We start from the raw sequence: 576,716 nt of genomic DNA, 5'->3' as shown, positions 1-576,716 counted from the left end.
CAATTTCTACAATAAATCTAAATAATAGATTGATAGATAATAGATGAGGCATAGATCAGTAAATGGTGATAGATGATGGATACAGTCATCTCCAGGCTTGAAAGGGGGAGTATCTGCTTCCAAGAACACTCACGTGGCTGTTGGCAGGGCTCAGTTCCTCATTGGCCAGTGTCCAAAGATATCAATGCCTTGCCATATGGGACTCTCCATAGGATTGCTTGCAACATGAAAGACTGCTTCTCCCAGAGAGAAGCCCAAGACATAAGCTACATGTTTTGCAATATAATATTGAAAATGACTTTCCATTCCTTCTGCTGTAGTCTCTTCAATGGAAGCATGTCCTAAGTGCAGACCACCATCAAGGGGAGGGGCTTGCATAAGGTGGCAAATACCAGGAGTCAAGGATCTCTGGGGGCCATCTCAGAGCCTACATACCACACTCTCCCTTTGCTTTTCTCTCCTTTTCTCTTTCCTCTTCACTTCTTTTCCTTCCTTCTCCGTCAGGAATTCAGAAGTCCACCCACTGGCCCACACCTAACGCTGAATGAGAATTTGTGGAAATTTGGCTAAGATCCATTCTTTCAAGATCGCTCCCTCCAAACCACCCGGGCTTTCTATTGTAACATCTCAATTTTTTCCTACTTTCTTCATGACAGGAGACCATAAAGTAGACCCCTCCTGAGGCTCTTTTTCAACTACTTGTAACACAACTTTGCCTCTGAGTGCCTAACTAAAACTGCAACTCTAATAAAAAACAAAACAAAACAAAACAAAACAAAAAAAACAGAGAAATCAACAGAGTTACAAACGGTTAATCCCTTCAGCTACTCCACCAAAGACTTTTTTGCTGTTTTTATAGACTATTAAAAATAATTACCTGCTTTAATATAGGACTCAGAAAGAAACGGGACATTTTTGTACTGTTTAATTTGTGTACTTTAATATTCAAATTCCTATTCAAGTCCTCACTCTACAGTGTATCTCTGAGAATCTTCCATGTCACTAAAATTTATATTAGATTAGTGCATGTCCAATTTTCTGACCAGCTGCCTCCTCTCAGGTCCTCAGGGTGTCCTTAGCATCTTATTGCCCCAAGACTGATAGACTGGAATAGAGACATCAACATAGCCAGTATCAATTTATATTATTGGCACCATAACAGCTAATTTGTCTTCATGTTCTAGCAACTACCACTCTGGCCACCCTTATCCTGTCTGGTAGCAGCCAGTATTGGTATTTGGTAAGCATATTTTTTTTAATTCATTTGCAATGAAGAGCTGACTGTTGAAGCTAAAAGCCGGTATGTTTTTTTACAGTAAAATGTGGTGATTATCCTATGAGAAGCCATGAAACAGACTGACACATGTTAGCACATATTCAAAAACTTTTGAAAATATGCTGGTGATATATTTCTAAACTTGTTAGTAAATAATTGCTGTTTATGATACAAACACTTCTCTTGGTACATGATGAATAAGTGATATATTAATTCTAATTAGTATGATATCTGATAAATCCATGAAATAGGAAAGCTCATTAACTACAGAAGCATTTTAGATGATGAGTGGCATGAAATGTCATGCATCTAAATATATTTTGGTGAAGGCAAAAAGTGTAATTAGAATTATTCTCATCTATTAGTCCTGACCAAATATCTTCTAGTGCTAAGCTTGCCTTTCTAATCTTTTCGGCTCTTTACTAGTGAGTAGAAATGGAGGGAAATAAGAAAAGGCAAGAAAAATATGTGGAACAAAAAAGATGAAAGAGGAATAAAAGGTTAGCATGTAAAATGGCAATAGAAAAATGCTGTAACTAAAACCTCTCTGGAGAAATAAAAAAAGGGACTATGACTAAAATCCAAAGAGATATCATCTCACATCTGTCAGAATAGCAGAAATCAACAACACAACAAACAACAGTATTGATGAGGATGTGGAGAATCCTGTTGGTGGGAATGCAAACTGGTGCAGCCACTCTGGAAAATAGTGTGGAAGTTTCTCAAAAAGTTAAAAACAGAATTGCCCTATGATCCAGTAATTGCATGATTAGGTATTTACCCAAAGAATACAAAAATACTCATGTGAAGGGGTAGCTGCACCCCAATGTTTATAGCAGCATTATCTACAATAGGCAAATTATGGAAACAGACCAAATGCCCGTCGACTGATGAATGAATAAAAAGGTGGTGTATATATTCAATAGAAAATTACTCAACCATCAAAAAGAATGAAATCTTGTCATTTGCAACCACATGGATGGAGCCAGAGAGTATTATGCTCAGCAAAATAAGTCAGTCAGAGAAAGACAAATACCATATGATTTCACTCATTTGTGGAACTTAAGAAACAAAACCAATGATCATAGAGGAAAAAAAGAGAGAGGCAAACTAAGAGACAGACTTTTAACAATAGAGAACAAACTAATGGTTACCAGAGGGGAGTTGTGGGGGTTGGACAAAATAGGTGAAGGGGATTAAGGAGTGCACTTGTTGTGATAGCACTGGGTGTTGTATGAAGTGCTGGCTCACTAAATTTTACACCTGAAACTAATATTACACTGTGTGTTAACTAGTTAGAATTTAAATAAATACTTTAAAATTTTTAAGTAAATAAATAAAAGAAAAAAACATTGCATTTTACTTCATTTCTTCCTCAATTTCCAATGCAGAATAATTGCACTTAGATATTTATTAGAAATGTTAAAGGCATAGACGTAATTGGTTTACTGCTGCTACCTTATGAATATTATGTATCATATAGGAGACCACCTATTCCTCCTGCCATCCATTGTTGTGAAGCCCAGCACTAAATATTTGACTCATCTCTAACAAATGCATGGATTTTGTATGGTATACATTTTATTCTCACTTTTCCTTGGATTTATTTATACCTATCTCTGTTTTCATCTTGGAGGGATTTATACTTAAAGACTTTATTTTTTGTTTCTTTGTTTCTAGAGCAATTTTAAATTCACAGGAGGGATCCCTGGGTGGCGCAGCGGTTTGGCGCCTGCCTTTGGCCCAGGGCGTGATCCTGGAGACCCAGGATCGAATCCCACATCGGGCTCCCGGTGCATGGAGCCTGCTTCTCCCTCTGCCTATGTCTCTGCTCCTCTCTCTCTCTGTGTGACTATCATAAATAAATAAAATAAAAATTAAAAAAAAAATAAATCCACAGCAAAACTTAGAAGAAAGTACAGAGATTTTCTGTATATCCCCTGCCCTCACATATAACCTCCTCTTTTGTAAACATCCTTCACCAGAATGGTACTTTTCTTATAATTAATAAACTGTCACATTGTAATTATCTATAGTTTACATTTGGGTTTAGGGCAGCTCCGGTGGCTCAGCGGTTTAGCGCCGCCTTCGGCCCAGGGCGTGATCCTGGAGGCCTCGGGATCGAATCCCACGTCGGGTTCCCTGCATGGAGCCTGCTTCTCCCTCTGCCTGTGTCTCTGCCTCTCTCTCTCTCTCTCTCTCTTTCTCTGTGTGTGTGTGTGTCATGAATAAATGAATAAAATCTTTTTAAAAAATCATTACATTTGGGTTTATTGTTGGTGTTGTATATCTAAGAGATTAGACAAAAGTATAATGACATGTATCCATCATTATGATATTACACAGAGAAATTTCACTGCCCTAAAATTTCTCTGTGCAGTGCCTATTCATCCCTTCCTTCCCCTCACACTCTGGTGACCGCTGATACTTTTATTATCTTCATAGTTTTGCCTTTTCCAGAATATTATATAATTGAGAAGTCAGGTAGTATATAGCATTTTCTGGTCAGCTTTTATGACTTAGTAATATGCATCTAGTTTTTCTCCATGTCTCTGCATGTCTTGATTTTTTAAAAAGATTTTATTGTTTATTTCAGAGAAAGAGTGAGCAAGAGAGAAAGAAGGAATGGAGGGAGGGATGGAGGAAGGGAGAAAAAGGTTTCCTGCCTTGCAGAGAGCCCCACATGGGGCTTGATCCCATCTTGAGACTCTAGGATCATGATTCAAGCTGAAAGCAGACACCCAACCAACTGAGCCACCCAGGTGCCCATAGGGCTTGATTTTTTTAAAATTAATTAATTAATTTATTAATTAATTTATTTATTTTATTGGAGTTCAATTTGCCAACATATAGCATAACGCCCAGTGCTCATCCCATCAAGTGCCCCCCTCGTGCCTGTCTTGATTTTTTTTTTTTAAATCACTGAATAGTGTTCCACTGTCTGGATGTACCACAGTTTATTTTTTTATTTTTTCACTCACCTACTAAAGAATACCTTTGTTGCTTCTAAGTTTTGACAAATATGAATAAAGCTGGTATAAATGTTCATGTATAGGTTTTTGTATGGACATAAGTTTTAACTCCTTTTGGTATATATCAAAGAGCATGATTTCTGGATTGTACAGTGAGAGGATATTTAGCTTTACAAGAAACTGAAAAACTGTCTTCCAAAAGTGACTATATCATTTTCCATTCCCACTAACAGTGAATGAGAGTTCCTGCTGCTTCACATCCTTCTCAGCATTTGGTACTGTCAGGGTTCCAGATTCTGGCCATTCTAATAGATGTGTAGTGGTATGTCATAGTCGTTTTAATTTGCATTTCTCTGATGACATATGATGTGGAGTATCTTTTCATATGCTGATTTGCCATCCTTATATATCCTTTGGTGACGTGTCTGTTAAGTTTTTTGGCCCATTTGTAAATTGAGTTGTTTGGTTTCTTTATTGTCAAGTTTTAAAGTTCTTATATTTTTTGAATAACACTCCTGTATCGATGTCTTTTGCAAATATTTTCTTTCCATCTGCGGCTTGTCTTTTAATGTTCTTGACATTTTTCTGTTGCAGAAAAATGCAGAGCAGAAGTTTTTCATTTTAAATAAGTCCAGCTTATCAATTATTTCTTTCATAAATTGTGACGTTGATATTGTATCTAAAAAGTCATTGCCATACCCAAGATCGTGTAGATTTTCTTTGATGTTAGCTTCAAGAGTTTTATGGGTTTTGTTCTATATTTAGGATTATTATCCATTAGAAGTTCATTTTTGTGAAGAGTGTAAAGTCCATGTCTATATTCATCTTTTTCCATGTGGAATTTTTCAGTTTTTCTAGCACCATTTTTTGAAAAGACTATTTTTGCTCCATTGAATTGTCTTTGCTCCTTTGTCAGAGATCAGTAGATCATATTTATATGGGTATGTTTCTGGGATTTCTATTCTGTTCTATTGATATATTTGTCTATTCTTTCACCAATACCACACTGTCTTGACTACTATAGTTTTATAGTAAGCATCAGTTAGCATCAGTCCTCTGACTTTGTTCCTTTCCATCAATATTGAGTTAACTATTCTGGATCTTTTTCCTCTCCATACAAACTTTAGAATCAGTTTGTTAATATCCACAAAGTAATTTGCTAGCTTTTTAATGGAGATTGCACTGAATATCTACATTCATTTTTAGGGTGATTTCATCATATGTATCAGTTAGCTGTTACTGCATAACAAGCTATCAAAATTCAGTGGCTTAACTCAATAAGCATTCAATATACAAATAATAGACTATAGGTCATTTGCTGGTTCTTCAGGTCTAGGCCAGATTGGTTCATCTCAACCAATTGGTTCATCTCAAACATGCATCTGAGGTCAGCTAGTGTGTTATGTAAAAGCTGGCTTTCCTAGGATACTCCTTATACTTCTGACACTGGCTGGCTGCTGGCTGAGGTGCCAGCCCAAGTTTATTCTCATAATGAGTATCAACAAAGGATGCAGAACTATGCAGTGTCTTTTGAGTGTAAGGCTTAGAGCTGCTGTATCATGTTCTATGAGTAAAACAAGTCACAAGGTCAGCCCATATTCAAAGGGTAAATAGATTCTACCTCTTATTGGGAGGAGCTATAAAAAAATCACATTGCAAAAGGTATAGATGCTCTGAGGAATAAGAACTGTGAAGATATGTATCTGTGTGTGTATATACCACACAATATATTTTTAAAGATATTTCTAATAATTTTAACAAAGTGGGAAAAATAAGTTAAATTAAACATAGGCAAGTACATAACCCTTCTTCTATGATGGCTCTTCTTGTCATGCAGTTCTCAGAAAATCTTTCCCTCTCTCTCTGTCACTAAATTAGAACTCATTCAAATATCCTTTTATATTATCTTAAAATACTTATCATTATATGAAATTATCTTGTTTTCTTATTTCCACATAGATTTAGTTTTCCTACTAAAATATAAGTTTCACAAGAACAAGGACCTTCTAATGCTTGTTCACGGATAAATCTACAGCAACTAAAACAGGGCCTGTTATACAACAGGTATGAAGGGGACCAAATCCATATATAGTTTTAGCAGTCTATGGGGTTCATCTCCTTCCTTTTCTCTGATGCCAGGCAGTAAAGCCAGCTCACCTAGACCAAGACAGTCAGTTTATGGAGAGATAGTAGGGCTTTTGAGTGATATTAACACTCTTCCTAGGGCTCTCAGTATGCAAACCTTAGCCTTTAGTATATATACTCCCCAGCATTGCTTTGGGGTCTGGAGGTTCTTTGTTCCATGTTTTGTTACTTAATGAAACTAGTTTTCTACCCTCCTGTTATGGACTGAATTGTGTCCCTTCCAAAATTCCTAACCACTAGTACAGGAGAATGTTATTGCATCTGGAGGCAGCATTTTTTTTAAGTTAAAAATGAGGTTATTAAGGTCAGACTTAATCTAATAAAACTTGTGTCATTTTAAGAAGAGATTAGGATACAAACATGCATAATGGGAAGACCATATGGGGACACCAGAAGAAGGCAGCTATATATAAGCCAGGAGGAGAGGCCTCATAAGAAATTAACTCTCCTAACATCTTGATCTCAGACTTCTAGCCTCCAGAATTGTGAGAATATAAATTTCTATTGCTTAAGCCCCCTGATTAAGTCACATGGACTGTGATACTTGGTTGTTATGGTAGCCCCAACAAACTACAACACCCCTTTCAGACCAACACACAAATATGGAGGTCAGCCTGAGAGTGATGATCTCTCTCTTAGAGCGTTCTTTGTTGTGTGTTCAGGATGCTGGCATAAACATGCTCCTGAGGAACAGTTATAAGAAATTCTATACTTCTCTCTTATAAGTTACCACAACTAATGAACTTTGTTGTCAACAACATCACCTGTTTTAGGAGCATGGATAATTTTGCATAATAACATAGATGTTTAATATATTTTAATTGGATAGATAAATAGATGAAACTGGTAATTGATTATGACCATTCTGATATGTGAAAATTGATCAAGACAATGGATAAGAAATTTGTCACCCCTACCAAAAGTAATATTTACTTACTTGAATCCTGATTTGTTCTATCCTATAAAAAGACATGTTTGATTTATGCATCTAATGAAACTTGCACTGAAGCAGAAGAGTAATAACTCTGCATGAATTCAAAAAAATTGTTTCATAGGATAAAATTGAAGGAACTCAAACCCTACATTTATTAGAAAATGATAGATAATCCTAATAGATAATATAATGCTAGTATCATAAATTAGGGTTTTTTGGAAAGGCACAAATCAGATAAAATGTTTCCCATAGGATTAGTCAGTGAACTAAGGGGAAGTACTGAATCAAAAATGTACAATGGAGTAAAAGATATAAATTAAAGAAGAACATACATTCTCCATGCTTAATTTGCAACAAAATTACACACCCTAAAATGGAATAGTGAACTCTTATTAGTTATGAGACTAAGTAGAAATAATAATGAGGTATTATAGAAATGAGGGTTTTTTAAAGATTTTATTTATTTATTAATGAGAGACACAGAGAGAGAGAGAGAGGCAGAGACACAGGCAGAGGAGAAGCAGGCCCCATGCCGGGAGCCCGATGTGGGACTCCATCCCCGGTCTCCAGGATCACGCCCTGGGCTGAAGGCGGCGCTAAACCGCTGAGCCACCCAGGCTGCAGAAATGAGGTATTATAGAAAAGTACACACACACACACACACACACACACACACACACACACACCAGAGAGAACAAAGAACTATCATTGGAATTCCCCAGGAATAGACTATGAACTGGAAAGTTGCATGGAGGAATTTTACTAAGCAATGTTCTTTGGAGCAACATCTATGAGGGAATGAAGGAAACAAAGATGGGCTGTGCGAGAAATTAAATTGGTATTTAGCCACAACAAAGGCCTCAAGTGATCCCCTGGAGAGCTATGGGACAAGGATGATCCTTTAGAGTTGCTTCCCTTTGACAAAAAGAGTCAGAAATTTGATCTTCTCCTAGACCACTCATTGGATATAGCTTCCCATGGTGAGGAGACATAACCTTAGAAGGGAAGCTCCTTTGGCTGAGGGAAAGTTCTCACTAGGGACTCAGGTTTGAACCTCAGCAGGCATCACTCTCAGCAGCTTTGGCATGAGTGCCATGGTTCTAATAGAGATCTGGACAGGGTACACATCACCTGTGATAGTCCATCCCTTGCACTATTAATTGTTACTTGCTTCTTAAATATGTTAACCTAATCAGGGAATATCTCCTCCAAGGTTCAATTTGGTCTTCTTTGCTGGAGAAAGTTGTAAGAGAAAGGGTACTGGAGTAAGCTACAGCTTGTGTTGCTGCTAGTCATAGAGCTGCAACCAATACTCATCTTCCTCTTCTATTATCCATTCTAGACTTCTTATCCATCACAAGCAGTATTCCTAGTCTACATAGCCTGAATGATGAATTGACCCCTACTCTCATTCCTGAGAGGTTTAGAGCTACCGGTCTCTATGCCCTTATCAGGTCTGGAGAGCTTCTCCATGGGGATGGCATTTCAAAGGAAAGGTTTGGTGAGCTACCTGAACGCCAAATACAGTGATTTCTCCCTTATTTACAGAAGATATATTCCCAGATCTCCAGTAGATGCCTAAAGCCATGCATAGTGCCAACCCTATATATACTATTTTTCCCTATACATACATACCTAAGATAATTTATAAATTAGGAACAGTAAGAGATTAACAATAGCTAATGGTAAAACAGAGTGATTATAACAGTATACTGTAATAAAAGTTATGTGAATATTGTCTCTTTCTCTCCCAAAATATCTCATTGTACTATACTCATCCTTCTTGTGATCATGTAAGATGATAAAATGCCTACGTGATGATATCAAGCAAGATGAATGACACAGGCATTGTGACATAGCATTAGGCTACTATTGACCTTCTGACTACATGTTAGATGGAGGATCATCTGTTTTCACACCATGGTTTTACTACAGGTAACTAAAGCCACAAAAAGTGAAACTCCAGATAATGGAGGACTACTGTATATTCTGTTTGCCCTTATTATATAATAGCAATCCTACCTACTTCTGATATTCAGAGTCACTAACTCTTAAAGAATGACCCTTCTCTTCCTTGCCTACCGGTTCTTTGGCCCAAGAAGTTCAAAGGGATGGCTGGTAGTCATTGCTTAAAATTTAATGGCGCTCTGTTTTGCCAATTAGTAAATTTCCCCCACAGGAAGAAGAGGTTTTATCCAACAAAGCCTAGAGGTAAGTGGCTGAAACATACAAATTCCCCAAGAGTGTCATTGGGAGCAATAAGCTGGCCAATTCTATTTCCACATTTGATTCTCAGGCTATGGATTCTCTCTGTTTGGAGACACAGAACCACACAATTGTCACTAATTTAGTTGAAAATTAGATACTGTATTCTGGAGGGAGGATAGTACCCCATATCACAGGATATCTGCCTCTTCAAAAATCTGTTCCAGACCCTCCAGCTTCTGAATAGTGTGATATGTATCAGAACAAATGGATGAGTTCTCTGTCACATTTCCTTTGTTGCAAATTTCATCCCTTAGTCCAATGTGGATCAAATCCTCTGGGACCCCTCAGAGTGGTACTTGCTCAGGCAATGTGAGCAGGAAAGAGAAACACATACCTGAAATATATATGTTGGTTCCATTCAGTATCAATTGCTGCCCCTTCCAGGGTGGAACAAATAGGTCATAATCAACTTGCCACAAATGGCTAATTGGTCTTCTCAAAGAACAGAGTGCTCTAAGGAACTCAGCATTGATCTCTGTCTCTAGCCAATAGGACATTCAGCAGAGAATTAACTAGATCAGTCCTGGTGAGTGAAAGCTCATGCTGTTGGGCCTATTCACTGTCTCTTTCTCTGCCACAATGGCTAATCTGTTTATGTGCCAATCGCACCACTACTGGAATGGACAATATTGGAGCTACCTGGCATATGTGGCCAAGCTCTTCCATCTACATCATTAGTGCCTCTCTAGATCAATGCTGTACAATAGATGTTAAACATGTGATCCTAAGACCTCACATTTTATTCCCACTCCCATAGGTAGCTCTTCATGACTTCACAAGATGTCTTTATCCTTGACACACCAATTTTGATCCTTCAAGGCCCGTGAACAACCAGTGAAGTCATTCACCACTGCTCTTGAGTCTATATAAACTCTAACTAGCTCTTTTTCCATACAAAGTAGATTACCAATAATGCCTCACATAGTTCTTATCATTAAGAGTATTTTCCCTCATTGTCATTTTCAGGATCACATCAGTGCAGCAGCAGTTCGTTTTTGGTTTGCACCAAATTACAATACTGACCTATCCATGACTTTTTACCTTTTTGTTATTCAGTTAGATGATCAAACCCTCTCTGCAGTCACAGGTGTGAGTAATGGACTAGTACCTGTGCAGTAGTGGTATATGACATAGGGGATTGAGATTCTTGCTCAAAGGTCTTATTTGTGCCTTCTGGCATAGCTTGTGTGTGATCCAAGTTGTATTGCATCCACCTACCAAGATTTATTGCTAGACCTGCATGATCCTATGACTTACTGTGTCTCCTACCTCCCAAATTTTTATGGGCACTTCTGGATGCATGTTCACTTGATGTCACATGGTCAGCTGCATATTTCTAATGAACAGTGCTTTGAACAGTATATAACTCTCCATTGAAAAATGCAAGGTCAAGCCTCCAGAAATCTATTTGGTCTATGGTAATTCTATTAGAGGATTATTTGATATAAACTCTACATATATTTTTTCCATCACAGGTATATCTAATACTACAGGATCTGATGGATTGTATGACTCTAGCAGAAGATCTGTTGATACTGCAACCTGGACTGGCTGCAGAACACTTTTTTTGGTCTGATCCCACTCAGAGATGGTAGCCTCATGTACCTCTGGGCAATGGGTCAGAGCAATATTTCTAAGTTGTAGAAAATGCTATCTCTAGATCTCAAATCCTTAGCAGTCATTATGTTTGTTTCTTTGTCCCTTAGAGTTGGAGGATGAGTTGCAACAATTTGTCTTTTACTTTATATGTTTGGTATACCTCAGACAACAAAACTCCTTAAAAGCTACAATAATGTGATGGCTCCCTTAATTGTCACATGGTTTATCTTTCTACCTCTGGAGTAAACGTGTCTTACCAAGACCTTCAACACACTTGTCATTTATTTTGCTCTTAGAATTGCTTTTTTAAAATAAGCATCTTTATTGTCCTTTGCTATTAAGGGACCCCTGACAACCATACCAACCTTGCCCTTTTGGATATAATTGTGCCTACCTTGTTTTTGGTGGTTAAGTTCTACCACCTGTCTTCTCTTATTTCCTATCATATCAACCCATTGTTATTAGGGAGCCTAGATCTGTAAGTACATCTCTACCATCATCTCTGGTGTTCTGAGTTCAATCACCATTGGGCTTCCCTATGATGTTGGTTCTCTTCCCACCAGCACACACTTCATAGCTTGAGGAATCAAAGTGTCTTCTATACCATCCACTAGCATGGATAGCTAGTGGATTTTCTAGTTTTTCATAGTATATCCACTCGTTAATGCCCACTTATCTGAGTTTTTATTGCTTTCTTCCACCATTCTCACAGAATTCTGGCATTCCTACTTAGTATGAACCTTAGCTTTATCTAAGCTTTCAACAGTTAACCTAGAAAGTATATTGGCACTGTCTCCAGGTATCTTTTCCAGGTAGTTAAGTCCTATGCATGGGAAGGTCCTCAATAAATCCTCTCTTATACAACTTTATGTTCTGTTCCTCCCTCTACTTTGATCCAGCCCTTTTGCATCCAGCCCCATACATTTTCTTTTAGATGTTATGTTGTGTGTGTTCTATAGCCTCATTCAGAGTAGAGTCTATTTTCTACTTTAGCAGATCCAGCTGTGCCTTGATGAGTTACGCTGTGACTTAACCTTAGTTATTTGTCTGTTGGCTACAAGGGAGATGATGGTAGACCCTGACAGGGGATGTAAAGGACACATGTTCTCTTGCAAGGCATAGGCCCTTGCATCATCTTCAATCATTGCAGCTTTAGCATGGGGGAATGAACCATATCTGCACTTCTAAGACAGTCAAGGAAAACTAGGGACTCAAGATTGTCAGGTGCATCAAAAAAGATGTCTCCCTTTTCAAGTCTGTGTCTTTTTCTTATCAGTTTGGTATCCTTGGCATAATGACTTTCTGAATTTGGAATTTAACCTTCTCTGGGGCCCTGGTGCCCTTCTAATTAAGTTCTGAGTCTGATCCTCAGCTTTTCTTATCCTTGGATTCCAGAAAGTCAGACTGTTTAGGTTCTCAAGAAAGGTACAGGAATTTCACACTTGACCCCAAATGGGTAATTAACCACCCTAAGTGCTTAATTTTCTTTCTCTAATATGTCAGTAGCACTCAGCATGGGTCATTATATTCTATAGACCTATTATTACTAATCATCCTAAACATCCCAAATCCCTGCCTCTAAAATCACTGCACTCTTTTCTTTTACATCTCATCCCAACTCAATACTGGTGAAAGTTTTACAATTGCACCACTACAATATAACAGCTAAAATAGAGGCCTTAGCTCATCCCATGGAAAGCTCTTCAGTTGATTTGGCTCTTAAAATGTTCCAATTCAAAAAAGAAGGCCAGGTCTTTGAACCTCATCTATCATTAAGCCATTTCATGTGAGCTTCCATTTGGGAGTGCACATAACTTCAATGAGGCTGTTCCCTTCAACTGCTGGCAATACTGTGTAGGGACTCAGTTGTGAACCACTGACAAGCAGCAACACTTTAGCAAACTGAGGGAATGAGTCCCTTGGAATCTGGGTGGCACATCATGACATCCACTATGCAAAGTTATTAGTAAATATGCATGAGCTGAAATCCACAGTGACACTAAATAAATTTAGCAGTGCAACATAATAAATAAATCTGTTTTCAATAGAAAAAATGTCATATGAGTAGTTTGGAACAATAGTAATGTTAATACTAACCTGGAAAACATAGGAAATAGGTTTCAATAAAGTCTTACAAGGTATTGAAGCATCCTATATTAGACTTTGTAAAAAGCACCCTAGACTTATAAAAAATATCCTGTTGGGAGAAATCTTATATGGTGATAAAAAAGAAATCCAACAATCCCACAGAACAAATCATAGAGTAAGGGAGTCTTTTTAAAAATCTTTATTGTATAATTAAACTCTATCCATTTGTCTCTGTTCCTCCTTGGAATGGATTTTTTTTCAAAAAAAAGTAGATTAATCCTCAATTTCTCTTTCTGCCCAAAGGGTTATTAATTTTTCTATGGCAGCAATCAAGGGAAAATATTACAAAAGAAAGTTACTCACATCAAAGTATAAAGGTACTGAAAACCTGTGCCATAGGTAAGGTATACAATAGGCAATGACATTCCTGCACACTAATAGATGTCCACTGGATTGTGAATTCTTTGAGAGCAAGGATTATGTCATTTATCTTTGTATACCAAATGCCTTCCACAATGTCTTGCAAAGAAAAATGCTTGATAAATATTCTGTGAGGGAGCTGATTAATTACAAAATTGAGGAATATCAATTTTGTGTTTACACTCAAAATTCATTCAAGTGTCTAGTAAATGAATCATCTGAGATTGAGAACATTTTAAATAAAGTTGCAAATGCAAAGAGTATCCTCATGGACTTCTATTATGGGAATTATATAGCTTATTAAAGGCAGTTTAAAGTAATTTTTCTAAAACTGGGTATATGGTAGCCTATGTTACTCAATAAATACAGGACAAGACACTGCTAGGTGTTAGGAAGTAGGATAAATAATACACAATACCTTCCTCCAAGGAACTTGCAGTTTTCCAGTGATAGTAGCATTCAAGTGAAAACTAGTTATGATCACCAAGATAACATAAGAATTAAATAGAAGTATGTAGCTGAGATTGGTAGTTCTTACTCAGCTATAGATTCTCCCTCCTTGATAACAGAACCCAGTTTTTAGCTGAATACGCAGCCCCCCAGATTATTCCCCAGCCTCCTTTGTAGCTACAGTAGCCATGTGTCAATAGTCTGAATGTTTGTGCCCTCCTGCTATAAAAATTCGTGTATTGAAATCCTAAACCCCAAGGTGACAGTGTTGGAAAGCAGGGCTTTTGGGAAGTGATTAGCACATGAGAGTTGAATTCCTATCTATAAATGGTTTTAGTGCCCTTATAAAAGAGGCCCCAGAGAGCTCCCTCATCCCTCATACCATGTGAAGACACAGTGAGAAGATGGCCACCTGTAAAACAAAAAGACACTCTTCACTAGACACTGAATCTGCTAATGCTTGATCTTAGACTTCTCAGCCACAATAAATGTCTGTTGCTTAACCATCTCAGGTGTACTATTTTTGCTTTAGCAGCTCAAGCTAAGACACCATGTGACCAATATCTGGTAGATGGAATGTAAGCAAGTAGTCTGGGTGAATTCCAAGAAAGTCTTTTTAAAAAGAGCTCTTTCTCCCCTGCTCAGAATGGGAATATAATGGTCAGAGTTCTAGAAGCTTCTTGCACCATGAGGTACCTTAGAGGAAGAAAGCCACATACTGAGAACAGCAACTGGTAAACAGCTTGAACCCCTGGTGATTACCAGAGCAACTACACTACTGATAGAATGGAGCATCTGTCTTGCTCACACCACTTCAACTTGTTTATATTTGTTGGTATGCTTTATTAAGTAAGGGCAAACTGAATCTAGTGGATACTACAGAAATGAAAATCAGTCATTCGCTCTTTGTAGGAGGACTGGGAGTTTTAAGGAAGAAGTATCTTTTGAGTTAGACCTAACAGAATAAGAAAAATCTGTCTTTCTAAAATTTTAAACCCAATTTTTACCATTAGCCTGAAAAAAAAATAGAGATGTATGTTGAAATATTTGTGTCAGAATCAATTCCAAAGGCATACTTAGTAATAAGAGCTATATTTATTGAGGTTCAGTTGTTCCAGGCTCCCTATTTAGCTATGGATATACTAAAAATTTTCTTTGAATCCCTGAAATGAAAGCCATAACTTATTTGTCTGTAAAAGACAAAATTATCAGAAAGCAGATGATAATTTTAAACACACACCTTACAAATATACATGAGCCAATTATACTTTCAAAATAATTAATTTTCAGAGCAGAAATATATAAGTATATATTTTCATGTGTATATGAAAATGACCTACTTGATTCCACTAAATATGGAGTGAATTATTTTGGTATCATACTAAATACACAATAAACTGTAGAGCAGAGCCTTCTGTAGTTACCAGTGCAAAACCAATAGAAAAGTATATGAAAAAACTTTCACTCTGTTGACACTAACTTATAGACTGCAGCAATTTTTGCAAAATAGGTTACTGTCTTCCTTGACATATATTCCCAAATATATGAATATATAGGTTGACATACATTGCTGGAAAGAGGGCATGTGGTATTTGGAAGAGGGGAAAAGAGAGTATTGGGGAGCTATCACAAATCATAGAATATTGTAACTAACATAACTGTGTCCTTAGAAAGAACCCAGGAGTGAATATCTTCATAGAAAGAAATGATGTTTCTGTAATTTTTTGAAATTGTCAAAACTTACCAAAACCTGTGAAGAGTCTCTTACCCTCTTGTAAGCTAACAGGTTGCAAGGTAACCAAGGTTTGATATATGCTGGCAGATGACCCAAGACTCCTGGGTCAGAAACAAAGGATATTATTACTACTGACAAATCCCATGGAAGCAATGAGGAATGGGGACAGGATGATACTGTATACACAGCAGACTGGTGTCACAGAACCCAAATTTTTTATAAAATGCTCCAAACTTTCCTTGGACAATGAGGAGAATGTTGGTTTTATATGTATATTATATATACATATGCATATATATTATATATATGTTGCTTTATTACAGTGGACAGTAAACAAATCTGTTCTGTGCTGAACAGAGAGACAGTATCTCTATCTTCCAAGCTCTATAAAAATCCTTGAGAAGATAGGATTATCCTTGATAATCCTTGCTTATCTTCTTATTATATGCAGAAATGTAAGGAACCCAGGGAGAACTGTGTCTCAGAGAAATACGTTGCCCATTGGGGCAACATGACAAAACCAAGTTTTTGGGAGAGGAATGAGACTAGCAAGTATAAGGAAATGAAAGGAGGCCAGGAGATCTATATCTAGAGCAGGTTAAGGACGAACAGAACAAAAAGGCAAATCATATTGGGACTTTTAATCCACAGGAAAGAAGTGGGTTTTATTCTGAAAACAAAGAGAAGTCACTGTTTTCCAGCAAAGGCAGATCACTTTATATTTTTAAAATATTGCATTTAATATGTTACAAGGGAGTTTGCTTGAAATTCTTTCCCTCTGCCCCTCTCCCTGTGCATGCATGTGTGCTCTTTCTCTAAAAATAAATAAATAAATCTTTAAAGCAAACAGAAAGTATATTACACATATTGGTCACATAGTACAAAGTTTCAGTTAGTTATACAAGATGAAGAAGTCCTAGAGATCTACTATACAGCACAGAGCCTGTAGTTAACCATACTGCATTGTATAATTAAGATTTTATTAAGAGTGAGGATCTTATGTTAAGTGCTCTTATCACAGAATAACAATAGTAAATAAGGAGAGAGGAGAAAGCATTTCAGGGATGGGGAAAAAATATGACAATGACTTCTGTGCTATGTGGGGAATGCATCATACAGGAGGAGCAAAAACAAGAATAACACCAGGCAGACTAGTTATGAAGGGCAACGATGATTGAGGCAAGAACTAGCACAGTTGGGGGAGATGGAAAGAGAAAAAGTCTGTATCTATTCTGAAGATGGAAGTGATGGAACTCAGTGATGAATTGGGTATGAAACAATTAGATGGGTAGTTGGCTATATAGGATATATCAGGAGCTAGATTAGAGCAGGAGAAATCTATTTGGAAGTCATAGGGAATATGATATGTAAGATACGGGAACAGATGTGGATGCTGTGTACAGAATAGAATAAGGGAACGTTGTGGCAAAGGGAACCTTGTGGAACCTTGTGGCAAATAGAATAGAGAAGGGAACCTTGTGGCAATAGAATAGAGAAGGGAACCTTGTGGCAAAGGCAAACCATGTGGCATACCACATGATCAGATAGGATCTGACAAGAAGCAAGAAAGGGAGCCACTGATTAGGTATTCAAGATATTCAAAATTCAAAATAGTTTGGGTGTCATGGAAACAGAGTGGAGATATTTCAAAGAACTATGTCTAAAGCATGTGAGAAGTCAGGTAACACAATGTCAGAGAAGTGCCCACTAGATTTGGCAACATGGGATTTTTTTTTTTTTTGATGACCTGGGCAAGCTCAGTTCTACTGAAAGATAAGGTCAAAATAAGAGTGGATTTAATTGTTTGTACCACTAGAAGAAATTGTAATTATGTGACAAGAGAGAGGTATGGCAATCACATTGCAATACAAGTCTATCAAATCAGTATATCATACACCTTAACATGCATTAATGCCTCCTCTATGTTATGTATATATTATCCAAAACAATGCAAAGGTGTTAAAGTTTATGAATTGACATCCAGGGGGCATTTCCACTCAATACATAATGGAATATTTATTATAACATAGTCCCATCTATTTTATCACTAAAGTAAGAGATCTTAGTAGTGCCTTTCACCTCAGTATACAAAGGCTGATATGTAATAGGCATTTAATAAAGATTTTAAATGAAACAGACAAAAGGGTGGATTAAGGAGAAAACCATAAGCGAGTAGATGAGGGCTGGGGAATGATGAGCACAGAGAGCTCCTTTCTGGAGGTCTGCTCTGGCACACAGCAGAGGAATAGGGCTCAATGAGTATATGAAGTAAAAGAACTTCTAATGGGAGGTGGTAGAGTACATGTTCATATTTTGGAAAAGATCCAGAAAGCACCATGATGCTGGGGCTCTGCGTGGAGGTCAGTCTTTGGAAAGGCAGAGAGGACAGGTGGAGAAATTTATATTCCAAAGGATCAGAGGCAATTATTTCACAAAATAGGAAGGTAACAGTAAAATCTGTACATAAGGGAAATTATATTTGTATTTTGGCAGGAAAAGGAAAAAAAGCTCTACTCTAATAAAACTCCATTTTTTCAATAAAGTATGGTCCTCATGTTTTTTCTTATGAAATGCCTTATTCTCCCAGTGAAAAATAGGGGTCAGGAGTTGAATGTACGGGTGAGCGAGGAATAGAGACTGTTGGGAGGATGAGAAGAGAAATATAGAAAAAATAAACACACTAGCAAAAATCCTTTTAGGAGGTTATGATTTTGTTTGTTCCTAAGGAATAAGCAGGAACAATACTAGGAAGGTTTGACTACAGAACATATTGAGATTATAGATCAAAGTCGGGAGGAATGAGAAGGCCTTGATAACATAAGTTGTGGCTACTAAGCCTTTGCTGCACTAGGTTAAGTGCCTAGTGCATACTATCATAATTTTCATAAATCATGAGGAAGGGATGATTTTCCCATTTTACAGATGAGAGGACCAATGTTCAAAAATGTGAAGGAGTTTTTTTGAGGTGGATCACAACCAGTAAATAACAGAATTTGGATTCAGAATCAAGTCTGGTCTGACTCAAAAGCTCATGTTCTTCTCATAGCAGTGGGGAGCCATGAGACACTTTTATTCAAGGAAGGTATGTGAAGAGATCTCAGTTTCAGGATGGTACTTTTTACGGAAGTGTGGATAAATTGGAGGAACAGAGACAGGTAGAACTGAGCCTTGAGAGTGCTGCCCTGGCCCAGTTCCTGTAAAGGTGTAACCATGGAGGGACAAAAATGAAACATATGTAGGTATATTAAGTAGATATTGAGGTTCCTTTCTGCCATATCCATTTACTTACTTCTTTTATTAAGATTTTATTTTAAAGTAATCTTTACTCCCAATATGTGACTCGAAACTATGACCCCAAGATCAAGAGTTATACACTGTACTGACTGAGTCCGCCAGTTGCCCTCATATTAATTTACTTCTCTTCTGCTACCAACAGCTCTAAAAAGGAGATGTTGGCTCCATTTTACTCTCCCTTTCCTTTTCACCTTCTGACTTCAGTGGAAGGGGCTGAGGGGGGTAGTGAAAAAAGGAAGGAATGGGAGGAGGACACATACAAAGCACTAAGGCAAGCTCAGCTGCATTGTCTCAGGAAGATTCAGGAATGAGTCAGTGTGAGTAACCTGAAGTAGCTCTGGGTATCAGAAGTGGGTGTGGGGGTGGGAGCAGAACATGGGCAAGACAACTCCACTTCAAATCCATCCTCCTGGATTTATGTTGCTTGAAAAACACATTCCCCTTTCAGGTTTTTAAACTTTGTGTGTATGTGAGAATGGTGAAAAACTGAAGAGAACCCTATCTGAAGACAGATGATCCAATATTAATTTAAAAACAATCACCTTATGTGGACATGGCCTCAATGTTCACCAAATGTTTGTAATAAACAGAAATGTTCTCCTAACAGGTGCAGTTGCTGCAATGAACATCACAGCGGGCACACACAGCATTTCCTCTACAGTTGGGCCATTGAAACAAAGTGCAGAATAATGAAAATCTATGACTGCTCAGATGTATTGGGAGAAAATCATTTGCCCAATGGTAATTGATGCTTACTGAGGACAGGAAACACAAGAAAAGTATTGTGATTCAGCCCATATTTCTGTTGCCACCTGTATAGCTACTCCACAGGCTGAATGGAAATAGAATGTGAATTTGTCTTTAGGGCAGTATATAATTTCATGTATTTTTTTTTTTTTGCCTCGGGTTTCCTTTTATTCTTTTTTCACTCGACACCTTTCTTTGATTTTTTTAAATGTGCCATGTAGTATACATTTATTTCCTTTTTCTCCCCCTCATGGTGTGGCAGAAAAAATCTCTGAACAGATGTTGCTTTAAGATTGCCAAACTCATTTTGCTTTTGATGTGCCATGCTCAAAGCTACTTTCTGGAGAACACGTTGGAAGAATGTACTCCTTGTTGTGTATTGTACATTTAATAGCAGGAAGACAGTTGGATTGCGACACCATTCCTGAAAATGCCAATGTCATTGAGCTTTCAAAAATGAGCTGAAAGAAAAATCTGGCAAAGGGTTCACATGATGAGACACAAAGGTTGCATTTATAAATCTGTTAATAGTTTTTAGAGACAGATGATCCAATATTAATTTTAAAATAATCACCTTATGTAGACATGGCCTCCATGTTCACCAAATGATTATAATATGCAGAAATTTAAGAACAATGCTATATTTAATATATATAATGCTATATTTAACATATATAGTGTTAAATTGTTTAAGGTAGGAAGAAATTTAACAACAACTCAAAGATGCAGTTTGATAAGCCTTAAAATTGTAATAAAGTGCATGAAAAAAATTACCAAAATAAAAACAATTAGTGGACAAATTTCCTCTAACCGGTTGGCAGTGAGACTTTGTAAGTTAGGTCTTCTTCCTCCTAAATATAAACACACCAACACACACACACATACACACTCCATACACACATACTTTCTTCCTAGCTAAACTGATATTTGACACTCAAAGCTATAATAAGAATCCAGCTGAAGGTAAGTACTGTATAAACAAGTGTATACATTGGTCTCTATCCTCTGTAGTGAAAAGTGGGAGGTTACACGGAGCCTTATTGAAATATAATGTATCTTTTAAGGGAGGCACTGCCAGCCTCGCCATTTTTAGCTGGGGAAATGCTGAAGTGATGGACAGAGAGTTGAGATATGGGGCTGGATTAAGAGTGCCTGCTAGTTTTATATAGAAATGTATTACATGCAGAAGGGACAGAAAATATTTGAATAAAAGTGGGTGATTATGGAATGCGGATCCCCTGAATGTCGGTTTCCTAAAAGTGTTAAAATGATATGAATATGCACTCTATTAGCTTGCTAGGACTGCTATAACAAAGCACTATGGACTGGGTGGCTTAACAGTAGAAATCTATTATCTCACAATCCTGGAATCAAGAAGTCCAAGATCAAGGTGTCAACACAGTTGGTTCCATTTTGAGGTCTCTCTCCCTGGCTTATAGATGGCTATCTTCTCCCTATGTGTTTACACAATCTACCTTCTGTTCTGTTTCTGTGTCTTGGTCTCTTCTTGTAAGAACTATTACACTGGATTAGGGATCTTCCCAAGGACATTAATTAACCTTAAGTATCTCTTTAATGACTTTATCTCCAAATGTAGGGCTTCAATGTATGAATTTTGGAAGGACACAATTTAGCCCATAAGCTAACACTGAACTCCTGTGTCCAGAATTGAGGGGTACACAGAAGTATTTGCTGGTCATTGTCTCTAAGGAGCTTAGAAATGAATGTGACACATAGTGCCTACAGATCCCTATAAGAAGCACTTAAAATATCCTTCACAGAGTGCTAGAGCATAAATGCTAAGGGAATACAAATGATCAAATAACCAAGTTGATGAAATCAAGGAATACACACAGAACATGTGACATTTGAGGTGTGAGTTGAAAACTGAGCAAAAACTGGACAGAAAAGGGTTATGAAGGCTATGGTAGGGAGGGACTATGACAACCTGTCAAAGACGGACATTCAGAGAGACATGGTCAAGGCTTATGACATCCCCAAGGAACCACCAAAACACAAGCAAATGAATTAGTACAAAAGTTGTTTAAATGCCTCCTCTAAGAGCTGTAATATAACCTAGACAATTAAGGGAAAATTTAAAATATGTATGAAATTCAACTTTAAGGTTGGGTCTGCATGGATTTTTGTAGCAAACTTTTGCCCCAATCTTACAGTCTAAACCCAGGAATCAAAATAAGACATCAGGAATTTCTAATTCTCCCAGAATTTGGAACAAAGATATTTTAAGTCAGAATTAGGAACAGACTAACACCATCATGTACTTATGTGGAAGCTGCTTTATGTACACAATATACTTATCTATTAGGGACTCTCAACTACAGTTAGATATGGCTTAGGAAGGTTTACAACATTTTCGCTCTTACTCATCTGAGAAGAGAATACTCAAGATCCAGTTGCTACATTAACCAGAAAGATAATTCTTTTAGTAATCATGGTGAACATGACCATGTTATGTGACTGTAAATCTTGTAAAATTATCAACTAAAAACATACTCATATTTTTAGGTTAAGTTATTTCAATTCAGTTTATTTCTCTGGCCATGATCAGTCACACAGTCCTTGGAACGCTATTCATGTAACTCAAATGGATTTCAGAGAATTAGAAAAGTGTAGGGCAAAAAAAAAAAAAAAAAAAAAAAAGAGAAGTGTAGGGCTTCACATTGATAAGTTATTTACATCTGATCCCTGCCTTAACTATGCATATTAATTCCCCATTCTAACTCGATCTCTCAAAAACCACAGTTTTTATTTATAGCAGATCTTATGTCAGAACACCCAGAGAAAAAAAAATGCCCAGTTACTGATGCCACATAAAAAACTACCTAATTATTTGTCTATTCTGAGGGATGCAGCTTCTAATTATTTGCTCCTTCTTGTGTCCATTCAATCTACAGATAGGAATAACTAAAGGGTCTTCTCATCAGGACTCTGTAAGGTGATAAAAAAAAAACAACAACAAAAAAAACATGTTGAGAAGCTCCGAGCACAACAAACCATTAAGGATATGTTGTAGATTCTGATATTCATCTCAGGTTCTCTTTAAAAAAATATATGGCTGAGGTAAAAATTTTGATGCTGGACATCTGGTTTTCCTGATCTCATACTATCTAAGGAAGGTGCAACCTTCCTGATTCAGGGCCATTTATTGAAGTCTTAGATTTTGAAAATGTACCTGCTTACAGTGTAGACTTTTGACTACTGGATGTTTACAAGATTTCTTCAGGATAACTTACTTTTATTTTAAAAACTCAGCCAATCAACATACTTGATGCCATGATATTGTGGTGCTCTTTCTCCTACCTAGCACACTGGATCTGAGCTCTTAGACCTGGCAACAGGGTTAGGTAAACAAAGGATACCAGGGAGTTGCAACAATGAGGGGCAAAGGATGACAGTTGCTGAAGAACCTTCTTTAAGATCTCTGTCATTTTATTTGTGCCTCATTAAACACATCACCAGAAAGATTATACCAGAACTTTAGTGTTTAATTGTCTTGCCTAAAGTGAAGGATCTATCCAAGCACTAAAGCTTAGTATATTATATTCAATAAGCACAGACTGTTTTGTTTTGTTTTGTTTTTTTAACTTTGGATATAAGTCTTGGTGCAATATGTAACCACAGACATTCCAGTTATTTTTGATGTTAGCAGAGAATCCCACCATCACCTAGGCTAGCCTCTAATTGTTTTTGCCCAAACACAGGACATTTTAAAATGCCTGTGTTAATGTGCTAATGAATATTTCAAATGGTATATGAAGATTATACACATGTCTACATGCACACAATTATGAAGTTCCAAACAGTGACGATAGTTGTTTCATTGACCAGAAAAGTAATGCTATCTTTCTAATTAACCAAATTCCAGAAATACATGGGTTTTATTTTTTTTAATTCACAAAGTTACTAAAAATAATTAGAGGTAAGTGCTATTTAACCATTAAGTATTCAAATCAACTATTTGAGAAAATGGAATAGAAAACGTAAGAAGATCCCAATTACCTATATAAATGGCCTTCTGATTTGTGCTATTATCCATTTTTTGGCAGCCATTATTCTAAAACTGCATTCTCACTTAAAAAATAAAGAAAGAAAAATGCACAGATGTGTAAGCTGAATTGCAGGGGAGCTGTGATAGCAGAGCTTCCAGTTGCTAGGGAAACCAGATCCTTTGTCTGCCTGTTTAAAGGGCTTTTTCCTTGGTAAACTGAGACTGGCTTTGTGACATTCAGTGAGAAATAAAAGTTGAAATTATAACATCTAAGCATATATGTATTAAATGAATGGTACAAAGTTCTACTTACAGACTATGAGCATTCATTATTCAGTCAGCACATTAATTAAATGATATCACTGTTGTTTATAAATAAAGATAACACTACTGGGCATAACTGAAAATATCAAAGCATTTCTAGATGTTGCTTTTATCCTACAAATGGTTAAAATTTATTTTTTCAGTGAACAAACATTTCTGAGTACCTGTTATGTGTAGGCATAGAATTAAGTGTGATATTCAAGGTCAATACTGAATTTTGCAGGGGCCTTCTTATACTTGCTACTCACTATGAAATAAAAGACAACCTAGAAGAATTCAGGGGCACATAAAGTCATTATGAGTCATACCCCCAAATGGGTCAAGGTCAAGTTAGGGTTAAGGTTAGGGTTAGAATTAGGTGTTGTCATTCCTATTTTCCAGGCAAGAAAGCAGACGGTCAGAAGGATTAAGTAACTGAACCAAGGACCCCTCTAATCACGTTGTGTATATTAGAGATTTTTCCAACTAGATGTATGACTTTTGAGAATATGAAGAATGACTTACCCTTGAAAAGAAAAACGATAAAAGACATTGCAATAACATCAATAAAATTGCTGACTGAATTATGACTTGTAAGTTAGCTTCCTGACTACATCTTATACAATGCTTGGATCACAGATTCAGTCTTCTCCACTCAAGACTAAATCCAGCCTTTGTATGTTGCTCTTCTCCTCCCATAATTCCCTTTGTATATCCTATTCGGTTTGTCCAGCCATCCCATAACTAATGCTTATTATCATTACATAGCCATGTAAATGATACCACCATTTTCTATATTGTTATGCTTCAAAATTCTTATTAAAAGAAAGCACAAAAAATATTACAAGCTGAGTTTCACATTACATAGACCTGCTCTCAAAAGATTAAAGCACCAAATAATTCCCCTCCATATGCTTTCTCCCCACTGGCCTTAAATTCCTTCATTCTCAGGGTGATGTCTTTCCATCCATAAAACTTTATTCTCCAAGCCAAAGATAGGCTTCATTTTGAATTCTTCATCTAAGATAAACATTATTTACATTGATAATTTGATTTTCTTATGAAGAAAAAAACTCTGTGTGGTTAAAGAGTACTATTTTTGTTATAGTCCATGCAAATTAAGTTTTACAATTGATGACTCAAGGGAAAAGAATAATGGTCCATTCAGAACAGAGGAATTTGCACCCCTTTGAAGACTTAAGTTTTGATTCAAATGGGCTTAGAGTTCTTGTGTGTGAGATCCAAACCATTTCTACCTGAGGGAATAAAAAACAGACATAAGGAAAGAAAAAGATAAAAGAAAGGAAAGTAATGGAAAGGAAAACCAGCTACAGGTCATATGTACAGTGGAGAAATTGACTTTATGTGGTAAATTATTTTTCTCTTTGTGCTATGTGACTTGGCAAGGAGAAAAGAGGTTATGAACGAGGAATCCAAAGGAAAAAATAGAAATATTTCTATGAATAACCTGTAATCAGGAAACTTTCATGTTTTCCTCCATGATTGGAAAGATCTGGAACATTGAAATATAATTCAGGCATGCAGAAGAATTGACAAGAAATATGAAAAGTCAACGTGAACTAATGCTCTCAAACCAGGGATTAAACTGGAGGAAATTAAACTGTATGAGACAGCAATTCATTAAAGTATAATTTGCAATAGTAGTTCATTTTAAGCATATTTGCCTTTCTATAAAATTTTCTGAAAATGTTTCACTTTTCTTATAACTGAATTATTTTAATAGAATGCTTATTTCTTAAATAAAGAATTATGATATGTATTTCCAAACAATAATTAAGCAGTAAACTATTACATTTCAGTTGGATTTACTATGGGTGTATAGTTGTTGTACCAGGATGTTATGGCACAAAATGTGCTGTCTAACCCCTGACAGCAAACCCTAATTATGGAACAATCAGAGTGGCATAAACTGCCTCAGGGGTACAAATTATTCAAATCCAAGACTATGAAGAAAAAACAAACATTACACAAATCAACTTCTGTTCTATAGCTGAAAATGTGTATAGTGTAGAAAAATCAGTGTGTAACACCTAACTGCAGCAGAACTATAAGGCATTCTTGGCCTCAGAAGGAATCATATCGCTGCACCTGGAGCATTTAACCTGTCAGAGTTAAAGATTCTCAAGGTCAAATTATAAGAGATGTATTTCTACAGCCATTTCCACCTGGCAAATTTCCAATACACTTTAAATTACTTGTAGGAAATGTTTTCTCATAATGAGCCGCCATTTATTGTGAACCATGAAGTGCTTTAAACATAAATTACAGTTAATAGTAACAACAATCAAAGTATAATTATCCTTAGCTTACAGATGTAGAAAATCTCCCTGTTTTTTCCTGTAAATAAGGAAGCAGCTCTGGTCCTGGAGATGGAAGATCCATTGTTCACTGTTCCCCCAGGGGCCACCACACAAGGTGAAGTCTGGTCAAAGCCTTCAGGTCCCACAGCAAGCCACTCCTTGCCTGTAGTTGTGTCCTATGGTATCACTGTGAAGTATAAGTCAGAGTAATCTGTGTTTTCAAAGCCCTCTTTTCATCCAAACAGTTCTGTGCACTCTCCTGATTTCTTGATCCATATCTTCACCGGGAGGTCTGCCCCCTTGGAAAAGCCTTGAAGTTTCTCAGTACTGGAAGCTCATTAAGCTTCTCTAGAAAAGAAACTATGGTGCTAGTGGGAGGTATAATTCAGAGTCTGTAGAAGCATCTGGGCTCTCTGTGGTGGTTTCTACAACTTTCCATTGTGAAACATGTAAATGTTCTGGGACTCAGGTTGAGACTTTCTACTTTCTGCTGTGGCGATATGAAAAACTGAAGAAGTGGTTATTGATATTGGACATCCTATGAACATATTAATGTCTCCATTTTCTGAAAACTAAGTTACCTTGGAAAAAAACACTTTGCCTTTTGGTGGAATTCTTGAGTTGACAGGAGTATCCTCTGGAATTCAGTTGTATCTTCACTGAAAAGGAAATACTGTCTTACTCTAAAAAAATTATCAGTAATTTTCTTACTAATGGAACAAGAATAAGTCTAGTCATACAGACAGATGTGCTGCCTCCACTTTTCCACTTACCACCTGACTGATCGTAGGAAAGTCCTCAATGTCAAGGGTTCACATCTGCAAAGTGATGTCTCCTTCACAGGAATGGTATTAAAAGATGTGTAGAATAGGAAAGAGTCTAGTATAGGGGCTGACATACCTTTTATATACATATGTATATAGCTTAACAATTAATATCATGTCTTGGTGGCTAGCCTTATTGTTTCAAACAATTGGAAAAGTTCATGGAGAACAAGCCATGCCTTATTCTTTTTTTCAAGTTTTTATTTAAATTCCAGTTAGTTAACATATGATAAAATTGGTTTCAGGTATAGAATTAGTGATTCATCCACTTACACACACCACCCAGTGCTCGATACAAGTGCCCTCCTTAATACCTATCACCCATCTAGCCCATCCCCCACCCACCTCTCCCCATCCACCCCAGTTTGTTCTCTATTGTTAAGAGTTTCTTATCGTTTGCTTCCCCCTCTCTCTTTTTTCCCTTCCCCATATTCATCTGTTTTGTTTCTTAAATTGCTGATATGAGTGAAATCATATGATATTGTCTTTCTCTGACTGACTTATTTCACTTAGCGTAATACACACTAGCTCCATCCACATCACTGCAAATGGCAAGATTTCATTCTTTTTGGTGGTTATACCACATCTTCTTTATCCATTCCTCAGTCATTGGACACTTGGGTTCTTCTCATAGTTTGGCTGTGGTTAATAATGCTGCTATAAATATCAGGGTACATGTGCCCTTTCAAATCACTATGCTTGTAGCCTTTGGGTAAATAACTAGTAATGCAACTGCTGGATCATAGAGTAGTTCTATTTTTAACTTTTTGAGGAACCACCAGTTGCATTCCCACCAACACTAAAAGAGGGTTCCCCTTCTCTGCATCCTCACCCACACCTGTTGTTAATTTTAACCATTCTGACAGGTATGAGGGGATAGCTAATCATGCTTTTGATTTGAATTCCCCTGATGATGAGTGATGTTGAGCATCTTGTCATGTGTCTCTTAGCCATCTAGACATCTCTTTTGGAAAAATGTCTGTTCATGTCTTCTGCCCATTTCTTAACTGGATTATTTATTTTTAGGGTACTAAGCTTCATAAATTAATTCTTTATAGATTTAGGGTACTAACTCTTCATTAGAAACATTATTTGCAAATATCTTCTACCATTCCATAGGTTGTCTTTCAGTTTTACTGATTGCTTCCTTTGCTGTGCAGGAGCTTATCTTGATGAAGTCCTAACAGCTCATTTTTGCTTTTGTTTCCCTTGCCTCCAGAGATGTATATAGTAAGAAGTTGCTATGGCATAGATTAATGGAACAGAATAGAAAACCCAGAAATTGACTCACAGCTCTATTGTCAACTAATCTTTGACAAAGCGGGAAAGAATATCCAATGGAATAAAAGACAGTCTCTTCAACAAATGGTATTGGGAAAACATACGACAACAACATGCAGAAGAATGAAACTGGACCACTTTCTTACACCATACACAAAAATCAATTCAAAATGGATGAAAGATCTTAATGTGAGACAGAAAACAATCAAGATCTTAGAGGAAAACACAGAGAACACGCCACATATTAAAACCCTTTAAAATCTCGTGAGACACCTAAGATCCTGCTGGATATAATACAATTACCAATAACCTACCAGTAATTGCCAAATCCAAACAAAAGACAGCACAACAACTCAGTCTTCCCTAATCACTGACATATGCCACGTTCCTTCTTCTACAACCCTTCCATGGACTCTGAGAAGTGACTCCAAAAAGTTATAGTGACATTTATCTGGGAAATTATTATAAGAGAAACTTGGAAAGGGGGAATTCAGAGAGCAATGTTAAACTGGCCAGGCTAATACTGTCAGGTTTTGGAGGAAAAATCAAAAGTAATCAGGTGTTTAAAAGTCTCCAAGACCTGGAGAAGGGTGGTGGAAGGGCAGCGCAGATGAACTTTCAGTATCATTTACGTGTGCCCACGGTAACGTCAGCCTCATACAGGAGGCTTCTGGGAGCACAAAATGAATCTCTTCCCTCAGAAACCTCTTTTGTTCTTATTAAACAAATTCCCCAATTAATCTAGTAAAAGTTGGCAATATTAATCACATTCTGAAAGATAGTATTAATAGCACTATTTTTAAGGAAATGAAGAACCTGAAGCACAACGATGTTGCTTTCCTTCAAAGTCACTGAAAAGTTGAGACTAGAACCCCAATGGTTTCAGTTTTCTCAGCCAAATTTCTCTTCATTAGTTTAGGTAAACACTATTACTATAGATAACATTAGTACTAGAAAAATGATTGCAAGATTTAAAAATATCCTTAAAGATTTGAATAGATACAATTTGGAGGGAATCAAGTATGTTTTCATGGTAAATATAATAACCAGATATAGGAGAATAAGAACTACTCTAAATCATGTAGCATCAGTATTACTAGTGTTTAAGGAAATACTCCTAATTCCAATGAGTTGGTTCATAGCAAACATATTTCCGTAATTAAATTTTTGCATATTTGTTTCAAAAATGGTTTTAAAAGATTATCAAGTAAATTGTAAAATTCTTTGTCATATTAAAACACACAAAAAAGTGATGTAATGAGCACTGGGTATTATTATATGCAACTGATGAATCACTAAATCCTACCTCGGAAACTAATAATGTACTATATGTTAATTAAATTGAATTTAAATCTTTAAAAAAAAATACAAAAAAAAGCTCTAAGTTTGTTAGCTGTTTTTCAGAAAGTTTTCATTTTATTTCAGAATCAATCCAATATACAGCACACTACCCTAAGCAAACTTATGAATAACACAAACTTCATTTCATATATGGGTGATTGTAATGTAATATATTTAAAATCAACTTTCAGCCATACTTCTTGCTTCTTTAAATAGAAAAAAGTCATAAACTATCTGAACCATAAATCAAGTATAAATGATAATTTCCCTTGATGTGTCATGATCCTTTCTCCCTCTAGGGGCTAACACAAATATAGGTTTAAAAGGAAGGGAGCTGTGAGGATTGAAGCGAAGAATGCAAGGCTGGAATTAAGCCTCACACGTTATAAAAGCGTAACTTTAAACTCCGCAACTCACTGACGACCACCTGCCCACACCACCACCACCACATCTTCCAAGGCATCAAGTTCACGTATGTACATAATGACAAGCCTTCCAGCTTATTACATTCTTGAAATGGGTGTAGAGTACAATTGACTATGACCGATAGAAGCTAATTAACTTCTCTGGACCACTTTGAACAAAGTTCCAGAGGAGTTGTGGGGAGGAAAGCCAAGTGCAGATTGGGTCACTTAATCCCCAAATCTTCTCAAACCCTTCAAAATCCACTGTTCTAAACAGGATAGAGCTAATATCTGTATATCACCATTTGCTCTCTGATTCAGGGGAACATCAAGAAGCACTTTCCACGAGCAGATGCTTTGCTGTTAGAAATTCATTGCAAAGACAGCTAAAATCCTGACCAAAAAAAAAAAAAAAAAAAATCACAGGAACACTATCAGCTTCTAAGAAGACATATGAAGCCAAAGGAAACTCTCCATTTGTCTGGAAAAATTCCAAACACCAAGAGACATTCATTTTAATGAGGTGTTAAGAGGTATAGAGATCTGTGCATTGACAAAACTTGCCCTTCTTCCAGGTTTCCCACTTTTTCCAGAGCTTATGTTGCTAGATAAAGCAGGTTTTTTTTTTTTTCTAGGATGGTTGTTCTTCACCTTGCATTGGTCAAAAAAACAAAAATGAAAAGAAGTATATACTCCCTTAGGGGGGAAAAGCGCATATCATAAAAGTATAACTTGGTTTAAAAAAACCTCAAGCTTCTTCTCTGCATTTCCTTTGCATAAAATTTACTTATGCTTTCTCTTTTTATGTCTTGAAGTATAAATTTCTTGACTACCCTCTCCCCATTGCCTATGTGAAAATCAGACTATTGATTAAGATCCCAGTGGAACTGAACTATATATTCTTTATCATTAATTCCTGGAATTGGCTTGAATTTTACCCGTATCATTCTCACTCCTGGTATTTTTAACTCACTCAACAAAGTTTGTTAAGCACATGAGATGTATAAGGCACTGTGAAGGAGTCAGGGGAGTGCCCACACTTAGAGGAAGGCCGATCCTGCAGACCACCATTGAGCTAAAACCAAGAGCACAAAAGGCACACTATGTGGAACTCCAATGAGAGGATAGAAGCCTTCATGCTTCTGTCAACTTGCCCCAGCACTCCTCCCTCTGTTCAAACCCCACAGCACCTCCATCAGTCTGTACTTTGGACCAACTGGACTAACCTAATTGTGTACTTTATCCCTGTTCATACCAATCACCACAAAAGACCCATGAGACCAGGGTCATTCTTCATTCCCTGAAAGTGAATCCTCATCTGGTACCATAGGCTGCCTTTTCTGACCCATCTCCCACTCTCCATTTCCTGAAACCTTTTTGTTCACTCTGCCCCTGAAATTCTAGGTCAATCACAAACCTTCTCCCTTAAGTTCAGCATCTTCTCTGGAAATTCTCATTATATTCTTAATTGGTTTGAAGCTAGTTCCCCCTACTAAAGACATTGATTTCCTGCTAGCCCTCTTCAACAGTGGCTGTTTCCTACTCCTGTGTGCTGTGGAGTCTGCACCTGGAGTGAAAGCCCCTCCTGTTCCTCATGATCATTTCCAGAATATTCTCCCTCCTACCCTGCTGGACTCCCAGCATTGAGTGATCTCATCAGACACTTCCCTGTTCCAGTCATCTTCCACACTTGTAAGAGTCCAACTCTCTCCTTTCTAGAAGAGGTTAGCTTTTGGCTACTGCCATTCTTTCTCAGTACTTTCCTAATTTCACACCACTCATTATCTCTTAACTTTTAGCTCACACTCTATTAACCCAAATCTAATGTCATGGACTGAATGCTTATGTCCTTCCTCAAAAAAAAAAAAAAGTCATAATGTGAAGTCCTAACCTAACCCTTAATATGATGGTATTTGGCAGTGGGGTCTTTGGGAGGTCATTTGGTTAGATGCAGGCATGAGGGCAGGGCCCCATAATAGGATTAGTGTTCTTAGACAAAGAGGAAAAGAATCCAGAAAGTACACTATCTCTATCTGCCCTATAAGGACACAAAAAGAAGGGAGGCTGTTTGCAAGCCAAGAAGAGAGCCCTCACCAGGAAGAGAATATACAGGCACTTTGACCTTGGACTTCTCAGCCTCCAGAACTATGAGAAACAGATGTCTATTGTTCAAGCTGTGTAATCTGTGGTATTTTCTTATAGAAGGTCACACTAAGATCTCTAACAATTCTTCAAATCCACCAGGACCTACAACCTATTGATTCAACCACCTTTTTACTCTTATCAACCCATGACATCCTCCTCTCTTCTTTCCTTATGCAGCTGAAGTACCGTGTTCAATCATCATCTTCACCTGCCTGCATAACCTCAACTACCTTATTCATTTCCTGCTTATGTCTCCAACCTCTTTTCTCCCATTCTTTCTTGACTCCACTCCAATCACGTGTTTGCCTTCACCCTTCTCTAAGAACCAATCCTTCTGAGTTCACTGTAATTGCCACTTTTCTAAATCTAAAGGTCATCACTGGGTCCATATATGCCATGACCTGTCAGCAGAATTTGACAGAAATGATCATTTCTTCCTTGAAACAGTTCCTTCTCTTGGCTTTCAGGATACTAAATTTGCTTTATTGTCCTCATATCTCTCCCAGTCTCCTTTGTGTGTTTTCTAAACCCATTTCAGATGTTGGGGTTCCCAGGGCTTGTCTGTTAGCCCTCTCCTATATCCCCTCTGCACCCACTCCTCAGTTCATGTCCCCAATTTATAGCTTCAGGGACCAGCCTAACCCTGATGGTTCCAACCTGCATATCTCCAGTTCCAACTTTTCCCTGAAACCCAAACCCACATTTCCAAATTAGCTGTTTGATATGTCTTTGATAAGATTATCTTTGATAATCTTCTTGAAATATTTTTCATAGGTTATTTAGTAGACATCTCAAATTTAAATGTTCAAACTGAGCTTCTACTATTTTACCAAAACCAGCATTTCCTGTAGACTTCTCCATACTGGGAAATATACACTGCAACACATATATATATTTCTAAGCTTTTATATTTTTAATTTTTGTTATATTCTTTAAGTGCATTTTTTCTTTCATACCAAATGTCCAATCTGTCCTAAACTCCTGCTTGTTCTACCTTTAACTTAAAAGGTCCAGAGTTTGACCATTTTCATGTTTCATTATCCATATAGTCCAAGCCACCATAATTTCTGGCCTGGTTTACTGCAGTAACCTTCTACATAATCTTACTTCTTCTCGCCTTTCCTTTCAACACAGTACCAAGAGCAGTCTTATTAAAGCTCTAGAGAGCCAAGCCCTCCACTTACTCTAAATTCTCAAATGTCTTCACATCTTAGAGTAAACCATAAAAATCTTATCACCCACAAGTCCATATATATCCCTATATTCCCTCTCTTCCTTTTCTCCTACCCTCCGCTCCCTTACTCCAACTATACCGGAATCCCTGATGTTTCTCAGACATATTTGACACAATTTATCTTAAGGACTTTGGGTTGCTTTTCCAGCTGCTTGAAAGCCTTCTATTCCAGATTTCTGCTTAGATGGCTCCCTTATTTCCTTTATTCAGTACCTCTCAGGGATGTCTTCCTGACCATACTATATACATTTCAGTGCTGTTCCATATTTATTTTATGTGCCACCCCAGATTGGGGCCATTACCTTGCTTTGCAGCTAGCGTAAAAACAGAAATTTCTATACTGTTCCTGTGATGAAGGACCTAAGTTATTGCTATTGCTATAAATCAAAGAACCCACGGCAGCAGTAATTCATGGTTTCTCCCACCATCGGTGGCTACTGCCTGTCAACATCTTGCCTCTTACCCCATATGCACTTCTCACCTCCTGCCTTGCAAATTCAAGGCAGCCACAGAAGCTGGAGACACCAGGGGACCTGGCCAGTGTGCTACAGGCACCACCTGAAGCCATCTGCTGACCTCCTTATCCTTCCTCCTCCTCCCTGACACTCCTGGACACTCTGCTCAGAGACAACCACCTCGCATAGCCTGTCTGAAGAGGTTCTGGAGAGAGAACAAACAACTGCTCGCCCACAAGCAGGGGAAAGTTTGGTAAGACACCTCCTTACATTTGCCCTCGGTCAATATTATATTCCAAAACATCATTCTCAATACATTACTCTCCTGATTTGAAACCCTCTCCAGTTGCCCTTTGCCTATAAATAAACCACCAGGTCCTTAAGGTAACACTAAAATTTGACAATAATCTCCAGCCTTTTCTCTTGCCCTATGTTCCAGCCAAAATAAACCAATATCCGATATGAGGAGGAGGGGCAAGACGGCAGAAGAGTAGGGTCCCCAAGTCACCTGTCCCCACCAAATTACCTAGATAACCTTCAAATCATCATGAAAATCTACGAATTAGGCCTTAGATTTAAAGAGAGAACAGCTGACACGCTACAGTGAGGAGAGTTCGCGCTTCTATCAAGGTAGGAAGACGGGGAAAAAGAAATAAAGAAACAAAAGGCCTCCAAGGGGGAGGGGCCCGCGAGGAGCCGGGCTGAGGCCGGGGCGAGTGTCCCCAGGACAGGAGAGCCGCGTCCCGGAGGAGCAGGAGCTGCACCGACCTTCCCGGGCGGAAAGGGGCTCCAGGGAGGTGGAGCAGGACCCAGGAGGGCGGGGATGCCCTCGGGCTCCCGGGGACACTGACAGACACCTGCGCCCCGGGAGAGTGCGCCGAGCTCCCTAAGGGCTGCAGCGCGCACGGCGGGACCCGGAGCAGCTGGGGGGGCTCGGGGGCGGCTCCGCGGAGGGGGCTGCGGGGGGGAGCAACTCGGGGGGCTCGGGGGCGGCTCCCCGGAGGGGGCTGCGGGGCGGGAGCGAATCCAACAGCGCAGGCCCCGGAGCACAGGGTGCCGGGACACAGCCCAGGATCCGGCCTCCCCCGGGACAGGCAGAGGCCGGGAGGGCCCAGGACAGCGAGGACGCTCCTGCCGCGAGCTGAGCAGATCAGCGGCCCCGCCTCGGAGCCTCCAGGCCCTGCAGACGGAGAGCTCTGGAGCTACTGCAGGGGCTGCTGACTCCAGGGCTGCAGAGCTGGCCCCGCCACAGCGGTTGTTCCTCCTGGGGCCTCACGGGGTAAACAAGCCCCACTGAGCCCTACACCAGGCAGGGGCAGAGCAGCTCCCCGAAGTGCTAACACCTGAGAATCAGCACAACAGGCCCCTCCGCCAGAAGACCAGCTAGACGGACAAGTTCCAGGGGAAGTCAAGGGACTTAGAGTATACAGAATCAGAAGATACTCCCCGTGGTTTTTTTTTTTCTTTTCTTTTTTTTTTTTCTTTTTGATTTGTTTGCTTTCCCCACCCCCCTTTTTTCCTTTCTTTCTTTTTCTTTCTCTTCATCTTCTCATTTGTTTCTTTTTTTTCTTCCTTTTTTCTTTTTTCCTTTTCTCTTTTCTTTCCTTCTTCCTCTCCTCTCTTTTTCTCCTTTTCCCAATACAACTTCTTTTTGGCCACTCTGCACTGAGCAAAATGACTGGAAGGAAAACCTCACCTCAAAAGAAAGAATCAGAAACAGTCCTCTCTCCCACAGAGTTACAAAATCTGGATTACAATTCAATGTCAGAAAGCCAATTCAGAAGCACTATTATACAGCTACTGGTGGCTCTAGAAGAAAAGCATAAAGGACTCAAGAGACTTCATGACTGCAGAATTTAGATCCAATCAGGCAGAAATTAAAAATCAATTGAATGAGATGCAATCCAAACTAGAAGTCCTAACGACGAGGGTTAACGAGGTGGAAGAACGAGTGAGTGACATAGAAGACAAGTTGATGGCAAAGAGGGAAACTGAGGAAAAAAGAGACAAACAATTAAAAGACCAGGAAGATAGATTAAGGGAAATAAACGACAGCCTGAGGAAGAAAAACCTACATTTAATTGGGGTTCCCAAGGGCGCAAAAAGGGCCAGAGGGCCAGAATATATATTTGAACAAATCCTAGCTGAAAACTTTCCTAATCTGGGAAGGGAAACAGGCATTCAGATCCAGGAGATAGAGAGATCCCCCCCTAAAATCAATAAAAACTGTTCAAACCTGGACATTTAATAGTGAAGCTTGCAAATTCCAAAGATAAAGAGAAGATCCTTAAAGCAGCAAGAGACAAGAAATCCCTGACTTTTATGGGGAGGAGTATTAGGGTAACAGCAGGCCTCTCCACAGAGACCTGGCAGGCCAGAAAGGGCTGGCAGGATATATTCAGGGTCCTCAATGAGAAGAACATGCAGCCAGGAATACTTTATCCAGCAAGGCTCTCATTCAAAATGGAAGGAGAGATAAAGAGCTTCCAAGACAGACAGGAACTGAAAGGATATGTGACCTCCAAACCAGCTCTGCAAGAAATTTTAAGGGGGACTCTTAAAATTCCCCTTTAAGAAGAAGTTCAGTGGAACAATCCACAAATACAAGGACTGAATAGATATCATGATGACACTAAACTCATATCTGTCAATAGTAACTCTGAACGTGAACGGGCTTAATGACCCATCAGAAGGCGCAGGGTTTGAGACTGGATAAAAAAGCAGGACCCATCTATTTGCTGTCTACAAGAGACTCATTTTAGACAGAAGGACACCTACAGCCTGAAAGTGAAAGGTTGGAGGACCATTTACCATTCGAATGGCCCTCAAAAGAAAGCAGGGGTAGCCATCCTTATATCAGATAAACTAAAATTTACCCCGATGACTGTCGTGAGAGATGAAGAGGGACACTATATCATACTTAAAGGATCTATCCAACAAGAGGACTTAACGATCCTCAATATATATGCCCCGAATGTGGGAGCTGCCAAATATATCAATCAATTAATAACCAAAGTGAAGAAATACTGAGATAATAATACACTTAAACTCGGTGACTTCAATCTAGCTCTTTCTACCCTCGATAGGTCTTCTAAGCACAACATCTCCAAAGAAACGAGAGCTTTAAATGATACACTGGACCAGATGGATTTCACAGATACCTACAGAACTTTACATCCAAACTCAACTGAATACACATTCTTCTCAAGTGCACATGGAACTTTCTCCAGAATAGACCACATACTGGGTCACAGATCGGGTCTGAACCGATACCAAAAGATTGGGATCGTCCCCTGCATATTCTCAGACCATAATGCCTTGAAATTAGAACTAAATCACAACAAGAAGTTTGGAAGGACCTCAAACACGTGGAGGTTAAGGACCATCCTGCTAAAAGATGAAAGGGTCAACCAGGAAATTAAGGAAGAATTAAAAAGATTCATGGAAACTAATGAGAATGAAGATACAACCGTTCAAAATCTTTGGGATGCAGCAAAAGCAGTCCTGAGGGGGAAATACATCGCAATACAAGCATCCATTCAAAAACTGGAAAGAACTCAAATACAAAAGCTAACCTTACACCTAAAGGAGCTAGAGAAAAAACAGCAAATAGATCCTACACCCACCAGAAGGAGAAAGTTAATTAAGATTCAAGCAGAACTCAAGGAAATCAAGACCAGAAGAACTGTGGAACAGATCAACAAACCAGGAGTTGGTTCTTTGAAAGAATTAATAAGATAGATAAACCATTAGCCAGCCTTATTAAAAAGAAGAGAGAGAAGACTCAAATTAATAAAATCATGAATGAGAAAGGAGAGATCACTACCAACACCAAGGAAATACAAACGATTTTAAAAACATATTATGAACAGCTATACGCCAATAAATTAGGCAGTCTAGAAGAAATGACGATTTCTGGAAAGCCACAAACTACCAAAACTGGAACGGGAAGAAATAGAAAACTTGAACAGGCCAATAACCAGGGAGGAAATTGAAGCAGTCATCAAAAACCTCCCAAGACACAAGAGTCCAGGGCCAGATGGCTTCCCAGGGGAATTCTATCAAACGTTTAAAGAAGAAACCATACCTATTCTCCTAAAGCTGTTTGGAAAAATAGAACGAGATGGTGTCCATCGAAAGATGAATGGATAAAGAAGCTGTGGTCTATGTATACAATGGAATATTACTCAGCCATTAGAAATGACAAATACCCACCATTTGCTTCAACATGGATGGAACTGGAGGGTATTATGCTGAGTGAAGTAAGTCAATCAGAGAAGGACAAACAGTGTATGTTCTCTTTCATTTGGGGAATATAAATAACAGTGAAAGGGAATATAAGGGAAGGGAGAAGAAAAAGACTCCTAACTCGGGGAAACGAACTAGGGGTGGTGGGGGTGGGGGGTGAATGGGTGATGGGCACTGAGGGGGGCACTTGACGGGGTGAGCACTGGGTGTTGTATGTATGTTGGTAAATTGAACACCAATTAAAAATAAATTTATTTAAAAAAAAACAAAAAACAAAATAAACCAATATCCATCCCTAGACCACATCCAGAAGTTGCCTAGCTGTGCATTTTGACCTATAATTTCACCTTTTCCAGGAATATTAAGACCATCATTTCTTCCTATCAAAATTAATTCTGTATTTTCATGAGTCAGATCAAATTTCACTTCTGCATGAATACTTTCTTATTCTTCCAAAATATATGATTCTCATTTCCCTGTGTGACATCTTTAACATGCTTCCTGTTATCCCTGATATTTATGCATTTGTTTCTACCTTCTATAATTCTTTTCTTTTAAGATTTTATTTATTTATTTGAGAGAGAAATAGTGTGAGCAGGAGGAGGGCAAAAAAGGGAGAGAGAATCTCAAGCAGACTCCCCACCGAGTACGGAGCCTATTGTGAGACTCAATCTCACAACCTGAGATCATGACCTGAGCCAAAACCGAGTTGGATGCTTAACTGACTGAGCCACCAAGGAACCCCTTACCTTCTCAAGCTCTAAGCTCCATGAGGGTGAAAACCATTACCTATGTCTCCTTTGTAGTTCCTAGTCCAATCCCAATTCCACTCCTAGTCCAATCCTATATATATATGTGTGTATATATATATATATATATATATATATATATACACACATACAGGCAAGTATATTTTTACTCAGAAAATATTAACTATAAGAAAATAGTAGGGCAGACTACCTGGAAATACCCAAAGAGACTGAAGGGCTCTAGAATATGTAAGACCCAGGAATTCCACAGGGAATCAGAAAAGAGCAATATGCTCTGGGGCCTGGGGTCAGGTTGATTGAATTCTGACTCTGCCATTTAACACCTGTGCACTTTCAGGTAAGTTTTTTGATCTTCTGTTATTTTCTGAATATGGCCCCTCCTATTACATGCTGTAACTACCTACATATATGCCACATATAGATAACAGTTGAAGAGCACATGCCTTTTAAGTGCTTCACCCATGGGGGTGCCTAGGTGGCTCAATCAGTTAAGTGTCTGACTCTTGGTTTCAGCTCAGATCATGATCTCAGGGTCATGAGATTGAGCCCTGTGTCCAGTTTTGTGCTCAGCACAGAGTCTGCTTGAAATTCTTTCCCCTCCCCTTTCTCCCTCTCTGTCCTTCCTCTTATTTGCTTGCTCTCTAAATAAATAAATAAATAAACAAACAAACAAATAAATAAATAAGTCTTTAAAAATAAAAATAAAATTAAGTGCTTGGCCCAGGACCTACAACCTCATGTCCCAATTTTGTATTCTAAGGTGCAAAGGACCCGAGCCTCTCTGTGTCACCTCTGAGGCAGATGCCTTAGGTCACAGAGTCAGAAGCACAGACACTTAAAGGCCCCTTACCTTTCTGAATATGGAGTGGGCCCCCCTGGCTGGTGAGGCTGCAGAGTGTCTCTTCTCCACATCCTCAAGAGACTTGTGCCCCATGACTTGGTAGTAACAGCAGAGCATGGCTTAAGCATGAAAAGCCCTTTTTATTTCTCCCCAAAAAGCTCTACATAGAAACCCTAGCTCCTGAAGGACACGGAGCTAGAAAAAAATATGCCTTTTTAAACAATCAACTTAGTAGAGTGTGGAAAACAAACCTTCAAAGGGGGAGGGGATTTTCATTCACCGTGTGTTTCATATTGATTTCTCTCAGGATGGCTAAACAATATTACAGAATTGTGCAGAATTCCTGGGAAGCAAGAAAGAAGCTGAAAAACACCAGTTCAGAACACAAAGTAGGATGAAAGGGAGAAGGCGTTATTTCCCTGTCTGTAAGAGGAGTAGCATTGGAACTGCTTTCAATAATAAGGTTAACATGCTGATATAAATGCATCCTGTCTTTACGCTTCATGAGAGACTTTATGTCATAGTAATCAAGGTTTAAGCAGTGTTTATAATTATGTAGAATTGCATGGCTCACAGTGGAAAGGAACTAAGGCACCCTGCACTGACAAGTACAGAAAAGAAGGAAGCTCAGAAACGATGGACTAGGAATTGGGGCAATCCCTTGTGAGATCCAGCATTTCATACACAGGGACGCATGAACCCAGCCCGCTGATGACGTTCGCTGCTAATGCCATGGTAAAGAGATTGTGCATTCTGTTTGGCACACAAAAAAAGTCACTTCTGTGACTAAATCTCAAAGAAATAGTTTTTAAATTAAGAGAACACCATTAAAGTAACTCAGCTAACCCTCAAATTCACTTCCCAAAACAAGGATTTTGCTGAACATTTACAGCATATTTCCCAGGTTACTTTCCTTTGTAAGAAAAATGGCTGATCCATGTGATTATCTTTTACATGCTCAAAAACCCTGAAGTTGTTGCCCAAGTATAATGCTTGAATAAATATTGAAATTTAAATATTTTATTATATTACATTTGCACACATGTATTTATATATCTATCTGTATACTGTCGTGTGTGTGTGTGTGTGTGTGTATTTTTACCTAAGCAATGTTCAGCCATTGACTGATACCACACATAACCTATGTCCTATTCATCTTGGAACTCTAGCATTCAATACAGTGCATGGAGTGTTGTAGGTGATCCATAACTTTGTCCCACTGACCTGTAATCTCTACAGGTTGAGTTCCATTTTAAGATTTAACAGATTCAAATATAGCAAATCTCCTAATGAAAGAAGGTCAAAAATTTAGAAAGTTGACCCTACCTCGTAGGAAATAATTACATTATTTTTCAAAGGAACAGAGTCTTGAGACCAGGTGGATAAAAAGTGACTCTTGAATGTGTCATAAGCTTCCTTCTAATTTGTCAATTTTTGGTTTAATGAAAACTAGCATCTAGAAAATATAGTTTTTTCCCCTCAAAGATAATCTATATTAATTCCTGAGGAATCTAAGAGATAGAAGCCATACACTAAGCCCCTGGTCAGTGTACCGTGATCCCTAAACCAGCATTGCAGGAGGACAGCAGCACCAATGGTCTGTCTACTGCCTGGCAGAGGGGATGTCCAGTGAGAGATCAGGTATAGTAATCACTAAGAGGAATGGCTACAGAAGCAAAGAGTTCACTTACTGTTCAGTGTTTGCATACTTACTATGTTCCAGGTGAGATGCATTAATAAAAAAAACGGGCAAAAATCTCTAGAAATAAACTAGTAGGGGGACACAAACAATGAAGTATAAACACAATCTATAGGTTAATTATATAGTGAGTAAGAAGGTCAAAATTGCTATGGAAAATAAAGCTGGGCAATCAGAATCACAGAGTGGAGTGGTTGCAAACTCAATAGCACACTCGAGTCAACCCTCTGAAGAATCACCCAGGTGAAAAAACACATTAAAGGGAATAGATATAGGGGCAACGGGTTTGCCGCCAGAACACAGGTGTCGTGAAAACCGCCGCTAAACCTAAACCAAAATGGGAAAGGAGAAGACTCACATCAACATCGTCGTCATTGGACACGTAGATTCGGGCAAGTCTACCACTACTGGCCATCTGATCTACAAATGTGGTGGGATCGACAAAAGAACTATCGAAAAATTTGAGAAGGAGGCTGCTGAGATGGGAAAAGGCTCCTTCAAGTATGCCTGGGTCTTGGATAAACTGAAAGCTGAACGTGAACGTGGTATCACCATTGATATCTCCCTGTGGAAATTCGAGACCAGCAAGTATTATGTGACCATCATTGATGCCCCAGGACACAGAGACTTTATCAAAAACATGATTACAGGCACATCTCAGGCTGACTGTGCTGTCCTGATTGTTGCTGCTGGTGTTGGTGAATTTGAAGCAGGTATCTCCAAGAATGGGCAGACCCGTGAGCATGCCCTTCTGGCTTACACACTGGGTGTAAAACAACTAATTGTTGGTGTTAACAAAATGGATTCCACTGAACCACCCTACAGCCAGAAGAGATACGAGGAAATCGTTAAAGAAGTCAGCACCTACATTAATTAAGAAAATTGGCTACAACCCCGACACAGTAGCATTTGTGCCAATTTCTGGTTGGAACGGTGACAACATGCTGGAGCCAAGTGCTAACATGCCTTGGTTCAAGGGATGGAAAGTCACCCGTAAAGATGGGAATGCCAGTGGAACCACACTGCTTGAAGCCCTGGATTGCATTCTGCCACCAACTCGTCCAACTGATAAGCCCTTGCGTCTGCCTCTCCAAGACGTCTACAAAATTGGTGGTATTGGTACTGTCCCAGTGGGTCGAGTGGAGACTGGTGTTCTTAAGCCTGGTATGGTGGTCACCTTTGCTCCAGTCAATGTTACAACTGAAGTAAAGTCTGTTGAAATGCACCATGAAGCTTTGAGTGCGGCTCTTCCTGGGGACAATGTGGGCTTCAATGTCAAGAACGTATCTGTCAAAGATGTTCGTCGTGGCAACGTGGCTGGTGACAGCAAAAATGACCCACCAATGGAAGCAGCTGGCTTCACAGCTCAGGTGATTATCCTGAACCATCCAGGCCAAATCAGTGCTGGATATGCACCTGTGCTGGATTGTCACACAGCTCACATTGCTTGCAAGTTTGCTGAGCTGAAGGAAAAGATAGATCATCGTTCTGGAAAGAAGCTGGAAGATGGTCCCAAGTTCTTGAAATCTGGGGATGCTGCCATTGTTGATATGGTTCCTGGCAAACCTATGTGTGTTGAGAGCTTCTCTGACTATCCTCCTCTGGGCCGTTTTGCTGTTCGTGACATGAGACAGACGGTTGCTGTGGGTGTCATCAAAGCAGTGGACAAGAAGGCAGCTGGAGCTGGCAAAGTCACCAAGTCTGCCCAGAAAGCTCAGAAGGCTAAATGAATATTATCCCCAATACCTGCCACCCCAGTCTTAATCAGTGGTGGAAGAATGGTCTCAGAACTGTTTGTGTCAATTGGCCATTTAAGTTTAATAGTAAAAGACTGGTTAATGATAACAATGCATCGTAAAACCTTCAGAAGGAAAGGAGAATGTTTTGTGGACCATTTGTTGTTTTTTTTTTTTTTTTTTTTTTTTTTTTTTTGTGCGTGTGTGGCAGTTTTAAGTTATTAGTTTTTAAAATCAGTACTTTTTAATGGAAACAACTTGACCAAAAATCTGTCACAGAATTTTGAGACCCATTAAAACAAAAGTTTAATGAGAAAAAAAAAAAGGGAATAGATATAGGGATGAACTAAGCATGAAGGGGAAAGGATTAAAGGAAATGAACATTTGGATCTCAATGTACAGATATAGCAAGAGAAACCAAAGAATAAGCAATAGAAATAGAAACAGAAGAGTAGTAGCAAAGAAGAAAGTGGAGTACGGAGCTAGAACTACTCTAGATGAAGCATCCGCAAGGCTGGATGCCATGAAGGGTGTGGTGAGATGGTTCTTTATTTCCCCTAGTCAGACTCCCAGGACAGAGAACAGGTCACTGTAAAGGACCACCTACAACCTTCATTTTGGTTTCTGCTCCTTGAGATATAATTGAGCACTTTGAAAAATATTGCTGAACTAACTTATGGATGTTCCAGGAAACCCAGATATGCCTGCACAGCATAGTAATTAAAAGTGGAGAAATAAAGCACATATTCTGGGAAAAATTCATATTGGTGTAGGTTGACCCTTCTCAAGGAAATGCCGGACAACTTTAGGGTGAAAGGTCAGTGGGTCCCAGAGCATCAGTGGAATTTTTTTATGTCTTTTCATCTGTGTCCTTTACAGCAAGCAGGAGTAAACCTCATCTGTTCCCTGCCTAGGACTGTGTTCTCCAACATTTCTCTAGGCGTGCTCAAAACTCCATTCTGTGCCTACCACCATAAAGCCCAAACAACACTGCAGTTACTGTTTCCAGTTGTAAATGTAATCATCATGGAGGACAGAAGATACGTCCAAGGGAACCTGGAATCTACAGCTTGTTAATGAGGCTCCTTTCGACTAACTGCAAGACCATCACAGTCAACAGATCAAATGAAGAAAGGGTACATGTTGAAGCTGCTTTTTATTTTTGAGCATCCACTTTCAGGGTCTAAGAGAGATGCAAGCAGCAACAGGCCCATCAGACAGCTGACTTAGATGTTATACATTTGGGGAGATGCTAAATGTAGAAGTTAGAGAGACCCATATTTGATGTGTCGCAGTCCAATAGGAGACTTAAAAGGGAACAATACAAATACAGAACCATACAAGAGGTGTGTACAGAGCATTTTTCAGTCATAAATGGAAAAAAGCTATAACCTGATGGAGGACAGGGGAGAGAAAAATGATAGATAATCTTGATAGCACTTGAAGAATAACTAGTTCACTGGGAAAATAGAGAACAACATTCCAGACACATGTGTGTGAGTGTGTGTGTGTGTGTGTGTGGTGAGGGGGACAGATATAAGATGGAGAGGCTATAAGCACAAACAGAAAATGCATGACCAGAGAAAAGTAAAAGGGTTTAGTGAAACTATTTTCCATGTTTAGCCTCGTTTCAAAAATGTTATATAAAGGGCTTTGTATAGATAGGTGTTTGGATTTTATTTTTAAATTATTAAAATATTGTGATGCATGTTCAAAGGCATCCTGTGTAAGAGTTAATAATGTGTGTCTCCAAAGTGAGTAAACTTCTTGAATTTGTAACAATGTTTAGCACTGAAGTTTTATATCTCATGGAGCCCCAGCTAGTTAGAGAATGAACTCTGCTCCAATCCATCTTGTCTCCCACTTAGTCTGGTTGATAAAAGGCAGGACATCAATCAGGAAAGAGCATAACTATCTAGTGCTTTAGGGAGAAATATGGACACCTTAGCAAGAACATGAAACCATTATGAAATAATTTGAGTTTGGATGAGCATAGGTCAAAAACATAACTTCTTGAAAAATGTCATTGGCATAGAAATCAGATTTTATACTGAAGGGATATAGTTCCCTAAGACATTTCAAACTTTACTCCTTTTAAGACTGGAATGTTAAGTAGACCTTAAAAGCTATGCTGTTTAGATGCACAAAATCAAAATGTTCAATATAAACCAATTTTAGTTGCATAATCACACATACCTAACCCATCCACCAATTCTGTCCCCGTGTCCCTTCTCTGTAAATGGCTTTAGCATTAATCCAGTTAATCGAGGAAAGTGACCTTCAGTGTCACTGACTCTTCCTTCCTCACAGCCCTCCTACCTCCAAAAGAAGTCTACCTCCATCTCAATCCCTTTCAGAGCCTCATCTCTAAAAAGACGATAAGGTGATTAAAATCTGGTGTTCCTGAATTCTGTAGATGTAGATTTGAATTTTGGTCTGCTACTAAGTCACATGTGACCTTGAAAAGTAACTTCATTCTTCTGAGTCTCAATGTCCTCATCTGAATTGGAGATAAAAACAAAACCAAGTTCAAAATGTTCTTGTGATAATAAATGAAAATAACATACATGAAGTATCTGGCACATGTTAAATATTCTATAAAACTTAAATCATGTTATTGAACGTATTATTGCTCCCAGACAATGGACTAGGAGGAAGTCACAAACAGCACATGTGAATTCTTGTGAAAAATATTAAAGAGTGATATACAGAATTATCAAATCAATATATTGTACAACTGAAACTTATATAACATTTTATGTCAAGTGTACTTCAATCATAAATTTTAAGAATATATTAGATATGCTATTCTATAATTTCATTGAAATATCTACTAGCTATAGATAAGAGGTATATTTATAATTTTTCTGCCTTCTGTCACAATAAATATTTTGACATCTAAAAGCCACAATTTACTTTTTTTCTTTGGTTTGAGCAAGCAATCGAATACTAAGTGACTGTTCATCCAATGTCTGCCATTTTGCTTCATGTCTCAGTGAACTTTCATTGACATTCGTTGTAACAGGCGTCAAGTAGAAGAAGGAATAGAAGAAACCCATTTTGAAGGGTTGGGTATGACCCTCTTATGTGGTGGCATCTGCATGATAGAGCATTATTTATCCCTCATTTCTTGCCTGGTGAAACACCACAAAAAATGTAAATCACAGCACATTGTCCTGAGACAACAACTAACTCCCTGTACCTCCCCCAGAGTCATCACTCTAAATGCAGAAAGATGATTAGTTCCCAGCTACAGAAATATCACCTGATTCTGTAGGATTTAGTTTAAAATCTTTAGCACAGCGGCCAAGGCCATTCACACCCCAATGCTATGCCAGGCTTGTCTATCATTATTTCCAATCACAAATAAAATACTCTCACTATCCCATATTAGCCAGAATTCCTTAATTCCGAGTATGCCACGCATACACATATCTTGGACCAGAGTTTTCTCTTCTGAGAGTGGTTGAAAAGATTGTTCCTTGGCTTGGTAAAACCCACATTGTCTATCTTCTCTGACTGCCCCACTCAGTTTGTATCTGATTTTATTTCCTACTGAATGGGCCTGGCTGACAGACCAGAGTACGAGGATAGAAAATGGGGACAAACTTCTTGCTTTTGAACTTTGTGCCTGAGATCATAAGGGGTAAATTCCAAAAGTAGTGTCTGGGCCTGACAATCAAATTTGAGGGGTCCATTCTGCTTTTCCGTATACTAATAGATATAAACTACCAAAGATAATTACATAACTAAGTCACAGAAGGGAAAAGGTGGGTGGAAATAATGGTCAGCAGCCATAGTAACTGGAAACATAGAGTGGATGTTATATCAGTTTCAGTTGTACAATATATTGATTTGATAATTCTGTATATCATTCTTTAATATTTTCACAAGAACTCCCATGTGCTGTTTGTGACTTCCTCCTAGTCCATTGTCTGGGAGCAATAATAAGTTCAATAAGTTCAATCCAGCAGATGATTGCTGGAGACAGCACTGAATGAGATGTGCTGCCCAGAATCCTCTTCATGAAGGCCTTGACACTAGCTACCAGCAGGCAGCCATCAGCTCCTTCAGTCTCCTCAGCTGCAAAGAGCTTCCTCACTTAAGGGATTCTGGAATCATTTTTTACTCCTCTCTGTCCAATACACCCCACATTCAGTTGACCAACAAATACAGTCATACTGTCTTTAGTTTTTTTAAGGATTTTATTGATTTATTCATGAAAGGGGGGGGGCAGAGACACAGGCAGAGGGAGAAGCAGGCTCCATGCAGGGAGCCCGACGTAGGACTCGATCCTGGGACTCCAGGATCACGTCCTGAGCCGAAGGCAGACGCTCAACCACTGAGCTACCCAGGCGTCCCTCATCCTGTCTTTAATACATATCCAAAATCCAACATTTCTTATCACCTCCACCACTGCCATCTGAGTCTAAGTCAGTAGTTCTTACCTGGGAATGATTTTGCCTTCTAAGAGATAGGATAATGTCTGGAGACATTTTTCATTGTCACAACTGTGGGGTTGCCAGTGGCATCTGTGAATAGAGGGCAGTGATACTGCTCAACATCCTACAATGCATAGGACATCCCCCTACAGCAAAGAGTTAGCCAGCCCCAAATGTCAATAGTGTTGAGACTCAGAAATGCTCATCTGAGCCACCATCATCTATTACCTGAATGATTTCAATACTTTCCTCCTGACTAGGTCCCTGTCTGCCTCTTCAGCCAGTCATCCTTATAAAATGTTCATTGGTTCAGAGTACACAATTCAATTCTCCAAGGCTTCTCAATCATATTTAGAATCAAATTCAAAATTCTTGCCTTGCCTCCAAGGCCACTTAAGTCCACCCCTGACTCCTGTTCCAATTTGTTTGTGCACCTGTCTTTCCTTGCTTCCTAGAGCAAGGCTATTCCCAGCCTCACTGGTCTTTTTGCTGTTCTTCCACAGACTCTTCCTGACTCAGGACTTGAATTTTCCCTCCCAGTTTTTCCCAGCTTGTGCCCTCACTTCTGTTAGCTCTATGTTCCAGTGGCCCTTATCAGAGAAGGCTTCCAGGACCACCATACCCCATCACCTATCACTCTCATCCTGTTGTATTCTTCATGGTGTGTATCACTGTGTATGTTATAAAAGTACTTTCTATTTTATGTATCATTTCTCTCTTGCAGGAGAGAGACAGGAGAGACTTTGTCTTCTTTGGCCCCCATTGTATCCCAAAACCCGAAAGAATCCTGGCACATAGTAGGTGCTCAAATATTCGCTAAATGAATGACTGTATGAAGCTACTTGCAACAAATCTATGAACATCTATGTGGGTGAGTTAGGTGACTTTAAAGGGTAGCACGGAGGGCATAATGGACTAGTAAAATCTAAGTTTCCTGTATTGGCTCATAGGTCATTAACTATATGGTATAAATTGTGAGTTTATATATGTCTTTCCATCGTTAAATTATATGGGTCTTAAGAAGAGGAATTGCTACTTTTTTCCTGTTTCCCACAAAACCTAGTTCTATGCCTGAATCACATCAGCTGGCTATTAGTCTGTTGAAAATTAAAAGGCAAATATTGTTAGATATCTTATGCCAAAATACAGTAATGGAATCAACTTAGTAGCTATCGATCAAGGAAAATATTTAGAAATCTCTTTTTGGAACAATATCTTGATGTGATCCTAAGAGGTTAATTATCTTACTGTACAACATTCACTACAGATGTTCAGGGTATTTTCTTTAATTATAGGTTCTATAATATCTGCATTCCACTGCTGCAAATGTGGTATTTTTATATCAGCACACATGATTATCACAATGGTTATCTAGAAAAAAAATACTCTGTCATAAACAAGGGAGACTATGGTTCTTTCCTATAGATTTAAGTCTCTAACAATTCTTTCTTTCAAACTATCTTTTAATATGTAGTGTTTCCTGAGGAACTTCAAAGAAATGGAGCAATGTGTTATCAACAATTGCTACAATTCTATATTTTCTCTGTGCACTATTCTGGATAGTGGATTTAAGCTTATTTTCTGACCAGAATTGTGTTTAAAATGTCGACTGCCACCTATCTTTCAGTGTGTATATACTACAAGTATGTAATAATGGCACACTCTCCATCTACAATCTCCTAAAAGCTTTGTCAGTCTTCTTTTTCTATTCTCTTTCTATCTCTATGGATTTTCTTATTTCAATTTCAGAACATGTAGAATTTCAAAGCAAAAACTGCACTGGATCAAAGTAAACAGACAAGTAAGACTTTATTCAGTCTATTGTGATAGGCCATAGAAACTAACTGAACTAATGCCACCCAATCAAAAGGCAGGAAGGTATTATGGTGAGTGAAATAAGTCAATCAGAGAAGGACAACATTATATGGTCTCATTCATTTGGGGAATATAAAAAATAGTGAAAGGGAATAAAGGGGAAAGGAGAGAAAATGAGTGGGAAATATCAGAGAGGGAGACAGAACATGAGAGACTCCTAATTCTGGGAAACAAACAAGCGGTGGTAGAAAGGGAGGTGGGCGGGGGGTGCGGGTGACTGGGTGATGGGCACTGAGGGGGGCACTTGATGGGATGAGCACTGGGAGTTATTGTATATGTTGGCAAATTGAACACCAATAAAAAATAAATTAAAAAAAGAAAAAAATGGCAGGAAGTTTACGCACTAGGGTAAGCTGGTGGAAAAGTACTGGAAGGCATTAGGGGTGAAGTTGATCAATGGGATGTGTTCAGCATGTTGAGTTATTGTCGAGTTTGCAATGGTTTTTGCTGTAATTACACCGTCTGTGCTTGCTAATTGACATCCCCCCCAAGTTAGGCTCCTACCTTCCACAGAGACAGAAGATGGGTCTTAGAGACACTACCTTACTAGATGTTTAAGTTTCAAAGAAAAGGTTCCTCATGTCCATGAGAAAGACACTCCCTGGGCTGTAAAACTGGAAAGAGGCTGGGAGATTTACACACATTTCAAGGAGCAGAGAAAGAACTTATAGTTGTAACTGTTCTAAAGAAAATGCTCCAAGAAAAGAGGGAGGTCAGGGGTCTAGAGTCAGGAAACAATCTGCCTGAAATTTAGTCAAGCTGAGGTAATGAGAAGTCTGTCCTGATCAAAACTGTACCATTAGAATAGCTGTTCATGCATACATTTCAGTCACTAGAATTGCCAACTGGAACCCCTTATTGAATTCCTCTCCCCATTTCCATAGAATCATCCAATATGACACATACTTGTGTGTGTGTGTGTGTGTGTGTGTGTGTGTCTTTATAAAGTACCATTTGAGATTTTGAAAGGGTGGTTGTTTTTGCAGTAGACCTAACATTTGTGTCCCCCAAACTCCATATGTAGAAACTCTAACTTCAGTGTGATAGCATTTGCAGATGTGCCTTTGGGAGGTAATTAGGTCATGAAGGTAGAGCTTATATGTAGGATTACTGCCTTATAAGAAGCACCCAGTGTGTTAGCTCGCTCTCTTTCTGCCATGTGAGTATGCAAGGCAGTCTTCAACCCTCACCATCAGCAGGCCTCCACTAGAAGCATTCATGCCGGCACGCTGATCTGGGATTTCCAGCTCCCAGAACTATGAGAAATGTTTGCTGTTTAAACCACACTGTTCATGGTATTTTGTTATAGTAGCCTGAGCTGAGACACTACTACAAGCTCCAATGCTGCCTTATTTACAGCTATCTTATCTTCAATATTATTATCAATATTATCAATAAGTGGGCTTCAGTGGTGGACTACCAAACCTCATTTAGTAATGATCCAAAGCAGAAATTTCAAGGTCAGGAACAACCCCACCTGCCTCCACCACCACCACCACTGACTTCCCTCTCCTCTACTGCACTGGGCCTGGAGAATCACAAGTCTTGCAACTCATAAGACTACATTCAATTAGCTTTCTAAAATTGAAAAGCCACTGCCAATTCTGTAATTTAAGTAATTGAGTGTCTGAGGAAAGAAGGACACTGCAGTGGAAAGGAAAGGCAAACTGTCAAGCTGTTCTCTCATTTCAGCTGAATGATGCTCTAGAGCCGAGATAATGGCAATGGATGCCCTCATACTTCTCCAGAGAAGCCAGCAAGACTGATCCCTCAGTTCGAGAATAAAGCCTCTTGGGTTCACAGGACACAAAACCAAGCCAGCCGAGACTTTTATTGTTGACCTCATTTTCTACCTACTCAAGAGGAAAAGTAATATACTCTCTTCTTCCAAATTAATCTTCTAAGTCATTAAAAAAATAAATCTCATGCAAGTAGATCTTCAATGTAATGACAAAATTAACTGGATAAGGATGAGGGAGAGAGGTCCTCAAGATCATAAGAGAGAAATGAAAGGCAATATACCAGAGGCAGCAATATATATATATATATATATATATATATATATATATATATATATATATATATATATTTCTATGACTCTGGCTCATAATCAATGGCAGTTAACACATAGAGCACTTTCACCTATTAGCTAATTAATTCTCACTATATCCTTCTCAGAGATAACCATCCCCCATAACCCCCTGCACCTGCCCATGATAAAGCTCAGCGTTCAAAACACACTTTTAAAACGGTAAGAACAAGAAATATTTTATAATAAATTTATTTTTTATTGGTGTTCAATTTGCCAACATACAGAATAACACCCAGTGCTCATCCCGTCAAGTGCCCCCCTCAGTGCCCGTCACCCATTCACCCCACCCCCCGCCCTCCTCCCCTTCCACTACCCCTAGTTCGTTTTTCAGAGTCAGGAGTCTTTATGTTCTGTCTCCCTTTCTGATATTTCCCACACATTTCTTCTCCCTTCCCTTCTATTCCCTTTCACTATTATTTATATTCCCCAAATGAATGAGAACATACAGTGTTTGTCCTTCTCTGATTGACTTACTTCACTCAGCATAATACCCTCCAGTTCCATCCACGTTGAAGCAAATGGTGGGTATTTGTCGTTTCTAATGGCTGAGTAATATTCCATTGTATACATAGACCACATCTTCTTTATCCATTCATCTTTCGATGGACACCGAGGCTCCTTCCACAGTTTGGCTATTGTGGACATTGCTGCTAGAAACATCGGGGTGCAGGTGTCCCGGTGTTTCATTGCATCTGTATATTTGGGGTAAATCCCCAGCAGTGCAATTGCTGGGTCGTAGGGCAGGTCTATTTTTAACTCTTTGAGGAACCTCCACACAGTTTTCCAGAGTGGCTGCACCAGTTCACATTCCCACCAACAGTGTAACAGTCCCTTTTCTCCACATCCTCTCCAACATTTGTGGTTTCCTGTCTTGTTAATTTTCCCCATTCTCATTAGAACAAGAAATTGAATTAGGTATTTATATTTCTGCCTACTCATTGAAAATTTAAATTTTCACTTGAGAGTGCTTTCTGAAATTGGACCTTTCTAAAGCTTACTTTTACAAAATGACAAAAATTGACACCAAAGGAGATGACTTCCATCCAACAGAAAATAAGCTGTTTAACAATGATGTGAAGAATTTTGTTGACTACAGAGTACTAATAGGCTTTTTTATTCCTCCTTTTTATGATAATAATAATAAACTAGTTGTTTGTCATGCATGTATATAAATCATCTATTTTCTTGCTAATTATCTTCCCTCATAATAACAGCATACCATTTAAACATCAATTATACCATTGCCTAAAATAAAGCAATAACTATGAACAACAATGTCAGCAAGTACACATTGGGTATGGCTTTAACGGTCCATATTTCACCTCACCTGGAAATACTGCTTTCTTATAATATTTACTAGCAATACATTATGCTAAGCATATAGAATTCTGTAAATCATGTAAAGGTATCAAATTCTATTTGAGCTCCCCAATTTAGTTTCTATCCTAAGTCACAAAATTTATATTAAATTATATAAAAATTTTTAAAGAAGGAATAGAGCCACATAATTCAAAACCAGAAAATCTGAAAAATAGATATTGAAAGCATCCCTCTAATACTCGTCCCAATTCCACCCAATTCCCATAATCTTGTATCACAACAGATAACTGCTATGAGTCCCTATGCATCATACCAAAGTTTATTTTAGCATATTCACCACTGGTTTTCACTTAATAAATGCTGGTGTAAAATAGAGAACAAATCAGCATTTGAAAAGGCATTTGAAAAATTAATTTCACAAAAAGCATTTGTAAAGTAGTTAAACTTTTACCCTACCATATTTTTTCCTAATACACCTGGAGCTTTTTAACTATTACTTCCCAGAACTCTGTTATATGTTAGTGGTTCAATCAGGAAACACTGAAACACTGAAACAGAAACCTTTACCTCTCCAATAGGTAAAGTGGAGTTTGGCAGATAACTGAGTCAGACCTGATGAATGATCTATTTTCTTGGTAACAAGCATAAACAGAAAAGAAATGTGCAATATTATTCTCTATTCTAGCTTTGGTATTTCACAGTGATGCTAATTAATTAGAGGGTAAGACCTTATCAGACCTGTAAAGTCCTTTGAGACTTTGTCTCAAAATAGAGTCCTAACTTTCTCAGTTACACTAGTAACTGAGATCATAACTGCAGAAATGGTAAAGAAATTACTGGTAATTATCAGCTACACTGATATAAGAAGCAGAATTTTCATAAAAGAAAGTAGGACTATTTCATACTTCACTGTCAGTAAATTTTTATTGGGCATTGATTTAATGTACTATATTTATTTAAATCCCACTCTTTAAATAGATATTGTCTCTGGCTTCCAAAGAATTATAGTCTAGAGGAATATGTGAAAAACTAAAATCATACAAAAGTCTGATAACAATTTGTCAAAATTAAAATGTATCATAAGAACATTATTGTTTTCTCAACTTGTGATTGTATTCGTCAGCTATTGTTATAATAACATCTTGTAACAAAACACCCTCAAATTCAGTGGTTTATAACAGCATTTATTTTTCTTCTTTATCTTTCTGCAGGTTGGTTACAATGGCTCCATCTAGGCTGTTGGTGAGCAACCTTGGCTCTAGCCCACAAGTTGAATTCAGGTCTGTGTCATTCATCTCTTTCTTGTCCTTGAGTCAGTCTTGACCAAGAGTATATTGTTTTCATGGTGAATGACATATCCTTGAATAACTATTTGATGATTAAACATCATGCCATAGAAGATCATAAAAAGTTATTATTAAGCATAGAAAGATTAAAATAATAATAAAAGAGAATACAAAGGAGCTGTTGATGGAGGAGAGCTTTGCATGGCCTTCTGGCCCAGGAAAGTACCTAATGACAACTTCAGGTGTGAGAAGGGCAAAAGGGACAGGGTCCCAATCAGAGGTTAGCAACTACTATGCTTACTGAGACGTCAATCAAGCCCACCATATTTTTATTTGCTTTGTTCCTTTTTCCCTCTACCTAGACCCTGGCCTCAAAGCAGACATGATGGATGCCTCAAAGCAGACATGATGGATGCTCTTGTCATATTGTAAGCTGATAACTGTCACATCTCCCCTCCCTTCTCACTGTAATTTCCTTTAGGAGGTTTGGTTTGCTTCTGGCTGAGTTTGAAGAGAGCTATTCTTGACAAACTTAGGAGAAAAGAGAGAGAAGAAATATGGATTTGTGACCAGTTTAAATGAAGAGGTAGAACTTTCCTTGCAAATATTAAATTAGAAGCCATGATTCGGGCTTTGGGTCTTACTTTAGTTACTCAGCTTTCTTATAAAATGCAAGACTTGGAGAAAAAACATGATCTCAATATTTACCAGAAATATTCAGGGAAAACCATTCCAGCACTTCTGTAAGAATTAATGAGAAACAACATAAAAATACATCTTGTTTCACAGAATGGCAAGTATCTCAGGTGCCAAAGACTTTGGAATCATCAATTGTGAGCATGACCTTTCTAGGGGGACTATGTGAGCTTAGAAAAGACATCCATAGGGCATGTTTGGCCAATCCCAAAACAACTGGGAATATCATGGAGGGCATAACTATTGTTATCAAATCTAAAGCAAGTCTTGGAGGCAGGCCAATGATCTCATTAGAATATTCAGGGCAGCTCTGACAGGCAATATCAAACTAACAAAATAGGGAAGATAAAGGTCAGTTTGATTCTGTTTTTAAGGTACCATTAAAGTGGCTTTGATCAAATGATATTCAGTATCAACAGGTGCTTACAGTTTGATGTTTAAGATGCTACCATCGATGCGTCCATGCAAACTTAACCAACCTGGAAGCTCTGTGGATGGGCATTGTGGTTCAATAACATCACAGGAGCCCCTGCTTAAAAACCTCAACATATCCTTCTGACTCCAAGGGAAATGTCAGCTTCCATGCCTGTAACCAAGGCAGAAAATTCTGATTCTTTAGAACGGGTAATTTCAAAAGGTTCAGCAAGTTTGTTCAGGTAAGCTCCAGTGGGCACCATCTCAATCCTTTCAGAGAAACAAAATTATGCTACAAACCTCACCCAAAGGAAAAAAATTCTTATGACATGACCTATCTTTCTTTTTATTCAAAACTTGTTCTGTTTTCTAGAATTTCACATATTTTAACTTAGGGTGGACATAAAACATTAATATCAAAGTTGCATTCTTAGTGGTAAAAGAAAACTTTGCTTCACTATCTCGTTGGCTCTGGCATATTGTTACACAATTCAAAGTTAAAGACGCTATCTAAAATCCAGGCAGCAATTTTATTACAACTGCCTTTTGAAAGTTCACAGAAAGCTGAATCATAAATGTCATTTTCATTAGAATAATGTGAGAGGTTACATGCCACACAGAATAAGACAAGGCTTGACTGCCGTTTACCACTCTTTTCAAATTTCCCAGAGTGCAGAACTATCCCCTAGACCCCAGAGCTACAACATCTCACAGGCAAACCAGGCTGAAGAGACATAAAAGAAAGCTCTAATGGGCAGAAAGCACAGTATCTCAGTAGTGGAAACACTACAGAAGTAAACATTCTCTCAATTTAAACAACAAAAAACTTGCCCAATCCTCAGCATTATCCCTGGAAAGACATCTCCAAATCTGCAATGCGTTCTGAGCCAAACAATAAGGGAACAGCAAGAGCTATCTTTCTGGAACACATAGGTCATTTAAGAGCACTGAAAATGCCATTGCAGAGAAGAAAAAATGAGTGTGTGGACATGAGAATGTGTGCACTCAGGTGTGTGTTGTACATCTATGAGGATTCCTGACAAGCTTTAACGATTCTAAAATGTCCCATGAGTTTGATTTCTTGTTTATCATTTTAAAAATACAGGTACTCTATACCAGGATTCCAAGGCAAAATAAAACTTCTTGTGGCAAAACAAAAGTAAGTGGAACAACTCTAGAGGGCATCCTTATGATGCTGAGAAGTTGGACTTTAATAACACATCATCACTGTATCCTTTTATATGATACTTTCAATAAGATACTTCAAACAACTGACTGGTTTAAAGTATAAATCTGAAGATTTTAAGAGAAATAACAGAAATAGAGTGATCTGTCAAAAAAAGTACAAAATTATTATCAAAGCATAGGAAAGTGGAAGACCCTTGCAAATGATGACCAATGTGTATTTAGATGCCTCCATCTCAAGGCTGCTCCTTTCTCTGGTTTTGTGTCTCTAGCAGCATGCTCCATCTTTAACTTCATTTGGATCTCAGTTCACACACCATCTCTTCAGGGAGCTCACCTGTGACCATCTAACAAAAGAGAACATACTTCTCCTGTGGTTGTTGACTTCTATGTCAACATGGTGAGGCTTTAGTGACCAGTTGTTTGCCCAAACACTAGTCGAGATGCCCCTGTGAAAGTATTTTGTAGATAAGATTAACATCTATAATCAATTGACTTTAAGTAAAGATTATCCTCCATAATGTGGGTAGGTCTCATCCAATGAGGCCTTAAAAGCAAACTTCAGGTTTCCTAGAGAAAAACAAATTTTGCCTCAAAAGTGTAACACAGAAATCTTGCCTGAGTTCCTAGCCTGCCCATGCACCCTACAAATTTTGGAATTAAGACTACAACCTCAACTCCTTCCTGAGTTTCAGACTTGCTGGCCCCCACAATTCCATGGTTGTATGAGCTAATTCCTTAAAATAAATTCCATATATAAATGTGTCTGTATGCCTCTATCTCCTTTCTCCACTTCATCATTCTTCATAGCAATTGTCAACACCAGCTAAGATACATATGTATTTGTTTTTTACTAGTATCTAGAACAATGTCTGGGACTTGGCAGGCACTCAACACACATTTGTGGAACACATCAATGAATTTTACCCATCATTGTTTTATTTTTATTTTATTTATTTATTTACTTATTTATTTTGTTCCACTTACTTTTGTTCATGAGACTTATTTATTTATTTTTATTGAAGTTTGATTTGCCAACATAGAGTATAATACCCAGTGCTCATCCCATCAAGTGCCTCCTCAGTGCCCAGCACCCTACCCAATCCTCCCACCCACCTCCCTTTCTACTACCCTTCGTTTGTTTGTTTGTTTTTTAAAGATTTTATGTATTTATTTGGAAAAGAGAAAGAAAGCACAAACAGGGAGTTTGTGGCAGAGGGAGAGAGAAGCAAGCTCTCCGCTGTGCAGGGAGCCCAACACAGGACTTGATCCAAGGACCTTGAGATAATGATCTGAGCAGGAGGCAGATGCTTAACTGCTGAGCCACCCAGGTGCCCCATAGTCATTGTTTTAAATGCTTTGCATGGAATAATTCACTTAGTACTCCTAATTAGCTATGCTGATGGTTTGAGATTGAGGGTGTTTTGCTCCCATTTACAGATGCTGCTACTGGGACATAGAGAAGTAAAGAGAGTCTCCCAATCATGCAGTTGATACAAAGTGGTGCTGGTCATTGAAACCCCATTGAAACTGGGCCCCAGAGTCCAAACTCTAAAACCCTGCATTCTAAAACGTCTCATGGGACTTTTCAGCTTTAAGAAGATATCATTTGGGGGACGCCTGGGTGGCTCAGTGGTTGAGTGTCTGCCTTCGACTCAGGGTGTGATCCTGGGGTCCTGGAATTGAGTCCTGCATTGGGCTCCCTGTGAGGAGCAAGCCTGCTTCTCCCTCTGCCTGTGTCTCTCAATGTCTCTCATGAGTAGATGGATAAAATCTTAAAAAAAAAAAAAAAGGAGAAGAAGAAGAAGGAGGAGGAGGAGGAGGAGGAAGAGGAGGAGGAGAAGGAGAAGGAGAAGGAGAAGGAGAAGGAGAAGGAGAAGGAGAAGGAGAAGGAGAAGAAGAAGATATCCTTTGGAGGGGAAAAATCTTCTTTTAGAAGTTATAACAGCTAATAATATAGAATAATAAGGTTAAAATATACTAGACATTCTATAACCTTGTGATTTATAATTTGGGGAAATGTTACAGATTACTCTGTTAGGCTAGAAATGGAATTTTTAATCTAAAGAAGAAAGAGAAAAAGAGAAAGAAAGAGAACACTGAGAATCATCAGCTGTTCCATAGACTTCAGTAAAAATAGATTTCAAAAAATTCAAGTAGAGAAAATCGGTCCATCGCAAAGACTTTAAAAGGAAACACAGCTGAAAGAGCATGGGAGACATTTGAAAATGAAACTACATTTATTTCATCACAAATATCCTAGTGAGAAAGAAACCAAAAAGGTAGTGGAGGAAACCAGAGAGGAGGAGAAGCACAGAAAGAGTCTGTAGTGAGCCTCAGAGTATGAAGCCTGATGGAAATAACAGCCACCAGAACACTTTTTCTCAGGCCACACCTTCCACCAGGTCGCACTGCCCAGATCGCAGTTCTGAGTGTCCAAACCTGGCTAGAAATCTGCCAAGAGTTTCTGGGACTCTGTCCCCACCTAGAGGTCTGACGGTAAATAAAATGAGATCATTGTAGAGCGCCGGGAGTACAGCAACACTAAGTCATCATTGCTATAATCACCACTGTTTAAGTCCCTGATGAGACAGCATTTGAGTGTTTTGTAAGCACTCTGCAAAGGAAGAGGTAATGCCTAGGAATCGGCAGCCAGCCCTATAGCTTTCTTTTGGGATCCTGGCTCTTGACTTCAGCCAAATGTTTGACAAAAATTGCATGCATAACTCTGTGGGCAATGTAAAAACTATATGTACTTGATTATTAGATGGTTAGTTAGCCTGAGAGCTGATGTGTGACAGACTACAAACGCTGTGGATTGCATATGACAAGCTGACCCCGAATCTCGGGGATACTGGAGCAGTAAGTCATGGTCACTGCAAGGCTGCTCTGGGACTGCCTATTTTCTGATCAGAAAGCAGCCATCTTCCTCTATTAATAATAGCCACTCACTCTGAATGCTTCCCCCCTCCTCCTGAGCTTCCAATTTTTTCTGCTACTGGTAGGAAGGGAAGGGGAATCCGCCTCTGTGGGAGAGGTGATACCCAGTTACAGAGATCCAGGATGTCAGGGCTGGCTTTCTTGGTTGATGTAATATTTGATGTTGGCAAATTAGCCTAAGACCCTCTAGTAGCACTGCCTGTGAAGCCTTCTGACCTCCATGGTCTACATGGTGCCATGGTGTGGCCAACACCTCACCCTTAGCACAGTCAGGGCAAGAGTGGTTAGGAGCAGTGTTTAATGTCCCAAGTTATCGCTACAAAAAAATCCTTTATAGCACTATGTTACACAGCTTAATATAAGTCAGCGTGTGATGTGGCTGCCTGTTAGTTGCATGCTGTAAAAATACTGGCATGCTTACAATCATCAGGGCTCTACCCCTCCTTAACCAGCATCCCTCACTGTTTTATGTATGCCATAAATGCCCATCCCTTAAAGAGTTCAAGAAAGCAGAGACAAGTTCCGGGTTAGATATTACCAGAAAGGCAAGGTGGAAGCAATTCAGTGATTGTATCTTGGTCTTTTTCACCAAGAGGTGGGGAGGATTAACATGGGCTCCAGCCCACTGCTCTTAAAATCACAGGACACAACCCCAATCCTATAATAAACCTCTCCCAAATCCCTCTTACCTAGATGCCCTATGGTTCCTCTGATGTGCACTTTCCCACCTTTTAATAAACTAAAAAAAACCTAACCTGGTTTGACTCAGGTGTATTCTTGTTGATCTTTGGCTAGAGAGGATGGAAAGGAGACACTGTTGATTATGACATATTGATTGGAGAGGTCTTTAGTCTTCTTAATTATCAATGTGCTTATGAATCATCTGAGGATCTTGTTTCCCTGCAGATTTGGATTTAGTAAGATAGGAGTGGTGCCTTATCTAAAAATTCTGCATTTAAAATAAATAAATAAATAAATAAATAAATAAATAAATAAATAAATAAATAAAAAATAAAAATAAAAAAATAAAAATTCTGCATTTTTAATAAGCTCCTGTGATGTCCATCCTGCTGTTCTGAAGTACACACTTTGCGTAGCAGGCCTCTAGTCCACTGGCTCTCAAATACATAGGCTGCCCATTTAAATTTTTTAATTTTTTTTTTTTTTTTTTTTTATGATAGTCACAGAGAGAGAGAGAGGCAGAGACACAGGCAGAGGAAGAAGCAGGCTCCATGCACCGGGAGCCCGATGTGGGATTCGATCCCGGGTCTCCAGGATCGCGCCCTGGGCCAAAGGCAGGCGCCAAACCGCTGCGCCACCCAGGGATCCCAAGGCTGCCCATTTAAATAACCTGGAGAGCTGTAAGAAAACACGAAGCCCTTACCCCCAGGGATGATCCCAATATGAAGTAAAATCTAAGAAATATAGTCTACTATTCTATGGTAGAAGATCAAGGGCACGGGAGGGTTAGATTAGCAATCTCAAAGGAAATTGTACTGATGGGCCAGGTTATGTCAAGACAGAGAGACAAGACAAGGAGAAAAAACATGCAAAATTAAAAAATAGTTTACCTTCTTGGGATCACGAAAGCAAGTGATGAGCCAAGAATAGGGAAACACTAACTAAGTAAGGTTACAGCTCCAGAGTAATCTACAGTATGTTTACTCCATTCTATGTTACCCTGATAACAGGGCTCTTATCTTATGATAATGATATTATAAGGAATCTACATGGAAATTAAAGACATAGTAATTAGAGAGAGTTCTAATAGTCTAGTCAGCTGCACAAGGGAGAAAGGTCAGGGAGGACAATGGAGGTTTTAAGCCACAGAAAAGAAGGAAGACATAAAGAAGATAAATTATGTATAAAAGAGCCCAGTAGTCTGTGTTCTTTGAGAGCTTCTGGGTTCTGCTGACCTATAGTTTCTCCCACTTCCTCAGGTCAAATCAATACATGTAATAAATTATGTAGCTGCATGGCTCATCTTTCTGCTCTTCAGTTACCACTCCTGGAAAGCAAAAGGGATGCACCTACTCTCTGGTGTCCAGGAGAAGTCTGCTTCTTGAATTACTGCCTCAGTCCTTACCCTCACCCAGGATGTCGTGCTTGACAAGGGTAGGGCTCTGAATCAGAAGCCAAGAGAACTGTCTGGAAACACAATGAGGAACCCCCAGTGCTACACACCCTCGGCTGGTTACACCTACACATGCAAGAGTGCAGTGGCTGGAGGAAGTTATCCACCAGCAGCATCTGGAAAGGATAACTACCTTTGGGAGGAGACACCTGTGCAGGAGGCCCAGAGTGAATTTATCCCTCTCCAAGGAATCTGTGTTTTGAATTGGACCCTCCCGAACATGCACTCTAATTCCTATAAAAATCTGTTCTCTGCTGAGCCGGATAAATGAGCTGATAGAAAACATGAAAGAAATCCTTTATGGCTAATATCAGATTCTGAGAGATACGGACAGTAGCATTCACAGTACTGCCATCCCTTCCCCTTTTCTGGGCCCTCAAGACCCCTTCACTGGTCTTGAGTTTGTGCCTTATCCTTATGCGATGCAATAGATACAAATAAGTACAGGAGATGGTCACCTTCCAACATCAGAGGGCCTCCCTTGCTCTCACACTAAAGCCAGTCAACTAAATACTTTGCAAGGACCTCAGCCATTTAAGGGAAATTAAAGGTGACATTTAGTCTAACACTGTTCTGTTCCCCAATTCTCATTTTCTCTACTCACCATGTGCGTAGTTCCAGGAATAACTCCCATAGCACACAGATCATTCTCTGATCATGGCTGCCAAGCTCAGGGCTTCTTTGTCTTGAATGGTCTTTCAGGATTCATAAGGATGCTAAGATTAGCCTCAAGGGAGGCACAGGTCATGGCCACCTGAGGGCTCAAATTCTAGAGCACTCCAATTTTTCAGCTTCTTCTGGTTGATCCCTTTCATTTCATTCCTGAGCAATGGTCCCTCCATCACACGGAAGCCCACATTAGTGCTGTATCCCTTATCATGATTTAAATCCTGGAGCATGTGTTTTGATTTCTGGCTCCAGGAAGGGAGGAGAATGAGCAGGTGGAGGTAGGTGGAGGAAACAGAAGAAAGGCTTCCTCTCTCACAAACCGCCCAACTCCAGATGCTACCCTGTGTTCCTCGCACCTATCTTTCTCCCCTGGCACCCCCCTCCCATTCCTAGCCTAATAAGAAGTAAGCAGAGGGGGCTGCAGAGACCCTCAGCTCCCTGGGAGGAATGGCACCCAAGAGGATTGCCAGAGGCCACAGTGGTGACAGATGCAGCTCATCCTTCCAGTCCTCCCAAAGGACAATCACTCAAGAGTGCGCAGTTTTGTTCTTCCTTCGTCTCATCAGTCTTTGCTGCTTCTTCTTAATGGGAACAGGAAAAGCCTTCTGAGCATAATCAGAAGTGAAAGTCTCAACAGCATCTGTTCCTCAGCTCCCTCATTACTCCTCTCCCACCTTTCTGTCCACACCTCACTCATTTACCACACTCACCCCCCCTCACCTTCTCACTCCCCATGCCCTTCCAAAAGAGAACCACTAAAAATAGCAACTGTTGTAAAACAATGTTTTCTGTGTTGTACCAGATAAATATCTGTCTCAGAGTAGGGAAAGCATTTCAAAACATAGAAATAAAGAAAGAGGATATAAAGTAAAAGATCGATGGGCCTGATGACATAAAAAATTTAAAATGTTTATGCAACAAAAGCAAGATCTGAATAGCTCAAACTAGAAGGAAATTGGTACATCATAAATAACAGACAATGGGACATTATTCCTAATATACAAAATGCTCTTTCATAAAGAGATGAATATGTCAGTTGGAAGTTTGGCAAAATGTGAAAAGCTGATGCACAAAAGAAAAATATACATGGACAATGGAAATTACTCTTAGAGTTCAATTCATGTGCATATTAAAAAAAGGGACCTCGGGATCCCTGGGTGGCGCAGCGGTTTAGCGCCTACCTTTGGCCCAAGGCGCGACCCTGGAGACCCGGGATCGAATCCCACGTCGGGCTCCCGGTGCATGGAGCCTGCTTCTCCCTCTGCCTGTGTCTCTGCCTCTCTCTCTCTCTCTCTCTCTCTGTGACTATCATAAATAAATAAAAAAAAATTTTTTTTAATTTAAAAATAAATAAAAATAAAAATAAATTTAAAAAGGGACCTCTTTTAAAAAATGGGGATCCCTGGGTGGCTCAGCGGTTTAGTGCCTGCCCTCGGCCCAGGGCGTGATCCTGGAGTTCCAGGATCCCACTCCCATCAAGTACCCACCCAGGATCAAGTCCCACATAGGGCTCCCGGCATGGATCCTGCTTCTCCCTCTGCCTGTGTGTCTCTGCCTCTCTCTCTCTCTCTGTCTCTCATGAATAAATAAATAAAATCTTTTTAAAAAATAAAAAGGAACCATAAACATGAGTTTCATTCTTAACCCATCATATAAGCAATTAGTTTTATAATTCAATATATTATTCGGTATTAATGAAGTTATGATTTTCATGTGTTGCTGCTAAGAGTGTTACCTGCTGTATTCTAGATTTTAACAGGAAATACACCAATACTCAGTAACATTTCAAAAAATCTTTTTAATGTTTGTCTCCTAATTCTGCTTCTAATGATTTACTAAAAGGAAATAATCGAAGATAAATAAACAATTATCTATTAATGAATACATTTGCCATAGGGTTATTTATAAAGAAAAAAAAAAAAGAAACAACTTATAGCTGAGAAGGCCTATATCTCAAACGTAGATATGATGAACTATCCAAAGGAAGGAGTATTTGCCCTCCACTGAAATTTACATTTTAAAAGAATGTTTGATGACATAGGATAAATATTCACATCATAAAGGGTGACTTAGAAAGTTATTAATAGTGTGAACCATAAACTTATATTTGTATGTTTATGTGAATGTGTATGTATGTGTGCGTGGCCATAGAGAGCTCAGTGGCAATCCAGGAGGGGTGTGACCACTCAAGACTAAAGTTTCTCATGGGAGCTTTTTCTTCTGTGATTTTCCAATCTGTAGTAAATATGAGTTTCTTTTATAAATATTCTCAAAAAAAATAAATAGCATTTTAAAAATGTATGTGTTTTTAATTGATCAAAATATCATTCTCTATTGTATTATGGAACAGATTATTCAATCCACTATCTACTGCATTCATATCAAAATGCCCATCAAAGATGCATCAACCCTGGAGGAGGAGAATAATTCTGCCTAATGAACCCAGCAAATGCTACGCCCACAACATGGGTGTATATAACTCTTGGAATAATGTTTGGAGGGGTTAACAGCCTCCAGAAAATGAACATAGGCTGCCCAACATCCAAATTAGGGTCTATAAATGAGCATTATAAAGATCTCCAATATTTTTGAAACATTGCTTATTTAAATGAATTTTTAATTTAAATTTAAATGTAAATGAACTTAATTTTATCAAGTTCTAACTGTAAAGCTTTGAATATATAGCAAAAAGTAAAAAAAAAGAAAAAGAACTGCAAGATTCAGTACTTTGAATTCAATGTAATTGAATTGTGATGAATTTGGGTTTCTTCCTCTTCATTTTTTTACATTTGTTTTTATTGAAGTCCGATTTGCCTACACATATATAGTATAACACCCCGTGCTCATCCCGTCAAGTGCCCCCTCAGTGCCCGTCACCCCATCACTCCATCCCCTTGCCCACCTCCCCTTCCACTCACTACCCCTTGTTCATTTCCTGGAGTTAGGACTCTCATGGTTTGTCTCCCTTTTTGATTTTTCCCACTCAGTTCCCCTCCTTTCCCCTATAATTTCTTTGACTATTTCTTCCCCGTGTGAGTGAAACCATATAATGATTGTCCTGAGTGAAATAAGTCAATCAGAGAAGGACAATCATCATATAGTTTCCTCTTCATTTAGAATTCTTTGCCTAGGGGCACCTGGGTGGCTCCCTTGGTCAGTGAAGCATCTGCCTTCACCCAGGGTCATGATCCCAGTAACCTGGGATTGAGCCCCATGTCAGCCTCCCTGATCAGCGGGGATCCTGCATCTCTGTCGCTATCTCTGTCTCTCTCTCTCTCTCAAATAAAAAATAAAATTTTTTTTTTTTAAGAATTTTTTACCTAGAATTGTCAGATTTAAAATGGTTTAAGGACTCAATGCAGTGAGGAAGTAGAGTAAGGAGAGGTATTGTATACATGTAGCAACTCTAAACATCATTTGGCCAGACTCGAATATGGCATTTTTCTATATGGTAATCCATCTGAAAAATACAAATTATAAAATAATTCTGCAACTGGTTATAGTACATTTCCACACAGAATTCTCTGTCAGATGTCACTTAAAATGTAATTTCCCTATTGACCTAATTTAATCCAGGTTTCCTCTCATTCTTTGTTCTTCTGAGAAATAGCAGTGCTTTTGCAGTTTGTCTTTTACGGTGAGCTGCATCTTTTCCAAAGTGCACTGGTGCATGGCTCCCCAAAATGTGTTGATCCTGGTGAGATTTACCTTTCTCTCCTAGAGACTTCTCTAAATCACCACCCTGCTTTTGGTGTTTATCATTTTAAGGAGGAACCTTGGAGAGCAGCTAGTCTAAACAGACTTTCAGTTAGCACTTTTTAAAAAGTTAATGCCAATTTACTGATTCTTCAATATTTAAGGATATTTCACTAAATAAGAGTTCTTGAGCCATTTCTAAAACTGATGTAAGGGCTCTAATTTTTGTCTCACACTGACAATAAAAGACTTGATTTAGTCTGATAACCACCTCTCCGGGATTCAATTTCTTTCCCTGAAAGATAATAGATAGTGGTGTGTATGTGTGTGTGTTGTGTTTTATGTGCTGTGTGTACGTGTTCTGTGTGTGTGTGTTGTGTATCATTTTATTGAATATGGCCTAGGAGAATATATATAAAAATGTTAGCAGTAATCACCTCTGGATAATGAGATGATGGGTATTTTTTTTAAATACACTTTTCACAAATACATAAAACATTTAAGGAGCTAAATAATAAGAAAAAAAACTCTAGTTCTGCGTAACCTACCCTAGATCATAATCCTTTTGTATTACTGTTAAATATTCAAGATATTCATTAAAAAACATCATTGTATTTGTTTTTAGAAGGTTTTAAAGATCTATGATTTTCTAAAATAATAGTTTATATATGATTTTGTTTGTTGGTTGGTTGGTTGGTTTTTTTTTAATAAATTTATTTTGTATTGGTGTTCCATTTACCAACATACAGAATAACACCCAGTGCTCATCCCGTCAGTGCCCGTCACCCATTCACCCCCACCCCCCGCCCTCCTCCCCTTCCACCACCCATAGTTCGTTTCCCAGAGTTAAGAGTCTTTATGTTCTGTCTCCCTTTCTGATATTTCCCACACATTTCTTCTCTCTTCCCTTATATTCCCTTTCACTATTATTTATATTCCCCAAATGAATGAGAATATACACTGTTTGTTATTACCAAGGAAAAATACAATATTGTAATTGGGGTTATGAATTAGTTCCTACGTATGAGGGTAACAATTCTGAATATTGAACCAAAAAATAAAAACCTATGTAAGTAGGCTGAAATTTAAAAAAATAATAATAATTTTACATATTGCCCAGAAAGAATAATGAAATGCATTCTCTTTCCTCTTTTTTCTTTTTAATATCCTTGGTATAAATTTATAGAAAACCATTTCAAAGTAAAATCTGAAAAAAGAAAGAATATGTGGGGGGGGTTGTATTATTTATACTCAGGGAGAGTTGATATATTCTACCCTTCTTTCTTGCTCAATTTAAATTTCACTGAGTGTCAGGCAAACTGGACAGTTGGTCACTCTACCTGTGGCCCACATGTCATTAATCAGATACACCTTGAGATAGTCAAAGAGAGCAATCCAGGGATTTCACATGTATGAATTGAAATAGAATATATAGAAAAAGAGTCTGGCACACTATTTTTTTAAGTAGCTTTATTGAAGTTTACAGTAATTGAGATACAAAAAGCTGCATATTTAATGTGTACAATTAACAGCACACTTTAGCACTCTACAAATAAAGATATTACTCTTGAAATATTGTAAGTATATTAAATCTATAATGTAGGATCCTTAGAATAAGACCCATATTCTGTATGTCCTCTGTATCCCCAATGTAATTATATTAGTTTGCTGAGGCTGCCATAACAAAATTCCACAGATTTTAAAGATTATAACTTTACAGAGCCCATCTCCAAATATAGTCACATTTGGGGATAGAACTCCAATATATAAATTTTGGGGAGACACAATTTAGTCCATAACATTGATCATTAACAAATTGGGAAGAGTGGGAGTATTGACTAAAATATGTGGTGTTCTTTCTTTGCATTATTTGTATCTACAAAATGATGAGGAAGAATCTTTATTTTTAAAACATAGGTTTTTTTTTATTTCAGCATAGTAGACCTTACACCTTTACCCAATTCCATACCAAATAATTATCTATCTTCAGAGGTTAGTTTGGGATCCATAGCATTAACATGTGAGTTGATTCCACTTGTCTGGATGAGTGACACAGTTTTCCAAAGATTGAATATGAAGTGTTTTTCATATCCTTTTAGCAGATTAGAAGTGAAACTTAATGGTTTCATATAATGTACAATCCTCATGTCATGCATTCGAAGTGAATAGCATAAGCATGCCTAATCTGCCTGTGAATACCTGTCTTGAACAGTTCCTGAGATTACTGAAAAATAACACTGTCTATAGTACAAAATGCATTATTATGATTACAGTCCTACTTTGGGCACATTATGTGGTATTTGGCAATGTGAGGCATCTCATTAATTAATTCTTTCTGAGCTTTCAAATAGGTACCAAGAGATACCATCAACAGCAAGAAGGAAAACAACTTACCCCTGTAAAATGGGGATAACTCTGCCAGTTTCATGAAGCTTAAATGAAATGAAAATATGGGCACTCTGAAAGCATTGGCACATTTAAATGAAAGTAAATCTTAAGGTGTATATTTTGCAGGAGAAATATGTGACAAAACTGCATATCTGGCAAGCAAAGGAATAATGACCTAATTTTGTTAAAATGTTTTTCTTAAAGCTGAGGCTTCCTTCCCCTATTGTTGCGAAGTTGCCATGATAATCCAAGACAATTAAATCTCCCCAGGACTAAATGATTCATTAAGATGAAGGCACAGTGAAGGGAAAAGGCACACTGGAATCAGAGCCTGGGGCATTACCAAGAAGGAGTATGATTTGCCTCAGAAGGATGTGACTGCCCAGTGTGTTATCAATGGAAAATTCTGACCACTATAATTGTCACCAGTTGCATAGCTATTGTCTTAGCAGGGACAACTGCAACCCAATGATCAAAGTTACAAAATTATGATTCAGTTAAACAATTTACTCAGCTTAAAATTAGTGACAATGCAGGTATTAAATATTCATTCAGGTAAGAGGGAAGCAGTGCAAAAAATCCCATTTGATCTTTCAGCAGGTTCAGCTTCCCTGGCCTTTCTCAGCCCTGGCACCCCCAGAGGTCCAGGCCTTGCATGAGGTAGTTAACTCCTCTTCGTCATTAAAGTCTCAATTAAGATAATTACCTTCTCTGGAAAGATGGTCTGGTAATCACAATCTAGGAGGGAAATAGAGCTTCAACGTCGTCTGTTTCATTCACATTGCGGGTCTTCCCGTGCTATTTGACTGTTTCTCTGAATCACCCCCACTGGACTGCATGCTTTATGAGAAAAGGAATGTTTCTCATTCATTCATTCTCTATTTAGACAGTCAATGCATATTTACTGAGCACATGGTATGTGCCACAAGCTGTTCTAGAAACAAGGACACCACAGTGAAAAAAAATGGCAAAGTCTCTGACTATGTGAAGCTTGTACTTGAGTAGAGAAGACAAAGGATAAATAAATATACATGCAATACTAGCTCTCAAGTAATCCATGAAGTAAGGTAAGAGATAATGATGAGAATGGATTATGGATTATTTCATTCAAGGTGGGTGCTCAGAGAAGGCCTCATTGAGGAAGCAAGAGAAAGATGAGCATGATCAACTGCAGATAGAAAACCAAGAGCAACAGTGCTAAGGTAGGAGCAGGCTCCAAGAGCTAAAGGCATAGGAAGAAGGCTAGTGTGATGTGAGAGCAAGAAGCAAGGAGAAGAACCACACAAATAAGGCAGAGAGGAAGTCAGGGACTCAGACTACATAAGACCTTGAAGACCATGATAAAGATATTGGGTTTTATTCCAGGGATAATGAGAAGCCCATGCAGGCTTTCTGTTGGCTAGGGATTAGGCTAAAGGTGGAGAAGAAAAGAGACCCCTCAAAAAGCTATTGCAGGAGTCAAAGAAAGAGGGGATTTTGGCCTGGAACAAGGAGTATGAACAGGCCCTGTAACAGCATTCCAACTGGTCTAATGGGTTAACTGGCTTCAAGTTAACACACTCCTTACTTGCTGACCTAAGTCTCTTGATCCATAGCAGACATACCACTGGCCTTGAGGAGAGGAGAAACAGAACTTTTATAGGCTGCAGAGGCCAGCAAGTCTTTTTGAAGCCACCTCAGCTTTCTGATTAGCCTAGCAAATTTTTAGCAAAAAAAAAAAAATTTAGGTCACACAAATGATAAACCTCCTTCTGTGTATCTGTAGACCTTGTCCTCCTTTGCTGAAAGAACAGAGTCCTCCTACACTTCACAAAACAGAAGCCAGACCCTCTGAGACCCTCAAGCATGGAGACGTATACAGCCAGCATCAAGGAGTCTGTACATAATAAGGAAATGTCAGTGGTACTCACTGTTTTGATCAGCTATCCTGAACCTCTTTAAAAGCCCCTGAGCCAGGCAGAAACCTGGAAGTTGACTTTTGGACAAGAGTCCATCTTCTCTTCAGGTAGTCAGCCTCTTGAATAAAGCTCATATTCCTTTCCATTAAAAACTCATCTCTTTAGTATTTGTCTTTTGAGTGATGGGCAGCCCAAACTGGAGTTCAGTAACAGACTCACTGAAGCTGTCAGATTTGGAACATATTTTGAAGATAGAGCCAATGGCCTTGCTGATAAATTGATAAAGGGGTGTTAGAAAAAGGGTCATCTTAGTCAAAGATGACTCCAAGTTTTGGGGCTTGAGCAACTGGATAGACAAAGATGAGATTTACTGAAATGAAGAATGCTGGAGAGCCATCAGGTTTGGATAGAGAAGAGAGAACAGAATTCTCTCTTAAGAATATTAGGCTTGAGAGCCCTATTAATATGCAAGGTATCAAGGGGGCAACCGAATATACATGATTGGAGCTAGGGAAATGCATTTATAAATCAAGATTATTTAGAGGCCATTAAATCCACTGGTTTGGGATTACCTTAATCAAGGTCCACAAATCCGTGGCTTGTGGTCAAATCAGGACACCTTCCTGTTCTGGAAAAACATTTCATTGAAAAATAGCCATGTGTTCTGCTCCTCCATCGATTGTCCATGGACACTTTGGTGCTACACTGGTAGAGCTGAGCAGTTGTAACACATGCTATATGGCCCGCAAAACCTAAAATATTTACTGTCCAGACTTTTTTGTAAAGCCAACTCTTGACCTAGAGATGAAGAAAGGAGGTCCAAGCATTGGGCTGTGGGATTGTCCAACATCCAAGTCAGGGAAAGCAAGAGGACACAGAAAACGATCAGAAGGAGCAGTAGTAACAAAGCTGGAAGGCAGTTGCTTTTTTTCACACTTGGATCCTTCACATCTAGAACAGAGTCTGCATGAACACTGATGGATGTCAGACTAATGAATAAATACAGTAATGGTATTAATAAAAAAATTAGAAACATTTTTGCATTCCAGTCTACCAATACTTCAATACAGGTCTATGACAAAGGAATCTGAAGCTACCATGAGGTTTTTAGGGAAAAACACAATATTTTAAGCTTATGTATGGGTAAGATGAAAGCAGCAAGCTCTGACTGGAGATGTCAAGTTTTGATCTAGATTTCCCTCTTGATCCTAATAATAGGTTCGGTATATTTTTACTGTAGGATCCCAAACAGAGAGGAGATTGACCAAAATGAAAGGCTCAGACTAACATGGCTCTCCACGTTCTATTGCTGGAGAACATGGACGTTTCAAAAGCCAATTTGTGTACTGTAATTTATTTCACCTGCCTGGTGGAAATAAGTAAGACTCTTGGGCCCTCTCACATTGCAAGATTGTTTTTTAAAGCTGGGCAGGCATTTCTCACATCTTTCAGCTGTATTAGGTATCTGAGAGAAAAAGCTGTCACCCAGGGAGATTATGCGCTCTGCTTCCCAGTATCAGGCTTATCACCAGTCTGTGGAGTAGATGACCTCTCTCCCTGCCTTCAAGTGATAGCCTTACTCAAAAGTGAGGCCAAATGCGGGGGAAGGTGAATAGGAAAGGAGGATCCCAGTTCACTCTCTTACGACCTATCTCTATGTAGTACCCTACCTAGAAATACCAAATTTTCTATATGATGTAAGGAAATATATTCAGCATCAGTTGTAATAATCATTAGCCTGCACTGAGCACCCTCCTTGCTAAATTGTCTCAGAAAATCCTCACAATTGCCTTTGGGAGAAGAGTTATTTTCCTTTTATAAAGAAGGTAACATGGACAACCATGGTAAACTTATACACTGTAACACAACTTATAAGGTGAAGCGCCAGACTTTCTCCAAAGTTTTGTGGATTGTTGGTTTTTATTTTTTACATTTTCCACAAGACACACCACTGAACTATCAATGGATTAAAAAGAACATAAACAACAATTTTTCAGGGCTGAATTAAACCATTAGGCATCCACTCAAAGTATAAATCCCATTTACTTCTGACCTGTGTTAAAAGGTAAACTGGTGCACACTAAAAAAATTATTTGCAAGATTTTCTTTGAGCATACGTGGATTCCAATTGGGCAGCATAAAACCAAAAGTGCTTAAGGACACCCCACAGACAGAAGCTGAGGGAAGGGGCTTTTATTAAGAAGACACAGAAACAAAGCAAGGAAACTATTCAATTGGCTATAGTTTAAAAGGGTGCCTTATTGGAAAAAGCCTCGCTGGCTGTTTGTGGTGGCTGTTCTTACATTTCATATTCTCAGATTCAAGTGTGCTGACTCTGGCTTAGGTTTTGGTTTGCTTACAGAGGCTACCAGGGCTTTAGAGCCACTGTGACCTAATGGCCTCTTTGTGGCATTATTTAACACTTTCGGGAGTGGAGAGAAAGCCACCCCAAGTAACAAGATGCAAAGCCAATAGATTTGATGGTAATTTACTTAGGCACTTTTTGAGACCCAGACAAGCTGTCAGCTCATCTGACTGGGTAAGATCAAATAACAGTTTCTAATTTAAAAACCATGCATGATTACATTGATAAGCTTTCCTTTCTTCTGAAATCCATACCAAGTAAATACTACCAACCAAGAAACTTCAGGGTGCATTTCCTTAATCTTTACTAATTATTCTGTTTACTAAGTGAAAATCAAAATTTTTATCCAGAACAAGCCTTTTTTACAAGCACTTTCTACAAAACATCTTGTACTCACCAAGTACATTTTCATGTACTGTAGCAAGTGTCTCACCTGATTGTCTTTGGCAAAACTTTTTATCTTTAATCTTTAAATACTAGCATGCTGTTTTTTAATCATATTTAACTTTTGTACTTACTATTTCATTTATCCTGCCCCATGAGATCCAGCCAATAGTATTCCCTAGTGTGTATTTATTAAAAAAAAAAAAGATAGGAAAAAAATACTTCCTCACATTCTTCAAGTTTCTAAACTCTTTCAAGGTATCTACTTGCTCCCAGCCTCAAGAAAATCATCTTTTGTATATCTGTCTTTTAAAACACCCATACAGTTTTCTTCACTATTCCTCATTTATTCATAAGTTCCCAGTCAACAGTGCTTAAAGAAATGAAATGTGGTCTCTCTTTCTCTTCTTTTAAAAGACACTGGTTAAATTTCTTATAATTCTATAAGACTTTAAAAGGAACCAGTGATGTGCTTTGTACAGGATAGTGAGTCTGAGATAAGAAATATATATATATTTCTTTATACATATTTCTTATACAGATATTTATGAATGTTTGTGTCCCTACAAAATTCATGTGTTGAAAACAGATCCTCAATCAGGAGGTTGGGCATTTGGGGGTGATTAGGTCAGAAAGGTAGACCTTTCATGAATGGGATTAATGCTTATAGAAAAGGCTTCACAGAGCTCCCTAACCCCTCCTGCCATGTGAGGACACAAAGGGATGACAGCCATCTGGGAGTCAGGAAGCAGGTCCTTACCAGATACTAAGTCCGCCAATTACCTTGATCACAGATCTAACAGGCCTTCAGAACTATGAGGAATAAATGTTTGTTGTTTAAAAGCCACTCAGTCTATGATGCTTTTTTTATAGTATCTCAAACAGACTAACATAGAAATAAATTTATATAAATATATATAAACACATCTTAACTATGTATTACATATATTAAACCTATAGTTTACAAGATTTTAGGTTATAATAGAGATGCTCAACTACTCCCATGAACTTGGTTAAAAAAAAAAAAAAAACACAAACACCAGTTTTTACTTTTCTGGAAAGTCATTCCCTTTGTAGCACCTAGCTGAGGGAGAAAAAGGCATCTAATCTATCTATCCTTATCCTCTATGGTAGGAAGAATAAGACACCCCCCTCAAAGATATCCACATCTGAATCTCTGGAATCTGCAGTAGCAGATGTGATTGAACTTAAAAGCCTGAGATGGAGATATTGTCCTGGATTACTTGGGTGGACCAGTGTCATCAAAGGGTCCTTATCTGGGGGAGGGGGGTGGGAAAGTGAGAGACGAGGAGATGTGGTGAGAATAAAGGCAGTGCAGCAACAGAAAAATAGTAAGAGATGCCCTTTTTCTGACTTTGAAAATGGCTTTTTTTTTCTGACTTTGAGGATGGACCACAAGCCAAGGAATACTGGCAGCCTATAGACTCTAGAAAAGGCAAAGACTGGATTCTCCTCCCAGGCTTCCAGAGGAACACAGCTCTGACAACTCTTCTTAGGATTCTTATCTCTAGAGCTGTACAATAAATTCTTATTGTTTTGAACCACTAAGTTTGTGGTTACTTGTTATAGCAGCCATAGGAAATTAATACATCTACCAAATCATTCTGACAAGGAATGAAGTGACAAATATCACAGCCAGACTGCCTTGACAATTAAGACTCATGTGCATAAAACATCCATTGGTGTCCACTGCTGTAAACTGGTGTCTTATGACTATTGGGTTCTTGTGTCACATGGTTGTTCCAACTTTCTGTGGTTCTGCAAGAGCTGGGCAGTCTCTCAGAAGGCAGAGCATGTAAAATAGTCTCCTATTTTACCTTATAGGAGAAATCATTGCCAATGTCAATCCTGTGAGTAGAGGCAGGTCTTCAATGCTGTGAGGGCAGGCAAAGGAACCCAGTATCTTACCCTTGATCCGGACTCTGAAGTGACTAACCAGAGTGATGGGAATCAAAGTGAGATTTATCCCATAGAATCATGCCAGAGGCCAGAAAAGGACTGACTTTGGAAGTATGTGATTTCTCCCAGGACCTCATGCTAACATTCCTGGTCTATAATCCACAATGCCAATCATATTTTATAAATTTACTTACCTTTTTGTCTCTTACTTATGAGTAAGCTGAAAAGAGAAAAAAAACATTTTCTCATGTAATCTATAGGATATTTATGAAAGAGCTGGTCACCATCCCACATTAAGTGGCCAACATACCACATTAGTGATGAATTTTAAGGAATTTTAAAGAAAAGTCCAGCTTGACTGCAGAAATAGCAATTCAAGAGTAAGGCAATCCTCAATGATCAGTCAGGCCAGGGGGATGGGTGCTTTTTCCTACCAGCTCATTTTCTTTCCTCTGATAACCTTGGCAATGTCAGCTTTGTTTTTGTTGAGAAGAGCAGCATTTTATGGAGCACAATGAGTGCTGCAGGAGAGCAAGAAGCACTATGAGCATGGACTGAAAAATCGTTGAAGGGAATCAGGGAGACAGACGTGAGGTGGGTCTTCAACGGTATATGGATTTGGGTGATGAAGAGGAGGAAAGAGAGGGTTCTGGGCAGAGCTGCGTGTCAGTACAGAGAAGGCAGCATGTGAACTGATCCAACTGGGGACTAGGTGGGCACTGGTAGGGCTGTAAACTGCTCCTAACAGGGCCACAGTATGGAACCATTCTCCTGAAGTCAGTAAACTGATGAGATGGCATTTGCATGCTAGGCAGGTAGGTGGAGGCTCTGAGAGGACACGGCACAGGTGGAAACACATACCAGCCTCAGGAAAACTGGAGTGGCAGTTCAGTGAGGAAGAGTAAAGACTGCTGGGCAAGTATGGTGGAAGTGGGAAAAGAGTAGAAGAAGGGGCGAACCTGAGACATATGTGGGAGAGCATATGCCAAGATTTCCATTGGATACATGAAAAAGTAGAAATAAATGGTGATGCTTTGGGTCAAATAGGAAAGATTTAATACGGTAAGTACACTAATTTTCTAAGGTTGCCATGAAAATGTTTCAGTCTGGGCGGCTTAAACAACATAAATTTATTACCTCCTAATTCTGAAGGCTAAAAGACCAAGCTCAAAGTGTTGGCGGGATCGAAGTCTCTCTCTATGGCTGGCAGATGGCCATCTTCTCCCAGCATCTTCATGCAGTCTTTCCTCCCTGCTGTGTGTTCTTTGTGTGTGTGTGTGTGTGTGTGTGTGTGTGTGTGTGTGTATTTTTTTACTGGAGTTCAATTTGCCAACATATAACATAACACCCAGTGCTCATCCCATCAAATGCCCTCCTCAGTGCCCTTTCCACTGTGTGTTCTAATCCTCTCTCTTTATAAGAACACTAGTCTTCCTGGATAGGGCTTACACCAATGACCTTATTTTAATTTAGTGTTTTCTTTAAAGATTCTTCCTCCAAACAGTCACATTCTGAGGTACTGGGATTTAGCATTTCAACATATGAATGTGAGGAGGATGCAACTCAGTCCATAATAGTAAGGCAGATAAAAGAGAGGGAGGGAGAAAAATGGTAAATTCAGCTTTGAACATGTTGAATTAAGAGGACATCAAGAGAGTCCTACAACTTTCTGCTATGAAGGTTTCTAAGTAGCAAGCTTCTTTTCAATCCCTAGGTAATGATTCTTTTTAGGAACTGTCAGTGCAATTAAGTGTTGGGAACACTAGAAGCTGATTTCCTGTAGATGCTCCATGCAGAGAGGCTCCTAATTCTTTTCAGAACTCCACACTTTATTGTATGTCAGAATGTCTCATAGTGTATTCCACAGATCATTAGCCCACGAAATGCTGTGCAAAAACAAGCTTTCTGGAGTCAAGCTTTTCTGGGGACCCTACATGCTGTGGTATCCTTCCTGGAGAACCACAATGCACATAACAAAGGTCTTCAAGTCTTTTAGCTAAAAAAAAAAAAAAAAAATAGTAGAATTGGTCTTGCTTAACCTGCATTTCCAACATGATTTGACCATGAAACACTTTTTTTCCCCATATATTGTTTACTAATGTACTGCAGAATAGATTTTTGCGAAAAGCTAGCCTTAAGCATATTTCAAAACCATATTCTTCCCTCACTCTCACAAATCAACCCCAAGATTAGGGCTTTGAGTATGACATGAGCTCAGCATGAGAAAGCCCTCTAACACCTGAGGGTAACATTGTGTGCCAGAGGAGAGCACCATGGCAGACAAAGTAAGATAATGGTGCCACCTGTGCTCTACAACTCTATGCCAGGCAACATAATAATGGCCTCCCCAAGGTGGCCATGTACTATCTCTGAAACCTGTGATGTGTTACATGGCAAGAGGAGATGAAGTTTGCAAATAGTTAAGTATGCTGATTGTCTGAGTTTAAGAAAAGGAGAGTATCCTGGCTTATTCCATGTGAGTCCCATGTAATCATAATTCCTTTTAATTGGGTAAGAGAGCAGTAAAAATGTCAGAACCAGAGAGATGGCAGCTTCAAAGCATTGAAGCTTTGAAGGTGGAAGCAGGCCATAAGTCATGACTTGTAAGTGGTCTCCAAGAGCTGAAAAAGGCAATAAAATAGATTCTTCCCCTTGGGTCTGCATAAGGAACACAGCTTTGCCCACATCTTGATAACATGGGCCCAGTGAGGCCCATGTTAGACCTCTGACCTCTAGAATTGTATGTCACTAAATTTTCGGTAATTTGTCACAGGAGCAATAGAAAACTAATACAGAACCTCACCAGAATAATTTAGATGGGTCTTACCAATTGCTGGTTTCCAAGGGTAAGTCATATACTTGCTAGAGAAGTTAAAAAATAGCTAAATTTAAGTGCTTAGTATTCATTTTGCATGCCAGAATGTTTTAAATATTTATAATCCAGTTTTGATTATACAAGTACAACAGCAAGGCCATCCTAATTATCAGATATACTTTGCAGATCAGAGCTAGTATAGCTACCATTTGGGGATGGTTTATTTGTTGATTGGAGGTCATATTCCAGAGCAAATCTGTGATTAGCATTAGTATCACATATTGACTATCTGCTTCATTTGATTCAGTCAGACCAAGACTCCATCACTGCTGCATGCGTCACTCCCCATGCTAGGCCCAATAGCAACAATTCAACAAATATAGATTGTGTTGCACCTACCACTTCCCAAGCATTGCTGTAGGCGCCGTGACGGAGACAAAGAGGGTAGGCAGCTTATATTCCAATCAATGGAGGAAGCATTCAAGTCACTAAATAATATTTGCCTCTCTAGCAAAGGGTGATGTATTAATTCCTGAGGCTGCCACAATAAAACAACAAGACTGGGTGGCTTTAACAACAGATATTTGTTGTCTCACAGTTCTGGAGACTAGAAGGCTGAAATCAAGGTATTGATAGCTGGTTCCTTCTGAAGGCTGTGAAGCAAAATCTATTCCACATATCTCTCTTAGCTTCTGGTAGCCTCGGGTGTCCCCTGGCTTATAGATGGTGTTCTCCCTGTGTCTTCACATCATATTCCCTCCACATGTATGTATCTATCTCTATATCCAAATTTCTCCTCTTAAAAAAGTAATACCAGTCATATTGGATTAAGGCCCATCCTACTAATCTCTACTTGATCATCCATAAAGACCCTATTGCCAAATAAAGCCATGGGAAGTACTGGCAGTTAGGACTTTAACATCTTTGTGGATTGGTGAGAGACACAATTCAACCCACAACACAGAGGCAGGAAGGCCCTGAAACCAGCTAACTGGAAGTAGAGAGGTGCCAGTTGAAACCTCTGGGATTTCTCCAGCCCTCCCTGGTGTTATACTGGGAGAGCTGTGGTTAACAGCTCCAGCTCCAGTTGTTCTACCAAGATGAATCTTTCAGCTACTCATTCACACTTTCCCTGGCATTTGCTTCTCTCAAATTTTCAGAGTCTCTTCAAATTACTGAGTGGCGTTCACTTCCCCTTGGTTCACCATTACCTGTTATCTACATGATAACATTTAAACTGGCGGTTACATTGGTGGCAAGTCTTATGCATCTTAGTTATTCAGATAACAGTTAACTTAGGTGTGGCTTAAATTATGGCCAGTTTAAAATATTTCTTCTTTGAGCATTTACAAATATTGCTTAGTCATGTCTGAAAGTGAAAGGATAATATAACAACAATGCACATATTTAAAATGCTTTATAAGGAGCCTCCCTATAGATATTTCACATTTAGTCTTTCTAAACAATAAGTTTATGAAATGTAAATTAATATCCTAATTTAATGCAGATAATTAGCCTCAAAAATCTTATGACTCATGTCTGAAGTCACAACACTACTCAATGGTAGGTATGAGATTCAAACACAAGTTATTAAAACATGGCTTAAGATCATCTGTGACTTGAAATTATTTGAAATTGGAAAGGATGGTCACAATGAAGGGTGAGAAAATACAAGAATATGATCCTACTACTCACTAGATAAATATTTCACCAAAATTATTCTTTCCTGGTACATCACACTTCCTTTAAGTCAACTGAGAAATCACCTCTTCAGAATCTGACTGTAGAGCTGATAAATCTTTCTTCCCTATGAGAGACCTGTCTGGATCAATATTTTCCTACACTAAAACACCCTATGTTTTATCACAAAAGATCTAGCTTCTAACTTAATTCCATTTAGTTCACTTTCATTCTCTTATTCAGATTTTTTTAAAAATACATATCAAAATTTTCAAAAGGCAAATTATCATTCCCACATGGGGGGCGGGGGGGGGCTAGTCCTAATGGGCTTCAGAGAGAGCTTGATGCTACTGGAGCCACTCAAAAGGCTACCCCGTCAGTAGGTGGTTATTAATTGAGAAAGAATATAGTCTGTGTGTTCCAAAGGAGGAATAAAAGGTTCACTTTTCATTACAGTTCTACCCTCTGTTTTCTCCATGACCTTTGTTGGAACTTGCTAGGTGGCAGGGCAGTGCATGGGCTTCAGGTAAAAGGAAGTGAACACTTAGCATGAATAGGCCAAAGACTGTACCCGCTCATAATGAAATCTCAGAGAGCAGCCCTTAATTCCAATACTGGAAACTCTAAAAAGGTTAATAACAGGGAAAATCCATGGCCAGCAGTCAAGTTCACTCCTGGAGAGCACATACACTGATGTTAACTAAGAAGAAAACCCTGTCTGTCAAGCCACAGTATGAAAGCCAGGAATCAACTCTCTGGCATGATTCATGCTTCTTCATTCCCTTGATTCTCACCCAAGTTGAATATATTCTCTGGCTGAATTAGCCTCTCAACCCTCATTTTGAAAAGATTACATGATTTCTGCAGTGAGAACTGCATTTGGTTTCTCTATTGTTTCATGTCCTGCCACTTCATGCTAATAAAATAGACAAGAACTTCAGGCAAAGTGCTTATTAGAAAAGTTTACAAACTGAAAACCTATTTGTTATAAAAATACATCTGCACTGGAAAAATTTCAAAAATGGCTTCTAGGTTTCCCTTAAAATGGTACTAAGGGGTAATAGGAAATGCAATCTTGTCCACTATTTAGGAAGGAAAGTGAGCTAAGAGCCACTACTTGCGAAGATCTCCCTATATAGTTTGCAAATTACCATGATATTTAGAACTAGTTGCTCAAAATAATAATAATAATAATGACATCCAACTAAACCAGAGCCTTTAGAGACCTAAGCAGTTAGAGATACCAGTTCTTAAGTGACTTTGTTCAGTAGTGCTGAGCAGCAACATAATGTCTTACATCTCTAGCTCTTTACGGGTTATGTATGTCTTCTGATTTATCCCTCCCTTTCCAATCTGAAAGGAAGATAGGACTCCCAGGGGTATTGCTATCCCCATTTTTTAGATTAGGGAATTGAGACTCAGAAAGCCAAAACAATTTGCTTCTGCTTCAGTTAGTAGTTGGCACACCTGGGACTCTGTTTTTTGTTTGTTTGTTTGTTTGTTTGTTTGTTTGTTTGTTTTGTCTAGGTTACACTATAACTCACTGATTAATACTATTACCTTAGCAAAAATATTATCACATGCTTCCTATCATCTGCTTTAGTTACCATTTAATGACTGATGATGCCAAAGTCCATACCTGTAAGCACATCCACAGACTGCAGTTCTTACTGGATATCTAAATTTGGGTATCCCAGAAGCACCTCAAATTCAACAGGTTCAAAACTATATGCAGCACCCAGCAGGCTCCTTCTCATAGCACCACCCTTACCCAACTAGTAAAGATAGATGCTGCAAACAGGTTGGAGAAATGCCCCAGCGCTAGCCAAATACCATCTATCCCTCTCTCCATGATCTCAGCATTTACAGTGTGTAGCATGTATGTCATTCTGTATTTCTCCACATCCCAGTGTGTGTTTACATGTGAACTCCTGGATATTTCAAATTCTTTGAGAGCAAGGACTATGTGCCCGTCGCTTGGCAAGCATGCCATATATGTTTGCTGAAGCTGATCTGAAAATTAACATAACTTTTAGATTAGAAGGTCTTTTTTTAATAAAGTTTCTGTTTCAGAATAGTTTTAGAGAAAAAGTACAAGGATAATACAGAGAGTCCTCGTATGCCTCTGTTTCCCCTTTTATCATTGCTCATTAGTATGGTATATTCGGCACAATTAAGGAACCAACACCTATCACTATTAATTAAGTTCCACACTTTATTCTAACTTCATTCGTTTTCACCTAATGTCCCTTTTTCTCTTCCAGGACCCCATCAAGGATTCCACGCTATGTGTACATATTACATCTCCTTAGGATCCTCTTGGCCGTAAGACTCAAGGTCTCCTTGTTCTTGTTGACCTTGACAGTTTTGGGGAGTACTGGCCAGATGTTATGTAGAACGTGCCTCGATTTTCGTTTGTCTGATGATTTTCTCATGACTAGACTGTGCTTATGGGTTTTGGGAGGAAGACCAAAGAGGTAAAGTTCCACTCTCATCACATGATATCGAGGATGTACATACTGTCAACATGACTTCGTTGATGCTGACTTTGATCACCCGGCTGAGGTAGTGACTGTCAGATTTCTTCCACCATAAAGTAATTCTTCCCTCCAACCCTTTTCTTATGGTACTCTTTGGAAACATGTTTCTATGGGCAGCCCACACATGAGTTATGCTTCACCTCCTTGAGGGCAGAGTATCCTCATGAATTATTTGGAATTCTGAACAGACTTAGCTCTTCTCTCTCATTTATTAATTCTCTTATTTATGTCAGAATATACTCATGGATATTTTCTTCATACTTTGAGTTATAGTCAAATACCACTTTATCTTCTTGCTCAAATTGTTCTAGCTTTGGCCACTGAGAGTTCTCTCAGTTGGAAGAAGTCCTTTATTCACAAAAATAAAAATATCGTTTATGAATGCAAGGTAGTTTTTACAATTTCAGAAACTAACATGGGCCATGTCATTTAGATGCTTAGGACCTGTTTTAAATGAACAGTAATATTTGGCTTCTGTTCTTTTTTCATGCTCTTCCCTCCTTTTCTTATTTTAACTGTTGTAAAAATTTATAACCCTTACTCATCTTCATATTGTACCTAACTAATCCCCACATCCAGCTTTGCAAGATAATGAAGGATTTTTATCTCTATTTTACAGATGAGAAACTAAGACACAGAACAGTTAAGTGGCATGCCCCAAGGCTTTGCATGCCACACTAGGGAAATCAAATCTGTAATTCATCATGCCCAACCCTTCTTCGGAGAGCTGGGTCACCACTGCCTCCCTCCCTTCTCCAATTATGGAGGGCTTTGCAATCAATGCGGTGGTTATCATGCCCTTTGCAAAGGCTCCAGCTCTCCAGCAAAGGTTAGCCTGTGTTTTGCAGTCCTCAGGCATGTTTTGCCTTCTCCTGCGTGGAGAGCCCAGTAGAGCAGGGAAATTTCAGCTGCTTCTCAAGACCACCTGGAGTTCTCAATTCCCAGCTCCCCCAAGAAGCTTCACAAACAAGCTTCTTGTTTTTGCCCTAATCCCACAAGACCTTTACTCAACATCCAGTTGCCTGTTCAGTTTAGCTTGCCTTTCAAAACAAACAGGACTCATTTTTGTTCTGAAAAGCTAAGCCCTATTAAGCCACTGTCTAACACTGACAGGAGATGAAATTTTTGAGCTCCCAGTGCTGTATTACACAGGGATCGAAAGGGAGGACACAGAGAGGAGAATGCACACACAGTAAAACAAAAAGTGCCTCTGGTTCTTTTCAGGGCTTTTCTGATAATTAGCTTTGTGACCTCAGGCTACCCCCCTCACTCCCTGTGGACCTCAAACTCGCCATCTGTAAAATGAAAAGGTTGTGGAGATCAAGGCTTTGTAGCCTTGTATATTAATCCTTCACAAGAACAATTTCATTTCATACATTTATAACTGAAATCAAAGTTCACTAACCAGTACTCACCCTTTCTACATGTGATTACTCTGATATTTTATATTCTATCCCATATCATTTTTTTAAAATGTAGGTTGTTTTGGAGCCAGTAAAATTGATAACCTTGCCCATGAATGGATCATGGTCTGCAGTTCTGAGAATCCTGGGGCTGGATCATATCCAAGACGCTGGCCAGCACTTGTTCATCAAACTCCTAAATTAGGGTTGGAATAGACATTTATTGTCAGAGCCACTAGGCACATCCTAGAATCCTGCCACTTGCCCCAATTTTGTCCTGACTCTGAATTAGCTGTGTGACCTGCAGCAAGGAACTCAACTTTCTGAGCCTCAATGTTTTCATCTCTAAAAATGTCCTGTCGTAGGAGTATTAGATCACACAAGCAGCAATGCCTCCATGTTACATGCAAAGTGGATGGCATTCTTATTATTGCAAAAGACTGGAGGGAAAAACATCTTCTTATCTAGGATGAGGCATCTTTCATGGGAAGGGAAGACGAGCAGAGGAGACTTCCCAATGGAAGGATGGTAGAGCACCAGGTAAATCCTTACTGCACTGCTGGGCATTGTTCTTCGTCAGTCATGCCAACTGGCTGCATGTGAGGATGCTATAGGTTTGTGCATGCTGATCATTAGCCAGACCCTTCGACAACCGTCACCTATGTACATGAATTTGCTATCAGACTGTAATAACAGGGTTTATTTTTTTAATTTTTTTAAATTATTTTTATTGGAGTTCAATATGCCAACATATAGCATAACACCCAGTGCTCATTTCGCCAAGTGCGCCCCTCAGTGCTCATCACCCAGTCACCCCAACCCCCCCACCCACTTCCCCTTCCACTACGTATTGTTCATTTCCCAGAGTTAAGTGTCTCTCATGTTTTGTTACCCTCACTGATATTTTCACTCATTTTCTGTCCTTTCCTTTTATTCCCTTTCACTAATTTTTATATTCCCCAAATGAATGAAACAATATAATGTTTGTCCTTCTCTGATTGACTTATTTCACTCAGCTTATGCTCCCTCCAGTTCCATCCACGTTGAAGCAAAAGGTGGGTGTTTGTCATTCCTGATGGCTGAGTAATATTCCATTGTATACAGAGAGCACAGCTTCTCTGTCCTTCATCTGTCAATGGACACCGAGGCTCCTTCCCAGTTTGGCTATTGTGGACATTGCTGCTAGAAACATCGGGGTGCAGGTGTCCCGGCGTTTCACTGCATCCAGATCTTTGGGGTAAATCCCCAGCAGTGCAATTGCTGGGTCGTAGGGCAGGTCTATTTTTAACTCTTTGAGGAACCTCCACACAGTTTTCCAGAGTGGCTGCACCAGTTCACATTCCCACCAACAGTGTAAGAGGGTTCCCCTTTCTCCGCATCCTCTCCAACATTTGTGGTTTCTTGCCTTGTTAATTTTCCCCATTCTCACTGGTGTGAGGTGGTATCTCATTGTGGTTTGGATTTGTATTACCCTGATGGCCAGTGATGCAGAGCATGTTCTCATGTATAGTATCATTGTCTGGCATACTTTATGAAATAGAGGAAGTAGACTCAAACAACAGAATCTCTTTCCAAAGCCCTTTTAATTTTAATTGGAAACCTTTCTCACTCTGTCCAAGGCCCTTGTTACATGCCCCACCCCAACACTTGTACCCATGCATTCCAGACCCATCGATCTCCAGGTTCTTCAGCCATCAAGAAGTGTTTTCTAGGAAGAGAACATGTTGGCCCAACTAAAGTAATCAGGCCATTTGTCAGCAGGTGTCATCTTTAAATAAAGTCTTCTACAGGAAAGGAGGGTTGTTTTTATTCCTCTGAAATGAACAGATATGAAGACAAGTGCAATGAAAGTAAGGGAAGAAACTCCTCCCTTCTCCTTTTTCTTAGAGCAATTTCTTCAGAAAAATTGCAATTTTAAGTTCGTTCTCTATCTCTTTGAAATAAATGTAGATCTTTTTAAAAGCTAAATGGTCTTCTCAGCTTTAGGTCTCACAGTTTCTCCAAGGGCCTGGGAGCCGTGTCTCAGAAGTGAGATCATCACAGAGGGTAAGCGTTTGGGTGAGGGGTGTGGGCGTGGCTCCACAGATGATCCCTCAGTGGATAGTGATGCTGAGAACTTGGTCAGGAAAAAATTAATAAGGGCAATGAATTAGCCTGCTGTAGGGAGTTAAAATCCTGTGTGAGGAGATGAATTGGGCTTTGTGCTAAAGGCCATCGTGACCCGTTTGACAACTCTAATTCTTTTTGGTCACTTATAAGAATATGAATAGAACACTTTCTTCCACCTTGCCCCTTCTCCAGCCTTGTTCTTTTTCTTCAGCATTCTCTGAATCCAGAGGTGATGCCAGGGTCAAATAGAGATTCGAAATCTGGAAAAAGAACAGCAACCGTCAGCCCTGCCCTGCCCGGGGAGAGAACATTGGCAAACATCCACCGGACGCTACCTCGGTGAAATATACTATGCTAAGTGTTACCTGATTGTCACAATAAGCCGAGATAGACCTATGAGCCCCATTTTACAAATGAGGAAATTAAAGCTTGGACCCCTTAAAGCAACTACTGTGAGTGAAAATTACAACCCCAGGACTGGTGACTTCAAAGTATAGGCAACCACCGCGGTAGTACAGCAGTAGGGTTCAGAGATGTGGTTTCTTTCCTGCTCAGTATGAACTCAGAAAAGCACTGAACACCTCTGGCCCTCCTATTCGTCTGAAAGGCAGTCGATACGCTGACCTGAGTCCTGCTGCCTCAGAGGGTCAAGCTACACAGCAGATATGAAAGTGCTTGGAAAGGTCTATATAGTGTGGTGCAAGTATAAAGCATTATTTACCCTGACAGCTGAGGATAGGAAATCAGGGGAGAGGTCTGCTAAACAGAAATATTATTAACAGACTCAGAAACCAACAGAGTAAAGAAGTTCCTGAAGAGCCTTCCCTGGCTTCCCAAGCACTGTGGGACTCTGCAGAGTAAATTCCAATCATGGGGCCATGTCCTCCCAATGGCTCTATCAGAAGCAGCTTCCAGAGGACTCTTCAGTGTGCAATTCACATGAAAGACCTGCCAGTCTGGGAAGATCAAGGCCATAACCTTGCGACAGAGTCTTCCACAGGGATATTTTATATCTGAGACCTGGCAAGTGGTTCCTTTTTGGAAATACAGGAGGAAGAAGATGAAGTGTCCAGACTCCAGTGCAGTAGCTTTCAGAGTGGCAAGAGGGTCAGATTAGGCCATGGAGGGAGTGTGTAGAACTCGGGCAGGTGGCCCCCAGCTCAGAATTCTGTGTCTGCTCTTAGTGCCTAGGCTAAGCAGCTGCAGTAGACTCACCAGGTGGTGGCTGAAAAATAGGTGGAAGGTGTTTCTCATCTACGTGGTTGTCCAGAGGTAAGCAGTCCAGGTGAGGCAGAGGCTCTGTCCCTGTAGAACCAGACTGAAAAGTCAACTTCCCAGTTCCCAAGAAGCACTTTCATTCCATGGTATTGCTGGTAAAAGTATAAAATCAGCTCTCAAAATAAACAAAAACAAACACCACCAAATTCCTGATTTGTAGCATCTGTTAATTTTCATGGTACCAAAAAGACACCACTGAATGCAAAGCAGACAGTTGGCTCTCCATGCACCTTGCAAGTCACTCTATGCTCTCAACTCTGCATTCCAGGAAACAGTTCCAGTTTCAGCCAATGGGAAGGGAATGAGGGAAAGTGACAGTAACCATCTTCTTTTTAAAAAATGTGATCCTGAAGCTGTGCTCACTCTCTATGGTTTAAAACTGGGTTACATGGCCATCCCTTGCTGCAGAGGAGGCTTAGAAATGTGGAAGCCATTAGATGGATGTACCACATATATTCAATTGAACCTTGAAAGAGAAAGGAAGGGAATAAAGATATTGCTTCTTTTGATTTAGCCCTAGGTTTTCCAAATGACAAGTTTCCTCCCTTTCCCCTTCTCTCACCTGCAGTCCAGTGAAATTCTGTGAATGTCTGCCTTGGGATCCAAGAAACCACATCATCATCCCTTCTCCATCTAAGGAGTGAGGAGTCACAGGCTGACATGAGCCTGATGGGCAGGTTTATCACATTCCTCAAGGAAACATCCATGTATACACTAGAAGCTTGCCTTAGGTGGGGAAATCTGGCTGTGATCATGCAGTGATAAACAACCAGCTGAAAACTACAAAATTACAGCCAAACAAACGAAGACTCCTAACCTGGATGTTGGATAAATCTAAAACTGCACCACTTTTTAAGCCAGCGATCTTTCACTTTTACTCCCTATGCACTTTTCTTTAATACAGGATGAAAGTGGTAGTCATAGAGAGTTATGGTTTCCCTGGCAGGCTGAGTTTACATATCATTCAGGTAACAAACTTTCTGAGCATCTATTATGTTCTGGGCTCTTAGCTGTGCACCAGGGCCACAATGATGAAGAGAAGATCTTCACATCAGGTGCTCCTAATGCCACATGATTTGGGTGTGCAATAACCCAATTAGTTTAAAATTCATCAAGTCTGCCAAGAAAGGTCACAAACAAATTAATCAATTTAGGCAACATATATTGAAGGACTTATCCAGTGTAGGTTCTATTGACTTTTAGGTGTTATTACATACTGAATGTTTCTGTCTTCCCAAAATCCCAAAACCCCCAGTGTGATGGTATTAGGAGGTAAGACCTTGGGGAGATAATTTAGTCATGAGGGTGGCACCCTCGGGACTGGGATTAGTGCTCTTATGAGAAGAGACATGAGCACCTGCTCCCTGTCTCTACTTTCTACCACATGAGTTACAAAGAAAAGACAGACATCTACAAACCGGAAGCAGGCTTTCATCAGATCTGCAGGCACATTGATCTTGCATTTCCGGCCTCCAGAAGTGTGAGAAGTAAATGTCTCTTATTTAAGCTACTCAGTCCATGGTAATGCATGATAGCAGTCTGAACTGAGTAAAACAGGTTTGCATTTGTTATCATCAAATTACCACAAACCTAATGGCTTAAGACAAAATATATTTATTTTCTCAGTTTCTTTGGGTCAGAAGTCTGGGCACAACTTAGCTTGATTCTTCATAAGGCAGGGAATCAAGATAATCAGGGAAGACTGGGTTCTCTCCTAGGGCTTGAATGGGGAAGGATCCCCTTCTGAGACTACACAGTAGTTAGAAGCATGCAGTTGGGAACAACTGACATTCTGTAGTCAACTGCCAGGGCCTTAGACTTAACATGTCCATTTCTGTTCAGGTACAGCTTTTTAGAGCAAGGGCTGCATCTAGCTGCTTTCATTAGAGAAGTGTGTGTGTTAAATTCTTAATGTTGAATCAGTTTACACTGTTTTGTATAGTGAAAGTGTATTTTCAGTACTACCGCTAGCTAATTTAACTTTAGGAATAAAATTAGATTTTAAAAAATGAAAAAAAAAAAAAAAGGCTTCAGACTGAGCAGCTCAGTTTCTTATTGGCTGTTGGCCAGAGACTGCTCTCAGCTCTTTTGCCACATGGACCTCTCCACAGGGCAGCACACAAAATGGCAGCTAGCTTCTTCAAAGCTAGAATTTTGAACAGTTTTGAAGAGAGAGAGTTCCTAGCAAGACAGAATAATCCTTTATAACATAATCACATTGACGTAATCACATACATTCTTAATCACATTGACGTAATCACATACATTCTGTCACCTTTCTTTTATTCTCAATTACAAACACATCACAGGTCACTCCCATGCTCAAAGGGTGGAGGTTACCCAAGAGGGTGAATCCCAGGAGGCAAAGGGTCCATGGGGGCCATCTTTGAGTCCATCTGTCACAGGGTGGTATAATTACTTGGGTGTTACTATCCCCCACACAGAGGATGTTTAGCATACCTGGCCCCTGTGTACCAAATACGTAGAGCCCCTCAGTAATTTTGATAAACAAAACTGTCCCTATGTATTTTCAAATGCATGTCACATGCCAGCATGGCTTCTGGCTGAAAACCACTGTGACCTCTGGTTATCAAATTGATCACAAAATTGCTCAATTTCTATTCACTTTGTGTTCTATAAATGTGACCGATAACTGACTAGAAAATACATCTTAATCTTTTCACCTTGTAAGCAATATATCATAGTGAGACAGTATAACCAGTGCACCAGCCATTGAGTTAACATTAGATAAAGCTTAACTAGAAGGGAGACCTGTAAATAAAGTCACCCTAGAAATATATTGCTTATTTCATCATGAAAAACAATTTTTAATGTAAATGTAATACAAAAGATAGTGCAATCAAAGACATTTTAATTCATTAAACAATCACAAACCGAGATCCCCCATTTTTCTAATGAAAAGCTTCTGTAAACTTTTACTCAGTGCTTTGGAAACCAAAGTATTCACTTCCTCCCACAGCATGGCGGCACAATTGGTAGAGCACAGTTCTAAATTCCCCAAAGAACAGACTTCATTTAATGTCTTTCCAAACTCTCCTTACAATCCTTGATACAAGAAAAGATAATTGTGTCATTTTCCATTCTCATTACACTGGAAGATTGTTCTGACAATGGATTTATTTGATGCCTTTGAGAGCCCTCCTTAAAGATACAATCAAAAGAAGGAGAGTGCATCAAAGAACTCAGGGAATTTTTTTTGTCCTTCATCCTTCATGATGAGACAAATTAAAAATAGAAAGAGACTCCAAAGGAGATCTATTCTTGTTACCTTAAGATTCTTCTGGGACTAAGTTGCTAGTTACAAAAGCCACCTTTCTATGTTGAAATCTATTTCTGCACATATTTAAGTTAAAGAAGAAAAAGTAGACAGACTTCATGGCTATCTCTAAAGTCTAGTTGCTACATAAACACACTTCATACAACCTTTGTAAATCTGGAGGAAATTTAGGACTATCTTCATTTTAGAAACTCATAGAATCTCAGGTCTGATAACTCAACATTAAACCAAAAGTCTCTTTCCAGGATAAGGTGAGACACAGACTGAGCTACTTCTGTTTGAAAACATGATCCCTTAAGGACACTTATCAAACTTTAACGTGCATGAATTGCTCCATGATCAGTCTGGGATGGGGCTTGAGATCCTGCATTTCTAAAAACTCCCAGGTGATGCTTATGCTTCTGATCAGGGCTGGGATTAGGGTGGAGAAGTTAAGGACTTGCCTCAAGCACATTTAAGAGGATGCCCAAAACTTGCTTATCAAAATAGACAATCTTTTTAACACAAGATTTCTAAAGACCAAAATGAATATAAAAATATTCCTAATTAAAATATACCAAAAAGCTTAAACAAAAGAAAGACTGTTATTTCTTTATAGCTCCACACTATTGTGCAACATTACCAGTTATTTCCAGCCCATGCTTTCTTGCAAACTCCACCACACAGGTTCCCAAGGACAATGGTGGCTTGGGAACAGGTTGGACATGGCAAGGTTTTATATATCATAATCCTTTATCATCTTTATTGTGGTTGTTCTAAAAGTAGAGTTTTTTTTTTAAGATTTATTTAGAGAGAGAGAGAGAGCATGAGCTGGAGGGGCAAAGGGAGTGGGAGAGAGAATCTCAGACTCCCTGTGGAGCTCAAAGCCCTGAGATCACAACCTGAACTAAAACCAAGAGACGCTGAACCTACTGCACAACCCAGGCACCCCAGTAGTAGAAATTTTATTAAGATTTCCACATGGTTTGAAATGTGGTAGGGTATTTGTTAAGTGTATATAGAAGCACGTATTTCCTTTGGCCTCCAGTTCCAAACTGCCCAGTGGGACGCTGCTGCTAGTCTTCAGGTCATACTTGGGGCAACAAAGCTACCATGGCTATGTAAGCACAGAGCTTTGCTCCTTCTGTATCTGAGGCCTGGCTGCTCAACATGTGCTCACCTGGCCAGTAACATTGACATCATCTGGAACCTTTGTAGAAAGACAGACACCCCAGAACTTCTAAAGCAGAATCCACACTTTTGATTCACAGGTGGTTTGAGGCATAATAAAACCTGGTAAGTATGGCTTTATGAATTTCCAATCAAGAGACTGGGATCTGCAAGACTGTGGGCTCTTCTTTCTCTGCCCCTTGCATGTGCTTCTCAGCAGTTTCAGACCTCTGTCTTTGAGTGGTTTCTGTGTGTCTTAGGTAAAAAGGAAAACAAACATTTATTTCCTGCAGTATCCTTATATATTTTGTATTCCTTATTGTATTTCTGAACCAACTGTGATAAATGACCTCAAGAAAGAATCCCATCCTCATGTGGAAGAAAGAGAAGAAATAAAAAAATAAGCAGGCTTTATGTCCACAAGAATGTTTGACGTCTGCCCAGTACCAACTGTTCTCATGTACAGAAATGGATAATTTTTCAAGAAGAATGTCAGGATTGACTGCATTAACCTTGAAACATGGGTCCCTTTGGGTTGTAAATTTCTGCAATCTCACAGGTGAGGCTTTTTGAAAGAGAAGAGCAGAAGGGAAGGGAAAGGGGGTGGAGGGAATAATCCTTGCCTCCCAAGCAGAAAGAAGGGTCTCCTCTGAAGCTATACTTGGGCAGTTTCATAGCCCAAAATACCATTTATCTCTACTGGTCTCCTGAATGAAATGAATATATTTGTTAGGCAGAAAAACAATAATCTACCACTCCCCCTAGGAAAACAAATCTTATTAGGAAAAGTTTAAAATAAGGCAGCCCCAGTGGCACAGCGGTTTAGCGCTGCCTGCAGCCCAGGGTGTGATCTTGGAGACCCGGGATCGAGTCCCACGTCAGGCTTCCTGCACGGAGCCTGCTTCTCCCTCTGCCTGTCCCTCCTCTCTCTCTCTCTCTCTGAATAAATAAATAAATAAATAAATAAATAAATAAATAAATAAACCTTTTAAAAAAAGTTTAAAATAAAATGCATTTGCTCCTTCTCATCAATGGGAAAGTAGAATTCTGGAGAATTAAGCAATTTAAAAACCATGGAATTACGTAATTTTAATGTTACAGAATCCTTACATAGGATCCTGTTCCCATGATCGTTTATGATCTGAAACAAAGCATGAGTCTGTCAACATAGAGTATTTCATATTTTTTTAGTGCTTTGGGAAAAGTGCTATTCAGACAGTGAGATATAATATTACATGAACTTCTCAGTCCGTCCTCAGAGGACTAGCCACAGTGACACAGATGAAGAGTTGAAGGGATGTGGCCAGAGGAGAGAAGAGAAACCAGAAAAGGAAACTAGGCGGTGTGGTGAGGATGTGAAATTGATGAGGTCCTGGATACAGTCTATTTCTCTTGATAATGAAGTAGCAAATATTGATTAAAACACAATTTTATATGATATAATGTGCCCCCTTCAAAAGCCACAATTCAATTGGTAAACAACTTTCAGAAACCCCTCACTATTGCATCTGACATAAACTGCTTCATAAAACTTTATATCAGAATATAAGAAAACAGTCACTGATTTAGAGTAAAATAAAAAAGAATCATCTTCCATTTAAGTAGCTATCTAACAAAGAAGGGTTAAATCTCAGAAACCACAGCTGAAAATAAACACCATTTTTCTTGTGACAGTTTAGGTCACTAGCACTGCTGTTCAGCAGCGCCACATTTTAAACCTGCAAAATCCATTTTTCCCCTCCAGTGTTCTTTTCCTTTTATTGCAGTATATATGCCACTCAGTTTGCTTTGTCTGATATTTGCTTTGACTGTTATCCACTTCATTTTTTGCCCTCCCCTTCCTACTTTTTTGTTATTTTATTTGGCACTTGCTGAAGGAGTTAGATTGACAGCCCAGGAGATCCAAATCCTCTGTTTATCCAGAGAAAAAGTAAAGAGAAAAGCAATGAGGCTGGGCTTCACTGACACCCAGCGTGCCCTGGGTTTTACTGCTGAGCCCCTAGTTTATCAGAAAGCTCGTCCACAGGGCACTCTGTTGTTATCCTCCAAGCTATTGGTGACCTGTGGGGCAAAGCACAGTACTGACTTCTAGGGAAATACCTAATGTCTTGGCATTTAATGTGGGTGGTAGATGAAATCTGCAAGAAAGCATGGAACACAGAGATCTCTTAGCTGTCTCTTTTCTCACCTACAAACTACACTGGATTTGGCATAGCTCGGGTAGCAAGCTTTCAAGACTGTGCTTGTGGGTGTGGATGTAACTACAGTGGATTTTCAAGCTTTCTAGGTGTTGTATTACCTGGAGATCTTGCTAAATTTCCATACTTTAATTTGAATGATCTAATGTGTGCCTGAAGTTCTGTATTTCTAAGAAGTTCTCAGGTGATGCCGATGCTGCTGGTCCAGGGACCGTATTTCAAATGACAAGACTGATAAGCATTTGGGAAAGACCAGGGGTACTTGCCACAATCAAGTTCCTTAATTATTTCTAGAGTTGGTTTCACCTAGAAATAAGGAAGGTGCTGTGATACCTAAGCCACTAAATTCCTCCAGAGTGAACATTAATGCCTTCATCAGTTCATCATGGCAACAAAATGTTGATGGGATAAGATATCCATGATTCATGAAGAATGCCAATGCTTTTTTATGTACAAAGGCCTGAACTAGGAATATTAGATCTATACAGTATGTAGAGTATAGGATGTGCATACCTTGCCCTTGTCCTTAAACTTGGGTTCTGCTGATTGGTACAAGCCGTCTTGGCTGGTTGTGAGCATGCCCTAGGAGTCTCCAGATGTCGTGAAATAATTTATTACTGCAACTTCAGCGAGAGACTAGATCAGATTTTATTCTCCAACAACTGTCTTTTGTTTGCTTTTATCATAAACCTCAATATACTACCGTTTTAAGCCACACTGAGAAAGATGCATACATTTTAAAAAAAAATAGCTAGAAATTATTCTTTCCCAATAACTAGCGGCTAACGTCTAACTCTGGGAGCATCCAATGCCTGGTCTAACTAGTCTATTCCAAAAAAAAAAAAAAAATCTGAGGACACTTCCTTACATAAAGATGTAACAAGGTCTATATTAGCATTCCCTAGTCAAAAATTTAAATTTGTTTCCTCATAATTGTGGGCCATAACCAAAAGTCTGACCCATAACAGAACCATTCAATGGCCTCCAAAGAACTTCTTCAAAGTAACATAAAATCTATGGATAGAACAGTGGATTTTTTTTAGGGTTGGAATGTAACAGCACTCCAACTGGTCTTAGGGGTTAGTTATCTTGCTTCAAACTTACACACTCCTCACTTGCTGACCTAAGTCCCTTGACCTGTAGCAGAGAGGGACTTCCTTTCCAACTTACTTTCTTTGAGATTTGCAGCCTTAAGGAGTAAAGGACCAAACTTCCCCAAGAAAGTCTGACTACATTTGAAAATAGCTGACTAACCTGCTTTTGTATATCTGTAAACCTTGCATTCTTTTGCAGAAAGAACAAAATGCTCCTGAACATCAGGAAAGAGGAGCCAGACCCCCTCATACAAGTCTCCAGCACTGACGATAACATCCACAGCTGGCACCATCAGGTCTGCCCGTAAGCAAGGTTATAGACCCCTTCACTGTCTTCAGTGATTAGCTACCCTGACACCCCTTTGAAAGCCCTTGGGCCCGGCAGAAACCTCAGAGTATGCTTTGGACAGGAGTCCACCTTCTCCCCAGGTGATTGGCCTCATAAATAAAGCCCAAATTCCTTTCAAATCAAAACTTATCTTTCGAGTATTGGCTGAACTTGGAGTTCAGTAACTGGAAGTTGAAAGTTTCTGAACGGAAAATTATCAGAGGTCAAAGTTGGCAGACACCTTTTGGAAAATAATGAGAGATGTCCTCTTTCCCCACTTCTACAAATATCAGAAAACTTCACATACATTTATGAGAAAAAAATCAAAAAGTAAGCAAAATATCCTGTTATTCTCCCTTTATTTTTAACTTTTTTTCATTATTCTTGTTTTTTTAATCTACCATCACCTTCAGAGCCTGATCAACAAGACACCAATCATTTTTTAAAGATTTTTTATTTATTTATTTATTAGAATACACAGAGAGGAGAGAGAGAGAGAGAGGCAGAGACACAGGCAGAGGGAGAAGCAGGCTCCATGCAGGGAGTCTGACGTGGGACTTGATCCTGGGTCTCCAGGAGCACACCCTGGGCTGAAGGCGGTGCTAAACCACTGAGCCACCCGGACTGCCCAAGACACCAAGTGCACAAGAGCCAAACTGTGGAAGGAGCCTCGGTGTCCATCGAAAGATGAATGGATAAAGAAGATGTGGTCTATGTATACAATGGAATATTCCTCAGCCATTAGAAATGACAAATACCCACCATTTGCTTCGAGGTGGATGGAACTGGAGGGTATTATGCTGAGTGAAGTAAGTCAATCGGAGAAGGACAAACATTATATGTTCTCATTCATTTGGGGAATATAAATAATAGTGAAAGGGAATATAAGGGAAGGGAGAAGAAATGTGTGGGAAATATCAGAAAGGGAGACAGAACATAAAGACTCCTAACTCTGGGAAACGAACTAGGGGTGGTGGAAGGGGAGGAGGGCGGGGGGTGGGGGTGAGTGGGTGACGGGCACTGAGGGGGACACTTGACGGGATGAGCACTGGGTGTTATTCTGTATGTTGGCAAATTGAACACCAATAAAAAATAAATGTAGTATTAAAAAAAAAAAAAACCTCACGGCACTGCATCCTGTACCTCATGCCCTTGTCTTACTTCCTCTGGGTCTAATTCCCATTTTTTTATGGTCTCTGAATGTGACATGATTGTACATTTATGTCAAAAGAACTGACTTGACCTTCTCTCTGCTCTAGAAAAACAAACATTACATTATTTTGAGGGTTTCTTCTCCAAGAAACAGGCCAGACTTTTGCGCTTTAAATTCTTTCTCATATTTTATTTTAAGACTTTTTATTAAAAATTAAGAGAAATAACTCCTGACTTGTGCAATAAACTGTCTTTAAGAATAAAGCAATGATCACTCCTCATATTCAATAGGTACCAAACTTGTTTTCAAAAACCTCTAGGTTTGAGATCACTGGGTTAGGGAGGTTGTAATACCCTGTAATAAGACCATATTACATCCAAAAAGGAACCATACTATAAGTATAAAATGTACTGTCTTAAAAATGTTTATTTATTTAGGACTAAGATCTCAAAGTCCTTACTATGCTGAGTGCTCTTTAAAAAGGTGATAATATTTCCAAAAGTTTCTAAGAGAGATGCTTAGAACTATTTTCCCAAATTACGTACCTCATAACACCACTTATGAGAATTAGTAATAGGTATTGTTCTAGAAACGAAAAACCATATTCAAATAAGTTTGACAAGCATGAACCCAAACACGGTTAAATAAGCTTTTCTGAGTTCTTAGAGTTCCATAGCAGAGACTTGTTAGGTGCTGACCACTTGTTCTCTATTCCTAGACACATGGACTGCCACATTTCTAGCTGCCTTACTACTAAGGTTGAGGTCATGGGGCTGGTTCTATCCAATAGAATGTGGTCAGGGTGATGTGTGCCATTTCCAGGGCTGACCATCAAATGTCCCACCTCATTATCTTTCCTCGCCTCACTTCTTGGGAACTTAAAGCAGAGAGTCAACTGGGGTCTCTCAGGAAGCTGTAGAAAATGGTAACACTAGGAAAAAACAAAGGAACCACAACTCCAAATCACTATATGGAGGTCACTTACCAAACATCTGATCACATTATGACCTGAGTGAAACCATGCCTGTATTAAGCCACTAAGTTGTTATAGTAGATGCGCAATAGCCTTCCAGTTATCTCCTTCCCTCCATTTTGCCATTAAATTGATCTTTCATAAATCTGCTTTCATCATTGGCTTCCCTCTTCAAACACTGTTGTGGGCTTTCTGTCAACCTTATTAAAGATTTGAACATCTTTATTCAGCCTTAAGAACCCTCCTCCATGTGGATGTAGCTTTACATCCTTCTCCAGAGAGTAAAACCTCAGTGCCAACAGGTCCATTGTAAAGCAAAAGATTTTACCTATGCTCTCCACAAAGGTTCAACTTGAAAACCAAATCCAAAGGCATGGTTTTGAGCATTCTAGTTCATAGGGCTCTTTGAAATTGGATTTCTTTCCTTATTTTGGACATTCATATTTTAGAAAAAACACTCAGTCAACTAACCAAAATAAGTGTTGATTATGAATCTATTAGGTACCAAAAGCCACATTAAGTACTTACGACAGAGTAGGAAACAAAGGATCTGCCCTTCTTATCATGAAGCTAACATTCTAGAAATACACCACAATTTTCCTGAGGAGACAATATCTTACTGACTTCTTTACTGACTTTTTTTAACATCTACTGTTTAACATGACTCATGGAGAGTACTCAAAACATCAAAATGCCATGGCAGTTACTGTCTTGGTGTGCTGATAACTTTTCCCTTTATATGCATTATCTTGGACCCTTTCTTTGCATTCATGTATTTTTGCCCAAGGAGGCTATGGTCGGCACAGTTCAAAAGATGTCCCCAGAAGATCCTCCTTATTCAATAAAACATTAATCTAGGAACTGCTCTGAAGGGACTCTGTGAATGTAAGTAAGGTCCTGAATCAATTGACCTGAGACAGAGATATAATATATAATCACACAATATAATCACACAAGCAGTAGAAGAAGGCAGAAAAGTCCAACTGAGAGATGCAGCAGAAGGGGAAGTGAAAAAGATGTGAGGAATGGGACCCATCATCACTGACCACATAGCCCTGCTGCACCTGGACTTGTGACCTAAAGAACTGGGAGATAATACAATTGTGTTGTTTGTTTGTTTGTTTGTTTTAATTTATTTTTTATTGGTGTTCAATTTACTAACATACAGAATAACCCCCAGTGCCCGTCACCCATTCACTCCCACCCCCCGCCCTCCTCCCCTTCTACCACCCCTAGTTCATTTCCCAGAGTTAGCAGTCTTTACGTTCTGTCTCCCTTTCTGATATTTCCCTCACATTTCTTCTCCCTTCCCTTATATTCCCTTTCACTATTATTTATATTCCCCAAATGAATGAGAACATATAATGTTTGTCCTTCTCCGACTGACTTACTTCACTCAGCATAATACCCTCCAGTTCCATCCACGTTGAACCAAATGGTGGGTATTTGTCATTTCTAATGGCTGAGGAATATTCCATTGTATACATAAACCACATCTTCTTTATCCATTCATCTTTCGATGGACACCGAGGCTCCTTCCACAGTTTGGCTATCGTGGCCATTGCTGCTATAAACATCGGGGTGCAGGTGTCCCGGCGTTTCATTGCATTTGTATCTTTGGGGTAAATCCCCAACAGTGCAATTGCTGGGTCGTAGGGCAGGTATATTTTTAACTGTTTGAGGAACCTCCACACAGTTTTCCAGAGAGGCTGCACCAGTTCACATTCCCACCAACAGTGTATGAGGGTTCCCTTTTCTCCGCATCCTCTCCAACATTTGTGGTTTCCTGCCTTGTTAATTTTCCCCATTCTCACTGGTGTGAGGTGGTATCTCATTGTGGTTTTGATTTGTATTTCCCTGATGGCAAGTGATGCAGAGCATTTTCTCATGTGCGTGTTGGCCATGTCTATGTCTTCCTCTATGAGATTTCTCTTCAGGTCTTTTGCCCATTTCATGATTGGATTGTTTGTTTCTTTGCTGTTGAGTTTAATAAGTTCTTTATAGATCTTGGAAACTAGCCCTTTATCTGATACGTCTTTTGCAAATATCTTCTCCCATTCTGTAGGTTGTCTTTTAGTTTTGTTGACTGTATCCTTTGCTGTGCAAAAGCTTCTTATCTTGATGAAGTCCCAATAGTTCATTTTTGCTTTTGTTTCTTTTGCCTTCGTGGATGTATCTTGCAAGAAGTTACTATGGCCGAGTTCAAAAAGGGTGTTGCCTGTGTTCTTCTCTAGGATTTTGATGGAATCTTGTCTCACATTTAGATCTTTCATCCATTTTGAGTTTATCTTTGTGTATGGTGAAAGAGAGTGGTCTAGTTTCATTCTTCTGCATGTGGATGTCCAATTTTCCCAGCACCATTTATTGAAGAGACTGTCTTTCTTCCAATGGATAGTCTTTCCTCCTTTATCGAATATTAGTTGCCCATAAAGTTCAGGGTCCACTTCTGGATTCTCTATTCTGTTCCACTGATCTATGTGTCTGTTTTTGTGCCAGTACCACACTGTCTTGATGACCACAGCTTTGTAGTACAACCTGAAATCTGGCATTGTGAGGCCCCCAGATATGGTTTTCTTTTTTAAAATTCCCCTGGCTATTCGGGGTCTTTTCTGATTCCACACAAATCTTAAAATAATTTGTTCTAACTCTCTGAAGAAAGTCCATGGTATTTTGATAGGGATTGCATTAAACGTGTAAATTGCCCTGGGTAACATTGACATTTTCACAATATTAATTCTGCCAATCCATGAGCATGGAATATTTTTCCATCTCTTTGTGTCTTCCTCAATTTCTTTCAGAAGTGTTCTATAGTTTTGAGGGTATAGATCCTTTACCTCTTTGGTTAGGTTTATTCCTAGGTATCTTATGCTTTTGGGTGCAATTGTAAATGGGATTGACTCCTTAATTTCTCTTTCTTCAGTCTCATTGTTAGTGTATAGAAATGCCATTGATTTCTGGGCATTGATTTTGTATCCTGCCAGGGTACCAAATTGGTGTATGAGTTCTAGCAATCTTGGGGTGGAGGCTTTTGGGTTTTCTATGTAGAGTATCATGTCATCGGCGAAGAGGGAGAGTTTGACTTCTACTTTGCCAATTTGAATGCCTTTTAATTCTTTTTGTTGTCTGATTGCTGAGGCTAGGACTTCCAGTACTATGTTGAACAGCAGTGGTGAGAGTGGACATCCCTGTCTTGTTCCTGATCTTAGGGGAAAGGCTCCCAGTGCTTCCCCATTGAGAATGATATTTGCTGTGGGCTTTTCATAGATGGCTTTTAAAATGTCGAGGAATGTTCCCTCTATCCCTACACTCTGAAGAGTTTTGATCAGGAATGGATGCTGTATTTTGTCAAATGCTTTCTCTGCATCTAATGAGAGGATCATATGGTTCTTGGTTTTTCTCTTGCTGATATGATGAATCACATTGATTGTTTTACGGGTGTTGAACCAGCCTTGTGTCCCAGGGATAAATCCTACTTGGTCATGGTGAATAATTTTCTTAATGTACTGTTGGATCCTATTGGCCAGTATCTTGTTGAGAATTTTTGCATCCATGTTCATCAGGGATATTGGTCAGTAATTCTCCTTTTTGGTGGGGTCTTTGTCTGGTTTTGGAATTAAGGTGATGCTGGCCTCATAGAACGAATTTGGAAGTACTCCATCTCTTTCTATCTTTCCAAACAGTTTTAGGAGAATAGGTATGGTTTCTTCTTTAAACGTTTGATAGAATTCCCCTGGGAAGCCATCTGTCCCTGGACTCTTGTGTCTTGGGAGGTTTTTGATGACTGCTTCAATTCCCTCCCTGGTTATTGGCCTGTTCAGGTTTTCTATTTCTTCCTGTTCCAGTTTTGGTAGTTTGTGGCTTTCCAGGAATGCGTCCATTTCTTCTAGATTGCCTAATTTATTGGCGTATAGCTGTTCATAATATGTTTTTAAATCGTTTGTATTTCCTTGGTGTTGGTAGTGATCTCTCCTTTCTCATTCATGATTTTATTAATTTGAGTCTTCTCTCTCTTCTTTTTAATAAGGCTGGCTAATGGTTTATCTATCTTATTAATTCTGTCAAAGAACCAACTCCTGGTTCTGTTGATCTGTTCCACAGTTCTTCTGGTCTCGATTTCGTTGAGTTCTGCTCGAATCTTTATTAACTCCCTTCTTCTGCAGGGTGTAGGATCTATTTGCTGTTTTTTCTCTAGCTCCTTTATGTGTAAGGTTAGCTTTTGTATTTGAGTTCTTTCCAGTTTTTGAATGGATGCTTGTATTGCGATGTATTTCCCCCTTAGGACTGCTTTTGCTGCATCCCAAAGATTTTGAACAGTTGTATCTTCATTCTCATTATTTTCCATGAATCTTTTTAATTCTTCCTTAATTTCCTGGTTGACCCTTTTATCTTTTAGCAGGATGGTCCTTAACCTCCACGTGTTTGAGGTCCTTCCAAACTTCTTGTTGTGATTTAGTTCTAATTTCAAGGCATTATGGTCTGAGAATATGCAGGGGACGATCCCAATCTTTTGGTATCGGTTCAGACCCGATTTGTGACCCAATATGTGGTCTATTCTGGAGAAAGTTCCATGTGCGCTTGAGAAGAATGTGTATTCAGTTGAGTTTGGATGTAAAGTTCTGTAGATATCTGTGAAATCCATCTGGTCCAGTGTATCATTTAAAGCTCTCGTTTCTTTGGAGATGTTGTGCTTAGAAGACCTATCGAGTATAGAAAGAGCTAGATTGAAGTCACCAAGTATAAGTGTATTATTATCTAAGTATTTCTTCACTTTGGTTAATAATTGATTGATATATTTGGCAGCTCCCACATTCGGGGCATATATATTGAGGATTGTTAAGTCCTCTTGTTGAATAGATCCTTTAAGTATGATATAGTGTCCCTCTTCATCTCTCACTACAGTCTTTGGGGTAAATTTTAGTTTATCTGATATAAGGATGGCTACCCCTGCTTTCTTTTGAGGACCATTCGAATGGTAAATGGTTCTCCAACCTTTTATTTTCAGGCTGTAGGTGTCCTTCTGTCTAAAATGAGTCTCTTGTAGACAGCAAATAGATGGGTCCTGCTTTTTTATCCAGTTTGAAACCCTGCGCCTTTTGATGGGGTCATTAAGCCCGTTCACATTCAGAGTTACTATTGAGAGATATGAGTTTAGTGTCGTCATGATATCTATTCAGTCCTTGTTTTTGTGGACTGTTCCACTGAACTTCTTCTTAAAGGGGAATTTTAAGAGTCCCCCTTAAAATTTCTTGCAGAGCTGGTTTGGAGGTCACATATTCTTTTAGTTGCTGCCTGTATTGGAAGCTCTTTATCTCTCCTTCCATTTTGAATGAGAGCCTTGCTGGATAAAGTATTCTTGGTTGCATGTTCTTCTCATTGAGGACCCTGAATATATCCTGCCAGCCCTTTCTGGCCTGCCAGGTCTCTGTGGAGAGGTCTGCTGTTACCCTAATACTCCTCCCCATAAAAGTCAGGGATTTCTTGTCTATTGCTGCTTTAAGGATCTTCTCTTTATCTTTGGAATTTGCAAGCTTCACTATTAAATGTCGAGGTGTTGAACGGTTTTTATTGATTTTAGGGGGGGATCTCTCTATTTCCTGGATCTGAATGCCTGTTTCCCTTCCCAGATTAGGAAAGTTTTCAGCTATGATTTGTTCAAATACATATTCTGGCCCTCTGGCCCTTTCGGCGCCCTCGGGAACCCCAATTAAACGTAGGTTTTTCTTTCTCAGGCTGTCGTTTATTTCCCTTAATCTATCTTCATGGTCTTTTAATTGTTTGTCTCTTTTTTCCTCAGTTTCCCTCTTTGCTATCAACTTGTCTTCTATGTCACTCACTCGTTCTTCCACCTCCTTAACCCTCGTCGTTAGGACTTCTAGTTTGGATTGCATCTCATTCAATTGATTTTTAATTTCTGCCTGATTAGCTCTAAATTCTGCAGTCATGAAGTCTCTTGAGTCCTTTATACTTTTTTCTAGAGCCACCAGTAGCTGTATGATAGTGCTTCTGAATTGGCTTTCTGACCTTGAATTGTAATCCAGATTTTGTAACTCTGTGGGAGAGAGGACTGTTTCTGATTCTTTCTTTTGAGGTGAGGTTTTCCTTCTAGTCATTTTGCTCAGTGCAGAGTGGCCAAAAGCAAGTTGTATTGGGAAAAAGAGAAAAAGAGAGGAGAGAAAGAAGGAAAGAAAAGAGAAAGAGAAAAAAAGGGAATAAAAAAAACAAAAAAACGAAAAAAAAAGAAGAAAAAGAGAAAGAAAAAGAAAGGAGAAAAAAAAGGGGGTGGGGGAAGGAAACAAATCAAAAAGCAAAACAAAACAAACAAACAAACAAAAAGAACCACGGGGGAGTATCTTCTGATTCTGTGTACTTTAAGTCCCTTGGCTTCTCCTGGAAGTTGTCCGTCTAGCTGGTGTTCTGGGGGAGGGGCCTGTTGTGTTGGTTTTCAGGTGTTAGCAGTTGGGGGAGCTGCTGTGCCCCTGCCTGGTGCAGGGCTCCGTGGGGGCTGTTTACCCCGTGAGGCCGCAGGAGGAACAGCCCCAGTGGCGGGGCAGCTCTGGAGCCCTGGATTCAGCTCCGGCAGGAACTCCGTCTGCAGGGCCTGGAGGCTCCGGGGCGGGGCCGTGGATCTGCTCAGCTGGGGCAGGAGCGTCCTTGCTGTCCTGGGCCCTCCCCGCCTCTGCCTTTCCCGGGGGAGGCCGGATCCTGGGCTGTGTCCCGGCGCCCTGTGCTCCGGGGCCTGCGCTGGTGGATTCCTGCTCCCGCCCCGCAGCCCCCTCCGCGGAGCCGCCCCCGAGCCCCCCGAGCTGCTCCCGCCCCGCAGCCCCCTCCGCGGAGCCGCCCCCGAGCCCCCCGAGCTGCTCCGGGTCCCGCCGTGCGCGCTGCAGCCCTTAGGGAGCTCGGCGCACTCTCCCGGGGCGCAGGTGCCTGTTAGTGTCCCCGGGAGCCCGGGGCATCCCCGCCCTCCTGGGTCCTGCTCCAACTCCCTGCAGCCCCTTTCCCCCGGGAAGGTCGGTGCAGCTCCTGCTCCTCCGGGACGGGGCTCTCCTGTCCTGGGGACACTCGCCCCGGCCTCAGCCCGGCTCCTCGCGGGGCCCCTCCCCCTTGGAGGCCTTTGTTCCTTTATTTCTTTTCCCCCGTCTTCCTACCTTGATAGAAGCTCAAACTCTTCTCACTGTAGCATTCCAGCTGGTCTGTCGTTAAATCTCAGGCCGAATTGATAGATTTTCAGGATAATTTGAAGGTTTTCTAGGTAATTTGGTGGGGACAGGTGATTTGGGGACCCTGCTCTTCCGCCATCTTGCTCCTGTTTTTTTTCCAATTGTGTTGTTTGTAAGTCACCAAATGTGTAGTAACTACTATAAAAGTGGCTAAAAGCCAATACAAAGGTTGGCATATTTCTTTATTCCTTCAACATCACTTGGTGAAGTAACCAGTCTGAACAAGACTATAGATGGAAATAAAAAGTTAAAAAGACACTCTCATCTTGACTGCCACAGCCTCACCCCCTGGGGTGTCAGAAATCACCCTGGCCATCAGGAGGCACCTCTCTCCATTCCTGTGTGGTGGTGTCAGCAGTGACCCCTGGAGAAACCCAAACTCCCAAGCCCAACCAGCAGAAACCTCGCCTCCACCAGGTATCCGTGGAGACCAAATGAGGAACCTAAGCCAAGGGTAAGGAGGGTTTTTGAGAGGGTTTAAATCAATGCCAATCTGGCAGAAAAATCAAGTAAAACTATGACTTAGGAAACATGTACTATATGTTAGAGACCACTGATGACTTTATCTTTTAAGTGATTTGTAGTGGATAGTGGGGAGGTGTAGTAGATGGTGCTATGACTGTAATAAACATTATATAAAAAGTAAATACAGAGTAAAAAGTGGTATGTCTGGGTTTTTTTTTAAGATTTTATTTATTTATTCATGAGAGACACACAGAGGCAGAGACACAGGCAGAGGGAGAAGCAGGCTCCCTGCAGGGAGCCCGATGTGAGACTCCATCCCAGGACCCCGGGATCATGACCTGAGCCGAAGGCAGACGCTCAACCACTGAGCCACCCAGGTGCTCCTGTCTGTTTTATTTTTTATTTTATTTTATTTTTTTAGGAAAGCTGCCTATGAAGGAAGGGCATAGGGAGGTAGCTGGAAATAAACAGAAGGATGTGTGTTTTACAAGAAGGTAGGGATTTAAATGTTCCTGCCATAAGAGAAGACTCTCCAGAGAGCAGGGCAGAAGAACTGCAGAATAGGAAAGGGGAACTGTGAGGTTCCTCAGAAGACAGTGGAGCTCCAATGACCAGGGGAGTAGCCCTGGATGGGAAAGGCTTCCATCCCTCCCAGGATCTCAGAGTGGGGAAGAGGCTGAGCACAGAGACAGAGGTTTTTAGTGGCAGGAGTCAAATCCACAAGAATGCTTTTGTGATGATTTTGGGATTTTCTCAGTAGGTCACAGTAATTTGCAAATAGAAAAGTGGAGGAGATGTAAGTGTTTTTAGGATAGTCTAGGACAGTCACACTCAACCAAGATAATTAAGGAATAATTCTTTGATCAGTAATTATAATAAATTGAAACAGTGATGTCTCAAATAGTTAGTGTTCCCTTTGAGCATTCACGTTAGTTTTGAAAAATCATTTCTTCTCTTCCCTTGTAATAAAAAAAGAATATTAGTAAGATCGCAGTGCTCTGCTAATGGTTTTAAAAAGTGAATTATTAAAAAAAAAAAGTGAATTATAGCGCTGCCATCTCCCAGGTATTTTCGGGCAATTTTTACCATTTATTTGGGAAGAAAAACAAAAAAAGGGGGGGGGAGTCGCATTTTCAACTACACAATCAAGAAAGAAAAGTCACTGAATGTAACACTTATCTACCTCAATCAGTGCTCAGCTATATCATTACTTATTGATAATAAATGTCATGTTCCCCCTTTTTATGCCTCTCTTCATTATCTTGAGGGTTAAAGAAACCAAACGCTGACGTGTTTTCCTATCCTAAAGGACAGGGGTCTCACCCTATTTATTCTCAGGACCTGAAGACACACAGTTTGTTCTATAAGTAAATGTCCCAGAGACAGAATCAACATGCGGGAGCTCAACCCGAGAAGCAGGGAGGGGGCGTGTTACCATCACAACAGTTAGTCTTACCAGTCGGCCCAGGAGAGAACTGGATGGGATAAAAATGTGGCTGAAGACATGTATGACCGCAGAAGCCTAGTTAGAAAACCCTTTGACCAAAGAAGAAGGAAAATAATTGAAATAACCGTGCTGATGTCAGCTGCCTTCTTGCCCTGTCCTGGCTGAGCACAGGAGGGATTCCTTGTACATTTCCAAACTATAGATGTCGGCATGATTAAATACGTCAGTCATGCACTAGGATACGCCAGACGTGGGCCATGCTCTGTACAACTGCACTGCACCTTACCCTGGATTAGAATTGAACCTCAACCCTCAAAGTGAAGTCACACATGCAACACTTTAGAGATAGGCTGGACACGGAAAACTCTTGCATGTTATTGGTGACAGAGCACCTCTTTGTATTATTACTCTTTCCATTTCCCACACCAAAAAAGGAGTTATTGGATGATTCTGGAAGAGTCAGGTGATTCTTCAATGAAGCTCACTATGATTTAGCTCAAGGGCTTCTTCAAGGAACTTATCTTTAGAAGTCAGACTTTCCTTAAATAGGAAATTAAATGAGCTCTTTGAATTGCTGAGGTCCAGAAACATTCACAAACCTAATGACAGTGATGGGCCCCACCCGTGAAGTATAGACTCATGTAGAGACACACAGATTTCAGATACTCCATGAGTTAGTGCAGTCCAGTTAAAGACCATATTGTGGGTTTAATTGTGTCCCCTAAAAAGATGTGTTCAAGTCCTAACCCCAGGTTCCTGTAAATATAACCTTGAGGATGCAAACCGGGTCTTTGCATAGGCAACCAAGTTAAAATGAAGTCATACTTGTAACGGGGAGGGGAGTGTCCTAAATCCCAAATGTTGGTGTTCTTATAAGTGGAAGAAAGACACAGATACCTAGGGAGAACAACATGTGATGATGGAGGCAGAGACTGGAGCGATGAATCTATAAGCAAAGAAATATCAAGTATCTAGGCACCTGGCTGGCTCAGTCAGCGCAACGTGTGATTCTTAATCTTGGGGTTGCAGGTTCAGGCCCCACACTGGGTGTAGAGATTACTTAAAAATAAAATATTTTTAGAAAGAAAGAAATATCAAGTATTGCTAGAAACCACCAGAAGCTGGAAGAGCCAAGGAAACGTCCTGCCCTAGAGACTTCAGAGAAAATACGGCCTTGCCAACACCTTATTTTACACTTCTAGCTTCCAGAGCTGTGAGATAATAAATTTCTGTTGTTTTAAGCCCTTCAATTTGTGGTATTTTGTTATGGTAGCCCTAGGAACTAATACAGCCCCTATGTAAGAAATCCCAAAGTGACTGTCTCACACACACAGTCCATCAGCAACTGTGTTGGCTTTACCTGAAAATTATATCCAGAGTCTGACCATTTTCAATACCTCAAACCCTAGTTCTCTGGTCCAACCCACTGTCAGTCATATCTTGTTTGGCTATCAGATTTCTCTAGCTTAGTCAGTGCCAGGCTGCACCATTACTTGTTGCTAACACGTGTCACATTCTCCTTTTTTACCCACCTCTTTTCTTCTTTACCTGTTACAAATCAGAGATGTTTTTGTGTCCTTGGTACTTATATCTCTTCTTTCTCAACCAGGGCGTGGTAAACTAGGGCACCTGCACACTACCCCAACCAGAGATTCTAGTTAAGGAGATTTTTCATTAAACCCCAGGATCCACCCAGCTTTTATTTACTATGCTTCAGGCAATCTCAATGCTCCTGAGAAGCTGCTTCCTGGAACTCTTTGTGTTTGCAAACTTCGTTTTTAAATAAAGTTTTAATGCAACACAGCTGAGTCTGTTCATTCATGTATTACCTATGCTGCTTGCATGCTACAACAGCAGGACTGAGTAGTTCCAACAGAAACTACAAAACATCAACTATTTAGTGTCTGGCCCTTTATAGAAAATGTTTGGTCCCTGTTCTAGACTACCTGGAACCCTGGAATGCTTTGTCCAAAAATTCAGAGTCTCTTTCCAGGGGCTGCACAAGCCCATTCAACTTCGAGTACATCCTCCCACAGGCAGATGGTGCCTCAGAAATATACACTCCCTGTGTGTTGGCAGGGGTGGCCAAGACTGGTGATTTGCTAAGGTGTGGATTATTCTCAGACATACAGACCTCTAGGTCCATGCACAAAGGCATAAGTTCCCCACAATGGAGGAAGGAGCTGGGAAAAGAATGGCTCCCCTGTTCCACCATGTTCCACTAAGAAAATCTAAGTCTAATAATTCTCATTTAAACCTCGTCTTCTTGAATGTTACGGAGACAAATTTGTCAAGGTCAGAAGAGAGAACACACTGTATCTAACATATTTTAGTATAATGTATAACTTTAAATATATAGACATATGGGATATGGGCCTCATTTGGATTGTGCACTGGTCCTGCATTAGGCTAAAACTTTGATAGAATTTAATTTCCATTTTCTATTTATTTATTCATTCATTCATGAGAGACACACAAAGAGAGGCAGAGACACAGGCAGAGGGAGAAGCAGGCTCCTTGAAGGGAGCCAGATGTGGGACTCGATCCCAAGACCCCAGGATCATGACCTGAGCCGAAGGCAGAAGCTCTACTGCTGATCCACCCACACATCCCAAATTTCCATTTTCTACAGGTTAAACTGAGAGCTTAATTCAATAACACATATAGACATAAATACTCGTACATAGATATTTTATAGAGCCATAAACTGGATAGTTCTAATCTAAGGAAAGTGAAACTCCACTCTTTATATGAGCCCAGGAACCATCCCATTTGCCTTATCAAAACAAAGTGTTTATAGTTAATTTACAGATATTAATACCTGGCAAAGTTGAAACATGTCTGACCCCAGAATGAGTGCCTGTTAATCTATAGATGCTCTGAAATTCAACTGATGTGAACAAGCTCTGGAAAAAAGATGATTTTAAGTAATCTTCAAGCTAACTTCTTATTTTTCTAACACCAGTGGCCCTTCTAGCAGCCTACCAGAACGGGCTAAATATAGACATTAGCCATAAAAATGAATCAAATCTGAAGATACTTTATTTAAAAATGTATTCTTTCCTTCACTCTGTTGACCAACTAGCCATTCCATAAAGGTAGATATAAATCGCTGTGATTATTATATATACATAAAACAAACACTTAGACTTTGCCAGCAACTGCCCTTATAAGTTGCTCTGGTGAAATATTCCTGACACTTGCTATGACAAGAGTTACTGTTGAGTTTCCAGCCACAGACTGTCACAACATTCATTCAACAGATTTTCAATTATGATAGCCAGGCTGTGCACATAAATAGAATTGCTAATTATGCACCAATAGGGACATATCAGGGAACAATATAGATGCACTTCATGCTGTCATGGAGCATATGATCCTGTGGGTAAGCCAAAAATTAAACAAATATTAGTACAAAATATACCTACTTGAATTGTTCCTACATGCTAAGAAAGGCAGTGGAGGATTTGAAAAGCAATTGGAAGAGGTGAACCAGCTTTAGGTGGCAGTGAGGAGGTAGGTCATAAGGGGCTTCTTTAAGGAAATGACATTTAAACTGAGCCCAGTAGGATGCATAAATGTTAGCAGAGAGAAGACAGAGCAGTTGTCATGGCCCTGAAGCAGAAAGAGCTTTGATGAACTGCAGGAAGACCAGTGTGGCTGGAGAGGAGTGAGTAAGGTGGAAATGACAAGACTGGGGAGGGCTGTAGGAGCCATATCAAAGACAATCTTCCTGTGTGCGGCTGGCACACTTTTTATGTAAGGGACCTGGATGGTAAGTATTTAGGTTTTGTGGGCCAAACAGCAAAATTAAAGATATTATGCAGATAATTTATATCAGGAAAGAGAATAAATTCTCACATTTTTAATTGACAAAAATCAACATATATTAATAGTAATAATAATAATTGAGTACAACTTTTTTCAATATTATTTATTTATTCATGAGAGACACAGAGAGAGAGGCATAGACATAGGTAGAAGGAAAAGCAGTCTCCATGCAGGGAGTCCAACAAGGGACTCGATCCCAGGACCCCGGGATCACCCCCTGAGCCGAAGGCAGACACTTAACCACTGAGTCACCCAGGTGTCCCAAGGTCAACTTTTATTTGTAATACAGACCTAAAAATCAGAGGAATGGAATTCTTTTGGGGGAGATAATATTTTGCTTAGCATTCCAACGTTAGTGTTTCTTTTGGTCAAAAATGATTGGATTTTATATATTTCATCTCTGAAAACATGTTTTCACATATACAGGTACTACTAAATATTGATATAAATCCATGAATAAATGATTTCACTGGAGCATGTTTATCACTTGGAATCAGGCACTTATAGAATTCTATGAGATTTCTCTCTTAATATTTGCCTTACAGCATATCATTATGTCTGAGCTTAATCATTTCCAACTGAAGGTTAGGTAGATGCTCCTCAATTGCAGTTAAATGGAATTTGAAACACTAAATTTCCTTTGCACGTGCACTGAAGTCTGGAAAGTGCTGCTAGAATTATAGATAGCATCTGCTGAAAGGTCATTTATTATATTAAATAATGCTGGTTAATCTTTCCCATCAAGTCCTGAGAAAGGAAAAAAAATGAAAGATTCTAGGCCGCAATTAAATGGTCATTTATCTTCTATGATATGTAGTTTTGTCTATTTTTAAAATGTTTGCCTGGTTCTCTTCATTTACCAAAGTTTTGGCTTTCCACAATCCAGTTTATATGCTATACATTATGTGTATTCTTTCTGTCTTAGTTAAACTTGTTTTTATATTTATTGATCCTGCAGATAAAATGATCAGGAAACACAGAGCCAACAATTCTATTGTAGAGGGATTTGAACTGAAAATAAATATGTCACCTCACCGATCCACTTCTTTCTTGACTATTGGCACAGCATTGCTCACCATGGGCAAGTTCTTAGCCCAGACTATCTTTTCCTCAAAATTCTGTTTTAAGAATCTCAGAGGAACTTTCTACCAAACTATCATAAGCAGTTAGATGGCAATAAAGACAACAAGGAAGTGTTCATTATAACAGTTTCACAAGACATAATCCTATAGACTTTAATGAAGAGGAGAATTTAATGAACTTTTCCAGTCTTTGCTGGAAAACAGCCACAAATGGATATCACTGGGTGGAGAGATTAGCTATGATTCTGCTTCTCACTGTGCCAAATCCTGACCTGCTCATGAGAAAGAAAAGCAAGGGAACAAAAAATAAAACAACATTGGTGAGTGGACTTAAGAGCTGAACACTGACATTAGAAAGACACCCTTGCTAAATATACTTCTGTTTTAGTTTTCTAGGGATGCATAACAAATTACCACAAACTTAAGGATGTAAAAAGCACCCACTTATTAACTCACAGTTCTGCAGAAGGTCCCTCAATGTGTGAATGGGCTCTCTGCTCCAGGTTGAAATCAGATGGGTTGAGTTCCTATCTGAAGGAGCTATAGAAAAATCTGTTTCCAAGCTCATTCTTTTTCTTTTTTTAAGATTTATTTATTTATTTGAGAGAGAGAGAGAGAGAGAGAGCACAAGCAGTCGAGAAGGAGAAGGCTGCCCACCAAGCAGGAAGCCTTGATGTTGGGCTGGATTCCAGGACTTCAGGATCATAACCTGAGCTGAAGGCTGCAGCTTAAGTGACGGAGCCGCCCAGGCACCCCCAAGCTCATTCTCATGGGAAGAATTCAGGGTTGATGGGTTGGGGTCCACACTTCCTTGCTGGCTGTTAGTGGGGGCCATCTCTACCACATGCCTCAACATGTGACACCCAGGTAGGTCCATCCAGATAATTGTCAATTATGCCAGATAACAACCTAATCAAAAGAGAAAAATCCATCAAAATCATAATCCTGAGGATTATGAAAGGTATGCATACACAGCAGGAAGAAGAACTGGGGGGTTCCCTGAAAATTTTGCCTACCAACAAACAATAGGATTCCAGGAGAAAAACATAAGTTCAGTACACACATACATATATATATACGTACATCAGGATTCAATTCTTTTTCTCTTTTGACTTTTTAGATTTCATTTCTGAATCTCAAAATGCAATCTTCATACTAGAAATGGTGTTGCAGTATAAGATTTGTAGCTGAGCACTATGATGGTTCCATAAATAAAAATGATAAAATATCAGAGGGCAAAAGAACTTTGTGGACATCAAATCTCAAATAATAATTTCATTTCTAAGGCTAAGATCACTCTTCTTCAACCAAAAATTTCCTTCTCACCTAAATAGTTTCCTTACAAGGATTATAGTACTTGAAAGCATTTAGCTACCAGTATGCAAGAGTAAATATTTGAGTGTATAAGTATTCAAAATACTCAAATATTCAGAAACTATAATCCTGTTTCTATCAGGAGAATAAATATTTTTGGAGTTATAAAATACAATCTATTATGGGGAATATATGTGTATGATGCAAAGAGAATCCATTACTGCCCACAAAACACAAACTTAACGGAACATTAAAAGTAAATATTTTTTAAATTATGGGTGTCATTAACAAACTTACACAGTATATATATATATATATATATATACATATATATATATACATATATATGTTTATTTTCAAACTTAAATGCAAGGATAAACCAATGAACTAAGGATGTTTTTATCTATTTGCCACTCAAATTTTTATATCTCTTTTCTAAAATATATATATTAGAAGAAATCATACGGTTTCAATTTCATTTTAATTTAGGTCATATTTGCTGTCCAGTGTCAAATTACTTTGTTAATTTATTATTTCAGGGCTTAGACTGAACCCAATGCACTTTAGGTATTTGAAGGTAGTTTTATAACTGAATTGTCTTTTTTTTAATGGTAATCTATTATGAGGCTACGAACTAAATATTAAAACATTATCAAAGAAAACATAGCCGTACAAATTTCTTTATCAATCAAATTAGTCAAAATGCTTCTGCATGTAATATCCTTCACAGAAGTTTTGCTATGGCTATTCAAATTCTCTAGAAAAAAATCAAGGAATCAACATTCAGAAACATTAACTTCAGAAAAAGAATTTATAAAAGGATAGAAAGATTGATTAAAAGGAAGGGAACTGTATAAATCAATTCAAGATTATAAAGATGGTTGCAAAGTTGTTTTGCTTTCAGCATGAACTTTAAAAACAAGACTTCATCTCAGTTGCCATGGAAAGTCAGCTTTTCTGTGCTGACATTTGTTTGCAATCTATTTGTTTTTCTAATTAAAACACTCTCTGCTAATATGAGGAATGTCTAAAAAATTAACTTTTTTGGAGTGAGAAACTAAACTATTATTAGATGTCTTTAAATTGCCTAGGATGGATGTTTTTTCTTCTGAAGGAATAAAACCTACATCAATCAACTGGCTGCCAGCTCATCTGTTTCCAGTCTTACTGCAGTCATCCATTGCTGCAAAAAGTTATCCCAACTCTTAGTCATGTAAGAAATTAATACATTTATTATACACATGCATTCTGTGAGTCAGAATTCAAATGGTATATGTTGGCAATGACTTGTAGAGACAAGTCCATGCTCCGTGAAGTCTGGGGATTCAGCAAAAAAGACCCAAATGACAGGAGGTGACTCAACAAAGCTAGGGGCAGAAATCATCCAGAAGCTTTTACACTCACAAATTTGTGCCTAGGCAGGAATGATATGAAGGGGCTTCTTTCCCAGTGTGGCAGTCTCATGATTTCTTATATGCTGACACAGGGCTCAAATAGAGAACATTCTAGCAAACAAGACAAAAGCTGTATAACCTTTTACGACCTAACCTCAGAAAAAATATGGAGTCATTTCCTCCAAACTTGATTGGTCGAAGTAATCATAAGACCACACACCTTCAAGGAAAGTGGACATCAGCCCATCTATCAGTGGGATCAAAATCATGACATTTTTTTGCCATGTTTAAAAACCAACACTATCACTACTATCAATTCTCTGCTAATTTTTCCTTTGCTGGGATTATGAAAATCAGTGCCAAAGAATAACAGAGTTCTATGTTTATTAACTGTACATCCAACACATACTGTTTGGAGATTCTCAGAAGCCTGGTTGGGTCTTGAACACATACCATCTGTTTGATTGCTTTAACTGATTAAGCGATTCACATTAGCTGAAAACAGCACACTGGCTTTTAAACAGCTCACATCAAAATAAGTCAGTCAGTATGTGATAGATGATATAGCAGCTAACACATAGTAGGGGAATTAAAAAAAATAGTACTTGAAAGAAAATAATAATAATAAACAGAAAGTATTTGTTGAAATAAGATCTGTAGGTCAATATCATCTCAGCAGTATTTGAATTTATTTTCAGAATGATCCTGCAACAGTTGTGACCCTTATATCCTGAGAGTTCTGCATTGAGGCTAAAATTAAAAGAAAGCACACTAGATCTAGGCTAAGATAGAGATTCTAGTCATCTTCCATTCATTGTATAACCACAGTCATGTCATTTACCTCTCCTGGCCTGTTTTATCTGTAAAATGAAGCTTAAAAACCTATGAATTACCTTCCAATGCTTCCAGTTTTTGTGAATTTTTTTTCTCTTTTACAGACTGGTTTCTTTTGTCACATAACTTTACATATGAAATCTGATAAATCAAAACCATATTTTGAAATGATGGTAAAGATGGTTCCCACACTACCACACATAATCCAGTCGTATTAGACTACATTTCAGCCAAGTTTGGAGTATAAAACTTTGTTTTGGTCTTCCATTTGGGGTAGAAAGCAAAAGGTGGACTAAATTGGGAACCTACCCAAAATTAATAAGATGTATTTTTGAGAAAATGCGCTCTAAAACAAAACTAAGGACACATGAGACATACAATCTGTTTTCTGAATCCCCAGCCATGTTTTCATCAAGATCAGAAACCAAGTAAAATTGCATTTTTCTCTTGAAACAAGCAGTAGATAATGGCCAACCAGCCAAAAGGAAATTTCTGTGGAGCCTTATTGAGAGACTGGTCCAAAGAAAGCGAGTTTTTCTTTTCCAATAATTACCTCCCACCTCCCACCTCCCGATATGGCTGCTACATGCTGGTAACATTGGAGAACATGTGCGCCATTGGATATTAAATACTGCCCTATCTCCCACCTTCATGGCCAACTAATCAACTATATAGACTTCTCCGTATATCATTCAGGCAGCCCAGCTGCCACTACAGCTCTTCAGAGTCTAAGACATCAGTTCGAAGTCAAAACTGTGCCGTGAAATTCAAGTTTCCAGAAAAGAGTTTGGTGGTAATAGATAAAATGATGGTGGATTCATATTGAACCAATCTATTGATGTATTTCCATGGAACTTCTAACATATATTAGACGAGGATGCTAAATAGTACCAGACTGAAAAATCAAAATCATCTTGAGTTCCACAATGACAATAGGAAATGTGGTAACTTTACAGTAAGGATCCAAGCAAGAGACACCACAATTCTATTCACTATCTAAAACAGTGAGCCTTCGTTGTCAGTCAAGAATTAATATCATAAGTAGTATGGGGCACTGTTTACCTTGGACTTCACCAGATCCCTAGAACTTGACACAGTGCCAGTTACCTAGAGGGCACTCAATACTTTCATTGAACCGGGTAAATGTAAAAGGAAATGAATTGGTGAAATGATGAGCAGAGACAGAGGAGATCCAATTTTAATTCTAGTCTGATTACTAACTAGAGCTATGCCAAAGATTTTGATGCTTTCTGTTAATTTATCTATAAAATCATAGAGTAGGATTTTGTAATACCTCCTTTAGTGCTAATTTATCTGACTACCTGATTACTACGTCCTTGAATTTTGGTTACAATTTGAGTGAAATCAAAGTGCTGAAAATGACCCTCAATCAAAACACTAAAATTTCTCAAAATTTAAGACAACTTAATCTCAAAGTCATGTGGGAAGAATAACTACAATGTGCACTGTGTCATACTCCACTTGTACCACCATAAACTCCAACCTAGGTAAACCCAAAGACCCCTCTTCTCTAAAGGGAGACATCAATAACAACTTTGCCATCTTGAAAGGATAACTTTGGAGTATATTGTTGGTAGTCTTTAAAACTCCCCTTTACAGAAATTGAGGAAGACACAAGGAGATGGAAAAATATTCCATGCTCATGGATTGGAAGAATTAATATTGTGAAAATGTCAGTGCTACTCAGGGCAATTTACACATTTAATGCAATCCCTATCAAAATACCATGGACTTTCTTCAGAGAGTTGGAAAAAATCATCTTAAGATTTGTGTGTAATCAGAAAAGACCCCAAATAGCCAGGGGAATTTTAAAAAAGAAAACCATAGCTGAGGGCATCACAATGCCAGATTTCAGGTTGTACAACAAAGCTGTGGTCATCAAGAGAGTGTGGTACTGGCACAAAAACAGACACATAGATCAATGGAACAGAATAGAGAACCCAGAAATGGACCCTCAACTTTATGGTCAACTAATATTCGATAAAGGAGGAAAGACTCTCCACTGGAAAAAAGACAGTCTCTTCAATAAATGGTGCTGGGAAAATTGGACATCCACATGCAGAAGAATGAAAATGGACTATTCTCTTACACCATACACAAAAATAAACTCAAAACGGATGAAAGATCTAAATGTGAGACAAGAATCCATCAAAATCCTAGAGGAGAACACAGGCAACACCCTTTTTGAACTTGGCCACAGCAACTTCTTGCAAGATACATCCTTGAAGGCAAGAGAAACAAAAGCAAAAATGAACTATTGGGACTTCATCAAGATAAGAAGCTTTTGCGCAGCAAAAGATACAGTCAACAAAACTAAAAGACAACCTACAGAATGGGAGAAGATATTTGCAAATGACGTATCAGATAAAGGGCTAGTTTCCAAGATCTATAAAGAACTTCTTAAACTCAACAGCAAAGAAGCAAACAATCCAAACATGAAATGGGCAAAAGACATGAAGAGAAATCTCACAGAGGAAGACCTAGACATGGCCAACACGCACATGAGAAAATGCTCTGCATCACTTGCCATCAGGGAAATACACATCAAAACCACAATGAGATCCCACCTCACACCAGTGAGAATGGGGAAAATTAACAAGGCAGGAAACCACAAATGTTGGAGATTGTGGAGAAAAGGGAACCCTCCTGCACTGTTGGTGGGAATGTGAACTGGTGCAGCCACTCTGGAAAACTGTGTGGAGGTTCCTCAGAGTTAAAAATAGATCTGCCCTACGACCCAGCAATTGCACTGTTGGGGATTTACCCCAAAGATACAGATGCAATGAAACACCTGCACCCCGATGTTTATAGCAGCAATGTCCATGGTGGCCAAACTGTGGAAGGAGTCTCAGTGTCCATTGAAAGATGAATGGATGAAGAAGATGTGGTCTATGTATACAATGGAATATTCCTCAGCCATTGGAAACGACAAATACCCACCATTTGCTTTGACGTGGATGGAACTGGAGGGTATTATGCTGAGTGAAATAAGTCAATCGAAGAAGGACAAACATTATATGGTCTCATTCATTTGGGGAATATAAAAAATAGTGAAAGGGAATAAAGGGGAAAGGAGAAAAATAAGTGGGAAATATCAGAGACGGAGACAGAACATGAGAGACTCCTAATTCTGGGAAACGAACAAAGGGTGGTAGAAAGGGAGGTGGGCGGGTGATTGGTGTGACTGACTGGCTGATGGGCACTGAGGGAGGCACTTGATGGGATGAGCACTAGGTGTTATGCTTTATGTTGGCAAATTGAATTCCAATAAAAAAAACCTCCCCTTTACAGAAGCAAAATTTTGTCAACACCATGAGAACCCCTATAAGAAATATCTATCTAGTAAAAGTTACAGTCAGTTATTCTAAACAAATATGCCCTTTAATTGTGTCTACTTTCCCTGTGAAATACTTTTGGCTCACCATTTATCTTTCATTTATTCTTTTACCTCTCATTGACATTAAAGTATAAGATGGTTTCATTAAAATCATTTTTGTTATCACAAACAAGTATCACTGCATTGAAATCTGATGCTTTTCTCTGGCGGTAATTTCATGTAAGTTTTTTTTTTAATGAAATTACAGTGATGTGGAAAACAGATGCATATTTAATGCATAGGTAATGTCATAGTAATGAACTGATGAGGTACAGATAATTTTTAATCTACCAAAATTTATGCTTCCCCACATATATTGAGAAGTTACCGCCTCAATGTGCCTACCACTGGAACTATGATTCCCAGGCCCCCTGGTGGCTATGTTGCATGAAGCTGTTGTTCTCACCTATAGAATATGAACCCAAGTGCTACATGTGACTCTTAGACAAGTGTGTTCAAGAAGCATTTTTGCCTCCTGCACCCTCTCTTCCTGTCTATACCAGATGAATGTACAGGACTCTGAGGCTGTAGGAGATGATTGGGCCACAAGATAAAATAAATATGGGTCCCTGAATCACAGCAAGATGACTGGAAACACTGACATTGATTTGTTACACAATGAGAAATCTACTTCTGGTATGTTTAGTCTCCAAAATCTTAGGGATTATTTGTTACAGCAATTGGTGTCACCATAACTAATAGATTTAAAAAGTGAACACAAGTTCTTAGTCTCAATTTCCTTGCCAGCAATGTAGAGATAGTAAAATCCATCCTGAAACAGGCTCTGTGAGTAGATGAGATAACCTATAAAAGCTCGCAGTCCAGTTCCCCACATACTGTGGGCATTCAATAAAGAATTGTCACAATACCACCTGTGTCCTTCACTGTCCACCACTCCACCCACCTGATTTTAATAGAAATCCTTCAAAAATGATTACAATTAATTCTGTCAAATATAATAGTGTTAAATTGCTGTGGTACCTTCCTTTTTGAACATTAGGGGAAAATGTTAATCTAATATAGCAGGCTACCACCCACTTACCCCCACCACATGCACACACATATAAACAATACAAGCATAAAATCCACCTTTTCATATAACGGTGTTTGCAATTACCATAGGTTTTAAATGAAAGCAAGAGAGAAAAAAATTGGAAAACCAAATTGGATGCTCACAATAACCCACTTATTATTAGTGCCCCTCTCATTATTGTCAGTCCAAGACATTTCTGCCAAGGGCTTAATACTAACACACACCCTCACACACATGCACGCAATTCCAAACCAACAACAACTAAACATGGTTTCTTTCTCCGCGTCTTGATTACTGTAACTACATCCATCTGTCTCAGCAGTTTCAATCAAGATAACTAATTTTGTGAGAAAATTGTTAAAATATAAATTCTTAAGCTATTCTGAGGAATTGTGTGCCAAGGAAGAGTACTTCTGAATTTCAAAGTTGTGTTAATCATAAATTTCTCTTGCAATGCATGACCATTATGGTATATAAAATTCAGTTTGTAGTAAGTCCATTTTGAATCCAGGCAATGCAGTGCATAGATTAGCAATAAAGTCAGGCATCGCCTTGCCGGTCTTTTCCTCAGTTTACACCAGGCCTGTCGGTCCCTAATACCCTGCGAAGCTGGATCCCCGTCCCATCGGCATAATGGGTTTGGAACTTGGGTTGATCAAGTCCAAAACACAACTGGCCAGTCAAGCTTGAAAAAGGGAAAACCCTACATAAATTACACATTGTGTCGATGCTTATCGAGTAAATTCTTTTAAGTTCTTTTATTTTTTAAAAGATCTTATTAATTTATTCATGAGAGACACAGAGAGAGGCAGAGACACAGACAGAGAGGGAGAAGCAAGCTCCCTGTGGGGAGCCTGATGTGGGACTCGATCCTGGGACCCCAGGATCATACCCTGAGCCAAAGGCAGAAGCTCAACTACTGAGCCACACAGGGGTCCCTTTTAAGTTCCTTTAATGTAAATTCTTTAATTATGTACTATTTCCAACTTGACTAGAGTATGTATTGGATAACTTAGAAAACAGCAGAATAAAATTCCATGTTCCAATGTCATTACTGCTAGCATGTTGCAATTTTTCCTCATTATGCACTTGCTGTCCATTTGTGTAAATGTAGAATATATAAAACACTTCATAGTGTGACATGTACTTTCAAGTCACAATTAGGTGCTCTCTAAAGGTTGCATTAGCAGATGGTCTACAATTATTCTAAAAGTAAAGAATTTACTTTCCAGAGCCACTCTGTGTGCCACAGCAGAACTGGTATTACAGAGCTCACGCTGTGTGGTTCTAAGTTCCCTTTTTTAGAAACACCCTGCAATAAAAACGTTATTTCTTCAGGCCTGGCATCATGCTGGGTGAGGTCACTCTCTCAGGCCTTCCTCCTCATGGAAAACTACCAGGTACTGTCCCCTATGGACTCACTTAAAAAAAAAAAATACATGTTTATATTCTCTCTCCAAACATCTTCAAAATAACTGTATGAAAGAAAATTTTCCAGCATAGTTCTACTTGTTTTCAGGTTCTGTACTGATAAACAGAAGGAAATGATGCTTCCAACAACAGTAAATGCCCAGTGAAGGCAAAAATTCTCTCTGTGCAAAAATCTCAAACTACAATAAGTGATATCTTAAAAGCAACAATAAGTGAACTCTTAGGAGCAGAAATTTGGGGATTTTCTGGCTCACATAGAAATTCACTGTAACTAGAAAGAATAATTAAAAACCACTTAAAAATCTTCAAAACAAAAACAGCATTCAAATCAAATATTGTGATCACACCATACAAGATTAATGAAAGGGAATCACTTAAGTACAAAGAATTTTTAGAACTTAAAGAACTCACATGTATTAGTTTCCTGGGGCTGTCATAACAAAGTACTACAAACCGGACAATTTTAACAACAGAAATGTATTGTCTCATGGCTCTGGAGCCTGGAAATCTGATATCAGTGCGTGGGCAGGCTGGGTTCCTTCTGAGGGCTGTGAGGGAAAACGTGTTCCAAGTTTCTCTCCTAGGTTCTCGCAGCCTCGGGCATCCTTGGCTTGTGACAGTGTTCTCCCTGGGTCTTCATGTCACCTTCCCTGCGAGTGTGTGTCTGCCTCCACATCCAAATTCTTTTATAAGGACACAGTCATACTGGATCAGAACCCACTTTAATGACTCCATTTTAACTTGATTATCTACAAAGACCTCATTTCCAAATAAGGAATATTTACATGTACTATTCTTACTCCTCTGAAATTCAGTAAAGAAAAAGAGAAATGAGTTGATACCTATGGCATTTTCTATACCTTTTTTAAAGTACCATGTCACAGAAGTAGCACATTGCCTGTATCATCTTATTTAATAACTCAAACTGACCACAAACCCCCAAAGGAGTCTAGCACGATTACCTACAACACTTTATACTAGTTCACCACCTATAGGACATGCTGCTGAAAAGTTATTAATTGAGAAAAGCACATGTATAACCTCTCATAAAAGTTTGCTTCTTTTAGAAAGCAAGCCAAAATTTACGGTTTTTTTCAAGGACAAATTGGCAGTAGTTCCTGGACACAGCTTTTGAAAATTCAAGGTCTATCTTCTGTCTTTATCTCACCAATTGTTTTAATAACACAAAGAAGTGAATTGCCAAGTGGTTTTATTTCTACCCATGTATCTGGATGAGCAGCATTCCTCTAAAAAGGAATTTTGACGTTTGTTTAGTATTCACAATATTAAAATGGGGCAGTCAGTGTCATTGGCACTCAAGGGCTCTTAAGCAGCATCTGTTAGGACACCCTCATTTTATGGACCAGGTGACTCCCCCAGGAGAGTTTGAGCCAGGCTGGAACACCAGGGTCCAGAAAAGTCCTCAGACCTTTGTTCTGCTGGACCCCAAGGACACATTTCAGCCGGGAGCTCTAAACTGCGTGTTCTGTCCAGGATCCAGAACTTAACATATCTTTCCTAGGTTATGTCAGTGTAGCCTGTCAAACCCAGGACAATATGGTCCTTCATGATTTGCTATCACAGAGATCATTTTTAAAGAGCCCGTGTGAATGAACATGGCAAACTTCAGAGCTGTAATTATCTCAACTTTTTCATAAACTGTAAATTGTCAGAGAAAAATCATGACTTGTTTCTTCTTGATGTGTTTAGAAATTCTATCATTTTTAAAAATTCTTTGTGGGCTTTATCACTGTCATTCCAGGGACGCACGTATACATTCATATGTATGTATACCTCAAACAAGAATCCAAAGGACAAAAAGAGAGAGAGAGAGAAAGAATTGAAAGAATGAGATGGGAGGGAAGGGAGGGTAGTAGGCAAAGTTCTGAGAAGGCAGGCAAGGTTCCCCGGACCAGTGAGCACAATCCCCTTTCCTTGGGTATGGGCAGGACCCATGAATATGATGGGACATCACCTCCATAATTAGGTCACCTTCCTAGGCAAAGGTGAAGGGATCCCTGCAGACATAATAAAGGTCCCTAATCAGTTAACTTTGAGTTCATCAAGTCAGGAAATTATCCTGGAATCTTATTGGGTCTGACCTAATAAGATGAGCCCTCAAAAAGGACTGAGTCCTTCCAGGAGTCAGATATTTGATGCATAAGAAAGAGATTCTCCTCCTGGTTCTGAAGGAGGAACTGCCATCTTGTAGAGAAGTTCTGAGCAAGGGTCACGTGGCAGAGAACGAGGGCAGGCCTCTAGGAGTTGAGAATGAACCTCAGCTCACAGCAGCAAGAAGGGGGAAAGCTCAGCCCTACAACTACAGTGAAGTGATTTCTGCAATAACCTAGGTGCCTGGAGAAAGTCCCAGAGCCCAGAATCAGACTGAATCCCCACTGACACCTTGACATCAACCTAAGGACTCTGAAGTCAAGGGCCCAGTTAATCTGTGTCTGGCCTCCTGCCCCCTGGAAACTGTGAGTTAATAAACAGATGCTGTTTGAAGCCCCTCAGTTGAGGTATTTGTTATGCAGCCCCAGACAAAGAACACTGGAAGTAATGGAAGTAATAGAAGGCAGAGGTCCCGGAGTAGAGGGGAAGGGAAATGCAAGCAGCACGTGGGGTTCACCTTTCTCCTCTACTGTGCTTTAAAATTTCCCACCACGTGGCAGACTTCATACAGCCTGGGCCAAGAGAAACACACCTGGGCATCTGGTTAGTGTCTCACTCCTTTGGTCCCCATGGTATTTTTACAATAATGAATGTTGCTGTGGCAACATCACAGGATTCCAAATGATTTCTTCTAATTCACTGAAATAGTCAAATAAGGCATGCAGTGAGCAATGCTTAGGCTCAGTGAGAGCTCCAGTCACTGGCTGTGATAAATCTGTTTCCATTACCCCACCTGCCACCTGAAAACATCCCAATGAAAACTTCAAAATAGACTGAGCAGTTTTTACATGTACAAAAGAACCCTGTCTCCTGCAGGAGAAATACAACTGCCCACATTACAGATAGCTAATTATAGTCACTGAAATTATTCTTCATTAAACTATCTTAAAACTGAACTCCAGTGAAACTGTTCCAATTCTCTTTAGTTAACCGTCAACAAGTAAAAGTCATTCAGGTGTTCAGCCATTAGCTAATTGCCTCCATTACAAAATGAACACTTTTATTAGAACACTTATTTTATGCAAAACTAATAAAGTCTGACCATAAATGAAGGTTTAAAAAAGTTAACTGGAGCTCCCAAATAAGTGAGGTGTCATTGGGAGAGGCATCTGGCCACAATTTAATAATGGTTCAATCCTTAAAATGTCTCTAACCATCACACTAGAAAGAAAAACCTCTAAAAGTCTGCTTGTAAAATGGACTACTGTGTTGCATGCCAAACATAAAATTAAATATTGAGGCCTCCAATGTGGGCTGCTTACCCAGCAATCACTGTTCATTCCTTCTGTGTAAACCAAATCCTGTTTTGTTACTGTGCATTTGGGGAAAAGCTGAGCTTCTCTCTCCCCAGCACCCCAGGTAAACTGCAATCAATCTCAGCCAGAGGTTCTCAATCTCTATCTCCCATCAGCTTCACCTCCAGGGCTTGTTGAACAGTTTGCTGGGTGTGCCCCGCAGAGTGTGTGGGAGGGGGCCCAAGTTCCCATGGGATGCTAAGGCCACTGGCCCTGGGGGCTCCAATCTGAGAAACACATCAACCACTTCTCCCCATGAGTGATTTGTTTAGCTGGGGGCCTATAACACTATTTGAGCACTAAACCAGGAGGGTAAAGCTGCTGAGGATTTTGTAAAGATTTTTTGTGACAGAAAATACTGAGACATACTAGCATATTTCCTCTCTTTCCTGCTTCTGACTTTTATTGATTTCATTTCATGCCTAGAATGTGGGCACTTATCTTTGGCGGACATAGCCTAACAGAGAACAAGCCAGTGTGACAGATTAGAAGGTTAGACACAACCTGAATCAGGAATCTGATGAGATACTAAGCTAACCAGCCCTGGAAGCTTCTACCTCTGAACATGGATTTGCACATAGTTTATTAGCTTTGAGTCAATGTCAGTTTGGTTTTCTGTTACTCAGAGACTAAAATCTTTCATAACAGAATCATCAAAAATTGGAACACACTATTTGTTATTGTAGGGTTTAAATCAAATAAGAAAGAAAAAAGTATTAAAGAATTATTTATTACATGCTTTTCACATTCCTGTTCTAGGTCCTATTGTCTTGGCTATTAAAATCATCAGTTTCCTGCTATGAAAACTAATCCAGAGTCCAAACATTATTTGGATGGATTATTAGAACTGGAGGAGAAAGTGTGGGACAAAAAAATTATTAAATGTAAAACTAAGCTTAGAAATGTGTTTCAAAATCTTAGTATTCCAGAATTTATAAGCATTTACTAATTGCCAAAAAAGTAAGTGAAAACGAGTTAACTGATTAACATTAAGAGTTTGAACAACTGGCTTGGAAAAGGGTTTTGCAGTCATATCATTTTTTCTTTCCCAGGTCATCTGTTTTACTCAGATTTGGGTGGGTCTGAGGTTCACACAGCCTCTCTTGCAGGAAAAGACTTAGCATCTGAGTGTGTCCGATTCTGTCTCCCCAGGAACTTGTCCCTAGGACCTGCCCATGGGACATCAGCTCTCATCTATTATCAGAATGGACCTGTTTCCCAGCTTCAAATCCAGAACAGGGCTGCATCCTAATTATGAATTATTTAGCCTGCAAAACCAACAATGGGGGTTTCAGCTTTGCACGTTTTGGTGAGGAACTTATCCACAGGACTCCAACTCCTCCCTCAAGAGACCTATAGTGTCACGGGTGAGTTCTGTAGGATCCCAGCACACCTCGGCCACCTCTCATGGAGTCTTTCCTGGTCAAGAAACTCTTTTCAGTAACAGCACTCTTCACTGAGATGTAAATGGAGTATATTTCTCCTCCCTACAGTAATTGGGGGTGAAGTGATGGCCCAGAGAAGCAAGCTATAGAGAGCCCCAAGGCAGCATTGAGGCCTGGGCTTGGGACCATGGAGGGAAGGAAGCACACAGAACTTGGCTAGGTGCAGCTTGGGCAGTGGAACCTGTGCACTCCCACACAGAAGTCCTAGAACCCAGCCCTGCATGTGTGCCATTTTTATCTTTCATTTTGAGCCTACTATGGTAAAGCCTACATTGGCAATCCCAAGGCTAAGATATTTGTAAATGAAAGCCCACCGGGAGATCGTTTACTACTTTAATTCTGCTACAAAGGGTGAGCCCCACCTATGAAAAAAAACCTACAGAGGCCATCATGAATCCTCTACTATGGGAAAGACCATAGAAACTTCATCTTGAGTTCTGTCCCAGGTAGTTGGGTTACTGCAAGGCTGCAAGAATCTCATTACTGAGCAGCTCTGGGGCTTGCCAGGAGGCCTCCATGTACTAGTTACTGTCCATGTCTTTAAAGAAAGGAGCTAGGCATCTCCTCTAAAGTTGTCCAAAATGACAGCACATACACTTGAGTAGAGGCAGAGGCTTGGAGGAGTTGACCTCCTGAGATACATTTAAACTGAGTTATATCATTTTTAAGAAAACAATTTATTCTGAAGTTTTCTAGACAAGGTTTTCTTTTGATCTCTGTACATCATTGCTTCTTTATTCTCTATTGCACTTTTGAATTTTCATAGAACTCCCTTAGCCACACAATACTATATATAGTTATAAAGGACAAAGGAATTAGGAAAGTGAATAGTCATTGGGAACCTGTGATCAATGGATTTTAAAACTGATACTCTATAGACGAATTTAGGCATTTCCCAAAGAATAAAGCATTTTTTACCAAACAGTGACTATTTGAACTGTCTGAAAAACCCACTCAGTTAACCTACTATATCTATATTTTAGGATCATGAATAATGTTCCATTGACTGTATTAAGTCTGCTGCTAAAAAGTTAAAGATAAAATAAAATAAGGAAAACAGAGTAGCAGCACCAAAGCAGTACACAGAGTATTAGTCAATTTGAACACTAAATTTCTTAAAGAGAGCAACTTCTCTTTTATTTAACCCATTGCTTCTCTTGACTTAGAGACTTAGTTTTTCAGAATGTGTCCTATTTCCAGATTTTACAGATGCACCTCTTCACCCAATGACTTTGGAAAGTCTTGATCAGTTGTTCTTCTCTAGGGAAGAAAAATCCATAAAAAGTATATTTTTAAGCTTAGTTTTTTTATATAAAATGTATTTTTTTATTTCAGAAGCAATCTTCATAGAAAATTAAGAAAAGGTAGGACATAGAAAGAGAAGTTAACCATTCATTCATATCCCCAATACCCAAAAACACACAGCACTAATTCATATTTTGATAAATCCTCCTTAAAGTCTTTTCTCCTTGTTTTATTCTCTACATTTTTCAAAACTTACAAACTTCGGTTTCTTCTCTTGTAATGATTTCTCACCGACTTTAGCTGATTTTTCTTACTGTGCCTGCCTATTAAACTTTGGTATTCTTTTGCTTTTACCCTTAAACATCCTCTAGTTTCAGTCAATATACCCTCTGGGTAATGTGATCAATATGCCTGGCTTTATCCCATCTATAAGCTGGTTAGTTCCAAATAAAAACTTTCCATTGACACAATTTCCAATCATTAAACCCATTTTTCCATTTCCTTACTGTATAACTCCAACCGAATGTCTTTGAACTTAAGCATCCAAGCCTACCCTTCTGTACTGTCCTAAGATCATTTTAGTTGCAATTAAGAGAAAACTAAGGTCCAATGCATATGCAAATAAAAATAAAAATAACATACTGGTCCCAGGATAAGCCCAGCTGGTTGCGGAAGCCCCAGCACTAATACAGAATCTGACTGATGATTGCCCCACCTCTGTTCTAATAGTTCCTTTTTCTTCAATTTTAAATATCATCTTCAGAGTGACAGCCATTTGTAATCACAATCAAACTACACACTTCCAGGTCCTAACCAGGCAGAAAAAGGATAGCACAGCCATGCAGCTGCTAGTCTTCTTACTTTGCCAGGACCCTCAACAGAGTCCTCAGAGGCTCGCAGGTGGACCAGCTTAAGTCACATGCTTAATACTGAACCAATCACATATGCCCAGAGACGCAGTGGGTGGGGTCTCACTCTGCACAGGTCCACAGGGATGTTCCAGGGGGTTGAGAGCAGAGGAAAGAAGGACAGACCTCCGGTGAAGATCAGAACCACCGCTGGAGTGACGCAAGTGGATGCCCAGCATTAACAAATGTGGATTGACTCTCCTTTAATTCATGGTGCCCATTCACCCAATTCCAAAGCCTGACATCATGCGAGAAGCCTATATCTCCTCCCACCACCAGGCTTCCAAAGGCTCACTAACTCTGTCACTTCCTACTTCTGCAGTATTATTCAAAACCATCTTCTTCCTGCGCTCCCATTGTGGCTGCCTCACACACGGGCCTTCATAGACCGTCACAATGGTTCTTCCTGCTGCTGGTTCTTTCATATACCACAACATGCCTTAAGCCAGGAGTGATTTCTCTAAAATATGGGTATAATTCTGCTACTTCAGGGCTGTATGGTTCCCACTGCCTCCTGGACAAATGCAATGCCCCGCACTGTCCTGCGGGGTGGGACCTCATCCAGCCTTGCAGCACCACTTTGGAAGACACTCTTCCACTCACATTTGGTTACAGAGCCATGAGGTAACTGTGAGTTCCCCAATCAGTACACATTCCCACGTTCCTCTGATCATCCCACTGTCTGTTTTCTTCCTGCAGTATCTTTCTTTTATACCCATCCCTTACCATCATTTCCCACCACCAGTTGAGACACTCCAGCCCCCACTGTGCAGAGGCTGCTTTTTGGCAACAGGCTTAAGAAATAGAAATTGGAGCAAGGCAAAAGGGGCCCCAGCAACCACCTAGCTGAAAGCCAATAGGTTCATAAGGTGACCCACCTCAAATAGCCATAGGCCCTAGCTGACTAATGGGCAACTTGCAACCAGACACAGTTACCAAATAAGGAAAAATGCCATTGGTTCACATACTTCCTCACTCCACCCTACAACTGTGGCCCCTCACCACCACCTTCTGCCAGTCTCTCTTTTGCAGCCCTACCTACTGTTCCCTTGCAGTGTATTCAATAAAGTTCTATCTCTTGTTCTGCCTCAGATTAATTCTTCCCCTCCTACAACATCTGCCCCTACCCAATCAGGATGCCCCACACAGTATTTGTTTGTTTCCTATTGCTTATGGCTTTGAACAACACAAATGTATTGTTGTATTGTTGTATTGTTAGGATTTCCCAAAGCAAAATGACTTTGATCTATTAGTCTCTGAAAGATAACACCCCACTCTGTGACCTAATCAAGAAAATTAATAAATGTATTACAGTTCTGTGGTCCTCTAACTACCAACCTAAAAGTTCTCCATAGTTTTCCATCCTGAAGGTCTTGCATAGTGACTCACAATGAAATTATTTTACATTTGAATTGAATTTGGAAAAAATCATTTTATTTGCTACTTTTCAAACAAACCAATTTAATGTGTAAATTTGAGTATTTTATATAATGGCGTATCATTGCTTTTGGTCAACTAAGAAAGGGAAACACTAAATCCTTAAAAAGGCTTAATGTTACTCCTTGGTTTGTAACAACAAAGTTACATGTTACAACAAAATTCTAAGTGCTTCCCAGCAAAGATGTTCTAGGAAAAAGAATCAAAGAAACTGTGGAAAGTAAGTAGCTGCTCAGGAATACTTGCATTAACAAGAATATGCCTTAATTTTCATTCTCTGTTCCCCATTTATCCAAATTTTCACTCTTCAGCCAGCCTTAAGAGCTGTGTTTTGCCATATGATGGTCACTACTCAACTCTTGAAGCACACGTGCATCAGGAGATGCAAGGAGAACCCTGCCTGTATCAGTGAGAGCCCTGTGACTCAATGGATAGAAATCCAGTCACCATTTCTGTGTCCTCTCCTTCACTGGAACCTTGGAAGCAATTTCACTCAGAAGCTAGAATATGGTCATGATTCATAGGAGGACACCTGAAGCTCAGATGAGTAGAGGGTTAAATAAACAAGATCCTTAATCTAGATGGTTTTGAATAAGGAAGAAGTTGCTGCTCCAGGAGTTCACTAAGGAGAGGACTTATCAAAAATGGATAAAAATAGCTGTGCAGATGGTCATTGTGATATTTTCATGCAAATAATATGGTTTATTGTAGGATGAAAGACTTTGTGTGTCTAACAGTGAGGATGCTGCTGTACAGGTTTTTCTACTGCCACACTATTACCAAGCCAGGCTCTGGAGTCCACAAAGGAGGAATAGGTACAGTTGTGGGCAAGTACTTTTTTTTTTTTTTTTTCAGATTAATCTGCTTAGAGTTACACATGGTCAGAGCATAAAAACACCTGGAATTCTCATCTCTTAACTGTGACTATAGAGCCTTGATATATGGTTGTCATCTATTTCTTGATGTTGCCTAATGTCCACTTCATAGAAAATAGGCGCAGTAGCCTCTTTCTCCTTTGCTCCACTCATCAAATTAGCAAACTACGTATCTGCACAGTGACATACATGTGTGTGTTGCATATGTAGTGCTTGAATCCACCTTCTTGGTAATAAAATGATACCTTCTTGCCCAAGATACTGACCTATATGTGCTGCCTCTTTATTTTTTTTAATTGGAGTTCAATTTGACAACATATAGCATGACACCCAGTGCTCATTTCATCAAGTGCCCCCCTCAGTGCCCGTCACCCAGTCACCCCCACCCACCGCCCACCTCCCTTTCCACCACCTCTTGTTCGTTTCCCAGAGTTAGGAGTCTCTCATGTTCTGTCTCCCTTTCTAATATTTCCCACTCATTTTTTCTCCTTTCCCCTTTATTCCCTTTCACTATTTTTTATATTCCCCAAATGAATGAGACCATATAATGTTTGTCCTTCTCCGATTGACTTACTTCACTCAGCATAATACCCTCCAGTTCCATCCACGTCGAAGCAAATAGTGGGTATTTGTCGTTTCTAATGGCTGAGTAATATTCCATTATATACATAAACCACATCTTCTTTATCTATTCATCTTGTGCTGCCTCTTTAAACCTTCCACTTTGTTTCAATAGAATAGTGGGGAGTGGGAGAGAAGGATTTGTCTGAATAAGCTGTCATTATATAAATTACACAACACATACAGATACCAATCAGTTAGAAGTGAACCACATAATTTTTAGGTATAACTAATCCCTATAAATCTGTTTCCTTAAGTTCTTTGGTTGCTACTGCTTACCAATGACATGACCTTCTTTTCTCACTTTGAAAATATTTAGCACTTGTAGAGAAGGCAGTTGATTTCCTGTGCATCCTAGTCACCTGCAAAAAACATTAATTGGATTGCTATTTTTACCCAGGACAGTCATTGTAGAAAACTGAATATGGGGGAGATTCTGTTGGGTTTGTTTGGGTTCGTCTTATTCCCCGCGATGGACGGGTCACTTGGTGTCGGCATCTTACAAAGCAAAACATAATCTTGCCATATGATCCAGCAATTAAATTCCTAGATATTCACTCAAATGAGTTGAAAACTTATGTCCACATAAAAACATGATAAAGTTTATTCATAATCACCCAAAACTGCAATTAAACAAGATGTTCTTTAATAGGTAAATGGATAAGAAAACTCTGGTACATCAGTACAATCTAACAGCATTCATTTAATGATAAAAAGAATGATCAATGAGGCCATGAAAAGACATGGATGAATCTTAAATGCATATTGCTAAGTGAAATAATTCAGTTTAAAAAGTCTACATACTGCCATATGATTCTAATTATATGGCATTCTGGGAAAGGCAATATTATAGAAATGGTAAAAAGATGAGTGATTTCCAGGGACTTAAGGGGAGGGTGGGAAGGGTTGAATGGATGAAGCATAGGGCATTTTTTTAGGGTGGTAAAACTAGTCTGTATAATATGATAATGGCATATCCAAGGCACTATGCATATATCAAACCATCGACCTCAAGAGTACAAAGAGTAAATCTTAATCATGTGCAAATTTTTAAAACATCATTTAGGAGACTGAGGATCCAGAATGGAATGCAAAATGTGACAAATCAATCTATATTACAAATGTATAAAACTACCTTACTGATTACAGTAGGGGCAAAAGTACTGACTTAAGCAACACTGGAAAAAATATTGAGCCTATAAAACTAAACCCAAAGGGGGCACCTGGGTAGCTCAGTGGTTAAGCGTCGCCTTGGGCTCGGGGCGTGAAACTAGAGTCCCGGGATCAAGTCCCACATCGGGCTCCCTGCATGGAGCCTGCTTCTCCCTCTGCCTATGTATCTGCCTCTCTGTGTGTGTGTCTCTCATGAATAAATAAATAAATAAATAAATAAATAAATAAATAACCCTTAAAAAAAACCAAAAACAAAAAAACTAAACCCAAAGGAAACTGTGCATAAACACTGTACTCTAGTTGATAAAGTGTGTTTCCTGTAGCAGATACAGTTTCAAAAGTCTAATATTTCTAAACATGTATGCTGGAATTGGAAAATTAAATAAATAAATTGAAGATGTTGGAAGTTAGGTTTCTCACTGCTGGAGTGGAAGTTACAAATAGACAAGGAGAAGAGGCTAGAATGGTCCAGGTGGTAATGAATTAGAGTCAGAGACATTAGTATAAATTCATGTTTAGCTTAACATAGATACAGATGTTACACATAAAAGAATTTCTAGATATATATATATCAGTTAGTATACAAACATATATTTCATTGTTCTGTTCAGCTGCAAGGGCCTAAAAGTTATGACATCCCAGTAACAATAACCACACCTAATGCTCACATCTTGGTTTCTAATACCATTTTCTAATGAAAGGAACCAGGGTTTTTTAAAACAATGACTGATACTGGTATTGGATTAGAAATAAACAGGATGAGCCTGAAGCATCTTGTGGTACTGAGGAGTAGGGCAGTGCTAGAAGAAGGAGGAGGAGGAGAAAAAGGAGATGAAGACAGAGAAGAATAGGAAACAAAAAATAGAATACACACATATTATGATGGGGTTTGTAATGGGGCATCGGTGCCAACATAAAAGATCCCCGTAGCCAAAGCTTGAACAATTCAAGCAACAAAATAAATAAGATTTTGCACAGGAAAAGAAACAATAAAAAAGTGAAAAAGCAATCTACAGAATGGGAGAAAATATTTGCAAACCATATATCAGATAAGAGGTTAAGTATCCAAAATATATAAGGAACTTATATAACTCAATAACAACAACCACAAAACTCCACAAATAATCCAACTAAAAAGTGGGCAAAGGGAAACTAAATAGACATTTTTTAACAAAGAAGACATCCAAATGGCCAACAGGTGTAGCCACTGTGGATGGAAAACAGTATGGAGGCTCCTCAAAAAATGGAATTACCACATAGTCCAGCAATCCCAATCCTGGAGGTGTTATAAAAGGAAATTAAAACAGCATATTGAAAAGACACATGCTTATTGCAGCATTATTCACAATAGCCAAGAGAGAGAAGCAATCAAAGTGTCCATCAACAGATGAGTGGATAAAGAAGATCTGTATATATATATACACACACACACACACACATACACACACCATGGAATATTAGTCATGAATATTATTGGAATTATATGAATATTATTCATTATTCATGGAATATTATTTCATTCACCATGGAATATTATTCAACCATGAGAAAGAAGAAAATCCTGCAACAACATGGATGGATGCTGAGAGCATTACGCTAAGTGAGATAAGTCAGAAAGAGAAAGACAATACTCTTGTGGAATCTAAAAGAGCAGAACTAATGAAAACAGAATACAATGATGGTTAAAGATGCTGTGGGATAGTGGAATCAGGGGGTATTTTTTAAGACTACAAACTTCATACAACCAATAGATTAAAAAATCCTAGAGATCTAATGCACAGCTTTGTGATTATAATCAGCAAAATTGTATTATAAACCTCAAAATTACTATTAAGAAGTTGCTACAGCCACTCAAAGAGGTTGCTGCCTGCATTCTCCTCTAAGATTTTGATGGTTTCCTGTCTCACATTTAGATCTTTCATCCATTTTGAATGGATTTTTGTGTATGGTAAAAGAAAGTGGTCCAGAGTCCTTCTTCTACATGTGGCTGTCTAGTCTTCCCAGCACCATTTGTTGAAGAGACTGTCTTTTTTCCAGTGGATATTCTTTCCTGCTTTGTCAAAGATGAGTTTACCATACAGTTGTGGGTTCATTTCTGTGTTTTCTGTCCTGTTCCATCAATCTATGTATCTGTTTTCGTGCCAGTACCACACTGTCTTGATGACTACATCTTTGTAATATACCTTGAAGCTTAGAATCATGATACCTCCAGCTTTGCTTTTCTTTTTCAGGATCACTTTGGCCATCAGGGTCTTTTGTGGTTCCATTCAAATTTTAGGATTGTTTGTTCTAGCTCTTTGAAAATGCTGGTGGTATTTTATTAGGGATAATGTTAAATATGTAGATTGTTTTGCATAGTATAGACATTTTAGCAATGTTTGTTCTTCAAATCCATGAGCATGGACTATTTTTCAATTTCTTTGTGTAGTCTCCAATTTCCTTCATTAGTGTTTTATAGTTTTCCAATTATGGATCTTTTACCTCTTTGGTTAGGTTTATTCTTTGGAATCTTATTGTTTGTTATGCAATTGCAAATACGATCAATTCCTTGATATCTCTTTCTGCTGCTTTGCTATTGGTGTATAGAAATGCAACATTTGATATCCTGCAACTTTACTGAATTAATGTATTAGTTCTAGCAATTTTTTGGTGGAGTCTTTCAGGTTTTCTACATTGAGTATCATGTCATCTGCAAATAGTGAAAGTTTAATGTCTTTTTTGCTCGTTTGAATGCCTTTTGTTTCTTTTTGTTGTCTAATTCTTAACGCTGAAACATTCATTACTATGTTAAATAGTAATGGTGAGAGTGGACATCCCTGTCGTGTTCCTGATCTTAGGGGAAAGCTCTCCACTTTTCCCCATTGAGAATGATATTTCTGTGGGTCTCTCATAGATGGCCTTTATGCTGGTAAGATATAGCACATCTTTTTAAAGGGTTTTTATCAAGAATAGATGTTATATTTTGTCAAATGCTTATTCTGAATTTATTGAAAGGATCATATGGTTCTCATCCTTTCTTTTATTAATGTGGTATATAGGCAAGAGAAACAAAAGCAAAAATGAACTATTGGGACTTCATCAAAATAAAAAGCTTCTGCACAGCAAAGGAAACAACAAAACTAAAAGACAGCTTATCAAATGGGAGAAGATATTTTCAAATGACATATCTGATAAAGGGCTAGCATCCAAAATCTATAAAGAACTTATCAAACTCAACACCCAAAAACAAATAATCCAGTTAAGAAATTGGCAAAAGACATATATAGACACTTTTCCAAAGAAGACATCCAGATGATTATCAGACACATGAAAAGATGCTCAATATCACTCATCATCAGGGAAACACAAATCAAAACCATGATGAAATATCACCTCACAACTCCCAGAATATCTAAAATTAACAACACAAGAAACAACAGGTGTTGGTGAAGATGCAAAGAAAGGGGAGCCCTCTTCCACTAATGGTGGGAATGTAAACTGGTGCAGTCACTCTGGAGAATCATATGGAGGTTCCTCAAAAAGTTAAAAAACAGAATTACCCTATGATTCAGCAATTGCACTACTATTTACCCAAAGATATAAAAATTACAGATTCGAAGGGGTACATGCACCCTGATGTTTACAACAATATTATCAACAATAGTTAAACTATGGAGACAACCCAAAATATCCATTGACTGATGAATAGATAAAGACGACATGATACACACACACACACATACACCATACACACACACACACCATGGACTATTACTCAGCCATCGAAGAGAATGAAATCTTGCCATTTGCAGTGATGGGGATGGAGCTAGAGTATATTATGCTAAGTGAAATAAGTAGTCAGAGAAAGACAAATACCATATGATTCCACTCACATGTAGAATTTAAGAAACAAAACAGATGAATATATAGGGGGAGAAGAAAAAGAGAGAGGGAAACAAACCATAAAAGACTCAAAGATAGTGATCAAACTGAGGGACGGAGGTGGTGGGGGATGGACTGGATGGATGATGGGTACTAAGGAGGCCACCTAATAAGATGAGCACTGGATGTTCTATGTAAGTGAAAAAATCGCTGAATTTTATTCCTGAAACCAATATTGTACTGTATGCTAACTAACTAGACTTTAAATTAAAATGTGTAAGAGGATTCCCTTTTCTCCCCATCCTCTCCAACATTTGTGCTTTCCTGCCTTGTTAATTTTCCCCATTCTCACTGGTGTGAGGTGGGATCTCATTGTGGTTTTGATTTGTATTTCCCTGATGGCAAGTGATGTGGAGCATTTTCTCATGTGCATGTTGGCCATGTCTATGTCTTCCTCTGTGAGATTTCTGTTCATGTCTTTTGCCCATTTCATGATTGGATTGTTTGCTTCTTTGCTGTTGAGTTTAAGAAGTTCTTTATAGATCTTGGAAACTAGCCCTTTATCTGATAGGTCATTTGCAAATATCTTCTCCCATTCTGTAGGTTGTCTTTGAGTTTTGTTGACTCTATACTTTGCTATGCAAAAGCTTCTTATCTTGATGAAGTCCCAATAGTTACTATTTGCTTTTGTTTCTTTTGCCTTCGTGGATGTATCTTGCAAGAAGTTCCTGTGGCCAAGTTCAAAAAGGGTGTTGCCTGTGTTCTCCTCTAGGATTTTGATGGACTCTTGTCTCACATTTAGATCTTTCATCCATTTTGAGTTTATCTTTGTGTCTGGTGAAAGAGAGTGGTCTAGTTTCATTCTTCTGCATGTGGATGTCCAGTTTTCCCAGCACCATTTATTGAAGAGACTGTCTTTCTTCCAAGGGATAGTCTTTCCTCCTTTATCGAATATTAGTTGACCATAAAGTTCAGGGTCCACTTCTGGGTTCTCTATTCTGTTCCATTGATCTATGTGTCTGTTTTTGTGCCAGTACCACACTGTCTTGATGACCACAGCTTTGTAGTACAACCTGAAATCTGGCATTGTGATGCCCCCAGCTATGGTTTTCTTTTTTTTAGTTCTCCTGGCTATTCAGGGTCTTTTCTGATTCCACACAAAGCTTAAAATAATTTGTTCCAACTCTCTGAAGAAAGTCCATGGTATTTTGATAGGGATTGCATTAAACGTGTAAATTGCCCTGGGTAACATTGACATTTTCACAATATTAATTCTGCCAATCCATGAGCATGGAATATTTTTCCATCTCTTTGTGTCTTCCTCAATTTCTTTCAGAAGTGTTCTATAGTTTTTAGGGTATAGATCCTTTACCTCTTTGGTTAGGTTTATTTCTAGGTATCTTATGCTTTTGGGTGCAATTGTAAATGGGATTGACTCCTTAATTTCTCTTTCTTCAGTCTCATTGTTAGCGTATAGAAATGCCAATGATTTCTGGGCATTGATTTTGTATCCTGCCACGCTACCAAATTGTTGCATGAGTTCTAGCAATCGTGGGATGGAGGCTTTTGGGTTTTCTATGTAGAGTATCATGTCATCGGCGAAGAGGGAGAGTTTGACTTCTTCTTTGCCAATTTGAATGCCTTTAATGTCTTTTTGTTGTCTGATTGCTGAGGCTAGGACTTCCAGTACTATGTTGAAGGCAGTGGTGAGAGTGGACATCCCTGTCTTGTTCCTGATCTTAGGGGAAAGGCTCCCAGTGCTTCCCCATTGAGAATGATATTTGCTGTGGGCTTTTTGTAGATGGCTTTTAAGATGTCGAGGAATGTTCCCTCTATCCCTACACTCTGAAGTGTTTTGATCAGGAATGGATGCTGTATTTTGTCAAATGCTTTCTCTGCATCTAATGAGAGGATCATATGGTTCTTGTTTTTCTCTAGCTGATATGATGAATCACATTGATTGTTTTTCAAGTGTTGAACCAGCCTTGTGCCAAAGGGATAAATCCTACTTGGTCATGGTGAATAATTTTCTTAATGTATCATTGGATCCTATTGGCTAGTATCTTGTTGAGAATTTTTGCATCCATGTTCATCAGGGATATTGGTCAGTAATTCTCCTTTTTGGTGGGGTCTTTGTCTGGTTTTGGAATTAAGGTGATGCTGGCCTCATAGAGCGAATACAAGTACTCCATCTCTTGTATACTTCCAAACAGCTTTAGTAGAATAGGTACAGTTTCTTCTTTAAACGTTTGATAGAATTCCCCAGGGAAGCCATCTGGCCCTGGATTTTTGTGTCTTGGGAGGTTTTTGATGACTGCTTCAATTTCCTCCCTGGTTATTGGCCTGTTCAGTGTTTCTGTTTCTTCCTGTTCCAGTTTTGGTAGTTTGTGGCTTTCCAGAAATGCGTCCATTTCTTCTAGATTGCCTAATTTATTGGCATATAGCTGTTCATAATAATATGTTTTTAAAATCCTTTGTATTTCCTTGGCGTTGGTAGTGATCTCTCCTTTCTCATTCATGATTTTATTAATTTGAGTCTTCTCTCTCTTCTTTTTAATAAGGCTGGCTAATGGTTTATCAATCTTATTAATTCTCTCAAAGAACCAACTCCTGGTTCTGTTGATCTGTTCCACAGTTCTTCTGGTCTCGATTTCGTTGAGTTCTGCTCGAATCTTTATTAACTCTCTTCTTCTGCTGGGTATAGGATCTATTTGCTGTTTTTTCCCTAGCTCCTTTATGTGTAAGGTTAGCTTTTGCATTTGAGTTCTTTCCAGTTTTTGAATGGATGCTTGTATTGCGATGTATTTCCATCTTAGGACTGCTTTTGCTGCATCCCAAAGATTTTGAATGGTTGTATCTTCATTCTCATTAGTTTCCATAAATCTTTTTAATTCTTCTCTAATTTCCTGGTTGACCCTTTCATCTTTTAGCAGGATGGTCCTTAACCTCCACGTGTTTGAGGTCCTTCTAAACTTCTTGTTGTGATTTAGTTCTAATTTCAAGGCATTATGGTCTGAGAATATGCAGGGGACGATCCCAATCTTTTGGTATCGGTTCAGACCTGATTTGTGACCCAGTATGTGGTCTATTCTGGAGAAAGTTCCATGTGCACTTGAGAAGAATGTGTATTCAGTTGAGTTTGGATGTAAAGTTCTATAGATATCTGTGAAATCCATCTGGTCCAGTGTATCATTTAAAGCTCTCGTTTCTTTGGAGATGTTGTGCTCAGAAGACCTATCGAGTACAGAAAGCGCTAGATTGAAGTCAACAATTATAAGTGTATTATTATCTAAGTATTTCTTCACTTTGGTTATTAATTGATTGATATATTTGGCAGCTCCCACTTTGGGGCATATATATTGAGGATTGTTAAATCCTCTTGTTGGATAGATCCTTTAAGTATGATATAGTGTCCCTCTTCATCTCTCACGACAGTCATCGGGGTAAATTTTAGTTTATCTGATATAAGGATGGCTACCCCTGCTTTCTTTTGAGGACCATTCGAATGGTAAATGGTTCTCCAACCTTTTATTTTCAGGCTGTAGGTATCCTTCTGTCTAAAATGAGTCTCTTGTAGACAGCAAATAGATGGGTCCTGCTTTTTTATCCAGTCTCAAACCCTGCGCCTTCTGATGGGTCATTAAGCCCGTTCACGTTCATAGTTACTATTGACAGATATGAGTTTAGTGTCATCATGATATCTATTCAGTCCTTGTTTTTGTGGATTGTTCCACTGAACTTCTTCTTAAAGGGGAATTTTAAGAGTCCCCCTTAAAATTTCTTGCAGAGCTGGTTTGGAGGTCACATATTCTTTCAGTTCCTTCTGTCTTGGAAGCTCTTTATCTCTCCTTCCATTTTGAATGAGAGCCTTGCTGGATAAAGTATTCTTGGTTGCATGTTCTTCTCATTGAGGACCCTGAATATATCCTGCCAGCCCTTTCTGGCCTGCCAGGTCTCTGTGGAGAGGCCCGCTGTTACCCTAATACTCCTCCCCATAAAAGTCAGGGATTTCTTGTCTCTTGCTGCTTTAAGGATCTTCTCTTTATCTTTGGAATTTGCAAGCTTTACTATTAAATGTCGAGGTGCTGAATGGTTTTTATTGATTTTGGGGGGGGATCTCTCTATTTCCTGGATCTGAATGCCTGTTTCCCTTCCCAGATTAGGAAAGTTTTCAGCTATGATTTGTTCAAATACATATTCTGGCCCTCTGGCCCTTTCGGCGCCCTCGGGTACCCCAATTAAATGTAGGTTTTTCTCCCTCAGGCTGTCGTTTATTTCCCTTAATCTATCTTCATGGTCTTTTAATTGTTTGTCTCTTTTTTCCTCTTTTTTCCCTCTTTGCCATCAACTTGTCATCTATGTCACTCACTCGTTCTTCCACCTTGTTAACCCTGGTCGTTAGGACTTCTAGTTCAGATTGCATCTCATTCAATTGATTTTTAATTTCTGCCTGATTGGATCTAAAAGCTGCAGTCATGAAGTCTCTGGAGTCCTTTATGCTTTTTTTCTAGAGCCACCAGTAGCTGTATGATAGTGCTTCTGAATTGGCTTTCTGACATTGAATTGTAATCCAGATTTTGTAACTCTTGGGAGAGAGGACTGTTTCTGATTCTTTCTTTTGAGGTGAGGTTTATCTTCTAGTCATTTTGCTCAGTGCAGAGTGGCCAAAAAGAAGTTGTATTGGGAAAAGGAGAAAAAGAGAGGAGAGAAAGAAGGAAAGAAAAGAGAAAAAGAAAAAAGGAAGAAAAGAAGAAAAAGAAAGAAAGGAAAAAAAAGTGGGTAAAGCAAACAAATCAAAAAGCAAAAAAAACAAAACAAAACAAAACAAAACCAAAAACAACAACAACAAAAACAACCAAAAAAACAACACAGGGGAGTATCTTCTGATTCTGTATACTTTAAGTCCCTTGACTTCCCCTGGAACTGGTCCGTCTAGGGGTCTTCTGGGGGAGGGGCCTGCTGTGTTGATTCTCAGGTGTTAGCACTTCGGGGAGCTGCTCTGCCCCTGCCTGGTGCAGGGCTCAGTGGGGGCTGTTCACCCCGTGAGGCCCCAGGAGGAACAACCGCAGTGGCGGGGCCAGATCTGCAGCCCTGGAGTCAGCCCCTGCAGTAGCTCCGGAGCTCTCCGTCTGCAGGGCCTGGAGGCTCCGGGGCGGGGCCGCTGATCTGCTCAGCTCGGGGCAGGAGCGTCCTTGCTGTCCTGGGCCCTCCCGGCCTCTGCCTTTCCCGGGGGGAGGCCGGATCCTGGGCTGTGTCCCAGCGCCCTGTGCTCCGGGGCCTGCGCTGTTGGATTCGCTCTCCCGCCCCGCAGCCCCCTCCGCGGAGCCGCCCCCGAGCCCCCCGAGCTGCTCCGGGTCCCCCGTGCGCGCTGCAGCCCTTAGGGAGCTCGGCGCACTCTCCCGGGGCGCAGGTGTCTGTCAGTGTCCCCGGGAGCCCGAGGGCATCCCCGCCCTCCTGGGTCCTGCTCCAACTCCCTGCGGGCCCCTTTCCCCCGGGAAGGTCGGTGCAGCTCCTGCGTCTCCGGGACGGGGCTCTCCTGTCCTGGGGACACTCGCCCCGGCCTCAGCCTGGCTCCTCGCGGGCCCCTCCCCCTTGGAGGCCTTTTGTTTCTTTATTTCTTTTCCCCCGTCTTCCTGCCTTGGTAGAAGCGCGAACTCTCTCACTGTAGCATTCCAGGTGTTCTCTCTTTAAATCTCAGGCAGAATTCGTAGATTTTCAGGATGATTTGAAGGTTATCTAGGTAAGTTGGTGGGGACAGGTGACTTGGGGACCCTACTCTTCTGCTATCTTGCCCCTCCTCCTGGATGAAAGATCTAAATGTGAGACAAGATTCCATCAAAATCCTAGAGGAGAACAGAGGCAACACCCTTTTTGAACTTGGCCACAGGAACTTCTTGCAAGATACATCCACAAGAAACAAAAGCAAAAATGAACTATTGGGACTTCATCAAGATAAGAAGCTTTTGCACAGCAAAGGATACAGTCAACAAAACTAAAAGACAACCTACAGAATGGGAGAAGATATTTGCAAATGACATATCACATAAAGGGCTAGTTTCCAAGATCTATAAAGAACTTCTTAAACTCAACAGCAAAGAAACAAACAATCCAATCATGAAATGGGCAAAAGACATGAACAGAAATCTCACAGAGGAAGACCTAGACATGGCCAACAAGCACGTGAGAAAATGCTCTGCATCACTTGCCATCAGGGAAATACAAATCAAAACCACAATAAGATCCCACCTCACACCAGTGAGAATGGGGAAAATTAACAAGGCGGGAAACCACAAATGTTGGAGAGTATGGGAAGAAAGGGGAACCCTCCTGCACTATTGGTGGGAATGTGAACTGGTGCAGCCACTCTGGAAAACTGTGTGGAGGTTCCTCAAAGAGTTAAAAATAGACCTGCCCTAGACCCAGCAATTGCACTGTTGGGGATTTACCCCAAAGATACAGATGCAGTGAAACGCCGGGACACCTGCACCCCAATGTTTATAGCAGCAATGTCCACGGTGGCCAAACTGTGGAGGGAGCCTCAGTGTCCATCGAAAGATGAATGGATGAAGAAGATGTGGTCTATGTATACAATGGAATATTCCTCAGCCATTAGAAATTACAAATACCCACCATTTGCTTCAACGTGGATGGAACTGGAGGGTATTATGCTGAGTGAAATAAGTCAATCGGAGAAGGACAAACATTATATGGTCTTTTTCATTTGGGGAATATAAAAAATAGTGAAAGGGAATAGAGGGGAAAGGAGAAAAAATGAGTGGGAAATATCAGAAAGGGAGACAGAACATGAAAGACTCCTAACTCTGGGCAATGAACTAGTGGTGGTGGAAGGGGAGGTGGGCGGGGGCTGCGGGTGACTGGGTGACGGGCACTGAGGTGGGCACTTGAAGAAGTGAGCACTGGTGTTATTCTATATGTTGGCAAATTGAACACCAATAAAAAATAAATTAATAGATTAAAAAAACAGGCAAATCTTAACAATGGAAAACTACAAAATATCTGGCCACAACTTCTTACCCTTTTCAAGGTCATCAAAATTACATAAAATCTGAGAAACTGTCATAAACAACAGAACTCTAAGAAGACATAGAAACTAAATGTAATATATTTTAAATGGAATCCTGGAATGTAAAATGGATATTAAGGTAAGAACTAAGGAAATATAAATGAAATAAGGACTTTAAGTTAAGAATGATGTATCAATATTGGTTCATTGATTGTAACAAATGTACCATTCTAATCTTAATAATAGAAGCTATGTGTGGTTATAAAGGAATTCTCCAACACTCTCTTTGTATTTTTCTGTAAAACCGAAACTATTTAAAACCTTCAATTTAATTTTTAAATATTAGCATTAAAATTGATAAAAATATATTTTACTCTCCATCTTCTCCTAATCTTTAACTGGTTCAAACTCAAGAGTTTTATTTACCCTCCTTACATCCTTCATCAAACATCAGCACTCATCTCTACAGCGGAATCTATTTTCATCTAGAGACCCATGGTTGAGGCAAAGGAGGGGTTTCTAAAAACTAATTTCAAAGGTACTACCATTGTAGTGATATATCATAGAACACAAGGAAGTGAACATGATTTTGTGGCCAAAAATCAGTCAGAAACATCATTAAACACTAATTTACAGAGTATCTGTGGTACTATTTGCCTTCTTAACCAGTTAAGTATTAGTAGGTTAATAATTTCTGGTCATCGAACACTACAATTCAAATGGAATGTACAGAAGTATGATTCAGGTCTGTATAGGATACAGAGGTTCGGTTTTCCTGAAACATTTCAGTTCATTTTTTTATACCTGTGTTTCATTTTAAGAGACTGGACAAAAAGCTGAAATTTTAATTTTAATCACCAGTTAGTCTGACTACAAATGCAAATATTTATGACACTACAACTTATTTACTAGGCACCCAAGGTTTTAAAAAGAAATGCTTCAACAGATTCTATTATCCAGTTCGTGTTAATATCTGAAATTTCTTGTATTTCATTAAAGTTGATGGGCCTGTGCTACTACTTCATGTTTATGAATAATAATACATGAACAGTTGCAAAAACTGTTTAAGTCACTTGATGCTGAGTTTGTGGTTAATACTTCAGGTTCCTGTATAATTATAAGTTTTAAAAAAAGATATTCCTCAGCCTCAATGGAGAGCACATTCTATAAAATTCTCCTGGCTATTTTTTTAATGATATTATTGGACTTATCCTTTATTTGTAAGAGTTCTATTGTTACATCTGTCATGTGCCATCCTTGATTCAGCTGGTCTATTTTTTGAAAGAAAAGAAGTTCATTAAAACATTTAAATAACATATTCTGAACTAGAAAGATTACATCATTTCCTCTCAGATCTAGAGAATAGCACAGTTGCTGTTTATTTCTTGCTTCAAAAGGCTTTCTCATTATTGTGGATATAAGTGTCAGTTAAAACATTTGTCAAGAATCACTGATAAAGAATCATCAGGGCCACTGACTGTAGATTGACTCTTTATGCAGCCATGTACAGAGGAATTATAGCCTATGGTGATTATCCAGCCATTTAGTGTAGCCAACATCTGAGCATCTACTTCTGTACCCTGCACGTATCAAAGAGCAGGAGTCAGGGAACTCCTGTAAGGGGGCAGAGAGAAAATATTTTAGACTTTGTGAGCCTGAAAGAATCTGTCACATTTACTCAATTCTGTCGTTGTAGCATGAAAGCAGCTATAGGAAATACATAAATGAATGACTGTGGTTGTGTTCAAATAAAACTTTATTTATATACAGGTATCAAGCGGCATCAAGTCAGAGGTGGCCCATGAGCTGCAGTGTGCCAACCACTGTCATACACAGGGAGAACAGGAAAGAGATTGGAGATGGCTCATCTCCATTCTCACTCATCACCGGGAGGTCTAAAATGTTTTTGCTTCCTTCTCTGACTAGCAAATCTTCTCTCTCTTTACCAGCCCACCGAATAAATGCATCCTCTCTGCCATGAAGTCATCCTCTGCTTCACCATACACAGGTAGTTTTTCTCTTTCTTGCACTGTGCTCTTATAGGTCTTAATTTTCAAATCTACCACTCTTTGCTAACCACTGAGCTCCTTGGGAAGGAGCCACCTCTGCCGTATAACTAAACGCATACTGTACACAACGTGGCCTTGGAGTTGAGCAACACACGGCAGTCCTTAGGGAAGGAAAAATACCTCATCTATGTTTCCTCCTACAAAGCAGAATGCCATTATGTAATCAATAAAGGAAAAAAAGCGATGAGAAAAACACATGTTGGGCAACAACATGCTACATGAGCTCAGAGGAAAGAGAGTGCCTTTAAATGGAGGGACAAGAGAAAGTTGCATAGGAATCTGGTATTGACACAGGGTATGTAAAGGAGGAAATAACACCCCTTCCAAACCCTATGTGTGATAGGCAGTCTCCAGCATGGCCCACAATGATCCCCACTTCCGGATATTGCAAATCCTTCCACTTATTTGTTAGTAGGACATAATTACTCACTTCTTTTCTTTTAACTTTTTTTTTCTTTTCTTTAGATTTCACTTATTTATTCATGAGAGACACACAGAGAGAGGCAAAGATATAGGCAGAGAGAGAAGCAGGCTTTATGCAGGGAGCCTGATGTGGGACTCGATCCTAGGACTCCAGGATCACGCCCTGGGCCAAAGGCAGACGCTCTACCACTGAGCCACCCAGGCATCCCTAATTACTCACTTTTAATGAATAAAACACACAAATATGAAGAAATATCTCTTCCACGCTTAGGTTACAAATATGCTGTGGCTTCCATCTTGCTCCCTCTCCCCTTAGTCATCCTGGGAGAAGTCAGCCAACACACTGGGAGCTGTCCCATGGAAGAGCCTCATGACTCCAGCCAACACTGGCAAGGACCTGAGCCACAAAAGGGAGCCTGGACATTCATTCTTGTCCTGCACAGTCTTAAGAAGACTACAGCTCTGGCTGACACCTCGATGCACACTTGTCAGAGATCTCAGCTCTTGGCTAAGCTGTGGCTGGATTTCTGACTCACAGAAACCATGAGATCATAAATGTGCATTGTTTTAAGTTGCTAAATTTCGAGCTAATGTGTTACAGTGCAATAGATAATGAGCATAATTGTGCTGAGTGTTTTAGATACACCTTTTCATTTAATCTTCACAATAAACCTATAGAGTACTTTACTGACAAGAAAACAAAGCTTCAGGAGATTATGTAACCTATCCAAAAATTCAGTTAGAGAGTAGCAAAAGTAGCTTTCAAATCTTTGCTGAAAAAGCATGAACTAAATGAAGGATAAGGCTGAAGAAAGAGTGCTCTGGAAACCACCACACAAGCTCTGTTCTATTTCAGTAGACTCTGAGGAAACAGGTGAGCTTAACCAGTTCTCTACATAAGGAAGACTTGTGGTGTGTCATTATAAAAGCAGGTCTTTTTTTTTTTTTTTTTTTTTTTCTTTTTGGCAGGGTGCTGCGTCTCTCACTGTGCCTTTATGTTTGTTCAGCAGGGCTGCCCTTCTGCTGTAGAAAGAAAACTCTGCCAAGTCTCGTAACATTTTTGGCCACTCTTAAGAAATAAAGAGACCTATTTTGTCTAGATACAACTTTAATTCGGTGATGCAAAATGGCCAATTAACCAGTCCTTCAACGTTCATGCAGATGCAACCCCTTGCCCTCCTCCACAACTGCAGTTGGGCTGCCTGGTGCCTGGGGCTGGCGCGCACTGGGTGTTCTCTCCATTCCATGGACTGCAGCCCCCAGTACTAGCTGATGTCTCTACTCCTGCCAGGGTTGAGGGGTCTGGGGGTGCAAAACCTTGGTGGGTGGAAGACTCTATCCTTGCCCAGCACTATTGTGAGATAGCCTGGCCATTGCTGGGTTTAGCAGCTACTTACAGCTGATTTCTTCTCAGAGCACTTTCTCCAGTTTCCTGTGGGTCCCTCTGCCTACAAGATCTATGTCAGGAGCTAGACCTCAGCTTTTACTAGCCTCCCCCTCTCCAGTAGCTCTATCCCTGGCAATACACCTCTAACCATTTTACTTGACCCCACCCGGACCCTCACAACTGCTACCTTGGGCAGAAGCCCCTTGGGAACCATGTTAGACTGACACTCCTGCTCAGAGAGGCCGTACCATCCAGCCTCCGCCCTCTATTCTGCTGTGACAGGGCGCTTTAGCTTCTTTGCACAGGATGCAAGTGCCTTCCTGCTGTGTTCTCCAGATACAGCAGACATGGGGACTCTGAGGGGTCTCTCTGAAGCATCGTTCTTTAGTCTTGACAATGTCCCCATCCTGGCCCATTGCAGGAAGGTGGGGCTCACAGCACAGCTCTCATTCTCAGAATCATTTCCCAAACTCAGTCTCTGAACTCATTAAAATCTCCCTTATAGGTGGAGAATTTCAGAGATGTGAAGCCGATTCTCTGATTGCCTTTGAAAATCTGTTTATGGTATAGTGCCTTGCTGCTGAAACTTCCATTTGAACATCAAGTTACAGCATGAACAGAATTTTGCTTTAGGGGGGTTCATCTGGTGTGTGTAGGCGAGATTGAAGTTTGACGGCACTGAAGGAGAGAAACTTAATAATCTAAACTATAGACAAGTGAAGCCTGAACTAGGGCAGTTGTAGTGGGAATAAAAATGGAACATTGTCTCAAGATTCATGGCAAAGGTAGAGCAATAGGAACTGAAAGAATGGGAATAGGAAAAGGAGTTTGAGAGCCAGAAGGAAAGTCTGGCCAATAATAGAAGTCAGAATTCAGAAGGAGTGCATTTGAATGCAAAATGGGATGATGAGGCATGTGGCCCTTTAGGCACCACTACATTACCAGTTAGAGATGAGCATCAGGGAATTAGAAAATGGGCCTCAGAATTCAGAATTGAAACCCAGCATCTTCTGCAGAGAGGTAATTACTGAACCCACGGTAGTCATAAGATTAACATTAGAAGTATGTAATAAGAGAAAATGAGAAAAAGAGGAAGATCTCCCTACAGAGATGGTAAGAACATTCGGAAAAGTGGAAACCCAGGAAAAGGCAAGCCGTTGATGTGGTGAAAAGCTGAAGACAGGATAAGAAAGTCCTGAATATGGCCTCAGGAAGAGGCCATCCTCAGAGATGTTTCCTGGAGTTGCCAAAACCAAGCCCACGTCTCAGGGGTTGGAGACGTAATGACTGGTTAAAAAGTAGAGGCTCACCATTTGCTTCAACGTGGATGGAACTGGAGGGTATTATGCTGAGTGAAGTAAGCCAGTCGGAGAAGGACAAACATTATATGTTCTCATTCATTTGGGGAATATAAATAATAGTGAAAGGGAATATAAGGGAAGGGGGAAGAAATGGGTGGGAAATATCAGAAAGGGAGACAGAACGTAAAGACTCCTAACTCTGGGAAACGAACTAGGGGTGGTGGAAGGGGAGGAGGGCGGGGGGTGGGAGTGAATGGGTGACGGGCACTGGGGGTTATTCTGTATGTTAGTAAATTGAACACCAATAAAAAATAAATTAAAAAAAATAAAATAAAATAAAAAATAAAAAGTAGAGGCAACAAGCATAGAATAGTTTGGGGAAATTTGTCCATGAACAAGAAAAGATCTCTTGAGAAGACAGAGGCTCTAGGGAACACTTTAAATTAGAAGCGTTTGGGACCTGGGTGGCTCAGTCTGTTAAGCATCTGACTCTCGGTTTTGGCTCAGGCCATGATCTCATGGGTGGTGAGATGGAGCCTCACATTGGGCTCCCGCTCAGCAGGGAGTCTGCTTGGGGATTCTCTCCTTCAACCCCTCCCTCCACTCACTCGCATGCATGTGCTCACTCGTGCTCTCTCGTTCTCTCTCTCTAAAGTGAATGAATAATTTTTTTAAAAAATTGATGCATTTGGACATGTTTGTAGGCAGAGGGGAAGAACCACTGAACAGAAAGTGATTCCGAGAAACATAAGAGAAGAGAACCATCAGGGAACCAGACTCCCCAAAGACATGCAGCAGGACAGAAGGACAGGCACAAATGAGCGCTTCTTCTACACTTCTTGTAAGGAAAGGAAAGAGAATGTGGCAGAAAGCCTGAGATGCAGAAGAGAAAAGCTGGGAGATAACCAAATTAGAGGGTTTAAAGTTTTCAATAAAGTAGAAAAAGTAAAGTCATTTTAAGGAAACAGAAGGGTAGGAGTTGGTTTCTTGCAAATAAAACATTTTGAAGCCATCACTATGTGGGATGGAATTTTTAAAAGAGAATCAATTAGACACTAATAAAGAATTACTGATCCAAATGGAGGGTTTAATTGAAACTAACCTCTTCCTCACCACTCACTCCATTATTAATGTCATTTTTCTTCCAGGTCAACTAATTGGCCTTGGGTTGTGACTTTCTCCAGAAGTGCTTGCCAAATCAAGATGAGCAGAGAAAGCAGATAGTGCCTTGGGCAGGCACTTGGCAAGGTAACTGTCGATGTAGGTCAGAGCGGGGAGGGAGTCCAGGGTGAAAAGAGAGCAATCTTTAAGGGCTGGTCATGCAAGAAGAAAATAAGAAGTAGTAAGGTAAGGAAATGGTTAAATCCACAGGGATGGCAGATGGAGAGGGAAAGGTGACAGATAAGAATCAAACTATAGAGTCCTGAAGGAAAGTGTCAAAGTCCTTTGTGTTGGTAGCACAGAGACATACAAAGAAAGCTGAGCATAATGAGCAATCACAAAGACCAGGAAGGCTACACTTGCTATGCAGGTCCTGCTGTTAGAGACCACTTCCGCCAGACTCGGGATACTGCCCTCCAGGCGGTCTCTCTGCTCTGCCCCACAGAGGTGGTATGACTTTCCTGATAGCCAGATTGGGAAGAAATACTGAGAGAGCTTAGGTCAGCTTTTACTTTTCCCTCCAGGGTGCTAGCTCCCTGTTGGAAAAATACCATGTCTGCTGCTATGCCATGGATGGGGCACAAGTGGTATCAAGCATTTGCCGCAAATGGGCAAGCAATGAAGCCAGTCCATTTGACTCTTACACTAAACTACATCCTCCAACTTGGCTGTTCTCAATCCCTTTACCCTCCAACTGCCACTTGAGGGGCAGGAGAAAAGAGAAGTTTTCACTGCATCTTCCTTGGAAATCACAAGAGGTTACTGAAACCTCCTGACATCTGGAATGTTTCTGGCTTAATTTCAGCTACACACTGAATGTATGAAGGAATCCCACTTCAAAGTCCTCCTAGTTCCTTTCCATACCCACTTCAGGATGTATGTGTTGAGCATAATCTGGGAGTCACGACTGTTTAGTGCTCTAATGAATGGCCAGCCATGCCCAGCAGTGCAGAATGTCTAACCCAGCCACAAAGAATATGGTGGATACAGTTATGCTAGTTAGGGAAACTTTGCCAGTGACAGAAAATTATAATTCCAGACAGATTCTCAAAGGAAAAAAATGTTAAAAGACTAAAATTTTAGAGCAGAAAATTAAAATCTGTCAGGTTAAAAAAATTAGAAGAGACTCCCAAATTTTAATTTGATGTAATAGAGAGGAAGAAATTTTCACAATTTAAAGCCAAATTCCCTTGTGTCGGTCAGGGTAAGGCCCTGTTTTGGTTGCATGGATTTATAAATATGCAGTGATCTCACTGGTCATTGCCCCAGCTCCAAGTAAGGAACTGTTTCTATATGATTGTCTTTATTTCTAACTACAAAGGTATAAATTCAAATCCAATGCTTAAATTAAGTTTATATTATATGTGTAAGTCTTTGAAAACTCTGTTTCTGCCAATGAAATTGTTGCCATAGTAACTAATACATTTCCAAAGAGGGAAAAAACATTCACCAATTTTTTGCCCTGAAATGGTAAACATTAAACTAAACAACAGATTACAGCTATTTCATTAAAAGGTCATTCTCTCACAAATGGTATTACAAACCTCACACACTTCTTTGAAGTAGAAAAATAATATCCTCTTCCTCATCTTTGTGTGTTCTCACTCAAGGACCAGAATAAAAAGCCCTTGAATACTACACTGAGAGATTCCTGTAGAACTCACTAAGCAAACATATGTGAAATAAACAATGGCACGTTATGTCTTAACTGGTGTCTTGTTTTATGAAATAATATTAATAATAACTGTCACCTCATGTATAAGGGAAACTCTTGCACAGAATATGTAGGCTACGTAGGCTAAAATTATATCAAATCCTACTTAAACTCTAAATTTCAGGGACCTAAAAGAGATCCTGGACCATGGAAACAATGATATTCTGCATATACTAGTGAACATCCATAAATTAATTCCTTTGCTCTTACTTTGTTTTGCTGCTGTTTTGGGTGTAAAATAAGGTTTTGAGCAAATACTTCTTATCCGGGCTTGTTGAATCACTGTAATATGAAAGGTGAAAATGCATTTATAAATTTCCATTTAATAAATATTATATTTTTAATTTTACTGATATTAGAAAATGGGATGTGTAGGACAAATGTAATAATCTGGATTTTGGTTAATTGAGTATGTCCTTCTTTAAGAGACTAAAATTAACAAATAAATTTAGAAAAAAAAATTTAGTACTCACCCTAAGATTTAACAAAAACAAAGTCCTCCTGAAGCTCAATATTAATTCTTTCATTTGATCTCCTCACTCCTACTATTTTATGTCTTTTTTGTTTCATTTAGAAATAACATCTCCAATATGGAGCATTATGTTTTATATTTTCTGAAAGTCACCAACTTTAAATCTGTGGAATAAAGTTATCTATACTTCCTAGTAACCATTCCTGTTGGCATCAGTAACAGGAAAATAAACAATATGAGATAAACAGAAATAGGGGGAAATAAATTGCATATCAAAGGGTGTGAAAATATCGCCTTTTTTTATTAACAACTCTAGAGTAAGACACAGAGTTCTTTAAGCCAAATATTATAGATATCACTTCAGACACTAAAGCAATGGTAAAACAATATAACACAAAACGAAATTAGATCGAGATAACAAACAGATGGATGATACACAGATGTTCCCAGAACAGCTGCTATAACAATAATACTTGAACAGTCTTTGGGAAAATTTAGGTGATTACTTTCTGTTTGTTGAATGAACTGTATTTAAGATTTAGATCTAATAAATAGTGCTACTGCATTCTTGCATGTGCCTGTTAGCCAATGTGAAGTGCAATGAATTGGGCTTTTATTTAAAAATGTGGCTCATAACAATAAAGACATTCAACCTCATGGTCACTGCTGTCGTTATCAGATTATGTCCCTAACTGATCACAATTTGGCTGTAGCTTTCCTGGGAATAATTCTACCCCAAATGTTGCTGATTACTACATACAGCATTCATTTGGAATGATCTACGGTTTCCAGTGCCATGTGAAAACAATGTACCTTGGCTCCACTTTGGGGCAACCCAATCCATCAGAAATCCAGCCAAGCCCAGAAGACATCTTGGGTTTTGCCATGCATGTTGGAAAACTGACATCTGATTGAGGACCAAGGCTCCATTTTAATGAGTCTCCCTGGTCTTGAATCCATCACTGCCAGACTGACAAACATCAAAACTTGGCACCCTCCATCAGAAACCATTTAACCTATAAGTCTGCATGGCATAAAGAATTGCCGGCCTGGATGTTTGTAATACTGAAAACTTGCTTAGCTAAGCCACAAGATCAGGTGAGATGTCTGCTTCGCCAATAAGAACCTTGAAGATTGAGGGATTAACACTGGCCTTTCCATACTTTTAGCAAGTATAAGCAATTACTAAAATTTCATTTTTTAGGGTTACCAAGATCTAAATAGCAGGTACAGAAACAAAACATAAACATCCATGCATATAAATTGTGTGGTAATCAATATTTATAGAAACTAGTGCAAATGTATTTGAATAGATGCCCATCCAGGATGCTCTGGGCCCTAAAACAAAATCAACCCTAGTAGAAACAACTACTATGAATAATCTCATAGATTATGAGATGGAATGAGATCATCACAGTGTGAGGAATGGTCTCAAGGGTATGTGGAGAGAGATATGTACTGGTCACCAATACCCATATGCTTCCCAACATGTTCCAGCTCTCTTGCAGTTAGCAGGGGCTAACTGTGACTGTTTTAGACAATATACATATTTAGGAATGAAATGTGCTTCCCTTGGTTTGAGGCATGTAAAAGTAGGCGTGAGTTTTTCATGCATGTGTCCCCTGCTGTAGTGATCCACATTCTGGGATGCGAGGGTCACAACATGATGGCACTTCTGGGAGTCTGGCTCTGTCCACCACCAACAACCTATATTAATTATGGCAGAATCAAGAAAAACTCTCTATGTATAGCCAATTGAGATACTGAAATTAACTTGCTGCCATATAACCTAATCTTACCCTGACAGAGAATGTTGGGAGTAAAAATTACCCTCAGGCAAACCATTGATATCTGGAATGTTCTAGAAAAGAGTAAAAGGTGACGTCAGACTACCGAGGCACTGTGATGAGCAATCGAGGCACTGGTTACATGATGATCTCTATGCTGATAAACAGACACAGAACTTTGGTCATGGAATCTTTCTGAAGCAAAACTTCATGAATGGATACATAAGACTTCATAACTGAAAGGGAAATTACTATGAGAGGGTATCATCACAGTAACAAGAGCGATGCTTGTTTATCTGAATGAGGACACCATACAAGGATAGAACCATTGAAGCTATGAAAAAAGGTTCTGAAAACTCCTTGTGATTAAGACTTTTCCCAAGGCTGGAATGGGACTAAAAATACCACTAGAAGTCTTAAAATTCCAGCCCTGGGCAAAGGAACTTATTCTGAGGCAGAAAGCCAAGCTGGTCATAACAAGGATTTAAAAACTTAAATGAAAAAAGTTTAAACAAGGCTCATATGATGATCAAGTCCAAGTTTATTGTTAAAATTATCAGGGATCCCTGGGTGGCTCAGTGGTTGAGCACCTGTCTTTGGCCCAGGGCATAATTCTGGAGACCTGGGATCGAGTCCCACATCGGGCTCCCTGTATGGAGCTTGCTTCTCCCTCTGCCTATGTCTCTGCCTCTTTCTATGTGTCTCTCATGAATAAATAAAGTCTTTAAAAAATAAAATAAAATGATCAAATAAAATGATGGTGAGTCGATTCTCTTGTGTTGGGTTGATCCTCGTAGACCACATAGGCCTAAATCGGGAGGCGCTTTAGGTAGCAGGGATTGATTCACAGCCAGATTCCTGCCAAGGCTATGTCTACCAGCATAAAAGAAGTCTCTCAGTTCTCCTATATTAAAAGTTTTTCATAGAAATTCAATGTCGTCAGTGTCGATAATCGACTCTATCATTTCATGGCATTCATAGAAAAGTGTTACTCAGTGAAATTCGTAACATTTCTTCCTGCTTCCACAGACTTTAAAAGATGTTTTCAAATGTGTCTGATTGCCTTTTGAGATGTGGCGCAATGTGCAAAAAAAAAAAAAAAAAAAAAAAAAAAAAAAATATATATATATATATATATATATTTGCACTATATATGTATGTCTTTACCTATTGGCTTTGGCTTTGGCAAACAGAAGTTTACATTCTTGTGCAATAAAATATATGAATTTTGTTTTAGCCATGAACTTAAACATGTTTAGGTTTCATGTTTATGCCCAGACACAAATTGGTTTTGTTAAATTTAGAACTATGCAGAGAATTCAGCAAAACATCCATATTGGTCTTTAAAATATTAAATCAGCACTTTGACAGATGTTTCTTTACAACTTTGATCTGTCATGTTACAGACAAGACTACATCTAGTTTTAGAAATCAACATTCAAATAATTTAAAAAAAGAAGAAGAGGATTGCCAATGAGGAAGTCACCCAAAGATTTATGAAAAAGATGTACACATGACAAGAAATTGAAATTTCATATGGCTCTTACAGTCGGTAAATCATATGTTATTCGGCCATCCACAGTGGACTCAAACTAATCCTGGAAGCAAACATAAGAAACTGCCAATGAGTTAGTTAAAACAATAGTCAGTTAGCAAATGATCAGATACTTGATAGAAGAATTATTACACGTAGATGAACTAAGTATGTAAAAAAAAAAAACCATTTGATTAACAATGGTTTGATTAAATATTTAAAGTCATTTAAAGAAGTTCTTATAGTATGTATTCTTTTACTGACTTAGTAAAAATACAAAGTTAAGTTCTTTTACTCTTTAGGAATTAGTGAAATATTTATACCTCTTTCAGGCATCAATATTAAACTGTCACTTTAGTTGTTCAATAACCTGGTGGCAAATATACATGCAAGGTCATACATATCATATATACATGGAGATTTAAAATACTTAAATCAATAGTGTAAAATCTATTGATTTAATTCCATCTTGAAGAGAAGGAAAAATGAGCAATGATGCTCAGTGATGGTTTCTTACAACTCCTCATTGTTCATACAGAGTTTCAGATTTGTTTATGATTATAATGAAATCCATCTACTTCATGTCAAACTGATGATAAACAAGCAAGCCAGGGAATTATCAAGAGGACCACATCATTTTCAAAAAATCTGTAATAAAAACTTCAGAAAATATTTTGTGGCTAAGGAATTCAAGATTACTAAACTCTTTTAGAATCATATAGGTCATTTTTTCTAATTATTACAATATTAAAACTTGGGATTTTGTTCTAAGTACGGGCAAAAGTATGTATGTGTGCATATGTATTGTGTGTACAGACATATACACTCAATTATACACATTTCCTAACATATTATTGCCACATGTTTCTTAAACAAAGTGAAATTAATTTAGCAGATATGTTCTAAAATATCACAGAATTATGATAAAATAAGTAACATAAAATAATAATACAAAAACACAACTAACCAACAAATAAAATACTGAGGTACCTGATAGATGCAACCTTCCCACAAAGATCAACCTTCCTCCCTATAAGGGGGGTAGCTTAATAACAGTTTTTGATAAAACATCACTGAGTTTATATTTTAAGTCAAATCAAGCTTCTCCATTATCCATATGGCCTTCAAATCCAAGGCTACAGATAGACAGGTAGACCAGTTTACCAACTTTCCTGGGGCAGAACACTAGGTTTTAGTAGCTCCAGCCAAGAGAGACATGGGCTGCAGCCCAAGAGCCAAATAGAGAGAAGGTGGAAACTATATAGGAAATGTGATATAGATATCAGATATCATAAGACAATACAATGTTGGTTGAAATAAATATCCAGAAGAGGAAGCGAAGACCCAAATTGGTTATAGGTGGAGCCTGGAGCATCATTGATTTCTGTAGTAGGAACAAAACACAGCATTCCAGATAGGAAAGGACAGCCAGTCTGAGTCCCTGAATGAAAGCCAAAAACCACATTCCCCTTGGGAATCTCACAGATCAGAACTATGTCCTCATGACTTCAACAGGATTCCCACATTTTGTTTCATTCCCTCCTTCCATTTAAAGAACAGTCAAGCTTTAATCTTCAAATGACTGCTATTAATAACTCTAATCTACATTGATATTTTTGCCTTCTGACTTCTTAACCCACATATTATGTATATACTTATTTTGAAGTTAAATTCTAGATTTTTCCTAAATAATATTATAATTGTTTAATTAAATTATTTCACCAAGAAGTAACAATTGTAAGTTCTTTTTAAAAATTTCCTGCACAAGTGGGTGCCTGAGTGGTTCCATCAGTTAAGCATCTGACTCCTCGGTTTTGGCTCAGGTCATGATTGCAGGGATGTGAGATTGAGCCCCATGCCGGGCTCTGCACTGGACTCTGTGCTGGGAATGGAGCCCACTTGAGTTTCTCTCTCCCTTTCCTCTTCCTTGCTCATGCTGTTTCTCCAAAAAGAATAAAAAATTTCCTGCATGGGTCTCAGCATATGCTAGGCATTTTGTACATAATAAATTGAATTTTATGAGATTTAAACTCTCTACAAAAATTTTACTTAAAAATGATCATTAGTTATATTGCATGGGTAAGCACAGGTTGGCAAGAGGATATTCTCTCCATGTATATTAAACTTATACAAAGACGTATTCTTCTAGAATATTCATATACTTATAGAATGTAAAAAATGAGGCAAGGATTTTACCATGTCGTCAGTAGGACATTTAACTAGAACAGTGACTATATTGGGTTTTGTAATCATTCCAAGGAAACCTGACTTCATGATTTAAAAGCAGCTGACAATTTGAGGGACCTATGCTATGAGAGGTACTTTTGAAGAGCATAAAAGAAATGTGAAAATAGTGGGGCACTCTGGGGAGACTGGGCACAAAGAGATGATTCACTCCTTTACCTCTCACCGAATTATCTGTGTCTACCTCCAAGTACTCCCAAATCCCTGGGAATCTGACTCAATCTTCTGTGTGTTTGGTCATTGATTCTTCAATTCATTTACCCAGCCAATATTTACTACATGCTATTATGTACCGGGTACTCAGGTGGGATACACCCATTCATAAGACTGTCAAGAGCCATGTCCCCACTTTATCATATTCTAGTCATAACATAACATATGAAATATATGACTGATAAATAAAAAAGGTAACTACAAACTGTGGTAAGTTTCAGGAAGAAAATTATCCACCTGAAAGGGACAATAAGATGAGAACCTAGTTGAATAAGGTGATTAGGAATGACTGCTTTGAAACCTGAATGTTAACAGTGAACAAGCCATGCAATAAGGCTAGCAAAGAAAATTCCAGGTGGAGGCTGGTATCCTCAAGGTTGGACCTTATCTGTCCTTAGCTATCTATATAAGAAGGCTATGTGGGGACTACTGCAGCACACCAGAGGTTGTTCTCTGAAAAGATACTTAGGTACCTAGCACCACTCAGATGATACCACAAGCCAAACTTGCAGACATTTTCTGTGATATGCATATGAATGTACCCAGAAAAGTAGATGCTTTAATATACTGACAGTTAATTAGGAAAAAAACACAAATCTCAACGATCCCTATATTATAGCCCAAGACAGTTTATTTTTCACAAAGTGAACCAAATTTCTAACTAAAATGTCAAATATTTCCTGTTCATTCCAATGTAGACAAAAATATTTCTTATACATTTTATTCAACAATTACATAACTAGCATGCCCCAGGCCTTTCCCAGGGTTGCCCTGCTGAGAAGTGATCATAGACATGCGTGTTCTGTGTCACAGAATGAGGCCTTGCTTCCACACTCCAGAGTTAGAGACATGATTGGGCCGTAGGCAGAAAGACACTAAAGCACTGGGGTTCAGGAACCTGTGATGGAGCCTACTCCACATAGCCCTTCCCGGCAGAATAATGCTAGACTTAGCTGGTCCAGCCAGATATTCTGTCTTGGAAATAAACGGGGTAATAAATAAAACAAATGGTGAGCAGTAAGAGCTAAAGTTGGAAGTAGGTTGGAAAGTAATAAGAAGCTACAAAGCTCTATGGTATTGGAGGATAGAGAAGATACTGATGCAAAGGAAGAAGAACATGCAGAAAGAAGTGAAGTCCAGTAGAGCACATTAATGATGGAACAATAGTATGGAGATCAGTAAAGTCGAGAGGTGCCTCACTTTCAGTTCCAGCCTCTATTAAGCTAAGACACAAGGTTTCTGGACTTGGATTCCTGGAGCAACCCAGCTTCTTTTATTGCTGCATGTATCCTCGCAATAAACATAGCTTGACCCTCTGAAGTTCACTGAGCAGGAATGGCTAAGACTATTTTTTGATACAAAGAATGCCTCACAGAAATATGCCCACTATATCAACCTTTCCCCGTCAGAACCAATGAGATAATTAAAACGTTTTCGTAGACTAGGAAAAAATACAAATCTTAATGATCTGAATGATCTGCTGAATCTGCAGAGCCTAAGGTAGTTGCTGAAACATAGTAAGCACTGAATAAATGTCTGTTTAATAAGTTAATTGATGAGTAAATGAAAGAAGAGATACTGACATTTGTATTTGTTATTAAAAAAACTATGTTCCTCTCTTCTCAAACAAGTAAGAAAGGAAGAAAGACTTTTCTCTACAAAATCGAAGTTTAAGAAAAACATAGAAATATTATTTTATATCACAAATTCTGTTAGTAAAGTACATTCAGAAACAGAGAAAACTTAAGAAATAAATTCAATGTTTTTAGGTATAAGCAGAGACACAAACAGTAAAAATGAGCCCCAGATCAAAGTCTAATTTAATTTGCTTTATTCCTAAAGACATTCCCTGCTTTCTCCTACAGGAAAAGATAGACAACTTCTGAGAAGAAAGAAAGGAAGGGAGGGGGGAGCTATGAAAGGAGAGAAGGAGGGAAGAAAATTGAAGAGTCTTACCCTACCCCTTTCAATCTACATAATCCATATTTCCCTCCTGTCCCTTCCCCCCTTTGTCCCTGATCTCTCTTTCTCCCTTTGAGCACAGAAATGGCTCGATTGCCTTTAAACGGCAACCTCTCAACCCAAAATCAGAGGCATGGTCTCTGCCTCTCCAGAGCCCTACTTCTCTCAGACAACTTCACTTTGTTCTCCACTGGCTCTGACAATTAAGTCAAGGTTTTACACCAGTGTGAATGAGAAATAAATTGGAAATCTTAAATTCAGAGTATTTAGTTTGAAACAGACACTGGTCTTTCTTCCTTTCTTACTTTGTTTCTTAAGTAATGTTTCTTTGTACAAATGGGATAGAAAGAGAAGGAAAACTCATCATGTTCAGAATGAAAGGACTCTGAGTTTAGAAGTTATCCCTTCATGGAGCTGATTAAACCAGGAAAGTGAATATGCATAACTTAGATTTTTATGCTTACGAGTTCTACTCTTTAAACAATCTTTTGATTAATTCAGCTTAAGGGTAGTATTTGATGGACAGAATTAAATGAAACCCACAAGGTATTAAGTAGTCCCTAAGTGATCCTTATGAAGGATCTAACTTGAAAAAAGAATGAAATATTGTCCTAAGTCCGTTTCATCTAAGCAATCTCTGCTAGAAGTTAATACATATAAAAACAGGTTGGTAAATTAACATAAACCAAAGTGTCTTGAAATATGAGTTGGCATTTTCTTAGCTGCATTCAGTTCCAGATATCAAAGGTTTTTCCTCCTATGTTTAACATGGTAATTCATACCAGGTAATAAATGTTAGTTACCCTTGAACTCTCTGTGAGTTGCTCCAATAAAGTTTTAAATCTTATATAAAATTAGTGCTTTCTGGAGGCCTCCAAATAAAAGATTCTAGCTATCAACTATGAATGGATTTCCTCCATTGTATTTTGTTTCAGAGAAGACAAAGTTGTTTGTTAAAAAGAATTTCTTATTTTTGTTCTCTACATGGATGCATAAATCACACAGTGTAACAAAGCCATTCTTTAAAGCTGTAAAAGAATAGCAATAAAAAAAAAAGTCCTTCATATTTATTTTTCCCTCTTGGAGCTTAAAAAAAATGATCAAACTAATTTTTCTAAAAAAAGTTCCTCCTGGGCTTAATAGCTTGAAAAATAAGTTACATTTCACCCTTGAAGGGAAATTTGACAAACTGGGTTATATCCTTAGAAAAACAATGCTATAATGGAAAGTCTGATGTGTTAGCTACAACTATATCATAGCATACAACAATTATGAAAACTAGGAACAAAGAAATTGTGTGTGCATGTTTTTAGTTAATTTGGGGAACAAAAAGCATGTCTGAACATAAAACTTATCAGTCTTTACAAAGAGGTACTTTGGTTTCCCATATGTGCATAACTAAACACTACCCCATGAGTATAACTCATTAAATACATAACAAAAGACTAATAAAAGAAAGTATGGTACAAACATATTGCAGCATTTAATATTTTCCAAATAATGGCCTGTGGCTGTTGAGATGTATAAAAAATGGTAAAACAGTTGGTTATATTTAGAAACAAAAACAGGGACGCCCAGGTGGCTCAGTGTCTGCCTTTGGCTCAGATCATGGTCCAGGGGTCCTGGGATCAAGTCCTGCATCTGGCTCCCTGCAGGGAGCCTGCTTCTCCCTCTGCCTATGTTTCTGCCTCCCTCTTTGTGTCTCTCAGTAATAAATAAATAAAATATTTTTTGAAAAATTCATAAAAAACAAAAAGAAAGTACTAACAATAAAAACAAATCTCCCTTGGAAGGACACAGTATTCATGCTGTATTTGTACTTCTCATTGGTGATGTAAATTTAGATTTCTTCTTATTGCCCAAGAAGAATTTCTCATACTGATTCCAGAGTCTTGCACAAAGTAGGTCAGTCATGCCCCACTATGCACTGTCTTTAGACTACAATAGCCAAAAGAGGTTGACCACGTCATTGCCAATGGGTGTCCTAAGGCAGGGGTGCAATTATAACTAAGGGGTGTCATGAGTAACAGAAACATCCTGAAGCACTCTCTAAAAATCCTTAAACTAATTTACAAACATGAATGGCCGAGAAATTTCTCAAGGGAAGCTTGCCCCCAGAGAAGAGTAGAGCACAGGGGTTCTCACCTTGTCCTAAAGGTAGATTGCATGAGGTCACCTGTGGCTCCTCTACTTACCAACTTCCCAACTTTGGCAAGGTAATTGACATTCTACTTGACTAAGTCTTCTCATCTGGTTATGGTTAGAGCATGATAATATAGTTATAATAATAGAGTCATACAATTTGTTTTCAATTATGGCAGGCTATTTAATGATAGAAAGATACTACAATGTTAAATAAAAAACAAACTATGAAACAGAAACCATGTTACAAATATATATTCTATGTGTTTATAAAACTTCGTGGTAGTTATGTCTGGGTAGTGGGAGTCACTAGTGAGGGAGAGATGTCAGAGAGGTAGTGCACTTTTTACATAAGGAAGAGAAGTGAGATTCTGAAGGGAGAAATGAAATAATACATACAAAAATGAGATCCCAGAGAGATTAAAATAATTTGAGCTTCATTGTGCTGTGGGAAGCCTGGAGAAGTAGGAGGAGAAGGAGAAAGGAGAAAAAATTAGAAAGTCACTGTGATATCAGAAAAAACTGGTAGGTAAAGGATTGCAAAGATTTCCAAAATTTTGCTCTATTGTTACTGAATGCTATAAATGCATCACCAGTCTCCTCATCTCCACTTACTCTTGTGTTTTGTTTTTTCCCTCCAATGGTGATGGTAAAGATATAAATTAATTATTTTGCATGCTGAGTTTTGTATTTCTTTAAATCAGATACCAACTCTAAGCAGACCTCCAAATAATCCCAGTTTTACATTAATCCATATACCAAAAATCATATTAAAAACTATATTTTTATTTTTTGCATAAATAGGATCATACTATACGCATATGCCTACATATATGTATTTCTTAACCTGATAACATACTGTGGACATCTTCCCATGTCCAGACTCACAAGCATACTCCATTATATGTTTTTTCTTACTGTACAGTATTCCATAATATGCATCGACCAGCACTTACTTTGCTGTTGTGTTTGAATTACTATAAAGAATACCATAATGAATGTCCTGGTAAATGTATAGATGAGCGTATGTACAATGAAAAGTATGACTCCACTTTTTGATGTTTGGCTGCTGATAGCTTTGAAACCTCACATCATCCTCTTCTTTGGGGAAGCTAACAGTAAAGACCACGCTTTTAGGTGTCTGGGTCGTGCAGCCAGGTGAGTGTCTGGCTCTTAGTTTTGGCTCAGGTCATAATCTCAGGGTTGTGAGATCTATGCTCAGCAGAGTATGCTTGAGATTCTTTCCCTCTTCCTCTGCCCCTCCCGCTCATGCTCTCTCTCTCTCTCTCTCTCCCTCCCTCTCTCTGATAAATAAATCTTAAAAAAAAAAAGACCATCTTTTCCCTTTCCTGTTACTAGTGAGAAATCCAGAACATGCACCCTCTGTTTCCTACACGAACGCCCTCTCCCCAGTCCTATCCACTAACTACAATAAAAAGCCCTAGCCACTGACTTCACTTTGTTGTCTCAATCGATTTCAGACTTGCTTAGGAGTCTGCCCTGCTGTCCCTAGAAAGCCTGATTATGTGAGTAATAAATCTCTCACTACATGTGTGGCATCTGAAACAAATTTGGGTGGGTGGTTGAACATGTCCTTCCCAAGGGGAACCACAAGACAGCAAGTGTTTATATGGGACATATTTCTAGAAGTAGATTTATAATACTAACAAGCAGTATAATGTCCCACTTTTCCACATCCTTACTAACTACGTGTGATTAGGGCTTTTAATCTTTTGTATCCTGATAACCCAAAAGAGAAAATAAAGATAGAATTTGATTGCATTAATTTGTAATTCTCTGATTAATAATGAGTTTGATATTCTTTTCATTTACTTACTTGTCATTTGTGATTCTTTTACAATGTATTATTTGCATTCTGTTCTCATTTTTCTATATGTAGGACCACTTTATTAAGAATATTAATCTTGGGATCCCTGGGTGGTGCAGCGGTTTGGCGCCTGCCTTTGGCCCGGGGCGCGATCCTGGAGACCCGGGATCGAATCCCACGTCGGGTTCCCGGTGCATGGAGCCTGCTTCTCCTTCTGCCTATGTCTCTGTCTCTCTCTCTCTCTCTGTGTGACTACCATAAATAAATAAAGATTTAAAAAAAAAAAAAGAATATTAATCTTTATCCGTGGTATATATTGCATGCATTTTGTCTCATTTAATGTTAATCTTTTAACTTTATGATGTCTTTTCTGTAGGCATGTTTTTCATTTTTATATAATTAAATCACTTGGCCCTTTTTGTTTTATCTTTCTGGTGCTCAGTCACGTTTAGGAAGGACTTCCACAACCTAAGAATATAAATTTATCTGTTTACATTTTCTTTTAGAATATTTGTAGTTTCACTTTTTACATTTATACATTTATTTGAAATTAATATGTAAATATACTGTGGTATAATAGCTTAATTTCTTTCCTAAAAAAGTGTCTATCTTTTTTTAAAAGATTTTATTTATTTATTCATGAGAGACACACACACAGAGAGAGAGAGAGAGAGAGAGAGGCAGAGATGTAGGCAGAGAGAGAAGCAGGCTCCATGCAGGGAGTTCGATGTGGGACTCGATCCCAGGACCCCAGGGTCACGCCCTGGGCCAAAGGCAGGTGCTCAACCGCTGAGCCACCCAGGCATCCCCAGTGCCTATCTTAAACCACTTATTAAATAATCTGAATTTTCTATGCTGATTTGAAATACCAGTTTTATCATATACAAAATTGCCATATTCCAAATACACATACACACACAATCCACATACACTCATACATTTCCATACTTTCTTTTCTTTAATCTGTGACATCTATTGCTTCTTTTGCAAATCTACATTTATAATATACTCTGTTAGGGCATCCTACCCACCTCTGAGATTTTTTTCCAAATTTCTAAATTTTCTTGGCTATTGTTTACAATAAACTTTATATTAGTTTGTCAGATTCCATGCAAATTTCCTTAGTCTTTATTACTATATCATTGCTTTTATAAGATTAATTTTTTAAGATTAATTTTGAAAGAAAAATTGATATCATTATTATACTTAGTTTTTCCCTACATGATATAGATCTCCATTTATTTAGGTTCTCCACAATTTCTGCTATTAATTTACATGTCCTAGATTCTAATAAGTGCATATGTAATTAAATACTTTATTGTTTCTGAATACATAACACATTACATGTACATGTTTATGGTAGTATTTCTATTTTTTTCAAAGTGCCATAATCAAACTCTGATAACATCTTAGAGTTGAGAAAATGTTGTGCCTTTATAATAGAAGATATATCATTTCTTTACATATTTTCAAAATATTACTGGGTATTTTACATGCTTTTTAACATTATTTTTGATATACCTTTGGCTGCCTCCATAAAAGTTTGAGGTTATTTTTGTAGAAAATGCTATAAAACTTTTTTGAATTGTATTTCTAATATATTTGGTAATCAATATTTAAATTATCATGGAAAATATTCTTATAATCAAACAATTATTCAGCACTTATAAACTTCATGTACACAGATCAGATTTTCTTAAATAAAAATATCCTGTATTCTATTTTTTTATTGAAGTTCGATTTGCCAACATATAACACCCAGTGCTCATCCCAACCCCCTCAGTGCCTGTCACTCAGTCACCCCAACCCCCTGCCCACCACCCTTTGTTCATTTCCCAGACTTAGGAGCCTCGCATGGTTTGTCTTCCTCTCTAATTTTTCCCACTCAATTCCCCTCCTTTCCCCTATAATCCCATTAACTATTTCTTATATTCCCCATACGAGTGAAGCCATATGATGATTGTCCTTGTCCTTCTCCGATTGACTTACTTCACTCAGCATAATACCCTCCAGTTCCATCCATGTTGAAGCAATGGTGGGTATCTGTCCTTTCTGATGGCTGAGTAATATTCCACTGTATATATAGACCACATCTTCTTTATCCATTCATCTGTCGAAGGACATCAGGCTCCTTCCACAGTTGGGCTATTGTAGACATCACTGCTGTGAACATTGGGGTGCAGGTGTCTCGATCTTTCACTGCATCTATATCTTTGGGGTAAATCCCCAGCAGTGCAATTGCTGAGTCATAGGGTAGCTCTATTTTTAACTCCTTGAGAAACCTCCACACAGTTTGGGAATGCAAACTAGTACAGTACTCTGGAAAACAGTGTGGAGGTTCCTATTAATGTTTCTATCAACATTTTGCACACAAATCAATTTATGTGACTCAACTAATACAGGTAAATGTTATTAGCCTTCAATATTAGCCTTTCAAATCTTATGTGATCTTTGAAAGTTTCTCTGAACTGATGCCATTGGTGAGGTCTAGCCCTTAGGAAGTAATAACAAATCTATTATAAAGTATTGGGAAGTTTTCCTAGATCTCACAATCCAAGAGTACAAAGAAATTAAGTTAATATCACTAACCCAGATATCTCAACCCCCTTAAAATTTCACTCCCAAGAATTTCTAGAGCAGATCTTGCACTAGAGACGTGAGTTAGTCTACTCAATTACATATGACTTCCACTTTCTACCATCTGCCTTTGTGGGGTTCCATTCACCAATACTCCCTCCAGGCCTGCCCTAGGTGCCCAGGAGTTCCTGGAAACCAAACTTATATGCCTGATGGTAAGCAGGGAAACTACGCTACCCTCTTGGGATGTAGTGGGTGAAATTATCTTTTTAGGAGGTTGAGATCTTACATGTGAACATATACTGTGTCACTCAGTTCTATTTCCATGCTTCCTTTTCTCTATGGCCAGGCATAATTTTTATTTAATAATTGTATTAAATACACACATGTGCCAGGGATTGGACTGAGTTACAGGTGCAAAAATGAATGAGACATAGGCTCTAAATTCCAAAATTTTATGGTCTAATAAAGTTGATGCCTGTGTCAGAAAATAAGTACAATATAGAAATAGACCAAATTGCTTGATTGCTTCTCAAATATTTGAAGAAATCACTTCATTTTAAATTACCATTGCTCATATTATATTGTATGTGATATTCCTATTGCATGAATACCTTTCTTTTGGGCACTCAGGAGATCTTACCAGCAAGGGTACAATTCAACCTTCACACTCAAATCTAGACTTGAGCTCTGTTAATGTAGAGAAGGGAAACAAGCCCATCCTGTTTGTCCGAAGATCATCTCTCTATAGGCTTACACTGCAATTGGGAATTGCTCAGAAGAAAAGATATAATAGCTAATGTTTCCAATATCCCTATAGTCTGATGTATGTTTCCATTCTAAAATAACCCTTTGATTTTCATGTGCATTATCTGCTTGGGCTTGGGATATGGGTAAATGCTATTAAGTGGGAAAACATAATAATAATCACATGTAAATAAAGAATATACTTTTGTACCACTTATTTCTCTCTTTTCAGAAAACTGTTGATAATAAAGTAGGAAAAAAAAACTAGCAATCTTCTAGTATCCATTTCCATACATAAGGAGGTAAATAGGATGGCCTAGGATTTAATTTTACCACTCCTCAAACCGAGTTTAAGTGTCCTGACTCCAAATCTGCTGTTAACATTATTTTAAAAAACGGTCTTTGAAGTTTAGCTTCTTGGCATATGGTCTTCTCCAGATTCCTTAGACTCTAATTCCTAATCTACAATGCAGCCTCTGAGGAACAATTGTCAAAGTGTCACACACATTGGGAAAGAGAGACTTTTTTTTTTTTTTTAAGATTTTATTTATTTATTAGAGTCACAGAAAGAGAGAGAAAGAGAGGCAGAGGGAGAAGCAGGCTCCATGCAGGGAGCCCGACGTGGGACTCGATCCCGGGTCTCCAGGGTCACGCCCTGGGCTGAAGGCGGCGCTAAACCGCTGAGCCACCAGGGCTGCCCAAAGAGAGACTTTCTATCTACTGCCAAATAAAAATTCAAATACCATACTGGAATGCATAACAAAACCTTTTATCACAAGAGGGCAAAAGTTGCTTTCAATACCTTATTTAAGCTTACATATGTTATTACTGCTGACACATAAAGTAGCTCCTAAGCTTTCTAGATGTTTCCTTCACTTCTTAGGGGGAAAAGGGGGGTCTGTTAATTTTTTCTTTCTTCCACAACAGCACCAGACTATAATTACACCAAATCTCCTCATGCTATAACTAGAGAAAAAGGATGGAGGTGTTTACATGTTTAAATGAAAATCTTAATTCCTTCAAATTCTGCCACGATTTTTTAAATTTTTATTTCATATTCTGAAGTCCTCCATGACATATGCTACCTATAAATAATATTTTTAAACCCACATATGCCAAATATGCTTACTGTTCTCACATTATTAGTCAAGCAAAGTTCTTCACTAATTCTACATAACAAAATGTTCCCAACACTTGAAGACACTTGCAAAATTTCTTATTTTTACTTCTTTTCTACCTTGAAGCTCACAACATTAATTTTTAATTTCCTTAGGAAAATCATGAAACCTAAAGCAGATTTAAGTGGCAAAATTTTGTGACAGCTATTAGGCCTTTTAACTGGTTCTTTTCATTCAATCTTTCAGTTCACTGCTGCATTAACTTGTATTCTGAGAAATGTTTTGCCTTCTCTGTGGGTCTTTTTTGCTGACTGCTCTCATTTACGTAACACCCAGGCTTTATTCCAGGCCATTTAGCCTCTGAGATTATATGGAAACTCTAATGGGACCATGGCTAAGTTAAGGTAAGATAAAGAGGTAGGGAAAGTTGGGACCCCCTCTTCTGTCTGCCCCCAGTCTCCCAAAAATACAGCAGCTTTTACCCTCTCTGAACACCTCCATGATTCCTCTTCCTGGCTCCCAGTTTTGCTTTTCTCATCTGTTCATTTATCTTCCTCGCTGTCCTACTTCATCTTTCACCTCTTCAATTCAATTCCTCTCATTCTCTTCTCTCTTTTGAAGTGGGGGCATATAGAAAAAAAAAAAGCAAGAAAGGGAGAAAATCAAATGTCTGTCATAGGGGTATTAACTGAAGTTTCAGAGGCTTTTTTATCACATATTTGTTCCTTTTCCTCTCCCCCCCCCCCCCCAGATCTCCAGGTTTATATGTTGGTTTTTTTTTGTTGTTGTTGTTTTGTTTTGTTTTGGTATTTCACTCTCTACTCACTATCCAGATAACTGAAAACTTGTCAGCCACATCTTCTCTTATCCCTTGAGGGTCACGTTGCATTATTTGTCCAGCAGATTCATGTTCTGGGACAGGGAGAACGATGTGGCAAAGAAGGGAGAAATGAGCCAGATACTGAAGGTCTTTCATGATAAGCTCAAGAGTCTGATTTTTATCTCAAAGGTAATTATTTATGCTAAATAATTTACAGCAGAAAATGGTACGGCCCTGTGTCAAAATGTATTAAAACCGGTGTTAGAGCATAAACACATCACCTTTGAGGACATACAAATCTAGGTGTGCATTCCAGCTGCAGTCTTGCTTACCCATGTATCTTGAACACATTTGAAGGGGTCTGATCTCTATTTTCTTCATTCATAAATGGCAACAGAACCTGCCAGATTGTTCTGGGGATAAATGACAGAGGTAACTTATTTAAAACATCTGAAATACTACCCTCTATGCTGCTGAGTCTCCACCTCCCTCCCAGCCACCCCCCCCCCCCCATTCTTTCTCCTCCTTTGGCTGCTGGCTTTCTGTTCCAAAAATCTGATCCTTAAAAGACTTAATCATCAGGGCTCCCGTACTCTCTGCCTTTTAGTCAGTGGGAGGCACCAGCAACAGAGGCAGGTGGGAAGACGGTGGCTGGTGCATCTCTTCTCTGGCATTCCCTGCTTCCATTCTGCGGTTCTTTCGGTGGCAGCATCCTCTCAACACCAAGGCTTTTCCACTGCTCGAGCTCCTACAGGACCCCAGCAAGAGTCTTCCCTCCATTAGTCGGTCGTAATTCTCACTCTGCCAGCCCCCGGGTGCCCCAACATCCTCTTTTGGTTTCCTTAACCTGGCCGGGACTCCACACTTCTCATTAAGGTCTCTCTAGTTGACCGATCTGTGCAGATTTCTGTTCCTTAACAGACTTCCAGCTGATGCACCTGGCTTGTAAAGTGCCAGTGACAACAACACGACAGAGAAGACCCGAGCACTGGAGAGCAAAGCGGGAATGGCATTCTTCCACGTTCACATGAGCCAAATGGAAAGCAACATGATTATTTGTTAGCAGCAGTATCAAATCCTGTTGATCCTTTTCCATTAGTATTAGTACAAAGAATGGTGAGTCGTTGCTAGGCAGCTTGTATGAGCTTTGTGCTTTAAAACCCCTTCCTTCTTTAATTTTGAATCCTAGAACTTTTTCTCATGAAAAAAGTGGAATAACTCTATGTGGGGAAAGAAGAGAGTACATCTGCCATCACAGCTCTTTTTGGTGCCAAATTCCTGCAGTGGGAAGACAACAACCTGCTGTAGCTATTAATATTGGAGAAGGAAAACCTACAGTAGAAGGAATTTGTAGTCAAAGACCCTAAAGTCAGAAGAGAAAAGTGAAGAAATTTTTAGTCATAGTGGTGCACTCATACTCTGCTGAGGTCTTGGTTAAATGCTGGTCTAGATTTGGATTACTTTCACCAGGTTTTCAACAGAAGGACAATTTTTTTCTGAAGGGAGGGAGGCCAAAAAAAAAAAAAAAGTCTCTAAATCATTTGAGACTTTATACATCCAAGAAAAATTCTATTTCTCAAAATATTTTAACCAAATCTAAGAGTAATAAAGCATTTCATAAAATCAAATATCACCACTAAAATGATGGCAGGATAAAATACAAGATCTTCTTTTATATGAAATCTACCGCCATGGGCAATATAAACTTGTGACAATATTTTGGGAAATGCACAGTGCTTAAAAATTCTTTCTTTTAAAGATTTTATGTATTTATTTTAGAGAGAGAGAGAGAGTGCATGCATGTGCATGTAGGGGAGGGAGAGGCTTTCAAGCAGACTCCATGCTGAGTGTGAGCACCACTCAGGGCTGGATCCCACAACCCTGAGATCATGACCTGAGCAGAAATCAAGGGTCAGATACTTAACCAACTGAGCCACCCAGAGGCCCCTGGCATAGCACTTAAAAATTCTTAAGTTTGGAGGTTGAAAAAAATGTGCATAGTTGGTTAATAATCAAGTAAATCTATTAAAGCAGGAAAGTAAGGATATAGGCCAAGAAGGAGATTCTTTTCTGTTATACCCAGTTTATATTTTGTAAGTAGGAATCACGGTCTCAGTAGCAAACCAGGGTACCTTGTTTCAACAACAGCAGCAACAGCAGGAATAATCCTGATTAATCAAAATATGTATAATCAATGAAATTAAGGGCTTGGCTTTTTCTTCACAATGCAGGAAGATTTGCCACTTTCCCTAATGGACTGCTTTCTATAATGTATCCTATTAGGGCATAATAGTGTTTTCTAGATCATTAATTATTTCAAAGATGAGTTTTTGTTTTGATATAAATGTTGACAAAACAGAAACCGAAATACAGACTTTTGGAAGTTGAAACCAATAATGAGAAAAGCCAGATGTTAGCCTTTCTGGAATTTAATAACAATTTTGGTGAAAACAGTTTTCCAACAGCACACAAGGAGAAGGTCTCCTGCACAATGCCACTGAAAACTAAAGGAAGTATTTAATTCAGATATTTTGGGGGGAAAACATAGGGGAACTTCCAGTTCCAGAGAGCTGACAAATCACAAGCTTTCACTTTGAAATCAATATCTCTTTGAAATCAATATCTCATTGATGTGAATGAAATAAAACACAACAGAGTCTAAATTAAAGCTGAAAGGCTTCACCAGCAAACTAAAGCAAAGAAAGATTTCTCAAAGAGATTTCTCAAACTGATGACAAAGTCCCACAAAGGGAAACTAAAATACAGGTATAAGGTTGGACTAAGACAAAGGACATTTTCACAGAGAACCTGAGAGTAACTCCTATGGTCAAAGGCTGACAGAGAGGAAGACTCTAGAATCAGATTGCCTGCGTGCATGTCCAGGCTCCAACAAGTCCAGCCTGCCTCAGCGTCATCAAATGAAGAATGCGAACGAGAACAGTATTTACTTCATGAACCACTGTGAGGCTTACATGAGACAATGGAGATGAAGTGTTTCACAGAATGTCTGGCTTACAGGAAGTGCTCAAGCATTCAGGACTTAACAAAAATGAGAATACCAAATATCAAAACCTAAGGGAGGCAGTTAAAAATAAACAGAAAGATCTCATAGTGTTTTTTTAATAATATATTTTATTTATCCTAGTGGTTCTCAACCAGGGGAGAGTTTTAAAAGCTTTTATTATTCAAGAAGAAGGATTGAAATACATAAACTAATTGCAGCAGATTCTGTGGGTTCCCTGCCCAGATCCCTAGGGATCTTCTATCAGCTGTGGAGTGTGCTCTTGCTAGTGACCTACACCTGCACACGTCTGTAATGGACTGTCCTTGGATGACTGCCTCACCCAGAGATGCCTGGAATTATGCCTCAGCTCCCACTGGCTCCACTGGAGCTAAAGGCTGACTACAGTAGTCCCCACTTATTTGCAGGGGATAGGTTCCAGGATCCCCAGTGGATGCCTAAAACCGCGGATAGTACTGAATCCCCAAAAACATAGCATGTTTTTTCCATACATACATACTTTTGATAAAGTTTAATTTATAAATTAGGCACAGTATAAAATTAACAATAACTAACATAATAATTATAATAATATACTGTAATAAAAATTACATGAATATGGTCTCTCCCTCAAAATATCTTACTGTACTGTACTCACTCTTCTTCCTGTGATGATATGACAAATGCCTACATGATGAAATGAAGTGAGGTGAATGATGTAGGCCTCATGACACAGCATTAGGCTACTATTGAACTTCTGGTGATTTGTCAGAGGAGGATCATCTGTCTCTATACTGAGGTTGACCACTGGTAACCGAAATTGTGGAAAGGGAAACCATGGACAAGGAGGGATTACACTGTAATGTTGGTACACCTAGGTCTTGCATCTTTGCCACAAGTTAGGACAGGCTATGGTACAACTCATGCTTCATTTATGCTACAGAACTCCCCCCAGAATCAGGCTGAGTGAGGTCAGATGTCCATTCTCTCCCTGCTTCCTCACTCCCTCTAGGTTGTGAGCACTTCTTGTGAGCACTTCTCTTAACAAATCAGCTTAACAAGAATCCCCATCTCAGGTTCTGCTTCTGGGGACCCAGCCTATGATATAAGCCTTCAGCTCAGGAACCTATAAAAAGTATTCCCCCAAAACTCAACCAACACACAAATATAAGCCAACAATAAGATGAGAGTAGAAATTGGTGAAAAGGGGGGGTGGGAATGTGAGCTTGATAATTTGAACTTTTGAGTACTTCTCAAACAGACCTCTCACTATTAGTCTTACAAATCATAGTGCTTTATGTAAAAACTTAGTAATCTCCAAGTAGTCATGTATTTTCATTAAAAGTCTTTGTCCCTACACCAAAAGTTATAAATATATTCCTGTGTTCCTGTGTATATATTGTTAAAATAAAATGAGTCCAATCAAATATCATAACTGTTGTTTCTGAACACTGTTCCTCTTTTTTCCAGTTAGCCAGATAACAACTAATCCCATTAAATTAGTGTGCTTCTATTCACTCAAAAAAGACTTCAAAAATCATAAGAAAGAAAAATAAGAAAATATACAGATATCTGCTCATTTGTGAAAGAATAAACCAGAAACTAATGTGATTGGTTCCTGAGTGAAAACAGGGTGGAAAAAATGGGAGAATGAAAATAGGATAAAATTGGAAGTGAGGTAAAATTGTAAAGTGGGGTAACATTCTCTAAGCATTCTGTTTTTGCATAAGTCTGACTTTTAGGACCATTTTAGTGTTTTACATGATCAAAGATAGATTATTAAAATTGAGAAGAATGTATGTGTAGGGGTTGGGATGGGAGGTGCTGGTATAGGGTGCAGTCAGCTGAGCTTTGTCCTTTAGGGTCCACCATGCCCGTGGGAGACAGAAGAACATACCTCTGCTGGCTCCTGCAGCAGCTTGAGGAGAGCCCACAGGGCTCTGTCCCATAGGATCCAAAGATGAAACTTTGGGTGGGAAGGACAAGCCATCACTTCTTTGCTGCTCTCCACCGCAAGTAGAGCAGGTAAAGTCAAAAAGGTTCTGTTTCCATAGGAATTTCTCTTTTTGGTCATCAGGCTAGAATGAATGGTCTCCTTCTGGGGTTTTTAATGTTTTCTTCCAATGGTAGTTCTGGCTTTCTGGTCTGTCTAGCACCCAGGTGGAGACAGACAGGAAGCAAAAGAAAACAACTCCAAGAACTCACTGCCAGGTCATTCTGTGGGTCTAGAAATTCTCACCCAAAATGCCTACAGTTTTCTACCTTCCAGAGCCTTCTGATAGTTTTTTTTTTTTTTCCATTTTAATCCAGGGTTACTCATTGTTGCTAGCAAGAAGCAGGCAATAAGGTATACTTACCTCATATTACCTGGACCCAAAAGTCCAAAATTCCCGATTTTTTTTTTTTTTTTTTTTTTTTCCTTTCAGAGAACCAGGTTTCTGCTCTCTTTGGCTCTTATCTGGTTCTCTCTGGTCATGTTCTGGCCTCTAAAGATTTTTTTTTTTTTTCATTCGTGATAGACAGAGAGAGAGAAGGAGAGACACAGGCAGAGGGAGAAGCAGGCTCCATGCCGGGAGCCTGACACGGGACTCGATCCCGGGACTCCAGGATTGTGCCTGGGCCAAAGGCAGGCGCTAAACCGCTGAGCCACCCAGGGATCCCCTCTGGCCTCTAAATTAATTTCCCTGCTTCTGTTGTTTCCTTTTAATGGAGCTTCCAAAGAATGATACTTAAACTCTCTTATTCCCAACTAATACATTAAATGAAATTCTCAAAACAAACACCTTTATCAACTCTTTGGATCCCCTGAAATACAATATTTTTAGGAAAAGCCAATGAATTCTTGATTTATTTCCTTTATTTACCAGATTTCAAACAATGAGTTGTTGCCTCAACCTCCAATGATGACCAATGAGGCTTTTTTTTTGGGGGGGGAAGGGGTTGCATAGCTCAATATGATGCCCTAGATTTTTAACTACTTGAATCCATTGTATTTCAGTCCATTGAATTGAGTCCTATTTCAATCCATCGTCATCATTATCCTTTTTGATATACTCATTGCCCTACTTTTGACTAGTAGGCATCTTTTCAAGATGGTTTCTTTACCTGTGACACTACCCAGCAGTCTTGATATCTTCCTTACTTTTTAATGTAACAAAATGTCCTGGGCATATCTTGTGCATTTCTGTCCCCAGAACATCAATTATACATTTTTCCCCAAAGTTGTTCTAGTTAGCTTCAGTATGATGTATTTAGAAAATGGAATCTAAGTGCTAGGGAAGTTATTGTTACTGAGTTGTTGGCAACTTTTGTTTCTTTTCTCTGGAAACATACACACTGACAAAGAAAAATCATGAGTCCATAGTGTTATTTTTCATTTTATGATTGTATCTTTTTCTTATGCCAAAATTGTTGAATGCTAATGACATTAATATAATTATATATTTGCTTTGACACTGTATATGTTTCAAAAAAAAAAGCCTTCTTTCTTCCTTTTTTCCTCTATTTTCAGTGTGGCCTTTTGAATTTTTAGTTAATTTTTATTTATAATTATGTAAAACATTTTCATGCTCCCCAAGTCAAAACTATTTAAAGGTAAAAAGACATATTCAGAGAAGTCGAGTTTCCTTTCACTGTCCTCTCTATTCTCTTTCCCTGCCTTAGTCTGCTTAGGCTGCTATAACAAAACCACCGTAAACTGGGTGGCTTAAACAACAAACATTTATTTCTCACAGCCTAAGAGGAGGCTGGAAGTCCAAGATCAAGATGCCTCCAGCACTGGCGTCTGGTGACCGTTTTTTTTCCTGGCTCACAGGTGACCATCTTCTCACTGTGTCCTCACATGGCTGGAGGGATAGGGACTGCTCTGGGGTCTCTTTTATAAGGACACCAATCCCATTTATGAGAGCTCTACCCTCATAACCTAAGCACCTGCCAAAAGTCCAGTTTCTAATAGATTCACATTAAGGGATAGGATTTCAATATATGAATTTTTTATTTTGTAATGGGTTCTGCAATTAAAATATATATTTTTAATATATTATTATATATATTCTATATTATATATTTTTTAAAGATTTATTTATTTGTTTATTCATGAGAATACACAGAGGAGAGAGAGAGAGAGGTAGAGTCACAAGCAGAAGGAGAAGCAGGTTCCATGCAGAGAGCCCAATGTGGGACTCGATCCTGGGTCTCCAGGATCACACCCTGGGCTAAAGGCAGTGCTAAACCGCTGAGCCACCCGGGCTGCCCAATTATATATATTTTTTATTGAAGTTTGATTTGCCAGCATATACTGTAACAGCATATAGTGCCAGCAATAGTGTAACACCCAGTACCTATCCCATCAAGTGCCCTCCTCAGTTCCCCTCACCCAGCCACTCCATCCCCTTGCCCACCTCCCCTTCTGCAACCCTTTGTTCATCTCCCAGAGTTAGGGAAAAAAAATACTTTTTTCAGATGTAAGTTTGTATTTTTTTTTCCAGTGTATCTTCTGATACACTGAAGTGGAATTTCATAGAGATGAAATTGCTGGGTCAAAGGGCAAATCCATATGTACTTTTACTAGATATTGCTAAATTGCTCCCCATAAGATTGAGAAATGATGTCACAGTGTTAATTTATATTTTTAGCCACCTTATAATGAATAACATATTTCTTGCTCATTCTCTAAAAGGTGTAGGGCATTTTCTTCTCAAGTTTTAGAACAATAATATCTATCAGGGATATTAACACATTTTCTGTGACTAAACCATAAGTACTTTTTTTAGTTTGTGATTTGTCCAAGGCATTCTTGAATGGAAAAAAAAAGAAAGTTGTACAAAGAGTGTGTAAAATATACTTTACATTTTAAAAGTTTGTGTTCAGATATATTTATATATGTGATATATAAGCATATATGTTATATGCAATGTATGATACACCAGACATTATTGTTATTGTTATATAACTCCTGACAGTTGCTTTCTCTTTTTTGTATTGCAAGTACCTGACTTAAGCTTTGCTATCCAAGGCATCATTTCAAAAAGCCATCCACTTTCAAAGAAGGCTAGCTGGAATAAGCACCTTGCCAGCCATAGCACTAGATCAAGAGTCAGGCCTCTGACCCCACCTGCTCAGCAACTTTCTTTTAGAGAGCTTGGTTGATTTCCGTAACTGGTCATTTGAGCCACTTATTTTTTCTCTTCCCACACTTGAAATTCCTGCTCCTCTGTTTTAAATTCACCAATAAAAACTGAACCCTTGAAACTGTAAACCCTCACCCTCAACCCCAATAAAAACAGAACCCCAGCCCCATGAGTGCTCTCCCTGACCTTGCTGTGAGGCCCGTCAGGTGTGCCATGAAGTTTAAAGGACCTTCAAGTAATAAACTTTTTTTCCCAAGGTTATTGAGATGGTTATTGCTGAGGGTGTCCCGCAATCAGAAGAATCACAAGGGCTGGTCCAGTTTGAACAGTGGTTATCCATAGGCTGAGACTAGCATAAAACAATTATATATTATAATATGTAGTATATGGCATATACTATATACTATGTATAGCATAGTATATAAAGTACATTATAGATCCTATACTGAGAAGGATACACACTGAGCTAGTACTAGTGATTATCCTAGTGAATGGAAAGGGTAGTCAGAGAATGGAGGGAAAACTTCCACTTTTCACCATATTAGTGCTATTTTGCTTGAATTTTTTCAATGATTTTAAACAAAAAAACAAAAAACAAAAAAGAAGAGAAAAACTCTTCGTTCCTAAGTTTTCTGACAATACTTAACAACATCTAGTCTATGTATGTTGTTTGAGGAGAAAATTGTACAAGTGAATTATAGTGTTCAAAGTCCAAAATAAAGAAATGATGTAAGAATTTCAAAAAGAGAGCAAGAGAGAGAGAGAGAGCTTCCTTCTTGGTCTTGATTCAACTGCCTAAAGAAAGGAAAATTATATTAATTGCTTTCCTGACACATTCAACTTGATGCCATCTTTACAGAATACAGATTATATCATCTCTAGTAGTTACCTTTAGCAGTGAGTTTGAAATAAATTTTAATGCAAGAGACCCATTTCTTCTCTCCTAATTTGGCTTCATAAGGCACAGAGAAGTAATTGTTCTAGTGATATTATGAAGCACTGATGTATTTTCTCAAATATGTAATTAAAATGTTTCCCTTTTATCTTGGTAAATAAGCCAGGCCAACCAACTCAATCCAAATGATGAGAAATCCTAGTCTGTATTTGGAGAAAGGTAACATTATTATTTCAAGACTTCATTTAATATCTCTCCATGGATACATAATAACTGGGAATTACACCATACAACGGCTATCTCTTGAGAATCTTGAAGAGAACTTGCAAACATTCTAAAAATAGAAGTATAGGGATCCCTGGGTGGCGCAGCGGTTTGGTGCCTGCCTTTGGCCCAGGGCGCGATCCTGGAGACCCAGGATCGAATCCCACATCGGGCTCCCGGTGCATGGAGCCTGCTTCTCACTCTGCCTGTGTCTCTGCCTCTCTCTCTCTCTCTCTCTGTGACTATCATAAATAAATAAAAATTGAAAAAAAAAATAAATAAATAAATAAAAATAAAAATAGAAGTATAGATACACAGCTTGAGGCATCATATACACACAATTTGTCAGTTCCTGCAGCATTTATTTTGGAGGTGACCAACATTCTCTTTTAAATATTTTCTGGGATGCCTGGGTGGCTCAGTGGTTGAGCATCTGCCTCCGGCTCAGGGTGTGATCTCAGAGACCAGGATCGAGCATCAGGCTCCTTGTGGGGAGCCTGCTTCTCCCTCTGTCTCTGCCTCTCTCTGTGTCTCTCATGAATAAATAAATAGAATCTTAAAAATAAATAAATAAATAAATAAATAAATAAATAAATAAATAAATATTTTCTGAACTACTTTGCAATGTCAGAATTATTTTACAACATCATCAACAAAAATGACGAGACTTGGTCATGTACCAGCTTGCAGCACATCTATGCTTATGTGCTGAACAAAAACTCCATGAAAGATTTCACCAAGTTGTGCCCCCTCACTGGTGTCTGCTCCGACGAGGGGAGCATGCCACCCCATCTGCTCTTCCAACATGGAAGGAACTGCATGACTCTAGCAGCCGTCTCTCCTAGAGGATCATAGAGACTATCTTCAGGGAACCCACCACTGGTGTAACTCAGCATATCAGTAATGGATTTGTGCATGCTGTAGGGTTAGAAGAGCAGCTCTCTCAAGACAAATACAAAGCACAGATCCAATCACACTGCCGTGGTGTTTACCAGGAAATATTTGCAGTCAACAGTGCCACCAGATTTGCTGCTGGTTGTGTTATGTACGTATGACAAAAAAAGAAGATATCAGAACAGTCCCAGTCATTCCCTAAAAGCATTCTGCATGCCAAAGCCTGTGGTTCCACCATCATGGTCTTTCCTCCAGACTCCTGCAAATACTCCTAGGAGAGAAATGGTGGTAAGCATTCACCATCTCCTGGAGGTTAGGATAAAACCCTGGCCTAAAAGCAGAGAGCACAGGTGGTTGATGCTGTTGGTTCTGCCCTGACCCCTATCAGGCAGTGCACTCAGCGTAACCCAGCCTTCAGGTGAACCTATCTTCCAGATGCTTTGAGTGTTGGCTGCTGATGGCCCACAGTTACTCCTCACGCAGACAGTTCTCAATCAAATGGCAGCAGCCTTTCCCGAAAGGTTAGGCAGCCGTCACAGCAGATGGCATGGCCCAGAGCCAATCAATGAGTGACACACGGTACAAACGCTGGCTCCCCGCACTTCAAGGTGAAGTGTGCCTGTGATGCAGGTCACGCTCCAGAGCATTCAGGCTAAGACCACATCCATCAAGATCTTCCCACACCTTGGCTTGCTTCCTCACTTTCCTTCTCCTGAGAGCCCTCCCTCCACCAGTACATGGCATGCATTTGAATCCCCAGCTCTGCTTCCAGGAGCCCCGACTCAAGACACAGGGTAAGTTTTGATGCAAGGAGAACAGAGAGGTATGCCCCTGTGACCAGCTACAGAGCTATCAAGAGGCCTTTAGCCAGAAGCCTATAGAAGGGTTTTGAGAGGCGGACCTGGAAGATGGTAGAGAAGAGAGGAGGAACAGAGGGAAAATTCTGCCACCTTAGGGCTGCCTTAGTGATCTCAGAGGAGACCCATGAGGCACAAAATGGCATCAGCAGACAGAGAAGGTGTAGAGCTGCAGAGGATGGCAGGCTTTGCAAAGACTGCCAGGAGCTGCCAGCAGTGGTGCACAGCCCACCAGAGGGAATGTCTGCCGTTTCCAAGTCTGGCACATTTTGCTTCCATTGTAAATCTTTCTTCCCAGACTCCTCGTTTCATCTCCCAAGTGCCCAGTGGCCTTCACCTCCCTAACAAACACTCTTTGATGGATTGGCCCCTCTGGGATTATAGTTACCACACAGAGGGTAAATTTGTTTCGCTTGCCATTCAAATCTGTACTTCCTATAAGCCTGAACCTCTTTCACTCTCTCTTGCCCTCACTGTATCTCCCAGGAGAGATGGACCAGCTGGAGGACATGTCCATGGTGCAGATAGATGATAACACACCCAGCAGCTTCCTTTACCCTCTCTCATTCCCGACATCTGAAAAACACCAAATCCCTGTTAAGCATCACTTTAAGCATCTCCCTTCCTAAGTCTTCACTAACCACTCTGTTGTTTACACTCAGTGATTCTGTTACTCCAACTGACAAGGCTTCAAAGACCTACTCATATACTCTAGCCTCTCCTAGATGGTGGGCTCCTTAAAGGGTGAGTTGGGTTTTGAAGTTGAATCTGTGACACTCATCAGAGTATATATGGCATTAGTTACATGTGCAATAAACATTTGTGGAGTTAATTAATGAATTTTATATTAAATTGCAAAATATCCCCTTGTTTCAGGGCATCAGCAGCAATACAGGATTAAATTCTATTTAATGTAATTAAGAGCAAAATTCAAGAAGGCCAACTTTCTGCCACATAAGCTTCCATGTTAGAGTCTGAAGATTCCAATTTCCACCGAAAAAGTATAAAGTAGAAACTTGACATTCTGGAATGATACATTGTTTGATGTTCAATATCTTGCTGGGGGAAAAAATCAAAGCCGTAACATCAAAGCTTTAGCTCCTTAATTTCTAACAAATCTCTGTGTTTTCATTACTTCATCTTTATGGCAGTGTTGATCTAATGTATACTGTAGTTTTCAAGGCCAATTTGCAAGCATTTAAACCTGAAAGGAAATTTGGGGGCGGGGGGGAGTGTTCATTTTTAAAATGAGGAAATGCTGGCACTTGATTTTAAGTGTTTCATTCTATTTTAGGTTCTGTCATTCTTTGTAGTAGGAATGTGAGGCAGATTTCACCTTGTGGCCTTGGATTCAGTAAATAATTGTTTTTGAAAGAATCTTATTGTCTGCTTGTATAATTGCCCAATACAAAATATTCTGACAAAAATGCAGCCCAATAAAAAGAAAGCTGGACAATATGTTAAATCTATTTTCAAGTACTACAATATATTTCAATATATACGATGAAATTCCAGGTAATTCAGAGTTCTAAGCACTGCTCTTGAAGATACTAATGAGTCACATGTCAGTTTGCCTGCTTCAGAAGATTCATGATGCTGAGAGTCTCTCACGCTAGCTAGGAGACCTTAAAGAGAAACTACAATCATGTTCCTCAGTGTCTGTGGAACCTTAACATGCATCCCTCACCACCTGTGATTAACCCCATAGTAGGGCTTTGACGAGCATGTGGAAATATAAAAATAGACTTTGCACCAATACCACCAGTTACTATGACTTTATGGAGACAAGTGCCCCATGAATAACATCAGAATAATAGCAGCTAAGATTAAATCACCATTTTTACTATATATCAGCCACTGTACTGAGGGCTTTCATACTTTATCCCATTTAATCCCCTCAAAAATCCCATAGAGTAGATACTTTTAAGTCCATACTTTACTATTGAGGAAACCATGGCTTAGAGTGGCTGTATACTTTACCCAAAATTGTTTTTTTTTATTTCAGTTGAATGAATATAATCAGACAATAGACCAACTCATAAAAATATAAAGGAGGAAAACTTACGTGTTGAAAGCTATGTTTTTGAGGAAAGAAAAAGAGAAGAAGAAAAACAAATGCAGAATTGGTGTTCCCAACATTCCTTCTGACAGACCCCATGAAAGCTGCCAGCCTTTACCCCCACTCAGGATGTAGGCAACTTAACGTATATGCTAGTTAAGAGGCTTTCAGGTCTCTGAGAGGTCTCATTGGTACCCGCACAAAATGCTTAACAGCAATCATGTACCTGGGTGCTAAGAGTGTGCTACGAGCAATGTATCCTACCTAAGCACCAGGAGTATGTTTGTAAAAAAGGCAAGCAAAGTCCCTATTCCCAAGTAATCTGCTTTCTGAAAGGGTTAGACTAGTGCTTGGTCCAGGTTGTGTGGGCCTTTAGTTTATCCAATCTGGGGGGTTGGGGATCTCTTTAAAATAAGAATACCATTTTTGCTTTTGTTTCTCTTGCCTTCATAGATGTATCTTGCAATGAATAATTGGGACTTCATCAAGATAAGAAGCTTCTGCAAAGCAAAAGAAAACAGTCAACAAAACTAAAAGACAACCTACAGAATGGGAGAAGGCTATTTGCAAATGACCTATCAGATAAAGGGCTAGTATCCAAGATCTAGAAAGAACTTGTTAAACTCAACAGCAAAGAAACAAACAATCCAATCATAAAATGGGCAAAAGACATGAACAGAAATCTCACAGAGGAAGACATAGACATGGCCAACAAGCACATGAGAAAATGCTCCATATCACTGGCCATCAGGGAAATACAAATCCAAACCACAATGAGATCCCACCTCACACCAGTGAGAATGGGGAAAATTAACAAGGCAGGAAACCACAAATGTTGGAGAGGATGCAGAGAAAGGGGAACCCTCTTACACTGTTGGTGGGAATGTGAACTAGTGCAGCCACTCTGGAAAACTGTATGGAGGTCCCTCAAAGAACCTCAAAGATCTTAAAAATAGATCTGCCCTACGACCCAGCAATTGCACTGCTGGGGATTTACCCCAAAGATACAGATGCAGTGAAACGCCGGGACAGCTGCACCCCGATGTTTTAGCAGCAATGTCCACAATAGCCAAACTGTGGAAGGAGCCTCGGTGTCCACTGAAAGATGAATGGATAAGGAAGATGTGGTTTATGTATACAATGGAATATTACTCAGCCATTAAAAATGACAAATACCCACTATTTGCTTTGATGTGGAGGGACCTAGAGGGAATTATACTGAGTGAAATAAGTCAATCGGAGAAGGACAAACATTATATGGTCTCATTCATTTGGGGAATTTAAAAATTAGTGAAAGGGAATAAAGGGAAAGGAGAGAAAATGAGTGAAAATATCAGTCAGGGTGACAAAACATGACAAACCAGACTCCTAACTCTGGGAAATGAACAAAGGGTGGTGGAAGGGGAAGTGGGTGGGGAGTTGGGGTGACTGGGTGATGGGCACTGAGGGGGCACTTGGCGGGATGAGCACTGGGTGTTATGCTATATGTTAGCAAATTGAACTCCAATAAAAAAGATTTTTAAATAAAAAAATATCTGAACATAAAGAAATAAATAAAATAAAATAAAATAAGAATACCAAAAGTTATTAATATAAAATTAAGTACAAAAGTGAATATTAATTTAGAATGAAAAAATTCGCAACTTTTAAAACTTAGCAAATACCACAAATACTGAAAAATACATAACATTTTTTGAAAAATAATATAACATTTAATTACTTACCTACCTAATGCATTTTTTCCTATGTTTTGACTGCATACTCTTTATTTCTCATAAGACTTTTAAATATCTTTTCCTATAAATAGAAAAATAATCTAGTCTTTCCTCTAGTGTCATTGAACAAATTTGTGTTTGTTATTGATATTTCAGCCAAAGTTTATTTCTGCTTCACAACTTGATATTGGGAATAACATTTGTAGCATTTTTGTCAATTTGGGGAAAACCTTTATCAAGCTTCTTTCACTTATGAGCTGTTAGAGATAATTCTGCTACAGATGTTGTGCACTATGAACAGAAGGAATTCTGAAATTTTCTATATTGTGTGAATACCATCAAAAAGAAGAAACTATATGGTTTATCACTGGCCATACTCCTCGCAGGGGAGAATATTCATTTTAAAAGTTGAGAAGCAAATCTTTCTTTTAGAATTTTAGATATTTGATAATTGGCATGATTTTCTACAAACTAGCCTCTTTCTTCATACATTTCAAATCTCCATACTAGGTGCCACGGGTCATGTTTATATCAGGGTCTGATGTCTGACCCCAAACCTTTGTGTGCCTATGGCAAGCAAGCCAGCACAATGGGCTGTGGGGATATTATTGGTAGCCTCTCCTACACCAGGACAACTAGAAATAACTTCATACTCAGGGGAGTTACCACATTCACACATCCCTTCAAACTCAACTAAGCCAGTTTAGCTAAATCTCCAACATGCCTATGGCCACTCCAACACAATGTACCACATGAGGAAAAGGGGGAAAATATAGGGTGGAAAGAGATTCTATCCTTAGAGGAAGAGATCTAACTTTGAACAACTTTACACACAGTCCCCACAGGGACACACTGTGTGACCCTTCCCAGGGCCTTGGGAAAGAGTAGCTTTACTGTAAATTTAATTGGGCCATGGGTTATGCAAGTGGCTCTCAACAAGAGAAGAAGATAGAATTTTCTCCAAGGGACATTTGGCAATGATTGGAAACGTTATTTCTGCTGTCATAACGAATGGGGTTGGGAGGATGCTAACGGCAGCTAGTGAGTGGAAGCTGGGGATGCTGCTAACCATCTTCCAGTGCACAGGAGACCCCCTCCAACAAAGCATCATCTGTCCCTCAATGTTAATAGTTCTGAGGTTGAGAAGCCCTAAGTAAGCCATATCAAACACAAGTAAAGAAACCAATGAGCAGGATAATTCAAAGGTAAATACGGTAGAGGCATTAGGTAATAGAATGTGGTAAGGACGGTATCCCCAAAGAGGCAGAGGTGGCTTTTAAGCTTAGATCTCAACAACACAAAGGAGCCAAGGTGAAAAGATATGGAGAAGAAGCTTTACAGGCAGAGTGAGGGTTAGTGCAAAGACTCAAAGTGGTGATGAGCTTGGTATGTTGAGAAACAGAGCAACTGGGTCCTAGTGAGCACAGATGGAATCCAAAAGTGCAGGGCCTTGTAGACCAGGGTACAAAATGCAAGACGAAAGTAATCAAAGTGATCTGACATAAGTTGTAAAAGCCTAGGCTGATCCTGTGTGGGAAATGGAGGACAAAACAGCACCAAAGTTTTCAGGCAGAGTGGCAGATTATTGCAGTGGTCTAGGCAAGTGAGGATGGTGGCCTGGACCACACGATACCAATGAAGAAGAAAGTGGTGGACAGAAGAGGGATTTATTTTAGAAATAGAGCTTTAAGTCTTTGCTGAGGCATTAAATGTAAAGATGAATAAAGCCGTAAAGAATGACCTATAGGTGTTGTGGTTGAGCAATGGATAAATGTTTTTGAGGTTTTCTGAGATGGGGAACAAAGATAATGCCCAAAATTTCTATTTGGCCATTATACATTTGAAATGCCATTAGACATTCAAATGGAGGTACTAAGGAGACAGACAATTGGATAGTATTTAAAGCAATGAAAATTCCATCAGATATATAGGGTTAAAACTTATGATGAATATTAACTGCTATTTATTACATGTGATGTTTCACCTAAAAGCATTTGAGTTGTGCTTAGCCAAAAACTGCCAAATGACTCTGGAATTCCAAGGACTCCTGTTCAGAGACAAAATAGCTACCAAATGAAATGATATGCAAACTTAAAATCCTGAAAACCCCCAAACATATACCCCTAGGCTAGATCAATCCCTTGCATTCCAGACCCTTAAATCAAAGCACTGACTCATCAGTATTCCACATAATTGCCATTTGAAAAGATTTTCTTCACTCTCCAAATGTGGGTCAGTTCCTACATGGTCCCAAAATTACCAATGGAATTATTTAGAGCAATTCCACCTGCTATCAGGGAAAAAATGTAAATGTAGTGCTTACTACAATAATAGTAATAGCTGATGTTGGTGACCTGTTAAGCTGAAGGTGAGAAGTTCCTGATCCATATAGTCCTATAGGATTCAGATTGAAAGAGATTCCACCATTGTTAATATGTGTCTTTCAAAGTTACTTAAACTATGAGGTACACAGGAGATGGGAGGAGAGACCGTAGAAAAGGTAGACAGGAGAGAGACCATAGAAGCAACACATAACACATCTAATCATATTCCACTAATGAGAACAAGCCATAGGTCATAACAATATTCAAGGCAACTGGCCAATGTAGTCTCAGGCCAAAAACTTACTTCAGCCTCAACTCTACACTATGGGAGAAGACATAGATCTCTGGTACAGATCTGTGCATGTCTTCTACCCATTTACTTGTCTGTTCCTACCTCCAGAGTATAAGCTTCCTGAGCATGACTGTGCTTTGTTCAGCATTATGTGCCCAGAAGTTAGCACAATCCCAAAGGAGGCATTGATATATAGGTCCAAAGTTTGGACCTTGATGATTACCTGAGCCCTAAATTACTATCTTACAAGTGCAGTATTGGAATGTCTTTCAAGGATTTGTGGATATGATTAAGACAAAGAAAAAGATTACTGCCCACCTGTATCCTGAAATATCTACCATGGCTGATCTTGGACTCATGCACCAGGAGCACTGAATCCAGCAGGAAACTTAAGGCTAATTAATGGCATTATTATTCATATTAAACTAAGAGTAAAGGGACTACCAATGAAGAACCCAAGGAAATAGAGTGGTTCCCAAACTGTAAATGAGAGTGTTCCTCCTAGAATAGTGCCTTTGTGAAGCATGTCATTGCTTTCCCAAAGGGAAACTGTCACATGATCTCTGCCATTCTACCCTCCACATAGCTTCTCTGTGCATTAAAGCCTTGGCTGGAAGAAATGCCTGGTGACTCACACTGATTTTGACACTAAAAACATTAAAGCTGTGTAACACAAGACTAGAAAGGCAGCATATATTACCAAACACATCTGCTTTTCTTTGTTAAGTAGCCAAGCAGTGTCCCAAGGGTCCACATAGTCTTTGTAGGACCATTTCAGGTAAGAGTATATAGTTTTGAGATACTGCTTAGAACTGAAACTATTTGGTTCCATCCCAAAGCCCAATCTCATCTTAGTGATTGGCTTATTATGAGTTGTCAGACATAATACAATCAAATAACAGGTTTCATTAAGTTAGGGAATCTGTGGGCAGAAACCTTACAGCAAACAGAAGAGGAAAAGAAAGTAAGCATAAAGTCTTATTACCCTCAAACAAAAATGGCACTCTAAGTTTAGGCAAACATTGAAGAGTGACATGAAACACATTATTACTGAGTGAGATTTGGAGTAGGAAGGCTTGGGCATAGAGAAGAACTGGAACTGATTCTGGTCAAGTTGGCAAAACCCAAGGTAAAAAGCCTGGCCTCAGGACAGTAAGGCACAGCCAATGCCAGCATAAGTAGTGGAGATCCAGCAGGTATGATGCTGCCAACATGATGCCACTGATTATCATATAAAAATAACACATTATAGTGAAAGGGTGTCCATCCATCTATAAGGGGTTATGTAACTCCTCTGATCAAAGCCAGCCAATAGCTCACAACTCCACTCGGGAAAAATCAAAGTGTTATCAAAGGGATCTAAGGTCTTACAAGGTCTTATAAGGTATGAGCTCATTTCCTTCCACTTGGACCACACTGGCCCCTTTGCTGCTCCTTAAACCTGACAATCATGCTCCCATTTTGGGCTTTGTTGTTTGTTTTTGTTTTTTTTAAGTAAGCTCTATGCCCAACATGGGGCCTGAACTTACAACCCTGAGATCAAGGGTTGCATGCTTTACATGCTTGTACAGCCAGGTGCCCCTTTCACCTTGGGTTTCATATGCCTAATCCCTCTCCTTGGAAGGTTCTTCCCTCAGAGGCCTGTGTGGACTGCCTCTTTAATCCAGGTTTCCATTAAAGGTCATATGCTCAATGAGGTCCTCCCTGCCCACCCTACATTAAGCAGCAGCTTCCCTCCACACATACCTCAGTACTGACCTTATTTTACTTTTGCACATAGCACTTATTACCATCTGACATACTGTTAGTTTTCCTGAAAATTTGTAAAATTTAAATCCTGGAGGAGAGAGACTTATCTCTAGAGCCCCATGGAAAGGAGAGTGCCTGAATCACAGCAAGAAGTATTTGCCAAATGCATATGGAGGGACTAGAGCCACTGGGTCTCAATTGGTTGCGAGAATGACTGGTGACTAGAAACAGAGCGGAGAAGTCATCAAAACCAAAGTACTTGTTAGTGTTCATACTACTGTAGTTAGAATTGTTCATGTTAGGTGTTCATGTATTATGTTAGGTGGGGTTTCCACAAACTCAGTGAAGTTAGCATTATTGCATCTGCATTAAAGATGGGAATATTGTGATGGAACAGACAGACAGTAAGTGACAGAGCAGGGCAAATTCTCAAGCAGAATGACTCCATGGTAAAGAATCTTAGATAAGAAGGCAAAACTTGGGTCACTAGTAACGCTTTTATCATTATTCTTTCCCCACCCCCCTAAAATAATACAGAAAAAAATGCCAAAAGGGCAATCAAAACCTACATAGATATATAGGAACTAAAAGGAAAGAGCAAAGAGAGTCTCAGGGATAGATCAACACATTTTAGAACATGGAATGATATTGGAGCTGATAGATCTGTAAAAGCTGTTAGAACCTCTACAGGTTTCTAAGAACCTGTAGAAAAGGAAATCAAAGTAAGAAAGTTTGAGACTCAGAACCCATGAAAGGCTCAAGTATTGGAGGTGTCAGCTACACAGGGGTGAGGGTAGTGCAAGAGGCCCAAAGCAAATGAATTAATGGGATGTTGATGTAAGGAGACTCACATATTGCCCTCTCAGCACATTCTCCCACCATGACTACCCCCCTCCAGCCTAACAGGAGGGAATAGTTATTCCATGGGGATATTAAGCCAGATGGGGTTTTAGACTAAAACAAAACAACAATAACAACAACAAAAATACCAGGAGAGAAGTGTATTACTGGAAACAGAAGCGCAAGTTGAGGGAGTAATGTAAAGGGTCCAGGTGCTCCCAGAGAGAGCAACCAGCTGAGGACTATCCACTGAAAAGTCCAACACAAACTGACTAGTAGCCAGGAAAGCCTCTGATCAATATGACTCACTCACATTCATAAAGCTTCAAACTGGATTTTTAGTGCCTCAATCTTACTTATAAAAAGACAGGTCAGGACACTAGACAAGTGAGGGGCATGAGTGAGACCAAAACAAATCAACATAAACACTGAGAAGAAACAGATACAACATGAGATACAAAGGAAATAGTCATTAAAGATTTAAAGAATAAAAATATTCTTAAAATATTCATAAAAATGATGAACATCTCCAGAAAGACTGAGATAGTTAATATGTAAAAGATGAAAAGCAGGGCAGCCTGGGTGGCTCAGCGGTTTAGTGCCACCTTCAGCCCAGGGTGTGATCCTGGGGATCTGGGATAGAGTCCCACTTCGGGCTCCCTGCGTGGAGCTTGCTTCTCCCTCTGCCGTGTCTCTGCCTCTCTCTGTTTCTCTCATGAATAAATAAATAAAATCTTAAAAAGGAAAACATGAAAAGTATCCTATATAAAAGAAACCCAAAACCCTCTTAGAAACTAATGATCATAGGGGATCCCTGGGTGGCTCAGCGGTTCAGCACCGGCCTTTGGCCCTTTAAATCCTGGAGGAGAGAGATTTGTTTCTCTCTAGAGCCCCATGGCAAGGAGAGTGCCTGAATCACAGCAAGAAGTGTTTGCCAAATGCATATGGAGGGACTAGAGACACTGGGTCTCAATTGGTTGTGAGAAATGACTGGTGTGATCTTGGAGTCCCAGGATTGAGTCCCGCATCAGGCTCCCTGCATGGAGCCTGCTTCTCCCTCTGCCTGTGTCTCTGCCTCTCTCTCTCACTCTCTCTCTCTCTCATGAATAAATAAATAAAATCTTAAAAAAAAAGAAACTAGTGATCATACAAATAGAATTATATACTAGAATTATATATTAGAAAAAGTAGAAAAAAATACCAGAAAACATTACCAGATATTAAAAAAATAGTGGAAAATAGTATAAAAACACAAGAAACTTAGCACCTTAAACACAGAATCAACATCTGCCCAAGTTATAATACTTAATAAAATAGAGATTGAAATAAATTATGAAATATAATTTCCCAGGGCATGACAAGTGCCAGCCCAATGAAAGAGAAAGAAAGACCCATACCAAGACTTATCACCATGAAGGCTCAGAAACCCAAGGACTAAGAACCTATAAGTCTCTGAGGGTTATGGAGTTGGGGAAATTATTACAATTAAAAAATTAGAAATTAGAAGGCGAAGCAAGATGGCTGAGGAGTAGGGTCCCCAAGTCACCTGTCCCCACCAAATTACCTAGATAACCTTCAAATTATCCTGAAAATCTACGAATTCGACCTGAGATTTAAAGAGAGACCAGCTGGAATGCTACAGTGAGGAGAGTTCGCGCTTCTACCAAGGCAGGAAGACGGGGAAAAAGAAATAAAGAAACAAAAGGCCTCCAAGGGGAAGGGGCCCCGCGAGGAGCCGGGCTGAGGCCGGGGCGAGTGTCCCCAGGACAGGAGAGCCCCGTCCCGGAGGAGCAGGAGCTGCACCGACCTTCCCGGGTGGAAAGGGGCTCGCGGGGAGGTGGAGCAGGACCCAGGAGGGCGGGGATGCCCTCGGGCTCCCGGGGACACTAACAGACACCTGCGCCCCGGGAGAGTGCGCCGAGCTCCCTAAGGGCTGCAGCGCGCACCGGGGACCCGGAGCAGCTCGGGGGGCTCGGGGGCGGCTCCGCGGAGGGGGCTGCGGGGCGGGAGCAGCTCGGGGGAGGCTCCACGCCTCTACTATCTGTCAATAGTAACTCTGAATGTGAACGGGCTTAATGACCCATCAAAAGGCGCAGGGTTTCAGACTGGATAAAAAAGCAGGACCCATCTATTTGCTGTCTACAAGAGACTCATTTTAGACAGAAGGACACCTACAGCCTGAAAATAAAAGGTTGGAGAACCATTTACCATTCGAATGGTCCTCAAAAGAAAGCAGGGGTAGCCATCCTTATATCAGATAAACTAAAATTTACCCCAAAGACAGTAGTGAGAGATGAAGAGGGACACTATATCATACTTAAAGGATCTATCCAACAAGAGGACTTAACAATCTTCAATATATATGGCCCGAATGTGGGAGCTGCCAAATATATAAATCAATTAATAACCAAAGTGAAGAAATACTTAGATAATAATACACATACTTGGTGACTTCAATCTACCTCTTTCTACCTTCGATAGGTCTCCTAAGCACAACATCTCCATAGAAATGAGAGCTTTAAATGATACACTGGACCAGATGGATTTCACAGATATCTACAGAACTTTACATCCAAACTCAACTGAATACACATTCTTCTCAAGCGCACATGGAACTTTCTCCAGAATAGACCACATACTGGGTCACAAATCAGGTCTGAACCGATACCAAAAGATTGGGATCGTCCCCTGCATATTCTCAGACCATAATGCCTTGAAATTAGAACTAAATCACAACAAGAAGTTTAGAAGGACCTCAAACACGTGGAGGTTAAGGACCATCCTGCTAAAAGATGAAAGGGTCAACCAGGAAATTAAGGAAGAATTAAAAAGATTCATGGAAACTATGAGAATGAAGATACAACCATTCAAAATCTTTGGGATGCAGCAAAAACAGTCCTAAGGGGGAAATGCATCGCAATACAAGCATCCATTCAAAAACTGGAAAGAACTCAAATGCAAAAGCTAACCTTACACATAAAGGAGCTAGGGAAAAAACAGCAAATAGATCCTATACCCAGCAGAAGAAGAAAGTTAATAAAGATTCGAGCAGAACTCAACGAAATCGAGACCAGAAGAACTGTGGAACAGATCAACAGAACCAGGAGTTGGTTCTTTGAGAGAATTAATAAGATTGATAAACCATTAGCCAGCCTTATTAAAAAGAAGAGAGAGAAGGCTCAAATTAATAAAATCATGAATGAGAAAGCAGAGATCACTACCAACGCCAAGGAAATACAAAGGATTTTAAAAACATATTATTATGAACAGCTATACGCCAATAAATTAAGGAATCTAGAAGAAATGGACCCATTTCTGGAAAGCCACAAACTACCAAAACTGGAACAGGAAGAAACAGAAACACTGAACAGGCCAATAACCAGGGAGGAAATTGAAGCAGTCATCAAAAACCTCCCAAGACACAAAAATCCAGGGCCAGATGGCTTCCCTGGGGAATTCTATCAAACGTTTAAAGAAGAAACTGTACCTATTCTACTAAAGCTGTTTGGAAGTATACAAGAAATGGAGTACTTGTATTCGCTCTATGAGGCCAGCATCACCTTAATTCCAAAACCAGACAAAGACCCCACCAAAAAAGAGAATTATAGAACAATATCCCTGATGAACACGGATGTAAAAATTCTCACCAAGATACTGGCCAATAGGATCCAATAATACATTAAGAAAATTATTCACCATGACCAAGTAGGATTTATCCCTTTGGCACAAGGCTGGTTCAACACTCATAAAACAATCAATGTGATTCATCATATCAGCAAGAGAAAAACCAAGAACCATATGATCCTTTCATTAGATGCAGAGAAAGCATTTGACAAAATACAGCATCCATTCCTGATCAAAACTCTTCAGAGTGTAGGGATAGAGGGAACATTCCTCAACATCTTAAAAGCCATCTACGAAAAGCCCACAGCAAATATCATTCTCAATGGGGAAGCACTGGGAGCCTTTCCCCTAAGATCAGGAACAAGACAGGGATGTCCACTCTCACCACTGCTATTCAACATAGTACTGGAAGTCCTAGCCTCAGCAATCAGACAACAAAAAGAATTAAAAGGCATTCAAATTGGCAAAGTAGAAGTCAAACTCTCCCTCTTCGCCGATGACATGATACTCTACATAGAAAACCCAAAAGCCTCCACCCCAAGATTGCTAGAACTCATACACCAATTTGGTAGCATGGCAGGATACAAAATCAATGCCCAGAAATCAATGGCATTTCTATACACTAACAATGAGACTGAAGAAAGAGAAATTAAGGAGTCAATCCCATTTACAATTGCACCCAAAAGCATAAGATACCTAGGAATAAACCTCACCAAAGAGATAAAGGATCTATACCCTAAAAACTATGGAACACTTCTGAAAGAAATTGAGGAAGACACAAAGAGATGGAAAAATATTCCATGCTCATGGATTGGCAGAATTAATATTGTAAAGATGTCAGTGTTATCCAGGGCAATTTACACATTTAATGCAATCCCTATCAAAATACCATGGACTTTCTTCAGAGAGTTGGAACAAATTATTTTAAGATTTGTGTGGAATCAGAAAAGACCACGAATAGCCAGGGGAATTTTAAAAAAGAAAACCATACCTGGGGCATCACAATGCCAGATTTCAGGTTGTACTACAAAGCTGTGGTCATCAAGACAGTGTGGTACTGGCACAAAAACAGACACATAGATCAATGGAACAGAATAGAGAATCCAGAAGTGGACACTGGACTTTATGGTCAACTAATATTCGATAAAGGAGGAAAGACTATCCATTGGAAGAAAGACAGTCTCTTCAATAAATGGCGCTTTGAAAATTGGACATCCACATGCAGAAGAATGAAACTAGACCACTCTCTTTCACCATACACAAAGATAAACTCAAAATGGATGAAAGATCTAAATGTGAGACAAGATTCCATCAAAATCCTAGAGGAGAACACAGGCAACACCCTTTTTGAACTCGGCCACAGTAACTTCTTGCAAGATACATCCACGAAGGCAAAAGAAACAAAAGCAAAAATGAACTATTGGGACTTCATCAAGATAAGCAGCTTTTGCGCAGCAAAGGATACAGTCAACAAAACTAAAAGACAACCTACAGAATGGGAGAAGATATTTGCAAATGACGTATCAGATAAAGGGCTAGTTTCCAAGATCTATAAAGAACTTATTAAACTCAACAGCAAAGAAACAAACAATCCAATCATGAAATGGGCAAAAGACATGAAGAGAAATCTCACAGAGGAAGACATAGACATGGCCAACATGCACATGAGAAAATGCTCTGCATCACTTGCCATCAGGGAAATACAAATCCAAACCACAATGAGATACCACCTCATACCAGTGAGAATGGGGAAAATTAACAAGGCAGGAAACCACAAATGTTGGAGAGGATGCGGAGAAAAGGGAACCCTCTTGCACTGTTGGTGGGAATGTGAACTGGTGCAGCCACTCTGGAAAACTGTGTGGAGGTTTCTCAAAGAGTTAAAATTTCAAATAAAAATGATATATAACCCAGAATTTTAGGCCCAGCAGCTCCTAAACTGTGAAACCATTTTTAAAAATATCTTATGTTAGCTCTCTGAAGAAAGCTACCTCAAATTTTTTCTTCTATGACAAGACAATAGATAATGTCTAAAATGGATAAATATGAGAACATCAAGCATATGCATTTCCTTTAGAAACACAGAAATAAGTGCCAAGGGGGAATAAAGTACTGTTGATTTAGAAAGGTTAGCCCTCTGAAGTAGAACTTAGGGGGAGAAAGGGTGGGACAGGAGACAGCTATTTTTCATTAAATCTCCTCCAATACTATTTGACTTAATAACTTTTATGTTCATATTACAACAACAAATCCTTTTAATGAAAAAAAAGGACTGAGTTCCTGAGCATTTGTGCTACAGAAATCAGTCCCTGCTGAGAATGAAAGCAGGAGCTTTTCTTCTATTCTCAATGAGACCTCAGCCCCGTCACTCCATATTCTGATACAAATGGCCTGTGTGTCATCTTTACATTGGCCCATGGTGACAGGGATCTACCCAGCATAGCATGACAACAGCAGAAATATCAGCTATATTCTCTAAACCATCTTGTGCTGAACATTCATTGATAGCCACTGAGGACTGACAGAGGTTTCCTTTATCCAATGAAATGAACAACAGTTCTATAGCCCCTATAAATTCTGAGGTGGAGACTACTCATATCTCTGCACCCAACGCAGTGCAAGTTCAGAAGAGAACTACATATATACTCCTTCTCATATTTAATAGGTGATAAGAAATCAAGAGGAACTATTCTTCAATATGAACAGTTGTACTATATTTGACTTGCTGTGGTTCTATACCACCTGAGGATGTGGAGGAGAGAAGTGGGGATACTTGAGTCTCTTTGACATCTAATTACAGCCTTTGTTGAAGGTCTGCTTTTGGGGTCACCTGTTTGTTTACTGTTGCCCTGAGAGCCAGCAAAGGAAGGGGTGACAGTTTCTAAGACCCTGCTATAGCACAATTTCTTTTTCCCTCACTCTTTAAAATCCTGGGAAAACTTAGAGCTTCCATGGATATTAAAAATAGACATTTTTTGTCAGGTGCTCTCATAGTTGATGAGCTAGTTCCATGCCCCCATCTCTTTTGAGAATGAGAGATGGAAATCCATAGGCTCCCATTGGGCTGTCAGAACAGAAAAAAATAATGTGGCATGATACCTGCCTGCCATTGTTGAAGACTGAAAAGCACTGTGAATATGGGTAAAGAAACCTTTCATCAGAATAAAATTGAGGCATTTCAACATGTTTTTTACCTTAAATTTCTTCCTCTTCCTAGAATACTATAATCAAAACTGTTATTTTATGAAATAATTTATTTTTTTATTTTTTAAAACTTTATTTTTTATTGGTGTTCAATTTACCAACATACAGAATAACCCCCAGTGCCCGTCACCCATTCACTCCCACCCCCCGCCCTCCTCCCCTTCTACCACCCCTAGTTTGTTTCCCAGAGTTAGCAGTCTTTACGTTCTGTCTCCCTTTCTGATATTTCCCACACATTTCTTCTCCCTTCCCTTATATTCCCTTTCACTATTATTTATATTCCCCACATGAATGAGAACGTATAATGTTTGTCCTTCTCTGACTGACTTACTTCACTCAGCATAATACCCTCCAGTTCCATCCACGTTGAAGCAAATGGTGGGTATTTGTCGTTTCTAATGGCTGAGGAATATTCCATTGTATACATAGACCACATCTTCTTTATCCATTCATCTTTCGTTGGACACCGAGGTTCCTTCCACAGTTTGGCTATCGTGGCCATTGCTGCTATAAACATCGGGGTGCAGGTGTCCCGGCGTTTCACTGCATCTGTATCTTTGGGGTAAATCCCCAACAGTGCAATTGCTGGGTCTTGGGAAGGTCTATTTTTAACTCTTTGAGGAACCTCCACACAGTTTTCCAGAGTGGCTGCACCAGTTCACATTCCCACCAACAGTGTAAGAGGGTTCCCTTTTCTCCGCATCCTCTCCAACATTTGTTGTTTCCTGCCTTGTTAATTTTCTCCATTCTCACTGGTGTGAGTTGGTATCTCATTGTGGTTTTGATTTGTATTTCCCTGATGGCAAGTGATGCGGAGCATTTTCTCATGTGTTTGTTGGAATCCAGACGTGGACCCTCAACTTTATGGTCAAGTAATATTTGACAAAGCAGGAAAGACTATCCACTGGAAAAAAAAGACATTCTCTTCAATAAGTGGTGCTGGAAAAAAGACATCCGCATGCAGAAGAATGAAACTAGACCACTCTCTTGCACCATACACAAAGATAAACTCAAAACAGATGAAAGATCTAAATGTGAGACAAGATTCTATCAAAATCCTAGAGGAGAACACAGGCAACATCCTTTTTGAATGTGGCCACAGTAACTTCTTGCAAGATACATCCACGAAGGCAAGAGAAACAAAAGCAAAAATGAACTATTGGGACTTCATCAAAATAAGAAGCTTCTGCACAGCAAAGGATACAGTCAACAAAACTAAAAGACAACCTACAGAATGGGAGAAGATTTTTGCAAATGACGTATTAGATAAAGGGTTAGTATCCAAGATCTATAAAGAGCTTATTAAACTCAACAGCAAAGAAACAAACAATTGAATCATAAAATGGGCAAAAGACATGAAGAGAAATCTCACAGAGGAAGACATAGACATGGCCAACAAACACATGAGGAAATTGAAGTCTTATAGACAGTTGACAGTCACAATTTGGTAATCATATCTGATCTCTACCTTAAGCAAGAAGCACAAAAAAACCTCAATATTCTCCTTTTTTGGCTGTTCTTTCCCTTCTCCTGTCTACCAAGTGACTTATCTACCTACACCATCACTACCTCTAGGTTTCCTCTTGACCAGGTATAGAGAGGGAGGAGGCGAAGGTCACAGAGACTTCCTACCTGTTGGCCGTGTCCTATGCTGACTGCCTGCTAAGGACCTAGCACATGAGAAAGCTGAGTCCATCTCTGGCACACACCTTCATGGACTCTCTGACAACTGTCAAGACCCAAGATATGCACACTTCCTCTTGGTGTTTCTTGACTTTCCACCTTGGATTTCTGCTGGTTCAATCCATAGAAATGCTCTGTTCACTGTAGTCCTAACATTGTTGAAAGAAGTCCTGTCAGGAAAAATGTAAAATAAGTCATACTGGGACCACAGGAAAGACCCATGCAAAACTCAACAGTAGCCTCTCTTCCATTAATGCAGCCCTCAGAACTCTTCACCAGCCACTCTCTCTGGGGAAAGAGATCTTTCCAGCAAAAGACAATCCCAGACCATTGGGTCCAATCCCATAACAACTTTATGCTATTCAACTGGTCATGTTAAAGCCCCAAATAATCTTACTAATAGCTTGTGAACTAGGGATTAAGACTCACAGAACTCCAAGAACTTTCTTGAAAGGCCTCCTTCTCTCAAATATTCTCTCCTCATTTTTTAAAATCCTTTCATATCTTCCTTACAGGTGGTGAGTTTGGGGATTTGCAACTCTGGTTTCCATTAAAAATCTTCCTCTTTATCTAGAAATTCCCTTTGAAACTTTTTTCCAGTATCTCTTGATGCTTCACTTAATAGAATAAACCTTCTATGACATGGACAAAAGACTGAAACCAGGATTCAAACCCATGCCTGGAGACTCCAAACCTGTCCTCTTTCCTGTAAGGCCATAAGAATCTGAGGATTAGACACACAAGGATTCCTTATAACTAGCACAAGATTTGCCAACACAGCCTATTTATTGACAGACAAATGTTCAAGGTATTTTGGATACAAGGAATAAAACAAGATTGATATTTTAAGAAATATGATTTTTTGGTAGACATAGGAGGTTGATAATCTTCAGGGAAGTGTCAATGACCATAAGACAGCAAGACAACCAATATTCTTGGTAGTAAATACACTATATACAGCCTCATTTAATATAATCATCAATGTTCTCACCTACAGGAGTTTAGCAATTCTGGTTTTGTCATTTCATGAATTATCAGAATTAGAATATCCATTAGAGACCATCTGTCAGCACCTTCATTTTATAGTGAGGAAACTAAGGCCCAGAGAAATGAATGACAGGTCCAACTAGCATGGGATGAACCAGAGCTAGGATTCAGGACTCAGCATATTTACTCAATATCTTCATCTTTTTCACTTCACATTTGGTGTGGTTTCCCAGCTATTTAAAAACAAGGAAAAAAATTAAGTAATAGTGGATATGTTTCAAGAAATCACATTTGCAGTAATAAGCTCAATGAAATTATAAAATATCATCTGTATTACCATTGAGTTTTGCATTATTAATATTATGCTTCCTCCCTTAAGTCCAGGGTACAAAAAAGACCAGAGGTAAAGAGGTAATACTTGTTAGATTTCATTCATATGTCATGTCTCCATTTTTATGCAAAAGCATCCCAAACTACTGCATTTGTCTATAAAGATAATTTCCCTAGGTGTGCTGAAAAATGAAGCTGAATGATTCAAAATATCATTTATGCTCAGCGTGACACATCAATATTGCACTGCACTTAGTTAAAAAATAAGACTTTATTGAAGATTTTATATTTTGGGCCTCGTTTACATATTTGTTTCCAATCTGTGAAATATTTGTCTAGTTAATGCTGAAATTTTCTAATGAGAATCTATTCTGAAAGCTACACTAAAGTGTACAAGTGGGCCAGAATATATGTTTTCAAAGGATTATTTAGATACAGGTGTCATTCCTATTGCATATGTTGGAATACTTGCTATTCTGCTGCCAAATTCATATGACTTTTCATTTCCTTGATGATTAAAGTGGGCACAATAAAAAGGGTCAGGGAATTAAAAATTACACACACACACACACGCACGCATGCACACACATCTGTACATATATATAATCAACATCCCTTAAATAGGAATGAGAAAGTAATAAAACTTTGTAATTAGAGGAGGTTTCTTACCATGAATGAGATAATGGGCTAGATCTAGATATACATACTCTGTGTAGTAGGTGTGAAATAACTCCTCTAAGACAAATCATTGATAGTAATTGATTAGATAAAAGGGGGAAGTCTAGGGGAACCATATATTTAGCTCAATGTTTTTATTTTGCAGATAAGAAAATGAGACCAAAAGATATTAGAAAAGCCAGACTAAGTACACATAGTCAAAACTAGAGTCTTCTCCCTCAACCTGCATCCATATGTATTATCATTGAATTTTACAAGATATCAAGTATAGATAACAACCCACAAATACATGTACCCATGGAATATAACTTTTTAACTTTAATTCTACACTGAATTTAATTTCTATTTTAAATCCCCACTCTACCAGATGGTATAAACTAAATTGCAGCCAATTCAAGGACTTGCCCACGTCCCCAAGTCCCCAAAGTAGCATCTGTGTTCTGTAAGAGCTTTCACGATGCCAAACATGAGCGTGTGTGTGTGTGTGTGTGTGTGTGTACAGTGCAGGGTTCTGATCCTTGCTTTGTCTTTGTTATCTACCCAAATCAACATGGACTAAAACATCATTGTTCTGGTTGTTGGCCCACCTTGGCTGCTGTTATTCTCCTCCTGACTATGAGAACTCTACCAGTCAAAATGTCTCTCAGCTGTTTGCCAGTACCTATCTGTTATAAGGAAACTATTAGGCTTCAATGTCTCTCTGAGAAACTAACTTAAGCTTCTAAGTTTCTTCTGTCCCAACACCACACAACCATTTCTAGGCTTAGGCTTTTATCCTAGCACCAGAAGATTCCTGAGATTATGGGATGTTACCACCTCCCCAAGCTCTCCTTGAAAACAGGGATACAGATTTTCTTCTGTTCCTGGGTTTTCCAAACCCATCTAATGTCAGTATCACTACCACCTGTGGCCTGGGGTGAGAGGCCAGACTGAAATCATGGGGTTAGGGGAGCTAAGCCAATGAGTTATATGATGTAAGCTGCATTTTAAAAGATCACTCTGGTTGCTGTATAGAAAGTGGGCTCTAGGGACACTAAAGGGAAATGAAAACACATAAGAATGTTATATGCTACTTCTATAAAATAAACAGGAGGTACACCAGAAAAGTAGTGAAAAATAGCAAGAAGAAATAGGATATGAGGGATAGGTTAGGCTAGCATGGATAGAATAGTGTAGGGCAGGATAAAATATACATTTTTGGAACTGACCAAACATCTTGATAAATTAGATATACAATACACATGGAAAAGAAAAATCTAGGTAAAAATCCTGGCCTTTGGTCTGGTAATATTGCTGAGAAAAAAAAAAAAAAGAGTTTCCAGAGGGAATAAATGATCAACAGTGTCAAATGCTGCTAAGCATTTGTGTACCTGGTTGTACACAAGGACAAAAACTAACCGTGAATCTAGAAAGATGGAGGGTATCTAATAATGACTTCATCAGAATGGTAAGGTTGAAAAACTGATGGGAGTGGGTTGAAGACACAATAAGAGATGAGAACATACAGAGAGCAATTCATCACTGTTAAGGAAGCAGAGAAATGAAGAGGTGGAGGAAAATGTAGTGACAAGAATGTTTTAATGAAGACAAGCTTAGAACAAATTATTTTAAGATTTGTGTGGAATCAGAAAAGACCCCAAATAGCCAGGGGAATTTTAAAAAAAGAAAACTATGTCTGGGGGCATCACAATGCCAGATTTCAGGTTGTACTACAAAACTGTGGTCATCAAGACAGTGTGGTACTGGCACAAAAACAGACACATAGATCAATGGAACAGAATAGAGAACCCAGAAGTGGACCCTCAACTTTATGGTCAACTAATATTCGATAAAGGAGGAAAGACTATCCATTGGAAGAAAGACAGTCTCTTCAATAAATGGTGCTGGGAAAATTGGACATCCACATGCAGAAGAATGAAACTAGACCACTCTCTTTCACCATACACAAAGATAAACTCAAAATGGATGAAAGATCTAAATGTGAGACAAGAGTCCATCAAAATCCTAGAGGAGAACACAGGCAACACCCTTTTTGAACTCGGCCACAGCAACTTCTTGCAAGATACATCCATGAAGGCAAAAGAAACAAAAGCAAAAATGAACTATTGGGACTTCATCAAGATAAGCAGCTTTTGCACAGCAAAGGATACAGTCAACAAAACTAAAAGACAACCTACAGAATGGGAGAAGATATTTGCAAATGACGTATCAGATAAAGGGCTAGTTTCCAAGATCTATAAAGAACTTATCAAACTCAACAGCAAAGAAACAAACAATCCAATCATGAAATGGGCAAAAGACATGAAGAGAAATCTCACAGATGAAGACATAGACATGGCCAACACGCACATGAGAAAATGCTCTGCATCACTTGCCATCAGGAAAATACAAATCAAAACCACAATGAGATACCACCTCACACCAGTGAGAATGGGGAAAATTAACAAGGCAGGAAGCAACGAATGTTGGAGAGGATGCAGAGAAAAGGGAACCCTCTTACACTGTTGGTGGGAATGTGAACTGGTGCAGCCACTCTGGAAAACTATGTGAAGTTTCCTCAAAGAGTTCAAAATAGACCTGCCCTACGACCCAGCAATTGCACTGCTGGGGATTTACCCCAAAGATACAGATGCAATGAAACGCCGGGACACCTGCACCCCGATGTTTATAGCAGCAGTGTCCACAATAGCCAAACTGTGGAAGGAGCCTCGGTGTCCATCGAAAGATGAGTGGATAAAGAAGATGTGGTTTATGTATACAATGGAATATTACTCAGCCATTAGAAATGACAAATACCCACCATTTGCTTCAACGTGGATTGAACTGGAGGGTATTATGCTGAGTGAAGTAAGTCAGTCAGAGAAGGACAAACATTATATGTTCTCATTCATGTGGAGAATATAAATAATAGTGAAAGGGAATATAAGGGAAGGGAGAAGAAATGTGTGGGAAATATCAGAAAGGGAGACAGAACGTAAAGACTGCTAACTCTGGGAAACGAACTAGGGGTGGTAGAAGGGGAGGAGGGCAGGGGGTGGGAGTGAATGGGTGACGGGCACTGGGGGTTATTCTGTATGTTGGTAAATTGAACACCAATAAAAAATAAATTAAAAAAAATGAAGACAAGCATATCTGTAAAATAAAGGCAATGAGCCAGTAAAAAAAGGAAGAATTGATGAGAATAAGAGGTCTGGAAAGAGAGTAGGAGAGACTGAAGAGGGCATAAGTGAGAGGGTAACAACATGATTGAGAAATCAAGAGTTGACATGATCCAGAGCATGCGAAAGTTTGATCTTAGGCAGAAGCCAGCACACCTGCAGTTCACTTCATTACAAAAGGAAGTGGAAAACTGGTATTTACAAATCATGTGGGCTAATAAATTAGGATGGAAAGTTAACACTGTTTCTGTCCAACTAAATCTATTTCCTTTGTGAAGAATAAGAACACATCAGCTGAAAGGTTAGGGGGTGGAGGTATTAGAATTGAGAGAGGAAAAACATAAGGTGGTTTTCTCAGAGTGTGAATTTGAAGTCTGAAGTTTGAAATGCCCAGTGGTGATATTTCCCCTAACATTACACAGCTGTCAAGCAAGCCTGAGGCCAGCGCTACTATTGGTGTTTAGAGAGAGTTGGGTACAATATATGTGGAGCTGAGAAAATCTTGATGGATCATCTATGTGGTTGTGAAAGTTCTGAGGAAAGATGAAGGAATGGTCAAAGGAGTAGACAATAAGCCAGGTACTGAAGTCATCAATGAATGAAGCCAGCAGATGACAGAGACAAAAAATGTGAAAGAATTGGAAAAGTCCTATATACCACACATTAAGGAACTGAAATTTCCAAAGGAGAAAAAGAAAAAAAATTGAAAATAGCAATAGAGAGTAAGGAGGACAGTGATCACTTCACCAGATCCTGAGGTATCCAAGCTACTCAAAGAAATCACAGCCTTCTCAGAGAGTTGTCCTTGGAGGAGAGCCAGCTTTCAGTCAGGCGGGAAATGATGAAAGAAATTACCAGGAAAGAGGCTGTGCAAGAGAGCACAGTGGGGGGTTTGGGAAAGTGAAGAGGAGTATGAGCTAAGCCACATTCAGAGGTGGGCAGAGTAGTAAGAAAAAAAGATTCTTGCAGTGACAGATGGTGTGGAAAGTGAGAGCTTAGAATGGTGACTGAAACAAAAAATAAATACTATTGTACAAATTCACTAGTTTTAAGATAATTTCTGAATTAAAGCAAACTAGAGCAAGCCTGACTATATTAACTATATCATCACTCTCGTATTTATCCCATTATGTTGTGTGAACCATGAAGCTATTAATTTTTTAACTTATATGACACAAAAGTTAATAAATCATTAACATATGATAGTATAATTAAAGCCATATTGACTTTTTAACACAATGTTCAATTAACTCATGACTTGGCCAAATAAGACAAAATGTGATAATCAGTGTCTTGAGGATAGTTGATCTCTGTCTCAGTTATAACATAGTTAAGTGGTTAAAAGTTTCCATCAGGATCTAACTGAATCTTCCCATTCATTCACAGGCAACAGAAAAAGCATATAACTGGATTTGTATTTCTTTTCATTTCTTTTGCTTTAACTCCAGCTCTATTTTTTAAAATTAGAGGGAAGAGAAGTAGACATGAGAAAGAAGGTAGAGATAGAGAGAAGGGAAGAGGAGAGAATAGAAAAGAAAATAGAGAAAAAGGGAAGGACAGAAAGGAAAAAGACAAGGAAAAGATGGTAATAGGGCTGTAGAGCCAGAAGAGGAGAGAAGAAAGAAGGGGAGGGGAAGACAGGACTAGAGGTAGGAGGGTGGGGGAGGGGAGGAGAAGAGAAGGGTGAGAAGCCAGAGGTAGATCCTGGAATGGATATCTCCTAACCAGAGAAACAATGATGCCAGTGTAGTAGGCCCTTGATTAAAAGAGATGCACAGGGGTTAACAAAGCTTTGTTTTCCTTTAATATAATAATTAAAAATGGATTGCCAGTACCTGGAGTAAACAAAAACTGGAACTAGCTCCACTGGTAGCACTTAATTTGGCCAAAAGATAAAAACAGAAAGTCAAGCAAAATGGGGAGACAGAAATACTCTCCAAAAGAAAGAACCACAACAATAACAAAAACTTAAAATAGCTAAATAAAACAGAGATAAGCAATATGTCTGCTAAAAAAATTTAAAGTAATGATCATAAAGATACTCACTGGGTTGGAGAAAAGAATGGAAGAATACAGTGAGACCCTCAATAAAGAGATAGAAAATCTTAAAAAGAAACAATAAGAGCTGAATAATACAATAACTAAAATTTCAAAAAAAAACACACTAGAAGGAATTAACAGTAGATTAGAGGATGCAGAAGAATGTATCAGTGATTTGGAAGACAGGGTAATGGAAAGAACACAAATTGAACATCAAAAAGAGAAAGGAATTTTTAAAAATAAAATATACTAAGAGATCTCTTAGATATCAAGCAAACAAACGTTTGCATTATAACTGCCCAAGAGGAAGAAGAGAGAGGAAAAGGTGTACAACACTTATTTAAAGACATAATGACTAAAAACTTCCCTAACCTAGGGAGGGAAATAGGCATCCAAATCCAAAAAGCACAGAGAGCTCCAAATAAGATGAAGGAGCTCCACACCATGGCACATAATAACTAAAATGTCAATGGCTAAAGATAAAGGGAGAATCTTAAAAGCAGCAAGACAGAAACAAAAATTACCTACAAGGAAAAACCTATAAGACTATCCACTGACATGTCAGCAGAAACTTTGCAGCCCAGGAGAAAGTGGCATGATATATCCAGAGTGCTGAAGGGAATAAACCTACAACCAAGAATATTCTACCCTGCAAGGTTATCATTCAGATTTGAAGGAGGGATAGTTTCCTAAACAAAATATAAAGGAGTCCATCACCACTAAATCAGCCTTACATAAAATTTTAAAGAGATTTCTTTACATGGAGAAGAAATGGTCATAAGAAAAATATGAATAAAAAGTCATAAAATATGGGGCACTTGAGTGCATTCAGTTCAGCATCCAACTCTTGGTTTTGGCTGGGGACTCAGTCCCAGGTCAGGATCAGACCGTGCATTGCTTGGCATTCTCAATGGGGCATCTGCTTGAGATCCTTTCCCTCTGCCCTTCCCCCTTCTCTCTCTCTCATAAATAAATATTTTTTAAAAAGATACAAAATATGAAAACATATACATAAAATGATGAGAAGGGAGTAAAAAGAAAGAGAAAGGAGAAAAAAAGATGTTTTCCTTTCTCTACTTTTTAAAAATGTTTAAACTTAAATGACCCTCAAATTAATATGGACTACTATTTACTTAGTATGTTAAATATTAACCTCATAGTAATAAAAAACCCAAAACCTATGATAGAAACACCAAAAATAGAGAAAGAAAGCAAAACAAAACCTATAGATACTTATCAATCACAAAGAAAGAGAGCAAGAGGAGAAGAAACAAAGAAGAACTACAAAAACAACCAGAAAACAATCTTTAAATTGCCATATATAATTACTTTAAATGTAAATGGCCTATATGCTCCAATCAAAAGACAGAGAGTGGTAGAATGGGTAAATATATAAGTCCCATCTACATGTTACCTACCAGAGAGTCATTCAAACCTAAAGATATATTGAAGGGATGTAAAAACAATCACCATGCAAATGGAAGAAAAAAAACTGAGGTAACAATATTTATATCTGATAAAATAGACTTTAAAACAAAAACTATAATAAGAGACAAAGAAGGACACTGCATAATGTAAAGGGATCAGTCCAATAAGAGGATATAACAATTATAGATATCTATGCACCCAAAACTGGATCATCTAAATACATAAAGCAAATATTAACAGACATAAGGAGAGAAATTGATGGTAATACAATAATAGCAAGTGACTTGAACTTTCCACTTACATCAATGGACAGATAATCCAAAAAGAAATTATAAGGAAACAGTATTTTTGAATGACACATTGGATTGGATGGACGTAACACATATACACAGAATAATCTACCCAAAAACAACAGAATACATATTCTTTTCAAGTGCATATGGAATATTCTCCAGAATTAATCACATATTAGGACATAAAATAAGCCTTGATGAATTTAAGAAGACTGAAATCATATCATGCAACTTTTTTCCTTTTTTTTTTTTTTGAGGGTAACCATTGTTTTTTTTTTTTTTATTTAAATTAAATTTGCCAACATATAGTATAACACCAAGTGCTCATCACAATACATGCCCTCCTTAATGAGAATCACCTAGTTACCCTATCCCTCCACCCACCTCCCCTTCCACAACCCTTTATTTTTTCCCAGAGTTAGGAGTCTCTCATAGTTTGTCTTCCTCTCTAATCTTTCCCCACTCTGTTTCTCTCCATTCCATTATGGTCTCTTTCACTATTTCTTATATTCCACATATGAGTGAAACCATATGATAATTGTCTTTATATGATTGACTTATTTCACTCAGCATAATACCAGTTCTATTCATGTCAATGTAAATGTTAGATATTCACCTTTCTGATGGCTGAGTAATATTCCATTGCATAAATAACTAAATAACTAAATAACTAAATAAATAATAGATAGATAGATAGATAGATAGATAGATAGATAGATAGATATGCATTTATCCGTTGAATGACATCATGGCTCCTTCCACAGTTTGACTATTGTGGACAAGGCTGCTATGAACATTGGGGTGCAAGTGTCCTTTCATTTCCCTACATCTATATCTCTGGGGTAAATATCCAGGGGATGCCTGGGTGGCTCAGCAGTTGAGCATCTGCCTTTGGCTCAGGGTGTGATACTGGAGTCCTGGCATTGAGTCCCACATCAGGCTCCCTGTGTGGAGCCTGCTTCTCCCTCTGCCTATGTCTCTGCCTCTCTCTCTCTCTCTCTCTCATTAATAAATAAATGAATTTTTTTAAAAAAAAATCCCCAGCTGTGCAATTGCTGGGTCATAGGGTAGCTCTATTTTTAACTCTTTGAGGAACCTCCATACAGTTTTCCAGAGTGGCTGCACCAGTTCACATTTCCACCAACAGTGTAAGAGGGTTCCCCTTTCTCCACATCCTCTCCAACTTTGGCTGTTTCCTGTCTTGTTAATTTTCCCCATTCTCACGGGTGTGAGTTGGTATCTCATTGGGGTTTTGATTTGTATTTCCCTGATGGCAAGTGATGCAGAGCATTTTCTCATGTGCTTGTTGGCCATGTGTAGGTCTTTTTTTGGAGAAATGTCTGTTCATTGTCTTCTGTCCATTTCCTGAGTGGATTGATTGTTTTTCAGGTGTTGAGTTTGATAAATTGTTTTTAGATCTTGAGTACTAGCCTTTTATCTGATATGTCATTTATGCAACTTTTCTAACCACAGTGGTATGGAACTAAAAATAAATCACAAAAAAAAGGAAAAAAAAAACAAACATGTGGAGACTAAACAACATGTTAGTAAACAACCTATGGTCAACAAAGCAACCAAAGAAAAATTTAAAAATACATGGAGACAAATGAAAATGAAAACACATTGGCCCAAAATCTCTGGGACACAGTGAAAAAAGTTCTAAGAGGAAGTATATAGCAATACAGGCCTACTTCAAGAAACAAGGAAAAACTCAAATAGACAATCAAACGTTACACCTAAAGGAAACAGAAAAAGAATACACAAAGCCCAAGGTGAGAAGAAGAAAGAAAATAATAAAGATCAGAGCAAAAATATGTGATGTAGAGATAAAAAGAAAAAAGAAAAAATCTATGAAACCAAGAGTTAGTTTTTTGAAAAGATAAACAAAATTGGCAAACCTTGAGCCAGACTCATCAAGAAAAAAAGAAAGGACTCAAATGAATAAAATCAGAAACAAGAGAGAAGTAATAACACCACAGAAATACAAAGAATTATAAGAGAATACTATGAAAAAATTACATGCTAACAAACTGGGCTACCTAGAAGAAATGGATCAATTCCTAGATACATAAGTCTTCCAAAATTGAATCAGGAAGTAATAGAAAATCTGAACAGACCAATTACAACTAATAAAATTGAAACAGTAATCAAAAACTACAAACAAAAAAAAGTCCAGGACCAGATGACTTCACTAATGAATTCTATCAGACATTTAAAGAAGAGTTAACCCCTATTATTCTCAAACAATTCCAAAAAAATAGAAGAGGAAGAAATGCTTCTAAATACAGTCTACAAAGCCAGTATCACCCCGGTACCAAAATCAGATAAAGATACCACGATAAAGAGAGACAGAGAGAGAGAATTACAGGCCAATATCTGAATATAGGTACAAAACTCCCCAACAAAGTATCAGCGAACCTACACAACAGCACATTAAAAAGATCGCTCAGCATGATCAGGTGGGATTTAATCCTGGGATGCAAGGATGGTTCGATATCTGCAAAATGACCAATGCCATGCACCATCAAAATGAAGAATAAAATCCTATGACGGTCTCAAAAGGTGCAGAAAAGGAATATGATAAAATACAACATTCATTTACAAGAAAGGCTCTCAATGAAATCGGATTAAAGGAACTATACCTCAACATAATAAAGACCATATGTGCAAAACTCACACCCAATATCATCCTCATGTGGTAAAAAACTGAGAGCTTTCCAGCTAATTCAGGAAGAAGACAAGGATATCCATTCTCCCTCTTTTATTCAACATAGTGCCAGAATCATAGCCACAATAATCAGATAAGAAAGAGATATATGAGGTATCCTTATTGGTAAAGAAGTTAAACAGTCACTATTCACAGATGATGTAATACTATACGTAGAAAATCCTAAACATTCCACAAAAAAACTACTAGAAGTAATAAAGGAATCCAGTAAAGTGTCAGGATACAAAATGGATACCCCCAAATTGGTAGCATTTCTATTCACTAACAACAAAATCACAGAGAAATTTTAAAGCAACATAATTTACAACTTCACCAAAAAGAATAAAATACCCAGGAATAAACTTAACCAAAGAGGTATAAGACCTGTACTCTGAAAACCATAAAACACTGATGAAAGAAACTGAAGATGATATACACAGATGGAAAGAAATTCCATGCTTATGGGTCGAAAGAAGTTACATCGTCAAAATGTCCGTATTACCCAAAGCAATCTACAGATTCAGTGCAGTCCCTATCAAAATACCAACAGCATTTTTCACAAAACTAGAACAAATAATACTAAAATTTGTATGGAACCACAGAAGACCCAGAATAGCCAAGGTAATCCTGAAAAAGAACAAAGTTGGAAGCATCACAAGTCTAGATTTCAAGATATAATACAAAGCTAGAGTAATGAAAACAACATGATACTGGCACAAAACAGACACAGATCAATAGAACAGAATAGAGAGCCCAGAAATAAACTCATATTCATATAATCAATTAATCTACGACAAAGTAGGCAAGAATATATCATGGGGAAAAGACAGTCTTTTCAATAGTGGTACTCAAAATACTGGGCAGCTATACATAAAAGAATGAAACTGGACTACTTTCTAACACCACACACTAAAATAAATTCAAAATGGATTAAAGACCTAAATGTGAAACTTAAAGCTATAAAAATCCTAGAAGAGAACATAGGCAGTAATTTCTCTGATATGAACCATAGCAAAAATTTTCAAGATAAATCTCCTAAGGCAAGGAAACAAAAGCAAAAATACCTATTGGACCAATCAAAGCAGAGGAAACCATCAATAAAACAAAAAGACAGCCTAATGAATGGGAGAAGGTATTTGCAAATGATATTTCCAATAAGGGGTTAATATCCAAAATGTATAAGGAACTCAGACAACTCAACACCAAAGTAATAAGCAATCTGATTTAAAAACAGGCAGAGGACCTGAATAGATATTTTTCCAAAGAAGATATACAGAAGTCCAACAGATACATGAAAAGATGCTTAACACCACTAACCATCAAGGAAATGCAAATAAAAACCACAATGAGGTATCATCTCACACCCATAAGAATAACTAAAATCAAGAAGTCAAGAAACAAGTGTTGGTGAGGTTGGAGTGAAAAAGGAACCCTCCCGCAACACTGGTGGAAATGTAATCTGGTACACTGTGGAAATAGTATGGAGTCTCCTCAAAAAATTAAAAAATAGAAATTCTATATTGGATAATTTCACTATTGGGTATTTACCAGGAAAAACAGTAACTTTAAAAGATATGTACCCCTATGTTTAGTGCAACATTATTTTTTTAATTTTTTAATTTTTTAATTTAAATCCACTTTGTCAACATATAGTATAACACCTAGTGCTCATCCTATCAAGTACCCTCCTCAGTGCCCATCACCCAGTTACCCCATCCCCTCACCCACCTCCCCTTCCTCCACAACCCTTTGTTTCCCAGAGTTAGGAATCTCTCATGGTTTGTCCCCCTCTCTAATTTTTCCCACTCAGTTCCCCTCCTTTCCCCTATAATCCCTTTCACTATTCCTTATAATCCTCGTATGAGTGAAACCATATGATGATTGTCCTCCAATTGACTTACTTCACTCAGCATAATACCCTCCAGTTCCATCCACGCTGAAGCAAATGGGTATCCAAACTTTCTGATGGCTGAGTAATATTCCACTTCTTTATCCATTCATCTGTTGGACATCGTGGCTCCTTCCTCGGTTTGGCTATTGTGGACATTGCTTCTATAAACATTGGGGTGCAGGTGTCTCGGTTTTTCACTGCATCCATATCTTTGGGGTAAATCCCCAGCAGTGCAATTGCTGGGACGTAGGGTGGCTCTATTGCAACATTATTTACAATAGTCAAGAAATGGAAGCAACGTAAGTGTCCATCAATAGACAAATGGATAAGGAAAGTGTGATGATAGATAGATAGATACATACATACATACATACATGCATACATACATACTTATATAATGAAATATTATATGGCCAGAAAAAGGATAGGATCGTGCTATCTGTGACAACATGAATGGACATAGAAGGTATTATGCTAAGTGAAATAAGTTATACTGAGAAAGATAAATACTATATGATTCTACTCATAAATTAGAATAGAATAGAATAGAAAGAATAGAAAAAATGAATAAATGAACAAAAAGCAGGATCAGAATTATAAATACAAAGACAAACTGATGGTTGCCAGAGGGCAGGGGAATAGAGGGTTAGGCAAAATGGGTGAAAGGGAGAGTGAGAATCAGGCCTCCAGTTTTGGAATGAGTAAGTCACAGGAATAAAAAGCAGAGTATAAGGAATACAGTCAATGATATAATAGCAATGTAATCGGTGGCTATACTTGTGATGAACATAGCATAATGTATAAACTTGTCAAATCACTAAGTTGTACACCTGAAACTACTGTAAAATTGTGTGTTAACTATACTCAAATTTTAAAAATACATACAAAACCCTAAACAAGGTGTTGAACAAAATAAATAGATAAAGAGAATAGTTTAAAATGATGGCTTTATAGAAAATGTACATTCCCTGAGAACTTGTTTTCCATAAGTTGTTAAATTTTTAGGACATCATAGGGAAGTTCTGCAATGCTTCATGTCATTTTATAACATTATTTCTACTCCTTTTTTTAACTTCTAGTCACTTTTTATTCCCTCTCTGTGAAATTTGTATTAGAAATACCTTAATTTTAAAGAATTATAATAAGCCACATGAAAAGATAGACAAACACTATAAACAAGGTCACAGAAAAAGAAACACAGACTAGTGGCTGACAATATTAATTATCCTCCAATTGCACAATTAAAAAATCATGCAAATTTTGCTGAATATAGCAGACATATCTGACAAATTTATATTTTAAATTAAACTTACCTGTGGCTTTTATTTTGTGGTTTAAAGTGTTACTTTCCCTTATTACGAAAATAATGCATTTCATTACAGAATATTCAGAATAACAAAAAGAAAATAAAGAACATCTAGAATGCCAGCCACTCAACAGCATCCACTATGTTCACCCAAAAGTGTCTTAAACATCCCAATAATTGTTTCTACCAAAAAAAAATTTTTTCTACCAATCACCTGGAGCCCCAGTCATTTATATTCAGTGAATGCCAGCAACAGTTCAATCCATTAAATCTACAAATTGTCTTCTCGCTTCATCTTCAATCTATAATTTCATGTTATTCTGGGAAGCACCAAGTCATTCTGATTCTTCTCCATTCACTCCTAGTATGTAGAGCTAGCAGGAGAGCAGGCTGGGTGGCGCCAGTTCATGAAAGAGCTCTGGTAGCTCCTGCAGCTGCTTTATCTTTAGGAAATTCCAGACTTTCACTTAATTAGCAATTAAGCATTTCAATATAGCTCCTAGAAGCAAAAACTCTTTGCGGAGGAGGAATTCTTTTTGTACGAGAGATGGATAGAAGGCATGCTACCATAGATCCAAGAACAAAAAAAAAAAAAAAAGTGAAAAATGATGATATGGGGAACTGACAATAGAGTCAAGAACAGAAGTAAAGTAAAAGATAATAAGGATGAATTAGGATAAACTGGAAATGACCCAATAAAAGCCAAACTGTACTTTAAATATTGTGTGCTGACAGAAGACCTAAATAATCCCCCACAGACCCTAAATTTCCCCAAAGGAAAAAAAAAGCTAATAAAACTGAATCAATAGCAAAAACTGCACTCTAAATTTTGCTTGTGAAAACATGAGTGCATTTTGCAGGAACAGAAAAAGAACTTACTTGAAGAGGTCTTCCAACATTCGAATATCTAGATAATGTTTAGAAGCCATGATTTTTATAGAAAAGTGTGAATAATTTATTGACTTAGTCATTTATTCACTCATTATAATTTCAGTTTTTTCAAATACATGACTAAGAGTTCTGAGAGCACTTATCTTTTAATTAAGACAATGGATCACTATTTTACAGTATGATTTTAGCCAAATGAGACAATCAGTGGAGAATCCTTCAAGATCTAAACTTAGGACAATACAATGAGCACTGGTGTTATAAGGAAGTGCTGAATCACTATATTGTACACCTGAAACCAACATTACATTGTATGTTAACTAACTGGAATTTCAATAGAAACTCTAAAAAATAAAAATAAATAAATAAATAAATTAGAGCAGTGGATGATCCAGCAATCCCACTCCTGCTTATATATCTAAAGGAAATGAAAACAGGTTCTGGAATAGATATCTGCACTCTCATGTTTCTTACAGCATTAGCCACTATAGCCAAGATATAGAAACAATTTAAGTGTCTGTCAATAGATGAAAGGATAAAGAATATGCAATACATAGAGAATTCTAGAATACATATTCTGTAATATATAGAGAAATATGTAACAATAATGTATATGAAATAAGAAATATCTAACAATACACGTATAATAAATATATATTATTACAGAATATATATTTATATTAATAACATATTAATTTATATATTAATACAGAAATATTATTCAGCCATGGGAAGGAAATCCTACCGTTCGCAACAGCATGGATGAAACTTGAGGGCATAATGCTGAGTGAAATAAGTCTGACAGGAAAAGACACATACTATAGGATACTTACACGTAGAATCTAAAAAAGGAGAACTCTTAGAAACAGTAGAATAGTCGTTATCAGAGGCTAGGGAAAGAGAGTAAAGGGAAGATGTTGGTCAAAGGGTACAAATATCTAATTATAAAATGAATAAGTTTAAGGGATTTAATGTACAATGTGGTGATTATAATAATATTGTATTATATACTTGAAAATTGCTAAAAGAGTAGATCTTTAAGGTCCTCACTACAAAAAAAGAAATAATAATTATGTGATGTGATGAACATGTTAGCTAACCCTGTGGTGGTAGCCATTTCACAATATACAAGCATCAAATCAACACACTGTATACTTTAAACTTACACAATGTTATATGTCAATTATACCTCAATTAAGCTGAAAACAATGAATTAATATGTTAGGGCAATGCAATGTCCATTCATGATTGCTGCAGTGTCTAAGCCTAATGGCATATTATCATCTTTATATCATCCATATTTACTTACCCCTACAAGGCAAACAGTGAGTCCTTCTTTTCCCCACAATACTTAGCAAAACACTTGCCGGAATGTAGACTAATATTATAAGAATGTCCAATAAAACCAAACTATTCGTTCTTTCACAAGGCTAAGAGTATGGTAGAATTTTCACCTATTCACTGTAAAGGTAATTGAAATCTCCATGATAAACCATGAACTAACCTGGATTGAAACATCCTAATGAATTTTAAATCATCAAAGGCATCCTATTTTTATCCTGCTTCCAAGACAGAACTTGCAAAGTGCTTACACAATTGAATAGACTTTTACTCATTTGCTTTTTCACATTGTTGGGTGAAATGCGAATATCTAGTAATGGATTTCATTGATTTCTGTCACGCTGGGCAACAATTTGTAGTGTTAGTCTATCCTTTAGGAAGAAAGGTAAGAAAGCTGCCGTATCAAGCCTCTCCCTTGTCAGCAAGAAAGGGAAATATTACTCTGCCTTGACTTTAAAAGTGATGAGATGTACATCTCAGGATTCAAGCCATATGGCTGAGACCACTAGTGATACAGCTTGTACAAACAGGGAAATAAAAAGAACTCTCACTTATTGGCTATTTCTAAATTGACTGGGATGCCACAGGAAGTCCATCAACCAACTCCACGCAACTGTTCTTGTTCACAAATGATCATCTGGAATTCCACGTGAGAGATTTCCAAAGGCAGTTGCTGAAAAGCAGCAACACTGCAGGAACTGACAGGGAGCAGTTACCTGAAGGACATAAGCTATGGAGCACTCCCAGCCCAGTTTTAGATTCAGGTTAGATACCTTCTTCCAGTCAAAGAATAGAAGTGCAATTCAGAGAGAAAAAATCAAATGCAATAAACTACTAGAAGATTATTATTATAATCCTTTAGAGATCAGACAATTCAAGTTAAGAGGGAGAGGATTCCTGGACATTATGGAAAGATTCTCAAAAATACATGCTAGTAGTGCATCATTAACCACAGCAAAAGGGTATTGTCAGGAGTGCCAACACCTTGACTCAGGCTTAGTGAGGGCTGGAGTCAATGTCCAAAGTCCAAACATGGAGAGCTGGGCTAGACAAGTGGTTCTAGCCAAAGCTTTGATTGCTTATTCCTGACTGTATCATGTGAACCCACTGACTATGTGTGACTGTGTAGAGAGCTACCCATGGTGAGGCTGTTCCTAAAATGTCCAGGGAAAATAAAATTTCATATTGGTTCCATTTTCCAACCAAAGACAAACAGAAAATCTGAAGTACAATCAGGGCCAGAATATACATTTGTCTAAAATAATACTTCAAGCTCAGTAAAGTAGCATAATCAGAAGTCCTCAGAATAATACTTTTCTATGCATGACTCTTCCACTAAAAAACTATAGTTTGATAATTTTTCCAGTTTCCTATATTTATTACAATAGAAGACCGTGACAACATACCTAGATCCTCTTAAAACGCTTTGGAAAAAGGAAATCGCACTAGAAAATTTCATCCAAAGAGTCACACAGGTATTTCATGGAATACATCCTGTCAAATGGTAGCCCAAACTTCTCCAAGTATAATACCTAGAGTTTAAAAAGTAGGGAGGGGGGACGCCTGGGTGGCTCAGTGGTTGAGCGTCTGCCTTTGGCTCAGGGCATGATCCCAGAATTCCAGGATCAAGTCCCACATCGAACTTCCTGCATGGAGCCGGCTTCTCTCTCTGCCTGTGTCTCTGTCTCTCTCTCTCTCTCTGTGTCTCATGGACAAATAAATAAAATCTTTAAAATAAATGAATGGGGGAGGGAGCAAGATGGCGGAAGAGTAGGGTCCCCAAATCACCTGTCTCCACCAAACTACCTAGAAAACCTTCAAATTATCCTGAAAATCTATGAATTCGGCCTGAGATTTAAAGAGAGACCAGCTGGAATGCTACAGTGAGAAGAGTTCGCGCATCTATCAAGGTAGGAAGACGGGGAAAAAGAAATAAAGGAACAAAGGCCTCCAAGGGGGAGGGGCCCCGCGAGGAGCCGGGCTGAGGCCGGGGCGAGTGTCCCCAGGACAGGAGAGCCCCGTCCCGGAGGAGCAGGAGCTGCACCGACCTTCCCGGGGGAAAGGGGCTCGCGGGGAGTTGGAGCAGGACCCAGGAGGGCGAGGATGCCCTCGGGCTCCCGGGGACAGTAACAGCAACTGCGCGCCCAGGAGAGTGCGCCGAGCTCCCTAAGGGCTGCAGCGCGCACGGCGGGACCCGGCGGGACCCGGAGCAGCTCGGAGGGGCTCGGGCGGCGGCTCCGCGGAGGGGGCTGCGCGGCCCCGGGAGCAGCACGGAGGGGCTCGGGCAGAGGAAGAGGCTCCGTGCGGAGGGGGCTGCGCGGTTCCAGGAGCAGCTCGGAGGGGCTCGGGCGGCGGCTCCACGGAGGGGGCTGCGCGGCCCGGGAGCGCGAATCCACCAGCGCAGGCTCCGGAGCACAGGGCGCCGGGACACAGCCCAGGATCCCGCCTCCCCCGGGACAGGCAGAGGCCGGGAGGGCCCAGGACAGCGAGGACGCTCCTGCCCCAGCTGAGCAGATCAGCGGCCCCGCCCCGGAGCCTCCAGGCCCTGCAGACGGAGTTCCTGCCGGAGCTGAATCCAGGTTTCCAGAGCTGCCCCGCCACTGGGGCTGTTCCTCCTGCGGCCTCACGGGGTAAACAACCCCCACCGAGCCCTGCACCAGGCAGAGGCACAGCAGCTCCCCCAACTGCTAACACCTGAAAATCAGCACAACAGGCCCCTCCCCCAGAACATCAGCTAGACTGACAACTTCCAGGAGAAGCCAAGGGACTTAAAGAACACAGAATCAGAAGATACTCCCCTGTGGTTCTTTTTTTTGTTTGTTTGTTTTTGTTTTTGTTTTTGTTTTGTTTTGCTTTTTGATTTGTTTCCATCCCCCACCCCCTTTTTTTCTCCTTTCTTTTTCTTTCTCTTTTTCTTCTTCTTTTTTTTTTTTTTCGTTTTTTTTTTCCTTTTTCTTCCCTTTTTTTTCTCTTTCTCTTTTCTTTCCTTCTTTCTCTCCTCTCTTTTTCTCTTTTTCCCAATACAACTTGCTTTTGGCCACTCTGCACTGAGCAAAATGACTAGAAGGAAAACCTCACCTCAAAAGAAAGAATCAGAAACAGTCCTCTCTCCCACAGAGTTACAAAATCTGGATTACAATTCAATGTCAGAAAGCCAATTCAGAAGCACTATTATACACCTACTGGTGGCTCTAGAAAAAAGTATAAAGGACTCAAGAGACTTCATGACTGCAGAATTTAGAGCTAATCAGGCAGAAATTAAAAATCAATTGAATGAGATGCAATCCAAACTAGAAGTCCTAACGACGAGGGTTAACGAGGTGGAAGAACGAGTGAGTGACCTAGAAGACAAGTTGATAGCAAAGAGGGAAACTGAGGAAAAAAGAGACAAACAATTAAAAGACCATGAAGATAGATTAAGGGAAATAAACGACAGCCTGAGGAAGAAAAACCTACGTTTAATTGGGGTTCCCGAGGGCGCCGAAAGGGACAGAGGGCCAGAATATGTATTTGAACAAATTCTAGCTGAAAACTTTCCTAATCTGGGAAGGGAAACAGGCATTCAGATCCAGGAAATAGAGAGATCCCCCCCTAAAATCAATAAAAACCGTTCAACACCTCGACATTTAATTGTGAAGCTTGCAAATTCCAAAGATAAAGAGAAGATCCTTAAAGCAGCAAGGGACAAGAAATCCCTGACTTTTATGGGAAGGAGTATTAGGGTAACAGCAGACCTCTCCACAGAGACCTGGCAGGCCAGAAAGGGCTGGCAGGATATATTCAGGGTCCTAAATGAGAAGAACATGCAACCAAGAATACTTTATCCATCAAGACTCTCATTCAAAATGGAAGGAGAGATAAAGAGCTTCCAAGACAGGCAGCAACTAAAAGAATATGTGACCTCCAAACCAGCTCTGCAAGAAATTTTAAGGGGGCCTCTTAAAATTCCCCTTTAAGAAGAAGTTCAGTGGAACAGTCCACAAAAACAAAGACTGAATAGATATCATGATGACACTAAACTCATATCTCTCAATAGTAACTCTGAATGTGAACGGGCTTAATGACCCCATCAAAAGGCGCAGGGTTTCAGACTGGATAAAAAAGCAGGACCCATCTATTTGCTGTCTACAAGAGACTCATTTTAGACAGAAGGACACCTACAGCCTGAAAATAAAAGGTTGGAGAACCATTTACCATTCGAATGGTCCTCAAAAGAAAGCAGGGGTAGCCATCCTTATATCAGATAAACTAAAATTTACCCCAAAGACTGTAGTGAGAGATGAAGAGGGACACTATATCATACTTAAAGGATCTATTCAACAAGAGGACTTAACAATCCTCAATATATATGCTCCGAATGTGGGAGCTGCCAAATATATAAATCAATTATTAACCAAAGTGAAGAAATACTTAGATAATAATACACTTATACTTGGTGACTTCAATCTAGCTCTTTCTATACTCGATAGGTCTTCTAAGCAAAACATCTCCAAAGAAACGAGAGCTTTAAATGATACACTGGACCAGATGGATTTCACAGATATCTACAGAACTTTACATCCAAACTCAACTGAATACACATTCTTCTCAAGCGCACATGGAACTTTCTCCAGAATAGACCACATATTGGGTCACAAATCGGGTCTGAACCGATACCAAAAGATTGGGATTGTCCCCTGCATATTCTCGGACCATAATGCCTTGAAATTAGAACTAAATCACAACAAGAAGTTTGGAAGGACCTCAAACACATGGAGGTTAAGGACCATCCTGCTAAAAGATAAAAGGGTCAACCAGGAAATTAAGGAAGAATTAAAAAGATTCATGGAAACTAATGAGAATGAAGATACAACTGTTCAAAATCTTTGGGATGCAGCAAAAGCAGTCCTAAGGGGGAAATACATCGCAATACAAGCATCCATTCAAAAACTGGAAAGAACTCAAATACAAAAGCTAACCTTACACATAAAGGAGCTAGAGAAAAAACAGCAAATAGATCCTACACCCAAGAGAAGAAGGGAGCTAATAAAGATTCGAGCAGAACTCAACGAAATCGAGACCAGAAGAACTGTGGAACAGATCAACAGAACCAGGAGTTGGTTCTTTGAAAGAATTAATAAGATAGATAAACCATTAGCCAGCCTTATTAAAAAGAAGAGAGAGAAGACTCAAATTAATAAAATCATGAATGAGAAAGGAGAGATCACTACCAACACCAAGGAAATACAAACGATTTTAAAAACATATTATGAACAGCTATACGCCAATAAATTAGGCAATCTAGAAGAAATGGACGCATTCCTGGAAAGCCACAAACTACCAAAACTGGAACAGGAAGAAATAGAAAACCTGAACAGGCCAATAACCAGGGAGGAAATTGAAGCAGTCATCAAAAACCTCCCAAGACACAAGAGTCCAGGGCCAGATGGCTTCCCAGGAGAATTTTATCAAACGTTTAAAGAAGAAATCATACCTATTCTCCTAAAGCTGTTTGGAAAGATAGAAAGAGATGGAGTACTTCCAAATTCGTTCTATGAAGCCAGCATCACCTTAATTCCAAAGCCAGACAAAGACCCCGCCAAAAAGGAGAATTACAGACCAATATCCCTGATGAACATGGATGCAAAAATTCTCAACAAGATACTGGCCAATAGGATCCAACAGTACATTAAGAAAATTATTCACCATGACCAAGTAGGATTTATCCCTGGGACACAAGGCTGGTTCAACACCCGTAAAACAATCAATGTGATTCATCATATCAGCAAGAGAAAAACCAAGAACCATATGATCCTCTCATTGGATGCAGAGAAAGCATTTGACAAAATACAGCATCCATTCCTGATCAAAACTCTTCAGAGTGTAGGGATAGAGGGAACATTCCTCGACATCTTAAAAGCCATCTATGAAAAGCCCACAGCAAATATCATTCTCAATGGGGAAGCACTGGGAGCCTTTCCCCTAAGATCAGGAACAAGACAGGGATGTCCACTCTCACCACTGCTATTCAACATAGTACTGGAAGTCCTAGCCTCAGCAATCAGACAACAAAAAGACATTAAAGGCATTCAAATTGGCAAAGAAGAAGTCAAACTCTCCCTCTTCGCCGATGACATGATACTCTACATAGAAAACCCAAAAGTCTCCACCCCAAGATTGCTAGAACTCATACAGCAATTCGGTAGCGTGGCAGGATACAAAATCAATGCCCAGAAGTCAGTGGCATTTCTATACACTAACAATGAGACTGAAGAAAGAGAAATTAAGGAGTCAATCCCATTTACAATTGCACCCAAAAGCATAAGATACCTAGGAATAAACCTCACCAAAGATGTAAAGGATCTATACCCTAAAAACTATAGAACACTTCTGAAAGAAATTGAGGAAGACACAAAGAGATGGAAAAATATTCCATGCTCATGGATTGGCAGAATTAATATTGTGAAAATGTCAATGTTACCCAGGGCAATATACACGTTTAATGCAATCCCTATCAAAATACCATGGACTTTCTTCAGAGAGTTAGAACAAATTATTTTAAGATTTGTGTGGAATCAGAAAAGACCCCGAATAGCCAGGGGAATTTTAAAAAAGAAAACCATATCTGGGGGCATCACAGTGCCAGATTTCAGGTTGTACTACAAAGCTGTGGTCATCAAGACAGTGTGGTACTGGCACAAAAACAGACACATAGATCAGTGGAACAGAATAGAGAATCCAGAAGTGGACCCTGAACTTTATGGGCAACTAATATTCGATAAAGGAGGAAAGACTATCCATTGGAAGAAAGACAGTCTCTTCAATAAATGGTGCTGGGAAAATTGGACATCCACATGCAGAAGAATGAAACTAGACCACTCTCTTTCACCATACACAAAGATAAACTCAAAATGGATGAAAGATCTAAATGTGAGACAAGATTCCATCAAAATCCTAGAGAAGAACACAGGCAACACCCTTTTTGAACTCGGCCATAGTAACTTCTTGCAAGATACATCCACGAAGACAAAAGAAACAAAAGCAAAAATGAACTATTGGGACTTCATCAAGATAAGAAGCTTTTGCACAGCAAAGGATACAGTCAACAAAACTAAAAGACAACCTACAGAATGGGAGAAGATATTTGCAAATGACCTATCAGATAAAGGGCTAGTTTCCAAGATCTATAAAGAACTTATTAAACTCAACACCAAAGAAACAAACAATCCAATCATGAAATGGGCAAAAGACATGAACAGAAATCTCACAGAGGAAGACATAGACATGGCCAACATGCATATGAGAAAATGCTCTGCATCACTTGCCATCAGGGAAATACAAATCAAAACTACAATGAGATACCACCTCACACCAGTGAGAATGGGGAAAATTAACAAGGCAGGAAACAACAAATGTTGGAGAGGATGCGGAGAAAAGGGAACCCTCTTACACTGTTGGTGGGAATGTGAACTGGTGCAGCCACTCTGGAAAACTGTGTGGAGGTTCCTCAAACAGTTAAAAATATACCTGCCCTACGACCCAGCAATTGCACTGTTGGGGATTTACCCCAAAGATACAAATGCAATGAAACGCCGGGACACCTGCACCCCGATGTTTCTAGCAGCAATGGCCACGATAGCCAAACTGTGGAAGGAGCCTCGGTGTCCAACGAAAGATGAATGGATAAAGAAGATGTGGTTTATGTATACAATGGAATATTACTCAGCTATTAGAAATGACAAATACCCACCATTTGCTTCAACGTGGATGGAACTGGAGGGTATTATGCTGAGTGAAGTAAGTCAGTCGGAGAAGGACAAACATTATATGTTCTCATTCATTTGGGGAATATAAATAATAGTGAAAGGGAAAATAAGGGAAGGGAGAAGAAATGTGTGGGAAATATCAGAAAGGGAGACAGAACGTAAAGACTGCTAACTCTGGGAAACGAACTAGGGGTGGTAGAAGGGGAGGAGGGCGGGGGGTGGGAGTGAATGGGTGACGGGCACTGGGTGTTATTCTGTATGTTAGTAAATTGAACACCAATAAAAAAAAAACAAAACAAAAAAAAAAAAAATAAATAAAAAAAAAAAAAATAAAATAAATGAATGAATAAATAAATATTAAAGTGGAGGGGGGAGGTGTGGTATGAGGACATTGTAGTTTTCAGTGCTTTTTCCCAGATCAGAATATCTGTGAAGATGGTGCTATAGTTAGCAATGCTGTATTATATCTTTGAAAATTGATGAGAGTAGATCTTCAAAGTTCTCATCACACATACACACAAAAATGTAACTGTGTGCTGATGGGTGTTGATGAGACTTACTGTGGTGATCATTTCACCATATATACATATAACAAATCATTATGTTGTACACCTGAAACTAATACATCATATGTAAATTATATCTCAATTTTTAAAAATCTGTGATGACTTATTCCTGGCAATTTGTACATGATCGATGCAACTTCTCTATTGACATATTCTGCTACCCTTTGCTTTCTGTAAACTTGGAAGGGGAGAGTTTTGAGTCAGTAGCTCTATTAGACACTAATTTCATCTACTTCCTCAAGTTATATGTGCATCTCCTGCCTCCTGGACTCTCCTTGGGGCCAACCAGTCCTTTGTCCCTAATTATCAGCAGTGGCTTGGCCCATCAGCCTTGGTTGAAGTGTGTGCCTCCTTCCTTCTTCCAGAATCCAAACAACATGACTCAGGTGAGGCCATTGGTGATGTATAGAGCTTGTACAAAATAGGAAATAAAAAGAATGCCAACTCACAGGATGGATTTTGACATCCTTTTTTTAAATTTTTATTTATTTATTCATCAGAGACACAGCGAAAGAGAGGCAGAGAGACAGGCAAGGGAGAAGCAGGCTCCATGCAAGAAGCCTGATGCGGGACTCGATCCCAGGAGTCCAGGATCAAGCAGACGCTCAACCGCTGAGCCACCCAGGCATCCCAGGATTTTGATATCCTTAATAGCCACATGCAGAGTTGAATAATGTAACCCAAAAATACAGGGAAATTAACTCTTGTAGAATGAACTTTGAACAATAGTCAAAAGGAAACAAGAGGGAGCCATAACACCCACCCCCCATCATAGACACCAAGGCTCACATAGGCTTCTTTGTCTTCTGGCACTGAGGACGTGCACCTGGAGGGCCCAGCTGTGTCTTTTCACAGCATTTCATGATGCAGCAGTTGGTTTGGTAGTGCACCCCTTCACATCTTTGCTTACTTTTCCCTCACTCTCACTGCCTTAGTATTGCACCTCCCAAGTAATACATTAATACTTTAAATCCTTGCCTCAGATTTATTTTCTAAGAAACTAAGGCTAAAACTCAATCTATAAAGTTTCACCTAAACTTGATTTTTCAGTTAGTTCGTTCATCCAAATTCTAGACTTAAAATATAACTAAAAGTAAGTTCAAATTAAGTGTGTCAGATCCTTGGGGAAATACTGAGGTATATACAAACTCACCAATTTTAAATTAAGAAATATCTTTGGAAATTTTTATAATTAACTATCTTCCTTCAAGCACTCCAAATGGTGCTAATAAAAAAATTATTCTTAAAAAATCTACAAGGCTAAAATCAAAGATTTATCTCTGAAACTCTGGGTTGAACAACCAAAAAATTGTCAAAGATTATTACTTTTCTCATCAACATTATAAAAATATAGTACAGGTGACATGTACAGTCCCCATTACAATGAACTTCATGGTCGTAACAAAGTGATCTCTTGAGGCTCAAAACTTGCACAATTTTTTAAGTGGCTGGAATTCATATCCTCAGGCAGCTGGAAATAAAATAGCTATGCCCAAACTCTAAAATGAATTAGCAAACATAAACAACTGCTTTAAACCCAGTTAAGAAGATGAAAAATAACATGAATTCTCCAAACAAGTGACTCTTTGTACAAATCGTACAAATTGTGTAATTTTCTTTTGGAGGGTGATGGAGATATTTGAGAAGGAAAGGGATGATGAGAATCAGCTGTGCAGTGAGTTGGGCCCTAGGGATTCAGAGATGAATAATAAACAGTCCCTGCTTTTGATAAATTTAGAGTCTGATCAAAGAAGAGACAAATCAGAATTCAGAACTCACTGCAATAAGTATTGAAAGTAATACATTTCATGTTATGATAGCACAGATGGCAATTCCTAATCCAACTTAGAGGAAGTCAGAGGTATCAGTAGATGTTCTAGTTGACATGCTACTGTTAACTTGTTTGAGGTATAAATATGCCTGAGGAAGGAAAATAAGAGGTTTGGTTTGGAACATGCTGCTTTTGAAGAACAACAATCAGGTGGAGATAATCTGTAGACAAATGGAAAAGCAGGCCTGACATTCAGGAAATACTTCTAGTCTAAAGAAGGAGATGTGAGTCAGAAGGATACAGACTGTAGTTAAATGCATACATGAGAAGGTCTGGGGAAAACGTATCAAGAAAAGAGAGGGGCTGATTGGGAGGAGGCCAGAGCTCAATTTTGGAAATCCCAGGGACACAGCTATTTAGGATGAACAGGACATTAGAAAAGGAAAACAAAAATTTGGAGGGAAAACAAAAGCACACATTATCTCAAATGAAAGTTGCAAAGTTTCAAAGAGGAAGAATGTGGTCAGCAGTTTCAATGCTGCCAAACAGCCAACCAAAATGACTGACCAGAGAAAAGTTACACTGGATTTGGCAGTGAGCAGGTCATGCTGAGAGGACTTTTTCAGAGGCAGGATTGACCAAAGCCAAATTGAAAAGGGCTGAAGATAGAAAGACAGGCAAGAAAATAGAAAGGGTGGGGAGTCACTAGCATGAAACAAGTAAACTGCATCACAGTCGCTCTGTGTGTGTGTGTGTGTGTGTGTGTGTGTGTGTGTAAGAATGAGAGAGAGAGAGAGAGAGAGAGAGACAGCTTGTCGTAGTTCTTCCTGGGGTCTGCTTCACCTCAGTAGGTCTGGTCCCTTCTGCAGTCTTGTGCTCTTGGATGCCCTTTGTCGATTCCCACATAAATAGCTTTGGGGGACCATTCCGGTTTCTGTGTCTAGCTGGGATTTACACACGTAGCTCCCTTTTCATAGGCTTGAAGCGGGCTTGAAGAGATTGCTTGACAAAATATGGCAGCTTTATGAGGGACAGGCCTAGGCCTAGGCCTCTGCCTGACACCATAGAGGAGGAAATAAGAACTTAGATACAGGTCTCTTTGATGTCATTTCAGTTACTTTTCAGTTTTATTATTCTCTAGCCCCTCATTCATTCTACTAGCATAGAATCAAGTACCTTGATATGGAAACTATTTCTTGGATAGAAAAGAGAGACTTCATACACGGTATGAGATCAGATCATCTTCCATAGAAACTATGCCAGTTGTATGTCTTTTGCTGTCAAATCCATTTCCCACTCTTCCTCGAAGGGATTTCACACTCAAGTTTCACTTGGCACCTGGATTGCACATCACTGCTGCCAGGGACAGGCACTGGCTAAAGACTGGAGGGCAGCGGGAGAGAACTCAGGTATTTCTCCCTCTCTTGCTCAGCTTTATGCAGCACCCACAGAACTGGCTGTGTCTTCTCTGTCACTCCAGATTCACCATGTCCCTGCCATGTTTCTCACTCCCTGAAGGTGAGCCCGGGTCATAAGCTCTGGTAACACCACTGTCTCCCACCCTCTCTCCAGCCTTATGAGTGAGCACAGATCTGTGCTTCTGCTAATCTTCTGGGTGCATCAACCACCCCACTTGGCTTCTCAGATCTTCCACTACCTAGTGAACAAATTCCCTGAATTAAACTCCTTCTGTTTAACCATATAGAGTAGTTTCTGTCCTCTGATTAGACCATCACAGAGAAACCATCATAACCAGATTTAGGAAGCACAGTTTTAGGAGAATTACTAGCAAAGACAGAGGGAAATATTTATCTCTATCAACCTTCATTATTACACTCCCTTACCCAAACCTCAACCAAAAGTGATAGAGAGTTCAGTGTCCTTCCTCATTAGAAAATGTAAATGGATTTAAAAGCAGGAAAACATGGATTCAAGGAAAGACAATGCCATGAAGGACAGAAACATTTTGAAGTCAGGGCTCTCAAACAATGAGGGCTGACCGTCCCAGAGGCAAATTAGTTGAGGAAAAGGGGGGATATATTGGAAGTCAGAGGTATTAGAAAGGGAAAAAATGTCCAGATGAGATGCATAGGGAAATGTACTGACAAAATCAGAGGAACTGGGGTGATCAGTCTGCTTAGTAAAGTTAAAATATCTGAGATCTGTGAGGTGAAGGGACACAGGGCTCCAAATAGGGGAAGAGAGAAGAAAAGACTGCACTAGAAAATAGGGAAGGGAGGATGTATTTTTTTAATCCAAGAGAAACAGTAAGCATACTTGATAGCTTAAGTCTCTGCTGATATAATTGGACCAATGAAGCCTATGTATATACAACAGCTCTCAAGAGCTTATAAGGTTTCCCTGGAGTGATCCAATGGAATCACTTATGGAAACTTAAAAACAAAACAAAATTTAAACAAATTCCTGGATCCCTACTCTAGAATTATTCAAACAGACTTTCTAGGGGGTGAGGCTATGACTCTGATTTTTAAAAAGCTCTCCACTCGAAGTTGGAGAGGCCCAGCTGAAAGGGTTACCTGCAAGACCTCGTGGACAGAACAAATATGAGCATAGTTGAATCATCTCCCAGTAGCCAGGAATAGAGGGAAACTTCTTTAACAAAAGTGAGGAAATCAGGATGCCTGGATGACTCAGTGGTTGAGCGTCTGCCTCTGGCTCAGGGTGTGATCCTGGAGTCCCACATCGGGCTCCCTGCATGGAGCCTGCTTCTCCCTCTGCCTGTGTCTCTGCCTCTCTCTGTGTCTCTCATGAATAAGTAAATAAAATATTTTTTTTAAAAGTGAGGAAATCTGTTTGATATCACAGATCACAAGAATTAGAAGAAACATTTCAGAATAAATGTTTCCGGATATTCTGGACAGTGATAATGAAAAATTATTTCCAGCAGACCTGAAGTGAACCTTCTGTTTGAAGATTGACTTGGGAGGAACCTGTCTCTTCTGAACCAGAATAAGACTTTGATATCTATGCATACTTCCTTGCTTAGGAAGCACATGTCTATATGGATCTCCTCCATTTCTTTTCCCGGCATTTGTGGTTTGGTCCTGAAATAATTTTACTCAGCTTTCCTCACTGTGGCAGTTTCTTTTAATTCTCAGTTGGAAGGTTCTGGAACATTAGAGGAAACAAAAAAAGCTGTTTTCATTTTTTTTTTTTTTTTGGTCTTGTTGTTTTTTGTTTTGTATATTTTTTTATTGAAGTTCAATTTGCCAACATATAGTATAACACCCAGTGCTCAGCCTATCAAGTGCCCCCCTCAGTGCCTATTACCCAGTCACCCCATCCCCCTGCCCACCTCCCCTTCCACTACCCCTTGTTCATTTCCCACAGTTAGGAATCTGGTTTGTCATGGTTTGTCACCCTCTCTGATATATCCCACTCATTTTCTCTCCTTTCCCCTTTAATCCCTTTCACTATTTTTTATATTCCCCGAATGAAAGAGACCATATAATGTTTGTCCTTCACTGCTGGGGATTTACCCAAAGATACAGATGCAGTGAAACGCTGGAACACCTGCACCCAGATGTTTCTAGCAGCAATGTCCACAATAGCCAAACTGTGGAAGGAGCCTCAGTGTTCATCGAAAGATGAATGGATAAAGAAGATGTGGTCTATGTATACAATGGAATATTCCTCAGCCATCAAAAAGGACAGATACCTACCATTTGCTTTGACATGGATGGAACTAGAGGGTATTATGCTGAGTGAAGTAAGTCAATCGGAGAAGGACAAAAAATATTATTCTTTAGAGCTATTTGCTACACTTATTTTACATGCAGAATGATGATGACTTCTTTGGGCTTTTTTTTTCTTCCTTTTTTTGTTTGGAGAGAACTAGATAAGCAATTTTTAGAAAACAGTCACAGACACCCATTACTAAGTGCCTAATACATTCAGGATAGCTTCAAGACCATTTGTAACATCACTGAAGACATTTTCAATGACTGGCACAATTTTGAAATGGAAATTGCACTTGGTGTTAAATTCTAAAAAAAAATTTGTTTGGAAATATTAGTGCAGTCTACAAAGAAAAATCAAATCATACAGCTAAGGGGACTAACAACCTTTGAAACTTTAGCAATAGACTGGAGATTTCTCATTCTTTTCTTTCTGCTTGCTTCCTTCCTTCCTTAGTTCTGGTAGATATGAGGAACACAGTAGTGAACAAAACACCCATTATCTCTGCCTTCATGGAGCTGTAGTCCAATGAGACAATTAGATAATAAGTAAAGAATTATATCAAAGAAGTTGTTATACATGTGAGAGCAACTGATGAGGGGTTTTACATAGAGTGTCAAATGAGAGGTTTTAGTGTCTCTCAGACACCTAGGAGAAAAGATAGGTAGGCAGGTGTTTAGATGGTTAAAGTGAAAAGATAGGTTGTGGTTAACAGATGTACAGACCCATGTCAGAAGGTGGGTTTGTACGTGTGTGTGTGTGTGTATACATATATTATACAAATGTATAATTATATATAAATGCATATTATACATATATACACATTATACAAATGTATAATTATATCTATACATATATTATCCAAATGTTATTTGTTAATTAGTATGTAAGATGCAAAAATACTAAAAACTTTAGCCAAGACAGATTCATAGACTGAGAACAGGTAAGAAGTTGAGCCAAACTTTAAGGAATTGAGAAATTGAGAAGATAAGAGTTTAAATAAACTCCACCCCACACACCCCTTCTGTCTTGCTGCCTTCCATCCCTCCCCCACCTGTAGCCATTATATTTCAAAAAGAAGCTATTTTATGACCATAACCTGCACAGACTGTAACTCAAGTCGGTTTGAAAGCTTATAGAAAAGTTGACAAGCAGTTCAAATTTTCTAATACCTGCTATTCCATTTTAAAGTAACTCTCAAAATGAAGGGGAAAGTCTTGGGATAACTGGGTGGCTCAGTGGTTGAGTGTCTGCCTTTGGCTTAGGTCGTGTTTGCTGGGGTCCTCTGATCGAGTCCCGCATCGGGCTCCGACAGGGAGCCTGCTTCTCCCTCTGCCTATGTCTCTACCTCTCTGTGTGTCTCTCATGAATAAATAAATAAAATCTTTTAAAAAAAAAAGAAAGAAAAAGAAATGTATCTACGTGTATTAAATACCCTTGTCATCACATAAATCATCCATCATTAAGGAAAGTGTTTTGATATCATAGATAGTAAATGAAAATGTGCTTTCTTTTTTGTTAGTGCATTTAAGAATTAGCTCTTTTATGATTGTACACTTCCCAAGGCTATGTAAGAAGTCAATTTATTCCAGAAGTAAATAAGACCGAAGGCTTTTCTCACACAAATGATTCTTGAAAATGACTTAAACTTCAGCACAATTCCTTAATTATTCATTGTTCTTTGTTGCACTCATCAGCCCTTTTCTCTTTGTTTCACAATGAAGAGCTAACCCAAAAAGAAAGGGAAAAGCACTTTGAAAAGAGCACCTAATTTCCCTGAGCATGGAGCTCCTCCTCTGCAGAACAAGGGCAGCAGGAGCTGGGATGGTGCCTGCTACCCCCAGGAGGCGCTCCAAACAACTCGCACCCATCAACTCAGGCTTCACCACTGCGAGGTGGCCATTCTCCCGTTACAGGTAAGAAGCTGCAGTTGAGCTACTTGCCCATGGTCACATGGGAAGGGAGGATGACAAGTGAAGGTTCAAGTCCAGGGACTTCAGCACCAGTTGTGGCATTGATCACCATGGTGCACTGTCCTGTATAATAAACAAGCCAACGTCCTAGGATTCTTCTGCAGACCAAACCAGACAAATTATACAAAGCATTTATTACCTTCTTAAAGGATTATGCAAAAGTAAGTTATCATTTTTATTTAAGTGAGTAATGAAATGAATATCTAAGGCTTTTATAAATGACACTATCCCAAGACCATCACTCTTAGGTTGCCTGATTTGAGGGGCACCTAAGTGCCTCAGTTGGCTAAGCATCTGACTCTTGATTTCAGCTCAGGTCATGATCTCAGGGTCAGGAGACTGGGCTCTGCATCGAGATGAGTTGGGCTCCACACTGAGCATGGAGCCTGCTTAAGATTTTCTCTCATCTTCTCCCTCTGCCCCTCTCCACTCACATGCTCACATGCATGTACTTTCTCTCTCTCTCTCTCTCTCTCAAAAAACAAAAAAAAAGTTGCCTGATTTGAATGTCAAATAGGAGAAGAGAAAAAAATATAGACTGTGCAAGTTTCACAGTACTATAAAATATTATTACTGACATGTCTCACCATGAGTAAAATAAAGCCTAATACCTTATAGCTTTGGTGTTCTGATTAAATCATACATGAAAACAGTAAACTATTTTGTGAGTGAAATTATATTGGTTCAGGCTATAAAACTTTTATTTTAACTCACTTAATATTTAAGTTAGATACAAGTTACCTTTAGTATATTATATTATCTGTCACTTCCTGAGAAGTTTGAAGTCATTTTCTTCTAATTCATTTGAAAAAACTATAGTGCTGCAATAATCAAAACTAACTTTTCAATCTTGAATTTAGGTTTATTCGATCAATCAAGAAACATAAAAACCACAAATGTATACTTTTATTACTATTTATTCTAACTTCAACACTTTAAAAAGTATTTCCAATTGTTTTTCATCTTTACTTGTAATTGTGGCAGAGATGAGCTACACCCACCTAAAATACCATAGAATAACATTCATAAATGTAAAAATGTATGATACATAGCTAGTTATATGGGTATACTAAAGTCACAAAACAAATGTTAGAAATTATTCTATATCAATGTAAAGCATCATAGTTATCATTCGTTTCTAACTTATAAATAGTTTGACATCCATTCATGGAATTCAGCATCTTGTTATTCCTTTACACTATGTCATATTTTAGAGATACATTTTATTTTATTTTGCTATATCCTGTTTAAAGTTATCAAAGTAACTCAAACTTTGCTGAGTATTAATTTAACAAGCAAGAAATTTGTGTGGCAAGTTGTGAAATATCTAATGATAAACAATCAAAAGGACAAACAATGCAATGTGGCAACATTGAAAAGCCCACTAAAAGTACATAATCCTAAATCCTCTTCAGGGGAGTTCTTGTCTAAGCAATTTCACCTCACTTGTGAGTGACTTCCCCCCCAGGGAAACTAGAAATATCTGAGAAGCTGCAGGACACAGATTCCAACACTATAGTAATTATTTGATGGGCTATGGTAGGAACACCTGGGTGGCTCAGTGAGCTCACTTGCCTTGAGCTCAGGGCATGATCCTGGGCTCCTGGGATCGAGTCCCACATTGGGGTTCCCTGCAGGAGCCTCCTTCTCCCTCTGCCTGTGTCTCTGCCTCTCTCTCTCTGTGTCTCTCATGAATAAATAAATAAAATCTTTTAAAAAGGGAGAGGCTACGGTATATAATAATTTGTCTCAAGAGCTAAATGACATTATAGTATTTATTGTATTTAAGGATGAAATAATAATTATAAAAAATTGGATAAGTGGTAACCGTGCTTTAAGCACTTACTAAAGGCTTCATGCACATTATAGTTAGAAATAAAGAAAATCAATTCAGTTACACATACAAGGGACTTATGTAGAGTAAGGAAATGAGATGGGTCTTTAGGAACCTGGGTTCAATTTGGTGATGTTTGATGATATTTTATTCCAGGAAGCTAAGAATCTTCCTGTTTCACTTGTTCACTAAAACTAATGATGATTAATAGGAAAAGTGAAAATGAAAGGCAGTTTATTAATATTAGCCACTGCCTCATATACTCCCAAAGCAAAATTCCTGGTGAAGCTGGACAAGAGCCCACACAGTTCAGACTGAAGCATAGCAAAGCCTTGATTTTTCCTCCTTGCCTGGATTGCTGTGGGGCCCTCAATGATGGACCTAGTGAAGCATAGGAGAGAGAAGAAATATAATAGGCTCCAAGGGAACCACAAGTCACCTTCTAATATCACAGAATACCATCCAAAAAGGCAGAGATAAGCTATAGTCACATAAAATATCATAGAAAAAAATGTTCATAAAAAAAGAAATGAGTGATACATGTTTAAAAATTTAAAGCAATTTTCATTACGTTTTAATGTATTAATGACTCTTAATGTTTGGAAGATAAAGTAGCCAGAAAGCATTCCAGAGGGATTCTGTCCTAGTTGGGGGTGTGATGGGTAACTCTGTGCATTAATATGGCTATACTATGGTGCCCAGTTCTTTGGTCAGACTTGATGTTGCTGTGAAGGTATTTTGTAGCTATGATTTTCATTTACAGTCACTTGATGTTAGGTAAACAGTGAACCTCATCAAATCAATTGAAGGCCCTAAGTGCAAAAACTGAAGTTTCCCAAGAAAAAGAATTCAGGTTCAAACCTGTAACATAGAAACCCTGCTTGAGGGGTGCATGGGTGGGTCAGTTAAGTGGTTGCATTTGGCTAAGGTCATGATCCCAGGGTCGTAAGATGGAGCCTCCACATCAGGCGCCCTGCTCAGAAGGTAGTCTGCTTCTCCTTCTCTCTCTCTCTCTCTCTCTCCTGGCTTGTGCTCCCACTGTGTCTTACTCTCTATCTCTCTCAAATAAATAAATAAAATCTTAAAAGAAAAAAAAAAAAAAACCTGCTTGAGTTCCCAAACTCCTAACTAGCCCTGCAGATTTTAGACCTAAGAATACAACATAACTTGAATTTCCAGCCTGCCTGTCTTCCCTATAGACTTTGAACTTGCCAACTCCACAATCATGTAAGCCAATTCCTTAAAATAAATATCAATCAATCAATCTTCAAAGAGAATAATTATGTGGAACGGTTAATTTGGTAAGGTGGAGAGAGGGGCATTTGAGAAATATTTAAATGCTTAAAATACGTAACAATATATCTTATCATCTACTGATGACATATTTATTTTTAAGGCTAAAAAATATTTGCTTAAAATGATCATATTTGTAATTATAAAGAAATTCACAATACATTCCCATCAGCAGAAATTTTTCTAAGTCACAATGCATAAATATTAGTAAGGTAAGAACAAATATATATGTGAAAACTCAAAAGACAAAAATAATAAAGATAAATGAATATAATACAACCAAAAATCTCCCAGAGGAAATTTACATCTTTAATTACAGAAAGCTTTGAGAATGTGATGTATACCAAATGGATTTATTTGATTTCACACTGAATGTGCCCCCCTAGTGTGGCAGTATTTGGAGGTGGGGCCTATAAGGGGTAACTGAATTTGCATGAGGTCTTGAAGATGGGACCCCATGATGGGATTGGTGCCCATATTTGAAATGAAGAGACCAGAGCCCTCTCTTGGTCTTATGCAAACACCATGAAACGGTGGCTGTCTGCAAGCCAAGGAGAGGGCCCTCACCATAACCTGACCACGCTGCCACTCTGATCACTCATTCTTGGCCTCCAAAACTGTGAGAAATAAGTATTTGTTGTTCAATTCACCCTCACCCAGTCTATGGTATTTTGTTACCATTCGAGTGGTAAGCCAAGCTAAAACACTCAATCATCTTAATTTTCTATGAAATAAGCCAACCAAGAGAAAGCAGTTGAGAAAATTGTACCATGTGGGAAAGTCAGGAGGCATTTTAACTGCACCTTGCAAACATTAAGGAGCTATAACTTTTAAATAATGCAGTTAAAATGAAATTATGAATAAGGAACAGTGTCAATCTCTTCCACCACTGGCCACATCAGGAAGTGAGATTACCAAAGACAAACATCCACCATGGATTGTTCCTGCAGAGAGAAATCATCTGGTCAAAAAATAATTTTTCAAAAAAGGAAAAAGTAAAACTGTGGTTCCTATATAGGTGTAAAAATAAATGCCTATTACAGATTTTCTTTAACCCATTAATGAGGAAGCTGAGAGGTGTCACTCCTGGTTCCAGGAGTTAATATTGAAAAGTAAAGCATTCGTTTACATGTGTACAGACAAGAATTCTTTCACATTGCTTCCAGTTACCTGCAACTTAAATGCTTGTAACATAGCTCTCATAGAATCGGAATCACATGATATCATTTTTAGAAAACTAAGTAGATGCTCTAGCAAATCGTTTGTAGATGCAGAATTTAGCAGCTCTGGTTATAGTGATTTCTATATAACATGAATAATCTACTACAGTAGATTTCCCTCATCCCTGTTTAAAAGGTCATGATATTTATCCATTCAAGTTGAATAGTTGATATTTATATTACAGGCTGAAGAGAAAACCAGAACCCATTGCAACCAGGCTCTTTATAATTTCTTTGTTTGAACATCAAGTTAGCTTAAATCCATTCTAAAAATCTGCCCTAAGCCATATAAACTATACATGAAAGCCAAGAAATCTTCAAACTTAAAAGAGAACAAAAGAATGATAAAGAAAATGTATGTGCTGACTGAACATCCTTCTCCTGTTCATTCTAGATTCAGCATTTCTTAAGAATCTATCTGATAGGGATCCCTGGTGGCGCAGCGGTTTGGCGCCTGCCTTTGGCCCAGGGCGCGATCCTGGAGACCCGGGATCGAATCCCACGTCGGGCTCCCTGCATGGAGCCTGCTTCTCCCTCTGCCTATGTCTCTACCTCTCTCTCTCTCTGTGTGTGACTATCATAAATAAATAGTTAAAAAAAAGAATCTCTCTGATATTTTTTCCCTCCACATGCAAATTCTTAATGAGTACAAGCAACAGCAATAGTTTCTTTTCAGTTGCCCTGGCCTGGATTTCTAGGCATTTTAATATTTGCAATAAATTCCTTTAAATTGGAGGAGGTGTATACACATGAAAACAGATTCACAAGGGTCAAGACATCCTTGGTTACTTGTAGCTCTTCATGATTATATGTGCATAGTGGAATTACAGGTCTTTTTTTAAAGATTTTATTTATTTATTTTCATAAGAGACACAGAGAAAAATACAGAGAGAGAGAGAGGCAGAGACACAAGCAGAGAGAGAAGCAGGCTCCATGCAGGGAGCCCAACATGGGATTCGATCCCTTGGTCTCCAGGATCATGCTCTGGGCAGAAGGTGGTGCTAAACCGCTGAGCCACCTGGGCTACCCTCTTTTTCTTTTCATATTTTTGCTTTATTTATTTCCCATGTTTTCTACAATGAAACTACAGTGATTCAAATTGAGAATATTTTTTATCTGAAATTTCTTTAAAGGCCATTGGATAACTTAGACATCTCTTCGAAATTTATGTTTGTTTCATGTGAAGGTACCACGTGGAAAGCCTTAGGCCAGACCTAATTGATGTACTATTCATTAAAGATTTATATAGTTTATAATTTTAATAATTAGCTGTGCCCTGCTCGTGTTCAGAGGACACAAGGCCCAATCACTCCATCTCCAGAAAATGATGGGTGTGTTCCTTACACACTTTCATTGACTTCTTATAGTTTAATTAATCATCACCATCATCATCATCAACATCATAGCTAATTAAGTGTGTTTTGTGTGCCATACTCCATTCTAAGTACTTTATAATTCACCAAGCTTCATAACCCTATATATCGTGTGCTAGTATCAACCCCATTTCACTACTGAAAACATGGAGTTGGAGAGAGGTAAAGTTCCTTGCTCTTCTAGATCACACAGCTAGGTGGTGCTGAAACTGAATTTGATGGCAGATGACAGACTCCAGATCCCAAACCCCCAACTCCCAATATCTGTCTTGCTATTGTATGAAGCACATGAACAAAGAAGAGAAGCGGGAGCAACAAGAGCTAATGTGAAGTTCACACACTTAAAACCCAGCAGAAACAAGCAGTATTTATCCTGCAGTTGGACACTAAAGTTCACACTGATGAACTGTCCATCTTTTCTGGCATGAGTACATAAAAGCGGGCACCATATACCTTGACCTAGAAGTTTTCTGCTGGGTTATATTTTTACATCAGGCCAAAGGGCATATGGGTTAAAGAATGCTCTGAGTCGTTGAACAAAAACTTTATGTAAGATATAAGCAGAAGTGGAATGAGAAAGTAGAGTCAATGGTGAAGGAACATCCTGGGATTTTAGTGCATGTCCTGCTTTGACTTCACCCAACTACTATCTCCCTCCTTCTAGCTCCACTTGCCTTCTCCAACTTGAATGCCATTTCAGTCACTTTACAACCTACTTAAACATTACCATTCCACCTTTCCACCATGCTCACCTTACCATTTACCAACCCTGGGGAAAATTGACTACCTTTTCTTGTTTATAAACTCCTACTTCTGAACTGCCAGGAATTAGGAGAAATGAAATAAAGCCACAGCAGTTGGCTTGATCAGTCTCATTCTCATTACGTACTTCAACTTGGGCTTTCAGAGATGTTTACTACCAGTTTTCATTCAGTTCTTAATTATTTCCCTTTCCCACAATGGGAGGTGTCAGAGAACATTTCCCTCTCCATCTTTCCACTTCTACTTCTTTCTCCATATTCAGCAGATTGCCTGCACCCTATTCTTAGAAGGTTTGGGCTGTCCAAATGGAGTCTCCTCCACTTCCATCGTAGCCACCACAAAATTTGCCTGGCATTCAATTTCTAGGTATCCATCCCTTTGACTGCAGTAGTCACCTCTAATTGAGCTCTTTGCCCCTCATCTTTCTGCATTTCCTTACTTTATTCTTTATTCCTTTGCTCTTGGAAATATGTAGTCTCCCTCTTGACTTATCCTTTCAAATTTGGCCATTTCCTGCTATGTAAGCTAAATAAGGGTTACCAGCTTTCTGGTTTTCTGTATCTGAGCCTTAATATTTTTGCTCCACAATCTTCCTCAGTCAGTCAATTCTTTATAACATTCATATATTTATTCAATAAGTTTGGATGTGCACTCTTAGTATCCAACTCTCTTCTAGTAAATAAAGTAGGCATAGCAACACCCAAGAAACAAACAATCCAGTCATGAAATAGGCAGAAAACATCAACAGACATTTCTCCAAAAAAGACCCACAACAAGCACATGAGAAAATGTTCCAAATCACTGGCCATCAGGGAAATACAAATCCAAACCACAATGAGATACTACCTCACACCAGTGCAAATGGCTAAAATTAACAAGACAGGAAACAACAAATGTTGGAGAAGATGTGGAGAAAGGGGAACCCTCTTACACTGTTGGTGGGGATATGAGCTGGTGCAGCCACTCTGGAAAACTGTGTGGAGGTTCCTCAAGAAGTTAAAAATAGATCTGCCCTATGACTCAGCAATTGCACTGCTGGGGATTTACCCCCAAGATACAGATGCAGTGAAACAAAGGGGCACCTGCACCCTAATGTTTATAGCAGCAATGTCCACAATAGCCAAATGGTGGAAGGAGCCACAATGTCCTTCAACATATGAATGGATAAAGAAGATGTGGTCTATATATACAATGGAATATTACTAAGCCATCAGAAAGGATAAATACCTACCATTTATATTGACATAAACTAGAGAGTATTATGCTGAGTGAAATAAGTCAGTTGGAGAAGGACAATCATCATATGGTTTCTCTTATATGTGGAATGTAAGAAATAGTGAAAGGACTATAAGGGAGAGGAGGAAAACTGAGAGGAAGACAAACCATGAGAGACTCCTAACTCTGGGAAACAAAGGGTTGCAGAAGGGAAGGAGGGTGAGGGGATGGAGTGACTGGGTAATGGGCACTAAGGAGGGCATTTGATGGGATGAGCACTGGGTGTTATACTATATGTTGGTAAACTGAATTTAAATAAAAATAATAAATATGGGGCAGCCCGGGTGGCTCAACAGTTTAGCACCTGCTTTCGGCCTGGGGCATGATCCTGGAGACCTGGGATCGAGTCCCATGTCGGGCTCCCTGAATGGAGCCTGCTTCTCCCTCTGCCTGTGTCTCTGCCTCTCTCTCTCTCTCTCTCTCTCTCTCTCTCTGTCTCTCATGAGTGAATAAAAAAAGTCTTTAAATAATAAATAAATAAATAAATAAATAGGCATAAATACTTGTCTCTTGAATCTTACATTGTAGGGGGAAACAGGCAAAATGGACTTAAAGTAAAATATACTATATGTTACATCATGCTTGGAAGAAAACTAAATCAGGAAAAGAAGATATAAGATATCAGAGAATAGAAGGTTAAAGTGACAGAGAGACTAGGGAAGAAGCACTGAGAAAGGGATTTTGATTAACGCCCTGGAGGAATGTGAAAGAATTTACTAGGCAAACATTTAAGGAACAGTGCTCCACGTAGGAGTGACAAGTACAAAACCCTACAGCTGGGAGTGTACCTGGCGTACATAACAAAGAGGCCATGGGACTGGAATATAGTATATGCAGGAGAGTGGTAGGAGACAAAGTCAGGAAGATATAAGAGGAGGAAGGAAAAACAACACCAAATTGGGCCCTTATAGGTCACTGTAAAGACCCACTTTGGCTCTGAAAGTCTGTTTCCTTTGGAATGGAGAACTGACCCAAGGAAAGAGTGCCTTTCCAAAATTGTAGGTTAGTTTTCTCATATATAACAGCATGCAGTTCAGAGACAAATAGTCCAGGACTGTCACAGTCATAGGAACCCAAGCTCCATTCATGTCTTTGTTCTGGTTTCATTACCCTGTGATTTCCATCTTCAAGATTACCTCATGGTCACAGAATGAATGCTGGAACTCCAGACAATGCCTGGATAGGCCCTTTTAAAAGGCGCTCTCAGAAACCTCCCAAAGACATGTTCAGGCAATCTCTGGCCATCCTTACAATGATAGAGGTCAGGAAGTGTTGAATGTTAGCTAAGTACATTTCCATCTCCCCAAATTAAGAGCTCACTAAGAGAAAGAGGAGAATGAGTATTGAGCAGACAACTAGCTGCCATAGTTACCATTTTTCATAGCTTTCGATCAGAAAATGAATAAGTTGGATAAATTTAAAAGTGAAATTCTGAATTTGGCAGTTACTTTATCCACAAAATAAAGTTCCATAACAAAAATACTATTTAAAATAAATAAGTAAGCCAATTTTTTTATTATTTTGAAAGTATCTCATCAGCGGAAACATATTAAGGAAACTTGAAAAGCTTTTATTTTGGTATGGGAATACAACTGAAAACATGACTCTTAGAGATAATTATGAGCAAAGAGGCACTCAAAAAGGCATGGATCTACTTTATGGTTATTATGGAAAAGAAAAATATTTTAGTTATGGGGAAACCATTCCACAAAATGTGTACCAAACTGATGTCTTCTGAAACACTGGTGTGTAAAAATCCTCAGGAGAGATTATTATGCTTGAACATCATTTTGCCAACTTAAAAAAAAAAACAGATACAAGAGATAAATTAGATATTCATAAAATTAAAATATAGAGGCAATATAAGAGAAAATCATTCAGTATCTCTGCTGGCATTTTGAATAGAGGAGGGAAAAACAGAGATCTGCAATTTTAAGTTCTTCCTTAACAAAAACATTCATCTTTTCTAGGCTCTTTATTCCTCAAATCCTCTGTTGAGGTCATAAAATCCATTCATGCCCTCATTGCTCCTATTTCCAGGTTAATCTATTTTATATAACTATTCCAGATCCTGTAAGGTGGTTTTCACTAAGACCTATACAACCTTCCAATGCAAAGGAAGTTTCATTTCTGTCTTCAGGAAGCAGTAAACCCAGAGTCGATCTCTGTGGGCACCAAATGAACATTAATTAATGACGAACGGAGGATACTTTACCACCTGTTCAGCACACTGTTCTGAATACAAATTCAAAATACACCGTTGTTATTTAATTGGATTTTTTTTAGTCTCCTAGTTTCAGCTGGGTGAACACTAATGGCTAGAACCATGAGATGCCCAGGCAAATCATAACTCCTATTTTGAATTCCTTGTCTAGAAGGGTGGCTAATTACTGAATGATAAGTACATCCAAATAGCAGTGAAAGAAGGTCTTTTCTAACATTTGGTTTTATGAAAGTGATAAAGCATTCCCTCTTTAGTAAAATAATTCAAGTCATGTATAACAAGTGACAGCCCGGAGGCCTGGGAGCTAGTGGAAGCAAGACAAGGAAAATATTTTTCTAAAAGAGGGAAAAGAAAACAAATGGGTTTTACATACATAGTAAATAGTACAACTTCATCTTTTTTTGTCATTAGCAACCACCTACACCCCCGCAGCACATGTTAACACAAATCAGAGCTGCCCTGCTGTGCTGCCCTCTGAAGGTAAGCACTGGGATATGTAGTGGGGCCACCATACAATTTCCCTTCAGTCATTTCAAATTTATAATACAACAGCCATTTCTTTTTGATGGAGAAATTAAACTGTTTTTAAAATTATCTAAGGCAAGAGATTTCTGAAAAGTTACACTACTTTTTTTTCAAATCTTCGAATTAGAATTAAAAATAAGAAGTAAAGATTTATTTAGGCATGCAAGGGAAGCTGTGGTTCAAGGACTTTATTAAAGGTGTGATTTTCTCTAGCTTGTTTTCAGCTGCTCCAACACAACATAGCCATTTCAGATATTTCACGACACAAGGTATAAAAGACAATCACAATCATGCTTCTAAGATGGATGCCCAGGTTAGCAGAGTGTATGTAGCACAGAGGTAATTGCTAGCGTTCATATTCTGGTTCCAACATATGCTAGATATGTGGCCTTAACCTCTATAAGCCTCAGGTCTCCAAAAAAAGAAAGAGAAAGAAAGAGAAAGAAGAAAGAAAGAAGAAAGAAAGAAAGAAAGAAAGAAAGAAAGAAAGAAAGAAAGAAGAAGAAAAGAAAGAAAGAAAGAAAGAAAGAAAGAAAGAAAGAAAGAAAAAGAAAGAAAGAAAGAAAGAAAGAAAGAAAGAAGAAAAGAAAAAGCACATTTTAATAAAATTTAAATCAAGGGGCAAGGAAAGATGGCGGAAGAGTAGGGTCTCCAAGTCACCTGTCCCCAAAAACATACCTAGATAACTTTAACTGATCCTGAAAATCTATGAATTCGAACTGAGATTTAAAAAGAGAACAGCTGGAACCCTACAGAGAGAAGAGTTTGTGCTTCTAACAAGTAAAACTCATTTTTAGCCATTTGGCACTGAGCAAAATGACTAGAAAGAAGAACTCACCACAAGAGAAAGAATCCGAAACAGTACTCTCTGCCACAGAGTTACAGAATTTGGATTACAATTTAATGTCAGAAAGACAATTCAGAAGCGCAATTATAAAGCTACTGGTGTCTCTGGAAAAAAGCATAAGGGATTCAAGAGACTTCATGGCTGCAGAATTTAGACCTAATCAGGCTGAAATTAAAAAAAAAAAAAAAAAAAAAACAATTAAATGAGATGCAATCCAAACTGGAGGTCCTAACAACAAGGGTTAATGAGGTAGAAGAAAGAGTAAGTGACATAGAACAAGTTGATGGCAAGGAAGGAAGTTGAGGAAAAAAAACAATTAAAAGAACATGAGGAAACGTTAAGGGAAATAAATGACAGCCTCAGAAGGAAAAATCTACATTTAAATGGGGTTCCAGAAGGTGCCAAAAGGGACAGAGGACCAGAAAGCATATTTGAACAAATCATAGCTGAGAAATTTCATAATTTGGGGAGGGAAACAAGCATTCAGATTCGGGAGATAGAGAGGTCCCCCCCAAAATCAATAAAAACCGTTCAACACCTCGACCTCGACATTTAATAGTGAACTTGCAAATTCCAAAGATAATAAAAGATCCTTAAAGCAGCAAGAGGCAACAGATCCCAGGCTTATATGGGGAGAAGTTTTAGATTAACAGCAGACCTCTCCACAGAGACCTGGCAGGCCAGAAAGGGCTGGCAGGATATATTTAGGGTCCTAAGGAGAAGAACATGCAGCCAAGAATACTCTATCCAGCAAGGCTCTCATTCAGAATGGAAGGAGAGATAAAGAGCTTCCAAGATAGGAAGAAACTGAAAGAATATGTGACCACCAACCAGCTCTGCAAGAAATATTAAGGGGGACTCTGTAAAAGAAAGAGGAAGCCCAAAGAAATAATCCACAAAAACAGGGACTGAATAGGTATTATGTTGACACTAAATTTATATCTTTCAATAGTAACTCTGAATGTGAATGGGCTTAATGATCCCATTTCAGACTGGATAAAAAAGCAAGACTCATCTATTTGCTGTCTACAAGAGACCCATTTTAGACCTAAGGACACCTACAGCCTGAAAATAAAAGGTTGGAGAACCATTTACCATTCAAATGATCTTCAAAAGAAAGCAGGGGTAGCCATCCTCATATCAGATAAATTAAAGTTTATCCCAAAGACTGTAGTAAGAGACGAAGATGGACACTATATCATATTTAAAAGATCTATAAAATGAGAAGACCTGACAATCATGAATATTTATGCTCTAAGTGTGGGAGCTGCCAAGTATATCATTCAATTAATAACCAAAGTAAAGACATACTTAGATAATAATACACTAATACTAGGAGACATCAACATGGCAATTTCTGCAAAGCACAGATCTAAGCACAACATCACCAAAGAAACAAGAGTTTTAAATGATACACTGGACCAGATGGATTTCACAGATATCTACAGAACTTTACATCCAAACGCAACTGAATACACATTCTTCTCAAGTGCACATGGAACTTTTTCCAGAATAGACCACATACTGGGTCACAAATCAGGTCTCAACCAATACCAAAAGATTGGGATTGTCCCCTGCATATATTCAGACCATAATGCTATGAAACTTGAACTCAATCACAAGAAGAATTTTGAATGAGAATGAACATACAACCCTTCAATATCTTTGGGATACAGCAAAAGCAGTCCTGAGAGGGAAATACATAGCAATACAAGCATCCTTCAAAATTTGGAAAAAAAACACAATACACAAGCTAACCTTGCACCTAAAGGAACTGGAGAAAGAACAGCAAATAAAACCTACACCAAGCAGAAGTAGAGAGTTAATAAAGATTTGAGCAGGTCTCAATGAAATAGGGACCAGAAGAACTGCAGAACAGATCAACAAAACCAGGAGTTGGTTCTTAGAAAGAATTAATAAGATAGATAAATCATTAGCCAGCCTTATTAAAAACAAAAGAGAAAAGACTCAAATTAATAAAATCACGAATGAAAAAGGAGAGATCACTACCAACACCAAGGAAATACGAAGGATTTTAAAAACTTATTATGAGCAGCTATACGCCAATAAGTTAGGCAATCTAGAAGAAATGGACGCATTTCTGGAAAACCACAAACTAACAAAACTGGAACAGGAAGAAATAGAAAACCTGAACAGACCAATAACCAACGAGGAAATTGAAGCAGTCATCAAAAACCTCCCAAGACACAAAGTCCAGGGCCAGATGGTTTCCCAGGGGAATTCTATCAAACGTTTAAAGAAGAAACCATACTTATTCTACTAAAGCTGCTCCAAAAGATAGAAAGAGATAGAGTACTTCCAAACTCGTTCTATGAGGCCAGCATCACCTTAATTCCAAAACCAGACAAAGACCCCACCAAAAAGGAGAATTACAGACCAATATCCCTGATGAACACGGATGTAAAAATTCTCACCAAGATACTGGCCAATAGGATCCAATAATACATTAAGAAGATTATTCACCATGACCAAGTAGGATTTATCCCCGGGACACAAGGCTGGTTCAACACTCGTAAAACAATCAATGTGATTCATCATATCAGCAAGAGAAAAACCAAGAACCATATGATCCTCTCATTGGATGCAGAGAAAGCATTTGACAAAATACAGCATCCATTCCTGATCAAAACTCTTCAGAGTGTAGGGATAGAGGGAACATTCCTCAACTCTTAAAAGCCATCTACGAAAAGCCCACAGCAAATATCATTCTCAATGGGGAAGCACTGGGAGCCTTTCCCCTAAGATCAGGAACAAGACAGGGATGTCCACTCTCACCACTGCTGTTCAACATAGTACTGGAAGTCCTAGCCTCAGCAATCAGACAACAAAAAGACATTAAAGGCATTCAAATTGGCAAAGAAGTCAAACTCTCCCTCTTCACCAATGACATGATACCCTACATAGAAAACCCAAAAGCCTCCACCCCAAGATTGCTAGAACTCATACAGCAATTTGGCAGTGTGGCAGGATACAAAATCAATGCCCAGAAGTCAGTGGCATTTCTATACACTAACAATGAGACTGAAGAAAGAGAAATTAAGGAGTTAATCCCGTTTACAATTGCACCCAAAAGCATAAGATACCTAGGAATAAACCTGACCAAACAGGTAAAGGATCTATACCCTAAAAACTATAAAACACTTCTGAAAGAAATTGAGGAAGACACAAAGAGATGGAAAAATATTCCATGCTCATGGATTGGAAGAATTAATATTGTGAAGATGTCAATGTTACCCAGGGCATTTTACACGTTTAATGCAATCCCTATCAAAATACCATGGACTTTCTTCAGAGAGTTAGAACAAATTATTTTAAGATTTGTGTGGAATCAGAAAAGACCCTGAATAGCCAGGGGAATTTTAAAAAAGAAAACCACACCTGGGGGAATCACAATGCCAGATTTCAGGTTGTACTACAAAGCTGTGGTCATCAACACAGTGTGGTACTGGCACAAAAACAGACACATAGATCAATGGAACAGAATAGAGAATCCAGAAGTGGACCCTCAACTCTATAGTCAACTAATATTCGACAAAGCAGAAAAGACTATCCATGGAAAAAGGACAGTCTCTTCAATAAATCATGCTGGGAAAATTGGACAGCCACGTGCCCAAGAATGAAACTAGACCATTCTCTTACACCAGACACAAACTCGAAATGGATGAAAGATCTAAATGTGAGACAAGAATCCATCAAAGTCCTAGAGGAGAACACAGGTAACACCCTTTTTGAATGTGGCCACAGCAACTTCTTGCAAGATACATCTAGGAAGGCAATGGAAACAAAAGCAAAAATGAACTATTGGGATTTCATCAAGATAAAAAGCTTCTGCACAGCAAAAGAAACAGTCAACAGAAATAAAAGACAACCTACAGAATGGGAGAAGATATTTGCAAATGACCTATCAGATAAAGGGCTAGATTCCCAGATCTGTAAAGAACTTATTAAACTCAACAGCAAAGAAACAAACAAACTAATCATGAAATGGGCAAAAGACATGAACAGAAATCTCACAGAGGAAGACATAGACATGGCCAACAAGCACATGAGAAAATGCTCTGCATCACTTGCCATCAGGGAAATACAAATCAAAACCACAATGAGATACCACTCACACCAGTGAGAATGGGGAAAATTAACAAGACAGAAAACCACAAATGTTGGAGAGGATGCGGAGAAAGGGGGACCCTCTTACACTGTTGGTGGGAATGTGAACTGAGGCAGCCACTCTGGAAAACTGTGTGGAGGTTCCTCAAAAGGTTAAAAATAGACCTGCCCTACGACCCAGCAATTGCAGTGCTGGGGACTTACCCCAAAGATACAGATGCAGTGAAACGCCAGGACACCTGCACCCCGATGTTTCTAGCAGCAGTGTCCACGGTGGCCAAACTGTGGAAGGAGCTTCAGTGTCCATTGACAGATGAATGGATAAAGATGTGGTCTATATATACAGTGGAATATTCCTCAGCCATCAATAAGGACGAATACCCAGCATTTGCTTCAACGTGGATGGACCTGGAGGGTATTATGCTGAGTGAAGTAAGTCAATCGGAGAAGGACAAACATTATATGGTCTCATTCATTTTGGGAATTTAAAAAATAATGAAAGGGAATAAAGGGGAAAGGATAAAAAATGAGTGGGAAAATTCAGAAAGGGAGACAGAACATGAAGACTCCTAACTCTGGGAAACGAACTAGGGGTGGTGGAAGAGGAGGAGGGCGGGGGGTGGGGGTGACTGGGTGATGGGCACTGAGGGGGGCACTTGAGAGGATGAGCACTGGGTGTTATGCTATATGTTGGCAAATTGAACTCCAATAAATAAATAAATAAATAAATACATAAATAAATAAAATTTAAATCATGAGGTTGTGTTCAGTATCACACCAAATGATGCATATTCGGTTTTTTGTATAGTACCTGGCACTTCCCACCTTTTCTATAGGTGGGTATTATATAGAAAATGCCAACCATACTTGTCCTCTGGGGTGCCTAACAGCTACCACTCACCCAGGCCCCTTCTGAAGGGTTCTCACAGATTCCATGATTTGAACCCCAGCCAAGGAGGATTTGACCAGATCAGGGAGCCTAGTACAAGGACAGTTGATCTTTAGGCTGATGAGAGACCCACAAGGTAGTTTAATGCAAAATCTTTGCTCTACAGATATGACTGTAATTAACTGAACCAAGAAAAAAAAAATCCTTTTGAGCAAGAAGAATGAGACCTATGAACAGAATCCAATGATGTCGGGGGCAGAAGCTAAATGACACATCCGTGAGAAATGCAGTACAGAGCCATGAAGCAACAGAATGCACAAGTAAGCAGGAGCAAGAAGCAAGAGGTCTGTAGTGGAGAACCAGTAGGAGAGGCACAGACAGTGACAGCGTGAAGCAACATAGAGAGCGCAAGACAAAATACATGCTTGTAGCTGAGTGGGGGGCCACAAAATATCCTGGTCCCTAGAGCCGGCAGCCTGTGCCATTCTCTCCAGCTGGGTCCATCCTCTCTGCGCATGAGTAAAGGCAAAGAGGTCATTTTTGGCATTGGGCTGCCCAAATTGCTCGGAAACCAGGTCAACTTCTACAGGGCATGAGGGCTGTGAGCAGCCACTTCTCATTGGTCATTAGTCCCCGGGGTTCCTACACAGGCAGCAATGCCAAAGAGCAGAAACGATGCATCTAAAGCTGAGGTTGCTTGCTGTATCTCCCATGTGGATTTTTCCAGAGTCAGCAGGAAAAGCTACTCTTTTTTTTTACTCCTCCAAAACTACCCGGAAAATGCAGGCTCAAGTCATCCTTTATACCAATCTCTTCACTGGACTCTCTCATTCTTTGATACCCCTCATCCAGATCTTCCCTTCCTCAGCTCTTCCTACATCTGTGTGTGCTATGCTATAGCAAGCACCTCATTCCCATGCTATTTTCAGGGGTACTATTTCCTTGATTCTTCTAACCCTAATTAGCAATAACTTAATGAGCTAATAGCAGGGGGAGATTGAGTGTTTTCTTATATCAGACACTGGTCTGAGCACTCCACACGAATTAAACCATTTTATTCCCCACAACAACTCAGTCAGTTGGTAGTGTAACAATCTCCATTTTATAAATGAAGAAACTGAAGGCCAGTAATTCTAAGTAATTCATTCAACATCAATTCCCCTGAAGTTTGTCGGTATCGCTGTTCACGTTTGATTTGTTTCTCCCTACATCATCACAATAAAATCTGAATACTCAGTTTAACATATATGTTGAAATAACATGTAACATGTGTATTGATCTCTTGAAACCTGTAAAAAAAATGCCCAACTAAAATTCCTTAATATATTTTCACATGTATGTGTCCTTAAATATTTTTCCTTTGGAAGCCAGAGTCAATACAAAGAGATTATTTCTTGAATCAGATTCATAAAGAACCACACTTGGGCCCAATACAAGCAACCTTGATATGTTTAGGAAACAGGGGTTCTGTGTGGCTTCACGGATAAAAACAAGAGGAGAGAAAGAAGAACTAAGGTCAGAGTGATAGCTGGTGGCCAGATCATATAAAGCCTTGTAGGATGTGGTGAGGAGCTTGATAAGGCCAACAGGATGATCATACTTTGCAGGATTTGAACAGGGGAAGGGCATAACATGACTTGTGTTTTAAAAGGCTAATCCTGGCTACTATTTGCAGGGAAGGAAAGAAAGGAAGGAAGGAAGGAAGGAAGGAAGGAAGGAAGGAAGGAAGGAAGGAAGGAAGGAAGGAAGGAAGGAAGAGAGAGAAAGAAAGAAAGAGAGAGAGAGAAAGAAAGAAGAAAGAAAGAAAGAAAGAAAGAAAGAAAGAAAGAAAGAAAGAAAGAGAAAGAAAGAAAGAAAGAAAGAAAGAAAGAAAGAAAGAAAGAAAGAAAGAAAGAAAGAAAGAAAGAAAGAAAGAAAAAGAGAAAGAAAGGAAGAAAACCAGTTGGGATGTGACAGTAAAAGGCGGCAGACTAACCATCAATCTGTTGCAATTATCCAAGCAATAAATGTTGGCAGCTCCAATTTGAGAGGAAGAGGGTAAGAGTGTAAAGAAGGGATGAGTTTCTGGATATGTTTAGGAGATGACTGTCAGGATTTGCTGATGGACTGGATGTGACATGTGTATTAGTCTCCTATTGCTGCACAACAAATTACCACAAAATTAGCAGCTTAAAACAATAGTCATTTGTTATCGCACAGTTTCCGTGCATCAGGAAACCAGGCATGGCTCAGATGAGCCCTGTCTTCAGGGCTGCACAAAGCTGAAATCAAGGTGTCAGGTAGGCTGCATTCCCCTCTGAAGGCTCAACAAAGGAAGGAGCCTCCTCAGGTTATAATAGCGGAATTACTTTCCTTGCAGCTGTAGAATTCACAGCAGCCTGCTTCTCCAAAGACTGGAGAATCATAGAATCTCAGAATTGTCATAGAATCTCAGTTATTTCAAGTCTCTGACTTTAGGAAATGTCTACATCCTCTAATAACAGGCTCACCTGACAAGGTCAGGGCTACCCAGGATAATCTCCCTTTTGACTAACCTAAAGTGAATTTATTAGGGATATCGTTTTACTTTTACCGTATAACATAGCATAATCACAGAAATTATATCCTATGGGATATAGAGCCATAGAAGCACGTCGTCAGTACCACTCACACACAAGGGGAGGAGAGTGCACAAAGGGTATGCATACTAGGGTGCAGAAATCATGGAGGCCACCCTAGGATATGACCCCCAGAAAGTGTGAGAGAAGAAGAGGAGGCCTGAAGAGGCTTGGCCTTTTGCCCAAGCAACTGAAAGAATTGGAGCTTTCATTTACTAAAGTAGAAAAGATAGGGTTGAAGGTTTGGTGCGGGAGCGGAGAATCAAGAGCTTGCTTTCAGACCTATTTTATTTGATATGTCTATTTGATATCCCGGTGGAGATGTCAGAGTAAGCATGTGCAAACTGCAGGTGACATGAGAAGACTGCATGATTGTCCAGGCAGAAACCAACATGTGGCACCTGCCTGGGTGAATTGACCGAGGTGCAGCTTCCTTGCTTTCCCTCTTGATAGTTCTGAAATGTGATTGGGTCAGTGCTCCACTGCTCATCAGACTGGCTCTGCTCCCTCATAAGAGATGAACATAATAACAAGAACATATTAATTCACTGTAATACATGTCACTGTAAAACAGACTGGATTTTCATATAAACATGGTGAGCACTTCTCCTGAACAGGTCTAGGGTAAGCACTGCTAATCTCTGATCTAATGACCCATTTTTTCTATGAATCCATGACTGAGCACCTCCCCTACCAATGGACACATCCTTTCCTTCACTCAAAAATTTTCACCACTACCACCACCATATAGCTCTGAAATGCATCATGAGTGGGACTACTCCCTCTTGAACATCCCTGCTTTGGTTTTTAAATGCGATGCTGCTCCAAAATGTTATATATTAATTTTATAACTCTCTAAGAACAATATTATCAGTTTATTTCCCAATTTCTTGAGGCTTACCTGATCACAGCCATATACCGCCTGATACCTAATGAGGTATGCATAATTTCCAAATTTACTGATGAAAATTGAACCTCAAAGAAGTTAAATGACCTCCTTAAGTCTCGCATCTAGAAAGACTCAGGGAAATTTATACTCAGGTCTAAAAAACCCCAAAAGTCACATTCTTTCATAAATATCGACATTTTAAAAGCTGCTCTGTGTAGCTTGGGGGGTGAGGGAGGAAATAAGCCAAAGAAAATTGGAAACTTCTTCCTTTCTGTATAAAGCAAATAGAAATTAGGTGAATAATCCTACAGATCAACTGTCTATCATTCTCCCAATTGGGTTTCAATAAGTGGGATAAGCAGATTAATACATCTCCAAATCTCTATTTCCTCCTAAAATCACTTTTCTTCAATTTCTAAGTTCAAATGGCTCTCTAGTGAACTCTCCAAACAAGATCAATAGCTCTCTCATAATGTTCAAAACACGCATCTATTTTAGTACCCACTATGTTTAGTATAATTATTTCCCTTTCGGGCTGTCTCCCGGACCAGTCTAGGAGTGTCTTAAAGGGGGATGTTGTTCTCAATCAGATTTATATCTTCAGCACCTAGGACCATTCACCTGAGCCTAAAGGATGTTCAGGAACTGTTGAATGAAGGAATAAAAGAATAAACAAATGAACAAGCAAAGGAATAAATGAATGTTTTATGACCCATCTCTGTCACTTTTTTTTTGATGGAAAGAAAACATTTATTGAATCAAAATCAATACTTTCTTTTAATATCTACAAGCCAACACTGAATGAACACAATATACAAAAAAGCATGCTTATATTATAAAAAAAATGTCAATTTTATCTTCTGGGTGCTGAGCAGAAGTCATTTTAAACAAAATCAAGGCAAACTTGCTCTCTATAATGAAACTGCTATAATTTAATAACAAAAATGAAAGCTAATATATACTCACAAAATATCTTTAAAGGCCCACTTTAAAGGCAATAATGCTGCATTGGAAATACTGAACCCAGTCACCATAGTTAACACTTCCAGTCTATACTTATTGGCACCACTTCATGCCTACATCATGGGAAAGCACCTCTGTTACAGAATGCAGATCACTAACAGAATCCATGGCATTGGATAAACCTTCATTCAGTTTCCCGTGCTAAAGGTTTGTTAGCATATACTTCAGCAAAGTACTAAAAATCCTATTTATTTAGGATTTAATATGAGACACGCTGCCCAAGATTTACAGTCCCACCTATAATGTGGGGGAAGCTGCCGCCCTTCACACTCTCTTCAAGCCTCCCTAAAAAATTTGTGTCCAAGGTTAGTATATTAAGATTTTTTGAAATTTTCTTCTTGAATTTATTGGCACCTTCCTTGGTGTGTGGCTACTGTAGGTCAGTTACACGCTCAGAGTGTAGCCTTGGAGTTTCCACAGAGGAACACTCTGGTACTCACTGGAGTATTTGGTCCACAGAACATATCGATTAGAAAAGAGAAAAGTAAATCAAATCATGAGTTCAGGAAAATGGAGCAGGGCTCCCTGTACTGTGAATTTAAAAGTTCAAAAGAGACTAAAAGCCTGTCATTGCAATAATATAATGCCTAGAGTAGAATGGTCCAAGATAGAATTCTCTTCTATTTGCTAAAGCCAACAATATACGAATTAAATTATAGATTCCAATCTGGCATATGTATAACTTTAAATAATAAATAATAATGGCTCTTATCTAGAGAGTATATGCTCACTCTATGCCAAACAAATGTGCTGTGCTTTTTAATCATCAGTTTTGATCCTGACAAAAGTATGAATTGGGTATTCCTATGCCCATTTCTATATGCTGTAACTGATACTAAACTATGCTGCAAAATTCACAACTTTGGCATTTTACACAGCCAAGATTTAAACCCAGTCTGTCCGATTCTAAAGTTCATGCTCTTCACCATAACTTTATAATACCCTTAAAAATGTTGCCAAATAAATCAAGGTCTATAATAATTCAATGTGGAAGAAAAAAAAACAAAATAGATCCAAAGGTGTATTGTTTTGCTCTAGTTTCTACGACTATTTGTTCAGTGCTCCAGGGTGTGTATACCTTCAATAGCTATTTTATTGGGGGACATTTAGAGTGACTCCAGAGAATCTCTTCTATCACTGCAGCATCTCTGTCTGGCACTGGTTTCAGTTTGTCTGATGAAGCTGTTTCATCTGAGATTTCTTTGCATTTACTGTGCGTGTTTTACACTCTGTCCAACCATTCTGGAAGTAGCATATGGTTGATTTTGTTAATTGGGCTTTTTGTTATGCTGTGTCTGCAAAGCTTCTTTTAATTTATATTCAAATGTTTGTCATCCTCTGGCAGTCTGTTTTGTGATGTCTGTGTTTGTTTTGTGACCCAGGACTATAGCATGTTTTTCAAGCTGTGTTCTGGCACATTATTTGAAGATGCCCACCATGTGCTGGCTTCACACTACAATATAATTCCTGCTCTGTTTCCTTAACAAGCCAGCAGAGTTGGCCCTTGGAGAGACTAGGGGCAGTGGGGGGTGGAGGGGGGGGTGTCACAGTTTCAGCCCATTCTAGGCAGCTACATTGTTAGGAATGACATAGATGAGACAAACGGTGGCTTGCTTATCAAATACAGAATGTTAGATGGTTCATACAGCATCTAATATTCCTAAAAGCCTATCCTTTGCCAGGCACTGTTCATGGACCAGGCTCAGGAGATTCAATAAAAGGTAAAGCAGGGAAGCCACCAAGAATGGTACTGACCCAGACTCTAGAGAGCCTAACTGCCTGGGTTCAAATCCCAGTTCCACTACTCACCAGCTGTGTGACCTCGGACAAGATACTTTTACTCCTCTGTGCCCAAGTTCTAGCTATACAATGTGGAGAACTACAGTATCTATTCCATAAAATTTGTGGAAATATTAATCAGCCAATGCCTACAAAGTGCTTAGAATAATGCCTAGGACATAGTAACATTCAGTAAGTGTTAGCTATTATTGCTTGCATTTTATATAATTTCTAATAAATATAGAGATCTGGTTAGTGCAAGAGGCACTGCACATCAGAAATTAAAAGACCAAAGGGATCCAATCAATACTCCTCAAACTGCACTCTGCAGAAAAATTAATAAATTTAAGGAAAAAGGCTTTCTGTGGTTAATAAGAACAGGAAATGTTAGTTAAACAGGTGCCTGTGAACATCACAGAACCTGCGTTAGGCAGATGTGGGTAGCGAATGCTGAAGAGGAAAGAAGACATACAGCCCTGAGATTTATTAAATACAGGACCTTCACCTATATGTGGAGTCTAGATGAAGGGATATATCTAGTCCATCAGTCTAGTATTAAGGGACTAGTTTCCATAGAAAATTCTTTGGGAAGTTCCGATCTGAGGAAAAATGTGAACAATCACGACTAGCAATTACAGGGAAGCTAAAGTTAAGGAGAAAAACCTTGCTCCTAAATGTTAAAGATCAACATTCTTGGAGATTTAAGTAAAAGTGCAGTAATACAATTATGTGACACCACGCACAATCCACATGCACACATGTACACAGAACTTGTCTATAACACAAACCTTGGTGTCATCATCAGAGACCAGATCTTATGACATTTTTGGTATGTTATCCTTTATGGAATGATGTTTCTTGAAGGAGATAAAACAAAGAACCTCCACATCCCCAGCATGGGAGAAACATGAAATGCAGGGGGATTCTGCTGATGTCTGGCTCTTCCATGCTGCTGGTTTGAAATTGTGAAGATAGAGAATACTGTCTCCCACTTTGCTTCTGGTAGAGAATGTAAAAATTCATTGATTTGTTTGTTTGTGCTATACTTTATCACATGTATTTCTAATTGTGAAGGAGTTGGAGAACACAGAGGGTAAGGAGGAGCCCCAAAGGAGTGAGATAGGCAGTAGCCAGAAAGCAGTCATATTGGGGTGACACCACTATACAGAAGCATTTCCTCCCAGCTCAGGAACACTTACATTTTGCTCAAGAAAAGTTTTTTGTGGAAATATTTGACTAGTTTTAGTGTAACTATAAGTCTTCTGCATGCTTTCTACGTTGTGCAGATGCTGGAAGGGAAATGGTGGGCCCGACACAAGAGTCTCTTCATGTCCTCACTGTTAATCACACAGTTGTAATTCACAGCAAGGTAGTTATGGAAGAAAGTGATTCGAGAGCTGAGAAGACACATGGATGAGTCACTTAACTCAAGCTGGCTAGGGAAGAGGCGGAGTACTTCCAGAAGAAGTGGGAGCTGAGCCGAGAACTAGAGTGAACAGGAGTCAGCAAGACGATAAAGCGTGGGAGAACAGATGAGTGTGACAACGGAGAAAGACCCAAGAACATAAGGAAGAAGTACAGGGTTGGGAAGCAAGAAATCAGGTTACTATGGTTGCAGTGCAGAGCCCAAAGGAGCAGAGCAGTGAGGGATAAGAGGGAGGGGTAAGTCAGGGGCAGAAAAATGATTTCATAAGTCAGGTTAAAGGGCCTGCAATTTGCTCCTGGAGTTTATGGGCAGCTATTAAACTCTTTAGAACTGTGTTCTAAACAGAGCAGGGACATGATCAGTTTGCCCTTCAGAAAGATAACTCCAACTACTCTGAAGTAAATCAGTTTGGAAAAATATTGGTGGCCAGAAGTCCACTTAGGAGTCAATATATGTAAAGGAGATAAGAAATAACAATGGATGGAGAGATGTGAGCAATGGAGGAGGCAAAATTTGTGACTGGATGCAGGAGATGAAGAAGGAGGATTCAGGATAACTCAGTTTCTTCAATGTGGGTGCTGCTCATTAGTTTGGGAACAGAGAAGTAGAACAGGATGAGGATAATTAACTTGAGATATGTGGAATCTGTGATGCCCAGTCAGCTAGCTGTCTACATGGAGATTTCAAATGGCAGTTGGATATGTGGATCTGGATTTTTTTAGTCATCTATGCTGGAGATCGATTCAGGTGGTGTCATCATGAAGAAAGATGCCTAGGGAGAGTGTATATATATATATAATTAGTATTTTTAATGAGAGACAGAGAGGCTGAAGGAGAGGCAGACTCCCTGCCAGGAGCCCCATGTGGGGCTTGATGCCAGGATTCTTGTATCATGACCTGAATAGAAGTTAGACTCTTAACTGACTGAGCCACTCAGGTGCCCTGGAGAGTATACTGAAAGAGGGTAATTCTCTGGGAGACAATCAGAAGACAAAGTACCCCCAGGGAGACTCAGAAATCCTGGGAAGAATGGGGGAAGGAAAACCATCAAAAAAATAAAGGCAACCACCAAGTCATGTGATGCTAAGAGATGAGAAAGCTGAAGGCTAAGAAGCATTCTTTAAATGCAGTACCACTACCATTGTTTTAGGAAATCAGTAGCAACAGCAGAGTGAGTGTGCTGGAAAGGGGGTAAAGATGAAGAAGGGGGAGGAAGGTGTGCTTTTGAGGTCTGGCCATGAGCCACTCAGGGAGAATAATGTGATTGGGAGCTGAGAGAGGATGCATGTCATGTAAGAAGGTTTTCTCTTGGTACCATGTTCCTTTGAGGAGAAGAAAGGCTTGGGTGTTTAGCTTCTGATAAGAAGGAGCCAGTAGATAGGAAAGAATTATTTGGAACAATAGATTAAGGTCTCTGAAGAGGTAAGAAGGGATGGGAACATGAGCTCTTTAGTCCTTGGTTTTGTATTCGTGCCCCCTCCCCCCCCAATCACAGGTATACATCTCTCATATCACCTCTCTATGGGCCTTGTCAACTTCCTTTGCAATAGCTGTGTATAGTGAACTCCATGCTGGCAGGAATTATGTATCTTACTCATCGCTGTATCCATCACACCTACAGCAATTGATCAGTACACAGGTAGTTAGATTTAGTAGTTCTATAATGCAAATTTTAAGAAAGAAGATTTGGCATAAGGACTAGAGGCTACAGCATGTTATTCCAAGGCCTCAATGTGTCTCAAGCTTAGCAGCAGTTTAACAACATCCTTTTCTAACTCAAACTATAAGACTCTATCAAGAGGCAGCATGGTTTAGCACATGTCCAGTCTGCTGCCTTTGGACCAGCAAGCTTGGGTTATTTGATCAGTTATTAGTAATAAAGGACCTCAGACAAACTGTTCCACACCTCTTCACCTCAGTTTCTTGATCAGCAGAAGTTAGGAAGATAGATCTGAGGGAGAGGGACTGGAAGTAGAGGAACCCCACAGGTCATCAGACCCTTCTATAGGTTGTTAGGGAGCAAATATTCAGAACCAAATGTGTTCAGGATTTAGTAAAGAAAAATCTAATGGAGCTCAGCCAGATAGATATTTTTAAGAATTTGCTTTGTTCATAACTAAGAATGATGTTTTATATTAACATTGAAATTGTACATAAGACTGTTTAAAACATGTGTTCTCTTAAGCTCCTCTCTGGTAGACTGATGGTCTACCCAGTCTAATACTACACAGCTTGCAAGCAACAAATCTAGGATTCAAATCTAGATCTAACATGAAAACTGGATCTCAAATCCCTCCCACAAACCTATCAGGAAAATATAGACAACCCATGGAAGAATGGGCAAAAGACTAAAGAAGCACTCCGCCAATAGGTAATAAATGTGTGCAATGGCTCAACACCATTGACCATCAGGGAAATATAAACTAAATCCACAAGTAGATACCTCCAAACCCTGACAGAATCATTAAAACCGGAGTTGCTGTATCAGCCAGGTATCTCATCTGTAGATCACAGAAGTCCCCTTGGAGTTACTGTTCAACCAGTTTACCTGTGGTCTTATCTTGGAACACAAAGATTTCAATGAGTAGAATTAAAGGAATTAGAATTTGGTCTAGGATGGAGCTCATAGTTTGGCTGGGTTTGGTTTGGTTTGGTCCTACTTATCTCTTTTTGCAAGTTACAGTGCAACCCCTTTTGAAAAACTAATTTTTCCCTTTCAATTCTCAACATTTCCTTTACAGTCTAGCTGCCAGCAGGGCAAATTTTATCTTTATTGCTATATATTTATACACTATATATTAATATTTGCATATAAATTCATTGAGTTCCTCAGTTATAACACATGCACTTTCTTGACCTATATTTTAATATAAATAAACAAAAAATAAAAAAGACATGAATTCCCCATTCCTACTTTGCCTCTCTTCATCTTCCTGATTTGTGCTCCGCCTCTCGTCTGCACTGCTCTATCTTCTAGCCCTGTGAACTGGTAGACACTCTGGCTTTTACACAAACTCTCCTCCAGAATATTGCTGCCCTCTGGGTCCACACATCTCCCCTGAGAAAGCACCTCCCCTACGACCCAGCTATTGCACTGTTGGGGATTTACCCCAAAGATACAGATGCAGTGAAACGCCGGGACACCTGCACCCCGATGTTTCTAGCAGCAATGGCCACGATAGCCAAACTGTGGAAGGAGCCTCGGTGTCCAACGAAAGATGAATGGATAAAGAAGATGTGGTTTATGTATACAATGGAATATTACTCAGCCATTAGAAATGACAAATACCCACCATTTGCTTCAACGTGGATGGAACTGGAGGGTATTATGCTGAGTGAAGTAAGTCAGTCGGAGAAGGACAAACATTATATGTTCTCATTCATTTGGGGAATATAAATAATAGTGAAAGGGAAAATAAGGGAAGGGAGAAGAAATGTGTGGGAAATATCAGAAAGGGAGACAGAACGTAAAGACTGCTAACTCTGGGAAACGAACTAGGGGTGGTAGAAGGGGAGGAGGGCGGGGGGTGGGAGTGAATGGGTGACGGGCACTGGGTGTTATTCTGTATGTTAGTAAATTGAACACCAATAAAAAAATAAAAAAATAAAAAAAAAATAAAAAAAAAAAACAAGCTAGCCAAGTTCTAAAATAGAAAAAAAAAAAAAAAAAAGAAAGCACCTCCCCTTTTCCTCTTGTCCACCCACCCTCCCCCTTCCCACATGAAACCTCTTTGGCTCTGCTGGACTTACCCCACAACCACTACCATGGTTCACTTTAGGTTAGCCTTCTATATAGTGGGTCTATTTGCCTCTCACATTCTCAGTATTTCAAAATGATGTTGATATGGGGTTGTGTTTATTTCAGAAACTTTCCATTGTTTTTTTATGCAATATTTCAGAATAGGCTTTTTATTACATGGGGGAGAAAAGAGTAGAAAGCTTTTTTTTTTTAATCAGAAGTTTCCTTTCTTTCCTTCTTTCTTTCTTTCTTTCTTTTTTCTTTCTTCCTTTCTTTTAATTGTAGATACACTGAAATAACATCTTGCTCTGCACAGAGAAAAGTTCTTATAACTTAGCTAAAAGTAGTTATGAAGCTAATATGAGAAGCCCCCATGATTATTTTTAAGATTACTTTGCTGACACCTACTGGACAGGATCTCTTAGACACAAACATAGAAGACAAGTAAGGCAATAAAGATTCCCTATTCTAATTGTGATAAATGAACTATTTTTTTCAAAGAATAAAATGAATAGGATTAATTAATTTTTAAATTCCTTGTGTGGATCCAAATTAATTTTTTTAATTCCTTTTTCTCTTCTTTCTCTTTCTTCCTTTCCTGCTTTCTTTCTTTTGCTTGCCTTTCTTTCTTAATTTCTTTCTTTCTTTCTTTCTTTCTTTCTTTCTTTCTTTCTTTCTTTCTTTCTTTTCTTTCTTTCTTTCTTTCCTTCCTTCCTTCCTTCCTTCCTTCCTTCCTTCTTTCATTCTTTCTGTGGGAAAGCAATGTATAAAGGTCAAACATTTCCAGCTTTTCAGCTTGGAAAGAAAATGTATCATTTTTCTTTAATACAATAATGAATTGAGAAAATCTGTACTTAACAAAGCTGTATCTAAATGGTCAGATTCCTGCCTATAGTTCTTCCAACTTAAGAAAAACAGAGGAGATGAAAAAATATTTTGTAAATTGATTATCTGGTTTCCAATGAGAAGTTAATGTGCTCTCTTAAGTCATTTAATAAGGTCTTTTTAATCCCAAACAAGCATTTATGAGCATTGGCAATTCCAAAGCAAGCAATAGTTTTATTTAATAGTTAACTAGAGGTAATAAAGCTATATAATTTTAAAGCTATTAATAAATGTGTAGCCACAATGGAACTTAAAATTTATTTAAACATTTAATTTTTAATTGTATGGATAGTGGTGGGGGGAAGGTCCAGGAACTGGAATGACAAGAAACATCAGAGTGCCTAGAACCCAGAACCTGAATCCCAGGCTGGTGCTTCACGCAGTATCTACTGTATCCCTTGTCCTTATATTTGGGCTTACTATTTATCCTATGAAAGAAACGATTCGCATTATATTATGGATTAACATCATTCCTTACTTCAACTACTTGATTTATTAGATGCTAACAATGGAATATATGATCTAGGACAAATCTGGGGGAAAATGTATTAATTCATAATCAATAACCACAAATTTAATAGCCTAAAACAATACCTACTAATTGTCTATAGTTTCTATAGGTAGTTTCTGAGGTCAGGAGTCAAAGCACAACTTAGCTATGTCTTCTGTTGTTTTTTTTTTTAAGATTTTTTATTTATTTATTCATGAGAGACACAGAGAAAGAGAGAGAGGCAGAGACACAGGCAGAGACAGAGGCAGAGGGAGAAGCAGGCTCCATGCAGGGAGCCCGATGTGGGACTCGATCCCGGGACTTTAGGATCACGCCCTGAGCTGAATGCAGCACTTCTAAACCACCGAGCCACCCAGGCTGCCCAGTTATGTCTTCTGACTCAGAATCTCCCAAGGGTAAAATCAAGATGCTGTCTGGCTGTGGTCTCATCAGGTTCAACTGGGGAAGGATCTGATTCCATACACTTCTCAGTTTGTTGGTAGAGTTCATTTCCTTGTAGCTAGCTATAGGATGAAAGGCCTCATTTTCTTGTTTTATAGGACAGACTGCTCTCAGCTCCTAAAGACTTCTTGGAGTTTCTTGTCATGTGGGTTTCCCTAACAAGGTAGCTCACTCCATCCATGGCAGCTTGCTTCTTCAAAGCCAGCAAGACTCCACAAGACAGTTTTATGTAAAACCACCACAGAATCATGTACATGTGATCACAAACATCCCATTTCCTTTGCCACATTCTACTGGTTGGAATCAAATAATGTGTTCCACCCACATATAAGAGAATACCAGGAGGCAGGGATCTTGAAGGCCACCCTAGAATCTTTCCCCCACAAAAGAGATCTAAAAATACCAAACTCACATTCATATCCAACTTGCATTTAAAAAGCATAAAAGCACCCACATGTATAATTTTGCCTTGAAAATGTATGTTTATATTTAATTTAATATAAAACAACACCTAAGTAGTAGCTGCTGGTAACCCTCCACAAATGGAACAGCTCCAGTGAAGGGTTCCAAAGTAAAGGGACCTCTGGCCAGTAATCATCAAAAACCATAAGAATGGGGTTGTGAATGCTCTTCAGGGACAGATGATAGATGTGGAAGAGGAAAGCTTACTTCAAACAGCTACAAGATAGGAAAAAAAAAAAAGAGAGAACAAAACAAATCTACTTGCATGAGCCCTATAGACACATGACTATTTTGAGTTTTAAAACTAATTCTTCCATAGGAAGTACCTCCAAATACTTATTGCTATAGTATACCACATTTTTCAATGCCCATTTCAATTGTTTTGATTGCATTTTAAAATAACATACATTTGAGAAGCTTCTACTATGAGCCGGACAGTTATAGTTTTGTCAACTTATTTGTCCTCCATTAAATCTTGGAATTCATGGACTTGGGTTTGACTAGCACCATAGATAGCACTAGAACAGATGCAGGGCATGTTTTATTAATGCAAATAAGCAATGTGCAGTTGTTTCCTATATTGAGAGAGTTTGACTATGGCAATATGTGAGGGCAATTTTGCAGGCTCTAAAGATGAGTTACAACTAATTAAGCATTGACTCAGCCATGTTAGCACTGCCAAATTGATAATCTATATTCAATAAATCTCATTTAATCTCCAAATAACCTTGTAAGTCACAGTATTACCCTTACTTTATAGATGAGGAAACCGATGGTTAGAAGTTAGGTAACCAGCCCACGGTTAAGCAGATAATGAGTAGGACTGTTCTGACTTTATACCTGGTGCTATTTCCATCATAGGATATCTACCTAATATTTGTATTTTAAATTAATTTCTTATGTCTAAAAATATGTAAAGGAATTATCTTTGTTTCTAACAGATATGAGTTGCTGGAATTGGTTAAAAATCTTATATATATGTCTATTTTAAGTTGAGTGTGAGTGTGTACTTCACAATTATATCTTTTTAAATAACCCATGGATAAAGAAATGAATATATAAAAAACAAATGTCCTTGGCTATCCAAATATTTCCAGGACACTGGTCTGCTGGGATGGGAGGTTTCAAGTTGAGCTCTTGGCTACTAGGATTCACAGACTGATTCCTTGGGGGTTGTGAGAGTCAATCCAAAGGGCTACCTAGAGAAGTTAAAGAGCTTTCATGACATGGAGTGCATTGTAGCAAATACTAGAGTGATCTGTCCTCCATTTGCTCTGTGTGTACAGATGGCGGTTTGGATTTCAAAAATGATATCCATTAAAATCAGCTGAGGAATGATAAATTATTCAATAGTTTCTGGGAAATAGATTCAAAAAATAGCTCTATTTCACACCAAAACCAAGTTCTTATCACATTAAATGTAACTGTAAACACATAATAAATATTATACACTTGTATCATAAAAAGACCTCCTTAGCATATCACTTAACGTGTGTGTGCACACACACCCCACACACATGCACAAACTGTAGAGATATTCTATTGTTCTTGTCAATGATCCTTCCTTCCTTTCTTTAGTAAGAGAAAACTTCTGATGCTTTCAGGAACCATTCCTGAAACCATTCCTTCCTATTGCTTAGTGCCCATGACTCACACCCTACCTTCCAGTGCTAGATCAAAACCAAACCTGACCCATCAGAGCCACATCCTTCACGCCACTTCACATTCATGAGGATGTAAACTGAGCCTTCCAAAGACTTTGCTGGAATTCTTGGGAGACTGATTCCCTCTTTGGGGTCTTGGGAACTAAAACTATAGTAAGTCTTATTCTACTACAGGAGTGAAGGGAGAGGGGGAAGAGAGAAGGGTTCAAAGCAGGAAAGGAGGAGAGCAGGAAAGATAAGGAAGGGAGTGAAATATGAGAGAGAAAAAGGGAAAGGCAATGATCAAGAATCCTCTCTATGCAACATACCTTTGAAATAAATGTTCTAGCCTTGGGATGGTGTTTGAGCCCCCAAATTATTTTGAATTATGGAACAGAAAGGAATTTCCAATTTTCAAGGGTTGAATTGCTTTAAATAGCTATATCCAATTTTTCCATATCGGGAAGTCCCTCAAAATGAAGGCAGAAAAATGGACCACTGATGGGAATGAAAAATACTTACATTAAGAAAGGAAGCTGGGATCCCTGGGTGGCACAGCGGTTTGGCGCCTGCCTTTGGCCCAGGGCGTGATTCTGGAGACCCAGGATCGAATCCCACATCGGGCTCCCAGTGCATGGAGCCTGCTTCTCCCTCTGCCTATGTCTCTGCCTCTCTCTCTCTCTCTGTGACTATCATAAATAAATAAAAATTTAAAAAAAAAAGAAAAAAAGAAAGGAAGCTGAGTGTGTGTGTTTTCTATTCTGCTATACCCTATACAGGAGTCTAGCTAAGAGCTCTCTTCCTTTCCCATCATCACTCTCTATTGAAATTCATGGACTTTAAGGGAACTTTTAAAGATAATGAGGAGGATGTGATTTATTATTATTTAGAGAACTTTAATGATCAGAGAAACCAAGACCTTATGCTAGCATAAAATACTTAACATCTCATTCTGTAGTTACCAAAACAGCTGCACAATTATGTCAACTAATTTCTACTTAATCCATTGTTGGAATAATTTATTTATGAAGATTAACTTGAATAGCACTGCAATCAGTAGGAGAACTGGGATGGGGGAGAGCATAAATAACATAAATAAATAATGAAGTGAAATAAATAAATGAGAAGAGACTATGGAAACAATTTAGTGTTCTGTGTTCTCCCTTCATATGAGACAAGAGTACAAAGGATCTCATGTTCAAATGTCCCTGAAATGTGGAATGGGGTGAGACCCTGGGTTTCAGGGAATGCTGTATTTTACACCAACTAACCACTGTCCTCAAACATACTCTGTCCACATTCTTGTCCCTGCCTTTTTTGCCAGTATTCGTGGAAGGATCTATCATTTTCTAGTCATTTTAACAACCTCATTCAGGTAACTGCCAATGGCACTTACTCTGCACTTTTCACATGTCCAGGTGGAAGAACAGCCATTAAAGGAAGCTCTCATTTGTCTCTTCTGCCTCCCTCATTACTTCTGGAATATCATTTGTCCAGTACTGCCTGTGACTGGGTGGGTCAGTTAATTCTGGGATAACATTTTAGCAAAGCTATGTGAGGACACAACAGAAACTTCATTCCCCAACCAGCTTTATTTGTAAAAAAGTTGAAATAATGATATATTTTTAAAATACCTCTGTCCAACTTTTGAATCAGTCCATCGGTTAATTCAGACAGAAATCAGACAAGGAGGAGAGAAAGTAAGTGTTGTCTTCTTGAATCCCAATGATTCAGTCACTAGAGTCAGGGCCTAATACTATATCTAATTCAAAATTTCTCTTCTTCTTTCACTCAGGCCTGACTCATTATCCACATACCTCCAATGTGGACTCCTCACCTCTCCTCTATTCGCTAGGCAATGACCTCCTTCCTGACTTCTGTGATAGCCCTACTCAGCTCTCCTTCCTCACACCCTACAGTTCTCTCATCTCAGGTAGCTGCTGTCTTGGGTAGGTTCTTCCAAGATGGCTTGAGCACAGTCACCCATCATGAGAGGCAATAAACAGTATTTTATTCACTATCCACATGACCTTGAGTAAGTTTCAGTGACCCACGTATAAAATGGAAAAGATAAAATACCAATATCATGTGGTTGCTTTGAGCTTAAATGAACTAATATACCTTGATATATATATATATATATATATATATATATATATATATATATATATATGTATTTGGAACAGAGCATGAAGAATTGCACATCTAAGTATAAAAGCCATGCAGATATTGGTGACAACTCATTAAGAAGAGCTGGTAGTTCCATGATAGTGCAACAAATAAAATGGAAGAGCACAGAAGGTTAACAAAGAAAGCCAAGGAAAGAGACAGCAAAGGAGAACTCAAGGGTCTCAGCTCTGGATGTTGGAAAGACTGTGTACAAAGACTGCACCCACTGAGGAGCAGCCAGAGCAGGATGTGGGATAAACTTGAAAGTATTCCCTAAGCCACTGAGAGAAGCCTCAGCAAAGAAGAGAAGCCTTATTGGCTCAAGAGATGTACAAGGCTCTACATGTGACCAAATACTGACTAAAAAAATAAGAGACGACTTCTAGGAAGCTTAAATTAAAATTAAATGGCACTCATTCTTGGTGATCTGAAAAGCTGTGTGCATGCTCAGGACTGCACCAACCAAGCCATACATATATACAACCAGATCCTACCAGGCTGGGCAGCACAAGCACAGCCTTAGTCCAATGACTCAGGAGCTGACTCAACAACTACCTTAGGCAGCTACGCTGAAAGACAAAAACAAGGAGAAAAAAAATCGAAGCAGGGACTTCAGAGCCTACACACGCCCAGCAAATAGACTTCATAGAATGTATTCAGCCAAGTCTCTCTTTTTTTTCTTTTTTGTATATTTTTTATTGGAGTTTGATTTGCCAACATATAGTGTAACACCCAGTGCTCATCCCACCAAGTGGCCCCCCTCAGTGCCCATCACACAGTCACCCCATTCCCCTGCCCACCTCCCCTTCCACTACCCCTTGTTCGTTTCCCAGAGTCAGGATTCTCTCATGTTCTGTCTCCCTCCTTCATATTTCCCATTCAGTTTGCCTCCTTTCCCCTATATTCCCTTTCACTATTTCTTATATTCCCCATACGAGTGAAACCATATACTGTTTGTCCCTCTCCAATTGTCTTACTTCACTCAGCATAATACCCGCCAGTTCCATCCATCTCGAAGCAAATGGTGGGTATTTGTCGTTTCTAATGGCTGAGTAATATTCCACTGTGTATATAGACCACATCTCCTTTATCCATTCATCTACCGATGGACATCAAGGCTCCTTCCACAGTTTGGCCACCGTGGACATTGCTGCTATGAACATTGGGGTGTGGGTGTCCTGGTGTTTCACTGCATCTGTATCTTTGGGGTAAATCCCCAGCACTGCAATTGCTGGGTTGTAGGGCAGATCTATTTTTTACTCTTTGAGGAACCTCCACACAGTTTTCCAGAGTGGCTGCACCAGTTCACGTTCCCACCAACAGTGCAAGAGGGTTCCCCTTTCTCCACATCCTCTCCAACATTTGTGGTTTTCTGTCTTGTTAATTTTCACCATTCTCACTGGTGTGAGGTGGGATCTCATTGTGGTTTTGATTTGTATTTCCCTGATGGCAAGTGATGCAGAGCATTTTCTCATGTGCATGTTGGCCATGTCTATGTCTTCCTCTGTGAGATTTCTGTTCATGTCTTCTGCCCATTTCATGACTGGATTGTTTGTTTCTTTGCTGTCGAGTCTAATAAGTTCTTTATAGATCTTGGATGCTAGCCCTTTATCTGATAGGCCATTTGCAAATATTCCATTCTCGCACTCTGTAGGTTGTCTTTTAGTTTTCTTGACCACTTCTTTTACTGTGCAGAAGCTTTTTATCTTGATGAAGTCCCAATAGTTAAAAAAAAAAAAAGAAAGAAATCAAAGCCAGAGTTTATTGAGCTATTAGCAGCCAAGAATCATCTGATAAACTGCAAGAAAGGTTGGGCTTCACACTACACGTAAGATGGGATTTAGGCCAGTTTTAACGGAATCTTCAGGGACAAGGTAAAAACCAGCCAGGTTGCAACTCTTATTATAAATTCAAAAATGGATAATTCAACTATTGCCCAAATTGTACTAAAAGCTTAATGGAAAAAGAACTGGGTCCTAGTTGCATTTTCTAAACTTGCTACATGGCTTCAAAATACATCTGAACAATGAATTGCAGAGCATATGGATTCATACTGCATGCCTCAAATAAACGTGTGTGTTCTTTTTCCTTTTGGGGTGATTTAATTCACATCACATTTTTGCATAGGGGAATAGGAGGAAGGTGAACTTATAACCATTATTTCTGCTGTAAGATCATTTCCCCATCTTTCAATATGAATCTTCTCACCAGTGGGAAAGGATTCCAAACTGCTTGGCTGTAGACTCACTTCATAATACATCAAAGCCTCAGCTCGACCCCAGCAGAGAGACATTTCAGAAGGACCTGTCATTCTCATCATCAGCAATGTCTCCAAAAATTGTGTACTCATTTTGTTCAATGTGAACACTTTTGTATAAAAGATAACCCCTTTTCAACAAGGATTCTTATAACGAAGAAACTCTGTGAACAGTAAACAACTGTATGTCAATGAAGAGTGAGCTGAACCCACAGGAATGTTTTTGATTGAAGAGAATTTCATCATCAGGGATTTGATATTTTTAAAGTACTGTTGCAACTGTCTCCTTTTCCTCTATCACAATGTAAGAACAGCCTTTCTCTTGAATGAGATTTCCTAAAACTATTCTTTCTAGAGTTAACAAGCAACCTGTGGCCAAGACTCAGCAAGGCCAAAGAATGTCTAAGAAATGAGCCGTGTAGGCTCTTTGACCCTGAATGAACCTGAAGATCAAGGAGTAACAGAGAAAGGGTTTGGGTCTGAGCTGCATTTCAAGGAAAGCTGATAAGGAATAATTCAGATTAATGCAGGGGATACGGCCTGAATCCTGAGCACCCAGAGGAATGAACATGAACACTGCAGTCAGAAGCACTCCACTATTCACTGGCCATGTAACCTTGGCCTGTGGCAAAGTTAATTTCTTGGCACCTCTATTTTCTCTTATGTAAAAGGAAGATAGGATTTTTTAACCTCATAAGGTTGTACTGGGCATAAATGAGACACTGGCTAAAACACCTATATACTAACTTGGCAGATAGAGTTTTGTCCGGGTTGTCATCCCCGATGAATAAAATATATCTAAAATAAAATGTTTACAAATAAAGATTGAAAATTCTTCTTGAGTATTTGTTAAGAACATTGTTTTTGTTAATAAACATGATGTGGAGAATTCATGGCCATAATTTATGGTGGAAGGAGGTTTGCAATGAAAACCATTTTTGATGCTTAGATAAAGGACAGCAAAGGGAACACTCATGTCACCTAGAAGCATCACACCTAATATCACTTCCTGAGAAGCTATTAATTTAAATCATTAAACCCAAAGTTGTTGAGAGACAGAAAATGCCACAGAGCCCTTGTAAGTTTGTTCGTAGACCACAAGTAAGTTCCCACCCTCTTGTGTAGTGTCTGCTAGTCCATTTTTTTCATCTATGCAAATGAACAGGAGGCAGATGGCAAGGGTTATATCCCTGTTCTGATTCTAATTGGCACTTTCATTTTCTGCAAAATAAAAGTCACTTCATTAACCAATGCTCAAGCAATTGACTAACTCCTCCTTTCAGCAAGTCTAGAGAATTTATCTAGGATGATACTATATAGAAATGCTGTTTTCAGGGAGCCCCGCAGGGCTATATTGAGTAACAGACTAGCCTGGAGAAGCCTGGAGAACACTAGAAACTCTTGGGACTTATAAGAGCTGCCAGAAAGTAGGTTTCCTTGTGTTTCTAATGAGTCAACAGCCATTGTTTGCTGTATGAAGAGGCAGGACATCAGATAGGGTTAATGGTACCAAGTAGGAAAAGCCGATCTGGCCTAGATTATAGGATCCACCCCTGCTAGCTAAGTGGCTTTGAGCAAATTACCCAAACTTTCTTAATCTTGTGTGCATCATCTGTGGAACAGGTGCTGACAATAATGCCTACAATAATAATGATGAATGTTAAATACATTAATATGGAAAGAACTTTCTTAAGCCTTAATGTTCAGACAAATCAGTAGGAATCTTGCTAAAGTGAAGATCTTGACTGAGCAGATGTGATCATGCATTTCTAATGGGCTCCCAAGAATTTCAGTGCTGCTGGTGCTAGCACAATCTTTCTAGGAGTCAGTCTTTAAAGATGTTGTCTTGGGCCTGGTGCATTATAAATATTCAGTAAATATTTACTTTATGATGATGATTTTTATCCATTAAAAATCCCAAATCAAAGAATTCTGCATACTGGCCCTCCTTTCAGCTATGGAATGCCTTGAACTCTCTACTAACCCTCAGGAACAGTGATGTTCAAGAAAAGTTTACATACAGTAAAATAACATTGGGGCAGTAGGCTAAATATTCACACCCAAAGAGATCAGGTCCTAATACTTCACACCTGTGTTCAAATTTGACTTTATAAGGAAAAGCGGTCTTTGCAGATATGAGTCAATTTAGAATTCTGAAATGAGATTATCCTGAACTATCTGAGTGAGCCCTAAATGCCATTGCAAGTGCCTTCATAAGAAAGTGACTGAGGGAAATTAGATGCACATACAGAGGAAAAGGTGGTATAAGAAAAAGGCAGAGAGAGGTGCCTCGGTGGCTTGGTCAGCTAAGCATCTGACTCTTGATTTTAGTGCAGGTCATGATCTCAGGATCATTTTGAGGATCAACCTCTGCATTTGTGAGGAGTCTGCTTGGGATGCTCTCTCTCCCTATCCCACTGTCTCTCCCCTTGAGCGAGCTCTCTCTCTCTCAAATAAATAAATAAATCTTTAAAAAGAAGGAAACAAACAAACAAGCAAGCAAAACGAGAGTGGAAGGAGGTGGCCAAAAGCCAAGGAAAGCTGGCAGCCACCAAAAGCAGGAAGAGGCAAACAAGGATCCTCCCCTAGAGCTTCCAGGGGGAACACAGTCCTGCTGACACCTTGATTTTGGATGTCTAGCCTCCAGAACCATGAGATAATATATTTCCTTTGTTTTAAGCTGCCAAGTTTGTAATACTTTGTTACAGCATTCATAGGAAATGAACACAACTGGTTTAAGTGTTCATATATACAAGCACAGTTCCAAATACCTCAAAAGCTAAGCATTTTACAGGGTAAATTATTTTCTCTTTACTTACAGAAACAACCTGACCATCAGAAAAAGCCAAAAGAGACTGAGGTATTAACAATGAGTTTTATTTTAGGGAATTAGAAAAACTCTATATTCTGCTCTTATGTAAAATACAGAAATTTTTGAAGAAAGTTGCCCCAATTCTAAGCATGACAAAATACCAGATAAACCATAAAATTATAACTTTTATGAAATAGACACCTAAAACTGAAGCGGCATTTGTGTCTTCACTGGCCTACACTAATCTTTCACCATTTCAGAAACACTTACAGAATTTTCAGTGAAGCATTTCTGTAGTGCAGGGGGTGGTTGACTTAGAAGGCATCTGATACCTTCAATGCCCCCCAGGCCCTGGAAGAGGCAGGATTCAGTTGAATTCAGTCTTTCGCATCAGAGAGTACCAGGTTTTATCAGAAAGCACCCTGCCTGGGTTAATTGGCTATCACAAATTTAACCATATATAAAAAGGAGTTTTAAAGAAAAACCCAACAACCCAGAATTCTATACACGATGAAAAAAAAATAGGTGAAATAGGGATTTTTCTGGACAATAAATGCTCAAATATACCAGCAGAAATGTTCTTCAAAAAGTCCTCAAAGATGTTCATCAAGCAAAAGAAGGCAGATGGCAAACTTAGATCTATAGAAAGAAGAGTGAGACAATGGAAAAGGTAAACATAAAAAGATATTTCTGGTTTTAATCATTCTAAAACACAGCTAAGACAAAAAGAGTTACAATGAATTATGGAGCCTCTAACACCAGTAAAAGTGAAATGGGTAACAAGAAAGGATGGAAGGGAGGGACCATATGGTTCTTACACACAAATAATGTAATTTAAAAGCAGACCGTGATAAGCAAAAATATATTTTGTAAATTCTTCTCTAAGAAGAACTGCACTACACACTTGTTAAAAACAGCAAGGAAGACTTTTTCAAGGCTACAGCAATAGGGGAAAGAGATTGAATTCAACTCCATTGGAACAAAAGGCAGGCGGATTTTTAAACACTGGGGTGAGCCAATGGAAAAGTCCTGGAGGACACTGAGAATGGCTCATCAATGTACTTGGGCCATATGAGTTTGCCAATTGTTGCCTGTTGAAGTTACACTCCCACCTTCCCACAGAGACCCTACTTTTCTTGAGGGTCGTGTTTCAAAGGGATGGCTCCCAGGTCCTTGAGAAAGACTGATATCTCAAAGGGGCAGAGATAGGACTTATAATTACAAGTTTTCCAAATAAGCAGTCTATGAAAAGGGAGATCCAGAGGCCCAGAGTCAGGAAGAAGCCTGCACAATATTTCCTTCAAACTCCAGAAACAGTAAGGCCAACTGGGCATTGGTCACTCCAGAAATCCTCCAAACCAAGAGAAAAAACAAATGACCTTGAACTAATAAGCCAATATTAGAGATAAAATGGGATCCTAAACAATACTCAATACAAAAGCAGACAGAAAAAAGAGAGATGGAATAAGTAGAAAGCAAGTAGTAAGATGGTAGGTTTTAATCAAACCATATCAATAATTACATGAAATATAAATGGTCAGTACACCCCAATTAAAAGAGGTTATCTGATTATACTAAAAAGAAGATTGGGGCACCTGGGTGGCTCAGTCAGTTAAGTGTCTGCCTCGCTCAGGTCATGATCCCAGGGTCCTGGGATGGGGTCCCACAAAGGGCTCCTTCCTCAGCAGGAAGTCTGTTTCTCCCTCCCCCTGCCCCTCTGTCCCTTCCCCTGCTTGTGCTCTCTCACATGCTGGCTCTCTCTCTTTCTCATGGGTAAATAAAAGTGTTTTAAAAAATAAAAATAATAAAAAGAAGATTGAATTAGGGGCTTCCGGGTGGCTGAATTGGCTAAGCCTCCAACTCTTGATTTTTGGTTCAGGTTGTCATCTCAGGGTCATGAGATCCAGCCAGAGCAGGCTCTGCACTTATCACAGAGTCTGCTTGAGATTCTTTCCTCCTCTCTCTCCCTCCCCCTCTGCTACTTTCCCTCACTCACTTTCTCTCTCTTTCTAAAATAAATAAATAAATAAATAAATAAATAAATAAATAAATAAAATCTTTACAAAGAAAATTCTCTCTTTCTGCCCCTCCCCTGCCCACTTTTGCACATACTCTCTCCCTTCCTCTAAAAGAACAAAACCAAAAAAAAAATAAAAAAAATAAAAAAAAATAAAAGAACAAAACCAAAAAAAAAAAAAAAAAAAGACTGAATTATATAAGAAGCTCACTTTAAAAATAAAGGCAAGATAAGACAAAAAGAAAGAAAATAGAAGGATAGAAAAACACAATCAAAAGAAATCTGGAATGGGAATATTAATATCAAAGAAACATCAGAAGAAGGAATATTACCCACAGTAAAGAGAAATATTACATAATAATGAAGGCGTCAACTCACCGTGAGGACACAGTGATCCTAACCATGTATGTAAGAATCCATCAGAATCCATCAAGAAATGTGTGGTATCATGTCAGCAGCACTGGTACCGTCTGGGAGCTTGCTAGATGCAGAGCCTCAGGCCCCAGCCCTGCTGGTTAAAAACTGCATTTATAACAAGATCCCCACATGGTTTTAGTGCATTTTAAACCCTAAGAACACTGATAGAGAGCATCAGGCCACGCTTCCAATAGAGAATAAATGCTCAGGTAGTGTATTTTCATAGCAGTTCTCAGCACAAGGCATGAAAAAATGCTAACTCTGTGAGGTGATGGATACATTGATTAACCTGATTGTGACTGTGTCACAATGTGTACAAATAACTCATTAAGTTTTACTCCTTGAATATATATAATTTTTAATCACCAATTACTCCTCAGCGAAGCTGAAAAACAATTAAAATCTATATTATTCCACAAACTGTTCAATGTAAATACAAATAAGATAAAACAATTCAACGAACCTATAACAATTTAGCCAAATAATTACAATTTTTTAAAATTCTTTAGAAAAGAATCTTTTTTGCCTCATGGGTTCATAGAGGATACAGAATTTAGCAAAAATGTTTTATAATAAAGATTTGAAAGTTGGAGACTAAAAGTATTAATATGAAAAACATTTAAAAGTATGAGAAACATTCTAAAATCATGTTTTAAAGGTACTTTTAATCATCACAACTCTCTAGTTAGGTAATTGCTCTAAGCTGTTCGAACCACAAATACAGGTTTCCCCATTGCTTTATTGATGAGCATCAATAGTCTGTAGTCATTTACACTTTCAAGTAGTCATTCTGGTTCCACGCTGCTTTAATGGGAGGCCCTGGCCCTTCCCCTAGATATTTTGATTTTATTAGACTGTAGCGAAGCCCTGGTAGCTACAGTTTTTTAAAGGTCCCCAAATGACTCTAATGTACAGCCAGGGTTAAAAAAAATCTTTATTTTAACAAATTAAGAGTTTTGGAGGTTTTTTTGAGAGAGAGAAAATGCATGTGCATCAATGTGCATGAGAGGCGGGAGAGGCAGAAGGAGAGAGAGGATCATTAAGCAGGCTCCACACCCAGCGCAGAGCCTGATGTGGGGGCTCAATATCACCACCCTGAGATCATGACCTGAGCCAAAATCAAGAGTCAGATGCTCAACTGACTGAGCCTCCCAGGCACCCCGCAAATTACGGTCTTTTAAAAAATACACAAAACTAATAACTTTGATTGCAACCCAGTATCTGTTGTTCATTTTACTTCTCCATTTTGTCATTTCACCACAGTTGGTAAATGAAAAAAAGAATCTGTCGCACTAGTCCAGACAAGCACAAAGAAAGAGTAGTATCGTTGACTACAGCGTAACAGCATCAGACATCAGCATTTAATGGCACAATAGTATACACACACTTTGTATACTTATGACACACCATGCGGAGAGAAATTGTAGAGATTACAAAGCTTTGCTTTGGATTTACCTACAAACACATGCACAGCAAAACAATACGGATTAAGGAAATCAGTTCCCTTTTAAGTTGAAAACAAGGAGGAAATGGCATTGATGGAGTTAAAGTTGGGCTTATTGGCTTATGTAGAAGGATGGCACCTGCTGACCATCAGGATCACCACCTTAGAATGTACTCAGGCCAGGAAGCAGCAGCCTGCCCCACTCCTCCTTATGCAAATTGACCTGTAACAGGTAGGGGAGAGGAAATCTTCTTTGCTGAGCATTCCTGTCCTGGGCACTTTCTGGTTGTCTGTCACTATTGTCCCTTGCAACAGCCCCTACGACCTACAGCATGGAAGCTACTGTGTACCCATTTTGCAGATGGGGAAACACTACCTCAGAAATGCTAATCAACTCCACCAAATTTATCCAGCTAATAAGTGGTAGATTCAATCTGTGGGTCTGAACCAATCTGTGGGCTCCAAATGCTCCTCTTTCTCTGGTCACCCTGATATCTTCCAGGCATCAGAGTGGTGGTCAAGAAAGAATGTGCCCCTGTCCTGTGCATTTTACGATGTTCAGTAGAATCCCTGGCCTCTACCTCCCAGATGTCGGCAGCACCCATCCACCAATGGTAACAACCAAAATGTCTCCAGACTTCACCAAACGCCCCATGGGGGACCCAAGTTACCCTTGGTTAACAACCCTTGCCCCAGATACAGATGGCCGACACATGGAAAGATGCTCAACATCACTCATCATCAGGGAAATGCAAATCAAAACCACAATGAGATGTCACCCACACCTGTCAGGATGGCTAAAATAAAAAACACAAGAAACAACAAGTGTTGGCGAAGATGTGGAGAAAAAAGAACCCCCACGCACTGTTGGTGGGAATGCAAACGGGTGCAGCCACTCTGGCAAAGAGTATGGAGGGGCCTCAAAAAGTTAAAAATAGAGAGAGAGACAAACCATAAGAGATCCTTAACTCTAGAAAACAAACTGTGGGTTACTGGAGGGGAGGTGGGGGGAGAGGATAACTAGGGAAAGGGCATTTAGGAGGGTATGTAATGGAATGAGCAGTGGGTGTGATGTGCAACTGATGAATCATTAAATTCTACCCTTGAAACTTAAAAAAAAAAGAAAAAAAAGAAAGAAAGAAAAGAATAAAGAAGAAAGAAAGAAAGAAGGAAGGAAGGAAGGAAGGAAGGAAGGAAGGAAGGAAGGAAGGAAGGAAGGAAGGAAGAGAAAGAAAGAAAGAAAGAAAGAAAGAAAGAAAGAAAGAAAGAAAGAAAGAAAGAAAGAAAGAAAGAAAGAAAGAAAGAAAGAAAGAAAGAGCCCAGGCAGCCAGCTGGGGACAGGGAATTTCTCAGAGAAGAAATTTTCCAGGCAGGATCTCCAGAAGCTAGTTATTCACACTCCTATTCCTATTATGCCCCAGAGGATGACAGCTACTACAAGGTGATCTGAACTGGGCAAGTAGATGGTAAAGGTGGGAAAACTAGAACCTTCTGCTGTGCAGGGGTGGAAGTAAGGCCTTGATGTGGAGGTGTGGGTATTAGGATCCTCACTTCGAACTCTGACTTCTTCCCATGAATGTTTCATCACAGACTAGGCTCTGTGTTATTACTATGTATAAAGATGCTCAAAGTTAACAGAGCCTTTAGTGAGCTGGTTGGAGCCCAAGTAATATGACCAAATGGAGTGACTGATCAGGCCAGGAGATTCCAGGTTTACACCTGTCATCCCGAGGTGCCATTTGTTTTTGACATTCCTGAACTTTTCATTTTAAAACAAAATAGTAGTAATAATAATCCTATTGAATTAGGTCAGGATAGGTTTGAACCTCCCGCTTCTGTCATGGTCTCATGCATGAGATGCAGTTGTCCTTTTAACATGGGATTAAATTTGAAAGACAACCTGTACTGTCTGGAGGTTCAACCATGCCCCACATTTTAAAGATGTTTCCATGAAAACTTTGGCTGTGTTTCCTGAAGGAGAAAAGAACAGTCCAGGCCTGTGATGTATCGCATGCAAAGGTCTCTATAAGTCTAGGTCTCTATCTAAATGTAAGCGGTCCTCCAAGGGTAGCTCATATTTCACTATTTGCTAGAATAGCAAAACAAGTTTCAGTGGGGCATGCAAATGATCACTTTTCAAATGATAGAACACTAAAATATTTTATAAGCTCTTTTTCCAGAGGTCTCCAGGGATTTGCTTTAAGTATTTGCACAAATAAGTTATAAATGGATACATCACAGCAGACTCAGTGGAGCAAGGAGGAGGCTCCACAGAATGAATTTTAAACTGCGTCCACACTAAAGGGGAGTGCTCACTATCAGCCAGAGCACAGGCTTTGCTTCTTTTTTTTCTTTTTTAATTTTTATTTATTTATGATAGTCACAGAGAGAGAAAGAGAGAGAGGCAGAGACACAGGCAGAGGGAGAAGCAGGCTCCATGCTCCGGGAGCCCGATGTGGGATTTGATCCCGGGTCTCCAGGATCGCGCCCTGGGCCAAAGGCAGGCGCCAAACCGCTGCACCACCCAGGGATCCCAGGCTTTGCTTCTTAATCCTTTACAAATCTCTCCATTCTGTGACTTTCCAGGTAGACTCTTGGTTGGGCGTCCTTCATCACATTTAATCTTTCTCTCTTCTCAAGTACTCATGAACATGGTATGTGGCCTTATTAAAATCGACTCCTGCACAAGTCATGGGGAAAACTTAATTGGCTTTCCAGGCAACTCTCTTTGTGATTACATTTAATACGAATGTTATGCATATTAGCCTGAGTGAAGAAATACACGAAGAAAGGTATTAACAGTAATCATAAAACCTTACCAGAGCAGGGGCAGAGCATGGTGCTGCACAATATGTCTTTGCTCTACCCACATGTTACACAGCAAGGAGCAATAATGTACAGCCCAATGAAAAATGGCATTTGGCATGCAAATTAAAGACAGAACAAGGCTCCCAATCTTGGCCCTGTACGCACCCAATATAAACTCAAACCTGGAAACAATTAAGCTTGCCTATAAATCCAGAGCCTTGGGAAACTAAATGGAGCCCTATATCAAAGAAGATACAAAGAAGGCATAGGAAGAAGACTCATTAGCCAAATTCACACAGTGGTTTGATGAGTGTTGCTAAGAGGTAGGAGCTGATAGAACTTTTATAAAATCTCAGATCTACCCTTTAAGGCACTGAAATTATAATGCTAGATCATAATATCATTGATATTTTGTAATGAAAACTTTGAAATCCAGGGGGTAAAAAAGCTATTTTTTAAAGGCTCTTTTACTCATCCCTCGTCTTGATCACCAGAATTACAGCTAATAATTGCATTCTAACAGTGTCTGAAAAGAAATCTGACCCTCCTTCTTATTCATCACCCCACCCCACTCAGGATACTTCTTCTCACCCTCAGATTCCTTCCTTCCCACCAAATCTCTATATTTTCATTTCTTCTCATCCAAATGAGAGTAGGATCCAACCCATAAATACTGTCTATCAGGCTGCTCTGCTGTATGTTTTTCCAGGCTGAAGAACAGAACCAGGAAAGCCCCTCGGGTGCAGATTGAGCCAGCAACACATTCTGCTCTTACATCAATCAGGTTCATTGTATTTCAAGTGCAACACAGAATGACACTCACAATTTACAATAAGTGAGAATGTGTTCATGGATTCAGGGCCTTAGCCAACCTCATCTCTAATTCTAAAGCTGACCATTGAGTTCTCTCCTATTTTTCACTGTGGAGGTAGGTATGTGTGGACTCTTAAAATGCATATGTTGGGTACAGATGTCAGTCAATAGCCCAGGATGCATAAACTTCAAAAATTAGTACAACTACAACCCAGCAATTGTACTACTGGGTATTTACACCAAAGATACAGATGTAGGGAAACACTGGGACACCTGCACCCCAATGTTCATAGCAGCAATGTCCACAACCGCCAAACTATGGAAAGAGCCAAGCTTTTGACAGATGAATGAATAAAGAAGATGTGGTCTATAAATACAATGGAAAAAAAAAGGAAAAGAAAAAAAGAAAAATAAATAAATAAATAAATAAATAAATAAATAAATAAATGCAATGGAATATTACTCAGCCATCAGAAAGATGCATACCTACCATTTATATCGACGTGGATGGAGCTGGAGGGTATTATGCTGAGTGAAGTAAGTCAGTCGGAGAAGGGCAATCATCATATGGTTTCACTCACATGTGGAATATAAGAAATAATGAAAGTGACAATAGGCGAAGGGGGAGAACTGAGTGGGGAAAAATTAGAGAGGAAGACAAATCATGAGAGACTCCTGACTTTGGGAAACAAACAAAAGGTTGTGGAAGGGGAGGTGGGTGGGGAGATGGGGTAACTGGGTGATGGGCACTAAGGAGGGCACATGATGTGATGAGAACTGGGTGTATGTTGGCAAATTGAATTTAAATACGTTTTTTTTTTAATTACTATGACAAAATGCTACAAAAATTATAAGCCAAAACTACTATATTTCCTCATGTTTTCATCATCTACTGATTTGCTTATTGGTCTTCCAAAGCATTTATCCAATCTTGAGGACCATATTTTAAATACATGTACACCATTTGTTTACCCTTAAGAGGAATTCTTTTGATGGATTGTTGGGGGCTACTCATCAACAGTCTTCAGTCACACAATATAATTCTTAACAATCACTCTGAGTACTTGCAAGAGAAAAGTATTTAAAATTTAAAAATAGTTATGCACCTCACTGAGGCCTGACACAGGAAAAAAATATGTTGCAGATTTGGGGTTGCGAGGGGAAATTATATCTTTAAGAGAAAACTGCTCATGTATATATTTTATTACTTTCATCATTACTAATGCTGTTTGTGTAAACTACAACTACAAATGCATAAGCTACATTATCAGTATACGTTAACATACCTATTTTTTTTTATAATTCTACACCTTGAACAAATATGTATACTGGTAAAGATATGGCTGTGCCTTTTGTCTATATTGGAGAATCCTGCAAGCCACTTACCATCTGTGGTTTGCCTCATCCTGTCTCCTAATGTCAAACTCTTTACAAGACTTTTCCATCACAAATAGCATTTAACATTAGGAAATACTTCTAACTCCAGTGACTTAGAAACACATGATTTCCATTGGCCACTAGTCTGTAGCTGGCAGCAGTCAAGCAAAGTTTGAAATTCCATTAGGAAGCAGCCCTTCTCATGCCTTTCACTCCAGGCTGGGTTTCTTGTCACCCTTACTGGGCTCACTTCCTCTCATGAGGGAGCAAGAGAAGTCTCCCCAGTCCATGCAGGTCTGAGATGTTTTCCTTGTCCTTCAGATCTAAATTTAGAGGTCACCTCTACAGAGCTGCCCTTCCTTACGGCCCAAATTAGGTCTCTGCAGAGAAAGAGTATCCATGATTGAGAGGTTGCTTAAGAACACCTGGGCCATAGCTTTGCCATCCACAGATGGGGACCTGGCCTCACTGATGCTGAATTGGTACGATCCTTGTCAACATTCCCTTAAAGAGAAGCTCAAATAAAATGGAGATAAGTGGAAAGGTGATGTAAAGCCCCATGTATAACAGGACAGTTCTAATGTGGCAAAGTGGGAGTTCTTTGTCTCAATTCTGGAAGGACTTTATACATGCATAGAATGAGCCACTGGCAGCTTAACGCAGGGGACCAGGAAGAGCCAGACAGCAGCTGCTATGGCTCAGGGGAGCTCCTTGCTGCTGTTATGCTTTGTGTCCTTCATTAAAAATAAATGGGGACGCTGTCGTGTGGCTTCTGCCTACTAATCCATGACACCTGAATGGCTGTGGTCTCCTTCATGCTTCTCTCTCCTCGCATCCAGCAGTTTCCTTTGTAACACTACACTCCCCATCTTCATACCTCCTACGTATCTCACACTCGTGTCATATAATACATTCATACACTAAGATCAAATAAAGTTACATACCTGAATAGTCGCTTATTTTCTGTGTCTACTCCTCTTAAGCAAAGTCCGTGAATCGGGGAATGTGAGCATTTTTCTCACCATCATTCCACCACTGCTTGCGCCAGAGTGCCTGACACACAGGAGTCAGACACACTTAACTAATTTTCTAAGTAGATCAATGTTGAGATGATAACAAAGACTCTGCAATGGTACCAGGACACTGGGTGTTGTTTCCTCCTCAGCCAAGCAGTGGGCAACTATCCCCATCACCAGGAAGAATCAATAAGTTGGTCCTCTCTTGCCCCACTTCCTGATTCAGTAGAAGCTGAGAATCTTTCCATAGGTGGGAGCTGCAGGGTAAGAGATGGATGTGAGGTAGAAAGGTGCTTCACTGGCTCTTCACTCCTTCAGTGACATTTCTCATTGAATCAGTCCCTAAAAATTTCTAGTTGTTTCCATGGTGTCCTTTTGTACATATACACCAACAGGATATTTCACAAAAGTAGATAAATTAGACATTTTCAAATAACTTGATAAGAAACCTAGTTTTGAAGGCTTATTTTTGGATACTCAATGGCACTTGCCCCCTGGCAAAGAAATAGCAGTTACAATTCAGACATTCATTGACAACTTTTTATTAATTCACATCATTTCTACATTTTCATTATTTGTTCTTCAAAATAAAATGATTGTTTTAGCATAATTCACAAAATCAACTGATATATGTTAATTCAGACCAAAAGAAGCTGCTCAAATGAAAACAGTCTTGTCCAAGACTAGTAGGTGTCACATGAAGCCCTCAGTCCCAGCTCTGACCACAATTAACATAAAATGATTCTTTTTTTTTAAAATTTTTATTTATTTGTGATAGTCACAGAGAGAGAGAGAGAATGAGGCAGAGACACAGGCAGAGGGAGAAGCAGGCTCCACGCACCCGGAGCCCGACGTGGGATTCGATCCCGGGTCTCCAGGATCGCGCCCTGGGCCAAAGGCAGGCGCCAAACCACTGCGCCACCCAGGGATCCCTAAAATGATTCTTGTCATAGAGAAAAGTTTAGTGAGAAAGACCCACACCTGTCTCCTTGCAGCCCTTCCTAGAAAATGCTTTATCACCAGAAACACGAAGTTAGGCAGACACGAAGTTAAGCAAATGTTTGTAGACCCCAATTCTAATTTAATGCTGACCAAGCTTTTCATTCAATAAGTTATAGATGAAGCAGTTCATAATTTATAACCAGGATTTACAATAAAAATATGTGAAAAATTCCACATACAGTATTTTCTTCATTGATAAAAGCTCATGTGGCCTCCCCCACACCATCTGACTTCTATTCTTTGCCTGTTATTCCGATTATTACACCCTTTCAAGTCAACCTGATATTTTCTGAGGTATATCTTTCACTTCATAGTACAACGTGTTTACTGTTTCCATGTTAAGAAAGCTTCGATCCTGTTTTTCACAGCTGCCTCACATCCTCTAACTTCCTTACGTATATAGACTTAGTATTGAACATGTAAAGCACTCCCACTGTTTTCTGTTATTAAATACATTTTGATATATAAATTATTTCAGCTTTTTAAATTGTTCTCTTGGTATAGATTTCCAGGAGAGAAGATAAGGATCGAAGCATGTGAATATTTTTATGGCTCTTTCTGTGTTTGGATATTTAACTATTTTACAAAAAGGATGGGTTATTTCCATCACTCTAGGACTCTAAAAGCATATCACTTTCATAAAGACCTCATCAAAATTCACTTTAAGTTTCAATTTTTTATTATAAAAAATATCAGTATCTCTTTCTTAATTATCAGTGGGGTTGAACATTATTCCACATGTTTATTCTATAGGATCACATGAATTGTCTATCTATTCACATTTTTAGCCCATTCTTCTGTTTCCTTCCATTTTTTAAAAGGTCTTCCCAAGGGCTGCTTGAGCCATGAAAACAAATCTGACCTAAATGCAAAAGGCCATAGAAGCAAAATCAGCACAAACCTGCCATGTTACTGTAGAGAACAGGGTTGTCACCAGAACCACATTAGCAGAAAAATAATCCTTTGAAGGAAATGTCTGCTTGACCTACTCAGTCTTTAGAGCTGAAGGCATTACTGTGGATTTGAGGGCCACACTTCATTAGGAAGTTGTAAAATTTGCTTTTAAATCATCAAATAACTTTTCAACAAACACAGTGATTGGTCATTAAGGATAAAGCAGGTTATATGTAATTAAGCATCCAACTAAAGAGTAGGGAAAACCTACAGAGCTCATTCACCGCATGATCTGATTATACATTCATTGTTGAGCACTCATAGACAAATAAAGGTTAGGGTAATTTGGATCCTGCATTTTCTGAGGTTTTGGGTAGGGAACACATCCCATGTTACTTGATATCACAGAGAAGGGCAACCCCACGGAGCACCCAGTGTTCCGGGAGCTGGGTCGTCCTGAGGTCCACGGCGGCGATGTAGTTCAAGTCCGTTCGGACTGGCTTCTTGTAAATGGGGCAGGAATAAAACCGAGAATCTCTTAAAGCTACAAAAAAATTCATAAAAAAAATTTGGTGAATTTCTAAATTAAGCAGCCCAAACAGAGAGCAGAGTCAAATTTGTGCATTCTAAAGATTATTCCAAAGTTTGGCTAGAATGAGAGAAATTCTTCCTGAGGTAAGTCAGTCTCTAGATGTGAAGAAGACACACCTGCAGGTTTCCAGGAAGTGACAAACAACCAGGCATCTTCAGGTTCATCCCATTGGCCTCTTGTCCCATGTCCTTGAGAGTAACCCCTGCCCATGTGAAATGACTATGAACTTCCCACTGCTTCCTTTCCACCCATCAATTCAATATGGCCCCTCCACCCTTTCTCCTTTACTTCCCACCAAACCTTGTGCATGCACACCCTCTCCATTTTTCTCTCATCGCTTGCCTTTGGCACAAGGCATCTGTCACTTTTAATGTCCAGCACCAATGCTCACCACTATTATTTCAGCATATTAGGATTGTGATTTCAAAATCCTGCCTTCAACCCTCTGTACCATAGTCTAAACCACATTTGAAATCACAGGACAGAGGACATTGCCTATCCCTATCAGGGGTGGTTAAGTTATCCATGTGTGCAGAGGAAGAGAAGTAGCTGGGAAGCAGAGAGCCATGACACAGTTCAGCTCCCTGAGACGCAATCAACCTTTTTGGAGTAGATCAATACATGGAGTTCCCAAAACTATATATGCAACAAAAGGCAACCTCTGTATGTTCATCTATCAAAGACCCTTTCTAATGCATTCATCCCTACCAAAGGCTCACTTTCTCTCCAGTTTTGGAAACCCCATGGTCAGGGATGAATCCAGGTCTTGGGGGTCCTTATACAAGGCAGAGGGGCAAAGGGCTTCAAGAAAAAGAATAAAAATTTACACATACTAAATTAGGCTTTGGAAGAAGCCTCTGCATTGAGTAGCTTGGAGGTTCAGCTTCCTCAGTTTCTCATTCAATCTACACCACCTGCGCAGTTTATCTGCACATCTCCTAGTATCTGGCGCAGGAAGCAGTACATTATCTCTTCTCTCCCAGTTGTAAATTATCTCAGCACAAACATGGGGTCTGCACCCATCCTTGCACTCCCCTACAAGACCAATATTATAAATGACCGCCACATAAACATTCAGACAAAAGCACATTTAACTAAGAGGAGAACTTTGCTTCGGTGAACTCGTGTGACATGTGTGGACACTGAAACATGGAAACAGCAACTCTCAATTCTCTACATGCAGTGTTGACATAGTGCTGAAATTATTTCCCAAAACTAACTTGGCTCAAGAATCCATCTTTTTCCTTCAAATTCCAAAAGCAAGCCACCTTCGAAAGTTAAGATCTCATTTTTTGACCCAATAAAATCTCCTATCTGCTCTGCCATGTGTTTTTATATCTCCACTGTGATTCATTTTATTGGAAGAAGTTAAACACTTGAATATGATGATGTTATACATTAAGTTTCAATATAAAGCAAATATTCTAAAGCAGTGGTTCTTAACCAAGGATCATTTTACTCTTGGGGGACATTTGCGACTATCTAGAGACTTTTGTGGTTTACCACAACAGTGAGACTGCTACTGGCATCTAGTGGGTAGAGTCCAGAGATGCTGCCAACATGCTATAATGCACAGGACAGCCCCTCCCAACAGAGGACATTTGGCCAAAAATACCAATAATATCAAGGTCAGGGAACCCTATTCTAAAATAGACTCATACATAGTTTACAGTACTTTAGAACTATATGTTCACTTAATCCCACGAAATTAATCATTAGAACCAATTGAAATTAAATTAACACCTAATTTTTTTGTGACATCTAATTTTTAAGTCTAGGTGTTATTTTTTAAATTACCATGGGAATATCATTAGTAATAATTATTAGGCAGTGCATTCATGGAGTGTAGTTAATATGAACATTCTGACTGATCTAATTAAATAATCCTGGGATCTGTAAATATATAATAAATGTTAAATATTGTTCTTCTTGATGCAAGTTTGACTAACATCCTAAATCTTGAAGTAACCCATTGTAGTCTCACATTTGGTGCAAATGTAATTATAATATGTATGCAATAATTAATAGATGTAATTATAATAATTACACCTCAAGAAGCATTTGACCACTTGGATTTTAATTCCAAAAGAAAAGATGAATTGGGGGTAAAAATAGCATTCTTTTCAATAAGCAGGTAAAAAACAACTCTCAGATATATTTATCCAATTTTATTCATTTGTAATTGCTGTAGAACCAAAGGTGCCCATGCCAAATCACAGCACGCAGCAAACTTCTGCAGTAGGATTAGAAGCCACTGAACATACCATTTCATAGTCAAAGTGCTGACAGACGCTAAATAACCACATAAACAGATGATTCAAAACCATTAGCCCTAGTTAGACAAAGAAATTTGAAGATAAAACCAAACATGCTAGGTAGGTAAAGCTAATCAGCTAAACATATTTAAAGCCTTAGGGTCCCAGAAGGAGGAGCAGAGACAAGAAGCTGTCTAAATTGGTGAACTCTATGCTTTAGGATCTGAAAAGCTTGAATAAAACACCTTAAGGGAGTTTCATTTTCTGACTCTTTCACTTCCCTCTCTAGCCTACATTTTTCATCCAAGTTCTAGTATATCATTACACCAGATGTTCTTTCCAATATCCAAAATAATCTAGTTACATAGAGATTCCCTATATAACCTTTAAATCATCCTTTTAATTTAACTCCTCTTTGCAAAAAACATTTAAGTGATTAAATGGTGCACTCATGTATTTCTTTTAATCCTTCAACAAACATGTGAGTGAATATATTAATAATAGCAATTGATTTATTGTATGATTGTATGATATGTTAGACACTGTCGGCTTAATGCTCTTCACAATCCTATGGGATGGGTACCATTATTAAATCCATTTTGCAGGTGAGAAAACGAAAATAACAAGGTGAGCTTGTTATGTAGGTGATAAGAATCAAACCTGGCCAGAATGAGTCAAGAGCCTATGATCCTTAATCTCATCAATAGTCAGAATGTAAATGTGTGTGTGCCTCTATGTCTTTGCAGGGGGATGTTAAAATGTAGTGGAGATAACTAGATGACTGACTTCAAGTCATAGCATATTTGAGACTCCTCTAAAGCCACATGACTAATTACTTTAGTGATAAAACCAGAAGTGCAACTCAAATATCCAGGTTCCTGGTCTTTTACCTAAACACATGGTCACCCACCCCCACCCCACCATCTGGCAGGAGAGGTGACCAGCAAGCCTGCAGAATGCAGAGGAGGCCACAGGGAATAAGCACTCTCATCCAAATAGGGCAGAGTCTGTGTCTCCTTCACCAAGTATCTGAGAAAAATAAACTCATGACTTCGAAATGCAAAGAAGCTATCCTCATTTTTAATTTAGGCTTTGTTTTGAGGCTTCATCTCAGACTCCCCAGAGACTCACTAAATGCATAGTCTTAAGTAGAACACTAACCATAGGAATTCTCAGAGGTTTGCATTCATCCCACATTCTGATAACAGTCTTGGTAGCTGGAAATCATAGGCAAATTTCATACATCTCTACACCTTAATCTCCCCACCCAAAAATAGGGATGATATATCCTACAGAGTTGTTGTAAAGATTAAACAAATTAATATATGTGAATGACTGGCATAGCATAACCCTTGAAATGCAATAGACACCCGAGATGTATTACATTTCTTCTCTCTCTCTCCGTACACACACATGCATACACATACGCGTGCACAAATATATATGCACCTTTACCTTTTTCCTGAAACAAACCCCCCAGTTTCACGTTCCCCATGACTTTAAAGGAGTCCCAGGTTTACAAACTGAAGGTGGATTAAATTTCAAGGGGCTCAAAAGTCAGGAGGCCTCTACCTCCTGGTCACAGCATAGGGCTATTCTCACCCCCAACCCACATCTGCACAGTGTTGCATCAGGGTGGGTCATAGGGCATTCTTAGAAACACTTTTTCTCCTCATTAGCTGCACAGAGCCTGAGATCCTTCTCACCGTACTGAGTGCCCAAAGGTACATATAAATCTTGCTTCGTTCCTCCAAATGTTCCAATCCCCATTTTCCCATCACATTGGCTATAGTACTGAAGTCCATGTAGAAGCACCACCCTACCTATACAGTAATCTATAAGGAGACATATCTTTCCTATGTCACCTCTTTTCAACTGCCTTTGAGAGTAGGAAAGCTAAAGTTGATGTGGGAGGCTTTGCCCTTTGGGTGAATTCCATACTATTTGGGTGACTTTCTTATGATGTCCTAAGAATCTAGGGACACATTATCCAATTTTTAGAGTTAAAATAAATATCTAGGGATGCCTGGGTGGCTCAGCGGTTAAAGCATCTGCCTTTGGCTCAGGTTGTGATCCTGGAGTCCTGGGATCGAGTCCCACATCAGGCTCCCTGCAGGGAGCCTGCTTCTCCCTCCGCCTGTGTCTCTGCCTCTCCCTCTCTCTGTCTCTCTCATGAATAAATAAATAAAATCCTTAAAAATAAATAAATAAATAAGTAAAATAAAATAAAATAAATATCTAGACTTCTTTTTTTAAAACAAACTGGTTTTATATGGAAAATACAATGATGAATTATTTAAACTAAAATAATATTCATAATTTAATTTAATAAATAATTCATAAAAAGGGTAAACTAAAAGTTACCCTTCATGTTAACATAAAAACAACTTACTATAAGAATTTTACCTTTAAAACATTGTACTTTGGGGATTGCCCTTTGGTCATTAGTGATGCTACACCCCTTTAGCTCAATTAGAGCCCTATTCATTTTTTAAAATTAAATGAAAATTAGATTTATGGTATGAAAAGAGCAATGGAATTTTAGCTTTTCATCACTAATAAAACACTCCTCTGACAACAAATCTATTTGGCAAAACAAGTTTCCACTAAGTGCTATTGAAACCCTCCCCCCAAAAAAGATACAAAAGAATGAAAGTTTTCTTTTCAGTCCTTTGAAATTAGTCACTTTTTCCTTTGCTTATTTTATTTTCTCCCTTAATCTGCTGCTAATGAGCATCATTGCTAATTCCCAGCAGGGTGAGTACAGTTTTTCTATAAAATGTGTTCTTAAATAATAAAGAACGGCCTATATTATAAAATTATTATTTTATTAATACCATGCTGAGATGCTCAAAGTCAGGTTGCAATGGATTTTTACAATTTAGTACAAGATACATAAAAGTAACACCTAACTAAATGTGAGGAAGATTTTTCTTTTACTTTATAAGGGAAATGTTTTTTGCAACATGTTGACTAGACCCAATGATATGATAAAGCAAAAATTCTAAAACATTATTTTGGTTTAAAGAACACTTAATGATTATTGCTGTAAAATAACCACCACCCTAGGTCTTCACAGCACCCTAAGAACCAATAAAGCTGAAGCCCCAGGCAGCTTGCTTGCCTAGGCTTAGCCAGACACATTTATCCCACCAGATTCAGTTGGGGTTTGCCGAGTAACACTATGTGTTAAGAACTGTGTGGGGCACCTTCCTGTTTCTTTCCTGATGCCCATCTCTCCATAGACTCCTCTTCCTTCAAGCACAGCATATCCATTGCTACCTCAAGCCTCTGCATCCTCACCTTTGCTCCTGGATATTAGCAGAGCTGCCTTCTGTCACCTGGATCTCAGGTCAATATTCTCTTCTCAGTGAGCCTCTTTCCAAACCCCTGAAAACTATCTACTCTCTAGCACAGCACATGTGTGTTTTCCCCATAGAAAAGAATGATCTGAAACCAAATGTTCATTTACAGTCAATTCTCATTATCACGGGGCTAACATATACGAAGTCTCTATGAACACTGAATTAGCAACTACCAAATCACTGCCCCAAGGGTTTTGAAATACAGGGCAGGTTTTCAAGCCTGTATTTCAAGCTTGAAATACAGCCTCTGGTCTGTACAAGCCTCTGGTCCCAACATTTTCATCCATCCCTCAATACATAACATTATTGTAGGTGTGTTTTTGTTTAAAGATACCGTCTAAAAAAAAAAAAAAAAAAGGTTCCTCCTTAATCTATATCATTGATTCATTCACATTTGACTCAGGACACTTTAACTCAGGCCTCAGTGAAACTTGTGTTAGACACATGTTTTCTCCATAAGGCACATCACAGCCTTCTCGTGCTGAGGAACCCCAGACAGCACTTCGACACATGCACTTAGGCCACTTTAAACAGCAAACAGTACAAAAATGTGAAAAATGTAATCCTATATAGACCACAGAAAGGACACCTGTTTACAGTACAAGAGTCAAGCAAGCAGCAGGGTATCCCCTCAAGCACCTCAAGTGGGAACCAGCCTGTTGGGTGAATCATATCTTTTGCTGTTTTGTGCATGCCTGCAAGGAACTGTGCCATAGCATGGATTCGGGAATTACAGACAAAGGTTAGAATTCCTAAGTACAGAATCCATGAGTAACAAGGACCAACTCTATTTGCTTCTTTTTTGCTGCCCGTCCCTCCTTACACCGGGATCCTCAAGAATGGGCACTCGCCTGGTCTTTCCTCACTGCTGCATCCCCAGCACCAGAGTGGCATGGCAGATGGTCAATACCAGACACATACTCACCAAATGACCGAGTGAGCTCATGCTACTTCCCTCTGCCAAGAAAAGTCTATCTCCAGCTCCTCTCACACTCATTCTTAGCATCATAGCACATCTCAAAAGCGATCTCCACAAACCTTGCAGGCATTGTTATGTACTCCTTCTCAGCTCCCAGAGCATCCTGAGTGTATCTCTATCTGGCCATGTATCAAATTCTATTTTAATTATTAGTTTACTTGCCAGTCTCCCTAATCCCTTATGGGCATGATCTGCCCATCATCATCATCATCGTTGTGTCCTTTGTACCTAAGATAGTGGCTGCATGTATCAGGCATCCAGAAAATATTTGCTTAAAAAATATTCATAGTTTATAAACTCTCTTCCCTTGACCCATATTCCCAAATGTGCTATTTATCTAAGAGACAGGGATACTAGAAGCTGTCTTTCAAAGAGGAAATGGCGGGGATCCCTCGGTGGCTCAGCGGTTTGGCGCCTGCCTTTGGCCCAGGGCGCGATCCTGGAGTACCGGGATCGAGTCCCGGGATCGAGTCCCGAGTCAGGCTCCCGGCATGGAGCCTGCTTCTCTCTCCTCCTCTGCTTCTCTCTCTCTCTCTCTCTCTCTCTCTCTTTCTCTCTCTATGTCTATCATAAATAAATAAATAAATAAATAAATAAATAAATAAATAAATAAATATTAAAAAACAAAACAAAGAGGAAATGGTCTATTCCTTACTTATTGAAAGAAAAAATCTATTGTGTTCCTGTCACCAAGTCAGTACTTCCAAGGAAGTCCTTGGGATCCACCATCACAGCCACCTCCAGAGTGCATGGCTTATAGCAAATATTTCACCATATATATGTACATGTACATCAAATCATCATGTTGTATACCTTAAGTATATGTAATTTTTATTTAAAAAAATTTTTTTAAATGAGATGGACAGGGAAGTCCCACATGTGCTGAAAGTTGGTTATCACAGAGGAGATATTAGCTCGGGGAAATGTAATAGTAAAAGCCTTCAGAACAGGCCAACAATGGTAACCCATTTAGATATTCTTAGACTTGTCAAATAGAACTTTGTCAAAGTGGAATAGTATGTATGCTTCATGGACATGCTACTGTGCTCACAGGCTGAAATATGAATCCAGCATTTTACCATTAGTTGCTAGATTAAGCCAAATGTCCCTGAATTCAACCTGGCTTTCATAACCTGGCTTAAATCTCCAAGATGGTAGAGTGGGCATCTCCTGTAGGCCCTGTGCAGTCCTGCCACCACCTGTCCAACCTTCTGGGCCCCATCCAGGCTCTGCCCCTGAGACCCAGCCCCTGATCACTTCTTCCCACTCCTACCCACCACCCTTTCCCACTATCTATTAACTATTCCAAACACTTGCTTCTTATCTCATCAGCTAATGTTTCATGAGTATCCATATATTTTTTACCTGCTTTAGTAGATAGGCAAGAATGATCTAGAACCATTGCCTCCCTGCTAACCCTCAAAACATGCCTAGCAGTCAACAAGCACTCATTAAACATGGGCGTGAATGTGAAGGCTGATAAAATAAAATCCTCATGACATGATAACAAAAATAATGAGATCTTGTATTTATAACATTATCCAACCTGATAATGCCAGCCGTCCCTGAATGCACAAGACAACTTACTGTTGTTTTCTGCATAAATCCTTATGACAGGCATGAGCTCAAACAGCACTTTTGGTTTGGATTCAATGAGTTTCATGTTCCTCTTGTCCCAACCAGCTCCTTCAAGATACAAGCCATAGACGTAGACACCTTCTGTGGGAGGGGCAGAAATGTCATCCTTCATCCACTTGGTGACTTCATTGCAAAGCATCATATTGTCCAAGGCCCAGCCTTTGTTGGCACGAGTTATTTCCTGCTCAGGACAAAAACAAGAGGAAAGGACAAGGGGAGCGATTACAGGCTCATCTTAACATAAAGAGTGTGAAAGTGATGAAAGTGTAATCCCAAATTACCCTAATTCAGAGGAAGTAGTTAAAAAAATTCTCTCATAAACAATACCCATGTCCTAATTTAACCATCTGTTCTCTACAAAGAAAGATCAAGTTATACCAAGTATAAAAATAACAAATAAATGCTCTAAAATTCAAGCTAGCAGCCTGAGAACAAGTTGCTGGATTTACTTTCAGGACGATGTAACTGCTGGTGTCAAAAAAGGACAGCCATTCTCTGTCTTGTTATAGTCTTTAAAAACTATACTGATAGAAGAAAATCTTGTAGAAGAAAATCATAATAATACAACAGGTGTAAATCAGAACTATTACCTGGCGCATTGCAGTTAAAAATCCTTGGGGGTTAAAGAAGCCTGTCATCCAGAAGCAGTGGGGTCGGCCATTGAAAACCCAAGAGGTAAACTGGCAGTTTCTTTCTAGAAGTTCAGTAAACCAGAAACCCAACGTACTTGAAACCCATGATGCCTGAAATGCATTCATCGAAATAATTAATATAGGCTTACTTCTGTTGTGTAACCAGCTATGTTCACAGAAATAAGTTACAAAATCCCATATTCATGTTTAGAATTTAAAAAGTCCCTAAAATATGAATTTCCCTTGGGTTCTGACATTTCAATTTTCAAATGATTCTTCCTCCTCCTGATATGAAGATACAATAGAATCGTCTAATCATCACATGAATTCCAGATCAATCTCGCCCTCAGTATGCCGGTCAAAATGTCTGATGTCAACAGGATCACCTTCCACATACAAATACACCCACTATTGGGACTCCTGGGTTGCTCAGTGGTTGGGTATCTGCCTTCAGCTTAGGGTGTGATCCTGGAGTCCCAGGATTGAGTCCCACATCGGGCTCCCTGCATGGAGCCTGCTTCTCCCTCTGCCTGTGTCTCTGCCTCTCTCTCTCTCTCTCTCTCTCTCTGGGTCTCTCATGAATAAATAGGTAAAATCTTTTAAAAAAATAAAATAATATACACACACACACACACACACACTACCAATTCTATAAAGCAATTAAAACAGCTAATTTAAAAAAATAAAACAGCTAATTAGAATTAAATTTCATAGGTTTCAACTATTTCTCCTTAGATCACATTTTTTCCCTTAGGTTACATTTTTAATAGATACACTATAAAACTAGGTCTTTCTTTACACAAATGTGCTTATGGTCTCTTTAAAATATATTCTGTGGATGACAAATCATAGAAGCCTTTCTCCACTTCTCATTTTTAATGAGGCAAACAACCGTTATTTTCTGAAGTTCTTGTCTCTTAGAATGAACTTTTATTTCCTCTGATGAAGGAGCAGAAATTGAAACACAGGTCTTTTACCACAAACAAATTAGTTGCACTCATTGCCTGTATTAGTCTGCCTGATTTCACACATGGTACTTCTATTATTACAATTGGCACGGGGTGCCTGGGGGGCTCAGCAGTTGAGTGTCAGCCTTCGGCCCAGGTCGTGATCCTAGAGACCCAGAATCGAGTCCCCCATCGGGCTCCCCGCAGGCAGCCTGCTTCTCCCTCTGCCTGTGTCTCTGCCTCTGTGTGTCTCTCATGAATGAATAAATAAAATCTTAAAAAAAAAAAACAATTGGCATGGATATGTCATAAGTGCTAGCAGGAACTGTACTGGGTAGGTATCTCCAAATCATATTTTGTAACATTTTACTGTAATTGGAATACTTTATGTATGAATAAATGCAGTGATCAACCTGTGTGGATATGCTGCTTGAATTTCAGATTCAAGAATTAATTTGCCTATTTTTCAAGAAACAGTGAGGTTCAAATACTGATAAGTTGAATAGAATAAAAACCTGTAAAAAATAGCATAATTTTAAAATTAGGTAACTCATTTGATCCTATCTTTATGGATGTGTTAACTAGAAGAGATGCATTTATACTGCATTTAATCTGAGGGCACGGGAACCATTAATGTGAGGGTCCCCCCTGGCAAGGATCCCTGTTCTAGAGCCTTCCAGGTACTGACCAAGCTGAGTGAGCTGGTTGGGTAGGGAATGAACCTGCAATGGCTAGTGACCAGGTAAGTTCTCCCTCTGTCACTGGCAACAAGAAAGGTCAATCCAGACAGAAAATTCGCTGGCTTTAGGAATGAATTGGTAAGGAGAGGATGGAATCTGGTCAAAGCTGACCTTGGTTTCTAAAGCCCTGGGTGAGATAACAGAGTCTCAGTGCTAAATGAGTCTCTTCCAGGAGGCTGGCAGTTCTAACCGTTATGTCTCATCTTCCCATTTACCTGAATAGCCTTCGAAAGGCCAAGACTCCAGTCACCACATGACCCAATCCCATCTCTACATGCTGCTTTCCCTGGCCCAGCCCCAGCTGTCTGTCCTCCGAGGTCCTCCTACTACACCCCAGATCTTCACAATTCCCCACAATGCATGAACTGCTGGACAAAGATACTTTGGTACTCCTTTTACTTCTCCAAGTAGACAAGTATTTGTCAAAGGCATATCTGTCATTTAGCACAAATACCACCACATGACCAGGAAGCATACTGGTAAGTCCTTATCTTTGTACCTGGAGGTATAGACACTCTCATATCTACAGACAAAGCAATGAAAAATACTTCTCTTTGGTGTGATTTTTGCAGTGTGTGTGTGTGTGTGTGTGTGTGTGTGTGTGTGTGTGTGTCTAGGAACACTTCCTTCTATAAAACTAACATCACAGGCTTTTAAGTTCAAAAGCTTGGTTTTAAATTCTGGTCTTCTGCCTTCTTAGGTGTGTGATCTGGGAAAAGACTTAGTGTCTTCTAATCTCACGTTTCTCACCTGCAAAATGAGGGCAATAAAATGCAAAGATTTAAATGAAATAATGCATGTAAATGGCTTCGTAGAGTGCCTGATATGTGGGAGATGCTAAATAGTCTCCTTCCCTACCTAAAAGCTAAAAATACAGGCCTACAAGGGGATTGATCCCTCAACAAAAGAGCCCTTTTAAGTAAATCATGCTAGCCTGCTTTCCACTCGCCAATCACTACTGTTCACAATAATAAACTGATGAGGTAGGATAAGAGCTGCCTTAAACATACTTTCTTCCACCGAGCAGGAATTCTGGCATCAAACATGCAATTCAGTGCATCTCCTAGATCTTCATTCATGATGATGGTGCCATCAATAGCAAGTTTTAGCTCAGTCAGGGTGCTGCGGACCAGGCTAAGTAGCTTCTGCATTCTGTCTATCTCCTGCCTGAGGAAAATGTTCATTGGCTGGAACGGCCCCATCTTCTGTAGCCTCTCTTTCACCTGCCATGGAGACATTCAGCACGTGTTAAAAATGTGACAGCTACTAATATTTATGTAACTGGTACCCTAGGGCTGCTAAAAAGGTCCCCACTTTTACAATTCTGTTCATGGTAAGCTTTTATTTTTTTTTTCACTGCCAGAAAACAAAGAAGAAATATAAAAGGAAACATCTGTTAGCGGACCAGCAGATTTTGCATCCCAGGTGGGAGAATAGGCAGCCATTCATTCACAGAGGAACACGAACACATGACCACAGCCACACAGCCTTCCAAACAGCAACTGTGCTCATTGGGAAATGTTCATTGCCTGCCAGTCTAAGACACACAGACATGCACAAAAGCAGACAGGTATACGTACACAACCATCTTGCTGGCTGCTTCAAAAGACTAGACTCCTGTTTTGAAAGCTTCCTGTTTTTTCCATCAAAGCACCCATCCATTCAACCACCAACCAACTCACCCACCCATCCATCCATCCGTTTGCATCCTACAAGTATTTATTGAGAATCTGCTATGGATCAGCAACCCTGCTAAGGCAGCACTGACAAAGTCAGCCAAAGAAAGGGGACTCTCCTAAACCCCCTTACTTACCATGTTTTTTATGTAACTGCTATTATATTTTTAGATATTCTTATTGCTTCATAAATATTTCAACCACTGTTAGATATGGATGACCTCTTTCCTGATACTATAATGAAAGGTGCTTATGAAAGCTGATAGTAGGTTGACTTTCTCCAAGCAAGTGCTCAGTTTTTTCAAGGGGAAATTATTCCCTTGGTAATAAGTCCTTGAGTTCAGTTTACAGCACTAGCAATCAAAATGGTCTGCTTTGTGGAAAATAATAAGATGCTAAAGAAACAAAATGCTGCAGTTTTCTTTTTTGAAAACCAGGTTTAAAAAAGGGCAATATATAAAGAAACATGGGGTTCTATGACAAAAGTGTTACACGGTTAGTCTGGGACATTTGCTAAGACTACTTGGAAAGTAAATCAGTCCCTGGTGCTTTTATCCAACATTTTAAAATGTTTTCAGGGTAAATCTTTTCACTAACATTTGCTAAACTGTCTAAAAAATTAACTTTCCTAATCATGAATTTTTCTTAGAAATTTTTTACATATTAAAAAGACAAATCAATTTTCAAAACCCATGAAGCTGTAGAGTTAATGATATAAATACAGACCCCTTGAAATTAGGTAGGCCTGAATTTTAAGATGTGCATTAAATCACACAATATTTTTTAAATGATCAGGTGCTTTACTCTAAAAATATCCTTTGAACAAATGACAATGTGAAGTACATCAAAGGAAAGTTCTAGAAAAACAATCCTAAGCCATCTGTACACACTTATAACCTTGTTATGAACATGAACATTCCTGTCAGGTGTCTTTATTGTTTACATTCCAAAAATTATCACATTTATAGATTTAAAAACTTCTTTTTCTGGTTCTTCAGGAAGTGAGTTTTTTAATAATTTTTAATTTCAGAAAAATCAGTTTTTGTCCTATTTCCTTACTCCTTGCTCCCCCAAGTGAACAGACACATCCACAGTTGACAACCTGTCTGAATGTCAACAACTCACTTCAAATGGGCCATAGCCTGGGGGCAGCTTTTCCAGCATATCATCAGCCAGCCGGGCCACCACAGCCTCCCGGGTCTCATCCCCTCCACTAGAGCTGTCCTTGGGTTGGATGCTGAGGATGGTGTCCAGCACGTCCTTGGCCAGCTTGCTCTGGTAGGTAATATCGGCATTGGGATGCAGTCCAAACACTTCGGGGCTGTCGTAGGTAGGCAAACTCTGAACAACAAATACCCCAGGTAAGCCCAGATTGCTGACATTAGCACCAGTTAAATTCTATTGTCTTAGGAAACAAACGTTTTTATTAAGATAAATAATGTAGCATTGTGTGCCAACTATACTCGAATTTAAAAATAAATAGATAACAAAAAATAATCCTCCCTCCACCAAAAAGATAAGTATTTACATGGTATGTCTTTTTTGTGTCACGCTGCAATCTCAATGATTCCTCCAGAAAAGAATAAAAAGTTGGCTTGAAATAAGATGAACACCAAGAAACATAATAAGTTCATGGTTCCTTAACATCTGCACCTCAAGCAAATTTAATCAAAGAGACATGGTCTTATTTTAGAATACATGAACTAGAAGGGGAGGTATGGATTAGTATTTTGTTTTCTGAAGTTGATTTAATTCAAACCAATCATTTTAATTGTGGAGGCCAAGAAAATTAAGGCCATTCCACTTTAAGTTCAACGTTAGCACAAGTACAGCCATCCCAGGCCCCTGTGAATAAGAGCTGAACTTTACCTTCAGTTACAGGAAGAAAACAGCTTACAGCTTAACGTCCTAGAAAGCCCCACATTAGAATGAGAACAGAGCCCAAGCCAAGGGCAGGAACCCCCATCTACGAATGAGAACAGAGCCCAATGCCCTTGAAAGCCCCATATCAGAATGTAAACAGAACTTGAAAAATTCCTCCACCCCTCCTGGAGGTCCCCTAAACCAGCCCTTAAAACTAAGCTGAAACCCCCCTCAGGGTCCAAGTCCCTGCTCCGCTGTGTCAGGTATACTTGGTTGGACCCAAGCTCGAGCTTGTAAATCAACCCTCGTGTGTTTGCATCGTTGTCGGCTCCTTGGTGGTTTCTCGGATTCACAATCTTGGGCATAACATTAATAAATGTGGTATAACTAATGACTACTATGTTTTTAAAGTACCAGAAAATAAAAGCCCAAAGAAGGCTGCCAAAGAGTACAGTGGGAACTGTACTCTCCCAAGGAGAAAGATGGAGACTAGGAAAAGAGGCATACTGAAACAACCAAGTCCGAGAGAAATGCAGACATCAAGAGACAATCGGAAGCAGAACAAGCAGGCAAAGAACACAGCTATTTGAAAGAAAAAAAAAAGTACCTAAATTTGACATTTGTTTCTATGTGTGAATTGCATCTTAAACTTTATTATTGCCTCACATTTTTCCTGCAATATCTCCTTCCTTATTTTATTCCTTTTAATATAATGTCTTCTTATGAACAACCTCAGGTTCATTGTGAAATGAGGTATATGTAAATAAATACATGTACAAGCATATCTAAATTTATATCTTCAGAGGCACTTTCCTATTCAGTGCTAATGATTTAAAGACATGTGTAGTACAGTTAAGACAAATATATTTGTTGATTTGAATTAAAAAAAATGTAGAGGTGGTAATATATGATAAACTCATTGCATTTATATATCACAGAACCTCTATACTGATAAAATTAGCCCTTTGGGGCCTCTGGGCTTTTGTTTGTTCACTGTGAGATAAATCTCAGAGGCAAAAGAGATTTCTAAATAATGATTTAATGAGTTCAAGGTATAGAGACAGAAAATGTAGTTATCTTGAAACACAGATCAGATCTTTTCCCCAAAATTTCCTGTCAAAATCTATCTTATTCCTTCCTAGAGCAACACTTCTCAGCCAGGGCTGATTTTGACCCCAGGGGATGTTTGGCAATGTCCAGAAACATTTCTGGTTGTCACAACTGGAAGGTGTGGGGGGGGGGGGGATGCTGCTGACATCTAGATCTAGTAGGGTGAGGCCAGGGATGCTGCTAACCATTCTATACACAGCCCCCCACCACCAAGAAGAATCCTTCCCAGAATGTCACTGGTGCCCAGGTTGAGGAAGGAAGCTCCTATGCAAAGTGGGTTCCTGAAAAATACTCATATTCCCAAAGAATATTCCTCACTGAAGTATAAAAGAGAAAGCAGGGTGTGAAGTCAAACAAAACACACACTCTGAAAAACATTTTAATCATTAGGTGAATATAAACATAGGAATAAAGCAAGTACGTATCACCATTAAAATTTATTTTAAAAGCAGTATTTGCAGTGTAAATAAATATCAAAATCATCAATAGAAAAAAAATAAAAATAAAATAAAAATAAAATTTAAAAAAAATCATCAATAGGCTGTAGATATTTTCTCTATGCAAAAATTCTGAAGTTGACAAACCTGAATATATTGAAGGTAGTTATCCACTGTGTTGCATTTTGGAATATCATATCCTTGGTAAAAGCTGAAATCTGATCCAAACATATTTTCACTGAACCAGACCTTAGCAAATGTGTTCAGCAACCTCTTATCGTAGTCATCCGTGACTCTGCCCCCATACTGAATCTCCCCTATCATGTAGCGGATGGTGGTCCAGGAGACACCCTGTGGAAATTTACAGAACAGTTGCATAGAACTGACTACTGGCTCATCCTGATTTTCCCCACCAAGTAAAATCTGCATATTCATGGTCACCAATGTCATTCATTCATTCATTCATTCATTCATTCTTCATCAGTAATGTTAAAAGTGCAGGAAGAAAATGACATAGACAAACTTGAGGCTCCTCCTCATGATTTGAAATAGACCTTTTTGGTGCATTCATAGCTTTCATACTTTAATTTCAACCAAAAAAAGATAGTTTTTGAGAATATTGTGGCAGCTTTTTAGAATGCACATGCTTCAACAGTACTCTAGACTTTCATTTTCATCTTTTAAGATTTTAAAAAACAAGTTTTATTACCTATCTCACCCCACAATAGACCCTGTTGTCTTACATGTAATTTCAACTTGGCTGTGAGAAATTAAAAGTTCATCTTTTTCATGTGAAATGCAGAGAGGCAAGTGTGACCAGGTTGCCATGACTTTGCAAGCACAGATCATCACTCGCACAGAACCAATCCCAAAGCTGGGCAGCTGCATGAGCTTGACGACCCCTGCCCACAGTTGCCAGCAGCACAAGGCGGCACACACACAGTACCTTTTTGACATCCATGTCATCTAAGTGGTTTTGGACAAACTGCACAGTGGCATTAAAATCGGCTTGATTAAATTCATAGGGGATGTTCCACCCCAGAGGACCAAACTTCCTCCTCTCCTGGACTGTGGAGTGCAGGAAAGCCACAGCATACAGCATGGGCTTCCACTGGGAGGCAGTATTCACATCCAGCAGGTCTTGGCTCACACCTGTTGTGGTCAGTGGGGTGAAAAACTGTATCATCACTCATACACCTTTATTTTTTTATTACATTTATGTTACTGATTATTTTTGTAAATTTCTGAGAGTAAAATTCACTTATCTTGAATTCATTTTATCACATTCACATGACAATTATAATTTAACTTGGGTGTCCAGAGGGTATTTCTCTCTGAAATATCTCCAAAGAGATTGGGGAGGTGGTTGGGGGCTGGCTAACATGGGTCAAGTTCCTGACAATCTGACAAGATACTGTGGAGATAAACTACAGGTGCAAGAAAGATGGCAGTAAAATAAATATAATCACTAAAATACTAGTATTTTAAATACTAATATTTGTATTATTATTTAATATCTAATAATTTAATAATATATTATGTAATATAATGCTATTATAAATATTATACTAAAACTACTAATTATAATTACTTTTTATTATTATTATTATTTAGAGCATGTACTCAGGTTGCAATGGGCTTCTGAATATACTACTAACAAATTAATATTAATTAAAACTGTGTATCAAAGCCCACCACAAGCTGAGTATATTCCCCAAATAATAATTATAATTACTATATATGTGTATAGATTATATTATATATAAAATTGTATATTTTTTATTTAGAAATTTTTTACTGCCCTCATCCTTCCACATTTATTTTACCCCCACATTACCTTGTAGCTTGACAGGAATTTGAGCCTTGTTGGCAACACAATAAAAATTAGTTTGTTCAGATGGCTTCTTGTAATGGAAGCAGGTCATAACTTTAATTCAGCCTCTCCTCTTGGAAGACGCTACTGGCCAACTTTAGGTATGGAGTGTGAAGATCATAAATGATAAAATTATGTTAAACATAAAAAGGCAGGTGTCTAGCTGGAGAACAGCATAGGCCAAAACAGAGCAATATGGAGAAAATAGGAAAAACACAAGGTGGATAATGGTGAGCTCTGATGCCCTAAGGCCACCAGAACACATTCCATGTGGAACATGACGAAGTGGCATCCAATCCCCATCATGTTAAATAACAGTACAATTTGCTATAACTCTATCCTTGCTAACTGTTTTTATCATTTCTTTAACACAACAAATTTAAGTATGAAAAACTCCTGTAAACTTCGAAGTATTCCTCAACTCACCACCATATGTTCTTTTCAGTCCTGCCCGGAGGCCCTGTGGAGGCTCATTGGCAAATTTAATGGCCATCTGAAGGAGTGTAATGGGAAAGTGCTTATGAACTTCGGTGGTCATCCAGAGGCGAAAAGCATCATGTACAGTCTCAGTTTCTATAATTATGTCCATTAGCTCATCCATGAAATCGAGCCCCAAATGGCAGTTCTGCAGAAGTGCCCATCCTCCCTAAGTCAACAACAGTAAATGGAAATGAGACTATTTCGTGTTTCACCCACAGATTTAAATTAATACATTCTTTAGGAAGTAAGTAATTAAAATTTAACAGAGATGCACACGAAGCACTAAATTAATCCAGGTCGAATCTCTGGATACAATAACATTTAGTTGAGATAAATAATAAGCCCTATCTTTTGTATAAAACATTTTATAAGCATAAGAATATTCCTTATATAAAGCAACAGAGGCAATATTTTAGATCATGTTGTAATAATTTACTCAACATCTAATCTATGGAATATTCTTACTAAAATGAAAGATAATATCCACATCATAATCTAGAGCTGTTTTTTTGACTCTGTAACTTTGGCTCATTTAGATTTGACTGGTGCAGCCTGAGTTATTTCTCTTTCCGAGAAACAAATGAAGCACCAAATCTAAAATCTTAGTATAAAACGGATCACTGCGAAATTTCACATATCCCGTTTTATTTTCTTGAGTACAGAGCACTGCTGAATAAGTAATTTTTTGTTCCTTGAAAAATTCAATTGGCACTTTTCACAATTCAAACAAAAAAATTAAATATAAAACAACCACCACATAAAGGATTGAGCCACCCTCTGTCACCCCGCATGCTAGAGAATCTGAAGTGAGAAGTTTGCTATTTTAATCCTCCCCCTGGAAACTATTGGCTGTTTGTTGAGGTTGTTTCTGTGGGATTACCACATTCTGTATTAAGAATGTGTCCTTCTTACTGAGTAGATCATCCATGTTGTTATTCTTGTGTAATTGGTTCATTCTGTCATATTGCCTCAAATCTTGCTTTTTTATTAAGATTATATTTGGGGGGCATCTGAGTGGCTCAGTGTTGAGTGTATGATCTCGGGTCCTGTGATTGAGTCCTGCATCAAGCTCCCCACAGAGACCCTGCTTCTCCCTCTGCCTGTGTCTCTACCTCTCCCTCTCTGTGTTTCTCATGAATAAATAAATAAAATCTTAAAAATATGTATTTTCTATTTTTTAAGTACTCTCTACACTCAATGTGGGGCTTGAACCCACAATCCCAAGATCAAGACTTGCAGACTGTTACTGACTGAGCCACCTAGGTGCCCTACCTCAAACCTTACTTACAAAACTTTTAAAAACTATTATCTCTGAAAAGTTATTAGCATGTTAATACTAAGAATTTTTTCTTTTACTTGAATTACTAAACTGCTAATTTAGTAGTTTACTAAATTATCCATAAACTGAGGGCTAAAATTATTCCATTTATACTCTAATTTAGTTGCCTGAAACTGTAATTATTTAACAGTTATTTATTTTAAATTAGAGTTAAATAAGTGTCCTGTAATTGTTGGTGTTTTTGTTCTAAGCCCAGTAATATGCAGAGGGAGGAAAAGAGGAAGTGAAAAGAGGGAGGGAAGAGAGAGGAGGCGGCCAAGAGGAGGGAGAAGCCAGGGTGGAAGCTCACCAAGCCCTCATGTCAGACCAGATCTGCCATTCTTTTTAAGATTTTATTTATGTATGAGAGAGAGAGCTAAAAAGAGCATGAGCAGGGGGAGGGGCAGATGGAGAGGGGTAGAGGGAATCCCAAGCAGATACCAATCTGAGTGCAGAGCCCAACTTGGGGCTCAATTCCAGGACCCTGAGATCATGACTGAGCCAAAATCAAGAGTCGGCCACTTAACCAATTGAGCTACCCAGGTGTCCCTTTCAGAGTGGCATTCTTAAGTAGAGATGCATATTTTCTTCTCTGGACACACTTCAGTCCACCCCTGCTGCTCTCCCAGCTGCCTATCAAGTGCTTAGACATGGCACACATGTGAGTTCTATCACAACCTTCCCCAAAGCAGGGAGCAGGGCATAATTTGGGAATAAAAGAGCCACAAGATAAATGTGGAGGTTCTACAACCCAATGGGCTCAGTTCTAGACCAGGGGAAACCAAGATATGACACAATAGTGAGGTTCTAGAATCAGTAGCCAGGACCTAGAACCCAGTGGTTTCATGGTGGGCCTAGTAGTTGGAGGTTGGGGGTGGCATGAAGACAGCCAGATTTATCTTCAGCAGAGGGAATTCCCCAGAGGGCACAGAAGGAATCTTGACGTAGGAACGGAGAGTTCAGATGTAGGGAAGGAGGGTCTGATCTCAAAAAAAAAAAAAAAAAAAAAAAAAGACCAGAAAAGCATCTAGACCAATATTGCATATTCTCCAGCAGCAATGAGAAGCCAAGTGGTTCTCCCTCCCTGGCCAAAGTGCAGAGGAAAAGGGAAAAAGGGGTGAAGAGATCCTCTAGACAGAGTTGGACACTCCTAAGAGAGCTAGACCAGAGTAAACACATGAGTGCCTGTCCTGGAGATGGAATTCTAGAGATGAAATGGAACACCACTTCTGCATTAAGCTAATTTAAGTCCCTGAAAGTACCCTAGTTCTGGACTTGACTATCCCTTTAGCAAGATTATCATGTGGTTTCCAGTACTTTGTGGTCCCCAGGTGAGGCCTGAGAATGGCACGCTCTGCACACTATAGAATTTGCAAGCCACAAAGGGCTCTAGGAGCCCCAGCCTGGAAGGTAATAAGCCAGGTTTCCTAAAATCTCTGGTACCACCACAGGGTAATGGCAGATTCCTGGCCTCTGGGATTTGGGCCAGGCCCAGAGGACTGCAGGGCACAGATTATACATTCTGGAACTCAAGAAAGACATGGTGTGGTGGATTCTGGAGTGTTGGGGATTCCAAGACAGAGCTGGAAGCATGCAGAGGGGCTAGAATGTATGACAGAGGGGGTGGGGCTGTGGACTCCCCTGAGTGTTTGGGATCTATGCAAACCAGTTGGGAAATAAAATGTTCTGATGGGGTTGGTTTTCTATAGGTCAAGGTTCAACAGAAAAAATGAGATCTGTTTTTCCATGGAAATTTTCTAGTAGATATTAAACTTTCCCCTGGTAAGTGAACAGCATGCAGCATGTAAATTAAAACTCTTAATGATTCATAAATTCTTTTCTGCATTGCTATTCTATAACCTATAATAGCAACATAACATAAAAGTCGACATTTGGCCTCACATTCGTCATAGTCTGCTGTAAAAGCTTGCGCACATGGACCTCCTGGCCCTGGCCCATGGACACATAATGGGTTTCTATTTTTAATCTCTTCCCCAAAGCAATGATGGAATCTGTGGGATCTGAGCCCATAGAGAGAAGACAGATGAGTGGTGTCCGTGGATCAGATTCCTCCCATGTCTTTTCCAAGTCCAGGATAACTCCTTCTGTGTAGCGCTCTCCCATGGAGTCCATGATGTATTTGCGGGCCTGCCAAAAACAGTACAGGAGTCACCAAAACGATTCTAACTCCGTCATGTGTATGATCCAGTGTGGCTTCCAAAATTCATTTTTGTAGATTATCTCAATGATGTCCCTAGTAACTCTGCCAAGGAAATAGGACAGAGACATTCTTCTTGTACATCTCCACTCTATAGATGGAGAGGCTATATTATTTGCCAACACACAATCACACAGTTCAAAGACCAGAACCCAAGTTGGCCAACTCCTAGTCTGGAACCTGTTTATATACACTGGCTACTTCTTAGTACAAAATTTAAAATATCAGGAAACTATTATTTAGGATACTTTAAGGGAAATGTATATGCATTCTAATAATCACATAAGCAGCACAATGCCTGCTGGATTTAATGGATACTTAATAGATAATTATTGAATGACTTCTTATTGAGTGAAATATATTAGATTTTTCCTGAATGAATTAATTATTGTTTTAAAGATTTAGTCCATAATTGTTCTCTTAATCATGAGATTAAGAGATTAATCATAAGATTAATGTGATGATCCCTCCCCATTTTTGGCTTATCTTTGTTACTGTCAATTTTATTTTCATTAAAATATATGCTCACAATATTGCAATTATAATACAGTATACAATTATAATATAATAAATATAATATAGTATAGTATAGTATTATTATAATATAGCAATTATAGTATTATACAGCATAGTATAGTATTATATAATATATATATTATATAATATAGTATTATAGTATAATATAGTAATATTGCAAATATAATATAGTATTATAATATTATAAAATTATAATTGTCAACTATATTATCAACCATATAAAAGTATTTCAAGTAACAACATAGTCCTTTTTCAAACAAAGTAAAATAGTTATGCTCAACAAAATCCTGTTGTGAGTATGACCTTTGGTCCATATTCTCCCCCTGGTAAAAACTGGGTTTCCTCAAAGAATAGTTTCTTATCCTGTTTTCTTCTCCTACTCCATGGAGGTAAAACCCAAGTTTCTCTCCCCAGTGAGATCCCCAGAAGAACTGCTCTCACATAATAAGCCAAGCCCAGATGTGGATACCACATGACTCCTAACGCTTCCAGGGGCTAGGCAAGGGAGCCTTGGTGAAGTTGGCCTTGGAAGAATCCTACTTCCATTCCCAGAGAAACACAAAACAGGTGTAGGCAGGGTTTCCCTTAAATCAGAGAGGCTTCAGATAAACCTGGACCAAAGTGAGGGTGGTGTTTTAACCAGTTTGACTTTGACTTAAAAACATCCAAAGTTTTATTTCAGTCAGTAATTACAGTCAGTAATACAGTCAGTAATACAGTAATTCATACAGTAATTCATACAGTAATACAGTAAGCCTGTATTACTCTTCCTCCATTTTGAATATCCAGCTAGGTGCTATGCCCTCTCAAAGTGCATGCCCCAGGTCTCTGAGCTTAAAAACTGGGATGATGTTCCCACTCATATTTGCCCCCTTTGCAGGTTAGAGTGGGAAGGTAGTAGCTATAAGAGACTCATCTAAATGGTCTTTGGATGACAAGTGGGATTTATCTAAACAAAGATGACAGGTAGGAGAGCCAGAGTGGTGAGCATTCCATGGAGAGAGCACATATGCAGAGACCTTGAAACAGAAAGAGGTTAGCAGTAGGGGACAGAAGGATATCCAGTGTAACTCATATAAGATTCAGTTGTGGGACATTCAGCCTTCTGCATACTTCAGTGGCATGAATGGAAATAGAGTCCACACTGTCACAGGTTACTTTTCACATACCCCTGAAGAGTATTTTTGTCCCAATATCTGATTCCAATGAAATAGGCTCAATCTCTGAGTCTGGGTAAAAAATAAACTGTTGGGCTGGCTGAGAGACAGGGGCACCCAAAATGGCGGACATCTCAAATTGGGTCAAAATGGCTGATCTTGCCGCCAAGGCAGCCGTGACCACCACTCATCTCCCGTAAATCGAAACCTAGATGGGAAAACAAAACTTTCCACCCAGGACTTTCCCGCCAGGGACCACCCCCATCGGCTGTACTATCCCCACCCCCAGCCAGTCACCTAGGGACACGGTGTTCCCTTGCCTAATTTGGAAAGGGACCCACCCAGATCCAGACCCCTAACCAATACAGCTTAAAAAACCCCACACTCCCCAACCCAGGTGCCACTTCCTTAACTGGACCACCTCTCCGAGTAACGGAGCCTCGCCAGGGAGTGCTCCCCATTAAAGCACTCTCGAACCTACTGCCTGGTCCTGCCATTTTTTTTTTTTCTCTGCCGTTCATTTGGAAAAAACCTAACACAAACCTCTGCACCTGTTCTATTTTTGCTGAGTGTTTTTGAGACACAAATGTGTATGAGGCATGAGATAACCTCTGGGAGGGCACTGTTTTGGCAACCAGGCAGCTCAATGTCTCCTGGCAGTGATGCTCAGCCAAAATACTAAGAACAAGCCTGATGCTGCTTATGGGGAATGTGGACTGAATGTAACCACACTGTAGACCTTCTAATATGCTTCCCAAGAAGATGCCTGGTTGAAAATCACAAAAGGAATGTAATGCAAGTATAAGAATTTCAGGAGAGGATATTTTTCCAGAGGGGCCTTGTAGGTCTTAAGACTTGGGTGTAATCATAATAGCCACAGGAAGCCATTGAAAGACTTTATAAAAAGCAAGGAATAGCATAATCATATTTCCATTTCTTCTGGAGTATATAGAATTGACTAGAGTAGACAAGAAGGAACAAAAGGAGATCCTAGTCAGGAAGCCATGGCTATAGTCAGTCTACGCTGACAGAAGCCAGCATGAAGACAACAAGGTTACAAAAGAGCTTTGTAGACTTAAATTCAGCACAGAACCACATAAAGTGTTACATTGGGGGAAGAAAAAGGAAGGGAGGGAGTAGATGGAGAGAGATAGAGGGGAGAAAGGAAGGGGAGAAGAGAGGGACGGAGGGAAGGAGGAAGGGAGGAGAAAGAGAGAAGAAAGAAAGAAAAGAAAGAAAAGAAAGAAAGAAAGAAAGAAAGAAAGAAAGAAAGAAAGAAAGAAAGAGGAAGGAAGGAAGGAAGGAAGGAAGGAAGGAAGGAAGGAAGGAAGGAAGGAAAAGAAAGAAAAAGAAAGAAGAAAGAAAGAAAGAAAGAAAAAGGAAAAACTACTTGAATCTTCTACATTGTCCTTAAGGCAACAATTTGACAATTCTTTTGGGCAGAATAAAAGTAATGAAGTTGAGAAGAAAAACTGAGGAAAGAGTGATTGCAGTTGCCCTGCCTTGCAAAACTCATTTTTCTTTTCTCAATAAATCAATGAATCTAGTTGTTTTCATGATTCCTTGGTACCTACATGGACTTGGAGGTGGTTATTCCATGTTTTTAACACTCCCTCTGGAGACTGAAGAGAGAACTTCCTACATTCTATTATAAACCCAGGGTATTATGACTCTTTGGTTTGTCTGGAGAAGCCCCTAAAGAATCAACCTGCCTGAATATTCAAGCTAAACTTTTCATTGTGAAGGCAGGACAAGTCTTATTAGCAGTGACATTTCCATGACAGTAGACCAGAGATTAAAGGTCTTTGAAAAGATGGATCTTCTGGAGGCAGGATTCACATTTAAACCATATGCAAAATTCAAAGAGCTTTAGGCCAACCAACTCTTGCATCAAGGGTCCTGAGATTTTCTGGGGTTGTAACTGTAGATTTGGGAATACTGTGCCTCCCTCTCTTTCTAGGGTTTTCACATCCTTTCTATTTAAAGAAATATCATTTTACTACTAAAACATGGTATGGAAGAGTAATACATTACCTTTATGTTATACCTACAAGCTAACCTTAAAAACATGGCTTTCTCATTCACTCCTGTACCATTTAGACCAAAGAAGACTATTAAATCACTTAGCCCAAATGTACCCCTCACTACATTTGTTTACTTTTCCATTTTTTCACGTAGGTATTGCCAGAAAATTACATAGAAGCCTCCAAAAAATTCTCACTGGGATTAAAATTTTTAATATTTCTCTAAATTTAGAATGAAATTCTCCTTTAAAATATTCTCCTAGGAGCATCTGGCTGGCTCAGTCTGTGGACCCTTGATCTCAGAATAGTAGTAGCTTCAAACCTCACAACAGGTGTAGAAATTATTTAAAAATAATAAAAAGTCTTTTAAAAATATCCTCCTATTTTTTCTAATATGAGCTTTTTACCTGGGCAATGGTTCTGTCAGGACACCAGGATCTAATAAGGAGAAGACGTCTAAAGCAGTCAAGAGATTTATCATAGGCATTTGGAAGGGGTTCCTCCTCAGGGTTTTCCTTATCAAACCAAATTTTCCACATCTTCTCATTTCTTGATATCTACAGATACCAGGGGATAAGAATTGCATCACAGCACAGAAAAATCTTTCAGCAATAGTTCATGGATATTTTTCATCAAATCTTCTGACTATTCTAGACACGTGTGAACCATATCCCTTGACTTTTTTTTAAATTTTATATTCCCATACCAAAATGTATGACAGTCTAAAATCAAATGTGATTTGCTCTAAAGTCAGTCTGTATTAATGCCAGCTTACAGCTAGCTTTTGAAGCAGGGAGAATCTTGAGTTGTTTAATTTCTTCGAATGCCTTTGTGGTAACACATTTGTAAGAAATAAAGAAATCAATGAAAACTCATTTTCATTATTTAAGGAAATCTTATTTGCTTTATGAAATCCTTTCATGATCAGGAACAAATTAACTCACTTATTCACCTATGTTTTCTCATTTCCTAGGACCACTCCTGGCACAGAAGAAGACATTTAATATATGTTTATTATTGAACGAAAAGCTTTTTGGTCAATACCCTATTAATCTAGAGTAATTTGAAATATACGACTTAACATTATCATCAAATAAGTAATGACACACATGCTTCTGTTAGGCAATTGATAAAGGGGAAGAGAATACAGTCCATTATCCTTTGGAGCTTAAAAAAATCAAACAGAGACAAGCATTCGCATTCCATGGGCAATCATCCGCAAAACATAGAACAAACAAATAATGTCTGCAGATAATATAATCCTATGTTCTCTGGTATATCCCCTTTGATTAAAACCCTGAGTTTATTTCTTAGAGGCCTAATCAAAGGGAAAAAACAGTCCAGATCTATATTTAGAAAGTATTGTGTAGGAATAAAAAGGAATAACCTCCCTCAATCATGAAAGACTCCATGATGTGGAGGGGTTTGGGGCCTAAGAATTGCCAGAAGACAACAACTTCAGTAACAAGTTATCAGTTGGGGAAAGGTCATAAGTCATCTCACAGGGGAACACACTAGAGTGCATTAAACCCCTCAAATGAAAGTTATTTAACCCAAAAGAATGGTTTAAATGATATGGTAGAAACAATACAGATTACCAGGCATAAGCCAAAACATACAAGTAGAGATGAACATTGGGCTTCCAGTCAACGTAAACTGGGAAAGTCAAGAACCATCCTTACTGCAGGTTTTGGTCATAAAAAGTCTATAGCTTGTGACTGAATAAAGCCCCCTTGATCCCAGTGTGACTTCTCTCTGATCATCTGATTTTCAAGAATCTGTTTCCTGGTTTGTCTCAATTCAGCTCTCCAGATCCAATTTCCATTAACCCAGCACATACAAAATTCATCAAGAACTAGCTGGTTATGTCAGGACAATAACTTGTATAGATAAGGGGCCAAGTATTGGCATTCAACTTATGCCAGCCACCTGGCTAAGGTGGACAAGAGAGGAGGAAAAGGAGAACAAGTGGCAAGGAAAGGGTATCTAGCATTTAGAGGCTGGCTCTTCATATTTCTTTTCATTTAATCTCCAGAAAGAAGGCAAAACGTCTTAAATATGTCTAGTGATTTCATTAAATGTATCAGTATTCCTACTTGGGGATCTCCAATTGGTGATACTAACACATGGCACAGAGTAGCACTAGTTAAACGTGGGTGGAGTAGGCTTTATCAGAGGGTGAGTGAGCGGGAGGAAAGCCAAGCAGAGGTAATACTATGGCAAGAGTGACAACGTTAAGTACTCTTTTTCTCCTACAAATATTGTAGCTAGTGATAAATCAGGAAACTGTTCCCTGTGACACTGTCATCAGCTTATTCGAAGCACAAGTTACCTGATCAAGGACATCTGAAAACTGTTTAAGTTTGCTGAGTTCTACCAAATTGAGCCACGTCATGTCCAGGATCCATTTAGATGGTTTAGGAGGACAAGCTTTAAGGTCCAAGGAGGCACCTCCTTTAAAATTAAACATATAAAAAGTTACTAGATTTTTCTTTAATTCAAAAACAACCCATTTATATATAAAAACTATTTCTCACACTTCTAGTTATTTTACTACTTTGACATTCTTTTAAAGATTTTATTTATTATTCTGAGAAAGAGACACACACACAGAGAGAGAGAGAGAGAGAACATAGCTCACAGGCAGGGGGAGGGGCAGAGGGACAAGCAGATTCCTGGCTGAACAAGGATCCCCAGGATCCTAAGATCATGACCAGAGCCAAAGGCAGATGCTTAACTGACTGAACCACCCAGGCATCCCACCAACTTATCATTGTTTAGGCCCAGAAACATGTCACAGTAATGAACAAGCTTTAAAATTTAATAAAGGAACAGAGGATTTTAGAAAAACACATTTAAGAATCAGAAAACATAGGTGTGGGCCAAGGGAATGCTGGATTCTGTTCTAGCTCTATGTGGCCAAGGTCTTGTACAATGCAGTTCATCTGTCTGGGTCTCTGTTTCCAAATATGTACACTGGGCATACTGAAGCCTAGGTATTGTGATGATGATAAAATGACAAAAATACATAAAACACACAAAATAGGATCAAGACAATAGCAAAGGGTCACTAAATGAGCAGCTACTGTCAATATTAAGAACTGCTCAATGTTGGCACAAGCTCTTTTTAGGAGAGAATTTATCTAGAAACGTCAGCAGCATTACACGTGTTTAAAGGGTTCTCTTCTATAAACAGTGTATTATTTATAACCATTTTGAGCACACCCAAGGATTTTGTGCTGTATCACTTATTTTTTTTGTCAATCTAACCACAGCAAACATTTCCATTGGGTCATGACTCTTACCTTGCTGGTGCTGATTTACCTCAAGCTTGTATAACTCACATAACTCTCAAAGCACCATAAAATAAATGACACCTTAACATGTTATTGTTGCCCACCTCTGAAAAACTAAATGTGTAAACAATCATAATTTAAGTCAAAAAAAGAGTTAGAAAGTCTTTATAGGATGAAATATACTGTTTAATAAATACCATCTATTAAAATGTTTCAGGGAAAATATGCTCTAAGCATAATTCTTAAAAGGATGTAACCAATTCATTTGGCTACCTTTAAAATACTGTTTTGAACAGAGCAGGTCATGAACAAATAATAATACTCAAGATAATTACTGAACCAATCCCTACTTTAACTAGGCACCATGGACCTCACTAAATTACTCTTTTGCCAAATCCATCTTAGTATATATTTCCAACAAGGCAAGTATGGCCTTGAAGCAATCTCAAAAAGATTATTAACTCCCCAAATCAAAACAGATTGCTTTAATGGCAGGGAAAAGCTAAAGACCTAAGGACAATGGTATTGTGTTGAAAAATGTCAGACCAATTTCCATGGAACCTGTCCATTTTCCAACAAACTCAAAAGAATAAGATAATCACCAGAGAGTTAGGGAGAAGCTATTTATGGGAAGGAAAGGGTGTTCCTTACAACCAAAGCATTATTTATCATTTAGTAGAGGGTAAATGTGTTATGAATATCTTGCCTGCCTCCAAAGTGTACAATGGCCCACAGAGAATGATTGTAATGGGCTGGGGGCAGACATATTCTTGGATAGTATGGCACCAGATTAAATGTACTTCTGATGAATGAACAGTTGGAATAGGTAAATTCAAAATAAATTCTTGAGGTGATTGAGAGTTATGTTATTCCCTTCATTCTCTAAAGCCTTACTTTGGGAAAAAGTAAGTTTGAATTTTTACCGTAATACCTTGTAAAAATGATATGCTTTTACAATGAAAAATCTATACAAGTGATAACACAATTTTAAACTGGTCTAGCTTAAGCAGATTTAGAAAGTCATCTGGGCTCATCCCATTCCATCTTAACGATGAGCAAATTAAAAGGCCGGTATCCAAACACAAAATAACAAGTGATTTTAAAGTCCTTGCAGAAGGAGCTCACCCACTGGGTAGCTCTCAGCAACATCACCAGCAATGAGCAATCTTACAACATAACTGCCTTGCAAAGCTTCCTCTGACACTGTGTTTCATAAAGCAGCATTATAAAACTGTTGAATGCCAAAAGCCCACAAAAACCAGTCCAGGGAATCCCTGGGTGGCTTAGCGGTTGAGTGTCAGTCTTCAGCCCAGGACGTGATCCTGGGGTCCCGGGATCGAGTTCCATATCGGGGTCCCTGCATGGAGCCTACTTCTCCCTCTGCCTGTGTCTCTGCCTCTCTCTGTATGTGTCTCTCATGAATAAATAAAATCTTAAAAAAAAAAAAAAGAAAAGAAACGTATGGTAGATAAAGCCATTTAGACCTCAGCATCATTTCCACAATTACTTTAAATATTTTTTTGTCCAGACATTCAAGAATGTGACAGCAAAATTGTTTCCTAGCCTTCTCTGGGCTGTACTGTGCAGTGGCACAAGGGCCCTGCCCATGAGCAATGCTTCAATAGATACAGAATAAATATCCACAGGCTGAGCTGAGCTGCACAATCACCTGCCCATGGCTCCAGCCTGCATCCTACTAGATACCATCTCCTCTTCCTTTGACAGCCCCCCTCCGCCCATGTGTGCCCAGGGCCGGTGTCCCAGCCCCTCCAGGCCTTTGCTCACCTGTCCAACTCTCTGGGAGGCCCCCTTCATTAGATATCCCATTAGATATTCCCTTTAAAGTTTTAACTGCTCCTACTGACTCTGCACACCCTGTAACTCCCCATCCGCCTTATCCCACTCTGTTTTTCCAGGGTACCCACTAGCTTCTCAAGTACTAAATAATTTATTTATTGTTTTATTATATGCCACAAGTGCCTGCTCTGTGCCTTAGCACACAGTATGCTCTCAATAAATATTCATGCAATAAATGAACAAATAAAATATTTCACATGTCTGCAATCTTCAATGAAATGCAAGGAAACTATTACAGCCAGAGAAAAAATACTGCCTAGGTCCTTCAAGTAATTCCTACAGCTGGACCTGTGTACCACACTTTCCATTGTTATACTGACCTTTAATGAGAGTGAGAAACTCTTCATGCTTGACTTGGTTCCTCTGGATGTCGATCTTCAGGGTAAGTAGCAAGGTGAAGAGGAATTTGTGCTCCTCATACAACCCTCGGGCTGTGTACTTATAAACCTCATAAGTCATATGCTCAATGATATTAGCAATCCTCTTGCTTGTAATTGGGCTCTTGACAGATCTGGAGGAGAGAACATTTAAATTAGGCTTATCTCACTACCTTTTTCCGTTGTCCATAAAAATTGTCTTTAAAGCAGAATAGGTAACTTTGGAGGGTCAGTTCTTTCTTACACATAAGAATAAGCATCCTAAATCTAAAATAACAAGCATTGTCTCAACATAAAATAACATAACAAAATCCTCAATGTTGTCTAAATCAATTTTACCCGCAGGGTATTATCACTCACAACAATGTCTTGGGAATTTTTCTTGTTTAACAGAAATACATGAAACCAAAGGAATCAATCAATGGATGAATAGTTGGTAGAGCTGTTTCTGAGCATAAAATGACAAATCAGAATGATTTGTTAACACACTGGTAATTACACTAAACTTAGATTAAAAAAAAAAAAAAGACCCAGTAGAAAAAAGAAAAGAAGTTATAAATATAATGTCATTATTCTAGCCCACATATATAAAATTCAACTTGGCTTCCTGAGCACAGACATACCTGGCTAAGGAAAGGTCAAACAAGCCAAGAAACTGGCGGAGCGAAGTCTGATACATTTCGTTAACCAAGCGCATCTCGGTGATGAGGAAGTAGAGTATGCTGCCCCGTGTTGCCACTGAAAGAGGAAGAGCAAGGCTGCATGTGCTACGAGGGTGGAAAATAAATGACCCATGCACAGATCTGCCTATACTCTAAATGAAAACAAGTTTTATTTTTGATTTACCAATGACCATCTACCAGCCCCAGGAGTCTAGAACAAGGCTCATTATATATACTTAATTCTTATTTATAAGCTTTGTACAAGTAGTCTGCTATTTGTGTTTATCACGTGGTATTCTCCATTTGAGAACTTCCAGTATCCTTATAAATACTTTTTTACTATATTTTTTCATAAATAGAAAAGGCAATTAATGGGATAGCAGAAGCTACACCTAGCAAATTGTGTAGGCATTTTAAGGACCTCATTCTCTTCTTTTTTAAAGATTTTATTTATTTACTTGAGAGAGAGAGAAAGAGCAAGAGCAGAGGGGGGAAGCAAAGGGAGAAGCAGGCTCCCCACCAAGCAGGGAGCTGCATGTTGGGCTCAATCCCAGGACCCTGGAATCATGACCTGAGCCAAAAGCAGATGCTTAACTGACTGAGCCACCCAGATGTCCCTATGGGTCTCATTCTTAAGCTCCATGAAGAAGCTTCAACTAAGCTCGGCCTCAGGTTGGCAAAATAAGGCATGGCAAAGATGATGTTCCTGACTCTCTACCAGCAAACCATACTGTTTTGATTATTTTTCCAGAAAGAATGATACATTTCTAAAGGAAACTGAATTCTTTCAGCAGGTCCCTCTTGTAACCAATGAACAACACTGATTTGCAAATTGGTGAGTATGACTAAAGGACTCCCATGAGACCAAAGAACTACCTTCCTAATACAGATTGCCAACGGACAACTGGCTTACTGTTACCAAATGATAAAGAACTAGTGAACAGCCCACAAACACAGCTAATTCCTCAGATTTCAAAGTGGCATTCAGAAGTTCTTTAAAAATTCTCCCTGCTTTCTAATTTAAAAATAAGTTCACAGGAACATTAAAGAAATTACAACTCACATGAATTATAAGCACCCATTACACATTTACACCCTTATAAAATTTCCTCATCTCAAAGCAATGCCACAAAATGTGAATGGCCATCCCACTTTGTACAACCATTTGCATTAACATCCTTCCTTCTTTCAATTTCTCTGATTTTCAGGGTTTTTTTCTCACTTCATTTTCCTGTGACATTTATCTTTCATTACCAAACTCACCAGGTCTGTATTCCTCCCGGGCTGAGTTAATTTGAATTTCTGTCTCAGCTGAAATTTCCAGCTTCTGTGTCACCTCTTCTGCGGTCTTTTTTGTGTTACTCAGCACAACAATGAGACTCTCATCTTCCACCAGGGACCCCTGGGTACTCGTCAGCCTGTAAAGCAAATTATCTTCCAGCTCTTTCATCCTTCTTTTGTTTGCAGTTACATCTTCCATGAGATGAGTTCTCTCTTTCTCCAATTCCTGTTAATTTGCATAAATATATTTTCTTCCTTAATTAACAACTATTGTTTGGCCATTCCTTAAAAAGTTAACCTATAGGGCTGCTCTCAAGCTACTGCATTATAGTTATCATACTTGGTGGCAGGAAATACATCAAAATAAGAAGAGGAGAATTAATGGATGGAAGAAGAACATGAATTTTGCTAAAAATCCTACCAATATCCCCTCCAGCATCTATTTCTTTCTTAAAGTGAAATCATTTTAGGTGACTTTTGTGATATATTTAAGCTTGTTTTGAAGGAGAAATATATTTGAAAGGATAGTAAAATACATTTGAAGATACATATAGATCTTTCAGATTAAATACATTTTTTGTTTAGTTTCTTGTTTATAAGACCTCTGTTCTTGTTTGAATGTGATTATTTTCAACTTGCTAGTTGAAATAGTATCCAATTCTCTGAAAAGCAAGTGTTCGAAAAATTAGGCAAACAGCCTGCACAGCTGTGGCAGGTACATTTAAATTAGAAACTCTTCTTGGCCTGAAAGGTGCTGTTCTCTCCATGAGAAGTGAAGTTCTAGGTCTTTCCTGAAGGATCTTTATAGATAGCTGGGGAAAGAATGGTTTTGGAAGATTATTATCCTTACTGGCTACTTCTTCCTCATAGTAGTTTGGAGAGGGAGAGTCCATGGTACAGAAGGAGAAAAAGATGGGATTGGTGAGGGTGGGGAAGGAAGAATGGCCATGACCCAGAACAAGCCAAAGGCAGCCCGAAACCCAGAGGCTAAGACCACAGAGGCAATGCTTCTGGCTCCAACTCAAACTGTTATGTGAAAGTCAAATCATTTCATGAGCAGCTATAATTTTGAAGCTAGCAAAAGAATCAAAACTGGAAAGGATAGTGAGTTAGACAGTATTTAAATATTTGGAAAGAAGGATATGCATTCATGAGTTTGCTTGAAAAGCTTTTTAAATCAAGGTACCTATGCATAGCTGCATTAATGAATGATACACACTTTGGTATAAACACAATATGGGGAAACTAGGGTTAAATGCAGCTGACTTGAGCACAAAACCACAGGAATATGTTATATATGATTCTATGAGCCTCAGTTTCCTTACCTGTGAGGTGGATATAAAAACAGCTTGGAGAGTGATTTTCAGGACATAACTAGTAAAGCAGCTACAACAGTAAGTGAATCATGATAGCTGTTCAAAACATGCCTGTCCCCTCTTGTCCCCTCCCTTGATTCATTCCAAGCATGGATTTTTCAGAAGCACTACATTGCTTATTTGGAAAATAAGCAGTTTGAAAAATAAAATTATAGGTTGGCAGAAAATAAATCATACTTTAGAATTTCACATATCATTACAAAAGTGTAATAAAGTGGCTGCAAAGGGATAAAAGAGGAGAACTTTCTAATCTTGCACTTAGGCTAAGGATGCATGCTTTCATGCCTGAGGGGACGATCCTGTGGCCGTCAAATCCAAAAACTGCACCCAGTCTTATGGATTCTTCCAGCACAAAAGTTTTTCCTCCATCCATATCTTCCAAACCTATAGCTACTGCCCTGATTTAGGCTTTAGTTATTCTTCATGGACTCCCCGCTGCCATCACCCCCTTTCCTGCTCTTAGGCATTCAGGGATCTCTCTCAGTTGTTTTGAAAGGTCTGAAATTCTCAACGTAGTTTGCAAGACTTATTACAACCTACATTTCCAACCCCATCTCCACTTGAGAACTATAGAATCAGTACTAAAATCATGCTCCCATGGTGCTTATGAAAACCGTTATTCACAAAATAAACAGTTAACACAATGTATACAAAGGGGCAAATTAACCAATTCCTGATTTTTAAAATGGCAAGTAAAAGCCTGAACATCAAAAAAAAAAAAAAATGCTTGAACATCACTGAGATAGTTTTGGTCAATTTAATATCATTGTTAACACTAATACATTTATTTGTCAATCAAAGTAACTGCCTATATTCCTAAAGGATTAAAATGAGGCTACGAAGCATATTTTCCCCAAAGTTTGAGGTTGATAAAATAATATCCCCTAAAATAAACAGTACAATTCAGAGTAATTTGAAATTATGAAAGCAATCTGCATACTAAATAGTAGGTAAATGACCAAACACTACAATGGGATAAGAATTATGGAAAAAATTATGGAAAAAAGTTATTCCTGAAGGAAAATAGAACTATCATTTGCTTTTCTTTTTTTATCCTTTTGTAAAGAATTTATTTACTTGAGAGAGAGGACATGAGGAGGGGGAGTGGCAGAGGGAGAGCTGAGCAGGGAGCCCGACATGGGGCTCAATCCCAAGACCCCAGTACCATTACCTGAGCCAAAGGCAGACACTTAACCAACTAAGCCACTCAAGTACCCCCGCTACTTGCTTTTCATTCAGGATTTTTAAATGGAAAACATATTTTGGAATAATTTTAGGTGTATGTTCATTTGTATGGCTGATTTAAATGTGGTTCTGTTGAACTATGGCTTTAGGTCCCCCAATATATAAGAAATAATAATAAGGAGCAAAATTAATCAAAATCATTTTGTCTATAAGCAATTTTCCCATCAAAGGGATTAACTCAACACACATACACCACACACACACAGGTAAACATTTGTCCCATGTACTCAATTTACTAAGGCTGCCATGTAAATGTTTTACATGAACTGCAATAATATGAAGAGTATCACCAAAGTGAGTAAGAAAGTACAATAGTGATTCAGGACAATTTCAGGGAACATAGTATTTATTAATTAAATGATCAAAAATTAAGTGATTCCACAAAGATACAAAAGACAACTAAAATTATCTGTGTACCTAAAATGAAACCATGGTTTTGAAATCAGTAAGAGGGAACAGATGACAGACAGCCTTTCAGAGTTCTCATTTCTAAAGGATCACCCAGGCTTTCCTTCCCAAATGTTCCTTCTCTTCTGTACCTTACATTGGTAATTAAAATAGAAAGATTAAACAAGAGAATTCAGATTTATTGTTTCTCTGTACTAGTGAGCTGGTGACAATGACATCTATTTAAAGGTCTTCATTAAACTATTTCTCCTGTCAGTTCCACTGAGTTTGGGTGCTTCCACTTCCAAAGGAAATCACATACCTGTTGGCTCATCTGGGATTTTGTTTTTTGTTTTTTTCAAGATTTTATTTATTTATTTACTGATGAAAGACACACAGAGTCAGAGACACAGACAGAGAGAGAAACAGGCCCCCTGCAGGGAGCCTGATGCCGGACTCTATCCCAGGATCCTAGGATCACTACCTGAGCCAAAGGCAGACGCTCAACCACTGAGCCACCCAAGTGGCGCCCTCGCCTGGGATTTTGAACAAGGTGACCCCTAAGGCCTTGTATTGTGTGGCCAGTAGAATCTGCTAACCTCTATTAGTATTTTTTTCCTAATAGTATATAACTCACTTGAGTTTCTGTCTTGTTCTCTGGGATCAAGGTAAGAGTGAACCTAAGAAATTTGTTTTTTTAAAAGGATAGTTACAGATCTACTGGTTTACTGTCAAGATAGTGTTGATACCTCAACTTCTGTGACAACAGCAGGCTGCCTACAGCTACTCACAGGAACATCAGGTTAACGATTGAATAGGGCCTTCATATCACCTTGAACAGCTCACACATTTAAAATGACTGCTTTGATGGAATCTTGTCTCACATTTAGATCTTTCATCCATTTTGAGTTTATCTTTGTGTATGGTGTAAGAGAATGGTCCAGTTTCATTCTTCTGCATGCAGATGTCCAATTTTCCCAGCACCATTTGTTGAAGAGACTGTCTTTCTTCCAGTGGAGAGTCTTTCCTGCTTTGTCGAATATTAGTTGACTAAAGTTGAGAGTCCACTTCTGGATTCTCTATTCTGTTCCACTGATCTATGTGTCTGTTTTTGTGCCAGTACCACACTGTCTTGATGACCACAGCTTTGTAGTACAACCTGAAATCTGGCATTGTGATGTCACCAGATATGGTTTTCTTTTTTAATATTCCCCTGGCTAATCAGGGTCTTTTCTGATTCCACACAAATCTTAAGATGATTTGCTCCACCTCTCTGAAGAAAGTCCATGGTATTTTGATAGGGATTGCATTAAATGTGTAAACTGCCCTGGGTAACATTGACATTTTCACAATATTAATTTTTCCAATCCATGAGCATAGAATATTTTTCCATCTCTTTGCATCTTCCTCAATTTCTTTCAGAAGTGTTCTGTACTTATTAGGGTATAGATCCTTTACCTCTTTGGTTAGGTTTATTCCTAGGTATCTTATGCTTTTGGGTGCAATTGTAAATGGGATTGACTCCTTAATTTCTCTTTCTTCAGTCTCATTGTTAGTGTATAGAAAAGCCGCTGGCTTCTGGGCATTGATTTTGTATCCTACCACACTGCCGAATTGCTGTATGAGTTCTAGCCATCTTGGACTTGGCCACAGCAACTTCTTGCAAGATACATCAATGAAGGCAAGAGAAACAAAAGCAAAAATGAACTATTGGGACTTCATCAAGATAAGAAGCTTCTGCACAGCAAAAGAAACAGTTAACAAAACTAAAAGACAACCTACAGAACGGGAGAAGATATTTGCAAATGACTTATCAGATAAAGGGCTAGTATCCAAGATCAATAAAGAACTTATGAAACTCAACAGCAAAGACACAACCAATCCAATCATGAAATGGGCAAAAGACATGAACAGAAATCTCACAGAGGAAGACATAGGCATGGCTAACAAGCACATGAGAAAATGCTATGCATCATTGGCCATCAGGGAAATACAAATCCAAATCACAATGAGATACCACCTCACACCAGTGAGAATGATGAAAATTAACAAGACAGGAAACAACAAATGTTGGAGAGGATGTGGAGAAAGAGAAACCCTCTTGCACTGTTGGTGGGAATGTGAACTGGTGCAGCCACTCTGGAAAACTGTGTGGAGGTTCCTCAAAGAGTTCAAAATAGATCTGCCCTACGACCCAGCAACTGCACTGCTGGGGATTTACCTCAAAGATACAGATGCAATGAAACGCCGGGACACCTGCACCCCAATGTTCACAGCAGCAATGTCCACAATAGCCAAACTGTGGAAGGAGCCTCGGTGTCCAACGAAAGATGAATGGATAAAGAAGATGTGGTTTATGTATACAGTGGAATATTACTCAGCCATTAGAAACGACAAATACCCACCATTTGCTTCAACGTGGATGGAACTAGAGGGTATTATGCTGAGTGAAATAAGTCAATCAGAGAAGGACAAACATTATATGGTCTCATTCATTTGGGGAATATAAAAAATAGTGAAAGGGAATAAAGGGGAAAGGAGAAAAAATGAGTGGGAAATATCAGAAAGGGAGACAGAACATGAAAGACTCCTAACTCTGGGAAATGAACAAGGGTTAGCGGGAGGTTGGTGGGGGGTTGGGGTGACTGGGTGACGGGCACTGAGGGGGGCACTTGACGGGATGAGCACGGGGTGATATGCTATATGTTGGCAAATTGAACTCCAATACGAAGAAATTTCTAAATAAATAAATAAATAAATAAATAAATAAATAAATAAATAAATAAAACTACTGCTTTGGAGCACACAGAAAAGTATAAAATCCATTATAAATCTGCCTTCCCTGCATTCTTATGCTCTGAGGTTTCTATTCATTTTTGAAAGCAAACAAACCTGAGAGTCCAGCAGGCTGTACAGCTAAGCACTCGTGAGACCAGACCTCATGTGTTAACAAGGCTCCTCACTGCCCATATCTCCAAGACACGGGACAGCTGGTCAATTTATGGATTCAAAGAAGAATGGCCTTTCCCTGGCATCATAAGTTACTATTCCGAGCCACATCTCTCAAGGAGAATTGACAGCCCAGTCAAGATTTAATTCATCCTGACTGTAGAGGCTCACCCTTTGTTTCAGCTCCATGTGTAAGGGAATTAGATGTTTTCCAATACTAACTTCTTACTGTTGGGGTCCTTCCTGCTTCCAATACCCATCCTTGGTTCAATAACATTTTATATTGATGTAGTCTATATAATAATCACCTAAGAAGAGATCAGAGTCAGAAAGACTATATTATCCCAGAAGTCAAAGGAACACTTTTTTTTTTTCAATCTGTAGGCTCTTTTCAAATGGGTTACTTAACTTCCAGAAAGTATCAGAGATTAACTTAGACCCACTTGTCACACCCAGGCTAAGATGATTCAGCAATGTGAGAAAAGTTCGGACTATGGTGGAAAGATGAGATACTACAAGAGAAAAGGCTGCTAACAGGAAATAAACAATGAAAATCCATCAAAATTAAAGCCAACAGCTCATTTCTTGCATGAGACCTTGCGTTAGAGGAAAGAAAATACAGATTACATGTTGTATAATAATGTGGTTCAGGGTAAGAGGACCCTCTAATATCATAAGAGTGTGATGGTCATGTTCCTATGGCCATACTTTTTCTAAGAATTATCTACCATGAGCCTGGAATGGATTCTGATCATGAGGCAACAGTTAAGGAATAATTTTCTCAAGACACACAAGGTACTTTTCCAGAGAGTAAGAAGAAGCCCTACCTGGGATCCATATTGGCTTTTCAAGGCTGTTCAGTCTTTTCAAAGGGGCTTAAAGTGCTCCTCACTTCATCTTACACTTCCGTTTAAAGAGGGACTTCAATTCTATTACAACTTTTATCATATTATTTTCATCAATGAAAGAATTGCAACACAATGCAGAAAAGGAGGTAGTCACACTTCACTTACATTTTTCTCTGTGAGGATGACTCTCCCCAGTAACTGATCTTCCAGACCTTTCATGGTGACAGTGAAGTCAATGATAGAGGTCCGAGCACTTATTTCAGGTGTATAAACTGGATTGGGCAGCTTCGTGGTGATGTAGAGTCTGAAGCCATCCATCACATCTACTTCCTTATCACCGACTTTCACCTTTATTATGAAAATAATGTTAAAAGTAATAAAACAAAAAACAAAACAAAACAAAAAAAAACAAAATAAAAGTAATAAAACAACATACACCCTACTGTGTCCTTTGCACAGGATCAAGCATTGCTTTAAGTAATTATATAACTGGAGATCTTTGTATAACTGAAAAAGAAGTGGTCATCAGGTGTTCAAATGGCTTCAAAACCACTAGGATGAAAGGAAGGGAGATGGGTAGGAAGGAAGAGAGGGAAGAAGTTCAATGTATGCCACTATATACCACAAATGTAGAATTTAACACCAAAATTGGTGCAATCATACCACAGAAGTGAGATGGATTACCCAACCAAAATTTGGTGCAGAGGTCAAGACTGATGGCATCACACATGCACCAAAAGGGTATGAAAAGGCTTATTATTCACATAATGAGATTTCTTTTGAGATTAAAGTAGGCCTCTGACCAGGTCCCAAAAATTGACTGAGACAATAGGGAAAAGCAGCTATTTTAGGGTTTTATAGTGATGAGGGCTAAGATAAAGATTTCCACACAGGGCATGAACAGAGGATTGTGTGGTTTGAATATCCCACCAATGCCAAAAGAGAGAGATCCAGGTTTTCTTATCAGCTTGCCCAGATTTGGGACAGAAGAGGGGAGGATCATGATGGGTTTTGAAAGATGTCCACAGTAAATCATCAAAATGGAGTCAGACTCCATCACACAAGAGAAGTAGATATTTCTAAAAGGTCTGCTCTTGAAAACTTTAATCCCAACTCAGGAAGTAGAGAAGAGAAAAACAAATGCCTCTTGCCACTGACTCGAATTTCAGTTGCTGCCTAGTGAGAAAATCTCATCTATGTGACATTTATCTGGCCTGGTGGTTCTGCACATTATTATCAATAGGTTTAACCTACCTTAAAGGTAGACCCAGTCTTAATGAAGTTCCTCTCCAAAACATTATCCAGTGCTGGATCTAGTTCCTCCCCAACATCTTCAATAAGTAAGGGCCTTCCAAGAGAAAGACTGTCCTCCAGGTGGTTTCTGAAATACTTGTGATTTAGAGATGTGATCTAGAAACAAGATCCAAAGGTTGCTGTTGACAATATCATGATGCAATGCACAGAGATAACAACATTAAATGGTGCCTGAGCATTCTGTCACAGGACACAAATACGGAGATCTTTAGAGACCTTTATTTAAAACCCATACTTGGTGAGATTGTGCAGAAAGCTTAAACTGTTTCCATCCTTTTCCTTAGCTGACTATTATTCCCCAGGGCAACTTATCTTCTCATCACCACCACTTTTGCGATAAATAATAATGGAATAACCATGAAGTGTCCTTGTAAAGGGCTATACACTTACTGTCATACAACTTGACCCTGCTCTGTTCATCAAGAAGGGATTTAGGCTCTAACAGAGGAAAATCTGAAACCTTCAAAAGACAGCATTAGTAGAGATCCATATGAACGTAAATGCAATTTTTAGAAAAGATTTTAATATTAGAATTTAGGATTTCATCTATTACTGCTCTAAGATTACAATCTCTATAATTTTCAAATATTTCTTTATTCTTGGACTCTTGTTCATCTGGGGCAATAAAACTTGACCAGTAGCATAATGTTCAAACACAAATTACCTGCAGTTCATTCTGGCTTTCTTTATTTTTAATCCAGATCTTCCCTTGAGTCTGTGGATCAATTAACAAAGGAAAGCGAGATGCCTTTGTAACAATAATTCCATTCTGAATGGACAGGTCATCATTTGGCAGACCTTGGAGGTTCCATTCACTAATAGTGGGAGCATCAATCAACATCTCATTGAGATTTAGATTGTTTCCAAATGGGATTTCCCTGACTTTCATTTCCTTCTGCCAGTCATATAGCATCAGGTTGCGAAACTCTTGGTTAAATGGACCAGAATAAGATAGAAAAGCTGTAGCCAACAATACATCCCCTAAAACAGAAAACAAACACCACTGAAATACTTTATAATCAGCCTTGTAATTGTGCAGAATATTAAGCATTTTTTAAAGGCAACCACTCTTTTAAACTAATTTCCAAAAACCAAACTGCAACTACATGTTGCTGTGTCTTGGTGAAAAAATAGCAGTCCATTGTTAAATAGGGTCCAAATGGTCCACCAAGTAATACCTGCTAGTAGTCAACCACTAGGTTATTTTGACTCTGGTTGGATGTGAGAGTATAACATTGAACTTAAGAGATGCAAAACCTAAGAAGACAGAGCTTCCATTTCCAGTGATGTTGATCAACATAACCATTCTCTAATAGGAGAATTCAAAAGTGACCTGATAGCTCATTAATATATCTAATAAGGGCTACATAGACGCCAGACCAATATTTATCCATCTGAAATATCTTGACACACACACACACACAAAGGAATTTGAAGGACTAGAGAGTTGGTTTGTATTCTAATAAAAGTTTCAGTTTGCTAAATTCCCTAACATTGTCAACACACAATCTGACTAATAAAGGTACCTACACACCTACAAGTCTTTTTATTTGTGCGGCAAACTCTTTACTTTGTTCTGTCCATCTTTCTTTCTCTCCTGCCAAGCCACCGATCAGTGTGGAGGCGGTCTGCATCTTCCGTCTGCACCGCTCCGCATCTTCAAGCAAGGTCTAAAAAAGGGCCAAAATCAAAAGAAAACTTCTGTTCAGAAAAATACAGCCTCCAGCTGAAGAATATAATTTTAAACCATTATATATTATCTGCCCTTCTGAGACCTAGGAGCCATTTATCTCACAGGAAGCCTAAGATTTAATTTCTGTGTGCCTGTGTCAAAGCCCATCTCTTAAACCTTCATGTGGGGTCCTGAGCCAACAGGTCACACTCTCCCCAGGTGTTAATAATTAAGAGATAATAGAAATCTGCATTTATGACTTTCCTATAAGGAAAAATAGAAATAAAATACAAACATATTACTAATATACACAGAAAAAGTAATACAATACATATCCTTACTTGAAAATCATGATTCAGGAGGGGCAAGACGGCAGAAGAGTAGGGTCCCCAAGTCACCTGTCCCCACCAAATTACCTAGATAACCGTCAAATCGCCCTGAAAATCTATGAATTCGGCCTGAGATTTAAAGAGAGACCAGCTGGAATGCTACAGTGAGAAGAGTTTGAGCTTCTATCAAGGTAGGAAGACGGGGAAAAAGAAATAAAGAAACAAAAGGCCTCCAAGGGGGAGGGGCCCCGTGAGGAGCCGGGCTGAGGCCGGGGCGAGTGTCCCCAGGACAGGAGAGCCCCGTCCCGGAGGAGCAGAAGCTGCACCGACCTTCCCGGGCGGAAAGGGGCTCGCGGGGCGTTGGAGCAGGACCCCAGGAGGGCAGGGATGCCCTCGGGCTCCCAGGGACACTAACAGACACCTGCGCCCCGGGAGAGTGCGCCGAGCTCCCTAAGGGCTGCAGCGCGGGCGGCGGGACCCGGAGCAGCTCGGAGGGGGGAGGGCGGAGGAAGAGGCTCCGCGGAGGGGGCTGCGGGGGTGGGGGAGCAGCTCGGGGGGCTCCGCGGAGGGGGCTGCGGGGCGGGAGCAGCTCGGGGGGGCTCAGGCAGAGGAAGAGGCTCCGCGGAGGGGGCTGGGGGGGGAGCAGCTCGGGGGGGCTCGGGTGCTGGCTCCACGGAGGGGGCTGCGGGGCGGGAGCGAATCGAACAGTGCAGGCTCCGGAGCACAGGGCGCCTGGACACAGCCCAGGATCCGGCCTCCCCCGGGACAGGCAGAGGCCGGGAGGACCCAGGACAGCGAGGACGCTCCTGCCCCGAGCTGAGCAGATCAGCTGCCCCGCCCCGGAGCCTCCAGGCCCTGCAGACGGAGAGCTCTGGAGCTACTGCAGGAGCTGACTCCAGGGCTGCAGAGCTGGCCCCGCCACTGCGGTTGTTCCTCCTGGGGACTCACGGGGTAAACAGCCCCCACTGAGCCCGGCACCAGGCAGGGGCAGAGCAGCTCCCCCAAGCGCTAACACCTGAGAATCAGCACAACAGGCCCCTCCCCCAGAACACCAGCTAGATGACAAGTTCCAGGGAAAGTCAAGGGACTTACAGTATACAGAATCAGAAGATACTCCCCTGTGTTGTTTTTTTGGTTGTTTTTGTTGTTGTTTTTTGTTTTGTTTTTTTTTTGTTTTGTTTTTTTGTTTTTTGCTTTTTGATTTGTTTGCTTTCCCCACCTTTTTTTCCCTTTCTTTCTTTTTCTTTTTTTTTCTTTTTTCTTCCTTTTTTCTTTTTTCTATTTCTCTTTTCTTTCCTTCTTTCTCTCCTCTCTTTTTCTCCTTTTCCCAATACAACTTGTTTTTGGCCACTCAGCACTGAGCAAAATGACTATAAGGAAAACTTCACCTCAAAAGAAAGAATCAGAAACAGTCCTCTCTCCCACAGAGTTACAAAATCTGGATTACAATTCAATGTCAGAAAGCCAATTCAGAAGCACTATTATACAACTACTGGTGGCTCTAGAAAAAAGCATAAAGGACTCAAGAGACTTCATGACTGCAGAATTTAGATCTAATCAGGCAGAAATTAAAAATCAATTGAATGAGGGAACCCTAAGTGGCGCAGCGGTTTAGCGCCTGCCTTTGGACCAGGGCGCGATCCTGGTGACCCATGATCGAATCCCACATCGGGCTCCCCGTGCATGGAGCCTGCTTCTCCATCTGCCTATGTCTCTGCCTCTCTCTCTCTCTCTTTGTGTGACTATCATAAATAAATAAAAAAAATAAATAAAAAAAATCAATCGAATGAGATGCAATCCAAACTAGAAGTCCTAATGACTAGGGTTAACGAGGTGGAAGAACGAGTGAGTGACATAGAAGACAAGTTGATGGCAAAGAGGAAAACTGAGGAAAAAAGAGACAAACAATTAGAAGACCATGAAGATAGATTAAGGGAAATAAACAACAGCCTGAGGAAGAAAAACCTACATTTAATTGCGGTTCCCGAGGGCACTAAAAGGGACAGAGGTCCAGAATATGTACTTGAACAAATCATAGCTGCAAACTTTCCTAATCTGGGATGGGAAACAGGCATTCAGATCCAGGAAATAGAGAAATCTGCCCCTAAAATCAATAAAAACCGTTCAACACCTCAACATTTAATAGTTAAGCTTGCAAATTCCAAAGATAAAGAGAAGATCCTTAAAGCAGAAAGAGATAAGAAATCCCTGACTCTTATGGGGAGGAGTATTAGGGTAACAGCAGACCTCTCCACAGAGACCTGGCAGGCCAGAAAGGGCTGGCAGGATATATTCAAGGTCCTAAATGAGAAGAACATGCAATCAAGAATACTTTATCCAGCAAGGCTCTCATTCAGAATGGAAGGAGAGATAAAGAGCTTCCAAGACAGGCAGGAACTGAAAGAATATGTGACCTCCAAACCAGATCTGCAAGAAATTTTAAGGGGGACTCTTAAAATTCCCCTTTAAGAAGAAGTCCAGTGGAACAATCCACAAACAAGGACTGAATAGATATCATCATGCCACTAAACTCATATCTTTCAATAGTAACTCTGAACGTGAACTGGCTTAATGACCCCATCAAAAGGCGTAGGGTTTCAGACTTGGATAAAAAAGCAGGACCCACCTATTTGCTGTCTGCAAGAGACTCATTTTAGACAGAAGGACACCTACAGCCTGAAAATAAAAGGTTGGAAAACCATTTACCATTCAAATTGTCCTCAAAAGAAAGCAGGGGTAGCCATCCTTATATCAGATAAACTAAAATTTACCCGAAGACTGTAGTGAGAGATGAAGAGGGACACTATATCATACTTAAAGGATCTATCCAACAAGAGGACTTAACAATCCTCAATATATATGCCCCGAATGTGGGAGCTGCCAAATATATCAATTAATAACCAAAGTGAAGAAATACTGAGATAATAATACACTTATACTTGGTGACTTCAAACTAACTCTTTCTATCCTCGATCGGTCTTCTAAGCACAACATCTCCAAAGAAACGAGAGCTTTAAATGATACACTGGACCAGATGGATTTCACAGATATCTACAGAATTTACATTCAAACTCAACTGAATACACATTTTTCTCAAGTGCACATGGAACTTTCTCCAGAATAGACCATATACTGGGTCACAAATCAGGTCTGAACCAATACCAAAAGACTGGGATCGTCCCCTGCATATTCTCAGACCATAATGCCTTGAAATTAGAACTAAATCACAACAAGAAGTTTGGAAGGACCTCAAACATGTGGAGGTTATGGACCATGCTTCTAAAAGATGAATGGGTCAACCAGGAAATTAGAGAAGAATTAAAAAGATTCATGGAAACTAATAAGAATGAAGATACAACCGTTCAAAATCTTTGGGATGCAGCAAAAGCAGTCCTAAGATGGAAATACATCGCAATACAAGCATCCATTCAAAAACTGGAAAGAACTCAAATACAAAAGCTAACCTTACACATAAAGGAGCTAGAGAAAAAACAGCAAATAGATCCTACACCCTGCAGAAGAAGAGAGTTAATAAAGAATCGAGCAGAACTCAACAAAATCGAGACCAGAAGAACTCTGGAACAGATCAACAAAACCAGGAGTTAATTCTTTGAAAGAATTAATAAGATAGATAAACCATTAGCCACCCTTATTAAAAAGAAGAGAGAGAAGACTCAAATTAATAAAATCATGAATGAGAAAGGAGAGATCCCTACCAATACCAAGGAAATACAAACGATTTTAAAAACATATTATGAGCAGCTATACGCCAATAAATTAGGCAATCTAGAAAAAATGGACGCATTCCTGGAAAGCCACAAACTACCAAAACCAGAACTGAAAGAAATAGAAAACCTGAACAGGCCAATAACCAGGGAGGAAATCGAAGCAGTCATCCAAAACTTCCCAAGACACAAGAGTCCAGGGCCAGATGGCTTCCCAGGGGAATTCTATCAAACGTTTAAAGAAGAAACCATACCTATTCTCCTAAAGCTTGTTTGGAAAGATAGAAAGAGATGGAGTACTTCCAAATTCGTTCTATGAGGCCAGCATCACCTTAATTCCAAAACCAGACAAAGACCCAACCAAAAAGGAGAATTATAGACCAATATCCCTGATGAACATGGATGCAAAAATTCTCAACAAGATACTGGCCAATAGGATCCAACAATACATTAAGAAAATTATTCATCATGACCAAGTAGGATTTATCCCCGGGACACAAGGCTGGTTCAACACCCGTAAAACAATCAATGTGATTCATCATATCAGCAAGAGAAAAACCAAGAACCATATGATCCTCTCATTAATGCAGAGAAAGCATTTGACAAAATACAGCATCCATTCCTGATCAAAACTCTTCAGAGTGTAGGGATAGAGGGAACATTCCTCAACATCTTAAAAGCCATCTACGAAAAGCCCACAGCAAATATCATTCTCAATGGGGAAGCACTGGGAGCCTTTCCCCTAAGATCAGGAACAAGACAGGGATGTCCACTCTCACCACTGCTATTCAATATAGTACTGGAAGTCCTAGCCTCAGCAATCAGACAACAAAAAGACATTAAAGGCATTCAAATTGGCAAAGTAGAAGTCAAACTCTCCCTCTTCGCCGATGACATGATACTCTACATAGAAAACCCAAAAGCCTCCACCCCAAGATTGCTAGAACTCATACACCAATTTGGTAGCGTGGCAGGATACAAAATCAATGCCCAGAAATCATTGGCATTTCTATACACTAACAATGAGACTGAAAAAAGAGGAATTAAGGAGTCAATCCCATTTACAATTGCACCCAAAAGCATAAGATACCTAGGAATAAACCTAACCAAAGAGGTAAAGGATCTATACCCTAAAAACTATAGAACACTTCTGAAAGAAATTGAGGAAGACACAAAGAGATGGAAAAATATTCCATGCTCATGGATTGGCAGCATTAATATTGTGAAAATGTCAATGTTACCCAGGGTAATATACACGTTTAATGCAATCTCTATCAAAATACCATGGACTTTCTTCAGAGAGTCAGAACTAATTATTTTAAGGTTTGTGTGGAATCAGAAAAGACCCTGAATAGCCAGGGGAATTTTAAAAAAGAAAACCACACCTGGGGGAATCACAATGCCAGATTTCAGGTTGTACTACAAAGCTGTGGTCATCAAGACAGTGTGGTACTGACACAAAATCAGACACATAGATCAATGGAACAGAATAGAGAACCCAGAAGTGGACCCTGAACTTTATGGTCAACTAATATTCGATAAAGGAGGAAAGACTCTCCACTGGAAGAAAGACAGTCTCTTCAATAAATGGTGCTGGGAAAATTGGACATCCACATGCAGAAGAATGAAACTAGACCACTCTCTTGCACCATACACAAAGATAAACTCAAAATGGATGAAAGATCTAAATGTGAGACAAGATTCCATCAAAATCCTAGAGGAGAACACAGGCAACACCTTTTTTGAATTTGGCCACAGTAACTTCTTGCAAGATACATCCACGAAGGCAAAAGAAACAAAAGCAAAAATGAACTATTGGGACTTCATCAAGATAAGAAGCTTTTGCACAGCAAAGGATACAGTCAACAAAACTCAAAGACAACCTACAGAATGGGAGAAGATATTTGCAAATGACATATCAGATAAAGGGCTAGTTTCCAAGATCTATAAAGAACTTCTTAAACTCAACACCAAAGAAACAAACAATCCAATCATGAAATGGGCAAAAGACATGAACAGAAATCTCACAGAGGAAGACATAGACATGGCCAACATGCACATGAGAAAATGCTCTGCATCACTTGCCATCAGGGAAATACAAATCAAAACCACAATGAGATACCACCTCACACCATTCAGAATCGGGAACATTAACAAGTCAGGAAACTTCAAATGTTGGAGAGGATGTGGAGAAAGGGGAACCCTCTTGCACTGTTGTGAACTGGTGCAGCCACTCTGGAAAACTGTGTGGAGGTTCCTCAAAGAGTTAAAAATAGACCTGCCCTACGACCCAGCAATCACACTGTTGGGGATTTATCCCAAAGTTACAGATGCAGTGAAATGCCGGGACACCTGCATCCCGATGTTTCTAGCAGCAATGTCCACAATAGCCAAACTGTGGAAGGAGCCTCGGTGTCCATCGAAAGATGAATGGATAAAGAAGATGTGGTTTATGTATACCATGGAATATTATCAGCTATTAGAAATGACAAATACCCACCATTTGCTTCAACGTGGATGGAACTGGAGGGTATTATGCCGAATGAAGTAAGTCAGTCGGAAAAGGACAAACATTACATGTTCTCATTCATTTGGGGAATATGAATAATAGTGAAAGGGAACATAAGGGAAGGGAGAAGAAATGTGTGGGAAATATCAGAAAGGGAGACAGAACATAAAGACTCCTAACTCTGGGAATGAACTAGGGGTGGTGGAAGGGGAGGAGGGCGGGGGGGTGGGGGTGAATGGGTGACAGGCACTGAGGGGGGCACTTGTCGTGATGAGCACTGGGTGTTATTATGTATGTTGGCAAATTGAACATCAATAAAAAATAAATTTGTTATATAAAAAAAAGAAAATCAGGATTCTTTCTCATGTTAAAGTTCTAGCATCATTAATGCTTTATCTAAATCCACATCTCCTTTTACTTTAGGTGAAGCTTTAGATTATCTTCCGTTTGTTCTGTTCTGAGGCTTTCTCACAAATCCCAGTGACACCTGTCTCAGCTGGTCCCTCTCTGGTGCTCTGTGTGTCAGTAAAAGACCTTGAACCAGGCTTCCATACACTGTTACTACTCAATGTTCCATTCTTAAAAACTAATAATCTTCTTTATCTTTAAGACAACTGCCAATGCTACTTGTAGAATCTTATATGTATGAAATAATAGTGGGGACAGATAAAGATTTAGCAAAGGACCAGTCACAGGAGGTTCATTTATAACATATGTATATGTTACACATAATGCATAATTATGTTATATCTGCTAAATGTCTAATACTAGAGAAATATTTAAACAAATTATGGCATACCAGTGAATAAGAATACTCTGAAACCATTAAAAATTGTCTTGTAAAAATTTTTATAACCAAGAAAGATATTCATAATATATTACTAAGTTGAAAATTCAATTTAAAACAGTATGTATTAAGTTATATTATATATTCAAATGTTATACTTTACACATATTTTCAAATATACATAAATCAAGGAAAATGTTCAGATAGATGTTCAGATGATAAAGAGCAAATATTTTTAGTGTTCATTTCCAGGATTCCCTAAGGAACACGAACTGCTTTTGTAATTATAACACAATACCGTGTTTTTCAAAAGCAAGATATTTATTATAGTTTGTTCTCTGGGATTCTATTTTCCTTTCCCCCTAGGCTTAGTGAAGGAAACCTAAAAGCCCAGCAGAGGTATACTCCTACATCTATATTGCCCATATTTATTTATTTGTTTGTTTCTCCCCAAGGAGAAAAATGCCAGCTGGGAAAAATGATATTATAAATCATTTATTTCTGCCTACCTTTGAAACAAACTTTTCATGTAAAAGACATTTTTAAGATTAAGTTTTCTTCCCAAAATTCCCCATCTCCACTCTCAATTGGCCAAATAAGAAAATGGCCAGGGCCCTCCTCTCTGGCTTTTTTTTTTTTTTTTTTTGGGGGGGGGGGGGTTAGCTCACACTTCTTTAGGGGATGTGAGTAGCAGGAAGGGAGAGGAAATTTCTGAGAGTGCAGGAGCCAGGAGCAGCTCTACCCTCTAAGCCTGGCTAGGGCAGTGAGCAGACTTCCCTGGGTTCCTGGAGCAGTGCCCCGGCCCACTCTCTGTAGTGTTCCCAAGAGCGTAACTAGCTGTCCAGAAGGACGAGGGAAGTGGACCCCCATGAAGGCACTGCCCTGTAGAGAAGAACAGGGCATACACTCCTTCAGGGGACAGCACAGACCTGGTTCATGAGATTAGGGGTCCGACTGTGATGAACTGGATTCAAGGCCCTTCGCCTACTCATCCTCTGTAAGTCCTCTGTAAGCCCCCTGGACTCTCATGGAGTTCATTAGGGGAAAGGAGCCACAAAGTGACTAAAGGTCAGGTTCAATGCCAGCATGTTAGAGGCAGATGGACTCACAGCTAGATTTTGTATTAATTTTTAAAAAACTTGACATTTGTGGAAACAAGTGTTGAAGTCAGAGCCATACCTTTACAGGAGCACCTCTTGTATGGTCCTAACAAGCAGTAGATGCTCAAAACCAAAAAAGCATATTGTATGAACTAATGCAAAAATGTTACAATTCAAACACGGTAACATGAGGCCTAAAATATTTTCAGTATATTCAGTAGCACCTCCAAATATAAGTGAGTGTCCACCACGGGAAATAATTATCACACCTTCCTCATAGTTTCTAAAGTAGACTCTTTCAAATTGCAATGTTGATTTTCTCTTTATATGATGATAACTGAATCTCAAAGAGCATAATTAATAAACTCAAATAGGTGTTATACAATTACTTCCCTAATTTTTCTAAAAGGCTTTTATTTTGCTTTCAGGAGCTGAAGTATCACACATTTTGCACAGAGTAAAACTGAAGTGTTCATCTAAGTTCTCTTGTTGGGACTCCCATAAGAAACTGGGCTATCACAGCAGGAATCTCAGTCATGACCAATGAAGACAAAATGGGCAGGAGGAAAGTCCACAAAATCAAGGAAAGAACAGAGTGAATCTATCTCTTATTTACCAAACACAGGATTTACCAGAGGCAAATACAGATTTTGTGGCGCCAGAAGCTTATATAATGTGTGAGGTCCATCCACTTCAAGAAAATCATTAGAGATTTACAAATACAAAACTCCCAAGTAAATGAGTATATATCGAAAGGGAAAAAATCATGACAAAGTCCTGGTGACTTAAAAACTCAGGCACCTTTCCTCTGAAATTTCTAGGTATTTTATCTGAATGCTTATACACAAATGCATGCCAATCATAACCTGGTTTCCCTCCCCCTAAAACACCCTACAAGTCCCAGGAGCCTGTGCCCATGAGGAGCTCTGAAGCCTAAGCTACACTGGCCTGTTTTAAAGCTTCCTGGATATCCAAAAGGAAAGAAGCCCCAGTGGAGCTGGAGTAATTGGTATAAATAAGATAAATAACCTATAGCCCAGGAGATCAGAAATGTATGAACCCAGATTCTGAAAGAATCTACAGCTGCTATTTTGTAGACTAAGTTGAGAAGACTGTAGATGGTTATTGTCATCAGATGCAACCATGTGGCCAGTCACATTAGTCCAGCAGAGAGGCCTGAAGTGAACACCAGAAGGCCAAGGTCTAGTTCAGACTGTTCAGCCCTATGACAAGGAGCCACCCTCTGGACTTCTTTCTCCAAAAGGGCTATAAAATATATAAATTTCTTATTTCTCCAAAAGGACTATAAAATATATAAAATATAGTATATTTTTATATATAAAAATATTCACCTTGCTTACCTTGCAAGATTATTTCAAAGATTAAATAAGATAAAGTGGGAAACATGATTTGAAAAACGTAACAAAACGTACTACATGGCAGGCTGTTTTTGCCACCATCAATAAGAGGACTCAGATATGTTCCAGAAAGCCTCCTACCTTAGCTGACCATCCCGACCTCTCACCAAGGTCCTTAGTATGTGTTAGAAACAAACTCTAGGGTTTAGTGAAGGATTACGTGCTGTTTATGTACTATGTATACATTAAATCAATCCTTGCTGAGAACCAACCTCTTGGAAAAAGAAAGCAGCAAAGGAAGGAAGGGTCTACTATAGGTATGTTGGTGTATGATAGTCCATTCCATGCCAGAGAACAGTTACCTGCTTTTCGGTCATGGCCTGTTCATATTCAGCCTGCACCACATCAAGCTCTGCTTGCTTGTCATCCAGCTCAGCCTGGGCCTTCTGCAGATCCTGCATGGCCAAGATGTAGCGATTCTCCTGTACCACCAAGTTGGCCTGCACAGGACATACGCAAGGTGAATAATGCATGTGTGCAAACCAAACAGCCAGCATTTCAGAGTCTGAGACCTCAGCAATATTTATACCTGTTTTCTGTTCTACCTCTAGAGTCTCTTCAAGTTGCATTAAGTCAAGATCAAATCTTAACGTGGACTTGATATAAATGTTTATAAGCAGAAAATTAATACATTCAAAGTCAGCACATTTTTTCCAAAAAGCACCAGATAGTAAATATTTTAGACATTTTGAGTCAAGGGGCAAAATCAAGGCTATTTTGTTCAGGTACTTATCTAAAAACCATTTAAAATAAATGAAAAAACTCTTATTTACAAAACATACACATAGAGGTTGTGAGCTAGATTTGGCCTGTGGGCCAGAGTTTGCTGGTCCTTAGATCAGAGCACTGCAGTATTAAATGCCCATGGGTAAATTATGGAACACTGTAATATTATTGTAGAAAAAGAAAAAACTGAATATTGAGAACTCTCTGCCTAGTAAAACTCATCACTATTGATGAGGATATTAAAACAAGATAAAGAATAGAAATAGTATACACTGCATGTAAAATGTAGATTTTGTGAGTTGTGGTGATCTCGATGTTGTTCTTGTAGTCTTCATATATTGTTTGCCTTCCATAAACGAACTGATGCCTTGAACTGTGATTTTTTTAAAAAAATATTTTATTTATTTATTCATAAGAGACACAGAGAGAAAGAGAGGCAGAGACACAGGCAGAGGGAGAAGCAGGCTCCGTGCAGGGAGCCTGATGTGGGACTCGATCCCAGGTCTCCAGGATCATGCTCTGGGCTGAAGGCAGGCGCTAAACTGCTGAGCCACCCGGGCTGCCCTTGAACTGTGATTAATTAAAAATATTTGTTTTCAGGAAGTTACTAAATTTGACTCAAGAGATGTATTCAGAAGCAGTATTAGCAAAAGACAAGATGTAGAAAACAGTCCATGCTTATAGGAATTTAGATGCCTTAAAGGGATCCCTGGGTGGTGCAGCGATTTGGTGCCTGCCTTTGGCCCAGGGCGCAATCCTGGAGACCCGGGATCGAATCCCACGTCGGGTTCCCGGTGCATGGAGCCTGCTTCTCCCTCTGCCTGTGTCTCTGCCTCTCTCTCTCTCTCTTTCTGTGTGACTATCATAAATAAAAAATTTTTTTAAAAAAGGAATTTAGATGCTTTAAACAATTTTTTGGAGTCAAAATTTTCCTTTTTAAATCTCTAAATTGTTAAAATTGTTTTAATGAGGATAATCCACTATTAGGGCCACATTCTTTCTGGAGTGTTTCAGAAGAAAAGATTATCTTGAAACAAATTTTTGAAATAAATTATTTTCCCGTCTGAAAATCTCAGGCTCCCAAATTTGGGAAGAATAATCCTTTAAAGGAAAGTCCAAGTTCCATAACTTACTAGAACCACTGATAGGCAAAACTACAGTTTAAAAAAGATCTAACTCTTGGGACATTTTCTTGTCAGGTCTGCTCTATACTGCACCTGTTGCCATGGATTAAACATAAAAGAAAAGCAAGGTAATGATGCCAAACAACTCACTGAAGCAGTAAACTAATGTCAAATGATCACAGCCCCAGAGATTTTGAATATTTTCTAGAATTTTACTCAGAAAAAATAAATTAAAAAAAAATCTAATGAAGCTCTCAAAAGTTGCTACCCAAAAAGTACAGAATCCCTTCCAGTCTGCAGCTCCATGCAGATCACTTACATTCTGTGAGCTTCCATTTATCCATGAAGATATTGAAAATCTACCTCCTACAGTGTGTGTGTGACAGAGGATTAAATAAGATAACATGTAAACACCCACAGCTGGTGCCTGGCCTACAACAAGAATTCAATAAATAATAGCTGTTGTTGTCCAAGTATAATATTTAAGGTTCTACTGTTACGAATGTTCTGTTTATAGGGACTGATATTTACTGGTTTTCACAGTTTTCAAGGAGAATTATCATTATCATTTACTTGAATGGAGTCTGAATTGTTATTAGCCGATATTTAAGTTTATTCACTACTAGATGTCACTTGGTCCACTGACCGGGATTGCCGGAAGAAGCACAGCTCCTTGGTGTCCCCATCACTGCTTAGTGTTGAGGAGGTTCCACCTGGAGTGTAAGAAGTGTCCTTAAGCTGTCCTCATTCAGAAGCAGGAGCTGGCCAGAGAAGTCCCTCCAGGAATATATGAAATGAGGGGCCTTGGTCAGTGATGCTTCGTACTAATGTATGCAGAGGTGCCCAGTGATAATCTGCACTCTCTCTATTTCACCTTCTCCTTAAGCAGGGAGTATGCAGACTCTCTCTAATTGCACTCATTTTCATGCCTGAACATTCAGAGAGACCTGACACATTCTAGGCTCCCAGAGGCTGGGAGCTGAGAGGCTGGGTCCTGGTCACTTCCAGGACCGACTTCTCAGAAAGAAAGGTAGAGATTCTAGGAGTAAGTAAAAGGTTCCCCCTTCTGACAGTGTTCTCTTCACTTCCAACTGCAGGATCATGTTGTCGTATGACTGTGGCGGGGCTAAAATGTCCTGGAAAATCCCAGAGGAAGGGATTTTCTTGTTCTTATGTAAACCTTGATCAGAATGGCCATTATTTGGTACTGATTTCAGCTCATTTTATTTAAAACAATTACAACAAAATAAAAGCTACCCATCATAAATTCAACAGTAATTCCTTTAAAAACACTATATGCTTACTCACTAGAAACATTTGCAAAAGATGCCCTGTATTTTTCATTTGATAGGGTGGTTATAATTCAGGCAATATCAGAATGCCCATTTTGAGCTATGCTGGAGTCTTCAGAATTCATCATATCGACAGCATGACATCAATTATTTGCTCTCAAATTCTCTAAACTAAATGAGTCATTGTTCCTTTAAGTTGCCTTAGGACCCCAAGGGGCTTCAGCCACTGAATAAATGACCCAGGTATGGTAACAGTTAGAAAATAAAATGGGATTTGCAACCCTATCCATATCTTGTTTCCACTTCCGATTATTTTTATCATGATTATTAAACTCCTTGGACGGCTTACAAGCATAAGTGGGTTTCAGTTGATGGTTGAGAAAGATTAGACTCATACAAGAGCAAAATAATCAACCAGGCCACACGTGTGATTTTTGAGACATTGGTATGCCATTTCTAAAACATGTATTTGCCTCTCCATCTGCTGCAGACTGTCTCTGATGGTGGAGGAGTATGTGCCTATGAAGCTTAGAAATGCAATTACTCAAAGGGAAACAGGCATATTATCAAATCACATTGAAGAACAGATGACATTCAGTTTCTTTCCTGAGAAACAAAGGAAAAGAGTAAGAATACCATGTCATAACTTATAGCCCAGACTAGCCACCAATTGTGTGCAGACATAAGATTCCCTGGCAGGAGATCTTGGACATTGCCAGGAGATTCTATGCTATAGTTTTCTGTGTTTCTTTTTTCCAAGTTGACACTGTGGAAGAAAAATATCCAGGATCCCACAATGGACTTGGCATCCTTCTAAAGAGTCCATGCTTAAAGGTTCATACAACTCTGATTAGAGAGGTATTACAGAGAAGAGAAACATCCTGTGCTCAGCCCTTCTGTCACTTGCTCTCCCATGGACTTGAATACACCACCAGAGGCTAAAGGCTCCTATGCTATATGAAAAGGCAAAACTAATTGACCTAAGGGGCTTTATAGGCATGTATTGCACAGTTCTACCTAGGAGACTCACCTTCAGAGGCAACACTTCTCTGTTTATAGAAAAGAAGGCAGCCATGGCTTTGGTCCAGGAGCAAAGACCAGCTACGTTCCCACATACACGTTTAGCCGTTTCAATGTTGTAGTCTGTCATTTCAAAGTATGGATTCAAAAATTCTATCACTTCTTCATTTATTGTGTCTTTTGGGAATTGCTATGAAAGAAAAGAGTATAATTAAGTCAAAATACTTTTCTCCACAAAGTCATACTCACATTATGTCATTGAAATTACTGAACAACGAGGAAGGGATGCATGATATCACATTTTGCTGATATTTCAGGATATTGGGCCAAAGTCATGAAAGTGAAAACAGGGCAAGCAGTGATAGCAAAGAAGTCAGAGCTTACTTTAGCTTCTGTGAATAAGAGATACCAACCCTAAATAAATGTTCTGGGACCCAGGGAAAGAGTAAATTATTTAGGTGATGAATACTAAGATGGTTACATTTTCATGTCATTAATCCTAAATAGGTGAATTGTATAAGCCCATAAAATCAATAATGGAAAACAAATATACTCAGGTATATTCAGCCTAAGGACAAAATATATTTAGCATTTAGCAGCAACTAAATGCTTAATACATTTAAACAGAGGTTCTATTAAACTCATCTGAAATATAAAGGTTACAACCTAGACATTAGGCTCTGAGGGCAATGAATTAAATTTAATCATAAAATTATCCAGAATATGAGAGAACTGTTATCTTCTGAAGGGATAAAACTTAGAAATAGTAGCAGAAGTGGATTAAGAACACTTTTTTTGCGTCAGCAGAAGACTGGCCAAACAACGAAACTGGACCCCCCTCAAGCAATGTTCGCTCATCTTAAAGATAACCAGATGTTCTCCAAGTGGAAAGGAATGCAGCACCTAAATAAAAGCTTTCACAGAACATACACAAGGTAGGGTGGAATACACACTATCATTGAGAAATCTTCCAGTACCAGTTTCTTTTATGACACTTGAGAAATAGTGAAGCCAGAAGAATATTTGGGAACAATGGAAAGACAGTGGTGACAAAAGAAAAATGGCAAGAGAGCTTCCAAGAGCAATGGTTGTGCCACCAGGTACATAGGATGGGAACCTAGAGTAACCCATCAGGATCCTATGTGAAGTCTGATTCCACTGTCATGTTTTTCTGTGAAAACCTCTTAAGCCTCCTCTATCACCACTGCCATTCCACATGCACTCAATCAGTACCACATACACTCAGAGTGTCACCTCCCCTCCATTCATCGACTGATGAATGGATAAAGAAGCTGTGGTATATATACACAATCTATTATTACTCAGCCATCAAAAAAGAATGAAATCTGGCCATTTGCAAGGACATGGATAGAACTAGAGGGTATTACCTTAAGTGAAACAAGTAAATCAGAGAAAGACAAATACCATATGATTTTACTCATATGTGGAATTTAAGAGACAAAACAGATGAACATAGGGAAAGGAAGGAAAAATAAAATAAGAGGAAAACAGAGAGGGAGACAAACCATAAGAGACTCTTCATCATAGGAAACAAACTGAGAGTTGCTGTAAGAGAGGTGCCTGGGGGGATGGGGTAACTGGGTGATGGGCATTAAGGAGGGCATGTGACATGATGAGCACTGGCTATTATATGCAACTGATGAATCACTAAATTTTACCCCTGAAACTAATAATACACTCTAAGTTAACTAAATTGAATTTAAATAAAAATATATTTTTTTAAAAAGTAGAACAACTTACTGCTGGCAGATGTGTAAACTGACACAGCTATTTTTGAAAACTCTTTGGCACTCTATATAAAGCTGTTTAAATGTATAGAGATGGTAGCTACATTTGTGATGAGCATAGCACAATGTACAGAATTGTCTAATCACTATTGTACACCTGAAAAACATGTAACATGTGTCAACTATACTCCAATCAAAGAAAACTTACAGCTATTAAAAAATGTAAAATCAAAGACCCAGAAATCCCATTCCAGAGTACAGAGCCAACTGAAATGCAAATACACCCACCAAATGACCTATAGACCAACTATCATAGTAGCTTTATTTACAATAGCCAAAACTGGTAACAACCCAAAAATCCATCAACAGTCCAATGGACAAATAAATTGAAATGTATTACAGGATTTCACACTGTGCTTGTTCATACAAGCTCATGAGGAAACATTGCTAAATTTTCAGGAATTCTGTACACTGCTTGTTAAATAGAACTGTTATTAAGAATTAATTTATATAAACTTAGTTACATAAATTTCCCTTAAAATAAAAATAATGCATAGTAAAAGTAAACACTTTCTATTATTTTACTACATTTTACCATCTATGTTTTGAGGTCATCTATATCTATTGTATCTACAAGGTGGTACATACCTTATATTCGACTATGTACCTCTCCCCAGCCCTACATTCATTCAGCAAGATCATTTTGGTAGCTTGAAATTGGCCATTGTGGGGATATTTACACCGTGGAAATTGGCAAACACTATAAATCCCCCAATATAGAGAATTTTTATATGTGATTATACCTCAATAAAGATGGTAAAAAATTTTTGTATGTTTGTGCAATAAATTCTTTTCTGAAATTTATTCTACTAAAGGGCTCAGACACTCTAATGAAGTCTGAGTCCCCTCTCAGTCCATCATTATTGAGCTACCAACCTGTAAGTTCTGTAAAAAGTTTCCTGCAGTCATGAGTTTTAAAGATTCCTGCCAGGAAGGGATTGTACAGCTTTTTTCCAGGTCAATTTTCACTGCATTGACTTTCCTTTGAAACAGGAGCAGCACACAATCCATGATCCTCATGATGAGGTGAGGGGGTCGGCCCAACGTGCGGACAGTGGCGATGTCTGAAGGCTTGATGGTCTGTGAGATGAGAGGAGGTCATCATCCAATCTCAGAAAAGAAAATGTGAACAAACCTATAATCTCTAAGTGCTATTTTGACAGAGGAAAGCAAGCATTTTTGAGTTAGATTCAGAGTCATAATGTTTAGATGCATAGTTAATCCCAAAGAAACACATGTCCTAAAAAGTTCAAACTTTTACAATTCAAACTGACAGCAAGAGGAGACAGTGAGGGAAATGCTGGTGAGTAGCTAAGGAGCTGTGACTTCTTTAAAAACATACAGACCACTCTGTGTCAGGAAAAAAAAAAGTGTAATCTGAAAGAAAAAGAATACTCAGCACTCAGGGAGCTACAAGGAATTCTCAACTCTAGTATGTGCAGTGCTTTCTACTCATTAGTTATATGGGTCAAGAATCTGCCTCTTTAGCATCCCCCCAGATTTGTCACAATGGGCTGACACCGACAGGTAGCCCCAGGGCTGACAGATTGAATAATTAGAGGTTTCTGAGCTGGGAAATTACCTTTAAATTGATGGAACTTAAGCAATACGAATTTCAAGAACTCAGATAAGTCCTGTCCCATTCTAGTATGGAGATTCTGAGAGAGTAAATTACTTAATAGTCACGTAGAATGATTGCGGTTGCTGATAACTGCTTTATCTCTTACACTGTGGAATAATTTTTAGAAAAATACTAAGCATAATAATCTGATACAGTCCTATTTCTAGGACAAATCATGTACACTCATCTCTTCCAGATCTTTTTTTTAAGATTTTATTTATTTATTTATTTGAGAGAGAGACAGAGAGAGAGTGCAAACATGATCTAAGATGCCATATGCTCAGTTTCCATGATGCCATTAGGTATCATGAGCTCAGTAAAGGTTTAGAAGTGTCTTTACACTATCAATATATTCTCTCTGTTGATCAGAGACTCTTAGTCTAAAGCCAAGATGCCCCTCAAAAAGGGAGTGGGTGGGGTTCAGGATCTTGAAGAGATCTGCATTCCCATGTTCACTGTAGCATTATTTACAATAGCCAAGATATAGACACGATCTAAATATCCACCAATGGATGAGTGGATAAAGAAATGCAAGAGATAGATAGATAGATAGATAGATAGATAGATAGATGATAGATAGAGTGTATGCATGTGCAAGTGTGTGTGTCTTTCTGTGTGTGTGTGTGTGAGTGCCTATGTACAATGGAATATTATTCAGTCTTTAAAAAAAAAAAAAAGGAAATCATGCCATTTGAAACAACATGGACAGACCTAGGGGCCATTTTGCCAAGTAAAATAAACCAAATACAGGAAAACAAATACTATATGATTCCATTTATGTGGAACCTAAAATAGTCAAGATTCATAGAAGCAGAGAATAGAACAGTGGTTGTCAGGTCTGGCAGGAGGAGGAAATGGGGAGCTGATGGTCAAGAGGTACAGATTTTCAGTTATACAGAATAAATAAATTCTGAACAGCTACTACATGGCACAGTGCCTATAGTTAATACTGTATTATATATTCAAATTTGTCAAGAGGGCAGATTTTAGATATGATGTTAAATGTTTTTAACACATAAAACAGCAACAATAATATTAAAGGGAGCGGTGTGGGGAGGGGGGATCTTTGGGAGGTGATGGACATGTCAATGGATTTGAAGGTGGGGATGGTTTCACGGGTATACACTTAATTCCCAAACTCTCAGGTTGTATACATTACACATGTACAGCTTTTTACATGACAGTCATACATTGATAAATTAGGTTTTTTTTAAAGGGGCAGATGAGGAGCCCACAAACTCGAGAGAGACTGAAGACCCATTCGGTGATAAAGAAGCACAGTGTAGCCAGAGAAAGAAGAAACAAAGGAGCAGAAAGTAAAGATATATCCCAATAAGAGTAGTGTGGAAAGTTGGAGAGAGGGGATCCCTGGGTGGCTCAGTGGTTTAGCGCCTGCCTTTGGCCCAAGGCGTGATTCTGGAGTCCCGGGATCGAGTCCCACGTCGGGCTCCCGGCATGGAGCCTGTTTCTCCCTCCTCCTGTGTCTCTGCCTCTTTCTCTCTCTCTCTCTCTGTCTATCATAAATAAATAAATAAATCTTAAAAAAAAAGTTGGACAGATATAGGAGAAGGCAATATCTTTATTGTCTCAAAAGAGTAGACATTCATATCTGTATATTGCTCAGGAAGCTTAAAGACTCAACTTGGATCAAAAAGATTGAGAAGTGTTTTAGGCGGTGAGCTTACAATAAAGTTTAAAAAATTACATTATCAAGTAATGAGGCATGCTCATTTGAGGTTCTAGAACCTGAATTAGCCATGGACAGAGCACCAGGGCTTCATTTCTCCAGCCAGGAATGAATAACATACAACAATAGATGAGCAAGACTGAAGAAGAAGTAATCTAAAATTGAGTCCAAAGAATCTTACATTGAGTCTTCAGCATTTGACTAGCCCTATAAGTTCTGGCCCATTTCATTAAACTCATATTTTCTCAGAATCCAACCTTCTTTCTAATTTCCCTCTTTCTGTTCTTGTCACATGATTGCGTTGAACAACTGTCAGAGCCTGCTCGAAACCCTCCATTAACAAGCCACATTAGTATTTGGATACTAATTCGTGGATACACTCAGAAAACACCATACTTTACAGACCTACTCCAGCATCCTCAATGAACAAGTAGGGAAATGTTATCTTAGAAATTCTATGTGACATTCCCAATGTCACTAGTGACAGAGTGGAAAAGAGAACCCAGGACTCCTGACCATCAATATATGACATTGCCCATCATTCATGAGTGAAGAAAATGAGATGTGAAGTAGCAAGTGCAAAATCTATAAAGACCTACTAACATCTCCCTGCAGAAAATATTACTTGCAATTGTGCCAGTGAAGAGACCTTTGGTCTGAAGCAGTAGAACATTTCCTTGCTGTTACTCATCTCCTCTGTCCTCATCCTAGATACTGAACTTGACATCTGTCCTATCACATAGATTTACCTGCAGGGCTGCTTCTGCTTCTTCTAATGCTGGTTTTGCTGCTTCCAGTTTTTCTTCAGCAATGGCTTTATCTTTAGAGATGCTGTCCACAATGGCTTGGGCTTTGTCCTTCACCTTCTGTACCTCAGCCTTGACCTTTTCGGCAGCCTGTGCCTTCATTGTCACTTCTTTTAAGACCTAATTCAATATAAAATTTAAAAAAATACCTTGTCAATCTGAAAGATAAACATTTTTCCTTGGTTTATTGATTTTGCCCACTTATAAAATATTTCACAATAAAATTAAGAGTACTGCATTCTCTTGGAAGTAATTTATATTTTCATGGTTACAATGTAGTCAATATGCATACGTCATTAACATTTATTACTAGGAATTTAAAACAAATACGGCACATGCACAAGTGCCCACACACCATGTCAGCTTTATCATTGGCCACCTGAAGCTCCTTTTCTTTCACTTCCAGTTCTTTGCTCAGGGCTGCAACAGACTCTGAGGCCTCTTTTAGCTTTTCCAATCCAGTATTCATTCTAGGATTGAAAATCCAAGCAAGCCATATTAAAATTTGTTGTATTCAGCCACATTTTCCAAGCACTGATTCATTAATAAAGATAGTAATAGTTCTATTTGAAGAATGAGCATATGTGCAAATAGCAATCCAAGAGGGCTTGACAAAAAGAAATATACACCCAGAGTTGATGCCAGACGGAACACATTTGAAAGTTTTTCATAGACCACACGTGGGAGCATGACCCCGTTATGACACTGCATAGCATGAAGAACGATGGTGGGTCTAGAATCTGTATCATGCAGGATTCACCTTTAATGAAGTTTAATTAAATGACAATAGACTTCAAATGCTTGAAGCCCTATCACAGAAGAAGGAAAATAAATAACTACTGTTAAAAAAAAAAAAAAGACAATTAAGTTAAAAGAAGAAAGATTTGGGATCAAGGAAAGAAACAAATTTGAAGTCATTAGAACAACCTATGAAGAGACCACTGACTATCTGGGCCTGAGATGATGTGACCTCAAAGACTGGAGCTCACAGAGTCAGTCAGCACAATCTCCCACCCAGGGACTCTTAGGGAGCAGCTCTGGCTGGTTCTGGCCATATGCAGGCAGGAGCTCTAAGTGTTCATAAAAGAGCAGGGCAGAGTAGTGAAACCTAGAACAGCCTCCAGGGTAGTAGGGTATTCACCATGCAGTGAAAATTAGCATCGGCCAGATTCTCCTACCCTAGACCCCAGAAAAGTGGGAGAGAAGAGGGAGGCGGGAAGTATTTCTACCATTATGTCATTCAGTATTATAACAAGAGGTAGGCCACATAAAACACTGGGCAACATTTAATTCTACTGGGCAAGAATGAAGCTTCTAGCAATCATGGAATAATCCTTTGAATAGACTTGAGAGGAGGGTGTCTTAGACTCAGCACTGTTGGCATTTGGGACTGGATGATTCTTTGCTGTGGGGGGCTACCTCGTATACTGGAGGATATTTAACAGCATCCCCGATCTCTGTTCATCTGATGCCAGTAGCACCCCTTGCCAGCCCCTACCACCTAAGTTGTAACAAACAAAAATGCTCCTCCTAGTCACTGCTAAATGCTTCCTAGGAGCAAATTTTCCCCCAGTTGACAGCCACTGCTTTAAAATAATTTTATATCTGAACTTCACACTCACCTGTTGGCCAGAGTGTGCACTTCCACATGCTTTTCTCTGTATGTGCACTTATAGCTCTGAATAAAAGAGAGGTATGACTTGGGAGTCACATGAGTAGAGCGTCGGAATCTCTGGAAATAATCAACACACTTCTCAGCTACCCCATCCTGGAAGGAGCCCATGCACTGGACCACTTCCTTCTTGGTTTCCAAACTGCAGTCAATATCATAGGAAGACAGGAAGTGTTCAGACACTAGAACGAATAAAGATGGCAATGGGTGAAATATGAACATGAATTACCATTTGAAAAGTTAACTGGCTATTATTGAAGGATTTAGACATTTCTTGGGAGTACACACCATTTTTATAGCCCCATTGAGGTACATATTTGTCAGCATTTTTGGCCCCAAGCCTATGACTTCAACAATTTTATTTTCCCTTTCATGTGCAAAACTAGAACAGAGCTCAAGACTATCATCAGTCTTTGTTTTCTGGTATTTATGCAAAGAAGTCTCTTCTGCACGGCTGCAGGTTCTGGTAAGCAGCCAGCCTGTTCTATGCTTTACATAAGGACCAAAGTGGTACAAATAACTTAGAAATCAGTGCCCACCTGGTACTCGTATTTAACAAGCCCATTTATTTTTAAACGCAGAACCTGTCATACCTTTTATCCCCCCAGGTTCTGACTGCATTTGGTATGGGAATGTTTGTCACTACATTTTTGTATGCCTGGGCCATCTTGTTCTCAAAAGTGGCAGCTGGCCATTGGCAGTCAGTTCTAATTTACAGCGTCCTTTAAAAATGTTTGGGTAAAAACCTCCTGTTGGAGACCTTTATCTTCCCACCCTTTATCTGGTGCCAATCATGGGACCAATTCTAAGGCAGCATTTCCTATTATAGGAATAGGTCATAAAGTCAGAGCTAATCAATCACCACATACACATCACACATCTGCTGCATGTCTGCCCCTGTGATGGGGCCATGGAGTGACACTGGTGTGAAACTTGGTCTCAACTCTAAAGAATTTACAAAGGTTGTAAATGATACAGTTAAAAATTATCATAACCAGGGAAGCCTGGATGGCTCAGTGGTTGAGGGTCTGCCTTCGGCTCAGGTTGTGATTCTGGGATCCAGGATTGAGTCCCACATCAGGCTCCCTCCATGGAGCCTGTTTCTCCCTCTGCCTGTGTCTCTGTCTCTCTTTTTGTGTGTCTCTCATGAATAAATAAATAAAATATTTTTTAAAATAAATAAATAAATAAATATGATCATAACCAGCTAAGGATTTCCTTGAAAAGTACTGAAAGTACTGAATAATGTACATAAGGGTTGCAAACAGAAATACAGCCAATAAAAACGGAAGGAAAATGAAGGAATCAAACCTATCAGGTGACAGTTGGGAAAGAAATAAAAAATGATCAGTAACTGATCATTGAATTAAGTTCTTAAAGCAGTAATTGTGGGGCAGTATTTATTTATATCTATGTAAATAATAGGTACCATTCATCAGCTTGGTTATGAACATAGTTTACCACATACACTGAAAGGCAATAAAGACTCAGAAGTCATATTTTCTCATGAGTTAAGCAACCTCTACAAAGAACATTTTAAATTCCAGGGAGTTTAAGTCAAGGCACTGGAAACATAAGAATAATCCTTGCCTATGATAAAGTTTTTGTAGGTATTAACTCCAACAGCTGCAATATTCACCATGTGCAGGCATGATACTAAGTGCTTCACCTGGCATTATGGTGTATCCTCAGGAAGGATACACCACTTGTGTAAGTGGGAAAGGATTCCCACTTTCCGAAAATTCCCTTGTATTTACTATATAACAACGATTTTTTTTTCTTATATGATCAGAGAGTATAAAAAATGGTGACTTTCTTAATGTAGCAAGTGTTCTTTTTCTCTTTCCAAAAAAGTCAGAGAATAAAAAGAGGGTGGATTCAAACATATTTTCCCAAAGACTTCAATCTCTGGTGCAAGAAAGTTTATGAAGAGTCAGGTTGCTTTCACCTAGAGGGGGCCCACACCTGCTAAGACTCAAGGAAGAGGCCATGGAAAACTCTTCCAAGGTCATCTTCATTATCTAATCACCAAAGCAGCAATGCCAGTTTTGGGACCCACCTTCAGAATGATGCCTGGGGTTGGTGTGGAGTATATTTTGATAATGTGTGTTCATGTCACCTGATGGAAATGAGATGAGGTATGTGTGGGAGAGAGAGAATGCTGGCCTCAGTCCCTGAATTTTGGTTCCTTGAATTTCTACTTCATTTAAAGAACTGAAGTCACAAAGTGAAAAAGGTGTATTAGTTGCCTTTCCAGCCATCTCTTCTCTGCTACTAAAAGAATCTCTATTTTGCTCAGGGTAACAATCTGTCCAACTAAAATCCTTTGATTCCCCAGACTCTCTTATAAGTAGGGGCGACCTGGTTCAAGCCAATGACATGTAGACGAAAGTTCTTAGGGAAGAATGTTGTCCTGAAATAAAAGGCAAACTTCATGGTGCATCAACAAACATGATGCCTAGGGATGCAGCAGCTACCCTGTGCCTATAAGAGTAAGAGCCACATCCTGAGATGACAGCAAGACAGAAGGAATAAGATCCCACAATGGCATCATCCTGGACTGCACAGCTCTACATTTTCTTGGTAGCCACAGAAAGGTGAGCAACAGCTCACTCAGAAGCTGTTTGAGCAACTACCTCTCTGGTTTTCTCTTTTTTCTTTAAATGTTTCATCAAAAGACTTAGTCAATTTTAATTCACATATATAAAAAACTCATATTTTTTCCAAAAGCACTTTAGTTATTAAAATACTACAAAATCTAGGATTAGCCTTCTGAGCATCTTTAAGCCAGAAAATAATAACAGTAACAACAATCCAAAAAATAAACTAAGAAAATAATCTAATTTATAATAGCATCAAAAAGAATAAAATGCATAGGAATAAACTCTACCAAAGGATATGAAAGACTTGCAATACTAAAACTATAAAATACAAATGAAAGAAATTAAACACAAATATATCGAAAGACATCATGTACTTATAATTTGGAAGAATTATTATTTTTTAAATGCCCAGAAAACCTCAAATGGCCAAAGCAATTTTGAGAAAGAACAAAGCTGGAGGCATCACACTTCCTGATTTCAAAATGTATTACAAGGTCACACTAATCAAAACAGTATGGTAGTGGCATTACAAATAGGCATATAGACCAAAGAAACAGAAGAAAGTCCAGAAATAAACACAAACATATACAGTCAACTGAGGCTGCCAATAACACATATAGTGGGGAAAGGATAGTCTCTTTTACTAAATGGTGCTGGGAAAACAGGATATCTATGTGCCAAAGAATGAAACTGGAGCCTTGTCTTACACCATACACAAAAAAATCAAACCAAAATAGATTAAAGACCTAAACGTAAGACCTGAAACCATAAAACTCCTAGAAAAAAAAACATAATAGGTAAGCTCCTGACTTTGATCTTGGCAATCACCAAAAGCACAGGCAACAAAAGCAAAAACAAAGTGGGACTACATCAAACTAAAAAAAATCTTCTATGTGGCAAGGGAAGCAACTAAGAAATGAACAAGTAGCTTATGGAATGGGAGAAAATATTTGCAAACCATACCTCTGATAAAGGATTAATATACAAAATAAAGAACTCCTACAACTCAATAGCAAAAAAAAAAAAGTAATCTGATTAAAATGGGCAAAGGAATTGAAAAGAGCAATCTCCAGAGAAGATATACAAATGGACAACAGGTATATAAAAAAAACATCACTAATCATCAGGAAAATGCGAATCAAAATCACTTCACACCAGTTAGGATGACTGTTATTAAAAAAAAAAAAAAGACCCCCACCCCCAATAACAAGTGTCATCAAGGGTATGGGGAAAAGGGAACCCATGTGCACTATTAGTGGGAATGCAAACTGGTGCAGCCACGTGGGAAACAGTGTGAGGGTTCCTTAAAAATTAAAATACAGGGGCACCTGGGTGGCAGTTGGTTCAGCATCTGACTCTTGGTTTCAGCTCAAGTCATGATCTCAGGGTTGTGGGATCAAGCTCCATGTAGGGCTCCATGCTCAGCATGGAGTCTGCTCAAGATTCTCTTTCCCTTTGTCTCTGCCCCTCCCCCTGCTCACACATTCTCTCTCTTCCTCTCTCTCTAAAAATAAATAAATAAAATCTTAATAAAATAATAAAATAAAAATAGAATTATCATATGATCCAACAATTTCACTTCCAGGCACATATACCTGGAAAGAAATATCACTATCTCAAAGACATAATCTGTGCTCCCATGTTCACTGCAGCACCATTTATAGTAGCCAAGACATGAAGACAACTAATGTTTGTTGATGTATAAATGGATATACATGCAGTGGAAATTTATTCAGTCTCTAAAAAGAGATGGAAATCCTGCATTTGCAACAATATGGATGAAGCTGGAGGTCATTATGCTAAGTGAATAAGCTAGACACAGAAGGGCAAGTACTACATGACATCACTTATAAGAGGAATCTGAAATTGTCAGGCTCATGGCAGCAGAAAAGTAGAACTCTGATTGCCAGGGGCTACAGGGAGAGGGTATCATTTCCTCCTCCTCCCAATCAAAAAATCAAGAAGTACAAAGTTTTAGTTATAGAAAATGAGTAAGTTCTACAGGTCTACTTCACAGCATGATGCCTATCGCTAACAACACTGTTTGTATACCGAAAATTACCTGTAAGAGAGCTTATGTTGTATTCTTATCACAAAATAATAATAACAATAAAAGAAGGCAGAAGGAAACATTTGGAGGTGATGGATATATTTATGGCATAGATTGTGATGGTCCCATGAGTGTTTACTTACTCAAAATTCATCAAGTTGTATATTTTAATTACGTATATAGCTTTTTGTATATCATTCATACCTCAATAAGCTGGTTTAAAAACAAAACTAAAATCTATCTTAAAGAATAAAATATTAATTAATAATAACTAATTATAGAAATATACAATAGATTAATACTTTTTTAAAATTTTTATTTAATTATTCATGAGAGACACACAGAGAGAGAGATAGAGGCACAGACACAGGCAGAAGGAGAAGCAGGCTCCATTCCACACAGGGAGCCTGACATGGGACTCGATCCCGGGTCTCCAAGACCACACCCAGGACTGAAGGTGGCGCTAAGCCACTGAGCCACCTGACTTAATACTTTTATAGGAAATATTCAGTATAATCTAAATGAAATATACTAACACAAACAAAACTATTTCCTTACTAATGTGGCTGAAAATAATAATTTAATTTAGAATCAGCATCCTGAAGACAACTTATATAAGGTTGTTTCCAGAAACCATGTGGCTAATTTTCCAAAGAGAATAACACTTAAATACCTAAGTATATTAGGTATTTCCTATACCCACAGATGTATTCTATCCAAATAACATAAGATAAGTTCCAGGTAATATTAGGTGTATAGTTGTTGGTTTTCCCAACAAGGTTTTATATTTATTAAGTGAAGGTGCCATGTCTCAACTTTTTTTTTTCAAATCAGCAGAAATTTTATTTTATTTTATTTTATTGGAGTTCAATTTGCCAACATATAGCATAACACCCAGTGCTCATCCTGCCAAGTGCCCCCACAGTGCCTAACAGCCAGTCACCCCCAACCCCCGCCCACTTCCCCTTCCACTACCCATTGTTCATTTCCCAGAGTTAGGAATCTCTTATGTTCTGTCTCACTTTCTGATATTTCCCACTCATTTTCTCTCCTTTCCCTTTATTCCCTTTCACTAATTTTTATATTCCCCAAATGAATGAGACCATATAATGTTTGTCCTTTTCCGATTGACTTATTTCACTCAGCATAATACCCTAGAAGTCCCTCCACGTCGGAGCAAATAGTGGGTATTTGTCGTTTCTAATGGCTGAGTAATATTCCACTGTATACATAAACCACATCTTCTCTATCCATTCATCTTTCGATGGACACTGAGGCTCCTTCCCAGTTTGGCTATTGTGGACATTGCTGCTAGAAACATCGGGGTGCAGGTGTCCCGGCATTTCACTGCATCTGTATCTTTGCGGTAAATCCCCAGCAGTGCAATTGCTGGGTCATAGGGCAGGTCTATTTTTAACTCTTTGAGGAACCTCCACACAGTTTTCCAGAGTGGCTGCACCAGTTCACATTCCCACCAACAGTGCAGGAGGGTTCCCTTTTCTCCGCATCCTCTCCCACATTTGTGGTTTCCTGCCTTGTTAATTTTCCCCATTCTCACTGGTGTGAGGTGGTATCTCATTGTGGTTTTGATTTGTATTTCCCTGATGGCAAGTGATGCAGAGCATTTTCTCATGTGCAAGTTGGCCATGTCTATGTCTTCCTCTGTGAGATTTCTGTTCATGTCTTTTGCCCATTTCATGATTGGATTGTTTGTTTCTTTCGTGTTGAGTTTAATAAGTTCTTTATAGCTCTTGGATACTAGCCCTTTATCTGATACGTCATTTGCAAATATCTTCTCCCATTCTGTAGGTTGTCTTTGAGTTCTGTTGACTGTTTCTTTTGCTGTGCAGAAGCTTCTTATCTTGATGAAGTCCCAATAGTTCATTTTTGCTTTTGTTTCTTTTGCCTTCACTGATGTATCTTGCAAGAAGTTACTGTGGACACGTTCAAAAAGGGTGTTGCCTGTGGTCTCCTCTAGGATTTTGATGGAATCTTGTGTCACATTTAGATCTTTCATCCATTTTGAGTTTATCTTTGTGTATGGTGCAAGAGAGTGGTCTAGTTTCATTCTTCTGCATGTGCATGTCCAATTTTCCCAGCACCATTTATTGAAGAGACTGTCTTTCTTCCAGTGGAGAGTCTTTCCTCCTTTATCGAATATTAGTTGACCATAAAGTGGAGGGTCCATTTCTGGATTCTCTATTCTGTTCCATTGATCTATGTGTCTGTTTTTGTGCCAGTACCACACTGTCTTGATGACCACAGCTTGTAGTACAACCTGAAATCTGGCATTGTGATGCCCCCAGCTTTGATTTTCTTTAATATTCTTTACAATTCCCCTGGCTATTTGGGATCTTTTCTGATTCCACACAAATCTTAAGATGATTTGTTCCACCTCTCTAAAGAAAGTCCATGGTATTTTGATAGGGATTGCATTAAACTTGTAAATTGCCCTGGGTAACATTAACATTTTCACAATATTAATTCTTCCAATCCATGAGCATGGACTCTTTTTCCATCTCTTTGTGTCTTCCTCAATTTCTTTCAGAAGTGTTCTGTAGTTTTTGGGGTATAGATCCTTTACTTCATTGATTAGGTTTATTCCTAGGTATCTTATGCTTTTGGGTGCAATTGTAAATGGGATTGACTCCTTAATTCCTCTTTCTTCAGTCTCATTGTTAGTGTATAGAAATACCACTGACTTCTGGGCATTGATTTTGTATCCTGCCATACTGCCAAATTGCTGTATGAGTTCTAACAATCTTGGAGTGGAGTCTTTTGGGTTTTCTATGTAGAGTATCATGTCATCGGCGAAGAGGGAGAGTTTGACTTCTTCTTTGCCAATTTGAATGCCTTTTATTTCTTTTTGTTGCCTGATTGCTGAGGCTAGGACTTCTAGTACTATGTTGAATAGCAGTGGTGAGTGGACATCCCTGTCTTGTTCCTGATCTTAGGGGAAAGGCTCCCAGTGTTTCCTCATTGGAATGATATTTGCTGTGGGCTGTTCATAGATGGCTTTTAAGATGCTGAAGAATGTTCCCTCTATCCCTATACTCTGAAGAGTTTGGATCAGGAATGGGTGCTGTATTTTGTCAAATGTTTTCACTGCATCTGTTGAGAGGATTATATGATATGGTTCTTGTTTTTTCTCTTGCTGATATGATCAATCACATTGAATGCTTTATGAGTGTTGAACCAGTCTTGCATTCCGGGGATAAATCATGGTGATTTATGAATAATGGTCATGGTGAATAATCTTCTTAATATATTGTTAGATCCTATTGGCCAGTATCTTGGTGAGAATTTTTACATCCATGTTCATCAGGGATATTGGTCTGTAATTCTCCTTTTTGGTGGGGTCTTTGTCTGGTTTTGGAATTAACGTGATGCTGGCCTCATAGAATGAGTTTGGAAGTACTCCATCTCTTTCTATCTTTCTGAACAACTTTAGTAGAATAGGTATGGTTTCTTCTTTAAATGTTTGATAGAATTCCCTTGGGAAGCCATTTGGCCCTGGACTTTTGTGTCTTGGTAGATTGTTGATGACTGCTTCAATTTCCTCGTTGGTTATTGGTCTGTTCAGGTTTTCTATTTCTTCCTTTCCAGTTTTTGTAGTTTGTGGTTTTCCAGAAATGCGTCCATTTCTTCTAGATTGCCTAATTTATTGGCGTATAGCTGCTCATAATAAGTTTTTTAAATCGTTTGTATTTCCTTGGTATTGGTGGTGATCTCTACTTTCTCATTCATGATTTTATTAATTTGAGTCTTTTTTCTTTCTTTTTAATATGGCTGGCTAATGGTTTATCTATCTTATTAATTCTTTCAAAGAACCAACTCCTGGTTTTGTTGATCTGTTCCACAGTTCTTCTGGTCTCGATTTTGTTGAGTTCTGCTCAAATCTTTATTAACTCTCTTCTTCTGCTGGGTGTAGGATCATTTACTGTTTTTTCTCTAGCTCCTTTAGGTGCAAGGTTAACTTTTGTATTTGAGTTCTTTCCAGTTTTTGGATGGCTGCTTGTATTGTGATGTATTTCACGCCCCCAGGACTGCTTTTGCTGCATCCCAAAGATTTTGAACGGTTGTATCTTCATTCTCATTAGTTTCCATGAATCTTTTTAATTCTTCTCTAATTTCCTGGTTGACCCTTTCATCTTTTAGCAGGATGGTCCTTAACCTCCACGTGTTTGAAATCCTTCCAAACTTCTTGTGATTTAGTTCTAGTTTCAAAGCATTATGGTCTGAAAATACGCAGGGGACGATCCCAACTTTTGGTATCGGTTAAGACCTGATTTGTGACCCAGTATGTGGTCTATTCTGGAGAAAGTTCCATATGCAATTGAGAAGAATGTGTATTCAGTTGCATTTGGATGTAAAGTTCGGTAAATATCTGTGAAATCCATCTGGTCCACTGTATCTTTTAAAACTCTTGTTTCTTTGGAAATGTTGTGCTTAGAAGATCTGTCGATTGTAGACAGCTCTATATTCAAGTCACCAAGTATGATTGTATTATTATCTAAGTTTGTCTTAACTTCGGTTATGAATTGATTGATATACTTGGCAGCTCCCACATTAGTAGCATAAATATTCATGATTGTTAGGTCCTCTTGTTGGATAGATTCTTTAAGTATGATATAGTGTCCCTCTTCATCTCTCACTACAGTCTTCGGGGTAAGTTTTAGTTTATCTGATATAAGGATGGCTACCCCTGCTTTCTTTTGAGGACCATTCGAATGGTAAATGGTTCTCCAAACTTTTATTTTCAGGCTGTAGGTGTCCTTCTGTCTAAAACGAGTCTCTTGTAGACAGCAAATAGATGGGTCCTGCTTTTTTATCCAGTCTGAAACCCTGCGCCTTTTTAATGGGGTCATTAAGCCCGTTCACGTTCAGAGCTACTATTGAAAATATGAATTTAGTGTTATCATGATACCTATTCAGTCGCTGTTTTTGTGGATTGTTCCAATGGACTTCTTCTTAAAGGGGAAATCTCTTGCAGAGATGGTTTGGAGGTCACATATTATTTCGGTTCCTGTCTGTCTTGGAAGCTCTTTATCTCTCCTTCCATTCTGAATGAGAGCCTTGCTGGATAAAGTATTCTTGGTTGCATGTTTTTCTCATTTAGGACCCTGAATATATCCTGCCAGCCCTTTGTGTCCTGCCAGGTCTCTGTGGAGAGGTCTGCTGTTACCCCAATGTTCCTCCCCATAAGGGTTATGGATTTCTTGTCTCTTGCTGCTTTAAGGATCTTCTCTTTATCTTTGGAATTTGCAAGTTTCACTATTAAATGTCGAGGTGTTGAACGGTTTTTATTGTTTTTGGGAGGGGATCTCTCTATCTCCTGGATCTGATTGTCTGTTTCCCTCCCCAAATTAGGGAAGTTCTCAGCTATGATTTGTTCAAATACACTTTCTCGACCTCTGTCCCTTTCGGTGCCCTCGGGAACCCCAATTAAATTTAGGTTTTTTCCTTCTGATGCTTTCATTTATTTCCCTTAACGTATCCTCATGATCTTTTAATTGTTTTTCTCTGTTTTCCTCAGTTTCCTTCCTTGCCATCAACTTGTCTCTATGTCACTCACTTCTTCTTCTACCACGTTAACCCTCAAGGTTAGGACCTCTAGTTTGGATTGCATCTCATTTAATTGATTTTTAATTTTGGCCTAATTAGATCTAAATTCTACAGTCATGAAGTTCTTGAATCCTTTATGCTTTTTCTAGAGCCACCAGTAGCTTTATAATTGTGCTTCCGAATTGCCTTTCTGGCATTGAATTGTAATCCAAATTTTGTAACTCTGTGGAAGAGAGGACTGTTTCTGATTCTTCCTTTTGTGGTGAGTTTTTCCTTCTAGTCATTTTGCTCAGTGCAGAGTAGCCAAAAGCAAGTTGTACTGGAAAAAGGAGAAAAAGAGAGAAAAGAAAAAACGGAAAAAGGGTGGGGTGAAAGGGGGTGAAACAGAAAACAAAAAACAATGGGGAGTACACTCTGATTCTATATACTGTAAATCCCTGGACATCCCCTGGGACTTTCCAGTGCTGCTTGGTGAATAAGTTGTTTTTCCCCTGTCCTTCTAGCTAGTGTTCTGGGGGAGGGGCCTGCTGTGCTGATTCTCAGGTGTGTGCACCTGGGGAGCTGCCCAGCCCCCTGCCTGGTGCACAGCTCAGTGGGAGCTGTTTATCCTGTGAGGCCCCTGCTCAGTCCCAGGTACAAGGTGACACCAGGAGGAACAGCAACAGTGGAGGTGCCCAGCTCTGCAGCCCTGGATTCAGCTCCCGCAGTAACTACCACAGCTCCCAGTCCGCAGGGCCCTGGATGCTCCTGGGGGCAAAGGTGCTGATCTGCACAGCTCGGGGCCGCCCGGAGGCAGGAGCGTCCTCGCTGTCCTGTGTCCTCCCGGCCTCTGCCTGTCCCGGGGCGAGCGCCGGATCCTGGGCCGTGTCCCCCGGCGCCCTGGGCTCCGGGGCCTGCGCCGCTGGAATTGCGCTCCCGGCCGTGCAGCCCCCTCCGCCCCAGCCGCCTCCGAGCTGCTCCCGGGGCCCCGCTGGGTGCTCGCTGCAGCCCTTTAGGGAGCTCGGCTGCGGGGTGTGGCGCTGTCCCCGGGGCACAGGTGTCTGTCAGTGTCCCCGGGAGCCCGAGGGCATCCCCGCCCCCCTGGGTCCTGCTCCAACTCCCTGCGAGCCCCTTTCCGCCCGGGAAGGTTGGTGCAGCTCCTGCCTCTTCTGGCCTGGGCTCTCCTGTCCTGGAGGCTCTCGCCCCGGCCTTAGCCCGGCTCCTCGCGGGGCTCCTCCCCCTTGGATGCTTATTTATTTATTTTTTCCATCTTCCTACCTCGATAGAAGCACAAACTCTTCTCACTGTAGCGTTCCAGCTGTTCTCTCTTTAAATATCAGGCCGAATTTGTAGATTTTTCAGGATGATTTGAAGGTTATCTAGGTAATTTGGTGGGGACCGGTGACTTGGGGACCCTACTCTTCCGCCGTCTTGCCCCGCCTCTCCCATGTCTCATATCTTACAATTATTTTATCCACTACTGTAGCTAGCACAGTAAACACCAGACCAGACTGGAGGCATAACCACAGAAGATTACAGATTATCAAAGGTCTAAGAACATCTCAATACCCAGGTGTGTGATATAAATTAAAGTATATGTGCTATAGATACAGGAGGTCTATGATAGAGGCGGCAGTAAAATAAATATTCCTAAGTGAACAAAGAAAGAATGAAGGGTGTGCTGAGTTCTGATTAAGCTTTGGAATTTAGATAAAGGAGACAGCCAAAAATATTCTTGATCTGAGCGGGCCAATGTGTGGAGGAGAATGATGAGTAAAGCATATTTAGGGGTGCCTGGGTGGCTCAGTTAAGTGTCCAGCTCTTGATTTCAGTGTAGGTCATGATCTCAGGGTTGTGAGGTCGAGCCCCATGTCGGCTCCACAATGGGTGTGGAACCTGCTTAAGGTTCTCTTTCTCTGCCCCTCTTCACCATGTTCTATCTCTCTTTTAAAAAAAAAAGTGCATGTTCAGAAAACAAACAAAAAAGTTATATCTGAGGGAGGAAAGAGAGGAAAGGTTTGTGTTGGATTAGAGAAGACTGCAAGTAAGTCATGGCTGTACTATAGAAGAATGATGAATTTTGACAGACTGATTCATTCAATATTGTAACCATTCGACACTGGTAACTGCCAAGATCATGCATGAAAGACAGGTAGTCCTTAACTTCATGGATTTTTAGTCTAGCAGAACAAATCAGCATTAGTTAAATAAACACACAACTAAGTTTATAAACTGTGGTTAGTTCCAGGCAAGAAGAGCACAGTGCTTGAAGTGGTAACATGGGAACAGGTTCCGTGGGGAACAGAATGATGGCAAATGGGATAGTTCCCCTGAGGCAGGGATGTTTGACTGAGCCAGCATTGTCCCAACAAAGGGAGGAGGGTGCTGGTAGGATGGAGAAGAAGGGTGTCTCATGGGAAGAAGAAGCAGCCTGTTCAAGGAACAAGAACAGAGCAGGAAGAAAAAGTGATCTCAGGGGGAGGTGGGGAGGTGGGCAAGGCCACTCTTCCCAGCCTAGAAGGCTAAGCTAGAGACTCTTGATTTTTCCTAAGAGCAAGGGGAAGTCATAGAAGGTGCTAAGTAGAAAACAGTGTGGTTGGGTTTGTGTTTTTATCATTCTTCTGTCAGCAATGTGAGATAGATGGCAGATGGCTGACACAAGAGAAGTCATTAGAAAGCTATTTGGGTTTTCCAGGTGAGCAACAATGACAACTTGGCCTAGGATATCTATGAGAGGGAAAGCACTGGAGACAGTCGCCCAATATTTAAAAGATAAAGTCAACAAGACATGGTGATCAAGCAGACTTGAGAGCTGAAGGAGGGCCCAGATGCTCAAGATAAAGCTCTTTGATCATGTAGTTTAGTGGGTGACGGTGGAACTTCCTGGGGGTAGGACCAGAGGGAGGCAGTTCAGGGTCAGACACTTGGAGTAGCAGTCTGTGAAACCCCCATGAGAATGTAGCAAGCAGGCAGCCAGCCAGTGCACAGACTTCAAGCCAAAGGACATACTAGACTAGAGAGAAAAGCTGATGGGGTGTGTCACCCAGGAGATGGAGGATGAGCCTGCCGGGGAAGAGGACCAGAGTGAAGGAAGGAGCCTGCCTTGCCATGGCACTATGCCCGGCTTCATAAAGAGCATGGAGCTCAATAAATACATTCTCAATAAACAAACAAGAAAATGCATCCCTGAAAGTCAGGACAGTTGCTAGGAAACAAGGGCACAGAAATGCAGTTTCCCTGACCTCCATGGAATCCTGGCTTGGGTTGATACAATGAGACTTAAAAGAAAAGGGAGGCCCTGTGAGAAATTAACTAAGGAAAGATCAATACAGCCTTTGTCCTGTAATAGAAGAGATGATGGAAATAGACACCTAGCAGCAAGGGCTCTGTATTTAAATTAAATCATCTTAATTACAGTATATTACAATGTTTGTCGCCTGAAATTGTTATTTTACTGTTCATAATAATACCTTAGATGATACTCCACAAAATACTTCCACATTAATTATCATATTTCATAGTTAACTTTAATATACCTCTTAAATTCTGTCATTTGCGTTCTCATTTATACCCTACTTCAAGGAATTTTAAGGTTTTACCCTTAGTTGTATTTACATTTTGATAGGACTTAAAATTTTAAATCACTGGTCTTTTCTCAAACTTTAAAAGACAAAAGAGAAAACTGTACATGTGTACTTCAAGTCTGTTAAAATAGTCTGTGTTGAAAAGCCACAGATTGGAAAACCATTATTGTCAACAGCAGTATGGAGAGAACAGTGGCTAAGAATATATACTTATACATAATAACCTGGGTTCTAGCCCCGGTATTGATCCTAATGGCTTCTTACACCTCTGACTATTCCCTCAGCTTCATTGTCCCCAGTGTCTCCATCTATAAAGGGTTGATAGGTTGTTCTAGGCTAATCAGTTGTTTTTCACAGTGGATATTGCAAGACTGGAGACCCAGAGGTGGGCATGGCACAGATGTGGGCTGAGAGGGCAGCTCCAGAACACTTCCTCACCTTCACTTGTCGCTGTTTTATCTATTAGGGCCACCTGGAAGGTTTTACTGAGAAATGGGACTCTTCTTAATTATTATTAAAACATTATCAGACAAAAAGTTTGAAAACCACTGCCCTGAACCAGGGTGCCGCCCCCCACCGAGGGTCTGATACAACTGGTAAGGAGTGACACCTAAAGATCCCTACCATTTAAAAGATCCACGGATAATTTCTCACCAAAAGCTGAAAAAACAAAAACTAAATTATGTCTAACATCTCTTCTACTACTCCTGTGTTCAATTTCATGTAGAGTGAGAGAGGCATTCATGTTTCTGGAGTATGGAAGCAGCAAGGACCCAAGTCACAGAACACTCTCACTAACCCTTTTCAAGGACAGGAACCATCAGAGGATTGCTGGATAAGGTTTTCTTCTTTGATTTCCAGCACTGCAGCCACAATAACAAAATGTCCAAGACACATCTGGCTTTAACTACTCTGAGGTTAACCAAGCCACTTTGAAAAGAACACAAATGCTATCAAAGCAATTAAAACCTCACTGGCTTCCTGGGACATCTTGGAACATGTCTGGATATCCAACTGAGACAAAGCCTTCAAACATCCCGGAAAAGACTAGAATCACTGGAAATTAATCCAAGGGAGTACAAGATTGAAGACAATTGTCTAATAACCACACTCTGGGAAAAATTAGCTACCTAATGTGAAAGAACACCATCATCTTGCAAAAAATCCTCAAATACTGGACAAAGTGACTTTTGGCTCAATCCAGTACAGAGATAGTATATAGTACAGAATGTAAATAAACACACAGACATCCATACACACACACTGTTAGCCAAAAACTCTGACAAAAATTTCCACCACACTAACCAGCAACCAAGGCATCCTTAGGCCATCGGCTGAACCAGTCAATAGTGCATCCTGAAAGAAGGGCAGGAAACTTCAAAGCTTGATTTCGAAATTTCTCCCCCACAGGTGAAAAGCAGAGTACAATGTGAAGGTTCTGTCGGACTCGACTCATGAAGTAGTCATGCAGGTTCTCATTGGTAGGAGGGTGCCTGGGGTATTCTTTTTTCATGACTGATATGAGGTCACTATTAATTTCATCAATTTCATCACGAGCAAATAGGTTGGAGACCTTCAAAAAAAGTGCAGATATTCAAATTCAGTACAGGCATATGAAAACAGATCAAAATACATAACTCAATACATGATATTTTTCCTCTGTTTGTGTTCTCAAACTCACCTTTAGAAAATTAACCAGTCTTCATGACACAAACAAATGGAAAGATATTCCATGCTTATAGATTGAGAGAACCAATATTGTTAAAATGTCCATTTTAACATTCCTAAAGCTACGTTTGGATTCAATGCAATCCCTATCAAAATACCACAGTATTTTTCACAGAACTAGAACAAATAATCCTAAAATTTGTATGGAACCACAAAAGATCCAGAATAACCAAAGCAACCTTGAAAAAGAAGAACAAAGCTGGACACATCACAATCTCACATTTCAAGATATACTACAGAGCTATAACAATCAAAACAGTATGGTACTGACACAAAAACAGACCTACAGATCAATGGAACAGAATAGAGAGCACAGAAATAAACCCACACTCACATGTTCAATTAATCTATGACAAAGGAATCAAGAATATATAAATGGGGAAAAGACCATTTCTTCAGTAAATGGTGCTGAAAAAAACTGGACAGCTACATACAAAAGAATGAAAGTGAACTGCTATCTCATACCATACACAAAAATAAACTAAAAGTGGATTAATATCTAAATGTAAGACTTGAAGCCATAAAACTCCTAGAAGAAAACATAGGCAGTAATTTCTCTAGCATCGGCCATAGAAACATTTTTTTCTAGATGTGTCTTCTCAGGCAAGGTAGTTTTCTAGATGTCTCTTCTCAGGCAAGGGAAACAAAAGCCAAAATACTATTGGGACTACAAAAAAAATAAAAAGTTTTTGCACATCCTTTTGAAAAAAATTAACCAAAATCCTCAAGATAAAATACCCCGTATTTTAAATACACAAATAATATATACACGATCCTATTATTAACTGCAAAGTCATAGCCTTCTAAGGGGTAAATGGACATACTGAAAATCCAATCAGCTCAGTTTGATTCTCTAAAACCCAATTTTTCTATTGCTTTATCTGGCAATTCTTCTTACTAATTTCCTAACCCCCTATAATAGCACTAGCTCAAAAAATCTAATGTAAAGCTCTAAAGTTGGAGGGAATCTGAAGAGTCAAAATGCATGAAGATAAATGAGCTCCTACCTCACCCGATGATAAAACATTGTTCATATATTCCAAAAATGACTCATCCTTAATCTCATTGTCTGTAAAGATGAAAGTGATTCCTTTGCCTTGCTGCCCTGCTGTTCTATACAAAATCTTCAAGTCTTCCACCAGATTTGATGTGTTGTAGGATCTAAAGAAATATTATCATTGTGTCGTTAGCTAAACTATTTTGATGGGAAGGAAAGATCCTTGTAACAGTGCTTTATGCCATTTGGTTAATTAAAAGAAATACTGATGCTGTTTCATCAGATTAGAATTTTATTGTATGTAATGTTACTAGTTCATTATATTTCTTTACAAAAATGAAATTTATTTTTTAAAAATTTCTTTCACTTTCTTATAGCTATTCCTTTGAGAGTAATAGAAGTACATCTTGGTAAAATTTTCGGTACTTCACTACTCACAAAAGTTAAGAAATGTTTTCTTTATTGAGGTACAACTGACATATAACATTATCTTAATTTCAGGTGCACAACATAATATTCCTATACTTGTATATATTGCAAAATGATCACCAAAATAAGTCTAGTTAACATCTAGTCAAGTGACATTACATTTACCAGCAAATATGAAACTGATTTTTAAGCTCCACATTTTATTAACTATTATAACTAATTTTTTGACACAAAACCAAAAATCTGGAGGGAAAAGTCAACCTGGAACCAAAATACCATTTTTACCACAACTAAATGTCATCTGAATGCATAGGTTTCGTTTTGAAAATATTTGTTGGTAATGTTAATACAAAAGTCAAATTGGAATGTTTACTATGCACCCATCTGCAATTGGTATTTTAGAAGATACCTCATAGGCTAATCTAACTTAAAACACTTCAAGCCCTAATTATATAGAGTGAGGAAGATGCCCTATTGCAAATGGTGCCCTCTTCCAAGAGCACCTGGCTGGCTTGGTCAGAAGAGCATATGACACTAGATCTCCAGGTTGTAAAGTAGAAGCCCCATGTTGAGTGTAGGGGTTATTTAAAAATAAAATCTTCTAAAAAATAAAATAAAATAAATCTTAAAAAAAACATAAATGATGCCCTCTCATCCCCCAACACAATTATTTTCAATGCATCCTTGCATTACAAGTAGGAGTTTTCTGAGTAATTGGTATGCTATAGAACAGTTGGAAACATGAAATATCCCACTTTAAATCTTCTTTCACTATCAAAAGCAATCTTTAGTGGAAGTCAGTCTACAGTCATGAAATATTAGGCCCCAGTACAGTAGCCTATCACCACCAAAAGTAAAAATAAAGATATTCCAATCCTGGAGATTCAGACTTACTAAATTATTATTTGAATTTTATGTCATTAAATAAACTCAGAGTTCAGAGCACAAGAGCCATAGGCCTTCTAATTTTTTTAAGCTACTAAATATTTAACTTCTATACTCTGTGCTTTTTGATCATCTAAAACCTAATCCTAGAACCAGAAATCCTACTACCATGTATCAATATTTTAAGAAAATGTCTAGAGAAGTATGATCTGAGAGATTAGAAAAGAATTTCAAAGATGCTGTCTCCCATTAGAGAGAGAGGGACAGAGACAGAGAAAGGAAGTGACCTCACCTCATCTACTCCTGGCTTGGGAAAACTTTCAGCCCAGTCCCGGATCAAGGACCCATTGCCTCAAATAATGGCCTGAGCCCCTTTAACAAATGGCCATGGCTCCCAAATGTGCAGCTCTTGCTTCTTGATTCTTGGCCACAAAGTAAGATGGCCTTTGAAGGTGTGAGAAGGCAAAGGCCTTGGCCCTCATATGCATCTGTAATGGAGCATTCCCACTATGACATGCAGACAAACTAATCTATCCCAGAGACAGGGGCTGCAAGATATTTCTCCTGAGGCAGTGTACTACAGTGAAAGTCAAGCCACACCAGACACCAGAAACACTGCGGTCAATTCCCTGGTAGATCTGAGACTTCAGACAAGTGATAGCTTCCGAGTCTTAGGTATAAGATGCCTTGCTAACCCCATAAGGCCCCTTTGAAGACCAAACTAGCCTACGCATGGAAAAGCACTTTGGAAACCTTAAGCCTTCTTAGAAATATTAGGAACAAAAATATGAGAGTCCAGTCTCTTTCCCATATACATTATCTTTTGCCTAACTCTGCTTCCCTCCACAAACTAGAAGAACCGTAGACAAGTCATTAGAATTGTTTCTTCCTGTCCTAGTACTCGAAAAACAAACAGCAATCTTTTGGATTTACTCTTCAAGCAGAAGCCTAAAATTCAGACCAAACAAAGTATGACAACAACTTGAATACCTGGATCTTAAACCCAGCATGAATAATTTTCAATTCTTCTCCTACCAGGTATCTATGGACCTGCATCAGGAACAGAGGGAGGGATGCTTTGCCCTACTGAACCAAGGCAAAGCTCTAGAGCAAAGCCCAACAGGCAAGGCTTCCCGCTCCCACACCTACAAGTTAACCTTTAAAATTTTTCAGGGGATCCCTGGGTGGCGCAGCGGTTTGGCGCCTGCCTTTGGCCCAGGGCGCGATCCTGGAGACCCGGGATCGAATCCCACGTCAGGCTCCCGGTGCATGGAGCCTGCTTCTCCCTCTGCCTGTGTCTCTGCCTCTCTCTCTCTCTCTCTGTGACTATCATAAATAAATAAATAAAAATAAATAAATAAATAAAATAAAATTTTTCAGCCTGACTAAACTTCCTAAACTGGCCTCTTGCCTCTCAATTTGGTTAATCCTGAAATTCAGTTCAGCCTCTCTGAATCACACCTTCTTATCTCTTCGCACTGACTCTTTGCTTTCTTGTTCCACCCTCACTACACACATATGACCAAGGACAACTGTCCCGGGGTTCCCTACCTTGGTGAGTGTATACATCAGTTGGCTAGTGTCCCAAGCCAGAGCTAGGATAGACCACATCTAAAAGTTCAACTTGCCAGTGATCCTGAGTCTGTCCTTTTTTCTCCATTCGTTTTCTGTACATACAAACCCACAGGCCTTCCCTAGCGGTAACTCAACAATGGTGTCCTGCTCTAGGATAAAGTCCAAATTCCATATCACACCTTCAAAGGCCTCCATTTCTATTCGTTCTATTCCTTTCCCACTTGCTATCTTATGCTGCACATCCAGCCATATTTAACTTCTTCTAGGGCCTCAATGTGACTTCATATGTGCTGACACTTTTGCCTGGAACGTCCTTCACCTCGCCTCTTCTCTGAGACAATTCCTATTTGTACTCAGGTCTCAGTTTAAACATCTTTTCCTCCAGGAAGTCTTTTTGGACCATCTCCCAGACTAGGTCGGGAGTTCTGCCCTCATGTTACAACAGGAGCTGGTCTTCATTTATTTCTTTTCCAGGAGACAGCACATATGTGTGACCCCTTCCTGAATAAATTGCTCAGCTGTCTGACCCCGCCCCCGACTATGGGAAGCTCTTTGATGACACGAGCCAAGTTCCCTTTGCTCATCATGTACTTTCCAGTACCTAGCCAGTGCCTGAATATAGTTGGTGTTCAATAAATATTCCTAAGTGAACGAATGAGCAAATCAATATAAATTTTCCATCTACTTTCTAGTTTATTAACATTCTTGAAATCTGAATTAACATTTACTAGGGATAAATTTCTTCTGAAATATACCAAGAGGAATACACATAATACATAGTGTATAACATAAAAACAGGGAGGCAGCTATTCACTACAATAAGAGGCTGAAGTACTTCAAAAGCAAATTATTAATGTGAAAATTTCATCATCTATAATAAAGGTTGAAAGGGGACGATGATAAGTCAACATTTAGGAAGGAAAATGATTGATTCTTTATGTATAAGAAAAATGCATTTGTAAGTTCAAGTGGCCTCTGAAAACCCACTATCAAAATCCACTTTAGGTTAATTAAAGCAAAAGCTTATTACCTTGTCAGAGTGATCTGGAAGGAGGTGTAGCCAGCAATGAACGAAGCTAACCTTGTCAGGCTCTGCTTTCCTGATCCACCCACTCCAACCAGGAGGGCATTTCCCCGGGGCGTGCCAATGACACGTGAGATCTAGAATGTGGAATGGAAAAGGCACATATTGGTGTTCAATGTGTAAATATTCCATTTTTTCCTGTTTATGCACCATAAGCATTTGGGAAGATGTAAGTGTCTCAGGATCAAAATGGACAGATATACTGGCTGGATAAAGGAGGGCATTTCTGAAAGACTGGTGTTTATTGTTGGGAGATGCCTTTGGGAAATTAGAGACCAGTACCAAGAAGCCAGACCAAGCCACCCCTGTGGCCTGCTCTGGGTTTTAAAAGAGAGAAACAGGGATGTCTGGGTGGCTCAGTGGTGAAGCCTCTGCCTTTGGCTCAAGGTATGATCCCAGTCCTGGGATCGAGTCTCGCATCAGGTTCCCTGCAGGGAGCCTGCGTCTCCCTCTGTCTATGTCTCTGCCTCTCTATCTCTCTGTTTCTTATGAATAAATAAATAAAATATTTTTAAAAATAAAGGGGATTTGAAGGTTTTCTTTTAGGTTCCCAACCTAATGCAGTGGGACAGGAAAGAGACCGCAATTTCAAGACAGAACACACAGTTGATTAGAATTATCCTCTCCCCATTTGAAAAATGACAGAGTTTTTTGGTTGTTGTTGTTGTTTTTTTTTTTATGACAGAGAGCTAAAATCAAAGAGAAGACACTTCCCAAAATGTGGCACAGATGATGGAATTTTTAAAAAGAAGAAAAGGAGGAGGAGGAACAAAACAGGCATAAATGCCCTCCTGTTATTTGGCACAGAGAGTGAGACCTAAGGAATCTACCAAGAAGCGATTATGGGTGGGCCAGTCAGTAGCCCCAGACTATTTCAAGTCCCCCTTGTGGTAGAAGTCCATGTTTCTTTAGCTTTATTGTTACTGAGAACTGCTTATACCACCCAGCTTCCAACCCCCACCTAGAGGGGATTCAGTGTAGAATTCTCCTTGATGCTTTCTCCTCCGTACGTGATAATGATTTCTCTTTCCCTCCTAACTGCAGTTTGAGCCTGGGGAATTGCTGTGATACTCACTTTTCTGTAGACTAATGACAGAGAGTGGGACAGGGCTAAGAAGGGTCACTTCTCTGTGGCTGGTGGAAGCTTCCTGGGGTAACCCAGGCTCTGTAGTCTGCCAGTGTGTCAGTAAACATCCTTTCTCAGGATTACCTCCTCTGGCAGGGGCTATTCCCCTGTTGGGACTATTCTTTTTTTTCTTCTTATCAAGATATAATAAAGTGTTAGGACTACTCTTAGCTTCTAGATTATTCTCCCCAATTTAGTGTGAGCCTGGGATATGGAGACCATTTTCTTGTCTCTGTTGTGGATCTGAGAACCTGTGGAATAGGTGGGTGATGCACCCATATTTCCAAGCTCCTGCTCATCCTGCCTATGCGATCTCCAATGTTGTTGTAGGCAGGGAAGGAACAGTCCTGGCAAGAATTTTTTTGCCAATGTCTATTCATATTATTTCCCTTGTATTCCTTCAAAGGCACAGATAAGACAGGTAAGAAGCTACCAAAAGCCACACTAGAATCTTCTTTATCTTTCCTTGGATAATGTTTTTCAAAATATATAGCTTTTGTCATAACCACTTCCTTTCATTGGTATTGGTGAATATATTAAGGATTTAAATAATTGTTGTTAATTAATTAGGTATTGGTACCTTCACCCTACATCTTTTTCTTAAACTAGAAATTTTCAATTTCTATTAAAATTAAAATTTTAATTAAAATTAAAATATTAAATTAAAATTTAAATTTTATTTAAATTATTAAAATTTTCCATTCCCAGTTTCTAGCACATGTTAAATGCTTAAACCATATACAACAAATGAGCAGGAACAAACAAGTAGGCAGGTTTAAGGGGGCTCAAAAACTCCAAAGTAATCACAAACAAATGAAATGAGAAAACACAGTCAAGAGGCTTTCAAACGGGACTATTCTATACAGATTGTGAGATGGAAACATTCATTTTTCAATTCCTTTAGCAAATATTTTAAAAATTAATAATGCTATTAATTATGCTCACATGCCAGGTGAGCATGCCAGTAGAGGAGAGACACCTATTAACAGAAATGTGGTGATGCACATTCCATGGTCAATGTGGAAACAGGTAAGAACAGTTGCAAAGGAAAACAGTGTTGCTGGGTAGAGGCAAGTCTTAGGTGTGGAGCTGGAGTGTGATCTGGATCTTGAAAGATAACTAGAAGTCTCTCAAACAAAGAAGGGGGCATACCAGGAAGCACTGAGCTACATTTTAGGAAGAAGAAATGGGATGAACAACATCCAAGAATCAACAAAAGGCTTGAGGTATCCCTAGGACGTGGGAACTTCAGTGCTATGTACAGAAATATCAGGTGATGAGGCAGCAAAGGGTTGTTTAGGGCCACACTAGGGACTTGGTTGAATTCCAAACCTATTTATCAAGTATCTCAAGTCTGCCTATTCTCTATCCATGAATACTGAGGTGAATAATTTGGGTGCCCACACTCACAGAGCTTATTGCCCAGTAGGGAAGACAAACGCACACAGTGATAACTTCCACACGACGTAGCACCGCTGGGAAGGCATATTGGTGAAGTGCTCTGGAAGCAGGGTGGGTTTCATCATGGGTAGCTGATTTTTCTGGATTATATGCTAAACAGAGCACAAGCCACAGGCTGGAGTGCTAGCAGGGGCTAGACCACCAAAAACCACACACCATGGTTTGAATCTTTACCAAGGAGGCAAAAGAGCTATCCCAGACATACTCTCTGTTTTTAAAGACAATCATCATTTTAATGAAGAAAGAAACCAAGAAATATGTCTGGTCTCCCATTTTGCTGCAGTTTTCATCTTAATTCTGTCTCTTGGCTTCTGTCATGTCTTATAACTAGATTACATATTTCAAGGATAGGATTACATATTTCGCCATCACACAGTTTGGGCGTACCGTCCACAGGAAACAGGAGAGTAGAGTCCGCATAAGAGGCCATGAGGAATGCAGTATGTTAGCTCAAAAACTCCAGTCATGAATTCCTCAGCCAATTTTGGAGCAGACACAAGAGGCTGAGAGGGAAATTGAGGGAAAACAGTCAAAGACCCTATGCTGAGTCATGCCTCAAATGTCATGTCCCCACATGGTGAAGAAATGGTCATCATTCCTCTGTACATGAACATGGAAGCAAGAGAGTTCTAGAGAATTTCCTCAAACATAAGACTAATATAAATAGTCTCATCTTCAATCTGAGCCATTATGAAATCCTATAGGCCAATCAAATTCTGTCTCCAAAAGACGTTACTTGTAAAGTTGCCTTTGGTATTATTTTCTTCTCTTTCTTCTTCCTTTTAATCATGAAATATGAGAGAATCCCTATCATTATTTCTATTTGGAAGAACATTTGTGCTCACAATTCAGTACAGATGTCTCTGGGAATCCAGAATGCCCAAGCTCTATGCCCTTCTGCAGGGGAGACTCGTGACTACAACAGCCTCTCTGTCTTCCTCCCTCTCCCTGACATATTCCAGCCTTCCCCAGTCTTTTCTACTTTCAGAGGGAGGGTCGAATAGATGACCTCTAGATTCAGTAAGTATGAGAGGTGACAATTTGTAATTAGGAGATTTTTTTCTCAAGGTTAAACCTAAGTAATGGAAGACAGCCTCAAGCTGTCCTCTTTCTAACTAAAAGTAAGTAGTCTGGAAAAGTAATTGACATCAATGGAGTGAGAACATCAACAACAGATTTTAAAATGGCATTATCTTCCTCCACAGATAAATTACGTCACATAAGTTATCAAGTAAATGACTTCTAGCCTTTGAGAGTCAATTATCCTATGAATAGATACTGGAATGCCTCCTGTGACAAAGTAGAAAGGAAAATGTACTTTGCTGGTGGATTTCATGCTAACAGAATTTTCATCCAGCTCAAAGTCAATGGTTTATGCATTCTTTTTAAATTATCATTTCTAAGTGTGGTAAAATATATAGAACATAAAATTTACCATCTTAACCCTTAAGTGTATAGTTCAATGGCACTCAGGATTTTCACATTGTTGTGCAACCACCAACAATAACCATCTCCAAAACTCTTCATCTTGCAAAAATGAAACTCTGTACCATTAAACACTCCTCATTCTCCCTATTTCCAAGCCCCTGACAATCACCATCCTACTTTCCACCTATGAATTTGACTATACTAGGTACCTCAGGTATGTGGAATCATAACAGTATCTATCCTTTTGTCACTGGCTTCTTTCACTGAGCATAATGTCTTCAAAGTTTATGCGCTATTTTTTTTACATAATGCAAAAAATAAGCATAGACTTTTTTGCCTGTGCTTTGAACTCAGATGTCAACTACATTCATTCTATGTGGTGAAAACACTGAGCTGGAAGCTGTACAGCAACACTGAATAAAATTACACCACACATTTCAAGTACCCATGCTCTGATATTCAGGCTGATTTTCAACCTATAGGTGTGACATGTTGCATTCAGTTTAGAAATTAAATTGGAATATAGCACTGAGTTTATTTTCAAACTGAATACTCTTCCAGGAGATAAAAATGAAAGAGAAGGGAAAAAAAATTCTGGTGTGAAGCCAAGTATCTGTCACTTTGGGGTAGTGTCACTGGGTATGGCCACTGACCTTGACTAAGTGAACCATGGCATCCTCAAAGAATACCAAATCCATGCCAGTGCCACGGATGCTCTCATTATATAGCTGCAGGAACATATTCAAACGCTCCCTTAGGTGATCAAAAGATTCAACTGCCTCATAAATTTTAGGCATTTCAGCATCAGCCTCCTCGGATGTTTCACCTGGGATTGGGGGGAAAAGAATAAATAAAGCTTCTTCAAATTGCTGGGCTTTACTAGTTCATTCAACCTAAATTAATATACTCATAGCTTGACAATTTAACACTTAATAACACCACTGTTCATCCAAATGCCATATTACATATTTTTAGAAAAGAAAGCAGAGGCCGCCCCTGGTGGTGACTCTTGATTTCAGCTTGGGCCATGATCTTAGGGTCATGGGATCGAGCCCCAGGTGGGCTCTAGGCTTAACAGGGAGTCTGCTTGAGATTCTCTCCTTCTCCCTCTGCCCCTTGCCCCACTCACATGTACTCTGTCTCTCTCAAAATAAATAAATAAATCATAAAAAAAGAAAGCAAACAATAATAAAAACATTGGAATTTTTGTTATCCTACCCAGTCCTAGTTCTTTCCTGTCTAGAAAGAGCCAATTCTAAATAATGCCATATAAATTAAATTTAATCCAAATCCATAACTGGATGCATTTCTAGGAACCTTCTTAATGGTCAAAATGAAGGTCAAAAGAGGGATTTAATGTCAAAATCATCTAGAGAGGTCAAGACTTAAGATTTTTCAATAAGAAAAAAAGGAAAAAGTCATTGCACTTGCTCAGGAAATACTTATGAATCAGGATTTCAGGTTAATGGTGAAGACAGAAGTGAATTTCAGAGAATGGAGGTAGTTGAGAATTAAGTTGACAAAATTAGAGAGCAGCATCCTTCCTGATCTAAGATACTACATTTTAAAAGCTTATTTATGATTTCCTAAATAAACATACTGAATTGTGTTACTGAAAAGATATATTAAAATCAATATACTTTTTTTAAAAATTAGAAACACACATTATACCAACTTAACACTTTCCCATCTTTTTTTTTAAGATTTTATTTATTTATTCATCAGAGACACAGAGAGAGACAGGCAGAGACACATGCAGGGAGCCCGACATGGGACTCGATCCTGGGTCTCCAGGGTCACACCCTGGGCTGAAGGCAGCACTAAACCACTGAGCCACCCAGGCTGCCCCAACACTTTTCCATCTTTGACTATAAAGCATAATGCCAAACTGGGCATGTAGAAGTTTACTATCAGTTAACATTAGTAACTGGAAAAAAAATGACATGTGAGTCGAATATGCCAATAACAACTTAGAAATTCACTAAATACTAGATGAGTGAGCGGATCTTCCAAATCTAACAGTATCTAATTATTTTCAATTGACTCTATCCTACTATAATAGCATATTAACCTCTTTATGACAAAGCAAGAAAACTGATTTAACATAATCGTGAAGACTGGCTTATTTGCAAAGTTCTCACTAATTGAATTTCAATAGTCACTTCGCTGTTTCATAAATGTTCAACTCAAGCTTTGGGAAACAAAGTGCTTTGAAGTTTAAAAAAAAAAAAATAAACAAGGTTATGTGTTCACCTCCAATGCAACCACCCTGCAAAAACACAGCAGTTATGTCTTGCTCCTTGAAAACCATAATCTAATTATTAGCCTTCTGAGTTAGAGGAAATAAAACACATAAATTCTAATTATTTATCCTTCTGAATTAGAGTAAATGAGATACATAAATTCTAATTTTAAATGCTCTTACACTTACAGGATTTTTGTATGCATGTGACCTCATTTAAAATAAAATGTGTCAGCTTCTTTCTGTTGAAGGATCCCTCCAACTGCATAGCCAGCAGTAAACCTCCTTTTGCAACTACTGCTCAGAAATTTTTGATAGATCATATACATCCTTATCAAATTGAAAAAGAAGCCGTGTGGTCATTTTCAACCATTTAGTAGATATAAATTGCATGTATTTAAATATGCCTTTTTAAATATGGAATTAACTTAAAATTCACCCTCAGAATTAAATTTAGATATAATTAAATAAAAGAAAATATTCTTCTTAAGCTCAGTTATTTCTGAGGGAAAAATAGTAATTGGAGTACTACTTCTTTTCATAAGAAGAAAAGCAATATATGTCTTCTTTTTTCATAGAACCATAACCACGAAAGCTTGCATCCACATCACCCATCTCTTTCCAATTATATTCAATGGCCTTCTCAGAGATCTAAGGTTTTCCTATTTTTAACACTCAGGATGACTCAAATAATCATCATCACCATTATTTTTGCTACCTTTCATTTGGCAGACTGCCAAGAGTAGACAACTGTAGAGTGCTACAGTTAATATTTCATTTATTCCCTACACTGCCCCATAATGCACATATTAATATTTCCATTTTCATAAATGAGGAGAATGAGGTTCAAGAAAGTTCAGAGTTGCCCAGCTTTTATGTGGTAGATTCTCTCTTCAAACTACCACTGTGTGACAGCTAGAAGTCCTGGACTCTTTCTTCTATCACGTCCTGCATCCCAAATCTATCTTAATATGCAAGAATAATATGCATAAAAAATCGTTAATCTCTGAACTCCATGGGTAGCCACTCAGTCTATATTCACTGAGCACCTACTATGTCCCCAGCTTGTTTCTGTGAAGTTTACTAGACAGAAATTCAACCTCCCTAAACTGAGCCTTCTGTCTTTAGGTTTCCTTTTGGGGAATTTCAAATTCTGCTCAACAGTTTACCTGTAGCTTCAGGCACATCCCTTAAGAAATCCACAAAATAAGCATCAGTTCCACAATCCACCAAGAGTTTCTTCTCTTCACCAAACTCCTCCTCCACCAAACTTACTAAAGCCTTATCAAACCAGATCACATCGTTGGGCACTGTGAAACGATCAGCTATCACACGTTTACACTCATGCTTCCATAGCCTTAACAGTTCCTGTCAAAAACATAATTAAAATGTGTTATTCGTTTCTATTTGCCACAGTTGAGAATCAAGTTGGCAAAATTAGAGAGTACCATCCTTCCTGATCTAAGATGCTACATTTTAAAAACTTGAGGTAAAAACATACTTAACTTCATTTCAGATTGGTCTCATGCAAGTATATCAGATAGAGAGTAGTGTCTATTCATTTTCAGTCTTTAAAACGAAAATGTCCATAGACGAATGACTAAAACCACTCTGATGAACCAACAAGGTAATAGTCTACATAAACACCTTAAGTCTGTGAAAAATTAATCTGCTTGGATAAGACATCTACATTCACGTGGCCAGAGCATAATATACAATGTAGTATATAAATAATTCTCATGTATACAACTGAGATATTACAAAGGTATATTTACTTTGCACAATGTGAAGGAAATTTGTGGCAAAAATCTGCATTATCTGAACAAAGCAATCAGCTAGTCTACATAATCCAAGGTGCAAAGTTAACTGGAAGTTGAAGAAATTAATTGCTCAATATACCTGTGTGTATAGCAAGCTCACTTGATTTGAAAGACTGGTGGAAATTTCTTCACTTGCTATCATTTTGCATGTTAGGAGCTTTTTAAGCCATTTGATTGCTAATGATAAAATGCTATTTGGTTACCAAAACATAAAAGGAATTTAGTAAAAACAAATTCAATGATTCAGTTAATTAAGACAGACTTCATTATAACACCAATTGCTAGAACTATTCATGGTGATTTAAAGAAAGCATCAAAAAGTGGCCACTCAAAAAAATAATATTGGAGACATGCATTCTGCCTTGACATTAATTTGTCAACAAATTTGTGGGGGGAAAATGAAGATAAAATGTTCCTTGCTGCTAAAATGGCTCTCTGTTGTCTGTCACAAGGAGAGTGAGTTTTCCCCAAAATGTCTTGTCTTGGAGTCAGCCAGTGTGGTTACCTACTTTTGGGGCAAAGTTGGGGGTTTTTTTATAGTCACTATTTGATATGCCTCATGATAGTCTGGTGGATACCTCAACTGTCCCTCTCTGGTTATGTGGACACATCCCTACTTACTTACCTCCTCACTTCCATAAAAACCTACAAGAGAAGCCAATGTTACCGAATCCAGAGCACAGGGGCCATGCTTTGGGAGAAAAAACATACTGGATTTTTCCATAATCCAGTTTGAAGGGAATTCTTTTAACACTAGGAACTGTTATATTCAAGTGTGTGTACAGATGCTCATTTTTCAGCCAAATGAACTTTTCACTTTTCTGCCTCTTTTCAATTATACCAATATATGTAATTCTTTTAGTGCATCCAGTTACTTAGAAAGTTGAGGATGATTAACAATAAAATGGTCTCTTCAATTTTGAATGTTTATAAAGTTAAAATCTCAAGTTTAAAATATGAAAACTATTAGATAATAAAATCAATAGTGATTCTTCCCATTACTTAGTATGAGGAAAATATCTTATAATGGGAACATAAGATCAATTGTTTCTTTTATTCCATTCATTAGAAAATAACTGTGTATACTATTTCCTTAAACATGAATTTATTTGGAATTTTTAAAAGAAATTTTCTGACATACTTCATACTTTTCCCTTACTTATGTTAGTTGAAAAGCAGCAAAAAAAAGAATATCCATGCTAAAACATCCCAAAATATTTCATCATTCCACTAAGAATTACATTATGAATAATATTTAGGGCATAGAATAAATAACAAAGCCATTTGTTTCCCCTCACACATCACTTACATCTGAATCTTTGATAACCTCTGAGGTGGTGTTCAGCATGCCCTGCCAGATCCTGGAAAGATCTCGAAGGTTAAATATGTAATGGAATTTTGCAGGTGTAGGAAGCATTTTAATCTTGGTCATCTGCCACAGTCGGCGTGTCAGAGGGATGAGTTTCATCACTGAATCTCTCACTTCTTCTGAGAAACCCCTCTGAGAACAGTAGTAGCCTCTCCCAATAACACCTGAAAGAGGAAAAAAGTCGTAAGGTTTTGAGTGATGGTTCAAGTCAGTGAAATTAAATGAAAACTATTATAAAATAGTTTGCACAAATATTATACACATTTATTAGATGGCAACATACCAAAGAAATTTATATTAATGTTCCCTTATTTTTTTAAATCTAAAAAATAGGTACAGGTTCAAGTAAGTTAGTATTTGAATACTAAAAAGTTGATCAACTTTTTACTACTCAAAGCTCTAGCTGAACAAACCCAATAATATTAAGTGGGTGAACGTGAAATATATAAAGTTGCCTTATAAAGATATAACCAAAAGGGAGGTGTCACAAACCCTTAAGATTTCTTCATTCTGTTGTTGCCTCTCCATGCATTATAAAATACTTTAATTTACTTTATATGTAAAACTTTCCGGGCAAAAAAAGAATAATTAAAATTGATAATAGTCATTTTTTCTGGTCCATTGTACTTTTTGCAGGTTTAGATCATTCACATATCATTTGGCTTCAAAACTTCTGCCCACTGCCACCATCAAAGGCAAATACTGTCATATTCCACTAGCCCAGGGTGGTGAGATGACATTTTAGTCTGCCAGAAATTAATTAGGATAATCCTCTAATGAGTTTTCTCTCAGCAGTTTCAGAAATGGTAAATGAATACTTAACACAATGCGTACATAACTTTACACTCTTTCTCTGCAAAGAGTAACTACAAAATCAACTATAAACTCCTTCAATACTCAAGTGATCATAGTTATCTGCTGGGCTAGTGTTTCCTAAATGATATTATTTCTGAAATGCTACATATTTAATCAATCAATAATTTATTACAATCCTGTAAATTGCCCTGAAGATCAGACTCTGGCTAATCGCTGCTATAGGCAAAATTATTTCTTTGGCCAAAATCATTATGTGGCTTGATTAAAGTATCAGCTACATAAACTTTTGGCATGGTATTCTATCAATCCAGACCTCTAGAGGTATATCCATAAGGAAACACTCTCATCATCTCCCTGTTCATTTAATGTTTAACCTCCTTGCTTAAGAAGCTAGCAACAGTTACTTTAAGAAAAATAAAGGTACTAAAAGATCTGTCAATATAAATTCAGGTGCCAATATAAAATATTATATATTTTTATATATAATAAATCCTTATAGAAGCAAATTCCTGATATAAACACAACTTGAGAGTGGTGAGGGTAAAAGACTAAGGAGTCACCCAGTGCCCCTTCTATTTGATTTCCGGGTGGATATTTTCTCATTGGAATGCAAGCAGGTATTCTTTCCTACCCAAGCCCCACTGACACCATTTTACCAAAGATCTTGTCCATGGAAGCATCAGAAGGCAATGTACAGTTAAATATAGAGAACTGCCTCTTGAGTCTTTGTGGTATATCATTGCGTCCACCCCCAGGATGGATCATGGCTGCCAAAAACTGGACGTCCACGATGCTGGTAAATTCCCCAGGCTTCTCTAGGTTATAAAATCCATTCTGTTCCATCAGCTGTCGTACTATCTCATTGGTAACCTAAGAAAGACAACCTTCAGAATTAAAAGGTCACTCCATTACATCCCAGAAATTAATCCTTGAGTGTTCTCAATAATGGACTTCGTTGGAATTGAGAAACTACATATTAAAAAAGTGAAAAAATATTCACTCATCAGAGAGTAAATCAATGTTGAATTGAAATGAAGTGCACAATAGGATCAATATACCTGATCTCCCCACTCATTGATTATTGGCATATTTATATCATCAATAAAAATAGTCATCTTCTTTCCTGCAGGAGGGCCATATGTTGTACCCATGCGTTTATCCACATAGCTCTCTATTGTTCTCTGTGAAACAAGAAAGCCAACAGAAAGATCTGTGAAAACATCCTCTAAGACACAATAAATGATTTTTTAAATCTGGGAACACCGGAATTGATAGGAATTACTCACAAACACCCCAAATCTCTTTTTAATTCTGGAAACCAGGGCATGAAGTACCTATATTATCTTGCATAATGTTAACCTTTGAAAATCTGCTTTAATTTAGGAGTAAATGGAATTCTAATTACTGTACATTTTGAGCGGGATGAAACTCTTTGTTCCATTTCTACAGATTTTTGTCTCATTATTTCTACATTGATGGCACTATATCCCCTAGTCCCACTATTTAAAGAACAATTTAACCCTTCTGAAAGTTTCCCTGTAAATCAGGGACAAAATTAAAAAGGGCTACTATCTAAGAAGCTTCTTAGGTCTGTGCTCTGAGCCACACAGACTACCACCACCTGAAGACTGTGTGTTCTCCATTGATAAGGCTATCAATGGGCTTTTGTAGCCAAACACAATCCAGATCCAGTGCTTTGGGGTACATGCAATCCCAGTGAATCACCTCTCATCCCCTGAGACAAAACTGCAAACTATGTCAATGTGTGTGTCTCTCTCATCTCTCCATGCCCAGCTTAGGTGGTAAAGAAGACTACACGGTGCTCTATTAAGACAAACAAACAAACAAAAAACTTTCCTAGGAATATGAAAAAGAATTTTAAAATTGATTAAACTAATGTAACATTATATGTCAACTATTCCTCAATTTAAATTTTCTTTAAATTTAAATTTAAATTTCCATCAGCTTTTCACTGATGGAAAGAGTGTTGGAAGAGGTAAGGGGAACATGAGGAGGGACCCAGACTATTGATCATGGTATGAGAGTACCCATGCATTCAAAACGCATGAACTGAGTCACCAAAGTTGGACCACAAAAAAAAAAAAAAAAAAAGAGAGAGAGAGAAAGAGAGAGAGAGCAAGAGAAAAAGGCTTCACTGTTCTCACATCCTGGAAACTCAGTCTTATAGACCTCATTCCATTCCTACCACTATAGCAATCTACTAATTCATGATTTTAAGTCATGTTAAAGATGAAATGTAGAAGAAAGCAGAGGTATATTGCAATAAAATGGATTCTCCTATCCAAAGAAGCTTAGTTATTTCATGATAAAGAGCAATCAGTCTAAAATGACTTTAGTAATCCAAGATACAACCACAAAATAAGGCCAACATATAAACAAAAATATATATATTTGTCTTTGGAAATCTCACAGTTGATAATTTCAAGTTGTAATTTTCCATCACCATTCTAATGAATAATGGCAAGATACATGAATTTTTTTCATTATTTCCAAATATAAAGATATATAAATATATCCTCACTCATTCAATTACAAAATAAATCTCTCATGACCACAGTACAATGTCAAAAAGAATTTCCTATTCCCCTGACATAAAAGCAAACTGTTTAAAGTAATGTAAAAGGCTACATTTAGCTCTGCTTTTGAATAAATTTAAATGCATAAGGAAATTAATAATCTGACACCTCCCTATGGCAAGCTAGAGCCTTCCAGAGATTCCCTTGTCTATTAATGAGGCACATGAAGACTTTCTGTCTTAGGGGCCATCTAAGAGCTAAAAGGTCATAGGTGGATAAGATGGGATAATATAAAATAAATAATAGCCCCATACCTGCACTTGCATCCCTGTCATTGTGACTCTATTTTTTTCAAAATAACAGGAAATTACCAGTAAGCTATATATCTCATAAAAGAACTAAGTTGACAAAAACAAAAACAAGGGAGGGAGTAAAATGAAATAGCTTGTGAACCTGGAGTGGAGACCTTTCAGTTTTTAGAATTGCCGCCCATTAAATCATTATCTAATGCATAATTTGGAGAAACCTCCTAAAGCCCTGAAACACAATAACTGCAGGTTCTACTCCATCATAGAGCTATTGGGAAATGTTCGGGAAAACCATATACATGACTGGTCTCTCCAGCAGGACTTCCCCACGTGAAGTCCATAGCATCACAAATCAACATATCTAGACATAAACACCTCTTGCCCCAAAGTCTGCACCCTCTCCACATTTCAGGGAATGGCACCCATGGCCCAACTGCCCCATCCAAAATTCCCCCATCCAACATCGATACATCCTTTCTTTTATAATTTCAATATTGCTATTCAATATATCTCCTCCTCCCTGAAAAATCAATTTTACGCCCGAGGATAGTTATTTGTCTTTCTCATGGGGATTAATGTCACAACCTCTTAAAATGTGTGCCACTACCCCCCACCTCTGCTTCCTCCAGGCAGTCCTGGTAAACTTGTTAAAAAATCATATACACTGTCTAGTCTATACTGTGTGTTACAATTTTATCTACGATTTTTTGTCTCCCCCCTAAAAAAAATGCTCTAGTGAACTAACAATCATCTTTGTCATGTTCCACCACCCACACTCTCTCTGATCTCCTTCATCTAGGGGAGACCACCAACCACTGTTTGGGTGACATAATCACAGTCCAGTTAACAAAAACAGGTATATTTGTTTATCTGAGTATTGCCTGTCTCCCCATTAGAAGGTAAAGAGAGAAGGTGCCTTCTTTATCTTGCTCATCACTGCATTGTCAGTATCTAGAAAGGTATCTGGCACAGTGTACTTATTTGTAAATACTTGATACGCGGGGGACTGGGTGCCCAAGTCATTTACCTTCTCTCTCTTCTGTTCCTTCTTCAAACTACATCTACTAAGCCAACATCAGTTCTGCTCCCTGATCGCAATGTGAATCCATCTTCATGCTGCTTCCATTCTGCCTTGTGTTACTTGGTGCAGCCCAACCGCCCTCCCCTCCCAGGTCTCTCTGATGACCCCTGTGTCTCTCCCATCTTGCCCTCCACTCTGCAGCCAGAATGAGCCTTCTGAAGGGGCAGTGCGACCCTGCACAACACCCCTGGTTCTCCAGGACAACTGAGGAACTCCATGGTGTCCCTGCTTACACCTCCAGCCTCACCCGTAAGTACTCCTTAGTCTCTCTGTTCTGGCTCCTCGTGGTCTTAATTCACTCATATTCAGTTAACAATAAAACACACACCATAAAGTGATGCTCAGCTCACAGGCTAATGTTCATTACCAGATCCTTATTTACATATTCCTAGAGTAGCCATTTCTGAGCCAAAAAACCTCTCACAATTAGCAGCGGCCAAACACAATTTGTCAAATATTGAGTCAGATGAATGATCCTCCATAAATGTCGCTTCTCTCAACTCAGCTATTGATGAATAAAATTGAAGTCTCTAGCTGGGACCTGATTTATGCTGGTCTCTGAGGATAAACAAAAACTCTACTCTGGGGGCGGTGGGAGGGGGCTGGCAGATGAGTAGGGTCCCCAACTCACCCGGCCGCACCAACAAACCTGGATTATGTTCAAATCATCCTGAAAACCTACAAACTCAACCTAAGAGCCAAGCTCGAGAAAAGGCTGGAGCGCGCCCAGCGGGGCCTCAGGAGAAGCTCAGGTGGCGGCTCGAGCAGGAGGTGCTGCGCCCTGCTGCCTTCAGAGCCCCGTTCCTGGGAGCTTGGGTCCAGCGGAGCAGGCCCCGATCCCAGGGCGCCGGGACACAGCCCATGATCCTGCGCTCCCCTGAGGATGGGCAGGGGTGGGGAGGGCTCAGGACAGCCAGGACGCTCCCCCCGCCAGGCATCCCCAGCTGTGCAGGTCAGCGCCCCCTGCCCTGTTAGCACCTAGGCCAGCGCCGACTGGGAGCTGCAGTGGTTACTGGGGGAGCTGACTCCAGGGTGAGAGAGCTGGCCACTGCTGGTGGTGGTGTTCCTCCTGGTGTCACCCTGCACCGGGGAGGGCGGGGCCCCAGGGGACAGAGGCCTCACAGGGTCAGCAGCTCCCACTGACCCGGCACCCGGCGGGGGGGGTGGGGAGGGGAGCGGGGAGAGCTCCCCAGGTGCACACACCTGAGGATCAGCACAGCAGGCCCTCCCCCAGAGACCAGCATGAGAACAGGGGAAGGGCAAGTTCTGGACCAAGCAGCGCTGGAAAGCTCCAGGGGAAGTTGACAGATTTACAGTGTATAGAACCAAATGGTACCCCTCCTTTTATTTTTTTCTTCCTGTTTCCAGTAAAACTCCTTTGTAGCCACTATGCACAGAGCAAAATGACTAGAAAGAGGAATTCACCACAAAAGAATCAGAAACAGTACTCTGACACAGAGTTACAGAATTTGGTTACAATTCAATGTCAGAAAGCCAATTCAGAAGCACAATTATAAAGCTACTGGTGGCTCTGGAAAAAAAAGCATAAAGGATTCAAGAGACTTCATGACTGCAGAATTTAGATCTAATCAGGCTGAAATTAAAAATCAATTAAATGAGATGGAATCCAAACTGGAGGTCCTAACGATGAGGGTTAATGAGGTAGAAAAAAGAATGAGCAACATAGAAGACAAGATGATGGCAAAGAAGGAAGCCGAGTAAAAAAGAGAAAAACAATTAAAAGACCATGAGGAAAGGTTAAGGAAATAAATGACAACCTCAGAAGGAAAAATCTACATGCAATTGGGGTTCCAGAGGGCGCTGAAAGGGACCGAGGACCAGAAAGCATATTTGAACAAATCATAGCTGAGAACTTCCCTAACTTGGGGAGGGAAACAGGCATTCAGATCCAGGAGATAGAGAGGTCCCCCACTAAAATCAATAAAAACCGTTCAACAACTCGACATTTAATAGTGAAACTTACAAATTCCAAAGATAAAAAGAAAATCCTTAAAGCAGCAATAGACAAGAGATCCCTAACTTATATGGGGAGAAATATCAGATTAACAGCAGACCTCTCCACAGAGACCTGGCAGGCCAGAAAGGGCTGGCAGGATATATTCAGGGTCCTAAATGAGAAGAACATGCAACCAAGAATACTTTATCCAGCAAGGCTCTCATTCAGAATAGAAGGAGAGAGAAAGAGCTTCCAAGATAGGCAGAAATTGAAAGAATATGTGACCACCAACCCAGCTCTGCAAGAAATATTCAGGAGGACCATGTAAGTGAAAGAGGAAGACCAAAGAAATAATCCACAAAAAAAAAAGGGACTGAATAGGTATTCTGATGACACTAAATTCATATCTTTCAATAGTAACTCTGAACGTGAAGGAGCTTAATGATCTCATCAAAAGACACAGGGTTTCAGATTGGATAAAAAGCAAGACCCACCTATTTGCTGTCTACAAGAGACTCATTTTAGATCTAAGGACACCTACAGCCTGAAAATGAAAGGGTGGAGAACCATTTGCCATTCAAATGATCCTCAAAGAAAGCAGGGGTAGCAATCCTTATATCAGATAAATTAAAGTTTATCCCAAAGACTGTAGTAAGAGATGAAGAGGGACACTATATCATACTTAAAGGATCTATCCAACAAGAGGACCTAACAATCATGAATATTTATGCTCCTAATGTGGGAGCTGCCAAGTATATCAATCAATTAATAACCAAAGTAAAGATATACTAGATAATAATACACCAGTAGTAGGAGACTTCAACACGGCGCTTCTGCAAATGACAGACCTTCTAAGCACAACATCTCCAAAGAAACAAGAGTTTTAAATGATACACTGGACCAGATGGATTTCACAGATATTTACAGAACTTTACATCCAAACACAACTGAATACATTCTTCTCAAGTGCACATAGAACTTTCCTCAGAATAGACCACATACTGGTGGTCTCAACCGATACCAAAAGGTTGGGATTGTCCCTTGCATATTTTCAGACCATAATGCTTTGAAACTAGAACTAAATCACAAGAAGAAGTTTGAAGGAACTCAAGCATGTGGAGGTTAAAGAGCATCCTGCTTAAAGATGAAAGGGTCAACCAGGAAATTAGAGAAGAATTAAAAAGATTCATGCAAACTAATGAAAATGAAGATACAACCCTTCAAAATCTTTGGGATACAGCAAAAGCAGTCCTGAGGGGGAAATACATCGCAATACAAGCATCCCTCAAAATTTGGAAAAAACTCAAATACACAAGCTAACCTCACACCTAAAGGAACTGTAGAAAGAACAGCGAATAAAACCTACACCAAGCAGAAGAGAGTTAATAAAGATATGAGCAGAACTCAACGAAATTGAGACCAGAAGAACTGTGGAACAGATCAACAAAACCAGGAGTTGGTTCTTTGAAAGAATTAATAAGAGAGATAAACCATTAGCCAGCCTTATTAAAAACAAAAGAGAAAAGACTCAAATTAATATAATCATGAATGAAAAAGGAGAGATCACCACCAACACCAGAAAATACAAACGATTTTAAAAACATATTATGAGCAGCTATATGCCAATAAATTAGGCAATCTAGAAAAAATGGACGCATTTCTGGAAAACCACAAACTATCAAAACTGGAACAGGAAGAAATAAAAAACCTGAACAGGTCAATTACCAGGGAGGAAACTGAAGCAGTCATCCAAAACCTCCCAAGACACAAAGTCCAGGGCCAATGGCTTCCCGGGGGAATTCTATCAAACGTTTAAAGAAGAACAATACCTATTCTACCAAAGCTGTTCTGAAAGCTAGAAAGAGATGGAGTACTTCCAAACTCGTTCTATGAGGACAGCATCACCTTAATTCCAAAACCAGACAAAGATGCCACCATATAGGAGAATTATAGACCAACATCCTGATGACACAGATGCAAAATTCTCAATAAGATACTAGCCAATAGGATCCAATAATACATTAAGAAGATTATTCACCATGATCAAGTGGGATTTATCCCTGGGATGCAAGGCTGGTTCAACACTCGTAAAACAATCAACGTGATAGATCACATCAACAAGCGAAAAACCAAGAACCATATGATCCTCTCAATAGATGCAGAGAAAGCATTTGACAAAATACAGCATCCATTCCTGATCACAACTCTTCAGAGTGGAGAGAGAGAGAGAACATTCCTCAGCACCTTAAAAGCCATCTATGAAAAGCCCACAGCAAATATCAAACACTGGGAGCCTTTCCCCTAAGATCAGGAACACAACAAGGATGTCCACTCTCACCACTGCTATTCAACATAGTACTGGAAGTCCTAGCCTCAGCAATCAGACAACAAAAAGACATTAAAGGCATTCAAATTGGCAAAGAAGAAGTCAAACTCTCCCTCTTCGCTGATGACATGATACTGTATGTAGAAAATTCAAAAGACTCCACCCCAAGATTGCTAGATCTCATACAGCAATTTGGCAGTGTGGCAGGATACAAAATCAATGCCCAGAAATCAATGGCATTTCTATACACTAACAATGAGACTGAAGAAAGAGAAATTAAGGAGTCAATCCCGTTTACAATTGCACCCAAAAGCGTAAGATACCTAAGAATAAACCTAACCAAACAGATAAAGGATCTATACCCTAACAACTATAGAACACTTCTGAAAGAAATTGAGGAAGACAGAAAGAGATGGAAAAATAGTCCATGCTCATGGATTGGAAGAATTAATATTGTGAAAATGTCAATGCTACTCAGGGCAATTTACACATTTAATGCAATCCCTATCAAAATACCATGGACTTTCTTCAGAGAGTTAGAACAAATTATTTTAAGATTTGTGTGGAATCAGAAAAGACCCCGAATAGCCAGGGGAATTTTAAAAAAGAAAACCATATCTGGGGGCATCACAATGCCAGATTTCAGGTTGTACTACAAAGCTGTGGTCATCAAGACAGTGTGGTACTGGCACAAAAACAGAGACATAGATCAGTGGAACAGAATAGAGAACCCAGAAGTGGACCCTGAACTTAATGGTCAACTAATATTCGATAAAGGAGGAAAGACTATCCATTGGAAGAAAGACAGTCTCTTCAATAAATGGTGCTGGGAAAATTGGACATCCACAGCAGAAGAATGAAACTAGACCACTCTCTTGCACCATACACAAAGATAAACTCAAAATGGATGAAAGATCTCAATGTGAGACAAGATTCCATCAAAATCCTAGAGGAGAACACAGGCAACACCCTTTTTGAACACAGTAACTTCTTGCAAGATACATCCATGAAGGCAAAAGAAACAAAAGCAAAAATGAACTATTGGGACTTCATCAAGATAAGAAGCTTTTGCACAGCAAAGGATACAGTCAACAAAACTCAAAGACAACCTACAGAATGGGAGAAGATATTTGCAAATGACGTATCAGATAAAGGGCTAGTTTCCAAGATCTATAAAGAACTTATTAAACTCAATGCCAAAGAAACAAACAATCCAATCATGAAATGGGCAAAAGACATGAACAGAAATCTCACAGAGGAAGACATAGACATGGCCAACATGCACATGAGAAAATGCTCTGCATCACTTGCCATCAGGGAAATACAAATCAAAACCACAATGAGATACCACCTCACACCAGTGAGAATGGGGCAAATTAACAAGGCAGGAAACAACACATGTTGGAGAGGATGCGGAGAAAGAGGAACCCTCTTACACTGTTGGTGGGAATGTGAACTGGTGCAGCTACTCTGGAAAACTGTGTGGAGGTTCCTCTAAGAGTTAAAAATATACCTGCCCTATGACCCAGCAATTGCACTGTTGGGGATTTACCCCAAAGATACAAATGCAATGAAACGCCGGGACACCTGTACCCCGATGTTTATAGCAGCAATGGCCACGATAGCCAAACTGTGGAAGGAGCCTCGGTGTCCAACGAAAGATGAATGGATAAAGAAGATGTGGTTTATGTATACAATGGAATATTACCTAGCTATTAGAAATGACAAATACCCACCATTTGCTTCAACGTGGATGGAACTGGAGGGTATTATGCTGAGTGAAGTAAGTCAGTCGGAGAAGGACAAACATTATATGTTCTCATTCATTTGGGGAATATAAATAATAGTGAAAGGGAATATAAGGAAAGGGAGAAGAAATGTGTGGGAAATATCAAAAAGGGAGACAGAACATAAAGACTGCTAACTCTGGGAAACGAACTAGGGGTGGTAGAAGGGGAGGAGGGCGGGGGGTGGGAGTGAATGGGTGACGGGCACTGGGTGTTATTCTGTAGGTTAGTAAATTGAACACCAATAAAAAATAAATTTGAAAAAAAAAAGGTTTCTGTGGAATCAGAAAAGACCCTAAATAGCCAGGGAATATTAAAAAAGAAAACCAGATCTGTGGGCATGACAATGCCAGACTTCAGGTTGTACTACAAAGCTGTGGTCATCAAGATAGTGTGGTACTGGCACAAATACAGACACATAGATCAATGGAACAGAATAGAGAATCCAGAAATGGGCCCTCAACTCTATGGTCAACTAATATTCTTCAAAGCAGGAAAGACTATCCACTGGAAAAAAGACAGTCTCTTCAATAAATGGTGCTGGGAAAATTGGACATCCACATGCAGAAGAACCAAACTAGACCAGTCTCTTATACAAAGATAAACTCAAAATGGATGGAAGATCTAAATGTGAGACAAGATTCCATCAAAATCCTAGAGGAGAACACAGGCAAGACCCTTTTTGAATGTGGCCACAGCAACTTCTTGCAAGACACATTTAGGAAGGCAAGGGAAACAAAAGCAAAAATGAACTATTGGGACTTCATCAAGATAAAAAGCTTCTGCACAGGAAAAGAAACAGTCAACAAAACTAAAAGGCAACCTACAGAATGGGAGAAGATATTTGCAAATGACGTATCTGATAAAGGGCTAGTTTCCAAGATCTATAAAGAACTTACTAAACTCAACAGCAAAGAAACAACCAATCCAATCATGAAATGGGCAAAAGACATGAACAGAAATCTCACAGAGGAAGACATAGACATGGCCAACAAGCACATGAGAAAATGCTCTGCATCACTTGCCATCAGGGAAATACAAATCAAAACCACAATGAGATACCACCTCACACCAGTGAGAATGGGGCAAATTAACAAGGCAGGAAACAACACATGTTGGAGAGGATGCGGAGAAAGAGGAACCCTCTTACACTGTTGGTGGGAATGTGAACTGGTGCAGCCACTCTAGAAAACTGTGTGGAGGTTCCTCAAAGAGTAAAAAATAGACCTGCCCTACGACCCAGCAACTGCACTGCTGGGGATTTACCCCAAAGATACAGATGCAGTGAAATGCTGGGACACCTGCACCCCGATGTTCACAGCAGGAATGTCCACGGTGGTCAAACTGTGGAAGGAGCCTCGGTGTCCATCGAAAGTTGATGGATAAAGAAGCTGTGGTCTATGTATACAATGGAATATTCCTCAGCCATTGGAAACGCAAATACCCACCATTTGCTTCGACATGGATGGAACTGGAGGGTATTATGCTGAGTTTAGTAAGTCAATCAAAGAAGGACAAACGTTATATGGTCTCATTCATTTGGGGAATATAAAAAATAGTGAAAGGAAATAAAGGGGAAAGAAGAGAAAATGAGTGGGAAATATGAGAGAGGGAGACAGAACATGAGAGACTCCTGACTTTGGGAAATGAACAAGGGGTAGTGTAAAGGGAAGTGGGTGGGGGGATGGGGTGACTGGGTGACAGGCACTGAGGGGGGCACTTGGTGGGATGAGCACTGGGTATTATGCTATATGTTGGCAAATTGAACTCCAATAAAAAAAATATACCAAAAAAAAAAAACTTTACTCTGAAATTGGAGAATGGTAGTCGGCATGACATCATTGTAAGCATACCACAGTCTCTAGAAAAGATTCTGACCTTCTTGTCTACCTATCTCACACCCACTTCACATATCAACCCCACTTGTGACAGTGGAATTTTAAGAAATAAAAACTATAAGGGTAGAAATCCAGACAGATGTAGGAATGAAATTATGGAAAGCTGCCCTCATACATTCTAAGGTAGGAGCCCCAAAATTAGAGATAACCTATTTTCTGAGTTAATAGATAATTTAGTCTCTGTAATTCCTAAAAAATATAATATTAACATAATATACATATGGAATTTCCTCAAGTAATGTCAACTCTTTCATTACATTGATTTCTGTACCCCCTAAAGGAACTACTCCCTTCCTCTTCTGGCCCCTACAACACTTAAATTACACCATAACTAGCATTTATCATATCAGTTATACTTGGTTATGTACATGTCTTTTTCCCCAACCAGAGGAAGGAACACTGCATTGAAGGGACATTGACAAGGTCATGTACAGTTGAGGATGTTGTGCACTGCCCAACTTTGGGATTTACACAACTATCTCTGTGAATAGAACATATCAAAAATCTCCATAACCTGCATAGTCACAAGTGGAGTGGGAATATATACAAAGATATAGATAAGATATATATTATACATATGTATGTGTGCATATACAGAAAATAGTATTATCCATAAATAATAGAAAGCACTTGATGAGGTTAACGCATAATAAAAATAAAAAATATCATCTCTATATATCAGCATTTAAGTCATTTTCACACATATTACATCCAATTACATTGAAATATAAAATATGCTTAATTTTAGGCTTCTATATATCTGCTATGCAGCTAAAAGATAAAAATGGAGAGCCTATGTTCTTTATTAAGACATCTACTGCCTAAGTAAGATCTTCCCCTTATATTATAAGCCACTAAAACCAAATGAAAAAGTCTTACATCATTAGTAAAGTTTAAAACGCTCAACAGCATGTTGTTTAAAAAGTAGAATATCTAAAACAGCATAAAAATACAATAACATGTAAGTAGAAGCTAAAAATAAAACAAGTGCTCTAAGTGATAAATCAGTCAATTGAATATCAATGTGGTTAAAGAAAATCTATTGGAAGGAAGCACATGGGTGAACTGGAAAAGCACAGTAGAACATATGGGAATCTGGTTTCTCATTAGGTTCTGGTACCAACTAATTGTGTGAACACAAATAAGGATTTCAATCTCCCTCCACCTAAGTACATTAATAATAACAGTAAAATCTGACACTTTTAGAGAACTTTACCATGGAAAAATACTTTCACATATAACCTCTTATGATTCTTCTCTGGAAACTAGTCTTCATACTATGCTCTGAGGAGTAAAAACAATTTTGTTCAATCATAGGGCCCCCTAAAGGAAGCAAGGATAAAGTTGGGAAGGATTTCAGGAGCCCAGCTCCAATGCCACAAAAGCAAATCTATAGTTACCTGATAGTTTAGTCTTCTGCCTAAGATTTCATTTGGGAAAGTGGTTCTGAGTCTAAGAAAAAATGTAGAATCTCTTTCTAGGCTCTATGATTCTCAATTTAAAAAAAAAAACTATTGCTATGCAACCATTTGTAAGATGGTTATATTCAAAACACTTTACAATTATTTTTAGATAAATCTTTACAGAAGTAAAGAAACTTTCTTCTTACCTTTCAATATTGTTTATATTTTTAAAGACATGTACAGATTACTTTCAAAACTAGGGGAAAAAACCTTAAAATAATATTTGTTATGGAAAAAAATTGAGATCTCTTTCTTAAAAGACCAACTGAATTCCCTTAGCCAAGAAAATAAGATGACCATACAATTTTTGCCCAAACTACACACTTTTCATAGTGACAGGGATGCCATTATTTATTAGTCCAAGACAATGGAAGTAAGCTAGACTCTCCCAGACAAAGAGGGACATACTACAGTCAGTCGTCCTATTGACCAAAAAAAAAAAAAAAAAAAAAGAAGTGAATGTGGCCCCATGGGGAAAACAAAAGAAATCCAAATGAAAACAACTGTCAAAAAACAGACGTGTACCCTCAACCAGACTATGTGCCATCATGGTACCACAGAAGGGATGCACAGTATCAGTCTTTTCATCTACAATTTCAGTTTCATTTGGATCCAGATAAGTGGGAAATCTCAAGACAAACATTCATCTCCATCAGAACTTACTTCAGCATGAATGGCTGAGAATTACAGTGAGAAAGTTAATCCCAGCAGTTTGGCTAACTGAAAGCTTTCTGAAATTAATGAGTCTAACTTAATAGAAAGCTTGGGTACTCAGCAGTCCAAACAGGCACTAAACAGCGTACATGATCCTATGATGCTTCTGAGCAGAAAAAACAGTGAGGTGGTGGTGCTACCCTGACACCAGCATAGGAGGGCACTGGGTTAATGTAGTTGTGAATCAGATAATGGGATCCTAAAGAATACAGATATTTGTGTTTTGAAAGTCTGCCTTATTATCCTAATTATTATATTTCAATGTGGTATGACTTCTAGAAATTTACTATATAGCTTATAAATTTTTATTTCAACAAATAAGTTGCTTTCTATATAAAATACACCTTTTTCCAGGAAATTAATAACTGCCTCATGTTAAAAAGACATAGCCTCCAGATCTTTACTACCTTAAAGGACTAAACACAACAAATTACTAATAAAAATACAGTGACAAGGTGTTGTTATATACTAAATAATTTGGCTAGCCTTTGTCCCTGGTTTCCAGGAGGGAGCCTTTAAACACTGGAATTTCCTGAGTTATTGAATTTTCTTTGTTATTCATTGTGGGTCCCTCAGACTACCTTGCCAGAAAGACCAACTATGTGATCTGAGGGTCAGGAGATTTAAACCACTTGGTATCAACTGACTTTTTAGGAGGGGAGGGTGGTCGGGGATTGAGTTCAATCACATGGCCCACAATTCAATCAAGCATGCCTCTGTAATGAAACCCAGTGAAAACTCTGGATATTATAGTTCAGATGAGCTTCCTGGTTGAGGATATACACTGACGTGCCTGGAGGATAATGCATTCTGAGGACAGAATATTTATAGTTGGGACCCTCCCAACCATTGCCTTAATGTAACACTTTTTTTGAGTGACCCAGATTCCTATCTTTTATAATGAAACCATAATCATTAGCATAGCACTTTCCTAAATTCTGAGAGTCATTTTGGTGAATTATGGAAACAGAGAGTGTCACAGAAACTGCTGAATTTCTAGCCAGTTCTTCAGAAGTGCTGGTGGCCTAGAAACTCAGGCACATGGCTGATATCTGAAGTGAAGGAAGTCTTGTGGGGGGGACCAAGCCCTTTACCTATGAAGTCTTTAGTACATCTGGGTAGAACTGCCAGAATTGCATTACAACCCTAAAGATTTAATCCAGTCTCAAGAAATGTGAATAGCTAGATAATCACCCAACATAATGGGGGGAAAAAATCATACTTTAATTTGAGGTTTTAAAACCTGCATTTTTATTTTATTTATTATTTTTTTAACAAAGTAAAATTATAACTTTTAAGATGTTCTCCTCAAGTAAAACTAACAAAAGTTCTTTAAAGTGAAACAATATCAAGGGAATGTACCTAATGTTAGTAACAAAAGAATGTGTATAATGTTAGCATCTTTCCAGCCTAAGATAATTTAGTGTGCTATTCCCCAAACACAAAAATACCACAGCTGAGTCTCTGCAATTTGAGGTTGACCTTCCATTCAGACCCTCCCTCCCATCACCACACTGTAAACGCCATTCATTTGATAGCTAGCCAGTATTGGAAATTCCATCTCTAATAGAGGAGCCTTATATAGTTGACAGTCTTATTTAGAAACTTTATCAATGGTCTTAGTTTATTGGCACTCTGCAGTCACCAATTATATTAAGTGATAAAAAGTCATGATTTAGCCAAGCTGTCAACAATTTTCATTGCTCTTTGATATTTTAATTTCAATAGCTAAAGAACAACAAAGTTAATCAAGAACAAAGTTCTTTGGGTTGGAATTCTGCTAAAAAAAATCCTCCTTCCATTTTCAATTTATGAAATGTGTCCTTTTTATTAATGTGTTAATGTTCTAGCAGACAAGAGAGGTCATTTGAAAACAACTGAACATGAATTAACACACAGGATTCCCTCCCCAGTGTCAATAGGGTTTTAAGCAACTTAAAAACAAGAGCAACCAACCAGTCTACCACTGCAAACCCAGGTCATTCCTAGTATTTCCACTGACAAACGCAAAGCAAATTTGAGGGATTTTTTTTAATATACCTCAATGAGATAATAGGATAAAATCTTCAACGGGCTAACCTAACCCTAAGATTTATTCCTGCAATTGCTAATGGGAGCCATTGTGGAATGTTAAGTCAAGGAACAACAAGATAAACTGGCAATATCCAAAAAATGGAGATTGGAAGAGGAATGAAGGCAAGGTCGGAAGAGAATTAGACTTGGACCAGTTGGGGCTCTTTCCAGGATAATAACCTGGTGTGGATCATGAGGACAAGAATTATGTAGAGGTGGACAGGGAGAACAAAAACGAAGAAGGGGATGTGAAAAGTATTTCTTTAGCAACATTAACAGCCCTTGATTCAAGAGAAACCCATTGAAGATGACCAGCCTGTCTATTCTAAAGCTTAGAATAGTGAAATGCCCACAGGAATACAGGTAGTAGGGAGAGAAAGGCGGTTTGGATAGAGGAATAAATAATACTCCTTTAAATTTGGGATTTTACATGTTCACAAGCTTTGCTAGATATTTTAAACAGTACTGAGGCTTTTAACACCCTATATAAGCTTTTTATTTCTCCACAATTTAAGATTATACAGTATAATTTAACTAGGGAGAGATTCTACTACAGGTGAATAATGGAAGGTGTATGTAGGGATTTATCATGGCTGGCAAGGTACAGATGAAGTCTATGGGCACGCGCAGAAAAATGAAGAGAGCTGAGCCGCCAACATTGATCACAAACTTGACTTAATGAGCGAAACCAAAGAGCCAGTACCTGAAACATCAGTGGGGTGGTGGCAGAAGAAAAATTCAGACTCTTGATCATGTGACTTTCAGAATTGTACTTTGACATAAACCCTTTGATAATGACTGTCTTGGCTGTTCCTTGTTCTCCAATTAACAGCACAGCCTAAAATAGAAGATGAGAAACAAATCCAAGGAATGCAATAATATGATTATCAGCTAAATTGTGTGCCTCTCCCCGCCAACGCCAACAAAAATTCACATGTTGAAGCCCCAACCCCTAGTACCTCAGAATGTGATTGTATTTGCAGACAGGATCTTTAAAGAGATGATGAGGTTAAAATGAGGCCATTTGGGTGGGCCACCTGCAAGCCAATGATAGAGGCCACAGAAGGAACTAAGCCAGGACTTTAATCTTGGACTCTAAGCCTCCAGAACTGGGGGGAAAGAAATGTCTGTTATCTAAGCCAGTCACTCTGTGGTGATTTATTATGGCAGCCCCAGCAAACTAACACAATCATCAGAAGGGAAGGATTCTCTTTGAAAAAACAAGTCAAAATTCACTTTCTCTCCACTAACGGGAAAGAAATAATTACTTGATTATGAATCTGGAATATTCAACTCTGACACTGTTACTGTAATAATAAAAAGAAGTATACTAATGTGGGTGATACTTTCATTTGTTCTAAACAGCAACCCAAGACATTCTAGGATAAACACAAGGTACCTTGTGTGTTCAAGTGACATTTTAAAATATGTTACTGTTAATGCAAGTCAAAGAGCCACACCTTGCTCTGTTTAGCGATGGTTTTAATTAGAAAGTCAGTCCTCACGTTCTCAACATTTGGCACCAGGATGGAGCTGTATTCTGGGGTGACGTCAGATGGATACACATATTCCTCAATACATGTGTTCCAGTGTGTCCATTTACCTGAGGTGAACAGAACACATTTACATCTTCATATGCCTATGAATAATCTAATTCCTAACTAGAACAAGCAGATGCTCTTGACATCTCATGAAGGCCTCCTTCAAAAACTCCCCGTAAAATGCAGACCAGTAGACCCATAGATGCAAGTAGTATTTAATTATGTGTTAGCTGAGTCAAAATTTCCCAAGGAGCAACTGCAAAGTGATATTACTAGTAAATATTAAGAAGTATCTTGAAATTTTCTTTTTAAATATGTCAGTTTTCAATAATGTCTGTGTAAAAATTAAGAATACAGTAATACAGAGGAAGACATAGACATAGCCAACATGCACATGAGAAAATGCTCTGCATCACTTGCCATCAGGGAAATACAAATCAAAACCACGATGAGATCCCACCTCACACCAGTGAGAATGGGGAAAATTAACAAGGCAGGAAACCACAAATGTTGGAGAGGATGCGGAGAAAGGGGAACCCTCTTACACTGCTGGTGGGAATGTGAACTGGTGCAGCCACTCTGGAATACTGTGTGGAGGTTCCTCAAAGAGTTCAAAATAGATCTGCCCTACGACCCAGCAATTGCACTGCTGGGGATTTACCCCAAAGATACAGATGCAATGAAATGCCGGGACACCTGCACCCCGATGTTTCTAGCAGCAATGTCCACAATAGCCAAACTGTGGAAGGAGCCTCGGTGTCCATCGAAAGATGAATGGATAAAGAAGCTGTGGTCTATGTATACAATGGAATATTCCTCAGCCATTAGAAACGACAAATACCCACCATTTGCTTCAACGTGGATGGAACTGGAGGGTATTATGCTGAGTGAAATAAGTCAATCGGAGAAGGACAAACAGTGTATGTTCTTCTCATTCATTTGGGGAATATAAATAATAGTGAAAGGGAATAGAAGGGAAGGGAGAAGAAATGTGTGGGAAATATCAAAAAAGGAGACAGAACATGGAAGACTCCTAACTCTGGGAAACGAACTAGGGGTGGTGGAAGGGGAGGTGGGTGGAGGGTGGGGGTGACTGGGTGGCGGGCACTGAGGGGGGCACTTGATGGGATGAGCACTGGGGGTTATTCTGTATGTTGGTAAATTGAACACCAATAAAAATTATTTTATTAAAAAAAAAAAGAATACAGTGATAGTATCTAACTAAAACCATTTAAAATATCTAATCTCACAGCTTTTCATTACACACTTCCCTGATTATAAACCAAAAATAAAAGATATATAAATATTGTGTGTATATATATATGTATATATATGCTTTGTATGTATGTACAACTAAATAAGTTGAGGTATATATAGCTAGATATAAGTGTATAGATAAAATATTTGGTAAAAATATACTTCACACTTTGTAATTTTTATGTAAATTGCTGATTATATTATATAAATGACTGAAACAGATCTATTTGGAGATTTTTCTCTAATCTTTTTAAGATTGATTTATCTATTTTAGAAAGAGAGCATGAGTGGGGGGGTGGTCCAGGAAGAGAGAGAGGGAGAGAGAAGCCTCAAGTAGACTTTCCACTAAGCGTGGAGGCCAATTCAGGGCTCTGTCACAGGACCCCGAGATCATGACTTGAGCTAAAATCAAGAGTCAGACACTAAACCAACTGAGCCGCCCAGGGCACCCTCCAGTTTGTTTTTAATTCATTAAAAGTTCAGTAAACAATATACCTAACAAGGGGAAGAAGATATGCATTCAGATCACAAATGAAATAAAATTTCAAAAAAGAAACAATTAGGTTTCTTCACACATGAAAATGTCCATTTTAATTTTAGAGCCAAGTGTTTTAACTACCATTCAGAAAAATAAAATTTATTTAAATATTAGCCAGTGAAAAAAACTGTTCCCATCTGTTGTGTATGGATGGCAGCAAGGATCCTCACCAGTGGATGTGACATAATAGTCAAACATGGTGTCCTCGGGCCCCTCTAGAGGCGGCAAATCCAAGGTCAGTGCTTGCTGAGCACGTAGCCACTGGTCCACCCAACGCCGGCCCTCCGGTTCCAGCAGGGCACCGATGCTCCACATCAGGGAGAAGATGTACAGTCTCCCCAGGTGCTCTGCTGTGACCTCCACACCTTGCTCCTAGCACAAAAGAAACTTTTTGTCTTAATACTGGATTCTCGAACTGACATTTTACTTTGAGGTTTCAATGAAAATAACAAAGATGTAAAAGGGACAATACTTTTCCCCAAGACAAGAACAAGGGAAAAATGAAAGAAACTGGGAACAAATACAGTATTGATCTCGAGAAATATCAGGCAGGTCTCCAAAATAAATCTGGATGCTTATTGGATGACTGTGAACTTACCACTAAATTACAAACCCAAGGCTTACCTGGTGAAAAAGGAATGAAAAAAAAATGCAAAAGATGCAGGTGCACATTTGAAAAATCCTCCCTCCACCCACAGGTCTAACAAAACCAATTTCAAATATTGTACTTTCTGCCCAACATAGCTCTGTTAAGAGAGAAACTTCTAGAAAGTTGTTGAGCAATTTACCTTTGGAGGGATCAGCCCTTGAAGCATGTTAATGCTCTGCATGATTACAAAAGCCTCAAGCATCTCCATCTTGTATTCTAAGTTCTGGATACTGAAGCGATACAGATCGGGAAAAGACTTGCTGTAGAGCTGACGAAGAATTTCAGCTTCTTGAGGCGAGCGTTTCTTAAGGAAACCCTGTTCATTTACAGATTAATCCATTAATAAATTTATTGGCACACCAGGAGAATGGCCATTTTTGAACAAATTTTTTTTAATATTTTTAATGATAATACTGCACATAGGATTGCCAGGCCTTGCCAATGAAAGCTAATGCTTTCATACATTAATTCATATAATGCTCAAAATAACACTGTGAAGTAGAAGTTATTATTATCCACCTTTATAGATGGAAAACCAAGGTCCAAATCGTTGAAGTAATATATCCAGGATCCTACAGCTGGTGGGTGCCAAGGCCAGAATTCAAACCCACACATTCTGTTACCACCCTACACATGTGCTCAGGTCTTGAAGTTAATATAAAGAAAAAGTCTTTGGCTGTTAATTAAAATATACTAGAGCTACCCTACAATCAAGCAATTGCACTACTAGGTTTTTACCCCAAAGATACAAATGTAGTGATCTGAAGGGGCACTGGCCCCGCAATGTTTATGGCAGCAACATCCACAACAGCCAAACTATGGAAAGAGCCCAGATGTCTATCAACAGATGAATGGATAAAGAAGATGTGGTATATAAACAACAGGATACTTCTCAGCCATCAAAAAAAAAAAAAAAAAAAAAAAGATATCTTGCCATTTGCAACGTTGTGATTGGAATTAGAGGATATTATGCTAAGCAAAATAACTCAATCAGAGAAAGACAACTATCATGATCTCATTCATATGTGGAGTTTAAGAAACAAAACAGGATCATAGAGGAAGCAGGAAAAAAATAAAACAAAACAAAATTGAGAGGGGAAAAAAACCATAAAAGGCTCTTTTTAAAAAAAAGATTTATTTATTAGTTCATGAGAGACAGAGAGAGAGGCAGAGGCAGGCTCCATGCAGGGAGCCTGAAGCGGGACTCAATCCCAGACCCCGAGATCATGCCCTGAGCCAAAGGCAGACGCTCAACATCTGAGCCACCCAGGCATCCCTATAAAAGACTCTTAATCATAGGAAACAAACTGAGAGTCACTGGAGGGGATGTGGGTGGGGGGATGGGGTAACGGGGTGATGAGCATTAAGGAGGGCACATGATGTAATGAGCACCAGGTGTTATATAAGACTGATGAATCACTGAACTCTACTTCTGAAACCAATAATACGTTATATGTTAATTGAGTCTAAATAAAATAAAAATTAATTAATTAAAACACCTAAGGAAATAAATAAATAAAACATACTAGAAGGAAATGAGGAGGCATATATAGAGAAATAACTTAGGAAAGCAAAATAAAAGATGAACAATGGAAACCCATACCCACATTGTTTTAAATGGGAAACAAAGATTTTCAAGTTAACTGTTTCCTTTTACTTCTTCTAATTTAATTAACAACCAGTGAAGAAAAATATCAAAGAATGTTCCAGAAAATGGAAAATTTAGTCATTTGGGGAACTCACTATTAGAAAAAGGCATGTGATCTCTAACAAAATACCACGTAACACACAATATACTCCAAAGCTGAAGCAAGTTCCCTTGGCCTCAAGAGGTCAGCTCATTCTTAGACTGAACAGAAGCAATAAAATGTTGATTCCAAATTATTCATCAATTCCTGAATTTACCAGGCTGCCATAGCAATAAAAACAGAACATAGCACTTCCGAGTTGATGGAACCAAAAAGAACGTCATACACAGGGCCAAGTCATCAGCTTGGCTCCTAGGAGCTGATAGTTTCCCATGAATCCAGCTTTTCCACCCATCTGTTCTAATAACTCCCGAGAGCTTCCTTGCACTGCTCTAAATACTTCCAGTCTGATTCTTTGTGAGTCTTGCTTCTTGCTAACCATCCATAAGAAGAAACTGCATTATTTAAAAGCATATTTAAAAATTAGGTAGGAGGTGCCTGGGTGGCTTAGTCAGTGGAGTGTCTGACCATTATCTCAGCTCAGGTCTTGATCTCAGGGACATGAGTTCAAGCCCTGTATTGGGCTCCACGGTGGGTATGGAGCCTACTTAAAAATAAAAAAAAATAATAAAATAAAATAAAAATTAAAAAATTAAAAAAACCTTAGTAGTAAGTATAGCATTAATGTAAGAACCTTATTCAGTCTCAACAGAGAACATAATAGAAGCTTCTTTCACAAAGAGTAAAGTTTAAATAATCATTAGCTAGTCACGTAAAAGTATTTTTAAAAAGCCTTTGTGAATGTGAAGTATTTGAGGAAAATCACATAAATACTTTTTTACTTGGAGCTTGTCACTGATTCTGTGATTAACAAATCTGAATCTATTGTGATGCTTTTAAAAACAAAAACCAACTCCTGAACCACACCCTACCCAGAGATTCTACTTTGGTAGGATTGGGGTATGACCCAATCATCTGTATTTTAAAGAACTATCATTGATGATTATTACACAGCCGGAGTTCAGTCCCCTTGCTCTGTATTCTCCTTAATGGATGGATAATTTGATTATGAAATCTGAAATCTTTAGAAGCATGTTTAGTGACATATCCAATTATATGTAAGTATAATTTTGCTATATAATCCCCTCTTTTTTCATATGTTCACACTTTACCAAACCTAAACCCTTTTGCAACCCAGATTTCTGTAAGTTCTGAGAAGATATTATTAAAAGTTAGGATATATTTTCATAGACAAAAAGAAGCACAAAAACTTAATGATAATATAAACATCTACTTAATTTAAATTATGATTTTATAAGTTTTCAATCAAAATCATCTCCAAAAAAATTATGTAGATAAAATAATAAATTTGTTCAACTATACCAAAAAAGATTTCACAGATGGCTTATCTAATAAGCATTTTGCCTTATATTATAGCATTTATTTAGTAAAATATCTAAGTATACAAATTAATTATAATCTGATTATAATCAATACACCCTGGAATGTACTGGTGGTAAGAAAATAATATACCTTTTCATGAATTGGAAATATTATCTGAAATATCATTTCTAAGAACAAATGTAAGACAAATACTATGACTACTGAATCTCATAAAAATTCCTTATATGTAATTTTTCGCTTATATGCAATTTTAATAAATTGTTCCCTTCAAGCTAATATTCTACGATGATTGTTCCCAAACTTTATGTGAATGAGTATCTTTTAAAAATGTCATGAATTCCCAAAGTAATAAAATTAAATTTTACTTATTCACATTCTGATGGAATTATTGATTCAGCTAGGACTGGCAATTACTCCGCAACTCACAGTGGAAATCACAGTTCTAAAGAGATGAGAAGAGCCCTGAAGAAATCTGAAAGAAAGCTAAAGGAGCCTGTAAGGGACAATCAGGGCTTTAACATCACAGAACAAGCAAGAAACGGCCATAAACATTAGCAATGAAATGCAATTACATCACAGGTCTGCAGAAAAATCAGCATGTGCTCTACAGGAATGGTAAAGATCTGTTTTCCTCTTTCAGTGTACAAAACAAAGACCCCACTCATACCTCTAGAATAGGACTCCAACCTAGGATAGAAGAACTCATGAAAACCATTCCATTTCTTGAGACAGTAGCAGGTGAAGCGTTGTCAATGTTATGGGGTTCAAAAATGATCTTGCAGTTCGGAGCCATGGGAATCCGATCACCATTGGCAAGGGTTAGAGTTTTATTATCATCCAAAACAGAATTCAGATTTTCAATCCAGATGGCGTCTACTGGACCATCAAGAACTATCCAGATATGCTCCCCTAGAATATCCCACCAAAGGTGGGGGGGAAACATACATATACGTATATACATATACACATAACTACTACACTTGAAGAAGTATTATAATGATGTAATTTTCATTAATTTTAAATAAAACTGATAGAAATTATTATCTTATATTATCACATAGAACTTTTCTAGTTCTTCATATACCAGTTGTTTAAAGCACATCATCAAAGCAATAAGTCATTTGCTCATTGAACAAATATTCTTTGAGCACCTTCTAAGTATAAGCACTGTTTTAGGGTCTGGGGATATTGAGGTAAATAAGACAATGTCCTGCCTTCACAGAGCTTACCTTCTAAGTGGTAGAAATGATAAACCAATAAGCAAAGAATATGTTAGATAAGAAAAATTAAGTAGGATAAGAGGATGGTGCATTGTTTTAGGTGAGGTAGTCAAATTTCAGGAGAATGATGTAGAGATCTAGAGGTAGAATCTTCCAGGCAGTAAGAATAGCAAGTGCAAAGTTCTCAAAGTGAGGATAAGGACTCACTTAAAAAGGGTGCTTCAGAAAGAGTAAGAAGTTGAACCTAGTAAGCAAGAAGAGGAGAAGAGGAAGAGAAATGTGAGTACAGTCAGAAAGACAAGCAGAAGCATAGAATGGACTGGCTTGAACATGTTACATTTGAGATGTCTCACAGACATCCCACAGTGTTGTTGAGCTCGAGATTTAAGGGAGAGGTCAGGGTTGAACATTAAAATGTAGAAGCCATCAGCTTAGAGATGGCATTGAAAACCATGGACTGGAGATGTTTCTTCTAGATAGGAAAAGTAGGCAGAAACAGGAGGTCTGAGGACAGAGCCACTTAATGCTCAGACTTCTGGTACTCGTCTTTGCTGGCTCCTCCCTCTGGGAGACCCCTCATCAGGAGGCAGAAGTAGAAGGAGAGCCAGCAGGTAAAGTTTCCCAGAAGTCAAGTGATGGAAGAGTATCAAGGATCAATGGTGCCAGATACTACCAGAGCCCAACTAGCCTGAGAACTGACTATTTATATCTGATGTGCCAGAGGTCATGACTGTCCTTTAAAAGAGCAGTTTTGGAGGACAACTGGGGACAAGAGCTGATGGAAGTTGCTTCAGAGATATGGAAGTAAAGAAAGTGACAAACATCAACAGAATACCATCAATGGGAATGCCATCATCAATTTAGGTATTTGGTTTAATAGTTCCTTTTAACTTCTTAACCTCTAGTTTCTCTTTATTGACACTATGACCAAGTTTGTAACTCTAATTTTTATTTATTGTGCAACACCTGTAATATATTCTATGTCAAATAAACTGCTTTGAAAATCTTAATTATGCTCATTTGACTTGAATTTAAGTAAAATGATGCCAGAGTCATTTAGAAAAGGCCTATTGCCTTCTTTAAGGAGGGGAAATAAACCACCTCTCTGAGCTCCTATTCTTGGGAGCATTGGGCACTGGATCTGTGTTGACACGGGATTACTGAAACAAGTCAGACACAAAATTTTATTTATTTCCACTAAAACAACAATTTCTAACATGAGCACACTTAAGAAATTCCATGTTTTCATGTCTCTTTTGACAACCGATGTTAGGTTGATGAGCTCCATTCCCTAAATGAGAACTTGGGTGGCAACGCCTTAAACATTTTTCGGTAGAAAGTGTTCCAAAGCAGAGACTCCTAAAGAAATACCCCAATATCTTGTCCTCCCATATCCTACTTTCTCTCTGCAAGTGCATTCACTCACTCATTCAGGAGTGAGAAAATATGGGAAGAAAGTTAATATCACCTCTTCCATCTGAGCTTATATTCTAAGAACATTGGGTTCAATTTCCAGACTCCGTAAGGAAGAGAGTATTCAGAGTGAACTGCTAGCCATTAACACGTTTGTTCATAGGAAGACCAAACACCAGTGTACATCTACACAGAATAACTTGTTAGTTCAATAAAGACTTCATTTTTGATATATGTGATTTTCTCCCCAAAGAAGCCTATTTCCTCCTGTGATTTTTATAGGCAAATCAGTTTTCTAAAAATAGGCTGTACTTAAATAAAAGTAACATTTTTAAAAGATTCAGTGAAATAGTTATAGTAAAATCCATTTATTCAACAGTATCAATTTTCCTTAACAGCTTTTTCTTTCTATTTTTTTCTAAGATATCACATACAGAAATATTTACTCAAAAGGAAAATAATTTCTGTTGTGACAACAACAACAAAAGGTGGAAGAGGGGTATTTTAAATGTCTAATCAATATTTTCAATATGTCAACACTGACAAATATACTGATTAAGGGCTTCTTATTCTTGGCTAAGATGTTATAGGGAGAATATGTTCTACCAATTCTAAATGGGCACCAAGGATTTTATTTAGAAGGATGTATCAAAAATAATCCTCTATCCTCTACCTTTTTTAGCCTTTAATGTTTTCCTCCATAGGGTTGAAAATATCCCATCAGTCCAGTCGTTTGTGGCCACATCAAGCCGACCAAACATCTGTGGGGCCGTAATCGCTTTGGGATTCATCCTCAGTTCCCGATGTGGTTTTCCACAATCTGTACCAAGTAAATGCAAATTTTAAACAACTCCAATGTAGAGTGGCCCATGTTAAGTAACACTGAACTAATTTGCAATGTACCACTAGCAAGTGTTCAAGATATGAAAAATGCAAAATTACACTGAGAATATATGTATTACTTCATTCCAAGTTATCATAGTTAATACTGTTATATTTTATGGACTCACATACTTTCGTTTTTATCCTTCTGTAAAAGAAAATTACATGAAATATAATGGGGAAAAAGATATGAACAAATTAATATATCCTGGAAGTTCTTAAAATTTCACAGCTCAAAAGTCTTTTGATTTATGGTGTACTGGATTAAGTCTGGTCTCTGAAATATCACCCAGAAGATGCCTCATTCTCCCCTCACTGGCTTCAATTTGCTGAGATATGTTCTTGTGTTTGGGGATGTTTACATAGCTTTAAAATGATGTTTTCTCAAATTATGCTTAATAATACTTTTGTTGTTATGTGGTTGCCTTCTGTTAACAATAAACTACAAATGCACCTGGTAAAATGACTTGAGCAAAATGAGTACTAAATATTAAACAATAGTGATACATTATGTATAACATGTCTAAATTATGTAACCCAATGCCATCACAGATTTTGGAGAAGTTCTGTGCAAAGATGAATTCATCATAAGACTATTTGCTGTTGATGAACCTGTTCTTGGTTTTAACATGTAGCTCAGTCAGCTCATGAAACCCCAGTGCATTGATATTGATCGAGTTGGTGGTTGTGAAAATTGCTCTGTATTTGCCCTAGGGTCCTGCACATGTTGGATTTAGTCTTGGTGTCTTTAGCTATGGAGCAAAGTGAATTCTCTACATCAAGACTCCACCAGGAGGTCTTCACACTGAGAAAGAACTGTGCTCTCAGCTATCACTTACCTTGCCAAAACTGAGAGCTTACACCTGCTGGACTTATGTGGTTTTTTCCCCTCTAGTTCATTATAATAATCCATTATCTCTAAAATGTACCTAATAATCAGTAAAGCAGCATTCCCTCCTGCAAATATACTAATGTAGCTAATGTTTGTGCCCCTCTTGGAGTATGCAGAGGTGTCGCAACTATTTAAATGTGTTGTCCAGAGCAACACAGCTTGGCTGCCCCCTTACCTGCCATGGCTTTCATCAAGGTGTGGATGCAGGTGGTTTTTCCTGCACCACTAGGCCCCAGGGTCATCATCCCATGCCGCACTCTCTGTGTCTCAAACAGCTGGATGACTTTGAGTTTCCAAGGAGGATGGTTGATGAGACCAGCTTCTTCAACCTGAAAACATGCAAGCCCCACATTGGGCCACATCAACAACAATCTGGATTAACTGTTGTAATCAAAATATGCACTGATGTCGAGTGGGGGGGAGAGGAATGGGAGTTATTATTTGTTGGGTATGGAGTTTCAGTTTGGGAAGGTGAAAAAAATTCTGAAGATGGATGGTGATGATGTCTTGTATAATAATGTGAATGCACTAAATGCCACTGAACGGTACAGGTAAAAATGGCTAAAATGGTAAATTTTATGTTATGTATTTTACCATGATAAAAAATATATTGCTGGGGCAATATATTTGTAGGCTCAGTTGGTGGATTATGCAACTTTTGATCTCAAGGTTGTCAGTTCGAGTCCCACATATGGCATGGAGTTTGCTTAAATTAGATTATTACTTGTAAAGTTACTGGGGATTTGAGCCCAAGAAACTCAGCTCCATGGTCCATGCTCTTAACCATCATGCAATGCTTAAACACACTATAAATGATGCCTTTATTTTTACTTAAATAATTGTTGGACAATAATCATGGATCATTTTAGGCTCTGTATATATGCTCTTCAGATTTTTCACATGCTACAAATTATGCTGTTAATTGCCCTATAAATTACTTTATGTTAAGCTTTTTAGACAATGCTACAATTAATTCAGCCATATGATGAAGAAACCACTTGCAAAATGAATTATCACTCTTACCTGATAAGGAGATTAAGATTTTTTTTAATATTTTATGTATTTATTGCAGAGGGTAGAGGGGCAGAGGGAGAGGGAGAGAGAGAATCTCAAGCAGACTCCTGTCTAGCATGGAGGGCTTGACAGCATGACTCCAAAACCACAAACTGAGCCAAAATCAAGAGGCAGATGCTTAACCAACTGAGTGACCCAGGTGCCATGGAGATTAAGAGTATTATGTATTGATTTTTTAAAAGGAAAATATCCATTAAATACTACCATATTTTATTTTTGTTAACAAATATCTTCAAAGAATTGAAATGTATTTTATAAATATGAGCTAATCACCATTTTTATATAATGTAGTGGATCCCCTAGGGCCTAAGGAAGAAACCACAAGTGATCCTGGGCCTGGGGAAGAAGAATGACAGTTGAGGAGTCATATGAGATCATTGTGAATGACAATCAGGGGCAGAGACCAAAGCAATGTGGAAATACCAGGGCCACAGGCAAAGCCAAGCCGAGCAAGGCAAGGCAGCCAGCTGAGGCCTCCTTGTCATATTTCATTTCAGAATCTCATGTGGAATGGTTTCCATCAACAAGGGGCCAACTAGACCTAGCATGTGGCCAACTAGACATGTTGTTGTTCGATGGTGGGAGACTGCCTGGCTCAAGACTGCCTGACACAGCTCTGTCAGTGGTGTGTAATGGCCTCTCCTAACACAATAGCCACAGCGTTGGGTGTTGTTCTTAGAACTCACATATTTGGAACACATCAGCTCCACTTGATTCTCATGAAATTCAGATGAAGAGACTACATAGTATTGGATGCCCTGAGAAATACATTACCTGTCTACTAATTGCTATTTCCAGTTCAGGGTAATCTGCTTTGTCCAGAAGAATATTTGGGAAGAGATCTTCAATCAAACTCAAAAATAAGGGTTCATCCTCATCAATCTAAAAGAAGAAAGAAAGGGAAATCAGACTAACTATTCTGGCACAATCAGAGCAATGTACAGATAAACTGAAAATGCTAAACATACCAAATTATTTTACCATAACTGTTAATAAATAAAATACCACCTTCACTGAAGTTGAGGAATATTTTCCTTGTGTTGCCCATAAGTTAAAAATTATTTTTAGAAAAGGTGGGGGAGAAAAAGGAGAAAGAAGAGGAAAGTGAGGAAGGAAGCAGATGAAAGGAAAATACTGCCTATACAATAATCTTCCAGTAAAATAACCAGTTTGGGGAGTTACCATTAACCTAAAATTTATAATTTAAATTTTAAAAAATAATAATTTAGTAGTAAGAGATAGTAACAAAGTCATGAATTGGAATTTGCTTTGCGCTTTTGTTTTAAAATAAAAAATATAGGGATCCCTGGGTGGCGCAGCGGTTTAGCGCCTGCCTTTGGCCCAGGGCGTGATCCTGGAGACCCGGGATCAAATCCCACGTCGGGCTCCCGGTGCATGGAGCCTGTTTCTCCCTCTGCCTGTCTCTGCCTCTCTCTCTCTCTGTGTGTGTGTGTGACTATCATAAATAAAAAAATAAAAATTTAAAAAAAAAATAAAATAAATAAATAAATAAATAAATAAAATAAAAAATATATCATTCTGTCACCCTGTACATAGATTCACTGATCCCGAACAACTGTGAAATGGATGAGTGTGACATTATTACACACTGTTCAATTTACATATAATTTCCTGCCAGACTCTAGAGACGTTAAAGAAGGTGAGATTTCAGCTCTAAAACCCAAAAATATTTCAAGTTATTCAGAAACTTAGCATGTGGATTTTTAAAAATCCATTTCAATCCTATGGAAATAGGCATATGTTAGACTAGATATGAATTACCACAAAAATAGCTTCTGAAGAAGTCTCATTTAAAGTTATGCTCTCCCACACTTTAGCTGATAATTATTCATTTTAAATGAGTATTTTAAATAAATATTTCTAAATCTCATTTGCACTTACTTAGCTGAACTGATATTAAGTGGGTGCAACATTTCCATCTGTGAATCTTACCAGTTTAGAAAGATTCATGTCTCGTAGAACACGCATGACGATCACTGATTCTGTATCTGTGGGGTTGGCTCTTTTTGCCGCTCCTAGGGTTCGCAAAACTGACAGAATGTTCCGCAGACCAAAATCATAATGCACCTGAAGCATGTGAGGTACAACAGGCTTATTTTCAATATTAACTTACCCATGAAAACTACAAAGTTGACAAAAGAACTTTTCACAATAATGAATAAATGCTAATTTTCCTCTAGAAAAAACTGCACAGCTAGTGAAGCAATAAATTTTTATCAATATATTTTGGAGAAAAGAAAGAATATCCAAAAGAGTTCTCTCATGTATGATCATTAATTTCAGCCCTTAGATCAGAACTAATAAATATATCTCGACAGGGAGAAAAGAATAAATTTCCTCTTGGAGTATACGCACCCCTTGAGCCTCTTCTTAATCAGTCATCCTAAGAAAAATTTCCTCATATATCTAAAGCTAAAATTCTGAACCAGGTGTATATATATTTATATACTGATACGTAAAAAGATAAATGTATTAAGGAGGAAGACAGTAGCCATATTCTAGAATTACATAGATCTGGGAAGAATAAGGACATGTCGGAAAGCCAAGTCCTTAGCTTTGTTATTCCCTTGATATATATTTAAAACCTCAATCACATATAAAGTGAAAAATTAAAAATGAATTATCTAACCGCTATAAATTTTTTAAAGATTTTATTTATTTACAGAGAGACCTTGCAAGCGGAGAGACGGGTAGAGGGAGAGGGAGAGAGATATCTCCAGCCGACTCCACGTTGAGCGCAGAGCCTGACACAGGGCTCGATCCCACAACCCTGAGATCATGACCTGAGCTGAAATCAAGAGTCAGACTGTCAATAAACTGAGCCACCCTAGTGCTCCAAATTAACCAACCACTATAGAAAATAGTATGGCAGTTGCTCAAAAAATTGAAAATAGAACTATTATATGATCCAGAAATCATACTTCTGGGTATATAGCCAAATAACTGAAAGCAGGATCTCAAAGACATATTTGCACACCCATGTTCACAGCAACAGTATTCACAATAGCCAAATAGCCATTTGGAAGCATCTCAAATGCCCATGGATGGATGAATGGAAAAACAAAATGTGGTATATACATACAATGGAATGTCATTCAGTCATAAAAAGGAACCAAACCCTGTCACATCCTACACCATGGATGAACCTTGAGGTTCATGCTAAGCAAAATAAGCCAATCAAAATAGACAAATGCTATATGATCCCACTTATATGAGGTATCTAAAGTAGTAAAATGCATAGAAACAAGAAGTAGAATGGTAGTTACCAGAGACTGAGGGGAATAGTAAGAGAGGAATTGCTGCTTAATGAGTATGGAGGTTCAGTTTTGCAAGAGGAAAATGTTATGGAAATCTGTTTCATAGCACTGTGAATATACTTAACGCTACTGAATTGTACACTTGGAAATGGCTAAGATGGTAAATTTAATGTTAGATATGTTTTACCAGATTAAAAAAAAAACAATTATCTGCTAAGGTAACTGAAGCAGTATGCATCACTTCATACTCATCATTTGGAGGATGGAGCACATAAAAAGATTCAGATTGAGTTCCTGTCTTCAAGGAGTTTAAATTCTAACAGAGGTAACATGATAAAAATGTGAGCTAACTCACCAAAAAGTAACAACGATGTGAAAGTAGTGGTGTGTGGTATTAATTAAGGAAAACTTCTCAGAACTGGACTCAGTTAAATCTGTGGGCATGAAGTAAGATTCACAGAATGTTCACCCAGAGATCAGCACGGGCCAACTGTTTTGCACACGTTGACTCATTTCATCTGACAATGACCCCATGAGCAGGGCTGTGGGTGTGAAGGAAATAGAAATGAAATAGTAGAGAAGAAGAAGGCAGGAGTCAGTGATGTGGCAATTTTCTGCATGCAGGAAACAGCATGGAAAAATACTTCTTTGATAGAGGGGAAAAGAAGAATGGGTGAGTAAAGGCTGCAATAAGTAGAAGAAACAAAGAATATTTTTGATGAGAATGTAATTTAATTGAGGCTGGGGGTATAAAAAATAATCTAGAGTCAAACAAGTTTGGAATGGAGGCCAGAGTGAAAGACAGATCAAAATGTTCTATATATGTTAGGAGGTTTTATTTGTGTTATAGTTTTATGCTTATTGCATGTATTGTTATTTAGCATATGCTTTTAGTAATTTTTATTTCTATGTCCCAGTGATCTGTGGCATGATCCAAACTCATGGTGTTTGTGTCTTTGTATGATAGTTTTCCCTTGAGTGTGGTAGGACCTATGATTTAATCAATCTAATACAGCAAAGGTAACAGGTCGCATGTGATTGTATGACCACGTAATTCTGTGGTCACATCACTTAAGGTTTGTAATAGTAAATTTATATGTCAGTTTGGGCCACAGGATGCCTCGGTCCTCATTAAACATGATTTTGAATGTGTCTCTAAAAGGAAGTTTCTGGAAGAGATTAGCATTTGAACTGGTGGACAGAGTCAAGAAGATGGCCCTCCCCAGTGTGGGTGGGCACCATCCAATCAGCGAGGACCTGAATAAAACAAAAAGGAAGAGGAAGGTTGGATTCATTCACTCTGCCCTACTCCTGGACTGGGATATCAACCTTCTCCTGTCCTCAATGTTCCCAGTTGTCTGGCCTTCAGACTTGGACTAGAATCTATACTGTCATTCCTTCAAACTACACCACCATCTTTCCTGGTTTTCAGCTCACAGACAACAGATCATGGGACTTCTCTACCTACATAACTGTGTGAGCCAATCCCTTATAATAAATTTCTTTATAGCATATATATATAAATGCATATATCCTATTGGCCCTATTTCTCTGGAGAATCCTAATACGAGACTGTTGCATTCATCCTGCTGGAATCTCTTTCACTTGCTGACGTTGAGAAGGCAAGTGGCCATGTTGTGGAATCCCATGTAGCAAAGAACAGCATGCAGCCTGCAGGAACTGACCATGGCCGTCTCCAGCTGACAGCCGGCAAGAAACTAAATCCCTCAGTCTTACAACCTCAAGAACAGAATTCTGCCAACAACCTGAGTGAGCTTAGAAGTAAATCCTCCCCTGGTCAAGCACATAGCCACACTTCATTGAAGCCTTGTTACACTCTGAGCAGAGGACCCAGCCACGATGTACCAGGACTCTTGACCCACAGAAACCATGAAATAATAAACTGTGTATTATTTTAAGCCAGTAAATTTGTGGTACTATGTCATATAGCAACAGAAAACTAATGCAAAAGTAATATATGATGAATTTCATACCTCTTAACTGCAAAACTGCATGATTTCAGAACCTGCTACTCTAAATAGTACAGGAAACTAGCATAGAAGTTACAATAAAAGTTATGATAGATGAATCACTGAACTCTATCTCTGAAGCTAGTAATACACTATATGTTAATTGAATTTAGATTACAAAATAAAATAAATAAAATTTTAAAAACTTACAATAGATATAACAGACTATTAGCAAGGCATGGCCCAATATATGAGGAAGCTTAGAAGTGAGAAGAGCAATGATTGAGAGGTTCCTGAAAACTCTGAGGACGCACAACACATACTATGATTAACATACAAGTGGGAGAAAGAACAAATATTAATATTTATAATTCTTTGGCTCTTAAGTCAGTTCAGGAAGTACTTATTTCATTTCTATGTGGCAAAAATTAATTTACTTAAATACACTTTAAAAACTATCCACATAAAATTAATTTTGTAATGATATAACTTTCTACTTTGTATCAGGAAGGTAGCCTGCCAGCAGCCCCAGTCTACAATGTTTCAAAATGAGCACATTTCACCAAATAGAAAAACTAAGTATATATGTAAGTTCAGAAAGACTTTCAGAACATCACACCTGCTTAGAAAGCTGTTCCTCACACAGCTTGTAGAGGGTGAAAAACTTCCTGGCCAAAACAACATTGTCAGTGAAGCCACAACTGGCCAACTTCACCCTTATGATAATCTGTCGGTCAGGCACCATCATGGCCACAGAGCGGAAATTAATCTTCAGGTTTTCGGGGAGCTCCTGCCGCCCAGCATAGCCAGGATTCTACACAGCAAACAAACCCACAGATGAATGACATGGTCATGGGGTGACTTACTCACATCAGTGTGACAGTAAAAGAAAGATTCATTATGTACACGCAACAAATCCAGGCTGACAACCAGACAACTCATTTACATACCTCACTCTCCTTTTAACTGGAGAGAGTACATCACAAGTTATTAATATGAGCTTTGTTTAACACCAAAGGCTTTCACACAGTAGTTAAAACTACCATCCCAATTTCCATTCATGAAAAAGAAGCGCCCTACAAGGGAAATGCATGAAAGCTGCAATAAGAAGGCTGAAATTCAGCAGCTCTTCTTCTGGTTCCTTACCATGGTCAGGAAAAGTCCAAATTCAGGGTTCATAGTCACATTATCTCCGTCGGTAAAAATAAAAGACTTTTTCCGCTCCTTTTTACATGTCAGAATAATGGAAATTTGCTGGGCTGCCACTGACAGAACTGGCAAATCAATACGGTTAAATTCATCAAAACAACCCCAGGATCCAGACTGTGCCAGTCCTTCGAAGGGAAATTTAATAGAAAATCCATTTAGTATATCATTTCAAAAAGCCAAGGAAAAGGGCATTTTGCAGCTGCCAAGACAAGCCAGAGATAAGTCAGTTCAAAAATAAACTTGAACAAATAGATGATGCACAAAATGCCCCCAAAATAATTCACAATGTGGTACTTCATCTGTAAATAGCCAACCTGCAGGGATAAAGGAACATTACAAAGCAGGTGATGGTGACATTTGATCCCCCCAAACATTGGTAAGATGCAGGTTTTCCAAAAAGTTGTCTGAAGTTGAAAAACGACACTAAAATGTAGCCAATTGTTGAAAAATAAATCTTAAGACATTCCATCTTAGCTTAAATTTTTCATCAAATAAAAACTATAACCCTCACCTTTAAAAATCCGTCCAAGTCCTCGGAAATCCATCTGGTCAGAACAATTGAAAACCACGACATATTTTCCAAGACATCGTCCCATATCTTTAGTAGTTTCTGTTTTCCCTGTCCCTGCAGGTCCAGCGGGAGCTCCTCCCATGCTCATTCCCAGAGCTTGAGCCAATGTGATGTAACACCTTGAGAAATAGAGACATCACTAGAACCATACCACCAGCACCCAGAAGACACTTCTGAGACATCACAGTAAAATGAAACCTGCACAAGATTTTTAAATGGGAAGTTCAAGCCATTGTCCCTACAAAACATTTTGCAAACTGCACCCTTAAGCTATGCTTCCCTTATGGATATTAACATGTGTAAAGGAAAAAGAGGAGATGGTCTATGGCCAAGTAAGTTTGAAAATTGTTAAAAAGGTTCAGTGAGCTTTCTCAGGAGAATGTACAATGAGATTCTCCACGTATGAAAAAATAGTACACAGCATTTCCAAAACCTATTTGGCAACCTTTTCATAAAAACCTACCAATCTTTAAAGAATAGTATACTATGGAAAGATTTGGAACCATTAGAATAATCCCCTTTTGGAGTGTCTCAGTGGCACAGTCAGTTAAGCATCTGACTCTTGGTTTCGGCTCAGGACATGATCTTAGGGTTGTAAGATCACACATCAGGCTCCACGATCATCACAGAGTCTGCTTGGGATTTTCTCTCACTCTCTCCCTCTGCCCCTCCCTGCCTCAAATAATTTTTTTAAAAAATACTAATCCTCTTTTGAATCTAAGAGTCAATAATTTGAAGATCACATGAGATTTGAATCACACATTGCTAAATAATCATGTCTTCAATCTATTTCTAGGAGCATATACTATACCTACACATACCTTCTACTGTCCTTACTGCATGATATTAATGAATAAAAGACTTTGGTAAGAAAATACAAAAGTGCCTGGGAAGGAAAAACTAACCTGATAACTCGCTAATAAATTACTCGATTCCCCAGCGTCACTTGAGTTGTCAAAGGAGGTAATCTATAAGTGATGCAGTTTAGGGATTTCTTATGGCTAAACTATATAAAGCATTCATCTGGACATGAAAAAATTTCAGAGGATATAAAGCAATTGTCCATCGTGAAGGGTGGAAATAAACAGCAAGTACACCTACTGGAGATCCTCTAGAATCTGTATTTTATTGGAAGTGGGTTCCTTAAAATACAGGCTAATCAATGACTTGGCCCTGAATGTATACAGAGCCTGGATATGGAGAAAATAATGTAGGTGTACTCAGGAGGACACCTAAGCTCACTTTGATTTTTGCTTTTTAATTCAAGGTTTTATTTCTCACCTTGTACTTCTGTTATCCCTGGCAGAGCAGTCTCTGTAATAACAGTTAGTGTGATGTGCTCCACCTACAGTATCTCACGTAAGCTCAGGGAACCTTGCAGGGAAGCTACTGGTGTTTTTCCCATTTTATAGACAAGGGGAAAGGCTCACAGAGATGGAATTACTTTTCTTGGGATTGTGGTGGAAGAGCCGAGAATCGATTGAGCTTTCCCATCCAACTGCAAGCCCTCATGCTGCTCGGCTCTAGAACATGTCCACCCTGCCAGGGTTAAGGAAAACATCTCTGGGAACCCTGCCACCCAGCTATTCTGTCTTGCAAACCCTCCTTACAACTGGGTTTATATTTGAACTGAAGCAAGAGCAAGTTTTTAAGTTGCCTTAAAGAAATCATCCTATTTACATGAAAACTAAGTGGGCAAGCCAGGTGCTTTATCGCTTCCTTTCTCCCCTGGGTGTGGCTTCAGCCCATTTGCTTTGCTGGCACCCAGACTCCTCTCGGACTTGCTTTTCAGAGAAATCTTTGCCAATTTTAAAAATGTCATCATTCAGGAATAGGGTTTGGACTAAATCAGCCATGTGATTTAGTGGCTGTTGTGCAGCTTTATTTCTGCACCAGACTGCCATAAGGTCTCTGTTCTTAGGAACTGTGTCATGATCTCAGGATTGTAAGATCACACATTGGGTTCCATGATCATCCAACTTCCTGCCTAAACCCTAGCCACTTATACCCTATGAATGCTTATTAAATAAATGTCTTGTGCCAGTCCAGCCATACAGTCTTCTCGCATCCCAACAGCTACTGGAGTAAGACATGCACAATGTGGGGGGTGCCTGGCTGGCTCAGTAGGTAGAGCATGCCACTCCTGATCTCAGGAATGTGAGTTCAAGCCCAAAATTGGGCATGCAGCCTACTTAAAAAATAAATGAAATAAAATAAAAATGTATTCCTTCTTGTCTATCATACCAAGAGATTCAAGAAAAAAAAGAGAGAGAGAAATGTAGAATGTGACCATCCTGCTAAACCAACAATGACCAGCCCCATGACGCAGGTCTTATTATCGCATTCAATATAACCAAATCCATCACCAACATTCCCAGCACCCTACATGTACTTCATCACATGTAAACCAGCAGTGCTTTCAGCTACTATTCCTAAACAGTATTAATTCTAAAATGTTAAAACTAAAGCAAAAACAAACAAAAAACCTCCTAAGGCAATGATGGTACACACATCATGAACTTATTTTTCTTTTGTTTCTTTTCTTTGGTTTAGTTATAGACTCTGATTATGAACATACTTAAGGAGAAACAAAAGGAAACATTGATTAAGAATGTGTTATTGATGAGTAAGAAAAACCACAATCATAGCAACGATAATAATGACTAACATTTACTGGGTTCCAGGCCCTGGGTATTCCAAAAGGAGAGAATCAGAGAGATTAGGTATCTTGGCCAAGACTATCCAGCTATTGAGGGCAGCATCCAGCGATCAATATTCAAGTGTGACTCATGGAAGAGAAATGTGCATATTGTTTAGACCCATCTACATTTCTTACTAAGCTGATGAGAAGCTTCTACCAGCCTTTGACCTCTTCTGCCCTCTGCCTGAGTGACAGTGTAGTAAGAATGACTCCTGTCTTGTCCGCTTTTGCAGAGAGGAAGGACTGGTCATGAAAAACACCATGAGCTTTCAGAGAATGATGCCATATGTTTTTAGTTAATTAGGACAACTATTTTATCATCCGGAATATCGGCAGCTCCATCCACCTGATGCCAAGCTTCCCAGAGCCTAAAGCTACCAATGTTGTTGAATTTCCACAGGGCAATCAGCAAAAGACTGACAAGATGTCAATGCCTCTGGTCTTTGATGTTTGTAAGTATTAATTTTAGTGAGGAATTCTTCTGTAAAAGGGCAACAAATCTTGCAATGGAATCCCAGTGACTGACAGAAAAAAAATAGTGAATCAATTCTCCCATGATCAAGATAAAGAAAAATAAGCAAATGAACGTTTAGGGGGAGACAGGCCAAGACAAACTTTGGAATCACTTCTATTTATATACTTACACCTACTTTGCTTTTAATGTTCTCAAGTTTTTTTGATAAAGAAAGATGGACAAGACAATGAACATAGTGAAAGAATTTAGCTGCAGAGAAGTTTGTAGAACCTGATACCCATATGTAAAAATTAAAAAGAATTTTGACGTACAAGCAATAGAAATTTCTAGAAGGAAAGGGAATAAGTTGCTTGTTGTTTTTTAAAAACAGGAGGAAAAATTGACTCTTATACTTTCAACTGTATGTCCTTCCGTACTATTTAAATTTTTCACCACAAAGATGTGACTCTGAAAATAAACATTTCTTTCATTCATTCCGAAAATTCTTATTTAGCACCTATAATGTGACAGCACTATTCAAGGAGCAGTAAATATATCACATCATGGGAAGTCCACGGCAGTGCTTTAGCTGACATCCTAAAGGAAGGAAACAAGTTATTTAAAAATAGGGCACAGAAATAATAAAGCTGGTTGGGAGGGCTAGGGAAGTGGGGATCACTGCTTCATGTGGCAGGTATGAAGACCCCTCTGAGATGACATTTAAGCAGAGCCTGGAAGGAAGTGAGGAAGCAAGCTAGCTATGCCTGTGCTGAAGGGAAAAAGAGTTCAGGTCAAGGGGACAGCAAATGCAAGGGCCCTGAAGCAAGAGTGTGCTGTCCAAGGAACAGCCAAGGAGCAAGTGGCTAGAGTGAAATGAGGAAAAAGAAACAGAAAAATAGCTGGAGTCAGATCGTGCAGGTCACTGTTGAGGATACTGGTGCTTATTTTGGGTGAGATGCAAAGATAGTGGGGGGACTGAGACAATCTCTTTGTTATCTTTTTATGATGACAGAACATAACTGAACTGAAGATAGACTATAGGGGGCAATGACAAGTGTAGGGAGCCTGGTTAAAAGACCATTGTAATAATCTAGGCTAGAGATTATGGTGGCTCGGACCAGTATGACAACAGCAAAGAGGTGAAAAGTGGTCACATCCTAGATGAATTCTGAAAATGGTGCTGAGCAAACTTGACAGTAGATGGGATGATGAAGCAAGAGAAAAACAGGAAGGCATCAAGGATGTTCCAAGGATTTTGGCTTGAGCAAATGAAGGATGGAATCACCACTCGTTAAGATGGGGAAGACTACAGGAAGGCAGGTTGGTGGGGAATGATCAAACACAGTAAGTGCAAATTCCCTGTGTGTGTCCAAGAAAACACCTTACGCAGGTGTTTGTGTCTGGAGTTCTGGGGGAAAGCCCTGGTTGGGGGCAGACTGGGGGGGTCTACATATAGATGACACCTAAAGCCACATGAGATCACCTGAGCAGTGAGTATAGATGGACAAGAGTCCTAGTGGTCCTCTGTTTAGACCAGGAAGATAAAGAGGAACCAGAAGTAGGAGTACAAAAGGACAACAGGAAGAGTACAAAAGGTCAGGAGAGTGTGGTGTCCTGAAGCTTTGTAAAGAAAGTGGATCAAAAAGAAGAGTATGCTCCCCTGTGCAAACCTGGGCTCTCTGATGGGCCAGGAGAGATGAGAATGAGAAATGACTAGTGCACTGAGCAGCATGAAAACCTGCGTGGCACTGTCTCAGAGAGGGGAGACAGTGTGAGAGGCAGCATAACAGCCCCCCGAGAGATCCACGTTCTCATCCCTGAAACCTGCAAATAGGTTTCCTCAAATGACTAATGGGACTTTGCAGCTATAATGTCAAATGCCTTGGATTACCTGTTGAGCCCAATGTAATCTCACAAGTCCTTCAGAGGGGAAGAGGGAGGCAGAAAACTGGGTCAGACACAGGACCTAAGACGGGGGGCGGGGGTTGCAACCCACTGCTGCTGCTGTGAAGATGGAGGACAGGGAACAGCCCTGGGCTTACAGTCAGCAAGAAAACTAGCTGCAGGCCCTGCACTGCCAAGAAAGCAATTCTGCCAACAACAGGAGGGGTTTCTGCCTCAGGGACTCCAGGAGAACCCCGTTGACACCTGATGTTGGCCCAAGAAGACGGGTGTCAGACTTCTAACACACAGACTGTAAAACCATTCGTGTTCTTTGACCTTCCAAACTTGTGGTGATCTGTTATGGGGTCAATAGAAAACTAATACAGAGCCTAACTAGAGTGAATTAAAAATAAAATGGGTGAAGAAGAATAGGTGCTTTTGAGGAGTTCTAATGGGATCGCAGAAATGGAAAAAAAAAAAAACAAAAACGGAGGGTTCGCCATAGGATTTTCTTTCTGGTAGCAATTACAGTAGCTTTGTAAGTTGATGAGAATGATCCAGCCAGAAGTAGAAACTGATGATGTTCCCAGAGAGGAAACCACTGTGGGTGGAGATGTGGCTTTGGAGGGGGGCAGCACAGACCATCCGTCCGGAGAGCCGACTAAACCAGGGCAGGCACTTTAGCAGACCCATGAGTGGAGACTGAGAGCGCACCTTCCCCACCAAACAGGAAATGTGGTCTTCACTAGCAAAGGAGAGAGGGGAGTGCTGGGGGTCTGAGAGGACAGAAGGTGTAAATGGACTGCCTGAGCCACAAGTATTTCAAGGAATTTGTCACATTTTATGATTATCCACCTCTCCATGTCAAAACAAAGAGAAACACTTTCAAAAGGAGGTCCAAGGCACCCAAAATAAATCATCTTCAATCCAGGCATAAGGACTAGAAAGACGATGAAGAGGAGGAAAGTGACAATAAAGTCTCTCTAGTGAAAGCATTTCATTTAGCATCATGAGTGAGTAGAAGGAGCAATCAAGCAGCACAGGATTAATGGGGTTATTGTGTCAAATCTTTATGTTTTGTCTGATAACACTTTTAATCCAATAGCCCAGAGTTTCATTTCAAGAAAATGGATGATATTCAGCTTCAGCTTCTACTTAAGCCAAATACTGATTTTAACACTCAGCCATTTTGTCAAAATAAGTATTCAGTGCCTCCCTGAACAGAGCATATACACAATTAGCTGATGCCAAAAAGTTTACAAGGGACTAAGAGAATTACAGACTATGAGCCGTGGGAGGGCTATTGGAGACAGCCTCGTTCATCTTACAGATGAGGAAACTGAGTCTCGGGAAGGTGCAAGGCACTTCTGGCTAGCACAGTTACTGTATAACAGACAGGAAAATTAAGAGCACCAGATGTCCAGGCCAACGTGCTCCCCATCACTTTTCACCTGTATAGATATTCAATTTCTTTCCTGCTAAAAAATCATCTTAAGTGTCTCTAATAAAAGCAGGTGCCATGGTCCCCAAAGCAGCCCTCAAAGGCCAACGGTGATTTGCACCTATTGACACATGGCAATCAATTCCTTTTCTTGCCCATTTGATGTCCATTGCGGTCACTGAAACTTCACCTCTCTATGACTGAAAACAGAGGAAGTAAAGCATTTTAGTCACAATCCCAAATTCCAAGCAGAGACCCATGTGTAAAGCTAAAAATACTGAATTTCAAAGACTTTGGCATAAAAGAGCCTCTAAACCCTAAAGAGACATTATGCAGAAATCCCCTGAGTAACTCAAGAGAATAAAAATGTTGGGGAGGGGCCAGAGGGAGAGAGGTTGTGGAATCACAGAACCCCTCCATCACCTGTCTGTGAGTGGAGTTATGACAAGCCTGTCAGTGCAGCCTAGAAATTCATTCTGGTATATGAAAGCTACATCTGTGATGTGAATCATCATCTTGTCAGAATCTTCGTTAAAATAAAATCTGCACTGTTTCAGCCACTCAAAGTCTGTAGGGCTCTTGATATGCATGTGACACTGAAATGCAAAAGATATAGGTTAAAGCTGAGATGAGAACCACTCATTAAATATGCACATTAGCATTTATGTAGATTATAATGGGATGCAAATGGAACTCAGAGACTACCCAACTGGTTCAGTGATGTCAACTACATCACCATCCAATCCATTCATCTACTGATCACAGAAGGGACACTTTAGAAGATACAGGAATAGAAAAATTCAAGAGAAATTCCTAATTGTGCCCACCAATTTAAAGAGCAGCACATATTTTAATAGTAAGATAAGTCACTTCTCAGGTTGCACCCTTAAATGCCCCAGCCCTAATCATAAAAAGTACAATCTACGAAAAACATATTTTGGCATACAAAGACAGATGAAACACTCTCATTAGGAAAAAGGCATCTCTTATGATTATGACAAAATACACTTTGGGGTCTTTTTAATCCATTCATTATTTTTCCTTAAGATTTGCAGCAGGCCAAAATGTCTAACATCTAAATGGCAGGTTATTGCCCAGCAATGCTTTTTGCCTGAAATTTTTAACCAAAATTTTAAGCTCTTTTCATCAATTTTCTTTGACAAATAATAAATCTAAAATTATCTGGAGCCCTTTATTTCTTAGAGAGGCAAACAGTGTGCTTAACTGTTAAGAGAGGAGATTAGACCTCAGTGGCCTGAAAGAGCTGCTCTTCTTCCCAGCACATCAGAACCAATCTTTTATGATCTTTTTTACATAATGGGGTAAGACACGATCCAGCAAATTATTATGAAAATAAGAGCTTCTTGCCTCTTATCTAATATTCTATTTTAGAGTAGAGGACAAATTTCATTTCTTTTCATACTTTCTGTTTTCTATAGCCTCTAAACTCTGTTCCCTCTTTACAGGCAAAAATCTGCATGACACCTGAATGTCACCAACCCATATTAGGAAAGGCCATTTGCAGTCAATGACATAAAATGTAGCAAAACAAGTTAAAGATAGGGATTTATCAAAAGCCTTTGGAAAAGCACAAAGCCACTCCACTAGCAGTGTTATTTATTTTTCTCTAACAAGAAACTGGTAATCCTTAACTACTAACTAACAGGTGCACAAGACAAATGAAAGCTTTTTCAAGATACTACATGGCAGCTTGGTGTTAAAAATGATCACATAAAGAATTTTAAAGATAAGGTCTAATTGCTCAATAACATCTTAGCAGAAATCATCAAAAAGTGACTGAAATCTCAGTTAAAAACTGAAAAAGAAAATCTGACAATGTCTCATCATGAAGATGACTCTGCCTCAATCTAATCTTTTCTTTGAATTCACTCAATCCAATTCCAGTGGGTAAACACAGATAGTACCTAGTATTTGCTCTTCTATATATGCCATAGCATTTATAAAGCATTTACCAGGTCATCGAAGATATCCCTTTGGTGCACATGAATAGTAATCAAAGTCTCATATTTGACCCGTTCCATGGAACTCAGATCTTTTGTTGTGATGCCTATCAATGTGTTCAATAGCTCCAGAAAAGACTGATTGGTTTTCTGCATGATTTTTTTATCATATTTGGCATTTCTGAGGGCTTCTTCTGAATCCCGTGTCCATATCATTTGAATTCCCAATAATCCAACCTTATGGAAACAAAAAAGGCTTTATAATGTGTATGGCATATTAATTTATTTAAATAGAAATTACAATACAGTAAATAATTGTGATTATTATGCAAATTTAAGGCCATCCTTGATTACATCAACTTGGTTCATTATTTGGAAACCTATAGAAATTCTACTCATACTGTACCTACATACAACATGTGTCCACAATTTTTCCCTTGTAATATTAAATCATTTACTGTTAAAGACATGTTTCTGTGTTAGATAGACTTTAAGTTACTGGAAGGGAAAGAATATGTCTTCAACCTGTTTTCCTCAAACACAAGATTTACACCTGGTAGATACTCACAAAATCTTTTATTGATCATAATGGCTAAGAAAACATCACTTTCTGTATCCTAATGCTAAAATATATTTCTCATCCTCTGGCAAAGCATACACTCTGTACTTTTTTATGATTTATTTAGTAAAGGGATTCAGCAGGAAAAAGAACCTTTTAAGTTAAAGAAAATATAAAGAAAACATATATATATAAAACACACACACACACATATATATATACGCACACACACACACACTATTTGGTTACATATATATGTATATATGTGTATGTATATAACCAAATTATCTGTAGCTGAAACCTTTAAGCATGTCTATAGTAAGAAATCCTTATGAAAATCCTAATTCTGGTCCAGACTTAAATTATAGCCAGTTGTGTAGCTTACAACAGACAATGTATGAGATCTAAAATGGCTATTTTGTAGAAAATACTTTCCAATTTCAATACACTGACCTGAGCAGGGAAGGAAGAAAGAAATTCAATCAGCTGGAAACCTGTTTCTTGAATATTTGCAGCTGCCTGGCGAATCACAAGATGTAATGAGGACTGAGACTCCTCCAAGAGAGAATTAAGCCAAATTTCCACGTTACCCTCTGCCATCACAGGTTTATCCAATTCAATAGTCTCACCCTCTCGAGAGGAGATTGACAGAATGCGATCATAGATCTATGGCAGAAGCCAAAAAAAACAGGCATATTCACATAAAGAATGAATTCCTCCACTGCCCTCTTGTCAATGTTATCCATCCCAAAGGAAGTTAAGCTATAGATTATAAAATAAAAGGCAAAATATGATATAAAATCAATTTCAAACTCACATAAAGAAGTTGCCCATGAAATCTAAAAGGGAATACTAAAATACTAAATCAATTCCAAATAGTCTATACTTGAGGGGGGAAAGCTTGTTTTCTAAGACAAGTACTCAATACAAAGGTGATGATCAAGAAAAAGTCTTGTTTCCCCAAATGAAATGGGATATTATAAGAGCCTGTCATCCACATCACAAGCTTACCAAGATGACATGAGTAATGACCAGGTCACTATGATCAATGCAAACACCTTACCAGGCAAGTCCAATTCTGTAGTAAATGCTGTGCTCCTTACAGGAGCTCCTGGTGGCACATAACATTTTCTAACTCAAGCCCAGCTCCTCATCTGGTCCTCTCACCTCAGTTTCCATGCAGCATGGCCTCATGAGAATAGCACACTACCTACTAAATACAGGTTCAAATGGTGCTTTGCCATTCATTAACCACACAATGGTGGAGGACACATCTGAGACTAAATTTCCTGCTTCTAACTAGTCAATTAAACACCATGCCTGTCCTGCTTCCCTACTCACTTCACAGGCTGTTCGTGACAAGTAAATAAAATAAAGCAAACTATCGACTAAATACAAATGCTTGTTGCCACTATTGTTCTTTTGTAAGTGGAATATTGGTCCCTTGGGCTCCAATGTAGGACTGTATTAATGAACCCCTCTTAGTTATAGATAGACACGGTCTATCTTCTGCTAAGACTGAAGTTCCACAGCCTGTCACTTACATGGTCCCTTTCCAAGTCCTGAATATAAATTTATATTTACAATTTTACAAGAGTTAGGACCCACAAAAACAGGACCTGCCCCTGGTTGCAGAAACATTATGGTAAGAACAAATGGCCAAAAAAGCAATGCTATTTATTTTAAGTAATTGCTATGAACAGTGGCTAAAAATGAGGTTTAATTTATCCTCATGGCACAATGAGACAGTGAGATGCTTCACTCTAGAACATGAAATCCTAGTGCAGAAGGATTTGAGCAAAAACATCAGTGAGAAATTCCTGTAATTCAATCACTTTTATAATGCACACATCCAGGGTATCTACAAGAAACAATTATTTTAGGGATGCCTGGGTGGCTCAGTGATTGAGCCTTCGGCTCAGGTCATGTTCCTGGGGTATCAAGTCTCACATTAAGCTCCCCAAAATGAGCCTGTTTCTCCCTCTGCCTGTGTCTCTGCCTCTGTGTCTCTCTCATGAATAAATAAAATCTTTAAAAAAAAAAAAAGAAAAAGAAAAGAAACGGTGATTTTAAACCACAAAGTCTGTACTGTCCTCCCTTCACCTCTATCCATCCTCCTTTGTCAGAGCTTTGTTGTAGCAGCTCAGCCTTTTCCATCCTGACTGTGCAATCACTTCTGACACTGATTTCCATGCCCCCTCCTTCTAGTCTTCCTCCAATACTGAGCCAGAGAATCTTTCTGAGACACAAATCAGGTCACTTCCCTGTGTAAAAACCTCCCATACCTTCTGTCACATTCAGAGCAAAGTAGAATTCTGTAGCGTGATGTACTTGGCCTTTTGGAATCTGGCACATGTCTCCTTCTCCCCCTTTTCCCTATGCTCACCACTGCCTATTAAATGCATAGCCCCAAAATACATTTTGCAGTCTTAAGCCCCAGGACCTGTGAATGGGACCTTACTTGGAAACAGGGTCTTTGTAGATGTCATTAAGATGAAGATGGACCCTAATCCAGAAACTGGTGTCTTTATAAGAAGGCAATTTAGACACACAGGAAGAACATATGAAGACAAAAGCAGATATCAAAGTCACACGTGTATAAGCCAAGCAATATCCCCAGTTGCCAACTGCCCCAGAACCTCAGAGAGAAGTATGAAATAAATTCTCCTTCAGTAGGACCCAACCTTGCCAACACCTTAGTTCAGACTTCCAGCCTCCAGAACCGTGAGAGAATGAATTTCTGCTGTCAATCTAGAGCAACCCTAGCAAATCAACATCCCCCACCCACACTACTGACAACCGGCTGCCCACATCTTGAGACCCTGGTGCCTCTCTTCCTTCTGAGCGTGCCCCACTTCTCCACCTGCCTGGCTGTGTTCCACCTAGCTTCAAAACATCAGTTCAAGGACCATGTTCTGTGCCTGAAGCCTTCCCTGACAGCATCTCCATGTGCTTCATGCATAATACAAGCACAGCAAATCAGTAATTATCAACTTTAATTGTCAAATTTCAGATGAATGCTGTGCTGCATTAAAAAAATGACTTCAGGGGATCCCTGGGTGGCGCAGCGGTTTGGCGCCTGCCTTTGGCCCAGGGCGCAATCCTGGAGACCCGGGATCGAATCCCACATCGGGCTCCCGGTGCATGGAGCCTGCTTCTCCCTCTGCCTGTGTCTCTGCCTCTCTCTCTCTCTCTCTCTCTCTCTCTGACTATCATAAATTTAAAAAATTTTTTTTAAAATTTAAAAAAATGACTTCAGTATGGATCATGATAAAGTCTTCCTTGGAACCAGGACTAGCACCACACCTGGCACATACCCAGGGGCGGGAACTTATAAATCCCTGGCTTTTGACTGCTTGTGACGCAGAGGTCCACTACTGCACCGACTGCACTCTAGACAGACCCCCACCAGAGCATGGTCCCCTGAGGGGTGGTGTTCTTGTGTCACGCACGCCATGGGGCACATGGCAGTTGCTCAACAAGTGCAGACCGCATGCTCCGATGAATACATGAACAGCACTCAGGGTCTACAGGAAGCCCTGGGGGACGACTGAACACACTCAAATAGAAGGGTCACTCTCAGGGAACTGGCTCAAGGGTTGAATTGGGCAGCAGCTCCTGGCAGCTGTGCAAATGGAGGCATCCCCGCATGGAATGGGCTTCTCTTGGGTCCCCAACAAGTCCACAAGTCTAGAAATTTGTTGGAGGCATTTAAAAAAAAAGGTTTTGATCAAGCATGATGAGAAACAGGGAAGACGATCATGCCAGAAACTTCTGACACTTGACTCCAACAATCAAGTCATAGAGGCAATTCTGATGAGTGAAGGCACTCTTTCCTGAACAACTGGTTTCTTTGGTTTGTCAAATTTCTAAACAGCTAACTTGGCACGCAAAGCCATGAATGCCACTGACGATGCATTCCTAATCATCTTTAAACTATTTGTTATTCAAGTTTACACTTTAGATATTAAGAAATCACACAATCCTGAATGCAAAATGGGCCCAGAAGCATTTTTTTAATCACTGGCTGCCAGTGAACAGACAGGGAAAGTAAACCTTTGTAAACACCTGAGAACTACTTCATAAAGACAATGCAGGAGTAAGAGATGGCAACTGCTGGCCAGCAGTTAGAATCAGGCAAACCTTTTCGTGGAACTTGACAGTTTTGATGTTGTCAAACACATTCACCAGATGGGCTTGTATCGTGTGTGTGTCTGATGCCTGCCCCAGAATCTCCAGGAGTGCCGGGTCTGACACAAAGAAAAACCGGGGAAAGCAAAGTCGTTTTTTCTCCAAGTATCTAAGTGGGGAGAAGAAAAGACAACCTTTACTGGGGCACCTGGGTGGTTCAGCAGTTGAGCGTCTGCTTTCAGCGTCTGCTCCCGGGCAGGGGGTCCTGGGATCGAGTCCCACATCGGGCTTCCCGCAGGGAACCTGTTTCTCCCTCTGCCTGTGTCTCTGCCTCTCCCTCTGTGTCTCTCATGAATGAATGAATAAATAAAATCTTAAAAAAAAAAAAAAGACAAACTTTACAAACACACAAAGCAGGCCTTTCTATAAATAAATTTATCTGGATGGGGAAAGGGGGAAAAGATCTTGAAACAACCTAATTTCCCCACATACTGTTGTGCTTTTGTTTTGTTTTCTTACTGATCTTGCCAAGGAGCATTCCATATTCTGATGAAAAACAAAATTTTTTCCCAGGATTGGTAGGAGAATTTCTTCATTTTTCATAAGTGTAATGTATACATTTGACTTCATCTGCAAAATCTAGTACTTTCTTTGTGAAGGACAGAAACAATTACACACAGGGAGTTTTGGGTGTTCTGGTTTTGCTTGCAAGCTTGGCACCGTGACAGCAAAAGGCTACATATCATTCTTGGAATTGTATCCTGAAGAATGCAGCGAATCCATCATTGAAGCCGAAGCAAAATCCAGCTCTGAATAACCTGTGTGGAGGGGCTCTCGTACTGCTCTCTGCTCCAAGAATTACTGAAACCCAGGGAATGTTCCTATCACTGCCCTGCTTTCAACTGTGCTTTTGCATCTAAATTTGTTTATTTTGTGATTCCTTATGTTATGGATATATTTTTTCTGTTATTTTCAGATCAATTCCTCTGTAACTTCATTTTCTTGCATACTTCAATACAAATATTGCAGTTTTCATTGCATTTTCTTTTTTAAATCATATCAGAAATCCTTTTAAAACTTTCTTTTCTTTTTAAATTTCTATTCCTTCCTTGTCATGTATGTTTGTTTGTTTCCTATGTAAAATTATGGCGGAAACAGTCTCACTGCATAGAGGCAGATTCTCTTCATAGGAAGGTAGAGTTTCTACAGTCTTACCTTTATGCTCACAGTGTTTTATGTTGTTTGTTTTAGCTTCTATTTTCCTTATTCTACACAGGCCAATTTCATTTTAAATATCCCAATCCATCTTATTCATAGAAGCTTGATCTTTACTCTTTATTGAAAATAGAGAATTCCTTATTCCTTATTCTTATTAAGAATAAAAAAGTCTCACCAGTCCCCCCCCCTTTACCTGTTGCCCTGTCACAGTCTGATTCTTATGAGGAACCAGGTAATGTTGTCCACCCGGTTAGACAAAGATGAAAGGAGGCATGTGGAATGTGACAACCAAACCTCTGTGATAGAGTAGACAAGACAGTTTATTTCTGACCTGTCTGAAGTCCCTTCTTTTTTTTTTTTTCTCAAGTCCCTTCCTATTGATGCAGATCCTCATCAGCTGGGAAGAGAGTTATCCTCCATAAACATTAATACTCAAGTGTTGATATCAGGACTACACAGTTGGTCCCATAACCTCTCAGAAGCAGAATCAGAAGCCAAGAAAAGCTCAGTAAAAACTGTGGATAATTTCAGAGCAACTTTTTCCTCCAAGGAGTTATAAAATAATGTTGAAATGCCAAGTGATAAAGCATGGGGAAAAAAATGAAAAAGAAGAGAGGAAGGAGCATGTTTGTATGCATGAGCAAGATCTATAGGAGAGGAGAAGTGAAGAAACGTAACAAATCCAGCTGCAGGTAGACCAGCAATACGACTCTTTAGCAAGTTTCTCAAGGGCAACTGAGTCCTGTGTGATGTCCCCGTGATTCGTGCCCCTCAGCCTTTTCAATGTGAAGAGCCCTGAGAGCATGGAATATTTCTATCCTTTTCCTCTTTCCCTCTGGCCTGAGGCTGGTGGGAGACTGGATGGCCATCAAGTCAGGTCTCCATCCAAGAACTTTAGAAGTGCTGCAACACAACTGGTTGTGCTAAATAATCATTATAGTTAAAAAGGATGGCACCTCATCAACCATTCGAGAACAAAAATCCTTTTGTCAAATGTCCTTCAATAGTCACTTGACTTCATTCAACAATTTTATAAAGCATATTAAATCATTCATAGTTTTTTTCTAAAAATTATTTTGGAGGATTTGCTTGCTAGTGGTTTTGTTGTACACTGGAAACTAATATAATGTTATATGTCAATTATACGTCAATAAAAATAAATTATAAATGGAAGCATGTATAGTTAACTGTTTTTACAATATTACTATTTAACATATTTCTGCTCACATGATTTAATCCTGACTAGCCAAAAGAAAAGAAAAATATCTCTTACTCTTGGAATTCACCCAGCCTCCACATACGTGTGTGTGTGTGTGTGTGTGTGTGTGTGTATACACTGAGAGATATATGAAGCTCCCATTTCTGTATAATCTTGACTACATGTGTACATTATTACATTGTTCATATCATTCTGATTCATATGATGAAATATTTTGCCTCTTCAGATGTTTGTCCAAGAAGGAAATCAGAAAAGTATGTGTACTAATTTTAAAAAGCAAGGGTTGGGGATCCCTGGGTGGCGCAGCAGTTTAGCACCTGCCTTTGGCCCAGGGCACGATCCTGGAGACCCGGGATTGAATCCCACGTCGGGCTCCCAGTGCATGGAGCCTGCTTCTCCCTATGCCTATGTCTCTGCCTCTCTCTCTCTCTCTGTGTGACTATCATAAATAAATAATTTTTTAAAAAAAAATTTAAAAAAAAAAAGCAACGGTTGTATGAGAATGTTTGCAAGATCTGGTCCCAGTGATGGAAGAAGCCTTAAGTCCTATTCCCACATCAGAACAAACCCAGCAAGGGCTTGCAGAAAATATGAGTTACCGAGCTACCAGTCTTAGCTGTACAACAACATCACACATGAACTAAGTTTTAGCAAAAGAAAATCAATGTGGTTAATGCTATCTAGTCCCTCTGGTCCTTTCATCTCTAGGATGCTAAGAGAGCCTCCATAGGGCCAGTTAACTTACCCAGTGAGAGATTTCTGGCACATTTCCAACTGGTCCAGCAAGTGTGGTAACAGCTGCCCCATGGTCTCATCTCCAACACAACACTGAACCACATTTGGCATTTCATGAGCCCGGGTCATAATCTTCACCCAAGATTTATCGATATTGGAAAAGCGCTTGGCTTCCTATAAGAACAAGATAACAAAGCACACTTGAACGCATTTGTGATCTCAAAGACAGAGCATCTCACATACCTTCCACTAAGGCCAGATTTCTGACCAGTCTGGATACCCCAATTATACATGCATGAATTGTCAGACATGTTCTCTTTCAATTCCTCTTCTGTACCATCCCACCCCCTTTCTTAAATGAGATACGCCCATTTTGTTAACTAAAAAGAGACAGATACAGAAATGGAAATACAATATGAGACAGCTTGAGAGAGAAGAGCACTCCCAAGCTTTTTTGACAGTCATCGCTAAATAAAGTGAATTTTATGTTTTTTCAAGTTCTACTCTGAGCATTGAACTCTTTGCATATCTAGGAAACAACATAAACAATTAAAAATAAGATACAAAATGTGGGGTACCTGGGCAGTGCAGTCAGTTAAGCAACTGCTTCTTGGTTCTGGCTCAGGTCAGGATCTCAGGGTTGTCAGAACAAGCCCCATGTTAGGCTCTGCATTCAGCATAGTCTGCTTAAGCCTCCCTCTCCCTCTGCCCCTCCCCACCTGCACTCACTCTCTTTCTCTCTCAAATAAATAAATATACAATACAAAATTACAATATAACCCTATTATTGTGATTTTTTAAGATTTTATTTATTTGGGGATCCCTAGGTGGCTCAGCGGTTTGGTGCCTGCCTTTGGTCCAGGGCGTGATCCTGGAGTCCCGGGATCAAGTCCGGTGTCGGGCTCCCTGCATGGAGCCTGCTTCTCCCTCTGCCTGTGTCTCTGCCGCCCCCCTCTGTCTATTATGAATAAATAAATAAATCTTTTTTTTAAAAAAGTCCAAAATTCTTTTCAAAAAAAAAGAAAGATTTTATTTATTTATTCATGAGAGACACAGAGGGAGAGGCAGAGACACAGGCAGAGGGAGAAGCAGGCTCCCTGTGAGGAGCCTGATGTGGGACTCAATCCCAGGACCCTGGGATCATGCATGACCTAAGCCAAAGGCAGATGCTCAACCACTGAGCCACCCAGGCATCCCAAATGAAATTTTTAAACATAGATTTTTTTTTCAGAAAAGAAAAGTGTAAAATGCATGGATTACTTTGAGAGAGTAGAAATAATTTTCGTTTTCTTTCCTAAGATTTTCTATTGTTTACCAATAAGCATGTACTCTCGAATATGAGAGCAAGACACCCCACCCAGTTCTTTCAATATCATATGTGAAAACTTTCCATTATTAAGTCCAATTTGGGATTCTCTTCCACCCAGAAAGAAGAAACACATGCCCAAATATAAAAGCAAAAATAAGTACTTAAAATTTCAGTATGTGGATACATTTCACCAGTAGGTGAAACATACATTGGCTAACAGATCTGTCCTCTATAATGAAACTGAAAACTCATCATGGCAAAAAGTAGGAAACCTAAGCAAAGAGAATACTCAACATAATCGTGCTTCTAAAACTCAAGGATATCATTAAAACATTATAATTTTGCAAATGACTTAAGGTAATTAAATAAGAATCCTTGAGATTTGGTAAAAAGGTCTTTTACAAAAATTTCAAAATATGACACTCTATATTCCCATGAGATGATTAAACTTGATGAGAGAAATTTACTCCACAATCTTGAGAAGAGGGCCTTTTTGTTCTGGAGATTTTTCCTGCCTGTTTCCTGCCCTCAGTTTTCCAGTACAGATATAATTGGTCTACTGTACAGCGTGGGTTGTTTTAAACTATCGGTAGTAGAACAAATTATCCTACCATTGTCGAGATAACGACTCCATAATTCTACGCTGTTCCAAACTCTACCTTCAAATTACCTGAAGAAGTATATCAATTATGCAGGCATTCATTCTTTGTTTTTTTAACCCTCTGTTTCCGACAAAACTTCAGAGTTCTATAGCATTCACACCCCTTCTTCTCCTCAATTGCCCTCTTGAAAAACAGTTCAACGGCAACAACAAAAAGTTTGGGGAGGGTGTGGCTCAATAAAAGTTGAGATAGTATTACATTTTTAAAGGAATTATTAGTTATTAGATAATTCTATAAGTTAAAACCCTGATAATACCAGAAGGAAATTCTCAAACCTTGGGAAGCTGCTTGGCAATATCTCCTCCCACAAAGACAGCTTCTAGGTAAATCCACAAGTTCTGCACCATCATCCAGTTCTCAATGATGTCTGTTGAGTTGGATAGGCACTGTACCCACTTTTGAATTTGGGCTTTGAATGGCACATTGTACCTAAAATGAAAAATAGGTTCAGCATTTTGGGGGATTTTTGATGTTTTCTTTTCATTGTTGTTGTTTTCAAACTAGAAGATTTTTTTATCTAAATTTTTTTTTAATTTTTATTTATTTATGATAGTCACACACACAGAGAGAGAGAGAGAGAGAGAGGCAGAGACATAGGCAGAGGGAGAAGCAGGCTCCATGCACTGGGAGCCCGACGTGGGATTCGATCCCAGGTCTCCAGGATCGTGCCCTGGGCCAAAGGCAGGCGCCAAACCGCTGCGCCACCCAGGGATCCCTTTTTATCTAAATTTTTACCTATTTCTTTACAAATCTGATTATGTTGCTGGCTTTGTTTCTTTTAAGTTTTATTTATTTAAGTAATCTCTATACCCAACATGGTGCTTGAACTCACAACCCTGAGATCAAGCGTTGCATGCTCTCTGATTGAGCCAGCCAGGTGCATCCTATTGCTGGCTTTTAAAATGCTACTACCAAGTGACTAATCCATCGCTATTTACTGGGCACTGCTCAACTTTTTCTTTTTTGATCCAGAGCACAGAGAGGTGGGAGACATGTCATCTGAGGAATAGACAGGCATTAGATTTGACTCCACCCAACTTCTAAAGTAATAAAATGCCAGTCATTGTTGCTACAGCCAAGGGAATAATATTCTTTCTGCTGATCTTCGGTGCCTACTCCAGGGACTCTCTCTCTGGTTTTTCATATAATATGGGCAATTACAGAGACCCTGGTGGAGACCAAACAACCAGTTCCATCTTCACATATGACAATCCCTGCCATCTCTCTAGCCTTCCCTTTTCTGGGTCTCTTTCCAACTTCCCGTTCACTCATGTCCACCTACTCATGTTTGTGTGTGTTATTAGGGCTTATACTAAATTTCTCACAGCCACTTTGCGGTCTCTCCCATAGTTAATCTATCTTCCCTTCTTCTTTCTTAAGACAGAAGCCGAGAGTGGTCTTGCAATGTCTTTTCTCCTTCTCTTTAGAATGAGAACCTCATTTCTCCCTGGACACACGGCTGCCCAGTTACAACTCTGAATTTCCCAGCCTCCTTTGTGCAGCAGTGTGCTGTCCCAGGACTAAGTTCCACATCAGTAGTTCTCAACCTTGGCTGTACTCTGGGATCATCCAGCAAGCATTAAAAACAACTCAGGCCTGCCTGGGTCATACCTCCAAGACACTCTGACTCAACCAGTCTGAGATGTGGTCCAGACACTGGGATGTAAGGTCCCTTGGTGTGTCCGGTATCTAGCCATGTCTGAGAACCAGTCTCCTGGATGAGAAGTAAGTGGCAACACTGGATGGAAGAGGGAGTATGGAAGAGAAGAGCCACAGCTGGGAAAGACAGAAGAGTGAGCCAGACAAAGCTTGGGTCCCAGATGATGGGTGGAGCTTCTCATCAACCCAGTGCTTCTTTTAGGTGAGAGACACACAAACTTCAGTCTGATGCAAGCAATGTTGTATGTGGTGCTTCTGTTATTTGCAGACAAAATCCTAACTGATTACACTACTTATCACTGTTCTCCCTCTTTTTCTTCTCCCTATTGATCCATTTCAACAGACTATGGACTTGAAATTTTCTCAAATATTAGTCATATTAGTGAATAAAATTTTCATTTCCATACTCTTAATTGTTAAACAGACTGTTTTAATATTCCACATATTTCTGGGTGTGTTTTATTTATGCTTTTCACTAGGATGCAGTTCCATAACAATGGAGGTTTGTGTTTTATTCACTCTTCTATCTAGAACACGTAGAAGAGCACAAGGCACATAGTAGGTGTTCAAAAAATTTGTATTGAACATTGTGTTCCTCACACAATTCTTGTCTGTGGATTCAATGCCATTAGTAAGGATAGTTGATCAATCGCTAACATAGATCACTTCTACTTAATTTATATGTGTACATTTTCTACCTCTCTTATTTTCTATCTGTCCTTCATTCTACTTGGATATGAATCACAACCAAATTCATTAAAACTGTCAAATCCTAAGCAGCTCAGAGTAAAGGTTATCAATGGTCTAAATATCTAAGATCTAATTTTATATTACATATAAAACCAAGTAACCAAGTAAATGTGAAGAAGAGAAATTTTTATCTAAATAGTATTAAGGGGTTATTAATCCTTTCATTAAAATTATCAATACACATATACACGAAAAAAGGAGTGACATTTGAAAGAATGCAATAAACTCATATCTCAATGATACTCACATGCTACCTATTACCATATATTTGAAAAGATGCTGGAAAACAAAAAATTATTTCAGAAAGAGCAAAGGGAAGCAATGAACCAAGGAAATGTTAAGTTCATGAGTCTAAGACTCACGTGTCCAAAGTGTGATGGCTTTGCTGTTAACTGTCAAACAGAAATGTGAGACTAGAACCATTATGTGCTGTTTTACTTCTCTTTATGAATTAAGTTCATTCTGCATCTTAATCTGTCATCTCATTAAAGTATGTACACAACTAAGAGTTTCTAGTCCACAGATGTTGGCACAACGATTTCCCAAACAGAACGATTATTCTGAAACTCAGCCTAATTTGCCCTGGACTCCAGAGCCTGTCGAGCTGTCAGCTGTGCAGTGAGGCTTGTCAGCAGCGAAGTTGAAACGTTCTGCAAGATCTAAGTGGCTAATTACATGTTACATTACTTTGTCCAGTTGATGGTCTCAGACACATCACACAAATAGAGGATAATGAAATAAAAACAGGACTATACATGACGTGCCAAAGGCTAAAATTAAAACAAGGATGTTTAACATTAAGTAAATCATATGGGGGCTATTGCTGCATTTTAAAAATGAATTTCCCTTAAAATGTTTGTTACAAGGGTTCCCGAATCTCAGGGGAAAGATGGACTTCCTACCTGTTGCTCAGTAGGGAACCCAGCAACATCAAGCTGTCCTCCATGCTGGCGATGATTTCTGAAGTGCTGTCTCCCCGCAAGAGGAGCTCTCCACGGGTCTTAAAGCTGCCAAAGGTGAATGCTTTGCTGTCCCACTCATTGGTCACCTGCTTCAGCTTCTGTTCAATGTCCCTCTCTTTCATTGCACTGATACAGATGTCCTATGAAAATTGCAAGCTCTAGTTTTATCACTTGAAAGTCACACATCCTTCTTGAACAGTCTAGATTCAGCAAAGGTCCTAGCCTCACTATTTGCTTAATCCGTATCTATAAATACTTTTTTTCCAGCTGTAAATGCAATATAATAAATGGTGTATGTGTATATAGATATACAATTAGGGAAAGAGATGAAGATAGAGATATTACTAAACAACAGAACTTTAATTTGTAAAATTTCCTACCACACTCTTCGAGAAAGAAAGATGACAGAAAAGACATGCAACAATGGAATGCTGTTCAGCCGTGAGAAAGAAGGACATCCTGCATTAGCGACAACATGGATGGACCTTTAGGGCATTAGGATAAGTGAGATAAGTCTGACAGAAACAAATACTCTATGATATCCCTTATATGTGGAATCTGAAAAACCTAACTCAGAAAACAGAGTGGAATGGTGGTGACCAGAGGCTGGCAGAGGGGGACGGAAACAGACGTTTAACGGTACATACTTGCAACCAATAGATGAATAAATCCTGGAGATGGACTATACACAACAAAACTATATTATAAATATTAAACTTTCTAACAGACTAGAACTTAACTGCTACCACCAATAGAAGAAATGATAATTATGTGGCGCGACAGAGGTATTAGCTAACACCACAATGACAATCATGTGGCAATATAAGTGTATCGTGTCAATATATTATACACCTTAAACTTACACAATGCTATATGTCAATTTTTATCTCCATTTGGATAAAAAACAGGTAATGTAATAACCTTTTAAATTTTGAAACTCTAATCAAAGACTCAAAATTTAATATGTCTCTGATTTAATTCTAGAGCTAAATCAATGCAGTATGATTTCTGCACCTGATTTTCCCAGGCTCCTCTGCAGCCATTTATTCCTGGGCCATTAGTCAAGCCATGTCCTTGCCCTCTTTCCATCTCATACTGTGCCCGCTCTCTGGGTAAGCTCATCTACACCCACAAAGTCTGTACCCTTTCATGTCTTCAGGTAAAACCCACATCCATTTGCCTACTGGGCCTCTATGCTTGGATCTACAGGGAATCCCAAACACATTCTGTGAAATATCAGACCCATGCCCCAAATCAAGTTCTTTGTATCTTGTCTTTCATCTAAGTCCCTTCCAATAATTTCCTATCTCAGTGATAAGCACCATCATTCACCAAGATCTCTCAGCAGGAAACCTAGGGCTCCCCCTTAGCCCCGCCCTTTTTTTCTCCTACTATGTTCCCTCCCTCACCAAATTCTACCTAGCTTTGCCTTCTAAAAATCTCCTCAATCTTTCCTCCTCTCTTCAGCTTCACTACCTGCCCCCTCATCCAACACACCATTATCTCTTGTCTGAGATATTCTTATAACCCCCTCGTTGACTTTCTCATCATTCTCATTGGCCCATCCCCTAATCCTTTCTCCACACAGTTACCACAGTGATCCTTACAAAATTCAAATCCAACCATGTCATCTCTGCTCAAAAGAGATCTCTCAGATACCTCCCCACTGGTCCAAAGACCAACATTGGTAACACACACTCGCCATGCTGACATTCCTCTGGTTTCCCAAACACACCTCAGACCCTTCACACCTGCTGCTCCACCTGCCTGACACTATCTTCTTTGCACTTTCCAAGCTCCTCCCTGCCTCACCACACAAGCACATGAACATGTACCCCTGGCAGTCATAAGCATGTACCTCCATGACTTTATCAACTCCCAGCCCCTAAACAGGTTAAGCCTATTACTGTAGGCCATCATAGAGCAGATACTTTTACTTCAATGGTATTTACCATATTTCATAACTATACCTTTATACGTATAATTATTTCACTACACAAATTATGTAATGACCTATGAATGCAGAAATACATCTTTTATGTCCCCAGCATTTAATACAAAACCTGTCACATAAAAATTTGATGAAGGAATGAAGAGCTGAATACCTAGAAAAGTTTTAATGTCCTTAGAATGGTTTACTGATCCCATAATCCGTAATGTAGGAATACTATCAAAAGAAATCCCATGAGATCTTCCAATGCCCCACCACATCATACTTTCTATCAACTGTACCTCTATTTCATCTTTGTATTTTAGAAGAGGGGCCTCCATGATATTTCTTAACTTAAAGGTTTCTTTCCCCACATCCATAGTATGCCCAGTGAGAGCAGCTATAGCTTTCCAGTGCCTCTCCATCATGGCCTTACTGGCCATGTGCTCCAGGAGCGGACAACATTCACTGAAATCATCAATGGTCTTCTTCAGATCCAAGAAAGCCTGCCAGTCTTTCAAGGCCCGGGGCAGTTTCCGACACCTGTAAAGTAAAGCCACCATGAGTGGTGATTCAAGGATGAGCCTGGACGTATCCCATCCAAGACTGTCTGCTAGCATTTCCATCAGAAATGGTCATTTTGCAAATACCCACCATTTGCTTCAACGTGGATGGAACTGGAGGGTATTATGCTGAGTGAAATAAGTCAATCGGAGAAGGACAAACATTATATGTTCTCATTCATTTGGGGAATATAAATAATAGTGAAAGGGAATAGAAAGGAAGGGAGAAGAAGTGGGTAGGAAATATCAGAAAGGGAGACAGAACATAAAGACTCCTAACTCTGGGAAATGAACTAGGGGTGGTGGAAGGGGAGGAGGGCGGGGGGTGGAGGTGAATGGGTGATGGGCACTGAGGGGGGCACTTGACGGGATGAGCACTGGGTGTTATTCTGTATGTTGGCAAATTGAACACCAATAAAAAATAAATTTATTATTAAAAAAATGGTCATTTTGAATACCTACCACATTTTCAAATCTCATGACTCACAGGATTATCTGTTATGTTATATTAATTTAACATACTATTAACATAATGTTAATATAACATACTATTCTACATTATAGAAAATTGCTCCTCTCAATCAGGAAAGTTTTTTTTCAATTACCTCATAAAAATTAACTAGGAAAAAAGGCATTATTTTAAAAGATAGAGGTGCCTCCCAGTTAAATTCAAGTCTACAAACATGTATTAAGAGGCTTCTAAGTACAAAGCACAACAGAGCATACCAGGCTGTCAAACAAAAAAAAAAAAAAATATCAAATGACCCTCTATTTTCTTTGGGTTCACTACTTAAAGGATATAGAAAAATCAGAGGACTCTTGTTTTTATTACAGGAAGTCATCTCACATAAACTTCAAATGTTGGTAAGTGTAATATAAATACAGATCAGCTCCCTCCAAGATGCAGAAAAGCCCCTGACCATATTCATCCAGGTTTAAAGGATGTGCTTGTCTCACCTCGCACACACAGGGGTAATTAATAAATAGTGTCTGACAAGGGTGATGTCAATAGACAATGGCAATGCAGCACAATGTGCTTTCAAAACATCAAAGGGTGAGAAGAGAATTTGACAGCCTATCAAAAAAAAAGAAAGCATTTGAGATTCAATAGCTCTGGGCATGCTAAACATTTAATTTCTCACCTGTTCTGGAATTCTGAAAGTTCATTGTTGATTTTTTCAATATTCACTTCTGACCAAAGGATATCATGATAGCTATTTACAGTTTCTATGACGCTGTTGTACAGAGTGTATATTTTCTGTAGAAGATTTAATTGCTTCTTTATTTCAAGAAGCTGAGGATACTGAGTAACTGGCAGACCAAAAAGCTCCTCTCCTCCAGTATAGGTGATGTATTTCCGATAGATATTATCAAACTGATTCTAAAGAAAACATAAGTGAAAACTCATCAAGATGATTTACACATGAATAAACATGTAAATTTTTAAAAACTGGCAAATAAGCAAGCATGTATGATCTCTGAGCACATGCAAGTAAGAACAGTAAATAACTATAGCTAGTTACATAGAAACTAACTCTAATTATAATCATCCCAACTCACATTTTTTTTTAAAACATTCCACAATAGGCCTTTCCATATTAAGGAAATAAATGTATGGGCCTAAAATACATTTTGGTGGTTTAGAAGGTCATAGAAATTAAAAAGATTACCTGAAATATGATAAGCCTATCACTGGCTTCCTGGGGTTTCAAGCCACTAGCCATTGGACCATTCTGAAACAAAAAGTTAAATATACAATAGAATGAAATGTTGCTTATGGATTTTATGAGCTCAAAGTATTTGCATGCTCTCAGGCATGTCACATAAATGATAGAAAACTTCATTTTTTAACTGTAGGAAAGTACTCAGGAAAGTGACTCGTTTGGAAATATTTTCAAGTCTAAAAAATACCACAACTTCTAAATAATACCACAACCTCTCAATTTCAAGAAATTTTGAAAATTAAAAACAAGTACTATTCATCTCTTAGGTGACACAGGCAAAGAAAAGTCACTAAGCACTCTGTAGGAAGCACATATAACATCTGGCTTTGAATTCAACACTAATGCCATGAAACTCAGATTTTACCATTCTCATATCAACTTGCGAAGTGACCTATAATCTTGACATTCCCAACAGGTTTTCCTACATTAGAACACCTTCAATAAGTGGATTTCTGTGCTTTTTCTTCCATGAAGTTAGTGCAGGAATCCAATCTCATAAGTTTATTAACTTTGTGGTTTGGTGTGTTTTTCCTACACAATAGATACAAACCATACCCTTTATTCTACATATTTCCACTCTGTAGTATATTATAATTGGCTAGAAATGGGTCTTATTATACAACATTCCCAGTAGAAGAGTTGGCACTAAAACTCGTAAATGAGTGACAAAAACATGAACTCCATCTGTCTCATCCACCTTTGTGCCTTCGGCACCAAGGGCAGTGCCTGGCTCACGCCAGGTACCCTGTGGTGTTTGTGGAACTAAGGAGAGCTGTCGAGGGAGGGCTATACTAACCATATGCGAATAGTATTTGTCTGCACAAATTTAGAAAGCTATCAAACAACTTCAGGAACAGAACAGTCATATAATATGGACAGTGCTTTTAAATTCCTCATTTCTTAGACTGCCCTCATGAAAATAAAATTCCCATTCCTAGAGAATTTCATTAAACTTGATGTACAATCTTTAAACCCTTTGCATGTTCCATTCCCAGACTTCCCAAAAAATACAAACAAAAAAAAGCTAGAGTTGTACCAAATCATAGTCCAAGTAGAACTGGTGACAGTCCTGGAGGAAGATCTCCACGGTGCTAATAAGTTCCTTCCTGAAACTGGGCTGCAGTGAGACTAATTCATTCTGAACTTCACTGGCACGTGCCAGAAGCTTCTCCCAAGAATAACGCAGAGTATCAACTTTGTCCATCTCTTCCTTCGCTATCAGAAGCCCATATTTGTTAAGCAGGGCATAGGATTCCTACACAAAAGAAGGATAATTTAATTTCTGGCAGTCAAATGCATAAATCTATACATTTATTTATTAAAGCATTTATTGAAGTGTTGGAATGGAAAATATCCACATGTTAGGGAAACGGCCCAGAGAGTTCTACTATTCTTCTTGCAAACTCTGAAAACTTAAATGACCAACTGAGCCCCCTAAGCTTTGGTTTCCTCATCTGTAAAATGGGAGAATTCCCTGACTGCTTCACAGGATTTTTGCAAATATCAAAAAATAGCATTTTAAGTGAATTTCAAAAACCATAAAAATTATAAATCATTATACAAATAAAAGGTATTTTTACTTAGGCTCCTTAATTGTATTTTAAGACTGAAATTATATCAAGTAAATGAAAATAAAGTAATCTAACTGCTAATATTAGGATAACAAAATAAATCAGGGTTTTAACTCTATCCCATCTCATTTTGTTGGTAAGAGGTTCCAATACTGAGACACAAGAGGGAACTCATGCATTGAAGCCTGAGCCAAGTCACTACCTTCAAGATGAAAAATCCTAGATGACTCTCTTGGCTAATAGATTAAAACTGGCTTTCATGAAAAAGGATTTTCCCTAAATATCCCTACCCTGATCTCCCACCATTAGTTCTCCCTATACAGGTAGTTGAATACCTAATCATTAATTCGGGGAAGAGACTATTGATTTGGGTACACCTAGCCCAGTGCCTTTCTCCATCTTACTTCTTTCTCCTTGAATGCATTCTTCTGGTCTGCATCCCAGTACCAATCAAGCAAAGTGGGGAAACAGAGGGTCCTGCAGCTTTCCAATGCTGCCTCTGATTTGTGAGTAGGTTCAACAATTCTGGGATATAGTATTCACAAGTTCATGGTGTGTCTGTACAAATTTGGGTGATAATGGGAATACGGGAGTTGTATACCAAGCCATGTCTTCCAAGAAAGTTCTACCAGGAATGAGGTTGTATTTTGATGTTGACAAGTTAGGTGTTTGTTTTATCTTGACTACCGGACTATAGTTTTGTCTGAATTCATAGACAGGGGCAAACAGAGGTGTCAGTTACTGGGCCTCCTCTTCAAACTCCCAGCAATGCTCCTGGTTCTACATAAAGCAGGGACTCTTCACCTTATGTTTCAATTCCCAAGAAGGGCACAGAGTACCATATGATTTTCTTGACTCAATATAGCAACAGTGCAAACACATGGTCATCTGCCTCATTATCATGGTAATTTAAAATTTTCTAAAATTCAAAGAGGGATACAGAAAATGTGAGATTAGTATACAATCCTCACCATCAGAAATTTAAGTCCATACATTTAAGTTACAGTGTAATAAAAAGATATTTCTTCTGGAATTATTTTAACGCTACAATTACACTGATCTCACTTAAAAGAATAGCACAGTAAACCATTCCTGAGCAAACATATTCATATAGAAGAGAAAATATGAAACAGTACAATTAAAAAAGTAACGTGGGGCAGCCCAGGTAGCTCAGCAGTTTAGCTCCGCCCTCGGCCCAGAGTGTGATCCTGGGCATCCAGTATCGAGTCCCATGTCGGGCTCCCTGCATGGAGCCTGCTTCTCCCTCTGCCTGTGTCTCTGCCTGTGTGTGTGTGTGTGTGTGTGGTGTGTGTGTGTGTGTGTGTGTGTCTCATGAATAAATAAATAAAATCTTAAAAAAAAAAAAGTAATGTGTAATGCTAATCAAACTGCATCACTTCCTTGACCTTCAGTTTCCTATTTTAAAGGAGGTGTTTGGGGATGCCTGGGTTGCTCAGTGGTTGGGTGTCTGCCTTTGGTTCAGGGCATGATCCTGGAGTCCCGGGATCCCTGCATGGAGCTTGCTTCTCCCCCTGCCTGTGTCTCTGCCTCTCTCTCTGTGTCTTTCATGAATAAATAAAATCTTTTAAAAAAATAAATAAAGTAGGTGTCTGATAAAGATTAAATGAGTCAATACAAAATTAATACATGAATGAACACTATTAGTGCCTCCAGGGACCAAGGGCAAGCCACCCTAAAATGCGTCACTTTGCCACATTGATTATTCTAAATAAGAGTCACTTAAGAAACTTTTTGCTAATGCAAAAAGAACACTCTGACCCCTCCCCTACTTTTTCTCTAGAGAGCAGAAAATAAACCTTCCATGTGAAAGGTATCCTCTCTGAACCAGGAGGTCGAGAGACAGCCTAATACCAGAGATAGGACCTTTAGAGCTGAGAAGGCTGTATAAACAACCCTTGTTACTTTTTCAGCTACCAGAGCCCAAATTCCCTTTAGAATCCCTTACTAATTAATTGAAGCTCCCAAAGTTAAGTTTTCTTTGAACTGTCAATTCCTTGCTCATTTCTTTTTTTTCCTTTTTTTATAATAAATTTATTTTTTATTGGTGTTCAACTTGCCAACATACAGAATAACACCCAGTGCTCATCCCGTCAAGTGCCCCCCTCAGTGCCCGTCACCCATTTATCCCCACCCCCCGCCCTCCTCCCCTTCCACCACCCCTAGTTCGTTTCCCAGAGTTAGGAGTCTTCATGTTCTGTCTCCCTTTCTGATATTTCCCACACATTTCTTCTCCCTTCCCTTCTATTCCCTTTCACTATTATTTATATTCCCCAAATGAATGAGAACATATAATGTTTGTCCTTCTCCGATTGACTTACTTCACTCAGCATAATACCCTCCAGTTCCATCCACGTTGAAGCAAATGGTGGGTATTTGTCGTTTCTAATGGCTGAGGAATATTCCATTGTATACATAGACCACATTTCTTTAGGTATCAATTTCATTATTGGGCTCTGTGCATCTATAATAAAACTTTGGTTTTTCTCCTATTGATCTGTCACATATCAATTTAATTCTTAAGCCAACTAGAAGACATTGAAAAGTAGAGGAAGAATTTTTCCTCCCCTACAGCTCCATCCAGGTTCTGTTTACCAGCTGGTATTCCCATTCCAACTGCTACAAGTGCTATCTATGGGGATCATAGCTGCCTCTTTCCCTGCAAAAACTGTCCTCAGCTAAATGGGAGCTTCCTCATGGGGAGATTATAGCCAATGACCAACTGACTTGGGGGTATAAAGGGCAGTCCTCTTTACCTCAAGGTAGGACCAACTGTGCAGTATAGCTCATGCTCCACAGCACCCCATGGAATCAAGTAGAAATCAATCTTAGCTACCCAACACCTGAATCAACCTCATCATTTCTGCTTCCCTCACCTCCTTCTCCTATGGGAACTCATCAATAGATCACTTGTGCAGAAACCCTCACCCCAGGTTTTGCAGTTAGGAATCTTAGATGCCATGTAAAGGACCAGAAGAGGCCCACAGAAGGTACCCTATAAGGTTCGGTATCATCATTACTGAAATTGTTCTTAGGTTAAGCGTCCATTTGTAACTATAGTCCAGACCTAGTCAATATTTTAGCTAATATCACTCAACATGTGGAGATATTTCCATAATGAATAAATGATTATCTGTTACCTCAATAGGTCCTACTTGAAAGTCAATGGAGATTTGTTGCTCCCTGATTTCTTTCAGTGCTGCCATAGCAATCCGAATATCATCTAAGTCTTTAATCTGACGATTCAGTTTCTTATTGAATTCTTCAACGAGTGTAAAAATGTTTTCCATCTCACTCCTATATTTTTTGTTACAGTGACGGCCAATGACAACCATCCAGGCCTTTGTCTCAGCAGTCAGAGTGAACTTCAAGTCAGCTGTAAAGCCCAATTGTCCACAGATCAGTTTGAAAAACTTGCACGGGACAGCCCTGGTGGTGCAGCGGTTTAGCGCCGCCTGCAGCCCAGGGCGTGATCCTGGAGACCCTGGATCGAGTCCCACGTCAGGCTCTCTGTATGATGCCTGCTTCTCCCTCTGCCTGTGTCTCTGCCTCTCTCTCTCTCTCTGTCTCTATGAATAAATAAATAAAATCTTAAAAAAAAACTTGCACGTATGAAAAGATAGAATGCTATTGTTCACCAATTATAAATACTTTGCAACTTATAGCCCTGTAGAGCATAAGAAAATCAAACTGGAAAAACATTAGATTTTCCTCCTCATTATATATTCATTCATTTTATAAAGCTTGTTGTACAACAATTTGGAACATATTTTGAAATGCTAAAAAAAGGACATTATCAAAATCATTAGCGATAAGCCTCAAATGCTTATAATTATTTATTAAAGGAAAAATAAATTTTAATTCCAAATACAACATGCTCATCCTCTTTCTCTGAATTAGCATTTATTTGCAATGTTTAGCAGCAAAGTGTTCAAAATAGTCCAGAATATATAATCATGCAGAAGGAAATAAAAAACAAATATACAAATTGGTCTTAAAACTTGAAGCCCAAAAGAAAGTCAGTCTTAAAGATAGCTAGAACTCTCTGGAATACTAATCTAGGTAAGGAGACAGAACAATACTATTGAATTTTTATGATTGCCTGAAAGAAAATGAACCAACCTGTGTATAGAGCAATGGCACCCACACAGATGCATTCTGCTTCGGCATTAATTTCCTGCTCTAGCTTTTGGAAATAGAGAATCTGAGATTCAAATTCAGAAAGCAAGGGGGTTTTTGTAATAAACATCATAACCATTTCTTCTTTCTCTTTTTGCCAAATATGATTGTAGCGTTTGAAGCAATCCATAGATGTAATAACTTCCTAGAATACAAATAACAGATTTGTGTTGAGAGGAAAGATGTGGAAATGGCATCATGGTATAAGCGAATATTGCTCAATTGCTGGTGGTTCCCACGGATTTATCAAAATCCTTAATTAGTGAGCTGTGTAAATAGTTAGAAATGCCACAGAACTAGAACTAGATTCATTATGGACATGGTAAGTCAAACACAGTAACAACAAAACCGTTAGCCTTCTAGCCAAAAGGAGAGAGGGATAGTTTCTAGAAACTAGGAAAACCAGAAAAAGAGAGACCATGACGAGTCCAGAAAGACTCTTTTGGACAAGAGCCTCTTGATTGTAGCTGGCCTTTCATTCAGAAATCACAGCTCAAAATCACAGCTTGCTGTGGAAAAATCACTCTGAGGTCATTCTCTTCCCTGCCATCCAGCATCAGACCTCCCCCATGACTCTCTCACTGGTCAAATCTATTGGAAGCCTCAATGGTAATCTATTAATTTGTTTCCTAAGGTCAGAGGGTGGAGATAAGATCTGGAGAGGCAAACAGAATATATCCAGCATCAAATTCCATTGAAGATTACATGAAATCACATAAAATGTATAAATCCATTGGATTAGGATTGACACCTGTACAATATTAAGTCTTCCTATCCTAGAACACAGTAAACATTTCCAAATCTTCTAATTTTTTTAATTACCTGTTAAGTAGTACAGGAATCTTCATAGAGACCTCACACACTCTTTATCACATATGTTCCTCAGTATTTTTCAATAATATGATCATTGTAAACGAGATCTTTTTCTATTTTTATAACTGGCTATGGATGGCATATAAGTTTTTTTAAATTATTTTTTAATAAATAGTCCTATTACTATGAAGTGTGCTTCTGTGAGATGAACTGGCTCACTCACATTTGGTAACTAATGTCAAAATGATGAGGAGGTCACATCAAATGCTATTTTTCCCAGCACTTTGTTCTGTACCAGCTAAAACAGCCAGCCATAGAGGGGCACAATCTCGTGTGCCACAGTCCTTCCACTTTTTCCTTGGGGGCCTATTTAGTCACCACTTTGTTTTAAGAATGTTCTTTGCACAGTCCAACCTGACCTTTCTATATTTTATCCTTGTTTCCATAACTCAGCAGTTTAAACTGTTTCTGACACTCATCTTTTACCAAGTTTCTTTCACCTTTTGATAATAAAGCTCTTTACTTACTATACCATTATTAAATGGGTTAGTATTTTACCATGATTGTCATTGTTTTTGTAACTAATCTGGTTAACAAATTTTTCTAGGTTTTTTTTTTTTAGATTTTATTTATTTATTCATGAGAGACACAGAGAGAGAAAGAGGGAAACAGAGACACAGGCAGAGGGAGAAGCAGGCTCCATGCAGGGAGCCCAATATGGGACTCGATCCCAGGACTCCAGGATCATGCCCTGGGCTAAAGGCAGACACTTAACCAGTGAGCCACCCAGGTGTCCCAATTTTCTAGGTTTTGACGGTCTGCCTCAAACCTGCTTTTCTCATAATCCACGTTATGTTAAATATGCAACTTTGCAAAACAAGACTTTCAGGAATATGTTTTTTGCATTACAGTAAAAATGCCTATAATTATCTTTCAACTAACAACTAATTGAACTCTTGTTGGGTCATATTTTTTTTTCAGATTAGCCTCTCAGTTTTACATGACAGAAAATCATTATCATCTACAAATAATTAAAGATTTGACTCCTCACTTCTAATGTTTATATCTGTTGAGAATCAACTTTTTCTATTGGCTTAAATTTCAGAGTTACACCTACATGAGAAAAAAAATTTTTAAGTGAGATAGCATTTAAAATGCCATTACTTGAAAAAATAGAGCAATACAAACAACATTCTAAATGGCCCAATCACTTAATTATACCAACTCGCACCAAAGCAAGCAGCTTTACCCCAATACTCCACACACAGCTAAAAATGTACCCCCTAGCTTCAGGTTTAATAGCTATTGAGACTTCCCACTCATTAAAATGTGCAAAGCTAAGCCTGCCACTACTTATCCCAACCAAACTGATCCCCTGCCACGGGCTGAGATGTTGACATGCATACCCAGAATGAATTGCAACAGCATGTAGACATTCACAAGAGTACAATGTCTTAGAGGATGAATCACAGATTATCAAAGACGTCTGAATCTGGTAGAAATTCCAGAATTCTGAGTTCTTTCAACATCCCAGAGTTTATAATATCAAGAAAACACCGAGGTGACTAAGTTTTAGACTCTCATTTATCTTTTCTGACAGTGTCACTCTTTATCAAATTGGGTATTTTTTAAGTGAAGGTAGCCTAGAGCTTCAAGGAAGAACTGCCTGAACTGCATGTGTAGAGCTCTTCTGCTTAAGTCATTTTTACTGCCAAGGTTATTTAGATGGTTCGGTCCAGCTCATCTTTCCAAGCAGGCAATATTGTAAGTTGATGGCTAGCCTGTGGATCTGCCAAATGCAGGTCAGGCTTACATTCTGATCCAATCAGCTATGGCAAGAAGGAAAGGACAGGATCATAGGATTTTCCGTGGTTGAGGCAGAATCACTCAGAAGGGTCCTGGGCTGTGGAGGGCTGGCCATGTCTAATATGATGACTAAGTGTGTATTTATTCTTCCAGAAACAATCTGTCCATCTCGTCAATCCAGGAAAAGTACTTCCAGTTATTCTAAGTGCCTAAGATTTGCACATTTCCTTCATATGATATAAAAGCAAATGCAACAAAATAACACAGATAAGCACTGTGTTGCCAGCAGTATGCTAATTTCAACTACTATGTCTTACCCTTTGATTTTCATGATTGTGGCTACTTATATTCAGAGAAAGTAATGAGCTTCATTATTGATTTATTTTATTGTATTTTCCATGATTACTGCAACATTTGAAAATATATCTGAATGTTTATTATCCTCATTGAATACTTACATTTATCATTTACATGGAGCTTGATAAACTAAGCATTAGATAAATATTTGTTATATTGAATTATGTGAACACTGTCCCTACGATAAAATTAAATATAGGACCTTCAACATATTAAGAAAAGAAAATTGAAAATGCATAAATGCAAAAGCTTCCAGTTCCCTTAGGAACACGTTAAAATTAAACTTAATAATATTTCTTCACATGGTTAGAGCAATGGCAGCTTTCCAAAATGTTTTCAGACAAATGAAGTTCACTCTATCAGAACTGACTAACAGAAAAGATGTATTTGCTGAGTGACAACTATTCCCTCAACACTTGGAGACATTTTTAGAGTCAACAGGTCTTAGGGACAATGTGAATATAGATTGGTTTTTTTTTTTAATTTATTTATGATAGTCATATAGAGGGAGAGAGAGAGGCAGAGACATAGGCAGAGGGAGAAGCAGGCTCCCTGCCCTGGGAGCCCGACGTGGGATTCGATCCCGGGTCTCCAGGATCGCGCCCTGGGCCAAAGGCAGGCGCCAAACCGCTGCGCCACCCAGGGATCCCTAGATTGTTTTTAAGTAGAAATTAATGTCAGGGTTTTGAATCCTTCTGACAAGAACCGATTTGCCTGAACAATAAAAAGGGGAGCTGAGAGAACAGGCTGGAAGAAAAGTTAACTGGAATTTACACTATTACTATTTGCTCTGTCCTTTGTATTACCTTATTTCCATGTGGCAATACACAGAAATTTTATCTGATAGTTTATGAGATTTACCTGACTACACAAATATGAAAAACTGAGTATAAATCTTATTCTCTTTCAAACGATACTAGCCAGTACTGGTAGCAGTCTGACTTGTGCTTTGAAACATATCAAATTCTGGGGCACCTGGATGGCTCAGTCAGTTAAGCATCTGCCTTCAGCTCAGGTCATGATCCCCGGGTCCTGGGATGGAGCCCTGCATTGGGCTCCCTGCTCAGTGAGGAGACTGCTCCTCCCTTTTTTCTGCTGCTCCCTCTGCTTGTGCTCACTCTCTTTCTCTCTCTCTGTCAAATAAATAAATAAAATCTTTTTTAAAAAAAGAAACATATCAATTTTTTTAATGATTGGGTTTATTTGTATTAAATCGGTAAATACGTAGGTTTAAAGCATTAGAACAAAATATAAAACATAGGAATAACAGTTATTTGTCCCCTTGTAATCTAGGAAGAAAAGTCTTTAGTTAAACATTTGCTGAGCACATTCCAGAATCCACAGCTCCTCAGTGAAGGCACAGAAAGACCCAGGCTATGAGTAGGACAAGCTTGTGACATTCATCCTCACGCAGGTACATATTGTGGAGCAAATATGGCAAACCTCGTGACAAATCCTCTTGGCATACCTTTTTAGTGGAGTTGATGATTGTGCTAAGCACGGAGACTAATTTTACAATCTCTTTGTTGTCAGACACATTCTTATAATAGTTCCTGATCTGTACAGGAATAGGTAAGTTTACAGATGCTATCTCAAAGGTATCTAAAAGTAAAAACAAAGGAGAAAGAGAAAAGTTTATATCAACAGCATAGGGAACATGCTTTAAAAAGATGAGGGGATTTCTGTAAGGAAGACATGTCTGTAAAGTAAGGACCTCCGACAGTCTGCTTCTTTGTAAAAGCAATTGAAAATAGGGAAAATTTGTCACTATCAATTTTTTCAGGACTCTGGACATGAACCAAAGCTTGCAACAAGCCAAGCAGTACTCCTTTATTCAAGAAAAAAATGCTAAGGGCAGCCCGGGTGGCTCAGCAGTTTAGCGCCACCTTCAGCCCAGGGCCTGATCCTGGAGTCCTGGGATTGAGTCCCACGTTGGGCTCCCTGCAGGGAGCCTGCTTCTCCCTCTGCCTGTGTCTCTGCCTCTCTCTGTCTCTGTCTCTGTCTCTCTCTCTCTCTCTCTCTCTCTCTCTGTGTCTCTCATGAATAAATAAAAATCTTTAAAAGAAAAAAATGCTAAAATCTTAGTAACAAGAGTTTGAGGTGTTTTTAACTTCCAAAGGCCCACTGCCCCCTCACTGACAACATGGTGGCTTTCAGAAACACAGCCACAGCCTAGCCATCACCAGAGAGGCCAGAGTGCATTTAGAGCTCCTCAAGAAGGCTCAGAAAATTGTCACTACTTGATGCATCAGGAAGTTCTCTGGAAAAGCCCCAGAGTTTATTGTTACTTCACCTGACTCAGAACTCACTGAGAAAAATAAAATCTCTATCACCAAGGCATTTGTAAAAAAAAAAAAAAAAAAAACTATCAACTACAATTAATTTCACAGATGACTGAGACAATGATATTACTTGAGGCAAACAAGAGGTTGACCAAAAAATTAAAGATCTGGGGAATGAGATATCCACAGAGGGCATTGTATCCCCTGGAGTTCTAGAAAGTCATGCATCTGTACAGAGCTATCCATATGCCCAGGAAAGACCTAAAATGCCCCAATCTTTGACTTGAGCCTTGAACAATCAAGTGAATAAAAGCTATGGCAGGACTGAAAATTTCCTGAGTTCTCAGAGTGCTCCAGCACACACACCATCCCTAGGCAAAGGGTGTAAGACTTATCCGTTCAAAGGATTAAGGAAATCTCTGTGCAATCATTAGCTGACCTTCAAACTATCCAACCAAAAACTACAGTGGTGCACTCCACAAGAAAGGCAAATTTTCCGGAATTAGTCCAGGAAAGTCAATAAAGTCAATAATGAAACAGAAACAACAGACTCTGGGGAGAAGACAAGCAGATTTTCAGGGCTGCCACATTATATTCTTTAAAATATCAAGTTTTCAGGGCACCTGGGTGGCTTGATACATGAAGCATATGACTTGGGCTCAGGTCATGATCTCAGAGTCCTGGGATCGAGCCCCATTGCTTCTTCCTCTCCCACTGCCCCTCCCCCTGCTCATGCTCTCTCGCTCTCTCGCTCTCTCTCTCATAAATAAATAAAATCTTTATAAATAAATATCAAGTTTTCAACAAAAATTAAAATGATGAGTTATGCAAAGGTACAGGAGGAAACCAGTGCCCATACACAACACCAACAGTAGTCAATAGAAACTGTACATGAGAAAACCCAACTATTGGAATTACTAGACCAAATTTATATCAGCTGTTATAAATATGTTCAGAGAACCGCTGAAAACCGGATCTAAAGAATTAAAGGAAAGTGTGAGGGTCATGTCACAAAATAGAGAATACTAGTAAAGAAACAGAAATACAAAAGAGTCAAATGCAAATTCTAAGGTTGAGAACATAAATGGAATGAGAATTCACGAGAGGAGCTCAACAGACTTCAGGCTCTAGAAAAAAAATCAGTAACCTTGAAGATAATTTTCTTCAGATAGAAAAACAAAATTATTAATCTGAGGTATGGCCTCTTTTTAAATATCCATGTTTAAGGTTATAAATTTCCCTCTAAGTGCTGTTTTAACTGCATCTCATAAATTTTGGCAATTTGTTAAATCTCTTTGTCATAACAAAATTATATATACAACTTTTCATCAAACATTTTTTCTTCTCAATTTCAGATATAATTCATGATTGAACATATTTTGAGCTTAGAAAATTCTGAATTATAAACTAGTCTAGGATGTAAAGCAGTGTTTCCACATAACATAAAAATTGAAATTAACATAATAACATATGTCTTTGTGGCTTAAATAAATAATATTGTAAGTTGTGGACCAAGTGTTTTGAGCTATCTTTATCCTCCTCCATAACAGACTGGTTTTTTTTTTAAAGATTTTGTTTTATTTACTCATGAGAGATACAGAGTGAGAGACAGAGGCAGAGACACACGCAGAGGGAGAAGCAGGCTCCATGCAGGGAGCCCGACGTGGGACTCGATCCAGGGTCTCCAGGATCACGCCGTGGGCTGCAGGCAGCACTAACTGCTGCGCCACCGGGGCTGCCCCATAACAGACTGTTTTAAAGCAGAACCTCTTCAGTTCTCCTCAGGGTTAGTTGATTTATCACACAGGGGTAATGAACAATAAGTGAATGAGATCTGCCTTTTGCAGGTTTTCCTTAGAATGAGTTTGAAGGACTCAAGGTTAACATTTAATGTCATTAGCAACTTAGATAGCATATGTTCTCTAATTTTACAGAGTATAAGTGAAAACCATAGGATATACAGCAAACATCACAACATGTTAGCATAACAGGACACAGTATGGGTTAAAATACAAAATATCTCTTAAATGTCAGAAAATATTCATTGTGATAAGTTTTTCTTTAAACTGTGAGACTAAAGTCCTTATTATACCCCCATTCCTATCATCACACTGGACCAGAAATCAGTGAGGCAGCCACATCTGTGATGTATACACTATAGATACACAATTTATAATAGTGATAATAAAATACATGGATTTTTATTTTATATTCATTTAAAACTGGCTCGCAGATTAATATTCTAATCAACACTGATGTAAGAATTGCATGGAGGGAAAATACATTTTAACTCCCTCAGTGTTGGTTTTCAACGACTGGTTAAAAAGAACCAAAGGAACACTCACCAGGAGGTTCATTTTCTTCCATTTCAATCTCAGAATCACTGTCATTATCCTGCAAAGCGGTCATTTTTCTTTCCTCCATCTTTTTCTACAAAGTGAAAGGATATTTTTCAGCTTGGATCCATCCATAAAAGAAGTAGCTTCCATGTGAAATGATTCCTTCATCCATACCCACCTTGGACAACAGCTCACTGCTCCATTGTCTGACCCCCTTAGTGACATGGACTATGCACTCCACAGCTTTGTTCAGCGTCTGCTGTATGTCTTCCAGGGCAGGGGCCATGGCAATGTTGGGAATGGCCAGAGTGATGCTTGCCCGGAAAATGGGCAGGCTGTTCTGCTTGATTCTGGATGTACTCTTACTGTCTGAATTAACATAACAGAGGGAAGCCTTACTATTTTTTGTTTTTTTACAAATAAAATGGAGTTTATTTCATTTTAAGCTGGGGAAAAATTAAGGTACTTAGAACAATACATAATAGGTATATAATCAGACAAATATTTGAGGAATGGATGAAAAGTAATGGAGAAATATGTTTTGCTCAATACAACAGCAGTTCAGCAGGACCCAACACATTTTCTGCTGATACAATCTACTGATACACCCTCCTTTTTTAAATTTTATTTATTTATTTATGATATTCACACAGAGAGAGAGAGAGAGAGAGAGGCAGAGACATAGGCAGAGGGAGAAGCAGGCTCCATGCACTGGGAGCCCGACGTGGGATTCGATCCCGGGTCTCCAGGATCGCGCCCTGGGCCAAAGGCAGGCGCTAAACCGCTGCGCCACCCAGGGATCCCCACTGATACACCCTCCTTAAAAGGCCACCCACTATGTAGAATCTGGCTTAATTATGTAAACTGTTATCTAAAAAACTGAAAATAATGCTGTCCATATACCAGCATGCCAACAAATTAGTTAAATGTAGAATAAGGAAGCGAGGCATGAAGACTAAGAAAGCTGTCAGAAAAAGCCAAAGTCAGAACAAATAACCAGTTTGGAATTTCAAATAAAACATATGCCTTTTCTACCACAGTGTGTTTAATCCAAACTGGGAGCAGTTAGAGTGGAGAAGAAATAAAGTGTAACTCACCATTTATATCCAAGTGGCTTTTAAAGTTGCATATACATATAAGTATTGGTAGAGACATAGATATACGTGTAGATGTGTGTGTGTGTGTGTGTGTGTGTGTGTGTGTATAACTCTATACAGTTGGAAATACTAGAATATATAAAGCTGGGAAAGACATGTGATTTAATATTCAGCATATAATGCTTGGTAAGTTCTAATAACATTCCTGTGTTAAATAAAAGAACATTCTTCTATTCCAAAGAGAAACAAAACATAGTAAGCCATGCTACCAATCAAAAAATTCCTTTGGTGTATCCACTTTTACTCATCTACTTTTAATTAAGTAATAGAGATGCTTCCCTTTAAATACCAATATTCAAAATAAATAAAAAGGATTTATCACTCTATTATTTTTCTATTTTGATTAATAATGTATTTTAATTTTTAATTTAAAATTTAATTTCAGGGACACCTAGGTGGCTCAGCGGTTAAGTGTCTGCCTTAGGCTCAGGGAGTGATCCTGGAGTCCCAGGATCGAGTCCCACATTGGGCTCCCTACATGGAGCCTGCTTCTCCCTCTTCCTGTATCTCCTATGTTTCTGCCTTTCTCTCTCTCTGTCTGTCTCATGAATAAATAAATAAAATCTTTGAAAAAACAAATTTAATTTCAGAATGTCTCTAGATTTGATGAATTTGGGGGGCTCATCTGGGAAACACAACACCTTTTTCTGAACTGTGCAGAGGAGAAGATGATTGTATTAGGAATGAAAAAATTGGCTGGAAAGTACTAAATTGACACAAAAAATAGTAAAGAAATGTTCTGCTTTGGAGAATATGGATTAATAAGATATACTTCATAGAACTCCTGGAATAATCAAAGTTCATAACGTATAATTTTAGAAGGAGGCTCTCAATAAATGGTGGTTTTTAAAAATATTTTAAAATAATAGGAATACACACACACACACACACACACAAGCAGCAACCATGCCTGGCCTGCCAGTAGGAAAACTGTATTGAATTATTACCCAGGAAGTTCATTGTATTAGAGGAATGAATACGCCTGCGGATGGCCTCTAGTGCATTCCTTGTAACTCTCAGAAGTGCATCCACGTTTTGGTGGTTGAAATGGGAGAGCAACCCACAGGCCTCCTCCTCTAACATTTCCATCTCCTTCTTCTTTCTCAGGATTGTCGTCAAAGGCAGGAGGCCTGCTGGGGCTCTCAAGGGTGATGTCAAGGTGTCAGATTTTCCTTCTTCTGTCTTTGCTGTTAGGAGATGAGAAAATTGAGAGAGATGGGAAAAAACAGAACCATCTACTGCAATTAAAGAGAAAAAAACTAAGATAATTACATGCAAGTTTAATAATACTTAGACATCAGATTTCCTAGAAAGCAAGCCCATCAAAGAATAGGAAGAGGAAACTAGGGTACCAGGTGGGCCAAAAGAGGCCTCTCCTCCTCAATGTGAGGAAACAGGAGGAGAGGTGGGAGCTAGGGCTGTAAAAGCAAGATCAGACCTCAGGGACCTGGGTTCTGATGTTCTCTCTTCCATCAATAGCCATAAAGTCTTGGGAGAAGCACTTTCCTTCTCTGCCTCTCAGTGTCTTCATCTGTCCCACAAAAGCTTTGCTTTAGTATAGACAGATGTGCTCCAATGGTAATTCCAACCCATCATCCATTCTACTCTACTGATAAGGAAAATAATGGGATGACTGTTGTTCAACATAGTACTAGAAGTCCTAGCCTCAGCAATCAGACAACAAAAAGAAATAAAAGGTTCAAATTGGCAAAAAAAGAAACCAAACTCTCCCTCTTTGCAGATGACATAATACAGTATATAGAGAACCCAAAAGACTTGTCCCCAAAATTGCTAGAACTCATACAGCAATTCAGCAATGTGGCAGGATGCAAAATTTGCACAGAAATCAGTTGCATTTCTATACACTAACAATGAGACAGAAGAAAAAGAAATTAAGGAGTCAATTCCATTTATAGCTACGCCAAAAACCATTAAGATACCTAGGAAGGAATACCTAACCAAAGAGGTAAAGGATCTGTACTCTAATAAATACAAAACACTTAGGAAAGAAATTAAGGAAGACACAAAGGGATGGGAAAACATTCCATGCTTGAGGATTGGAAGAATAAATATTGTGAAAATATCAATGCTACCCAGAGCAATTTATACATTCAGTGCAATCCCTGTCAAAATAGCATGGACTTTCTTCACAGAGTTGGAACAAATAATCCCAAAAAAAGACCCTGAGTAGCCAAAGGAATGTTAAAAAAAAAAAAAAAAACAAAGCTGCGGTCATCACAATGCCTGACTTCAAACTGTATTACCAAGCTATGACCATCAAGACAAGTGGTACTGGCACAAAAACAAACACATAGATCAGAACAGTATAGGGAACCCAGAAATGGGCCCTCAACTATATGGTCAATTCATCTTTAACAAAGCAGGAGAGAATATCCAATGGGAAAAAACTCTCTTCAATAAATGGTGTTGGGAAAATTGAACAGTCACATGCAGAAGAATGAAACCGGACCACTGTCTTACACCAAACACAAAGCTAAACTCAAAATGGATGAAATATCTAAATGTGAAACAGGAATCCATTGAAATCCAAGAGAAAAACACAGGCAGCACTCTTTTTGATGTCAGCCACAGCAACTTCTTGCAAGACACATCTATAAAGGCAAGGGAAACAAAAGCAATAATGAACTACTGGGACTTCATCAAAATAAAAGGCTTCTGCGCAGCAAAGGAAACAGTCAACAACACTAAAAGACAACATACAAAATGGGAAAAGACATTTGCAAATAACATATCAGATAAAGGACTAGTATCCAAGATCTATAAAGAACTTATCAAACTAAACATCCAAAAAACAAACAATCCAGTCAAGAAATGGGCAGAGGACATGAAAAGAAATTTCACCAGAGAAGACATACATGTGCCCAACAAGCACATGAGAAAATGCTCCGCATCACTTGCCATCAGAGAAATACAATGAGATCCCACCTCACACCAGTGAGAATGGTGAAAATTAACAAGATAGGAAATAACAAATGTTGGAGAGGATGTGAAGAAAGGGGAGCCATCTTGCACTACTGGTGGGAATACAAGCTGGTGCAGCCACTCTGGAAAACTGTGTGGAGGTTCCTGAAGAAGTTAAAAAATAGAGCTACCCTACGACCCAGCAATTGCACTGCTGGGGATTTACCCCAAAGATACAGAAGTAGTGAAATGACAGGACACCTGTACCCCAATGTTCATAGCAGCAATGTACAATGGCCAAACTGTGAAAAGGGTTGAGGTGTCCTTCAACAGATGAATGGATAAAGAAGATGTGGTCTATATATACAATGGAATATCACTCAGCTGTCAGAAAGAACGAATACCCACCATTTGCTTTGACGTGGATAGTACTGGAGGGTATTATGCTGAGTGAAATAAGTCAATTAGAGAAAGACAATTATCATATGGTTTCACTCACATGTGGAATATAAGAACTAATGAAAGGGACCATAAGGGAAGGGGGGTAACTGAGTGGGGAAAAATTAGAGAGGAAGACAAATCATGAGAGACTCCTGACTCTGGGAAACAAACAAAGGGTTGCTGGAGAGAAGGTGGGTGGGGGGATGGGGTGACTGGGCAATGGGCACTAAGGAGGGCATGTAATGCGATGAGCACTCAGTGTTATATTCTATGTTGGCAAACTGAATTTAAATAAAATTTTAAAAATAATAGGATGAATGGCAATATGCTCAGAATTATAATTTTGAATTTATAATTGTCCTTATAAACCTAGGAGAGTGTTTACAGAAGTGTGAAATTAATCACTATGTAGAAAATGAAATTTTAGTTTTCAGTAATGTCCTAAAAAAAATAAGACCCTTCCATGACCCCATTTCTTACCTGAACTTTCAGTTTTTGAATCAGCCCTATTCGCATCAGATACTTTGTCACTTTCTTCTTTGGATAGAACTTCCCCATCCAGCAACATATTTATTAGCTCATTCACTGCTTCCTCCACTAATGAGCTTTTAAAATTTAATATCTGAGCACCCTTTACACAAAGGTCCTACCAAAAAAAAAAAAAAAAAACAATTACCAGGGTGTCATATTTGTTTATCTAGCTCTTGAGACCATATCAGTTAACAGTAATAAGGCCATAGATTCAGTGTCTAGATGATTTTAGCCTCCAACGATGTTTGGCCCCACAAGTCACACAAACCCAGAGCAGGCATCCCATAAAAGAATGCATCAAACATAGGAAACCAACTGGAACCCCACAGGTAGACCAAAATTACACTTAACTTCTCAAACAGTGGGGGAAATACCTCCGAAAGTTTATTAGCAGCCTCTCTTTGCATGAAGTGTCCTTTATTTCACATCAATCTGCCCTAGCTAGGCTTCCTTCTCTCCTCACCTTTGGCAACAAGCCACATCCAGCCTCTAATTAATTTCAGAGATTCCTCTCCCCTCCCATGAGATTCTATGTTTCTCAAGAATGAGATTTAACAAACATGAACGAATATGATTGGGCCACTGTGATCGATTCTGTAGAGACAGAGAGACAGATAGATAATGGATGGATGGATGGATGGATGGATGGATGGATGGATGGATGGATGGACAGGTTTAGATAGAGACAGATGGTGTAGGCAGTCAGTGATTTACCACTTAGTTGGACAATAAGCCCATGCAATAATAGACTCTGTTAGTTGGTCACAGTCTCCAGTTCCTTTCCAAGTCCTACCATTACTCATTTTTAGACTCTTCTAATGTCCTCATGGACCATCTACTCCAAACATCAGCTTCATGGCTCATTTACTTCCTCATCACCAATGACTTTGACCTCTACTCCACTGCTGCAGGGCACATGGCATTTTGATAAAATTAACATAGGAACATTCTGATGTGTCCTGAAATAAACTATTAAACTCCTTTATCATCAAATAAAATACAAAATAAGAACTTCACTCCCAACTCAGAACTTCACCTAACTATCAACCTCCATCCCTAGCCTTGAGACAATTATGAAAAAGAGGCAGGTCAGAGACTGGGTAAGGGATGGGATAGGGTTAGCACCATCCAGTAACAAGTATAGATTCTGACACCAAAATCCCTGGGTTCAAATCCTAGCTTTGCATGATTCTGGAAAATCTCTGGTTCCCAATCTGAAAAGTGGTGATTATGGTAAAACCTACCTATGTTGTGGGAGTATTTCATAAGGTAACATATGTAAAATACTAGAATTGTGACTGGTAAATACTCAGAAAGTATTTGTTTTTATTATTGGTCAGCAAATCACACAGAATCATAAGATCTACATTTGCCAAGCTTGCTCATCTCATTCCATAGAAACCAGCTCCTTGTTCTCTAAGAGATCGCTAATATTTTTTAAAGTCTGGATCTTAAATCCCCTCACTCTACACACCATTGCCTAACAACATGGCTTCTCACTTCAACCATTCTTTTGTCAAAATCTTCACTTCCATCACTCTCTCAGCCTTCCACTGCCCCACCCAGGAGAAGCCCAACCCACATGAACCAGGTAACCAACCCTCTCCACTTGCATGCACAGGTCAAGGCAATGCAGGTGCCTTGTACTGGGAATCCGTGGTCCCCAAATTCAGTCAGGCCCCTAATGCTACCCAGCAATTATTCTACATGGCTATAGTCACATTCCTCTACCAGGCCCCATAACAGCTGTATCCTCAAATCCTGTGTCCTCAAATCTTTACACCATCCTCTCCCACATACTCAGCTAATGACCTTGATTCCTATAGCACAAAGCAAATGACACATGGAATCACCCAACTCCCTGACCCCATGTCCTCCCCCCAGAAAAAAAAACTCATGACCAATGAGCAGGGGCACTAGGGGAGATTGGGGTCTAGACACAGTTCATGAATCTGAGAAAAGGAAGAAACTGGAATTTCTAAAATGCAGACATTTAATTTTGTTTACCTAATAGTAATTTAATGTAAACTGAAGATTACCCCATATGCAGGAAAGAGTTACAATGACAGGCCTGACTGCTATTCTGCTTGCCAGGTTGGTCTCTGGCTGGTGTCTGGAGGCCTGGATGTCGGGAAGGTTCCCAAGGCTCCCCAGCTGGTCAGACTGGCTCACTGTGTCTATACCGCCTGCACAAACAGTGCGGTTAAAGCTGCATATCTGTCTTCCTTCTGGGTATATGGAATTTGGGTCATTTTAGGCAGAGGGTGCCTCCCTCTCCCTCTGCTCCTCCCCACCTCTTACACTCTCTCTCAAAAAAAAATTAATAAAAGCATCCATTTCCTGGGATCCCTGGGTGGCGCAGCGGTTTGGCGCCTGCCTTTGGCCCAGGGCGCGATCCTGGAGACCTGGGATCGAATCCCACGTCGGGCTCCCGGTGCATGGAGCCTGCTTCTCTCTCTCTCTCTCTCTCTCTCTCTGTGTGTGTGTGAGTGCCTATCATAAATTTAAAAAAAAAAAAGCATCTATTTCCTAATAACCTTTGTCATTTGAAGGAACTCTGCGCAGGTAAGTGGCTCCTCCTGGGGCAGCTGGCAAAGTGGCGTGCTGCTCATTTCTTCCAGAACAGCATCAATGCGGAACTCCATCAGATCATTGACTCTGTCAAGCAGCAATTCCAGGTCCTCTTTGGAAAAAATAAAAGTGAATGAAAGAGATTAAGCATTTTGTTTTTTTTTTTTTAATGCACATGACTGGAGCACCTGGGTGGCAGTTGGTTAAGCCTCCGACTCTTGGTTTTGGCTCAGGTGGTGATCTCAGGGTCATGAGCTGAAGCCTCCTCCAGGCTCTGCTTGAGATTCTCTCTCTCCCTCCCCCACTGCCCCTCCCACCCCCTGCTCTCATGCATGCTCTCTCTCTCAACTAAATCTCTTTTATAAAAATGCACACAGGTAGCCTCCCCGCCCCTCCCACAGCGCTCGACCCCGGGATCCCCCCGGCTCGCCTGCCCGCCATGGCCCACAAGGAAGCAGCCTTTGATGACGCAGTAGAGGAACGTGTGATCAACGAAGAGTACAAAATATGGAAAAAGAACACCCCTTTTCTTTACGATTTGGTGATGACCCATGCTCTGGAGTGGCCTAGCCTAACTGCACAGTGGCTTCCAGATGTAACCAGACCAGAAGGGAAAGACTTCAGCATTCATCGACTTGTCCTGGGAACACACACGTCGGATGAACAAAACCATCTTGTGATAGCCAGTGTGCAGCTCCTAACGATGATGCTCAGTTTGATGCTTCACACTACGACAGTGAGAAAGGAGAATTTGGAGGTTTTGGCTCAGTTAGTGGAAAAATTGAAATAGAAATCAAAATCAACCATGAAGGAGAAGTGAACCGGGCACGTTATATGCCCCAGAACCCTTGCATCATTGCAAGAAAGACTCCATCCAGTGATGTTCTTGTTTTTGACTATACAAAACATCCTTCCAAACCAGACCTTTCTGGAGAGTGCAACCCAGACTTGCGTCTCCGTGGACATCAGAAGGAAGGCTATGGACTTTCTTGGAACCTAAATCTCAGTGGGCACTTACTTAGTGCTTCAGATGACCACACCATCTGCCTCTGGGACATCAGTGCTGTTCCAAAGGAAGGAAAAGTTGTGGATGCGAAGACCATCTTTACAGGGCATACAGCAGTAGTAGAAGATGTTTCCTGGCATCTGCTTCATGAGTCTCTGTTTGGGTCAGTTGGTGATGATCAGAAACTTATGATCTGGGATACTCGTTCAAACAATACTTCCAAACCAAGCCACTCAGTTGATGCTCACACTGCTGAAGTGAACTGCCTATCTTTCAATCCTTATAGTGAGTTCATTCTTGCCACAGGATCAGCCGACAAGACTGTTGCCTTGTGGGATCTAAGAAATCTGAAACTTAAGTTGCATTCCTTTGAATCACATAAGGATGAAATATTCCAGATTCAGTGGTCTCCTCACAATGAGACTATTTTGGCTTCCAGTGGTACTGATCGCAGACTGAATGTCTGGGATTTAAGTAAAATCGGAGAGGAACAATCCCCAGAAGATGCAGAAGATGGGCCACCAGAATTGTTGTTTATTCACGGTGGTCACATTGCCAAGATATCTGATTTCTCCTGGAATCCCAATGAACCTTGGGTGATTTGTTCTGTATCAGAAGATAATATCATGCAAGTGTGGCAAATGGCAGAGAACATTTATAATGATGAAGACCCTGAAGGAAGCGTGGATCCAGAAGGACAAGGGTCCTAGATATGTCTGCACTTCTTGTGATTTTAGACTCCCCTTTTTTTTTCCTCTCAACCCTGAGATTGATTTAACACTGGTTTTGAGACACAGACTTTGTTTGGCTATCCCTCTGTGATAGGTACCATCAACAATGTTATTAGCCCAAACAGAGGGTGTTTTCTAAATATTAACTGGGGGACTTGATTCACTAAAGCCACAGACTTATATTTAAATTTTCTTCAGGAATTTTCTAGTAACAAAGGTCTAAGTAGCCACAGAAAGGGGAATATTGTGTGTGGTTATTTTTCTTCTTAGGCCATATCCCCAAGTTTTTCAGACTCCTTTAAGTAAAGGCTAAAGTGAGGAAGGAATAGAGCCAAGTGAGGTAGGTGTCTGAGCCATGAAGTATAAATACCACAAGATGTCGTTTTTATTCAGGAAATAGGGGAGATTCAAGTCATATAAATTCCTATTCTAAAAACTTCACACCTGACTTTCCAGGATGCACATTTTCCTATGTAGACCAGTCTCCTCTCAGTTTCTTCAGTTAAGTCAAAACTATGTGTTCCTCTTTCCCCATATATTTTTGCTTGTTAGTGTATTTCTTGAGCTGTTTTCATATTTCTTTCCTTTCTGTGAAATGTTTTTTTTTAAAAAACTTGGGACCACCAAGTTGTAAAGATGTATGTTTTTACCTGACAGTTATACCACAGGTAGACTGTCCAGTTGAGTTGAGAAGAGTGAATTGATAGCTTGTATTTGTTTTTAAAATTAAAATAATCCTGGATAAGAGTTGCTTTTTTTTTTTTTTTTTTTTTAGGAGTTAGTCCTTGACCACTAGTTTGGTACCATCTCTATTTTGGGTGACCTGTTTCACCAGCAGGCCTGTTACTCCCCATGACTAACTGTGTAAGTGCTTATAATGGAATAAATTGCTTTTCTACGTAAAAATAAATAAATAAATAAATAAATAAATAAATAAATAAATAAATAAATAAATATAAATAAATAAAAATGCACACAACTAAACTACAGTAGTGAAACCAGGATTAAAGTCGCTCCAGACTGCTATTTCTCACTAGGTTTTTGCACACACTGTCCTTCCTCTAACTGACTTCCAGCTCTGACTCTCTCCACCTACCTCACTCTGACTCAGACTTAAAGAGCTGGCTTGAATGCAGCTCCTGCAGGATGCTTACTGGGAATCTGCACGTATTTCCAGGGGCCTCCTCCTCCTTCACTGGCACTGACCCCCGAGCATCCTTCCAACACCACATGTACCATACTGCCTACTTGTCATGTGTCTTTTCTCCTTCTGGAATTCCTCTTTGTCATCCTTGCTTCTTCAACACAGCTCTGTGCCTATTCCACAGGAGGTATTCAACAGATATTCTTTTTTTAAGATTTTTTTTCATTTATTTGAGAGTGAGAGAGAGAGAGTGCAAGAGAGAGCATGAGCTGGGCGAGAGGCAGATGGAGAGGGAGAGGCAGACTCCAGCTGAGCAGGGAGCCCGATGCAGAGCTCGATCCCAGAACCCCAAGAGCATGACCTGAGCAGAAGGCAGACAGCATGACCAGCAGAGCCACCCAGGTGCCAGCAGAGCCACCCAGATGCCCCTTCAACAGATATTCTTTTTTAAGATTTTATTTTTAAGTAACCTCCATACCCAATGTGGGGCTCAAACTCAACAACCTCGAGATAAAGAGTCACATGCTCTGCCAACTGAGCCAGCCCAGGCACCCCAACAGATATTATTGATGTGAAATTCCCTCGAGTTTTCTTTTACAGTTACTATTATAAGGTATATTTTTTAAAGTTGTGCTAAAGTAATATTGAACACTAAGTTCCATAGACAGAAAGGTCAATTCTAGAGGAAATTAACACTTTTATATCAAAAGTAGGAATGACGGTTAATAAAGCTCCATCTAAGGAGCTATATTAAGCTGTAATACAGCTTCAACAGATAGAGTGAATTCTTTTTTTTTTCCTGCTATTGCTTTTGTCTGGGGAATGAAATTAAAATTGAATGCAGAGAAGTCCATGCTATATACTCATGATGTATCAAAGATGTTATACACTCCCTTAAATACATACCTTTGCTTTCTAAAGAATAAGGCCCTAAAGGTTTTCAATCATTTCTGAGCTAAAACCAAAATACCAAAAAGTTCTGCCTGGTAACCTTATTTCCTACTAAAAGAGAGCCAATACATTAGTGAGTATACGTGCTGAATATAATTCTTTAGAGTTTCTGAAGGACATCTGTGATCTACCCCCCCCCCCCCAAGATGTCCATGTCTTACTCTCCTGTGAATGCTACATGATATGGCAAAGGGGACTTTGCATGATCAAGTTAAGGATCTTGAGTTGTAGTAACTGTCCTAAATTATCTAGGTGGGAGTTATCTACACTAGGTGGGGCCAGTGTAGCCATAGGAGTCTTTATAAGAGGGAGGCAGGAAAGTCAGAAGACAATGTGCCTATGGAAGCAGAGAAACAGAGAGAAAGAGATTTAAGAATACTATGCTGCTGGCTTTGAGGACAGAGTGACCATGAGCCAAAGGTTGTATGGGGACTCTGGTTGCCGGAAAGAATTCTCCCCCAGGCCTCCACAAGGAACTATCTCAGCTGATACTTTAATTTTCAACTCCCTAAGAGTCATTTTGGGACTCTTCTCAATCTGACATCAATTGTTTGACATCAATCTCAAATATTTCACTTAAATCACAAAAAGAAAACAGAATCAAAGAACTAAGGAGAGCTTTTTTAGAAATTAGGTCCTGTCTCCACCTAGCATAGTAATAAAACTTCCAAATGTAAACATTCCAATCCTAATATCCTCTAGGGAGAAGAGTACTAAAATCTACCTTGGTAGCCTTCTCATTTGGTTGTGAAAACTCGTACTAAGAAGTTTTGATACCTTTTATAAATACCTCCTTCTAGAATGTTAGCCTCTTTCCTCCTGTTCTGGTTCCCAGGGAGATGTATTTTGGAAAGACTATTGGTTTAGAGGCAAAGGAACTGGGTTCTAAACTCACTCTTTCTGCTTGCATCTCTACCACATTAGAATTCACTCAGAATTTTGGGATCAGTTTTCCAACTTTACCCGACCATCTTATATAAAAAGTCTAGTGTCCAACAATAAGTATAATTTTTAAATGTAGGTTATCTCTGGGGATAAAATTAAAAAGTGAGTATGTATAGTTTCCAGGAAATGAATGAGTTCATGTAGTTTGGTAAAATTTCCTAGGGAACAGCTTATGAACAACACTCCCATTTCATTATTTATATCACAGTATCTAGAAGAAATTATACAATAGACATTAAGAACTCAGCCTTTCAAAATGAGAAATAATAACCATTCAGACAGACTTACTGATCTTTGCAAAAGCATTTTTTAAGTATGTTTCAATGTTCAGTGAAGCCCAAGTGATTGCAGCCAGACCAGGTTGGAGAGCTTCATCCACTTTCGCCAAATGATGGACCATCAGTTGCTCAATGGTGGGAGGCATTTTTGACTTCACTCTCTGATACTCAGCCAGCATCATCTACAATGAAATGGAGGTTAAATGATCAATTAATATTGTACTTTTAATATCTTTTTTTTAATCCAAAAGGTTGACTTTTATTTAGAGTCCAGCTGTAGGGCTCCAATAAGCAGCCTGGCAGGTAAAGTGGCCAAAACAAAACCAGAATAGAGCAGATGAGAAATATCTCCATAAATATAAATTCCTAATCCAATATAAAACAGCTAAAGAAAAGAAAAAACTTAGAGTAGGAGTTTCTCACCCTTTACCCAGTTTAAAAGGGGAGAAGTGTCCTAAGGTCAAGTGACTTTTCTAAACCAAGTTACCAATGCCTTAGCCAATACATCCTGAGGCTCACTCATTCCACTTTGTACACTGGCACCATGCACAGCCTGCTCCTCCAGGCACCTTCTGTGGAACATACTCATCACCCAAAGTACTGGGGTCACCAGAAGTCTGCCTCAACCTATTCCTGAAATCATAGGCTGAGCTTTGATGTAAGACCCAAAGCATACAAGGAATCAGGAACCAGCATTGATGTTAAGTGTCATGGCTTTAGGTACCACCCATACGCCAAAGACAACCAAATTCACGTCTCAGCCCAGATCTCACTCCTAAAGTCTAGATTCATATATGATGAAAGTCTATTAGTTATCGCCAACTGAATATATAAAAGACATTTCAAATTCAGCATATCCAAAACTGAAAGTTTGTTTTTCCCCAAAATCTTCCCTGCTCACAGCATTCTCTATCCCATCCAGTGGTGGCTCCTATCTTGCACACCCACAGGTAATCCATCAGGATATCTTGTTTGCTCCATATTCAAAAGATCTGTATCTCACCTACTTACCATATGCACTGCTCCCACCATTGCTGACTTTCCTCTAAATTATTGTAATGGTCTATCATTGTCTCCCTGCTACCACTAACGCCTCCTACAGTCCATGTTCATTTAGCAGCAAAGGAGATCATTTCAAAATGTAAATCAGATTATTTAACTCTTCTGCTTACATGGCCACATGCATTCCCATCTCATGTAGGGCTATAATTTCTTATGTGAGTCCACAAAGATCTACCCAGGCTGGTCCCCATTACTTCTCTGATCTTATCTGTAATCATTCTTCTCATCTCTTACCTACTCCTGCCCTACTACCTTCCTTACTGGCCCCCAGCCTCAGGGCCCTTGCATCCCCTTCAAATAATTACTCAAATTCCATCTTCTCAATTAGGCCAATTCTGAATGCCTATTTAAATTTATAAACCGTCACCAAAAACCACTAACACACTCTATCCTCTTTGTTCTGCTCTATTTTTTCCATATGCCTATCACTTTCTAATAGACTATGTAACTATGTTCATTATTTGCTGTCTTACCCAACTAGAATAAAAGGACAAGAGTTTCTATAAAAACAAGAATTTTGTCTGCTTTGTTCAATGCACCTGAAACAGTGCCTGGTATGTAGGAGATGATCAATCAATATTTCCCTAATATATTAATTAGCTGTTATCAGGAGCATTTGTGATTAGAAACTCATAGATTCGGGATCCCTGGGTGGCGCAGCGGTTTAGCGCCTGCCTTTGGCCCAGGGCGTGATCCTGGAGACCCGGGATCGAATCCCACATCGGGCTCCCGGTGCATGGAGCCTGCTTCTCCCTCTGCCTGTGTCTCTGCCTCTGTGTGTGTGTGTGACTATCATAAATAAATAAAAATTAAAAAAAAAGAAACTCATAGATTCTGCTCCTATATGGAAATTCACTTGTTGTATAATATTGAACTGTGTCAGTATTTTGTTCGTATGTTACCATTTTATTTTTTTTTAAGATTTATTTATTTATTCATGATAGACAAAGAGAGAGAGAGAGGCAGAGACACAGGCAGAGGGAGAAGCAGGCTCCATGCCGGGAGCCCGACACGGGACTCGATCCCGGGACTCCAGGATCGCGCCCTGGGCCAAAGGCAGGCGCTAAACCGCTGAGCCACCCAGGGATCCCCCATATGTTACCATTTTAAATAAGACTAAAAGCACTTCCAGCCTTTTTTGGTAATGTTAGTATTAACAATAATTAATTATAAGAAAGTAACTTTAACATGCTTCTCAAAGACTATTGTTTTTAGGTCCGTATTTGTAATGTGCATGTTGATATTACTTTGTCATTAAATCAATGTTTGCCCAAATGTTCTCCCTGAAATACTAGCCCTAAAAGATTTTTTTTAAAGATTTTGTGCATTTATTCATGAGAAACACAGAGAGGGAGAGAGGCAGGGACACAGGCAGAGGGAGAAGCAGGCTCCATGCAGGGAGCCCAACGCAGTACTCATCCCAGGACTCCAGGACCACACCCTGGGCCGAAGGCAAGCACCAAACCACTGAGCCACCAAGGGATCCCCGCCCTAAAAGATTCTATAGGAAAAATGATCCCTGGACAGATAAGTTTGGAAAACACTGTATACACTATCTTCCCTCTTGTACAATCACAATCAATATTAATGATTCTGAGAAAACTGTAAGAAGGAAGTAAGAAGCCCAACGGACTTCTGTGAATTTTGTTAAACCCAACACTTCCCAAATGGACCACATAATCCTTTCTTCATATAACAAAAACCTTCCCATGATTTCTCTATATTCTTTCAATTTCCATGAAAGCCACTTCAGGAAAGCCTATGTTGGAGTGGTTCTATTAGTGGCTACCTACACATTTGCTGACGCATTTGTCCACAGCTTATCTTTTTTCAATGTCCATCACTTATTCTATCTGGGAAGCAAATCAGCAGGCCTTCTACTTCTCCCCTTAATCCATTAACCCCATGAGATATTGCTCATTTTATAGATAAGAAACTGAGGCTCAGAAGGGTAAAATAATTTGCACAATGATAATGGTTTATATCCAGATCAAATTGGACATAGAATCTATACTCCTATTAGTCTACGCGGGCTCATTTCTTTTTGAACTATATTCCAAGGAAAAGATGAAGAAACCAATCTCTCATCTACTTTAGTGTATCTGTGGAAGCCTAAGAGCTCTGTTAAATATTCAGCACAGTGGGATGTCTGGGTGACTCAGTGGTTGAGCATCTGCCTTTCACTCAGGTAGTGATTCCAGGGTCCTGGGATCGAGTCCTGCATTGGACTCCCTGTAGGAGCCTGCTTCTTCCTCTGCCTTTCTCTGTGTCTCTCATGAATAAATAAATAAAATCTTTTAAAAAAATATTCAGCACAGTAACTCTGGAACATTGGAGATGGTCCCCCAAACCTGCCAAAAGATCTGCTGTTACCAGCTACTCGTGTTGGGTAGGGACCTTTTTCACTCTTTCAACCTCCAAGATATAATAAATGTCAACCAGATGACAATTTACTTGCTTGAATTGTCATTTATAACTGCAGTGGTTTTAAAACATTTTTTGACCCGCCTTCCCCCATGGTATAGGATCTATGTCCTCTCTCCTTGAATCTGGGTGGACTTATGGAAACCAACTAATTACAACAGAAGTGATGCTAAGACATATGAAGCTATCCTAAAAGCCATGCAACTTCCTATGTATTCACTGTAATGTACCCTCTTAGACTGAATTCCCATACAATAAATTCTACTACCCTGAGGCCTCCATACTGAAAGACCACACATAGATGCTCTAGTCTTTAATCCCATCTGAGTGAAACTTCTGGCTATACCTATCAAACACCCAGACAAGAGAATGAAATCACTTTGGACCTTCCAGAACCAACATCTGCAAGCAAATCTAAATGACCTTAGTCAATACCACAAGGAACAGAAGAATCACCTAGCCAAGGCTTGCTTAAACTCTATACCCACAAAATCATGAGATATAAGAAATAATTGTTCTAAGCCACTACATTTTGAGGCTGGTTGTTACCATCCAACAGATAACTAAAATTATAAATAATAAATAAATAATAAATCTGTGGACAAAATTATATTCTGATAAATATTATTTCTTAGTAAAAACGCTATTTTCTTTGCAAATATGTAAATTGACTACGTGGTTTCCCTAATAGGCAAGAAAGTCTAAAAAGAAATCCTAACATGCTGACCAGTATTTGATGGGTCTACATTTGAGGAATGTCAATCCACTGGCAACATTAGCTTTTTAATATAACATAAAAGAGTAGAAAACAGTAGACTACAAGTCTGGGCTCAGGTCCTACTTCTGCTACTTACTAGATATAAAACCTTGGCTAAGTCATTTAACTTCTCTGAACAATGGTTTTGTCATAAGATAATATAATAGGATTCTATCCCCATTATGTAACATGGTTGTGAAAAAGATCACGTGGAATAATGAACAAGAAAATGGTTAAAATGTAAGGCATTACACAAAGGCATGGCTTTATTGGCCTTATCCTATGACATTAGCCACTATAAAATTGTAACAAGGGTTTCCATGTTGTCAAATATCATGGCTGCATCTCTGCACTCATCTTGCACATCCTTTGAGTTGCATTTGTCACTGGTGATCACTCCCTCCCACACAACAATTTCCTTACGCTTTCCTCCCACCTCAATGACCAATCATTAATTTTATTTGCATACGCGTCCTCCTTTATCAGACCTGTTAATACTGGGGCAACCCAGAGCTTAGCCTAGGCCCACTACTCTATCTTTATTCTCTTCCTTGGAGATCTCACCAAGGACAATGACTTTAAATACCAACTATGTTTCAGTTTTGTTTGTTTTAGTAATCTCTACACCCAATGTGGGGCTCAAACTCATGATCCCAATATCAAGAATTGCATGATCATGGGGCACCTAAGTGGCTTAGTCAGTTGAGCATCCAACTTCTGGTTTGAGTCAGGTCCTGATCTCATGAGTCCTGGATCTGGTCCTGCATCCAGCCCTGTGCTTAGTGGGATTTTCTCTCAACATCAGCAGCTTCCTCTTCTTGTGATCTCTCTCTCTCTCTCTCAAATAAATAAATAATTTTTAAAAAATAGTTGTAAATAAATAAATAAATAGTTGCATGTTCTTCTGACTGAGCCAGCCAAGTGCCCCTCAATACCAACTATATTTTTAGAACTCTCAAATCTATGCCTTCCACTTTGACTTTTCCACTTAACTCTTTCATGGATAACACCTTCATTTAGATATCTAAAAGTCACCTTACACTTCAGATGGAAATTATTGATTCCCTCCTGTCCTCCAAAATATACTAGATCCAGTCTGTAAATGGAACTTTCATTCTGGGCCACTGCATGTTACTGAGCAAGTGGACAGAAAATGACCTATGGAGTGATACACAATTGCGCTACTTTAGTAAATCCAAAATTCAGTTTGAGTCACTCACGTCAAACACAAAGAAATCATCCTTGAGTTCCCTCAGAACCTGCCTATTAACATTCTTCTCTAATCCACTGATCTACTACTTAGCTGCCATCCTACTTCAAGCCACCATTATCTCCAACCTCAACCAGTACACCTTGCACGTTGCCTTCACACGGACACTCTGATCTCCCTAAAATCTATTCTCTACCCAGCAGCAAGAACAATTTTTATTATTAAAAAAAAATCATGCCAGGGCACCTGGGGTAGCTCAATGACTGAGTGTCTGCCTTCAGCTCAGGTCGTGATCCCAAGGTACTGAGATCGAATCTTAGATTAGGCTCCCCACCAGGGGCTTGCTTCTCCTTCTGCCTAGGTCTCTGCTTCTCTCTGTGACTCTCATGAATAAATAAATAAAATCTTTTTTTAAAAATCATGCCTTTTTCTCCTGCTCCAATTCCTACAGTGGCTTCCTGGTGCATTCAAACCTGTTCCTAGGTTTACGAGATCAGTGATGACCTAGCCTTTGCCAACCCTACAGTCTCATTCCTTCTCAATCTCCACTCCAGTCATTCTGGGTACTTGCTACCCCTCAACAGTGACATACCACCAGATTTTTTTAATAGAAACTGGGGCTAGCCAGAAAAGGGGAAAATTAAAGGACCATACCTTCACATTACTGAAGTTCTTTTTGTATACATCCCGTTTCTGGAACAGGGCAGCTGCAAATGGTGAAACTTCTAGCCCCATCTGTGACATGCACTCTGTTTCTCTAAATAAGGTTAATATCTGAGGATCAAAATTTACAAACAATTCCCCCATGCATGGAGACTTCACCAATAAAGATGCCTCAAGTCCTATGTGAATTTCTTCAATCTGTGTGAAGAGATCAACATTTTTACTAGTAGAAAATTCAATGCCTCCGTAGGGTATCTAGCTCAGTCATTTCTGGGAATGACAATCAGGAAGTATTTGAGGATTTGAGCTTCTCAAATTAAAGACAACATTCTTCTTCTAAGATCACTTTCAGAAAACGGCCTTCGGGGTCTCAGCAGTGATGCAATGCAGTTGTGACTCACACCTGACAGATACGGGGACACTGCAATAGTGGTGGCTTCTCAAAAGCCATTTAGCTCTCCAAAACCTTCATGCCTACTCCATTATTTTTCCTAATAAAAGTTTCATAAAATCTATTAAACTCAGTTTTCAGTTATTTAGAAAAACAATGAATACCAGTATGGAGACATCTCTATTATTGGCTCAGGCACCAAAAGCTGAACCAGGAAAATGAGATTTCATTTTAGAGGCCCTGTATCGCTGAATTTTATCCTCCAAAATACTTCCTGCCAATCTATAAAAAGATACAAGCATTGGTAGGGTATGAAATACAATTCGATGAACATAGTATAACCAAAGAAAATTTGTTTAACAGAGACATACTAGTATTTACTGACACATTACAGAACTTAATGGATAGAAAAAAGACAGAAATCCTAATCAATGAGGTAAAAGAATCAATAAACTGTATCCTCTTTCTCCCTTGGGAGTCTGTAAATTAAACAAAAATGAGTTTCTGTTAACTGGCTTATAATTTTTTTAAATTAATCATTTTTCTTCATGGATATATCATATTCTTTGACTGGTTACCTATATTCAACCAAACCTGTCCTATGAAATACCCACAAATCCAACTTTCTACAGGAATAAAACTGTCTAATGCTAGCAGAGGGTTTCCCACTGAGTTGACAATGAAGACATCTTTGAAGAGCACATATGGGGATCCCTGGATGGCGCAGTGGTTTGGCGCCTGCCTTTGGCCCAGGGCGCGATCCTGGAGACCCAGGATGGAATCCCACGTCGGGCTCCTGGTGCATGGAGCCTGCTTCTCCCTCTGCCTGTGTCTCTGCCTCTCTCTCTCTCTCTCTCTCTCTCTCTGTGACTATCATAAATAAAAAAAAATAAAAAAATAATGAAGAGCACATATGGAGAGACTCACTTGTTCAAGCCACGCCCTGTGGTAGAGAACCTCAAACTCCAGGAGGACTTTGGCCACCCTGTTGTAATTGCGAATCACAGGCTTGGCTTCAGCCGTCTGTAGCACAGTTGGGTGCTGCTGGAAAAGCTGCATTGGTTGCTGAATCCTGTGGAAGAGCTGACGAGCCCACAGAATCTTCCCAGCAATGGGAGGCTGATCTCGAGCCAAAGGAGGATCGCATTTCTGCTTTGTATACAGCTTGGAGATCATATCAATGTCAGCCCCATAGTTTGCAAGAATATGCCGATATTTGTCATCGATACCAAGATTAGGTATATTCAATCTGATTTAAAAAAAAAAGTGAATGGTTTGAATTAATAAGAAGATACCTAGCAAGCTCCTTTATTAAGATTTATTTTAAAACATACAGTAATGGAGGGGAGCCTGGGTGGCTCAGTTGGTTGGTTAAGTACTGACTCTTGGTTTTGGCTCAGGTCATGATCTCAAGGTCATGAGATCAAGTCCTGCATCAGGCTCCATGCTCAGCATGGAGTCTGCTTGTCCCTCTCCCTCTGTTCCTCCCCTACCTCTCAATCTCTCTCTCTCTATCTCTCTCTTAAATAAATAAAATATTTTTTAAAAATACGGTAATGGAAAAGAATGAGATATTTGGCATTTAAAAAAAAACAAAATAGTATCAATCCATCCACTGTACCTCAATAAAGTGTTTTAAAAAATAGTATCATGGTGCCTGGCTGGCTCAGTCAGTAGAGTATGCAACTCTTGATATCAGGGTCATGAGTTCAAGCCCCATGTTGGCCATTGAGCTTATTTAAAAAAAAAAAAAAAATAGTATCAATCCTTAAAATCTAGGCAAAATCATTAACCTGGTATGAATTTTTTCAAATTACTTAAACATTAAGTAATATTATGATAGGCAGCTACAAGGTACTTCAAAGCTAACAGGCAATGAAACAAACTCCTAATCATCTGAAAAACTTAAAAACAGAGACTCTGTTATGCAGAATTACAAGAAAGGATTTTCTTTCCATTAGAATATGAAATAATAATTAACAATAATAAAGTAAGCTAAACTATGTTCATATGGCCCCAGTTTTAGAAGTTAGAACAGAATTTGTTTCAAATTTTTACCTTTCAAATTTCTTTAACATCCTTAGAGCTTGATTTGTGTTTTGAATCCTTTCAAATGTAACATCCATGAACTTCTGCAACTCATTCTAAAATAGAATGAAATCTAATTGTAAACAATGAATTCAGATTGAGAAAAGTCCCATTCTTAAAAAAATTTTAGGGTATACATTTTTTTATCAAAGTACAATTGACATACAATGTCACTTAGTTTCAGGTACAACACATTGATTTGACAATTCTACACATTACTCAGTGCTCAGCACATAAGTGTAGTCACGACAGCTGTCACCATAAACTATTATAATATTATTGAGGAAGAAGTCCTATTGAGCAGCAAGACAAAAGAGCCCCCCATTCTCTATGAACACATACAATATAACAGAAAATATAACAGAAAACTTAATATTCACCCAAGCTTGAAATATAAATGCCCAGAAGCCAGAAGAAAGAGGGACTTGAAAGCCAGAGCAGTCACAGGAGTTGGCACCTTGGCAGGCTCCATGGGTTTGGGTCAGATAAAGGGCCAGGGGGTTAGCATTGGAGTTTTATCACAACGTGGGTAGAGAAGCTGTGAGGTCCTAATACTCTCAACAGAGTATTTGCAGAGAGCCGTTGCCCTTGAAATGCAGCCCAGTCCAAGCAGTGATTGTGTCCACAAGATGGGGAAAGCAGCAGTAGGGCTTGCCATCTGCCTAGAGACATGAAGGGATGATACCGGCTGCCTCAATCGTGATCCCACACTTCCCCTGTAAAGGTCCATGCAGCAACTATTTTCAGCTTTGTGGAGCAGCTTTCACAACTACTCATTCACCACTATGTGCAGAGGCAGCCATAGATAAGCTATAAACAAAGAGGCAGGGCAGGATTTGGCCTTTGGGCATAGTTTGCTGACCCCTGCCCTAAAGCAAATGAAATCCTATGTCTGTGCCACACCTACAGGAGCGGTCTGAGTTTAGACTACACATGAGATGAGAGGGTCTAACCTAAGAAATTAAGATAACAGCTAGTCTGGAATGGCAAAACCACTGGGGTCCCAGCAGGAGGAATGCAAAGCCACTCTACAGAAACATGTCCAGAGCCCATGGCTGTAAGACCACTACAGAAAAATAAATTAGTAAATAACTCCTGAGAATTTCAAAAGGAGTGACTTAAACATCAAAGTTTTAAGAAATATCTTTCATAAAGCTGTCAAATCTACTTTCCAAAATGATCTTCATTATGGTTGTCCTGCAAACCTCACATATCTTACACTATTGTACAAATCTGCCCCCTCAAAAAAAATTACACCAAAAAATAAAGCATGTGATTTATTCTTTATTCACTGTGAGATTTGGTACAGTTGTCACTAAAATCTAAATTGAGTTAATCAAAGACATAAAAATTGTTACATTATTTTCTGTCTTATATTCAAGATAAAGTTCCAATCAATCCTTTTTTTCTCAATTTTACCAGACCAAAGTTTTGAGCCTCTACAACTAAAGGGGTCATTAACTTACATTGTGATAAAACTGGGAAGCCAGTTGCACATGCAGTAAGAATAATACCAAGATCAGCTTGATTGTACACAAGTAACTTGACAAGACAACCAGTTGGAAATATCCAGGACACACTGGAAACACTCAACACTTGAAGAGACACTGCTACCTGGGGGCAAATAGGAATGCTCTCTGCCCCACTCAGCAAAACCTCAAAGTTGAAGGATCACTACACTTACGGCAACGTATTCTTGTTCTCAATACTTGTCGTTATTCCCACTACAACTATATATGAATACTCTTTATATACTATATATATAATTTATATATATATATATTATATATATAATTTATATGATAGATAGATAGATAGATGATAGATAGATAGATAGATAGATAGATAGATAGATAGATAGATAGATGATAGATGATAGATGTTACTTCTGCAAAGCCACATGCTAGGATTGAAAAACTGTCCCGCACTAAAGAACAGTACGGCTAGCCTACCTAAATAAACACTCAAATGTTGTCAGTATGTGAACAACAACAAGAAACTTGTATAAACCATGCACAACTAGACAACAATGCTTTGCAATGCTTACATTCCCTCCCTCAAACTTCAAACAGTAGCAACTTTACTGAGCCCTAATACCTGTACGAGGTTTTCCTTGCTTTTCTACCCTGTGGCTTCACAAAGGCCTGTGCTAAACTCTGTATGAATATCTAAGAACTTATATTCATCTTCTTTTCCCTTCCTTGGGCCATTGTTATAGTCTTGTAGAGTCTGGCCAATGGAATCTTCATACTAGTCCTCTTATTAGTCCTGGGCTCTCAAGTTCTACTCAATTTTTTCTTATCTCAGCTTGGCATCTCAACAACTTGTCCTTTACTAAATACTGCCTCACTCTGCCTGCTGGAATCAGTATCCTTCTAGACTTCCACTGCTCCCCTGGTTCCAAGGCATTCCCTCTCTTGGACCAGTGAGCACTAGCACAAACTCACCCTGGATAAGATTCCAGGCTCTGAGCACTGGACACAACCTTGATCCAAGGCACTCATGTACCACCATCTCTCCATGCCCTCCAGTCCTTATCTTGAAGACACCACAGTTTCTGGTCCCCTCCTTCCCTTCTCTCCAAGGTTCATCACTCCAACTCCCAACTCCAACAAGAGGTGTGGAGAGGTCAGTATTTTCCCCCTGATTTTATAGAAACAAGGACTGAATTCATGAAAGTAGGTAAGTAATTTAAAGTAATTTAAAGGAGAAAGGGGCTGGATAAAGAAAGAGAATGGAGGGGCGCTTGGCTGGCTCAGTCGGTAGAGTATGTGATTTTTGATCTCAGAGTTGTGAGTTCGAGCCCTGTACTGGGTGTAGAGATTACTTAAAAATAAGAATTTTTAAAAAGAAAGGCGCCTAGGTGGCTCAGTTAAGCAGCCAACCCTTGATTTCAGCACAGGGCATGATCTCAGGGTCGTGAGATTGAGCCCTGCATTGGACTCCATGCTCAATGGGGAGTATGCTTCTCTCTCTTCCTTTCCCTCTGCCCCTCCCCAACACTTGTGTGTGCACTCTTTCTCTCTAAAATAAATGAATAAATCCTTTTTTAAAAAAGGGAGGGGGCGTCTGGGTGGCTCAATCAGGTAAGTGTCTGCCTTCAGCTCAAGTTGTGATTTCCAGATCTGGGGATTGAGCTGCACATCTGGCTTCCTGCTCAGTCTGCTTCTCTCTCTCCCTCTCCCTCTACCCCACTTCTCATTCTCTCTCTCTCTCTCTCTCAAAAAATAAATAAAATCTAAAAAGAGAGAGAGAGAGAATGTTGAAAGGGACAAAGAAGTCAAAGAAAAAGCAATCTTCCAACCAGAGACAAGTAGACCACGTTTGAGGTATAAGACGAGATAAACAATATGTTGAATTTAAAAAAAAAAAAAAAAAGATTAGTGCAAATAGGGTAAGTATCTACAACTAATGTTTTAAAATCAGACTGAAGGGCATTTATAAAATTATATTCTTGGTATTATACAAAGTGGGCACAGTCTTTTTTTTTTTTATTGGAGTTCAATTTGTCAACATATAACATAACACCCAATGCTCATCCCGTCAAGTGCCCCCCTCAGTGCCCATCACCCAGTCACCCCAACCCCCCACAAACTTCCCTTTCCACCATCCCTTGTTCGTTTCTCAGAGTTAGGAGTCTCTCATGTTCTGTCACCCTCCAAAGTGGGCACAGTCTTGACAAGGTCTCCCCATTCCTCTTGCATCCCCCATCTATGTACTTCGACAACATATTGTTATAGCAACAGGTGTAGCCTCCTCTCTGAAGCCTTTGCTAATGCCAGCCAAGCAGAAGGTAGGGTTGTTCTCCTAGGCTCACATCATACCCTCATGGGCTCCTGCAATTATGTCCTGTATTACTGGCCTGTCCTCCCTGTAAGTATCCTTAGGACTTCTTTGGAATATGTCCCTTTATCTTTGAATCCTCACTTCCAGGCATAAGATCAGAATATTATACTGTTATAGTTGGTCATTTTAGCCACTACTTTCCTTTTTTTTTTAAATGATGTACTCATTATTCTAACATGTATGTATTTGTATTTTAATCATATCACATGTCTATCTCTGTGAGCTCTGAGGGCAAATCTAGATGATTTATTTCTGTATTTATAACACACAGCATAAAGGTGTTCCCCATCTACCTCTATCCCACACACAGCTACTAAAGTACCATGTGACCTGGAGCTTTTGGGAAACACAGAGGGAGCAGAGAATCAGGACTACCACTGCCCATCAGTTTCCAAAAAGAGATCAAGATCCACCATCCTTATGTCTGAATCACCCCAAAAAAAAGTCACTGCATAAATTATCATAGGCACTACACTTTCCCATCAACTGAAACATGTCTCCTAGCATAATAGTTAAAAACTTGAATCCTAGGGCCAGTCTGCCTGTATTTAATCCTGACTCTACCAATTGTTATCCCTGTGACTTTGGGCAAGTCATGTAACCTCTCTGTGCCTTTTCTTCCTCTGCAAAAGAGGGTAATAACAGCACCCACTTTACAAAATGATTGTGATTACTAAGTGGTTAATACCCATAAAGTGCTTAGGATAGTAACATACAGAATTAGCTAATTTTATTGTGATTCCTTTTATCACTGAACTCACTCCCTCAGAGCTCTTTATCCTTGAAGTATAGAAATTTACTTCAAATCAAATATTTTGGAAAAGAAGTAACAAAATGGTCATTTTCCTTTTATAATCAGAAGAGCATAGGATGAAAAAGTCTGCATATGAACTACGGTACACACTTATGAGGTCATTCCCTCCCTTACTCTCCCTGATTCTCCTCCTCCTCTTAATGACAAACATCCCCAACCTCCCTCCAACAGAGGTCCCAACCCCACCACATAACCCACAGGTCACAGGCCCAGGGCTAGACACTCCACTAACTAGCCAACCCAACCCTTTCCTTATGGATTTGAAGCTGAAGTTAGTCCTAATATACGTTCTCAGAAGTTGCTAATGGCCACTCATTGCCCAATGGACTGGAAGTCAAGATGGCTGGTCTGCAGTGAGTGGGGGTGGGGGACTAGGGCAGAAAGAAAAGAGAGCCTACAGACCAAGAAGGACCCGAATGCTGAATGGGCCCTGATATCACTGTTTCTAAGGCCAGCTGCAACCCTGCCTTTGCAATCTGCCAGACAGTTGGTCATAATCATTGCTATAAAGTAACAATGGGCCACCTGGGTGGCTCAGTGGTTGAGTGTGTGCCTTCTGCTCAGGGCATGATCCCAGGGTCCGTCCTGGGACTGAGTCCCACATTGGGCTCCCTGCGTGGAGCCTGCTTAGGTCTCTGATGTGTCTCTGCCTCTCTCTCTGTGTCTCTCATGAATAAATAAATAAAATCTTTTAATAAATAAAGTAACAAACAAATGGGAGCAAATTTCTATATTCTAATAACCCCACATTTCAACAGAAAATGAAAGTTAATTTTCTAAGAACTAAGATGGAAGACATGCAGAAGTCTGTGATTACAGATCATTATCCAAAGCTGTATTTATGACCCTTTAATCCATAAAAAAGAGCCTTCAATTATTTATGTGAAATCACAAAATGCAGGCTGCATTATGATCGGTCACCTTTGTGATGAAGATGCCTCTCCCTTCTGAATGGTTAATGATTAGCAGCATTATACAGAATGGAAAAAATAAACACACAACTGTCAACAGGAATTTTATTATATGACTTACGTGAAGGTCACAAGTCTGCTTGCAAAACTCTTCATAATCCTGGTCAAAATCCATTTTCCGCTGGTCTAAGAAATTATATTCCTTTTTCTTTATGGTGGCAACCATACTCTAAAATGTTATGAAAGATGTAAGACAATATTTAAATATTCTTGCATTACTTTATTAAATATGATCTTTAAATGTAAAACCTGTATAATCATTCCCCAAAAATCAACTTAAAAGGAGCTTTATTTAATTATTCACATTGCTTAATGTTTATCAGAGGCAATATAATGTTGCCTACTGCATTCAGAGAAATCATTTAGAAAGCATTTTCATGAGGTTTTACATATTCCTAAAGAAAAATGTAAAATAAAACCAAATCTGAAAAGTAGGAGATTTTCTTTAAAATTTTTTACTAATGACATCATATATATATATGCCTAGAGTAGAATTTACTAGAACATTTTTCATTGAAAAGTTTGAGTCTTCTCAGAAAATAAATAACACTAACAGAACCCAAACAGCCTGGGAAGAAAATAGTTGCAATATCTGGAGATAAAAAACTATCTTCCAGGCCTTGCATGTCTTAAATAAAACATCAAACCACAATCTGCCATTTCAAGAATCTCCAGAATTAACTGCTTCCTCCCACCCTGCAAAGCCACAGTCTATAACTAAAAAGTACAAATCAGGCAATTCGTCTCCTTGAGAATACTATTATCCTACGTTTTGTTTGCTCAGAAAATGAGCTATCATGCTCTATGATCATTCTTAACCAGTACTAAGCCATTCTCAAACTCAGGTGCCCACATTGTTGACACAGGCATATAATTTTTATGAAGAAAGTTGAGCCTCCTTCCATCATCTCTTCTTCAAAGTCATTTCCATTTAAACATCATTTCAAATCTCTCAATAGACAAAATTGTGTAAACTGCATAACTTCCTGAATCAAGTTTACTAATTACATTTAGTGCTGTATAACTACAAAATTAGTTCTATGTAGACACTGTAGCCATATAATGCCACCCATCATGTTATGTGCAATTTATAAAAGAGGCACAGAAAAGCTGCATTCCTACACCTTCGTGTGGCAAAAAAAAGATTTGGGGCCTTTGGAAAATTCAACTCTATGATTGGATTCAAAGGTCACTTAAGAATATCAAGTTAATAAACTAATTAATCATGACATTAAATCAACTAATCAAACTTGATCTAGTAAATCATTTACTTGACAGATATTTATTGCACACCCATTATATGCTAGTGAACCCTGAAGACACAGAAAGAAATGGAGCAGATGTCCCTGCCCTCAGACAACTTCCATGCTCGATAGGGGAGAGGGGTCAGAATCTATGTAGAGCACAAATAAATGAACAGTGATAAAATGAGCAATGTGACATACAATGGTTGAGAGGAACAGAGGTCAAGGAAAACCTAATTGAAAGGGTCATTTAAATGAAGTTCTGGAAGCCAAGAAGGAATAACCATGTGATAACACAGAAACAGAACTTTCTAGGAAAAAAAGCTCTATAAGCCCTAAGGTGGACTGAACTGAACTGACCTGTGCCTGAAGAACATCAAAGGACAGACACGAGAGGCAGGCAAGGAGGTGGGAGGGGTGGACAGGACCTTGATAGCTATGCCAGGAGCCTGAGTTTCATCTCCATGGTCACCATTTTGAATTTCTAACATTGGTACTAACACAAAAATCTCACTTGACGCTTTCATGCACCATCCACATTTTATTTCACTACCCTCTAGTAAATCTGTTTTATTCCTTATTTCACTTTAGATTTTCAAAGCAATTTCTCTTTCCAGTATTTCAATCAGGTTAAAACAGTCTTTATCTGCATTTAGATGTATAGTTCAACTTCTCCTTCAAAAATAAACTCCGAAATATGGTCGAAAGTTATTTTTTCATTAAGAATAGAAAATAAATAAATTCTAAACTAAAAGTAAATGAACATATTATGTTTTCGTCTTGCAAAAACTGTTGGTTTCATATATAGATTATCCACCCAGTAGATAATACCCAGCCCACCTAAAATGTTTCCTGCTATATAACAAAGGTCTTTTTTCTTCTTTTCCTAAAATCTGGTCTACTCAGGAAATGAAAAAGATTCCTGATATTAGCCTAAACTGTTAGAGTACAAAAACCAACATGAGGCAATAAGTTATATGATCCTTTTCAAATTCAAGTACAAAAAAAATTAGCTTTTAATATTACTGTCCCCAAACAAGAGAAACTTGACTATATCTAGATGAAGAATCTAAAACCCATTGTGTTTGTAAATTTTTTTTAAATCTTTAAAACATTATTAGATCACTGTGCCCACATAAAAACTAAGGTGAGTTATACATATGCCCTTATAAGATAAAGCAGTTAAAAATCAAAATAATGAGGAATGGTTGGGCTAAATTAAAATCTCGTCCCTTTTATTTTGTTAACATAGATCCAAATAAAATGCTTAAATGCAGCCACAATCGGACGCGCTTAGAACTTGGTGTCAGCTAGTGCCTGACACATAGTATATGCTTCATTAAATATTTCTTGCATGAATAAATGAAGTAGTAAGTTATATTTAAACATTTTTCTTGTGCTACTATTGAAAATACTCTTACTAATGATGATTAACTTTAGACTATTGAGAAGTCATTCTCATAATCACATACCTGAAAAGAACATATTAGCACCATTACACAATTCTCAAATAGATTTAATTTCTTTATTGTTCAAGGACCATGGAGTTTCCATCTAACATTACCGACGTTTTATTTGAATCATTCTAAATATAGATTATTTATGCAAAATATTACAGTATTAGTTATGGAGAAGGGTAGCAAATTTAGTTTTAAAGTACAGAACCTCGGGACACCTGGGTGGCTGGTCAGTGGAACACGCGACTCTTGATCAGTCTCCCACTAGGCGTAGAGATTACTTTTAAAAAATTAAAATCTTTAGGGAAGCCTGGGTGGCTCAGTCAGTTAAGCATCTGTCTTTGACTCAGGTCATGATCTCAGGGTCCTGGGGTTGAGCCCCATGTCTGGCTCCCTGCTCAGCAGGGAGTCTACCTATCCCTCTCCTTCTGCTCTGCCCCCTCTCATGCTCTCTCTCTTTCATTCTCTTTCTCTCTCTCTTAAATAAATAAATATAAAATAAAGAACAGAACCTGGTATCTAGTGACCATGTCTTCCAGTCCTTCAATTTTAGAATCTTGCAGGACTGAGTATGTCTTGAAGGTTGTAAAGATGTCCATTATCTTGGCAAGACGTCGGTGGAAAGTTTCGAATTTTCCAAAAATATACATCTCACTAAATTCAAATTGCTTTTCACTTGGATCTTGTTTAAGTTTTTGTTTCATCTTATGAAAGCAATGTTGATATTCCTTAAAATTAAAAACCAAAATATTAGAAAAGGAATGTAACACAGGTACCAACCTTATCCTTTTAAGTGGAGGCAGCCACAAATTCAGGATGGAATGGCAAACCCTTTAGTACATACCTATTCTTCAGCTGGGAATGTCATCATTTCCCATCTCCCAATTTAGCAAATTCTGAATTATTCATGTTCTAACTCAAAGGCACAGCCTTTCCACTTGGTCCCCCTGTGTCAGCAGTGTCTAGCTCTCCATTCTCCCATAAGAACCTAAAGAGACTACAGCATCTTTGTATCTCTAGTACTGAGGATGGCATCGGAACATAACAGGCCTCCCAAATGGTAGAATAAGTGAATAAATTTTGAGAGCAGATTTATTAACATTCAATTTTCTTAACAATAAAGAATTACTGTTTTATGAAAAGAATTACTTTTGAGCAACTAATAATGTGGTCATTGCCAAGTGACTTAAGATGCATCAGCAAAAGCAATGTAAAAATAATAAAACGTTATCTAAATATGTTATTAAGCTGATCATTACCTGCTTCAGCTTAATTGCAGATAATATTTTCTCCATCACAACATCCTGTGGCTGGCTCCAGATGGAAGCAGTTCCATTGTTGGTAATATAGGCTTTACACGCAGATATCATCTGATTGGTCACCTGGAATTTCCCAATAAAATGGTTTCAGGTACATAAAACAGCCATCAGTCATAAACTGGACTAGAGGGCCCTAGACTCCTCTCCCTTTCAGAGTGTACAATCTGCATACTTGACATTAGGTTTCTTTTTTCCCATCATAACTGTGACCAAGCACTAACCTTTCTCTGCCTCAGCCTTACTGAGGTATAACTGACAAACAAAAATTGTATATATTTAAGATGTACAACATAGTGCTTGATATTCATATACAGAGTGAAATGATTACCACAAACATGTTAACACATCTACCACTGCACAGTTACCATTGTGCGTGTGTGTTGAGAAGACTTAAGATCTGTTCTCTTAGCAACTTTTGAGTACACAATACAGTATTATTAACTATACTCATTATGTTGTGCATTAGATCCCCAGAATTTATTCATCTTAAGACAGAAGGTTGTAGCTTTTGACAGTATTTCCCCATTTCTCATACTCTCTACCCCCTGGCAATCACACTTCTATTCTCTACTTCCATTTGTTTGACATTTTTTAGATTCCAATCTCTGTCAAAATCATTTATAAACTCACAGAGTTGGAAGCACTACAACAAATCAATAGTTCAGGCCACCTTGTGTATGCAGGATGAACTTAACCAACCAGGAAAGGATTCACTCCCTATCTAAAAGCTACTGAAGGGGCACTTGGGGGCTCAGTTGGTTAAGTGTCTGCCTTCAGGTCAGGTCATGATCCCAGGGTCCCGGGATTAAGCCTCACATCTGGCTCCCTACTCAGCAGGGAGTCTGCTTCTCTTTTCCCTTTGCCCCTTGCCCTGCTCCTACCCTCTCTCTCACTCTAATAAATAAAAATGAAATCTTTTTTAAAAAAAAGAAAAAAAATGTCAAAAAGAGAAGCAACAGAGAGTCAAGCTGACATCTGTAACCACTAATGTTTTATCCATCCCTCCAAACTGTAAAAAAAAAAAAAAAAAAAAAAAAACAGAAACAAAAAACCTCTTCAGAATCTTCTTGTGATTTTTGTATAAATGAAAAGGAAAATCAGTGACTATACACAATATGCATGGAATGACATGGTGTCTGGGATGTGTAGTGCAAAGCTCAGGAGATGTGAATCAAGATGGACGGTGTACGGACAGAACCTGGCTGGCAGGTACATGGAAGTTTGGTATACAAGTCTCTTTTCTTTTGTACTTGCCTCAAAATTTCCATAATGAAAGGTTTTTCAAAATTAGATAAATGATGGTTTCACAATTTTGTTCAAAAACAAACTTTGCAGATAATATGCACAAAGCCTGGAGTGATAACACAAATTGGTTTTTGAGTCTCCTACTCAGGGAATAGCCCTCGTGACCCTAACATGTCCTTTTAACGTGGGAAGAATTGGAGCAAGAGTCTAGTGGATTCCCCTCCTTTTTCTACGTGAAGCGCCTGAGAGTGGAGGAAAGGTAGTCTCCAGTCCAGCTCCCAGGGTGAAGCCCTCCCCCCAGGAAGAGCCACACCTCGTACTATGTTAGCATCCACAACACAAGTCCTGATGAGGCAAAAAATGACTCTATTGTAATACAACACTTAAAATTTTCACCTTGGCAATGAAAGTCATTTACTTCTTAGAGATTGTTCAAAATGGGAAAGGCAACAGAGCTCACCATAAACAGTTACAAGTTAGGACATAAGGTTTATATATCACTTTCTTTGGCAGAATCATTATAATTGCTTTATGGATTACTGAAACATTGCAAGTGGCTTTTATTATCATGATTACTGTTCTAATAACACCAAGTAAACAACTGTGGCATCGAATAAATTTGGAAAAGTGGCACATAAAACAGGTGAAAGTCAGTTAAATATAATTTTTCTTAATTGAAATTTATCCAATAGTAATAAATACTGTGCTAATAAATAACATAGGGAAGAAATTCCAAAGAAAATCTTTTTAATTTTTATTATATAAATAATACAATATTTATTACTTTAATTACTTCAGAAAATAATGTTTTATGATTTGTGAGAATCAGTCTCACAAATACACTTAATTCGATCTCTGTTGAGAGATTAAAATTTTTTCTTCAAAAGTAGGATACACAGACACTGAATTATGCCAATTGGTAATTTCTAACTTATTAAAAAATTAACCACTGCAAAAAATATATGTGACCAACACTATATATATAAGTAACCATGGATTCTATACTATGCACTTACCTTTACAAACAGAGATATGATCTTCTCAGAGGTGTTGTAGTAATGAGAGATACTATAGATCATTTTAATTGCATTTATAAGTGTAGGAATAGCATCAATCATGGATATCTGGAAGACACCATGAAGTTTTCAAAGAAATATCAAATTCAGCAAAACTCTAATAGTCTATCATTCAATCTTCATTAGAATAAAATTAGCTAGGAGATTTTTGTTTAAATTCTTAAAATATTAACTAAGACTACTTACTAATGAACTACTAACCAACACTACTGAAATATTAACACTTCACATAAATGTAATTAAAGGCCATTTTATTTGTAATATTTATTTATTTGCACTTAATCAAATTTTGTTTCAATGCAAGAAACATTAACTTTCTGTTAATGATAAGGTTAACGGTTAATTTTGTAATTAATAAAAGCAGGCACTTCCTAAAGTTAAAATATAAAACACCAGCTGATAACTCTTCCCATACTTCTTTGAATATCATCCAGAGTGTCAACTAAAATACTTAATGGAAACTGGAATATGCAATAAAGGTTTTTAAAATATAATATCGCATATCCATCTGAGATAGGATGGATAGATAGATGATAGATAGATAGATATAGATGATAGATGGATAGAGATAGATCTAGATAGATAATAGAGACAGATGTAGATAGATATAGACAAATCCAGATAGATAATAGATATAAAGATAGACAGATGGATGGATGGATAGATAGATAGATAGATAGATAGATAGATAGATAGATATAGACAAATCTAGATAGATAGACATGCATAGACCCTCGAGCAATGCAGAGGTTAGGGGCACCAACCTCCATGTAGTTGAAAACTCAGGCATAACTTCTGATTCCCCAAAAACTTAACTATTAATAGTCTAGTCTCAACCAGAAACCTTACCGATAAGATAAAAAGTTGATCAACATATATTTTGCATGTTATGTGTATTATATACTATATTCTTACAATAAAGTAAGCCAGAGAAAAGAAAATGATTAAGAAAGATAAAATACATCTACAGCGTTGTACTATACTTATTGAAAAACTCCACGTGTAAGCGGACCTATGCAGTCGAAACCCATGTTGCTCAAGGGTCAACTGTATACATATATAATTTTCTTGAGAGTAGAAGGAGGTTTCAAAGACTTTTCCAACAAACTGTAAGATTAATTAACCAAGCTCCACACTCAAGTCAGCCAGTGCGAAAGGGTCACCCATAGACGAAGCAAGTAGAGATCTTTAACTCACAGGGTCAGTACTGTACAAGGGGACACAGCATTTTTCAAGTGTGTACAAATATTTGACATTGTCCTTGGCTTCATTAGCCGCATCAGTAACTCGAATATCCACCTCCCGCCAAGTCTAAGCACAAGACAGGAATGCAATGTTAATGCACTGATTATAGAAGAATTTCCAATATAACAGCTGCTAAAAGTCACCACAAGACCCTTGTGTCAGACTTTTAGTTTATTCTATGCATCTGGCATAAAAATGAATCCACAGGAGTGAGGGGTAGGGCCACATTGAAGAGCAATGTGAATTTTTTGGCTGAAGTTTTAAAAGGCTCTCTTCAAGACCTTCTCCTATAAAATCTACTCAGTATCTAAGACAGAGCATCAAGAGGGCAGCAGTTCTATTTGAATCCACACCTTCTCTCCTCCACCAGCTCCTAGATCCATTTTGCACCTCATTCCCATATTTTTTTATGGTAAAGAACTGAAGGAAGCCTCCAGCCAATAGCCAGCTAGCAGCTGAACCCCACGAGTAACTTGGAGGCATGTCCTCCTCGGGGTGAGCCTCAGAGGAGCCTACACTCTGACCACAACCCCAGGAGAGATGCTGAGTCAGGGTCCCATCAGCTGAGCTGTACCCAAACCCCTGACCCACAGGCTGTGACATAATACATGCTTGCAGTTTTAAGTTGCTAAGTTATAGGGTAACTTATTATGCAGGGATATAAATATTCTAGGGCTTGAAAAAAGGCATATTCAAAGTAAGTTCTTGTTTTACTACCCCTACTTGGTCCAAATTCAAAATATATATATAACCATGATTTTATGTTACATCTTAATTACATGCAATGCTCTCTATTAACATATATACTTGCATGTACACCAGCCAACAAATACTATTGATTCAAAGGTTATTTCCACAGTATTCAGGACTATTAAAGGGCCATATTATCCGATCTTAAAGTTTGTTCATAAAGGTATAATAACACTTTTCTGTGCCCAGTTACTCTATGACATGACAATGCACACAGAGAATCTGCATTCCCATGTCTCTAAGCAAAAAGAAATGGCTGATGACCTTGAGAAGCTTCGACCTTGCCGCAGCCAGCACTGCCAACACAGCCTTCACATCTGGGCTTTTTAATTGATCCAAAAGGTAATTAAATTTGGACAATCTTTTTTTCCAGTGCTCCAGCTCTGCTCGTGGCCCAAGATCATCTGCTTCCCTACGCAGCTGGTTGTTCTCAGCAAGGACCTGAAAACGCACAACAGAGCCATGAACCACTGACTCAGGCTGGCAGTATGAAAGGTAAACATAGGCTAATAATAATAATAATAATAATAATAATAATAATAATAAACCAATTATGCTATCTTAAACATGATACATTTTTATTCATTTGAACACTTTGAATGACAGCCTTTTACTTATATACATTTTTGAAGTTTTAACAAAAACTTAGTTGACTTGCTCCAACTGAAAACTCCTTATTTAAAAAGCTTTAATGAACTTTTGGAGGACCTGATCTTAGAAAGTTTCCTTGACTATCCACTTACTGTATAATCTTGGAGCAATATAACCTTGGAGAGCCCTCATGCTATAAGTTGGTTAATTCTCATTGTGCTTATTTTTGGATTACATGTTCACTTTAGGATTTTTCTTGAGAATATTTTTTTAAGTGAAGTCTCAAGCTCCTTTTTGGAAGGCACACTGATTAGAAAACTCCTTGTGCTTCTACAGAGGTCCTCTCTCAAGTGAAATACACCTTGAGAAAACTGGCAAAGTAGTCTTGTTACATAAGTATTTACTGTCATTTCCTCTCATCTCTTCCGATTCTTCCTCTCTCTTCTTAACTAATGACTATAAATTAAATCATATTGAACTTCTCACATTTTTAGGGGCTTATGGCTAAATACTCAGGCAAATGGGAATGGCATACAATATACTGTCTTCCATTGATTACTTCAGTAGCATGGCATCTGAAACTGATTTCTAGAGATTACCTGTTCTGTCTGTCTGATCCATACTCTCATACAACCTTCTATTTTCTCCAAAGTCTCAGGGTTATTAGCTAGAGTCAAGTAGTCTATTGGTTCCTTCAGGGTTTTCAGATCAAATATGTCACACTTTTGAAGGTTCACCTAATTAAAATGAAAGTTAAATAATAAGATGATGCTAATTTTAACACACACACACACACACGAGTTCTGGTTGACCCCCAGGCTTAGACGGATCTTAAGGTTTTCTGGGACGCCTGGGTGATCAGTCCATTAAGCATCTGCCTTCAGCTCAGGTCATGATTCCAGAGTCCCAGGATGGAGTCCCTCATCAGGCTCCCTGCTCAGTGGGGAGCTTCCTTCCTCCTCTCCCTCTGCTGCTGTCTTGCTCTTTCTCACTCTCTCTCAAATAAATAAATATATAAAATCTTTACCAAAAAAGGACCTTAAGGTTTTCTCCAGACTATCTGGTTCTCTGAAGAAAGATCCCTAGAGGTATAGTGCGAAACCTAATGCTCAATCCTCCTACAATTGAGCACACCAATGGAGATGACAGAGGCAGATTTTGGGTAAAAAAAAAAAAAAAAAAAGGAGTGTACTAAAGAGAGAATCATCATAACATCATAAAATTTGGGAATTAATAAGGAACTTAGAAATTAAAGAGTCAACTCACAAAACCAAAGATTATGGGGAAGACTGAAGGAAATTTATTGGAGGGAAGGTAATTTCTAAGCCATTACATTCTCCCTCTGTCCTTCCCCCTGCTCATTCTCTCCCTCTCAAAGAAATAAAATCTTTTTTAAAAAATACACTGTCACTGGTATCATAGGCTACATCTCTCTGTCTCCCATACATGCCTGATCTGGGCTGTTGTCCATCACAGTTTTGCATCCAGCACCCTCTGCCCCAAGGAATCAGTAACACAAGCTTACTAGAGATCGCCCAAATTTTATGGAAGCTAAATCACACACACAATCGCACATTTGCCAAACTTATTCTTAAAGGCCCTTGGTCACAGGCTGAACCACAGGACCCAATCAATCTACTCCAGATATGTCATCTCCTCTCTCCTTTCTCTCTGGTCTTCAGGATTTCCTCCATCCCTACCCACCACCCACCACCCACTTCACACACGCATGTGCGCGTGCGCGCGCACACACACACACACACCACACTCTGGTTCCAAATTCCTTTCCTTCTGGGATGCAGAGCAATGCTACAATCATTTAATACACTTCTGTTTGCAGTCAAACATTTGATATGACTGAATAAAACCTACTATCACGGCCAACCCATGATCAAGGAACCCCTAATGCATTAATCACTCCAAACTGTAAGAATTTAAATCTAGGGATCCCTGGGTGGCACAGCGGTTTGGCGCCTGCCTTTGGCCCAGGGCGCGATCCTGGAGACCCGGGATCGAATCCCACATTGGGCTCCCGGTGCATGGAGCCTGCTTCTCCCTCTGCCTGTGTCTCTGCCTCTCTCTCTCTCTGTGACTATCATTAAAAAATAAATAAATAAATAAATAAATAAATAAATAAATAAATAAATAAATCTAGTCACCACTACCTCTTGAAGGAGCAATAAAAGTGCCCACAAAATTTTTTCAAGATTTTCCAGGCAGCAGAATTAAGACCATCTAAGAGAAGCATTACTAATATACTTGTATGTTGATTTGTTCACCATCCGATAATTTTTGAAGGAATAACTTATCTGTTCTTACCCTCTCCTTCATTTTTTAAATTTTTATTTATTTATTCATGAGAGACACAGAAAGAGAGACATAGGCAGAGACATAGGCAGAGGGAGAAGCAGGTCCTATGCAGGGAGTCCGATGTGGGACTCAATCCCAGGACCCCAGGATCAGGCCCTGGGCTGAAGGCGGCACGAAACCGCTGAGCCACCTGGGCTGCCCTTACCTTCTCCTTCAAACTCTGCTGTGCACTGGACAGGACGCTCACAAAGCCTTCCAGAGAGCTCAAGAACTCCTGTTGAATACTGGATGCTTCCTGAAGACCCTCGAGCTCGCTCCAGCCATGACTGGTGGCCCTGAGAGCAGGAATGAAGATGTCTGACAGCAAACGCCTCATGCTATTGAGCAGGCCCCCATCCGTGGTATCTAACATATTAAAGCTCACCTCCTAGAAAACAGGAGTAGATCCTCTACTGTAAAAATTATCTACAATTGCAGCATAGCTACTAAGTCATTTCTGAATGTTGTTCATCAATAAAATATCCTGTAGAAATAAATGAAGACAAACCAAATGAGAAAAGCAAAAGCTCTGAGCTTGCTATAGCAAGAGTCGGTCACCATCGCCAGCATTTCTGCAGACACTCAAAAGCAGGCAGGGGAGTGGGAAAGCTTTCCGGTGGAGAAAAGGAACAGCTTCAGGTGAGGGGAAGCTGGAGGTGGCTATTAGAAGCAGGCATGCTGTGTGATTGGTTAAGGGGTGTATACTTGGCTTTCTCTGATTGGTCCCAGGGAAGTATGCAGGGGGTACAGACAAAGTTAAAGAGGACAACAGTCATAAACCAAGTCCTGGCCATGCTGGCCAATCATTAGAGCAATTCTTGCTTAGCTTCCTTGCTGGCTTCCTGCAAGTCTGACATTGCAGGCCAGCTACCTGGGTTGTCTCGTAGATAAGGGGATTGGTTTTCTGGGAGGTTGCTGCCAGCTGTAGGTCAAAATTCTGTTTCATATATGGTCTGGCCTTTATCTGTTTGTATATTCAGTCTCTCAGTCCAGTAAATTACTTTTTTGGTACCCTTGTTAAGACATAAGCTTTATACCATTCTAAATCGCAATCATCAAACTAAAAGCATGAAATAAACAGAACACAAGATATTACTGGTTGATTTGCTCCAAGCAAGATAATGCGCTCACTGAAGACAGAGGAGATTTACACCTTACTTTGTACCAAAAATAAAATTATATATCCATTATTATAAATCTTACTTTAAATACATGCAATTTGCCATCAAATAAATAATGTATGAGGAATTATTTTTAAAAGGAAAGACTTCACTGTTTTACACACACATACATACATGCATGCACATGCACACACATGATACCAATTTTTGTTAATAAACTGAATATTAAGTCCTCTTATCCAGCAGGTTTAAAGGAAATATCTTCTTGTTTGCTGTGAATGCTTTTAGAAATACTTCTTTGAAAGTAGTTTTAGATAGCTAATAAACACAGTGATTGTTTACCTCTATAAGGAAGGATTTTTTTTGTAGAATTTATGTGATTTTTGGTAATTTGGGGTAAAGGACTGCTTTAGCCTCTTACCCAATGGATGTTCTCAGGGGTGATGGCTCTGGAAGGGTCAGTCCTGATGAAGAACACACATACTCCAGTAAGAGCAACATCTTTTCCCTCAGTCACGAACACTTTAGGTTTTTTAATCTTCTCAGAAATAGGGTTTACTCCCCCTGGAGAGCCAAGCTGTCCTACAAATACAAAAGAATTTTAGTTTCAGAAATACTCCTTATAGACCACATGGTTGCCTCTTGCAATGAAGTCGCCTTATTAAAATGTGTCATGTTGACTCATCCATGTGCCCTGGAAGGTCCACTGCCTGGACAATCTCTAGCAGACGCCCTGAAGGGATCTAAAAGGAGCTGACTCATTCCAGATCACAGGTTCATTTCAAAACTGTTGCTCCAGAAAAAAAAAAAAAAAAAAAAAAACACAGGAATGAGATGCACAGGAATAAGAGACTTTGGTCGAAAGTAGATTCTTGCTGAGGCCACAGAAGTCATTTCCATTCACAATAGGCCACAATAGAGCCAATGAGAAGGGGTGAGAGAGGAGACAATACCTATTACACATGCTCTGTGTCAGTTCCCTGTTTGGTAACTTGTCCACGACTTTAAAATCACTACAACCCTAAAGACAGCTGTGACCGGCCCGGGTCACAGCTAACAGGTGGCAGAGCCAAGATCAGAAACCAGGTCAGACTATAAAAGTTCTCAGTATGGCACCAGAGTCAGGATACTGTAGAACCAGGAGAGCATCGTGATGAATGGTGTAAGCTCTAGAGCCAGACTCCCAGGGCTTGAGTCTCATGCTGCCCTTCCTGGCCATGTGACCTTGGTCAAGTTATTTAATCTTTCTATGCCTCAGTTTTCTCATCTGAAAAATGCAAGTAATAATAATAATAGATCCTGGCATCTGGACTTACTGTGAGGATTAAAGGAGTTAATACCCGTGAAGACCTAGAGCACCTCGATGGTTCAGTAGTCGAGCATCTGCCTTTGGCTCAGGGTGTGATTCCGGGGTCCTGGGATCGAGTCCCACATCGGGTTCCCCAAAGGGAGCCTGCTTCTCCCTCTGCCTATGTCTCTGCCTCTCTCTGTGTCTCTTGTGAATAAATAAAATCTTTTTAAAAATACATGTGAAGACCTTAGAAAAGCACATACAAATAGTCACTCACTAAGCATTCTCGTTATTATTATTTGAAAATTAATTTTTGGTCATCTAAGCATACGACTCATTGAGTGGATCATTTAAATATACAGAGCTAGTCCACTGTACTCTTTCTTATCTGCCCACAAAAGTTTTAGCTCTCCAAATGAATAGGTAGCTCAAGCAAGATTACTGGAGGATAAGAGAGGGACCTGAAGAAGGATGTGGACTGGAAGTTGAATCTTAAAATCCTAGGATTAAAACTTCTTGAAGGAACCCTCTCCTAGGCTCTCCCCCCATGGTGCTGGGCTAGAGACTTGGACTGGGGCTTTAACAGTGAATGCGTGCAATAAAGATAACCAGCAGATATCTCTCATCAGGAGGTCAACACATCACCATGGGATGTGCAGCCACCAGATGAATGGCCAACTCTGGAGAATCCACCTAGAGCAAAGACCCAGAGAATCAAGGTCAGCCAACTTGAGACAGTGTCAGTCAAGTAAAAGCTTTCCTGTCATCTCTTCCCTCTTGTCCCTGCCCTACTTCAAATCTGACACGGCCAGAAACTGTAGTTAACACAATGTAGACAGAAGCAGAATGATAAGTTAAAGAAGCAGAAGAGGACCATATGCTTCTCTCCTACAGCAAATATTGACCTTCAGAGGTCCCTGCTGGGTAGAAGGAAGTCAGAGGAGTGAAGAAGATTTCATTTTAGATCGATTAATTTTTATCAACTGGATTTTTTTTTAGTTTCTGAATTGAGATAGTACTTGTTAAGCAACTGTAAGAATTTTTCTTAACTAAGAATATCCAGAAAAGTCATGGAATGGTCTGAATTTAACCCAAGGTCAAAAGATTAAAGCCAGTCCCACAGAAAAGGTTTAGAGGGAGAGTGGGAAACAAGAATAAACTTGCATTATGTTTACATCCCACGAACCATTCTTGTTCAATGTCAGATCTACACACGAAGGTATACTTCACCTGGTGCACATTTCATAGATGAACTCAACATTTCATCTGACTTTATGTTTTGCTATCTGAGATAGAATTAGAAACTTCTGTTTAATTTTGATTTTTTACTCAAAGTATAATGAACTTTCTGACCACATAATATCAAATGAATAATTCTAGGAAAATGCCAATCACTTAGAGTATGCATGCATACTTTTCCCAGCTTTTAAACGAAAAAGCATAGCCATACTATATGCCAATAACAATAACTATTTTCCCGTTCTTCAAAAAGGTCATAAAAGGATGAGCATAATATTTTTTGAGCATAATATTTTAATATAATCATAATATTTTTGCTTATGCCCCTAGTTTGGCTTTAAAATTATATGAATCCACATAAACGTAGAATGGGATATGCCAGTTGAATACACACAAAGATTTGCAAGTTTTTCTTAAGTGAAAATAACTAAACTTGTCATTCCATATTATTCATTTGAATCATAGTCAGTAGAAGGTAAACATAATGTGGTATTTAGCTAGAAAACTCATTATGCTCATTGGCAACAATTCCTATGTTAAAAATAAATGGCGTCTATATAGAAGAGAAGCAGATGCCCATAGAAAATTCTAGAACATAACTGCATAGAATGAACTGCATGGAAGAAAAAGAAGTCTCAAAATGTAAAGTACACTTCATTATTCCTCAATTACCAGCAAAGTCTTAAATGGAAACCAAAATATCTTAAATAAAGCTAGAATCACCAGGCTAGACACCCATCATTATCTGTCCCCTTTCCTTGAGAGGAAAATGGAACCTGGTCCTCACCTACTACACCTCACCTCGGCCCATTTGTCCCATCTGCCAAGGTGGAAGTATAAGAGACCCCGTCAGCTCCAAGACTGACCTTATGCTTCATGCCATCCTCAGATGAATCTAGCAACACATTTGTGGGTTACATCACACCAAGTTTGGATACCTGTTTCTGCTACCTCCATGTCCTGATAATAAAATATAAGGTGTCGAAGACCTCCAGCAGCAAAAAGCTGATCAATTCTTTCAATCTGTGAAAAAGAAAAGGTAAGGTCGCAACTTCGTGCTGAATTAGAAACCATACTTAAATCAGCATTTACTCTGATCTTTCTTTTTCATCTAATAGAAACCATAGAAAAGGCATAATTATTTTTTCAACATAAACAATGAGAAAGTAAATGCCTCACCATCATAAAAATGTAATTCAATGAAGGAATTCAATTAATCATGAAAATATTGCTACCTATACACATCTGAAAAGAGACTGTCCCTCCATTTTTGCTAATTTTCTAAAGAGCTGAGCTGTTGAAAGCAGATAAAGAGAGAAGAGTGTTTTGTTTTCACTCAATCAGAAAGAGAACATACCTTTCAAGACCAAGTCTAATGCACTAGAGATAATATTAAATTGTAATCATCATTGAAAAATGCCAGAAAAACACACATTTATGGCATACTCCATCCAGTTCTTTCCAGTTTTTGAATGGATGCTTGTATTACGATGTATTTCCCCCTTAGGACTGCTTTTGCTGCATCCCAAAGATTGTGAATGGTTGTATCTTCATTCTCATTAGATTCCATGAATCTTTTTAATTCTTCCTTAATTTCCTGGTTGACCCTTTCATCTTTTAGCAGGATGGTCCTTAACCTCCACGTGTTTGAGGTCCTTCCAAACTTCTTGTTGTGATTTAGTTCTAATTTCAAGGCATTATGGTCTGAGAATATGCAGGGGACGATCCCAATCTTTTGGTATCGGTTCAGACCCGATTTGTGACCCAATATGTGGTCTATTCTGGAGAAAATTCCATGTGCACTTGAGAAGAATGTGTATTCAGTTGAGTTTGGATGTAAATTCTGTAGATATCTGTGAAATCCATCTGGTCCAGTGTATCATTTAAAGCTCTCGTTTCTTTGGAGATGTTGTGCTTAGAAGACCTATCGAGTATAGAAAGAGCTAGATTGAAGTCACCTAGTATAAGTGTATTATTATCTAAGTATTTCTTCACTTTGGTTATTAATTGGTTTAAATATTTGGCAGCTCCCACATTCGGGGCATATATATTGAGGATTGTTAAGTCCTCTTGTTGGATAGATCCTTTAAGTATGATATAGTGTCCCTCTTCATCTCTCACGACAGTCATCGGGGTAAATTTTAGTTTATCTGATATAAGGATGGCTACCCCTGCTTTCTTTTGAGGACCATTCGAATGGTAAATGGTTCTCCAACCTTTTATTTTCAGGCTGTAGGTGTCCTTCTGTCTGAAACGAGTCTCTTGTAGACAGCAAATAGATGGGTCCTGCTTTTTTATCCAGTCTGAAACCCTGCGCCTTTTGATGGGGTCATTAAGCCCGTTCACGTTCAGAGTTACTATTGAGAGATATGAGTTTAGTGTCATCATGATATCTATTCAGTCCTTGTATTTGTGGATTGTTCCACTGAACTTCTTCTTAAAGGGGAATTTTAAGAGTCCCCCTTAAAATTTCTTGCAGATCTGGTTTGGAGGTCACATATTCTTTCAGTTCCTGCCTGTCTTGGAAGCTCTTTATCTCTCCTTCCATTCTGAATGAGAGCCTTGCTGGATAAAGTATTCTTGGTTGCATGTTCTTCTCATTTAGGACCCTGAATATATCCTGCCAGCCCTTCTGGCCTGCCAGGTCTCTGTGGAGAGGTCTACCTCCCCATAAAAGTCAGGGATTTCTTGTCTCTTGCTGCTTTAAGGTGTTGTGCCCAAGATCGCGATCCGAGAAACCGCCAAGGAGCCGACACTGATGCAAACACACGAGGGTTTACTTACAAGCTCCAGCCTGTGTCCAAGTATACCCGAGGCTGAGGAGCAGGGACTTGGACCCCGAGACTAAGAGGCTTAGCAACTTTATAGGGGCCAGTGGCCAATGGGATACGCAGAAAGTTGCACAGTCATGCTGGTCCGCTGAGCCGGATTTCGGGTTAGGGTGTGTCCTGGTCTTTGACTAGGGCGGGGCAGTGCCCTAAGTAATAAGCAGGTCAGCACAAGGCCGGGGCAGCCTAAAATAGAGTCAGTCCTGCTCTGCTTGTCCAGGGGTAGGGGATTTTGTTCCATTTCCTGGGTCCCACAAAGGATCTTCTCTTTATCTTTGGACTTTGCAAGCTTCACTATTAAATGTCCAGGTGTTGAACGGTTTTTATTGATTTTAGGGGGGAGGGAAATCTATTTCCTGGATCTGAATGCCTGTTTTCCCTTCCCAGATTAGGAAAGTTTTCAGCTATGATTTGTTCAAATACATATTCTTGCCCTCTGTCCCTTTCAGCGCCCTCGGGAACCCCAATTAAACGTAGGTTTTTCTTCCTCAGGATGTCATTTATTTCCTTTAATCTATCCTCATGGTCTTTTAATTGTTTGTCTCTTTCTTCCTCAGTTTCCCTCTTTGGCATCAACTTGTCTTCTATGTCAGTCACTCGTTCTTCCACCCCGTTAACCCTCGTCGTTAGGACTTCTAGTTTGGATTGCATCTCATTCCATTGATTTTTAATTTCTGCCTGATTGGATCTAAATTCTGCAGTCATGAAGTCTCTTGAGTCCTTTATGCTTTTTTCTAGAGCCACCAGTAGCTGTATAATAGTGCTTCTGAATTGGCTTTCTGACATTGAATTGTAATCCAGATTTTGTAACTGTGGGAGAGAGGACTGTTTCTGATTCTTTTGAGGTAAGGTTTTCCTTCTAGTCATTTTGCTCAGTGCAGAATGGCCAAAAACAAGTTGTATTGGGAAAAGGAGAAAAAGAGAGGAGAGAAAGAAGGAAAGAAAAGAGAAAAAGAAGAGAAAAGGATGAAAAAAAGAGAAAAGAGAGAAAGAAAAAGAAAGAAAGGGGGAAAAAAGGTGGGGGAAGCAAACAAATCAAAAAATAAAAAAAATAAACCACGGGGGAGTATCCTCTGATTCTGTATACTTTAAGTCCCTTGACTTCCCCTGGAACTTGTCCGTCTAGGGGTCTTCTGGGGGAGGGGTCTTTTGTGCTGATTCTCAGGTGTTAGCACTTGGGGGAGCTGCTCTGCCCCTGCCTGGTGCAGGGCTCAGTGGGGGCTGTTCACCCCGTGAGGCCCCAGGAGGAACAACCGCAGTGGCGGGGCCAGATCTGCAGCCCTGGAGTCAGCCCCCGCAGTCACCACGGAGCTCTCCGTCTGCAGGGCCCGGAGGCTCCGGGCGGGGCCGCTGATCTGCTCAGCTCGGGGCAGGAGCGTCCTCGCTGTCCTGGGCCCTCCCGGCCTCTGCCTGTCCCGGGGGAGGCCAGATCCTGGGCTGTGCCCCGGCGCCCTGTGCTCCGGGGCCTGCGCTGTTGGATTCGCTCTCCCGCCCCGCAGCCCCCTCCGGGGAGCCTCCGCCCGAACCCCCCCGACCTGCTCCCGCCCCCAGCCCCCTCCGCGGAGCCGCCCCCGAGCCCCCCGAGCTGCTCCCCCCCCCGCAGCCCCCTCCGCGGAGCAGCCCCCGAGCCCCCCGAGCTGCTCCGGGTCCCCCCGTGCGCGCTGCAGCCCTTAGGGAGCTCGGCGCACTCTCCCGGGGCGCAGGTGTCTGTTAGTGTCCCCGGGAGCCCGAGGGCATCCCCGCCCTCCTGGGTCCTGCTCCAACTCCCTGCGAGCCCCTTTCCTCCCGGGAAGGTCGGTGCAGCTCCTGCTCCTCCGGGACGGGGCTCTCCTGTCCTGGGGACACTCGCCCCGGCCTCAGCCCGGCTCCTCACGGGGCCCCTCCCCCTTGGAGGCCTTTTGTTTCTTTATTTCTTTTTCTCCGTCTCCCTGCCTTGATAGAAGCGCGAACTCTCCTCACTGTAGCATTCCAGCTGGTCTCTCTTTAAATCTTAGGCCGAATTCGTAGATTTTCAGGATGATTTGAAGGTTATCTAGGTAATTTGGTGGGGACAGGTGATTTGGGGACCCTACTCTTCCACCGTCTTGCCCCTCCCTCCTCTCGGCACACTCCATCCAACAGCAGTCTTGAACTTAGTCCATAAACTTCACTATACAAGAAGAGGTCTGCCAACTGGCCTACTATGGAAGCACTTTTTCTAAAATCATTGACATAGTTTTAAATTCAAATTGGAAGAAAAAGGATAAAATCTACATGCCCATTAGGATGGCTACTGTCCAAAAACAAAACAAAACAAAACAAAAATAAATATGGTCAAAGATGTGGTAAAATTGGAACCCTTGTGCCCTGTTGGTGAGAATGTAAAAATGGTATAGTCACTATGGAAAACAGTGTGGTAATTTCTCAAAATATTAATAGAATTACTCTATGATCCAGAAATTCCACTTCTGGGTATATACCCAAAAGAACTGAAAGCAGGGTCTTGCAGAGATACTTATACAGCCATGCTCACAGCAGCATTATCCACAATAGTCAAAAGATGGACATGACCCAATGTTCATTAACAGACGAATGGATAAACAAAATGTGGCATATATATGATGCAATATTATTCATCCCTAAAAAGGAGGGAAATTCTGACACATACTGCAACATGGATGAACCTTGAGGACATTTTGCTAAATAAAATAAGCCAGTAACAAAGGACAAACAGTGTATGATTCCACTTATAAGAGGCATTTAACATAGTCAAATTCATAGAGACAGAAAGGAGAATAGTGATTTTCAGGGGCTGGGGGAATGGGATGTTTGATGCTATTGAGTTTCAGTTACATAAGACAAAGAGTTCTAAAGATTGGTTACAGAACAATGTGAACATTCTTCACACTACTTAAGTGTGTACTTAAAAATTATTAATGGAGTGCCTGGATGGCTCAGTCAAGTAAGTGTCAGACTCTTGGTCTCAGCTCAGGTCTTAATCTTAAAATTGTGAGTTCAAGCCCCACATGGGGCTCCATGCTGGGTATGGAGCCTACTTTAAAAAAAAAAAAAAAAAAGCTTAAGATGGTAAATTTTACATTCTATGTCATTACCACAATTTATAATGTTTTCAAATGATGAACTCTAGCCTAAAATTTTAGCTGTGAAAAAAATAAGCCCTCTTCAATTTCCACCACACTATAGATAAAACTATTATATACAAGGAAGAGCAAGTTGCCCTCTTTCCTTCATTACACTTCCTTGATTGAGGATGCTATGGGGCCAAGTGGGATGCCCTCATTGAGATTAACTTCCAAGCCAAGAATATGAAGGAGCTACTTCCAATAGACCAGTTTGAAACTCCAGCTGCTCTACTTTGCTTATGAGCCTGAGCTAGGGTGTTCTCTTTCAACCTCCAGATTTTGACATTCCTAGTCCTGAATATGACATAGCAGTGTGACTTGGGTTTCCTACAGTTCAGAACTTTTACTCATTTATTCCACTTGCAGGATCCCAAATCCAGATGTCTGAATTGGGAGGTGGGGCAGAGTTAAGCATTTCACCTCTGGAACAATCTCTCCAAGACTAAATCAGGTAAGTGACTCTTTCTTGTTCTTTGCCACCATTTGGAGAGAATAATATTATCTCCCTCCTGGCATTATAAAAATTGAATGGGGATAATTGATGGAAGCCACTTAGATGAGACTGACATCTGGTAAATATTCAACAAATGTTAGTTGCAATGAGGAGGAGAAAGGGGAGGAAATTTCCTCAATCCCTGATTGATCCATTCTGTGGTTGAGCCATTTTAGTGTTATCCACCCCTCACTGTTCCACTGACCCCTAGTGACCCACCAGAGTGACATGGCAGGAAAGAACAAAGCCAGTGGGGTGCTGGAGCTAGCTCATACTGTTTCATTACAGCCAGCTGATCACAACTCTTTCCAACTATGCCTTTCGTAACATCATGTTGAAGGTCTGGAATCAGTCATGGTGGGAGTATTAACACCAAAGAAATCAGCAAACACTTAAAATAGTGCCTCCCTCTACCCTTTTGCTCAAAGCTGGTTGTTAAACATTTACACGCATACCACTAAAAAACATTACCAATAGTGTGCACTCCTCTCAACAGAAAGGACTCATCCTCTCCCTCTCTTTCTATTTTTATGCCTAAAAAGACAAACAAGCAAATGAAAACAACACAGCAAAAACAAAACCCTTCAGCAACCATCATAGGATGCCTTCCTCGGTACTCAGGAATTCTATCCTCCCATATTTTGTTTTTGTTTTTTTTTTAAGAATTATTTATTTATTTATGATAGACATAGAGTGAGAGAGAGAGAGAGGCAGAATATGTCACAGGCAGAGGGAGAAGCAGGCTCCATGCCGGGAGCCCGATGTGGGACTCGATCCCGGGACTCTAGGATCACGCCCTGGGCCAAAGGCAGGCGCTAAACCGCTTAGCCACCCAGGGATCTCCTATCCTCCCATATTTTGATCTTGCCCCTCCAAAGTCAAATCATACCCCAGATTTTGGAGGGAAATCGTGACAGAAAATGGAAGTCAAGCTCAAGAACAAAAGAAACCATATTCAGTTGCCAAACCAAAGTCAAAGCCAGGAAGCTATGGCACCATTCAATCACTCAGGTTAGGACAAAATAAATGCAAAACATGATAAATCAGAAGCTGAGAGAAGATTCTATTCTCCTAACTCAGGTTTCAAGATGGCGCCTGAACCCAGCTTCACTGGATTCAGAAACATGCAGATATTGAATGTTCAACATGAACATCTGGAGAGCCCTAAAGTCAGTCTGTCACCAGCTATACAGTTGGAATGGAGTCTTGCCCATGTTAAAACATACATCCTCCTCTACAGCCCAGCACACATCTTGCTATAGAACAGAGTCAATAGACTCTCTGTGCTTTCCGTAAGTCAGTGAGAACTCAAATGTATCTCACCTGATTCCCCTCAAGAATGGCATCTTCCACTTCAGTTTTGTCCAGGTCTATGCAGGAAGCTACAATCGCAAATAAGTAGTCATGCCTACCATCCAAACATGCCCGTTTGGCTTCCTTCTCTTCTTTCAGTCTTTGCTATAAGAAAGGAATAAAAATGTTAGTGGCAGCCGCTGTTCTCAAATGGATTCATTTTATAATAATTTCATGTGATGGTTGCTTTATCAAGTCTTGAGTATTCGAATAACAGACATTTTAATGGTACCAGTTTTTATGTACTATCTTCCATTTTTAGAAATAATGTTGTTCTATCATGAAAATAAGATGTGCTCGTTGTTTTTAAAATTGTATAACACAGAGAAGCTAAAAGAAAAAAAGAAAAATTATCTGCCATCCAGAAATTATTACTGCAATTATTTTGTTCTAAATCTTTACAGATTTATTTCTATGCATATATAAACATTCAACAGACACACACAAAAAGAGATCCCCATTCTTTTGTAAACATTCCCTAAACCTTTAAAGTAACATTCTCCTACATTATCTCCTACCTTTATTGTATGCCTACAGATTCATATCTGGTCTTGAAATTGATTTCTGAATACCACTGCTTACTTTTAAACTGATTATTAATTATAATACTAAGATATGTTCAATATAAACAATGTGGGCAGTATGAAGCACATCCTTCCATATATACTATGCTCATACAAACATATGCAAACATATACACATATCTCTATATTATACTGTAAAATTTTTCATGCATTTTTCCTTAATAATACACCACAGACCTTTTTCTACTTTAATCCAAGCGATTCCTATCTGTGATAGCTATAAAATATTCAACAATATGGATATACCATAATTTATTCAACCATTTGCCATTGGTAGACATTCAGCCTCCAATTCATTTCTTGAATTAAGTACATTACCTTTAATGTCAACCGTCAGCACCAGGAAGAGGAGTTATTAAACCCCAAATAGGTACCAGGACTGTAGAGGCAAATGCTACCCAGTGACCTCAAAAAATCTCATAGCCTACTTGGCAGGATGTGAACAGAAAATGTAAATATGACAGGATGGTAACGACAGTTACCACAGGAACATCAGATAAATGCAGGGGCATTTATGGGTCTTCAGAGTAGTTGCAAAAAGGAGATTCCCCACTCCAGCCTGGGGCTGAGGAAAGGTAGAGGTAGCAATGACAGGAAAAGTTCCAGGAAGAGGTGGCTTGACCCTAGAGTTGAAGGACAGTTGGCCACACTCCCTGAAGAGAGCCATTTCTGCACATGCAAAGGCCAAGAGGCATAGGAAAGAATAGCACATTGTGGAAACAAGGTAGCCAGGATGGCTGAACTAAAAAGAACTAGAAAGACATAATGAGAAATGAGAAAGCAATCTGATTACAAAACACCTTGTGGGCCACATTAGGAAATTTAAATGTTATCGGAAGTCCATGGAGCATCACTGATGAGTTTCAAATCAGGAGAGATGTTAGCTGTCCGTGCTGCATAAAAAAATCAATCTTTCCACCTAACTCTGGGAAATGAACAAAAGGTAGTGGAAAGGGAGGTGGGCGGGGGATTGGGGTGACTGCGGTGATGGGCACTGAGGGGGGCACTTGGCGGGATGAGCACTGGGTGTATGCTAAATGTTAGCAAATTGAACTCCAATAAAAAAAAATTTTTTTTAATTAGTCTTTCTGTCAGCAGTGCAGAATGTGGATTAAAGTGATGCAAGCCTAGAGGCAGGAAAGCCAGTCAAGTGGATTATGGCAGCATTCCCAGAGCCCAGGACGAACAGATTGTTGGGAATGCATCTCTGAAACTCAAGGGGAAATTGCATTGTAGATACAGATGTAGATACAGGTTCTCAATGCAGCACAATTTATTTTATGGGACAGATCTTTCTCATTGTGAGGGTTAGCATACTGTCAAGCATTTAGCAGCACCATTGGTCTCTTCCTTCTAGATGTCAGTAACTCCCTTCTACTGAGTTGTAAGAATGACAAATGTCTCCAGGCATTGCCAAATGCAAAGTGCAACAAAATCACTTCCTGCTGAGAATCACTGATATGACACTGACAGAGACAATCAAGACAAAAACTACAATGTAATGGTATCTTTGGGGGTTGTGCAGTGCAGAACCTGCACAGTTATGCTATCAGCCCTTTCATCCAGCAGGTGGTATGTGCATTCTACTTATTCAATAAATACTTATCAAGTGAATAAATCAAACTTTAAATCATGAGTACAGATGTGATCTTCTAAGAAAGAAATGGAGGATGAAAAGCAAAAAGGGAAGAAACTCGGGGATTACCAATATGCCAAGAGCAAAGAGGGAAAGAAGAGCAAATAACGGAGGATAAGGGACAGACAAACAGGGACAGAGCACAACCAGTAAACCATGGGGCCAAGCAGCACTAATGCTGTAAAGGAGTGGTTGGTAGGTTAGGATATCCTTAGTAACTAATTGTGTGTTTGCAAGATGGGCTGCATCATCCCACAGCTCTTTTGTATATAACCATGCCATGATCTCCCATCCCCTTGAATATGGCTGGCCCTATGACCAGTTTTCACCAAAACAATGTGCAGAAAAGTAAGACTACAAACCTGTCTAGACTAATCCTTAGGAGATCTTCAGTTTCTGCCTTTGTGCTTGGGAATGCCCTCTGGGAACCCAACCACCATGCTGTGAGAAGTCCAAACCACACTGGGAGACCACATGGAAGAAAAACCAAGACATTCTGGTCAACAGCCCCAGACAACCTAGTCAAACCCCAGAACCAACTTTCCTCCATATGAGTCAGCTATCTTGGACATTCCAACCTAGTCAAGCCTACAGATGACTGAAACTCACCCCTATGCCACATGAAGCAGAACAACCACCAGTTAGGCCCAATCACCTATATACTCAAGAGAGATAATAATAGATCGTGGTTGCTGGTGTGAGTCATTATGGTGGGTTTGTTATGCAGCAATACATAATAGAGTAATCCTTGTAGGATAATTTCACTGATTGGACAGAAAGCAAATGGATGTAGCCTTGAAAAAAAGATGATCGAGAAAAGAGAATACAAAGATACTGAATATAAACTATTCTTTCCAGAAACTTGACTATAAAGGAAAGAAGTATGGTACTAGTAGACAGAGGGAAATTTACAATCAAGAAAGAATTTTGGGGGGTGCCTGGGTGTCTCAGTTGGCTAAGAATTCAACTCTTGATTTCAGCTCTGATCATAATCTTAGGGTCATGAGATGGAGCCCCACATTGGGCTTCATGCTGGGTGTGGAGACTGTGTAAGATTCTCTTTCTCTCCTTCTGCCTCTGTTCCTCCTCCCCCTTCCACACTCCTCACATGTGCTCTCTCTCTAAAAAAAGAAAAAGAATTTTTAAAGACACAAAAAGAACTTAAAAAACAGTGAAGAGGAAAAAGTTGGGGATTTCAGAGGGATTGAAAGGCCATCCCTGGACCCATTCAATTAACATTTGTTTTCCAGACTTGAAGGGACTGTTTAAAAGAATTAGGGGTGGAGGGAGAAATTAAGGTTTAAAAAAAATAAATATACCTATTTTCTTGCCATTTCTCTCTAAAGGAACTAACACAGGTCCAGATACAAAGTATATGTTCCATAAACATCATATGGAAGTAAATTTAAATCTCTTTTCAAATATGGCTAAAACAAGGATGATGTCCTGTTGTTTCAACTGTTTTCTTCCTTCTTGGCAGGGAGGAATAAAATGTTTTTCAAAGGGAACTCTCAGGGTTTGTACTAAATGACTTTAGCAGCTTGAGAACATGGTAGGCAACCAGGGGAGCCAGGAATCAGGCATCAAAACAAGATGGCCAATGCTGGGTGGCGACAAAGAAAGAAAAGAACTAGAGAACCAGAAGAGTCTGCATGTGAAACAACTGAAGGCTTCCAAAGAATAGAGAGACTGAAATAAGACTCTACCATGGCAACACATTCTCTATGACCTGATTTTGTAAGACTCCAAAGGAAAAATATATATTCTAGTAAAGGAAAGAAAAGATTGGTCCCTAAAACAGAACGCTAATTATTCTATTTTTACTTAAGTATCACATAGGAAGAAAAATTTCAAACTAGTGTCATGTGAACAAAGCGAATTATCGGAGTGTTTTTAAAGTAAATGTTTTCAGAGCTACACTAAAAAGCATGCTAAGCAACAAATATGTTCTTGCATAAACTGATTGTTCTATCTCCTAAAGACCAGTAATATGAAGCAAACAGCTGTAGTCACATGTTTGTCAATCTCAACTCTCACCGCCTTACCCTAAGGTATCCTGCTACAATGTGGGAATTGGTTTTTTCACTACCACCAGAAGTCAATAGCATCAAACAAATATTTAGTGACCAGACTAGAGCACTGTCAGCCCATAAACTTAAACCTACAGCTTTGTGGCTGCTAGGGAATGGCAGCAACCAGCAGGCAGATGACTGGCTGTCTGGAGGTGACTGTCCTGGTAGCCTTTGAAACATGGAGGACACTTGGAAAAGGAAGGTGGTAGCGGTTGGTAACAGCGAGAGGTGGACAATGAAACATTTTTTTAAGAATCATATTAAAATTGTTTTGCACCAACAGATAGACATGGGGAGGCACCAGGAAAGAAGGCACCTTTCAAGAAGGTTCAAAGAATTCTAGAAAGTAGTGAAACACTTCTGCAATTTGCTGACAAGGTATGTTGCTGCCACCGTGGAAGAAAAGGGTAATTAATATGCTAGCTCACAAGAAACAAGTGCTGCTTTCAAGGCCACCAATTTCATGTGGACAAATGAGCCTTGGTTGTCAGAGTCCTAGGTTCCAGTCTTGGCTCTGCCACTTGCACATGTCAGCCAGTCTCTCCAGACTTCAGTTTCTGTAACTCCAGACTCAAAGCATTAGCCTCACAGACCACCAAGCACCATTCCTTTTCTATCATCAGAGCTCCTCCTCGTTGGTTCAAAAGTTAACACAAACAAGAGATTTAAGGTTTTAAACTATGAATCCCAACAAAGACCCAATGCATATGCTTTCTTAATAAAGCTCTATGACAGTGTCTCATGGCAAACCTACCCATCCAATTTTTTTTTAACATAGTAACTTTTGCCTTTAACTCTATAGTTAAGCACAAGTCTGCATGCTTGTATACATGAGACCACACACATTCCATTTTGGATGCAGGTTGACATTCCCCATCTCTATGAGACCTTACTGTCCTCTGTAAAATGAAGATAACAAGTCCAAACTTAAAAAGTATTTGTGAAGATTAAATTGGAGGAGTCTTAAGATAACACTAAGTCAACCAGCACTTAAATTAAAATGGCATGACCAAAGCAATGACCCTAGACATCAAAATTCAGGAGGAATAAAACTTTTCAATAATAATTTTTTAATTGTATAAATGTTTAAACTCCTTAGAAAGCCCAGCCCTGTCGGCAGATTTATCTCAGACCCAGGTCTACCCCACTGATAACACTGACAGCCAGAAGTGAATGTCAGGTCTAGGGGCCCTTTTGTGGCTGAGCAGGAACATCCTTTTCCCCAACCCTCTCAAATGTGTCAGAGAACATTTTGCTATTTATCCTGATGGCATTGCTAGCTATGGCTCTGCTAGCCATCATTCACTTACTATGCCTAGGTTTCATTGTCTCAAAAGCCCTATAAAGCAGACATTACTATCTCCACACAAGGAGACTGAGACTATGGACCATTAACAATTTCCCAAGAGCACACAGTCAAGTGGCAGGGCTGGGAATCAAGCCCTGTTGTGTTTGTAGGCCCAGGCCAAGACATGGTTGTCCCAGGCAACTAAGAGCTTTGTAGCCATTCAAACTGATATTCCATAAACACTTTTTCTTTAAATTTTCACTCAAGGATTACCTAGGGTGATGCCTGGGTGGCTCAGTGGTTGAGCGCCTGCCTTCAGCCCAGGGCATTATCCTAGAGTCCCGGGATCGAGTCCCACATCAGGCTCCTTTCAACAGGGAGCCTGCTTCTCTCTCTACCTGTGTCTCTGCCTCTGTGTGTGTGTGTGTCTCCCAAGAATAAATAAATAAAATCTTTTTAAAAGTGGGGGGACACTTGGGTAGCTCAGCAGTTGAGCATCTGCCTTTGGTTCAGGGCGTGATCCTGGGGTTCCAGGATCGAGTTCCACATCAGGCTTCCTGTATGGAAGCCTGCTTCTCCCTCTGCCTGTGTTTCTGCCTCTTTCTCTCTCTTTCTCTCTCTCTCTTTCTCTCTCATCGATAAATGGATAAAATCTTAAAAAAAAAAAAAGGATTACCTAGGGCACTCTTGATGTGGGGGTCCCCATATACACTGCATGGGTTATAGAAAGAGCTGTGCAGGGGGTAGAAACTAGGGTTAATTGGCACCATTTTCTGAGTTACATCAGAGACATCTTAGTGCCAAGTATGGACTGGTGTCCAGTCGGTTTTCAGCTGACATGCCCTGTGTCCAGTTCTTTCATCACACTCCTGTGTTTCAGCAAATGGTAACCACCCATTCTCAACTCCTAAAAGTGCCTAGAAGGTGGGCTCCCTGCGTGGGCACCCACTAGGCTGGAATCCATGCCTTCCCCACTGTTGCTGCATTTGCCTGAACAACCTCACTTTTATCTAGGTCATACTGTATACACCAGGTCTTCATAGGATGCCTTTGCACAGCAAAGAGCACTTCAGCAAAGTGGTTTCTAGAAGGGAAAAAAAGACACTCCACGATGGCTAATCCCACCCACAGCAAAGTATATGGGTGTGGGATGGTTCTTCAGCCAAAAAGTATTTCTTTGTTTAAAAAAAAAAATATCAGTGAGGATGACAGAACATGAGAGACTCCTAACTCTGGGAAACGAACAAGGGGTGGTGGAAAGGGAAGTGGGCGGGGGGTTGGGGTGACTGGGTAATGGGCACTGAGGGGGGCACTTGATGGGATGAGCACTGGGTGATATGCTATATGTTGGCAAATCGAACTCCAATAAAAAAAAAATGTTTTTCCAGGTGACATGATAAGCCTCGTTGCAGGTCTGAATGTGAGAAAGAGATCTTATCTTAATGAGAGGCAGTTGTATATCTTTGAATGAATGCATTTCTATTTTCTTGATTTGGGTGTATTGTTCTTCTATGTATACAGATGCATGCAGCAATGTAACAAACATGGTAGAGGAGAGTATAATCTAGATTAAGATCCTCACTGGAGATAACCGTAAATAATGTGAGTCTATGAATTACAGGTGAAACTCTTTATCTTGAATCACCAAAGTAAATAACTCTGAGACTAATTCTGCTTGGCTCTCAATATCAATCTCAAGTCCACAGATAATTCATCACTTGTACCACAGTACCAAAGAGGCCAAAGGCAGGGTTTGATCATTTCAGGCCAGTTAGCCTCACGTTATATCATTTTCCCCAACTGTAGATGAATCAAGGCAAATCCAGGAGCGGAAGAAGAAATTACTCAAAGCATATGCCCAACTGAAATGCCTCATTATTGGTAATCTGCCACATGTATAACCTGGTCATTCTTATTTTTTGAGGGTTCAAATAAAATAAATATCAACTGACTCTCATCATTCCCTCAAGAGTATCAGCTCCACAGAGAGAGAGATGTTTTCTATTTTAATTTTTGCAATATCCCCGGTGCCTAGAACAGTACCTTGCACATAGTAGAGCCTTAATGGTCTAATGAGTAGAAAAATTAACCAAATTAATCATTTACAAGTCACTCTCAAGTAATTAAGGGCTGGAACACATTATTCTAGTGCAGCCTGAGCCCATGATTAAAGGCTCAGAATTCCATCAATGCTGCTGTGTCTAGGCATAAACCACTGCACAAAATTCTACCTATGGATTTCTGGCTATGGATGATAACTCTCCTTCAACTTATAGCAAATATAACTAAGCTCACTTAGCATACATCCTACTTCAATTGACTTATGAAAACTGAGGGAAGTGCTTCTCCTGCTCACTTCCACGTAGAGACCTCTCCATACCAGTCAATCCACTTTCCACATCTTCCAACAAAGAAAAGCCTTCCTCTTTGTCTTCCAGCATTTTCACTCTAACCCACAGGGCCCCCTATCCTCTGGGAGAGACCTCTGTGGAGCTTCCCAGAGCATCCAAACCTGCTCTGTGGTGGGGGGGAGACCCAAGCCTAGTAACTCTCCACTCCTGACTGTACTTTTCACACGCCTTTTCTTACCCCTTCCTGGTGAAAGGCCACACACACAGAGGATGCACGGCACCTCCTTCTCACATGAAGAGCCCTTCAGCAAAGTGGTTTCTAGAAGGGAAAGACACTTCACGATGACTATTCCCACTCACAGCAGGTGCTACAGTTAAGCCCTCCTTTATTCAACAAGAACTACGCTCCCCTCCATTGCAAAGAGATAGCACTTAAGGTGAGAAGGTCCCATCAATCTTCTTGTCCTGTAAGTAAGTTCTGGAATCTTGTCTATTTTCTCTGAAGTTCTCAGGGCTCCCAAATCTCCCCATTAGTCACCCCGCTATGTGTCATTCTTTCCAAGCCAGTAAAAGATCCCCTCTTAACCTTTTACTGCATGTGGATTTTTCGCCCAAATCAATCCAAACCTGCTGGACGGAGGTTCCCAATCACCACAACCTCCTGTGCACCCAACATTCCATCATCCACCTTCTAACCTCCAGTCTGTTTTCTGCACACCAAAGTCTGGGCTCTGAGTGAAACTTTGAGTGGACCTGCACATGGCCACAAATTCTGTCTTCCCTCTCACCCCACAGTGGATTTACCCCAAATCAGGAATGCCTCTCTTGTGGAGTTCCACAGGGCCATATAAATCAAGGAGCCATATAATTTCACCCACAAGCTAAAATACATATGATGCCACCATTCATTCTACGTATGGCATAGGAATGAAATTCAAGAATCCCAGTATTCGTCACAATAGACCAGAGTGCTTATAGCTGGCTGCTATTAGAATCATGGGGAATTTCAAAATCCAATACCTGGGAGGCTCAGTCGGTTAAGTGTCTGCCTTTCAGCTCAGGTCGTGGTCCAAGGATCCTAGGATGGAGCCCCGCATCGGGCTCTTGCTCAGCGGGGAGTCTGCTTCTCCCTCTGCCTCTGCCCCCTCCCCTGCTTGTGTGTTCTCTTTCTCAAATAAATAAATAAAATATTTTTTTAAAGAATTTAAAATACTGATGCCCCTCCCTCAAAACTCTACCTTATCTTGTCCCAAGGGGGGCCTGAGCACTGGTGTTTCTCAAGAGCTCCCCTGGCGATTCTAACACGCAGCCCATCCTGAGAACACTGCTCCAAAGGAAATTATTCTGTGAATTGATCATGATTGATGAGCATGACCAGGCACTCACTGGGGTAGGAACTTAACAGAGAAAGTCGAGGGGCATAAATTTGGGATCCCTCCAATTCTAGACCTCCTTTTCCTTTTCCTTCCAGCATTATGCAAAAACAAACAGAACTAGTTTCAGCTTTAAACTTCATGACTCCCCAGCTAAATCCTAGAGCCATTGGCCTCTCCCAGGCCACAAGAGAATTACTTCCACATTGTATATTGTATTGTGTATGGGAAATGTGTTCACCCACCAAACATGCCTGGACCTGATGAACAGTGGACACTGAGACTTGTTTGGCTGTTTTGTCAGAGGAGAACAAAAACCACACCCTTTACGCTTTCAAAAGATATTTGAGAGCAAAGGTTCTTTTCTGTCTTGGTTTCTACCTATGCACTCCCAAGGGAACAACAGTGGCCTCCCTGCAGAGTTTCTCAGCAGGGGAAGGCACTGTGCCTCCCCCAAAGGGCATGCCCTCTCTCTTCCCTCTCAGTCTTTATGCCCCCAAGAATCACTGTTTAGAGAAGCCTAGCAATCTGAAATTCGATGAACAATATTCCCTAGCAACAACGTATACAGGGCAAAACATGAACAATGCATATCCTGCAGCTAGGAAAGAACTATTCTCCATTTTAAAATCAGCTTTGCAATTAGGTGAATTCAAGTCAAGAGGACTGTCGTACATCTTTAAATTTTCTTCTAAAAGTCAACAAAGTCAATCAGCAAAATCACATATTTCAGTTTAATTTTCGAGAAGGAAAACAGAATCCATAAGTCTGAAACTCGTCCATTATACACTTGTAAGTTCATACTAAACACTGTTCATCCATGAGAAAAGAGCAGAAAGGCAGACATATCCAAGCCATATTTTTGTAAATAAGTGAGTGTATGTATACAGAATTATTTCAGGTTTTTTCATGGAAAACATTTCTGTTTATTATACAACAGAAAGGATGTATGGCTTCACTTTTCTAAACCCAGGAGCTTATGGTACTTTTGGTTATCATTTATATGTATAATCTGGATAAAGTCAATTATTTTATCACAATAACCTAGTTATAAGATAGCATCATTGCGGTAATAGTTCCAGACCAAGGTTCTAGACATGAGATTTATAGTTTTTATGTTAAATAGCTTTGGAATCTTTGTCATTATCTTAGGTCACAAAGTTATAATTTAATAAACTCCCATACCAGTATACTATACAGAAAATGTGTAATTATGTACACGATTCACTGCAATCTTATTGAATTCTATTAATCTCCTGCTCCAGTGAATAGAGCCAGCACCCAAAATATATAAATGAAACCCCCAAAAACCTTACTCCCAAATGGTAGCTCGTGGCAAAGAAGAAATAATTCATTAAACCATACATGGCCAAGACACAAAATCATTGATCTTATGTTTTAGACTTGGTAGTAAGGTACAGGAAAAATATTGAGACATGTGAAAAGCTTAATTTGTTCACCTTATTAACTAAGCATAAAATTCAGGCCTATCCGTACTGGCTCTGTGCTGGGGAAGGAACTGGGAAGCCAATCATCCCTGTCTTTTGGGAACTCACAACCTAGTGAGGGAAGGGGATATGTACACAAATGTCACTTCCCTGCCGTGGTCTGACAAGGGTGCTAGCAAATGCAGAAGCAAAGTGCTGGGAGGGCTTCTCAGAGGAGGTGCTGTTGGCACACGATCTTAAAGAATGAGTGTTTGCAGGCAAACAAGTTCCACAGCTCAGCTGGAAAATGTGACGCTGGACAGGATGTATCCGAATTGTGGTGCTGGGGAAGTGGAGGGTAGCTGATGGCCAAGTGCTGAGCACTGCAGAGACAGCAGCCCTGCTGTTTTGGGGTGAAACAGCAGGTTGCAGGGCCAGACAGAATCATCTGGGCTGTTGCGGATGCACAGCAGATCCAGAGACCCAGCCCTGAGGAAGCACAGGTTAATGTTGAGAACAGAGTCCCAGAGCAACCTCTACTTTCTTCTGACATCAACTGGTAGGGGAAGAGGTTCCAAATCCCTCTCTGCATTTGCATGAGAAAAACTGCTGAGCTGACTGAGATGCTGGGGAAGCTTATTCATCAATGTGACTCCAAAGGCACATTCATGCATTTCCAGATCTGTGACCTCATTTCCAGGCCTATAGAATAGGAGGAAGGATTCCAGAGAGCCTAGAAAACTTGCGGCCCAGAGTCTGCCTTGACTAATTCCCAACACCAAGGAAAGCTTCCAGGTCTGAAAGAATGCAAAGTCACTAAAACACCCTGAAGGCTTTTCTCCCCCTCCGAGTATCCCCACAACTAGTTACTTTTGGGGCAACAGTGTGCACAAAAGCCGAAAGATAACGGTCCCTTTTTTTGGATTTGAAATATCAACATGTAGCATTATGAATTCTCCAAAAATTGGTAAATAAACACGTTTCTCACAAAGTCATCAGAATACAACTTTGAATTGTTTGTAGGTATTTTTCCACACAGGCATGAAACATAATCCAAGACCCATGTGCAAGTTTCCAGACAACAGCCCCTTACCGTTAAAATGCGGGTGATGCTCTGCTTCCAGAGCTGTCTCCTACCGATCCGAAACATCACTGAGGTCTATTGAGTGGATGCAGAGCTCCTTCTGAATGATCCTCTGACTCAGGGAGGACTCCCTGAACTCCCTACTCCTCATCCAACAGGCTTTCAAGCAAAAACTGCTCTGAAGGACCAGAAGTTCACCCTCACTTTCTACTTGGCATGTATTAGTCACCATATGCACAGAATTAAAATTACAAGGGAACCTATACTATTCAGGAGTTCTGTCTAGAGTCTCTCCCCCTGGGCCTCTGCTCTGTTCCAAAGGCTGTGTTGTTAGGGCAATACTGTTTACATCCTTAGAGTTTAATCGGGCCTCTCAGGCATGTTTATCAACCAATCAAAGCATCAGAACCGCTCGGTTACAACACACCTGATGTTCATTTAATTCTAGATGCTGACCAACAGAAAGCCTGGAGTCAATAGAGATATTTGAATAATTTCTTTGAACAGTGAAAAACTTTAAACCATATCAAAATAGAAAGCAGAGAAAGCCACTCTGAGTGAATTGCTCAAGTCAAGAAATTCAGGATTACTTTGCCTCAACTGTGTGTGCACAATTAACTGCCAGCTTTGTGACTAATCGTGACTAATTGTCAGATAGGCTAATTGTAACCCAAAGGAGCTGCTTTCTCCCCATAAAGAACAGAAGCCTATTTCATATGCAAATAGCAAATGATGTCCATAAATTAACTTTTGCTCACCCAGTTGCACATACACTTAAACCGAGGTAATTTACTCTATGTGACTAAACATCTTGATCATCCTTACTGGGAAGACATGAATCGGAAACCATGGCCAGCATGATCTGAGGGATCTAATATGTATGAAATTTCTCAGCGATATGAATAAAAAGCAGGACACTTAAGGTTGGGGATGTTAAATCTAGTCTTTGGAACTCAAATCCCACAGATAAGCAAGACATAGGGGACTCATCCTGCTAATTAATCTCATAAGACTGACTAGAGGGGCACCTGTGTGGCTCAGTGGTTGAGCATCTGCCTTTGGCTCAGATCGTGATCCCAGGTCCTGGGATGGAGTCCCACATCGGGCTCCCCACAGGGACCCTGCTTCTCCCTCGGCCTGTGTCTCTGCCTCTGTGTCTCCCATGAATAAATAAATAAAATCTTTTTTAAAAAAAGAAGACTGACTGGAAAGCAAAGATGCCAATTCGCTTTTTAAAACACCTACTGCTAATCTGGAGGCTAATCTGGTATCTGAATTTAGGAGATTCACCAAGTCAACACCAACACTAGCATGAGTCCTCCATGTGTATGGTTAATACAAGAGACAACACTCCGACCTGAATATTATTTAGTAAGCCAAAAACTAGAGCATAGCAAGTTAAATTAAAAGTTGGTTTATGGGACATTTTCAATCAACCTCTGTGTATTGGTGAGCGGCCATTTCCTGGTCTAAGTGTGAATGAAGATGGTATCTAGACTACAAGCCATTCTCTTCTGTGGGATGTTAAAAGGTCACCAACAAATAGCAGTATTTTCTCATCCCCCGTGTTCAGCATCTTAGTATTAGTCTCAAGAATCCTCAGCCAACACATGACCTCTGGACAGAGGTTATACTTCATTCTATGTCTGCTTATCTTTCATTAGTTACATTACATGGGGCTTCCCTAATGATGTGTCAGGCACTGTCCTCATTCCAGCAACCATTTACATTATCTCTTTGGGGAGAGTTCCTTTCTAGAAAAATTTCCACAGACGGCTGATGGCATTCATTTTGTGTTTCGCAGGCCTAACCATGGCTCTCTCGAGGTTTCATGGTAAACTGCAAAGTCTTCCAACCTCTATGGCTGAATTTCAACCCCCTTTGGGCAAGGCAGAGGCAGGTATCTTAAGGGATCCCCTCAAATGAAGGAGGCAAAGCACAAGCCTGAATCTACATCTGACCATCTGCCCCCTCACTGTTGGCCTGAAATAAAATTGATTTCTGGTTGCTGGAGGAGAGTTATTGAACATGACTTGGAGAGAGATTCAAGAGGGTTTCTGTAGGAGTGGTTACTGCCAGGCAACAGTGGACAAGACTCTTCCTACAGGAACTCTTAGGCCTGGGTCTCTCCAGCCCTATCTGGGCAAACAACACACTCTTCCATACTGAGAATACTGGCCATAAACAAATCTTAAATCAGACATAATGAGAAAAGAAGAGTGGACAATTGGTCTCACAGAGGCAGGAGATTTCATCCAGAAATCCAAGTACCTTCAAGGCAAGGTTTAAAGTTCTACTTTCTGGAAACCTGGGTAGCTCATTGGTTGAGCGTCTGCCTTTGGCTCAGGTCATGGTCCTGGGGTCCTGGGATCAAGTCCCACATTGGCTCCTTGAATGGAGCCTGCTTCTTCTCCCTCTGCCTATGTCTCTGTCTCTTGCTCTCTGTCTCTCATGAATAAATAAATAAATCTTTTAAAAATAAATTAAATTCCACTTTCATTCATTCATTTATTCATTCATTCAACAAACACCTGTGAGTGCCTTACATGGGGCGAGGCAACTATACAACATGCGAAGCATAGAGCAGCTAATTAAAACACACTTAATCAAACAGTAAAAAAATTAATTGTGACATGCACAATTATTTTATGGAACATTCAAACATAAAATGCTGCTAATTAAACTTAAATGCAACCTCAATTTTAAGATGCATTCTGAATCTGCAGATATTAAAATGTGAAAATGTACATCTTGGAATCAGTGAACAACCATCATTCTTGCCTTGAGGGATGATATTAAACAAATAACATAACAATAAATATATAATTATAAATAATATATAATTACAAATGGTGAAACATGCCTTAAAAAGCAAAGAAGGTACAAGCTTCAGGTGGATCTGAATTCTGTTTTTTCTTTGGAGGGGGGAGTTAGCTTGTTGGGTTTTTCTGTGTGCTTTTTTTTTTAAGATTTTTATTCATTTGTTCATGACAGACTCACAGAGAGAGAGAGAGAGTGGGGCAGAGACACAGGCAGAGGGAGAAGTAGTCTGCATGCAGGGAGCCTGACGTGGGACTCGATCCTGGGTCTCCAGGATCACACCTCCGGCAGAAGGCGGCGCTAAACCGCTGGGCCACCGGGGCTGCCCTAGCTTGTTTGTTGTTGTTGTTGTTGTTGTTGTTGTTGGAGTTCGCTTTCCCAAAATATAGTATAACACCCAGTGCTCATCCAAACAATAGCCCCCCTCAGTGTCCATCACCCAGTCACCCAATCTTCCCACCCACCTCCCCTTCCACCACCCCTTTTCTGTTTCCCAGAGTTAGGAGTCGCTCATGGTTTGCCTCCCCCTCTGATTTTTCCCACTCGGTTCCCCTCCTTTCTCCTAGAATCCCTTTCACTATTTCTTATATTCCCCATATGAGTGACACCATATAATGATTGTCCTTCTCCGACTGACTTACTTCGCTCAGCATAATACCCTCCAGTTCCATCCACGTTGAAGCAAGTGGTGGGCATTCCTCCTTTCTGATGCCTGAGTAATATTCCACTGTATATATAGACCACATCTTCATTTTCCATTCATCAGTGGATGGACACCGAGGCCCCTTCAACAGTTTGGCTATTGTGAACATTGCTGCTGTGAACACTGGGGTGCAGGTGTCCCGGCATTTCATTGCATCTGTATCTTTGGGGTAAATCCTCAGCAGTGCAATTGCTGGGTTGTAGGGTAGCTCTATTTTTAACTCTTTGAGGAACCTCCACACAGTTTTCCAGAGTGGCTGCACCGGTTCACATTCAACCAACTGTGCAAGAGGGTTCCTCTTTCTCCACATCCTCTCCAACATTTGTGGTTTCCTGCCTTGTTAATTTTCACCATTTTCAACTGTTGTGAGGTGGTATCTCATTGTGGATTTGATTTGTATTTCCCTGATGGCAAGTGATAAGGAGCATTTTCTCATGTGCTTGTTGACCATGTGTATGTTTTCTTTGGTGCAATTTCTGTTCATGTCTTTTGCCCATTTCATGATTGGATTGTTTCTTTGCAGTTGAGTTTAATAAGTTTAATATAGACCTTAGATACTAGCTCTTTATCTGATATATCATTTGCAAATATCTTCTCCCATTCTGTAGGTTGTCTTTTAGTTTTGTTGACTGTTTCTTTTGCTGTGCAGAAGCTTTTTATCCTGATGAAGTCCCAATAGTTCATTTTGCTTTTGTTTCCCTTGCCCTCCTAGATGTATCTTGCTAGAAGTTGCCATGGCCAAGTTCAAAAAGTGTGTTGCCTGGGTTCTCCTCTAGGATTTTGATGGAATCTTGTCTCACATTTAGATCTTTCATCCATTTTGAGTTTATCTTTTTGTATGGTGTAAGACAATGGTCTAGTTTCATTCTTCTGCATGTGGATGTCCAATTTTCCCAGCACCATTTATTGAAGAGATTGTCTTTTTTCCAGTGGATAGTCTGTCCGGCTTTGTCGAATATTAGTTGACCATAGAGTTGAGCGCCCATTTCTCTATTCTGTTCCATTGATCGATGTGTCTGTTTTTGTGCCAGTACCACACTGTCTTGATGACCACAGCTTTGTAGTACAACCTGAAATCCGGCATTGTGATGTCCCCGGCTCTGGTTTTCTTTTTCAATATTCCCCTGGGTATTTGGGGTCTTTTCTGATTCCACACAAATCTTAAGATGATTTATTCCAACTCTCTGAAGAAAGTCCATGGTATTTTGATAGGGATTGCACTGAACATGTAAATTGCCCTGGGTAGCATAGACATTTTCACAATATTAATTCTTCTAATCCATGGGGTATGGGATGTTTTTCCATCTCTCTGTGTCTTACTCAGTTTCCTTCAGAAGTGTTGCGTAGTTTTTAGGGTATTGATCCTTGACCTCTTTGGTGAGGTTTATTCCTAGGTATCTTATGGTATTGGGTGCAATTGTAAATGGGATTGACTCCTTAATTTCTCTTTCTTCAGTTTTATTGTTAGTGTATAGAAATGCCACTGATTTCTGGGCATTGATTTTGTATCCTGCCACACTATCGAATTGCTGTATGAGTTCTAGCAATCTTGAGGTGGAGTCTTTTGGGCTTTCCAGGTACACTATCATGTCATCTGTGAAGAGGGAGAGTTTGACTTTTTCTTGGCCAATTTGAATGCCTTTTATTTCTTTTTGTTGCCTACTTACTGAGGCTAGGACTTCTAGTACTATGTTGAATAGCAGTGGTGAGAGTGGACATCCCTGTCATGTTCCTGATCTTAGGGGAAAGGCTCCCAGTGCTTCCCCATTGAGAATAATATTCACTGTGGGCTTTTCATAGATGGTTTTTAAGATGCCGAGGAATGTTCCCTCTATCCCTACATGATGAAGAGTTTTGATCAGTAATGGATGCTGCATTTTGTCAAATGCTTTCTCTGTATCTATTGAGAGGATCATATGATTCTTGTTTTTCTCCTGTTGATGTGCTCTATCACATTGATTGCTTTACAAGTGTTGAACCAACCTTCCATCCTGGGGGTAAATCCCACTTGGTCATGGTGAATAATCCTCTTAATGTACTGTTGGATCCTATTGGCTAGTATCTTGTTGAGAATTTTTGCATCTGTGTTCTTCAGGGATATTAGTCAATAATTCTCCTTTTTGGTGGGGTCTTTGTCTAGTTTTGGAATCAGGGTGATGCTGGCCTCATAAAATGAGTTTAGAAGTATTCCATCCCTTCCTATCCTTTGGAACAGCTTTAGAAAAATAGGTATTATTTCTTCTTTAAATATTTGATAGAATTCCTCTGGGGTGGTCTTCCTCTGGGAAGCCCTCTGGCCCTGGACTTTTGTGTCCTGGGGTGGTTTTGATGATTGCTTCAATTTCCTCACTGGTTATTGGTGAGTTTTTTCCAATTTTTTGAGGGAGGCTTGTATTGCGATTATTTCCCTATTAGGATCAGTTTTGCTGTATCCCAAAGATTTTGAACGGTTGTATCTTCATTTTCATTAGTTTCCATAAATCTTTTTAATTTTTCTCAATTTTCCTGGTTGACCCTTTCATCTTTTAGCAGGGTGCTCTTTAACCTCCACGTGTTTGAATTTCTTCCCAATTTCTTCTTGTGATCGACTACTAGTTTCAAAGCACTGTAGTCTGAAAATATGCAGGGGACAAACCCAATCTTTTGGTATCAGTTGAGATCCGATTTGTGACCCAGTTAAGTGGTCGATTGTGGAGAAATTCAATGTGAGAATGTGTAGTCAGTTGTGTTTGGATGCAAAGTTCTGTATATATCTGTGAAATCCATCTGGTCCAGTGTGTCATTTAAGGCCCTTGTTTCTTTTTTTTTTTTTTAATATTTTATTTATTTACTCATGAGAGACACACAGAGAGAGAGGCAGAGAGGGAGAAGCAGGCTCCCTGCAAGGAACTCGATGTGGGACTCGATCCTGGATCCCGGAATAATGCACTGGGCCAAAAGCAGACGCCCAACCGCTGAGCTACCCAGGGATCCCAAGGCCCTTGTTTCTTTGGTTTTGTTGTGCTTAGAATACCCATCATTTGTAGAAAGTCCCATGTTGATGTCTCCTACTATTAGTGTATTAATATCTAAGTATCTCTTTACTTTGGTTATCATTTGATTGATATACTTGGCGGCTCCCACATCAGGGGCATAAATATTCACGATTGTTAGTTCTTCTCATTGGGTAGATCCTTTAAGTATGATATAGTGTCCCTCTTCATCTCTTACTACAGTCTTCGGGGTAAATTTTACTTTATCTGATATAAGGATGGCTACCCCTGCTTTCTTTTGAGGACCATTTGAGGAAAAAAGAGAAAAACAGTCCCAAATTTATATACACCAGCAATACTTGTAGAGAGCCCCAACCCTGACCACCAAAACATAAACGAGATAAAGAGGGGGGCCAGGATGGGAATGAAGAGAGAATATAACCTCATAGAATGAAATAGCACGATGTGCCACTTGGTTCTGGGTGCATGCTGGTCATGTGTTAGAAGGTACTAACTTCCAACATTGTAAAACCAAATGAGGCAGAAAAAAACAAAAACCCGTATCTTGTATATCAAAATTAAATTGAATATGTTGATGAGAAAATGCTCTGCATCACTTGCCATCAGGGAAATACAAATGAAAACTACAATGAGATACCACCTCACACCAGTGAGAATGGGGAAAATTAACAAGGCAGGAAACAACAAATGTTGGAGAGGATGCGGAGAAAAGGGAACCCTCTTACACTGTTGGTGGGAATGTGAACTGGTGCAGCCACTCTGGAAAACTGTGTGGAGGTTCCTCAAAGAGTTAAAAATATACCTGCCCTACGACCCAGCAATTGCACTGTTGGGGATTTACCCCAAAGATACAAATGCAATGAAACGCCGGGACACATGCACCCCGATGTTTCTAGCAGCAATGGCCACGATAGCCAAACTGTGGAAGGAGCCTCGGTGTCCAACGAAAGATGAATGGATAAAGAAGATGTGGTTTATGTATACAATGGAATATTACTCAGCTATTAGAAATGACAAATACCCACCATTTGCTTCAACGTGGATGGAACTGGAGGGTATTATGCTGAGTGAAGTAAGTCAGTCAGAGAAGGACAAACATTATATGTTCTCATTCATTTGGGGAATATAAATAATAGTGAAAGGGAAAATAAGGGAAGGGAGAAGAAATGTGTGGGAAATATCAGAAAGGGAGACAGAACATAAAGACTGCTAACTCTGGGAAACGAACTAGGGGTGGTAGAAGGGGAGGAGGGCGGGGGGTGGGAGTGAATGGGTGACGGGCACTGGGTGTTATTCTGTATGTTAGTAAATTGAACACCAATAAAAAAATAAATTAAAAAAAATAAAAAATAAAAAAAAAAAATAAATTGAATATGTTGAAGGGAATCCAGAAGTGAAAAATATATCTAAGACATGCATTTGTAGAAATATGAAAGTCAAAATGGAAGAAACTTAAACATGAAGAGCTGGTAAAATATTGTAGGTAAGGTGGGAAAAGAGAAAAAATATTGGAAAATTTTAGACTGATATTAAAACAAGTTGTAATAGAAAAAGGAAAAAAATAATTTAAAAAAGGGGGGGTGACCCTGTAGGGGTTTTTTTTTTAAGATTTTATTTATTCACAGAGACACAGAGACACACAGAGAGAGGCAGAGACACTGGCAGAGGGAGAACAGGCTCCCTGCAGGGAGCCCCATGCAGGACTCAATCCTGGGACTCCAGGATCAGGCTCTGAGGCAAAGGCGGAGGCTCAACTGCTGAGCCCCCGGGCGTCCCTCTCTGGTTCTCTATAGTGTAAATCCCTCGAATTCCCCTGGAGCTTTCCAGCGCTGCTCGGTCCAGAACTTGCTCTTCCCCTGTCCTTCCAGCTGGTCTCTGGGGGAGGGGCCTGCTGTGCTCTCAGGTGTATGCACCTGAGGGAGCCCCCCACCCCCCGCCGGTGCCGGGCTCAGTGGGAGCTGCTGACCCCATGAGGCCTCTGTCCCCTGGGGCCCCAATCCCCCAAGCGCAGGGTGACACCTAGAGGAACACCACCACCACCAGCTGGCCACACCACCACTGGCTGCGGCCAGCTCCCCAGCCCTGGAGTCAGCTCCCCAGTAACCACCGCAGCTCCCAGTCTGCACTGGCCTAGGTGCTCCCAGGGCGGGGGGCGCTGACCTGCACAGCTGGGGGCACCCGGCGGCAGGAGCGTCCTTGCCCTCCTGGGCCCCACCCGTCCCGGGGGGAGCGCAGGATGGGGGGCTGTGTCCCCGGCGCCCTGGGATCCCAGGCCTGTGCCGCTGGACCCGCACTCCCAGGAACGGGGCTCACCCCCCCCACCCCCCTCCCGGAGCCCCCTCCTGACCCACCAGCTTCTCCCCGAGGTCCCGCCGGCGCGCTCCAGCCCTTTACCGAGACCGGCCGCAGTGTGGGTGCACTTACCCCAGAGGCCCCTCCTGTCCTAGTGACCCCGGGAATGGAGGCGCCCCTGCCCCTTCTGGGATCCTGCCCAAGTTCCCTGCTGAGCGTTTTTCCTTCCAGGAAGAATCAGTGCAGATTTTTTTTTTTTTTTTTTCAGTGCGGATTTTTAAAGTTCCCGAGTCTCCAGGGCGGGCTTCCCTGTCCCGAGGCTCCCCCGCCCCAAATTAGCCCGGCTCCTGGCGTGGCCCCTCTCCCATTTATTTCTTTTTTATTTTTTCCCACCTTGTTAGAAGCGAAAACCCTTCTCTCTGTAGCATCGGCTGTCCTCTCTTTAAGTCTCAGGTCGAGTTCACAGGTGTTCAGGATGGTTTGCAAGTTATCCAGGTGAGTTGTGGGCCCACTCTTCCACCATCTGGCCCCGCCTCTGGATCTGCATTCTGAATTATTACCATGTTATGCTTACATTCCTGAACTCTCCATCCCTGAATTATGAAGAGTCACCTACTTTGGGCCTTGCAGCCTGGTGTGTACAACCTATGACATGTGATGATACACAAGAGTGCAAGCACTGAGGCTAGACATACCAGGACTTAAATCCCACCTCTGTCCTCTTCAAGCAAGAGAACATCAAAACGTTTGTTTCCTAAGTTGTACACAGGAAATAAACCCACTTGCCCAAGAAACTTGTGATGATTTAATTATATGTAAAATTCCTGGATCCTCACAGGCACTTAATAAATGAAAACTATAGCTATATTTTTTCTTTGCAAAAATGTTAGAGCGACAATTAATGATAATATCCAAGTAGGGGACAAATTCCCAAGGAATTTAATGTAGTCCACAAATTCCAGTCTATCACTGCTTGGAAATTTTGGTCTTGATTTCTGAATGTGTCCCAAGAAAGAATGGATCCAAGTTTTATCAGTTACCATCTACACATTTTTTACAGATTTCCATCTCTAAGAATGTGTTACTGAGGCCAGCAGAATCAATCGCATTAATTAGTTTAATGGCCTTGTAAACAATGATACAGCAGGCAGCATATAAAAATGGCAAATGAGTTCAGTGGGATGAGAAAGTACCATATTTTATCCATCCTGAGTTGCACCTTTATTGCACTTTTTACCCTATTGAAATTGGGTGCGTCTGACGGGCAGTCTTATAACTGCCATTGGCCGGCAACCATCACGACATAGTTGTCATTAGGAGTTTGTGCAGACTCAGTTGTCACTCTGAGTTAGCTTGACAGGGCCACAGCAGCACTTTGGTGTTAATAAACTGCTAGAGACACATTTGAGGAAGGAATGTATGTCCTGGCTGTTTTCTGAAAATCTTCCACTGACACCTTCTGGGAAGATCAAGAAAACACCAGCATCACAACACAGAAGGAGTGACAGTGGATGGAAAGAATCAAGAAGAGTCACACCCTGAATATGAAAAAGTTTTAGAAATTTCTTAGCCAATTCATTGCACTTATTTTTGTATGGATGCAGAAAAGTGATATATGATTTGTTTAATCTATGTTTAAGTAAGTCTAAAAGAGCTTTTTCAATTAAAATAAAATTCTAGAAAAGCAATACATCCTAGTTGAATTGACAGCTGTTTTCCTATCTTACTGGTGAATGAAACAGTGATGTGTCTTATATCCAAATTGGAAAAGGTAGGTTGGAATTCAAAAGAGAGCCTGTCTTGTGCTACAGTTGTGAGGAAGTATGACTGATTTCTCTCTGAAAAGTATGTGTAGGCTGAACCATAGGTGTCAGTCTAACGTAGCTGACCCTAGCAGGCATTCAGGAGTCACTGAAAAGTATATTGTTTAGAGTCCTATTTAAGAATGCTATGCTAGAGTTGCATGCAGGAAGGGTTAGGATGGAGAAAGATTGAAGTTAATATCCGGGGCATGAGGAAATAAAGGATTTGATAGAGGGATAGAAGCAGGGGGTCACCCACGCTACTCAAAAAGCAAACATACAAGCTAAATAAAAAGAGACAAGTCCTCTTGTCCCGGCTTCACTTTGCTACCGCTAACCTATTTCTGTATAGAAATCCTTGTTGAAGAAGAGAAAACACAGACAGATGGAACTTGACAGTTGGTGATGGAGGAAAGAAGACCCAGGTGTCAAAGATGGGTTCCATTTTGTCAAGCTCAGGTAAAGTGAAGAATCATAATAACTCAAACAGGAAAGGAGGAATCTAGAGAGACATTTTGGAGACTACATGACTAAAGAAATGTAAACAAAGCACTAATTCTTGCTTTTCCTGCAGATATTTTCATCTTGAAAACATGAAATCTGTATCTGCAAAACCAAAACATCCAATACTTTTTTCTTGATTCTATCATAATTTAAAAAATCATAACAGAAGAAAAAACTCATAATAAAAGGGGACTAAAAATATATTCATTCAATAATCACTTGAGCTGCCTCCCCTCAGAGAGAAATTAGTTTAAAAGTTTCAAATGAAGTTAAAGCCCTGCAAGTGGGCTGTTGGTTTTGTCCCCACTTCCCTGAGTTGCAATTGTGCAGCAAAAGCTAAGATGCAGATGTTTACCGAAAGCCTCATCATCTGCCAAAGCTCAAAAAAGAGGAAGTGAGGAAAGGCAGGAAAAATCCCAGAGGAGATTTTTAAGTCTAAGAGAGCAGAAGATACAAAAAGCTGGTACATTTAGAGTCAAGCATACACTATACAGAGCACCCAAGTTCTGCAGGCAGAGCCTGGAAGAGGAGGGATGCTCTGTGCTAAATGCACCTGCCAGATGTTGTTCTGTACAGTGCCTCTCAAGTGGAAAAGTGTAAGAATTAGGAACTTTTGGCACCAGAAGTGGGGTATGCCAAAGGAAAGAGAATCTCAGGAACTTCCTTCTGCCATTTTTTGCCTCTTCCTTGGTGACACTTCCACTTAGGTCCATAGAAGTAGTGTTGTCCTGGCATTGGGAAGCCACACTTCTGACCTGACTCCCACATATCAGTTGGTTGGATGACATTGATAAACCACCAGCCACACTGGCTACCTTTTCTCCATGAGGCAGGTAGCCAGAATATCTTGTAGGCACCATCCAGCTCCAAAGAAAATGCATGGCCTAAGTAAGTGATCTCTGCCACCTGGACCCCATGCATACAGCATGGGTAAAGTTACCAGAATGTTATCTTACTATGAATTCTTCATGTACAATCTTATAATAATCTCATATAAAACACTGGAAAAATTCTGATATCACTGGAGTCCTCTGAAATGAGTTTGATCACTTGAACACTGCCATGCTAAAACATCTTTGATAATAACTGGTTTTCCCCATCGGAATTTTTTTCCATTCTAGATGCGAAAGTTTGAACAAATGAGGCTCACTGGACTATGATACTTGTTCCTTGTATATAAATGCTGCAGTGTTTTACAAGATTCTTCTCCCAAACCTACACCAAGGTTCAGGAACTCTAAGTCAATATATGGAAATCAAGTTTTAGGTGCATATCCATAGAATTCCTTATGGTAGTCCTTCTAGCTTTGGGCTTTTGGGTTGGCTGCTCAGCATGTTATAATTTTTCATATTGAGACTTTCCAGACTATATTGTCTAGATTAGTTACACCAGTCAGTTTTTGTTTAGGACCAAAATTTCAGCATCACATCACATACAACTGAGAAAAATAACATTTCTCTAATCAGACTCTGTTTATAGTTATAATCTAAATGATAATCAACAGCTTGGGAATGGTCCTATACCTTAATTACTTGTTCTTTCAGAAATTCAAGGTCCAAGCAAATATAAGACTAGTATTAATTACAGAGATAGGAAGAGAACCCTTACTAATGTGATAATTCTTGCTTTGTGAAAGCAGTAGGGGTGCTATTTGCTGTTATGTTACCTTTTAGTTGCTACTGTTCCACCTGGGCATCCTAAGGTGCCAAGGCATGGGCAGTTTTCCAAATATAAAACAACAGAAACTCCAACCCCTGGTCCTTCTTTTTTGGTTCTGATTTAGTTTACCAGGTATCTATTTAGCAGAAAACTATATTTCATTACATAAGTCACTGCCCATACCAAGAGCTGGTCTCTGGCATCGAAGATGTCTGGGAGCAATAAATAATACTGAGAAATTCTTCACCTCACATCCACCTGCTCCTGCTGACTCCCACCAGCAGACACATAGGGTTCTGCAGGAGCTCATGACTATAGCTGCAGAAATAAGGCTAAGGGGCCCAGGTCTCACTGGGGAATCATTTTTAGGGTATCTGCTGTTATCATAGTTTGTGCTTACTTTTGTTTAACAGAGAAAGAGAAAGTAGAGTTAGGTTCATCAGCAAACATTAAAAAAAAAAAAAAGCTCCTCACTTAATACTGCACTCGGTTCCTGTTTTGCTCTTCTCTGTTGTCAAAATATTGTAACGTGATAACCTCAAAACCTTATTCCTTTCCTATAGAAACATTTAAAGAGAAAAGTGAATCAAATATCATTCATTATAAAAATCAAGTCCTGAATATTAGAAATTATTAGTTGATTCACTCAAGAGGCATCATCTTCTAAAGGCAACGAAGAATAACTCCAGCCCAGGCCCCAAACATCCTCCCATCAAAAGCATTTTAATTTAACTGCTGTGCTAGAGGAATTTCCCAACGTATGATAATTTGACTTTGCAAAGCTCTGCTTACTATGATTTTTATCATAAATATAAACCCATGAAAATAACCACAATATATTCATAAACATGCTAATTAGTGGTTAGCACCCATGACCATACCAAGGAGCCTAGTGGCAAAATGAGATGTACTGGCTGGTATGGCCAAAATGTTTTGACTCCAAGAATGTGATCAGACGCAGAAAATCCATGCATCTGAAACCAAGCAGTCACTTCTGGAAAGAATGTTTTGCCCCACTTTGAAAAGCTTAAGGATAAATTTGGGAAGACATCAAAGAAAAATTGTCCTGCCAGAGCTAAGAATGAATTGACCACCTCAGAAAGAGAGCAGTTGGCAGATAAGAGTTCCAGGGGAACCTCAGATGCTTTGCTTCGGGTGACCCCTGACCACCACTACAAACTCCTAAAGACCAGGGATGGATCTGTCTTGTATAACTATATTTCAGGTCTTCACACTGCTCATCAGGTGAAAGAAGAACAGTCTGATTTATAACCTCATCCATGAGCTAAGTAGGTCTTTAAACCCCAAACTATCCACTGTTACAAATGAATTACTCTGCTACCAACAAAGCAAAATTTATACTGCCATGGAAAACAAAAATAACCCAAAGTATTCACCTGTTGCTGTATTCTACATTTTGCCTTTCTTAAAGACCATGACATAATTTATAATAAACACCATTACTACCTATAGATTTCACAAGGAAAATTTCAAATACCTGTGTTTCTCTCCACAGTAAAAATGCTAAAATACTGGTTCAGAGAGCAAACATCAAGTCTATTACTGCGTATGTAAAGAATAAAATCATTTTTATTGCTAACAAAACTAAATTATATAAACATTATGCAAACCAAATGTTCTTTCAAAGCTTCTTTAAGGATGTTTCAGTGCTTACTTCTTAACCAAAACCAGCACCACAACTTTCCTGACAGCAGAGATAAAAGGGCCCAATTAATATTAACATATACAAATATTTCCTATCATAAGTACATTTAACAACACTTCATAATGCAACAGCTAGTTTTTGCTTTGTAAGGAAATGCCAGCTTCCTGATTTTCTATTATTAACTCTTCCACTAAAAACTATCAACACTGGAACTTGTATTCAAAGATAGCCCTCAGGTACTTTCAAATATCCAAATAAGCTGGTACAGTTAATTATATAAATCAACTTCCATTGACTGAAGTGAATCCCATTATCATGGGGATATAAATATACTAGGTATGAAAACACAAGGGCCAGGATAAGGCAAGATTTTTGGAAATGTAGCCCTTACCTGGTGATTTAGTACTTGACATGAAATTAATCTGAACCATTACTTCCCTGGGATTGTTTTAACTTTCAAATATTATGCCATCAAAAATGTGGGAAGGTTCCTGTTTCAGTAAGAACCAAAGGTAACAAAGAAAGACCCTAGGGATCAAATCTGGTGGTATAATTCCTTTTCTAGGTGGTAAGGAAGTTAATTCCCTATTGTATGTGTGATTTAAGAAGTGTTATATATTTTAAGGAAATGTTTTAGTATAGCTCATTAATCTCAAAGTCAACAACCATTATATTTATTGAGCTTCTCTGATATACCTAGGACAATGTTATTCAAATATATGAAGTTTACAATCTAGCAAAAGAGATAAAACTATAAGTAGTCAACAATAAAAGTACTAAATTGTAAGAACCTATCAAAGTACGTAGAATCCAGGTGGCTCTATAAAGCTCATGAGCCAATGTATATAAAATACCTTTAATTTGCAATTAGATTTAAAACTTAAGAAAACATTTTTAATAAAACTCAGTTTTGAAACTAGTTTAAATCACTTTTTAAAAAGGTCAGAGCACGTGGATGGAACTGGAGGGTATTATGCTAAGTGAAGTAAGTGAATCAGAGAAGGACAATCGTCATATGGTGTCACTCATACAGGGAATATAAGAAATAGTGAAAGGGATTATAAGGGAAAGGAGGGGAACTGAGTGGGAAAAATTAGAGAGGGAGACAAACCATGAGAGACTCCTAACTCTGCGAAACGGGTGGTGGATAGGGAGATGGGCGGGGAGGTGGGGGTGACTGGGTGACAGGCACTGAGGAGGGCACTTGATGGGATGAGCACTGGGTGTTATGCTATATGTTGGCAAGTTGAACTTCAATAAAAACAAATAAAAAAAAAAAAAACAAATCTGAATGCCAATTGCTGAAAATACCAGAAAGTTTCTCACAGCTAAATATATGGTTTTTGGTGTCCTCAAGAGTAGTTTTTGAGTACACAAAAGTCTACTCAGAGCTTTTCTTTAGTTTCTAACATAAAATGCAATTCTTTCTTTCTTAAATTTTTAAACTAAATGAATCTTTCTTAAATTTTTAACTTTCTTAATTTTTTAAATTAAGAAATCTTTCTTAAATTTTTAAACTAAAAAAAAATTTTTTAAACTAAATGAATCAATTTGCTATTTACAAATCTAATAAACTTATTTTAAGGGTGCTTTCAAAAAAATAAATAGGTTGGAGCAATAGCACACAAAAAAATAAAGGGAAAAATTAAAGAGCTAAATAAAGTCTGTACTATTTTCCTTCCATAACTTAAGAAAATAAGGAAAAAAGGTTTCTGAAGGAAGGGTCCTAAAAGTGAGCTACAGCAGGCCAGGGGAAAAAACTGCTTTTTTTCTGCTTTTTCACTCTTTTCCTTCCCCTTTCCCAAAGCAAAGGGTGAACATCTGAATCTGCTCCAATGGAAAATTCCAGAACAGTGTCTCCCTGTTCCCTGCATACCACCCTACAGCACTGTATCACTGTTACTTCCTGGGGTGGGGGGGGCCACTCCACCTTCTATATCCTGGTCTCCCTCATTCTCCCAAAACCTCCCCATGGGCTTCAGACTACCTCCTTCCTTATGGGAAAGCCTTTAAGGGAAAATCATCTCCCAACCAAATAATCTCACACATTCTCCTCCACATCATTACCAGTGTCCTCACCATTCATAACATCATTCTGAAACAAATTAGGACCCAAACCATCAACCCTGAGGGTAATGCAGACTGAGGGGGCCCAGCGCGGTGAGTGGGTTTCCCTGTCAAAGAAGGGAAGGAAGAAAACACAAAGCGCCCAATTGTTCATAACATTATAATAACAAAGTGGGAGAAAAACCAAAGTTTAAGGTGTTAACTCATTGAGAGATCTAGAGCAATAGAAGAAAATCTATTGCTTTTCTAATCCAGGAAATACACAGAGATGAAAACAGCACTCTCCTAAGAGAAAATGTTAAGGCAATTACCACCTAAAGGAGGACAGTTGAAGGCAATTTTTCTCCAAATGTTATCCCCATTCGGGAATTGCATTTCTCTCTCTCTCTCTCTCTCTCTCTCTAAAGAAAATTAATGAAATGGAAAACATTTTTAAATCACAGCAGTTTATTCTATAGAAAGTCTTCCAAATGGTAAGCATTTACTTTAGAGTTCATTTTTCCCTTAATTAGTTCTATCCAACTCTTGTGCAGATTAAATCTTGTTAACCTCAGTTCAAAACTCTTATTTAAATATTAAAATTTCATTCTAATATATATTCTAATATATAGGGGAAGAGAGAAACTTGCCAATAGTGTGCAACATTGAATAAAGAGCCTCAAGCCACCTCTTCCTCTTCCCTACAAACACCACATGGAGCGAGGACTCGACTGGTCATCCACTGGTGCCAATGGGGGTATTAGTGTGACTCCAGACTTCCTTCAGAATCTGTCTGAAACACATTCCCCCTCCGCCTGTGCAGGCTGAAGTCCCACGCATATGTCAAGAATCTGTTCCTATGTTTCTTCCACTATGTTCTTCCAGAATCTTAGGAGTCCCTTCTCTGAAATTCTATTGCTCATTCCTTGAATCTAAGCATTTTCGTCTTGAATAATAATGACATTTTAGAAATACAATTTGTACTAGGACTTTTTTGAATAAGACAATTAGCACAGTATCTGACACATAATAGGTATTTACAAAATATATAGGAAGGGATCATTTTTTAAATCACTTCTACTTTAATAAACCAAAATGATATTTATTTTGCTATCTCTATTTTTTAATCCTCTTGAAGATATCCTTTTTCATGCCATTTCTGTTCTCATTTTTAATTTGTTGATACAGGTAGTGATCATGGTGTCTAGGGTGTGCAGTACAAGGAATCATTGAGTATAAAAAGCAAATTCCTGCCACTCCTGTGTCACTTTGTCTAGTCTGTGCCATTAGTTGAATAGAGGATGTCCACTGGCTTATTCTGCATTTCCATTCTCCTCTATTAGCCTACACTAAAGCATGAGAGATACACTATGATCAACTTTCACATTTTTTCTTGCATCAGAATATAAGCCAGTGCTCTTCGTTATCATTTTACTGAGCGATTATCAAATGGAATAGAATTGCAAACTGGAATTTTGTGAACTGAATCGTTTATGTGAATGAATTTCAGTATACCAAGCATAAACTTACTTATTACCATTGCTCTGAGCGATCAGCTAAGGTTTACAAACATTTCCTTACAGGGTACTGTTGTTGCCATATTATTTGTAGTGTGGAATGTCAAAATGGTAAACTCTACTATTAATAATGGATCTGTGGACTTATGAAAGGAGCACAGTGCCTGCAATCAACAGGCTTAGGTTTATCTGGCTTTTTCCTTTTCTTTTTAGAAAGAAATCCTTAGAATTCCAGTTACAAGACTTAGAGCATTTCAATTTTATGCCCTATAAAATCTTAAGTTTGGAGGTTAATAAAATGAGATTAATCCAGAGTTACTACATGTTGACTTCTTTTCTTTTTTCATCCCAAACACAGTATGTTAAATGATGCACAGTCTACACTACAGAAGAAGGATTCTGGAAACAGCTTACTACTAGTGGAGGTTAGCTGCCATCCAGTGGCTGGAAATATAACTCACTTGACAGAAGAGCTAAGAAAATGTACTGTGGACCCATATTTCATGATTACAAGGGCCACCAATAATTTACATTTACCGTCTCCAATTTAAAAAAAAAAAAACAGAATGATAGGGAAATTGTAGAATTCTTTAATGGCAGAGAAGCCAAAATCCCCTCTTTTGTAACTCTAAGCCATAAGAAACTTATCTTCACTTCTTACCCTTTCAAAAATCCCCAATTCAGAAACTTTGCCCACCTATATCATACGAATGAAACTAAATTAAATAATTATAAAAGACAAAATAGAGCTGTGTGAAGATGGCACATTGGAAAGGTAAAAAAAAAACTTTTATCAATCTCTAAAGAAGAAAAGCATGTAATATATCCATATAGTGATCCCAATATTGAAAGTTACATAGTGAATTCACCTTGAATGATTTTAATCATTTTCTGTTATATAAAATGTAATACCACTCTCTCACTTAAACTCCTTAACCTATTCTAATATGAACATTTTTAAATGATTCTTGCTGCTTTATCTTAAAAATAGTGCACATTTATTGTGGAAAATATAAGAAAGTAAAAATAAGTATCAACAAAATCTGAGCACTATTAACATATATTCTGGAAGTCTGCTTTCTAAGAGAAATGTCCTGGCTCTCCCATCTCCCATTATCTTAAAAAAATAAATTTAAAAAATATGTATATATACGTATGTATTCACACATACATACATATACCTCTCTTTATAACATAAAAAATTTTCATATTATTCAATATCCCCCAAAATATGATTTAATGGTTATATATCATATTAATTAGATAGATCTTGACTTATTTAGCCAATTCTTTCTTAACTTTTAGATGGGTTCATTTTTCACTATTATAAGCACTATAAAGAATATCTCTGTATACAAATCCTGGTATAGGGATCCCTGGGTGGCGCAGCGGTTTGGTGCCTGCCTTTGGCCCAGGGCGCGATCCTGGAGACCCGGGATTGAGTCCCACATCGGGCTCCCGGTGCATGGAGCCTGCTTCTCCCTCTGCCTATGTCTCTGCCTCTCTCTCTCTCTCTCTCTGTGACTAATAAATAAATAAAAAATTTAAAAAAAAAAAAAAAAAAAACAAATCCTGGTATAGATATCTGCTTATTTATTTCAATAAACTATTAGAAAAAATATTCACTAAAAATTATACTCTTTAGTTCCCATGAGAAATGTATTTATTTCATCTTTGCCTACAAGATAGATGGAAAATGATAACTCACTGTAACCCCACTGCTAATATAACTTGCAAATATTTAGCAATAACGAGGCTGAACATTTTTAAAATATTTATTGGACATTTGGTGTGGGGACAGGGTATGTGTTTGTGAATTTCCTATTTTTCTCCTGGTGATTTTCTTTCTGTTGATTTATAATTGCTCTAAGACTGGATAAAGATACAGCACATATATAGAAAATGAATAGCTGCTTCAATATTACTATTATACAGAGTAGAATTAAAGACTAAAGCCTTAAAGATTTGGACCAAGACAGACACTTCATTTGTATAAAAGCTATAATCCACTACAAGTATATAGTAGCTATGTGCTAAAAAAAAAAAAAAAAATACTAACATAAAATAAAGAGAGCCAATTAGAGGGATGCCTGGGTGGCTCAGCGGTTAAGTGTCTGCCTTCAGCTCAGGGTCTGATCCGGAGTCCCAAGATCAAGTCCCGCGTCGGGCTCCCGGTGCATGGAGCCTGCTTCTCCCTCTGCCTATGTCTCTGCCTCTCTCTCTCTCTCTCTCTCTCTCTCTGTGACTATCATAAATAAATAAAAATTTAAAAAAAATAACTTAAAAAAATAAAAAGACACCCTGTTAGAAATACAGGCAACACTCAGGGGTTTAGCACTGCCTTCAGCCTAGGGTGTGATGGTGGAGATCTAGGATCGAGTCCCAAGTCAGGCTCCCTGCATGGAGCCTGCTTCTCCCTCTGCCTGTGTCTCTGCCTCTCTCTCTCTCTCTCCCTCTGTGTCTCTCATAAATTAAAAAATAAATAAATAAATAAATAAATAAATAAATAAATAAAAGGATGTTCTAAACAATGCATTTATAGATGTATATTAAACCTTCTACCCCCAGAAGGGATGCCTGAGTAGCTATTAGGTTGCTGCCTTCGGCTCAGGTCATGATCCCAAGGCCCTGGGATCCAGTCCTGCATTGGTGGGTTGGTCCTTGCTCAGTGGGGAGCCTGCTTCTCCCTCTGCCTGACACTCCCAGTTTGTGCACACTCTCTTTCTCTCTGAAAAATCAATAAAATTTTTTTTAAAAATTATACTTATATACTCTTTATACTTATATACTCTTATATATAAGCATAGTGTATATATATATATATATATATATATATATATATATATATACTTATACTCCCCAAATAATACTATTCTTTTATAGTGCCACAGATGGCTAACAAAACTAACTGGACCAAAGAAACCTTAATACATTGCAAAGAACAAAAATCAAACAAGTCACAATCTCTTATAATAATGTCATATCCTGGAAATTAATCATGAAGGAACTGTATGAGCCTCAACTGCTTTAAAGTTTAAAAGAATTTTGGATCACCTGGCTGGTTCAGTGAGTAGAGCATGCAAGTCTTGATCTCAGGGTTGTAAGTCTGAGACCCACAGTGGGTGTAGCTATTACTTAAAAATTAAAAAATCTTTAAAAAACACAGTTTAGAACAATTTCTTTTAAATTACTACTGGAGGGAAGCCTGAGTGGCTCAGCAGTTGAGCGCTTGCCTTTGGCTCAGGGTGTGATCCCGGAGCCCCGGGATCCAGTCCTGCACTGGGCTCCCTGCATGGAGCCTGCTTCTCCCTCTGCTTGTATCTCTGCCTCTCTCTGTGTGTCTCTCATGAATGAATGAATGAATGAATGAATGAATAAATAAATAAAATCTTTTTAAAAAATAATAAAATAAATTACTACTGGAGAGGTGCCTGGGTGGCTCAGTCAGTTAAGCATCTGCCTTCAACTCAGGTCATGATCCCAGTGTCCTGGGATCGAGCTGCAGGTTGGGCTCCCCGATGAGGAGGGAGCCTGTTTCTCCCACTGCCTCTGCCCTTCCCCTTGCTCACGCTCTCTCTCTCTTTCTCTCTCTCAAATAAAATCTTTAAAAAAAATTACTACTGGATCCTCGCAGAACTCCAAATTGCAAATACAAGCCATCTACAATATAATAAATCCTGCTAATGACTCAAGAGGACTGATAGAGAAAAAGAGAGGGACACATGTGGATTCACTCCGAGGGTCCTGAGAACAGCAGGCAGAAAGGGCTGGAAGAGGGGTGTCCCAAGTCAGGCTGAGTTAGCCAAACCACCCCTGAGGGGCTCTGGCCCTGGAGGCTTTGAGTGCAAGTATTTCAGGAACAGCGCAGTACCCAAGATGACAACACTCAGGCCAATTTCATGGCCTCCCAGATGCTCAAGGTGTCAGGCAGCGCCACGGGCACCGTGTCGGACCCGGCCCCCGGGCAGAGCGGCATGGATGACATGAAGCTTTCGGAACAAGGAGCAGGGCAGCTGGCGGCTAAAGCTGAGCGGGATCAGCCCTCACGGGCCCAGAGCAAGATCCTGTTTGTGAGGAGCAATGCCTCCCAGGAGGAGCTGGCTGAGCTGGCGTAACAGGGCAACCCCGAGGAGATTGAGCTGGGCGAGGATGAGGATGGGGACGAGATGGCCCTGGAGCCCAACGAGGTGCGGCTGGAGCAGCAGAGTGTGCCAGCCGCCGTGTTCGGGAGCCTGAAAGAGGAATGACGTGACCCCTGATGGCCCTTGTGCCCCCCCATCCTCCAATACAGCCTGTATTTGTAAAAAAAAATAAAAATAAAAATAAAATAAAAATTTAAAAAAGGCACCTGTAGCACCCCAAGTGCTTAAGAGAAAGGATGGGGCACAAAGGTGAGTCCAGGGCAGAGAAAACAGGTGGGAACTAGAGGTGGTACTGCTACCGAAGATCCCCTTCTTTTTTTTATATGTTTTTTTTTTAATTTTTTTTTAATTTATTTATGATAGTCATACAGAGAGAGAGAGAGAGAGGCAGAGACACAGGCAGAGGGAGAAGCAGGCTCCATGCACCGGGAGCCCGACGTGGGATTCGATCCCGGGTCTCCGGGATCACGCCCTGGGCCAAAGGCAGGCGCCAAACCGCTGCGCCACCCAGGGATCCCCGAAGATCCCCTTCTTAATTCCTTCCCTGGTTCCTAGAGCCTCTGTCTGGAATTCTAGGTATGTCCCATCAAGATTCTTCATGACGCTCTCCCAGGAAAGGAATCCCAAGCTGGACTCAATCCATGCTACACTTGAGTTTGAGGCTCAGAGTAGCAAATAAGTGCCCAAGTGAAGAATCATAGAAAGGTAAAATGACTTGTCCAAAGCCTGAAGATAGAGTGTCCACGTTCATAACACAGCATTTTAAGTCCTCTCTTAAAGTTGCTTCTCTCATTCTATTAATCCTTGACTCACAACTTAACTCCTCCAAGAAGGATGCCCTGATTGACACTATCTCCTGACCCTGAGTATTGTAAATAAAAGTCAATCCTCAGAACTCTTATTATTTGTTCATATGATTTTGTTATCTGTTCACATAGTTGTTTTGAATTCAAAGTAGGTGCCAATGTGTAGATACTTTTATGTAAAAGATAAGCATCTGAATTATTGTGTGTAAACTCAGTTTCAGAAATCAAATTTTCACATTTATATGTCATAATTTTAGTTTTATGCAGAAAAAAGTGACTAGAAGAAATAATGAAAAATCATGTTTTAATCTCCTGTAAAACAATGTATCTAATAAAACATTCAATGTGTTTAAATTTTAATATTCTTTAACTTTTTTAAGGTGGTTTTTTATTTTTTGGATTGCAAAGAACGGAAAAACCTTTATTTTTTTAAACCTTTTATTTATTTATTTGAGAGACAGTGAGCATGCACAACCGGGGGTAGAGGGAGAAAACCTTCAACCAGACTCCCCACTGAGCACAGAGCCTGATGCAGGGCTCAATCCCATGACCCATAAGTTCACAACCTGAGCCAAAACCAAAAGTCAGATGCTCAACTGACTGAGCCTGAAGACAGAGTGTCTCCCCAAGAACACGCACCCCAAGAACAGAAAAACACTTATAAACACAGGTGTTAAAGAGAAACTGCAATGGACACTTGTTGGAAAGGGTGAGGCAGATGTTATTCAAGCTATTCAAGAGAGACTTCTGTATAGAACTGAGCCTAACTCCAAATATAAGACAAGCGTGGGGGGCGAAGGATGATTACAGCCAATAGGCAGGACTCAATGGATAGAAAATTACTAAGAGGAACTTTACGAGAAATCAAGGGTAGGTACAGTGCCTTAGCAGGATTCTTGTAAAAACTGGGCTTGGTGGCCAAGGACAAGGCAAGTCAACAAGAGGGCTCCGGAGCCTGATCAACATCTGGTCGAGGAGGGAGTCCCTGTCACAGGCAATGGGAACTTAAGGATAAATAAGCAGGCAGACCTGGGTGGCTCAGTGATTGACCTTCTGCCTTTGGCTCAGGTCATAATCCTTGTGTCCTGGGATCAAGTCCCACAGTGGGGGAGGGACTACAGGGAGCCTGCTTCTACGTGTGCCTGTGTCTCTGCTTCTCTCTGTGTCTCTCATGAATAAATAAAATTTAAAAAAATAAATAAGCAAATGAAAAACTGTCTTGGTGGTGGCTCAGCCAGCCTCACTGAGAGAAGTGCCACATCCACCCTACCCTACAGCAGAGGCCTCACGGGGTCAGCAGCTCCCCCAGGTGCACACACCTGAAAATCAACACAGTAACCCCTCCCCCAGAGACCAGCTGGAAGGACACAGGAAGAGCAAGTTCTGGACCGAGCAGTGCTGGAAAGCTCCAGTGCAAGTCGAGAGATTTACAGTATAGAGAACTAGGGGGTACCCATTTTTTTTCTTTTTCTTTTTTCTTTTTTTTTTTTTTTTTTTTGGTCCTTTTTCCATTACAACTCATTCTTATATCAGACTAAAATTTTCCAATATTTTTTCTCTTTTCCCACCTTATCTACAATACTTTACCAGCTCTTCATATTTAAGTTTCTTCCTTTTTGACTTTCATATTTCTACAAATGCATGTCATAATTATATTTTCCACTTCTGGATTCCCTTCGATGTATTCAATTTAATTTTGGTAGATATACAAGATACGGGTTTTTGTTTTTTGTTTTTTTCTGCCTCATTTGGTTTTACAATGTTGGAAGTTAGTACCTTCTAACACATGACCAGCATGCACCCAGAACCAAGTGGCACATCATGCTAGTTCATTCTATGAGGTTATATTCTCTCTTCATTCCCATTCTGGCCCCCCTCTTTATCTCGTTTATGTTTTGGTGGTCAGGGTTGGGGCTCTCTACAAGTATTGCTGGTGTATATAAATTTGGGACTGAGAATCTTCTAACATACAGAACTTAATATACTCAGAACCAAGATGATCACCCTCTAGGACCCTCAGGTAGAGTACATTCTCCCTCCACTACCATTTCCTCACCACCACCATTCCCCACTTTTTTTTTCTCTCTTTCCTTTACTTTTCTTTCTTTTTTTTTTTTTTTTTCTTTAACTTGTTCTTTGTTTTTGGTTTTTGGCTTTTTATTTTTACAACTTTGTATTGAAATTTGTTTTCCACTTTAGTGGTCCTTTTGTTTTATTTTGTTCTATTCTTTTCGTTTGTTTGTTTTCTGGTCTCTGACCTCTTTGGAATCATCTAGGGTGTATCTTACCTAGGTTGTGGTTCATATTTTTGACTCCACCCGTTCATACAGCCACTCTGCACTGAGCAAAGCAACTAGAAGGAAGAATTCACCACAAAAGAAAGAATGAGAAACAATGCTCTTTGACACGGAGTTAAAGAATTTGGATTTAAATATGATGTCAGAAATTCAATCCAGGAGTACAATTATAAAGCTACTACTGGTTGCTCTGGAAAAATGTATAATGGACTCTAGAGACTTCATTACTACAGAATTGAGATCCAATCAGGTCAAAATTAAAAATAGATTAACTGAGATACAATCCAAACTGAATATCCTAACAGCTGGAGCTAATAAGGTGGAAGAGAGAGTGAGTGACATAGAAGACAAGTTGATGGTAAGGAAGCTGAGGAAAAAGAGAAACACAATTAAGAGACCATGAGGAAAGATTAAGGGAAATAAATGATAGCCTCAGAAGGAAAAATCTATGCATAATTGGGGTTCCAGAAGAGGCTGAGAGGGGACCAAAAAGTATATTTGAAGATATAAATTTAAATCATAGCTGAGAAGTTCCCTAATTTGGAGAGGGAAACAGGCATTCAGGTCCAGGAGATAGAGAGGACCCTCCCAAAATCAATAAAACCTGTTCAACACCTGGACATTTAATAGTAAAACTTGCAAATTACAAAGATAAAGAGAAAATCCTTAAAACAGCAATAGACAAGAGATCCCTAACTTATATGGGGAGAAATATCAGATTAACAGCAGACCTCTCCACAGAGACCTGGCAGGCCAGAAAGGGCTGGCAGGATATATTCAGGGTCCTAAATGAGAAGAACATGCAGCCAAGCATACTCTATCCAGCAAGGCTCTCCTCAGAATAGAAGGAGAGATAAAGAGCTTCCAAGATAGGCAGAAACTGAAAGAATATGTGACCACCAAACCAGCTCTGCAAGAAATATTCAGGGGGACCCTGTAAAAGAAAGAGGAAGCCCAAAGAAATAATCCATTAAAACAGGGACTGAATAGGTATTATGATGATGCTAAATTCATATCTTTGAGTAGTAACTCTGAACGTGAATGGGATAAATGATCCCATCAAAAGACACAGGGTTTCAGACTGGATAAAAAAGCGAGACCCATCTACTTGCTGCTGTCTACAAGAGAGACTCATTTCAGACCTAAGGACATCTACAGCCTGAAAATGAAAGGTTGGAGAACCATTTACCATTCATATGGTCCTCAGAAGAAAGCTGGGGTAACAATCCTCATATCAGATAAATTACAGTTTATCCCATCGACTGTAGTAAGAGATGAAGAGGGAAGCTATAGCATACTTAAAGGATCTACCCAACAAGAAGAACTAACAATCATGAATATTTATACCGCTAATGTGGAAGCCACCAAGTATATCAAACAAATAATAACCAAAGTAAAGAGATACTTAGATAATAATACACTAATAGAAGGAGACTTCAACATGGCACTTTATGCAAATTACAGATCTAAGCACAACATCACCAACGGAATAAGGGCCTTAAATGACACACTGGACCAAATAGATTCCACAGATATATACAGAACTTTCCATCCAATCACAACTGACTACATTCTTCTCAAGTGCACATGAAACTGTCTCCACAATAGACCACTTACTGGGTCACAAATCAGGTCTCAACCGCTACCAAAAGATTGAGATTGTCCCCTTCATATTTTCAGACCACAATGCTTTGAAACTAGAATTTGATCACAAGAAGAAATTGGGAAGAAACTCAAACACGTAGAGGTTAAAGAGCATCATACTAAAAGATGAATAGGTCAACCAGGAAATTAGAGAAGAATTAAAAAGATTCATGGAAACTAATGAAAATGAAGATACAACCATTCGAAATTTTTGGGATACAGCAGAATTGATCTTAATAGGAAAATATATCACAATACAAGCCTCCCTCAAAAAATTGGAAAAAACTCAAAGACACAAGCTAACCTCACACCTAAAGGAACTGGAGAAAGAACAACAAGTAAGGCCTACACCAAGCAGAAGTAGAGAGATGATAATAAAGACTCGAGCAGAACTCCATGAAATACAGACCAGGAGACCTATAGAACAGATGAACAAAACCAGGAGCTGGTTCTTTGAAAGAATTAACAAGATAGGTAAACCATTAGTCAGCCTTATAAAAAAGAAAACAGAAAAGAAAAGCCAACAAATTAGGCAATCTAGAAGAAATGGTTGCATTTCTGGAAAAACCACAAACTACCAAAACTGGAACAGGAAGAAATAGAAAACCTCAACAGGCCAATAACAGCGAGAAAATTGAAGCAGTCATCAAAAGCCTCTAAGACACAAAAGTCCAGATCGCTGGACAGGGGATCGCTGGAAACACCGATCGCTTCTCAGGGGAACTCTATCAAACATTTAAAGAAGAAATAGTGCCTATTCTACTAAAGTTGTTTCAAAAGATAGAAAGGGAGGAAATACTTCCAAAATCGTTTTATGAGGCCAGCATCACCTTAATTCCAAAACCAGACAAAGAGCTCACCAAAAAGGATAATTATAGACCAATATCCCTGATGAACACAGATGCAAAAATTATTATCAATACAATCCAACAGTACATTAAGAGAATTATTCACCACGACCAAATGGGATTTACCCCCAGGATGCAAGGTTGGTTCAACACTCATAAAACAATCAACGTGATAGATCATATCAACAAGAGAAAAAAACAAGAATCCTATGATCCTCGCAACAGATGCAGAGAAAGCATTTGACAAACTACAGCATCCATTCCTGATCAAAACTCTTCAGAGTGTAGGGATAGAGGGAACATTTCCATCTTAAAAGCCATTTATGAAAAGCCCACAGCAAATATCATTCTCAAGGGGAAACACTGGGAGCCTTTCCCCTATGATCAGGAACAAGACAGGGAGGTCCACTCTCACCACTGCTATTCAACATAGTACTAGAAGTCCTAGCCTCAGCAATCAGGCAACAAAAAGAAATAAAAGGCATTCGTCAAAGTGCAGGCTGCTGGAGATTATCTCCCTCCCTCTCCCATTCACACGCTCATGAGCTCTCTCTCTAATAAATAAAATCTTGGGGTACCCACATGGCTCAGTCAGTTGAGCATCTGACTCTTGGTTTCAGCTCAAGTCATGGTCTCCGGGTGGTGGGATCAAGCCTCATGTCCAGCTCCGTGCTAGGCATGGAGTCTGCTTGGGTTCTCTCTCCCTCTTCCTCTGCCCTCCCCAACCCTCTCAAATAAACAAATGAGTCTTAAAAAATAAAATAATATTTTTTAAACACAGAAACAGACAGGGCAGAGTGGTCAGTGAGAAAGAAGCAAATGTGGTGGAAGAAGGAATGTTAGTGTGGTGCAAAGAGATACCATGAGCCAAGAATGCCAGTGACCTCAGGAAGTCAGAAGAGGAAAAGAAATGGATTGACCTGTAGAGGCTCCAGAAGGAATGCCTGTCAAAACCCTGATTTTAGCCCAGTGAAACTGACTTTGGACTTCTGGGACTTACAAGACTGTGTAAAAATAAAGTTGTTTTAAGTCACCAAGTTTGTGCATTTATTATAGCAGCAATAGAAAACTAATACACAAGTAAGTCATCAAGGGTGTTTGTTGGCATGTCATATTTAAAATCAAACACAGCCATTCAGGTTCCATGAGTGATGTTTCACTCATGTGGTTAAGACCAGTGCAGGGATCTGCTTCTGCAGATGTGCCCTTGAGGGCCAGAAGCCTGAGCAAGCAGTGGACAATACTCCCATCTACCCTACTTTGTGGATTAATAAAGATCTGGTGTGGATTTGTAATAGAAAAAAAATTCAGTGCAGGGGCTTTGGTATAAAGCATCCTCCCCATGCTTCAGCTTCCTCCTTTGTAGAATGAGTGGGGGAGGGGAGCACACTAATTATAGTACCCAAACAAATCTTCTTTCAGAACATGGTGGACCCAGAGCAATGCTATATGTATTACCCCCGCTTTCTTATAGCCAAAGTCCACAGGAGAACAGTTTCTGCAAGAGCACACAACCACTTCATGGGCCCATTTGCATTTGCCCATTGGGGCATTTGCCCATTGGGGTACCAGTGCCACCATCACTATTTACTGACTGCTTCTGAGCCCACTTGGCCAGGAGGAGACACATGGATGCCCCAAGAAGCCACAGTAAGCTGGTTTAGACAGGCAGGAGGTGTGTAGGGACTAGGGCATCCCTATGGCAGACTGTAAGGAGACTTCCCAGGGCTGGGGAGTATGAGTGGAGTAGACCAACCCTCTGGAGTCCACAGGAGGGGGTAGATAGCAGGCATCCAAGAAGCAGAACTGTAGGGACACTGAGGGTCTTACACACACACACACACACACACACACACACACACAAAGAGCAGATAGTAGCCCACAGCTCTGTGCCAGGCATTCGTTCTTAAGTTGCTGACAAACTGAGAAAGTTCAAGGATTCCAAGAAAGGGGACATAGTGGCCAGGGCAACAATGGGGCCCATGGGGATCCTGAGGCAGGGTTTATTTACATATGAAATGAAGGTACTCAACCTTCTAATAATTATTTTGGCTGTACCAGCACGTGCTTGCTCATTTCGGCCTTACATAAAATTCTATTTTGCATACTGTAGCAGATATCAAAGATTGGCTCATTCAAGAGCCATGTCAATCCACTTCTAGTATTTGCTTCTAGAATTTTTATTCGTTTATATTTACTTTTTATTGAATGTACTTCACACATAACATTGAGTTAATTGAAGGTATACAACATGTTCATTTCATGTATCTATGGTAATGATTGCTGTTATAGCAAAAAATGCCCCTCTATCACATTAAATAATGATCAATTCCTTTTAATGTTTGGAATAACTTCAGTCTTTTAGCTAGTTTTATGATTATGGTACAATATTGTTGTCTATATTCACTAATATAATGCACTAAGTGTGCATTAGATCTCTAGGGCTTATTTACTACTTGTTCTAAGTTTGTACTCTTAAATAACATCTGTCCTATCCCCCAGCCTCCATCCCCTAGTAACCATTTTCTCTCTGTTTCTATGAGTTTGAAATTTTTTTTTAGATCCCACATATGAGTGATATCATATGGTATTTTTCTGACTTAATATAATGTCCTCAAGGTCCATCCATGTTCTGGCAAGTAGCAGGATTTGTTTCTTTCTCAAGCTGAATAATATTCCATTGCATATATACCACATGTTCTTGCTTTTTTGCATTGTAGTAACCTGAATGCTAAAAATTACATTTCTCAGACCTCTCTGAAGCTCTCTTGTAGCTAGAGTTCCATATGTAACATAGGAAAACTTCCAAAAAAAAAAATTTCCAATGATTCAGTATGGTAGCTGTACCCCTAATAGAGTCCTTTGCACTTTAAACAACTAAAGTAGGGATCCCTGGGTGGCTCAGCGGTTTGGTGCCTGCCTTCAGTTCAGGGCGTGGTCCTGGAGTCCCAGGATCGCGTCCCACGTCGGGCTCCTTGCATGGAGCCTGCTTCTCCCTCTGCCTGTGTCTCTGCCTCTCTCTCTCTCTGTGCGTCTCTCATGAATAAATAAATAAAATCTAAAAAAAAAATAAACAACTAAAGTAGATACTAATGCCTGTAACTGAGAGCAACAACCAAGTAAATGGTACCAGAAGTAAATTCAGAGAACAGCTCCCCACAGGAACGTGGAATTTGAGCTTGGCTTGTATCCAAATGCCTTCAGACACCGGGACACTGACAGTCATGGCCCATGGGGGCAAGTCAGTTGCTTAAGCTGTCATTTTCGATTGTCTGAAATGAAGCTGACATTGAAGCCCCACGGACTTAGAAGCTCCAAGGTCACCTGCAATTGCCAATTATGGGGAACATGAAGAATGCAGGTCTGCAGGTGGCAGCCACCAAGCAGTGTAACTATGCATAGGGTAAAGAGAGCCCCAGACCTTTGGGAATTCTGAATCTAGCTCTGGGCTAGGAGAGCATGCAACGTGGGCCAACAGTTAAATGCAGGAGCATGGGGTTAGTGATAAATGATGTCTAGTACCCAGGGGACACACACATTTATTCTGTGATTTAGTGGACAGGTGAACCCTTCCCGTGGTCATGTCCACACGCCCAAGTGTACAGTCACAAGGATACCCTTGGCTAACGGCAGAATCCCCATTCTTCAGGTACAGATTCTTCCAGAACAATTTCTATGAAAACAGAAAGCAACACCATCATCAAAAATATGACAGATGCAGGCAGCAATCCTGACCACAAATCTTTTAAAATTGTCTGTTCTACTAGGACCTATCTCAAGACTGAAGACCTCCGGGTACTAGTCTTAGTACTGTCAATACCTGGGCTAGATAATTCTTGCATTGTGGAAAGCTAAGCAGCATCCCTGGCCCCTAGCCACCAGATGCCAGTAGCATAGCCTCCCCACTGTGACAATGTCTCCGAACATTGCCAAATGTCCTCTGAGGAACAAAACTGCTCATCAGTTCAGAAGCACTGAAATGATGTAAAATAAGCTTAATCAGGGATTGATTCTAATTACAGCTACTGTTCTAAATGGTATTTCTTGAACTAGAAAGAACCACAATTCTTGTTGATCCTCTCTGGATATGGAGGCAATTTATCCCATATTTGGATATAATTGTTCCTGCCACCTGCCACATACACAGTAATGTATACAATTTCCACCTTTGAGTGGCCCAGAGGAAAACACAGCTCCATCTGATGTAAGCCTCTCTGATCTTCTGACCCAGCTTGAAGTTTCTGGGGAAGATAGGATGCTGCATGGAGCTCAGAAAACAAAATCATAACAGAGGCCCCTGGCCCACTTTGCAAATAATTCTTTTTTGAAATAGCTCCTGGCTTGCTACTGGGGTATCCATGACCTGAAATTCCCATTGTGAATCCAGTGTTTTCTGATCCTTCAGGTCATAAATTCAGACTTAACATAATGAATATCCACCAGATCCTGAAGGCACAGGTAAATTCTGTGAGCAAGAAGCTCGCATTCCCAGTGAAACTACACCTGTGCACAATTACTTCTCTCTCAAGTCACACCTGGCACCTCTTGGGGGGCAGGTCACTTTTGCCTCTCCACCTGTGCATCATTCAATGCTTTTGATTTGACCCAACTCCTAGAACTTAAGAAATGGAATCTTACAAGATCATCTTTTCCAAATTCCTTACAGGACAAATTGAGAAACTCATTCCAAGAGAAGTTTAGTCCTTTCCCCCAAATGATAAAGACAAGTGGCACGTAACTGGCTAGGACAAGAACTTGGGGCTCCTTACTAGTGGTCTTTATGCATATTTGGTTGGTCTAAGATTCTTGAGTAAGAAGTGATACGGCATCCTCTTTCACCCCTTCCCTGACATTTGTCATACTCAGAGAGAGAAAACTTTTCAATCTGTTGCATTTCACATTGTTAAACTTCTACAAAGATAGAGGAAGCTTCACCTATGTAACCCCAAAACCCTCCCATCAGTTCAGCTCTGCTTCTCGTCTCTATCCCTAGATGGTTTACCTAGCCTCTCAGAGCTTATAGAAATTTTTCCTCAAGTCCAATGTAATCATAAGCACATTTTGTCCTAGATTTGCTTAAAACTGGCATAAGGAAATACATTAAAATCGTTAAAAAAAAAAAAAAAAAAAAACTTTGTGCAAGAAATTAAAGGTAAGTCCATAATTCATGAAACATAATAACATCCATATTACGGGGATTCCAGAACAAGAAAAGAGAGAAAAGAGGGTAGAAAATTTATTTGAAGAAACAATAGCTGAAAAACTCCCTAATATGGAAAAAGAAACAGATATCCAGATCCAGGAGGCACAGTGATCCTCCCCAAAATTCAACCCAAAGAAGTCCACATCAAGACACATAGTAATTAAAATGGCAAAAAAGTAGTGATAAATAAAAAAATTTTCAAAGCAGCAAGAGAAAAGAAGACAATTACACACAAAGAAAACCCCATAAGGCTATCAGCAGATTTTTCAGCAGAAACTTTACAGGTCAAAAGGGAATGGTATGATATACTCAAAGTGCTGAAAGGGAAGACTGTGTAGTTGAGAATACTCTATCCAGAAAGGTTATCATTCAGAGTTCAAGAAGAGATAAAGAGTTTCTCAGACAAACAAAATCTAAAGGAGTTTACTAAACCAGCCCTACGCAAAAGTCTCCTTTAAAGGAGACTCTTTGACTGTAAACAAAAGACTAGAGGTAAGAGTAAGAAAAATAGAAAACACAAAAGCAGGAAAAACAAGTATACCTGTAAAAATCAGTCAAGAGATTCACAAAATAAAGAGATGTAAAATATGACACCATGTACCTAAAATTGATGAAGGAAAGGAAAGAATGCGTTCAAACTTAAGCAACCATCAACTTCAATTAGGCCGCTATATGCAGAAGATGTTCTATACAAACCTAATGGTAACCACAAATCAAAAACCAGTAGAAGATATGCAAAGAATAAAAAGAACAGAATCCACGTATAGCACTACAGAAAGTCAACAAACCATGAAAGAGAGCAAGAGAAGAAAGGATCAGAGAAAATCTATAAAAAAACAACCATGAAACAAGTAAGAAAATGGTAATAAATACACATCTCTCAATAATTACTTTGAATGTAAATGGACTAAATGCTCCAATCCAAAGACACAGGGTGACAGAGTGGAGAAAAAAACAATACCCATCTATAAGAGACTCATTTCAGATCAAAAGACAACTGCAGATTGAAAGTGAGAGAATGGAGAAAATTTATCACGCAAACAGATGTCAAAAGAAAACCAGGGTAGCAATACTTACAACCAACAAAATAGACTTTAAAAGAAAGACTAAATAAATAAATAAATCTTTAAAAATAAAAAATAATAATAATAAAAGAAAGACTATAACAAGAGACAAAGAAGGATACTATATAATAATAAAGGAGACAATCCAACAAGAGGATATAACAATTGCAAATATTTATGCACCCAACATAGGAGCACCCAAATAGAAATATCAGAAAGGGAGACAACGTGAGAGACTCCTAACTCTGGAAAACGAACAAGGGGTGTTAGAAAGAGGTTGGCAGGGGGTGGGGGTGACTGGGTGACGGGCACTGAGGGGGGCACTTGATGGGATGAGCACTGGGTGTTATTCTATATGTTGGCAAATTGAACACCAATAAAAAATAAATTTTAAAAAAGGAGCACCCAAATACATAAAACAATTAATAACAAACATAAATGAAATAATCAATAATAATACAATAATAGTAGGGAACTTTAACACCCCATTTACATAGATGAAGAGTTCACCCAAGCAAAAAATCAACAAGGAAACACTGGCTTTGAATGACACACTGGACCAAATGGATTTAACAGACATACTTAGAACATTCCATCCTAACACAGAATACACCTTCTTTTCAAGTACATATAGAACATTCTCCAGAACAGATCACATATTAAGTCACAAAACAAGTCTGAAAATTTTTTAAAAATCAGTCATACCATACATCTTTTCTGACCACACTATAAAATTAGAAGTCAACTGGAAAAAAAAAATCTGGAAAGACCACAAATACATGGAGGTTAAATAATATGCTACTAAGCAATGAATGGGTCAACAAAGAAATCAAAGAAAAAATTAAAAATTACATTGAAACAAACAAAAATGAAAACACATTGCTCCAAAACCCTTGGGATGCAACAAAACTAGTTCTAAGAGGGAGGTTTAGAACAATACAGGCCTACCTCAAAAAGCAAAAAAAAAATGTCAAGTAACCTAACCTTACACATAAAGGAGCTAGAAAAAGAACAAACAAAACCTAAACCCAGCCAAAGGAAAAAAAATAATAAAGAGCAGAAACAAATGATATAGAAAATAAAAAATAATAATAGATCAATGAAACCAGGAGCTGCTGCTTCTTTGAAAAAATTAATAAAATTAATAAACCTCTAGCCAGACTCACCACTCCCCCCAAAAAGAAAGAGGATCCAAATAAACAAAATCACTAATGAAAGGGAAGAAATAACAACCAACAGAAATACAAACAACTGCAACAAAATATTATGAAAACCTATATGCCAATAAATTGGATAGCTTAGCAGAAAGATAAATTCCTAGAAACATATAACCTACCAAAAATAAAGCAGGAAGAAATAGAAAATTTGACAGACTGATTACCAGCAATGAAATTGAATCAGTAATCAAAACACTCCCAAAAAATGAAAACCCAGGACCAGACAGCTTCCCAGGCAAATTCTACCAAACATTGAAAGTGTTAATACCTATTTTTCTCAAACTATTCCAAAAAATAGAAGAAGAACAAAAACTTTCAAATTCACTCTATGAGGCCAGCATTACCCTAACAAAACCAGATACAGATGAAAAAAAATTCAGGACAACACAAAGAAATGGAAAGACATTCCATGCTCATGGATTGGGAAAAGAAATATTTTTGGTTTTTTTTAAGATTTTATTTATTCATGAGAGACACAGAGAGAGAGAGAGAGAGAGAGAGAGGCAGAGACACAGGCAGAGGGAGAAGCAGGCTCCATGCAGGCAGCCTAACATGGGACTCGATCCGGGGTCTCTAGGATCATGCCCTGGGCCAAAGGAGGTGCTAAACTGCTGAGCCACCCGGGCTGCCCCTGGAAAAACAAATATTGTTAAAATGTCTCTACTACCAAAGCAATCTACACATTTAATGCACTCCCTATCCAAATACCAACAGCATTTTTCACACAACTAGAACACACAATCCTAAAATTTGTATGGAACCACAAAATACCTCAAAGAGCCAAGGCAATCTTGAAAAAGAAAAACAAAATTGGAGGTATCACAATTCCAGACTTTAAGTTATATTACAAAGAGTAGTAATTAAAATAGTATAATATAGTCCTGGCATAAAAATAGACATATAGATCAATAGAATAGAACAGAAGATCCAGAAATAAACCCATAATCATATGGTCAATTAACCTTCAACAAAGGAGGAATGAATATACAATGGGGAAAAGATGATCTCTTCAACAAATATTATTGGGTTGGGAAAACTAGACAGCTATATACAGAAGAATGAAACTGGACAACTCAGAATGAAATAAAAACCTAAATGTGAGGCCTAAAACCATAAAAATCTCTGAAGAGAACACAAGCAGTAATTTCTCTGACACTGGCCACAGCAACATTTTTCTAGATATGTCTCCTGAGGCAAGGGAAATAAAAGCAAAAATAAATTATTAGAACTAAATTAAAAAGTTTCTGCACAGTGAAGGAAACAATCAACAAAACTAAAAGGCAACAGATTGGGAGAAGAATATTTGTGAATGACATATCCGATAAACGGTTAGTATCCATAATATATAAAGAACTGATACAACTCAATACCAAAAAAACAAAAAAATGGGCAGAAGACACAGACATTTTTCCAAACAAGACATAAAGATAGTCAACAGATACATGAAAAGATGCTCAACATCACTCATCGTCAGGGAAATGCAAATCAAAATACAATGAGTATCACCTCACACCTGACAGAATGGCTAAAATCAAAAACACAAGAAACAAGTGTTGGTGAAGATGTAGAGAAAAAGGGGCCCTCTTGCACTGTTTTTGGGAATGCACCTGGTGCAGCCACTGTGGAAGACAGTATGGACATTCCCCAAAAAACTGAAAATAGAACTACCCTACAATCCAGTAATTAATTGCACTGCTAGGCATTTACCCTCAAAATACAAAAACACTAATTCAAAGGGATACATATATCCCTATGTTTATTGCAGCATTACTTACAATAGCCAAGATGAAGCAGCCCAAGTGTCCATCAATAGACGAAGGGATGAAGATGTGGTGTGGGGGCACCTGGGTGGCCCAGTGGTTGAGCGTCTGCCTTCAGCTTAGGGAGTGAACTCAGGGTCCAGGGATCAAGTACCTCATCAGGCTCCCTGCAGGGAGCCTGCTTCTCCCTCTGCCTGTGTCTCTGCCTCTCTATCTCTCATGAAAAAATATCACTTTTTTAAAAAGATGTGTGTGTGTATATACATATGAACATTAATAAAAAAGTATGAAAAGTATCCATTTGCAACAGCATGGATAGAGCTAGAAAATATAATGCTAAGCAAAATAAGTCAGAGAAAAACCCGTACCATATAATCTCATTTATATGTGGAACTGAAGAAACAAAATAAATGAGCATAATAAAAAAGAGAGAGAAAGAGAAACCAAGAAAGAGATTATTAACTATAGAGAACCCAGAAGATTACCAGGAAGGAGGAGGGTGGAGAAACAGGTGATGGGGATTAAAGAGTACATTTATATGAAAAAATAAAATAATAGATAAAATAGAAAAAAAATTTTAAGAAATTAAGGCTAAGCCAAATGGAGGTGTCTTGTTTTGTGTTTTTAGATAGTATTGCAATTACAGAGTCAGTATCAGCTAATGAAGTAACTTCATCACCTATAAAAATAATTAGAAGGGGTGTCCAGCTGGCTCGGTTGAAAGAGCACACAACTTTTTTTTTTGTAAATTTATTTTTTGTCGGTGTTCAATTTGCCAACATATAGAATAACACCCAGTGCTCATCCCATCAAGTGCCCCCCTCAGTGCCGTCACCCAGTCACCGCCACCTCCTGCCCCCCTCCTCTTCCACCACCCCTAGTTCATTTCCCAGTAGGAGTCTCTTATGTTCTGTCTCCCTTTCTGATATTTCCCACTCATTTTTTCTCCTTTCCCCTTTATTCCCTGTCACTATTTTTTATATTCCCCAAATGAATGAGACCATATAACGTTTGTCCTTCTCCAATTGACTTACTTCACTCAGCATAATACCCTCCAGTTCATCCACGTGGAAGCAAATGGTGGATATTTGTCGTTTCTAATGGCTGAGGAATATTCCATTGTATACATAGACCACATCTTCTTTATCCATTCATCTTTCGATGGACACCGAGGCTCCTTCCACAGTTTGGCTATTGTGGACACTGCTGCTAGAAACATCGGGGTGCAGGTGTCCCGGCGTCTCACTGCATCTGTATCTTTGGGGTAAATCCCCAGCAGTGCAATTGCTGGGTCGTAGGGCAGGTCTATTTTGAACTCTTTGAGGAACCTCCACACAGTTTTCCAGAGTGGCTGCACCAGTTCACATTCCCACCAACAGTGCAGGAGGGTTCCCCTTTCTCCGCATCCTCTCCCACATTTGTGGTTTCCTGCCTTGTTAATTTTCCCCATTCTCACTGGTGTGAGGTGGTATCTCATTGTGGTTTTGATTTGTATTTCCCTGATGGCAAGTGATGTGGAGCATTTTCTCATGTGCATGTTGGCCATGTCTATGTCTTCCTCTGTGAGATTTCTGTCCATGACTTTTGCCCATTTCATGATTGGATTGTTTGTTTCTGTGGTGTTGAGTTTAAGAAGTTCTTTATAGATCTTGGAAACTAGCCCTTTATCTGATACATCATTTGCGAATATCTTCTCCCATTCTGTAGGTTGTCTTTTAGTTTTGTTGACTGTATCCTTTACTGTGCAAAAGCTTCTTATCTTGATGAAGTCCCAATAGTTCATTTTTGCTTTTGTTTCTTTTGCCTTCGTGGACGTATCTTGCAAGAAGTTACTGTGGCCGAATTCAAAAATGGTGTTGCCTGGGTTCTCCTCTAGGATTTTGATGGAATCTTGTCTCACATTTAGATCTTCCATACATTTTGAGTTTATCTTTGTGTATGGTGTAAGAGAATGGTCCAGTTTCATTCTTCTGCATGTGGATGTCCAATTTTCCCAGCACCATTTATTGAAGAGACTGTCTTTTTTCCAGTGGATAGTCTGTCCGGCTTTGTCGAATATTAGTTGACCATAAAGTTGAGGGTCCACTTCTGGGTTCTCTATTCTGTTCCATTGATCTATGTGTCTGTCTTTGTGCCAGTACCACACTGTCTTGATGACCACAGCTTTGTAGTACAACCTGAAATCTGGCATTGTGATGCCCCAGGTATGGTTTACTTTTTTAAAATTCCCCTGGCTATTCGGGGTCTTTTCTGATTCCACACAAATCTTAAAATAATTTGTTCTAACTCTCTGAAGAAAGTCCATGGTATTTTGATAGGGATTGCATTAAATGTGTAAATTGCCCTGGGTAACACTGACATTTTCACAATATTAATTCTGCCAATCCATGAGCATGGAAGATTTTTCCATCTCTTTGTGTCTTCCTCAATTTCTTTCAGAAGTGTTCTATAGTTTTTAGGGTATAGATCCTTTACCTCTTTGGTGAGGTTTATTCCTAAGTATCTTATGGTTTGGGGTGCAATTGTAGATGGGATTGACTCCTTAATTTCTCTTTCTTCAGTCTCATTGTTAGTGTATAGAAATACCTACCACTGATTTCTGGGTATTGATTTTGTATCCTGCCACACTGTCAAATTGCTGAATGAGTTCTAGCAATCTTGAGGTGGAGTCTTTTGGGTTTTCTATGTAGAGTATCATGTCATCTACAAAGAGGGAGATTTTGACTTCTTCTTTGCCCATTTGAATGCCTTTTAATTCTTTTTGTTGTCTGATTGCTGAGGCTAGGACTTCCAGTACTATGTTGAATAGCAGTGGTGAGAGTGGACATCCCTGTCTTGTTCCTGTTCTTAGGGGAAAGGCTCCCAGTGCTTCCCCATTGAGAATGATATTTGCTGTGGGCTTTTCGTAGATGGCTTTTAAGATGTCGAGGAATGTTCCCTCTATCCCTACACTCTGAAGAGTTTTGATCAGGAATGGATGCTGTATTTTGTCAAATGCTTTCTCTGCATCTAATGAGAGGATCATATGGTTCTTGGTTTTTCTCTTGCTGATATGATGAATCACATTGATTGTTTTACGAGTGTTGAACCAGCCTTGTGTCCCGGTAATAAATCCTACTTGGTCATGGTGAATAATTTTCTTAATGTATTGTTGGATCCTATTGGCTAGTATCTTGTTGAGAATTTTTGCATCCATGTTCATCAGGTATATGGTCTGTAATTCTCCTTTTTGGTGGGGTCTTTGTCTGGTTTTGGAATTAAGGTGATGCTGGCCTCATAGAACGAATTTGGAAGTACTCCATCTCTTTCTATCTTTCTGAACAGCTTTAGTAGAATAGGTATGGTTTCTTCTTTAAACATTTGATAGAATTCCCCAGGGAAGCCATCTGGCCCTGGACTTTTGTGTCTTGGGAGGTTGTTGATGACTGCTTCAATTTCCACCCTGGTTATTGGCCTGTTCAAGTTTTCTATTTCTTCCTGTTCCAGTTTTGGTAGTTTGGGGTTTTCCAGAAATGCGTCCATTTCTTCTAGATTGCCTAATTTATTGGCGTATAGCTGCTCGTAATATATTTTTTTTAATTTTTATTTATTTATGATAGTCACACACAGAGAGAGAGAGAGGCAGAGACATAGGCAGAGGGAGAAGCAGGCTCCATGCACCGGGAGCCCGATGTGGGATTCGATCCCGGGTCTCCAGGATCGCGCCCTGGGCCAAAGGCAGGCGCTAAACCGCTGCGCCACCCAGGGATCCCTCGTAATATATTTTTAAAAATCGTTTGTATTTCCTTGGTGTTGGTAGGGATCTCTCCTTTCTCATTCATGATTTTATTAATTTGAGTCTTTTCTCTTTTCTTTTTAATAAGGCTGGCTAATGGTTTATCTATCTTATTAATTCTTTCAAAGAAAGAATGTTTTGTTGATCTGTTCCACAGTTCTTCTGCTATTTCATTGGGTTCTGCTCGAATCTTTATTAACTCTCTTCTTCTGCTGGGTGTAGGATCATTTGCTGTTTTTTTCTCTAGCTCCTTTAGGTGCAAGGTTAGCTTTTGTATTTGAGTTCTTTCCAGTTTTTGGAGGGATGCTTGTATTGCGGTGTATTTCCCCCTCAGGACTGCTTTTGCTGTATCCCACAGATTTTGAATGGTTGTATCTTCATTCTCATTAGTTTCCATGAATCTTTTTAATTCTTCTCTAATTTCCTGGTTGACCCTTTCATCTTTTAGCAGGATGGTCCTTAACCTCCACGTGTTTGAGGTCCTTCCAAACTTCTTCTTGTGATTTAGTTCTAGTTTCAAAGCATTATGGTCTGAAAATACGCAGGGGATGATCCCAATCTTTTGGTATCGGTTAAGACCTGATTTGTGACCCAGTATGTGGTCTATTCTGGAGAAAGTTCCATGTGCACTTGAGAAGAATGTGTATTCAGTTGCGTTTGGACGTAAAGTTCTGTAGATATCTGTAAAATCCAACTGGTCCAGTGTATCATTTAGAGCTCTTGTTTCTTTGGAGATGTTGTGCTTAGAAGACCTATCAATTGTAGAAAGTGCTACATTGAAGTCATCAAGTATGAGTGTATCATTATCTAAGTATGTCTTAACTTTGGTTATTAATTGATTGATATATTTGGCAGCTCCCACATTCAGGGCACGTATACTGAAGATTGTTAAGTCCTCTTGTTGGATAGATCCTTTAAGTATGATATAGTGTCCCTCTTCATCTCTCACTACAGTCTTCGGGATAAACTTTAGTTTATGTGATATAAGGATGGCTACCCCTGCTTTCTTTTGAGGACCATTTGAATGGCAAATGGTTCTCCAACCTTTTATTTTCAGGCTGTAGGTGTCCTTAGGTCTAAAATGACTCTCTTGTAGACAGCAAATAGATGGGTCCTGCTTTTTTATCCAGTCTGAAACCCTGCGCCTTTTGATGGGGTCATTAAGCCCATTCACGTTCAAGGTTACTATTGAAAGATATGAGTTTAGTGTCATCATGATACCTATTCAGTCCCTGTTTTTGTGGATTGTTTCCTTGGACTTCCTCTTTCTTTTACAGGTTCCCCTTTAATATTTCTTGCAGAGCTGGCTTGGTGGTCACATATTCTTTCAATTTCTGCCTATCTTGGAAGCTCTTTCTCTCTCCTTCTATTCTGAATGAGAGCCTTGCTGGATAAAGTATTCTTGGCTGCATGTTCTTCTCATTTAGGACCCTGAATATATCCTGCCAGCCCTTTCTGGCCTGCCAGGTTTCTGTGGAGAGGTAAAGAGCACGCAACTCTTGATCTCAGGATCGCAAGTACGAGCCCTGCACTGGGTTGTAGACATTACTAAAAAACAAAGTTGTTTTTTTTAAAGTGGTCTCCACACCTAGGATGGAACCCAACACGGGGCTTAAACTCACAACCCTAAGATCAAGACCTGAGCTGAGATCAAGAGTTGGATGCTTGGGACATCTGGACAGCTCAGTGGTTGAGCATCTGCCTTTGGCTCAGGTTGTGATCCTAGAGTCCCAGGATCAAGTTCCACATCGGGCTCCCTGCATGGAGCCTGTTTCTCCCCTGCCTGTGTCTCTGCCTCTCTCTCTGTGTGTCTCTCAGGAATAAATAAAAATCTTAAAAAAAAAAAAAAAAAGAGTTGGACACTGACCAAACTGAGCTACCCAGGCGCCCCTAAAAAATAAATGTTTTAAAAATATATACTTTAAGTCTCACACAAAAACGTATGATCTAATTATATAAAACTTCAAGGTATTTTCTGAGAAAAATAATATTAAAATTCAAATTTATTTTGCCTCAATTCCTTACCTTGGAGCAATATGTCACTTCATTATTTTTAGGCTTCTCCACAAGGTGGGGCTAACCTCTAAGCAATTTTGTTGCTGAGGAGGGAGACATGTTGGCATTTGGAAATGTCTAAGAGGTGTCACTCCCATGAGTCCATGAGTGACTCCATGTCACTCCCATTCTTGACAGGCTGGCCCATTAACAGCAACTCTAGAAATCATTAAGATAAAGGATAAATATTTCCAGCACTATATGAGGAGCTATAACTTCTCAGGCTCTGCTCATTCAGGAAATGGTCTTCCAGCCCAGGTTTGCCTTCTACATCTCCCTGGCTCCTGACTTTGCTGGGAACACCAGTCTGAAGGGCATGGGAAGCATGCTGCTCTACCATACTTGTTCCCAGTAACTGGCGCCTCCAGAGCCCCTGATTCCCTCAGAAGCAAATGCCATGCCAAGAATCAGAGGTTTTTACAACATTTCCATTAGCTTGGAAGAAGCAGAAAGTCTATACAGGTCCGCTTAGACGGTGGGCAAAGCAGAAAGAAAATGGGAAGACTGAGGGAAGGGCTTGGTAACCACTGATGGGTAAGCCCCGGGTGCCATGAAAGCCTCTGCCTGCCTCATCTGATTGAATCCCAGGAATGACCCTACAGGGGGCCTTGATTGACCCACCCTAAGAGAAGATACAAACTACAGCTCTGAAAAGCATCTCAATGGGGGCACCTGGCTGGCTCAGTCAGTGCAGCATGAGACTCTTGATCTCAGGGTTGAGTTTGAGCCCCATGTTGGGTATACAGATTACTTTTTTAAAAATTGTAAAAAGAGAAGAAGGAGAAGGGGAAGGAGAAGAAGAGGAAGAAGGAGGAGGAAAAGGGGAATTAGGAGAAGGAGGCGACAATGACGACAATGGAGACAAGGCATCTCACTTTGGTCACCTAGCTAGAATGTGATGGTTTGTCTGACTGCAAGGCCTTCTTACTTTTCTACCACACATAGTCATGTAGATACTTGTAAATCTATTGAAAAAGTAGGAAACCAGGGGTGCCTGGGTGGCTCAGTCTGTTGAGTGTCCGACTCTTGGTTTCATCTCAAGTCATAATCTCATGGGTCATGGGATCGAGCCCCACAGTGGGCTCTACACTTGGCAAAGACTGCTTGAAAGATTTGCTCCCTCTGTCCCTCCCCTCACTCATTGTGTCTCTCTCTGCATCTCCCAAATAAAGAAATCTTTAAAAAAAAAAAAGAGGCTAGAATCCACATGCCTCAGTCTCCCTACGGAGTCCTACCTACATACAAAGTATCAGGGCAACGCAAAAGCGGCTTCAAAAAAAATCTATTTATTGAACACCTAAAAGTAATATAACATTGTAAGCCATTACATTTCAATAGTAGAAAAAAATCTAATGACTGCCTGCATATGCGCAAGAACATTAAAGGGGATCCATCCGACTCATGACCCATAGAAACGTTTCTCAAAGTGCCTTCCTTCTGCTGCCGCACTCTCCCCTGCAGGCGGCTCCAGGGTCACCGCAGGCTCCCACACCCAGCTCGGGCTCCATCCGTCCCCCCACCCCCGAGTCTTGCCCCCAGGCTCACTGGCAACGGCACAGCCTCCTCAGCTCCCACTTGGATATCCCCAGCTCAGCTCAACCCAAATGGGGCTCAAACACATGGCATTTGGACGTTTGAGACAAGATGGGCAATTTCTCAAGGAGGGCGATTCACGAAGAGCCGAATCACATACGGGTTTTAGGGGGATTTCTTCTCGTTCCGTTATTTCAGCGTACGGAGGAGCCTGCACAGAACCTCACGGGGAGCCGGGGCGGATGAGCGCAAGGCCAAGAGCCGGGGAACGCTGCTGAGCCCAGCGCCCCCCCCCCGGACTCGCGGGGTTCCAGGCACCGGGGAGCAGTGGCCTCGGCACAGGCACCCGCAGCTCCCGGCGGCGCGAGGACAGTGGGCTTCGGACGCCGACTTGCCGAGGCACAGAGGCCAGGGATTTGATGCGGCACGAGTCTGGGGTCGCCGCGAAGGCGTTTCTCACCCAAGGTCAACGATTAAACAGCAGCTTCCGAGTGGGGCGAGTCACCCCCGCGCCGGGCGCCCCGAGCGGCTCCGGCCGCCGCTCGCCACCGCCCCGGGCTCCACCTGCGGCTGCCCCGGACCGCGCCCCCGACCCGCGCGCCGGCCACTGCGCCCGGCCGCCACCGCCGGGGCCCGGGTCGTCGCGCGCACCCTCCGTCCTCCCGGCGCCGCCCGGCCCCGCGCCGCCAGCAGCTGCCCTCCCGGAAGCCCTCCGCCGCCGCCCCGCCATCCGGGCCCTGCACCAAGCTGCGGGCTGCGGCACCCCCAGCTCCGTCCCCTTCTTCCCGCTCTCTTCAGCAGGGCCGCACGCGCTCGCGCGGTTCATCCACGTGGGCCGCACGCGCTCGCTGCAGGCGGCCCCGAGCGGAGGCGGCGGCAGGCCGGGGGCTGGGCGTCCCGAAGCCGGGTGAGCGCCGCCGCCCCCCTTCGCGCATGCGCGCCACGCCCGCCCCCGCCACCCCCTCGCGCACGCGCACGCGCACCGCGCCCGCCGCCACCGCCCCCTCGCGCACGCGCACCGCGCCCGCCGCCGCCGCCCTCGCCGCGACACGGCTGTGGGCTGTCGACGTGCTCGCCTGGGCCGCGCGGCCCCAGACGCCGGAGCCCGGGGCAGCCCTCTCCCGCCGCCGCTCACGCCCGCCGCAGCGCTGCCCTCCGCCCTGCCCGTGTCGAGCGCAGCCCGTGCCCATCCGCGGGGCCTCCGGCCGGCGAACCCGGCGGCTCTGCTCCAGCCGCGGCGTCCCCCCGCCCCCCGGCCCCACGGCACGAGCCCCCCGCCCGGCGTCGCCTGCCCCCTCCAAGTGGAGGTCGGGACGTGCTCATCCTACCGGGGCCCCCACGGCCTCTCCAACCCTCCCACTCCACCTCCTGCGCCCCCCCCTCGGCGAGCTGCTCTCCAGGCACACGACCTCCCGCCGCTGCTCCACCAACAGGACAGTGACACCCAGGCCACAGGACCTTTGCACGGATGTTCCTATTCCGGGGCGCAGCTTGCCAGGTATCCTTCAGGACTCTGCTCAAGCGCCCCTTACCAGTGAGGCCACTCCTGACCCCTCCAGCCAGTAACAGGCCCCCGGCGCCGGCTCCGCTGGCCTTGTCGGCAGTGCCAGGAGCGGCTGACAGCGCCCGCGTCCCCACCGCCGAGGCTGGGGGAGCGGGCCGGGGCCATCCGCAAGCACCGCGGGGCCCGCCCGACGACGCGGACACGCCTGGGCTCGGCGCCCTGCTCCCGCCGCCGGCGCCTCCCTGCGCGGCTGAGGCCGGGCCTCCCGGCTCTCGGGCCTCCGCGTGCACGGGCTTCGGTACAGGCCCGTCCCGGCCTCCTCCCCACTGCCCCTTCACGCCTGCGGGTGGGGACACGCACCTGCGCACCTGCGCACCTGCGCGTGCTCCTGCTCTGCTCACAGGGCACGGGAAGGGACCGCGCGGCCCCCTCTCCCACCGCCCCGTCCTCCACGAGGCTGCCGCCTCCCCACCCCCCAAGGGGCCTCCCCCACCTGCCTCCCCCCGGAAGGGGCCTCCCCCCCGGGCTTGCCCCCCACCCCCAAAGGGGCCTCCCCCGCAAGGGGCCTCCCCCACCTGCCTCCCCCCGGAAAGGGACTCCCCCCCGGCCTTGCCCCCCACCCCCAAAGGGGCCTCCGCCCCAAGGGGCCTCCCCCACCTGCCTCCCCCCGGAAAGGGACTCACCCCCCGGCCTTGCCCCCCACCTCCAAAGGGGCCTCCCCCCCAAGGGGCCTCCCCCACCTGCCTCCCCCCGGAAAGGGACTCCCCCCCCGGCCTTGCCCCCCACCCCCAAAGGGGCCTCCCCCCCAAGGGGCCTCCCCCACCTGCCTCCCCCCGGAAAGGGACTCCCCCCCGGCCTTGCCCCCCACCCCCAAAGGGGCCTCCGCCCCAAGGGGCCTCCCCCACCTGCCTCCCCCCGGAAAGGGACTCCCCCCCCCGGCCTTGCCCCCCACCCCCAAAGGGGCCTCCCCACCAAGGGGCCTCCCCCACCTGCCTCCCCCCGGAAAGGGACTCCCCCCCCCGGCCTTGCCCCCCACCCCCAAAAGGGCCTCCCCCCCAAGGGGCCTCCCCCACCTGCCTCCCCCCGGAAAGGGACTCCCCCCCCGGCCTTGCCCCCCACCCCCAAAGGGGCCTCCCCACCAAGGGGCCTCCCCCACCTGCATCCCCCCGGAAAGGGACTCCCCCCCCCCGGCCTTGCCCCCCACCCCCAAAAGGGCCTCCCCCCCAAGGGGCCTCCCCCACCTGCCTCCCCCCGGAAGGGGACTCCCCCCCCGGCCTTGCCCCCCACCCCCAAAAGGGCCTCCCCCCCAAGGGGCCTCCCCCACCTGCCTCCCCCCGGAAAGGGACTCCCCCCCCGGCCTTGCCCCCCACCCCCAAAGGGGCCTCCCCACCAAGGGGCCTCCCCCACCTGCCTCCCCCCGGAAGGGGCCTTCCCCCCCGGCCTTGCCCCCCACCCCCAAAGGGGCCTCCGCCCCAAGGGGCCTCCCCCACCTGCCTCCCCCCGGAAGGGGCCTTCCCCCCCGGCCTTGCCCCCCACCCCCAAAGGGGCCTCCCCCCCAAAGGGCCTCCCCCACCTCCCAGAAGGAGCCTTCCTCGCTGCCTCCCCCGAGAAGGGGCCTCCCCTCTGCCAAGCCTCCCCAAGGGGCCTCCCACCCAAGGGGCCCCTGCCTCCCCCCAGAAGGGGCCTACCCCCTGCCAACCCCCCCCCAAGGGGCCTCCCCCCGAAGGGGCACCCCCGCCGCCTCCCCACCAAAGGGAGGCTTCCCTTACCTAGCGGACGGAGAGCCCATTGCCCATCCCTTCTTCGGAAACCACAAGTGAGTATTTTCCCCTTCATCAGCCTGACAGCGTCTGATCTTCCAAGACTTCTGAGCGAAGGAGACCATCGGGGCAATTCTTTGTCAGCCCCTCCCTCCCAAATTGGTCCCCTCTAGCTTCTCTCTCTCCACCTTGTCCCACCCCAACCTGCTCAGAGTTTAGGTGTGGTAAACCACCTCCATATCCTCATTTTCCACAAAGGGCACATCTGGCAAGTTAGGAAATCATTCCCAAACCTGGCGGGCACTTGAAATAAATACAGATTCTCAAGCCTGCTGCAAAGCCATGAGTCAGCGCCGCTCTACAAGGACCCAGGACGCTGACTCCCAGTTACGGCTGCTACAGCCCCCCAGCACAGTCCCACGTCAGGGCTGAGGGGGCAGACCTGGCCCCCCATTCCCAAAGACGGCCAAGACACCTTCCGTGAGTGGATTCCTCATCAACAGAGCTTATGCGTAGTGACACTCCAACTGCTGCTTCCCTTCCAGACTTGAAGGCTGAAGTTGTAACCATGGCTGGGGCCATGGTTCCCAAACTTCTATGTCCCAGGAACCCCTTACACTTAAAAATTATCAAGAACCCCAAGCCTGTGTGCATGTGCTTCATGTCTATTGATATTTCCTTCATTCAAAATCAAAATTGAAACGTGTTGAAAACAAGAAAATTCCAGCACATGTTCCAACAGCCATCAGAGCAACGACACTGCCACATGTCACAGAGCCACTGGAAAGCAACTCCACATACAAGATGTCTTAGAATTAGTTTGACCATGTTCCAAGGACCCCCTGAAACAAGTTGAGCCCCCCTCGCTCCTCAGGGATCCCTGATGATACTTAGAGAAAGAACCTCTGTGCCTGGGGAATGAACAGGATATCCGGGCCTCCTGTAGGACTCATGGAGGTGTGGCCATTATCGCCTGCTCTGTTAGAAGCAAGGGGGTCCATCACCTCAAGTTTTATGGAAGCTGGAACACCAGAACCACTCCATGCCTGCCTCTTGCTCAATCCCTCAAACAATTGTCAGACCCAAGTGCTGGCACCAAGAGAAAATACCTGTTGGAGCATGCACATCACAGCCCTCCAGGGATGCCCACACCTTAACCCTGGAATCTGCGAGCGTGTTAGCATACGTGGCAAAGCGATTTCCATGCAGATGGAATTAAGGTCACTAATTGCTGACTTTAGGGAGAGTGTATGCGTGTGCACGCGTGCACACACACACACACACACACACACACACACACATCTTCATCCATTCATCTGTCGATGGACATCTGGACTTTTTCCGTAGTTTGGCTATTGGAGGGTATTCTGCTGAGTGAAATAAGTCAATCCGAGAAAGACAATTATCATATGATCTTACTCATATGTGGAATATAAGAAACAAAACAGAAGATCAGGGTTGCCTAGGGGGCTTAGTCTGCCTCCAGCTCGGATCATGATCCCGGGGTCCTGGGATCGAGCCCTGCGTGGGGCTCCCTGCTCAGCGGGGAGCCTGCTTCTCCCTCTCCCTCTGCCTGCTGCTCCCCCTGCTTGTGCTTTTTTGCTGCCTGTCAAATAAAATATTAAAAAAAAAAAGATAATTGGGGAAGGAAGGGAAGAATAAAATAACATGAAATCAGAGAGGGAGACAAACCATAAGAAACTCTTAATCACAGGGAAGAAACTGAGGGCTGATGGAGGGGAGGTTCGTGGAGGGACGGGGTAATTGGGTGACGGACATGAAGGAGGGCATCTGACATGATGAGCACTGGGCGTTATACCCAATTGATGAATCACTAAATTTTACCTCTGAAACTAATAATACACTATATGTTACTAATTGAATTAAAATAAGATACATTTAAAAAGAGAGAAAGAAAAAATAAGAGTATCCTGGATCATATAGGTGAGCTCAGTGAAATCACAAGGGCCCTTAGGAATATAAAAAATAGTGAAGGGGATTAAAGGCAAAAGGAGAGAAAATGAGTGGGAAATATCAGAGAGGGAGGCAAACCATGAGAGACTCCTCTAACTCTGGGAAACGAACAAAGGGTGGTGGAAGGGGAGGTGGGTGGGGGGTTGGGGTGACTGGGTGATAGGCACTGAGGGGGGGTACTTGACAGGATGAGCACTGGGTGATGTGCTATATGTTGACAAATTGAACTCCAATAAAAAAAATACAAAAAAGGAAAAAAGCGTCCTTAAAAGTGGACAACAGAGGCAGAAGAGGGAGTCAGAGAAGGAGACGGGACTCAAGAAGAATGGTCAGAGGCTCAGTGTTGCTGCTCAAAGGGCCGGGAACCAAGAACGTGAGCAGCCTCTAGAAGCTGGAAAGGTGGGGTGCCGTCTCCCCTAGTGCCTCTGGAAAGGAATGCAGCCCCAATTTGAGCCCAGTGGAACCCGTATCAGATTTTCAACCTACAGACAGATAATAAATTTGTGTTGTTTTACGCCACCAAGTTTGTGGTTGTTTGTTATAGCAGCCGTAGGACATTTAGTCACCTGTTAAAGCTGTACAGCGTCTACACCTTACACCTAACAGGGAACTGCCCAGAGGAGCCCTGAAGGAGGGGCTGCCTTTCTGTGGGCAGAGTCTGGTGGAATCAGACCAAGCACCAGCCAGTCAGCAACAGGATGCCACGAGAATCCCAGCCCCGCCAGCCCATCACTCCACCCGTCCACAGGGCTCTGGACCAGTGCCCAGTCCACAGTGACTTCATCGATGCTTCCACTACTTCCAGAGTTTTGTGAATGGTCATTTGCGTTTCAGCATCCCTGTACCCCACCTTGCCCCATGCTGCATGAGGTGACTTGAGGATAACTAATAATTCAGCACTTAGTCCCCAGCTATAGAGACACTCCCTTAGCCTGGATCACGGCCACACTGGAATGACCACCACCAGGAGACCCACGGACATCCCCACTGGGGGCAAAAGCTGAACACAGCTTTCAACTTGTCTCCTGGGGGAGGTGGGGCAATGAGGGAATGAATGTTGGAAGGAACACGTATGTCCATTCTGAGCATCCCAGCAGCCCAGGGGTGGAAAATCATGTATGGCTTAATGTATCAGCCCCCCAGAACACAGTCACTACCTCCTGCCTCCAGGAGATTACCAGTAGTCTCCCATCGCCTCCAGCTCACTGAGAGTCACTTCAGGAATGGCCTGGCCCCTCTACCCGAGAGAGTTCGTTGGATCAGAGGAGAATACCAAACAGCTAGAGCGATTTCCTCCCTGGAATTCAGAATCAGAGCTAACACAGAATCTGTCCCTTGGGTGGCTATAAACGTGAGAGCTCACAAACCACGGGTGGGCTTCTTCTGCCTACAGGCAGGTGGGCCAAGGATGCAAACAAAGCCAGTCCTCAGTAAGAAAGGAAAAAGAGTGAAGCGAACACCTGCGTGTGCAGAGAACAGAGTCAGGTCACCTGACAGTCCTGATTCTGGCACCTTCCTCAGGTCCAGCACCATCACCACCCACGTGGTGATTCCCAGACCCGACCCTGGCCCGTTCGCTTTTCCTGCTGCAGTGGATATAGGTTTCTTGCAACCAAAAGAATCCTGCAGAAATCCTACAGGAAGCATTTACAAGAAATCATATTAAAATCCATAACCAATATTTATTCAGCTCCTCAACAGGCTCCTGGGAGCAGAATCTGGAGCAAACACGCTAAGCAGGATGGTGGAGTCCCACATTTTCACACACCAGCTCTCGTCCCCCAGCCTCCCGTGTCCCTGGGGCCCCAGGCCACCTGTTCCGTCCCAACTGTCACTGCTGCATCCCCCTCTAATGGGCACTGAGCACCTGCTCCTGCACACTGCCCCACAACAGCTGCTGTTGGGTGCCCAGGCTACATGCCTCTCACCTCCAGACACCTGGAGCCCGCTCGGCTGCCATGACGCACGACCAGAAGAGCAAGGTGATGCGAGCCAGCGAAGCAAACGTGCACTAGTGGGACAGTGAGGCAGGAGACAAATGCGCCCTGGCTTCCCTGCACTGGACTGTCCTAGGCTCCCCAGGCCTCGTGGCCCACAGTCCCGCCGGCCGGCTCCGGGAAGCCGCCAGCTCAGGAACACAGCCTCACGCGGACTCTCCCTCCTTCCCAACCTCACGCTGCTCCTGCTTCACTCTTGCTCCCCGGCACTGCGCTCTGAGTAAGCGAGGAACACAACCGCATGCCCCGGGCGCCGCTCTTCAGGGACCTCATTGCAAGACGTCCTTGTCTGAAATGAGGTCTATGGCAAACCCAGAAGCTGAATATGGCAGAGATCACAAAACAAATCTGGCTAGTGATCTGGGAAACTGACGACGTGCCAGGACACACAGTAACTGAACAGCAGACACAGTCGATCCCCTACCAGGGCCGTTCTAGGACCAAGTCACCAACCCATTTCTCACACGAGAGGAAAGTAGAGCCCATCACACGTATGAAGCTTAATGCATTCTCTCAAGGTGAGAGAATGTAGCCAGAGGCTTCAGCGGGACTCCTCAAAGGACTCCTGTCGCCTGCGAGAGGACAACGCGGCCACCCAGCAAACCGTCCCCGGGAAACCGAAACCCAGAGGGCCAAGGCCGCCACCCCCTGGGCAGCCAGTAGGTGGCGAGCTTCAGCCGTCGGCGGGCTTCCCGATCCTGGCCAAGACTCACTCCAAGGTTGGCTCCGCTCCTCTGCTTGGTAAGAATCTGCTATTTTGACAAACTGAAATGTACTCGCAATAACCTGAGAACTTACAGAATCTCTAAATTTTAAAAGTTGAAAATTGCTTAAATTAAATCAGAGAATTGTTTTCCTTGTCCATCAGCAATGTGTTTGTTACTACTGCTCTTCGGCTTCCTATTTGTGAAAGAGGCATTTTTTATTAGATGTTTGATGAGGTCTTTGGTTCTGTTTTACCTCAATTGGAGGAGTTTGTGTGTTTGCCATTTAAACAAGGTATTATGAGCTAAAACTTCCCCTAGAATAAATAGCATTTTACAAATGAAGCCGGGGCAGAAATGATGGTCGTCTACTGAGTGGGCCGCTGGAGGAGAGCCAGGCAGGTGGAAAGAGCCAAGAGTGGAGGGGTGCTGTGTGCAGGGCGGGAGAAGCACGGGGGCACTGTGTAACCATATACGTGTGCACACGAGTATATACATACTCACTTCTTTATGACTGTTCTGTCACACATACTTAGAACAAAACCCTTTATAGCTTCACAATAAGAAATTCATACAGTAATTTGCTATAGAGTTGTACAATGGAATTCCAGGCAGCCACTAAAACTAGTGTTCAAGCGCCTGGCTGGCTCAGTTGGTAGAGCAGGTGACTCTTGATCTTGGGGTCATGAGTTCAAGCCCCCTATTGGGTGTAGAGATCACTTTTTTTAAAATCCTTTCAAAGCGGCACCGGGTGGCTCAGTGGTTGAGCATCTGCCTTTGGCTCAGGGCGTGATCTCAGGGTCCTGGGATCGAGTCCCACATTAGGCTCCCCACAGGGAGCCTCCTTCTCCCTCTCTCTGTGTCTCTCATGAATAAATACACAAAATATTTTTAAATAAATAAAACAAAAATCACATTAAAGAAGAATTTTGATGAAGGTGAAACATGTTTATGATTGTCACAAAATGGAAAACAAAAGTATAAGTCAATGTTCATTAAAAAAATTTTCTAAATAAAAATAAATTACAGGGCGCCTGGCTGGCTCAGTCAGTGGAACATGTGACTCTTGATTTCAGGGTAAGGAGTTCAAGCCCCATGTTGGCTGCAGAGATTACTTAAAAATAAAATCTTTTTTAAAAGTAAATGATTCTTAAAATAAATAAATAAAAATGAATTACATGTACATATACATGGGGAGATGACTATTGGTAGTGATTATTTCTAACTGAAAAGTAGGCCTACATATTATTTTTTTTAAGATTTTATTTATTTATTCATAGAGACACACACAGAGAGAGAGAGAGAGAGAGAGGCAGAGACACAGGCAGAGGGAGAAGCAGGCTCCATGCAGGGAGCCCGACGTGGGACTCGATCCACGGTCTCCAGGATCAGCCCTGGGCTGCAGGCGGCGCTAAACCCCCGCGCCACCGGGGATGCCCCATATTATTTTTTATGTCACTTTTATCCATATGTCCTGAGTTTACTTCTGTTGTTTATTATTATTAGTGTTACTCTTTATTGTGCTCTGTTCTAAGCACTCTATAAATATCAACTCAATCCTCACAACATGAGTATGAAGTATTTACTATTACTATCCCCCTTTTTTTTATAGATTAAAACACTGAAGCACAGAGAGGTCAAGTTATCTACTCAAGGTCATACAGCTAATGAACAGTACGGCCAGGATACAGACCCAGGAACTCTGGCTTCAGATTCTTTGTTTTTAACTAATTAAACAAGAGAAAAGTAAATAAAAAGCATCATGAAAATGAAAGGAAGCAAAGAAAGGAAGGAATGAAGAAAAGAAGAGAGGTAGAGAGGGAAGGCAGACAGGAAGAAACTGTGTGCCACAGGGAATAATATGCATTTGTTTAAACAAAGTTTAGGGGTGCCTGGGTGGCTCAGTGGTTGAGCCTCTGCCCCTGGCTCAGGTCAGGATCCCAGAGTCCAGGGATCATGTCCCAAGTCGGGCTTGGAAATGTCTTAAGAGGCTCCCCATCCCACCCCCCCACCCCGTTACTTGGCACCAGCTGCCCCCTCTCAGAGCACAGTAGGTGTCTAGGGGCTGGATTTCCATCTCTACCCTACAAGTCTGGACTGTGTCTTTCTAGAGCATGCCTCAACCTGACTTGCGTGAATGTCATTATTGGGTTTTTTGACGAAAAGAAAACCAAATTATGTTTTAAAAAAAAATGGAAAAGGTGTCATGCCCAGCTGAAAGTATGACAAACCTTAAACAGTAGCCAGCTGGCACTCTAAGTCAATCTTCTTCAAGACCCAGGGCTGAGAGTGAACCAAGTCTGGGTGTCAGCGGCACACACCAGTCCTCCAGCAGAGGGGCTGCTGCACTCGCCCAGAGGGAGGAGGGGACGCAGTGGAGTCCTGACTCCTTCCCTGGGACCCCAGGCTGCGTGGCAGGGGGTTCCAGGGCCAAGGCGGGGAGAGTGCCAGAAAGAAGCCTGCAACAGAGGGCAGCAGGGGTGACAGGGCAGCTCTTCGCCTGTCCAGTGCAGGAGTTCCCTGCTGAGGAAGGTGCAAACACAGGTGGAAACCCATGAGCCCTAAATACAGGAGGAGAAGGACTTCTTTACGTCCTCCATCCCTGAGCACAGACTTCAGGCAAAAATCCCCATCTCCAGCAATTGCACTGTTGGGGATTTACCCCAAAGATACAAATGCAATAAAACGCCGGGACACCTGCACCCCGATGTTTATAGCAGCAATGTCCACAATAGCCAAACTGTGGAAGGAGCCTCGGTGTCCATCGAAAGATGAATGGATAAAGAAGATGTGGTCTATGTATACAATGGAATATTCCTCAGCCATTAGAAACGACAAATACCATTTGCTTCAACGTGGATGGAACTGGAGGGTATTATGCTGAGTGAAGTAAGTCAGTCGGAGAAGGACAAACATTATATGTTCTCATTCATTTGGGGAATATAAATAATAGGAAAGGGAATATAAGGGAAGGGAGAAGAAATGTGTGGGAAATATCAGAAAGGGAGACAGAACGTAAAGACTGCTAACTCTGGGAAACGAACTAGGGGTGGTGGAAGGGGAGGAGGGCGGGGGGTGGGAGTGAATGGGTGACGGGCACTGGGGGTTATTCTGTATGTTAGTAAAGTGAACACCAATAAAAAATAAATTTAAAAAAAAAAATCCCCATCTGCAAAAGTGATGCCTGCATCTTTGTCTCAGAAACATGCCCTGGACGGAATTTTTGTAAAGGAGTTTGGGTGTCATATGAAACAAGCAGGAAGCAAAATCTGTCACTTCACTGCAAGATCCTCCAGTACACAGCTTTAATTTAGGAGGTTTAATTCTAGGAGATGATGACCCAACCCCAAAAAGCAGCGAGGTCATGACACAAACTACACAAAAAGTTCACATGGTCCTCTCAGCTCATCTGCTCACTGCCTTCCAGGAAACAGGTACTTCTAAATAGTCAAGGATTAAACTGTTTTATTAAAAAGAAGAAGAAGGAGGAGGAGGGGGGGGAGGGGGAGGAGGAGGAGGAGGAGGAGGAAGAAGAAGAAGAAGAAGAAGGAGGAGGAGGAGGAGGAGGAGGAGGAGAAGAAAAGATGACAGTATTTTAAAATATATTGTTCATGTCACTGCAAATGGCAGGTCTTGTTAAAAAGAGCTCTCGACTCCTCTGGAGAATGAAGGGTGTGTCTGGTGGGCATCCAGAGACTGGCTGGGTGGTGGCTGCCACTTGAGCTGCAGGCACAGCACAAGAATTGCTGAGCTCCACTGAGCTGCTCTCAAGGACTTGGAATTCTTCAAATCCCGATGCTCTGTACCAAAGATGGCTGGTTATCCTCATCCTCTCCCCCATAGGCATACTAATCCCACGATGGCCCTCAGTCCCCAACCAGATTCCCAGATTATTCACAACACTACACATAGCACATTTAAGAAATTCAGAGAAGGGGGCACCTGGGTGGCTCAGCGGCTGAGCGTCTGCCTTTGGCTCAGATCATGATCTCGGGGTCCTGGGACCAAGCTCCATGTAAGGCCTCCCCTGCTCAGTGGGGAGTCTGCTTCTCCCTCCCCCCTGCTTGTGTTCTCTCTCTCTCTCTCAAATTAATAATTTTTTTTGAGATCTTAAAAGAAAAAAAAGTTCAGAGAACAGCGAGAGAGTGAGAAGGAAGGAAAGCCCATGATGTCTTTTCAGAATTATTGTATCACTGTTTTAACAGATCACTTGCAACCAATCTTTGCTCTTTAGCCTTTAACAGAAATGCATAAAAATCTTAACCTATTTCTTTGCACTTACCAATTTACTAGTGATGTGCTAGGCCCTGTTTCATATCACCTTGGTGCCAGTGGCCCAAAAACTCGACTTTAAAAGTCTATGTTTAAGAAATTCCACTGCAATAATTCATTTTTATATCCAAGGGATTCCCTTGTAATGGAGCAGTACCTCCTTAATGAAAACTGCAAGGCTATTGGTATATACTCTCATCTAATGTGATTTCCCAATACTAAGAGGAGATCAAAAAGGCAAGAGTATATTATTAGCCGTTTTTAAAGCTTTTAATAAGATTTAAAGCATCAGATCACTGGACATGATTTCTCACACAGTCACTAAGACATAATCACAACTCCCAGGGGGAAGACATATTATGAGTCCCCTACGAAACCAACCACCACCACAGGCACCGTTAGGCGGTGACCCAGTTGCTTCTTCAGATGCCTTCATTATCCCAGAAACACCAAAGCTCTTTTTTGAGAAGTAGAAATCTATTTTTGTTATTCATTAACACTCTGGAAGCATATATAAGCCAACAAAGGAGCAACGGGAAGTCACAAACACAGGGTTTGGTTAACATCATCAACGAGCACGCCATGTGCGCCCACCTGCTTCCTTAGAGGTGCTTGTCTACACAGGCTTAGCTTTAAAATGGAGAATCTAAGATTCTAAGAAAGATAAAATTAGGTCCCTAAGTCATTATGAAGTCGATGAACAAATGTAATCATGATGCAGATGCTGCCACATGGTTGAAAACAAGTTAAATACACTGTGGATTACTCTAAATTTTCTCTTTAAGCAGGTAGAGCATATTTTAAAAGGTAAATGAGGGCAGCCCGGGTGGCTCAGCGGTTGGGCACCTGCCTTCAGCCCAGAGCGTGACCCTGGAGTCCCAGGATCGAGTCCTGCGTCAGGCTCCCTATGGGGAGCCTGCTTCTCCCTCTGCCTGTGTCTCTGCCTCTTTCCCTCTGTGTCTCTCATGAATAAATAAATCAAATCTTTAGAAAAAAAAATAAAATTGGGATCCCTGGGTGGCGCAGCGGTTTAGCGCCTGCCTTTGGCCCACGCGCGATCCTGGAGACCCAGGATCGAGTCCCACGTCGGGCTCCCGGTGCATGGAGCCTGCTTCTCCCTCTGCCTGTGTCTCTGCCTCTCTCTCTTTCTCTCTGTGTGACTATCATAAATAAATAAAAATTAAAAAAAAGAAAAAAGAAAAAAAATAAAAGGTAAATGAACTGACTGGGAAGGATTTCTCACTATTAAGTTTTCAAATCTACACAAGCCTGGGAAAAGGGCACTAAATACCTAAGGGTTCTGAGATCAATTTTCTCAGCAAAAAGAAAATCAAATATTTCACCCCCTCTCTTGTTAACTGAAAAGGTAACAGAATGCACATTACATAGAATTTGGTCTCATGAAAAGACCCTTCAGTTAAACATTCTCAATCGTCTAAACTCAGCATCAAGCTACACATAGACCTGTGTTTCCCCTAATAGCCTAAGAGCATAAGTATAGTCCATCCACAGACAAAAGCTTGAAAAGCACGAGTATGGCAATAAAAAGGTCTGCTTCGTGGATAGTTCTGGAATCAGCTTCACTAATTCACTGCCACGAGGCCTGCAATGAGGGACTCAGGAGTCAGCCAGCAGGGAGGCATTGGCCTCTGGAGGTCAAGGTGAGGCTGGCCGGAGCACCCATTCTGGGCCCACCCCAAGACTTCAGCAGGTCCCCAGGAGGCTGAAGGGCCCAGGATCACCTGTGCTCTGAGCTTCTTCCCCCAGGGCGGCAGGGGTGGGGCGGTCATACAGCACCAGCCCATGGTGGCTCCTGCATGCGGCAGCCTCTCCAGGGGTGTGGCAGGGAGCCCCCATCCGTCTCCCAAGGCATCCAAGGCACCCCAGCCTTCGCTCCGGGGCTCCTGAAGCCCCTCCACCCCTCGCCCCCCAGCGCAGCCAGACCCCGGACTTGCATAAGCCACTTTCCTGGGTTGTTCTGGCTTTGCCCTCGGCCCCATTTCCCTCTCTAGTGACTTAGCGGAGTCCGTTTCCCCCCAAAGACAATTTCCAACCTGAAAAGGAATTCCGCTGCCAGAGACCACTCATGATCTACGCCGGCCTTCCTGGCAAAGTACCATCCTCGACTCTGTCCTAGCCGAAAATGCAGGATACGCTGAAGAAATAAGACCTTTTCAATCATGACTACAAGACACTTCCACGGAACAGTCTGTGGTGCCATGGAAAACAGACAAAAGAGGAAAATCCTGCTGTAAGATGACTCCTCACCCATTGCAGATGGAAGAGCCACCTAGCCCAGACTCAGTGTCACCCCATGATCAAAGCCTGCATGACACGGGAGACAAAGCTATCCTACCCGTCAGCAGCATTGCTAACAAAGCCACCGCGGGTCTGCAGGTCTGCCGACAGCCTCCTCCACTTACAAGCCTCCATGTGAAAGAGGCCGTCCCCTGGCGGGAGAGGGATGGCCTCGTCTGAGAGCGCCCCCGGCTCGGCCCCTTTGCTCCAAGACTGCGGCTCCCCTGGTCTGTCCGCCTGCTGGAGCGCTCGTCGCCTGCAGCACTTCTTCTGCCCGCTCGGCTAGCTCACCGCTTCCTCAGCTCACGTGGGAAGCTGCTCGGGTCACATCCACCCTTGGTCTGCAGCAGCGGCCGTCCCCCACCCAGGTGGCAGTGAACCGGGGTGGACGTGGCGACACCGACCACATTCCACGGAGCTCCCAGTCCAACGACTGTCATTAGACTCGGCTCCGAGTGGCCACTGGAGGCCAGTTCCGCCCCCCACTGATGCCCCCGTGCTGTCCCACCAGGGCCACTGCATGCATCCGGTGCTAGCAGGTCTTCACCGTAACTTGTGTAGGGTGCGCGGTGCATGTGGCACGCCGCCTTCCCAGGGAGGTGGTTGTGCTGCAGCATCCATTTTCTCATCTGTTCAGGTGAAGATGATGACAGCACCTACCTCGCCACGCTGTCCCTGGGATTCACTGAGATAATTTGTGCAATTTGAGATAATTTGTGTATGGGGATAATTTTATTAAAATGTGTAATTTTATACATTTAAATATACAGTGACTAATATTTAAATGTGTAAGTATTTATGTATTTATCTTATGTGTGTTCACTATGGAAAATAGTAAGTTTAGCACCATCCACATATGCTCAGGCTACCATAATAAAATACCCCAGGCGGGGAGGCTTAACAGAAATTGATTTTCTCACAGTTACAGAGTCTAAAAGCCCAAGATCAAGCTGTCAGCAGGTCTGGTTCCTTCGGGGGCCTCTCCCCTTAGCTTGTGGACGGCTGCCTCCTCACCATGTCCTCCTGAGGTCTTTCTGTGTCTGTGGGTCTTAATGTGCCCTTCTTACAAGGATACTGATCATATTGAATAAGGGCTCACATATTCGACCTCATTTGACCTTAATTACCTTTTTAAAAAGCTGTGTTTCCAAATACATTCAGAGGTACTGGGGGCTAGGGCTTCAACATAGGAATTTTAGGAGGACGATAAGCCCAGCTCCTAGGAAGCACTTCTGCTGTGATACTTACCCAAACCTGCCTTGCCTGTTACGTTGCTGCCTTTTTACTAAACTGTAAGCACAGAGAACTTACAGCAGGTAAATCAGAAGAACTTACTTTCTTCTCTGTCAGTGATGATCACCAGGGCCCTCCCCAGTCCCTCAGCCACCAATCCAGCATTGCCCCCCGCCTCCTTCCACACTGGCCTCCTCTCCACATTGGCCATGGGGCTCTGGTCTTCGCAGGCCATTTCCTCTGGCTGGAGAGCTCTGTCCTCCTGACCTCTCCCACCTCTCGCTGGCCCCTTTGTGTGCCCTCTCACACTGTCTCCCCCACCAGGCTATCAGCTTCACACACAGGTGAGGACTCTGGTCTGCTTGTTCCCTGACGTTTCCCCAGTTCCCAGCACAGTTCATCCCACCTAATGACCCTCTTTTGGAGAACACTGCCAGAGCCAGTGAGGACTGCTTCCTCTGAGCAAGGCTTTCCCGTGTTCCTTTGTAATGAACCATAACAAGGACATTTCAGGACACCAATGCTTCACACCTTCTATTCTTTACCCCAGACAGGCTAAACAATGTTCAGAAGTGGCCCACACAGTAATCAATCCTCCACGAATAAGATTTTACTTTCCTCAATGTCCAAGCATTTCAAGGAAGCCTACAACCACTTCCATGGGAGTAGACACAGAGGTCTTTGCCCACATCCCCCCAGCCAAGCCCTGTTGGTCCTACCTGGAAGCTGCCTCCAAACAGAAAGACATTCTGACTCTACCTATTACCTCCTTGTAGGCAGAAATGTTGGCCCATGGGAATCCAGTCCTAATTCTATTACTCCATCCAAAGCAGGTACAATGGCAGGTCTTTTTCTAAACCAACTTATTAAAATAGCACAGCCTTTTGGACAGATTCCTTCCAGGAATCTGAGAAGTATCATATGTCCACTTTCCTTTCTCATAGGTTATAATCCACCTCCTGCCTCACAGACGTACCAAGCTCACTGGAAGTTACTAAAAAAGCAGCAGGCAACGGTCACAATTTGCTCATCCCACTTGGTCCTCACAAGAAAAGGGAAAAAATGTCATTGGTTGTGTAGTGAATGTTCAGAAGATTCCAGGCCATCAAACCCCACACGGGAGCTGGCAATGGGGTGGGCCTGTCCCTGAGACAAGAGGACAAATCCAGCCACACACTGTCTTGAACACTAGTCTCCTGGCAAGAGAATAACTCCACAGCCGGGGAAACCAGAAGCACCTCAGGAGGCCATCTACTCTTGAGTTGAAACTACTGGTTTTTATTCATAAAGTAATAAGTAATCAGTTGTTCTAGCCTTTTTTTTTTTTTTTTTTGTCTGTTTGTTAAAAGGCAGGCTACAAAGAGTAAAGCCAAATGCAAACAGCAGAGAGGTATAAATAAATAGCCACAGAGCTCAGTGCCAGGAAAGAGCTTAGCATGACAACAGGAGAAAATGTAACAGGTAAACTTCCACCCAGCATTCCCTATGCAGGGGGAACCAATTCCTCGAAATAGCCATACTCCTAGCAGCCTTTTTCTACCGCTGATGTTAGCGTCACACATGCTCTTACCTGGACGAAAAGCAAGGGACCCCTGCATTCCCCCAGGAGTTGCAGGTTCCTTAGAGGTCACATTTTGCAGATGTAACCATTTGTATGCCTTAGACCTTGCCTCCATGTTACCTTGCCTCCATTTTTCCACAGAAACCGTATTTGCAGCTTCCATGGTGAATTATTATGGCTGCTACAATCCTTTCCACGTCAGCCTGGGCTTAGGGCAACAAGCTGCCTTGAAGAGGATTAAGAAGAGTGTTTAGGACCCAACAGAACTCCACATTTGTTTCATTCTTGCTGCTCTTCACGTGGATCTGGGCATGCTCATTTACCACCTTCCATTTCCAATTTACATAAAATCCAGGCAGCTCACTCAGCTGGTGGGGAGAGCACCAGCTGCAAAGTGGTGTTTACAGGGCAACTGGTGTGTGCACTGAAAACGAATATTTACCAAAGGAATGCTAAGTTTGTCTCAGGAGAAGAAAGTTGTGTAAATGTGTAAAGGGCATTAATTCCCTATAATTTTTTCTAACTACATAATTCATATAAATATCTATAACTTATAATTAACAATATAGATTTTATTAAAATGTGTAATTTTAGGATCCCTGGGTGGCGCAGCGGTTTGGCGCCTGCCTTTGGCCCAGGGCGCGATCCTGGGGACCCGGGATCGAATCCCACGTCGGGCTCCCGGTGCATGGAGCCTACTTCTCCCTCTGCCTGTGTCTCTGCCTCTCTCTCTCTCTGTGACTATCATAAATAAATAAAAATTTAAAAAAAAGAAAATCTCATTTAAAAAAAAATGTGTAATTTTATATATTTAAATATACAGTGATTAATACTTAAATGTGTAAGTATTTATGTATTTATCATATGTGTGTTTGCTATGGAAAATAATGTTATAAGAACATGAGATAAGGTTAATAGCTATATTTTACATCTTGAGAGAATAAAACTTGATAAATTTAAGATTATATAACACGTGTTTTTTTTTTTTTTAAAGATTTTATCTATTTATTCATAGAAACACAGAGAGAATGAGAGGCAGAGACACAGGCAGAGGGAGAAGCAGGCCCCATGCCGGGAGCCCGAGGTGGGACCCGATCCACGATCTCCAGGATCACGCCCTGGGCTGCAGGCGGCGCTAAGCCGCTGTGCCACCGGGGCTGCCCTAACACGGATTTTTTTTTTTAATTAAGACGCAAAAAAAGTCATTGGTTTATCAATATTACATATAGCAATGCTATGTCATTTCGGGGTCTTTTACAGAAAATGGAGGGAAAGTCGCTAAAAAGACTAAAAAGAACTAATGAGAATTTGTCTTAATGAAATACAAAATAGATACATTGGAAATTCCAGATACTTGTGACATATAAATCATATAAAAATAAGAACACTAATATGAGTACCATAACAAGATACTCACAAGAATAAAACCGTAAATTCTGAGTAAGGTAAATATCGACAGAGAGGAGGAAAACGTTAAAGCATTATTCACATAAACTACATACATTGTTCTTAATTAAACAAGTGTATATTTACGTTCATCATGATGCATTTTATTGATGAGAGTGCATGTTTTATGATTAACATAACAGATCCCTCTACTTACAGAGCTACAGACAGTGCAAATGAAAAATGCACAAGAACACAACCTCCCTTGAAGGTAAATGCAAAACCAAGTACCAGGGTTTCCTTCAGTCCACAACACTCATTTGAGGGAGAGGGCGCAGAGCTGGTGTGAAGCAGAAGCTGATTTAAACGCACGTGTGCCTCCAGCCCTTTCTCACCTGCTGTGCACAAGGCAAATACACGTCAAAGGCGCTTTTTTCCGCGCACCTCCCGGGGCGTTCCGCGGGGGGGGGGGGGGGGGGAGGCCTCCCTGCCCCCTCCCCGCCCCCTCGCCGCCCCCTCCCCGCCCCGCAGGGGAACTGAGCTTTCGCTTTCGTCCAAACCCAAGGCCACTGAGAGCCGGTACCGGCCAACAGACTTGACCCAAGGCCGCCTCCGCGCCCCGGCCGTGTGCCGGCCCGGGCTGGGTCCGAGGCTCGCCGGGGACGGGGGGCTGCTCCGGCGCTCCGCGGGCCCGCGGGCGGCCTCCGCACAGCCACAGGCGGGGGGGGGGGGCGTGAGCAGGTCGCGGCCCGGCGTCGGGCCGCTGCGGGGACCGCGCTCCTGCAGCCGTGCGCGCCCCGCGGGGCACCGCCACGTCGCCCGCGAGGAAAGCTGCAGACCGAAGGCCCGACACTGCAGCCCCACGAGCCCCCGAAGGCGCTTCCGGAGCCGGAGCGCGAGCCCGAGCCCGAGCCCGAGCCCGAGCCCGAGGCCGCCGCCCCAGCACCGCGCGCACCGGGCGGGCGCAGCACGGAGCTCCGGGGCCCGGGGGCGGCGGCCGTGGGGCCGGGGCGCAGCCTACCCGCGGTTCCATGGCGCCGCGCTCCTGCTCCGCCGCGGGAGACGGGCCCCGCCGGCCGCGCCGCGCCGCTCCCGGCTCCTGGAGGCGTGCGCTCCCGCCGCGGTCTGCGGCTCCGGCCGTTGCCATGGCGACCAGGCACGCTCCGCCGGGCCCCGCCCCGCCCCGCCCCGCCCCGCCCCCCGGAGGCGCCGACCCGCGGAGCCGCAGCCGAGTCCGGGCCCGCGAGCGCCCCTCGCTGTTGCCCCGCAGCTCTCTTAGGGCTCAGCCCCGCGTCCCTCCTGGCGTCAGCCGCGCCCGCTTGTTTGGAACTTGTTTAAATGTCGAAATCTGCTTCTGGCTTCAGGAGAAGAATCCTCAGAATGGAGTTTAGACCGTTTGAACCTTAATGCTCACATCTTGCCGGAGTCTC

General features: G+C 39.7%; 1 protein-coding gene, 1 long non-coding RNA gene and 1 pseudogene across 2 annotated transcripts; 1 reads left to right on the top strand and 2 right to left on the bottom strand.

The window, feature by feature from the left end:
* Window positions 1-274,816: 274,816 nt before the first annotated feature.
* LOC140621895 (uncharacterized) lies at window positions 274,817-278,085 on the bottom strand. Its single transcript, XR_012021611.1, has 2 exons — window positions 276,585-278,085; window positions 274,817-275,239 (listed from the first exon to the last, which is right to left on the bottom strand). It is a non-coding gene; the product is annotated as an uncharacterized lncRNA (long non-coding RNA).
* Window positions 278,086-279,013: 928 nt separating this feature from the next.
* DNAH5 (dynein axonemal heavy chain 5) lies at window positions 279,014-576,404 on the bottom strand. The gene is made up of 79 exons (XM_072807314.1): window positions 576,308-576,404; window positions 500,407-500,541; window positions 493,579-493,663; window positions 490,532-490,692; window positions 489,156-489,377; window positions 487,240-487,377; window positions 486,314-486,490; window positions 485,252-485,365; window positions 483,995-484,102; window positions 481,674-481,796; window positions 480,927-481,142; window positions 477,775-477,882; window positions 472,053-472,138; window positions 470,922-471,243; window positions 469,595-469,801; window positions 463,498-463,669; window positions 458,399-458,544; window positions 455,811-455,976; window positions 452,915-453,154; window positions 450,989-451,179; window positions 450,817-450,901; window positions 447,658-447,791; window positions 443,157-443,358; window positions 442,175-442,410; window positions 438,482-438,700; window positions 437,392-437,454; window positions 436,864-437,102; window positions 435,461-435,701; window positions 433,169-433,368; window positions 430,133-430,286; window positions 427,897-428,060; window positions 424,727-424,883; window positions 421,037-421,249; window positions 420,037-420,261; window positions 418,487-418,659; window positions 411,524-411,702; window positions 410,950-411,137; window positions 410,423-410,617; window positions 406,509-406,643; window positions 405,330-405,437; window positions 403,657-403,810; window positions 402,381-402,527; window positions 399,742-399,983; window positions 396,122-396,298; window positions 395,504-395,705; window positions 393,458-393,600; window positions 392,701-392,835; window positions 376,912-377,034; window positions 376,510-376,723; window positions 374,978-375,201; window positions 373,018-373,216; window positions 370,260-370,432; window positions 365,538-365,668; window positions 361,629-361,782; window positions 360,199-360,466; window positions 345,063-345,294; window positions 343,796-343,910; window positions 343,384-343,560; window positions 340,203-340,406; window positions 337,529-337,708; window positions 333,659-333,796; window positions 323,351-323,486; window positions 322,481-322,797; window positions 321,757-321,912; window positions 320,668-320,850; window positions 313,680-313,923; window positions 312,378-312,492; window positions 311,698-311,888; window positions 308,557-308,678; window positions 306,632-306,781; window positions 302,191-302,436; window positions 298,917-299,136; window positions 297,564-297,769; window positions 296,765-296,968; window positions 294,333-294,548; window positions 292,542-292,754; window positions 289,803-289,955; window positions 289,162-289,393; window positions 279,014-280,927 (listed from the first exon to the last, which is right to left on the bottom strand). The coding sequence occupies exons 1-79, from the start codon at window positions 576,317-576,319 to the stop codon at window positions 280,776-280,778; spliced, it is 13,827 nt and encodes a 4,608-aa protein (XP_072663415.1). The 5' UTR covers window positions 576,320-576,404; the 3' UTR covers window positions 279,014-280,775.
* LOC140621894 (histone-binding protein RBBP4 pseudogene) lies at window positions 458,816-460,765 on the top strand (annotated as a pseudogene).
* Window positions 576,405-576,716: the final 312 nt, after the last annotated feature.

This window comes from Canis lupus, chromosome 31, assembly GCF_048164855.1.
Source record: "Canis lupus baileyi chromosome 31, mCanLup2.hap1, whole genome shotgun sequence".
NCBI classification, from domain to species: domain Eukaryota; kingdom Metazoa; phylum Chordata; class Mammalia; order Carnivora; family Canidae; genus Canis; species Canis lupus.
The sequence above is the reverse complement of the archived record's forward strand: the minus strand, read 5'-3'. Positions and strand labels throughout refer to the sequence as shown.

Bases quoted from the DNA above. Each gene is read 5' to 3' on its own strand.
- DNAH5 (XM_072807314.1), bottom strand. The intron at 469,802-470,921 runs GTGAGTCTCTCC...CTCTTCACACAG, and splicing joins ACAGGGCGTGGCTTGAACAA to ATTGAAGAAATTCACATAGG. The intron at 321,913-322,480 runs GTAATTTGTGTT...TCTTGTTTCTAG, and splicing joins AAAGCCAGAATGAACTGCAG to ATCACATCTCTAAATCACAA.